At 51.4% G+C, this 414,820-nt stretch overlaps 137 protein-coding genes and 8 non-coding genes across 155 annotated transcripts; 73 read left to right on the top strand and 72 right to left on the bottom strand.

Moving 5' to 3' along the window:
- Positions 1–1,119: 1,119 nt before the first annotated feature.
- NCU01150 (UBA domain-containing protein 3) lies at positions 1,120–4,431 on the bottom strand. Its single transcript, XM_955964.3, has 4 exons — positions 4,019–4,431; positions 3,908–3,924; positions 3,668–3,778; positions 1,120–3,588 (listed from the first exon to the last, which is right to left on the bottom strand). Exons 1-4 carry the CDS (start codon positions 4,128–4,130, stop codon positions 1,591–1,593), a joined length of 2,238 nt encoding a protein of 745 aa, XP_961057.1. The 5' UTR covers positions 4,131–4,431; the 3' UTR covers positions 1,120–1,590.
- Positions 4,432–5,893: 1,462 nt separating this feature from the next.
- On the top strand, positions 5,894–7,264 carry NCU01149 (cupin domain-containing protein). The gene has a single exon (XM_955963.2). It carries the CDS (start codon positions 6,305–6,307, stop codon positions 7,094–7,096), a length of 792 nt encoding a protein of 263 aa, XP_961056.1. The 5' UTR covers positions 5,894–6,304; the 3' UTR covers positions 7,097–7,264.
- NCU01148 (methyltransferase) lies at positions 7,230–9,095 on the bottom strand. The gene is made up of 6 exons (XM_955962.3): positions 8,681–9,095; positions 8,582–8,613; positions 8,401–8,480; positions 8,022–8,289; positions 7,488–7,953; positions 7,230–7,405 (listed from the first exon to the last, which is right to left on the bottom strand). The coding sequence occupies exons 1-6, from the start codon at positions 8,771–8,773 to the stop codon at positions 7,304–7,306; spliced, it is 1,041 nt and encodes a 346-aa protein (XP_961055.3). The 5' UTR covers positions 8,774–9,095; the 3' UTR covers positions 7,230–7,303.
- Positions 9,096–10,835: 1,740 nt separating this feature from the next.
- On the top strand, positions 10,836–13,294 carry NCU01147 (tyrosine decarboxylase). Its single transcript, XM_955961.3, has 3 exons — positions 10,836–12,269; positions 12,365–12,486; positions 12,563–13,294. The coding sequence occupies exons 1-3, from the start codon at positions 11,246–11,248 to the stop codon at positions 13,088–13,090; spliced, it is 1,674 nt and encodes a 557-aa protein (XP_961054.3). The 5' UTR covers positions 10,836–11,245; the 3' UTR covers positions 13,091–13,294.
- A 382-nt stretch (positions 13,295–13,676) lies between these two features.
- On the top strand, positions 13,677–15,596 carry NCU01146 (signal sequence receptor alpha chain). Its single transcript, XM_955960.3, has 3 exons — positions 13,677–13,897; positions 14,041–14,495; positions 14,562–15,596. Exons 1-3 carry the CDS (start codon positions 13,826–13,828, stop codon positions 14,851–14,853), a joined length of 819 nt encoding a protein of 272 aa, XP_961053.1. The 5' UTR covers positions 13,677–13,825; the 3' UTR covers positions 14,854–15,596.
- A 134-nt stretch (positions 15,597–15,730) lies between these two features.
- Positions 15,731–18,428, top strand: NCU01145. Of its 2 annotated transcripts, XM_011396170.1 has the most exons (4): positions 15,811–15,930; positions 16,077–16,637; positions 16,910–17,004; positions 17,109–17,752. In XM_011396170.1, the coding sequence occupies exons 2-4, from the start codon at positions 16,139–16,141 to the stop codon at positions 17,130–17,132; spliced, it is 618 nt and encodes a 205-aa protein (XP_011394472.1). In that variant the 5' UTR covers positions 15,811–15,930; positions 16,077–16,138; the 3' UTR covers positions 17,133–17,752. The 2 variants fall into 2 exon arrangements, with proteins under 2 accessions (XP_011394471.1, XP_011394472.1); XM_011396169.1 differs by having other exon boundaries at positions 15,731–15,930; positions 16,077–17,004; positions 17,109–18,428.
- Positions 17,766–20,040, bottom strand: NCU01144 (hypothetical protein; the record flags this gene model as incomplete). The annotated part of the gene is made up of 2 exons (XM_955958.2): positions 17,766–19,781; positions 19,956–20,040. The coding sequence occupies 2 exons, from the start codon at positions 20,038–20,040 to the stop codon at positions 18,349–18,351; spliced, it is 1,518 nt and encodes a 505-aa protein (XP_961051.1). The 3' UTR covers positions 17,766–18,348.
- Positions 20,041–21,136: 1,096 nt separating this feature from the next.
- NCU01143 (DEAD/DEAH box helicase) lies at positions 21,137–26,026 on the top strand. The gene is made up of 2 exons (XM_955957.3): positions 21,137–25,446; positions 25,511–26,026. The coding sequence occupies exons 1-2, from the start codon at positions 21,522–21,524 to the stop codon at positions 25,759–25,761; spliced, it is 4,176 nt and encodes a 1,391-aa protein (XP_961050.2). The 5' UTR covers positions 21,137–21,521; the 3' UTR covers positions 25,762–26,026.
- On the bottom strand, positions 25,848–27,193 carry nuo13.4 (NADH:ubiquinone oxidoreductase 13.4). Of its 2 annotated transcripts, XM_011396168.1 has the most exons (5): positions 26,866–27,193; positions 26,765–26,785; positions 26,618–26,624; positions 26,237–26,519; positions 25,848–26,160 (listed from the first exon to the last, which is right to left on the bottom strand). In XM_011396168.1, exons 1-5 carry the CDS (start codon positions 27,151–27,153, stop codon positions 26,109–26,111), a joined length of 651 nt encoding a protein of 216 aa, XP_011394470.1. In that variant the 5' UTR covers positions 27,154–27,193; the 3' UTR covers positions 25,848–26,108. The 2 variants fall into 2 exon arrangements, with proteins under 2 accessions (XP_011394470.1, XP_011394469.1); XM_011396167.1 differs by having other exon boundaries at positions 25,890–26,519; positions 26,866–27,031.
- Positions 27,194–27,423: 230 nt separating this feature from the next.
- NCU01141 (CDP-diacylglycerol-glycerol-3-phosphate 3-phosphatidyltransferase) lies at positions 27,424–29,584 on the top strand. Its single transcript, XM_955955.2, has 3 exons — positions 27,424–27,745; positions 27,824–27,895; positions 27,960–29,584. The coding sequence occupies exons 1-3, from the start codon at positions 27,482–27,484 to the stop codon at positions 29,220–29,222; spliced, it is 1,599 nt and encodes a 532-aa protein (XP_961048.2). The 5' UTR covers positions 27,424–27,481; the 3' UTR covers positions 29,223–29,584.
- A 716-nt stretch (positions 29,585–30,300) lies between these two features.
- NCU01140 (NAD(P) transhydrogenase) lies at positions 30,301–35,279 on the bottom strand. The gene is made up of 5 exons (XM_955954.3): positions 34,321–35,279; positions 32,953–34,146; positions 30,921–32,897; positions 30,789–30,863; positions 30,301–30,724 (listed from the first exon to the last, which is right to left on the bottom strand). Exons 1-5 carry the CDS (start codon positions 34,409–34,411, stop codon positions 30,690–30,692), a joined length of 3,372 nt encoding a protein of 1,123 aa, XP_961047.3. The 5' UTR covers positions 34,412–35,279; the 3' UTR covers positions 30,301–30,689.
- A 1,328-nt stretch (positions 35,280–36,607) lies between these two features.
- On the top strand, positions 36,608–38,030 carry NCU01138 (CipA protein). Its single transcript, XM_955952.2, has 2 exons — positions 36,608–36,774; positions 36,838–38,030. The coding sequence occupies exons 1-2, from the start codon at positions 36,703–36,705 to the stop codon at positions 37,801–37,803; spliced, it is 1,038 nt and encodes a 345-aa protein (XP_961045.1). The 5' UTR covers positions 36,608–36,702; the 3' UTR covers positions 37,804–38,030.
- Positions 38,031–38,231: 201 nt separating this feature from the next.
- Positions 38,232–38,318, top strand: NCU15100. Its single transcript has one exon. It is a non-coding gene; the product is annotated as a tRNA-Gly (tRNA).
- Positions 38,319–39,702: 1,384 nt separating this feature from the next.
- NCU01136 (hypothetical protein) lies at positions 39,703–41,642 on the bottom strand. The gene has a single exon (XM_955950.2). It carries the CDS (start codon positions 40,869–40,871, stop codon positions 40,068–40,070), a length of 804 nt encoding a protein of 267 aa, XP_961043.1. The 5' UTR covers positions 40,872–41,642; the 3' UTR covers positions 39,703–40,067.
- Positions 41,643–42,713: 1,071 nt separating this feature from the next.
- Positions 42,714–45,501, top strand: NCU01135 (hypothetical protein; the record flags this gene model as incomplete). The annotated part of the gene is made up of 2 exons (XM_955949.3): positions 42,714–43,263; positions 43,516–45,501. 2 exons carry the CDS (start codon positions 42,714–42,716, stop codon positions 45,357–45,359), a joined length of 2,394 nt encoding a protein of 797 aa, XP_961042.3. The 3' UTR covers positions 45,360–45,501.
- Positions 45,502–46,283: 782 nt separating this feature from the next.
- NCU01134 (hypothetical protein) lies at positions 46,284–48,472 on the bottom strand (the record flags this gene model as incomplete). The annotated part of the gene is made up of 6 exons (XM_955948.2): positions 46,284–46,425; positions 46,505–47,322; positions 47,375–47,490; positions 47,552–47,889; positions 47,950–48,082; positions 48,145–48,472. 6 exons carry the CDS (start codon positions 48,470–48,472, stop codon positions 46,284–46,286), a joined length of 1,875 nt encoding a protein of 624 aa, XP_961041.2.
- A 2,296-nt stretch (positions 48,473–50,768) lies between these two features.
- On the bottom strand, positions 50,769–52,559 carry NCU01132 (MFS monosaccharide transporter; the record flags this gene model as incomplete). The annotated part of the gene is made up of 3 exons (XM_955946.3): positions 50,769–52,013; positions 52,071–52,402; positions 52,472–52,559. 3 exons carry the CDS (start codon positions 52,557–52,559, stop codon positions 50,772–50,774), a joined length of 1,662 nt encoding a protein of 553 aa, XP_961039.2. The 3' UTR covers positions 50,769–50,771.
- Positions 52,560–55,056: 2,497 nt separating this feature from the next.
- On the top strand, positions 55,057–55,148 carry NCU15099. The gene has a single exon. It is a non-coding gene; the product is annotated as a tRNA-Leu (tRNA).
- A 118-nt stretch (positions 55,149–55,266) lies between these two features.
- On the bottom strand, positions 55,267–56,687 carry NCU01127 (DUF636 domain-containing protein). The gene is made up of 3 exons (XM_955941.3): positions 56,240–56,687; positions 56,060–56,180; positions 55,267–56,000 (listed from the first exon to the last, which is right to left on the bottom strand). Exons 1-3 carry the CDS (start codon positions 56,498–56,500, stop codon positions 55,969–55,971), a joined length of 414 nt encoding a protein of 137 aa, XP_961034.2. The 5' UTR covers positions 56,501–56,687; the 3' UTR covers positions 55,267–55,968.
- Positions 56,688–57,135: 448 nt separating this feature from the next.
- Positions 57,136–58,968, top strand: NCU01124. 2 transcript variants are annotated; one of them, XM_011396165.1, is made up of 4 exons: positions 57,136–57,470; positions 57,525–58,124; positions 58,216–58,327; positions 58,406–58,968. In XM_011396165.1, exons 2-4 carry the CDS (start codon positions 57,750–57,752, stop codon positions 58,786–58,788), a joined length of 870 nt encoding a protein of 289 aa, XP_011394467.1. In that variant the 5' UTR covers positions 57,136–57,470; positions 57,525–57,749; the 3' UTR covers positions 58,789–58,968. The 2 variants fall into 2 exon arrangements, with proteins under 2 accessions (XP_011394467.1, XP_011394468.1); XM_011396166.1 differs by having other exon boundaries at positions 57,141–58,124.
- Positions 58,969–61,426: 2,458 nt separating this feature from the next.
- NCU01122 lies at positions 61,427–66,814 on the bottom strand. 2 transcript variants are annotated; one of them, XM_011396164.1, is made up of 2 exons: positions 63,695–66,814; positions 61,427–63,626 (listed from the first exon to the last, which is right to left on the bottom strand). In XM_011396164.1, exon 1 carries the CDS (start codon positions 66,573–66,575, stop codon positions 63,768–63,770), a length of 2,808 nt encoding a protein of 935 aa, XP_011394466.1. In that variant the 5' UTR covers positions 66,576–66,814; the 3' UTR covers positions 61,427–63,626; positions 63,695–63,767. The 2 variants fall into 2 exon arrangements, with proteins under 2 accessions (XP_011394466.1, XP_011394465.1); XM_011396163.1 differs by having other exon boundaries at positions 61,427–63,621.
- Positions 61,904–63,496, top strand: NCU01123 (hypothetical protein; the record flags this gene model as incomplete). The annotated part of the gene is made up of 2 exons (XM_955937.1): positions 61,904–61,999; positions 62,057–63,496. The coding sequence occupies 2 exons, from the start codon at positions 61,904–61,906 to the stop codon at positions 63,494–63,496; spliced, it is 1,536 nt and encodes a 511-aa protein (XP_961030.1).
- Positions 66,815–67,935: 1,121 nt separating the features above from the next.
- Positions 67,936–69,142, bottom strand: NCU01121 (hypothetical protein). The gene is made up of 2 exons (XM_955935.2): positions 68,763–69,142; positions 67,936–68,690 (listed from the first exon to the last, which is right to left on the bottom strand). The coding sequence occupies exons 1-2, from the start codon at positions 69,130–69,132 to the stop codon at positions 68,293–68,295; spliced, it is 768 nt and encodes a 255-aa protein (XP_961028.2). The 5' UTR covers positions 69,133–69,142; the 3' UTR covers positions 67,936–68,292.
- A 1,156-nt stretch (positions 69,143–70,298) lies between these two features.
- Positions 70,299–72,140, bottom strand: spo11 (spo11 ortholog; the record flags this gene model as incomplete). Its single annotated transcript, XM_955934.3, has 8 exons — positions 70,299–70,646; positions 70,701–71,013; positions 71,065–71,136; positions 71,198–71,278; positions 71,326–71,415; positions 71,476–71,584; positions 71,639–71,705; positions 71,768–72,140. 8 exons carry the CDS (start codon positions 72,138–72,140, stop codon positions 70,351–70,353), a joined length of 1,401 nt encoding a protein of 466 aa, XP_961027.3. The 3' UTR covers positions 70,299–70,350.
- A 601-nt stretch (positions 72,141–72,741) lies between these two features.
- Positions 72,742–75,582, top strand: NCU01119 (lanosterol synthase). Its single transcript, XM_955933.2, has 3 exons — positions 72,742–73,183; positions 73,253–74,965; positions 75,024–75,582. Exons 1-3 carry the CDS (start codon positions 72,938–72,940, stop codon positions 75,312–75,314), a joined length of 2,250 nt encoding a protein of 749 aa, XP_961026.2. The 5' UTR covers positions 72,742–72,937; the 3' UTR covers positions 75,315–75,582.
- Positions 75,583–75,938: 356 nt separating this feature from the next.
- NCU01118 (hypothetical protein) lies at positions 75,939–78,155 on the top strand. The gene is made up of 2 exons (XM_955932.3): positions 75,939–76,925; positions 76,982–78,155. Exons 1-2 carry the CDS (start codon positions 76,095–76,097, stop codon positions 77,549–77,551), a joined length of 1,401 nt encoding a protein of 466 aa, XP_961025.2. The 5' UTR covers positions 75,939–76,094; the 3' UTR covers positions 77,552–78,155.
- A 177-nt stretch (positions 78,156–78,332) lies between these two features.
- On the bottom strand, positions 78,333–80,871 carry NCU01116 (ceramide glucosyltransferase). Its single transcript, XM_955930.2, has 2 exons — positions 80,130–80,871; positions 78,333–80,034 (listed from the first exon to the last, which is right to left on the bottom strand). The coding sequence occupies exons 1-2, from the start codon at positions 80,219–80,221 to the stop codon at positions 78,486–78,488; spliced, it is 1,641 nt and encodes a 546-aa protein (XP_961023.1). The 5' UTR covers positions 80,222–80,871; the 3' UTR covers positions 78,333–78,485.
- A 327-nt stretch (positions 80,872–81,198) lies between these two features.
- Positions 81,199–83,904, top strand: NCU01115 (tRNA-splicing endonuclease subunit SEN2). Its single transcript, XM_955929.3, has 2 exons — positions 81,199–81,450; positions 81,713–83,904. The coding sequence occupies exon 2, from the start codon at positions 81,732–81,734 to the stop codon at positions 83,631–83,633; it is 1,902 nt and encodes a 633-aa protein (XP_961022.1). The 5' UTR covers positions 81,199–81,450; positions 81,713–81,731; the 3' UTR covers positions 83,634–83,904.
- Positions 83,905–84,436: 532 nt separating this feature from the next.
- Positions 84,437–85,997, top strand: NCU01114 (DUF858 domain-containing protein). Its single transcript, XM_955928.2, has 2 exons — positions 84,437–85,352; positions 85,447–85,997. The coding sequence occupies exons 1-2, from the start codon at positions 84,715–84,717 to the stop codon at positions 85,577–85,579; spliced, it is 771 nt and encodes a 256-aa protein (XP_961021.1). The 5' UTR covers positions 84,437–84,714; the 3' UTR covers positions 85,580–85,997.
- On the bottom strand, positions 85,982–87,472 carry NCU01113 (hypothetical protein; the record flags this gene model as incomplete). Its single annotated transcript, XM_955927.2, has 1 exon — positions 85,982–87,472. The coding sequence occupies one exon, from the start codon at positions 87,470–87,472 to the stop codon at positions 85,982–85,984; it is 1,491 nt and encodes a 496-aa protein (XP_961020.2).
- Positions 87,473–88,176: 704 nt separating this feature from the next.
- On the bottom strand, positions 88,177–89,732 carry NCU01112 (lipid binding protein). Its single transcript, XM_955926.3, has 4 exons — positions 89,477–89,732; positions 89,370–89,398; positions 88,760–89,308; positions 88,177–88,696 (listed from the first exon to the last, which is right to left on the bottom strand). Exons 1-4 carry the CDS (start codon positions 89,629–89,631, stop codon positions 88,659–88,661), a joined length of 771 nt encoding a protein of 256 aa, XP_961019.2. The 5' UTR covers positions 89,632–89,732; the 3' UTR covers positions 88,177–88,658.
- A 1,344-nt stretch (positions 89,733–91,076) lies between these two features.
- NCU01111 (erythromycin esterase) lies at positions 91,077–92,559 on the top strand (the record flags this gene model as incomplete). The annotated part of the gene is made up of 2 exons (XM_956630.3): positions 91,077–91,872; positions 91,931–92,559. 2 exons carry the CDS (start codon positions 91,077–91,079, stop codon positions 92,557–92,559), a joined length of 1,425 nt encoding a protein of 474 aa, XP_961723.3.
- A 430-nt stretch (positions 92,560–92,989) lies between these two features.
- Positions 92,990–93,962, top strand: NCU01109 (hypothetical protein). Its single transcript, XM_956628.3, has 2 exons — positions 92,990–93,514; positions 93,591–93,962. Exons 1-2 carry the CDS (start codon positions 93,114–93,116, stop codon positions 93,691–93,693), a joined length of 504 nt encoding a protein of 167 aa, XP_961721.3. The 5' UTR covers positions 92,990–93,113; the 3' UTR covers positions 93,694–93,962.
- A 351-nt stretch (positions 93,963–94,313) lies between these two features.
- Positions 94,314–95,570, top strand: NCU01108 (hypothetical protein). The gene is made up of 2 exons (XM_956627.2): positions 94,314–95,127; positions 95,214–95,570. Exons 1-2 carry the CDS (start codon positions 94,852–94,854, stop codon positions 95,319–95,321), a joined length of 384 nt encoding a protein of 127 aa, XP_961720.1. The 5' UTR covers positions 94,314–94,851; the 3' UTR covers positions 95,322–95,570.
- A 128-nt stretch (positions 95,571–95,698) lies between these two features.
- On the bottom strand, positions 95,699–97,140 carry NCU01107 (short-chain dehydrogenase). Its single transcript, XM_956626.3, has 2 exons — positions 96,220–97,140; positions 95,699–96,142 (listed from the first exon to the last, which is right to left on the bottom strand). Exons 1-2 carry the CDS (start codon positions 96,907–96,909, stop codon positions 95,831–95,833), a joined length of 1,002 nt encoding a protein of 333 aa, XP_961719.1. The 5' UTR covers positions 96,910–97,140; the 3' UTR covers positions 95,699–95,830.
- A 245-nt stretch (positions 97,141–97,385) lies between these two features.
- Positions 97,386–100,362, bottom strand: NCU01106 (L-amino acid oxidase). The gene is made up of 4 exons (XM_956625.2): positions 99,221–100,362; positions 99,039–99,158; positions 98,815–98,955; positions 97,386–98,747 (listed from the first exon to the last, which is right to left on the bottom strand). The coding sequence occupies exons 1-4, from the start codon at positions 99,691–99,693 to the stop codon at positions 97,532–97,534; spliced, it is 1,950 nt and encodes a 649-aa protein (XP_961718.1). The 5' UTR covers positions 99,694–100,362; the 3' UTR covers positions 97,386–97,531.
- Positions 100,363–100,815: 453 nt separating this feature from the next.
- On the top strand, positions 100,816–100,888 carry NCU15098. The gene has a single exon. It is a non-coding gene; the product is annotated as a tRNA-Lys (tRNA).
- Positions 100,889–101,908: 1,020 nt separating this feature from the next.
- On the bottom strand, positions 101,909–107,169 carry NCU01105 (hypothetical protein; the record flags this gene model as incomplete). The annotated part of the gene is made up of 1 exon (XM_956624.2): positions 101,909–107,169. Exon 1 carries the CDS (start codon positions 107,159–107,161, stop codon positions 101,909–101,911), a length of 5,253 nt encoding a protein of 1,750 aa, XP_961717.1. The 5' UTR covers positions 107,162–107,169.
- Positions 107,170–108,140: 971 nt separating this feature from the next.
- NCU01104 (ATP-dependent RNA helicase MSS116) lies at positions 108,141–110,822 on the top strand. The gene has a single exon (XM_956623.2). It carries the CDS (start codon positions 108,412–108,414, stop codon positions 110,500–110,502), a length of 2,091 nt encoding a protein of 696 aa, XP_961716.2. The 5' UTR covers positions 108,141–108,411; the 3' UTR covers positions 110,503–110,822.
- A 10-nt stretch (positions 110,823–110,832) lies between these two features.
- Positions 110,833–112,176, bottom strand: NCU01103 (carbonic anhydrase). Its single transcript, XM_956622.2, has 3 exons — positions 111,673–112,176; positions 111,306–111,457; positions 110,833–111,133 (listed from the first exon to the last, which is right to left on the bottom strand). The coding sequence occupies exons 1-3, from the start codon at positions 111,862–111,864 to the stop codon at positions 110,953–110,955; spliced, it is 525 nt and encodes a 174-aa protein (XP_961715.1). The 5' UTR covers positions 111,865–112,176; the 3' UTR covers positions 110,833–110,952.
- Positions 112,177–112,325: 149 nt separating this feature from the next.
- Positions 112,326–114,553, bottom strand: oxa-1 (oxidase assembly protein 1). The gene is made up of 3 exons (XM_956621.2): positions 114,294–114,553; positions 113,363–114,175; positions 112,326–113,296 (listed from the first exon to the last, which is right to left on the bottom strand). Exons 1-3 carry the CDS (start codon positions 114,348–114,350, stop codon positions 112,778–112,780), a joined length of 1,389 nt encoding a protein of 462 aa, XP_961714.1. The 5' UTR covers positions 114,351–114,553; the 3' UTR covers positions 112,326–112,777.
- Positions 114,554–114,662: 109 nt separating this feature from the next.
- Positions 114,663–115,895, bottom strand: mim1 (mitochondrial import 1). The gene is made up of 2 exons (XM_956620.3): positions 115,443–115,895; positions 114,663–115,377 (listed from the first exon to the last, which is right to left on the bottom strand). Exons 1-2 carry the CDS (start codon positions 115,713–115,715, stop codon positions 115,258–115,260), a joined length of 393 nt encoding a protein of 130 aa, XP_961713.1. The 5' UTR covers positions 115,716–115,895; the 3' UTR covers positions 114,663–115,257.
- A 231-nt stretch (positions 115,896–116,126) lies between these two features.
- NCU01100 (hypothetical protein) lies at positions 116,127–120,116 on the top strand. The gene is made up of 3 exons (XM_956619.2): positions 116,127–116,510; positions 116,569–117,002; positions 117,071–120,116. Exons 1-3 carry the CDS (start codon positions 116,448–116,450, stop codon positions 117,873–117,875), a joined length of 1,302 nt encoding a protein of 433 aa, XP_961712.1. The 5' UTR covers positions 116,127–116,447; the 3' UTR covers positions 117,876–120,116.
- NCU01099 (GTP-binding protein GTR1) lies at positions 117,893–120,188 on the bottom strand. The gene has a single exon (XM_956618.3). It carries the CDS (start codon positions 119,726–119,728, stop codon positions 118,499–118,501), a length of 1,230 nt encoding a protein of 409 aa, XP_961711.1. The 5' UTR covers positions 119,729–120,188; the 3' UTR covers positions 117,893–118,498.
- Positions 120,189–120,622: 434 nt separating this feature from the next.
- NCU01098 (hypothetical protein) lies at positions 120,623–125,853 on the bottom strand. Its single transcript, XM_956617.2, has 3 exons — positions 123,668–125,853; positions 122,511–123,607; positions 120,623–122,456 (listed from the first exon to the last, which is right to left on the bottom strand). The coding sequence occupies exons 1-3, from the start codon at positions 125,245–125,247 to the stop codon at positions 120,841–120,843; spliced, it is 4,293 nt and encodes a 1,430-aa protein (XP_961710.2). The 5' UTR covers positions 125,248–125,853; the 3' UTR covers positions 120,623–120,840.
- A 754-nt stretch (positions 125,854–126,607) lies between these two features.
- NCU01097 (hypothetical protein) lies at positions 126,608–130,203 on the bottom strand. Its single transcript, XM_956616.2, has 3 exons — positions 129,322–130,203; positions 127,731–129,250; positions 126,608–127,663 (listed from the first exon to the last, which is right to left on the bottom strand). The coding sequence occupies exons 1-3, from the start codon at positions 129,481–129,483 to the stop codon at positions 126,892–126,894; spliced, it is 2,454 nt and encodes an 817-aa protein (XP_961709.1). The 5' UTR covers positions 129,484–130,203; the 3' UTR covers positions 126,608–126,891.
- On the top strand, positions 130,199–130,819 carry NCU01096 (hypothetical protein; the record flags this gene model as incomplete). Its single annotated transcript, XM_956615.1, has 3 exons — positions 130,199–130,213; positions 130,362–130,517; positions 130,640–130,819. 3 exons carry the CDS (start codon positions 130,199–130,201, stop codon positions 130,817–130,819), a joined length of 351 nt encoding a protein of 116 aa, XP_961708.1.
- A 4,828-nt stretch (positions 130,820–135,647) lies between these two features.
- On the bottom strand, positions 135,648–138,009 carry NCU01095 (MFS drug transporter; the record flags this gene model as incomplete). The annotated part of the gene is made up of 4 exons (XM_956614.2): positions 136,848–138,009; positions 136,277–136,598; positions 136,049–136,191; positions 135,648–135,833 (listed from the first exon to the last, which is right to left on the bottom strand). The coding sequence occupies exons 1-4, from the start codon at positions 137,955–137,957 to the stop codon at positions 135,648–135,650; spliced, it is 1,761 nt and encodes a 586-aa protein (XP_961707.1). The 5' UTR covers positions 137,958–138,009.
- An 873-nt stretch (positions 138,010–138,882) lies between these two features.
- NCU01094 (isoamyl alcohol oxidase) lies at positions 138,883–141,163 on the bottom strand. Its single transcript, XM_956613.2, has 3 exons — positions 140,686–141,163; positions 140,219–140,624; positions 138,883–140,152 (listed from the first exon to the last, which is right to left on the bottom strand). The coding sequence occupies exons 1-3, from the start codon at positions 141,081–141,083 to the stop codon at positions 139,088–139,090; spliced, it is 1,869 nt and encodes a 622-aa protein (XP_961706.1). The 5' UTR covers positions 141,084–141,163; the 3' UTR covers positions 138,883–139,087.
- A 3,208-nt stretch (positions 141,164–144,371) lies between these two features.
- Positions 144,372–145,740, top strand: NCU01093 (Ser/Thr protein phosphatase; the record flags this gene model as incomplete). Its single annotated transcript, XM_956612.2, has 1 exon — positions 144,372–145,740. One exon carries the CDS (start codon positions 144,372–144,374, stop codon positions 145,380–145,382), a length of 1,011 nt encoding a protein of 336 aa, XP_961705.1. The 3' UTR covers positions 145,383–145,740.
- A 250-nt stretch (positions 145,741–145,990) lies between these two features.
- On the bottom strand, positions 145,991–146,935 carry NCU01092 (3-oxoacyl-(acyl-carrier-protein) reductase; the record flags this gene model as incomplete). Its single annotated transcript, XM_956611.1, has 1 exon — positions 145,991–146,935. One exon carries the CDS (start codon positions 146,933–146,935, stop codon positions 145,991–145,993), a length of 945 nt encoding a protein of 314 aa, XP_961704.1.
- Positions 146,936–148,873: 1,938 nt separating this feature from the next.
- On the bottom strand, positions 148,874–151,207 carry NCU01091 (hypothetical protein; the record flags this gene model as incomplete). The annotated part of the gene is made up of 2 exons (XM_956610.1): positions 148,874–150,756; positions 150,988–151,207. 2 exons carry the CDS (start codon positions 151,205–151,207, stop codon positions 148,874–148,876), a joined length of 2,103 nt encoding a protein of 700 aa, XP_961703.1.
- Positions 151,208–152,664: 1,457 nt separating this feature from the next.
- NCU01090 (hypothetical protein) lies at positions 152,665–154,635 on the bottom strand (the record flags this gene model as incomplete). Its single annotated transcript, XM_956609.2, has 1 exon — positions 152,665–154,635. One exon carries the CDS (start codon positions 154,633–154,635, stop codon positions 152,665–152,667), a length of 1,971 nt encoding a protein of 656 aa, XP_961702.2.
- Positions 154,636–156,029: 1,394 nt separating this feature from the next.
- NCU01089 lies at positions 156,030–159,070 on the bottom strand. 2 transcript variants are annotated; one of them, XM_011396161.1, is made up of 5 exons: positions 158,908–159,070; positions 158,827–158,849; positions 158,597–158,757; positions 157,691–158,528; positions 156,030–157,633 (listed from the first exon to the last, which is right to left on the bottom strand). In XM_011396161.1, exons 3-5 carry the CDS (start codon positions 158,697–158,699, stop codon positions 156,820–156,822), a joined length of 1,755 nt encoding a protein of 584 aa, XP_011394463.1. In that variant the 5' UTR covers positions 158,700–158,757; positions 158,827–158,849; positions 158,908–159,070; the 3' UTR covers positions 156,030–156,819. The 2 variants fall into 2 exon arrangements, with proteins under 2 accessions (XP_011394463.1, XP_011394464.1); XM_011396162.1 differs by having other exon boundaries at positions 158,597–159,070.
- Positions 159,071–159,417: 347 nt separating this feature from the next.
- NCU15097 lies at positions 159,418–159,504 on the top strand. The gene has a single exon. It is a non-coding gene; the product is annotated as a tRNA-Gln (tRNA).
- Positions 159,505–159,721: 217 nt separating this feature from the next.
- On the bottom strand, positions 159,722–161,968 carry NCU01088 (hypothetical protein). Its single transcript, XM_956607.3, has 3 exons — positions 161,814–161,968; positions 160,547–161,745; positions 159,722–160,238 (listed from the first exon to the last, which is right to left on the bottom strand). Exons 1-3 carry the CDS (start codon positions 161,854–161,856, stop codon positions 159,972–159,974), a joined length of 1,509 nt encoding a protein of 502 aa, XP_961700.1. The 5' UTR covers positions 161,857–161,968; the 3' UTR covers positions 159,722–159,971.
- Positions 161,969–165,035: 3,067 nt separating this feature from the next.
- NCU01087 (hypothetical protein) lies at positions 165,036–166,175 on the top strand (the record flags this gene model as incomplete). The annotated part of the gene is made up of 1 exon (XM_956606.1): positions 165,036–166,175. One exon carries the CDS (start codon positions 165,036–165,038, stop codon positions 166,173–166,175), a length of 1,140 nt encoding a protein of 379 aa, XP_961699.1.
- Positions 166,176–167,339: 1,164 nt separating this feature from the next.
- On the top strand, positions 167,340–167,411 carry NCU15096. Its single transcript has one exon. It is a non-coding gene; the product is annotated as a tRNA-Thr (tRNA).
- A 445-nt stretch (positions 167,412–167,856) lies between these two features.
- NCU01086 (benzoate 4-monooxygenase) lies at positions 167,857–169,499 on the bottom strand (the record flags this gene model as incomplete). The annotated part of the gene is made up of 2 exons (XM_956605.3): positions 169,143–169,499; positions 167,857–169,084 (listed from the first exon to the last, which is right to left on the bottom strand). Exons 1-2 carry the CDS (start codon positions 169,448–169,450, stop codon positions 167,857–167,859), a joined length of 1,536 nt encoding a protein of 511 aa, XP_961698.3. The 5' UTR covers positions 169,451–169,499.
- A 1,421-nt stretch (positions 169,500–170,920) lies between these two features.
- NCU01085 (hypothetical protein) lies at positions 170,921–174,245 on the bottom strand. The gene has a single exon (XM_956604.2). It carries the CDS (start codon positions 173,968–173,970, stop codon positions 171,367–171,369), a length of 2,604 nt encoding a protein of 867 aa, XP_961697.1. The 5' UTR covers positions 173,971–174,245; the 3' UTR covers positions 170,921–171,366.
- A 260-nt stretch (positions 174,246–174,505) lies between these two features.
- Positions 174,506–176,409, top strand: NCU01084 (cytosolic Fe-S cluster assembling factor cfd-1). The gene is made up of 2 exons (XM_956603.2): positions 174,506–174,697; positions 174,784–176,409. The coding sequence occupies exons 1-2, from the start codon at positions 174,665–174,667 to the stop codon at positions 175,663–175,665; spliced, it is 915 nt and encodes a 304-aa protein (XP_961696.1). The 5' UTR covers positions 174,506–174,664; the 3' UTR covers positions 175,666–176,409.
- A 1,108-nt stretch (positions 176,410–177,517) lies between these two features.
- Positions 177,518–179,685, top strand: spe-2 (spermidine-2). The gene has a single exon (XM_956602.3). The coding sequence runs from the start codon at positions 177,928–177,930 to the stop codon at positions 179,437–179,439; it is 1,512 nt and encodes a 503-aa protein (XP_961695.1). The 5' UTR covers positions 177,518–177,927; the 3' UTR covers positions 179,440–179,685.
- A 518-nt stretch (positions 179,686–180,203) lies between these two features.
- NCU01082 (hypothetical protein) lies at positions 180,204–181,870 on the top strand (the record flags this gene model as incomplete). Its single annotated transcript, XM_956601.2, has 2 exons — positions 180,204–180,443; positions 180,512–181,870. 2 exons carry the CDS (start codon positions 180,204–180,206, stop codon positions 181,772–181,774), a joined length of 1,503 nt encoding a protein of 500 aa, XP_961694.2. The 3' UTR covers positions 181,775–181,870.
- Positions 181,871–182,189: 319 nt separating this feature from the next.
- NCU01081 (hypothetical protein) lies at positions 182,190–184,834 on the top strand. Its single transcript, XM_956600.2, has 3 exons — positions 182,190–182,234; positions 182,394–184,370; positions 184,511–184,834. Exons 2-3 carry the CDS (start codon positions 182,873–182,875, stop codon positions 184,603–184,605), a joined length of 1,593 nt encoding a protein of 530 aa, XP_961693.1. The 5' UTR covers positions 182,190–182,234; positions 182,394–182,872; the 3' UTR covers positions 184,606–184,834.
- Positions 184,835–185,088: 254 nt separating this feature from the next.
- On the top strand, positions 185,089–187,053 carry NCU01080 (glucanase B). The gene has a single exon (XM_956599.2). It carries the CDS (start codon positions 185,253–185,255, stop codon positions 186,777–186,779), a length of 1,527 nt encoding a protein of 508 aa, XP_961692.2. The 5' UTR covers positions 185,089–185,252; the 3' UTR covers positions 186,780–187,053.
- Positions 187,054–187,211: 158 nt separating this feature from the next.
- On the top strand, positions 187,212–187,827 carry NCU01079 (hypothetical protein; the record flags this gene model as incomplete). Its single annotated transcript, XM_956598.1, has 2 exons — positions 187,212–187,566; positions 187,712–187,827. The coding sequence occupies 2 exons, from the start codon at positions 187,212–187,214 to the stop codon at positions 187,825–187,827; spliced, it is 471 nt and encodes a 156-aa protein (XP_961691.1).
- A 1,217-nt stretch (positions 187,828–189,044) lies between these two features.
- On the top strand, positions 189,045–191,497 carry NCU01078 (D-mandelate dehydrogenase). The gene is made up of 3 exons (XM_956597.2): positions 189,045–189,825; positions 189,898–190,879; positions 190,950–191,497. The coding sequence occupies exons 1-2, from the start codon at positions 189,357–189,359 to the stop codon at positions 190,755–190,757; spliced, it is 1,329 nt and encodes a 442-aa protein (XP_961690.2). The 5' UTR covers positions 189,045–189,356; the 3' UTR covers positions 190,758–190,879; positions 190,950–191,497.
- On the top strand, positions 191,339–192,637 carry NCU01077 (hypothetical protein). Its single transcript, XM_956596.2, has 2 exons — positions 191,339–191,779; positions 191,839–192,637. Exons 1-2 carry the CDS (start codon positions 191,700–191,702, stop codon positions 192,557–192,559), a joined length of 801 nt encoding a protein of 266 aa, XP_961689.2. The 5' UTR covers positions 191,339–191,699; the 3' UTR covers positions 192,560–192,637.
- A 2,136-nt stretch (positions 192,638–194,773) lies between these two features.
- NCU01076 (hypothetical protein) lies at positions 194,774–195,440 on the top strand (the record flags this gene model as incomplete). The annotated part of the gene is made up of 2 exons (XM_956595.2): positions 194,774–195,151; positions 195,261–195,440. 2 exons carry the CDS (start codon positions 194,774–194,776, stop codon positions 195,438–195,440), a joined length of 558 nt encoding a protein of 185 aa, XP_961688.2.
- Positions 195,441–195,844: 404 nt separating this feature from the next.
- NCU01075 (hypothetical protein) lies at positions 195,845–197,427 on the top strand. The gene is made up of 3 exons (XM_956594.3): positions 195,845–196,101; positions 196,171–196,991; positions 197,062–197,427. The coding sequence occupies exons 1-2, from the start codon at positions 195,909–195,911 to the stop codon at positions 196,983–196,985; spliced, it is 1,008 nt and encodes a 335-aa protein (XP_961687.2). The 5' UTR covers positions 195,845–195,908; the 3' UTR covers positions 196,986–196,991; positions 197,062–197,427.
- Positions 197,428–197,710: 283 nt separating this feature from the next.
- On the bottom strand, positions 197,711–199,779 carry NCU01074. 2 transcript variants are annotated; one of them, XM_011396160.1, is made up of 4 exons: positions 199,495–199,779; positions 198,959–199,441; positions 198,201–198,898; positions 197,711–198,119 (listed from the first exon to the last, which is right to left on the bottom strand). In XM_011396160.1, exons 1-4 carry the CDS (start codon positions 199,637–199,639, stop codon positions 197,958–197,960), a joined length of 1,488 nt encoding a protein of 495 aa, XP_011394462.1. In that variant the 5' UTR covers positions 199,640–199,779; the 3' UTR covers positions 197,711–197,957. The 2 variants fall into 2 exon arrangements, with proteins under 2 accessions (XP_011394462.1, XP_011394461.1); XM_011396159.1 differs by having other exon boundaries at positions 197,824–198,119; positions 198,201–198,895.
- Positions 199,780–200,588: 809 nt separating this feature from the next.
- NCU01073 (hypothetical protein) lies at positions 200,589–202,358 on the bottom strand. Its single transcript, XM_956592.2, has one exon. It carries the CDS (start codon positions 202,146–202,148, stop codon positions 201,747–201,749), a length of 402 nt encoding a protein of 133 aa, XP_961685.1. The 5' UTR covers positions 202,149–202,358; the 3' UTR covers positions 200,589–201,746.
- Positions 202,359–203,371: 1,013 nt separating this feature from the next.
- On the top strand, positions 203,372–204,739 carry NCU01072 (class II aldolase/adducin domain-containing protein). The gene is made up of 2 exons (XM_956591.2): positions 203,372–203,932; positions 204,002–204,739. The coding sequence occupies exons 1-2, from the start codon at positions 203,495–203,497 to the stop codon at positions 204,557–204,559; spliced, it is 996 nt and encodes a 331-aa protein (XP_961684.1). The 5' UTR covers positions 203,372–203,494; the 3' UTR covers positions 204,560–204,739.
- Positions 204,740–205,884: 1,145 nt separating this feature from the next.
- NCU01071 (hypothetical protein) lies at positions 205,885–207,358 on the top strand (the record flags this gene model as incomplete). The annotated part of the gene is made up of 2 exons (XM_956590.2): positions 205,885–205,896; positions 206,204–207,358. 2 exons carry the CDS (start codon positions 205,885–205,887, stop codon positions 207,356–207,358), a joined length of 1,167 nt encoding a protein of 388 aa, XP_961683.2.
- A 261-nt stretch (positions 207,359–207,619) lies between these two features.
- NCU01070 (hypothetical protein) lies at positions 207,620–208,848 on the bottom strand. The gene is made up of 2 exons (XM_956589.2): positions 208,614–208,848; positions 207,620–208,386 (listed from the first exon to the last, which is right to left on the bottom strand). Exon 2 carries the CDS (start codon positions 208,306–208,308, stop codon positions 207,709–207,711), a length of 600 nt encoding a protein of 199 aa, XP_961682.2. The 5' UTR covers positions 208,309–208,386; positions 208,614–208,848; the 3' UTR covers positions 207,620–207,708.
- Positions 208,849–209,069: 221 nt separating this feature from the next.
- Positions 209,070–211,400, top strand: amph-1 (amphiphysin-like-1). The gene is made up of 5 exons (XM_956588.2): positions 209,070–209,374; positions 209,457–209,553; positions 209,625–209,698; positions 209,768–209,974; positions 210,121–211,400. Exons 1-5 carry the CDS (start codon positions 209,362–209,364, stop codon positions 210,513–210,515), a joined length of 786 nt encoding a protein of 261 aa, XP_961681.2. The 5' UTR covers positions 209,070–209,361; the 3' UTR covers positions 210,516–211,400.
- A 2,389-nt stretch (positions 211,401–213,789) lies between these two features.
- Positions 213,790–216,317, top strand: NCU01068 (BAR domain-containing protein). The gene is made up of 3 exons (XM_956587.3): positions 213,790–214,537; positions 214,604–214,890; positions 214,945–216,317. Exons 1-3 carry the CDS (start codon positions 214,411–214,413, stop codon positions 215,926–215,928), a joined length of 1,398 nt encoding a protein of 465 aa, XP_961680.3. The 5' UTR covers positions 213,790–214,410; the 3' UTR covers positions 215,929–216,317.
- Positions 216,318–216,421: 104 nt separating this feature from the next.
- NCU01067 (hypothetical protein) lies at positions 216,422–218,468 on the top strand. The gene is made up of 3 exons (XM_956586.2): positions 216,422–217,328; positions 217,393–217,788; positions 217,864–218,468. Exons 1-3 carry the CDS (start codon positions 216,708–216,710, stop codon positions 218,128–218,130), a joined length of 1,284 nt encoding a protein of 427 aa, XP_961679.1. The 5' UTR covers positions 216,422–216,707; the 3' UTR covers positions 218,131–218,468.
- A 1,763-nt stretch (positions 218,469–220,231) lies between these two features.
- On the top strand, positions 220,232–223,012 carry lao (l-amino acid oxidase). Its single transcript, XM_956585.2, has one exon. It carries the CDS (start codon positions 220,764–220,766, stop codon positions 222,852–222,854), a length of 2,091 nt encoding a protein of 696 aa, XP_961678.1. The 5' UTR covers positions 220,232–220,763; the 3' UTR covers positions 222,855–223,012.
- A 3,976-nt stretch (positions 223,013–226,988) lies between these two features.
- Positions 226,989–229,479, top strand: NCU01065 (ammonium transporter MEP2). The gene is made up of 4 exons (XM_956584.3): positions 226,989–227,230; positions 227,306–227,625; positions 227,698–228,375; positions 228,450–229,479. The coding sequence occupies exons 1-4, from the start codon at positions 227,135–227,137 to the stop codon at positions 228,799–228,801; spliced, it is 1,446 nt and encodes a 481-aa protein (XP_961677.1). The 5' UTR covers positions 226,989–227,134; the 3' UTR covers positions 228,802–229,479.
- Positions 229,463–230,339, top strand: NCU01064 (hypothetical protein). Its single transcript, XM_956583.2, has 2 exons — positions 229,463–229,757; positions 229,979–230,339. Exons 1-2 carry the CDS (start codon positions 229,622–229,624, stop codon positions 230,119–230,121), a joined length of 279 nt encoding a protein of 92 aa, XP_961676.2. The 5' UTR covers positions 229,463–229,621; the 3' UTR covers positions 230,122–230,339.
- A 2,332-nt stretch (positions 230,340–232,671) lies between these two features.
- On the bottom strand, positions 232,672–233,884 carry NCU01063 (hypothetical protein). The gene is made up of 2 exons (XM_956582.2): positions 233,197–233,884; positions 232,672–233,094 (listed from the first exon to the last, which is right to left on the bottom strand). The coding sequence occupies exons 1-2, from the start codon at positions 233,655–233,657 to the stop codon at positions 232,929–232,931; spliced, it is 627 nt and encodes a 208-aa protein (XP_961675.1). The 5' UTR covers positions 233,658–233,884; the 3' UTR covers positions 232,672–232,928.
- A 1,355-nt stretch (positions 233,885–235,239) lies between these two features.
- On the bottom strand, positions 235,240–235,545 carry NCU10449 (hypothetical protein; the record flags this gene model as incomplete). Its single annotated transcript, XM_011396483.1, has 1 exon — positions 235,240–235,545. One exon carries the CDS (start codon positions 235,543–235,545, stop codon positions 235,240–235,242), a length of 306 nt encoding a protein of 101 aa, XP_011394785.1.
- A 468-nt stretch (positions 235,546–236,013) lies between these two features.
- NCU10448 (hypothetical protein) lies at positions 236,014–237,235 on the bottom strand (the record flags this gene model as incomplete). The annotated part of the gene is made up of 4 exons (XM_956581.3): positions 236,014–236,063; positions 236,134–236,306; positions 236,373–237,022; positions 237,083–237,235. 4 exons carry the CDS (start codon positions 237,233–237,235, stop codon positions 236,014–236,016), a joined length of 1,026 nt encoding a protein of 341 aa, XP_961674.3.
- A 1,461-nt stretch (positions 237,236–238,696) lies between these two features.
- On the bottom strand, positions 238,697–239,770 carry NCU01061 (dienelactone hydrolase; the record flags this gene model as incomplete). The annotated part of the gene is made up of 1 exon (XM_956580.2): positions 238,697–239,770. Exon 1 carries the CDS (start codon positions 239,543–239,545, stop codon positions 238,697–238,699), a length of 849 nt encoding a protein of 282 aa, XP_961673.1. The 5' UTR covers positions 239,546–239,770.
- Positions 239,771–240,288: 518 nt separating this feature from the next.
- On the bottom strand, positions 240,289–241,293 carry NCU01060 (hypothetical protein). The gene has a single exon (XM_956579.2). It carries the CDS (start codon positions 240,977–240,979, stop codon positions 240,572–240,574), a length of 408 nt encoding a protein of 135 aa, XP_961672.1. The 5' UTR covers positions 240,980–241,293; the 3' UTR covers positions 240,289–240,571.
- Positions 240,298–240,369, bottom strand: NCU15095. The gene has a single exon. It is a non-coding gene; the product is annotated as a tRNA-Thr (tRNA).
- Positions 241,294–243,072: 1,779 nt separating the features above from the next.
- Positions 243,073–245,289, top strand: gh47-3 (glycosylhydrolase family 47-3). The gene has a single exon (XM_956578.2). The coding sequence runs from the start codon at positions 243,198–243,200 to the stop codon at positions 245,028–245,030; it is 1,833 nt and encodes a 610-aa protein (XP_961671.1). The 5' UTR covers positions 243,073–243,197; the 3' UTR covers positions 245,031–245,289.
- A 49-nt stretch (positions 245,290–245,338) lies between these two features.
- Positions 245,339–247,468, top strand: NCU01058 (hypothetical protein; the record flags this gene model as incomplete). Its single annotated transcript, XM_956577.2, has 1 exon — positions 245,339–247,468. Exon 1 carries the CDS (start codon positions 245,654–245,656, stop codon positions 247,466–247,468), a length of 1,815 nt encoding a protein of 604 aa, XP_961670.1. The 5' UTR covers positions 245,339–245,653.
- Positions 247,469–248,401: 933 nt separating this feature from the next.
- On the top strand, positions 248,402–250,389 carry NCU01057. Of its 2 annotated transcripts, XM_011396158.1 has the most exons (2): positions 248,402–249,793; positions 249,874–250,389. In XM_011396158.1, the coding sequence occupies exons 1-2, from the start codon at positions 248,728–248,730 to the stop codon at positions 250,035–250,037; spliced, it is 1,230 nt and encodes a 409-aa protein (XP_011394460.1). In that variant the 5' UTR covers positions 248,402–248,727; the 3' UTR covers positions 250,038–250,389. The 2 variants fall into 2 exon arrangements, with proteins under 2 accessions (XP_011394460.1, XP_011394459.1); XM_011396157.1 differs by having other exon boundaries at positions 248,529–250,201.
- A 1,984-nt stretch (positions 250,390–252,373) lies between these two features.
- On the top strand, positions 252,374–253,901 carry NCU01056 (hypothetical protein; the record flags this gene model as incomplete). Its single annotated transcript, XM_956575.2, has 5 exons — positions 252,374–252,431; positions 252,535–252,896; positions 252,983–253,095; positions 253,164–253,347; positions 253,416–253,901. 5 exons carry the CDS (start codon positions 252,374–252,376, stop codon positions 253,767–253,769), a joined length of 1,071 nt encoding a protein of 356 aa, XP_961668.2. The 3' UTR covers positions 253,770–253,901.
- On the bottom strand, positions 253,867–256,234 carry NCU01055 (chromate ion transporter). The gene is made up of 3 exons (XM_956574.3): positions 255,761–256,234; positions 255,480–255,649; positions 253,867–255,395 (listed from the first exon to the last, which is right to left on the bottom strand). Exons 1-3 carry the CDS (start codon positions 255,959–255,961, stop codon positions 254,084–254,086), a joined length of 1,683 nt encoding a protein of 560 aa, XP_961667.3. The 5' UTR covers positions 255,962–256,234; the 3' UTR covers positions 253,867–254,083.
- Positions 256,235–258,022: 1,788 nt separating this feature from the next.
- NCU01054 (hypothetical protein) lies at positions 258,023–258,880 on the top strand (the record flags this gene model as incomplete). The annotated part of the gene is made up of 1 exon (XM_956573.1): positions 258,023–258,880. The coding sequence occupies one exon, from the start codon at positions 258,023–258,025 to the stop codon at positions 258,878–258,880; it is 858 nt and encodes a 285-aa protein (XP_961666.1).
- Positions 258,881–259,459: 579 nt separating this feature from the next.
- On the top strand, positions 259,460–262,664 carry NCU01053 (hypothetical protein). The gene is made up of 2 exons (XM_956572.2): positions 259,460–262,544; positions 262,619–262,664. The coding sequence occupies exon 1, from the start codon at positions 259,534–259,536 to the stop codon at positions 262,081–262,083; it is 2,550 nt and encodes an 849-aa protein (XP_961665.1). The 5' UTR covers positions 259,460–259,533; the 3' UTR covers positions 262,084–262,544; positions 262,619–262,664.
- NCU01052 (hypothetical protein) lies at positions 262,647–263,760 on the bottom strand. Its single transcript, XM_956571.2, has 2 exons — positions 262,994–263,760; positions 262,647–262,926 (listed from the first exon to the last, which is right to left on the bottom strand). The coding sequence occupies exon 1, from the start codon at positions 263,365–263,367 to the stop codon at positions 263,026–263,028; it is 342 nt and encodes a 113-aa protein (XP_961664.1). The 5' UTR covers positions 263,368–263,760; the 3' UTR covers positions 262,647–262,926; positions 262,994–263,025.
- A 659-nt stretch (positions 263,761–264,419) lies between these two features.
- Positions 264,420–265,485, top strand: NCU01051 (hypothetical protein; the record flags this gene model as incomplete). The annotated part of the gene is made up of 3 exons (XM_956570.1): positions 264,420–264,693; positions 264,765–264,881; positions 264,989–265,485. The coding sequence occupies 3 exons, from the start codon at positions 264,420–264,422 to the stop codon at positions 265,483–265,485; spliced, it is 888 nt and encodes a 295-aa protein (XP_961663.1).
- A 228-nt stretch (positions 265,486–265,713) lies between these two features.
- gh61-4 (glycosylhydrolase family 61-4) lies at positions 265,714–266,486 on the bottom strand (the record flags this gene model as incomplete). Its single annotated transcript, XM_956569.1, has 2 exons — positions 265,714–265,800; positions 265,857–266,486. 2 exons carry the CDS (start codon positions 266,484–266,486, stop codon positions 265,714–265,716), a joined length of 717 nt encoding a protein of 238 aa, XP_961662.1.
- Positions 266,487–268,124: 1,638 nt separating this feature from the next.
- Positions 268,125–269,697, top strand: NCU01049 (hypothetical protein; the record flags this gene model as incomplete). Its single annotated transcript, XM_956568.2, has 1 exon — positions 268,125–269,697. The coding sequence occupies exon 1, from the start codon at positions 268,279–268,281 to the stop codon at positions 269,695–269,697; it is 1,419 nt and encodes a 472-aa protein (XP_961661.2). The 5' UTR covers positions 268,125–268,278.
- Positions 269,698–270,314: 617 nt separating this feature from the next.
- NCU01048 (hypothetical protein) lies at positions 270,315–271,981 on the bottom strand (the record flags this gene model as incomplete). The annotated part of the gene is made up of 1 exon (XM_956567.2): positions 270,315–271,981. Exon 1 carries the CDS (start codon positions 271,938–271,940, stop codon positions 270,315–270,317), a length of 1,626 nt encoding a protein of 541 aa, XP_961660.1. The 5' UTR covers positions 271,941–271,981.
- Positions 271,982–272,614: 633 nt separating this feature from the next.
- NCU01047 (hypothetical protein) lies at positions 272,615–276,473 on the bottom strand. Its single transcript, XM_956566.2, has one exon. The coding sequence runs from the start codon at positions 276,101–276,103 to the stop codon at positions 272,942–272,944; it is 3,162 nt and encodes a 1,053-aa protein (XP_961659.1). The 5' UTR covers positions 276,104–276,473; the 3' UTR covers positions 272,615–272,941.
- A 250-nt stretch (positions 276,474–276,723) lies between these two features.
- NCU16972 (hypothetical protein) lies at positions 276,724–278,166 on the top strand. The gene has a single exon (XM_011396526.1). The coding sequence runs from the start codon at positions 277,056–277,058 to the stop codon at positions 277,962–277,964; it is 909 nt and encodes a 302-aa protein (XP_011394828.1). The 5' UTR covers positions 276,724–277,055; the 3' UTR covers positions 277,965–278,166.
- Positions 278,167–278,274: 108 nt separating this feature from the next.
- On the top strand, positions 278,275–279,488 carry NCU16971 (hypothetical protein). The gene is made up of 4 exons (XM_011396525.1): positions 278,275–278,743; positions 278,822–278,937; positions 279,029–279,259; positions 279,325–279,488. The coding sequence occupies exons 1-3, from the start codon at positions 278,315–278,317 to the stop codon at positions 279,192–279,194; spliced, it is 711 nt and encodes a 236-aa protein (XP_011394827.1). The 5' UTR covers positions 278,275–278,314; the 3' UTR covers positions 279,195–279,259; positions 279,325–279,488.
- NCU01045 lies at positions 279,227–280,605 on the bottom strand. Of its 2 annotated transcripts, none has more exons than XM_011396155.1 (2): positions 279,920–280,605; positions 279,227–279,755 (listed from the first exon to the last, which is right to left on the bottom strand). In XM_011396155.1, the coding sequence occupies exons 1-2, from the start codon at positions 280,170–280,172 to the stop codon at positions 279,547–279,549; spliced, it is 462 nt and encodes a 153-aa protein (XP_011394457.1). In that variant the 5' UTR covers positions 280,173–280,605; the 3' UTR covers positions 279,227–279,546. The 2 variants fall into 2 exon arrangements, with proteins under 2 accessions (XP_011394457.1, XP_011394458.1); XM_011396156.1 differs by having other exon boundaries at positions 279,257–279,751; positions 279,920–280,296.
- A 1,866-nt stretch (positions 280,606–282,471) lies between these two features.
- Positions 282,472–286,160, bottom strand: sp (spray). Its single transcript, XM_956563.3, has one exon. It carries the CDS (start codon positions 285,365–285,367, stop codon positions 282,683–282,685), a length of 2,685 nt encoding a protein of 894 aa, XP_961656.2. The 5' UTR covers positions 285,368–286,160; the 3' UTR covers positions 282,472–282,682.
- A 1,186-nt stretch (positions 286,161–287,346) lies between these two features.
- Positions 287,347–288,234, top strand: NCU01043 (hypothetical protein). Its single transcript, XM_956562.2, has 3 exons — positions 287,347–287,459; positions 287,538–287,639; positions 287,706–288,234. The coding sequence occupies exons 2-3, from the start codon at positions 287,550–287,552 to the stop codon at positions 287,913–287,915; spliced, it is 300 nt and encodes a 99-aa protein (XP_961655.2). The 5' UTR covers positions 287,347–287,459; positions 287,538–287,549; the 3' UTR covers positions 287,916–288,234.
- Positions 288,235–289,279: 1,045 nt separating this feature from the next.
- Positions 289,280–290,513, top strand: NCU01042 (hypothetical protein; the record flags this gene model as incomplete). Its single annotated transcript, XM_956561.3, has 2 exons — positions 289,280–289,516; positions 289,683–290,513. 2 exons carry the CDS (start codon positions 289,280–289,282, stop codon positions 290,511–290,513), a joined length of 1,068 nt encoding a protein of 355 aa, XP_961654.3.
- Positions 289,841–292,777, bottom strand: NCU01041 (mitochondrial metalloendopeptidase OMA1). The gene is made up of 3 exons (XM_956560.3): positions 291,300–292,777; positions 290,474–291,228; positions 289,841–290,325 (listed from the first exon to the last, which is right to left on the bottom strand). Exons 1-2 carry the CDS (start codon positions 292,473–292,475, stop codon positions 291,082–291,084), a joined length of 1,323 nt encoding a protein of 440 aa, XP_961653.3. The 5' UTR covers positions 292,476–292,777; the 3' UTR covers positions 289,841–290,325; positions 290,474–291,081.
- A 1,219-nt stretch (positions 292,778–293,996) lies between these two features.
- NCU01039 (hypothetical protein) lies at positions 293,997–297,651 on the top strand. Its single transcript, XM_956558.3, has 7 exons — positions 293,997–294,796; positions 294,857–295,287; positions 295,340–295,634; positions 295,704–295,728; positions 295,783–295,985; positions 296,037–296,389; positions 296,446–297,651. The coding sequence occupies exons 1-7, from the start codon at positions 294,208–294,210 to the stop codon at positions 297,454–297,456; spliced, it is 2,907 nt and encodes a 968-aa protein (XP_961651.3). The 5' UTR covers positions 293,997–294,207; the 3' UTR covers positions 297,457–297,651.
- Positions 297,652–298,669: 1,018 nt separating this feature from the next.
- On the top strand, positions 298,670–300,715 carry NCU01038 (hypothetical protein; the record flags this gene model as incomplete). The annotated part of the gene is made up of 4 exons (XM_956557.3): positions 298,670–299,207; positions 299,279–299,663; positions 299,724–299,902; positions 299,958–300,715. 4 exons carry the CDS (start codon positions 298,670–298,672, stop codon positions 300,713–300,715), a joined length of 1,860 nt encoding a protein of 619 aa, XP_961650.3.
- A 1,322-nt stretch (positions 300,716–302,037) lies between these two features.
- Positions 302,038–306,213, bottom strand: NCU01036 (DUF907 domain-containing protein). Its single transcript, XM_956555.3, has 2 exons — positions 302,957–306,213; positions 302,038–302,898 (listed from the first exon to the last, which is right to left on the bottom strand). The coding sequence occupies exons 1-2, from the start codon at positions 305,221–305,223 to the stop codon at positions 302,865–302,867; spliced, it is 2,301 nt and encodes a 766-aa protein (XP_961648.2). The 5' UTR covers positions 305,224–306,213; the 3' UTR covers positions 302,038–302,864.
- Positions 306,214–307,228: 1,015 nt separating this feature from the next.
- NCU01034 lies at positions 307,229–308,524 on the top strand. Of its 2 annotated transcripts, none has more exons than XM_011396153.1 (2): positions 307,229–307,424; positions 307,550–308,524. In XM_011396153.1, exon 2 carries the CDS (start codon positions 307,671–307,673, stop codon positions 307,971–307,973), a length of 303 nt encoding a protein of 100 aa, XP_011394455.1. In that variant the 5' UTR covers positions 307,229–307,424; positions 307,550–307,670; the 3' UTR covers positions 307,974–308,524. The 2 variants fall into 2 exon arrangements, with proteins under 2 accessions (XP_011394455.1, XP_011394456.1); XM_011396154.1 differs by having other exon boundaries at positions 307,541–308,524.
- A 1,052-nt stretch (positions 308,525–309,576) lies between these two features.
- Positions 309,577–312,501, bottom strand: NCU01033 (hypothetical protein; the record flags this gene model as incomplete). Its single annotated transcript, XM_956552.3, has 1 exon — positions 309,577–312,501. One exon carries the CDS (start codon positions 312,499–312,501, stop codon positions 309,679–309,681), a length of 2,823 nt encoding a protein of 940 aa, XP_961645.2. The 3' UTR covers positions 309,577–309,678.
- An 849-nt stretch (positions 312,502–313,350) lies between these two features.
- Positions 313,351–316,219, bottom strand: NCU01032 (hypothetical protein). The gene has a single exon (XM_956551.2). The coding sequence runs from the start codon at positions 315,356–315,358 to the stop codon at positions 313,946–313,948; it is 1,413 nt and encodes a 470-aa protein (XP_961644.1). The 5' UTR covers positions 315,359–316,219; the 3' UTR covers positions 313,351–313,945.
- A 5,410-nt stretch (positions 316,220–321,629) lies between these two features.
- NCU01027 (hypothetical protein) lies at positions 321,630–322,433 on the bottom strand (the record flags this gene model as incomplete). Its single annotated transcript, XM_956546.3, has 1 exon — positions 321,630–322,433. Exon 1 carries the CDS (start codon positions 322,419–322,421, stop codon positions 321,630–321,632), a length of 792 nt encoding a protein of 263 aa, XP_961639.2. The 5' UTR covers positions 322,422–322,433.
- Positions 322,434–324,125: 1,692 nt separating this feature from the next.
- Positions 324,126–326,868, top strand: NCU01026 (hypothetical protein). The gene is made up of 2 exons (XM_956545.3): positions 324,126–325,448; positions 325,513–326,868. The coding sequence occupies exon 1, from the start codon at positions 324,283–324,285 to the stop codon at positions 325,201–325,203; it is 921 nt and encodes a 306-aa protein (XP_961638.3). The 5' UTR covers positions 324,126–324,282; the 3' UTR covers positions 325,204–325,448; positions 325,513–326,868.
- Positions 325,785–326,312, bottom strand: NCU01025 (hypothetical protein; the record flags this gene model as incomplete). The annotated part of the gene is made up of 1 exon (XM_956544.1): positions 325,785–326,312. The coding sequence occupies one exon, from the start codon at positions 326,310–326,312 to the stop codon at positions 325,785–325,787; it is 528 nt and encodes a 175-aa protein (XP_961637.1).
- Positions 326,869–327,166: 298 nt separating the features above from the next.
- Positions 327,167–328,944, bottom strand: NCU01024 (hypothetical protein). The gene is made up of 2 exons (XM_956543.3): positions 328,666–328,944; positions 327,167–328,588 (listed from the first exon to the last, which is right to left on the bottom strand). Exons 1-2 carry the CDS (start codon positions 328,684–328,686, stop codon positions 327,668–327,670), a joined length of 942 nt encoding a protein of 313 aa, XP_961636.2. The 5' UTR covers positions 328,687–328,944; the 3' UTR covers positions 327,167–327,667.
- Positions 328,945–329,114: 170 nt separating this feature from the next.
- Positions 329,115–330,730, top strand: NCU01023 (mitochondrial 54S ribosomal protein YmL8). Its single transcript, XM_956542.3, has 2 exons — positions 329,115–329,752; positions 329,843–330,730. The coding sequence occupies exons 1-2, from the start codon at positions 329,537–329,539 to the stop codon at positions 330,206–330,208; spliced, it is 582 nt and encodes a 193-aa protein (XP_961635.2). The 5' UTR covers positions 329,115–329,536; the 3' UTR covers positions 330,209–330,730.
- On the bottom strand, positions 330,701–333,396 carry NCU01022 (DUF1253 domain-containing protein). The gene is made up of 3 exons (XM_956541.2): positions 332,955–333,396; positions 332,178–332,894; positions 330,701–332,112 (listed from the first exon to the last, which is right to left on the bottom strand). The coding sequence occupies exons 1-3, from the start codon at positions 333,194–333,196 to the stop codon at positions 330,816–330,818; spliced, it is 2,256 nt and encodes a 751-aa protein (XP_961634.1). The 5' UTR covers positions 333,197–333,396; the 3' UTR covers positions 330,701–330,815.
- Positions 333,397–333,677: 281 nt separating this feature from the next.
- Positions 333,678–335,966, top strand: NCU01021 (eukaryotic translation initiation factor 3 subunit EifCf). Its single transcript, XM_956540.2, has 2 exons — positions 333,678–334,139; positions 334,375–335,966. Exons 1-2 carry the CDS (start codon positions 334,032–334,034, stop codon positions 335,374–335,376), a joined length of 1,110 nt encoding a protein of 369 aa, XP_961633.1. The 5' UTR covers positions 333,678–334,031; the 3' UTR covers positions 335,377–335,966.
- NCU01019 (hypothetical protein) lies at positions 335,876–339,734 on the bottom strand. Its single transcript, XM_956538.2, has 5 exons — positions 339,010–339,734; positions 338,094–338,938; positions 337,614–338,032; positions 337,197–337,555; positions 335,876–337,136 (listed from the first exon to the last, which is right to left on the bottom strand). The coding sequence occupies exons 1-5, from the start codon at positions 339,058–339,060 to the stop codon at positions 336,438–336,440; spliced, it is 2,373 nt and encodes a 790-aa protein (XP_961631.1). The 5' UTR covers positions 339,061–339,734; the 3' UTR covers positions 335,876–336,437.
- Positions 339,735–340,685: 951 nt separating this feature from the next.
- On the top strand, positions 340,686–342,038 carry NCU01017 (hypothetical protein). Its single transcript, XM_956536.2, has 2 exons — positions 340,686–341,097; positions 341,157–342,038. The coding sequence occupies exons 1-2, from the start codon at positions 341,025–341,027 to the stop codon at positions 341,972–341,974; spliced, it is 891 nt and encodes a 296-aa protein (XP_961629.2). The 5' UTR covers positions 340,686–341,024; the 3' UTR covers positions 341,975–342,038.
- NCU01016 (hypothetical protein) lies at positions 340,744–342,982 on the bottom strand. The gene is made up of 2 exons (XM_956535.2): positions 342,013–342,982; positions 340,744–341,924 (listed from the first exon to the last, which is right to left on the bottom strand). The coding sequence occupies exon 1, from the start codon at positions 342,875–342,877 to the stop codon at positions 342,176–342,178; it is 702 nt and encodes a 233-aa protein (XP_961628.1). The 5' UTR covers positions 342,878–342,982; the 3' UTR covers positions 340,744–341,924; positions 342,013–342,175.
- A 336-nt stretch (positions 342,983–343,318) lies between these two features.
- On the top strand, positions 343,319–346,281 carry NCU01015 (hypothetical protein). The gene has a single exon (XM_956534.3). It carries the CDS (start codon positions 343,515–343,517, stop codon positions 346,032–346,034), a length of 2,520 nt encoding a protein of 839 aa, XP_961627.3. The 5' UTR covers positions 343,319–343,514; the 3' UTR covers positions 346,035–346,281.
- A 1,913-nt stretch (positions 346,282–348,194) lies between these two features.
- On the bottom strand, positions 348,195–350,255 carry NCU01014 (acyltransferase; the record flags this gene model as incomplete). Its single annotated transcript, XM_956533.1, has 1 exon — positions 348,195–350,255. The coding sequence occupies one exon, from the start codon at positions 350,253–350,255 to the stop codon at positions 348,195–348,197; it is 2,061 nt and encodes a 686-aa protein (XP_961626.1).
- A 1,892-nt stretch (positions 350,256–352,147) lies between these two features.
- Positions 352,148–354,983, bottom strand: NCU01013 (delta-aminolevulinic acid dehydratase). Its single transcript, XM_956532.2, has 3 exons — positions 354,046–354,983; positions 352,473–353,975; positions 352,148–352,408 (listed from the first exon to the last, which is right to left on the bottom strand). Exons 1-2 carry the CDS (start codon positions 354,292–354,294, stop codon positions 353,067–353,069), a joined length of 1,158 nt encoding a protein of 385 aa, XP_961625.1. The 5' UTR covers positions 354,295–354,983; the 3' UTR covers positions 352,148–352,408; positions 352,473–353,066.
- Positions 354,984–356,854: 1,871 nt separating this feature from the next.
- NCU01012 (hypothetical protein) lies at positions 356,855–359,402 on the top strand. Its single transcript, XM_956531.2, has 2 exons — positions 356,855–356,979; positions 357,103–359,402. Exons 1-2 carry the CDS (start codon positions 356,874–356,876, stop codon positions 358,980–358,982), a joined length of 1,986 nt encoding a protein of 661 aa, XP_961624.2. The 5' UTR covers positions 356,855–356,873; the 3' UTR covers positions 358,983–359,402.
- A 345-nt stretch (positions 359,403–359,747) lies between these two features.
- NCU01011 (hypothetical protein) lies at positions 359,748–360,134 on the bottom strand (the record flags this gene model as incomplete). The annotated part of the gene is made up of 1 exon (XM_956530.1): positions 359,748–360,134. One exon carries the CDS (start codon positions 360,132–360,134, stop codon positions 359,748–359,750), a length of 387 nt encoding a protein of 128 aa, XP_961623.1.
- Positions 360,135–361,519: 1,385 nt separating this feature from the next.
- NCU01010 (hypothetical protein) lies at positions 361,520–362,949 on the bottom strand. Its single transcript, XM_956529.2, has one exon. It carries the CDS (start codon positions 362,903–362,905, stop codon positions 361,820–361,822), a length of 1,086 nt encoding a protein of 361 aa, XP_961622.2. The 5' UTR covers positions 362,906–362,949; the 3' UTR covers positions 361,520–361,819.
- Positions 362,950–363,285: 336 nt separating this feature from the next.
- On the bottom strand, positions 363,286–368,053 carry NCU01009 (hypothetical protein; the record flags this gene model as incomplete). The annotated part of the gene is made up of 4 exons (XM_956528.3): positions 363,286–364,494; positions 364,855–365,778; positions 365,865–367,723; positions 367,777–368,053. 4 exons carry the CDS (start codon positions 368,051–368,053, stop codon positions 363,286–363,288), a joined length of 4,269 nt encoding a protein of 1,422 aa, XP_961621.3.
- Positions 368,054–368,580: 527 nt separating this feature from the next.
- NCU01008 (U3 small nucleolar ribonucleoprotein IMP3) lies at positions 368,581–369,956 on the bottom strand. Its single transcript, XM_956527.2, has 5 exons — positions 369,657–369,956; positions 369,567–369,597; positions 369,465–369,488; positions 369,287–369,397; positions 368,581–369,231 (listed from the first exon to the last, which is right to left on the bottom strand). The coding sequence occupies exons 1-5, from the start codon at positions 369,755–369,757 to the stop codon at positions 368,947–368,949; spliced, it is 552 nt and encodes a 183-aa protein (XP_961620.1). The 5' UTR covers positions 369,758–369,956; the 3' UTR covers positions 368,581–368,946.
- A 227-nt stretch (positions 369,957–370,183) lies between these two features.
- On the top strand, positions 370,184–371,837 carry NCU01007 (mito ribosomal protein S18). Its single transcript, XM_956526.2, has 3 exons — positions 370,184–370,527; positions 370,624–371,036; positions 371,199–371,837. Exons 1-3 carry the CDS (start codon positions 370,428–370,430, stop codon positions 371,454–371,456), a joined length of 771 nt encoding a protein of 256 aa, XP_961619.1. The 5' UTR covers positions 370,184–370,427; the 3' UTR covers positions 371,457–371,837.
- On the bottom strand, positions 371,834–375,030 carry cia84 (complex I intermediate associated protein 84). The gene is made up of 3 exons (XM_956525.3): positions 374,841–375,030; positions 372,331–374,716; positions 371,834–372,250 (listed from the first exon to the last, which is right to left on the bottom strand). Exons 2-3 carry the CDS (start codon positions 374,682–374,684, stop codon positions 372,082–372,084), a joined length of 2,523 nt encoding a protein of 840 aa, XP_961618.3. The 5' UTR covers positions 374,685–374,716; positions 374,841–375,030; the 3' UTR covers positions 371,834–372,081.
- A 1,551-nt stretch (positions 375,031–376,581) lies between these two features.
- NCU01005 (hypothetical protein) lies at positions 376,582–377,995 on the top strand. Its single transcript, XM_956524.2, has one exon. It carries the CDS (start codon positions 376,771–376,773, stop codon positions 377,695–377,697), a length of 927 nt encoding a protein of 308 aa, XP_961617.1. The 5' UTR covers positions 376,582–376,770; the 3' UTR covers positions 377,698–377,995.
- Positions 377,900–382,768, bottom strand: NCU01004 (phosphatidylserine decarboxylase proenzyme). Its single transcript, XM_956523.3, has 4 exons — positions 381,386–382,768; positions 381,240–381,284; positions 378,347–381,145; positions 377,900–378,288 (listed from the first exon to the last, which is right to left on the bottom strand). Exons 1-4 carry the CDS (start codon positions 381,533–381,535, stop codon positions 378,094–378,096), a joined length of 3,189 nt encoding a protein of 1,062 aa, XP_961616.1. The 5' UTR covers positions 381,536–382,768; the 3' UTR covers positions 377,900–378,093.
- On the top strand, positions 382,062–382,668 carry NCU01003 (hypothetical protein; the record flags this gene model as incomplete). Its single annotated transcript, XM_956522.2, has 4 exons — positions 382,062–382,111; positions 382,194–382,263; positions 382,314–382,367; positions 382,459–382,668. 4 exons carry the CDS (start codon positions 382,062–382,064, stop codon positions 382,666–382,668), a joined length of 384 nt encoding a protein of 127 aa, XP_961615.2.
- A 1,386-nt stretch (positions 382,769–384,154) lies between the features above and the next one.
- Positions 384,155–386,069, bottom strand: NCU01002 (coatomer subunit epsilon). The gene is made up of 3 exons (XM_956521.3): positions 385,222–386,069; positions 384,879–385,117; positions 384,155–384,814 (listed from the first exon to the last, which is right to left on the bottom strand). The coding sequence occupies exons 1-3, from the start codon at positions 385,762–385,764 to the stop codon at positions 384,706–384,708; spliced, it is 891 nt and encodes a 296-aa protein (XP_961614.1). The 5' UTR covers positions 385,765–386,069; the 3' UTR covers positions 384,155–384,705.
- A 199-nt stretch (positions 386,070–386,268) lies between these two features.
- Positions 386,269–386,893, top strand: NCU01001 (hypothetical protein). Its single transcript, XM_956520.2, has one exon. The coding sequence runs from the start codon at positions 386,320–386,322 to the stop codon at positions 386,587–386,589; it is 270 nt and encodes an 89-aa protein (XP_961613.1). The 5' UTR covers positions 386,269–386,319; the 3' UTR covers positions 386,590–386,893.
- Positions 386,848–389,290, bottom strand: NCU01000 (X-Pro dipeptidyl-peptidase protein). 2 transcript variants are annotated; one of them, XM_011396152.1, is made up of 3 exons: positions 388,481–389,290; positions 387,155–388,412; positions 386,848–387,093 (listed from the first exon to the last, which is right to left on the bottom strand). In XM_011396152.1, exons 1-3 carry the CDS (start codon positions 389,016–389,018, stop codon positions 387,000–387,002), a joined length of 1,890 nt encoding a protein of 629 aa, XP_011394454.1. In that variant the 5' UTR covers positions 389,019–389,290; the 3' UTR covers positions 386,848–386,999. The 2 variants fall into 2 exon arrangements, with proteins under 2 accessions (XP_011394454.1, XP_011394453.1); XM_011396151.1 differs by having other exon boundaries at positions 386,848–388,412.
- Positions 389,291–399,375: 10,085 nt separating this feature from the next.
- NCU00999 (hypothetical protein) lies at positions 399,376–400,681 on the top strand. The gene is made up of 2 exons (XM_956518.3): positions 399,376–399,713; positions 399,783–400,681. Exons 1-2 carry the CDS (start codon positions 399,669–399,671, stop codon positions 400,449–400,451), a joined length of 714 nt encoding a protein of 237 aa, XP_961611.2. The 5' UTR covers positions 399,376–399,668; the 3' UTR covers positions 400,452–400,681.
- Positions 400,682–401,151: 470 nt separating this feature from the next.
- On the top strand, positions 401,152–405,776 carry NCU00998 (RNA polymerase II mediator complex subunit Nut1). Its single transcript, XM_956517.2, has 6 exons — positions 401,152–402,415; positions 402,490–402,752; positions 402,822–402,884; positions 402,944–403,459; positions 403,521–404,061; positions 404,119–405,776. The coding sequence occupies exons 1-6, from the start codon at positions 401,710–401,712 to the stop codon at positions 405,492–405,494; spliced, it is 3,465 nt and encodes a 1,154-aa protein (XP_961610.2). The 5' UTR covers positions 401,152–401,709; the 3' UTR covers positions 405,495–405,776.
- Positions 405,777–406,058: 282 nt separating this feature from the next.
- On the bottom strand, positions 406,059–406,139 carry NCU15094. Its single transcript has one exon. It is a non-coding gene; the product is annotated as a tRNA-Val (tRNA).
- A 327-nt stretch (positions 406,140–406,466) lies between these two features.
- Positions 406,467–406,582, top strand: NCU15621. Its single transcript, XR_897941.1, has one exon. It is a non-coding gene; the product is annotated as a 5S ribosomal RNA (ribosomal RNA).
- A 469-nt stretch (positions 406,583–407,051) lies between these two features.
- Positions 407,052–408,520, bottom strand: NCU11278 (hypothetical protein; the record flags this gene model as incomplete). The annotated part of the gene is made up of 1 exon (XM_001728258.2): positions 407,052–408,520. Exon 1 carries the CDS (start codon positions 408,366–408,368, stop codon positions 407,052–407,054), a length of 1,317 nt encoding a protein of 438 aa, XP_001728310.2. The 5' UTR covers positions 408,369–408,520.
- A 318-nt stretch (positions 408,521–408,838) lies between these two features.
- Positions 408,839–410,076, bottom strand: NCU11279 (glutamyl-tRNA synthetase). Its single transcript, XM_001728259.2, has 2 exons — positions 409,586–410,076; positions 408,839–409,520 (listed from the first exon to the last, which is right to left on the bottom strand). Exons 1-2 carry the CDS (start codon positions 409,798–409,800, stop codon positions 409,115–409,117), a joined length of 621 nt encoding a protein of 206 aa, XP_001728311.2. The 5' UTR covers positions 409,801–410,076; the 3' UTR covers positions 408,839–409,114.
- Between the last annotated feature and the right edge of the window lie 4,744 nt (positions 410,077–414,820).

Genomic DNA, 414,820 nt, shown 5'->3' with positions numbered 1-414,820 from the left:
CGGAAACCGACTGGATAGCACGGTGATAGAAAAATGAAAAGGGAGAGACAAGCATGAGGAGAGCAAGGATGAAAGCTGTGTTGTGTACAGTGATGATGCAGTCAAAGTTCAACGCGTTTCAATGAGAGGATCGTAATCACCTCTTCTTTCCTGTCATACCTGAATCAGTAGCATAGCGCTTCTCGCATCTCTTCATTTCCCTTTGCTGCTTTCTTCTCGGTTTCCATCGCCCGTTTCCTGGACTTACCCAATATCTTGGTGCCTGCCGCTGACTGCAGCACGCTCACATAATACGATGTACCAGGCCTGTGTTGCTCTTAAGCCTCTCTTCTCTGAATGGTGGCCATGTTGACTTGGGCCTTTACCTGCCAGAAAAAGCAACGACGTGTGTCAACTGTCAACGACCTGCAATGCTAGCAATCAGTAGTTGGTAAATTCTCTATCTGTCTGCACTTGGGTGAGGAGTGTGGCAGGAGTGTGGGCGCCAGGACAGGTAACAATGGGCTGTCTTGGTGATACCATATGGCCACTTCTACAACTCTACCAATCTTTGATGGGCGGGCCCGCGGGATGGTGTTGAATGGCTCAGCAAGCCAATGGCAAGGCTAGATGAAGGATGCATAGCTTGTCTGCACAGCTTACTGGGACGAATTTATAAACGAAGGGTTGGGCCGTCATAACGACGCAGCAGTCAGCTTGAAGTCATCCATGACTGCCGGAGAAGCATTATTGATGGCGGCTGTGGCCGGCGTGGTGATGCTCAACGTAGTATATCCCCGAATAATCCTCTGTGGCTCCCTTTACTAACGGATACTCCCACGGCGATTTTGTTTGATTCCATGAATCCCCAGTGAAAGACTTGGCATCATTGATGTGACTTGAACATCTGGTAATAGCTCGAGGAGACGTAAACCAAGCATGGGTAAAACGTGGAGAAGAGAGAAATGACGTGCCACTATAGGTCTTGAATACTGCCAGAAAGCTTCTTCCAGACGTTATACGCTGGAGTGGTTCAGTGGTGACAACCTACTGCAATTGAGTGCACTTGCGGAAAGAGTGATTTCGCGCGAGAGAAATATTGAGATTTTAATGTATAACGGATATGGGCAGCAGGTACACGTCCCATTCATTGTACAGAAAATTACATGGATTAGTCGGCTGGGTGCAGAGTCACTACCAACCCAGTACCAGGTCACAGCAGGGTGTGCCTATATTATGTAGAGGTAGGCACCAATAACTTGTTGCTTAGAATTCTGACCTAATCCAACCCCCCTTGACCACCATCTCTCACGCACCCCTGAAAACCGAAGAGTATTAAAACAGTAGGAGGTATGAAACATAAGTAGACAATGACGCCGCGACGTTGATAAATGACCCTAGCAGTGCTGGGTAGACGCAGTAAGGCGACATATTGAACGGTGGCAAAAGCGAGCATATACAAGGATGATGAATCATAGATGCTGTGCTCATCCCCCAAACAAGATGTACTTAAATCAATTACCACACAAGAAACGCGAACTACACCCCCACCTAACAGCAACTGAGCTGAGCCAGCCTTCCCCTTTACTGGAGCGGAAAATACATGCCCACTCAATGCCCGCTTCTTGCGCTCAGATTAGCAAAGGCATCTGGACTATGCCTCCCATTTGTCCATTCCATCCCCAAGGCCATTACGCTTTCCCTGCTGGCGTTGTACGCCTTGGGTGCCGCCATGTTTTGCTGTTGTCCCTGAGCTGTTCCACCTGCGCTCATGAATGGGTTTTTGCTTCCCACCATTTGACTTCCTGCCCCTTGGTTCTGTAGCTGCTGTACCTGTTGCTGTTGTTGTTGCTGCTGCTGCTGCGGCTGCTGCTGCTGTTGAGACTGTCCCTGCGGAGAAAAGGCCCCGTTGGCTGGTCCAGCTTGCGCGAAAGGCTGCTGGCCTTGAACCTGAGCCGGGTTTTGCTGTTGCGCCGGGGGCGGTTGAGGAGCAAGCTGTGGATAGTTATATAGAGCCAAGATGGACGCCTTGTCGGGTCGCTGAGGTTGGTATTGTTGCTGATACTGCTGTTGCTGTTGTTGTTGTTGTTGTTGTTGTTGCTGCTGTGGTTGAATTTGCTGTGGCGCATATCCGACTTGCTGCGCCTGGGGCATCTGAGGCATCTGGGGTACTTGAGAAGCTTGCATTTGCATCTGTCCTTGAGTTTGACCTTGTGCCTGGTACTGTGGTGCGAGCCCGTATTGTTGTTGAGGTACCTGTTGCGGCTGCTGCTGGGGAATTCCACCCATGGCCTGGTTGAAAAAGGGATTGTTCCCTGTCTGTTGCATGCTCAGAGGCATGGCGGCAGGAGCCTGAGCTTGTGCGCCAGCGTAGAAGCTCTGTTGCGACTGTTCGGGTATTTGTGTAAGGGTAGGTGATTGCAACCTTGTTGGTGACTTGGCAAAAGGGTTGTTTGCGTAGCTACCTGCGTAACCTGTCGTATTAATGGTCATTGGTTGCTGAATTTGTTGGGACTGGTACTGGGTCTGAGGCTGCTGTTGCTGTTGCTGTTGCTGTTGTTGATTATTGAAAAATGGGTTATAGCCACCTCCGGTAGTTTGCGACGTCAGGGGGAAAGTCTGGTTGCTGGTTAGAGCAATCGATGAATAGTGCTGCTGAGCTGGCCCTGTCATCTGGGGTTGCTGATATCCTGCTGGAAGATTCTGCTGCTGAGTAGCAATGAGTCCACCTGTATGATGAGGGAAAAGCGGCTGAGACGGAGGAGCAAGCGAGAGGTTCTGGAAAGCTTGATCGAAGGCAGACATGGCCTGTTGCTGCTGGGGTTGCTGTTGCTGAGGGACCGTCTGCTGGGGTACGCCAAAGGGATTTGTCGTAGTCATATTATAAGGGTTTCTGTTTTGTAGCGTGCCTGTCGATTGAGTGGACAATGGCTGAGGGGGCAGTGGTGCATGGTCAAGCATATCGAACGGGTTCGTGCTGGCCGGGCTAATCGGTCGTCCGCGAGCCGCGTCCTGGCTGGCTGTCGATGGCGCCAAACTCTGGCTAGAGGTCGCGGGTGTCTGCTTCTTGTTTAGGTTGAGCGGTGTTCGTGCCTCGCTTCCCTCTCCCAGCCTAACCAACGCCTCGATCGTCTTTTCCAAATTTCCGCCGACCCCCTTAAGAACCATGGCATTCCTTTGCTCATCTTTAAAGCCCATATCCCGCAGCTTGGATAGTTTGATCTCGGTTTCGTCGGCGTCGTCGCTCTCGAATCGAACCGTTGCCCCAAAGCCCCCATTGCTCCGAGGAGATGCTGGACTCCGTGGCCCAGGAGAGGCCGACCTGCCCGTATCGTGTTTCTTCTTCGAGCCAAGTGGGAATATGGATGACGCCGACCTCAAGCCAAATCGATTGCCGGTTTTCGGGGGGAGCGGTGGGGGCGTTTCGTCAGATGATGTGCTGCCGGTGTTGTGCTTCTTGGCGCCCGCCAGGGATCGCTGCATGTATTTTTGGCGAATGAACCTCTCCATCGCGGAATCCACCTCGTCGGCGTCGACCGGTATCGGCGGCTTTTTGTTGTCGGGGTTGTATGTCTTGTTGGAGGCAATGTTGCCAACCTTTTTCATGTTCTGAAGCGCGAGAAAAGAGTGAGCGTCCATGCAGAGGGGGGAGGGGGGAGTATAACGTGGGCATAGCATATGTGCATACCTCGACTTGCTCGTTGGACCAACTATCCATGCTCAATGACTTGACCTTGGAGATGTGGGTGCCCAACTTGCGGTGGATGGTGGCGCACCGCATACACAGGAAGATTCCCAACTGAAAAGCGAAATACTATTAGCAAAGTCCTGCGCGTGGGGGGAGATCATGTGGCTAGACGAAGAATCGGGCACAGAACTGCTGTTGTACGGATCGCGACCACAAGGAGGGGGTAATATGTAGACGTACGCTCCATGATGCCCAAGCTGTGGAGGAAGATGGGTTAGTTGGTCATCGTCTGAAGCGGAGGGCGGAGGGAGTGGGATGAAGCCATCATGGCAGACAATTGGGGAAACATACTTGGATTCCGTGCGGAACAGTCGGCACAAACATTGTTACCGGGAGCTTGGGCGAGTTCGTGGAGCACCTTTTCGTTGCGCGCCTGTTGGCGCTTGCTCATTGTTCCCGACATGTCGCGCGAGGACACGGGACCGGGCGGGACAGGTGGTTCGGACTACCCAGTGGGTTGCGCGTAAGGTGTCGGTAGACTGTCCTGTTCCAGAAGGGTCGGATTGTTCGGGCGGGTTGGCGATGGGTGTTGGGGGCCGTGGTAGGTTTGGGTTGGGTTGGACAGGAATGGAGATGTGGTTTGGATTGTAGAGTGCGAAGATGAGGTGAAGCGTGAAAAGTGTTGTGTAGGATTACTTGGATGGATGGATGGACCCGTCGGATGGAAGGTTGGGACTCGGGAGCGAGCCGCTAAAACCAGCAAGCGTCCAGGCTGGTGGACTGGGTGGTTGACAGGGGTTAGGTTGTGACGCCAATTGGGACCCGGACTGGACTTAGGTTGGAAATAAGGTCGGACGGCCCGGCCGGTACAAGTATTTGTGTTGTGTCTCCGTCTACTTGTAGAGAGGTAGGAGTGCTAGGACCTAGGTGGACTCGAATGAACGGGCATAGGTGCGTAGAGTGTTAGGGCGGCCCTGGGAAGGGAAGGGTGATGTCAACAACACAGCTGCTTTTCTGTTCATGACGTTGGAGGTTATCCTTTGTCTCGACCTTCTCGTATACTTGGTACATCTGTCACTCCAAGTCACCCAAGACTCACCCTGGCGATCCGCCGAGGTGCTCACGTCCTCTGCTGGGCACCCCTATAAAGCCAAATAATCATGGCTGATCCTCCAACCTTTTTCAGTTTAGCACTGCCCGCCAAGGAAGCAAACAAGAAGAGGGGTTCCATCGCCCTCAAGGTATCCGTCCGTGTTCTGTCTCCAATGTGAAAAGATAAAGAATAATGTCCCCAGCCAAGGGCAGCCCCCTTGCCAGCTGTAATGACCCCTTTTCCCAGAACCCATCCGACGCTAGTATATCCCAGCTACCCGTATGGGCCTTGATAAGCATTGCTGTTGCACCGGATCGCTTGCTATTCAGTTTTCCATTGCCTTGACCAATGGAAAGAAAAGAGAAAGAAAGAAGATCTGGTCCCTGAGATATGGAAACAACAGCTTATCAGGGTTGAAATCAGGTCTCGTTGTGATGCTGAACGTACTTCCAGGGTTAGGGATATGTGACCCTCGCTCATGTTAGCCAACGGTGCCAGTATGGCTGCCTGTGTGTACAATTCACTGCTAGCTTGTTAGTTAATTAGTCTAGTCTTTTGACTACTTACTGTAAGCGGGACCGACGATGTTTTGGGCTCTCATCAGCCTTTTATAAAGAGAAAGGGAACTGTCCCTGTTTGAAGCGATATGAGACAATAACAAGGGTTTAGGACGCCACAAGAGCCTCTTATGGGCGTCCTCTTAGGTCTCTCTCACTGTAATCCTCAAAGCCTTTGAGACTGCATGGAAGACCTACACTTAGGAAATCAATCTCACGGCGTCCATCTAATAGAAATAGTGAATTCAGTAAAGGCTTTGGCTTTTTTGTGCCAGTCTACCTCTAGTTGAAACCAGGGTTAGATTGTGTCGTGTACCACCATTGAAAATGCAGTTTATCCCAATGAAAACAAACCCAGACTTCATACCTACCAGCGACCGAATAACTGTAACTTTTCGAAGCACGGTGCGGCAGCCGTCGCGCCAACCATGGCCTCGTGGGACAATCATCACCAGCGCTTCCACACCCGTAGGGCCCGGGCCTGCCTTTCCCGCCTATCGCCCGATAAGTCGGCTCCACTCTCCGGCAATAATTACCACTTACACATACACCAAAACACCGGCCAACATGTCAAATCACCGATTGAAGATACTGTGGATTTCTGCTACGCTCTTGCATCCAACAATGATGACAATGCATGTCCAATCACACGACTTGTAACATTTGCAATTTATGTGTTCCTAGTCTATGCTCCCGTCGTCATCCCTCTGAAAGCACCAGCAACTTTTTCTTACCTCAGCTTCCCTGCTTGACGCCAACAATTCCCGCTCCTACCCAACCCAGGGAGACCCAGCTCATACGGACGGGACCGAAGTTTCGACCAAAGTTACGTGGGCAACATAAAACGAAGAGAACCTCGTAACGCCTACGCCCCGCATAACAACATATATCAAGCTTCTCATCGGCTAGGACAACACAAGAAACTCATCAACTCGACACTCAACCTCATTCCTCCAAGCAACAACCCTCAACCCCCCCACCCTCGCCATGGCCAGCTCCTCTTCCGCCTCCGGCTCCGACTCCTACAACACCACGAACAACCTCCTCTTTCCCCCACCTCCGCCCTCCGTCGTCATCACCGCCCCCCAAACCCTCCCCGACGCCTCTCTCGAGCCATCCTCAATCCAATCCATCATCGCCAGCCTCTCCCTTACCGCCTTCGTCGAAGGCGGCTACATGGCCGAAACCGATCGGAACCCGCTCAAGATACCCTCTCCTTTTCCTCTGTATCCTGCCACCACCTTTTCTTGCTCCGATCCTAACCGGGGTTCTTCAACGGATAATTTTGATCCAAGCTCCTACTACCGCCCTGGTTTTGACCCAAAGCTGAGGAATGCTTCAACAACCATTTACTACCTCCTAACTGGAGCCAATGGTGGGGGTGGTGGATCGCCAAAGGGATACCTACACCGGAACAGGGGACGGATCATTCACACGCTGCATCGCGGAAGGGGCAGGTACGTGATCTTGCACGCGGATGAAAAGCCGTGTAGGGTGGAAAGTTTTGTGGTGGGGAAGAATGTGGAAAAGGGTGAGAGGGTGCAGTGGATAGTGGAGGGGGGAAAGTATAAGGGGACTTTTGTTTTGCCTCTAGAGGATGATGAGGATGGAGGCAAAGGGGATGGGGACGAGGAGATGGTTTTTATTTCGGAGACGACGGTGCCGGGATGGGAGGTCTTTGATCATGATTTTTTGGATCGAAAGGGGTTGGAGATGTTGATGGAGGGGGATGAGGAGAAGATTAGGCAGCTGGAGTGGCTGGTTAAGGAGAAGCAGTGAGGAGTGCGGGATGAGTTTTGGGCAAAGATGGGGAGAGTGTTGGGTGGGCAAACAGACTTTTGGATAATTGAAGTTGGAAGAGAGACGTCTTCGTCTCAGAGTCACTTGTGTTGAAGCAACAGGAATTGATGGATGGTAGCGGTAAACAAATCCATTTGGAGACCTTTCGTGCTTTCTTTCATCTTGGTGCCTTTTGATCTACCTAACTCATGAGATGCCATCGGGTTTTCGGCCCCAGACGACATGGATCTTCATATATGCATGGACATTTCTGTCAAACATGGAGTTCCGCACGCCCACCAGGTCGACCTGTTGTTTCATGAACCCATATGTCAGTGACAAAGTGCTTCATTCACCTTGACACACTAAATGGACAAGACGGGACACTCACCTCAACCTGTTCTGTCGTCTTTCCACCGAAACGATGCAATAACCCAACACTTAGCCCACTCAGTCCGCCCGATAGATTCCTCTGCCATAGCATTCCGAGGTGTTTGAGCCGTGGCTCCTTGGCCCATCCACCCACGGGTAATTTCAACACTATCTGCTGCACGTCCACGAACCCAACCTCCTCCAGCCACCTCTTGATTTCGTCACCAATGACCAGCTGTCGGTCCGCAGCCCTGGATGCATCGTCCATATCTCGAGCCCATTGCAGCAGCTTGTAGTCGTCTGTCATGCTGCCATCGTCGCAAACAGGGAGCGTGTTGAGCTCCTGGCACTCGAGCCACCCGCCCGGCTTTAGGTGGGCAAAGGCTCGTTGGATGATCTGAGACTTCATATCTTTCCAGCAACCGAGAGTGTATCGGGTGTGGATGTAATCGAAGTGGTTGGGGGCATATATCCATTCTTCGGATCTGGTTGGGGCCGATTAGTGTTGATGTTCGAAAAGAGTAATTAGACATTTGGTCAATAAGATACTGACGAATCTTCCACAAAAAACCGGACGTTTGGTGGGACGAGATCAGGTTGAACAGGCGAGAGGTCGGTCCCGATAATCTCAGCCTCGGGGAACTCATCGCCCATGTCGATGGCCCATGTGCCCGTACCCGTACCGATGTCCAACACCTTTCTTGGAGAATTTTTTGGGGAAAAGGGGGCAAAGTAGTTGCGACCCTCCATCAACTCCTTAGCGATTTCATATTGATCATCTAGACGCTCAGTTTCGGTAGGGTCATTGGGGTAGTGGTAAGCTATGAGAATGTTTTTTGTTTCTTCCGGTTAGCAACTGTCTGGTGCGACCTGTGCACTAGGTGAATTTGCAATGAAGTCCAATAATCTCCACAATGAGATGTAAAACTTACAACCCGCGCGATAAGAATGGTATGTTCTCCCAAATTGTTCCTCGTACTTGGAGATGCTCTCTGAAAGAGAAACGGAGTCACTTTAGTTGTAATGCGTTAGAGAGGATAACATGTGAAAATTTGCTGGTCACCCCAAGAGACAAGGTCTTATTCATGGGTAATGTAGGGGAGTGAGATGTACTATATGTCACGGCCAGAGCTAGAGATATCCGACTGCATGTAACGAGTGTCAGCTTATTTGTACTTGAACCCCAGGAGGTTGGTCCGTCATGATACTAACGTCAGCCTCAATATTTCGTGAAGAGGAGTCTAGGTAAGTCTCAAAGGTGAATTGAAACCCGTTACAACCGCTGTTGCTCGGAAGGAAGGTCATGGTTGTAGGTGGCTACAGGGTTTATGACAATGGATGGATGCTCGACACAACAAGGCTTCAAAGGAAGAGAATCGAGAGGGCAGATGAAGAGGAGGAGAAGAAGATGGTAAGACGGAGTTTGCAGGAGCAGAGAGGAAAAGACATTTGTAAATATATGCCACCCCAAAATCGAAAGGACGACTTTGGGCGGTACCAATTAGGTGAGACACGGTAGTCGAAACTAGGAGGGGAAGCAAAGGTTCCGAGAAAGTTTGGGAAGCTCGAGGGCGTCCCAGCAATCTGGGTCAACCCTATCGACGGGACCAAGCACAGGGAAGCATCGATGTCCACCGCTTCTGAGGGTGTTGATGGGAGCGAGTCAAGTGTCCGGGGTGGGAATGGGGTGGAACGGACCCAGCAGTCTGGTGCGTACAAAGGCACGGGAGGCACTGGGGGGCGCATGGAGGGTACCATTCGACGTACTCAAGGCGTATTCAGTATGTACCAATGGTACCATTGAGCACGAAGCCCAATGAGGCATGAATCCGCGGGATGAAGCGTCTAGAACCACACAAGGAAGTTCTCCACGGACTCTTCTCCAGGATCAGTCTTTTCAGGGCGCTAGACCCCTGGAATCATAACCCCAGAGAAGAGGTGAGTGTCCAAGGGTGAAGATTGATACGTGTGTTGCCTGGCCTCAACGCCATCAATAGTGTCCATCGAAGGACAGAGACATACCAGATCAGTCCGAGACGAGAGTGAATATAGTGTCAACTGTCTAGGATGGCGAACCTTAGAGATGGAGACGGTCCAAGAAGGGCCTCCCAAGTTGTGTCGTCCATTCCCCATTGTTGGCCTCTCCAGCTTATACCCACTGGGCAGCATATGCCGGCTGTATGGGAGAAGCAAAAATGAAACACATCTGCAGCGGCATTGGTAGGCATACGACGCATCTTTGCGGGTGGGATGGCTGCAACTTTGTCTGCAAGTCGTGGACAACGTGGTCTGAATACTGTGGTAGAGAGGGTAGGTTGTCTCGCCGAGCGCAAGTCTTCGAACAGTCAGAGGCAGTCATCCACGGAAATACGGGACTTGGAAGATGGGACACGCGCGTCTTCTGGACCTCTTGTGGTGTTTGAAGAGCAAAACAACAAAAGACATTCCTTCGCAAGGAGAAGAAAAGTTGCCCCTGTCCACGTAGCCGGCATGTCCTGAAATTGAGTGGGGAAAATGCCCCTAGGGACGGGACGGGGCGCTTAAAGTGTAGTATAGGTACCTCTATCGCCGTTATCGATATGGCGGCGCAGGCCAAAAACTCTGTCCAATGAAAGGAATGCACAGGGCATTTCCATTCGCTTGTCCCCTCATCTTCCCCTCCTATGTACCTTGTGAATTGGTCATTATCTTCCAGTCATGTTGGCCCTTTACGCATGTTACCCTACATACAGTACATACATATGTCCTGATCTATACTGATTCGCAAGGGCACAACGACGTCGGCTCAGACAGATATCATCAGAGCCACTTCGAGGGATCATGATTTTGGTAATAAGACGCCTGGCAAGCCAAGAACTAACGCATATGAATGCTGACTATGAGGAATCGCTCATCTCAAAGCACTACAAATCAGTGAAAGAACCCATCGGTGCATTACCTGGAAACGGAAAGGTCAGGTACAGTATCTAACTATCTACATCGTAGGATCCAAATCCCGGGCCATCGCTGCATTTTCGTTGGCTCCTTCCCGAAGACAAGGGCCGTTGTTGTTGATCACTCTGGTGGGCAATGGTGGCTCCAACTGGACCCCGATTTTCAATTTTCCACGAACCCGGTCCAGCCTTGGGTTCCCATGTGATAGTCGGTAAATGCCCTACTGGAGAGAAATATGTCTCCTATCATCGCCTGGATACATACACAGTAGACAAAAAGGTGGTTCAAGAGCACCCTACCCGACCCAATACTGCGGCACTAGCACCGGTGACCCGAGAACGCGGAAACCTTTTGTTTCTAGGAAGTGTCCGGGTATACCAACTGGCAATGCGGGCGCCCAGTAGACCTGTCCAGATAGTTTGGTATGCCTCTACCTAGACACACTTTTGGCGAAACCGTGAAATCGATCGGATCAGTCTCAACCCTCTCGTTTGTATCTATGATCGCTAAAAAAAAAAAAAAAATTGTAAAGAAGGCGGGGACCACTGATTTGATCACTTGTTCACGGGGCGAAGGTAAGAAAAAGTAGGTACCTAGGTAGGTATCGTCGTGCTCGCAAGCGGTGACTCAGCGTCGGATTTCATCAAGTCCTCTTGCAAGCCAAATATATCCTACAGTATCGGTAGCGTTCAAAATTCGTCAGCACCGTCAAGCCAACATAAAAGTAGAGACATCGATGCCATTTATGCACGCCATTGCGCCGATAAGCTTGTGCTAAACTTGATTCAAAACCAATCATCAAACCGGAATGAGCCAGCCCATCACCAGGAAATCAAATCGATCATGGCAAGCACACCTCTACCGGATCATATGCAGCCCACCTACGTGGACGAGATCCTCAAGCCACTAGAAAGCAGGATTTCCGAACTCCTCGACGAGTTCTGTCCCGCCAATCAGGGAACCGAGAGGCTGAACGACGTCAAGAAGCTGGTGGTCAACTACACAGTTCTCCAGATCCTCACGCAAACTTTTGACCCCAACCTCTGTGTCACGCCTCGCCCGAAAGACCTGGCTCAGGCCGAAGCCTGGGTAGAACACTACTGCCGCGATTCGTTCATCTACCCTGGCGACGAGCCGCCCAAGAACTCGGGCTTCGCCGGCGACGGCAAGGAGTTTTACTCGACACTTATTACGCACATCTTGGCTGATATCGTGCCCGCTCTCAACTCGCAGGCGCTTTCCTCGCGCTACTACGGATTCGTGACGGGGGGTGTCCATCCCGTGGCGCAGGCTGCTGATAATGTGGTTACGGCACTGGATCAGAACGTCCAGGTTCACATGCCTTCGACTCATTCCATAAGCACCGTTGTGGAGCATCATGCTCTTTCGATGCTCCGCTCGCTCTTGGATTTGGATGGGTTCCATGGCAAAACCTTCACGACTGGAGCAACAGCAAGCAATATCATGGGCCTTGCGTGCGGTCGGGAGGCGGTCATCTCGGCAAGGCTGCCCGAATACGCAAAAAAGAGCGGAGGAGTAGGCGAGCTGGGGCTCTTGGCTGCGTGTATGGCGGCGGGCGTAAAGGAAGTACAGGTTTTGACGAGCAAGGGCCACTCATCCCTTTACAAGGCGGCGAGTGTCGTGGGGTTGGGGAGAGCGGCGGTCAAGGATTTGGGGTTCGCAGATGCCCCTTGGGTATTGGACTTGAAAGCCGTGGAGCGGGAATTGCAGCGCGAGGATGTGGCGAACATCATCGTGGTGAGCGCGGGTGAGGTAAACACCGGGCAGTTTGGGACGACTGGCGAAACCATGAAAGAGCTGAGGCAGTTGGCCGATCGATACAAGGCGTGGATCCACATTGATGGAGGTGAGTTACTGCTAAGCACCCCCTCAGGTGAAAGCTGCCCTACAAGGACGGATAGGGTTGAGAGTGATGCTGACGGCGGTGGTAATGTGTCAAAGCATTCGGCATATTTGCGCGCGCCCTTCCCAAGACTGAGAGGTTCGCCAAACTGTTTGAGAGGACTGCTGGCTTGGAGTTGGCGGACAGTATAGCTGCTGATGGTCACAAGTTGCTAAATGTGGTAAGTCTTCATCGATCACCTTCTCGAGAGTTCAGGGATCTCTACCCAACCCATGTCTAACATCGAGTCTTGATAGCCCTATGATAACGGCATCTTCTTCTGCAGCAGTCCGGAAGTTATGAGCCATGTCTTCCAAAACCCTAACGCGGCATACCTAGCGCCAGTGGCATCAACGTCAAGCTCTGGTACCACCACCGACATTCAAAGCCCCTTACACGTAGGCCTTGAAAACTCGCGACGGTTCCGTGCCCTTCCTGTATATGCTCTTCTCGTGCATCTCGGCCGCGGTAATATGGGCGAAATGCTGGCAAGGATGGTCGACCTAGCGCGAAGAATTGCCGCATTCATCCGGGGCTCGGACAAGTACGATTTGCTGCCCGATGAAACAGCTGATATCGACTGCACGCACGTCATCGTCTTGTTCAAGGCAAAGAATCCCGACCTTAATGAGGTCTTGGTAGAGAAAATCAACGAGACAAGGAGGATGTATGTGAGTCCAACAAAGTGGAATGGCGAGAATGCGGTACGGATTGCTGTAGGAAGTTGGAGGGTTGATGTTGAAGAAGATCTGGCGGCTGTGAAGTTGGTGTTGAACTCGCTATAACAATCTCTTGCATCTGTTGTGAGCCTTCAGTTGGTCAATGCGTCAAAATATCCCTCTAAGCGAGAAGGTCCGCGGTTGAGCAGCGTCATAACAGGTTTGCAAACCTGGTCACTTGACCCTGCTGCTAGAATCGGAGAGGGAAAAGAAAGAAAAGAAGAACGATTGAAAACTGAATATTGGACAGCACGAATCATTCACTTCATTGAGCAGCTCATGTCCTTTGCCGAATCCCCGACTTTTCCGGGGGTTCTCTCTGATCTGCCCCCCGCCCTGGGCCCTGTCTCCGGGGAAGCTGTGGAACAGTGGAAGCTCTGGAAGCTCCCATATGCGCCAATTGAAGCTTCTCAGTGACGAGATCTTGATAAATGCATACCTAGCAACTACGGGTGGAAGCTAGCGAGGCGTGACGCAGGGGTTGGCAAAAGACGGGAAGGTCGAGGCCACATTGCAGACTGGGTGCCAACACTTTTTTCCCGTTCGTCAGAGTCGCGTCTTGGCAGCCAAGAGGACCCGCACTTTCGTCCCCCCGCCGCTCAGGTCGTCCCCAGTCCCGCTGGAGCTTAGGTCACTCCCTGGCTGGGTCCAGTGTTCGCCGCCTTTGGGACACCTCACGCTTCTAGAATAGATATTTGGCCTTGAATTCCACTTCCCTTCCGTCTGCTTCCTCCTTTCTTCGCTTCGTCAAATCCATTTCCTATCTCCTTGCTTCCCCGGTTCCCCCCAACGTCAGTCATCATGGTCAACTTCAGGTGGTGCTCTCTCGCCCTGCTCGCTCTCCGCGCCGTGTCTGTCTTCGCACAAGAAGAGGTGAGCTCAGGTCCCTTCCCAGTTGTGTTCTCGTCGGGAACAGCTACCTCTCGCTAGCTACTCAGCTAGGTAGTCATGACCGCATCACAGCTTCTCCCCGTTTCCCCGTCATTTCACCTGCTAACCACCAGAGCTTCTTATAGACCTTCGGCGATGATTCGACCGCGGCTCCCGTCTCGCAGCCCGAGCTGAAGGCCGATATCGAGACTACCTTCCCCGATGCCGACATCTTTGGCGTCAAACTCGTAAACGGCAAGGTCACCAAGGCCCTCATTGACATCACCAACCAGGAGGATGGCCCTATCCAGGTCGCCTTCGTTGGCGGTGCCCTCAAGACCACTCGCCCCCTGCCCGAGGACGCGCCTGTCTACGCCCAGATTGTGCGCAACTTAACCGCCACTCGGTTCCAGATCGAGATTCCGGCTGGCGAGAAGCAGACTCTCCCTTACAACTTTGTCTTGGACATGATGCCCCAGGATGTCGTTGTCGAGCTTCTTGCCGTCGTCACCAACCCTGCCGGCGAGGTTTTTGAGATCCAGCTGCACAACGGCACCGCCAGCATTGTTGAGGCCCCCACCAGCATCTTTGACCCCCAGATGTGAGTGATCTTAGGCCCTGAACCACAGAAATGACGAACATTGGCGCTGACCTACTTCTTCCGTAGCATTTTCCTCTACCTCTTCCTGACCGGTGTCTTCGGTGCCACCCTCTACTTCGTTTACAAGACCTGGATCGAGGCTCTCTTCCCCCAGGCTGTTAAGAAGACCAAGGCCCCTAAGGTCAAGAAGGTCGAAGTTTCCGAGCCCTTGTCTGGTTCCGAGTCGGCCGGTGCCACCTCTGGCGGCGAGAAGAACTTTGACGAGAGCTGGATCCCCTCGCACCATCTCAACCGCCCCGTTGCCCGCCGCGTCAAGAGCGGTGCCAGCGCCAAGGCCAAGAAAGGTGGTGATCAATGAACGGGGGGACTGCAACAACCTTCTTTGCAGTTTTCGCGTAAACACACCTTCTTATAGACATCTAATCACATTGGATCGATCCTGTTCTCTTTATGTCTTTATATACCGGGACCTGGTGGTTATGTAAACCGCCAGCAGGTAGCTCCCTTCCTGCCAAAATTTTGTAAGATTGGTCTAGTGTTGGGCTCAACAATTCGGCGGGACACAGGAAGCTGGTGATACGATGAGAAATGGGATCTTGCGAGCCGAAATTCTTCTGAAGTTGGAAACAACGAAGCGCTGCAAGCAGTACACCAGCTCATAACGGAGTCAAGGGAAAAACGCAGAGATTTGTACCATATAACGACGATGAGATATGAAATGGCTATTTATTAGGTATACATGGGCCAACTGATGTGATTACGACACCGGAGGTACAACCAATAATGATGATCTCGTCGCGCATGTTCGAACTGTTATCGATGGCAGAAACAGTAGGAGCGAAGACAAAGTGAAGGCGAAAGGAAGGAACAACGTTGTGTATTGGGAAAATATGAGAAAGCACGAGACAGGCTGATGTCTTGGGGAAGAACCGGACCCAGCAAAGACACCAAGCGCTGTGATCCATGCAATTTGTTGGATATAACCGCTGTGCTTTCAAACAAATGTTAAGACTATACAAAAGCCTAATTAGGCGAACATCATGGCATGCAAACGCTCTCGTGCTCGCAACGAATAATATGACATGGGTGTTCATCTTCGAATTACCCCAGAACGGGGACCAAGGTTCCCGGTTCCAACCTGCCCGGAAAGGGGTTGTTGTTGAGGGGACGGGACAAGGAAGGGACGCGCCCATGAGGAAGGGTCCAGGCCAGGTCGCGTCAAGTGACAGCACACGCTTTTGGCTGGGCCAGCCCGCTCCTGCTCCTGCGGCACCACCTGGACCCCGTCCGAAATAAATCAAAACAAAAATCATTTCTTTTTCCTATAACCAAAAAACCACCCAGCCATCCTTCTCCTTCCGCCGAACTTGACGAATACACCCAAGATTCGTTGCAACCGGATCGTGGCCATTTTTGCCGATTTTTTTTGTTTTCGGTAAGTGCGCGTGCTGCTTTTCGCATTTGCACCTTATTTTCCTCATCCACGACCTCCACCCTGCCCAGTCGGCAGGTTTATTTTCATTTGCTTTGCTGACGCAGCCGTCCTTTCACGTTGCATCACCCAAAACTAACTGTTTGAAGAGGAAACAGCAAGAAGCACTTTCGAGTAGATCGCAATTGCATCCATATCTACTTCAACTAATATGGCGCCCACCAAGCCCCAATCTGAGGAGCAGCCCGTCAAGCGCGGCCGCGGCCGTCCCCCCAAGGACCCGTCTGAGAGGAAGACCGTACCCAAGCCTTCTGGTCGCCCCCGGGGAAGGCCCAAGGGCAGCGGTGGTGTGAAGAAGGCCACTCAGAAGACTGCTGCCAGCACCAACTCTCGCCGCGGACGTCCTCCCAAGTCTGCGGCCACCCCCGTTGCCGCCAAGAAGGCTGCTGCGCCTAAGGCCACCCCCTCTTCCACGGGCAGAGGCCGTGGTCGTCCTCGCAAGTCCGATGTCAGCGAGGCTGCCACTCCCAGCTCCAAGAAGCCTACCCCCAAGAAAGGCGGACCTGGCAGACGTGGCCGCCCCCCCAAGGCTGCGACCGAGCAGTCTGCTGAGGAGGAAGATGGCGAGGAGGCTGTCGCCAACGAGGAGGATGCGGATGAGGCCGACAAGGTTGCCTCTGATGCTGCCTCTGACGTCGACGAGGCCGCAAGTGAGTAAAAGTAGCCACTTTTCGGCTCCCAATCTCAACTCTTATCACGGTGTCCGGCGAGTCTTCATCTTTCCCATTCGCGCTGCGCTGTGTCATTCTTGTTTTCTTTAGATACCAAGATCAAAATACCTATCCTTGTTCATATTTCTTTCACTCCTATATCTCATGTCTCCATAGGGTCATGCCGTGCCATGCCCTTCTCCTCATACTTTACCGAAAAGCCAGAGTGCTAGCGAGCGAATGCCTCTCTGACTTTTCCGACTTCATTTCAGGCGACGAGAACAACAACTTCAAGGATGCGTTTGGTGACGTAGATATGACCTTGAATGGCTTGGACCCTAGTGACATCGAAGCAACTGGTGAAGAGGTTCGTATGAGCACTAGCAACCCACAAGGCAGCTTTTCATTCAATGGCATCCTGTAAGAAACATCCTGTTGCACGACCCCTTTGTGACTAACCGCCACTCGAAGGACATCCCCATTGATAGCGCTTAGTGGTCGACTTTGGGCAATGAGTCCAGAGAAGAAGAACAAACAGAAGGAATAGTGGAGGAGTCGGAGGAAGAAATTTTGGACTGCATAGTGGTTGCCCTGAGCTCGGATCCCCCAGAACCACCGTGGTCGTCTCAACCTCTATTTTTACCACCAAGGACTCCGGAACCGACATCGCGTACAAAGCAAGAGCACGAACAACAAGAGCAGGATCACTTTCCGTCATCATCATTTTCATCATCTTTTTGCGATTATTCAGCACCTTCAACACCGTCGCCACGAACAGGAACAGCACCAGACGAAGACGATCAAGAAGGCGAACAAGCACAGCAGGACCATGTCAAATCGGTGCCTCAACCATCACCGTCTCTATTTGTTGACCAGCCAGCATCATCGCCGAAGCAGGACACTGTGGCAAATATCGGCTTCAAACGAAGGAGTAGGGACGATGGATTAGAAAGCGCAGGCTTAGGGTGTGTTGTTAGTTGACAATGGATTCGTGTTCGAGCCTACTGATCGTATGCATATCTCATTTCAGTCTGTATAAACCTCGAGTTGCATTCTTGTCGTGGCGTTCGCCATGGCTGAAGAACCTCAAGTTTAATGCATCCCTGATCCATCCCACGTATGCTATTTCTACCCAAACCCGTACTGCCATTCATAATTCATGATAGTTCCGTACATCCAGGCAGGTCATTGAAACGAACATCGGTTGCCCCGAGACACATCACTGCTTTCGAAGAAAACTCCGCGCCAATTCCATGTTTGAAACCCCGTTTTGCTTTGCCTAATTGTTCCATCCATTTTGCCTATCCATCCAAATAGAATGCGTGACTTCTTGACCTCGCTCAACCGCCACCCCTTCCGGTAGCCAGAGAGTAGAAAAAGAAAACAAGAAAAGAAACAAATTAAAAATAGGTGTTGACCCCATTGTCAGTCCTTATGCCCATGTCCAGCGCCCATAGCATGTACCTACACTCAAATTAAGAATCAAGATAGCGTCATGTTCCTTCGTTAAACAAATGCAGTTGCTATGTCCACTGCCGTCCTCGAGGTCGTCAAGGTCATTGCTGCGCCGTCAGTCTCGCCTTATGATCCCGCTTCCCCCGCCCCGCCGATTTTGACCAGTATCCGTGGCAATTCTCTTCCCTCAAGTCGAATGATTTTTCCCCACATGTTTTCCCCATCTCGTCGCTACTAGCTGAAATGGCTCTTCACATTATTGGTTGGTGTTGCTATCGTTGTTTTCCTGCTGCTGCTGCTGCAGAATTCTGCTAGGACCGCCTACGCCTAGGCCGTGCGCTTCAGCGGCAGCGACGGCGACTGCACTGGCGGTTGTGCCGTCCATGAAGATTAGGTTGTTGTTGCTGTTGGCAAAGTCTACTGATCCGTCGCCGCCATAGCTGTAGCCGCCGTCACTGGAAGAGGCGCTCATTGGTGCTAGGCGGGCTATTGCGTGGTTGTTTGGTTGATGTTGTTGTTGGTGGTGGTGGTGGTGGTCTGGAGGGCCTGCTTGAAGTCTTGGGTCAATTTGAAAGGTTGATTGTGCTTGTTGAGGTTGATGTTGTTGGCCGATGTGGCCGGCGTTTTTCGAACTGCTTACTACTCCCGCGGATCCATTGGAACCGCTGAACGCATCCTCGGCTCGTAACGGGCTTCCTTTAAGTGCCCAAGGAGGTTCCACCTCGCCGCCCGCTGGCACTTCCGGCCACTCCGGCGCCCAGTCCGGTTTCCGATCATACATGGACTCGCACACCTGCCTATCGCCCTTGAGGATCATGCCATTCAACACCTCCTTCAGCCACGCCATACCCTCCTTGTACTGCTGAACGCTCGGGTAGTCCGTCACTTTGGCCGACCGCACCTCCTCCACCATCCTCATGGTTTGGTACCACGGCTGCTGCTCCGAGTTGGGCACCGTCACGCGCTTCTTGACCTCCAAGGCAAAGTAGACGCAGTCGCTCGGCTGAGGCTGCCACTGACACGCGCCGGATTGCTCGCCACTGCCCCCATCAGGCGCGCCCGTAAAGACTGGGATCCGGCTGTAGCCCAGCACGCGCATATAGGCCCAGTAGGCACCCGAGATGGTGCCGTGGAGGATCCGCCAGCAGCTCAGGAAGCGCATCTGGCAGATGAAGGCCTCGACGGTGCCCGGGTCGGGAAACTTGCCGATGCGCGTATTCAGCTCTATTGAACAGTTGCTAGCTTCAGCCATCTTTTGGACCTGCTCGAACCAGATGTCGAAGGAGCCGTAGAAGGTGAGCGGGTGCACGTTCATCTTGTAGCTGAATTCTAACGGGGTGGTCCAGCCCCGGTAGTTGTCGGCCGGCTCACAGATGCGCGGCTGGACGGAGAGGTAGGGTGGGAGAGGCGGCATACGGTAGATGTCGTCGGGGTGCTGTGGCGGCGACGTACCACCCGTTTGGGTAGGGGGTCTTAAAATTGGCATTTGCTTAGGGGTAGCTTTTGGTTGTTCTTCATCCTCATGTGGCAGGGGTGGTGAGACGGGTTGGACTGTTTCCTGGGGAGGCTCGGGAGCAGCTCGGGATGATGTAGCTTTTCGTTTCTTCGAAGGCGGCTCCGAGGGTGGAGGAGGAGCTGGCCGTCGACTCCTAAGTTGCCGGCCCGAAGACGACATTGTGCTGCTATTATCTGCGTGTTCAATAGATGGTTTCACGCCTGGGAGGGTAGAATCTAGAAGTAATTCACCATCCAGTGGCCCTGACTGTTGGAGTTGCTGGCTTTGTGCCGGAGCTGGGGCTGAGGCTGGGGCTGGAGCTGAAGCTGGAGCTGGAGCTGCAGATAAGGCCTGACTGTTGGGCACACCAGCGTATGAGGGGAGTGGTACTGGAGTCTCGCGCACGACGTAGGAAGCGCGTTTGGGATTATTTTGGTTGCTGTCGCTACTCATGTTGGTGAGGTGAAAACCAAATGAGAATGATGGACGGGCAGACAGAAATGAACACACGATGAAAGCCTGCTAGGACTAACAAGGCAGGAGGCATCAGCCAGCTAGGGGTAGGTATCCAAATACCACTCCAATGAATGGGAACACCAGGCAATAGTGTAGATGTAACTGAACCTTGGTAACCCCGCAGTTGAAGGCAGTAGTTTGAAAGTGTCTTGTGTTTGAGAGAGATGGCTGTGGACTGAGCAGTGAAAGTTGCAACTGAACTCACTTACAGAACAGAGTCCCGGTGGTATCAATGGGAACCCGAGGTGCGCCCCACCAGGAGGAAGGACGGGACAGGAGAGGACAGAGAGAGGATGAAAGGCTGGGTCAAACTTGCCACGAAGAGGCAGACGCAGAGTTATGTAGGTAGTCCGGCGGGAGACGCGCTTGCCTTTTGATGGCCGTGAATGTTTACACAAGTTGGGGCCTTGCGGTCCCGGGCCGAGGGTCGCACAAGCCTGCTCACAGACGCAAAATCCCAGGTAGAGAATCGCCTGTTCGCATTTTGGAAAGTAGACGGATGCTTCTCGGGTGAAACATTTCTGACTTGTTCACATCCTGGATATAACTAGAAACGGCTGTAAAGGTGAAATGCAGTGTTCCTGCGCGAACCCCTCCCTGGGTCCCAACTCTCAGCTGCGACTCTGTGTCCTGCTCGCCAGCACAGCAGTTACCGCTGTGAACCCTAACCACAACCCTAACAGCACCATGCTTGTGATTAGCCCCACTCTTTTCGCACGTAACTGGGAGCACCTCTTAACTTGAGATTCCTGGCCAACGGTACTCGTTTGGTGTGATTTACCACCTTCTTGAACCTCCAAAAGCTTGGTGAGATGAGGGAGAATCAACACACAGTTATTGGCAGTTGACTAAAAGAGTCAACCAAGATAGGTCCTTTATGGCGGTCATCACACAATAGAAAAGGTAGATACATACCTCTAGGTACTGATGAGCCACGTCCAGATGGACCCACTTTTGACGCCGCCCCAGTGCAGCCGCTGTCCTTGCAGTGACTTCAGTTTTTTTTGCCGTCAACGCTCACGGTGCTTGTCATCAAACCACAGGGATTGAATTTCTCGTCTGGCAAACCAAACCAACAAGAACTGAAGCTACTTGCGCAACCGAACCGACACAGCTATCACCTCCCCACCTTCGACTTCCATTTGAGTTGATTGTGGACCTGATTGTATCACCGATCATTACTCTCACCGGGCCAGATATCTCCGGCCCTCCTTCACTCACTAATTCCACCAGGCCCGACAGAAATGGACAGCGGCGCAAGCGTAGGTGCAGTTCTTGTGGGTGTCATTCGCCGCGGCCAACTCTTCGGCTTCAACCTTTTCCTTTTCTGCAACGCTTGAGCAACCGGTGAACTTTGAAAATACAACACCAATTCTTTATCGTGGGAGACAATTCACAAACTACCTACGGTCGCAAATATGGCCAAAAAGGGAACCAAGAGCAGTGCCCCTGCGCCCGCAGCCGCTTCATCGTCGGCAGCATCTCAGCCCACCTCCAAATCCAAAAAGGACTCCAAGAAGGCCGCAGGCCCATCAGAGGGCGATTTCATTGTCTTTAGCAATTCCGACAAGGAACCTAAGGGCAAGAGGGGAGGAGCTAAAGCTGGTCCCTCCAAGCCCGCGGAGGAGCTTGACGCCGGGCCCCCGAAGCCGACGGTTAAGCAACTCATCGGTGGTCACTCCTGGACAGGCAAGCTACCCGTGAACCTTCTTTCGGAGCACTGCCAGAAGCAAAAGTGGGAGAGACCCGACTACAACACCATCAAGACCAAGGATGGGTTCTCTGTCTTTGTTACTCTCAGCGCAAAGAACCCAAAGACGCAGGAAGTCACCACGCTGCCGCCATTCAAGCTGCCTCCAAGCCATGTGCACCTCGCCTACAAGCCCACTGCCCTCGAGGCCAAGCATTTCGCCGCTACCTATGCCCTGTACCGCGTTTGCAGCATGAAAAACATGCACATGACGCTTCCGCCAGATTACAGGTCGCTGTGGAAGGAGTTTGAAGCCCTCAAGAAGCAGGATGTCAAGGAGGGCAAGGCATGGATGTACGAGGCCGACCCTTTCCAAGCTCAGAGAGAGCGCGAGGAGGCAAAGGCCGCCGCTGAGAAGAAGAGAGCTCAGCTCCAGGCCGCCAAGGAAAAGGCCGCAAACGAACCCGGTGTTTCCTTGGCATTCAGGGGCAGTGGCTCCGGGGGCGCAGGTGGTGGTGGCGCGCACAATGTCATGAGGGGATGGGCTAATGTTCCCAAGATCGAGATGGGCAACAAGACGCGATCGCAGCTCGAGGATTTGCTCCGCAGGGAGACGGTCTGGAATCCGAACGGAGTGGTCATGTCGGCCTCGCAAAAGGCCGCCATCGTCAAGGAGTTCAAGGATTTGGGATTCCGCCAAAGCCATATCGAGGAGGCCGTGGAGGAGTGCAAAGACAGAGAAGAGGCCTTGGAATGGCTCTTGGTTCATATTCCTGAGGATGATCTTCCGCGGTGGGCTCTCCCTGAGAAGTATAGCGCAGGCGTTACTGTCGCTGCCACTGATCTCAAGAGAGAGGGCGCCATTACGCGACTCGCTCAGTCCGGATACTCTATTGACCTCTGTCGCAAGCTCTTGGCGCTCCATAACGGAGATGAGGCTAAAGCGGCAGAAGACCTGCAGAAGCTTCTTCTGGCGAGCGGCTCCGAGTCCATTGATGACTCCTCGCAGGATGCGGATGGTCTAGACACCTGGAGGGATGCTGACGAGTGCTGGGAAGAGGAGATGGCCACGTTGGAGGCGTGCTTCGGCGAAAAGTTTTCCAAGATTTCTCCAGAAATTTGCGAGATCAAGCTGGAGGGTGTCAAGAATGGCAGCCAAACCAACGTGGATGCCTGCGTGCAGTTCCGTAAATCAGAGCAGTATCCTACTCAGGTTATTCTGGCTATGGTGGCTGCTCTTCCGTCCTACATCAAGCTCAGTGTCATCAAGCAGGCATTGGCATATGCTCTTACGCTGGAAGGCGAGGAGATGAAGATTTTCTACGTTGCCAGCTGGGTGCAAGAAAACATCAACGACATCATCGAAAAGCCTGGTCGCATCCGCGAAGTTGCCGCTGTGGCATCTGCAGCTTCAGAGGAACCCAAAAAGGCCGTTAAGCGGGCACGAAGGGCCCCTCGTTGCCCCAAGCCTATCAACTGGTCGCCTGATCCTCGTAGCACGGAGGAGTGGCGTGCCAGAACGGAAAGCCCCTCTTACAAGAAGATGCTGTACGCACGGCAGAATCTGCCAGCATGGCAGGTACAGGATTACCTCATCCAGACGGTGTCGGAAAACCAAGTCACCATCATCTCTGGAGAAACCGGTTCCGGAAAGTCTACGCAGTCCGTCCAGTTCATCTTGGATGACCTCTACAGCAAAGGACTTGGAAAGAGCGCAAACATCATTGTCACACAACCTCGCCGTATCTCTGCCCTGGGTTTGGCGGACAGAGTTAGCGACGAGCGATGTTCACAGGTGGGCCAGGAAGTCGGTTACTCGATCCGTGGCGAAAGCAAGACGAGCCCGAACACCAGGATCACCTTCGTCACGACTGGTGTGCTGCTACGACGCCTCCAGACCTCGGGCGGCCGCGTAGAGGATGTGGTCGCATCGCTTGCCGATGTCAGCCACGTGGTGGTCGACGAGGTGCACGAACGCAGTCTTGATACTGATTTCCTGCTTGCCATTATTCGTGATGTGTTGTACAAGCGCAGGGATCTGAAACTCATTCTCATGAGTGCCACGCTTGATGCTGCGTCTTTCAAAGACTACTTTACCGTTGATGGGAAGAATGTTTCGGTTGGCCTGGTTGAGATCTCTGGCCGGACATACCCTGTTCAGGACTACTACCTCGACGATGTAATTCACATGACGGGCTTCAGCATTGGTAACAACCGCGAGTACTACTATGACGACAACGCTGGCAGCAAGTCCAAAGAGGACCCCAACGATGACCCTATCAACAAGATCATCCAAAGAATGGGCAGCCGCATCAACTACGACCTCCTTGTGGAGACCGTATGTGCCATTGATAGCGAACTCGCCGAGACTCAAAAGGCTGGTGGTATTCTGATTTTCCTCCCCGGCGTTGCTGAAATCAACCGCGCCTGCAACGCTCTGCGAGCAGTGCCTTCTCTCCATGTTCTTCCTCTCCATGCCTCCTTGGAAACCAAAGAGCAGAAGAGGGTGTTTGCGTCCGCTCCTCCAGGCAAGAGAAAGGTGGTCATCGCCACCAACGTTGCCGAGACGTCCATCACTATCGACGACATCGTCGCAGTTATCGATAGCGGCAGGGTCAAGGAGACCTCGTTCGACCCTCAGAACAACATGCGCAAGCTCGAGGAGACATGGGCTTCGCGTGCCGCTTGCAAGCAACGTCGTGGTCGTGCCGGCCGTGTCCAAGCAGGCAAATGCTACAAGCTCTTCACCCGGAACCTGGAGATGCAAATGGCTGAGCGTCCCGACCCAGAGATCCGACGTGTTCCCTTGGAGCAGCTGTGTTTGGCTGTCAGAGCAATGGGCATCAAGGACGTCAGCCACTTCCTCTCTCGTGCCCCAACGCCGCCCGAGGCCACAGCCGTCGAGGCATCGATCACGATGCTTAGGAGAATGGGTGCCCTCGATGGCGAGGAGCTGACTGCCCTTGGTCAGCAACTGGCCATGATCCCCGCCGATCTGCGGTGCGGCAAGCTGATGGTCTACGGCTCCATCTTCGGCTGTCTTGACGACTGCGTCACCATCGCCGCCATCCTGAGCACCAAGAGCCCGTTTGTCTCGCCCCAGGAGAAGCGCGAGGAAGCCAAAGAAGCCAGGAAGAGGTTCTCCCAAGGCGACGGCGACCTGCTCACCGACCTCCGCGCCTTTCAGGAGTGGAACGACCAGATGCAAGAGCGCATGGGGCAAAGTCGGGTTCGTGCCTGGTGCGGCGACAACTTCCTCAACTACCAGACCCTGTCCGACATTGCCTCGACTCGGTCGCAGTACTACTCGGCTCTGAAAGAGATGGGTATCATCCCGCACAACTACTCCGAGTCCAATAACAGCCAACAAACCAAGTCCATGGCTCTCCTGCGCGCCCTCACCGCCTCGGCCTTCAGCCCGCAGATCGCCCGGATCCAGTTCCCCGACAAGAAGTTTGCAGCATCCATGACTGGTGCCGTAGAGCTGGACCCGGAGGCCAAGACCATCAAGTTCTTCTCGCAGGAGAACGGCAGGGTGTTTATCCATCCTAGCAGCACGCTGTTCGACAGTCAGGGATTCACGGGCAACGCGTCGTTCATGTCGTATTTCACAAAGATTGCCACTAGCAAGATCTTTATCAGGGATCTTACGCGTAAGTTTGTTCTTGTACCCGTTTCTTTTTCCTTGTAGTACTGGGATATTAACACCGTCATTAGCATTCAACGCATACACTCTCCTCCTTTTCTCGGGTGCCATTGATTTGGATACCCAGGGCCGCGGTCTTGTGGTTGATGGCTGGTTGCGCCTCCGCGGTTGGGCCCGTATCGGTGTTCTGGTGTCGAGGTTGAGAGGGCTGATTGATAAGTTGATCACGATGAAGGTCGAAAATCCGTCGCTGGATGTCGAGAAGAATGATATCATCAAGACGGTGGTGAAGCTCGTCGAGCTTGATGGTCTTGATGCTTGATTGAGGATTGGAGTAAGGGGATCTTTTCTTGCATATCAACACGGCATGGATGGACAGGAAGGCAGGATGGAAACATATGTAAAAGACGGGGAGAGCGGGTATTTTTGGGTTCCCGATATATCAGACACTTTTCTTCGCAACGCTGGTGATGAGATTTCCAGTATGGCATTGTGAGCTGGAGCCTTGCAGTATATGCATTCTATAGGTTCTGTTCTTCCCTATGACGTTCTGTTCTCCGGATCAACATCTCCAAGCAAGACATGCTCACATCTCTCTCTCTCTTTCTCAGTGTCCATCTGTACACCTCCTCTCGAGAGACCATCTCACCGTCACTTATCAATCGAGATTTAGTGTCTAGGAGCAGCAACAGGCTCCCACGACTGAATCTTGGGCTTGACACTAGATCTGCCATCAGCACACAACTACACCCACCGTATTCCAGCCATGACTCTCAAAAGAAAAGACAGAAACATACGTGTTGAAAGTCTTGAAAGCTCCCGGCAGTGTCGTATAGTTGGGGTGATGCACCTCGGGCGCCCAGGGTCTCTTGGGCGCCTGGGTCGCGATGGGATCCTGCGTGGGCACCGTGTCGATGGCGTACGAGATCCAGGCGTGCCAGAGCGGCTCGATGTGCGAGGGGTCGTAATCGTGCTTGGCGAAGTCAACCCAGCGCGTGCGCAGCGGGAGTTCTTCCTGGTTCTCGAAGAACTTGTTGCCGAACTTGTCGACGCCTACAAGGGTGCCGGCTTTGGTGTCGCCTGTTTATCATAGTACACAGAGTATCAGGCATTGGTGTCAGGTACAGAACCAGAACCCTGGTACGTAGTAGGTTGAGGGGAATGAGATGGCTCCATACCGATATACTGTTTGTGGAGAGCAACAACGTGGGTGGGTGTTAGTAGTAGCTCTGGCACTCTCCGTATATTGTAGTCGTTCGCCGGGATATCGTGGTCTTCTGGCCGGGCTCTCAATCGACGACGGGGAATAAGTGTGGACGACGTACGTTCATTTGGTGCCAGGCATCCTAGAATGACGGGCGCTTCTCGTTAGCGACGGCGCATCTTTGCAGCTTTCTGGTTATTTATCGACAGACGAAGACGGTACCTTCAAGCCAACCTTGCGCAGGTTGCGAATCGTTCTGGTGATGGTAGACATGGTTGTTGGTGTTGGTTGTCCTGACTCGCGGATAGTGGAGTCAATTGATTGCGATTGCGCAGAGCGAGCTCCTCCGGGGTTGCTGTCGTCGGCGATGGCGTCCGTCCGTTGGGTCGGTCGTGAGTTGAACGTTGGAGTCGCAACAGCCGCAACGAGGAGACTGGCAACTGACGCAGTGGACCGAGGTGGCCCATTGCAGCTGGCAAAGAACTGTAATGGAACGAAGCTTTGGCCCATGACATATCGACGGGAGCTTCCTGCCAGGGCATGGATGGCGGGCCACGGGGAGGTCGTAAGTGGAACTCCCCACACCTGGACGGGAACTCCTTCCCGTCAGCAGCTCCAGGCGGTCATCCAGCGTCTTCAGTGGATTGGTTAGGTAGCCGGGGTCCAGGCGCCTGCACTGTACCGGGCGGCGCCGTTCGCTAGGTAGGTCCTCGGCGCGATACTAACCGAATGCCCCTGCCCGCAACCAAAAATTTGGCCGATCTAAACAATCACATCCAAGACAACAACAACATCCCGATTCCCGTCTTGGACAAAAGCCCCCCAGCTTATTGCGGATATGCTGGCAAGGAGTACCTCACGATGCTGCACCAAGCTTAGAGCACCGCCTTCGCGGGTCAGTCTACGAGTAGCCAGGCCACAATGTCGACACTTCTCCATGCCGTCCTCCGGGGCGTCGCATAGCAGCGGTCCGAACTCCTCCAGCGCCGGCTTGCTTGCGCCCTTCACCAGCGAGCTCGACAAGATCGCCCCGTCTTTCAGGATCAACGGCTCCCAAGTTCGCGTTCTACAAACACCGACCGAGTTCTACGAGACCCTCAAGGTTCGACAACATTCCGCTGCCGGGAGAAGGCTTGTGTTGTCAGCTAGCGGTGCTGACTGATGCCTTCCCACTCACCAGGACAAGATCCGCAAGGCAGAGAAGCGCATCTTCCTCTCGACTCTCTACATTGGCAAGTCGGAGAAGGAATTGGTACTGGGACCCTCGATTGACCGCATCCGCTTTGTCATATGCTAATCACGGCGCATGATTCCAGATTGCGACCCTCCAAGAAGCCCTTCGCGCAAAACCCCATCTCAAGCTCAGCATCCTCACTGACGCCTTGCGCGGTACCCGTGAAGCTCCCAACCCATCGTGCGCTTCCCTTCTGGCGCCCCTGATCTCCGAGTTCGGCTCTGATCGTGTCGAAATCCGCATGTTCCACACGCCAAATCTCACCGGACTCAGAAAGAAACACATCCCCAAGAGGATAAACGAAGGATGGGGACTACAGCATATGAAGTTGTACGGCATCGACGATGAGATCATCCTTTCTGGCGCCAACCTCTCAAGCGACTACTTCTCGGATAGGCAGGATCGCTATCATGTCTACTCGAGCAGGGACATCACCGAGTACTTCTCGAACCTCCAAACGGCCGTTTCCTCGCTGAGCTTCCTCGTCAAGCCGTCTCCCGAACCGGCCGGCTTCGAACTAGTATGGCCAGAAGATAACTCAGCCATCTCTCCCCTCGATAACCCGAAGAAGTTCATCGCCGAGTCGACCGCGCTCCTATCTGGCCTCATCTCGCCAAAAACAGCGCCACGGACCGCACTCGATAACACACCAGCCGAGAAACGCGACACCTCAGTCTACATGCTCGCGCAATTCTCCCAGCTTCTATCTCCCGATACGTCAACCGAGCTTCCCGCCGTCAGCCATGTACTGCGGACTCTAGCGGCACCAGAATACGCCAACTCGTCTTGGACCTTCACAGCCGGCTACTTCAACCCTGCGCCTTCCCTGACCAAGCTCCTTCTGGGCACCGCTTCAACGAACAACGTCGTCATCACCGCCTCGCCCTTTGCCAACGGCTTCTACAAGTCCCCTGGCGTTTCCGGTCTCCTTCCCGACGCCTACACCCTCTTGGCCCGTCGCTTCGTCCGCGCCGTGCACGAGTCCAAGCACCGGGGCACTACGGTGCTGAAAGAATGGAGGAAAGGCACGGTTGGCGAGCCCGGGGGGTGGACGTACCATGCCAAAGGTCTTTGGGTCACCATGCCTAAGAGCGAGAACCCCAGCATTAGCCTGATTGGCAGCTCCAACTACACCAAGAGGAGTTACTCCCTCGATCTGGAGGCTAATGCGCTCATTGTGACGGAGAATGAGGACCTGAAGAAGAGGCTGGGCGAGGAGCAGAGGTGGTTGCAGGATAATGCGACAGTGGTGACGCGGGAGGATTTTGCAAGGACGGAAAGGAGGGTGGGGCTTAAAGTGAGGATTGCGATGATGATTGTGCAGCTTGTTGGTGGAGCGCTATGAAGACCGACCTTTCTAGGAAGGTCGAAGTTACAGTGTGGTTCTGTGTGACATGTATGATGAGATCCAATATATACCCCTATACAATGTATCATTAGCGAGGGTTTGGTAGACTTGATTTAGGGGATGGAATTGCGCCTGTCCATCCAATCCTATCTACGTTTTCCTAATCCAGGAAAAGGCCAAGAGCTGCTGCTGGTCGACAAGCACGCAGCAATGTTGTCTCAGTCATCTCACCTCCTGAGACGAAAATCTTGAAACATCTCCAACACGGGTACCCCTATGAAACGAGAAGGAGGATCGACCGCTAGTATGCATGGGTTTTATCTGTTGCCAAGTGTACGTATTGAAAACCTTTGCAAAGTGGAAGAACCATTAATCATTAAATATCAGCCACGAAGGGCGGCCATAGCCACTTCACCGACCGCCGGCGCTCAGCCATGCGGGAATAATCTCAACCATCAGTGAGCTCATCAAGTATGTCTGATACACAAAATACACTAAAAACTACTTAACATGAAGTCTACGCCGGAAAGAACAACATCCGGATTGACCTATGGCAACAGCAACGGAGAGAGATTGGAACTATTCGAAAGTAGGTAACGTGTGGCTGTTCCAGTACCATAACTTCCAACGGTTACTAAATATCTGTGGAGGATTCACAATCAAAAGGAAATATTTACTTGGCGTTCAGAAAGTGATAGGGTCGTGGCCTGGTCGGGTCGGCAAATTTTTACTTCCACGCCACTTGAGGGTTCTGGACTGAGATCAAAAGAGATTAACAGTTGCACATAGAATACGGACGAACGTACATCTCGCAACGAAAGTCCCTAAAGAGGGTGGGTACGTAGGTTGATATCAATATTCTGGGACTTCATCAGATGACAAAACCCATGAACTCTTCTTGCACTAAGACACCCCACTTGTGTCTGTGTCGGGATGGTTCCCAAGGATCCCTAAAACAGCTTACCTACCCTGCACATCACCCCCACTAACACAACCGGCCGGCACGCGACAACCCGTTTCGAAAATCGGAACTTGGGATCCAAAGATTCTGGTCGCAGTCACAAATTCACAATAACTGACTTCATCGAGTGGATATAGCAAGGAAGTTAGTATCGCTAGTTATCAGCAGATCCGAAACCAACACCGACTACTTTGGTCAGGTTTGTTAGCTTGGTACACTAGGTACTTCTAGTAGTACAATATATGTAGTGCACTACACGAAACTTATCTCGAATAGTCCTGAAGCTTATACGGACAAACCCAAAAGGCCTTAGCTGGATTTGATATGGCATTTTGAATATTAGAGATGGCGTATCCAAGTTGAGATTACGCATGAACTCTCTAGCCAGCATGCAGAGAGCCTCTCCCGCTTGATGAAGAGGATCTAGATTCATCCGAAAGGGGGATACATGGCGATGCAGAACAGGTATAAAAAGATAGGAGAAAAGAAGGGCCTCGCTCTCATCACTTAAGCCGGGCCTCAATTGCGGCTTTGATGGCTGGAAAGATATCTCGATTAGTATCAATACAATTGCACCTTGTTCATATGGCAAACCACTTTACCTTCTGTTGTGACTCTTGCGTCGCCGAAGAGCATCTTTGTGCCCGGCATATAGAACATAGGATTCGGTACGTCGGCTGTATTGAGACGTCAGCGTCATGAAGCAGGGACCATGGTCAATATGATCTTCTTACCATATCCACTAGCCAAACCTCTCTTCATCACCACGACCTGCTTGCTCTTCCAAGCATGCAAAACGGGCATTCCAGCAATAGAGCTGCCTGGCTCCAAGGCAATTGGGTTGACAGTGTCGTTCGCTCCAATGACAAGAGTGAGATCCGTCTCACCAAAGTCATCGTTGATCTCATCCATCTCCAGTACAATGTCATACGGCACGCTAGCTTCTGCTAGAAGAACGTTGCACTGACCAGGCATGCGACCGGCCACGGGGTGAATGGCGAAGCGCACTTTGATGCCCTTGGAGCGCAACATTTGGGTAATGTCTGATATGGCGTACTGCGCTTTGGCTACGGCCATGCCATATCCTACGACAATTATTACTGTCTCTGCGTTAGTTAGGGCTTCGGCTGTGTCTTCGACATTGGTCTGCGTTATGCTTCCTTCTATCTTGTACTCTGTCGTTGTTGGAGCAGATATTCCACCGAATAGAACGTTGGTGAGTGAACGGTTCATGGCCACGCACATGATGTACGAGAGGATGGAGCCTGATACGCCGATGAGTGCGCCCACTGTGGTAAGTAGTGGGTTATCCAACATGAAGCCTTCAGCAACAAGAGCAAAGCCGCTATAAGCGTTCAAAACTGTGATGACCACCGGCATGTCGGCACCGCCAATGGCCGCGGTTGTGGTGTAGCCCTTGAGGAATGATAGAACAGTGTTTGCAGCTAGAGCACCGGCAGCGATTGCTGGAGAACCAGGGGCCATTGTGACAAAGGCACCCATGGTGGCAACATTGGAAGCCAAAAGACCCGAGTTAATCAGGTGTCGGCCAGGTAAAATGGTTGGCTTGGAGGACATTTTCCCGGCAAGCTTCAAGAAAGCCACGATTGACCCAGTGAACGTCACACCACCAATAAGAACACCGAGGTAGGCGGTAACGAGATGAAGAGTCGTAATATGATTCACATCAGCCATAACACTTCCGATACTGGTGAGCACAGCGGCCAAGCCAACAACGGAATGGAGAGCGGCAACTGTCTGTGGAAGGTCGGTGGGTGTGATGCGCTTCCCAATAAGCAAACCCAAGATACCACCAATCGCAGCCAAACCGCCGAACTGTGTAAGGACCTCGGGTGAGAAACCAGCAGCAAGCAGGGAAGCAAGGACCCCAGATCCTACACCCAACATACCAAGCGTGTTTCCCAGGCGTGCGGTTGTTTGAGATGCCAGAGACGAAAGCGAGGTGATGCAAAGCACGGAGCTAACTAAGTAGCCGGCCTGGACCAAACCAGCTGCACCTGAAGCCGCGGCGGCAATGAAGCCACCTCCAAATAAGGCGGCGGGAACAGCGTACAGCCACGGGTATTCCGGAGGGTCAGTGGCACGACGGAACATATCGAGCATTCGTTTGGTAATGACAAACCCGCCAGAGATATTGACAAATGCGAGAAGCACGGAAGCAGCGCCGAAAGCCTGAGGAATGGTTTCAGGGAGGTAGCCCCCGCCCAAGATGAAAAGACCGCCCACTCCCACCATGCCTGAGATTGCGTTGGTGACGCTCATTAACGGGCTGTGGAGCGCAGGTTGGACTCCCCATACCACACGGTAACCGATAAGCGAGGCCAAGGCGAAGGTAAAGGCGTTGCCCATGAACAATGGCCCAGTGAGCTTTCCCAACGCAAGAGCAGCGCCCATACCACTTGTGACAAGACCTACTTCACGCGAAGCCTTCTGGAACGGCGTCAGGGCCACGACTTCTGCTTCCTTAGCTGTGGTCGGGGTTGCTGCTGGTGCCGGTGGTGGTGCTGGTCGAGGTGCTGGCGGGAGGATGTTCCCCTTGTTAATGACAATTGCACCCCTGACAACTTCGTCTTGAAGGTCAATGCCGTATTCCTGGTTGTTTGGCGCCATCGAAAGGAGAAATTTGGTGATATTGTTCGAGTACAAGGTGGAAGACTGAGTGGGAAGGCGAGAGGGGAGGTCAGTGTAGCCTGTTTTTTCTCCTGTTAGTCAGGTATTTCTCCCTCTTCATGTTACAATACTCACCAATGATCTTAACATCCTTATAGTTGATAAGCTTTCCGGGCTGAGTCACTTCGCAATTCCCTCCAGCCTCGGCCGCCAGATCAACAATCACAGAGCCAGGCTTCATAATCTCGACCATGGCTTTGGTGATGAGCTTGGGCGCTGGCTTGCCGGGAATCAAGGCCGTAGTGATAATCATGTCAACTTCTTGGGCTTGCTCTGTGAACAGCTTCATTTCGGCTGCGATGAACTCTGGCGACATTTCCTTGGCGTAACCTCCAGCACCAGAACCGTCTTCCTGGAGTTCGACTTCGATGAACTCGGCGCCGAGGGACTGAACCTGTTCACGCGCAGCGGAGCGAGTATCGAAACCGCGGACAATAGCTCCCATTCTTCTGGCCGTGGCAATGGCACTCAATCCAGCAACGCCGGCACCAATGACCAAGACTTTGCAAGGTGGGATCTTTCCAGCTGCTGTAACCTGACCTGTAAGAAATCGACCAAACACATTTGAGGCTTCCAGAACTGCTTTGTAACCGGCGATGTTGGCCATGCTGCTCAGCGCATCAAAGACCTGTGCCCTAGAGATGCGAGGGATCATGTCCATGGCAAAAACAGTGGCATTCCGAGAGGCAAGCTTTTCCACAAGCGGCTTGTTTTGGGCCGGTTGGAGGAAGCTAATAATCGTTTGACCCTCTTTGAGCATTTCCGCTTCAGCAACACTGGGACCGCGGACCTTGAGTACGATATCGGCGTTGTTCCATACATCAGAAGCAGACTCGACAAGTGTTGCACCAGCTGTTGCGTAGGCAGAATCATGGAACTCGGCCTCGGCACCAGCTCCTTTTTCAACAAGGACCTTTCCGAAACCTTTCTTGAGCAGAAAAGCGACATTTTGAGGAGTTAAGGCCACACGGCGTTCATTGGGGTAGGTTTCGCGCGGGACGCCAACTGTAAGTTGCTTATAGGGGACGGTGGGTGGGACAGGAGCAGTAGCACCGGTAGAGTATGTAGCTGATGAACCCTTAGAGGGTAACCAGGGCGGAATGGACGAAATAACCGAAGCATGGCGGACAAGTTGAAACGACTGGGCTTTAGGGTCTGTGAGAGTCAGATACGCCAAACCGGGATGGTGTTCTTTGTGGGAAGTGCTGTGCCATGATTGTCGGGAGCTTGTGATGGTGCCAATGCGAATCGCTGGGATCTGGCTGCAGTCTGCGGAGATATTAGCTACATAAAATTTATCCCTTGTCTCCTTATTAGTTCGTCCGATCTTTCCACGTCATCCCAGTTGTGCCGCGCCAACCGGTAGAGTAAGTCGACAAACAGTCACATGCAGTGGGAACTCAGACACCATTGATAATCCGGGACTCCATGATGTTGACTCACCAAGAAGGCGCGCAATAATGCGGGAACCTGGAGACAAAGACGTGGAAGCATTCAGGACCAAAGTTGGCCGGAGACCCGACCACGACCACATGGCGTCCCACAATGACCGAGAAACTGTAATGGCTTCGCCGTCGAGACGAACCAACCTTCAATTGCTCATTCCACGTTCCACATAGGGGGAGTTCAAAGACTTTTGTTGATGATATCCATATAAGAGCTGTCGGTGATGCGAATTGACCTCTGGAGAGTCGTCAAGATACTGTAGCCTTTCGGTGCTGGGGAAAAAAAAGAAAAGAAGAAAAAAAGGAGCTCGGCTGTGTGTTGTTGTCGCCTGTTGTGGTTTGGTGTTCAGTCGTCCTGTGCTGTCCCAGGGGTACAGGTAGGTATTCGCAATTCGAAGTCGGCTACACGACACCTTCCGATCCCTGGGTCTTAACCGCCTTGAGGTCGCGTCCGTTGATGGTGTCTCCAGAAAAGGGGCCGGGTCGTCCAATGTCCCAAGAGAAGGGGAGGGGGTGGTGGTGATGGAGGGGTAATGAGGGAACAATGGAATTGCTGCACCACGATTCCATTGTACAACAACGACACCATCTACAAAAGAGCCGGAACACCATGATCGCTGGCTGCTCCTACCCTCCCCGCATCGTCCACCCTTCCTTTCCGACGTCGTGGACTGTGGTTCGAAGTTGACCCAAGTCGACTGCATGATCAGTCGTAAAGAGTACCTACCCCGCCCTTGGTGGTCAAATGTTTGCCGCCATTGATGGCCATTGAGTGGTGCAAAGATTACCCGGAAACAGGCACCGTGCAGGAACAGGCGAGAAAGATGCGCTCGGCCGGCTCGGCGGCATTCATCGTGACTGGTCGTATGGTCGTATGGTCGCCCTGGTGTAGTGAAAAGGCTGTTGGTTGGTGGTGGAATTCCGTGGCGAGCAGTCACAGGGCCCGGCGATGAACGGTGCGAGAAGTTGGAGAGGAACGGGCGGGAGAAAGGAAAACAGTCACGGCCTTGTCTTTTGCGAATTGTGATTTTCTCCTCGTTTCCGGAAGGTGCGAATGAGCTCAATGGCACAGAGACATGAGCCTCTGAAGGGAAGGAGAGTTCAGCCCAGAGTCAGGTCTGGACATTGAGGTGTTGAGTCCACCTCTACAGAGGGGAGGCTTGTTGCCATAACGCTTGTGCCCTAGCGAGATAAGTCGATTAGAATTGTTGTTCAAGCTCTAAAAGGCGTAGAAGCTTGGGAAGCACCATCAATAACGCATAGGTATGTACCTCTGTTCAAAAGCCCCACCCGAACGGACGAGACACCACCCGACGTCCTACGGCCTGGATCACAATGTGGGGCCGTAAATGTGGGGTAAAAGGCGGCGGCGTGCGGGGCCGGGTAGGGTTATCCTGGGAACGGAATCACCCATCTTCTTCCGCAATTTTGATGGCCATCAACCCCTTCGAACTCCAAGTCCTCAGTCAACACAAATTTTCTTTGAGCAACCTCAAATATGACTGTTTGGAATGACCTATACTATCTGTTACCTCGCAATAAAACACACCATCCCGATCCTCGAACAAGTTATAACCCCCCACACCACTGCACAAATTATTTTCTGCCAACCACTCACAACCCACAAGATGTGCACCATCATGGCCTTAGGACATACAAATCAACAGCCTCCTGGGTAACACGAACCTATTCACTGTATCTTTGACATCACCTCAAATCCTGCAACCTTCAAGCCTCGTCTCATTTTGGTTGGTATAACAGCCGCGAGCAAACTGTCGTTTGTTCGTTCGCGTATTGGCATACCGTCACTGCTCTCAGTCCGACCAGCTCCGTCCTGGCTCGGAAATATTAGTACCTGGGAGTCAAAGTATGACAAAGCAAATATCTGACGACTGAGTCGCACTTGATTGGAACTTAGCCGCTTACGAACGACTCGACTTCATCTGGTCATGTTATCGGGTGTCGATTACGCGGCTGGTGGTGCGACGGAGATCCCGCAAAATTTCGCTTACAACGGAGATGCTTATTCGGGAAACCCTTCACCTTGTGCGGGCGGTCTGAGCTTACTATGCGCCCGGAGTTAAGACCCTGACCTTCTACGTTTCGTGTAATGGATTCTCGAGGCACGTCATGGGCCCGCGTCGGGTCGGACTGTGAGCTTCCAAGTCCGATAGCACTAGGTACCATTCGGAGAGAACGGAATTAATGTGGCCGCATGGAAACAAATGAAGATGACTTGATATATGAGGAAATCGGGTATAAATACCTCTAGGAGAGCATGGAACAAACAACCGAGGTCAAGATTTGTGGTTTAGAAACAGCATAACACGTAAGACAACACCGTCATCAACAGCCCCCGTTGGCAGCGTTGACTCTCGCCATGACCGCAAAATACACCAAAGACCAACCTGCTGGGTTCACCAACCGCATCGAGCGCATCACCATCGTCGGTGTAAGTCATCACAATCATACCGCGTTGTCTGTAAGTACTCACCTATTGACCATCCCCTTCTAGGCCGGTGGCACCATTGGCTACCCAATCGCCGAAGAACTCCTCGCCACCGGAAAACATACCATAACCGCCATCACCCGGCCCGGCAGCACCAACTCTCTGCCTGTAGGTCTCAAGACCATTGCCGTGCCCTACGATAGCAACGATGGCGAAGCCGCCTTAGTCGACGCTCTCCGGGGCCAACAAGTCCTCATCATCTGCCTATGGTCACAGGCCCCTCCTGACACCCACCACAGGCTCGTCGTCGCGGCCGCCAAGGCTGGTGTGCCCTACGTGATCCCCAACGGGTATGGCTGGGTGTGGCTCGACGACGACGAGAAGAAACGCAAGGAGTCGCTGCACGGCGAAGTTGTCTACCAGAATCTGAAGGACGTCGAAGCGCAGGGGGTGTCGAGCTGGATCAGCGTTCATTGCTCGTTTTGGTATGACTTTTCGCTTTCTATGGGTGAGCGCACCTACGGTTTTACGCTGCCTGACAAGAAGGTGACCTTCTTTGACAACGGCGAGAAAAAGATCTGGACCACTACGACGAGGCAGGTGGGAAGAGCCATCGCGAAGCTCTTCAGCTTGAAGGAGCTACCCGAGGATGAGAACGACCAAGATCTCACGGTTGCAAGGTGGAAGAACAGACCGTTGCGTGTCGGGAGCTTCAATGTCTCGCAGAGAGATATGCTGGACTCGGTTCACCGTGTCATGGGGACCACGGATGAGGATTGGACTATCACAAAGGAATCTTCTGTGGAGAGGAGGGAGCGGGGATTGAAGCTCATGGCGACTGGTCCAAGACATCATGATGGGTTTGTGCTCGCTCTGTATGCCTCAATTTTCCTGCCCGATGAGGTCAGTTGGTTTGGTAAAACGACATTCGATGAAGAAGAGGTGGATAATCAGTTGTTGGGACTGCCGAAGGAGGATTTGGATGAGGCGACCAAGCTCGCGGTCGACATCGCGGTCAGGATGAGGCAGTGATTAGGATGCTGAAGTTGGCCACACTTTTCAATAATCCGCTCAGTTGTCATGGAAATCGATCTTCTAGTTCTTGACATTTCAATTAACTAGAGCCTTGTACGTAGTGCGTAATTGTGAAAGTACGAACCTTCGAAAATATTCCCTACGGAGGAATATCGAACATGGAGCATGCAAAACCGTAATGCATGACCCAGAGACAGGAATGCAGAAAAATGAGTTGTTGTAACAGCGGTCTCTAGCTATCAATAATCAATAGGAGAAGATGTAGTGTTGTCCGCTGCAATATGTGGCTTTGCTAACAGAGTGTCTCTCGCAAGTGTGGTGGCATGTCAGATGACAGTCGGCATGAATCGGAACTTGTTGGTGGTGCAGGTTTGGTCTTGGCATACATAGGCATGAGTACGTGAAGTCATTTCAACAAGCAAACCGCGCCGATGGTATAGTGGTTAGCATCCTCGCTTCCCAAACTCCTTTGGAATCAGCGAGGGACCCGGGTTCGAACCCCGGTCGGCGCACATCTTTTTTCGATTATTTTGCTCTTTCGTTCTGGATATCGCTTCATCTATTCTTCCATTCGGAGACGCAGCTTTTTTTTTTTTTTCGAGATGTTCTTACTTGCTCTCTATGGACTTGCCCGTATCTCCTAGCTGACGTTAGCAAAGCTTTTTCACTTCAGTCAAGGTGATTTACGCCATCTGTACCGCCGAAGATGCAGCTTTCCCAAATGGTGCTGTTCTTCATTGCGGGAATACCATTTTTGTGTTGCTTTCAAAGCAGCAGGTGCGGCCGACTAGCTGCGCGTGATCACACCTCATGGACCAGATTGCCGGCGCGTACAACTTGTGCTTGAAAAACAACGCCCCCGATGAAGCTGTACAAGACCGTATAGAACGGGCCCTATCCCAACATTATCACGGTCCCCAGCAAGAACGGCATACGGCCAGGTACCTAACTGCGATAAGAAGCAGTGGGTCTTGAGCGGAGAGGAGGAACTGAACAAACTCCTCCTGAAGCACAGGATCAAGATACCGTTCTGTTGAGAGTTATGCTCAGGTTTGTAATGAGAGGTAAAAAGAAGGAATCGACTCGATTCACACGGTCAATGCATCACATGATGGAGAGTTCCAGCTTGTGTCCCCGACACATCCGCCTCTAGTCCGCCTCCATTCGCTTCGGTACTCGGTTCAGCTTCGGCTTCAACGGAAACGCAGTTGAGCTTCGAGCTATGAATCATCGTAAGACAAAACTACATCCCCTCTTGGACCCTCGGTTCAGCATTGGCAACACAAACTCCCAATCCCCTTCCGAAACTGGTTTACTATTTTCACAGGACAGAGCAATCAGCTTCAACAAGGAATTGGTTCACCTTGCCCGGTTCATTGATAGGAGGTAGAGAGGTGGTTATGATAAAGTCGGGACCAGTCAAGCTGCGCTCCCGTACCTACGATTGTACCTTATAGTTGAACCGGCATCATGCCTGGTAATCATGTGAACCATGTGTATGTGTAACACACAAGTGTCTAGAGTCTTACAATTATAATCAAGGAGATTCCTGGTATATTTGATAGCATATATATATCGACTCGGCCGTACCGCACTTGTCTCGTCTCGGGAGATCTGAATTATAGTGCAGGCGGAGAACACATGGTTCATGGCATACCAGTTGGATTCAAGAGTCGCCTAGGACAATGTGTGTGTGGTTTTCAAGGCAAGTGGCAAGTCGCCAATTCTTCTTGACGGTTTGGCCTCAAATCCGGAATTTATGGTCTTATATGGCAGGAAAGCGTTCTGGGAATGAAAGTGATTATGTTCAGCTTTCAAAGTCAAGTTGTCGTTGGGGCGTCATTATCTGATGGGTTGAAAATGATAATAATAATATGTACGCAAAGTGAAGTAAAGTTTTGCAATTCGGCAGCCACGAAGGCCCCCCATTAGGTATGATATGTTTCGAAGAGTATATTGGTAACATTGATTCGGTCCCTGAGGGTCCCAAATCAATAGCTGATAGTAGTACATGTACAGTGAGAGGTTTCCTTTTCGTCTGCCTAGAACCAGAGCCAGAGCCAGAGCCAGAGCCAGAGCAAAGAAATGATGTGCGTTGTGTGTATGTGTCCGATATCTCTCTCTTTCTCATTGACAACTCAATGAGATTACCCAGATATAATAAAAATAAAATAAGTCCAATCAAGAAGCGAAAAAGAGAGAGAGCAGCACCTGTGTGTGCGAGCGTGCGAGTTTGATGAGTTTTCCTCTCTAAAGCTTTCTTAATGAGAGGCCAAAACTTCAAATATGCCACTCATGTTCGCTGCCGGCTCCGCTCTTGTCCGTCCACCAAAAGAACCGAATGCCGAAATGGGCGCGCGGGCAGGCGAGGGCTCAAACATGTCGAAGAATGGTTCTGGTTCCACTCTTGCTCGGCTCGCTGATGACATGAAAGAAGAAGACGAGAAAGGAGAGAAGCGCGAAGCTGGGTCGGGGGTTGTGGGCGATGGGGCACTCGAGGTGGTCGCGGAAGTCAGGTTCGACGAGCTTGGAGTTCCGTATAGATAGGCCATCAACAACTCGTGAAGCTCGGCCGTGGCCGTTGGGGAGAGTAGAGTCGGCCTGCTGATGCGCTTATAGGAGCGGGCGCGGAAAGATGGCGCGGGGGATACATCGGTCGGCGTCACGGGACGGTCGGAATACTCGGAGGCAGACGACGAGAACGACAGGCTCCTTGAGGGGTCATTGGGAGTGGTGATGTATGGTGTCGTTGGCTTGGCCTGGGGTCGTTGGGATGTGAGGTGCTGGGGAGCAATCTTGGCCGCAACTCTCCTGCTGTGCCTTCGCTCGAGCTCGGTCTGGAGGTTCCTCACCGGGGAGGAAGACCTGATGGTGGAGCTGCGCTTTGCCTTCCGCTTCGGATCGGTTTCAAAAAGGTCAATAGCCTTCGAAACAGGGACATTGCTCGGAGTGGTGTGGTTGAAATCGTCCAAGAGCAAGGAGATCTGTGTATCTTCCAGATCGGCTAACAGGTCGAAGACTCGGTCTATCGAGGAATGCGACTGGCGGCGGGCGTGGGATGGCATCTTGGGCGGTGTTTAGGAATGTGGCTGAGTCCAATTGGGGGCCAGATGCTGATTACTTGAAGGAAGTATCGAGGATTCGGCGTGGTAGACTTTGTTGAAGTTGCTGTAGATAGAAAAACGAACGACAAAGGAATAAACAGCGACGATGAGTGACGACGACGGTGGACCAAGAAGACCAAAATGAAGAGAGAGAGACAAAGAGAGACAGAGCTGCGATAGCCAGAGTGAGTGTTGGATTTGTAATTTTGTTCTTTTTGTTGCGTTTGTTGGGTTGGTCCTGGTGATATCAAGGAAGGTCGGTAGCGGACTGCAAGCTACGATGTGGTGTGCTCATGACGGCATGACTGGTTGGGATGTGTTGTCTGTCGTCGAGTGTGATCAAAATAGCTGGTGTCTGTAAGGCATCAAGGTAAACAGATGCATTGATACATTCAATGCTGCATTGATATCGAGCGAGCACTTGGTTGTTGCGACAGCTCGTGACTCGGACAGTGCACTGGTGAGAAAGAGAGAAGGGGAAAGTGGAAAGGACGGGAAGGTGAGGAAGGCAGGCCCAAGGAACTTGAAGTCTGGGAATCACGGAAGGTGGAAGGACTGGGACCTGACGAAGGAGGGGGGATTCCTCGGGGGAGATTTTGCCGCGTGTTTGAAAAGGTAAAGGTGCAATTACATTAATTCAACGTCGTATGGGTCTCTTACCATGGCGATAATTTCCATGGGGAGAGCAGCAGCGAACAAAAAGCAGGTGGAGCAGCTAGAGGCAGAAGACCCCAATTCGGGGACGGGTCACCGCGTGGAGTGGACGGGATGCACCCCAGGCTCGGCCAACACTTGGCAGGGGTTGCCCTGGCCTGGCTCCACTGCGCAATCAGCGGATATCTCTCAGGCTTCTTTCACCTCTGCTCATCACACTGCTTGCTGCTCGTGGAAGCGGAAGAGATGGTGACAGTTGAACGACCCCGACGGCCAAGGCCAAACGAAAGCAGGCCGCCACCATGCAGCATCACGCGAACCATGGAGGCAGGGGAAATGGACGCCGAAATGCACGGATCATCTCCTGGGACTGTTTTGCATTTGGCAGGGGCATCCCCCTGGTGAGCCAAGCCACTTGCACCTGCTTTAGCTTTTTTTGTTCTCTTTTAATTGCGCTAACGTTACAGGCCCTTGATTGGTCACATTGCTGCCTTCTTCTCGATGGGCAACTCGAAATACCGGTGCCGGTACACTAGTGTTCGCGGCAGGCAGAGAGAGCAATGAGGTCCTACGTAACGTCAGTCTTCATCCGAACCCCACCTCACCCACATTGGATACTGAAATGACTTCAAACATTCAACGTCTCTCAACTTTCATCTCAAAAACACTCAAACGTCGTCGAGTCATCTTACTTCGTATCATGAGAACAAGCTGATCGTCATCAAGATATCGCCGTGTGATATGGCCTGATAAAATCTCATGTCTAAGGCATCTTCTCCATCTGGTCATCCGCGTATGCCAAATCCACGACAAACCATAGAACACATTGTGATGACCTTGTTTCAACAAGCCACATACCCGACTGTCAACAATGACCCATCACCGAGTCTCAGAACGCAGGTTCCCGAGTTGGGATGGAAGAAATGGTGTTTGGTTCGCTGCCATCCGACCACGCCCTAGAATTCTGCGCGTTAGGAAAGGCAAAAACATTGGATCGGCCGAAAGCCTTCTATTTAAACCACTTATCTGCACAGGAGATTCACGTCCTTCTTTCTTCCCTCCATCATCCCTTAAACTTCCCAAGCAACACAAAACGACTCGACTGACTTGACGTAGGAATATTCGCCCGACACCTTGAGGGAGCTCAAGATGCTGCCCAAACTGCCATTTGAGACGCTCACTCAAATTTTCAGTCACTTCACTCTCACCCTGCCTAACAAGAGCGATGTCTTCCCGGACTACCGCCCCGTACGCAAGCATGAGAATGAGGACAGCGAACTGGCTCGCCACCTTCAAGATCGCCGGACTTTGCGGGATCTTTGCATCGTCTGCTCCCGTTGCCGGGCTGTGGCCTCCCCGATGCTTTACCACACCGTCATCCTCCACGACGCCTCAGCATTACCCTTCTTCACGCGGGCGCTTTTAGAGAACCCTCAGGCAGGCGACATTGTTCGAGACTTGGCGCTCTTGATTGCTTTCAACGACGAGTATCAAGAACGGGACCTTTTCAACTGCGTCAAACTAGGCCTTTGGGCGGACTTGGGGCAGTGGCTCTTCGGTGAAGCTGCGCGTAAAACCCGACCGCGTGAGTTCGACTGGAACATCCGAGTCGCCAGCGACATATGGCATAATGACAGGCTTCCGGTTCAAATCAGAGAGAGAAAGTCGCGTACCACAGAGCTCGTCAACGACCTGAAGCGTAATTTGTGCGGGTGGTCTGGGAAAAGAAGGGTTGATACACGCCCTCCTATGCATGAACTCATACAAGGACTCCTCTACTGCATCCTCCGAGAGACGCCTCAAGTACAACGATTGCTATTGCAGTTTCCTCCTGCTTGGGGATTTAAGCAGAATTGTTTTGCCAAATTCCGGAAACTTCATATTGATAATGCATCATCCTCGCCGAATTTCTGTTCGTTTCTGAGCAGCCTCATACTGGCTTCAAACTCAGAAGCCCCAGGTCACCTCAAGAAAGGATGTAGACTCGGAGGCCAGTTTCCGCTTCAATATTTTCGCTCTCTCGAGACACTGATGGCGGTCGGTCCAGATGCGACTTTTGACCCTTTACGCGAAAATATCAAGAGTATCCGCCACCTGCACTTGTTAGACACAGAGTTGCAACCCCGAACACTCGGCTCTATGCTTCTCAGGATACCTCAAAATCCTGCCTCTTTTGTACTCAAGCAGCGCCCGTCGGCCCCGGGTAATCAGCCCGAGCTTCTAGATTTTCCAACCGAGAAACTACCAACGCTGTCCGAGGTATTGCTTCTGAAGGGCAGCGAACTTCGGGAACTCAGTCTTATCCTCTGTTACACCCACTGTTTCCGAAACTTTATTGGCTCAGGCAAGTGTCTGACCAGCCTTCCAACCTTGGACCGGCTGGAAAAGCTGACGATCCAGATGCATCTCCTTTTTGGGGACACTCGTGGATTCTCAGCCAATCTTCTGGTCCAACGCCTTCCGCCCAATCTCGTGGAGTTGAATATCCTCGACGAATGGGAAATGGATGTTGCTGAGCGTGAGCTGTGGCTGACCCGATACGTGTATCATTACGAGGAGGTCGAGCACGACCCCATCAAAATCTGGATTGAGGAGCAGGCGTATGATGATGACGAAAATGGCGAAAGGCACTTTTGTCATGTTCTTCAGGATCATCCAGTTCTTGACTCAAACGATCGTTATATCGAAGCCCAGAAGAGAACCGAGCTGTACTCAAGGTATCGCATGAAGGTCAAAGCGATGTTGTTAGATATAGCTGCTCAATGCGATGCTGACAAGATCGCCTGTCAGTTGCAGAGAGCGGATGGACAGCAGGGACGTGGAAGCCTTGCCAACCTCCGTTCTGTTACATTTCAGATCGCGCCGAACAAGCCACTCAAGCTCATCCCTGCAGACGAGAATTACCGGTACGATGGTGACTGGCCTCACAGGTTAGAAATACCACCGGTAAAGGACTCGATGGAGAATACTATGGCTGAAATCAAGGCCGGCTCCTTCCTGTGCTGGATCCCCTACCGTTGGACAAATCTTGAGTTGCTCAAGGAGAACTTTGGAGTCAAGGACAAGGAGATGAGCGTACGCTACATTCGAGATGTTGTTTCGCATTCTGAAGATGAGAGTGACAACGAAAGCGAAATCGGTGAGGTGGATGAGGAGAACGAGAGCGCTGGCAGAGAAGAAATCGGTGATGATGACGAGAACGATGGAGACAGCGAGAGCGATGGGAATGACGAGAATGGCGAAGATGAGGACGATGAGGCGGATGGCGAGGATGGCGAGGATGGCGAAGATGGCGGAGATGGCGATGGTGAAGAGGGCCACGAGGGCGACGAGAATGACGAGAATGACGAGAATGACGAGAATGACGAGAATGACGAGAATGACGAGAATGACGAGAATGACGAGAATGACGAGAATGACGAGAATGACGAGAATGACGAGAATGACGAGGATGGCGGGAACAGCGAATACAGCGAGGGCGACGAAAGTGACGAAAATGACGAAGGTGAGGAGGATGACGAGAATGACGACGGCGACGTTGATGGCGAGGCCAGCGAATACAGCGAGACCAGCGAGACCAGCGAGAAGCCCAACCCTCAGCTTCTCACTCTCTGGAATACATTCAGAGCAATCCCCAGGGAGCATTTCATGGATGTGACTGCAGCTTTTGCACGGTCTGGCGTCCGGTTCGATTGCTTTGGCCCTGCCAGCGAGTGGATCCTGGCTATTAGAGACACTGCGAAGGATGAGGTTGAAGCAAAAGCACTCAGTCACGTTGTGGAGGAGGAGCTTTGATCCTGCGGATTGCTGACAGAAGATTCAGACACAAAGAGGATGGATAACCCATGGTGTCGCGCGACTATGCTGGCCGGCAGCTCAGATTCAGAAATTTGCTAATGGCCGCCATGGCTGATAATTAGGTATGCTCGGATGATCATACCTTAGATATAAGGACGCTTGAGACGGCACGTTGACGCCGTTCGGATAGGAGTCCACATCACTCATTGATAGAGACAGATGATGGTTAGATAGCACACTATACCAATGATAGATTCTCAAGACTCCCTGCTGTTCCTTATGTCCGTGATTCTCGGAACACGAACTAGACCTTTTGTTAGGAATTCGCTAGTAGCACACCCAATTGCAAGACAATGTAAAGGTCGTTACGGACAGCTGCTTGCCCCCCAGCTAATAATCCGGCACGTATTATCATCACCGACAAAAGAGTCTTCGTCCATCGCCTGGAGATTATCCAGTGAGACGTGACACGATACGGTGATACCCTAGGCTTTGACGTTCAAATTAATAAGCGTGAAATACATGTCACGATAACTTTATTGATGACACTCGCACTTCCACTGCTACATAGGTAGTCAACAGAAACTTCAATTAACAAGAATTTCGCCTGAAAAAGTCTGTGAAAGACGATTAATCGAGTATTAACTTTAGGGCAATCTGGTTGTTGACGAGTCTATCTAAGCCACTATGACTAGGTGATAGAATAACACCAGATTCTCATTTCTCCTTTTCATCCTAAGACCCCTTTTCCTCGTTCTTATCCGTAAAAGTTTCGTTGATATGAGAGCTGAAGCCATCCCGTTGAACGCCATCCATGTCCGGACCATCATCTGCCACTAGAAGAAGTATTATTCCTCCACAAGAATGCTTTCACGTTCCTTAGACTCGCCCATCTTAGTTGTGCCATGTTGTAGCAACAACTCAAGCGCTAGGAGTAGGACCACCCTTCTTGCCATCCTCCGCAGCCTTCTCAGCCATCTTGGCAACCAGAATGTGGCGGTCGAGCAGTTCCTCTACCATCGGGGAGCGAGGCTTGATAGAAACTTTGAAGGGAAGGACGATCCTGTCAAGAATGAAAGTCAGCAATCACGGCTCCCAATACAGTATGCAATAGCAAGACAGGGAGAAGGAAGACAACTTACGACTGTCCCTTATGCGAAAATTGCGGTTCAAAGTCCTTCAGGTTACCATCCGGTCCAATGGGCAGATCGAATTCGATAGTTGCCAACATCATTGCTATGGCAATCAACAGGCTGTTCTCAGCCAGATACTGGCCCACGCAAACACGGCGTCCGAAACCAAAGTTGCCAACAGGGAGTGGCTCGCCCCAGCCGCCCTCCTCCTTGGGCAAGTAGCGCTCGGGGAAGAAGCGCTCCGGCTCGCGATAGCGCTTTTCGTCTCTGTTCATGGCCCAGACGTTGGGGTAGACAATGGTTCCGCAAGGAATGCGCATTCCGTTGTAGGTATCGTCGCCGTCGGGGTCAATGTCGCTCGAATCTTTGACGCTGGCATGAGGGATGCCAAGTGGGGAAAGGGGGTTGATTCGGTAGACCTCCTGAAGGATGAGGTTGACGTACTTGAACTTGGGAATGTCTTCCAAGGTCGGCAGACGGATGATGCCGGCACGGTTGCTGGAGGACGAGGCCCAGGGTGCGGGAGTGGAGGGGCGGTAGTCTTCCACGGGCTCGGTGGGAACGCCGGTCGTGAGTAGAATGTAGTCGACCTCCGCCTGAGCGCGGCGTTGGACGCGTGGGTGCTTCGTCAAGTATAGGATAATGAGATTGAGAGTTGAGGCAGTGGTATCATTGCCGGCGATGAGCATGGTCGCGGCTCCTCCCTTGATATCCTCCTCATAGTAGACGTTCTGCCTGTTCCTACGAGCATCCTCCCCCCGAAGATGGTACATTCTGTGTACAAAGCATTCCTTAAGCTTGCGAGTAGGGTCGAGATCTCGCTCGTGCTGTGTTTCTGGTTAGCAACCGAGTTCTAGCTGTCTCAAGAGGCTGACTTACGTAGTCCGACATCGATGCGTTGAAAGGACGTTCGGTGATGTTCTGAATGACCTTCTTGTTCTCATGAGCATACTTGAGACGCTCCATGAACGGCAACCAGTCAGGAAGATGGCGGGCTAGAGGATTTATGTTAGTGATTTAATTGCTGGACAATTGTAGCTAAAAAGAGAAACTTACTCCATGGAATGCGATCCATGATCGAGCTGGCTGGAGCCCCTGCCTTGCCAACTGCTTCGGAAGCCTCTGCGGCTAACTTGACCCATTCATCCGTGGGAGTGTCAACATCGATCCCGTAACCAATCTTAAACATAATGGCGACGGCGAAATGAGTGACAGCGGACATCCACTCCTCGGGGTTCTCGATCAGATTCTTGCACATGATCATTGCCTGCTTCCTCTGAAGGGGTTGGAAAGAGACACAGCCAGTCTTGGCAAAAGGAGGCGCCAGAACTTTCCGATGGAGACCCCATTGGGGTCCCCAACGGAGCCAGGTGAGGGTGGGTGCCCACCCCATTCTTTGATGTCAATGTTAGCGATGCTCCATAGAAGACTGGACCATAAGGATAGGAACTTACTCCTCAAACATCACGAAGCGAGGACGATCCGAGTACTTTCTTCCACGCTTCTCGAGCAGCTCGTGGGCAGCTTCATAGGAGTTGAGGACAACCCATTTGGTGCCGAATGTCTCAAAATACAGCACATCAGAGTCTGTTTCCCAGTAAACGTCAGTCGGTCAGTCAGTTGAGGACATATGGGTCACTTCAACTTACTGTATTTCTTCGACCACTCCAAGTATTTGCGGAAGGACTCATTCTCCGGAACATGACGATAATGGCCAAGAAGAAAGTCGCCCGGCGGGCTCGGCGGGAGAGGCGCCTTTCTGTTCGGGTCACCTCTACGATAGGCTTCGGAGAGGTTCTTGTAGGCGGAGTAGGCAATGAAGAGTCCGATCGCAGTCCCCGCTACCGTGTCGACAGATTGCTGTATGAACTGAAAGCCATTAGCAGGAGCGCTTGATGCTCTTGTTGCGCTGCTGTTGCTGGTGACCATATTCGACAACGGGCCAATGTCGAAGTCGCCCATGAAGAACTTCAACATGGCGGATAGTGGGAAATAGAGAGTGGATTGATTTGGTGTGAGTCGCTGTAGTCTTGAGTTGGTTCGTCAAGGTATGTTGCGCAAGGTATGGTTTCACGACCGAAAATGCGGACGACTGGAAGTTTGTGTACGAGTCTAGGTCTAAGTTTGGGTGGGAGGGGAGAATTGCGGTCTCTTATATGGTTCAGTTTCCACTGTCACCAGGAGCACGAACCATTCCAGGTTTGTTTTGCGGCGGTGAATTGTCGAGTGAATAGTGGTGAAGTTCAGGATTTTGAGCCTTAGTTCGTCGTCTGGTGTCACTGTCACACATGGCATAAGTTGGCGGCCCGGACGAACCTTGAGGAACAGATCAACTGTTTATGAATTAGTATTCCATCACAGGTCTTGTTCACCTTACAGCTGGGCTGCTGGTGTTGTTGATGGGATGATGACTGTGATGGTGGTGGTGGTTGTGGGGGCATATCTCAACCACAACTCATACATTGAACCTTGGTGGATGCTGTCGTCGTCGTCCAAACAAAAACATTCCACCGAATCATCTCACATGCAGGAGGACTCAGAAAGCCTCTCGTCCAGTCACGGACAACATCAAAGGTTGAGTTGTGCTAGGAGTGGGTTAGTTTTCAAGTCATTGGTTTTGGGGTGCGGCTATCTCCAGATCCCCATCTCCAAAGATCCTGCTGAGACGCATGTCGTTCCCGATCCAGGCTGACATAGGCGAAGTGAGCAGCATATCGAGGTGGCATAGTCGTAAGGGGAAGTTGCGTCCAGTCGTCACTCAGTCGTAACTCAACATGACAACACTCATCAAGGTCTCCTGTCTTTCCGTCCCAATTCACGCTCGTAGGTCTGCCTTTCTGAGCGAGAGTGAATGAAAAGTGTGACTTCGCAAGAGGATCCTGGAAGTTGCTGGAAGTTTTCGCTCCTCAAGCTGTGCCTTCCTTTTCCAACCCACATTCCACTTGACCAGCTCAACCCTTCCCTTCCCATCCGTCCGCCAGACAGCGTACCTTCCAACTTCAACCCTCATCCCCCACCACCGCTCCTTCCTCCATTTAAAAGGTCCAACGAGAGCCTAGAGGTATCAGCCATGGTTTGATACCCCACCACATTCAGATGCAACGAGTGAATGATCCCATCCATTCAACTGTGTCTCCATGTGACTCTTCACACTCGAATCCCCAAGGACGCGGATCTTTCCAAAGTCCACCACCGCATCCAGATAGGTATCCACGCCATCAACCTTATTTCCCGTCTGCTCCCTTTTGAAACCGATATAACTCCGCCCATTTCTTTCAATCGACGTGATCGTGCCTCCCATAAACCTTCATCCGTGCTCTTATACCCCGGCCTTCGTAATCTGCTTGTGGGTATGCGTCGGCAATTCGCCCGATTCCCACCCCCATTTTGACTCCGTCCCCGTCCACTATCCGTCCCGCTGCCGCATACCTGTCGTTGACCCTTTCAAAAATACTGATCGATGTGTTCCATCTCTTGCTTCTGTAAAGCGACGCGCTTGTACCTGCTCAAAAATGTAGTAGGCCCACGCCTCCCGCTGAGCACGGCGTTACCGCGCCCGCGGCTTAGTTATCAGCGCCGATATGGCTGATTCCGGCCTTTTTGCATGCGTGTCTGCAAGAGGTCGGACCAGTGGGTGTTTGCTTCGTCGGTGGTGCTGTCGCCGAGGTGATAAAGACGGGAGGGTGATAAAGGCGGAAAATTTGCGAGGAGGTGGGCTTACACTTTCAGGCTTCGACGGCCGAGAGGAAGTACCAGTGTTTGGTGTCATTGTCGTCGGTGATACTGGCTTCCGAGGCGTTGTATCTGTGAACCATACAGTTGGTGGTAGGCGAGCCGGAGTGGTCGATCATTCGGGAGCAATCCTGGGGAAAGCGGGAACATAAATCGGGTTAAATTGTCGAAGAAATCTTCGAAGTCTGTAACAATCACCGAGAAACATCTTGTGGTAAAAGAAGAAGACAAATATACTTATCCGGAACTCGTACTTGGTGCTTCTTTTTTTCACATCCTCGCCAACATCTACGCGTACAGTCCAATACTGGTTTGCTTGTTAGTTCGACACCTCAGGTCAACTTCCATAAGCGTAATGATGCTGTGGATATGGCTTTTACAAATTAAAACGCACTGTGTTGGATGTCAAGAATGCCTTTCAGATTTGTACCTAGCCATCTGGTTAGTCCTCAAAAGGTTTAGGACGATTGGGAAGACATCCCGTCCAATATACTAGGAGTTGGTACCAAGTGGAAGCTAACAAACAAGGCAGCGCTAGATTGTACTACGACTCCCGATTACCTCCATCACTACTCGACGAAGTGATCCCGTCATCCGCCCTAGGCGACTCAACATGCGCCTTCGTCGGCTTTTCAAATCCAGACGACTCCGGAATCGAGTGGCTCTGGTACCCAGCAGTCTTCTCAAAGTCAGCCCCGCCAATGCGCTGGCCATCCTTGTCGTACCATTTAGGCTCAACCTTGGCCTGGTGCACTACCGTGAAGTACCCCTTCCACCCATCAACCTTGTGGAAGATCATATCCATTTCCTCTAGTGACCGGCACGCCGTTTCCGGATAGAAGAAATAGACGACTGGAACAATAAAGGCGTTGATGACGGCGAAGATGATGTACGTCTGATACTTGATTTTGTTGAACGCAACCGGAGTGATCATGACAACCATAAAGTTGAAGATCCAGTTCGCCGACGTGGATAGCGCGTTAGCCGGGGCGCGGATGCGGAGCGGCACGATCTCGGCTGGGTAGAGCCAGGACATGCCGAGCCAGCCGACCGCGAAAACCGTGTTGAAGACGAACAGAAAGACGATTCCCGCAATTTGGTATGGCTTGTCGTCTGGCCGGGAGTTGACGCCTGCCAGGATGGCCATGGTGGCCGCTTGGCCGATGGCACCAAACAACATGAGCTTGCGGCGGCCGACGCGCTCGACAAGGAAGACGGCTGGCCACGAGGCAATGAAGTACTCGGTGCCGTTGAGGGCGGCGAGGAGACGGGCCAGGAAGTCGGACATGCCAAGTCCGCTGTAGATGACGGCGGCATAGTAGGTGATGAGGTTTATACCAGAGATCTGCTGGAAAACCTGGTTGAGGTATGCCAGCAGAGTGCGGTGGAAGTTGCGGTCCTTGTCCATGGTGAAGAGGTCCTTGAAGCTGCCTTTGGACATCTCGACAACCGTATCGTGGATGAAATGGAACTCGGTGTCGACAATGGGATCGTCAAGTTCCACGTCGTTGAGGGCGGCCAGGATTTCCTTGGCTTCCGCGTCGCGGCCTTTGAAAACCAACCAACGAGGTGATTCGGGCAGGAAGGGAATAAAGATGAGGATGAGGATGCAGAAGATGATCTGGAAGGCAAGAGGGAAGCGCCAAGCAACTGAGCCAGGGGCAAAACTTAACCCGAGGTCAATCCAGTAACTCAACATGATGCCGGCGGTGACGAGAGATCCTTCGATCATGACCATCTTGCCTCGCTTGTGTGCTTTCGAAGTCTCGGATTGCCAAGTAGGGACCTGCGACTGGTTAGAGCTTGACCTGAAAATTTACCGAAAGGTAGAGTTATAACGCACAGTAGATGTGTTTCCTCCGTTTCCAATGCCGGTAATGATACGCCCAATGATGAAATGGCCTAGAGTAGTAGCGCTGGCCTGAAGAATGGCACCGACAATCATGATAGAAGTCCCGAGCAATATTATTTTCTTACGGCCCCAGGGATTGCCAATGAAGATAGTGATGATGGCGCCGATAAAACATCCCAGGTTGTAGGAAGCGACGGAGATGCCTTGGTAAGTAGATCGCATAGAAGATTCGTGTGGTGTGAGGCCCGGTGCGTCTGGATTGATTTGTTCAAAGTAACCGAGGAACTCGGGGAGAGTCAGAATTCCGCCCATAACACCCTGATCTGTTGTCATTGATGATTAGAAAAAAGTTCTTTTGGCCATATTTGACTCATCTATGTCTCATTACATACCGTATCCGAAAAGAAGAAAATCACATCCGGCAACTGCGCCCACGGCCAGGTTGAGGGGCTGACCTCTGAGCCCCAGAAATGGCTTCATGGCGACACTGCTCGTTGTAAAGCTTGTTTTATTTCGAGAGGTATGTAAGAACACAACAGAGCGATCGGAAGCATATGTGGAAGGGTATGCCGAGATCATATATAGAGGCAGCACGTCGTTGATCACTTTCCTGACTTGAGAAGATCATCTTTGGTAATACCCAAAAGTAATCAAGAAGCAGGAACACATCTCCCTCGAATTTCATGGCAGCACGGCACGAGGAGATGAGCGTGACAGGGTAACATGGATGGTAAACAAGGTCTTTGACCAACCTCTCTCATCTTTGGTTTCCAGTTCTTCACCACAATGGTATCGTCGACACCGGAAAAGGGAAGCCAAGATTTGTCTCTTCAGTTCGTCCACTGTGCAGAACGCAGGCCCCTCACTTCCCCGGACCCTCTTTTCCCGATGAGCGAGGTGCGTTTGGCCAGCTTGGAGTCTCATGGGGTTCGACGGGCCCGGCGAATGCGTGGAGAGCAGTTGGATCCGGGGGACGGAGCAGTGAGACCAATGACGACATCACCCTCGAGACCGGTTCTCGTCCTGAATGGTGCGCATGTCCTGTGGTAACCGTGCAGTACCGTGACAGGTCTGACTGATCGACGGCTGGACAACCTTTCTTGGGAGTCCAACAGCCTTACCCCACAGTCAGTGACTGCAACTTAAACCGCTTGAGACCCCATTTCCGTCCTCGGGATGCCGTGTTGGGGTTTTGTGTCCGGTGTGAAAGCGGACCCTGCATATCGCCTGAAATGGGACTGAAGCAACCTAGCAGAGGATTTGGAGGATCATCCAAGGTTCCCCGTGGGGATTCTGGGGAAGTTTGTCTGGGGTCACGTAGCTGGAGAGTGGATCCTTCAGTGAAGAACGCTTACCTCAACCTTGCCATGGATTGGGACCTAGCCAAGCTCGTCCAGGACAAAATAACATGGACTGCAGCCGGATCCGATTCCTAAACTTATACATGACATCGCTGTGACCACCAAGATGGTATCCATTCTTCTTTTTACTTTGCAAATGAAGTATGTAATTCTGCATGCCCGGGGATGTGCCGAATGTAGCCGGTGGTGTTGTCCAGAAAACGAAGTTGTGGAGATGAACAACTCCAAGTTAATGCTGATGTCAAGTCAAGGTACCTGCTCCTCGTTGCGATCATATAAACTTACTGTCATGGTTTCTTCAAAGTACGGGAATAGACTGAAATGGGTCCATGCTGGAGGAAAGAAGACATGGATCACGGTGAAGTTGGGGTTCAGGTTCTGTAAATCACATGTACTTGCCCCACAGTCGAAGCTCACTGCACTGATGATCACAGGGTTCAGATGCGGAGTAGGTGCCTACACTACTCTTGATAAAAACACTGCTAACGCAGAAGATCATGACTTTGAGGAGTTTGACCCAAAATAGGGCGATATATTATGGACAGCTACGGACAAGACGTTGAGCTCACCTAAAAAGACTCCGCATCTCTCTTTGCAGACAGCGATGCTCAAAGTTTACAAAAACTCATCCTCGGAGACCTTAGCTAACGAGCCAAGACGCGCTGTACTATGTGCACTAACAATAACCCTAGCTCTGTGCGAAGGTTCACACAGCCCGTCCATCTGTCTCCGAGTCCCGATTTCCTTCGGCTTTCAATTCCCAGCCACGTTTTCGTCCACCATTTCTCGCCCCCGAGAAGTGCTTTCTTCACAATATCACCGTGTTTGAACATGTTTCCTTCGACGTTGAGGACGACCGTCTTGAAATTACTATTTCTCATAGTTTCCTGTCTGATATACTCGCTCTGAGCAATGTCGCTGACGCCACAGATGCTGATTCCTCCGGCAAACACGTCCGGACATCGGGTCAAGCATTGTAAAACCACAGTAGCCGCCGGAGCTGGCGTTTGCGATACCGACGCGAAAACAACCAATTCGTCCGAACTTTGCAAAATATCGAACGTTTTCACTAACATCGTCACGGTCGACTATACCGAACTCTCCACGCAGCGCATCGCAGTCCGCCGTTCCATGCGCAGACGAGCTGATATGGTTGAAGAAGCAACACGCATACCCTCGGCTTGTGTGACATACTGCGTCCCCACGATGAGCCCTGGTGGGTTGTATGCACGTTGGCCCGCCGTGTGGTGAGATGATCAGGCGGGCGCGGGGGGGAGCGTTCACTTTGCTCCCTCATATTTGAATTTGAACAGTGGCCACAGGACTGTTAGATCCGGCAAGATATTGATATGGTACACACTTAGGTAGTGTGCAGTAACCGCTGGCAATGGCGAGCCTTGAGTTCTCCGAAAGCCGTACTAGGCAGCCCATATGAATGCTCGTTTTTTGTCAAAAGCATGTCCAGCCATGTCGTCTTGTCGGTTTCCAAGTTGATGTGCACAAAGAGCATCTCTTCAGATTGAATCCGAGCCGCAAACGTTACATTGCTGTCACTATTCGAGCAAAAATCTATATAATGGCAAGTTCTACTAAAATTCCTCAACAACAACAACAACGGCAAGATGGCCGAGCGGTCTAAGGCGCTGTGTTCAGGTTCTTCTGAGTATCGCAGTCCGAAAGGGCGTGGGTTCGAATCCCACTCTTGTCAACAAACTTTTTCTTTTGCTTTTTTGCCCTTCGTCTCTCGGCTCGTCATTTTCTGCTCGGTGGCATTTCTCGATGCGTGTTGAATTAACTGCTTGTGCAATTTCCGAAAGTGGGTGGTGGTAGCTGTAACATTGACACATGCATAGTTGGGGATATGGAAAAGATAATTATGATGGGGTGTTCCATTCATTTTCGCATGGTAGCAAGACGGTGGATGCTTGCATCCCGTGTTCATCATTTGCTTCTTTCGCCTTTTCCTTCCCTATTACCTTTCTTCACGTTTTCCCTCCTCCACAGGCTGCCAGCCAAACTTCGTTATTATGCAACCCGCAATTGGCGGGTCCCATTCTCTCATTTTCGGTAGTATCCAATCCTGAAGAATACACCACATCGCAAGAACACACCGTACATCCCCCTCACTCCCCCTCTTAAAACTGGCATGTGCAATTACGAAGATGCATGGGTTGATGGTACAGGTTGCTCAGCCTCTGGAGGTAAAAATTCCGTTTATGGAGCTGATATTGAGAGACGTAAGAATCAAGGGAAGCTTGCAGTGCTCAGCGGAGGAGAGCGAGGAGCTTTTGCACTTTGTCGCCGAGCATGGAGTCAAGGTAAAGATGACTCCGTTCTATGGGTTAGATCAGGTCGAGGAGTTGGAGAAGGTGGTTTCAAGCGGCAAGCTCCAGGGAAGAGCTGCGATTATCGTCGATCCGCATCAACTTCAACACGAGAAGGAGATCATGAGACGTTCACCGTGGTTCAACGCGAAGACATGATTATTCATGAGCTCATCTCGATGTTGTTTTTCGTCATGCATGCCGTTACTCCTTGATCTCCTGCTTCCGGAAGGTGCCTGTAATTCGGTTAGACTCTACACTTGGTTTACTTGAGGATTCACTCCTTGAACCATACCTGGGATATCGGGCATCCACTTGGGCTTGTTTTTGCAAAAGAACTCGCCCTTGGGAGGTACCTTTTCTGGCTCATCAAAGGACCCCCACATGATGTACCGGAACTTGTCCGCTGCTTCTTCCTGTGAAAGCATGGTGAGTGATGGGTTTCCAGGTGATGTATTGTGGAGACCAATATTACCCCGTATTCACACATGTAAGCGCCACAGTTATCGCAAAACTCCCTTGTCACACCATTGTGCTGCTTGAACTTTTTGGGGGTTCCAGCCTCGTACTTGAAACCCTGGAGGGGGACCTTGGTTGTGAGACCATAGTTGGTTCCAAACGCCCTCTTGCAGCTATTGCAATGGCAAAGTGTGGTTCTCGCATCGTCCAGGGAGTCAAGTTCTAGCGAGTACTGCAGATTCTCGCAGACGCAACGGCCCTTCATGTGGATGCTCATGATGAATATCTGGAGGAGAGGATTTCGTACAAAACTCGGCGCCGTAGAGCTAATCGTCTGTGGTAGGCGAAATATTCTTGACTGGCTAGCGCGGAAGATCGAAGTTGACTTTTGGTGTAGAACTCGGCTCAGGAGTATTCGAGATTGTTTATGTCAATTGCGTGTTGTTCTTTAGTCGAGGTCGAAATACAGTAGGAGTTTGTTATTGAAAGGAAGCCCGAGGTAGGTCGTGTAAGTCAACATGTGACGTCAACGATCTGCAGTGCCTGGGGCGATGGTCTAGGCGCCCAGGATCCTATCTCTCCACCAAATCCCGGGGCGGACATGGCGGACAGGGGCGTCTTCGGTACGCTACCCTATCTCTACCTTTACAGGAACTGCCCGCCCTGGATTTCGTGCCGATTTTTCTTTCCATTTCACTTCCAGATCTTTTTAAGAGACTTCGCTTTGGTAACAACAACTGGTGAATCACTCATGCAAATCATTATCCGCGCTGCTGTGGACCTCCACTGGGCTGGGCTTTCCTGCCATCCCCCGAAAGGCGCTAGACAGTTAACCCGTCTTGCCCCTGAATTGTCCAACCATTGGCGCCAAAACGTCCTGCTCAACACCTGCAGTGCCATGCCGACAAACATGGCAGAGCAACAGCAACATCAGAATGGGCGATGAGATGACCAGATTGAAGATGTTTTTGATCTTGAAAATGATCAGCTAGCTTCGTGGACTGCGCCACAAAACTACGCGCGTCACGCCTGGGTAATTTTGCATACGCCACATTGTGTTGACCGTGCATCGCCGCACTTCGGAGTATACATACTGCAGTGTATCCCCCGATTGCCCCCCCTCCGGGACATAACGAACGATCAGTGATCCATTCCCGCGAGCCGAATCTTGGACTGTCCCTGGTGCCGCAACTTCCGCGGATCTAGTGGGAATTGTTCCACACTTCCTGACTTGCTTTCTTTCAGCTGTGAGTGTGTGAGACATTTCGGAAACTAAGAGTAAGAAGCTCAAGGATATAAAGGTTCGGCCTTTCCCGTCAACACACATCATTCAAACAGCGTGGCTTGGCGTTGCCAATCTTGCCAAACGTTCCTGGCGGAAAACGATATATCTCCACCTCGAAGAGGCTGTGAGAAGGGTATGGAAGCCACCAAGGGCTTGCTCACAAACGATACGTCACTGCACACACGCAACAACAAGGACGACAGTAACAACGACAACGTCAACAACAAGATCAGTCTGGGAGATGCATATGAGAGACCTATTTTCCAGGGGCGGCAGTGACTCCGACTCGCACTCCGTCGCGCCGTCCGAAACGAAGTCAGAAGCGACCCGTCGCCATGAGCTGCTGTTAAAAGTGCAGTACGCCCTCGCCGACATCATCGGCTTGGGCGCATTACCATCCATCATCCCGCCCGGCCGAGAACACCACCACTGCAAAAAGCGACCAGTCTTCATCGCTTGGCATCCCGTGGCGGACAACCTGGGGGTGTTATTCGCCGAGCATACGCGACTGGGGCAAGCTATCACCAAGGAAATGGGCGAGTTTCCAGATCCGACAAATCACTGGGCTGTATTGGTGGGGGATCAGGATACGGATTATTATCATGAGCTGTGGATGGTATGTATGGTGTGATGGGAATTTCCAAGGATGGCTGAATGAATGGCTAGACCAGAAACTAGAAAGAACAGAAACTGACGCATCAAAACAGGAGAAAGACTTCACAGTAGTAAACCAGCATGGCTTGGTCGGGTCACAGAAGTGGACGAACAAGCTACAAGTTGGAGAGACGAGGTGGAATGATCAAGCAGTATTAGCAGCCAGTAAGTCCGAACAAGTGGCTCCAGTATATCCTTGGGACAAATCACCATAAGAGACAATACCTGCTCACACCCACTTAGGCAACAAGGCAATAAAGCAGATGAAGCCAAGGTATGGCTTGATCGACAACAATTGCCAGATCTTCGCCTCTCACCTCCTCCTTGAGCTAGGCATCAAACTGGGAACAGATATCAACACCGCCAAGGATATGAGAGACAAGTTACTCGCAGAGTTCAGCGAGATTTCATGGCGGAAGAAACTGGCCAACAAGGACTGGCAGACTCCCAAATTCCTAAAAGTGAAGGAGATTCGGCGGAGCATCAGCCCTGCCTTTGGGGGAAATGTAGAACCAGAACCAGAAGCACATGAGGAGGTTGTGATGGAGGAAAGGAAGGCTAAATTACGACCTTTTAGTTGGGGGAAGAAGAAAGAAGTGGTTGCGCAACTTCCAACCTCGCCATGAGTTTTACGCGTCAGGCCCCCCTTAACACTAACTAAAACACCAATGATACCCCCAATACCTCTAAACAAACTATCAGAGTATAATTTGAGTATTTCCCGTTCCCTGCCGCACGCGGATAATCACCGCATCCAGCGTCTGCCTACGGATGATGAGCCTGTCAAATTCAAAACCCCACTGGTCTCCATGTGTCGTTAATCTTTGATTTATTGGCAATTATACAAAACTCCAGGCAACAAAGGAAAGGAATAGAGAATGGGAATGAAAAAGAGAGAAGGGAAAACCGAAAAAGACTTACGCCGCGGCTTTTTTTGCAGCTTAGACAACCACACCGTCGAGTCATCGAACAAATATGAAGCATCCGCCTTGAATATCTTCTCTGCCGCCATTTAAGTGAGCCCCTTGCAGACCACCAGAATTCACACATCACCCGACATCACCGCTATCGCCAACGAAATCGTCTGTGCCGGCACCGGTAGATCCCACTGGACGATTTTGATCTCTACCTGACTCTTTGCGCCAGCCGAAAAAAGACGTAACTGTGATGATTGCCTTGGTCCCTGGCGCCGCGTCTTTAGAAAGGTAGGTACTTTACCAATACCTAACTTATCCCTAGGACAACCGCCCCCTTCTTCCACCTCTCACAAAGGCCTATCCTCCAGTCTTGAAAGCATTAAAGGATTATTGGAGATATGATAACCGTCTTTGTACGCAATTGTCGTGAAACTCTGCAGCTGGTGGTCTCTGTCATGGTCCATCAAGTGTCGATTTAATGTGTACCGTACTTTAGATCAGGAAGTGTTGGTGGATGGTGTGCTTGTACAAAAAATTCGAGAGGCAGAGGCTGAACAATTGGATGCCAGGTGCCAAATGTCGTAGTATCCCAACAGTGTGATCCCTTATTCCACATCGAGACCGGCGAGGTCCATAGAGGTAGTCTTAGGGGCAGCGGACATGATGACTTCGTCGCTTAGCCGCGGTTCAATCCTACAGATATGACAGATTTGTCATACCCTTTGGGACCACCTTAACATGCCGTTCTCGGAAGCGAAAGCTGAGCGTGAGGACGTAGTTTTGACCTCGCCAACTCAACCGTTTCAGACATGAAAATCGTTGGAGGCGATGATGCATCCACAGCTGCCGAGTCTAAGTAGGGACCTGACCTAACGGGCAACTCTGCTTTGAGGTTAGTTGCGGAGAGTCTCAGAAATCCAATGAACTTCAATGCACAGTTTCAATTCAACTCTTTCTTCCAACGGAATCTCCCACCGGATAGCTCAATATCCGAACAGTGGAGAAAACTACCTGTAAGCAGCAAGCGGTCAAGTGCACATACAGCTGGCCGTCCGGCAGAAGTAGGAAGAGACACTTCCCATCATTCAGTCACCCTCTCTCTCTCTTCCACGTGCTGCTGCTGGCCCCGAGCAAGTATTCTAGCTGGTCACATTATGTAGAGGTATGGAAGGTGTCAAGTCGTGCTGGTGCATTTATCATCAGAAACTTAAAACCTACCCTCGCCCCGGAAAAAATACCTAGTTGAGACCTTTGACATTATACCCTGGGTAGACTCCTACTAGGTACGCATCCAAGCGTCTGGGTAACATCTCTGATTTTGAGTTCTAGGTAATATCTGAATAGAAATATCCAAATGGGGTTCTAGCCGATTTCTTTTTTAATTGTTTCTTAATTCCTATGCCTGTCTCGCAACGGCTTTTTTTTTTCTTTTTCTTTTTTTTTTTTTCTTGACGAGCGGTAGCGGACTGGTTTCCCCAACCTGTTGGTGGTTGGTCTCATCAATCTATTTCGTCTGGGACGAGCCACCAGAACGGTTCTTCGGCACTTGCGCCGGGCTTTGGCATTGGTTGGAGATTGAAGGGTAGGTACAGAGGAAGAGCGTTGTATGAGTGGCGGAAAAGTGCATGGTGTGTTTATGTATGTCTATCATATACAGGTACGTACCCATTGCAATACCTAGTTAGCTCCATTTCTCTAGTTCATTCACTTCCTCCTCGGGAAACACTCCGTCCCCGACCTCAAGTGGTGGATCTATCACCGGGCATGTCGGACTCCCGGCCGGGACACGGCTTCGAGGTTTTACTAACCTACCTTGCTTCCACGTTGTTCGTATGATAAGGGTCATAGTGATATGTGTCATGTCCAACAAATTACAATCCTTGAAAGGCTACTTGCAGAGAAATGCGTTTCATCATGACACTATTGAATCCTCAATGGCACTTGGTGATAAAAGGCGTGAGGGGAACGTGTCACTGTCACTTCTCCGGTCTCTTGTCCGAGCGCAACAACAAGGGTAGTAGTTCATGGTGCTGGAGTTTCATCGACGTTCCTATTTCGAACAAATAGATATTTTGATAGTGACCCGATAGTACAGTTAGTCCCGCATCTTCACCTGTGTTTTAGGCCGCATGTAAAAGATTGATTCGTGGAACAGCCCTGGTTAACCCCACCAGCTTGCGTAGTGCACAGCATTGACAGCCAGCTTTGGCACCATCGCCGTTTAATGGCAACGGACCCGACCACCTGGGATATTAGACGCTAGCTTCTTCGCCTCTTAAAAGCTAAAACCGACAACAAATGTAGGTAATTGGGCAGTGATCTGACTTGTGCGCTTGCGGGTTTGATCGGTATCTTCTTGATTGGCGTCAGCCTAGTGCTAGACCCTTGGGTTTCTGGAATGGAGTGATGACAAGAAACGTGCGAGGGGGAAAGAAATCGCCCCGAATTTGGAACATGCAAGAGTAGGAGCTAGTCGGGTCGGTGAACGGGGAGTAAGTTGGAGTGGTGAGGGTGATGATCAGAAACTCTGGACATAAGTGTTGATGGCTGCCCCCAGACCTCCCGGTGCCCACTCCTAATTCTCACACATGTCTGCCGGTTTCGGAAAAGCTTTCCATCCCATATCCGCCATGAATGCTATCAAACTGCATGATTCGAACTCGGACAGAAGCGAGGATGCATATGGCGAGAGGTTCCTCCCCTCGTGGAACATTACTTCGAGCTACAAAAACCCCAGCCCTCGACCTGCATAGGTAGTTACTACCATCTTTCATTCTCTCATCCACTCATTGAAGGCTGAGAACCACCATCCCCAACCTTCAACATGCTGTTCTCAGGCTTTAGCAAGATTTTGCTTGGTGCCCTTTCCCTCGCGACCGCAGGGTGCTGCACTCCGTTGTCTCCGTCATCAGACGCAGCAGTAAGACCCCGACATCTTATTGCAATCTGAACCCATACTGACATCATCCTCATCCAGTGCAAAGCCATCGACCTTGCTCTCCCTCTTGGGCGCGTTAACTATCCTGACTCGCCCACATATGCCCAAGAGAACCACTACTGGTCCAACCGGCAGACCGACAACATCGCACCCGCCTGCTTCGTGGCGCCTGAGAATACGCTTGAAGTTGCGGCCACCATGAAGGTACTTGCCTCACTGAACACTCAGTTCTCCGTCAAGGGTGGCGGCCACACTGCTTTCGCAGGCGGTTCCAACTCTGATGGTGGTGTCACCGTCGACCTGATGTATCTCACCACCCTCAACGTGTCATCGGATCGTAAGACGGTATCGATTGGTGCTGGAAACAGATGGATCAACGTCTCCGAGGCCCTCGATACGCTGGGGCTTGTCGTTGCGGGTGGCCGTGTGGCTGACGTGGGGGTCAGCGGTCTCATTCTCGGCGGAGGTATATCGTTCTTTTCTGGAATGTACGGTTGGGCATGCGACAACGTGCGCAATTACGAGCTTGTTCTCGCGTCCGGACTCATCGTCAATGCTTCTCCCACCGAGAATGAGGATCTGTTTTGGGCGTTGCGCGGCGGGGGCGGCTCCAGCTTTGGAATCGTAACCAGATTCGATATGGGAGCGTACGAGCAACCGGGCGGTAACATATGGCACAGCAGTCTCATAATCCCTGGCGCAGCCAACGCCTCCGCTATTGCCGCGTATCAGAACCTGACTGTCAACGGCATGCCGAGCGACAACAAGGCCCACAGCTACATGGTCTTGACGCATATGGATATGCTGGGTGGTTACGCCGTAATCAGCGACCTGTTCCATGCAGACTTGCCGAACACAGCGGATAGTGCCCATGAGACTGTCCCTGAAGTATTCGTGCCTTTCGAGTCCCTGCCTACCATCACGAAGTCAAAATCCATCGACAACGTGTCAACCATATCTCGTGCAATCGACGTTCCGTACGGTTCCCGCCAGACATGGTGGGATACGACAATCAAAGCTACTGATCCTTCCCTTCTCATCGACATCGTGCCTCTCTGGCAAGACCATGTCGAGAAACTTATTGCGGCCGCAAATGGCACTGCGGTCACTCCCTACTTGGCGTACCAAGCTATCCCACTCAACGTGCTGAAGGCCATGGAGGTAAACGGCGGGAACGCGCTGGGTTTGAAGCAGAGCGATGGCCCCCTGATGCTGATTCAGGTGGCGGCACAGTGGTCGGATAGTGCGCTTGACGAATTGATGGAGAGGAGCTCCGAGGGAGTGATCGGTAAAATCAACGACCTTGCTAAGAGCAGGGGCTTGAGTCATGGCTTTGTTTACGCCAACTACGCCGGTAACAGCCAAAGCGTGTTCGAGAGTTATGGAGCGGACAATCACGCCAAACTCAAGCAAGTCGCAATGAAGTGGGATCCTGAGGGCATTCTGCGGAAGCTGTGGAGGGGATACTTCAAGCTGTGATTGATATGTGAACACTGTCAAACGCAGTCGATGGTTATCCGGCATGGATTCACGAGGGATTTTCAGTAACCAGCTAGCCGATGCAACTGAGCTCTCCTATATGCACATTGGTGTGTCGAAAGCTTCTAAACTTCATAGATGGTTAGATGACTGCTTCGGTTTACCGCCAATCACATTATAGAAATGGAGCATACATACACTGTCTTCCGAATGTGCCATGTGCCCCGTTCCACTTAAGTGCAGTAAATGTTTGCCCCTTGGTATAACACCATCACTGCTCTGAGGTAAGAATGTCTTTGCAGCATGTGAGCCGCTCACATGCTTCTTTGAGTAGTTCCGAGTTGGCTTCGTAGAGGACTGAGCACAGGACGTCAAGCAATTCAGGCAACCCATCCTTGAGGCCAGCTGCGGCGGATTCCGGCAACTCGGAAAGAGCTGCGACTTTGGAGAGATAAGCGGCAACGCGATTGAAGTTGACCTGCTCGGGTTTCCTGGAGCGAGAAGTAATACTCGAGACGGGCGCAGCACTAGTAAGTGTAGACGCACGGACAAAGGCCCAGATGCTTAGGGCAGCGTAATACATAATCCACGGCCGGTGCGGATCAGGCTCGTTACGGCAAGAGTATGGTTGCATAGTCATCGGTGGAAGCCCGTGGCCTTTGTTTTGCCAATTCTGCTCGCCCTTGTTTCCTCGTGGGTCAACAAGGATACAATGGAGTACCTTGTAGGCATGAAGAATCGCATGACGAGTACCTGGCGTGCTTGCCCAGGCCTTCATTTTGGGCACGACCTTGAGGTAGGCTTGATCTGATATTTTCTTGCCCAAGAGACGTTTTGCGCCGGCAAGGATCTGGCAGTCCAAGATGTCAGAAAACAAACTGAACTGCGCCAAATGATAGAGCACTGCGGCACTCTGTATCGGGCCGTTTGAACCGGCATAGGGTATAATAGGATCAACCATGTTTGACCCTCCTAGAGACCCCTGGGCTTTGTCGAAGTAGGCCTTCCATTGATCAAACGCGCTCAGCAGAGTCATCTTCCAGCTGTCACTTTTGCTGTTGGGAATCTTTGTAAGATCCATCAGATTGTGTGTTTCTTTGCGTCGAAGATGCCAACCGACACTGAGGAGACCTGACATGATGATCATGCGGCCAAATGAATGGGTCATGACTTCTTTGCCATGAATTGCGAGTTTCAGCCCCTCGAGGAACGATACTGGCTTGACGCCATACATCCGGAGATTTTGATCGAGTTGGCGGACATTGTCGGGATTCGAAGCCGACCACAGATTATCATCGCATGGTAGTGGTAGCTGTATCTCATATGGCACCATATCGGCTTTATGGCCAAACATTGCTGCATGAGTGATATCCAGCATGAATGCGGCAAAGACAACGCGATGCATTGACTCTGTTTGCGCCCATCGAGACCACCAAGTCCGGGAGTCCAGGCTCGTGACACTTTGAGTGCTGTTGCCGTTATAATCTGCTGAGCCGGTTGGTTCCGGAGGCGATTCGCTACCTGAGCGGCCGATGAGTGGACTTCCTCGACGCAAAAGGTTAAGAGTGACTGGATGGTAGGTTTGGGCTCGTTCGTGTAGGAGTCTGGACGAGTAGAGCTTCTCGTAAAACTCGAGCAAGACTAACGCTTGCGCAACCCATAGTGCTATAGGCGGAATTGCTTCTTCCGTGCCCAGTATATCCAACCGTACACCGAGGACGATAATATCAGCAACGACGTCGTAGTGGGTGTAGCAGTCGCCACAGTTTCTCATGCGAAGCGACGCAGCGCCTAGCGCAATCATGACTAGGAGGAGGTACACCGAGCACTTGTTGTAAGATAAGGTGGGTTGGTGAACAATCGGGAGGCGAGCTGATACATGGTCCCAATACTCTTGTAAGCAGTCGCGCGTCATATCGAGATTTAGGACCGACATAGTTCCACAGCCACTCTTGTCCACAACCTCTGTGATGCGCAGGCTATTGGGCCTGCATCTCAGCTGCTTCGCATTATATGCGAAGAACAGGCTGGATAGTTCCTGGAGCCGGGCCTCGGTGATGAAATCGCTATCGGACTCGGTGACCCGCGTGGGGGTACTATCGACCTGAGAGCGACCGCTGGTGATGGAGTCATAATCGTAATGAATGTTGTTGTTCAATGCTGACTCTAGCCCACCATCGAGAAACGGGAGATGGGAGACGCTGAGATCACAAGTGTAGTCTTGCGGGTTGAAGAGCCAGACGGCGAAGTTCTCTCTGGCCAGGTCCTCGCTGGGAAAGTCAACATTGGGGTTATATGGTAGAAGGGGCGGCTGTTGGCCGGCTAAATGGCCGTGGTTTACATTTTGTTGGAAAAACCCGTTCTTTGGCGGAAGAGCATGGGCAGAAGATATGTTGCTTGTTGGAGATGCCCAGTGGGGGCTTGCATGCTGGTCCATGGCTGACGCGCCCTGATGGTGTGAATGGTGCCCCTGTTGTTGATGCTGCTGATGGTGGGACTGGAGATGCTGCAGAGACGGCAGAACCTGGTGTTGCGATTGCGGTTGTTGCGAGCGGGAATCAGGAATGAGAAGGATGGCAGCATCATGGGGGGCACCTTGGAAGATGGAGCGAGACTCGATGGCTACCTGGTGAGAAGTGGACGAGGCGGGCGTCTGGCCCTGAGAGGAGGTTGACTGGCCTGGAGTGGGCAGGTCATGATGGTCCTTGGGGGTGCTGAAGCTAGGTACGCGGTTTCTTGGAACGTAAGAGGCCGAATGCCGTTTTCGATGGCGTGACAGGAGATCAGCACGAACAAACTGCTGTTCGCAGCCGGCAAAATCGCATCGGTATATCTCCTTGGGATCATGGTTGAGCTGGTGGCGCTGGAGATGCTCTGCCCTGGAATACACCTTGTTGCAGTCCTCATAGTTACAGGCAAATCGCTTAGTCGCGCCTTTGCGGCTTGCGCGCTTATACGCCGAACCGGGGGGTGGTGAGGTGACCGAGGTAGAAGAAGGGAGGACGGTGCCGGTGGCGGTTCCCATGGCATGAGGGCCGGGGCCGTCGGGGAGCGGGAGTTGTGGTTGCTGGACCGGCATGTTTGGCTGAGCGAGGTGAGGTGTCACCCACTACATGCGCAATCGCGACGTACAGCTAAGAATGCATGCTCATTACTGTACTATGCATAAGTCGTTTGCTAGCAATTGAGACGGCTGCTCTTGGTCATGACGGAAATCGGACGTAGGTCGTATGGCTTCCGTAGTGGAGACGGGCGTGTGGTTGTGGAACGGAGGACAAAGTGGACGACTCGATGGAAAAGCTGGGTGGAGGAGAACACACGGAAGAGACGACGACGGGACTCGAGAGCTGTTTGGACGGGACGAATCTTTCACTCGCCCTCCACATCGGGATTGGGGATTGTCGGCCGCGTGGGGTATAAACTAGGTAAGTGAGTGCCGAATCCAACTGCTGCGCTGCAAGAGGAGGTACGTCTCATTGCACCACTGCACATCCACCACACAACTACCTACCTGTACCTAACCGCCGCGCTGAAGATGGCTGGCAGCAGGGACTGAGGATGGAAATATCTGAACCTGGCAGTTCCAACTGAATGAAAGAAGCACCGCAAGTGGAACGCCTCGAGGTCGCTTGGCCGTCGCTGTATCGATCGCGATACCCCGACCTCCACTCACTCTCTGTTCGTGCCCGCCTGCTGACGGGAGCCTGCCCAGCGCTGTCCACACTTTAGGTTCCCCCGGACCGTCCAGAAGCGACGGACGGGCCACGACGGGGGCCAATTGACGGTCAGGGATCAGGGTCACTGACCCCACATTTGCCCACAACCAGCTGTGCGGAGAGTGGGTTTGTGTACCCACACTGGTGACTGTGGTCAACTGAACTTGAAGTCTTCTTCATTCTCATTGCATTTCAGTTACTCTTCTCGAGATTGAGGGTTGATTCTGATAAAATCCCATCACTTTACGTATCTCAGGACTGATGAAAAACTAGTCCTTTTCGTTTATTTGCAATGGACTTTCAAACTAAGTTTTCCTTGTAGCCAATACCACAGCTTGGCCACTTTGTTCCAGCCCCCAACAGCTGTCCTGCTCTTCAGAAGTTCAGCGAGGTACTGTACTACCATAGCAAGCCCCACAAATGGCGTTCCTCACCGCGGGCGGTTGAGTTCACTTGGGCCGGGCGTGGGGGTTCATTTGGGAGGTGGGAAGCTGAACGAATCTCGACCATACAATGTCTTCCACTTAAGAGGTATTTTGACACTCTTTTTTGTAATTTATCATTTCTACTACAGCTGTAGTTACGACGAAACACCCACTGATATCGACATCTCCAACTCTATCCTTCTCATGTCGGACTAAAGCCTTATGAGTTATCTTCAAATTCTTATTAATCTGTTGGCGGTCGCCCCCTTCGTACCTACCTACTGCATAACAATGTGAGCCGCACTCTAGCAAAAAAAATATGTGAGCCATACAGCCACATTTAGACCTGGACACTGATGCTATGATGCGGTATTTGCCTCATGTGCCCCCTTTGGTCGCCAGCTATCTTGACGAGAGATCCAAACGACTTTCTGCGCTTTTTCTGCGCTTACTATTCTGTCTCCTCAAATGGTAAGCACTGAGATATCTCAACGCTTGGGTTCGTCATCCCAAGCCCATAATACCTTTGTCGTTTTATACCCGTCAATTTTATGCACCTAACAAGACAGAAAAACAAATGCCATGAATCGTGTTTATGTGGTATCATCCAACACCTGAACCCTCAAGTTTCCCCAACAACCGTCCTTCGTATTTCCTAGTTTTGCGCCGACCCGGAACCCGAAGCCTCGGAAGTGTCGCCAACAGACATCTTGAACTCGACATTTCCGTCATCATCCACCTTCAAACCCTCAGCAGCGGCCTTGAGGCCTTCCGCCGTGTTCTTGTCCTCAAGACCACCCGCCTGCTCGAGGAAGTAATCCACCACGTCGTGCTTCTCGCCAAAGCTGGCCAGGTCCAAGGGCACATAGTTCTTGTCGTTGGCCAGAGCCGGCGACGCACCAGCTGCCATAAGCAGCTTAATCACGTCGAGATGGCCGCCGAGAGCGGCCCAGTGAAGACCAGTATTGCCGTACTCGTTGGCGGCGTCGAGGTACGCCTGCTTCTCCTCCTTTGGCCGGGAGGTGAACTCTGAGAGGATGAGGGTGACGATGTCTGGTCGATGATGTTAGTTTCGAAAATTCCACACTCTCACATGTGCATGAGTGGAGGGTCTTCATCACATACCCAAATGGCCGTTGCCCGCCGCCATGTGCAAGCAAGTTGACTTGCCCTCATCCTTTGCGCTTGCAATAATCTCTGCGACCGAAACCTTCTCCCTCTCGGCAAGCTCAGTGAGCGTGGTGGACAAGTCATCCTTCTCACCCGCGCGGGCGAAATAGATGAGATCGTCAATCTCCTCCTCGTTCAACTGGGGGGCCATGTTGATGGTGATGATAGTAGGGTTGTAGATATACTTGGTTGGGTTAAATAAACTGAGGGATGCCCGTCTGATGCTGGATATCGCCGAGCAAATGGAATGTTCGAATGAGAAGCCTAACGGAATGGTATTGTTGGGAGTACTGGCAACTGGCAGACTGAAATCAACAACTGACATAAGAGAAACCCTGCTGTCGTTGCCTCTGCAAAATTTTTGGAGGGGTAAATTTTTGGCCCAAACTGTGCACGGCCCCAGCATACAAGCTGCACACTGTGCTCCACCTTCCGAATCTGTCCCTTTTACCCCGTTCACTGCAATGCCCAGCAACCAGATTTAATGCACTGCATTGTCCGTTCATTTCTTAGAACACTCTTACCTACAAGCGTCTCTTCAGCAGTTGATCATAATGATATTGTGAATGGCCTTCTGCAATCGTCTTCCCACGCATTGAATCATGTTATTTGCAGCAAAATATCTCTCGTCGGCGTCATTCCCGTCTTCCCAACACAAGACAACCAAATGCTCCCCTCGTACCAACTGCCAACAGAGGTGTCTAAGAGAAAAGCTTACAAAAGTCCAACCAGACTGGGTAAACCATAGCGACATAACTATATGACATTCTCAATATGGCAGAGATGCAGGTGTTCAAACTCTCTAGGAAAATGGAAAACTTTCTTGGGAGTCTCTACAACTCCGATCTACGTGCGCGAAGCCGGCGTCAAGCGCTAGGGAAATGTTTTCCACATGGACAGTTCGAACTCTGGAGGTCAAACATCACAATGAAACGAAGCATAAAAACGTCGATGTCGTGTAGGACAACGTATCGGGTCATGGGTGGATCTGTATACTTTTTGCTGGAGCATTTTTCAGATTATGGGAACACAAGAGAGAGACTGGACTTAGTTGCAGCCATCCAGATGAATAACAAACACTCTTTTCCTGAAAATACGGTATTGACTCCTTCGTTTGCTTCAAAATCTTCGACTCGGAGCAAATTAAAAAGAGTTCCTGGGCAATCTAAGCGAGCTCTGTGTCAAAGTTCGAACTCTAAAAGTTTCGGGGTTTCTGCTAGGGTGATATGATTCTACTTGATGGCCAAGAATTTCTCAAAAGAGAAGAAATACTTCCCCTTCGGTACTTACTCCTACGGAATGAGTCCAGTTTCATGACCTGGACAATTCAGAAATCTAAGTTATGTCCACAAATGTTTTGGAGCGAGAAAGCTGCCTCTACGCCAACATTATTTACGGCTGATCTGGAGAGTCTTTCCCAGCATCGGAGGTGGGGTGTGAGGTGGCATCAGATGAGCAACATCATTCGTCATCTCTTGATTGCTTTCCCCTGGTTTGTCATGTGTCTAAAGATTATGTCCCCAAAACCTATGCCGAATATCTATCAGTGCGAGTTCACATCCATGCTGTGTTTCAACAGTCGTTCATCCAGCCAGTTCGTAATATCGCCAAAATCGTCGACCGCCTGTATCTCCGCCTTGATGTTGAGCATCAACATTCTCTGCAATTCAAGCTTGTGCTCCCGCTCTGTAGCGTCTAGTCTCGCCGTACCGCATATGTCTCGCAAAACGCTGACGGCTTTCTCCCTGTCCCTTTCGCTGAGTGACGCTGTGTAGTCGCTTGGATGGCTTTTCGTTCTTCGACTTCTTGGCCTCTTCGCCGGACGTTCATCTTCGAATGCTGTGTGGTTTGAGAAGTCAGCGAAGTCATGTACCTGCCTGACGATACACTCACCATCCACAGAATAAGCTATTGATTCCTGACTTGAGAGGTCTTGGCTCGATTGACTTCCCTGACTGTTGGCGGAGCAATCTTGCGTCATCACTGTGTTTAAGAGGACATCGCTGCTGCGAATTCCGAGCCATCTTAATCCAAACACCTTGGTGCGCTCCTCGTGGTCCAGACGTTGGCTGCCATATTGGTAAGTCCGTAGAACAGAGATCCCATGGGGATCGAAGTCGACCAGGGCAAACATGAGTAAACGCGGTCGAACCGAGTGGATGGCGGCGAGGAACTTTCGTGTAGCAAGGTCGGGATATCCCTTTCCCTGTGTGTAGTTGTCAGCGTTGTTGCTACAAAAGAGGTCACATAGCCTTACAGTCACCAAGATACCACTTCCTGCTCGAGAGACTGTATAGTAGCGCGAAGCGGAGAGTGTTCGAAAGGTGGCCTGCTCAAACACGTCAGTGGAAGAGTCTTGTTAAGGATATCACAGGTGGACGAAATCATGCCTCCTTTTCAATGACCAGCAGCCATTTGACGGACTGAAAGTCGATCTTCCCAACTGCGCTAATTGATGGCAACAAAACACCCTGAAATAGTCAGTTAAGAGAGCTGCTAGGCGGACAGCAATGCTTACACTATCGGAAGACTCGGCACAATCGATCTTGGAACCGCCACGCATGATGAGTTCTACCTGGCCAGCAACGAGGCCCTTTGCGGTGGCGACCTGAAACACCATGAGCATCATGAATGGAGGAGATTGTCTGGAAAAGTGCCGAATACGTACAATATTCAAATCATTACGTCCCACTCCAAGTGTGAATGCAAGATTGTCCACCATGTCATCCACCACGCTCTGTGACCTGAATAATTCCATGTTTTGGTAGTAAATGTTCCTGCCGAAGTCAGCAACAAAATTACAAATGGATCAACCTTCAATCATTACGGACCTCTTTGTGACTAGAGTTCCAGACAGGAGTGCTTCGTGAGAAATCTCGATGATGCGGAACAAGGCTTCTGTATTTGATATAATCAGTGCTGCGAAGCTTGGCCAACAACAACTTGGTGGAGTGACTGACCAAATCTTCGGAGCTCTTGCGGGTTGCGTCCCGGAAAGCGTACGGAATCCATGTGCCGCCCATCCCTTGGATTTGAGGCAGAGGCAGTCGGGTCGAATACTTGCGCGTTAGTCGACCGCCGATATGGTATGGTAATGGGACTTCCGACACTGATAGCATCCACAATGGTCTCGAACAAGGCCTCGATCTTTGTGAGGGCATTATCGCTAGAGTGGCTCTGTGGTACGATCACGATGTTGTGAGGTACTCTAGCACTGCTAGCTCTTACCGGAGAAAGCTGCTCTAGAGGACGAGAGGGCCGTTCATGGGAGTTGGTAGCCGTGGGTTGAGAAGGTGGATGCAGGTACTGGTTGCGTATCGGACAAAAATACATGCTTGCAACAAACGGTAGTAGTAAGATGAGAAACCAATGTTGTCTAATAGTGCACCTGTATTTGTAACCGATGGGATACCTGATGTAAGCCAGAGCAGGGCGAAGAGTAAAAGTCGAACGGCATCCAAGGTTTGACCAACTTCAGCTGCAGTGAGTCCAATTGGGTGGGTGGACAAGCGGAAGCTCGAATGAGAACGTGTTTGAGAAGAAAAATTGTGATATTGGTGGTATAGTAGTGAGTACCAAATTACTTCAGAAAGAACAAACATCGTCAGGAAGGTGCTTCGGATGTTCTCTGTCTTTAAAGTGCGCCTTCCCATGCTGGAGGTTGCGAGTGTCTGATAAGTACTGTAGTACTTAGAGGTAGGTACCTCTAAGTAACTAAAGTAAGGTAAGTAGAATCGGGATCAAATGTCGTTGCTGGACCCACCCGACTTACACAGCACAGTGCAAACCAACCTGCCTGGTCCGGCACCATCCGATCTGCACCACTGCATCTCCAGACCCCTCCGCTCTCCCCACACCTCGGGGCCCCCAAAGATCTTGGCGCCATTGGCCCTGTCAAATGCTGGGTCGAAGCTCCAACTGAACTTTACGGGAACACGACACGACCCCTCCCGATTGGATTGGCGCATGGCCAAATCAGGGGTAATGTTGTGATGTCTGTTACGTCGTCAATTCTTCCTAGTGTATCTCTCTCCCAATCCGTCCTATCCTCTGGTCTGGTGTCGATCTTTGTCTTTGTGAATTTTCTTTTTCATTCTTGCTTATCCCTCCATCAATAGCCTCGCCCGTCCATGATGGCCAGGAAGCAGGCCACTGAAGCCCCGGCGGTCTCAAACGGATCACCCAAGAAACGGTCCAGCGCCGACAGCGATAATCACAATGTCAAACGGCCTCGGCTACAGGAGAGCACCGATAAGGCGCGTTGGCGTTTGAGCAGTGAGGGCGGCCGACACACATGGCACTATCTCGAGGACGACGAGGCTGCAAAAGAATGGCCGCAGTCATATGCTGACAAGTACTTCCTGGGAATGCCTCTGGTAAAACATCCAGCCGTAAGCTCCTATGATACCGATGTCACATGCTAATCTTGCTCGCCAACCTTACAGGAGCTCCCCGAACTTCCCAAGGCGACGAACCCCCTCGATGCGGTACGAAACGGCCTTACTTTCTTCGAAAAGCTCCAGCTCCCCGAGGGCCATTGGGGTTGCGAGTACGGCGGTCCCATGTTCCTCCTCCCCGGTGTTGTCATCGCTCGCTACGTCACCAAGAACCCAGTCCCTTGGTACTATGCTACCGAGATCAAGAACTACCTGTTTGCGCGAGCGAACCCCGTCGACGGCGGATGGGGGCTACACATTGAAGGCGAGAGCACCATGTTGGGTACGACGCTGAACTATACGACGTTGCGCCTTGTGGGTGTGGAGGCAGACCATCCGGTCATGGTGAAAGCGCGAGCAACAATGCATAAGATGGGAGGTGCTATTTACGCGCCACACTGGGCCAAATTTTGGCTCACGGTATTGGGCATTATGAAATGGGACATCGTAAACCCTGTCCCGCCCGAGCTTTGGCTTCTCCCCGACTGGGTGCCGATTGCGCCGTGGAGATGGTGGATTCATATGCGCCAGGTCTTCCTGCCTATGAGTTACCTATGGTCCAAGAAGTGGCAGGCGGAGGAGACGGACTTGATTCGGGAGTTGCGCAATGAATTGTTCGTGGAGGACTGGAACAAGATTGATTGGGCTGGAAACCGCAACACCATTCATCCCAACGACAACTACCACCCAAAAACCGCCTTCCTCAACACCGTCAACTGGCTTCTTGTAAACATCTGGAATCCCGTCTTCCGAACCAAGTACTTGGTAGAGAAGGCAGAGGCATGGGCGTCGGAGCTCATCGACATGGAGGACGAAAACACGGATTATTCTGACCTAGCCCCGGTCAACGCCGCGATGAATACCGTTTGCTGTTATGTTCGGGACGGACCTGGGGCCTACTCTGTACGAAGGCATGTGGAAAGGCTGGATGAGGTACTCTGGGTCAACGCCGAGGGTATGCTCTGCAATGGCACAAACGGCGTGCAATGCTGGGACACTGCCTTTGCAATCCAGGCTATCATGGACGCCGGCCTGACTGAAGACCCACGCTGGAGGCCGATGCTTATCAAGTCATTGGAATTCCTGGAGGACCAGCAGATTCGAGAAAACGTCAAGGATCAGGATAAGTGCTATCGCCATCCCCGCAAGGGTGCTTGGGCATTTAGCAACAAGGACCAAGGGTATGCAGTCAGCGATTGTGTCTCTGAAGCGTTGAAGTCCGTCATCATCCTGCAAAAGACGCCAGGCTTCCCTACTCTGATTGATGACCAGCGTATTTTTGACGCCGTTGACACAATGCTTACCTACCAAAACCCATCTGGCGCCTGCTCATCCTACGAGACTCCGCGCGCCGGCCAGTGGATGGAGGTTTTGAATGCCGCGGAAGTGTTCGGCAACATCATGGTCGAATATGAATATCCCGAATGCACCACGGCCGTTCTCACTACACTCTCGCTTTTCAAGAAACACTGGCCCAATCATCGCACAGCCGAGATTGACAACTTCATCACCCGCGCTGTCAAGTGGATTAAGAGCAATCAGAAGCCTCATGGTGGTTGGTATGGCAATTGGGGCATTTGCTTCACGTACGCCACTATGTTTGCTTTGGAGAGTTTGGCCAGCGTTGGTGAAACGTATGAGAACAGCAGATATGCCAAGAAGGGATGTGATTTCCTCGTCGCCAAGCAGAGGGAGGACGGTGGTTGGTCTGAGAGCTACAAGGTAAGTCTCTTCGTGCCTGGACCATCCTAGATCTTGTATGAAGCTAACCAGAGAGCAGGCATGTGAGACGGGCGAGTACGTTGAGCATCCAACTGGATCCCAAGTGGTCATGACCGCCTGGGCCCTTGTTGGGTTGATCAAGGCCAAATATCCCAATAACGACCCGATCAAGAAGGGCATCAAGTTGATCATGGACCGTCAGCAGCCTAACGGAGAGTGGCGGCAAGAGGCTATCGAGGGTGTCTTCAACAAGAGCTGCATGATTTCTTACCCGAACTACAAGTTCAGCTTTCCGTTGAAGGCACTGGGCTTGTTTGCCACACGGTATCCGGACGAGAAGGTCGTTTGAACGCTCAGCCGGATGCAGATATTGCTAGATGACGTTGCAAAGTTCGAATGGAGGAATGATACTGAATGGCCTACATAATGTTAATACATATGATTTGATGTCAAGATACTGTAATGTCTCGCGAAATTGGGATCCGAGAAATGTGGAGGTGAACACCTGTACTGTACAATTTTCATGACCTTCCTATAGCAGTGAATTTCCCTACTACAGAGGGATCTCGGAGGCCCAATGGGGGAGAGATTCAGTCTGGAAATACAGAGTTGTCTTCATATTTTGATTAGCGGATTCGTACCTATACGGTTTTTTTTTTTTTTTTTTTTTTTTTTTTTTTTTTTCCAATCTATGAGACTCAACGCTATCTGTTTAATTCAGTTCCTTTTGGAGATGGTCGTCGGCTTGGGTCCTGCCGAATATAAACCTGGCCATCAAGGTGCGCACTTGCTAGTTCCGCTACAGGGCAAACAGCGGATTCAATTCAATATAGGAAGGCGGTGAAAGAAGCATGCGCATTCCCTCCCCCTCCTGCCGGCAGAATCAAGCAAGAACCCCACCATGCATGACCGAACGGAGCTAGGCGCTAACAGTTACGTACCCCTTGATATAAGAAGTGGTAGCTGGTTCTTTCCGTTTCCATCAACCGACACCTTTTTAAACCAAACGCAATCCATTCTCTCCAACAACAGATTCCCGAGACGCTCACCTTCTTGTAGAAGTCACTTTCCAATCAAGCCCATACGTCAGAATCTCACTACAAAATCAGTTGTTTGACGCTCAACCAGAATGTCAGCAACCACAATCGCTCAGAAGGGCATCGATGCTCTCGCGAAGGGTGATCATGCCACGGCCATCACAAATCTCGACAAGGCACTCGAGTCTTCCAACTCACCAGCGTGGCTCCTAGCTCGCTCCAAGGCACATCAAAAGGCCAAGAATCTCGAAGCAGCGTTACACGATGCCGAGCTTGCTTACCATGCCGCAGCCGAACGTGGCTCTGGCACATCACGCAGCCACATGATCCAAGCCCAGTATCGCCGCGCTGTCATCTACTACCAACTCGGACGTTTTGCTGATGCAGACTGCTGTGCTAAGTGGAGCATGCTGCTCGCCGAAGGTCGACCAGCGAGAGAGGACGATGGTGTGGAAAAGAAGGTTGACTCCGAAGGAAATTATACGGTCACATACGACGAATTTCTTGCCGATAAGGAAAACCAACCAAAACCGAAAACCTCTGATGGTAATGCTCTCGCCGCTGCCGAGAAGGGACCGTATTCCACAGATTGGAATATGGCATTCTCGTGGAGAAGCCAGGCTCTTGGAAGGCTCAAGAATTTGCCAAAGGATCACCCTGGCTGGAAGGTTAATGTCACTAAGATCCCGCCCAAGCCCGAAAAGAAGAAAGCTAAGAGCCCCGAGCCGGCCGAGTCGGCCAGTGAAGATGAGCTCAAAGAGCAAAAGCCCCCTCAAAAGGAGGCTCCTGCCCCTGGATCAGTTTCTGACGAGAAGATGAAGCTGCGTATTGACTTCTACCAGACCAACCAGACTGTCACTGTCAGTCTGTTTGTCAAGGACGTCAAGAAGGAAGACTTGAAGGTCGAATTTGGCAAGCGTCAAGTAAGTCTACACTGCATTAGTTCACCAGAAACTGCCATTACTAACAGAGAACGAAGGTTCGAATTTCTCCTATCCCTCGTGAAGCCGCACCCTACGTCAAGCCCGGCGACAGACAAGCCACCTCAACCCTTGTTCTCGCCGGCGAGATTGATCCCTCGGCCTCCAGGTGGTCCGCTTCGCCACGCAAGATTGAGCTGGTCCTGCAAAAGGCCACTCCTGGTGTTAAATGGGGTCGTTGGGGCGAGGAAAAGATTGGCATTGTCGAATCCGACGATCAAGAGCCTGCTATTACAGCGACATCATCTTCTGCTGCCTCAACTGCCAAGCCAGCTCTTCCTTCGACCTCTACTCCCGCAAAGGTGCCCGCCTACCCCACGAGCAGTAAATCGGGCCCTAAAAACTGGGACAGCCTGCCTGTCGATGACGACAAGGAGGATGGCCAGGATATCAATGGCTTTTTCAAAACTCTTTACAAGGGTAGTACGCCTGAACAGCAGCGTGCCATGATGAAGAGCTTCCTCGAGAGCAATGGCACGACGCTGAGCACCAACTGGGATGAGGTTAAGGATAAGGTCGTTCCCACGGTGCCCCCGGAGGGAGTCGAGCCCAAGCCGTGGAACGGTTAGTTGACACCACCAGGTTGGTTGATGACGAGACTTGCCAAGCTGTGTAGTATCTCAAATGGATTTCCCTTCAGCAGAGGAGAGACAAACCAAGCCATCAACGTAGGTGAGAAAGAAAAATATGAGAGCTCTGAAGATGGGCGGGGAGTTTTTTTATACTTCCTGACAAAAATGAAGCTGCTCAGGGGTAACTTGATTAGCAGCAAGAATAGCAGGAATGGATGGGGAACTTTGACTCTCTTCGACAGGTTTGTCGCGATCACTTGTCAGAAAGGATGGGGACGGTTTGAACTCGTATGGAGCAACCCCCCAGCTCTTGGTCTTCTGCTCCTTGACTTGGATGTCAGTTCTACTCATATTTCTGAGCACAGTGTCGCGGTTGAGTTGTGGGAATTGGGTCCGTTTGCGCATGCCCTTTTTGGCTTGTGCGGAGGCGCCTGTTTCGTTGGCCTGATTTGCGGAGTTTTCGAAGAAAAATTGATCCGGCTTACATACCAAAATAATTTGAGGGACAATTTGCGATAGTCTGAGGCTTACAGAATCAGTAAATAGAATACTGCGAAGCGAAGTTGGTCCCAAGCTACTGCATCAAAAAACGTTATCCGGATAATGTTGTTCTGTGAATATTTATCAGCACCTGGTTATGGTTCGTGCACAGACTTGAATGATGACCATACCATTATCCTGCTATTCTGCCAAGTTACATCGAAATATGATCTTTTACTTGACTTGACATCGCGTATATACGTCTACACGTCAAATTATACTCGTTGCTCATATGCAGTGGATATGATTAGGTTGTTATTACAGCATCGACAAGGTATGCGAAGCGTCCTCGTACGGGTAGTCTATCTTTCTATCTATGTAGGTATCATGGCATAAAGTCTCATTACTCCTCTTTCCGCCCAAAGGTCTCTCAAATACCGTATGTACTCGTTTAATCTACGCGGTCTTTACTATCCGGCGAGCCAGCCATCCTCGGTCTGGGCTTGCTCCCGCCGATAACATCAGCCCGGCTCTTCCTATCATCCACCTCCACCACGCTCATATCCATCCGAACCTTGAACTGTCTTCCCCTCCACTTGACCGTTGTGCCCAGCAATACGGCCGTGGTCCAAATAGGCAGTGCCAGAAACTCTCTTCCTAACCACGCGGCAATCCACTCCCTAAATGGTCTCTGTGTTGTTCCCCCTGTCCTTGCCGTGCCCCTGGCGAAGAAGGGTGTATTCTCATCCACATCCAAACTATGCAACCGGAACAGCTTGCTGGTCAACCACCTATCAATCGACATCCAGATCGTCACGGCCCCAAACCACAAGGTAGCCATGGCGCTCCACGTCTGTGGCACGCCAAACGTGCTGTTGAACCACGGCAGCGTAGTCACCGCAAAAGCAAAATACGCACAACACACCAGACTCTCCACGCCCGGCTCCACCAGCGTTGCAGCCAAAACCGTCCACTTTCTCACGCGCAGCCACCGCACGCGCCTCGCAATGTACGCGGCGACGGACATGCCTGCCATGGGTTGGACGGCCACTTCGCCAAAGACGAGGCCGTGGTTTTTGTACCCTACCGAGCCGGGGAAGGAGGAGCGCCAGATTAGATCGCCGATCAGGTGGTCTTCACAAATGTACGAGGAAAAGAAATCGATACCGGTGCCGCGGGTCGAGTCCGAAGAGTGGAGAAGAGGGTTGGAGGAGACGGTGGTGAAGGCGTCGAGATGCGACTTGCGGAACATGTTGGACTTGCCGACAATGCAAGGGGCTACGCCGACGGCGTTGATGGCGCCGTAGAACTTGGCGTGGGTGGTGGACATGAACATTTCCTCGAGGCGGCCGCCGTGGGCTAGGAGGCCTTGGTTTCGGTTCTGATTGTCTTTGGGAACGGTGGAAGGGAGGAGGGATTGTCCTTCGGTCGAGGATGATTTGTTGACGGCGCTGGCACCGGAGGAGCTGTTGTCTAGGTCTACCACGAGGGGGAGCTGATGGACGAATTTGTAGGGGGTCGTTCTGTCAACGCCGCCGCCGCTGTTGGGTTGGAAGCCAAAGAGCTTGTCAACCATCCTCCCTGCTGCGTTCTTGGCCACCCAAACATTGCAGTCCACGATCCAGATAACGTCGCCCTTTGCCTCGCGGTATGCACGGCTGATGTTGCGGATTTTGGGGTTTGGGCCCAGGTTGTTGACGTGGCCGGCACTACCGTGGAGGATTGGGTCTTCTTCCTCAACGAGGACCTGCGCGTCGAAATTGGGGAAATCGACAACGAGCTGGCAGAGGACGGGGTAGGCTGGGTCGCTCTTGGAATCGACGCAGAGACGGATCGAGAGCTTGGACTTGGGGTAGGCGAGCCGGAAGGTCGAGGCGAGGCATTCGTACAGGCCAACCTCTACGCCCTTGACAGGGCGGACAACGGTAACGTGGGGGACTTCATTCTCGGGCAATGAAGGCGATGCGGGAGGAGGGAGAGGTGTGGTGTGGTTGCGGTAACTGTCAGATGTGCATATTCATAGTTAGAGACCCATGTAGAGATTTGCGACAGCTGCAACGGCCGCGCGCGCATACGTTGTGGTTCATTCACTTACAGCTTGGTGATGCCGACAAGTTGGAGGAGAAAGACAGTACAGCTCCAGCCAAGACAAACCAAGGCCGCGCCTTGGACAATGTTTATAGACATTGGAACATAGCACTCCGTCTGTCTATGCGAACCTGATTGAAGAGAAGAAAGGACAGTGATCCGAAGGGAAAAAGGACCGACGTAGCGCGGCGGCGCAAGAACAAGCAGGCAGATTTAGGAACGGGCCGGATGCAGGGAAGTGTGAAAGGAGAGAAATTCTTTTGGGATATCGGGTGGCTAGGATGAGGTTAGAGCTTAGGTCAGCTTGGAGGTAGGTTGAGCTTGGTAGCACAGGGTACAGTTGCCAGCCAGACAGAGGAGAGGTGGATAAGTATGCATACATCCATCCATCCAGCAAACAAAACCTGAATAGGAACTGAAGCTATCTATTATCGGGATTTGCCTCAGGAAACAACTACCTAACTACAGTACCAGGGTGGAGATGGTATGGAATCGCATGAGCTATCCCGCCAAACTGCTGATCGTCACAGAAAAAAAAAAAAGGAGGTCTCGCAGAAGATCGTTCTGGAGGACCGGAATCATCGGATGTTGAACTGAAAATTGGACGACATGTTTGCGCGCGGTAGGAATGCGCGGTCTATGGTAAGATCACGATGGATGACAGCGGGAGCGGAAGCCCCCAGCTCAACTTGAGAGTGTGAGCCTGGGTTCCCCCAGTCGACTTGACAGTTATGGATGTTGACTTGTCATGGATCTGAAGAAAACAAGGGAAAAGTGACGCTTGTCGGCTCGTCCGGCAACGGCCGCTGTTCTACACTAGTGTACCCAAACGACTGGATGGTCGCGATCTACGCGACAACGGCACGGTGCCTGGCAGGCATCATGATTCGGCGCGAGTCCCTGAACTGCCTGCCCCGGTCAAGTACCGTAGTGTGAATCTCAGGGGCAGCTTATGTCAGCCAAGCTTGATGCTTATCGCAAAGTTCCGCGCAAACGACAATCAGCCCCACTTTATCAAGCCCTGGGGGAGACGTGGGGCTCGGCGTATGGAATTCTTTTGCTCCGGTCGATAAAATTCGGGACCCAAATCTTTTTTTTTCTGTTCCTGGGCTTTCAATAATTTTCAGCACAACGACATCACCCAAGCCCAATTGGAGGAACAGCATGACTGGATCATGAACTGAACTCTGGGTACAAGCATTCGTTATTTGAATGCTCAACAACTGGATCTTGTCGAACAGTGAACATTATTGTCACTGCTGAATGGCCAGGCGCCTTCAAATCCCCATCTTGTCGCCCACATTCTGGGTTCAATATCGCTCCAAAGTGTAAGTCACGACTTCATCATTCCCTCGGCGCGCATGTCCCCAGAGAGTTACCACTGTCCAATCGGCTTTGCCCTTGGACACCCCCAAGTTGCGGTGATGACTCCTTTTGTGCTTAGAGCAATATATCCTTCAGTGGATCGTTCTGTGTTAGCCTCTGTATTAGACTACAACGGTATCTGAGCAACATCACAATGGGGATCTCTCTTGGATGCGCCATGAAAACTTGTCTTCGGTTGACATTGCTGACATCCTTCCTCATCAGGCCGATATGAACAGACACAATGGCTGAAAATATGACCATTGCTACAATGGCGCAACCTAGCGAATCACCGAGTAAATCTGGGGAGGAGGCTCCTGCGAGCACTAACCCCGCGGCAACATCTGCGCCGCCTCGACCCCCCAGAGTTCCCTACCATCAGATCTACAAGCTCCCTGCGCCAATCCGTACTTTCCCGCTGCCCACCTTCTACCCCAGCAACCCCCTTTCTCTCTTTCACCTTGCTGTCGCGTGGTTGAGACAAGTGCTATTGCCTCCGCCCGCCGAACCGTCAGTGATACATGAGGGAATCTGGGATCCCGATACTCGCTCCGTACACGTGAAGGATCCTAAGTCTATCCGCGCTCTGTGGGAACAGGGCTTCTATGGAAAAGGAAGCTTGAGTCGTAGTGAACCCAACTGGTTCAAGAGGGAGCTTAGCCGCCGCGGCCTTGACGGTACAACGGTTAGCGAAGAACGCACCGCGTCGCGCCGTGAAGAACGCCGGCAGGTTAAATGGGAAAGAGCAAAGGCTGAGCTGGAGGCCATCGAGAAGCAAAAGCACGAGGAAGCCAAGCTGAACAGTGAAACTGTAAATGCTGCTATCCCAGAGCCTCCTGCCGCCGAGATTGAGCCCGAGCCTGAAGTTCTCCTTTCCTCTCTTCCTGATCATGTCCTTTCTGCCACATCAACCATCCCGCTATCACGGGCTGCGCCTACGAACGAGTTTGTTCCCAAGACAGTAGCACATGGACATGTCGAGCCGAAGCCACCGGTTGGCCCCCTGGAGCTGCTTGCGCTGCCAAACTCCTATGCCCTTGTCCGTGGCGAGGAACTCGCGCTATCGCAACCTGAGCCGGCACCCACCGAAGAGAATGTGCGCAAAGAACTCAAGGCGCCTGTTGGTCCCATCGAGTTGTTGGCTCTCCCTAACTCTCTGGTCGATCTTGTTGCACTATCAGTCGTATCCGTCTTGAGCGAGGATGCCGGTGTTGATGAAGATGAGTCTTCTACAGAGGACCAGTTGGAGGCAAGTGCCTTGACCAACGACGAACCCGAGACCAGCGCCACCGAAGCCAATGATAGCACCTCTTCCTCGTCCCCTCCTCATACAGACGGACTGCCCGACAGCCAGCCAACACAGGAAAACGTCCCCGCCACTCCTGAAAGGAGGAAGAGTGTTCGCTTCTCTTCCACCGTCGAGTCTACCACCTTCCAGCACACCGATGCAGCCTCTGAAGTCAAGAACAACAACGGGTCTTCTGACGTTGAAGTCTTCTCCTCTTTTGTCTCCGCCGTCGAAAAACCTGTCATCCTCAATGTCGAACCTACCGTAATCTCTCAAGAGTTGGTTGACAAGGAGCACTTCCAACTGGCTCCTGAAGAGGCCTTTTTCTTGACCTTTGGCCTCGGCGCTCTCCGCGTTGTCGACCCAGTTACCGAGGCTCCCATCTCAAACGAACAGCTTCTCATCAAGCTTCGTGCCAACTCTTACTTCCCTCCTCGATCCGTCGATAACCTGAGCCCTGAGGATCCCTTCCTTGTCCAGTATGCCGTCTATCACCATTTCCGCTCTCTTGGCTGGGTCCCCCGTCACGGTATCAAGTTTGGCGTCGATTGGATCATCTACCAACGCGGCCCGGTTTTTGATCACTCTGAGTTCGGTATCATGGTAGTACCGTCATTCTCCGATCCTCGCTGGAGCGAGTTCGAGCACGAGGAGTCCAAGAAAACCTGGTCTTGGTTGATGGGCGTCAACCGTGTGTTGTCCCATGTGCTCAAGAGCTTGGTACTCGTCTATGTCGACGTGCCGCCCCCTCCAGTGTTTGATGAGGAAATGAAGAAGGGTGGTATTGCGGCTGCGCTCAAGAAGTTTACGATTCGTGAGGTTATGGTCAGGCGGTTCTCCGTCAACCGCAACAGGTAGCAAAATTAAGAGGCATGTTGGGGTCGACGAAGCATGGGCACACCTAAACAGCATTGCATGGCGTCTAGGTTTTTCTTTTTGGGTTGTCTGGCAGGATGGGAAAAGGTTACATAGACTGTAGCACCATTTGCATGGCTAGATTTCTAAGTTTTAACAGAATGTTTCGAAAGATATCATGTTAGCTGGTGTACACATGCTGAAATGAGATCGTGCGAATGGGTATAGACTTTTCCCTCACTTCAATCTAATTCTACCATGTTACGTCTTGGCGAGTTTAGAAATCATAAAATAAACGCAAACGCACGCTTCCTGTCCCTCGTACGGAGAAAACAGATACCACGTACGTGACCGTAACTGTGACATATGTTGCTTTTTGTTGCCGTCCATATATCAATTTCTCAAAATCTCAAGATGCGAAAAAGAAAGAAAAAAAATTTGAGAAAAAAATTAGAAAAAAGCAAAACATTGCCGATCCTTGGATCACACCTTCTACCAAGTATATCACACACAACTCCTTCAGATTCCCACAGTACACGGTAGGAGCAAGGGTTAGGGTTGAGCTGTCCAACGTGAAGCTGCATTTCAATATTTCTGTTGTTTTTTGCTATCAGCCGTCGAGGATTTTTGGCAGAACAGGGGATTATGATGTGGCCATGTAAATAGAACCATAAAAACTGGGGAGACTCTGATGGTTCGTCACCGCTAAACAACCTCAATGAATTATTTCTTCCCAAGGGACCCACGTGACGCGGGATTGCACAAAATTCACGAATGGCAGAATAAACCGGGCCTGAAACAGTACAAGTACAACCAAACAAACTCGAGATCTGAAACCTCACAACTTGATAAACGAACGAATCATTTTCAACCGCTCATCACATTATCCCCGTTTTTTTTGTTCAAACTCTTAAAAATTTGGTTTCTTTCTTCCCTTTCGAGAGAACGGCTACCGCCAAGAGAAACCCGCCAAGAGTCTCATCATCCATTGCAAAAGAAACCCGGACTTCGAACCTCATCAAGCCGCAATACTCCAAGAACATCAAGCACCCCATCGGTCCTAGCAAACTAAATTTCATCCACAATGTCAGACCCGAACAATGTCTTCACCCAGCTTTCCGGCTCCACCCCCGCCGACGCCTCCATCTCCAAAGAGCACGGTCTCGCTTACTGGGAATCCGTCAGCGCCGACGAGAACGGCATGCTAGGCGGGATCCCGACCTTCGCCGGCTTCGCCAACACGTCCAAGATCGACCTGCAGGGCTCTCGCAATTTCCTAGCCAAGTTCGGCATTGGTTCTAAGCCAGGCTTGCGCAGGTGCAAGCGCATCCTAGAGGGCGGGGCAGGCGTGGGAAGGATCACGGAGGGCTTGTTGACTGATTTGTTGGTGGTGGATGAGAACGAGGGAGGGAAAGGACCTGGGAAGGTGGATGTGGTTGAGCCAATTGCCAAGTTTACGGCCAAGTTGCAGGGAAAAAAGGGGGTGGGGAAGGTGTACGTGATGGGGTTGGAGGAGTGGGTGCCTGAGGTCGGGGAGGGGGAGAATAAGTATGATTTGGTGTGGACGCAGTGGTGCGTGGGACATTTGACGGATGAGCAGCTGGTGGCGTATTTGCAAAGGTGCAAGAGCGCACTGGCTGAGGATGGGTTGATTGTGATCAAGGAGAACACGACGGTGTTGGGGAATGATGAGTTTGACAAGGAGGATAGTAGTGTTACGAGGTGAGTCTTTTTTGCCCATGAACTCCGTGGTGATGGAAATGGGTTGTTTGAGATTTGGTGGGTGAGACTAACGAAATGCGGTAATGACAAACAGAGGCGAGGCGACATTCCAGAAAGTCTTCCAAAAGGCTGGTTTGAAGGTTGTCAAGGCCGAGTTCCAGAAGGGCTTCCCCCAGACGAGGACCATGAAGCTCCTGCCGGTACGGATGTACGCTCTGAAGCCTTGAGGATCTGGAGAGTAAGAACAAGTACCACGATCAAAGTCACTATACAGCATATGTGGAAACGAGCGACCGACACGGATACACTAGGTTTACCATTATTGAGGGGTTATGGACACCTTCGGTCTACGTGGAATGGTAGGCACCCAAAAGAGAGAAAAGGCCGTCACCTCCAGGTTCCTGACTTCCTGGCATGTCCAATCCGGCATCCAACGTACAAGAAGGCCATTACTATCACCAAACACCACCTTACTGGACCGCCTCAAGGTTGTCTTGGATTACAGATTAGGTTGAGCGGAGCACCAGAGCAACTTGAAATACACTTAAATCACTTCGACAGCTGAAGACACCACTTCTTTTTCCCTTCCTTCCTAGCTGAGCCACTTGAACCTCGTCCTTCTTCTCATCCTACACCCTAACTTGCACAACCCTCCACGGCCCAGCCACATGTTCCCTCCCCCAAACCTCCTCAAGACTCTCCGGTTCATCCAACTTCCCACGGTAGACCTCAAAAGGATTCCTCTTTGGACGCTTCAACGCCTTCCTCAAGATCGCCTTCGCCTCCGCCCCGTCACGTGTAAACACAAACGGAATACTCTCAAATTCCTGAAACAGCGCCTTTTCTTTCCTTTCCCTGACAAACTCCTTGAACGCACGTGTATGTTGCTCCCGTTGTAGAGCCTCCTTCTCCAAAATCCCTGCGACTTCGATAATACGACCCAGGGATGGTGGACGCAGGTCAGGCTGAAGTACAGAGTGTAATTGGTCATTTTCGTTCAGGAAACCGAGGTTTCTAATGAGCTCGAGCAAGAGTCGGGCGTGGGTGTCCTTTATGTCCTGCTGACATGAAGAATTTGGGCCATAGCCCCAGGACCGAGATGGTCCATTACATGTTTCGGGGCTGGCGGACACGGGGTTTGCTTTGTGTCTATGCCTCGACGTTGTCGGATGGTTCTTCTGCTGCGCGATCTGCTTGACCAGATCTCTCCGGTGCGCTTGAGGTCGCGGAACTGGTAGTCGAACACTGCCATAGCCGATATCTCTGGTTGCGCTTCTGCTCATGGACCAAAACATCTTGGTCAAATTACAGTCATGGTCCATGATGAGATCCCATCGACGGCGGGAACCTTCAGGGGCAAGACCCGGTGGCTTGGTTCCCTGCGGCTGCTTATCGAATGGTATCCCGTTTCTAGGGTGAAATTTCCTCGAGTCCAGGAGTGACTGGCTTGCGGTTCGAGCCATACCAAAGTCCCCTATGTAAAACTTTGGGAGAGGGTCTTCCTTGGTCCAGTGAAGAAATATATTGCTGGCGTGCAGGTCGCAGTGGTAGACGGCTTCGTCGCCTCCTTGATACATGACCTCCAATGTCTCGCATATGTGACGGATAGCACGCGCAACTAGTGAGATGGGAAGCTTAGGCAACGGAGCTTGAGGGGCCGTACCGTTTTGGCTACGTGCTAGCCACGGCCGTTGTTCCATGATGTAAGGGTTCACCAGGCCATAGAGGTTTCCACCATTACAGAACTTCCAGTAACTCACTTGGTAGCTCAAATGCCTACCGGACTTCTCGGTCTTCTGGTAAGCAACGACTTGTTCGTAATGAAGAAGGGTGATCCATCTTGGCTGGTAGTTGGCGAGACGGTGGGAACTGGTGAGGCGGCGTAGGACGCTAATCTCGGCTGGCTCGTCATGGTCGAGAGCGGAGGGACATAGTTTCCTGTCCACTTTCTGAACCACCTTTAGGCTTGTCTCTCTGTCTTGGACGAGCTGAGCATGACTTTGGAGTCCGTGACCTAGTTTGCTGACGAAGTAATATCGTTTATGGGGGATGGTGGAGTCAAAACGGTACACGTAGCCGGGCTCAGGAGCAAGCTCACCGTGCTGTTTAATGAGACGCATGATTCGTGACGAACACTTTGGTCTGTGTTCTGGATGAGAATGATGGTGCATAAGATGTCGTGCTTTGATGGCCCCGCCGTCGGGTTCATATATTTGCGGTCATGAGAGTCGGTTAGACGGCGAATGTGAGCGCTCATGGAGCCAGAGAAGCTTTTGGTATGGTTTCGAAAGCTAGGTATGCTACACCCAAAGGTATGAGGAGGCACATACAGGGCAAAATTGCTGATGTTTTTGACATCATATTGATACTGGGAGGAAGCTGGGAAGAAATCAACACTGAATGGTTTATGGCAGTGTAGCAGACCTGGGTAAGCTTGTAAACGAGTCATCATATCTCACAATAGATGCGTAAGTAGGATAGATTACCGCAAAAAGCAGAAGCGCGCAAACTACCAAGAATAAGGAAAAAAAAGAAGCACAAGAACACCCGATGTGTGGTCGACTCATAACTGGTCGGAATTGCTTACTTACTTAAAGGTTAGTTCTGATGTTCCGATCTGATGACAGAGAGGTATCGGTGTTTGTAGCCAATCCTAGAGGTACACTTAGCTGCGAATAGTTTCAGAGTGTTTCGTATTGGGCAAGCGACGATCAACGCATCTGTCTGACTTAGCGTCTCATTGTAGAAGCGGTGGGTCGAGCCTACGCATCCTTTCCGTGGCTTGAAGATAGGTTTTTTTTTTTTCCTTTTTTTTCTTTTTTTCCTCCACATTTTGGGGACAACTTCCTGAATTTCCACGTCTTCGTTCTTCCAGCACATCGATACAGGTGCATGGCATTCTAGCTACCCGAGTACACTTTTGGGTCTTGCGTTTTAAAGTCGTTGCAGGAAGAGACATCACTTGGGTAAGGAAATGGAATGTCACTTGTTTACTACTTCGAACCTGTGAACATTTCACAATCGCCCGGGACCCCCGGGTACCCTGACTTTCTGTAACCGCCCAGGTCTTTATTTCTTCATCGTTAAAGTTCGTGTCCGTAAAATTGCGGCGATGATACTGTGTATCTGGAACCGGCCGGGGTTTTTGACGCTTTATTTAAGTAAGCACGGGTTCTATGGGAGTGTTTGTATCTCTAACAGTCGCCTTTGTTGCTCATTTTTTTGTCTTCTTTCACGCCCATCAACATGATTTGCATGTCCACAAAGCCCAGAACACTCACATCACTGAACTAGTGTTTTTCGATATCACTGTTTCTTATTTTGCGCATAGATGAAGTTCGCCGCTGTGTAACTCAATGTTAGCCCGAGAAAGTCCATGGACCTTTCCGTTTGTGTCCACGACTTACCAAAGGGTACCAGTCCATTCTCAACTGCCCATTCTCTTACACCATGCGTCTTGCCGTGCACCGCTTTGTCGTATCCCCAGCGCTTTCTCTCCTTGGGTTTCGACAAATGCAGCTTCTCGCTCGTTCCATTGACCGGCGCGAGGGCCAAGATGACATATCTGTGCTTTCCGGTCTTTTCGGGCGGAGCCGGGGGTGTATAAGACACGATATCCTCCAAGGTACCGAGTGAATCGGACGAACAACATCCATGGATTTGGGTTTGTTCGTCGCTGATGGGACAATCGGCCGTTACGAGCGGTCCAACAGCAATCCAGTGGCAGAACTCAGACCATTTGGGGTCATCGCGGGACGGGGCATCGGGATCGGTAATGACAATCACGAGACTTGTGCTAGAGTGACGAAGGCATGCTGTAGACGCCACCAAGTCCTTGAGACGAATGGAGGGGGGATCCTGAAGGTCTTTTGGCTTGAGAGTATTACCCAAAGACGCTTTGATACCATGGGACCATTTGACTTTTAAGTCCAAGGTAGGAACGAAGTCATCCATGACTGTATTGGCGATCGTCAACTGCGAGGTCACTCCGGTTTTCTCAACGATGATCCGACTCACCAGTTGGAATGATCTCTGCTTTCTTCAATCTGCAAGGTACGAGTCAGACGGGGTCAAGACTGAACAGCTTACATTCAAGACAAGGTTAAATTAACTGAATCACTTACGCCTTTCTGACTTCATGCGGAAGTTTGGCTGCTTGCTGGTCTCCATTGTCGAGCTCACCAGCCAAAACATGTTGATTTGGGAGGCGGACCAAGCTCGCAGCATAAGCCAACCTGGCGAGCTGGCCAAAGATAACAAGACCAAACGCCAACTTCATGACTGAAATTTGTAAAGGACGAGAGGTTCGAATTCAGTAGGGTGATTGAGATTGTGTTGAAAATGTCTTGTCGTCGATGCTCCTCCAACCCGTGTGAGAACTGGGGAGGTCTTATCAGCGTATGGCCGGCAACTGATAAGGATCCATGATGTCATATGCACACAGCAGTGACTGCATGAACAACGGAAAGAACAACTGCAGCTGGTCGTCTGTGTTGGTCGCTTTTGTGAATCAAAAGGTATGAGTTGACTTTACGCTATTTTCGATCTTCCTCGGGTTGACATTGCCAAGTTAGGAAATAACATGGTGGCATGCAAGCAAGTCTAGACTCATTGCTGCAGGCTTAGGCGTACGTGAGAACCTTGCTGGTGACGGGAAGGAAGCTCGGGCAGGGACCGTACCCGAGACTCTGGAGGAAGGTCCCATGAAAATCTTGCCCGTTCCGTTCCATTCCTTCCCTTCTCCTTCCTGCCCCTGTGCCACCAGTAAGTACGTCCCGATTTCATGCTTTTCCTTCTCAAGGCCCCCCCCCCCCCCCCCCCCCCCCCCTTCTCTCTCTCACATCTGTACAGTACGTAAGTACTGGGACACTTCGATAAGTAGCTCACGACGTACGGTCGATTTGGTCATGCATTGCAATCACCGTCAATTGACTGTCCCGGCCACGAAGCGTCCGGATTCCCAAACGTCCAAAAGTATTCAAATTATTCAAGAGCTGTGAAACATTGGCCAAGCAGCTCATCTATGTCCTATTTCAAACGGTTGTGAAATCAAGCATTTAAGAATAGTCGGTAACAACTCTTACAGTACATGTCACGAAATACCGTTGTAAGCCAAAGAGGCTCGCGGGAAGAGTTCGTGAGACCCCATCCATCCCCCTTCGCATACGGTCCATTGCTTCATCGTAGCCTAGGCGCCCTAACCTTTTCGAACATCTCCGCACCATTATGTCAAAGTCTTCAGATTCAATGGATTCGAACGCCTCCCTCGCGGGCAACCTATGGCTTACTCACATGCGTATGTGATCAATGAGCGTCATATTGTCGTCACAACGTTCATTTGCTTCTCATCGTCCCAAGTCATGAGAACTTCCCCCGCGGTGGTTTTCGCCATGGACTGGGTATCCTGGGATTAACATTAGGGGATCCCTTCTCGTCCGTAATTAGTTAGGTAGGCAGTTTTGCCCCTGCTTGAAGGTAAATGAAATGAATCTCGAGAGAATCTCCCTTTCGCCGCCTCTACGTGCTCGAAGATGCTCCCGAGCAGTGTTCCCTTTATACCACCAAGTATCTTTTCATCACATCCCTTCTTCACCTAGACATCAAGGCAACCACTTACCACAAAGAATGCACAAATTCAGGGACAGGATGTCCTCAATCACTGACAGCGCCGCCGCGCACTTACACCTGGACGGAGTCGAGAGCCTCAGCCGGAGCCATACTCCCATGCACTTCTCCAGACAGTCGACACCTCAGCCTCCCGCATCACCACTTGAGCTTCTCCGAAGACATGTCCATCCTTTTCCCTCGCTCTCCGAAGCCCTAGACGACCCCAAGAAGGACATTTTTCGATACTTCGACTCCTTCAGCTCCGCCAAGGTATTGCTAATTGGCGATGCGTCTCACGGCACTTCCGAGTTCTACGCGTTCCGCGCCGCGCTCACACGCTACATGATCGAACACCATAGCTACAATATAGTCGCCTGCGAAGCCGATTGGCCTGACGCCGAGTCCATTGACCGATATGTCCGTCGGCGCCCAGGGCCGGGCCCACGAGCAACGATCGAGTCCGAAGCCGAAGCGCGGCGCGCAGGGAGAGAACCGAGCTTCATGCGGTTCCCACGGTGGATGTGGCGGAACAAGGAAACGCATGACTTTGTCGAGTGGCTGAGGTGTTGGAACAAAGGGAAAGATATGAAGAAGGAGGCGACTGGATTCTACGGGCTGGATCTGTACAGCATGGGCGCATCCATGCGGGCCGTCATTGCTTATTTGGAAGAGGTGGACAAGGACATGGCGGAGACCGCAAAACGGTGCTACTCTAGGCTGCTTGACTGGTCTGAAGATCCGCACGAATACGGACTGGAGACGCTGGTATCCGGGGGAAAGGGTTTCAAAGGTTATGAGGAAGATGTGGTCCAGGTGCTGCAGAATTTGCTAAGTAAACGGCTCGAGTACGAACGGGCAAAGTGGGATGGAGAGGAATTTCACGGAGGAGAACAGAATGCGAGATTGGTAAAAGGTCAGTTCTTCTTGCGGTTGCGGGTTATCAGATCTGTTACTGACTTGACACTCACCAGATGCCGAACACTACTATAGAGCCATGTATTACGCACGCGATGAATCCTGGAATCTCCGCGATACACACATGTTCGAAACCCTCCAGCGCATCCTCGACCATCGCGGCTCCCACTCAAAGGCAATTGTGTGGGCGCACAACAGCCACATTGGAGATGCCCGCGCTACGAGTATGAGCTGGTCCGCGGATGAACTCAACGTGGGACAGCTGTGCAAGGAGGCTTATGGTAAGAAGGCTTTGGCCATCGGCTGCCTGGGATACACGGGTAAGGTTGCCGCCGCCAAACGTTGGGATGGAGACATGAGTGTTATGCATGTCAAACCAGCCTTGCCCAACAGTTATGAGAGGCTGATGCATGATACCGGTATCAAAAACTTTGTGCTAGACCTGAGGACAAAGCACTGCGACAAGGCGTTGAGGGAAGCTTTGGTGGAGAAAAGACTGGAGAGGTTCATTGGGGTCATCTATGCTCCCGCGACGGAGCGACAGTCACATTACTCGTTTGCTGTATTGCCTGAGCAGCTTGATGGCATTGCTTACTTTGATGAGACTGAAGAGGTGGGTGCGTTGGAGGTTCATCAACCTCCTGGGCCGCTTGAGTTTGATGAGACATGGCCTTTCGGGTTATGAGAAAGACAGGGGTCTAGAATGCACCACCATCTTCACAGCAAACTGTAAACACGTTGGACGTGGTTTTCTTTTTCCCGTGGCTTAGATATGGGTACATCATGAAACATCATGACAAAGATGAATCGGGAAGTTGATGAGGAACACCACATTGCAAGGGGCTTCCCACTGCTTTGGAAAAGTAATTTAACGGAGACTGACTTTACGATGGATTGTAGGGTAGGGACGTACCTCCAGATGGTCATCTGATGTTCTTTAGACATTTGACAGGCATGTGATGTCAAGTTGGTGCACTGCCCCCGCGCAAGCACGGAGTCTTTTCCGGAAAGCGAGGGGAGCATAACGTCAAACGCCCGTCACTGCGGAAAAGTACATTACAGTATGATAAGTAAAAAGAAGAAGAAAAAAGGGCCCTGCATGAGGGAAAGTGCTTGAAAGATCCAAGAAGCGCCAGAGTGTGCGCGCATGATCCTGTTTGCTCCTGCATCTTCCACCACCCAAGCAGCTCTTGACTGGTACGAAGACAGGACAGTCCGATTCATCGTCGCTGCCATCTAATGCTTAGGAGCCCCTCCCCCTTGAATCCGAAGCCCTTTTTTCCACTGTTGTACGCCAGACCGATAGCTACTACCACCTATTACTTAACAAAGATGGACCCTGGAAACCGTGAGCGCGGCCTCAAGGCTGCCATCAACAATCCGCGCGTATCCGAGCAGGCCAAGCAGCGCGATCGCGAGATTTTGGAAAGTGAGTTCGGAACTCACATGCCTGAAGGGCATAGCGCAGATATTGCAGAGGAGGAAGTTCTCGAAGAATTTTCCTCGAGCAAGCTTGGTTCTTCGTCGTCTACTGCCAAGAAGGGTCGTAGCAAGTCGACGGGTTCTCATAATGCTTCCACCGGCTCCAAAACCGAGTCATCCACGTCTGCAAATCTTGAAGGAAAGGACAGAGGAAACGTGTCAGTCCCGATCCACCCACACAAACAAAGTCAGAAAACCGAGATGTACGGTAGCTGACAAGTATGTTTCGCATAGCATCCGCGGACTAAAGGCAGCAATCAATAACCCCAACGTGTCGGAGAAGGCCAAGGAGAAGGATCGCAAGAAGCTGCAAGATCTTGGAGAGTCCATGGACTAAATCATTTCTGCTACTCAACAATGTTCGTTCTGGACCTGGGAGGTTACCTAAGGAGTCAAGAAAGTCAAGGAGGGTTTCAAGGCATATGGAGAAGTCAACAACATCGAGGCATTATGTCATGTTCGTTACACCTACCCACCAAAAGTGAAATTCAGAAACGACGGAATGAATGCAATCAAATTCTATTGATTCAGTTCCTTCCTTTCATCGATCGTTTGTGAAAGAAAAGATGTAGGTAGGTGCGGTTGAATGGCAGTGACCGTTCTTGCATCTCACACGGCGGACATGAGGTAGTAGTGTAAACCGGAACGCCAAGGCTCCATCCCGCTCCCCTTTTCCCGGCTTGCACGGCACGGAGCAGAACATTCGGAGCCGCGGTTCATTGCCTACGGCGGCTTCCCGTTAGTGTCTGTCCTGTCCATGGTATGAAACATTCGGGCCAAGATCCGGTCCGTTCCTTTCTCGTTTGAAAACCCATGCGGTGATATTCAGTGACCGATTGCGTGTAGTGTTGGGTTTGAGAGAAGTCGCCCACCGACCAGCAGGGAAAGTGATCAACAAACAACTTCAAGATCAGTGGCTCAACAGCTTCCAGAAACCCCCGCAGGCAAGGGCAATCGCATCAGATCAGGGTACTCATCGCCGATTCAGACGTCATCAAGGCCATCGAATTTCTCTTCAAACGGGAAGGAAGCCCCCAAACAAGTTAGTTGTAACTGTTAGTTCAGTCATCTACTAACGAATATCATGCAAACTGTTGGCCAAATCTGTTAGCGTCACTTCTCTGGGAATCTTGACAGCCGGTCAACCCCAGCCCGTTTGTCCACTACGTGAGATGGAAAGAGCCCATCCGTGCCACTCACCGAGGACAGAACAACCAGATCAAATAATACGAGCACCTTCCCTTTAATCCACAGTACACCACGCCGACTTCATTTACCACTGGTCCCCAGACGTGACTATTTCAGCTCCCGCCCACCCAGCAACACAACTTCCAGTCCTCCACCACCACCGCCACCTCTATCTCGCAGCCCCAACACCGCAACACAAACATACACTTCCGACTGAGATACAGAAGGCTTCACAAGCACCAACAACGGACGTGACTGTGACGCCAATCAACGACAACACAGCAGCGATCAATCACCAGACACCAACATGAGCACCACCGAGCAACAGCAACTTCCCTCGCGTGAGGAGCTCCAGCAGCGTGCTGTTGAGGGCCACCCCATCACCACCGATGAGGTTTCAAAGATCGCCAAGACGGAGGCTGAGCTGACGGACGGTCGTGGACCTATTGCGGGCGGAGTTGCCGCGACGGCGCAGAGCTTGAAGGCCAAGCAGGAGCACTTCATTGAGGTGGCCAGCGAGGTGTCTCACAAGCCCGTCAACGAGGTCACCAGAGAGGATGCGGCTGCTGTTGAGAGCGCCGAGGTGTGTTTTTTTTCCCTTTTCAATGAACCAGCACCATATCATCACCGCTGCGGTAGCAAATCTAACCGGTTTGGGCTTCCCTACAGGCACGTCTTCTTGGTCACCGTCCCCCCAAGGGATCGACTGCCGCCACGATTCAGTCGATCGCCGACAAGAACGAGAGACTTATGTCCGAGACCAAGGAGGAGTCCTAATTAGTTGGGATTCGTTCGAAGTTTGCTATAATGATTACGACGACACGGTTTGCACATTTAGGCATGGGAGTTATGGAGGATAGGCTTTGGGAGAGATTACACAAGAAACATAGCATATGGACAATGACTAAAAAGTCTGGTGGGAAGAATTTGATTGATTGGGATCACTAGAGACTTACATCAGATATTGCCAACCCATACCAGCTTTGCTAGTACAGCACGATGGGTCCAAAAGAAACAATTTCGACATTTGTAAAGATTGCCTTCCATGAGAGACGAGCCAGCCCAAAGGGCTTCACTTCATCTGACCCAAAATGTCGTCACTGACCATGATAGGGCCAGTAATTTTTTATCTAGACATTATGATTACCAAAACGGCGAAAAGATCAAATGTTGTAAACTCAAATGCTTATTTGCTTGCTATCAAGTTAAGGCAGGTAATCTCTAGGTCATGTCGTCGTTACAAGAAAGTGATCACTCTTCATCCTCCCCTTTGACGTGTAGGTACTTTAAGCAGAGTACCAGTCAACCAAAGCATCCTCGCCAAGCTTATCCTTGATGATACGCTCGCTCAGATCCCAGAGAGCCTGACCCAGAACGGGGTCGGAAGCCTGGGAAGTCTCCTTGCCAGGCTGGTCGGGGTCACTGAAGTACCATCCGTTCAAGTTCTGTTCCTCGATCTTGGGGTCAGTAAGCGCCCACAAGGCACTATAAGACCCCTGCTTCACATCACGGCCAAAGGCCAGTGTGGCCCATGTGAGAAGCTTGCCGGTGATGCCGGGGTAGGCGTCCTTCCATTGTTGTTGCATGGCGGTGTTGACCTGTTATTGTATTCCACGTTAGCAAGCCGATATCAACAGAGGCAATGTTTCTGATGCGAGAGAAGGAATAAACTTACTGCACCAGGATGCACCGAAGCCGCATAGATATTGTCTCCGTTCTTCTTAATCACCTTCTCCGCCAGCCCGTACTTGGCAAACAGAATCATCGCCAACTTGGTCCTCCCGTACAACTCCGTCGGTCCCAAGTCCGGGTTATTGATCTCATCGAGACTAGCAAAATGCACTGCGCTCGGCGCCGCCCGATGCATCTCGCTCGCCTCAAACACCACCCTCGGCGCGGGGGTATTCGGCAACTTGCTCGTCTTCTTCAGCACCGGGTAGAGCTGGTTGACCACATAATACTGTCCCAAGTAGTTCACACCAAAGTGCCGATCGATCCCGTCCGCGTCCAGTCCGTACTGGTTCGTGTTGATGCCTGCCGACAGAACCAGGAAATCGAGCCGGTCGAGCTGCTCGCGCAGCTCCGAGAAAACGGAGCGAACCTGTGAGAGGTTGCCCATGTCGCATTCGCGCCATTCAACGACTGCGCCGGGGGTCTCGGCCGTGATGGTGGCTTTGGCATCGTCGCCTTGCTCTTCCTTGCGGTTCACCATAATAACACGGCAGCCGGCATTGGCGAGGGCGCGAGAAACTTCAAAGCCGATGCCGAAGGCGCCGCCGGTCACGACAGCTACGCGGCCGTTGAGGTCGGTGGGCTGGACAGGCTTGGGGCCAATGCCGGTGGCTTTTTGGAGGATGGACTGCATGTTGCCTTGTGGTGTTTGTTGTTGTTGTTTTGTTTCTTGTAGGTAGTGGTTGGTGGTGGTGTAAGTGGTAGTGATTGTTAGTGTGTTTGGTCTCTGGTTAGGGAATCCTGAGATGGTTTGGAGGTTGGAGATGAGAAGAGGGGTGAATACGCAAGGAGGTAGTAATTGACTTTTTGATGTTTCCTCAACGGGAGTTCGTTAACGTCACTACTGTCCTACACCGGTCGAGACTGAGGGGGAACATCCTCGATCATCAGGTCGTGACGTTAGCTCCAGGTACAGCTATAAAAGTGGGGCCGGTGATGACATCACCACTTTCCTGAACAAGAACTCATTTTGACACTCCGGATGAACTGCCGCATGCTTTGCCGCAATCTTTCACACTAAGAACCATGATCTACACTCACTAACAGACAGTCAAAGGAAGTAGTACGTAGATCGATCGAGATTGTCCATATGATCACGACAACGAGGTGGAAAAAATGAGCTATCGTAACTGCCCCGCTATTCTTGGCCTACACACAGAAGAGGGGAGGCAGGATACCATGATCATCAACTTCGTGCTAATTGATGAGCCACCTGATAACATCAGCTAACCTTCACAGCTATCGATAGGTACATCTCAGCAACAATCGCACCAGTCATCATCCAGTCCCCCTTTCTCCTCACCAGGTCCATAGTTCCTATGTTCACTGCCCCGATTCTGATCCCCCTCAACCTCAACTCCTTCGCTCAACTTCGCCGCCCACCTCAACAAGAACTCATCAATTTCTTCCGGATTCTCTCCTCTTGCGCCCACCAGATTGCTCTCCTTAACTTTCACCATCGGTTCCTTCAGCTTATACACTGTCGTAAATAACACAAAGCTCATATAGGCACTGTCCACCGCCCCGCTGATCCAAGCATGGTGCGTGCTTAACGCCTCGCCGCTCATGAAGAACTTGCCATTGCAGTACGCCTTGTGGAAATCCGGGTACACGTCCTTGAACTGGCCCGGTCCGAAGAGCGCAAAGGCGCCTCCCTGCCAAGGGTCGTGAGACCAGGCGAAGGCATGGTGCGTGACGTATTGCGACCGGAGGAAGTCGAGCGTGATGGGCTTCGGGACATTGGCGGCCATGGTCTGGGGATCGGCCTTGGAGAACAGCTTCACCAAAGCATTAAGACAGACGGACACGACCTCGTCGTCTTTAGAGGGCAAAGTCTTGGTGTAATCCGGCACCAAGGCGCCCATGCGGGTAGCGTCCTGCGCCCAGGAGTATGAGACCATCAGCACGGCCGGCTTATCAGGTCCGTCGTTCCAGGACGGGTAGACGACCTTGGAGATGGGCAGGTCTGTGGACGAGACGCCGCCTACCAGAGTCCACCATGGCGAGGCGAACTTGATGGCTACTTTGGTTGCGCGGTCGTAGCTGAGCGAGCGGATGCCGGTCAGGATCTTGTCGGGGAGGTGCAGGCCTTCGATGTCAATGCGCCGGAGGGGGGCCATGGCGGTGGTGGAGAAGACTGCGCTGTAGTCGGTTGTGGATGGAGACTGTCCCTTGGGGCAGGTGGTGGTTACGCTGATGGCGGAGCGGTCGGCAGTTTCGGACATAACGGTTACGGGGCGGGAGGTGGTGACCTTGATCGCGGGGGCTCCCTTGACGGGCCAGTCGGGCTTCTCGATGAGTTCCTTCATGCGGTCGGCAACCTGGCTCATGCCGCCTTCAAGACGCTTCCACTCGACATTTCTGGCTGCAGCGAAGTCGCAGTAGTCGAAGATGGTTTCGATGAAGGCTTGGTCGAAGAGACCGGTAGAGGTTTCGGATGCCTCACTCATTGCAGTCTCCTCGTACGTTAGTCTGGTAGCGACATGGTTAGTTTAGTGGCCATTCAGGTAAGTTCTAACTTTCCTCCTTCAACGCTTACTTAGGATCAGCTTGAAGCATTAGCCAAGCGCGGGTAGAGTAATAGTCGTTGTTTCCGCTCATGTACTCCTCGAAAGCCTTGCCTGGAGCCTGAGTGAAGCTCTGTACGACACTTGCGATGGCGTCATCAAACTTCTTACAACTATTGGGTTCTAGTGTCAGTTCGACTGTCCATCATGATCAAAGTATTTCACTGTCGGAACGAGACAATGGCGGAATCCTTACTCTGGCTTTTCGCTCTTGTACCACCACGTGTGTGGAACAATATCTTCCTTTGTGGGCTCAACGTAGTTATAGTCCACCAACTTGTCGTCAAGTTCGAGATACTTGATGAGATCAAGTGCACTATAGAAATTGTCAGTGACCTTTCAATAAAAGCCGGAGAAGATAGCAAGAGAGCCACATACGACTGCATAGTATTGATCTCTGGAATTCTCATCGCGCCGATATCATAATAGTCATGCTCCGAATCCGGGCTCTCCTTATCCGAGAACCAATGGGTATACAGTCGTCCACCGACCCTATCCGACGCCTCGACCACATCAAAGTTATAGATTCCACCTATCTTGAGCATCAACGCAGTGAACAAACCAGCTACACCAGCGCCCACGATGCAGATTTTGCCCTTGAAGACCGCGGAGTTTGGATCGTCCGAAAAAAGGCCGTCCCTCTTTTTGAGATCATCTAGGGAAGAAGGGATAGGGCTGAAGATGTGCTTGAGGGGGCGGCTTTCTGCTTTGGACCATCCGTGCTGTTTGGCGTGCTCCTCGGTCAGGAATTTTGATAGGAGGTGTTTGGCGTAGGCGATGCGTAGGCTGTCGCCGCCGCCGGGTAGGAGGAAGTTGATGTCTCGGGGGATGTCGGTTTGTAGCTGAGCCATGTTGGGTATGTATGGGTGCCAGGAACAAAGGGATCAAGGGTAAAAGGAATTTGGTGGGTGATGTGTATCTGACTTTCGCAAGTCTCTGTTGTTTGAGAAGTGAACAAGACCCTGGGGATATACCGGCTTTTGTATTGTTTTTACTTCCTCCTCCTTCCCTCACAATTCTTATCAATAGACGCCATATCCACGTCTCCAAGGCCATATTCGATGGTGGATAAATCAGCCAGCCTTGTGGCCAGCTAATCTTGCGTCGATCTGCCCTTCTTGCAGGTTGATGTCAAGGTCGTGGCTTGAATGAATGGAGCTGAGCCAGAGGCCTCGATCAACGAACTGGGGCGGCTATGCCATTAACTCTTGGTAGATTGAGGAGTAAAAAGTTTTTGTAAAAGCACATTGGTGTATAGACGTTGGATCAAACATCTATCACGTTCTCAACTGATAGACCTTGCATGAGCTGAGTCGCTAGCTCGAAGCTGAATTGCAGAATGGGATCGGTCCCGCCGAGAGACCTCGTGAGCTATGGATCTAGCGTCCTTTTCGATCGTCAGCCCCAATGGTATTGTCCAAATCAGGGAGGCAGATGAGTTATATCCGATAATGAACAATACAGTAGTGTAAATTTCATAATGTGAGATTGGGCGACCATTTTCTGCTTGTATCGGAAAGGGGTATGCGTTCATCCGTGATGTTGGAGTGGAAGATGGGATGGAAGGTGGAAATGCGAGGTTGGATGTTCTTGTGCTAGAGAGGTTCGCCCTCCAAAGTACCAGCGGTAGGTCTTCAGCGTATGTACATCAGCGATCAGCGGGTTCTAGCGCTATCAGCTCCCCAACCCCAGCGGTCCGAACCGTCCCTGTCATGATCCGCCTGCATGGCCCTACCTCGCCTACAGGTACCTCTACCTACCTAGGTACCTCTAGGATCCCCACCTAAAATCTGACCCACTATCAACGACAGGGGCATGCATGTCCGGCAATCCCGTCCCAGTTCATCGCAACAAAATCTTTTTTTTTTTCACACCCGCACACAAAACAGATGAAAAATTGCACCAAGGCACCACACATCTTAAGCTCCTTTTCCACATTGAACCTTCAACAATTGGCGGTTAACCAAATAACCGCCCGGCTAGCTCAATCGGTAGAGCGTGAGACTCTTAATCTCAAGGTTGTGGGTTCGACCCCCACGTCGGGCTCAATTCCCGGCGTTTCCAAACGCGCCTCTTTTTTTACATTTTTTTTCTTCTTTCCTTTCACTCATATGCCCCTCCCTGGTGTTTCGGCGTCCTTTCTTTCTTTTGCTCTTTCTCCCCGAACAACATCGACTTTTTCTTGTCTACTCGTCGGTTCCGTCTTCTTCTTCCGTTACATGTTGGCCGTTGTTGTTCTATTCTTTTTATATACGCCTTGCTGCATCCAAAGGCGATGCTAAGGTCATTGGTTCTGCTGCATATTCAACCGATGCGGACGTCTTGGTTCGTACATATATGCGTTAATGTCTGGGGTTTCGGTTGTGTCGATTGCTGTCCCGAATTATTCAATTCGACGTTGTGATATGTGCGATAGTTTTGAGATCTCGTCAAAGATTGTTGAGGCCGGATTGTTCCGGTACACTCTACACATCCCCAGGGACTGTCACCGTCAGTTGTATGGCCAGATAGAACAGTATGGCTGACCAGCCGGGCAGCTGGCCAACGACAATTCCGCCAATATGGCATACTTACTATTCACATATAGGAGATCATAGGACAGAGTCGTACAATTTGAGAGAAGAGGCATACGAGGCAAATTACAAACCCCTCTCTAGCACATGCCACCTCAAGATAGGTTGTTTTTGATGTCACCAAGCAACTGCACACTCGTACTGTTCAGATTATCATGTCACTATATTCTTTTTGAGAACCTGAGTATCCCACACTTACTTTTGATATGGTATACTTCTTCAATCCCAAGCTCATGGCCATTCCCCTCCAGACCATACTAATTACTGTAAACATCGTCGAAACAAATTCTATTTCCAAGAACAAATGAGACAGACAACAGAACAGCTGGCAAATCTTCGAAGACACAAATAGTAAACTACCAAAACAAGCCGCACCTAACCAAAACGCCTTTAATACGAACCAAACCGATGTATACAAAAACAATACCCCCGTGATCTTAGCCAAACTCCAACCAAAGTAACACCACCTCTTTCAGGTTCACTGATCCTTAATCTACGGTTCCTCAGAAACCTCCTCGGAAGACTCCTCATCCTCATCCTCATCCTCCTCATCCTCCTCCTCCTCCTCATCATCATCATCCTCATCCTCATCCTCATCCTCATCCTCATCTTCCACCTCGTCCTGCTCTTTCCAATCAGGAGGTATTTCTTCCTGCTCAATAAGCGCCCGAACATGGCGTTGTTGCTCGGCATAGAACCACCTCAACCTGTCTCTCATAACCTCCACTTTTTTCCCGCTGTAATACAACTTGTACGTTGTCTTACACATTTCCTTCAACTCCTCCCAACCCTTTTCTTCAAGATCTTCCTCGTACCCCTCGGGTTCGTCGTACCACATCAACGCGTCGATGAGACCTTCGACGGTTTTTTCAGCCCTATAGGTGAGGGTTCTATGCTCGTCGCCAGGTCCAGCAATTAGCCTTCTTCTGCACTCTTCTATCAGATCGGCCTTGCGCATTGCTCTAAATCTGGCCCTCCTGGAATCCCTCCAAGTAAGCTCCTCAACGTCATCATCTGACTCCTCAGCAGCTTCTACCTCCTCAGCAGCTTCTACCTCCTCAGCAGCTTCTACCTCCTCAGCAGCCTCTGCCTCTTGAGCAGCCTCTGCCTCCTGAGCAGCCTCTGCCTCTTGAGCAGCCTCTGCCTCCTGAGCAGCCTCTGCCTTTTCGGCGGCTTTTCGTTGCCTCTCACTCGATCTCGTAGCCGGCTCCCCCTTGGCTCGTTTAGCTGGCTTTGGCTCGGTGTCTGGTGGTGGTGTCTTTCTCTTCTTGTTGGGGCTCAGAGCGGGATTCTGCGTGGGGTTGTCTTCAGGGGTATGCTTGGACCTCTTGCTTGATCGACCTGACGGCTCATCATCATCGTCATCTGCCGCTCCACGTTTAAGAGAGTTGGAAGCCCCTTGCTGCTCCTTCTCCTTCTCCTTCTCCTTCTCCTTCTCCTTCTCGAGCTCCCTCTCCTTCTCCTTTTCCCTTTCCTTCTCGAGCTCCTTCTCCCGCTCTCTCTCCTTCTCGAGCTCCTTCTCCTTCTCGAGCTCTCTCTCCTTCTCGAGCTCCTTCTCCCGCTCTCTCTCCTTCTCGAGCTCCTTCTCCTTCTCGAGCTCTCTCTCCTTCTCGAGCTCTCTCTCCTTCTCGAGCTCCTTTTCCTTCTCGAGCTCCCTCTCCTTCTCGAGCTCCCTCTCCTTCTCGAGCTCTCTCTCCTTCTCGAGCTCCCTCTCCTTCTCGAGCTCCCTCTCCTTCTCGAGCTCCCTCTCCTTCTCGAGCTCTCTCTCCTTCTCGAGCTCCCTCTCCTTCTCGAGCTCTCTCTCCTTCTCGAGCTCTCTCTCCTTCTCGAGCTCCTTTTCCTTCTCGAGCTCCCTCTCCTTCTCGAGCTCCCTCTCCTTCTCGAGCTCCCTCTCCTTCTCGAGCTCCCTCTCCTTCTCGAGCTCCCTCTCCTTCTCGAGCTCCCTCTCCTTCTCGAGCTCCCTCTCCTTCTCGAGCTCCCTCTCCTTCTCGAGCTCCCTGTCCTTCTCGAGCTCCCTGTCCTTCTCGAGCTCCCTCTCCTTCTCCTTCTCGAGCTCCTGCGCCTGCGCCTGTTCCTCTTTTTGTTTCTGTTCCTGTTCCTCTCGCGCCCTCAGGTCCCGCTCCTTCATCTCCCTGTCGTCCTTCTCCTTCTGTTCCTTTCTATTCTTCTCCCGTGCCTCTCGCGCCATTCGCTCCTGCTGATTCAGAATTTCCAACTCACTCGGGTTATTTGTCACTGAATCGATCACTGCATCGAATGACATGTTGGCCCGGTTCATTATGGAATCATCCTGCATTGCCATCAATAGTGCCTCGTCATCCTGCTCTTGCTTCTTTCTTTGGGCGACATTGGGAATATCTTCATCCAGCATGAGACCGAAGATGCCATGTAAAGATCGCTTCATTATCTCTGTGAGGTTGTCCGCGGTCACGCTACCAGCCGGACCAACCGGATCCGGATCGGTCTCCAGGGCGAGACACGGCAACTTGTCCCAACCAAGAATGCCGAATCGGAGCATTGCCATGGCACTCGCAATGGCATGCAAGCTGCACTCCCAATTTCGGGTTTGCAGTGTGACGGGAACCTGGAATGCCTGACTCGTTGCGGGAATCGGTTTGTTACAGCGACGAAGCCAATCTTCAAAAGCATCGATAGCTCTTCTGAACCTCCCCAAGCCACGGGCCAGGGAATCAAAGTGCCACAGGTGACCGGTTTCGGCTTCCCGGACGATTACTGTCCAGTGGGTAGGATGGTGAATAAAGTGAACCGTGTAGCGGGCTTGATTGAACAACCGCTCCTCAACCTCTCCAAAATCGGAGCTGTCAAAACCCCAGACATTTTGGTCTACGTCCGAGAATGTTCGCGCTGGTTGCAGATTCGAGTCATCATCCGGGTCGGGGACATCGATTATAAAGGGGTGTGGCGCGATCCACCACTGTCCATTCTCAAAAGGTCCCAATGGAATGACAGGGTTTTCCTTCTGGACATACGTAATGAGTCGACTGGCTAGATGATACATCCCTTTGCCATCGAGCCAGTCACCACGGCGCGAATTTAGTAAAGCGTCGTTAATATCTGCAAAGGCTTGTTCGGCGTAGGGAGACTGATTGAGTGTGACACGATCGCAAGATGGCGATTTGTGTGTAGACACCTGAGAATAGGCATAAACCTTGTCGAGCGTCATTTTGGCGTTGAACGGCTCCTCATTGACTGAACGGACATACTCTGCCCGTAAAGGTATGGATGGATAGGTAGGAAACCGAAATTCTGCGCGTTGTTTCTCATATTGGACTTTGTTAAAGAAATTGGGATGAGGCACAGCATGTTTATTCCCATGATGTCTTGGAATGGTCTCAGTTACGGCGGAATTTTTGCCTGGCGGCTGGCTGGATTTTGCCATGGCGTTCGAAGGTTTACGTGCAGAGCCTCCTTGGTTAGATTTCCCGGACCGTCCTGGGTTGGAGTTTCTAGAAGAGCTCGCGTTGGTCTTATTAGCAGAGTTTGAGTTTGTATTCTTGTTTGATCCTGAAACAGCCTCAACAGTCCCGTTTCCATCATCTTTGGAAGTGGTGGATGGCAAAGAGACTCCCATTAGGCCGTGTAAGGAGCTTATCATTGTTTCACACAACCTTTCTGAACGATCTGAAGGGGCTGAAGCAGCAGTCTGATCTCCAGTTCCCTTAGAGCCCTCTTCAAGCGCAATTGCTTCAAGCGGAAGTGCGTGCCAGCCCAAAATACCAAAGCGGATAAAGGCCACTGAGTGCGCGATAGCGTGAAGGCTGCATTCCCATCCAGATGATTGCTGCGGAGCCGGGACAAGGAAGCTCTGAGTGACTTCCTTTGGGAAGTCGGAATTAGGTTCTCTGCACTTTACTAGCCATTCGTTGAAGGCATCAATTGCACGATCTTTGCGCTGTTTTCGATCCTTTTTTGTGGAGTCAAAGTACCATGCAAAATTTGTGGCCTTTTCGCGGATTATGACTGCCCAGTGCTCAAAGACTCCTTTGTCCTTCTGATGGGAATCACGGTAATGTACCCAGTGAACAGTGTATTTGGCGTTTTCAAACTGGTCGCGATCCTTGGACCTATCTCCGCACTCTCTCTTGAAGAACTCATCATTGAATGTCTCCGGTGGCAAGATGGATGCGCTTTTTGCCGAGTTTTCGCCAGTGTCTTCGTTTCTCTCACATCTAATCGCGTATGAAATCGGGGCTAGCCACCAGTCTTGGTTGTCTTCTTTGGCTGGTCCCAAAGCTGCACCCTCCTGATCTTGAATGATTTTCATCAACCTTGTTGCATGAAAATGTACCTCTTCACCCTCAAGAAGGTCGTGATTCCTCATTTTATACAACCCATTGTGAAGATCTGAATACACCTTGCGAGAGAAGGGATCTAGACTCCCATGCCCAAGTGAGACTCCATCATAACACTCGACGTGTACACGCCGATAGTTTTCTCGGAGAGTTTTATCGTGCTTGTTATCGAGATTCTCCGGAAAAGGCCAGTTAAAAGGGAAGTTGTCGCAACTGTGGAGATCTTTTTTCTCAACACCGACACTTGGGTACGTAGGAAAGCGAAATGTGCTGAGATCAAGCTGATGATCATAGTGTTCAGGGAGTGGGATCTTGTTACTGGCATTCATGCGCGGGGGTGGCCTAAATCCCATTGATAGCTCCATTGCCTTCATCATATCATGTCTGAACTTTGTCAACTTCACCTTGTCGGTTTTTTCCCTCGCATACGTAGGAATCTCGTGCCAGCCCAAGAGGCCAAAGCGAAGGAAGGCTAAGGCGTGAGCAATGGCGTGCAGGCCACACGTCCAGGGTAAGTCTTGAGGAATGACCTGTACATGACGGTGGCGACTTCCATCGGGAACGACGGAAAAGTCATCTTTGTTTTTGCTAAGCCACTTGTGAAGACTAGAAAGAACAGATTGGTGCTTCTCGTTGAGATATACCGTAGCGTCGTCTTTGGGTGTATTAAGAGAGTCGAAGTACCATGTGTGACCGGTAACTCTCTCCCTAATAATGACGGCTAAGTGACTGTTCTGGTAGCACACCCAGTGGACGGTGTAGTCCGCTGCTTCGAGTCTAGCTTTATCCAATGCACCGAGCTCAGTGAAACCATCGCCATCTCCATCAGGCTGTGCCTTGTCTGGGGTTTCAACTGAAGGGAGCTCAATGCTTTGATCCGGCGGGGCAATCCACCACTTTCCCGGACTACCTCCCTTGGCGCCACCGTCGAATTGGCCAAGAACCGCTTGCTCTTGCTTTTGGACCATCGAGATGAGTCGGTACGCGAAGTGATGAATGGCTTCTTTCGACGGCGAGCTTGGCACAGTACCAGGACAGTAATCAAAGTCTTCAGGGGCTATGTAGGCATCACCCTGTCTGCGGAAGGCGTGACGCAACGCGCAAAGACCGTTATGCTGTTGCTGATAGGCGATACGGGTATCGTGGGACATGGTCTGGAGAGTGTCTCCAAAGTCATTGCAGTCGAGGTACGGAATTTGAACCCGCTTCCAGGCATTGTAGAATTCATCCCAGTTTTCATTGCATAGCGCATTGTAGGGAGGCAGCCAGCATTCGTGGAGATCTTCCGGGCTTATGTTGAAGTCGATATGTTGTCGCAAGTCGAAATTTGCCAGATGAGGGTCAACATGATGTTTACCAGGGTCTATGTCTTGAGGTATGATGGACGAACTAGTGGCAAACTGGATGCCATCAGCGGCATTCGAAGTAGCCATTGTGTGTTGATGTTGCGGTTTTTCTTGGTCGTCCTGTTGGTTTGGTCGGTTGTCTTTTGTGTTCTGTGAACAACTGGAGGCTTCTAACTTGGTGCCGGGGGTGAAGGCTTATAACGGCCAAAGAGAATCATGATATCGGCTTGATCGAGGCGACCACAATAGTCGACGAACAAGGACAAACTGCCGAGTAGATCACGGCCGGGCGGGACGAGCAAAGGAGCCATTGTCAGCGATGACGAGAACAATGAAGCCACTTCCGAGTCGAGTTCGAGGACAATGAGACAGGGCATTCAACCCATTGTAGATGAACCAGACAAAAGCCATCCAGGGTTGAGCCTTTGGTGTTTTCAAGCCCATTGTTGACAGAATAACGGAGCAGGGCAGCATCCTGGTCCCTTGCTGCCAAAGACGATGGGGATTTGTAAGCTGGTAAACGAAGAAGGCGTGTAATGGTAAAAAGTCGGGAATGTGTGGCATATGCTGTTAGCTCTGTTCCATAATGCTGTCCACGTCTGCAAACAGTAAAGACGTGAAGAGTGAGCAGTAGTGAGGAGTGAGGCCCCCATCATGAAAGCCGTGGCTGGAGATCCTAACCCCGAGTTTGCGTTTGAGCATCAATCGATCAGACCAAGAACCACCTGCCAAAGTGAGTGTGATGAACCTAGGATCAATGAGGGGTAAGCACGCTGCAGTGAAAGGACACCTCTGAGGGCAGAGATCGAACAAAGAAAGATGTCGTCGGTAGGGATCCTTCCTTTTGTTGTCGCAACGGAATCATTGTTTTCTTTTTCCTATTTTTGGGAAAGAGTGGTCGGTTAGACCCACTTTTCAGGAACAGGAGCTTGGCACCTCAGCCGTGGCAGGCGCAAATCGAAAGGGTGGCGGGGGTTCTAGGTTCAGTTCCATTCTCGCACGTCCATGTCAGCCGCACCACCCCACTGTAACGGCATCCTGAATTCTGGAACAGCCCCGTCTTAACGCCCCATTTCCCCCCTTTCGCCTCAGTACACTAGAGGTAAGCTAGAAGCCCACTGTTAGTCGATACCTGGGCCAATGATAACTGCCCTGTACTGGCACTAGGGTCCTGTCGAAACTTTCACTTGGGACGACGTGGCTTGGCAGCAAACGTCCTTCCCTTCCCTTTTTGGGTCTTACCTACCTCTGCTCTCTTCCACCTGGCACTCCTTCCCTTTCACCACTACATCGCCCTTCCTCATCCTCATCTTCCTTCATTGTTCTCTTTTCACTCGATGATGAAGGCCAGTCCCTCCATCTCTCGCCTTCTTACCCGATCAACCAATCGCGTCCTTGGTGCCTCTTTGTCCCAACCTGTCTCATACCCTCTCACCTCACTTCTGCTTCACTCTTCTGCCACCGTTCCAGCCAGACTCTCGACTGGCCAGACACTTCAACAGCTCGCCTACCGCAACGGTCTCACCCCTCGTACAGCTTCTTTCTCGACCTCTGGGCCCTCTCACCAGGAGGCTGCTGCTGTTGCTCCCGCTCCCCAAGTCTCTCCCGCCCCCGTCGCCGACATGCCGGGTGTATACGCCGATATGGCTGGCCGCCTCGATGCCCGCCTGCTCAAGGCCCTCGACGCCATGGGCTATGCAAACATGACGCCCGTTCAGGAAAAGGTCCTCAACATGGGCTCCTTCACCCAGGACTGCCTCGTCCAAGCCAAGACCGGTACCGGCAAGACCATTGCCTTCCTTCTCCCCGCCTTGCACACGCTCTTGAACGCCAAGGACCTTGACCCTTCCCAGGTTGCCTTGTTGATCCTGGCTCCCACGCGTGAGCTCGCCCAGCAGATCGTGGATGAGTGCGAGAAGCTGGTCAGCCAGTGCAATCCCCGCTTCGAGTGCCATCTTGCCGTTGGTGGTAGCGCCAAGGCCTCCAGTCTCAGCAAGTTCCTTCGTGGCAAGCCCACCATCCTCGTGGCCACCCCCGGACGTCTTGACGATTACCTTTCCGACGAGCGGGTAAGGCAAAAGTTCAACAACCTCCGCTGCTTGGTCCTGGATGAGGCCGACTGCATGCTTGATCAAGGCTTTTTGCCCGCCCTGACCAAAATCCTCACAAGCTTGCCTAAGAAGCAACAGGCTGGCTGGCAGGGCATGTGCTTCAGTGCCACGCTCCCTCCGTCGATCCACAAAGTGCTGCACCACGTTCTCGCTCCCAAGCACGCTCACATCTCCACTGTCGACGAAAACGAGGCCCCCACCATCAACAGCGTCCCTCAGTCATACATGAAGGTCGATTCAGTTGACGATGTCCTCCCCACTCTGCACAACCTTCTGTCAGCTGAACGCTATGACAACCCCAAGCTCAAGGCTGTCGTGTTCTGCTCAACCGCCAGACAGGCCGCTCTGTTGTACACCCTTTTCGGTCACACGGGTGGCGCTTCCCCCGCGAAGCTACCTGTGTGGCAGATGCAATCGCGCATGAACCAGGCGCAACGCACCAGGACGACCGAGGAGTTCAAGAACACCGACAGCGGTATCCTCTTTGCCTCGGACGTGGTTGGACGTGGCTTGGACTTTCCCGATATCCACCTTGTCATCCAGGTCGGAATTCCCCTCAACAGCGAGCAGTACGTTCACCGTGTCGGAAGAACCGGTCGCGCCGGCAAAGGTGGCCGCGCCGTCATGATTATCACCCCCGAAGATTTTTGGTTTGTGGAGCGCAACCGCCAGTTCCCCATGGCCCAGTCCAAGCTGGACCATCCCAAGGCGGCCGCCGTCGACTCGGCCTCGATCATCAGCCAGTCACTGGCCAAGGTTCCCGATCAGGTCAAGGCCCAGGCCTACGTTGCATATCTTGGCTTCGTCAACACTATGCGCAGCAAGATGAAGATCACTCCCGCCCAGATGGTCCAGGTCGCCAATCGCTACGCCTTCTCCCTCGGCTGCGAGGAGCCCCCGGCCATTGAGGCGTCTACAATTGGCAAGATGGGCCTCAAGGGTGTTCCTGGCCTGATCAAGAATACCGGCCCATCTCTGAGAGGACAGCGGAATGGCGGCAACAGGCCGAACCAATCTGCCCCCCGCGGTGGTGGTCGTGATGCTGGTCGTGATGCTGGCCGTGATGGTGGCCGTGATGCTGCCCGCGATGTGGATGCTTCCTTCTTTGGCAATGGTCCTAATGGAGGCGCTCCTCGTGGTGGTGGCCGCGGCCGCGGTGGCTTCGGCGGTAGAGGACGTGGTGGTCCTGGTGGTGCCGGTGGTGACAGGAACAGTAGCTTCAAGAAGCCGCGTGACGATTCTGCCCCTCCCGGCTCTTCTGGCGGTTCCCGGAACAAGAGACCGAGACGCGAGGACAACAGGCGTGAAGCCTTCTAATTGACACGGGACCGCGAGAGAAGCACACGACTGAAGGAGACACATCCCTGTTATTGATCATGACAAAGATACCCAACCTGGCATTTACGTTACCTTGGTTTTTACATGCACAAACGTTTTGTTTTGTTTCCTTGACGACACCACGAGGACTGAGATAGACACGGGGCATTTCAGATTATCACTTGGAGTTTAGAATTGGTGTCAGAAAAGTTCTATTCTCTTATTTGTTAGATAGACCGGATAGAGGGAGCAAGGCGTTTAGGCTAGGCCGTGGCACAGTCATAGACACGATTTTCAATTTTCATTCAAGTTAACGTTTGCTTCAATGCTGCAATGTGTGTCCAATATCATTCATGGACCATCTGATTCCGTGTTTCCACGATTATACTAACCTACCCAGCCTCCCTATTTCTGATGCCAAAGCAAACAGCGTTACCGTCCGCTCGCAAATTAGACAACTCTGACCGTCTTCCCCGTCTCGACCTCATACACCCATCCACTGACAGGAATCTCATCCTTCACCAACTTGGTCCCCCTCAGGAACTTGACATCGTCCTGAACAGCCTGCTTTAGCTCAGGGAAAGGGAGGAAATCCAACTTTTTTTCTTCGAGCTCCTTTCGTGCTTCAGCACTGTTTTTGTATCCAGTCAGTCAGTTTGGCCTTTTCCAAATCGCACGCTGCGGCACCAGAACAATGGTTAAGAAAAAAATGTATTGAGAAACTAACCTTGAAAAAAAAAAAAAAAAAAAAGAAATAGAGAAAGAAAGAGAGAGAGAAGGACGTGATAAAGCAAGATACATACCCAAGATTCTTTTCGACAACTTCATAAGCATCCTCATTCTGGAACGTCAACATGCCGCACCCGGTATGCTTGACGATGACAATGGCTTCTGTGGCCAGGAGCTGCTGGCTGATGACGATGCTGCGGAGGGCGTCTTTGCTTGATGCGCCGGCCTGTTCAATTTTGGATTATCAATTTCTTTTCTCAGATCAGTCATGACTTGACCAATAGAGGGACATTTTAAGTGTGATTTTTTTTTTTTTTTGATAATGAGGCAGTAGGTGTTACTGGGCAGAATCTCTGAATTAAACTCTAAAGTAACTGAGAGAAGTGAACATGGGGGAATATAACTCATAACATAACATTACATTAACGTAATGTAACGTACATTCCGAATCACATGCGCATCACCCAACTCGATCCCAAAGGCTCTAGCCGGATCGATTCGCGCGTCCATGCAGGTGAGGACGAGATACTTTTTTGCGGGCGGAAGAGCGAGGTGGTCTTTGTCGAAGGTGGAGGAGTAAGACGCCGAGGCGGCATCGAGGCGAGTGGCGATTTCTTCGTTGGTGATGGGCATCTTGGTGGGTGATGGTCAAAGTTGTGGTGGTTACTGGATTAGTGAGTAGACGATGAGGTTTGTATATCTTTGGTGGTGAAGAGCGTTCTGAAGGGGCGATGAAGACTCGTATGTATTTTGAAGTTGTTGCGGCCACGTCTAGTGAATCAAGAGAGTAGAGCTGCCGTTACAAGTTGGCAGATACAGCTATAAAACTGGTGTTGCCGTCGAGGAAGTCAGCCTTTATAGAATAAGTTGGACTTGTGATTTAGTGATCTAGATAAAGACATATGTCATTCTTCCAGTCCCATGTTGACGCCATCCGTGGAGAGAACCCTCACTCAAGCCAAGCCCTTCGGGCGGGATTGCGTGCTCATCGAACAGGACCGAACCCCCTCTGCTCAGCTTTGATGTTCCTCTCCGATGGCGCTGGGTCCAGCCAATCAGACACTAATTCTTTGTTGGAGGATATCCACAACTTCTGCAATTACTGTATGGTTGGCGAGTATCATTCACAGGATGGGTTTCTGCATTTCATTACTCCTGTGATCGACAGGCACGCATACACTGCCTACGCCGGTTGTATTGTCAAATCATCGTCTAGTATGGTATGAAGCGGTAACCCAAAGAACAAGTGATATACTTTACCGCTGCTAGAAAAACGCCAGTCAACCAAACATGTCTAGATTGTATAGTACAAAGGGGGATAGTGTACAGTCGAAGTCATAAGCATAGCCTGTTCAGCCATTGCAGGGTATGCTGAAGCAAATATGGGTAGGGCCGAGTCCTGAACACAGACCTCTCTGGTGTACAAGATAATTAGTCAACTTGAGCTTGGCGCCGGCTTCGGCACATGGCTTCTCAAGAATCGTATGTGTTGCTCCGAGAGACGAATCGTCAAGATCTTGGACATCATCTGTGGTTCATATCCCTTTTAGTGGTTCTTGCGCCCCTTCTGCTTCTGCTTCTTCAACTCAAGACGAGCAAGGTAGGCCTCGTGTTCCTCCAACGCTCTCCTCTCCTCATACTCCTTGGCGCGCGAGTGGATGTTGGTGTTGTCGTTCTTCTTCTTCCAATCCTCAAGCTTCTCCTTTACGAAGTTGCTCGAGTCCTTGATGTCGCCAAGGATGGAACCCGAGTCGACAGGCGTCGCGGTGGTATCCATCGTCCTAGGCGCAACATACTGAATGGTGCTGCTAGGAGCCGCTGCCTTGGCGAAGGGGGAAGGCCCACGCATGCCACCGGGAACAAGCTCGGGGAGACCAACCCACCGGCGGAAGGCGGGAAGGTGGAAAATGCTGGCCTGGAAGTACTGACCAATCGCGGAGACGAGGAAGTACCACTGCAGTGCAGCGGGAAGCCACGCGGTAGCGAAGATAGAGACGGGGACAAGGACGAGGCCCATCGACTTCATCATGCGCGCCTGCTGGGGGGCCATGTAGGGGATGGGTTTCTATAGCAAAGAGTACATTAGATTAGCAATGCATCTTTCGAATGGGTAGTACCAGGGACAGCTTACCCTCATAGAGGCAACAAACAGGCAGGCACTGGCAATGGGAAGAGCGAAGTAAGGGTCGGCAACAGTAAGGTCGGGGAACCACAGGGTGCCACCAGTCTCCAAGCTTTCGACAGGAAGGGCGGCCATTCCGCGAATGAGACGGAACATTCCGAAACCAATAGGAACTTGGATGAAGGGAATGAAGACCTTGAAGTAGTTGATGCCGGCATTCTTGGTCATGAGAGCCATCTCTTGCCTATACTTGACGAGGTCGTTCTGCTTCGTAGTGTCGAAGGAGGCCTCCTTTACCTTGGCCATGATGGCGGCATATTTGGGGTTCTTGTTGAGATCCTGCATCTTCTGGGACTCCTGCGAAGCGCCGAGAGAGGGCTTGAAGATGGCGACTCTGACGATGGCAGCGACGGCAGCAAGAGTGGCCCACCAGGGGAGGCCGGAGTAGACGTAGACGTGCTCGGTAAGCCATTGCATCATCGAGGTAACACCCCAGCCATAGTCGAGGCCGAGAGTCTTGAGGAAGCCGATCTGTTCGGGGAGGTTGAGGAGATCGCTGCCGGTAAGCTCGACGGGAGTAGCGGCGACAGCATCGACGGGCGAGGAAGAGGGAGCGGCGGCAGCAGCAGTAGCAGCATCGGCGGCGACGGCGGCATCGGGACCAGTCGAAGCGTAGCGGACCTGACGAAGAGAAGAGAGGAGCTGGTGGGAAGCGGCAGCGGTAGCTGTAGTGCCGAGAGGACCTCCTATCCTGCGAGAGCCCTGGGGGAAAGAAGAACGCAGAGCAGTGCCGAACTGTCGCGACGAAGGGGCCTTGAAGGACTATGCGCAGGAGACTGGTGTTAGTCGCCGCGCATTGGGAAGTGTGTCATTCGATTGGCACAAAAGACCGAGGGGAAAAAAAAAAAAAGAAGAGAAAGAAAGATAGTACAGAACTTACAGCTCTGGCGAGCCCCAAAGCTGGGGTCGACCTTAGGAGGCCTCGGCTGGGAAGCATCTTGACTGAAGAGGTCACTGGTGTGACTTTGGGGAGACTTCAATGTTCAAGATAACTTCAGTCACAAAAACACTGGATACCCTCCAAATCCAACAATGGGTCAAGCATGAAGTGGGACTCGACTCTGCCGCCGGCGACCAGACGCGACTTTTTTTCCCCAGAAAAGGACGGGAACCGCAAGGGTCCACGGATCTCTGGCCAGGCCCCGCACCTTTGCTTGGGTTTCAGCCAGGGAACGGCCCGCAAAGCCCAATGAATGGTCACTTGACAGCTGTCCCGACAGCTTAGACAGCCGGCAATCGGCCCATGTAGCGTACATGGAAGCTCAGCAAGCTTCATTGCGGCATTGCCTAGCCATCACGGTCCTCAATTGCTAGTGTATCTGTATCTCTATATATGTATGGAAGTACTCGACCTCGAACGGCAGACCGAAAGCTGAGAACTCTGCTGTTGTTGGAGCGTTGAACATTGTACACTTTACCGTCGTTTTTATTTCTCCTAGCGCTTGCAGTCGCTGCCGGAAAGCATATCCTCTTGACGCCTGCCAGCAGTCTGCTGTATTTGCTATATGCAGCCCAGAGCAGTATGTAAGGTGGATGCTCAATTCTTTTCTCTCCCCTCGTTCTGCTCCAAGATATCGCCTGTGATATCCTGGCCAATGCTCGTTTCAGTCAAACGAATGCGCTCCAAGATCCAGATTGGCCCCGCCGTAACGAGGGAGTGTGACTGCACACAGAACCCGGACAGATTCCCTGGTGCTGCGTTGGGTAACAGTGCTGTTTAAGCGTCTATCTCGTCCTTTGATGTTTCATCGATGATTTGGTTTGACTTTCAGCACTGCAGCCGGACAGTTTTGTTGTTGCTTTATGTCGTTGCGCTATGTGGCCTGCGGAAGACGACGCGCTCATCACTCCAAGCTGGTCAGCTCATCCAAGTGATCATCCAAGTCCACTCTCCGCCTCGGCCTCTCGACCACTTCGACACCGGGGCCGATGGGACGCGCGTCTCGCCTGCTGACGGGGAAGACCTATGATATGGTAAGCGCTTTTGGGACCATGGATTGAGCGAGTTCAGATGTGGGTGGGCGCTTACTTTGGTATTGCTCCATCCCAACCTGAACGCAGCTTCGTGAGCAAAGAGCTCTCCAAATCCCAACATCATGCCATTGACAAAGGGGAGGAATAGGTTGATGACGGCGCTGCGGAATAGCGACCAGACAGTGGGTGGCTGGTACAGAACGACGGCGGGGGAGGATGACGATGGAGATTGGGGTGACGCGGATTCGGGCGCCGAATACTGCTCGCTGTCTGACGAGATCGTGACGCCGGACTCGGCCAACGGGTTCGATATCTCCTCAGCGGACATGGTGATGGGTGGAGGCACTTGCGACAAAGGAACGGTATAAGGCGGGTGGTGAAAGCGCAGTGTTGTTGGATGAGACTATCGCAGGAAGCCGGCGTCGCAAAGGCGGAATGGAATGATGGGAGAAGCAGTGACAGGTCGCGAGCTAGGCACGACCTACAAGTAGTGCAGAGGTACCTAACGGGGGCAGGCAGACCAGGGCAACCTCTAACAGCAGAAAATCCCCGCCGGCTGGCGTCACAGGCTCGCATCGCAGGGGTGATCCTGACAGCTTTGGTCACTTTAGCGCGAGAACTTGGGGAACAGCGGGGCCTACAGAGCTTACGTAACGAACGGCCAGTGGCACGCAGCGTCCAATTTGGCGGGGCGGCCACTTTAAAGCCCGGTCCAGGAAGCTCCCGTCGTTCACTAACAGCTGGGTGGCTGTTCCAGCTGCGATGCCGCGGGGAAACTGTTAGTACCACCAAACGTTTGGTGACCCGTCACGTCACGTCCACCAGAGGCTGCCTGCGTGGTTGACATTTACTTCCACTTCTTCCTTCCTTTGGCTTCGCTTTCACTCGATCCATCCTATTCCAAACCGAAACTTCATCCAGTTTTAGAAGTACCTACGGCAACACATTCGCATTATTCTTCCGACACCTCACCATTGCAACGAAAGCCACCCCCGATATTATTCTCTGTGCTGGATCTTAACTCGAGCCAATCAAGCCGTCACCACCTCGAAACATAACAATGACCGACCACGACGACAAGATCAGCAGCTTCTGTGAGCTGACCGGAGTTGCTACTGATGCGGTATGCTGAAAGTATCCTAAATGTTTCACTAGGATGCTTACTGACTGAAACCACACAGGCTACAGAGTACCTGAACAATTACGACTGGGACATGGATGCTGCCGTCGCCGCATACTATACGGACCAAGACAACAGTGCCTCGAACACTGGAGCTGCCCCCGCTTCTGCTCGTGCCAGCGCCGCGGCGCCCCCCGAGTATATTGGCCCCAGAACTCTCGACGGCCGCCCCGCTCCCCAGTATGCGCAATCATCCTCTTCGGCTCCCAAGAAGACCCAAAAACGCACCGGCCTTGCCACCCTGAGTTCCATAGGGGGTCGACGCGACGAGGATGACGATGAGGACGAGGACGATGAGGAAGATGAAGGTCGCGGACCTAGGGACTTGTTTGCTGGTGGCGAGAAGTCGGGCTTGGCTGTCCAGGACCCTAGTCAACGTGAACCCAACAGCGACACCAGAAGGCTTCTACAAGATATTCTGGCCAAGGCTAGAGAGTATGTTCCCGAAGTCGAGGGCTATGTCCACTCCATTCCTGTACTAACTACGAGATTTTTTCATACAGGAACTCTCGTGCCGGTGGCAATAGCTCCGATGATGAAGAAACCGGAGCCGAAACCGGAGCCGGAACCGCGAGACCTACCCGCTTCCGCGGCACTGGTATGACCCTCGGCGGTGACGGCGTTGAGTCTCGACAAATCCCCAATGTCGATTCGAATACCTCTGCCGCGCCCCGCCAGCTTGAAGGTCCAACTCAGGAAAGAACTTTGCATATTTGGAGCAACGGATTCAGCGTTGAGGAGGGTCCGCTTTATCGCTTTGATGACCCGGCCAACCAGGCCGATTTGGCTATGATCCGTGCTGGCCGCGCCCCGCTTCGCCTTATGAATGTGAGGCCTGATCAGCGTGTGAACGTCAAGTTGGAGCAACATCAAGAGGAGTGGAGACAGCTGCCCAAGAAGTACGTCCCCTTCAGTGGCGAGGGCCGCCGTCTGGGAAGCCCTGTTCCAGGAGACGGATCAGGCTTTGTTCCTCCTGCTGCTGCTGCAGCCGCAAGTACCGCTGTTGCTTCTGCTTCTGCTACGAGTGGCTCGGCTCAAGCTCCCACAACTGGCGTGGATGAGTCGCAGCCGACAGTGATGCTGCGTATCCAGTTGCCCGACGGTAGCCGCCTCCCGGCTCGATTCAACACGTCGCAGACGATTGGCGATGTCTACGACTTTGTCCAGCGCTCTTCGACGTCTCTTTCAGCCCGACCCTGGGTTCTTTCCACGACCTTCCCCAACAAGGACCACACTGACAAGTCTCTGGTTCTGGGTGACACCCCGGAATTCAAGAGAGGCGCTGCTGCTGTCGTCAAGTGGGTTTAAGGGATATAATGTGACATGGGCATGGTATTTCCAGGGGTTTTAATGGGTAAAGGGGTTTTATTTACGGGCACATTACAGGCCAACACAGCAAGCAAATCGAGGCTAGACAGTAATTAGTTTCGTCTGTAGATTCCAAAGAAGGAAGCTCCAACAGACGTTCCCTTGTTAACCATGTTGCATAACATAAGTTTTGTTCGAAGTGTCTTCTCCCCTCAATATTTTTGAAACGCCTCCGTCGCCGTCGCCGTGACTGCTATGGGTATCATCGACCCCTAACGCAAATAACTTGCTGTGTAACAAAATGCAAATCCCGAATAAGAAAATCATACAGACCAAAGAAAGCCCAGGACATAATATCAAAGGGACGTTGTGTTTCACGGGCGTGCTGCATGCCCCCAGTCTGGCTTTTGCGCAGCCATCAGACAATATCGTGTGCCAAACCCAAATCACCCCAAACCCCACCCACGTAGAAGATGCCCTTTCGCCCATTTTGCAACCTTGAATGCCTCTTCTCGATCCGCTCGAACCCGGCCGTGTTCTTTCCAGGGCCGTGATACCATGTCTGGAATTCTCCCTCCACCACATTTTCTACCCCTTAAGCGCCCCTCCCCCTCCACGCTCATCTACGCCACTTCACCCCCCGCCGCCGCCAACCCGCTTAACATCTGAGAACTCCCGATGCCCGCCGTCGGCGCAATCATGGGGCCATCCAGGAACCTAAACCACGGCCTCGCCGCCGCCACGTTCAGTTTCGCGCTGTTGAACCTCGCCTCGCCCGGTGGCATGCACACGAGAATGTACGTATTCGTCGTAAATTTGGTGACAAACATGCTAAAGTTGGCGCCCATCTTGTACTCAAAGTCCGAAAACTGCTCGGCGTTTCTCGGCGTGCCCGTATACTTTGAGCACGTGTGTTTCCACGCCTTCAAAATGTTGGACATGCGCTCGAAGCGGTCGCCGTAGGGATTGGATTCCCCTTCTGGAGAGGTCCATTTGGAGACAACCAGGAAGGAGGTGCGTTCGAAGAGGAGGATCTCATCGGCATCGATTGCTACACCCAGAGAGGCCAGTTGGGTTTCGATGACGGACAGGTTGGGGACGAGGTCGTGGATGATGGAGGCCCAGGCCTTGTACAAAGATTGGTCCCAGATGGAGGTGGCGAAGAGTTGCATTTCCACTTCGAGGTCGGGGATGGGCGTGGAGAGTTCCGGGGAGGGGAGGGAGCCTGCCATCATGGCACCACCGCCGCCGCCGCCGCCGCCGGGGCCGGGTAATCCTCCTACTCCTACTCCAGAAACTTCGGGCTTCTGCTTCCGTACAATCGCCACCGCCTCGGCCGTCTTGCGTCTCACCAGCGCAACGCGGCGATCAAACACATCTTCGCGCGTCATCGGCTGGATCAGGTCCATCTTGTGAATCAAGACAAACACCTTGGCCTCGCGGCTGTACTGCACGAGCGCCGAAATGATGTTGACGTACGTCGCCAAGTCGCGGTCCACGTCGCGCGACTCAATGTCAAAGACGTAGATGAGCACCCCGACGTTGCTGAACACGTGCGCCCGCTGCTGCGAGAGATAGTTCTCCATAAAAGCCTCCTGCCCACCGCAGTCCCACAGGTTGAGCGTCAGATTGCCGAGGAACTTGACGTGCGACAGGTCAATGTCGATGGTGGCCCCCAAGCGGCGCGTGTCGCGCGCCAGGTAGTTGCTGAAGATGATGCTGCGCATGGACGACTTGCCGGACCCGGATTTGCCCATGAGCAGGACTTTTTGCTTCTTGACTTTTTTGAGCTGGGCGTGTGCGGCGGCTGCGGCTGTCGAGGCGCCCATGGTGGGCTGGTCGTAGTCGGCCATGGTGATTCAGCTCTCGGGGTACTTATTGTGTTGTTTGGTTGAGGTAGGGGCGGCGGTAGATGTGTTTGTTTAGGGATGTGTGGTCACGGCGGCCGAGTGGTGGTGGTGGAATTCACGTCATTCACGATAATGAGGTGAGAGAGTATGTATGAATAAAATTAAATGGAGAGAGAGGTTACATTAGGTCGTTTTGGTCGATCAGCTTATCGGTCAATCGGTGAGCAGATGCAGTGTGACGTCCAGTCGTTCGGTCAGCAGGCTGAAATAGTAAGTACCGAGTTTCAACTGAAGGGATGGGCCGCTGGATGCTGATGAAACGTTGTCCGTTGTTAAAGAGGGAACGGTTCATGTAACTGCTGATAAGCAAGTTCTGTTCAGCAGACGAACTCACCGAGATTCCGTGTTCCCACAAGTGCCACGGACGGAGAGAGCCGCGCTGATGACGGGACGGCGTCCCCGCACCGAGCGGCATAGGTGACTCCACCGGAGATAATAAACGGGGCGGCATCCACTCTATTCTCCGCAAAATTCGGAGAAGGGGTTGTGGCTGGTGCAGTGTGGTGGTGGGAGCTAGGTGTGGCTTTCTACTTGCACCAATTTCATACGTACCGCAGGCGCAGTGGTCACTCACTCCGTCATGAGACCACAAAATCTTGTTTTGAAGGGAGGCATTCCGGAAGAATGCATATTAGCAGGCAAGTCCCTCCATTATGCTTCTTTAATATGGTTCATCGGGGGGTTATGGCCACAAGGCTCGCGAGTGATTATGTCCAGTTTTGCTTCCCTTATCCACCCACGTCTAACCCTTACCCTACCCTTAACACTTACCTAATCACCCCCTGAGCGTCTTGTGAATAACATACTCTAACTTCCTTATTTTCAAAAGTCATGATTGATGAAAAAAGAAATACATTCTGAAGATATAAAGGTCTAAATAAAAGATAAACGCTATGTTTATGGTATCAAAAATCCGCAAAACGCCAGCCATATCTCCGCGTCATTCTTTGGGCCTTCAGTTGCCTTCCAATGCACCTCCTTCTTTCTTCGTCCCTTCTTTCGATGCTTTCCCGTCGTTTCATCTCTTTCTCGCCAAAGTTCTTCCAAACGCACACTCAATTTAGCAATTGCACTCTGCCCCCTCCATACCCAATACTCCTCCCCCCTCCAGCCGCCGACCACTGCCTTAATTCATTCAAATTAGTCTGCCCAATAATATTTCCCCTCTGCGCCCCCAACTCCGTCATGTTCATCGTATGCTTCGCCCCCGCCAGCATCATATGCTTCTGATGAATGCCCTCAATATGCCTCTCATGCATCGCCTGCGCTCTCCCTTGGAACTCCAGTCCCTGGTTATAGTAATCCGCGCGATTCCTCATGCCCAGCTGGTGCGCCGATCGCTGGTGCGCGAGTGCCTGCCCATGGCGCTGGGCGCCCGCGCGCATTTCGAGCGCGTGCCGGTTCTCGGCGTGGATGTGGTCGATAACGCCGTGGTCTTTCCGCTGCTGTATGACCTGGTGGTGTTCGTGGCGCATGTGCGCTAGCTGGGCGCCACGCTGCTGCGAGGCCATGACCATCCCGTCGTTGTGGTGCCGAATGGCGATGGACCGGTTAAGCTGGGCGGCATCGCGGCCAATAGTCAGATCAACGGCGTGCCGCTGCATTTTGATATCGCGCTGGACGTGAGCGGCGTTGACACCCATGGCCATGTGGTTGTTGTGGCGTTGCCACTGGATGGCGTTGTCGACGCTGGCGCCGTGCATTTTGAGGGAGTTGTCGACGAGGGCCGCTTCGGTTTTGATGGTGACGTCAGTATGGTGATCGAGGTACTTGTTCCGGCGGTGCTGGTCAGAGATGTCCTCGTAATGCCGGTATGAGCGGTTGTGATGCAAGTCCTCGATCACGTCGACCGTCTTGGCTTTTTCATACTCGCGACGCAGGGTGGCGGCGTGTTCCTCTTCTGCTTCCCGGATGCGTCGTTCTCGCGCACGGCGCTCCCGCTCGAACTGCTGGATCTCCTCGGGCATACCTACAGCATCATGTGGTTGTTTCTGTTCCATAGTAGCGTAGTACCGGTCTTCGCCGCCATGGCCCTCCAGAATCTCAATCAGACCGGCGGTCCTTGGTCCCTGAAGCATGCCTTTCTTGACATACATGGTTGGCGAGTAGTGGTAGATATCCTCCACATACATATTCTCCGGGCTGTTGAGGATGCGATACAGATGCTTGTCCAGGAGTAGACGGGTCATGGCTTCGTTGTCCATATTGTCCAAGGCCAAGAACAGGATTGTCTTTCCATTGGTTTTGAGCAGAGGGCTGGCACCGCCGGTGCAGAGAATTTCGACGGCTTCCTCAGCAATGGAAATATCGCGAGGCACAGTGGCCTTGAGAGCCATCTCACCAAAGGCAGTGCGTCCGTCATGCTTGCTTGACCTGTAGTTAGGATCATGGCCGCATTCAACCAAGAGGCGCATTGCACCGGTGTGGAGGTTACGCGACGCTTCATGGAGACTGCCATCGTTTAGGGAAGAGTTGATCCTCAGCAACGCGGCCACAATATCCGCATTGCCCAACCTGGCGGCAATGTACAAAGCGGAACGTCCCTGGCTGTCCTTGGCAGTGACTTTGGCACCGGCATTGAGGAGTGTCTGCACGGCTTCAACTCTTCCTGACTTGACCGCCAATATCAAAGCGGTAGTATGAGTTCTCGGCGACGCGTAAGCGGTGTTGGCTATTGGATCTGTTAGCGCACAAGTTAATGCCATTCAGACTGACCCGCACTTACCACCGTGACGAACAAGCCCATTAACGACAGCAGGATCAATCTGGCTATTCCTGGGCAAAAGAGCCCATAACAAGACGGTAACCGGCTCATCAAAATTTCCAGCCCGCACCTTCTTCTCAGTTGACTCCTCCTCAGGGCAAACATCCGACAGCACGGTGGACTCGAGATCACACCCGGCACCGACGAGACTATCCAACAGGGCCAGCGACTTGGGGTACGACTTGAGGCACAGAAAGATCGGCGATGGCATGCCCGGAATCGACTGGTTCACATCCGGTGCCGCAGTTCGCCTATCCGCAAAAACGTCGATCAACCGCAGTAACAGGTTCTCGTCATGGTGCGCCATTATAGCAGTTGAGAGAGCATGTGTGGAAGTCATCGACGACGCACCATTACTAAGCAACCGCGCAAGAAGCACCGGATCACCACGACTGGCGGCGATTCCGACCGGTTTTCCGTTTTCATAGTTGACATCGGCGCCGGCAGCAAAGAAGATGTCGAGAAATCTGTTGGCCAGCTCGATCTGTGACTCCTTGCAGGCCAAAGTGTCGACGACTTCCACCACAGCCTTGTTGATAACCTGGGTAGAGGCCCCTCCTCGGACGAGGAGTTTCATGACCTCAACATGTTCAAAGGCAACCCACTGCTTTCCACGGTTGACGACACCGGTCATAGCTTGCGTGAAGATGCTGTCATGAGTGCCGGAGTATTCTGTCAGGAGACCAAGGGTATCGTGATCGAGATTGGAGGCTGCATTCTTAATGCAGACACCATTCTCGTGTGTAGCCTCGGCTCCTGCTTCGAGTAGTGATTTGGCCAGAGTCAGGTCGGTGTCGGCCTCGAGAACAACGTACTTCAATGCAGTATTCAGATGGTCGAACTGTAGGCGACTCATGAGATCCGTAAAAACCGCTCGCCTGTTCGTCCTAGAGGTTTTGAGGGCTTCGTTGATGGCGGTGAAGAGCGCTTTGTAGCTAATCCCTTGGTCGAGGAGCATTCGGAACGTCTCGGGTCGGTATTGGCGAATCGCGAAGATGAACACTTCTCCATTGTTATGATTAACGGATGCACGAGTGAGGAGTAACTTGACGAGGGGCCTGTCTCGTACTCTGATTAGTACGGTTTGCTCTTCTACTCACCATATGGGAGTCACCTACCCATTATCAGGCCCTTCCTTAAAGGCCTGAACCAAGGCTTTTCCTACAGCATCTTCATTAATGTGCTTTCGAAGCAGGAGCTCAATCATCGACTCCCTGGCCCTCGGGTTGACGAGATCCATTGCCCAAGGCAAGGCAGTACCCAATGCTTCGGGCGATGGTTCCCTACTAACAATCTCCTCAGCAATCTCCAGGCACGGCTTCTGGACAGTAATCTGCAAAGCTTCGCCATTTTCATAGTTCACATCTGCCTTTCCTTGCTGAAGCAAAAGACGGAACAGCTTCTTGTCCATCGCTCGATCTAAAGACGTCTTGTGGGGCATCCCGGGCTCGGTAACAATTATCTTGACGATCTTGACCAAGGCCTCCGCCGTACATGACCCCTGAGCACCCGAATCGATGAGTATCTGAGTAATGTCGTGTCGCGTTTGTCGGTTCTGTATTTCGACTGCTTGGGAAACCGCAAGCGCGAGGCTCTTGGACTGCGGCTTCAGTACAAGCAGCTTACTCAGAACATCAATGTGTTGCGCCTTGACTGCATCCACCATTGCCATTGCTTCATACTGTGGCGGTGGCCTCTTGACCCGGAGAACTGTGTCTAGCAACTGGATGTGTCTCGTTCGTACAGCGGCTACGACACCCTCCGTCACAAGCCGGGTCGTCTCTTCTCCTGCAGCACCGGCAGACAAACACATTTCGATGATTTCCCGATGCTCCTCGTTTGAACGTGCCATTATTTCCTTATGGGCCCGACCAAGAGCAGCGTCCAAAGAACGAGGAGAGGGCTGTACCGGGCCAGAGATGAGAACCGCAACTAGATCGGGGCGACGGGCTTCTACAGCTGCCACCAACGCAGCTCCGCCGTCGTGATTAACATCGGCCCAGCATTTGAGTAACAGACTGACGATTTCTAGCGACCCGTTCTTGGCAGCTATCATCAATCCAGTAGATCGACATGGGAGACACGGCAGTCGGTGGCCAGCCAGGATAGCCTGTACGAGATCGACGTGGTTGCGGGATATAAGGTCGAGGAAGTCATCATGCAGCTGAACAGGATTTGCGCCGTGATCAAGCAATGCCTGCAGCACAGCGAGGTTGCCCCTTAGCATGGCATGATGCAAGGCGCCATCGAGATTCTCCTGGTCGGCGTGATGGGCGATAGCGTAGACAGTCTCGGAGGGACATCGGACGGTTGCTCGGATGAGGATATCACTGCGCCAGCCTTCGTTCTTCCTCCCAGTCAGCTTGCTCCAGGTGTCCACGCTCCTCCTCTTGGAAAAGTTGACGTCGGCGCCGAGTACCAGGAGGGCCTTGATCACACCCACAGGTCCGTTTGCATCCACCACCTCGTCGAGGACCTGGTTGATTTCTTGGTAAGTGAAGGGCTTTTGAGAGTTGGAGAATGTCCGCGATCGGGTACGAAGACGACCGAAGGATTGGTCGCTGCTCTTGGTCTGGACGGAGGCTCGTCGTGCGAGGATTAGACGCTTGGCCTCTTCGATCTCGTGGTCAGCCATGAGGGCCGGTTGGTTAGGGTGAAGTTGCTGTTGTTGTTGTTGTGGTTTCCAGGAGAACCCCATTAGATACTTCGAGTAAGCTGACCAAGGTCGCCCCGAGCGGCACGGTCAAGACAACATGCAAGTATGGAAAGGAAGAAACAAGGAAGAAGGAAAGGAACCAAACGCCTGTGTGCAGAAGTGGTCTTCGACGTGCAACACCAAATTGAAAAGGGAAAAGGAAACTTGCACAGATATGAACATAAAGGTGACGGGAGTGTCTGGACGGTGTTAGCCATGAGAAATCAGCAACAGAAGTAACCCTACCACGACACTCCAGCATCCACACCACCATCAGAGACCAGACATCAAAACAGTCACAGCCCTGTGACAGAAGCTGAGCACACCTTGAACCCAGCTTTTTGCAATAATGCCCATTTCCATTTCCAGAACGGTCCACGGGAGTGGTTGAAGACGTTCCCCGGGACCCATGTGGTGTGGCATGTGGTGGCAGGTCCTACATGCACGGGATGCCGTTGATGCCATCGCTGCAGCCCGATGCAGTGCAAATGCAGCGCGTCTTGAAACGACGGACAGGCTGGACACCGGACGAACAAGCGCAAGCGCGCCGCCGCAACCAATCCGCGTGATACAGGTGACCCGACCGTTTGGGCAATAGCCGATCCCCCGGTCAGTGCCAGTGCCTTGCCAGGGGCCGAGTGCTTGACTGGCTGTGTTGACATGACTTGTCGCGAGGACGGCATCATGGTCGGCAATGGTTGGTCACCGATGCTGGATTCGAGGATGGCTTTAAGCGCTGAGAGCTGGGCGGGGTTGCTCCCCTGTAACGAAAAGCGGGAGCCGGGAAGAGCCCAGGACGAAAAGGGACAAGTCCCAAGCGCCACGACGACGTGCATCCCCTGGTCGGACACAAGTGGCCATTCGCGTCATCCAAAGAAGCGCCGTGAACAACGTTGTGATCAGAGCAGGAAGTTTCCATGATGAAGCCGAAGCTGCGCGAAGCTGAAGTGCCAGTGACGGGAGAGGTGCAGTGTCCGAAAAATGGGCAGGGGCAGTAGAGGCCCGGTATTGTTCAACCGAAGTGGAATGCCCGTTCCGGTTCCGGGCAGGAAAAGGGAAGGGGAAGGGGGAATTTCTATGTTAGTGCTTTCTTCTTGAACTTTGATTGGAGTATAGTGTATCAATTCCCTTGACGGGACAAACTGGGGGGCGTCGCTAGTACGAATTTGGGCACCGTGTAAGCTTGCCTTATAGGGCTTCACCACGCGTGACCCCTTTTCCCGTCAGTAGGTGACATAAAAATGACCTGAAAGGGGGGGAGGTAGAAAAAAGAAGAAAAAAAGAAGAAAAAAAAAAAAAAAAGGGGGCTCAACAATGTCTCTTACGGTCAGATTCTCATTCAGTTCCAAAACACACAAAAGCTGTTCAAAATGCATAGTGCTATCTACATCCTCTGAGCCTAATATACACCCTGTTCGATTTGACAAAAGAAAAAAGGAAAAAAAGGAAAATACAACAAAATAAGTTCAAATCGCACACTGATGCCCCAACCCCACAGCACTTCAAAAATGGAGACACCAACACTAGTACTATGCAACAATCACAAACCGGCACGCCCCGATTAACCAGATGCTACAGTTCCAGCCCGCTAACATCAAATCATGTCCCTGACCAGCCCTTTCCACCATCGCCGCCGCCCCATTATGGTCAATATTGTGACATGTCGATGTACTCTGGCGCTGTCTGCCAACCGTGCGGGTCCTCGCTATCCAAGAACCTGCAGTCGCTCCCCAGGTTAACCTCACTAGTAGAGCAAGAGCCCAGACCCGATTCGTCAGTCGACTTTGTCAACCCCAGCTCTTTCGCCAATTTGCTCATGCCGCGCGATCCCAGGTGGCCCGTGTGATCCCAACGAAACGTCGCCGACGATGCTGGAATATCTTCCTCATCCACCGCTTTTTCCTTGACCACAGTCGCAACGCTGCTCTTCCCCTGGGCGCAAGCCGTGCCCGTCGGTCCCGCCTCGTCACCACCCCAAGGTCGGCAAAGTGCCGACAACAGTGAGTGCGACAACACAACCACGCGCTCCTTGGCATTCTTTGGCATGGTGAGAAGATACTCCGGATCTGGCTCCTCAAGCTGTTCCGGATCTACCAGTGGTGTACCTGCGCTGTTGTTCACTCCGGCAGCACCAGGGATGGGAGGGAAATCAGGAGGCATGGTCACCCAGTCTTCCGTCCTTTGCCTGGTCGTTTGGTTGTCATTACTTGGAAGAGCGGCTGTTAGGCTCTTGAAGATGGCAGATAGTCGCACGTGGAAGCGAAGAGCAACCGGGTCGATTCTTCCGCAAAACTCGAGCGTATCCAGACACAGCTGCGCGAGTTTGAGGTCCGGAGCCCACGAACTGACCGGGAAGCCATGAACTTGTTTCTGCGCAACCGAATGCAAGATGACGACGCATGAGGTATGGGATTGGAAGCTGATTCGCAGTGTATTAGTTGATGCGATCGAAAATTATGTTGGATGGTAATGACGTCAAAACTTACATGACCAACCAGCAGCGCTGAAAGATACCACGTTCACCGTGCAGCAAAGCAAGCAGACGGGCCGAGTGCTTCGCAGCAACGAGGCCCTGCGAAACGTGCTTCAGTAGCTTGCGGTCTTCTTCAGGAACAGACTCGCTAGGGACAATGACCTCCCTGCCATTAACAGTGGTCGTTTGAATAAGCCGAGCAGCAATCCATCGGTACAAGAGCTGCATGGCACCAAGATATAGCAGGTGGACGTGATAGATGGACCTTCGGACTGTGTCATCGAGACCAGGGTTGGCAAGGTTGGCCAACTGCACCTCGACCGGGAGCTTCTCATGCCATTTCTCGAGGTATTCATTAGCAACAACGGTAAGTCTGGGTAGATCCTGGAACTCGAGTTGCATGCGCAGGATTTCAGCCTTGAGAAGCGAAATCTTGGTCATCTCTCTCTGTACGGTTTCGGTCACTTGAAGGGGGTAATAAGGCTCAACGTCTGCAATGGGGACAAACTTCTGGAAGTCTGACCCAGTGCTGCCGGAAATGTAGCCCAAAGTGGATGAAAGCCAACTGGAGAAGAACATCAAGGTCCTCCAAGTCTTCCTGTAGTCGATCATGTGGTCGTTCTGTTCGTCGCGTAACAGAATGCTGGTATTCAAGCCGAATTGTCGAGACATGCTCATGCCAAGTTCAACCCAAGCAAGCGAAATGGTGGCCTTGTTCATGACATTGAAGAAAGCCAACATGGCGCAAACCTTGATGGCATCAAGTGATGATTCCTCGAGGACGTCCACGAAATACCGCCGGGCTACTTCATAAAAGATGTGTTCCGAGCCCTTCTCGAAATCATCAGGGTTGTACTGAATTCCAACGGCAGCGACTGAGCAAAGGCAGCATATCGCCATCTTTTGTGAATAGTTGGGTCGTCCATCGTAGCCAAAAACAATTGTGAAGAACCGATCCATGTCCTGCTGAGAGAAGACATGGAAGAGCTTGCCGCTCGAGCTGTAGAAACTGTTGAGAGCCGCACGGGTGGCGTCCGCATTGGGAAGGACGAAGCGAATTAGATACGCCGAATGATCGACACGCAGGCGCGCCGTGGCGCTCCCTGAATCTGAGACAAGCTGCATACCGCCTTCAGACGACTCGTCGCCAGATGGCGAGGCTGATTGTAAAGCACGCTTGATGATGTCGGTTGATACAGTCGGGACAGATGATGGTGATGTCCATGAGTCGGAAAGTGACCCGCCCATGCTGGGCGACGTCGAATCGTTGCGATGGAGTCCAGGAATATTGCGTTCGCCACTGTCGCTGGAAGCAGCCGATGAAAGCGAAACGATATCGTCAGCATTTCGAATACGCTGAAGCAATGCTTCAGCCTCTTCGGGTGACTTTTGCTGAAGGGCGGTCACCAATCTCTCCAATGCCTCTAGCCGTGATTTCATCGCCTCCTGGCGGGACTGGCCCTCCTCGCCTTCGTAGCCGCATGGCTTATTTTTGGTTTTGCAGCTAGTGCATCTGGGTCGAAGGCCATCGCACTATACAATGTGAAAATGACGAAAACATCAGCGTCTCAAGACAAAAAATCAGATCGGGAACTAGAATATACCTTGGCCTTGTATCGGCGGCACGTGTGACAAGCCTGTGTCACAGCCTTGACCCTTTTGGCGTGCTTCTCTCCATTAACACGGCCGGTGCCAGATGAAGTGCCCGATTTCGCAACCTTCAACGGCGCCGGTTGGATGGGCTTGTATTGCGTTGGTGGAGCCATCAGGACGGAGTTGTGTTGGCGAAGCAATTCGGAGCCACGGAACGGGACGGGAGCGAACGCGGCGCCGACAAAGTGCCTGGTGACGGAGCTATTGAAGATTGTAGGTACAGTCTAGGCCCGGCAGCATGGGAACACAGCGGATCCCGCTTTGTGTAGTGTATTTGTGATCCGGCCGGGTGTTCAGGGATCAGGGGTTCAGACTTTTGTTGTTCGGCCGGTCCAAAATTCGGAACCGGGATCGGCTTGCTGCAATTGAGATACACCGTCAATCTCGTAATAGCGCTCGAGTTTCGCGGCTCTGGTTCGGGCGTAGAACTGCGAAAATTTCGGGAAAAGCCTCAGTCGTGAAACCGGCGACAGGCACGGGTAAAGTAGCTGAGGTTGGTGGCGGTTGGCGGCGGTTGGGCGCTTGTTGACCGGCGGCCTTTTTTGTAAGAAGGAGGGGAATAGGGATGCTCAATCTTTTCCACGGTGGCGGCGGAGGATGATGGGACGTTGAAGGACAGGGAGAGTCATGAGAGAAGTGACGAAGGATACGATTGCTGCGTTGCAACTTTCGTTGCAACTTTCGCTTGTGGCCACCGCTTTCGACGAAACGGGACGAGGCGTGCCGTGACCGGGCCAACTTGGGTATAATGGACTATCCTACGGTAGATGCACTTTTGGTAGGAATGTCCATGCCAAGTCCAATTCTGACAGGAAAATGGAGGACAAAATGGCCAGACCGCAGGTATGATTGTCGACTCTGGTGTCCGGGGCGGCATTTGAAATCTCGGGCACCACAGGATTCTGTCCTCCGGACGGAGTGTGCCATGGGGACATGGCATACTGTGTACGCCGCAGACCACGCTATACAGTACCTGTAGCGTACTATGTAGAACTGCTCCCCGCTGTGCCTGCCCGAAATGCGGCTCGTGGATCGTTGGCAGAAGTGCCAGGAGGGCGGGACGGGATGTCTCTGCCCCTTGATCAGATGGGGAGTGATGCCCACGGTGACGGTACCGTCCGACACCTCAGCGGTGCCCACACACACAGTGTGTGTCGCCCACAGCTCCCCTCCTGTGGCACCCGTTTCGCCGTCCTAACGTCCCTAGCTCGCCAGCCCTTTGCTTAACCCCTTGCCGGCGACTATTATTGTCTCAATCGATTCCGTTAGGACGAGGAATGGAGAGACAGGCTCCGAGACAGCCGCGAAAATGAGATGCAGAGGGTCAATGCAGGCCATGACTTGACTCCGAATGCGATTGTCGCTTATTGGGCCGGGACTTGTAGAAGTTGCATCGAGGGGCCGCTGGAAGAGGCGCCACAAGGTACCGAGCCGTTTGCCATGAGCTGATCCAGTCCAGTTCCTCTTGGAACGGCGTTCGGGTAGTGTAGAAGCCGCCAATGGGGCGGAGCCGTAGGGAGACAGAGTGCAACGGGTTGGACACCCGGCAGACCGATCCTTGTCCGGCATCGCATGCATTCTGCAGTGGACTCCTTTTCACGTTCGCTTTTACTTTTTACTTTTTTTTGTTTCGAGGTGCGTTTCGCGGTGTTTTTTTTTTTTTCAGCTTCGAAGCTCGCCGACGTCGAGCGATCCGCAAATCCGGGGCTGCCTGTTTGGTCGAGCTGCAGCCAAACTGGCCATGGTCAGCGGAGACAACAAGAAAGAAGTTGGCGGTTGGCTCGCCATGATTGGGCATTGCCGTGGTAGAAATGGGGAAGACAGGACACCGGATGGAGACGCAGGGGGGAGAGGTATGGGGACGGATGGGGCTGATGGATATGATGGGCAAAAACATGGGAAAGTTCCTGATCATTGCTGTCACATCGCGTTTCCACTCCACTGTTGGGGGTGTCGATTATTACGCTTAGAACCCACTTTTTTCTACCTCAAGGTAAACATTCTATTGGCTTTGCTCGTCTTTTCTGGTCCGTGCCATCGTCTTCTCTTGGCGCCAAGTTTTGAAGGTTTCTTCTCGTTTTTGACGAGGAAGAAAAGATATCTTTACGAAAAGTTACCGCAGCGAAATGCTGATTGAACCAGTGGACGCAGCGCGCCCAGTAGCCGGCTTTTTGGTGTGAAAAGCTTCATATCGGGTTGTGTTGAGGTCGATGCAGCGGTTGAAAGAAGTTGAAGCCGAAAAAAGTGGGTTCTAAGCGTAATAAGCGTTTCCCTGTTGGGGACCCGACACTGGGGTGTCCCTGAATTTCTGATTAACAATCGTGGACATTCCTCACAACCGCTATCCAGGGCCTTGGTTTTTCTTGGTGGCTTCTGCCGTCGCCGGTGTAGCGTTCCAATTGAGAACAGTGATCGTGATCGAGTACATACTCACGAAGCAGCAAAGGTCGACAAGTCGTGCGTGCGCAACAGGCCGTTCTAGCCCTTAGTGCGGGGGGATCGAGAGAAGAGTCCTGGAAGGCTTCTGGCGGTTCTGGCGTCTAGACATACCGACTGTCAATTACCCTTGACGACGCGGCTGTCTCGAATGCGTCGCACTTGGTGCAACAAAGGCGGTCAAAGTGTCAAATAACGGGGAGTGGAGGGTCACCGAAAGAGGTTGAGACGGGATGTGGTCGGACGAATCGTCGAACAACGGAACGACTTCTCCTGTGCGCCCTTGGCAGAACTGAGCCAGCGAACACAACAAACCAAACCGAATCGAACCGTCCACGCACCGGCAGCAACTGGAACCGACGAGGGACGAACAAAAAAAGGAAAAAGGGAAAAAAAAGAAGAAAAAAATAAAGGGTTGCCAGGCACGAGCCAGTGGCAGCGATGTGTTTCTCCATTTTTGCTGTTCGACGCTTGCCAGAGGGGACGGACAGCTGGACCCACTCAAAGGCTTTCCCAGCGGTACATCTTGGATCTTTGGCAGCTGGCGGACTGAAAGGCGGGAAGTGTCAAGCTTCTGTTCCTGCCCTGGATGATGCCCACGCTTCCAAGATGCATGGGTCGGGTGTCTCCAAAAACCCCAACCCTGGGACGATGAGACGTCAAACTTGACCTCGGCTGGAACTAAGCCTTTTCGACGACACTCGGCGCCGAGATTACCATCACATTTGCTTGGGTTTAGAAAATGGCCTCAACAAATTCTACAGTGTCGAAATTATGCGCAGGAAGAACGCCGGTGCAAAACGGTCGGGAAATGCTCGACATCCATTTTCCCCTAGCCTCAATGGACCACAGTGCCTGAAGGGAACGACGGCGACAAGTACATGTCTACCTCTTGGGCAAGGAAAAGGACCCTGAGTCCTGCCGCCATGTCGAGGCAATACTCTCGGGCCGTCTTGTCCAGCGCAATTGGTATGCCGCTGGAGGAGCCTGGCTTGCCTGGGCAGTGGGCGTCGACAGCAGTGCCCCGTTCATCCACCTTGCGGTCCCAGATCTTCGCGTTGATTCGCACCCGTCCCGTTCTCCTCGCGCCCATCAAGATACCCAAGCTGTCTAAAAAAGCATCTGCCATTCAAGACCCTGCCTCCCTCGCTTGTGTTGATATCGGATGTAGCAAAACAAAAAGAGGCAAAAATTCGCTGAGAGTGGAACAGGTCAACTCCGAGGTTTCCACCTTGCCAGCAGACGCAAAGCTGCATCTACGCCTGATTGACACACAATATTGTGGTTCGAAAGGTGGAGGGAGAAACAGCACTGACAGTCGTTGGCCCCGGAAACGCCATATGTCCCCAACCCCCCGCACAGCCGAATCAACTCGGCAAGTCACCATCGAGACCCCTCCTCATTGCCATTCCCGTGACCGCCAGAGTTCCCTGATGCTCGGGGGCCCAACTAGGTATCCAGGACTCCAGCTCTTCGCCCTCCTGCCTTTGTTGGCAGGTGGCATGTTCAAAACATGCAGCAGATGAGGTAGAGGTAGGTAGAATACGATATCTCAGGTGACTTTGAAGACTGGTTCATCAGTCATCACAGTCATGAACTCTTGATCTTTCGTCTCATTGTCGAGTCGGAGTCGAACCGGAACAGCAGTCATCATGTCTCGATGGGTAGTTCGCATGTAGTTCCCAGACAGTTCATGGCCAAGGTCGCAGTGTCACAAAAGGGCGGGCGGGTTTCCCTCGCCCGTGCCCGCTAGGCTACGAGCCAGAGCGTTGCAATCGCTGTCAGTAAATCCCGTCTCTAGTTCATCCAGTCTGCAGTCATTGACTCGCCACTCTTGCTTCACGTATCCTCCTAGCTTCAACCAACGATATTGCTTACTAATTGAATTCATATATCGATTCATGAGCCGATACGGAACGTACAGTGTGTGTTGTGCGTGTCTCACAGGTCTCAAGCCTAATGTCCCGCTCAACCGAGAGAAACGGTGTGATGGGATTGCTGCGTGGCCAGACGGAGGTTGGGAGTAAGGGAAATTTGAGAACCTGGTCAGTTTCATTGGTCATGCAGGTCCGCCGAAAGTTCCGGGGGCCACGCAGTCCCAGAAGTTTTTCTTGTTCGTGTCAGACTCTTCATTGATGCTATACACACCGTCCAGTAGCGTGGCATGCAAGCTTATGCCAACTCAAAGAACTGTGAGTGGCAAGTGTCGTGGCTTCGTGTCTCTAAGCTGGTTGGCGGCCGGAAGTTCATGATATCGATGATAGTCCGTGATAGTCGGTGATGAGTCAGGAGAAAAAGTGAACATCAATGAAGGTCCAGACATACACATCTCCATCTCACAGGCCAGGCATTTCTGGCTCTTTGAGAATGGAAAAGATTTGACGATGAAGAAAGCTTCACAACGATTCCAGTGGCTATGCACGGCGACAGGCTGAGATTAGTTTTTCAAAGGGGTCAAAATACGTACGAATATCCACAATCCTCCACGAGCCCACTCGAGATTCCACTGTCCCTGCTCGTTCCGGTCGACCACCGTTGTTGAACGGACCAACAACTGGTGTTACTTATCTTGTCTTATTACTTGGGTGAAATGAGTCATGAACTTTAGGCTTGAAGCCTAAGAAAATTCTTCATTCAATCTTCGACAACGAATAGCCGAGGCAAGACAGGCTGTTTGAGGATATGGCAAGCACATTCAAATCTGTCTGGTGGCTTGTGTGACCTTATCGCCCAAGGCCAATCATCGTCCTACTATCGACATATGCGTCTTCGACAACGTTTGGAAAGCAATTTTATTGCCCAATCATGAACTCTCCGAGATGAATTAGGGTTGAGCTTGGACACAAAAAGCTGGGGAGGGAAAGGGGAGCGTCCCACGTACCATATGGGTGGATAAGGGGAGAATTTTTATGACACTGATACTGGACAGCACTTTACCGAGAAAGGAATATGCTAGCGAGCCGAGCAACTTCGGCGGCAACTCGGGTTCAAGGTGGATGGTGGCCTCAGGATGCGAATCTCCTTTTTTCGGCGCGTTGAGCAGATATGATCATCCTGAGAGGTCATGGTCTCCAGGTTGCGACGAGAGGGCAACAAGGTGATGTCCTTAGCCATGCTGTAGGACAGAGAATTAAAAGGATCACTCCATGTTCATTGGTTTGGGAGTGTGATGAAAGACATCGCCGAGTGACGGCTGATCAAAGGCGTGCTTGAGGTGTTCCCGAGAGTCTGACCTGTGAACATGATAATGAGAAGTTATATGATTTAGTAACGCTGCCTATGGGGTTTCTTGCACCATCATTCCATTGTTCAGTGCCACATCGCGAGACAACTACACATACGGTAGGTCCTACACTTCGGGGTTTTCACCTTCTTTTCCTGATCATCCACCTTGCCCGTTGCGGACTTCCCGGGACGGACTTCAACTCGCACTTTTGGAAATCGCCGACATCAACTGCACGCCAAGTTTGTGAATGATACCCCGGTGGGCCTTACTACTGCCGGTTATTGCCGGGACTTCCCAGCGATATTCAACAGCCCCTATCCCTACCCTTAGTGTACTACCTAAGCTTAACCCGACGGCGACAACAACACAACTTCAAGTGCCGCGCCCTCCCGTCCAAACCTCTTTTCCTCTTCTGCCTCTCGTCCCCAGTTCGTTGCCCGCCACCAACTCAATACCACCAAACCTACCCATGGTAGCTCAAGCACTCCCCATGGTCAAGATGAAGGAAGACAAGACTTCTTCACCTCGCCCAACAGTCGACTAGGCGTGTTTTTTTCTTTCTTTCTTTTTTCTTCTGTTTCTTATTTTCTTTCCGAAGTGCGACTCCGTAGTACGCTACGTGGTACTGCGAAGTCCCCGTGCCCTCACAAGCAGCGCCGCGCTGACAGCTGCAGCAGCCACAGCCGTCGACGTGGCAAACGAAAGTCGCAGTCCTTCGTAGTAGACCTCGCGAGCCTTGAGCTGAATATCTGGGGGAAGGTTCTTGATAACCGAGAATGAGTGGCGGATATCATCAACGACCTAAACTGGTGTGAGCTTCAACGAAAACAACCTCAAGACAACCGCAACAAGACAGAACATGAGCACAACGCAATGAAGAAACCCCTAAGCTGCTGTGGACCAGGGCATATGCCAAGGGCAGGGCCCTGGTCCTGAGAGCGGGGAGGCCCGGGACCACAACAGCGCTCGGGAAAACAGGAGCGGGAAAAACAGCTGCAAAGTAAAAGGGATGTTACTCTCCATTTATCTGGTATCTCGCCCAAAGCGCCGGGAAGCCGGACGCTGAGCGTGGTTTGCACAATGGCAGAGGTGATGGCGACGCCGTAGACGGTGCCGAGAGACCGAATGAGGTAGACGGTCGAGGCAGTCACGGCGTGGTCTGTTTATGTGTATCATCTAGATTAGTCAATGGCGACATCAATCATAGGTAAGTGACTGGAAACGAAGCCAAAGATTAAACGTACCGGCATGATCGAAGGTGGCCAGCGAGGTAAACAAGATGCCCGGATACACAATTCCCTGGCCGAGGTTGGCTGGGAAAATGTAAACAAGATATTTCCATCTGGACTCCTCGAAAGCAAGAGAGGTAACCAAGGCGTTGCCAAAGACCATCAATAAGGTTCCAGTACGGACAAGAGGGATAAGCTTTCCCCAGCGAGACATGACAATGCCGGCAATGAGGCCACCAATGGGCGTGGCCAGCGATGGGATAGCGAGTCGGGCACCGGCGGTGGTGGCGGAGTCGAGGAGGACGACTTGGAAGAACAGAGGAAGATTGAAAAGGTACTGAAGGAAGGAACTTGTCAGTCAGCTGATCAACATGTCGGGAAGAAGGGACATGGAAGAACGACTCGAAGCAGAAATAACCGACTACACTGCACTCGAAGTAAGACCAAGCCAACTGAAGTTGACTCATCAGGAGTAAGTATGAAACTCTCCAGGCAGGTGCAACGCCAAGAGGGAGCGACAACAATCGAACTCTGAGCAGGAGCAACCAGGTCGAAGCAGAAGCAACTTAAAGAAGGAACAACTCACCGCATAAGCACTCAACCCAGCGCACGCATTTGCAAACTGCGTCAGCAGCGGCAAACTTCCCTTCAACAGCCTCAACGGAATAACCGGAATCGCCGTCGTCCTCGCCTCCACCACCAAGAACAACACCAACATCGCTGTGCTGCCCACCAACGACGCAACAACCCATGGGCTACTCCAAGGCAACATATTGCCACCCAGGCTTAGTCCAACAAGCTGGATCGAAATGGCCGTGACCAACAAGAAAGCCCCAGTAAAGTCCACCTTTCTCCAAATGAGTCCCCAAGTCCTCTCGTTCCCTTCTCCCAGTACCCCATTTACGGGATTCTTAATGACCATCCACCCAGCCGCCAGCGCAAACGCCGACACGGGCACCTGCAACAAGAAGCACCAACGCCAACCAATCCCGTCCGCCACGCTGCCCCCAAAGCTCGCGCCGCATATGGCGCCGAACCCAAACATGCCGTTCTGAAGCGCTTGGTACATCCCCCGCCGGCGAAAGGGAATCATATCCGAGTTGACGACGGTGGCCATGGTCATTAGCCCGCCGCCGCCGAAGCCAGTAAGGGCGCGGGCGACGATGACCCAGATCATGCCGTTCTTGGTAGAAGATTTTACGAGCCCGCACCACAAACAGCCCAGCGCAAAGGTTACAGTACTGATAAAGAAACAGACGCGGCGCCCAAAGATGTCGGACACGCGCCCGTAGAGCGGCTGGAACGCGGTGCTGGTGACCAGGTAGGCTGTGGTCAGCCACGAAGCGGTGTTGGCGGCGCCGAATTCGGCGGAGATGATGGAGTAGACGGCGGCGGTGATGGTGCCATCGAAGCCGTAGAGGAAGACATTTGACATGAGGGCAATTTGGATAAAGACAAAGCGAGGGGGAGGGGTCCAGGCATTGTCGTCCGAAGAGAGGTGGCCAGGGGGTAGAGACGCCGAAGAGTTGGAGCTTGAGCTGGCTAGAGGCGTGAGGAGGGGTTGATACTCGTTAGTAACGGTAGCAGCGGCGGCGTCATGCTCGGGGCCATGAAGTACACCGGGCGAAATGGTGGTGTTGAGGAGATGGCGGTCGGGTTGGACAACCTGACGGTCCTGGATGGTTTGGTAGGTCATGTTGCTCTGTGGAGGCTGATTTTCCAAGAAACAACATAGAGATGGTATGCAGCGTGCTTCAAGTCAATGTATACACAGAATGACCTCAGGGAATAAAGAAGTGGCATCAATGGAGGCACAGATCATACAAAATATATTCATTGTAGATCCGATGTCGCGGCGTCAACCATTGCGCGGATTGTCTCTCTTAGCACGCAAACGGCCTAGGTGCATACTACCCAACCCATATCGCGCAGATCTCTTATCACTTTGCCAGGACGAAGCTTTCGAGAGGGTAGACGCGACTCAAAACTGTCAATATGACCCCGCCGACGTTTGATGGCTTCCTTTCTTGTTTGTCATAGTTCAAGCACCACAAAAAGAATAATAATAATAAAAAAATCTAAGAAAAAAACAAAAAGAAAAACGAGAGAAGGGATGGCGCAATCGCTGTCAAGATGATGTGCTTATGCAACAACAGAGTGCCGGAGCTAGCCTTATGATCTACGCCGCTACTTAACGAAAATAGGACAGATTACAAAGCAATGATCGAATTATAGCGCGCTGCCAGGACTTGAGAAAATGATGCTTGGGATGTTCTTGTAACTAGGTATACAATACACTTCAAGACAATTAACCATCTCGAGGATAGTCCTAAACATCTCTAAGACCAGAACATCTTATTTGGGTAGAATCGCCTCCTTCAAAAATGGTCTTGAAAAGAATTCCTCAATCGAGATATGGATATGGGAAAATATATTTCAGAAAATGATCATCGAGAAGGTTGTTTTGCTGAGGAAGAATGTCCTTAGACATTACTTAATATTTCTGTTAGGAATTGATCTATGGATCAGTTTCAATGCAGAATTATACCCCCTGTTGGAGAATTTTACAATTACTGGACCATCCTGGAGATCCTTTCCTACAATCCAGGTGGCGCGCCTGTAAATTAGAACTAACGATGAGAATTATACGCAAAGACTCTTACCTCAAAGATGTAGTCAAAGCATCTACCTTGTTACCAAAGGCCCACCGCCGCCCGAACGAAATAAAAGTATGAGCTCTCCAACAAAAGAACAACGATGGACGCTAAACAAAAATGGTATCTGTGAACCAAGACTAAGAACAGACGATATCAACCAGAACCTGCCTCAAACCTTCTTGCAAAGCCTGGTACCATACTCAATCTGCTCCCACTTCTCCGTACCGGGGGTGGAAACAGAGTAGAACACCCCACTAGGATCCCACTTCTGTCTGAGTTGGAGTAGCTTAGGGTAATTGTCGCCCCAGAAGGCAGTCTGCCATTTAGGCTGGAAGGGATCAGCCTCGTTGATGTAGGCAGCACCGTTGGGACCAGCAGCCCTGAGACCGCCATCGATAACGTCAGTCAGAACACGCTGAGCGGCCTCCTTCTCCGCAAGGGGTGCGTTGCCGGAGAGGGGAAGGATGGTGATGAGTTTGTCGCTGACGTTCCTGAAGCGGAGGTTGATGGCGCTGTCGGCCCACTGATTCTGGGGAAGACCGTGGCCGCCGTTCCACATGTGGCCGACGAGTAGGGCGCCGTTGTTGAGAACATTCTTGAAGGCGTCGATGATGCCGGCATTGTTTTTGGCGACATCGGTCTTGCTGAAGGCCCAGCCGCCGGTCAGGGCAGAGTCACCGGCAACCTCGGACTCAAACAGGGCGTTGTAAAGCTCGTAGAAAGTGCTGTAGGTCGTGGTGGTCTTGTCGAAGGAGAGCCCCATAGCGTTCCAGTCGTCAAAAAGAGGCTGGAGGACGGCCTCGAGCTGGGCGGCAGTCTTGTTAACACCGACGACGGGCTGGACGCGGAAGCTTAGGCCAGGGTATAACTCGTAGTAGATGTACAGGCCGTTGTCGACGAAGTGGTTGGAGTAGCTGTGGAATTTGGCGATGGCATTCCACCAGAGGGTGTCGTTGTTGTTGACATTGGCAGGGCCGAGGGCAAAGGTAGCGCCGGAGCTGGAGTAATCGTCAAAGGTCTTGTAGGTGGCCTGAACAATGACACCGAACGCAGAAGGGCCACCGCCCCTAAGAGCCCAGAAGAGGTCGGGGTTGGTCTTGGCGTTGGCAGTCCGTAGAACACCGTCAGCAGTAATGACCCGAAACTCGAGAGCGGTATCGGCAAGGAAGCCGTAGAAGTTGGTCAGGGGACCATGCCCACCACCTTGGACGAGACCACCAGCAACACCGACAGTCTACAATGTCCACGTTAGTTTAGTGTTTGAACTGGTACGTAAGGTATATACTGGGCTCCAACTTACAGCGCACTCTCCGGTAACCATGATCTTGGGGGGGTTGAGAGAGTGAAGCTTGCTGAGAGCCTCAAAAGCCTGAACACCGGCGCCGACAGTGATGGCAGAGCCAGTGTAGTTGCAGGCACCCCTGTAGCTGCTGGTCAGGCTGATATCTTTAAAGCCGTGAGTGTTGATGACGAGGGCACCCCATCCGACCGATCTGCCAAGGAAGTCATGGCCAGTGTTGCGTATGATCAAGCGCAGGTTGTTGTTCTTGGCGAAGAGAATACCAGCCTGGATATGGGCGATGGTCTTAGCTTTGATGTAGATCGTAGGGAAGTAGCCGCCAGTGCAAGAATCAGTAGGGTTGGTGGTAGGCCGGCACGTGTCGTTAGTGAAATAGGTCCACAGGCCAGCAGTGGGAAGGTCGATCCTGGTGTTGTTGTGGTTGTCAATTCACAATCCTGTCGCCCCAGAAATAGGAGCGTACTTACTGCCACTGCTCGCTGGCATAGTTCGCGTGAACGTCGGCGCACTGAGCCGCATTGTAGGTGCTGATGTTGCCGAGAAGGCCTTGGAAGGTGTTGTAGCAAGACGCAGCCGGAGGAATGCTGATTTGCAAGTTGCCTCCAGCAGTTGCGTTCAACAAGTTCCACTGGAGAGTACTGGGCCAGCATGGGTCACCGGGATAGCATTTGCATGCATAATTAGCTCCATTCCACCTCCTGTAGGTCCAGTCGGAGATGGACGCGACACTGAAGCTGTCTGCGGAGGAATCTCCAGAGATATCGGCGGTAGTCTCATTCCAGGTATCAGTGTCTGTAGGCGCAGCAGCCGCTTGTTGTGTAAGCAGCAGGGCGTTCGAAACGAGACTGGCGATGGTGGCCCTCATTGTAGTTGATGTCGGAATCCGGAACCAGAACTAAGGATGACGAAGTGGGACGAGGTGGAATTCCCATCGTTGGCGGTGTGGAAGGGTCTAATAAGGGGAGACGGGCAGATACTAGATCTATGATGGGAATAGTCGTGGGCACCGACTGAATGGTATGTAGCACTATCATCAACGTGGTTCGCTCTAGCCGTGACAGTCGATGGCCTTGATTCGCCAAGACGTGGCCCTGGCATATATCCTCCGAGCTCCTGCAGCCATGATGTGGCGATGTGACCGGAAGACATGGCAATAATATCCAAAATAGATTAAATCCTCATGCCTTTCCCGGAAGGAAGGGGAGGGACGAGCTTCTGGAATTGGACCGACCCAGAACCAGACCCCGAAGCAGGCCAGGAGCAGGCGAGAGCGCAGATTAGACGAGCAATCGACGCTGGTTTAAGCCGATGATACTGAGGCACAATTTTTGGACAGATCCATGAGGTTGGAGACGGGATTCTGGATGCCACTCGCTAGGACATCACTTGCTTGAAGAGGAGGGAATATTGGAGATGTCCGCGCTGGTAAGAAGCGTCAATCAGCTCGCTTGATTACTTGGTCAACAATAGTTTGTTGCAGTCGGCTATATGCACTTTGGCGGCTGGTGTGAATATCTACCAGCCCGTGCTGTTCGGTAAGGTATCCAGTGATCAGTTGTTGTTTGACTGAGTGCGAACGTGGCGAGATGGAGACCACTAACAAGCAGAGCAGACGGGAAGGGAAAAGGTACCATTATCGTTGGCGCACTAAGTGCGAGGCAATGCAACTCTTATCAGGTCGATTAAGTTCTTGGCCTCTGGATTGGAACTTGGGGATGCTTTCGTCTAGAGAGGGTTGGCCGAGATCGAGGGCGCCATGGGCTTCTATGGGGGGTGGCTGTCAGGGTTGCTGTCAAGCGAGTTCTTTCGTGTATGGCGCTGTCCATCAAGTATGTCATCGTTGCCATGGGCGTAGTTTGGTGTCAGAAGCAAAAGTAACGGCGATAGCTTCATGCGTTATTGGCTTGATCGGTTTTCACCCGTGTGACGTATCGAGGTCGATGGTCGGATCTAGTGGCTTTTGGCATGTGGTGTCTGATAAAACAGAAGCAGAATGACAGATCACTCCAGTCCTGTCGTTGGAGCAAAGTTGACGCTATTGACTAGCAGGAAGATCATTAGATTCGGACGACAACTTGATCAACGGAAGACGAGACGGGAACTGGACGCAACCTAATGCAGTGAGGAGGAGGATGAATGGGTCAGGAGGTCAGTGCCCGTTCGAGAAAACCGAATTTCTCCCCGCCATTATGCCCGCCAGGGTTTCAGGGGCTGGGTATCCACAGGGGTTCGGGGCCCCGCGGGGTAACAACTACCTAGCCGCCGTTCCCGCCTTACCTCTAGAGGAAGGGGCCCCGCTCCCGCCCGCCCAGCTAGGGAGGTGCCCGTCAGGTCGCGGCTCACAAGTCAACCCCCCCGACCCGCCCGACGACACACAGACCTCGACTAAGTAGGAAATTGTCCTTGGATTTTCGGCCGGTTTTTTTTCTTGAGGGCTGCGGTGCGGTTGGGTTACTTTACTTACCTACAATCTTATGAAAGGGGCTTGACAAAAGACTCTAACCAGTGGAATACTTCCACTTCATGTCGTCGTTGCCAACATTTCGATCTCATCAACAGCCTCCCCCAAGGCCGCATCACAACTGCCGCCTTACCGACCCTTGGAAGCTTATTAATTTTATTCGATTGGCAATCTGTCGATTTGCTTGATTTACCCTCTAGTGCTCTCTACCCCTGTCCATTCTGATATGGTGTGCTCGAGTTAAGATCACGGCCCTAGTACGCTTCGTGGGCACTCCTCTCTCTCCGTTGTGCCTCCCCTTCATTCCCAAGTTCCGAGGACCAGCAGACGAGAGATTCATAATGGCATGACAGCCGACCACCGGGGTGCACAATTTATCCGCCCACAAAGCCAGGACATCGCCATGCTCTGATACGCAGTAATTTCCCGTCCCACGTGGCTGGGCCGCAGATGCGACAGTGTGGGAGACGCGTGGCAAGTCATTTTTCGGAAATAACTGAAGTCTATCAAGATTGCCGTTTGGCTACATGTACTTGAGATGATTATGAAGAAGCGCCAACGCGGCAGCCTCGTTGGTAGTAGCAATGCAAGAAGCTATCCCAAGATAGAACATCAGTACCTGAGCAGATGATACAATGCGCTTCGAGCAGAGCTTACCAGAACAAAAATCAATGATTGCTAATGGTACTTCAACTCATCTAGGATTATTGGTGTTAGCGTCACAGTCATGTACTTTGACCTAGCTGAACTTATGCTCACCACACAGATCAATTCGACTCGTTGCAGCAAGAAGAAAAAAAAAGAGAAACAAGAAAGAAAGAAAACAGCATAAAACAGATCGGGGGTGAGACTCGTCATATATACCTAGATAGCTGAATTACTTTTTGCTCGCTTCCCTCTTTGCGTCACCTTCACTAGGTACTTATTAAGACGGAAGGTACGTTAGATTCTGTTGGTATATGCCAAATCCAACTCAATGCTCTCTCACCTTTTCGTCCAAATGTTATATACTATTAATGGGAAAGAAATTCCCACCGAGTGTGCGCATATTTCATCCTACTCCTTCCATACCTCTAGGTATGTTAAATTGGCCCAGAGGATCAACGATGTGAATAGGTTTCTAAGCATCTGTTCTCATCCTAACGCAACCTACTTCTATCCCGGGGATGAGTCCTATCAAATATAATTTTCATCTCACACATAACACCATCAATAACATATAAAATATGTTCTTGAAATCACCTACACGGAGAACACCCTGAACAACATAGGTATTGTGCCGTGCACTATGAATTGCAAACGCACTTCTCGTAAACATTGGTACATACAAGTAGGAGTTGACTGCCCGGGTCTTTGGTTCGGGACCCGGAAACCCTGAATATCGCCTTGTATCCGATATGAAATGGCTATCTCCTCTAGAGGTAGGTATACCTACAGATGATGCAAATTTGCTGCAGTTCACATGTGCAAGCAGGATTTGCAAATGACTGGAATGAGCGAGATTGTTCTTGTTTGGGCCCAAGCGTGTCTTGCAGCTCACAGATACCTATACCTTACATGTAGCCAAGTGAAACTATATAAGAAACCACACATCCCACATTTGCTACCCGTTTTTTCTTTCCCGTATTCCACACACAACAACATTGAGTCCGATCGTACCTACCTCTTTCTGTGCATCAACAGTCGTTCAAAATGGGTTTCACAAAGACAACCAAGACGTCCTTCCTCATCCTTTCCGACACTCATGGAAAAGATCACATCATGCCCAAGGTACCGGTCGATGTTGCTATCCACTGCGGCGATCTTACCGACGAGTCAAAACTTGACGAATTTCGCTCCTCCCTTGAGCTTCTCAAGTCCATCGATGCCCCATTGAAGCTCGTCATCGCAGGAAACCATGACTTCTCCCTCGATGAAACAGCCTTCGAAAACTTAACCGCAGAAGCCACTACGAAGTGCCATGTCGAGCCCGAACTCATAAAGAAAGAATACGGCGACTTCGGCCAGGCCCGCGAGCTGTGTTCAAACCCAGAGGACGAAAGCATCATCTTCTTGGACGAGGGCATCCACTCCTTCCGCCTACAAAACGGGGCGGCCTTGACAGTGTACGCAAGTCCATTTACGCCATCTCGCGACGCACACCAGGGCTTTCAATTCAAACACAACGACGAGCACGACTTCTCAATTTCGCCGTCAGACAACAAAAGGGTCGACATTGCCATCACACACGGGCCACCAAAGGGCGTACTTGACAGAACCTCCTCCAACCAGCGGGGCGGCTGTGATCAGCTGTTCGCCGCCATCGCAAAGGCTCGCCCTCGCCTCCATTGCTTCGGCCACATTCACGAAGGTTGGGGAGCCAAGCTTGTGACTTGGCGCGGAAAAGAACCAACGACCACCACACCTTCTCACTTTACTGAGATCGATAACGGCGCTTCAATACTCATCGACAGCCTCGCCGATTACAAGCCCAGAAAATTCGATTCGGAACAAGATGCTAAGGACAAGAAGAAGCGGAAAGAACGACTTTTCAAGGATGGGTTTAGAAGCACGAGTCACTGCAAGGACGACAAGCACCCGTTGGTAGCAGGACAGCAGACATTGTTTGTCAATGCAGCTCTGGAGATGGGCCCCGAGGATGAAGACCCAGACGCGAGGGAGCAGGTGCCGTGGATTGTTGAGCTGGAGCTACCGAACGCTTAGTTGGAGAAGACAACGAGATTTCATAATGTACGGGCGGTGGTACTGACGACCGATAGCCACTTCAGAAACAACAGGGGCGGCGGGTGGCAGCTTCGGCGGTCATGGCTTTGGCTTTTCTGCTTTACCCCTGGCTCTGGAGTAGGCGAACCGGCGTGGTATGACCATCGCTCTGGGTGTCGTTGATATGATGTGGAGGATGTTGCATGGTCTATACATCAATGAATGCAGCGAATTGGATTCAACACAAACATGATGCCTCGTTTTCTTGTGATATGATCGTTGTGCCGTATAGCTGGCGTAGAGGTAGCTAACATTACCATATATACACTTGAACTCATCGAAGGGAACCGAGTTTGACCTAATAATCTGTACCTCTATCTTTCAATGGTGTATTCCACTTCCACTGTTAGACATTGGGGCTGGAAGGACGGGAGACACCGGTCGGTGCAAGCGCGGGCGGCCCGAGGGACCCCACACATACGGCCAAAATCCGAAAGTGGAAAAGTGACAATTGATGTAAGTGATAAGGATAAACAAGTAGATAAGGGTTAGGGATAAATACCCGCCATCCGCCCTCTCCCTCCCCAGGGCAGCTCCCTTCCTCTCCCTCAAGTCAAACAGATCCCACCATCAACAGCATACGTCTGGCCCGTAATATAATCCGCCCCTTCACTCGCCAAAAACCCAACCAAAGCCGCCACTTCCTCGGGCGTACACGACCTCTTCAACGGCACCAATGTATCCACAAAGCTCTTGCTCACCTGGGCCTTCGCTCCTTCGTCCTCCTCCGCGTTGCCCCCTCCCGCCCTTATCACCCCCTCCGCAATCGTATCCCACATGGTCGTGTCCACCACCCCCGGTGCATACGCATTAGCCGTGATCCCCTCGCCCGCCAACTCGGCCGCAAATGTCTGCGTCAATCCTCGAACCGCAAACTTGCTCGCCACATACGGTCCCAGCATCGGCAAACCCCGCAATCCAGCCACGCTGGATGCGCCGATCAATTTTCCCGAGGTGCCTTGTTTGATTATCTGCTCGGCAGCGGCGCGGTAGCAGTTGAAGACGCCAATGACGTTGATGGTAAACATGCGGAGAAGGTCCTGCGGGGTAACGGTGAGAAGGGGTTGAGCGGCGACGATGCCGGCGTTGGCGACCATTGTTGACAGAGAGCCGTGAACCGAAACATGGGAGGAGATGAGGGCGGAAACGGAGTCGGGCGAGGTGATGTCGGCGGGGAAGGGGTGGATGTTGGGGTAGCCGAGGGAGTGGAGGGTGTGGCAGAGGGATGTTAGGGCGTCGTCGGGGTCGGATGAAGAGGAAGAGGAAGGGGAGGAGGAGGGAAGGTCGTTGAGGGTGAGAGCGTAGCCGTCGGCGGCCAGGCGGTGGGCGATGGCGCGGCCGATACCGCGGGCGGCGCCGGTGATGATGGCGGATTTGATGGGGGGTTTGGGCTTGGGAGCTTGTTGGGTTGAGATGAGGCGCCGGGATGAAGCTGTTAGAAGAGGCTTGGAAAGAAGGCGGAGAGGTCGTTGCAGTTGTCGGAGGGCGGCCATCGTGTTGCTGAAAAGAAGAAATTATCAGGGGTGCTAACGATGTTTGACTTCTAATTTCGTGGTCAAGCGATGTTATATATGGACTGCCTTTACTACAGAAAGTCGGACCCCTCAGTTACCATAGCATCCTCTTTATAATTCTCGTGCTACGGTGATACTCGCCGTTACGGTGCGCTAGCCACAGCCATGGGTACATGCGGGGCCTCCGCTCGACAGCTCGCTTACACGAACGTACGTACAGCAGCCAAGCGAATATCCTCTTTCTCAGAGTGACGAGAAGAGTCAGTTGGCTTGTTATGTGAGCGAGGCCCACATCAACCTAACCTTTGTTAGGTGATTGATCGGTGGTGTATTATCGCCAAAGTCGGAAGTTCGTGTAACCGTGGTACCATCACATTACGTGACTGCCGATTATGCTACCCTACGGTGTACCGGAGAATCATATGTTACGAGGGTAGTGGTTGTGTTGAATCGATCAAGTTGGTATCGAAACAAGGGGATCTCACTCGGTGATATGCCGGGGAGTAACTTCAGATGATGTGTAGTTTGTTTCAGTTGTCTGCATCTGCTTGAACCCTCCATATCAGGGTGCGCTGAACCTTTCTTTTCTCCTCTTTTCTTTTCTTTTCTTTTCTTTTCTTTTATCCTTATTTTTTCTTCTTCTAATCTTCCTTTCTTCTTTTCTTCTTTCCTTTCTTTTTTTCTTTTCTTCTTTTTTTTGGGGGATATCTCACCAGCCCCTGAAAACAGCAATTCACTGGAAGTATTCGGGGCCATGGTGCAGTTGCCGACTTTCTTGCTTTCCCTATTCGAAAACGATGGATTGGATAAGTATTCTACCAGCTAGCTAGAGGTATACTAGGTAGAAGTCTATAGATCTGCGATTTTGTCTTGGCCAACATTGGGTTTAACACGGGTTCATCATCACCTCGAACTACATTGTCTCAACCCACACAATAAAATAGATATCCAAGCAATTTTTGTTATCAGGTTTACTAAAGATTGTTTTGACCCAGTTTCCACTACATGCACTAAATTCAGATACCTGTGAGTGGCTATCTATCTAGCTCTATACCAGATCCGCAGACATATGACACATTCTTTGCCCGATATGTCCTTCACCTCCACGACTCCTGTCGTTGTAGCCTTCTTCAAATGCGGAACGAAGCAAGGCTTGCCAGACAACTGGATGATACAAAGGTAGGTGACAGATTGGAACCCCGCTCAACGAGTTATTCAGCTCTGAATAAATGTCTCGTCTATAACAAACGACTCCACGGATGCCTGGAAAGTAAGAAAATTCTCTCGGGCCTTTAACATCATGGGTTGGGTAGTCGAGCTCAACCAACCATTCGCCACTGCCATAGTAGCCTCCGACAGCGATCGGCAAGGTAGCTCCTCCCTGGGGACTTCATCGGCAACGGCGGGCAAGGAAGCCATACATCTTGACTCCAAAATTATCCTAGCCTGAAGAAGGAAGCGAAGGTCGAAAGACTACTTCCAACAAGGCAGCTTATGCCTGGTCACTTGGCGGAGGTGACTGCGGAAAGACAACGACAGAAGATGCCGTGGGATTGGTTTTGTAATGACAATAGAGGAGGAAGAACAGCAACCAGAGCACCTAGTCTGGAAGTAATGAGAGGGGGGTGCAGGTAATGGAAAGCCCGATGAACGGGCGACGAGTCAAGGACTTCCTTGAAGTGGTAGGGTGACCGCATTGTTGACTTTCTAGCAGTGACCGGCATGTCTTCTCTGGACATGATTCCCAAGGATGTCTTGGTTGGTAAACAGCCCGCGATGTCGATAACAGGAAGCATTCCTTAGTATTGGATGACTCGGTCTTCCTTCAATACTTCCACATTCAATGACACCCGACTCAATAACAGGACTTAATACAATGAAAAGTTCAGACATCGTTCTGTCTTGGCTCTCACCCGCTTATGTTGACCAGGCATTGTCGTACTCCTCTTGGACGTTTGCCATCAACGCTTCGAAGTCGATATCGAACCCAGAAACTGGTGTTGACGGCGGCACATTTGGCTGTCCTGCAACAGCATGATCGTTGGCGGTCTCCTCTTCCGTTTCCTGGGACTCCGTTGTTCGTTGTCGCTTTTCTGGAGCCGCGGGCCCGTCTGGTAGAGCGTGCTTTGCTGGTCGGATTGGCAGCTCTGCTGGCTGCGTAGACTCTGCTGAGGTCGGCTCTGCTGCTGGTGCGGCTTCAAATGGCACAGGCAACAGGGGAGGATTCTGAGGGATTGGACGTTTCATCTCCCCATCTTGAGGTTTGAAACTCGGAAAGTAGTGTGGCTCTCTTCCCCGGCCCCCGATTCTGCCAAGATAGATGATGCCGGATTCGCAGCCAAGTTCCCAGCGACGCCAGTGAAGCTCCTCAACAACTCGTTGATAAACAGAGTCTGACAGCTCAGGAATCACCATTAGCGTCCTCTCGACGAATGCCAGACACTTCTTTGCCCACACTTCCTCGGAAAAGGGCTCAAGGGGTATTGTGTTTAGGTCAACAAGGCCCGCATAGTACTCTGAATCTTGATCCCAGTAGAGTCCGCCCAAAAGTAGCTGTAAAGGGGTGCACTTCTCAACATCTTGGGCCAGCAGCTCATCCGATGTACACCGCTCCAGGAGATAAAAGAGGGCATCGTGTTGTTGATCGAAGGCTCTGTCGATATTCCTTGTAGGCTTGCCGCCAACGTACCATAACTTTTCTTCGAAAGTATCGATATTCAGAACAATGTGCAGAGCAGTTTGGCGTCGAACATTGACGACTTTGGTCTTGTGGTCGTCCGGCATTAACTCAAGCCAAATATCCAAGGCGGTCGTGTTCGCATGCCGGTGGCGTGCTAACAAGGTAAGCAAGGTCTCCGTGAGGAAGGGTAAGGGGGCGTCAAGCCCCTCCCGACCGTAATGACGGACTTGGAAATTCACGAGTTCTTGGAGAAGCTCGGTCTGCAATTTTCTCCCGGTTGTCGGCTCGTTCTCGGGGTACCGGCCTTTACCAAGCTTGCATCTGCAGCATCTTCCGACCAGGCATGCCTCAATCGAGTATGCACGGGATTTTCTGTTGTACCATATGAGATTGGAGAGAGTGTGCCTGGTGAGGTGCGGGGTGTATGGACACTTCCTCGGAAACAAGGTTATCTGGATAGCTGCTAGAACCTCGACTTCATTCAGTGTTCCGTCACAGGCTCCTGTTCTTAGCAGAATGCTTGCGAGGGGCCAATCAGGGTTGGTCTTTTTACCTTGCCCGGTACCTGTGATGAGTTGAAGGAGGAGGTGGACCATGTTCGTCCGTCCTGGAATTTCTCGTACAGTTGCTTTCGCGCCCAACTTGACGAGCTCGGAAATCACCTTTTCTGAAGGCTTTCGCTTGCTGTAACACAGCTTCCTAAGGATGGACTTTCCAGCAGGGTCCGTTGACCATCTGGGTATATCATCAACATGACAACCCGCGTTGACGTCCACCCCCGCGTTGACAATGAGCCCAAGGAGTTTCCACATACCGAGGTGAGCTGCCAAGTACAAGGCTGTTTCCTTCGCGTGTCCACCGGTACCGGGAGGAGCCCACAGAGGCGAGACACCGTGGCGTAACATAACTTCAGCAACCCCCTCACTTTTTGTCTTGAGCGCTGTGAACAGAGGGGTGCGCGGGAGTGGATCGTTGACATCTGCGAGGACAAAGTAGCCGTCTCTAGGGCAGACGGCCGTGGCATCCGCTCCGTTTTGGAGGAGAAACTTGGTGGCTTCCATTTGGTTGAACACGGCAGCGAAGTGCAGAGCTGTCCAGGGCGACCTTACCATTCCAAAACCTGTTGGTCCGTCGAGGTAGTGCCATTTAGAAAGGCCACTGTCGTCAGAGCCGCGAAAAGACATCCGCACAGCATTGGTTGTAGAAACGTTTACTCCGTTTGCAATTGCGTATTCTTTGATCCTTTCTTTGATAAGACGCGACTTGGGAGGCCAGATAAACACTTGATTGATGTCAGCTCCGTATTGGCCGATTGCGAGCTCCATGGTGCGAATTCTGTTATTGAACACACCCCAAAGCAAGGCCTGGGGGTTGACGGATTTTGAATCCCTCTTGTACAGCTCCCAATTGCATTTGGTGTAGTTCGTATTGCATGTCCGAACCAGAGAGTTCAATTCTGAATCCTTGAGGCTATCCGCAATCATACGCATTATCTCGGGGGGGAGGTCGAGGATTGTTCGTGGTTCCGCCTCTGGGGGGAGTGTGAGAAAGTACTCAGCAGACGAAGACATGTTGATGGGTTGTGTAGGTAGTGACGACACTGGCGCATCTGCTAGAGGCACTCATTAGTTCCTATTTCAAAAGCACTTTTCTTGAGCGTTTAGTCTTCCAGAGTTTCTACTTACAGAAGCGTGATTACGACGATGTGTTGGTCTCGCCTCCCAAGTGAGAGAGGGGTGATTGGGGTAGAGCAGCGAGTGATGGTGATGTAGTCGATGAAGTTATTCGTCTTGGTGGCTCCAAGACAGAACTTGGTCGTCGCTTCCAGGCACAACCAATTCGTCAAGTACGATAACGGAATACCAAATGTAGAAGAGGGGGAAGAAGAGGAAGAAGATCGAGGCTGAATGACCAGCAATATGTAGACTTGTATCGCAATTTCCTTGGCGAAGAGTGAATGGCTCCATCCGGTACTTCACCACCTTACGTGAGCCGAATACCTTGATCCACAGCCGGTGAGCTGGCTATCGGTCCATTGCCGGTCCGGTGAATTGCCACGGTGTTGACTCGCAAGCACCGGCAGTGGTCAAGGAAGGGTCGAGCGACAAACAGCGGGGTTGGCCAAGCTTTGGCGAGAAGGTTCAGATGGCTCTCGCAGGTTCGACAAACAACTGCCTGGAGCATCAAATACGTAAGCGAAAAAGCGAACGCTCTGTCGACCCTGACTGCGAATCTCTCGAGTTTTTGCGGCATCATGGGAACTGTTGGAAGTTGGTCACGCCATAATGAATGCAGCTTAAGCTTCCCTCTCACGGTCCGATTTCAAGAAATTCGCCCTTGATGACAACTCTTGATCCACGAAACCGTCAGTCAACTTTCTCATCGTTCTCCCCATTGCTCACCTGCTTCTGCAAAACTTCGTCACTCGTGGTGGACATCAAAGGGCTAAGATCCGCATGTTGATTGATTGCTTTCTCCTTTCATCTTTTCACTGCAAACAGTCTGCTGAACTTCCAGAAAGCAACCTTCCCTAGACTACTCATGAAAACTACAAAGAATAAATCATTTATTGAAGAACGGAGGCCGTGCTGACAGCTAGGCGGCGCCATTTGACTCGTTCACTCTACTTTCCAGAAATTCATCGTCAGCCGGTTGAACTGGATAAGCATGAGTGTAGTGTTCACGTCGGTGTATGGCTTTGAGTCATCACAAGGAAGGCACATGTGTGTATTCCAAATTCACACGGCATGAAACTTTGGCTTCATAAGAAACGTTTCGTCATTGACTACCTATACCTTACTTGACTGGTATTAACCAGCCTGTCTGCTACAAACCCCATTGCTTTAACCATTTCTCGTTTTCCCAGACGGTGTTCATTCCCTCTACCAGACTGGAGGTTCTCCACTCCTCTCGCCAGAGAAGTTGGGGAACGTGTGAAATGCGCCCAGCAAAAACTGTTCTTTGCTCCCCGTCTTTAGCTTTCGGCGAATCTCCGTCAGTCTGGCAATCACGATTTTTCGAATCTCCTCTATCCCCTGGGTCTCACCCCATACCAAGTTGACATTGTCAGTTTGTCCAACACCGAACAAGGACTCCAGTCAGTTTGTCCAACACCGAACAAGGACTCCACGAACTGCAATCGCATGTTCATCTCAACGAAACCCCCGATTTGAGGTATACTAGCCGGTACGATACCGTCGTAGTAGTAATCCAATGGCAATCTGTTGATGAAGTTGGCAAAATCGATATAGCGACGCTCTTCCCAGGAAATCGAGTTGAAGATGCATTGTAAGATATCAATACCATTCTTGTCCACCGCGTTAAACTTGTCGCCAGGCCAGGCTGTCAGAAGAAAGTGTAGCACGCTGTCTGGACTCCTGTCCACACTAGTCTCCTCCCACTGATTCCAAGGCTCCAACCTATGGTATACTCTCGTCAGTTCGAGGGTTTTCCACTCGCGGGCGTAGAGTTTCATAGCGCAGTGAATCGCGGTGTCTCCATTGCCGTTAACTTTGGTAATGTCTGCACCAAGGTCAAGAAGGCAGCGGAGCATGTCGGATGAACTGGCGTTGTAGAGAGCCAGAAGTGTTGTGGGTGTCTCAGGGATACCAGGTAGTATCCTGTTGACATCGACTCCAAATTCTTTGACAAGGAGCCGCACAAGCTCCTGTCGCTCCAGTAATTCCATGTTGCAGTCGCTGGTAAAATCAGGCAATACCGCATCGTAGGAGTCCCTGTAACTCCTGGGAAGTAATACAGACCGCCGGCTGTAGCTTGCACTGGAGAGGTTGGCGATCGAGATACCCCTCTCAAAGCTATAAAAGGCAGCCGGAGTGAGAGCAGCATGAAGAAGGTAGCCGAGCTGCTCCGCGGTGAGGTGTGTATACGCACGAAGATGCAAAAGATCGACGGCTACGGCGCATCTACCGCCTACCACGGAGCGGATAAGAAGCTCAAACTCGATATCGTATCGAGCATCTAGTCTTGCGCCCATCTGCACCAACTTACGAATAACTGCCCGAGAATGCTTGAGCATAGCGTGGGCGGCGTAGTGGAGCGGGGTGTGGCCGTCGCAGTCAGTCGCATTCATTAAAATCCCGCTTTTCCCTGCAAAAAATTCCACCAGATCGCCACGGCCCAAACTAGCAGCAATATGCAATGCCGTTGCGTGTGGAGTACCAGAATCGTCATCTGGTTTGTCAGGGCCTGGCTGAACCCATTCGGGGTTCCCAGGAGGCTCTTCCTCCTCCACGCCTTGGAGTGATTTCAACTCTTCGCCATCTTCGGGCAGTCCGTCATCTGGGTCGTCCGAGGCATCTTCCGGGCTATCTGCGATGTAAAAGGCATAAGCGCCACGACTTAGGAACAATTCGATCATGTCCTTGTTTCCGTAACATACAGCCGTGTGCATTGGGAAGAATTCTTTGGGACAGGATTCCAACGAATGCGCACAGGCTTCACCATGATCGGACATTGAACAAAGCCCAAATGACCGTTCGCGAAAGCCCGCCCCAGTCTTTATCAACAACTCAGCTGCGGCCACTTGGTTTGCAACGGCAGCGAAATGGAGGGCCGTACCCCACAAGATCTTCTCCATGCTTCCGGGTATCTCAGCATGGCGCGTGAACGTTGGCGGGTCACACGGGTGCAATCTGCAGCTATGGGAATCTAACTCCCGCTCAAAATGACTCTTGGGTTTGCCAGTGTGGAAGCTGAAACGAGACATTTGGCCTACGTTTGTTCCCTGTTCCATTGCGCTTTTCATGCACCTGATGTTTCCGGTCAAAGCCCCCCAGGCTAGGGCTGTCGGGTTGCCGGATCTCGCATCCAACCTATACAGCATTCGGCTGAAGAAGGGCTTCAGCTTACGGCAAGTAGCGGCCAAGGACGCAAGTGTCGAGAAATCATGGCCAAGGATGTCGGCGATGATTAAAAGAAGCTCGTTTGGGAGGTCAGGAAGTGATCTAGTCACCAGCTGAGACAGAATCCGAGAGTCCATGTTGAAAGAAGGGTTGTCGAATTGGTTGATGTTTGACTATTATATAAAGTGCCTGGCTCTCGATGTGTGTGTTAATGATTGTCAAGAAGTGTATTTAGAGGGTGGACATACCTGCTGCTAATGTTACGACAGCCATGAAGTCAAGAGGGTGATTTTGGTTTGGATATCAACGAGGCGAGGGTTTTGATGTTTGCGAAAGACAAATGGCGGCAGATAGATAGCTGCAGTTGGTGCTGAGAATTGTGTTGAGGTGCAGTGTGGAAAGAGAAGAGTGGGAAAGAAAATGTAGAACGCAGGATTCGGAAGACTTTATACTCCAAAGTAAGAATCAGCGGAATCGGGGGGGCGGCAATTTTGACTTCACTTGCATGCTCGCCTGCTACCTTCACTGGGATACTTGGCTTCAATCTTGGAGGAATTAAGGTGAATTAGGGATCTTGGACGTACTAGGTCATGTAGGGTCTTGGAAATAAAACCTGGAGAACCTCAATGACGAACAGAGGTAGTTGTGGGCTTTTTACTTGTACCCGTACTGTTTGTATCAAGATATCTCTCAACTGTTGTAGAATTGAAGCTGCACACCTACAACTTGAGGCAGAAGTAAGGCTTGCCAAGAACCATTCAATGGGGAATAGCATCATTTGCTATCTTTTGAGGGTGTTGGAGACTTCGGACGCCCTCGCCGTCATCGTAGTCATGTCTCCAAGAATCTGTAAGTAAGAAGTCCTGGTTTGGCAGTTTTCCGGTTGGAGAAGGAAAGGAGTGATACTTGAAGTTGCTCATGTGCATCTTAAGCGGGGTGACTTGTTCACGCCGCAGGTTTGATGTGAGCCAAACTTGAAAACAGAACAAAGTCCAGCTAGCAGTGGAGGACGCAATGCAGTATGAATCTTTCACAAACATCAAGATCACAATGTAATTGAGCAGATTACATGTGATCAGTCAGCCAGGAAAAGAAATTACAGTGTCGGGTAAAGCAGAGTGTCTGCGGAGATCGCCAGGGGCACATGCTCATAATCATCACTTCCCATCAAGCCGTCATCATTCGCACGCACTTGCCGGGATATGCATACTCTGTCGCTCTTGCACCGGACGGGGCGGCACCAGAGAAAGGAGCGAAGCATCTCCCACTTGGCCTACTACCATTCTGGAACCTCAGTCTTCTTCAGTTCTGCCTGCCGAACAGTCGCTCTTTCACAAAGGAGAAAGGGAGAAGGTATCGAAGCTTGATGTTTTAGTTCCATGACTTGCCCAGCGGGTCATACACAGCTCCAATGAACACGGCAGAGAAGGATATTACACAATCAAGTTTACAACTTGAGCAAGGAAACAGTCCCATGGAAGGCCAAATAAGGTGACTGGGTGTTACACGGAACTGAACCTGGAACTTGAGAGGAAAGTATTGAAATACTTTGAGATTAAACAGATACTTTTTGAGATAATCACTCTCCATTAACTTCCGACGGCCCGTCTTCTCAGATGATGCTTCCGTCAAACTCCAACTCTGAGCTGTACCGGAAGGTGCCGAACAAGATCCTTCCACAATGTCCCATTATTTCGAATCCTTCAAGAGGCTTCCACCAGGGGACCGAATTTCCAGAATCCGATCAAGCGTCAGCCTTCTCCTTCCCCCACGTGTACTTCTCTTCCATCCTGATGTTCACCCAATAGCACGCCTCAATGAGCGCACGAATCGTCTGCGGGTGAACGATTGATGGTCCCAAACAACCCGCCCTGATTCCAAGCCTTCTGATGAGCGATGGTTTTCGTAGCTTTGGTCTTCGAAGCTTCGGTGGCGGGCTGTCGCATCTATAGACAGCGCACAAGAGGGGTGTGGCCTTCTCCATTTCGGATATGAAGCCGAGCGCCTAGGTCGACCAGTAGCTGTAATAGATGTTCTGGCATTGAGCAGTTGCCGCCAACTAGGTACTCCATGACCTTGTCTTTTCCGGCGGGGTTGTAAAAGTAGAAGGGAGAGGAAGAATTGAGCTTCAGGCCATAGTCCTGGAAGAAAGGGTATTGAAGTTAACAGCGTCGCTAAAGACTCGGGCAGCATCTGATCGAATGTGGCTGCCGATCTTCGGGTTTGAGATGTGAATGCAACCTCTGAGAGTAGCCAAGACGTTGTCGTACCAGCCAGCAACGCCACCGCTCGTAGCTCCAAAGGATCACGTTTCACGATGATCATTCATCCTTGGCCCTCTCCTCCCTCCACATCTCTCTTTCCTTCTCTATCACACCTGGCCCCTTGTAAACGCTCCCATATAGCCCCGACGCCCACTCATGTCCCTCCCCCATCCTATCCTCCTTCTTCACCTTCCTCCTATACCACCGTCCATATATCAGCAGGTAATACAACCTAAAGCTCAACAGGGCAAATCCGTCCCTTTCCAGATCCTCTGGGTACTGCGCCCCCAAATCGACCGCGGCCGCAATCCCGCTCATGACTGCCACCTCATGCGCATTGATCATCGTCCACGAGCTTGCAAACCGCGTGTGCCTTCTTCCTTGGAGAAGCCACATCCAGGGCACCACAAAAGCGTAGTGCGTCCAGGAGTGACATAGCTGATGCCACCAGTCCTTGCGGATGATCTTTGACTCGTCGATCTCGTCGTCAGTCCAGAGATGTCCGTCGCGCTGCTTGTTGAGGTAGATGGTCTGGAACACGTGGTTGTCAAAGTCAACCTCGGGCGGGAACTGGGCCTGGTAGTTGGTGCAGTCGAAGCACATCTCCAGCTTGGTCAGGTCGGCGTCGTAGGGCTTGATGTAGTACATGGGGCGAAAGTTGTCGCGGGCGAACTTGACACGAGAGGAGTGGTCGACGCCGGAAAGGGAGTTGACGGCTTGGGATGGGTTGAAGAAGTTCTCATAGTGCTTGCGCATGTAGGAGGAGTCGTGGTGGGTGATGGTGATGTCGTCAGAAAACTTGGCGGAGCCTAGGACTTGGCGCTCGCGGAGGGAGGCGGTTCGGCCAAGGAGGCGTTTGGCTGTGTCGGCGCTGAAGGTGTTGATGTTTAGATTTTGTCGCAAATTGGGAAGCGGAAAAAGTACTTACAGGCAGCAGATTACAATCTCGTCATAGTGTTCGGTTGTCTCTTCGGCGTCGGCATCAGCGTTCATGACCGGATCCTCAGTTGCCCAAGCGCTCGTAGGGTTATGGTTGTCCGGCATTGGGGTCCGCTTGATAGTCTTGACCACCACTCCATTCTTGTCGCGACTCAGTATCTGAGTTACCTCGGTAGACAATCGAATGTTTACCCCTCTCTTCACCAGATCCTTGTGCCAGTCCTCGTAAAAATTGCTAAAGTTGGGGAAAACAATCATGGGTGGCATGTTACTGGCGATGCTCTCCTTATCAGCCGGATACCACATTCCATATGTCGGACTTGTGCACAGTCGCTCGAGGATTATGGTGGGTACGTCAGGCGTGTAGTTTCCAGTGCCCAGAAACAGGGCAACCATGGGCAGAGCAACCGTGTTCGCGAACTCGTAGCTGAACCAGAAGAGCTTCATCAGGTATTTGATGGGTAGCAACGCGAAGATCAGCTCGAACCATCGGAGGAAGGATAGCATCCGGTAAAAGCGCTTGACTTCGCTTTGGTGTCGTTCCAGGAGCTTGGTGGGATATACGTTCGTCCAGAACCTATCACCCTTACCAAAGGAGACTTGAAGCTTGACAGGGTTGGCAGCGTACCCCTGACGGGCGAACATCGTCATGGTGTGGTGGAAGATGTAAGAACCACCTTGAACGCCCTGGTTGAGCCATGATGCCCCGTGCTTCTGCTTGTCAAGGGGGATGGAGAAGGCTTGACCGCCGCAGTAGTTGGCGGCTTCGATGACAGTGACGTCGAATTTCTCAGGATGGTTGGACAGGTGGTAGGCGCATGACATGCCTATTTCCTTAATGTCAGTGTCCAAAGCAGAGCAATTTCTGGCGGTATCAAGGAGCATTTCCACTTACCGGCAGCACCCGCGCCTACGATAAGCACCTTCTTCTTCCGCTCCTCGCCTGCCATATTGGTTGGAAGCAATGGCGGTCGCGTTGAAGAGCTCCAAAGTGGCATGGAAGGTGTCGAGAAGTGCGGTCGGGATTGATATCAGCTTGGCGTTCGCGTCGGAAAGCTGCGCAAGCATAGCGGGAGAAATTTCAAGTCATTGCGGGTTTGTCCATAATTGTTGATATATACATACCATCACGGAGTAGGAAAAACAAGCTGTGCTCAGTAAGCAAATGGAATGCGTCATGATGTCTCATGCTGGCCTACGCAGTACATTTGCAGTTGCGATCGGCTTTGTCAAGGTGGCCAAAGCCATTTTCCGTAGATCCAGATGTCGGCTAGCGATCGCAGTCGGTATCAGTTACACATAGATCGATCGCTTCTTCGTTGCTTTTTGGCTTTCGGCGCGATACAAAGAGGTGGAGGTCGAAATAAAGTTTGGCGGGGCTTGTCGCTGCTGTCTTGCAGGGGAACGAGTGGCCATGTTTGTCTCAGACATATGCGTTTAGGTGGTGGTGCTCGGGCCATTTCCTTCGTTCTGGAACGGACAACGCCGAAGATGTGAATAGTTACACCAGCTTAATATGTAATTCGCCGGCAGACACGTGTATTTAAACACAGGTAGATGTTTAAGTGGCAATTCTTTGTTCTTGTGAATCGTATCCACGATAGATCTATCGCTATGAAGAATTCCGATGCAGGCGTGGCAGGTTCCTGAAGACAGATATCACGGAATGGGCTTATAGTACAGCGTACCAAACTTTTGCCTCAACGAAAGTTACAGGGTTGTGTAGTGTAGTGGTTATCACTCTGGATTTTGAAGCACATTCAAATTCTTCCAGTAACCCCGGTTCGAACCCGGGCACGACCTAATCTTTTTCCATTTTTTCTCTTCCTGTTGATGTTCATGTCACTCAACATGACTGCATTCGTCGTTGTTACTTTTTCTTTTCTCAACCGCGATAAATCCAACCTTCTTTCATCGATCATTGTGACAAAAGCGGTGATTGCACCGCTGATGATGAACTCAGGAGCTGCCACCGTTTTCCCAAATGAAATGCTTGAAACATTGCTTGAAGAACATATGGGTCGAACCACTCAACTTTCTCCCACCTTCCAAGTTCCATTCTACAACATGTTCTGCCAAATCGTCAGAAAGCATGAGTTATTCCGTGTTACCCGCTGTGCTGATACAGCATCTTAACATCATACATGTACAACATTGCTTCCTCTTCCAAATTCACACGCACCAACTCATCATAAGTTCTGAACTTACCTAACTTAGACCCAATGTCAGGATTATCTCATCATCATCAAAACAACAACCATGTACCAACCTCAACGACGCTGACCACCACCACCGCCGCCCAACCCGCCAAGAACGCCGCCCAACAACCCTCCAACACCATTGGTCACACCACCAACTACATCACCAACCCCCCCAAGCAAGTCGCCCTGTCCAATCTTGCCGACTCCGTCACCTAGGCCACCAGTAATACCCGTGACGGCACCACCGACACCCCGTCCAAGTCCTCCGACCACTCCTCCAAGTGGTCCACCAACTGTGTCGCCGAGGCCGCCGACTGTTCCGCCAACGGTATCGCCCTGTGGTTGCGCAACATGGGGTGGCAAGTCAGCAAGTGATCGGTTAGGTCCCCGTCACGACGGGGTGTTTTTTAACCATTGCCAGATTCTCGACTCTTTTTGCCCCTATTATCCGCACACATGATCAGATGGAGCGTTGAAGAAACGAAACATAAAGCTGCAGATGTAGAAGGGAAAGAAGGGGGGAAGGGGAGTAAAAGCAGAGATAAAGGAAGACCGAAAACTAAGGGAGTCCAAGGAGACTAGGACAACCAAACAGAATGACAATAAAAGCAACATCACAGAGTCAAAGGGGAAAAAAAACTTACCAATCCTTTCCCAACACCTCCCACCGTCTGTCCCAACCCTTCACCCAGCCCTCCCACGGCGCCCAACGGGCCGCCTTTAGCCAAACCACCCGTCGCCCCCTCCACCGTCTTTCCCAACCCTCCCGTCGCCGCACCCAAGGTATCACCAACACCACCAGCCGCCGCTCCAACCGTCTTGCCGACGCCACCACCACCAAGCGCGCCCTCGGCCGTGCGTCCAACAGTATCGGTAACCCCCTTAGCCACCTGACCCGTAGTATCCAGCGCCGCCCCAGCCGTCTTACCGACATTTCCAACAAACCGCGAAGTGGGAATCATCGCCTCAGGCGCATACTTCTTTTCCTTCTTCTTGGGCTTCTGGGTTTCCTGCTGTTGTTGTTGCTGTTGTTGGTCCCACTGAGCCTGCTCCTCCTGCGCCGCAGCAGCGACCTTCTGAGCCCGTTTAGTCGCTTCAACATCAGCAGCGGCAGTAGCCTTCTGGCGCGCCGTCTGTGGAGTTGGGACGTGGACCTTGGGGAGCGCAGTTTCGGGCTCGACCTTTGTAGGTTTCGAAGGGTTCATCGCCTCCGACTTGCGTACGGCGCGCTTGATGTGCGCTGTCATGGTCGCCGGGCGGAGGTTGGGCTTGGGGTTGCCTTCGGCGTCGAGGGCGGGGGAGAAGGCCTTGGCGGGCGCAAGAGGTTTGGCGATCGAGGAGCTGGTGGCGCGGGCGCCGTGGCGAGTCAAACTGCCGTCGGGGTTGTGATGGTGATGGGCGTGGTGACGGCGACCGGGGCGGTGCGAGCTGGTGCTCTCGTGCTTGCTGCTTTCCTCAAGATGCGTATGCGGTCTGTGGCTCGATGTCTTGGTCGTCGAGGTGTGTGCGTGGGTGTGACCGCTGGTCGAGGGTTTCTTGGTGCTGGACGAGGATACTACCTCGCGGGGGTAGGTGCTGCTGCTGTGCACACGTGCCTTCTTCTTCTCTGGGGTCGAGGTGGAAGTCGTCGGCTTCTTCTTGACAGCATGGTCGGTCGTCGCGATCTTATTCTCGTCGAGGGGCGCTGGTTTCGGCTTCTTCTTGACCACGTTGTCGGTTGTTTCGGCGAGGGGCGTCGACTTGGGCTTCGTCGAAGAGCTGCGATGCTTCACTTCTTTGACTGGCTTGGGCCCATCCGTTGTTTCCGTCTTCGTTGTTGTCTTCTTGACTTTGGGGGTGGAAGCTGTTGGATGGTTCGGTCCCTTTGGGTAAGTCTGTGCACCAAAAGAGGAAAGTGGGGCCTCGACTTACAGACCGCAGCGGACGGCTGCTTGACCGTTGTTGCCGTCGGCATGGTGCAGTAGCTTCGAGTGGATAGCGGCTATTGAGAGATAGTGTGTCTCGGAGAATTTCGTGGCCTTGGAATGCGACGATCAGATCTATCCAGGAGCAAAAGTATTCTAGAACAGACATCCGGGACTTCGTCTCTGATATAATGTCGAGATTCAGTACATCATCACAAGACCATCCATCATTACCATCCTTTCCGCTGGGGCATCATCAGACCATGACGTCTAGAGAGATACAGGATTCCCTGAAACCGTGGGTGACGTCAAAAAGCATCCGAACCCCGCGGTTCATGACTGTAACGGGCGGGAAGAGTGGGCGCGATCGGGTCAGAACCAGGAAAGCCTGGAAAGCCAGGAAAAGGATGCCATGCAGAGATGCCTTTAGGGGATGTGATTCGCGAAAATGCCTCCACTCGCAGCGAAGTGGTGTCCTCGAATGACGAATCCTTGCCACAATCAAGAATCAGCCCCGATTGGTCTCCTTTTCCGTCCGAGTAGCCCAGCCACATCACTCTGGAGTCAGGTGATTTAGGGAGACCTGGGGCCGTGAATACATGTAGGAACTCATTATTCAGGTCTCTTGCTATAGAGCTACCCATTCTCTAGCCTGACGAATGGCCATTAAATAGACCGAACACGTCAAGGTCTGTCCATCACACCTTGGCTATACTATTTTTACGCATCCACGCGTTGTCATTATGCTTTTGATCCTAACCTCGAAGCAGTTCATGGTTGGAGAAATTCCTAATAGATTGGCTGATACGTTTCTTGACTAGTCACAAATACTTCGGTCTTTCCCAACCACAACAAACAGTACTGGACTGTCCGCGTTCGGGTTATTCCTACGATTGCTGACTTGGATACATGGTATGACCTCTTTCAGATCTGATCAAAATCACATACTTGACAGATGGGAATGGTGTTCAAACTTACCTCAATCCCCAAATAAGTGATGAACATCGCTGATGTTGTGGACCGTTACTTGATAGCTCAATTTGAGCAGGGAAAGCTTGTGGCCAAACGTGTTACGGTCGAAAATCTCACTTCACTCTTCGCCTTTCACGTTGTTACCATGGACAACTGCCTCTACAACAGACAGGATCGCAGTACGATCTGTGCTCGATCGTATGCCTCTTTTTGAGGGCAGGTTGAGCCAAGCGAGGTACCTGGTCTCCGAGTTCGTACTGCCGCATTCTGCTTCTCACTCGATACTTGCCTCTGGTGCCTGAGCCACTGTAAAGTTTGGCAGCAATGGCAGGGCAGTTCGCTTTCTCCATTACAAGAGCGACATCCCCCACACTCTGTCGTTGGGATCCGGGGTTGGCAGTGAGTAGCAAAAGTCAACACTTGGAGGTGCCGCGGGGTTAACCAGTTTTGGATCATTCTGTGCAACTTCTCGTGTGAACACGACCAAATCAGTCTGCCCAGGGGTGGATGGAAAGAGAGAACACCTTCTTAGATGTACCTTGTAAGAAGTTAAACAGTATGAATCTTCAAGTCTGATGCTTAGGACTTCTTGGGGCCTGTTTCTGGTACTCTGATTTTCAAGGACTCTGTTGGGTTGTTCCTACAATGGTCGTGTTCACACAAAAGCGCGGCGTCTGGCCGGTTTAGCGTGGCAATTAACTCCTACGCAGATATTTTCGTATCAAAAGCAGTCGAGATGGGAGATTCACCAGATGATCTTATCTTGTGTTGAGTTGTTTCAACACGTCTGCCTCGTAGTTTTCCTCATCACCACACGCTGTATTCCTCAAACCAGTTACTACATGATTACACACACACGTTTGTAAATCTACTCGCTTCTTCTTCTCTATGGATAAGGTCTCTTGTTGACTACCAGATCTGTCCGTCGTTTGCCCGTGGTAATTTGGAATTCAAAAGCAGTGACCGTCATTCGATTTGGTGTACTTCATGGAGCTTTTACTGAAGAGAGTCCCGCGGGCCATCGTCACTGCAAGTTGTCGGCTCCGCCAGCGTTGTCAGCCGGCAAAGGCGGTCAGTCAATTCACTTGATACCGCCCTGAGTGTTTGTAGGAAGCTTGAGCAGGAGTGTCATGGTGGAGTCATGAGGACAAGTGAAGGAAGGAGCGGGACACCAGCGGGGTGATCCAGAATGAGCCGCGCTCCTTCCTCTATGAAGTGTCAAATATTTCAGTTACATGAATTACGTTTGCGACGGTTTGCAGAGAAACGCACTTCGCTTGGTACAACTTGTACTTAGTAGCGATGGGGGTAACGTGGAAACAAGTTTCGTAACTGAAGCATCCCGCCAGCCGGAAACTGCCAGTCAAACCTAAGTCGCCAAACGCCAGCATGGATGATATCACGACGTCTGAGGCTCATCCATAAAAATCTTCCGGCATTACTCAATCTTAATCCGTTACATCTATTCAAAAAAGAGCATGACTACTATAGGCTGTAGTAACAGGACGAGACATGTCAAACATTTGATAACACTCTCCAGGTCTGCCACCACATTCAAAGTATGTGTCAAAATATCCCTGTGACTGTATTCGTAAGTACCCGTTTCGTCTGCGCTCATGATCTTACCATTGTAGTCACATATGTTGCTGCTGTCCACCACTGAGAGATATAAAGCGCCCTATCCTGCCTGCCAAAAAATCACGAACTTGTTGCAAAGGGAAACGAACCTCATCAATGCGCAGTTCGACATAACGCGTAATTACATTCACTTGAACGCTTTCTGCCCTGATATACCTGGCCTTTCATCTGATGTTGCTTCGATGACAGACCGTCACCGTGGATACCAGGCCATGGACAGAAAGTCCAAGAAGCCAGGCGAATGATTCCCTTCACTCGTCCCGGCCCCTTCACTACGTTCATACATTTCAAAATTTGCACTCGTGGGCGGACCACCTCGCCCAACTTGTTATTTTCCAGGTCTCTATAAAAGCCAAAATCAACCCTCAGATAATCGTCACTTCAACTTTCTGGAGTTTAATCAGTCAATGGTCCAACCGACCTTAGATCCAACACCAGAGCATACCAATCCAAAAAAGCGGCAATCTCGATCTGGTGGTTCCCATACCCAATCCAAACAACCTATAATTCCAGTCTCATATTCCATTTCCTAGGTCGGTTAGTGTGCCTGCTCTGCACACAATGTGCATCACGTTGGTCAGTCAGTACTGACTGTGCAACTAGATATTCTCAATCCAAGATGTCGAATCAGCGCAATCCGTCACATTCTCTGCTCGACGTAAATTCATTTTGTTCGGATGATCAAAAGTCTGTTCAGGAGGCTCGCAACCATTCAACTTCCTCGAACGCTCCTACCAATCATGCATATGTCATCCCGGCTCAGCGTCGGGCAATGACGCCCAGCGACACACCCTCAGTGTCTGCGGCACTCGCCATTCTGGACTGGCGCCGCAAGGCCCAGACGCCTACCTCGAACACAAGGTCTGCCACTGAACCGGTCCTAGTCACAAGGTCACCGTCGAATTCTTTTCGCCCAATGGATTCAGTGCAGGGCCTAGAGCCTACCTTCACAGCGGAGGAAAAGGTTCGTGCCGGTTTCTCTTGGCGCTATAAGGGCGACATCAGAAACCCTAAGAATTCTTCATTGGGAATTGCTCCGGACGACAATTGCGCCCTATTTTTGACCAATATCCCAGCCGGAACAACCCCCAAGATCGTTTTGGATGCGCTGGGCATCCACGCCCCTTTCGGACGCGTTTATGCGACATCCATTGCTCCCCCTACCGACGGTCGCTACAAAAGTGCTTGCGCGAAGATTACCATGTTTTGTCGCGAAGAGGCTGTTCACGTCTTCCAATTCATCACGGGAGGCAACCTGAAGATTGCAGGAAGAACCATCGCTGTGGTCTGGAATAGCAACAGATCGGCGCCGCAGACGGACCTGCCCCATAGCGCCTCCCGCGTGCTAGAAATCCTCGGTCCAATCGAGGTTGTGGATATCCACAGACTTTCGCGCTTCCTCGGGGCCAACATCAAATTCGACACACAGGATGTTACCACTGTCCGTGAGGACAAAGACGAGCGTCTCCTTCGCTGGACGTTCTGCTCCTTCCGCGCGCAGGCGCAGGTCGCTCGGAAGGCTTTGAGGGCCGAATGGCCCGGCCTCCATATCCGCTGGGGCATCGACCCCATGGCTGTGTCAGTGAACATGGTGCCAACCGCCATGAGCACGATGCTCCCCTTGTTCCCGCAGCAAAGGGCGCCAGTGGCCACTAGCGAGGTTAGCCATACCCCTGCGGGCGACCTAATCAGCTTCGACTCTGATGTCGAGGAGGGTTTGGACAGCAAGGAGGAGAAGTCAGATATTTATGACTTCTGACACATCGGAGCGAGAATCAGGGCGGACATTGTGGTGCCCGGGCAGACTTGAGGTCTGAGAATACCTCCATGCTGATTAGCTGAGCGGAGTCCCAGTGTTTGTGTCGATTCCTGTTCACTTTATGTCTGGTATATTGAGCAATATTCCTTCTGGCTCGGAGTTTGAGGCTGCGGCGGCTGCCACCAAAGGTTTGAGTCCGCTAGCGACTTTATCGCCTTTGATTCGGAGAATGAAGAGGAGCCCTACGGCTCGGACGCTGATCAGACTTTTACGGCGTCAATTGAGCGTAACAAGCGGAAAAGGGGTATATAGACTGCGTGGCATTTGGGAGATCGGAGTTGGGAACTTCATATTTCAGCTGCTCGGATTAGGGATGCTTGTGCTTATCTCGACTGATACCCTTGTTTGTTTATAGTCTTACCAGATAGGACGTATTCCTATGCACAATAACCATACCCCTTATTAGTGGAATTCTCTTTCTTGATATGTTGAAAGGCGTGATGGTGGTAAAATGAAAGTGCAGGATATTCGCAGCGTCCACGATAGACTCTCGCGGTGACGCTCTCAGCTTCGGCGTCAGTATTGTAGTACAAAACGCAGGGGCTACACAAGGAATATTAAGCAATCTTGAAATCTCAACTTTACCCAGTCACTTTCTTGAGGCCAACCTCAAGTTTAACACGTACCTAAAGGTAGCATATCGCCATCCTCATTGAAAATAAGAATGAGTCCGTCGGCGATTAGATAACATTCGAGTCGGATTCCGAGCCGGCGGAGAATATTTACGATGCCTGAGCACAGAAGTAGTCAGGCATTTTATGGAAGTGTTTAGAAGAGGTTGTTTTGCGCCTTTCATTTGTCAAGGGAGTTGGAGTTCAGCGTTTGGGCAGCGATGAAAGCGGATGCTGCATGTATGTACTTTGTTAGTTCACGATACCCATTTCTCAGTCTCTGTCCTTTGGTTCAACGTCAGGTAATAGTCAACGGATCCTTCCATATTTAACTTCTATGCGATACGCTTGAACATAATAAATGAATGCGTCAATCAGTCATAACCGTCGAGTGTCATCGGCGACCTTGACAATGACGAATCGCGAACGTCAGTGGGGCCAACTGCTGGGGTCAGTTAATATGGTCCACCTCAAAGCCAAAAAGACATCAGAAGCCCGCATGGCTCAGTGGTAGAGCGCATCACTAGTAATGATGAGGTCGTCAGTTCGATTCTGGCTGTGGGCAACGCGCTAAGCAAAGCCTCTCTTTTTGCAATTTAATTGCTGCGTTACGTTTGTTTTTGGCTCGATTGATGTTTCGAATGTTCTTTTTTTATTGCTGTCGTCGATGATCGAATGCAGGTTGGGTAATTTGTGAGTTTGGTCGCTTGTGACACCCAAAGGAATTGTAAAGAACGCATGAAATGATGTAGACAATTTTTTTTTGTCTGAAGAAGGTAGGAGTGTTCCAAGGAAGAAAAAAAAAAGGTATGGTTCAGAAGAAAGTGTTAACTTGAGAGAGAATGAGCATGGAAATAATGCTAGCCGCTGCAATGCATCGATCAGGGGCATCATCATATGTAAATCCTCATCCTGGGCGTATCATTCGGTAAACCCCGCTGGGCCACTCTACTGCAACCGCCCACCCTCACCCCCTATCTCTGGTCGCTTACCCCGCTACTACCCACCGCTTACTTCCTCAACTTCAACCCAACCTTCAACCCAAGCGGCTTCCTCAAAAACCCTTCTCTAGTGTCCATGTAGTCCTGCAACAGCTTAACCTCATACCTCCTCGCCCATGTAGCCACAATCAGCTTCATCTCCATCTCCGCCACATTCCGTCCTACACAAGAACGGGGTCCATGGCTAAAGGGAATGAACGCGTTCTTCTGCCTCGCTGTCAACCTCTCCCATCTCTCCGGCTTGAACTCATCCGCATCGGGGCCCCAGATCTCCTTGCTGTGGTGGATGCTATAGGTGGGCACAGACAGAACAGTTCCCGGAGGGAGGTAGTACCCCTGGATATGCACGCCCTGGGAGGCGTCATGAGGGATCTGGCGGGGGAGACCGATGCCGGAGGTGGAGTGGAAGCGCAGGACTTCGTTGATGACGGCTTCCAGGTAGGGCAGCTCCTTAACCATGTCATAGGTGGGCACGTCGACTTCGGGAGGGATGTTGGCGTCAAGTTCGGCTTGGAGCTTCTGCATCACACCGGGGGTGCGGACGGCGTGGAAGAGCAGAGCGCAGGACGAGTTGGATGTGGTGTCGGAGCCGGCGATGAGTTGGGTTAGAGCTTCGGCAGTGAGTTCTTCGCGCCCGAGAGGTTCGCCCTTTTCGTCACGGCCTTCCATCAGGCGCTGCAGCAGGTCCTTGCGGGTGACCGGGGGAGGGTTGTCGAGGCGGGACTTGACGCAGGCGATGGCGATGCCCGCGAGGTTCTCGACGGCGGCAAGGCCCTTGGTGAAGAAAGGATCGGGCAGGTACTTGGCGAACGGCTTGAGGGCGGGATGGATGCCGAGCGTGGCGGACACCTCACCGCGGCGGTTGAGAATCTCAATGGCAGGGGCATAGATGGGAGCAGCGTCGGGGGAGGAGCGGATCTCGGCCATGTCGGCACCGGAGGAAAGCATACCGAAGGGCTGGCCGAAGGAGAGATCACCAATGACGTCGAAGGCAAGGTAGTTGAACCACTCGAGGCAGTCGAGATGGGCGGCCTTGTCGGGGTTCTTGGAGTTCTTGATCATACTGTCCCACTGCTTGACGAAGAGTTCAAGGTTGGAGTGCATGTAGGGCTCGAACTGCTGGACGGACTTGGCAGAGAAAGTATGGGAGACAATCTTGCGCTTGCGCGTGTGCTCCGCGCGGTCGCGTGTGTTGAAGAGACCCCGGCGAATGCTGACGAAGGCATCGTAGAAGTCGCTATGAACTGTTAGCAAGACAGAGGATGATGGTCGACGGATCGATGTGGGAGACTTGCGACTTGAGGAAGCCGTTTCCGTGGCCGTAAATAGTGGGAATAGCGGCGTCATCGCAGATACTGACGTGGTTGGGCTGGATACGAACAACGGGACCCAGCTTCTTGTGAAGCTCATCCACTCTTTGGTATCTGTTACCTCTCCGACATACCGACAGGAGCCAGAGATCCGTGAACTGGGCTGGGAAGGGAGAGGGAATCTTGCGCAGAGCGCTATATGTGACAAAGTAGGGGACAAGATAGTAAAAGGCAACGCCCGCCAAGAGGACGACGGGTGCCCATGGGGACATGAGAAGGCTGATAATGGCCATCTTCTTCCGAACCTCGATGGCTGAGCGGTTTGGTTCTGGACGAGTCAAGGAGAGCGAGCGGGTCGAGGAAGTGAGAGGAAATTGAAGAGGAACCGGGATGAAATTGATGTGTCTATAAGTATCTCTACACAGCCAGGCATATGTACTTGAGGTTGTGATATCAATACGAATATGGCGCTAGTCCGTCCGGGTTCGACTCGGGACGATCAGCTACGGTGCGCGTATTGAAGATCCTATTACAGCTCGTCCAGTTTCATGGTCGCATTGTCTTTCTCTGCTTCATGTTTGTCTCTGTGATTTTCTCTATTGGGTATGAACCCCGCGTTCACTCCGCGACCATAAATTTGCCCGGAGTGTGGGCAACCGCCTGGACCGCTCTCCACCACTTTTCTAAGGAGATGGCCGGGGCTCGGTCCGGTGGTGGAACCGGCGGTGGAAATCTTTTCGCGGGGAACAGAGCCAAGCACGGTTATTCAATGTTGACGTTTCTTGTTGCTAGCAAAACACCACCCTCCACCAGGAGCGCACCTGCTTGTGAGAGAAGAAAATGAAACAAATCGACTTCGTAACGGCAGGTGGGGATAAGCTCATTCGGCCCTTTCGGTCGGCATCTGTTCCCCATTAATGACGCTACCAACGTAGTTCGTGATAAATCACCCACCGGCCGCCATAGCCCGGTGCTCGACATCGGTAACTCCACCCGATTCAAGTTCTCGAGCTTCCACCCCACTGGAGAAGTTGGTGGTGTTTTGGGGTAATGGGGCTCTTTCAGGGGCCGCACTTGGACGTTAGGGTCATCCAAGGCGGTCTTGGCCAAGCCGGCCGAACACACGGCACGCCGTCCGCGAGGCCCCGGTCCCCCAACGAGCTGAGCATGGCGGTGCGGGGACTGCCGCACCCCATCGACCCCAATTTCAAGCCGGCAGTGGAAAGCGGCAAGGAGTTTATTTGTGGAAGAGAGAAAGTCGGTTGGGATCGCGGGGATGATCATGTTTTCCTCGGCGCTCTGACGCTGCCAACCTGCGACCCCTGCATAGAGATCTTAGACTGTCTGAGCTTCTGAGCCGCATGATTTGCCGTGAAAGAGAAAATGTGATGTAGTATAAGGTGACGTAAATGCAGCAATGGCAGGGGTTTGCCTCCATTTTCAGCCTCTCGGTTGTGTTGGACGGATGTTGCAATACAGGGTGGCAGGTGGTGCTGATGTTGATCTGCGAGATACCGCACCGCATGCTCGAGAGTTTTGGAGGGGTGTCACATCCGGCGCCTACCTTCAAAGTTTCTCTCCTGTTCGATGCGCGATCCCTCGGTAGGATGATCATCGCCCGAGATGCATGTGTCACACGAGACACAAAAGACATTACATATCCTATTCCACAAGGGAACAGCCGTTCATATTTCCCGAGCTGGGTGCTCCCCGCATCAACAGCCGTTGTACACCATTGCACTGCAACCTCAACTTACCAATTGGTTGGGTTCAGCAAAGAATGTATAATGATATCAGAAACAGCAACTCAGCTTCTTCCGAGACAGAAAACCGGTTTGGTTGGCCTCATAAGAAACATCTTTAGTGCTACACACAAAGACAAAGAGGAAGACGACATTCATCCCGACGCGACACACGGAAATGATATACAAAAAGTCCAGGATCGTTGGCTTGACTGACCCTGCTGACCCAGCAAAAGCATGTCGTTGCTTCTTTACAGTTGTACACAGCTCTCGATTACGTGGTAACATCATCTCCCGCCCCTTAACGCCAGCGCCATGCATGCCTGGGAGAAAAGCAAGAAATCACCTCTGACAATTACAATTAAGTGTATGTATTATGCATGACACCCAGCATCCTGTGGAATTGGGGGTCGTTGGCTTTTGTCGTCAATGCTCGTCCAACAGGATGGTGGCCGGATCGCGGACCGTCAACGCAACATATAAGAAAGGTCCGGTAGACCGCCGAGAACTGAGCTGACCGTGACTTCGTCCTCTGTTGGCTCGCCCTGTTGTAGATCGCCGGTTGCCTGTGTTGGTGTCACTTGGCGCGCGATGGGTGACGATATCGCCGATGTAATCGTTCCTTTTGCGGCAATGGGACTGCTGTTTCGAGTCATGGAAGAGTGTGGCGCAATGACGGACGAGGCGGAGGAGATGGGTGTAGTCACTCGTGGTAAGTCGAAGGAATGGGTCGAAGAGCCAGGAGCCGTTGGGGCGAAGGAGGTGGCAATCATGGAGGATGGACGGCTTGGCGTGACTGAGGACTTCGTGGGACCGATTTGTTGCTGGGACGGGAGCTCGAAAAAGGAAAAGTCTGCTGATGCCCAAGGATCCGCTGCCGAAGATGTAACTGGGACGGTGGTATTATTCTCCAAGTTAGACGTGAGCGTGAGTGAGACCGGGACGTGGTCCGACTGGGACATGTACTCGGCTGTTGTTGTTCCTGGGTTTGGGCCACGAGTTGAAGTCAATGTTGACACCGGTGAGTTGAAATCGGGGAAGCCGCCCACGGTTGCTTTTGTCACCGATGGCGAAGATACCATCTCTCCCCAGTCGTCATCATTATCCTCAGCGGCTGCCGTTGCGCTGATTGAAGACATCCCGAGGTCCATTGGAGTCACTTTGAAAGGACCCTGAGCTGGTTGAGATGGTGTTAATGGTAGAGACGCGGTCAGAGGAGGTTTCCCAGCTGAAGCTGAGAAATCGCTACTCCAGCTGAATGTGGCAGCTGGCGGTAGCTGAAGACTCGCTGGTCGATGTGGCTGCATTTTGAGAGAGTTGACCGCTGTGCTGCCCAAGGGTGAATGATCCACAAGGTTAAATGCACTTGGTGGCTGGAGCGGTTGAACAGAGGACGGCCTGGTAGGCACAGCCCTCTTTCCAAAAATTGCATCAAGTGTAACTGGCTCTGCGGAAGAATCCCATCCAAACATGTTCTTTTGCGTCTTGGATATGCCTCCACCCAGGGAAACACGGCCTGCGATGGAGTCTTCCTCCATCCATCGGCGGACAGTCTGAAGCGTCTCCTGGCATACAGTTGACGTCGGCCATGCCACCCTTCTGTAATTTTCGTCGTCTCCCGCGTTGTGTTTTCGTGATGAGCCGAAACGAGATATGCGGTACCAGGCCTTGCGTTCTGAGATGCTGTTAAAGCTGTCGGTAATGATATGGTCCGAAACATCGGCGTATGGGAACAGCGGCTTCATGTTGGTGGACGTTTCAAACATTTTGTCCACGTTTGACAAGTCGATATCAAAATTCAGGGCGCCGAACTTGGCTGCCAACTCGTTCATATGGCCTAGCTGACTGCTCATCGACTGCGTTGGGGACGTTGTGGGGGAAGATCCGTGCTGCGAAGAAGGTTTCTGAACCTCTGATGGCGTTGAGGGTGGTTCTGGTGTTTGAGAACTTGGTGGCTCTTTAACCTGGGCATCTTCAAAATCACCAAAATCTGACGCCTCCTCCGAGACGTCGTGATGATGGGGGCCCAGTGAGCTTTTGCTTTCTGCGCGTCGTATTACCGGAGGCCCCTGGCTCATCACTTGTGCTGTTTTATCAAACTCTTCCACCGGTTTCTGCACAATACTGGAGGATTTTCGTGCGAGGCGTGGCCTCGCATGAGAGTCGTCGTCGATGGAGGTGATGGGCGAATCTTGCCGTTCGTCCCCATGATCAGTATCGTCACCAGAAGGAGAGGTTGAACGGGTCGGTAGACTATTGACAGTGGATCCCACGCTGATTCGTAATGGAACTCTCTGGACCACTTCCGCCTCTGTCTCTGCCTTTGCCCAAGTCGGCTCGCTCTGTTCTTCTTCGCATGCCCCATCCTTGGAGGCATCCTTCTCTTCGTCCGCCCAATCGGGGTTTAGCTCAGATAGTTTCCCTTTGTCGACATCGTCTTCTTCTTCGGCAATGGACTGGGGAAGGTTGATCACCAAGCGCGGAGTGATGTTATCGTCGTTGTGCGGCGTGTGGGAATGTTCAGCGGCCCATGGATCAGGGGACGGCTGTCGAAGTACGGGGGCGATAGGCGAGTTCGAAGATGCGATCGTGTCTGGCCAGGCGATCGGATTGGATTTGGCGAACTCTTCGTCTCGGACAGATGCAGCAATACTCGGGCTGCGCGACCTGAAGCCGTTATCCCGCGAAGGTGCGATCAAGCTCGGGCTCCGAGACCTCCAGCTATTCTCCCTCGACGGTGCGACAAGGCTAGGACTGCGAGACCTGAAGCCATTGTCTCGGGACGGTGCCGCGAGACTTGGGCTCCGAGACCGCCATCCACCCATCCATGCCGACTGAGCAGTCGTCGCCGTCTGTGTTGTTAATCCATCTGGGGCGGCCCAGCCTCCGAACCCATCTTCAGCGTCTGCCCACGGCGAAGGGGCCGTGATGGCGGGTAGTCGCGGCGAATTGCTGGCGGACAGCAAGGCTCGTTTGGGGGGCTCGAGATCGGATCTTCTTCTCGTCAAACTATGCCCGAGGTCTGTTGATGCGTCTGCGGTAGCCCATGGCGAACCCCATGGATCGTCCATTCTGCTGTGACTATAAGGACCTAACGACCTCTACTATGGCCCCAACAATCATGTTGCGCGAACCGGGTGTCGACTATATGCAGCTAAGCATGTCGTGTATCCAATGTTTGTCGGTGTGTAACTCGCAAAAGGCGTCGTCTGGCGTGTCCCTGCGATCCAATTGAGTCCGGCCGTGATCGAGAACTCAAAAGGCGGGAGTGGTTGTGGACTGGCGAAATGGATGTTGACGCTCACATGGATGGGTTCAATGCCTGGATGCCAAATGCACATGTCAGGGGGCCTAGACATCGGTCTGGTCTGCATCATGTTTATTTGGGAGTAGTGGGTTTTGATGGCCCATGGGCCGGGGTATCCGTAGCCTTTAAGAGGGCCACTGCTACAATTTATACATCGAACCCAAATCCCTGCTCCAGGTTCCTCCTGAAGAAAACTTGGCTTGGCTGGGCAGACGGGAAGACCAGTGGGGGCCCCACCTGCTGATAAAGCACAGGCCGATTCGAGGCCGATTCAGGTGCATTCATCGCCCTTCTCCAGCTTTCAGAAGGCGAAGATTCATCAGCAGCTTTACTATTTTTTGACAATGACATCGCTCAACCCCAAACCGATTCACAAATTCCATATCGATCAAAACTTTAGCGGCTTAACTGAAGGTTGAGAGGACGCATCACGGGTCTTGGACACAAAAACAGTCAAAATGTCTCTTGCCAAAGTCAAGCATATCGTCCTGGTATGCATCCCCGGTCATCCGTGGGTTTTCTACAGGATGGACCCCATCATGACCAAAAACATGTAATTGCTGACAATAACATATAGGTCCTTTCAGGTAAAGGAGGTGTTGGGAAATCATCTGTCACAACTCAGCTTGCTCTTTCTCTTTCGCTTGCGGGCCATTCGGTTGGAGTGCTGGACGTAGACCTCACAGGCCCCTCGATTCCGCGCATGTTCGGCATCGAAGATGCCAAAGTAACACAAGCGCCTGGTGGCTGGTTGCCTATTACCGTTCACGAAGCTGACCCATCTGCCGGCGTCGGATCCCTTCGCGTCATGAGCCTCGGTTTCCTTCTTCCCAAGCGGGGTGACGCCGTTGTCTGGCGTGGACCAAAGAAGACCGCCATGGTTCGCCAATTCTTGTCCGACGTGTTCTGGGACGAGACCGACTATCTCCTCATCGACACGCCTCCCGGTACCAGCGACGAGCACATTTCCTTGGCAGAGAATCTGCTGCAAAAGGCACGACCAGGCCAACTTGCTGGAGCCGTTGTGGTCACCACCCCTCAGGCCGTAGCAACTGCAGACGTCAGGAAGGAGCTCAACTTTTGCACCAAAACCAATATTCGAGTCCTCGGTGTCGTGGAGAACATGTGTGGCTTTGTTTGTCCCAACTGCAGCGAGTGCACAAACATTTTCATGAGTGGTGGCGGAGAGGTCATGGCGAATGACTTTGGCGTTCGTTTCCTTGGCCGTGTCCCGATCGACCCTCAGTTTCTCGTTCTCATCGAGACAGGCAAGAGACCAACGTACCCAGCAGGCACCACGGTCGACGGGAAAGATATTTCGACTCCTGCTGGAGCTAGCACAAGTGAAGAGGAGGAGGTCAAAGATGGCTCGCGTTTGGTGCACAAGTACAAGGATTGCTCCCTTGCACCTATCTTCAGCAAAATCACAGCCGATGTGATATCTGCTGTACAACAATGAATGGGATCTCTTCTCGGCCAAGGAGAACGACCAAAAGCTGAATTCTCTTTCAAAGACTTCCTCTCATCACCCTCCATCCAGGCTGGATCCTCTCCCGGTACCGATTCGCCGGACGAACGACTTGGTTTTGGCAGGAGCTCCATCATTGATGCATGCATGTATGCAGGTCCAAATTTGGGTTTGCGCAACACAAGCATGCGCAACTACAAGCGACTGCCGCGACCTGATGGACCAAGTGCGGGTGCCGTGGGAAAGAGGGCCCAAAACCAACTTACGTTGCCCGAATTGGCACTTTTTTTTAAACAATCATTGCAGAAGCGAGACCACCACAGGGATATTTCTCGTCAGCAGCTGAGACCTCCTTCATCAAAACCAATGTAACAACATCCTTGCTGTCTCGGCTTCGGGATGAAGACAAAGGCGCAGAGGGTCAGGGTCCTTACTACACCCTTATTTTCCGCCTTTTCCGCCTACGGACCTTCTGCGGCGCTTTGAGGATATGGATTGTGGATAAGGGATCATGGCTTCATATTGGTTGATTTGAAGCCCAAAACAGTAGTCCTGATAATGAACAGCTCGCTGGGATAAGCTGGTCACAAGCTGTTACAAGACGTCAACATCTTAATCAATGGACTATTTTAGAGATGAAATGATGCACTGTACCGTCCTGGTCGATGGTGGTCCTGGAACTCAACAAATCCATGCGAATCGAGCAGGCTGACGGCTATGAATTTGGTGGATTTCAGTGATTGATCCCGCGATTGTGGGCTTCCCGCGTGCCCTTGAATGCCCTCATATCGACACTTGATTTCCACTTGTTCCTTTCCATGTTCGTAGATACCTCACAGACTGCCATCTAGTTCAATGAATTTCAAGAACTACATGCCATAATGCTTGGACACGGTTCAGTTTCTGAACCGGATTTCATTGGGACCTGCCCTGTAAGTATCCTCTCACATTTCAACGATCTTGGAATTAGTCACGATGATGATCTGTCAAAGTTGCCTTTTGGGTTGAATTGTGCCTGATGAGGCCAGTCACAGGCCTAATCGGAATTGTTAGGGTCCCTGTTGGTAAGGTACCACCTAAAACGTTGAAATCCCCATGCGGCTCGTAAGTTAGTGCTATACTGGTCTTTCGCATACTGTAGCCTAACAGCAGAAATTCGGGCTGAATCTTGCAGCGCCGGGGACGAGGTCGATCTTGGGTTGCAGTGGGCTTTGCTCCTGCTGGAATTCCCACTTGTCCCCCGCCAAACAGGGCCGGCAGGGGCCAAACCTCCAGCAAAAACCCAATCCCACTTTTTTTTCGGCCTCCTGTCCATAAAATTTCAAAATCTCTCATCAGGCGCGTTGCAACCCCTCCTCTTGAGCCTTTCAAACTGTTTGGTCAATTTTCACTCAGACCTTTGACGCGAATCCCCCCTCTTGTGAGACCTCTACTTGTTGCCCGTCTCTCGGACCGCGTATCAACCGCTACATTGTGAGTCTTTTCTCGAGCAATTCGATCCCGACACGCCTTTCGTCCCAACTCGAGTCGTCGCAACTTCCCCCCTCCTCTGCTTTGCGCCCGCGGCCAATCCGCTCCACCACCGGTCTCTACGGGAGAGCAACTCTTGTCAAACGGCTTGATTCCCATTCAAGATACACATGCTCGAACAGTAACCCGAATTTCGGCCTGCCTTGCCCATACAGTTCCTCAATACTGTTTTGGGCTTCCCGTCGCCTCTCACTCCCATCTCTGCCGCCGCCCCATGAGCTCGATCGACCTTCTTCGCTTCCTGTCCAAGCCTGCAAAGTGCGGTTCTTGTTCTCCCGAACTACTTCCTTTTGACTGACCCTCTCTCTGCTAGGCCTAGATAACATCCTCCTCAAACATCCTCATAACCAACACCTCGGAGCCTGCCCGCGTCCCTTGAACCGGTTCTCTCGGCCTTCCTCTACCCCGCCCGATATCGCCTATAGGTATCGGTTGTGTCGCGACCACGGCGAACTCGACGACAAAGCCCACCATTCTGCTCTCACGGTTCTATCTCCTTCCGCTTCGCACTCGACCTCCCTAACGTCTACTTCGTGAGACGTTCAGCTACCTTCATCCACCCACTGCTGCTGGCGAAGCCAGCCTCTTAAAGGACACCACAATCCTGTGGGCCTACTCTCTCAGAAGAACGCCATCAAAGTTCATCTGAGCGGCAGCTAGTGTCCCGCGGACGCTTCGTTTCAGAAGACACACTGTCAACAACCCCCTCAAACCCGACTCAAAATGTCTGGCCTCGGAGTTCCCGCCATTCCCGCCAACTACACCTTCTCCCCTTCCGAGGGCACTCCTTACCTTACCATCAACCACGATGTCGCTGCCGACCTCGACTCCACCAATGCCTTTGAAGGCCCCGAGAAGCTCCTCGAGGTCTGGTTTGCGCCCAGCGCCAAAGCTCTCCCTGCCGGTGTCAAGGAGGGTGGCCTGAAGGCCGTCAATCCTGACTCGTGGACCCCCATGCTTGATTTGGTTCACTGCAAGGTCCTGTCCATCATCAACTCCGAGAACGTGGACTCATACCTTCTTTCTGAATCCAGCATGTTTGTGTTCCCCCACAAGATCATCCTCAAGACATGCGGTACCACCACTTTGCTGCTTGGTCTGGACTTGATGTTGCGCATCGCCGCCGTCGAGGCTGGATTTCCTTTCCATAACGTGGCTTCGTTGGAGGACCCCAAGGTTGCCGCTACTCCTCTGCGCGTGTTCTATAGCCGTAAGAACTTTTTGTTCCCCCAGAAGCAGCGTGGGCCCCACAAGAGCTGGAGAGATGAGGTTACCTTTTTGGATAACATGTTCGAGAACGGCAGTGCCTACATGGTTGGCAAGATGAACGGTGACCATTGGTACCTTTACATTACTTCCCCCACCAGCTCCCTGACTCCTCCACGCACCCCCACTTCCAGCCGTGGTGTCAGCCCTAGTCGTAGGTCCAAGATTCCTACCGGTATTGTGGCCCCCTTTGGAGGTGTGATCGAAAACAACGCGGACGAGACTTTGGAGATCCTGATGACCGACCTGGATCCCGAGAACGCCAAGAAGTTCTACCTTGAGGAAGCGACCGCGATCGCCAAGGAGAAGCTCTTTTCCAAATCTGAGGCGAACGGAGATGCCTCTTTTGACGTCTTCAGCAGCTCCGGAGACTGCGATGCTGATGGCCAGGCTATTCTTCCCGAAGCCCTTACCACCGAGGGTCACGCCTTGGGTACTGTCGTGTCGGAAGCATGCGGTCTTTCCGCCGTGTATCCCACCTCCACCTATCCTGATGCTCGCATCGATGCGTACCAGTTCTCCCCTTGCGGCTTTTCCGCCAACGGTGTTGTACCACCTGTCGCGGGCGCCGACGGCACTATCCCCAAGTCCGGCCACTACTTCACGGTTCACGTCACTCCTGAGCCCCAGTGCTCTTTTGCCTCCTTCGAAACCAACGTTCCCGGAGGCCAGAATGGACGCCAGACAGCTGAAGTTATTGAGCAGGTCGTCAACATCTTCCGCCCTGGACGTTTCAGTGTGACTTTGTTCGAGGCCAAGGGCGCATTGGCCACCACACCTGGCGAGGATGCTGATGATTCCCGTCGCAGCTGGGGCGCCGCTGCTAAGCAGCGTATGGAGCGCATCAACGGATATCGTCGCGTTGACCGCATTGTTCACGATTTCGAGGATTACGACCTCGTGTTCCGCTACTACGAGCGCGAAGACTGGGTTGGAGGTGGAGGAGCAAGAATGGGCGAGGAGTTCTAAAGTGGTTCCAAGCGCCTGGATGAATTGAATTGGTACCATCAAATTTCCCACTTTTTGCCATATCCGCATACATTCCTTCACCATCATCAGCGATACCCTTACCTACAATTCTGCCTGCTGCTCTGTATTTGCTGCGGCCCTGTGCCCTGTAAGGATGTCGCCCTCACTTTTTCCCGGATTGATCATGGTCATTCATCTGGTATCAATCTCATCACTGCAATTCACCTCCATTGCCTATCGTCATTCATAGCTTGTTTCGTTCTTGCCGATGAGTAGCATGGACATAGATGACTCGACCTCCTGCGTTTCTGTCGTGATGGCCTTGGCTGAGACCTATACTCAGAGTTCGCATTCCAGTTCCTGATCTACGCTCCATCGAAGAATGTCTTTTCTCCAATCCGGCACAGGCGCTGCAACATCCACCAGCTGCTATCCAGCAGTATAGGAATCACGGAACACACTGTCATGTAGTGGCATGGTGGCCTTTCCGCCACAAGTCTAGCACAGGCATGTGAGTCCTTGACTACACAACGCCAACCTCTGCGTTGGGGCCACCACATCAGCAAATAACTTATTTCTCCCTTATCAAGTTGGATCTTCTCTTGACCTTCGTACCTCTCTCTCCAACTGGATAACGTCAGCACGGCCAATCCGGGAAGTTGCCGACGACGACGACAACAGGTATCGCTGGCGACATCAACGAGATTATCTTGAGCTACTGCATCTCTGGATCGTGAGCAGTGATCGCTCGCAACGCGTACGATATGGATCAACAACCGGTTTCTGACGCTGCGAGCAGCGTCGAAAAGCAGCAACTTCCAACACCACCACCGCCAGAGCCGCGATTTGGAGGATGGATGCCGACAGTCGCTCTTACGGGACTGGTTGTCGCATTTCTTGCATCAACATCTGGAATCGTCGTGTCGATCCTCTACTTGGCCAAGAAGATTGCGGCAAACGAGAATGCAATGCTGGGCATCGCGCAAAGTTTTATGCTGTTTGCTGTAGGTTTTCCTTAGTTTCCCCTCCCCTTCTCTATTTTACCCTCGTCTTTATGCTTACAAGTTTCCAGTCAATTCTTTCTATGGCTTACATCGGTTACCATATTCGAGCCACCCGGGCTGGCAACACCCTCTACGGTATTCTGGATACACAGGGCCGCAAAACCCTACACCCCGTTCATGCCCGGACAAGGATGCTGATAATATCTGCCACCTCCGTCTGGGTGCTTACAATCATACTCCTCGCCGTTGGGATATACTTTGGCGGAGGAGGGAGCAAGACTGTTCTGCTTAATATGGATCTATTTGCTTCCATCATGGCCAGTCTCGCCCTCAGTATCGAATGCTACGTCGTCTTCAGAGTAGATCCTCCCTTTCTGCTGCCGTGGCTATCACCGTGGGATGCGAGGATCAGGCCTCGTGGGTTTGATTTTGAAGAGAACTCAAGATCCATGAAGGTAGTACCGATGGACAAATTTGCTAGGGGTTTTGACGCTTCTATCCTTGACCGCGAGTCCTCGCCTACGGAAAGGATCAGGCCTAAGACTCCCACTCACATATCTCCACCATCTAGCCCGACGCCTTCGAGACCTGGAGGGCCGCGACCGATGATGCCAGCGAAATCGGATAGTGTCCTGAGCGGCTCAACGCTTCATGACGGTCAGAGTGTTGATGGCGCATCCGGATCAGGCCAAACTCTCCCCAAGCCGCCGTTGGCGACTTATCAGAACATTGAACCACAACGCATAACGCCAAAGGCTCCTGTCCCTCAGACATCAAATCACAACTACTCCAATTCTTTCGAGACCTTCACCAATGTCCCACTATCTCCCACCCCCTATCTCGCGCAGAGTCCACAGCCTTGGAGTCCACAGCCGGCCCTGACACAAACACCATCGACAATGGCCAGCCCACAAGCACCGTACCCCCCTCCTCCACAGGCTCCCAACATGTCCTATGCGGAAGCGCAACAGCAGCAACAAGGCCATTATTACCAACAATACCCGCAGCCTCCTCATCAATATCAACCCTACAACCCTCCACGATATCATTACGGCCCGCACCCGCAAGTTCAGCACGTATCCGTCCAACAGCCACCTTACTACCATCATCAATACCAGTATCACCCAAGTCAGTCATCAACACAATGGGCGTATCCTCAACAACCAACTGCCGTTTATGGGACGCCAGGACCAGGGAATGTCTCTCCCATGTCGTCGACCCCAGATTACCGGGATGCAAACAGTGAACCGGTTTCGCCGTTAACCCGACAGAACAGTGGGATGAGCGCGCAAGTGAAGAGCATGCCGGGAACGTTTCGGGATGGGAGTTAGCGCAAATGAGGGAGATGGGAAGAGGCTAGCGAGAATGTATTGGTGCGCCCGGTGTGCGTCGGGCCCAGAAGGGGAAAAAGGAAGCTGAAAAACATGGTTCTTTGAAGGTTGCGAAGAGGTCAATTCCTCAGCGCGACATATTATTTAGGACCGTTATGGCGACGGATTGAAATAAGACGGGAAGTAATCCAAGCGGAGGTTGTTGATTGGCTTACATAGCATCCATAAGAAATAAATCTGGTGCGTATCACCTTGAACTCGCTACGGGTTGATGTCTTGATGCTGACCAAATTCTGCTAACACATGTGCCATGCTCTTCAGGGTTAGGCTGTTAGTGCAAGGAGATCATTGTGGAGACGTGAAAGTCACCCTTGGGCCCAGCTCTCGCAGATGAGACGCAATGTTGTGATACACTCTCGAAACATCCAAACAAACGACAAAAGATCGAAGTGATAAGTAGGTAAGCATCCATTGAATTGGCAGATTACTTTGCAGTCGCTCCCCGTCGAAGCATTCGTTTGCATTGGGAGTGAGAATAGGAGGTACCTTGTACCTTGTATTCCACGTGACAGCGTGTGCCAACTTAGTATAAGGAAGTCAATTGACAGGCAACCGCCAGGCAGCAGTCGCGATTGTGGGACTCGCTTCACGACAAACGGCGTACCTTCCATCTTAGTGTTTGGAACCTGAAAATATCCGCGGTGACTCTGCTGGAGATCCTGTTCTCTTCTTAAATATCTCCTCCTCCAATCTTCCCAAGCAGGTTTCCCCTTCTTCCTGTTCATCCATCACGACGTCTTCTGTTTCTCATACGCTCGCACGCGCTAGGTACTCACTTTGCCAACTACTACAAAAATCGACCCATCTACGTGCGTCGATAACCGCCATCAAGAGGTCGCTCCTTCTTTCTCGATATCCATCTCGCCTTTTTCTTTCCATCACTCACCCTTCACTGCAACCCCAACCGAGTCGTTGATTATTTACTCAACCTTCGACAAGCAGATCGACCTTCTTTCTGCTCATCTATCACACCTTCTCTCTAAACACCACTCACCTCGCACATCACTCACATTGACATCAGTCCAATCACCACGCAGGATGACAACTACTACCACAACACCAGAGGAGGACACTCGTGCTCCCTCGTCAGAGGCGTATCTGGCACGAATGCCACTAGAAGTCCTGACGAGAATCACTTACTTCGTCAGAACACCCGACCTTGGCAATGCGCGCTTGACGTGCAGATGGCTGGAAAGCGCCCTCTTCCACTCGTTTGCCTATGAGTTCTTCCGCAAGAAGCAGTTCATGCTCTACGGACCCAGTCTGCAAGTCCTCGTTGACATATCCAAACATCCGGGCCTTTCGCCCTACTTGAAACATGTAATCATCGGCGCCGACCAAATCCTCGAACCCCACAGAATTCAGCCTCGGCACGACGACACAAAATTGCTGAACTGGCACCTCGCATACGCTGATCAACGAACACTGTTGGCATCAGGCCGTGCACGGGACATGCTGGTCGAAGCCTTCAAGAACCTGTCCAACCTCGAGACTGTCGATCTTCGAGATTTCCACTCTCCCTCGCGGACCCGCGACGGCGACGCAGGTTGGACCAGCTATGGCTTTAACACCCTATCCGAAACCACCGGAGTTAAACATTTCACCGGACAGCCGCGGGTAGGCGAAGAAGATTATCCGACGCTCTTGTTCACACTCATCACCCACGCCTTGGCCGCGGCCAAAGCACGCCCAAAAGGCATCGAAGTGGTTATCAGAGAAAACTGGGCGGTGCGCGACCATGGCTTCCTGGTACCTCCTTACCTAGAGCCAGATTTTCTGCCGGTATTGGCGGGCCTCAAGAAGCTGCATCTCGTGCTGGATGCCGACCTAGCCACACACAGGGACATGGAGATTCAATATCTCCTGTTCAAGAAATTCCTTGCGCTCACACCCAATCTTACCTGGCTGAGAGTCAACTTTGAGAGATCAATTTCACACTATGGAGGGAAAGAGGCTCTGCTTAAGTGGCTGGCCAGCTCCCTTCGTCCTGGTACCTGGTCATCGCCTGGCCTCATTAACGCCGATCCTTCCCGTTTGCCGCCGCCCGTCGAGTTCGACCACCTGGAACAACTGGACATCGGTCAACTCGATGTTTCGGCAAACACTCTTTATCGCCTATTTAACAAGTTCTCTTCTACTTTGAAAGCGATTAGCCTGCGCAGGGTCAAAATCCAGCAAAGTTCTGACCAACAGACATTCGACAAGGATGACGCTGAGCAGAACCCGTGGATCAAATTCTTGCGCAGCCTCAAGAAAGAGTCGTTCCCACATCTTCGAGAATTGAGCTTGAGTCTACTGAGCGCGGAGGTCAGTTCTACTACTTCCGGGGCTACGCTCCACTACCCAGTAGTGGGATTTGTTAGTCCAGACGAGGCCGAGAATCGGAAGGGCACTTCAGCAACAGGGTATCAAAACCTTGTGGAGTTAGCTCGAGCCATTGGGGCCAGGACCTATACTGGCCTGAAACTGGAGACGTTTCTCAGCAACCCTGCCGCAGACATAGCTACACCTGGCAAACACATCACAGGTGTTCCGCGTGAGCAGCACCCTTCTTTTTATCAATTTCATCACCCTCAGCACCACATTTTCTATTAGCCAACCTCATCAGCCTCGATAAGACTTCCAAGCGGAAGTCGGTCAACCAAGTTTGTTGCTCTTACTAACGACACATCTTAGTCCCTGGGCAATCGGACGACGAATCAGATTTCGACTCAAGCGACGATGACGACGAGGGGTTGAGTGATGATGACGGCAGCGCGGCGGACGATTAGTTGTCTATGGTTTTTTTCGAGCTTACAGCGCTAGTCTAATCCTTCTATATTGAACAAGAAGGGATGGTTGTGGACGAGAAGCTTCAAGTTGCTTTCATCGCTTAAAATCGAAGATACCCGAAACCCGCTGAGAAACTGTGTTGGGTTTTAGACGCAGGTACCGGCAGCCGTTATACCAATCAACCAATATCTTTTGTAGACTCCAATGAAAAGGTTTCCTGCTCTTCGCATAAAATGAATTGCTCAAGCAGATTATGCAAGTGCTTGCATATTTCTGGTTTCCGGTTTTCCGGTGTAGCCACTAACGGTCAGGGCCTTAGGCCGCGGTGCGTCGCCACTAACAGCTGTTAACAACGTCACTGCCCCCCTGTGACTAAACCTGTCCCTGGAAGTTCCATAATGTGATCATCATCTCCACAACCTTAATTCGACCACCAAAACCCACAGCGGCCCACTTTCAGCTCCAGTTTCACCAGTGACTCTGTTGACATAGCCACACCAAGAAATTCGTCTTGGAGTCCTCCCAGTTCGTCATCTACTACTTATCCCAGGGCCCAACGACGACTGTTTGATATTCTGTGCTCCCGGGCTTAAATCATACAATTCCACGGCAACCAAAGGTTACACCAACAATACAGCCGCCCACCATGCCGACCTCACTAACAATACACCTCGTCAACACCTCCCCGACCCCGCACATCCCCATCCATGCCTACATCACGGGCCTAGCCATCCCCTCGATGGCCCGCGTCTTCATCCAGTCTGACGGCCGAACCACCTACTTTCCTCCCTCGCCTCCTCCTGGGAAAATCCTCCAGCCCTTCCCCGTCGATTGCGCCATCCCCGTCCCTCCAGGCCCTCACCCAACCGTTGTCACCATTCCGCGCATCGCCGGCGGGCGTATCTGGTTCTGCCAAGGAGACAAAAAGCTCAAGTTTATGCTCAATCCTGGCGGGCCCGGAGGTGGCGCCGCGCTGGTTGAGCCATCGGTCTTGAACCCAAGCGATCCCAACCGCGATGTGGACTTTGCGTTTTGCGAGTTTACGCTAAACGATCACCAGCTTTTCGCCAATATTTCGTACGTGGACTTTGTGCCGAGGTTGCCGATTGCCTTGACGCTGGTGGAGAAGGGAACGAGGAGACTGCAGCATGTGTCGGGGATGCGACCGGATGGGCTGGAGAGGATCGCGCAGGGGTTGAGAGATCAGGCGGCCAGGGACGGGTGGCCGTGGGACAAGTTGGTGGTGCACAGGCCGGGGATGGATAGGCCGTTGAGGGTGTTGGCGCCGACACATGGCGACGCGGTCGGGGCCAAGTTTGATGGGTACTTTGAGCCGTTGGTGGACAGGGTCTGGGAGAGATACTGTCACTTTGGGAAACCGTGTAATGGGGGTCATGGCGCAGTATTCAATGCCGATAAGCCTCCTGGTCCTCCGCCCGGACCAAGACCGGGTGATGCGCCGGGTGACCGACCCCCTGGTCCTCCACCCGGGCCCCGTCCCGGAGACGGTCCGAACGGCGCCCCGCCCAGGTTCGGGTTACGGCACGTTCTACAAAAATTCCATGGTCACCATCACCACGGCCACAACGGCCATGCCGCAGCTCCTCAGCAACCTTACTATTACCCCGGGCAGCAACAACCTTATTACTACCCCGGGCAACAACCGTACACACCGGCACCTCCTCCTCCTCCTCCTCAAGCCGAACACCAAACCCACCACCTCCGCATCAACACCCAAGCCGCCCCCGGCATTCTAACCGGGCACATTCCCAACTTGCCCTCCGACCCCCTCCTCGTCGGGTCGGAACCCTTCCACCGCCCCACAACAGCCGACATCTTTGGGTGCAACTCCGGTCCCTTCACCACGGGCCCCAACGCCGTGCGAAACGCCATCATCCCTCGCCTGGCAGCCGCCTTTCAGCGGTCCAGCATCATTGACTGCGAGGACCAGCCGTCGGATGTGGAGACTTTTTACCGGTGGCATGTGGATGGGAGACCGACGAATCATTACGCGAGGGTGGTGCATGAGTGGAACGCGGATGGGAAGGGGTATGCCTTTGCTTATGATGATGTGCAGAAGGATGGGGGGAGGGATCAGAGTGGGAAGGTGGAAGGGGGGCAGGTGGAGGTTTGGGTGGTGGAGGTTGGTGGGGGGAATATCTGGGTTGGGTAGGTGGTGGGATGTGGCAGGAGTAGGCAGGTACGGGGTGTGAGGCATGGGTTGAAGGTTGATGAAGGGGGGCCGAACATAGATAATTGGGAATCGGATGAGATGATGGGACGATGTCAGATATATGGGTAGAGTTTCATTAACGATGGAGCATGCGATGTCTCTCAAGGTCGAGTGTCAAAAGAGACAAACCGAAGCCAGAACGGTCTAATCTAGAAGGACTTGAATAGAAGAAACAAGAATGCATCATCACCAGGTTGATTTTTTGCGTGAAAACTCCATAATTCATTAACATTGTGTGAGCCTAATTCACCGCCTTCCACTTGCTCGTGATATCGCCAGAGAAAAAACGTACCTCAAAAACCACATAAGCAGCCTACCTCTCAACTTCCTAGTCCCTCAATTCCCTACTGCACAAGCGATATCATAGCCACCATGACCAACCCAGACCCATTCCAAAACGGCAACGACACCAACGCCCTCCCCTTCCTCTCCCCCCGCCAGGGGTGGGACGAAGACCCCATAGCCACCTGCTACCTCCGCGCGCTCAACCAGGAGATCCGGGCCAGGAAAAGCGATTACGATCTCGCCTGTTCGTCTCACACATATATCAAAATGGCGGTGTTGAGTTTGAGATCGTATCTCCAGGAGTGGGAGGAGTTGATGGGGGAGATTATAGGGTTTTCTAACTCGGAGACCGAGAGAGAGCTGGTGAGCTCTGAGGGAGTGGACTATGAGAGACTGAAAGAGTTGGATGAGTATAGAGAGGTTTTAAAGTTAATGGATACGCGTACGTATTTTGTCTTTCCTACATACTTCTCTAAGGGAATGAGGCAGAGGACTATGGTGCAAAATTGAAATAATCGAAAGGCTGACAGTTAGCTCGTACCAACGTTGTCGCAACAGCCGACCAGGACATACCCCCAGATAAACAGCATTCCGTCCCCTCAACCGTCTGGACAGCCAGGACTTACCGCAGTTACTCCCTTCTGTATCTCTCTCTAGCAGAGACGATGTTGCATTTGATGTCTCCTGGTTCGAAAGTAGCTAGGGTGGTGGTAGAGTGGTTGCTTGTTTGTGTCTTGTCTGTGTTCTCCCCGTACCTCTCCTTCAGGTCCCCTATTGATGTCCTTTTCAGCCCTCCCCCAACCCTCTCAAAGATGAGTCAAAGATCATCGACTAACGACACTTCGCAGAACCATCATCACCACGACTTTCGAGCCGTCAAGGGGAGACAGCTTTTCGCATAGAATGGCCTGGATAGCATTGATGGCTGTCCTCGGCGTAGCATGGTGGTGCGCGGTGTTTAGTGCTGCCTGGCTCGTTAGCTTGCAAAGGTGTAAGTATGAGGTTAGGAGGATTCGGCAGAGAGTGGAGTTGAATGCTGTGATGAAGAAGGACGTAGAGGTCTTTGAGTGGTGGTGGTTCAGGAGTTTGTGGTGGATGAGTTGGTTGACGACTTGGGTTGATGAGTTACTTTTGGGTGGTGGGATGGGGAGAGAGCAGTGATGTGTCGGTGTTAGATTTTTGAGCTTTGTTTTGATGGTATGCTAGGTGGAAGAGTACGGGGTCGGAAAAAGGAATAAACAGTTGAAAGTCAAGTTTGGGCCGCCTTTGATCAGTATTGTTGTTGGTGACTGTCACCGAAAGTCGATACAGTCCAAGGTTCCTCCGCACGGTTGGATTGTCGCATGCTTCCGCGTCTATATCATCGCGGTCCGATGAATGCCGGGGAAAGCCCTGACGTTGGTGTTGAGGACAACGGATATAAATGACATCATTTAGTTCGCCGAGTCCTACATCGACATCACCGTGGTATTTATCCGACGAATATTCTGTTAGAAGACTGAGTGTCAAAGTGGCCCTCTGGTTCCATGGCATGGGGATTGCAATTCTTGACTTACAAGAATGGAGTCATTACCTTTTCTAGGGTCGGCGGGTGGTTACGCTTTGGCCGGTTTGTTCCTGTACATTTCTCCTTGAAAACGGATGATCAGTTCCATGGAAGATTGCAGAGGGTGGGATTCTACAGGTACCTCTAGGTACCTGACCTCCCGAAGTCTTTATCGCGGGAGAAGGCGCTATGATACTGGGGCTGCTTCAGGGGTCATGCATTCCCTTGGGCTCGGGCTCGGGCCCCCAGCGCTGTAACAACGCCGATCTACAGCTCGTCCCATCTGCTTCCCAGGGACCTACACCTGCCATGACCTGACATTTGGACGGGATTGGGTACCTCTACGGCTAAGGCATCGATGTTCCATCCCGTCGTTGATTCCCAAGTCCAAAACATCATCCAACCAGGAAAACACATACAATGGCTTCCACTCCCTTCCAGGTCAAGCATTTCGAAGTTCTCTCAAGTTTTCCGGTTCACTTGTCTTTCACGAAAGTTCCGTTCTTACACCAACCAGGTTGACCTGCTGTCGGCCACGGTCCTCCACAGCGGACGCAAACGATTGCCTCAACTTCTCTATTTACACCACTGCACCAGGCACAACAAGAGTTGAAAGATATCACTTCCTCAATTAAAAAGCCACTGAAAACCATCACCAGTCTACCCAGGTAGTCCACCTTCAAACAATGGCAGAGCCCCTCAACACGCCGATGCCCGCGAGCACGCCAGTACCGGCGTCTACTCCGCGATCATCCTCCCCCGCGCCGCCCCTCCCTAGCCTTGCGCCCAACGCTTCCATAAGCACAATTCCACGACAATCACCACGACAATACTCAAGCGACGGACGACGGCCCATCGTCCTTCATATCGGCGATCCCATCAAATACAACCTCGCCACGTATACCGAGTTCAGCCAAGCGTTCGAGGTTATCCGACCCAGTACCGCGGAGAGAGAACGAAGCGAGTTCAAGAAAGCACTGGAAGAACGACGATGGGGTGACTTCAGCGCCATATTCCGGCCATTCTGGGGTACTGGCGGCGAGATGGGTCGTTGGGACGCTGACCTTATCAGCTTGCTGCCCATCTCGGTCAAGGTATTTGCCAGCGCGGGCGCAGGCTTCGACTGGGCAAACACAAAATTTTTGGGTGAAAGAGGTGTGTAAGAAGAAATGATGGCGTCCCTATCATGGCGAAGCGGTGAGTAGTAAGCTAAAGTGTAACTTGCAGGCATAGTCTACTGCAATTCAGGTCCCGCAGCCGCTGAAGCCGTTGCCGACTTTGCTGTGGCAATGGTCATCTCGACGTTCCGGCACCTTCCCTGGTGCATGGGCGCTGCGACACTCCCATATTTCCACTCAACGCCCTCTTCCCCCGACTTCACGACCGCTTCCGTGGCCTCGATAGCTAGCAAAACCTTCCAGGCATGCCACTCTCTCGCGACAGCCGTCTCACACAACCCGCGCAACCATGTTCTTGGTATTATAGGACTTGGTAACATCGGCCAACAGATCGCTGCCAAACTCGGCTCAGCGTTCGGCATGAGGATTGCATATTACGACATTGTGCGCAAACCTGCCCTCTTGGAGTCATCCCTCGGGGCTATATACCACTCCAGTCTAGAGCAATTATTGGCTATATCCGACTGCGTGGTGCTCTGCACACCTGCTTCAGCCGATGGGAAGCCTATCATCACCACGGATGTCCTGAAACATGTCAAGAAAGGCTCAAGGTTCGTGAACGTTGCACGTGGAAGTTTAGTCGATGAAGAAGCGCTGGCAGACGCGCTGGAGGACGGGAGAATCAGCGCCGCGGCATTAGATGTGCATGCTGAGGAGCCCAGTGTGAGTCAGAGGCTGGTAAAAATAGCATTCGGAGAACATGACATTGTCAGAAGTAACAGGCAAGAGGAGGCAAAATCCAGCTTCGACCACCCTGGAAGAGTCATGTTGACCTGTCATAATGCCGGTGGTACGGTGGAGACGCATATCGGGTTTGAGGAACTGAGCATGAGGAATATCATGGCAGTGCTGGAAGGGCAGAAGGCAATAACTCCGGTCAACATGCACTATTTGAAAGCCACGGAGTAAAGGGCACTTTCGGGTTGTTTCCCCTTCTTCCTCGCTTTTCATGCTCGTTCATCTTTGTCCCTCTGGTTTCGGTAAAGGGAACGTTGATTCGTCTTAAAGAGTTTAGGGTCGATGAACGATAAGTAATATGAAGAATCATGTCTGCGGTTATCGAGAAGTGACCAAATTCTTGACTGACCAAGATCTAATCAGGTCGGTGATGATCAACGCGACAGTCATTGGTGCCGCAAAAATCGAAAGACCAGCGGAAGTTAGTCCATGGTGGGGGAGGTACATTTCCGAGGCAGCTGGTGATGAGTTCATGGGTCAGCCGTTACTCGTTGAACGTCGACCAAAGTAACGCACAGCCACAAACAATTACCCGAGCTTACAAGATCATTCAGAATCAAAGGAGCCCAATACCAGCTTATCCAGAGGTAAACAAAGCATTCCTAAATCACTGCAAAGTCGCAGAGAATTCTTGAGTCTGCCTAAGGTAGGTTTTTGAAATGAAGGACGCAAGAGTACCGGTTCACGCATAGAGGTACATACAGCATATGTTTATCGGAACTAATTGATGTCAGTTTTCCCTGAGAATATGGAGATGATGTACGCTGGACTGTTAGTATGGGATGATTTGGGGATACATTGCAGCGTACCCATCACGAGTTCTGCATATGAAGAGGAGCAGAGTTCTACACAGTTCATGCATCAATCCTACCGTTGTTCACTCTCTGCTGATAGTTTTGTATAGTACCTAATCATGTTGACATTTTCTAATATCTAGGTCCAGCGCCATCATACTTCCAGTCAGTCTCCTGAGTTATACAGTTGCTCCATCGCATATACTCGTTTCCCAGAAGATCGCGCAGTCCCGCCTATAATCGTCCTCTTGGGGCGGATTTGGACCATCATGTGTCTGAACTTCATATAACTCATCGGTTCCCTGATAGAGCTTCGGTTATGCCAATCTCGTCCGCTTGGTTTGAGCTACCCCTTACCATGGATACCTCTACCTACTCACAGACATCCGGATCCGGAAGGTAAGAACTAGTCCCCGAGTTTGTTGATACAGAAACCAGCCATCCTAACAGTACATCAGTCACAGTCCGCCAATGGACGATTCTGACTACACCCTAGACAGCAGACTGCGCAGCTTCCGGAAGCACTTTACTGATATCAAACCTCCAAGCGCCCTCCGTATCGGCCCTATCAAACCGCTGTCACTCCAGCCCAAGCGTTCGACCAGTTTTCCACAAAGCTCGACTCCTTACAGCAAACCTTCTTTCGACAGCAACACCAACACCAACAACATCGACACAAGTCACACCCTTCTCCCTCCAACCAGCACGACAACCAGCTCACCCACCCCCGACAACTCGTTCAACCTCAACATCAACCCCTCGACCAACGCCACAAACACCCTCACCCGTGCCGACATCATCCGACACATCCAACTGAAAAAATTCCTCGAGGCTTTCGTCCGTCGGCGCAAAAACCTGAAAACCGAACTCGAGGACCGGCTCCGCTTGCTCAAGCAAGAAGCCAAGAACAACCGGCGCCGGAGACAAAACGTTTTCTTCTACCCATCATCGGCCACCACCTCCACCACCACCACCGCCGCAGCGAATAATGGAAATAACAGCAGCAACGGGGACATCAACGTAAACGGAATGCTGGATCTGCAGAAGGAGCAAAGGATTGACGGGCTGGTGGAGGAGAGGATTAGGCTGGCGCACGAGACGTATGAGCAGCAGTTGGCTTTGTTGATTAATGAGTTTGTGGTGGTGGGGTTGAGGGAGGAGGTTTTGAGAGTTATTTGAGTTTTTGTTCGGGGGAGGAGGAGGAAGGGGGTTGTTGGCGGTGATGGGAGATGTTTGGTGAAAATGTTGTGAATGGGTTAGGGGTATGCAATGGGGGCTAAGATGTATGGGTTTGGGACTCATTCAGTTGCCTGCCGTCATGAGTTGGGGGTTATGTTTGCAGACGTGGCTATTTTTTTTTTTTTTTTTGGGGGGGGAGGGGGTAATATTTCCTCTTTCATCGCCTAATACTACTGATAATACTGATGGATTACATCTCATTATGGAGAGCAGTCTTGTCTGCGGATTGGCCTTTTGTTTTGCTGTAGAGGTAACTTTTGGTTTTCTCATCGACTGGTGTTGTTAGGACCGTTGGAGTAATTGCATGATATTGCCGGGCCTCCGGTTTTTTTTTTTTTTTTTTTCTCCTTTATTTTGCCTTTTTTCTTCTTTTTTTATTCCATCCTGATACCGCTGGATCGTGAATACTTACCTGTGAGTGAATGAGCCTTATCGCAAGATTATGATACACCTTCCCTTCTGGGTTGTTCATCTCACTCTACATTTGGAGCAATGGGCGTAAATCGCTCTGACAAGGAAGGTGATATCGATACGTCTGATTGCATTGGGAACGTGAAAGAACTACCCCAAACACAGGTAGTCCATAATGTAACTCCTCATTCCAATCATCACTCTTTCCTTAGAATACCGTTCGTGGTTTGCGTGTCTGTTGGAGCAAAGAACAGCATTGCGTCGTGTCGCTGAACACATTCTCGGCCATGACCCATTACTAATCTCTTTGTTATCCTCACGTAAAATCCCCGCTTCTGTCAACCTGACCCCCCCTCCTCGACAGGTAAGAACCAAATCACTTCATTCTTTGGTTCGTGGTTGACGATCTACCGGCCTCACAGATGCCAAGACTGAGCGGTAGTTGAGCTTATCCGACCATCACCGTCAGAGGATCCTCCCAAGGTCAGCATTTCAGCAAGCTCTACGACGCCCGCTCGTCACACGTGCTGCTTACGAACTTCCAGATCTCCGGGGATAAGCCCAGAGGCTACTTCTGTTGTTCCTCGACGCTGAAAACCCCTCTTTATTGGACACATGGCAAGAAATATTGGAAGGATGGTCGTGACCCCTCTCAATCAACGCAACCCGTCCTGTTTGGCGGTTTCCTTATGTCTGACCTCACACCTTCATTGACTAGCCATGTCCGTCATCTAGCTTCCGCTAATACCTCAAAAGGTAATGAAGAATGCGGAGCCATTGGTACCGCGAGTGTAAGCCTAGAGGTAGGTACGGAACGCCACACGGTTGGACGCATCCATTGGCTGTGCCTCTTCAGGACTTCAGCACACCACTCACCCTTCCCAACTTTCCCCACGGTAGACTTTCCATTTGAAGTTGTGCCAACCGCATGTGTTTCATCTTTCAACTTGGCACCTTTCAATCCCGGCAGAACTTGCCGTCTGGAGAAGTGTACCTGCTTACTTGCGTAGATACTTGGATTGGAGGTTGATATATTTGCCAAGTTTTTTTCGCGGTGCACTGTTGGATGATGATTCAACTCTTACCAATTGTTCACAAGGGCCATGGAAATTGCCAGGACCACTCCGTCACACCTTCAGTTTATTGGCATGTGTTCCTTCCACCATCACACGAGCCATTGACATCTCGCATCTGATGGCCTGATCCACTTCTGAGGCTCTTTGGGGGAACCAACGACATCAACCCTCCCTGAATGGGTAGGTAGGCAGTTCCCATGGAGGAGACTTTCATGCTTCTGAGACTTCTCCCCACTACTTTACCCTATTACAAGAACGAGATGGCGACCCTTCCAATAAAGCCGAGACGGGGTCTATGATGACTGCTTCTTCCAGACTTAAATACTTGGCAACTCCGCCCCCCCCCCCGGGACCACGGTCTCGAATTCCATCTTTGTGTTTCAAAACGGGACATCAACTACCCTCCGCGATAGCCAAATCGGGACGGCCCAGCTCACTGCTACGACGGGTATTTCATTAACTTGCTACCGCCTGTACCTTCCCTTTCCCTGCCTTAGATCCGCCAGATCTCTTTCTCCGAAACTCCTCTACCCCGTCTTCCGTGCGCACATACCACGAACCATATTCTTGGGACAGTTCCACAAACAACTATACTTGAGGGTGACACTTGCCAATCATTCATTCGATAGCAGCAACCTACCTCTAGTGCAACAAGCATCAGCGAAAAATGGCCCAACTCGTACAAACAACCTTCGCCTTCCTCGCCCTTGTCCTCACCCTCTCCACCGCGGCCCCTCTTGGCCTCACCGCCGCATCCACTTCCGCCCTTTCCCACTCTAGCACCCTCACCCAAAAGAGCTTCTCCGGCACCGGCCAGATCCGTACCCTCTGGGACGGAAGCAGCCACGATGACCTCGGCTGCCTCACGGCTTCCGGGCGCTGGACAACCGACGAGAACCTCTGCGGCACCTTCATCGCCGTGCGCAAGGATGGAGACTCGATAGGAGCTACGCAGTTTACTCTGACTAGCAAAGAGGCCGGACCGTGCGAGATGTCGGGAACTACGTTTGTTTGTGAGAAGGGACTGGACGGGTATAGTTTTGGGGTGAGTCTACGTTCTTTCTTTTCTCTTAGTCACTTGCCTTCCTGCCTTACGATGTCTGATTGATGCGACGTTGAGAGTTGTAGAGTTGACAGCTGACGATGGTTGGTAGATCTGGCCATTCCCGAACGGCGTTCCCGGAGTCGAGTGTTTGCGGTATGGACTGTATGGCTTGATGGCGAGCGTGCAGGGGGGGCCACCAGATGTGGATGCGAAGCCGATGGACTTGAAGTTCACTTCGTATGTTGAGAAGGGAAAGTATGTGTGGTTGACGTGGGGTCCAAAGTCCTGAACAGGTACAGAGATAGGGATCCTGATGGTTGTGGTTGCTCATGGTACCTGTAGATGCACATGGTGGGTTCAAGGAAGACATGATCCAGTCCATGTCGCTCGTTGTACCTCCCCTGGTCCAAACAGTTACCCAGCAAACCCACTCTCTTTGGAATGAGTGACCCGGTCACATAGACAGAACCGGATCATTCTGTCTATTTTGTCACCAGTCTGTGGCATGATCGTAGACTGAAATGGCCTTTGGGAAGGTGCAGTGAGCTGGCTATGGGAAGAAGGTGAATATAGTCAGCTTTGGGACTCTGGTACTGAGTTCCCTTCCTTTGTTCAGTCATTTGACTTTCAGCCCGTGAAGTAAGAGCTCCCTTCTCGGAGCGCTTCATACCCCATGCGGAAGATTCAACGCCCCAACTTTCTACGACCTCCCCTCCCACCCCAAGGGAAAAGAATAAAATAAAAATACCGTTGTTTGATGACACACCTGAATGCAACATTTCAGCTTACGCACTTCAAATTTATTGCTTTAGTCGACTTTTTACTTTGGATCTCGACTTCCCAACCTCCAATATTGATCCAACAACGTGACGAGAATCCTGTTAACCCATCAGCCTATCTTGCCGGCCTCGTGATTCACTACTCAGAACAAGATCAAACAATCGTCAACGGTATAAATTCCTATGGCTCAGGTCACCTTGGGAATATTTTCACCAGATCCTAACCAGTGTCTCTTGCAGATTTCACGATGTCATCTGCTACAGGCAGCCTTCTACCTAGCCAACTGGCCTTGATTTTCACCCACGAACTCATGAATATGAGCGCCTGCGAAGCCAGGGACAAATGGTACAGGCTTGCTGAAGCCAGCGGGCTCAGTAAATATGTTGCCAGATTCCTCGCCATTGGGCTGGCATCCACGGGCACTGTAGGTAGTGGGCCAGGACAATGGATCAGAGCTTTGGATAAGATCATAAAGCCCACAATATGGAAGGAGGGGGAGCGCGAAAAGGGCATGAATTTTGTTATCGACACAGTCGTACCGAGCGACAAGCCGAGCGATGGCTCCCACTTCTCTCTACTATCTTTCGCCTTCAGCCATTCGCGCGAATTACTATTCTATCGTGTTCTTACCACTCAAGATTTGACTTTGGACATGCTGATGATTTCTCCGAGCACCTTTCAGCTGGCCCTTGACGACGAGATGCAGGCTTATGCCAAAAAGGGATTCTACGTTTACTGGAATACCTTTGTCCAAGGGCCCTGGGCAGATGATTTCGTCAGAGACCATATCTATGAGAAACATAGGGTTAACAGGTATCAACTTCCAGGTTTACCAGAGAGTCCCTACAGCAGAAGCGACATTCAGGAATGGCTTGACTCTAAAAAACTTCTGAATTATTACAAACGCGCCGTCCAGCAGCCGCCCAATCGCTTGTCTCTGGACTCCAACAACAGCGCCACGCCTAAAGACGATTTACTCGACATGTTCGGATCTCTCACATTAGAAACAGATTCTGATACTGGTGACAAGGGACATTCCATGGATACGTCCTAAAACAAGGTAAGCCACCCTAAGATCTTGAGAGGTTGATATGGCATTTCAAAGCGTACACTAACATGTCCGGGATTAGGCTTCCCACGCAGATCAATGGATGGGAACCAGCTTGCTAGCCCATAATAGCCACACACGCAAACCACACCCGGATTTTTTACACGGTTTATTAGACAGCCACAGCCAGAGATGCGCGACCAGTCAAGCAGCAGTTGAAAAGAGACTGACCAAGAGTGATCTTTTCTGGTTCAGAGGAGGAGTTTTGCTTCTCAATTCCCGGTCGGATATGGGACGGACATTCGCACCGAAGCCTGGAAGGATAGCGAAGGTCGAAATCAACGTGATAGTTAGTTATGGTTCACCAAGCGTTCTGTTGCTTTTCTTCCTTAGACTTTGAGAGATTATTCTAGCTGTACATTGTCTGAATAATCATTCCGATTTCATTGATACTGGTGACCTGAAAACAGTAATGTTGTGAAGATGAAGGGTAGAAAAGGGACTGTTTCTGTTAGTGTTAGCGGGTGTTAGTGCTAGAAGCCCTACCAGACTACGTCCCAGAATCATGCACTTTAGGCGGCCCAAGTACTGACTCGCTAACAGTGGCTTGAAATCTGCTAACGCGATGTCTTACACAGACTAATATAGCGTGCCTAAATTGCTGCCCCGACCTCGAACCAATCTCCCTCGACCACACAGAGCATGAACACATATTGAATCGAACTTCCCTCGTAATTGTGTGTATTTCTCGAATAATTCCATTCTGGATATCAAGACCATTGATTTTGATCTTGATGAGACTGCAATGCTAGAAATTTCTCTTATTTCGAATGCCGTGGTGATGCACACGTCTTTTGACTTTCCTCTGGTGTCCTTTATGCTTTCAATCCTCTAGTGTAAATGCTATCCAATCGAGTCACTTGTTCCACTTTTCCAACCATGATCAAGCCCGAAAGACTCCCATTTCAAAAGAAGCTCTCAAAGACAAGCATCCAACAAAGCCATGAGACTCTGTTTTGGTAGCTGACCAGAGCACTGTAAGACCAGAATCGTTGCCAGTACTGTATTTGAACGATCTCGCTGCCGTACTGCTCTGTTCTCTGTCGCTAATGCCGTCACCAAGGCCCAGAGATTTGATAACTGGACGAGAACCTGTTAGCGCTGATAAATCCATGGATTCCAAAACGGAGAAGCTTGTAGTGAACAGATGACCGAACTCACATTATCCTCCATCAGTCTCTTCAATCCCGAAACAGCACTCTTGCCAGTTTCGTGGTCTTTGGCCGCCGACCTGGCCAGCCCACCGATGCTCGCATGAAGCGTACTGTGAACACCCCTCGCCTCGCCTATCAGCATACCCTCCGACATCCTGAGGATCTCATCGAACAGCGGTCGTTGTTCGCGTGCACCCCACTCTTGTTGAGCGGCCGAGAAAACGTCGGCAAACAGTTTGGGCAGACGCCGGGTACGGCTGAGTCGCTGCTCGACCGCAAGTGAGGAGGAGTCCCCGAACTTGGCTTTGTAGTATAGAGTGGCGAGGGAGTCGAAGTTGTCGAAGCCTTCTGTTTCAACACGTTCCATGACGCTTTCCATGCGTTCGTCCAACGTGGGTCGCTTGGTGGGTAATGATGCTGGTTGATGTTGTTGTTGTTGTCTGGGAGCTTTTTGGTTGACTTCTGCGGATGTAGTACGACAGGCGGTACGGTTGGAAGTCCGCGTCTTTTTCATTTCGGGTAAGTCCTGGGTAACTGGAGAGGTGAGAGCTCCCGCCTGGCCTGGGTTGGACATTACTAATGGTGGTGGCTGAGCTTTCCAGTTCAGGACCTTGTTTTCACCTTCTTCTGTAAACCCTGCAGTCATTGTATCGTGTCTCTCGGTAGAGAACAGCAACGGGTCAATATCAGGGCTATCGTGAACTACTGGAACCACCCATTAGTGAACTGCACTATAAAGAATGTGCTTCTTTCTCGTGAACTTACAGAATGGATCATTACCATGTGCAGAGCCATCAATAGCATAGTTGTTCGTTTGGCCATCAGCTGCACGATGCTGGGTGTCGAAAGGTTGCATGTGGAGGCGCAAATATTCATGTACAACAGCCGAACTGTACCCACTATCCGTGATGTTCGACTGCTCTACAGTAAACACTCCCGATGGTTGTGAAGTTAATGGTGTTGTAATGGGCGATAGGTCAAACAGTTGACTGGCATCGGTATGGAAGACGTGCGGGCTGTGATAGTTGGGCAAATGAATGTCATTAAACACCATCAGTTCGTTAGCCCTCGGAGATGGGCTGTTGTCTGTGGTATATGTTGGAGTCGGAAGCTGTACAGACGGGCTCCTGCTTGTGTTCTCACTGTCGCCAACACCAGGAGCATCACCATACGTCAATGTTGCCTTGTTTCTCTCATGATATTCGAGTTTTTGCTGTAACTCCCCTAGACGTGCCTTCATACGATAACCTTCGGTGACGAATTAGTGACTGCTACTGGCCAAGTATGGGGGCAAGACGTACGGTATGTCCGCTGTGCAACACGGTTCTGAATGCGCTTCTTTTCTTTCCGGTCCTTCACCTTAGTCCAGTCATCCTCCACGGAAAGCTTGGTTTGAGTGAGATCGGGCAAGGAGTAAGGATGAGCGGAAGGCTTCGATGAAGACATGATTCGATATGACCTTCTGTCTGTTGACTGTGTTGGCAACTATTGCAAGACAGGTCTCGCAACTGCTGAAGGGTGTTTGCAAGTGCCGACGTGTAAGTACTTGAATAATTGCCTGTCATCAGCCCTGCGGTGAAAGCCAGGTAGAAATGCCGTACTTTCACAGTCTTGGGAGACTTTGTGATCCCCGGAGTTAAGTACCTGATCTGGAAGGCATCGTGGTGTACGTCCAAGTTAGTGAGGTTTGTGGACCCGCATCATCTCACGTTAAGGTAAGAAGAATCGCGGGGTAATGTAGCTCGAAACGGAAGTAGCCAAGTCTAAGGTGTAGAAAAAAGGCGGGGATCCATAAGGCCGCGTGTGATGGTATCTCAGTACGAGGAGCTGTTGTGTAGCGGCACTAAGCCAGTGCCCTGAGCACATAGGCAACGACACAAAGAACCGCTTCTACTTACAACAGAGATGCTTTGTGGATCATGCTAAGATTATAAGCCAATCCAGTGTTCAAGATGCTTCATATAGTCGCTAAGCGCGGGCTAGAAACATCCGCATCAGATGTAGCCTTCCTCGAAAGAGCATCGTTATGATTAAGCAGTTGCGGTACGTTCATGGCGCAAAACCCATGTTCCAGCAGCAAGGTTTACCACTGAGTGACGACTGGTGGTGAGTCCCGTGCTGTAGACTACAGAGAAAGATGGAACCTTCGAGCTATACAGTTTGAAATAGCCACAGAACGATTGAGGACCCATGGCCCAGGAGAGATCAGTACTTGGCTAGAAGGTATCGGGAGTAGAACCTTAGAAAGAAGCTAGAGGAAAATACGAAATCCACAGCGTTAAACCATCTCATCCATCAAGGGACTTGATTGGATGCGCCTGACAACGCAAAAGATCTCGACATTGCAAAATGACCAAACGTTGGAGAATGCTACCAGATGCATGGAGTAAACGGGCAAGGTTAATAGAGTGTTCAACGGTAAACCCTGCGCTTACGTGGGAAACTGAGAGAGGCCATCTCGATGCAGTGATTTGGGGTTGCGGATGCTGCATTTCGGTTCCTTTACCCAACCAATGCAATGGGAAGATGCCTCAGCCTTTACCCCTGCTCATCCCATAGTCTCACCCATCTTCCATTGCCACCATGTGCATCTGGCTGATCTGCTCTTGATGTGAGGTATTGCAAAGGAGAGATCCCGAGCGGCGGCTAGTGCCAGCCTTGAGAAGCCTGTCTGGGGGATGGATTCTCATCAGAATTCCGGAATAACTTCGTCCATAATCGGAAGTTTAAGCGACGGCGGGAGTAAGAGATGGTCATGGGGCTGGGGCAGCTTTTCGATCAAGAAACAGTGTAAATGGAACAGAGAACCCCTTCCAACCTTGTGCCAGAGAGACTCTTGGTTTCGCGCGAGATTCTATTCCATTCTTGGTATAAGTTGATCTAGATGCAAAGACTTTGTTGACGCCCCGTATAGATCGGTAGAGTTCTGCCAAGTCTCATTCAAGATGGATTTAACTTGCTGCTATTTTGGCCAATTACTTGGTTGGCTGGGTTGCATGCCCTGTTGAAGTGCCAGCAGACAGATCCTTCACCAGGTATAATTGGCAGTACAACGTGGGGGACATACCCGACTCGAGTCTTCGTGGTAAAAGAAGACAAACCTCTGTTGGATATGTGGGCAAAAGCCATGGCGTAACTGCCTCATTGCTGCTCGTCAAACGCAAGATGTCGGGCTTCACGCTGGGGAGGATGAACAAGGGGTAACAAAGTCCATGCGTAACGACGCTAATGACAGGTAAGTCTGTGATGGCGATATTGATGGTGATGACTGCGACGTTTCTCCGCGCCCTTGAACCGTCTTCTTTCAACATAAAGGTGATAGCGGTGTAGTGGTGAAGATTGAGAGGCGGTAGATGATGCAGTTGAGATGACAATGCGTTCGAGATGCGCTTGATCTAAGCGCTTCGTTTCGAATGCCTTCTTGGGGCAGCAAGCCGAGTTTAGACGGACCATTACAATGTTGTGGTACCCATCTGGGGCGGAACATCGCTGTATATAGCGTGGCTGCATGAGGCTCGAAATGAACGTAGCGACCTCGACACGTTGTGTTGCATCATTTGGCATCAGTGGCGGTGTGGGACTGAGGACCGTCACATTGCTTCTTGAATTCAGTGGCAGTGTTGCTGTGAGCCTTCCACCAAGCGGGAAGGTATTTGTACCAAAGATAGGTCTCGAGGGTGCCCATGGTGATGAAGAAGATCATGATGTACTTGTTCCATTTGTTGCTGATTCCAAGATGCTCGAAGCTGAAGGCGGCGTAGGGGATCTTTGACTTCGCTCCCGAGTTTTGTACGAGACCCGAGCGTGCGGTCTGACAGGAAAACGATCGAGAAGCATGCTGCGCTTTTGTCGTACTTGTCCTCACTGCTGTTGCGGCGCCGAGGAACAGTGGTCGAGGGCAGACGGTAGGAGCCCGTAAAGGGGGGGCGAAACGAGCTGGCGATGTAGGGCGCATAGTGACAACCGTAAGCAAGGTCGAAATAGTCACTCCGATCGATTACGATGAGCCAATAACAGGTATTCGCCGTAGATGCTGGGGACGTGGTAATTCGTAGAATCCTGACAGAGAAGGATTTCGTTGATGGAAGATGATTAGGCTGAAATAGCGAGGAGGAGATAGACGCCCTCAGCCTGCAGAGTTCTCGTTAGCCCTAGGCGCCTTCCTAAGCGGCCCGAACCGACAGTGTATTTCAATTACGTAACACTCACTCCTTGGAGGGAAATGGGGGTCTGAAAACAGGTCCCAGTAAGTATCCAGTAAGGTTTTCGAGGATGCAGCAATCTTTTTTGCACGCGACGTTCGTATGGGGGTCGGGCGCAAAAAAGGCTACTGGAAAGCCCAAAATAGCTGTTTTCGACAAAAAAGTCTAAAGAGAGCTTTAGAACTTTTTATATAAATAGGGGAAAATTAAGAAAAAAAACGCTACATTGGACCAGAAACGAGGTACATTTTAGCCAAATAATTACTTTGAGATATGGATATTAACAACACTACCAACCTTCAGTATTAGCCGTCATCATTTGACCAAAATTATTAGAAAAATCTAATAGTTCGATTTATTTTCTTTCGGTGTTGGCTTAGAAGGATTTGGCTTTTTGAAATAATGAGTATCAAAAATTATTTAAAAAGACGAAAACCTCTGTTTCAAGTCATAGGCTTTTCCCCTTCCGACCCCCATACGAAGGTTGTAAAGCCAATAGTCTTTCCCGGGTCTGTTTTCAGACCCCCATTTCCCTGTAAGGCTGCTCACCAGCCAGCAGGGTTCTCGCCCCAAAGGTCCCTAAACTTCAGCACTCAACGCCCCGGGCCTCAGCTAGCTTCCTTCCACTTGTACTTCCAGGTTGCACCCGAACATCGAGCTCACCTCCTTACAGGTATCCACATTCATGGCTGTCTGATACTTCAATTACCTGATGGTTTTTTTTTTTTTTGATTGACGAATATCGTATCCGGTGTAGCAGAGTATCAGTCCTGCACTGTCCCCGGCTATCAAGGATAAAAGACAGGTCACCCCCACGGAGGCACATTGTTCGCCAATCTGAGCTCGTAGGTAGTGTAGGCTACTGTGTAAGCTGGTGAATCCTGCAGGTGACATACTGCGTATGTACGCATGTGGGGCAGCAAAGGAAGTGTTAAGCGACGATGACAGTGTCCGTTGCAAGGACAACCTAAGCCATCAGTTTTGTTTCTGCTTTATACCAGGACCCCAGTGGTTACCTTGGACTTCGTTCCCATTCCAATCCTGGCTCTCGCAAATACAGCGTGTCACAAACCAGCTTCTTGCTTGATTCGCTTACGAAATGGCATCTTCATATACTATGCTCGAAGAGGTGAAAAGTCCCATTCTCGCTCCGCAGCCGGCCGCCATCAAGGCCGCCGGGATCTTCATCCCCCATCCATCTCAGGCGACGGCACCCCGTTCCGAGCCAGACGAACCAGCGGTACTGGAGTGCCAGCTCCATGAACTCAGCATGGGTCCCAACCCGTTGACGGGTATCCCGACCTTCCCCAACCAGCAAGCACACCGTGAACACATCCTCCTGCACATGGCCGCTGTGTTCCGCAATTGGGCGCGCATGGGATACACCGAGGGCATCTCCGGTCACATCAGCGTCCGTGACCCGGAGTACCCCGATTGCATCTGGATGAATCCGATCGGGAAACATTTCGGGCTGATGAATGCCAGCGATATGGTTTGCTTGGAGATTGATACCGGGAAGATTGTTGGAGGGAATCGGGTACGCCGCTGAGACAACCTAGTTGTTTGCGAGTCTGCCCTATCCATCGCTGTCTAACTTCTTCGCCAGACCCGCCCCGTAAACGCACCCGGCTACCACATCCACTCGCAAATCCACAAAGCCCGCCCAGACGTCCACTCCATCTGTCACGCCCACACCATCGCCGGCCGCGCATGGTCCGCCTTTGGCAAGCCTCTTGACATGCTGCACCAGGATATCTGTGACCTGTACAACTCTATCGCCGTTGACTCTTCCTACGGCGGCATCGTCACCGCAGCTGAGGAGGGGCAGCGCATCGCCTCTGTCTTGGGCAAACACTCCAAGGCCGCTATATTGTTGAACCACGGGCTGTTGACCGTCGGATCAACGGTCGATGAGGCTAGTTTTCTGTTTGGATTGCTCGATAGGAGCTGTGAGATTCAGCTTCGCGTGGAGGCTGCTTGTGCGGGGAATCCCGAGCTGAAGAAGAAGTTTGTTCCGGACGAGATGGCCTTGTTCAACTTTCGCATGGCGGGGGAGAAGAATTGGCTTTATGCGGAGGCGCAGCCGGATATCGAGTATGAAATTGAGATGGCGGGCGAGAAGATCAAGCAAGGGTTGGGGAAAATGAAGGTTGATCAGAAGTGAAGCAGCAAGCTGGGTGCGGAACTCGGTAAATTTATGGGTGAGTTATAGCCCTACATTGATGGTATAGATATGGACTCTGCAGGTTCCTTCGAAGTATATAAAACTTTGCCTCGAATGTTCGAAAGCTGGATGTCTGGGAGGTGTGCGGAGCCGACGAATATGTGCTATCCGGATTACCACACTAACAGCTACGCGTGCAAAATGAGAGCCCTAAAGTTAGCGCCCCATCACTAACAGCCCCCCATATCAGTTTGAGGGAGTCGCTGTTTCTCCAGAGTTACTTTACTGTCAAAGAGAAAGTCGAACTGACAAATAAGGATAACACTAATGTAGTTGATCCAACCCGTCACCTTTCTAGACCAATTTATCCTTTTCATGTCCTCTAAGCAGACATCGAAGAGAAAAGAAGCAGGAACGTCCACTTATCAGAGCCACGGCGAACTGTCTTACATGAGCGTAGTTTTTCTTCAATGGGAATGGAAGAGCAACAGTAAATTTACCGTGAATCATTTGCCTTGAGAGTGATTTGACTTCAAACCTTGCGTGGTGATCCGTCACCGGCGCTCGGCCCATAGAATCTGACGATACTCGACAGTAAGCCATCGGGCTGAGGCTGCTAGCCCCTGGACACTTGTAGGATATGTCCGTAAGCTACTCGGTTATCTTCGAGGTGTTGAATGACCGTTTAAATGTGATAAGCACCTTCTCTTGTTTGGGAAACCTCAAATCGTTCAATCAGTTCTTTGATCCTTCATGATTCTCAAATCACCGTTGAATGATCCTCAAAACGTGATGTCCAGCAGGGCCTAAATTCATAAATGAGGCATACTGGCGTCCAACTTACCAACTACCGGTAGAAATCCTAAAGTCGCAGCATTCGTGACTGTTCGGACTCAGAAGTCGAATCCTTGCCATTATATGCAGCACAAGTTCCATCCTTCGTACACCGCCCCGACATACTAGCTGTCTGACTTAAACCCCAGGTTGTCTTACCACTCGTGGAGAGGAGTAGTACAAAAGAATTAATTCTCAGGAATAGTGGTGTTCCATTTACCGAATACACCACATGAAAGGTCAAAGAAGGAAATAGGTCAGGGGCATGGCTGCATGAGACTACAAGTCTGAGCACTCCGATCCGGCACGTGGTGAGGCCCAACCAACACCGGGCCCTAAGATGAGGCTATTGTGAGATACTCTGAGTAGACCCGAGGATAGCCTCGCTTTCCTGTCTACTTTGAGCGCCCCCCGCTATGAATATCCTTTCTCATGCCTCGACAACGTGCTCGGACACTCAGAAAATAGTTTATATGGCGTCATCGTCAAGGATGACTCGCACAGTAAGACTTGAAGCCTGACCAAGACTTCGGCTTGTAGTCGTATAATGGCATTTGAGTAGTTGACGCATCACGAGATCCGTCACAGTAATCCATAGAGAGGTAGAGGTATTCCGGTCTCCGGCTGCCGCTGAGGTGAAGACTTTTGTCGCCGACGTCGTCAAGTCATCGGGCAATGAGCTTTGTACATATCTACCCATCACGCTACCTCGAGTTTTCCAAATCAAGCCGGCAGTCTTCACCATCTTTTCCAGCCAGCGTCGGAACATTTCAGTTATTCATCATGTTGACCTCAAGAGTCGTGAAACAGCTCCCCAGAGCCAGCACCAGATCTCTCCGCCCCATCTCAGCCGCCATCACCCGCCTCCAACCCCATAGACTCTACCATGAAACCCCCCACTCTCGAGCCTCTGTCGAAACCGCTCGATCCCTCAACCCAACCGACCCCTTCGCCAGCCTTCCTCCAGCCTGGTCGGGGCCACCCACCACCAATTTGAAGGGCATCCGTCCCCGGTTGGACGTGACCAAACGTGTCTTCAACCCCTCCTATTACACCGCGATTGCCGAAATCATGAAGCTCCGCTCCAAATACATCACCAACCGCTCCATCTTTGTCGAAGGTTCCGACATGGTCCCCCTCCTCCTTGGCCTCGGCGCCACTCGGGCCGACTTGGACGCCCTCCAGCGCGTCTCTAACAACCTCTACTCTGACCCGACCTTACCCTTCCGGCGCTCGCGCAACGGCCGTTTCTGCTTCGACTTCTCCACTCGTTCCGTGCGACGGCTCGAGTTCCAACCCTTTGCGTTGTCGGTTGAAGAGGACTTCAAGCGGCATGATTCGGGGCAGATCCGCGTTTTCGATGAAGTCCAAGACGAGCTGCAGCTCAACACTGCTTTCCAGGCCTTGCTAGTCTTCAAGGGGATGATCTGCCATGGAGTACAGACCACCCATCGGCCGCGACTGGATTACTCGTCCGATAAGTGGGTGTGCACGCTCTTTAACCTGCGCACCGTCACCACCCCCTCCATCCTGGGCGAGCCGGCGCTGGAGGGCGTGCATACCGATGGGGTGGATCACACCATGACCACGTACCTTGGATCGAAGAATATGGATCTGGCGGCTAACAGCGCGGTGACGTTCATGCATGATATGAACGAGGAGACGGGGGCCAAGTATACGGAAATCAAACCGCAGAACTTGAGGAGTAGAGTGCAGCATAGACACTTTTTGGATACGCTGTTGTTGGTGGATACGGAGAATAAACACTCGTTGAGTCCCGTGTTGCCGTTGGATGAGACGAAGGAGGCGACGAGGGATATGCTGATTTTCTTTACGAGACGGCCGGTGAAGAAGGGGGATGGGGGACATATATCGGAAAACATTGATTCGTTTAGGCCGCATGAGGAGTTGCCGATGGAGGTGCCGCTTTTCTTACCGGGGGCGATTTACGGGAAGGACGAGTAGGGTATTTGAGGTGAGGTTGAATGGTGGTGGGAATACTGTCGGTATCGGGAACAAAAGCATTGGGCTTGACTGGCTTTGAGTTGAAGAGGGTTCGCATGTTTTTTTTCTTGTTACTGGAGAGTGTGGATGTTAGTACATCTGGTGAGACAGATAGGATATGTTGTCTCATTAGTCGAATTGTTCACGGTGTGCATTACGCGGCAGATGCTTTTCATTTGACGGAAGTCAGCAATTATATCAGTGCTCACTGGAAAAGACGATGGTGGAAAACGGGGTATCATAGTTTATCTCAACTCATTGGCGCAACACCGGCCCAGCTCTCTCGTACTTGCTCTCCACTGTCCACAACTTCATTTGTTCCATTTTATCTCCAACTTGCCAAGTGCCTCCCACAGCCCGCTTCCCCCCTTATCTTGCAATATCCCCTTGGCGTGCCTTGGGATCTTGCTGAGGACAAAGTCGGACACAGTGGTCCTGTCCCTATCATCCGGCCGACCAATGCCTATTGACACGCGCGCCCACTTAGCATCGGGTATCGGCGGCAAACTGGCCAGCACGCTCTTGATGCCGTTGTGGCCTCTATGGCTAGCCTTCCACTGTCGAACCTTGACGACACCCAACTCTTCCTCCAGGTCATCGTGGACCAGCACCAGTCCAACTTCTTCGGGGCTTAGGCCATGGTCGACCAGGTAATCCTTGTACGCCCGAGCGAGCCACGGCCCGGTGATGTTCATGAGCGTAGGGCTTTGTAAAAGAGTGTACTTTGATCCGGCGGAAGCACGGACGGCTTTCTTTCCATAGCGTTCCGAGGTGAAAGACGGCTGTCCGAGGTCTTCAGGAAGCTTTTTCTGAAAGGATTCGAGCACCAGATGGCCGGCTGAGTGAAAAGTATCGCGGTACTCTCCCGGGTTGCCAAGACTGACGACGAGAAAACGTCTGAGAGATGCCATGTTCTCAGCGTAAATTTCGGAGTTGGCGGATTCTTCTTTTGAGGCTGTGTTTGAGGGTTGCTGTCGGATGGTTTTCTTCTGGGCCATTTCACCGTCTTAGTGCCGTGCTTGGTAACTGATTTGTTTTGTATCAATTGGTGATGCCAGTTGGCTGTTCAGAAACAGGTTTTGGTTCGGGCCAAGTGTATGGGCAAGATTGATAATTGCAAGCCAAGCTCAAAGGAAGGAAGGAAAATGAATGAGAGACAGAAGCTCAACCCGGGACGTACGCCCTTTTACTCTCTTTCATGCGAAGCTTTACATACCTACACTGAACCTACGCCGGGATGAGTCAACGGCAAAGATTACCTGCCGCGATGTCCGGTATCACAGCTTCAGCACTGTCCCTTCTTAGCAGCAGCAATGTGTCTCGACCAGCTGCTGTGAGAAACCTGACATGAGTTGACGATCCGATGTCTACACTAATGGCCCAGGCCTCCGGGACGGGTATGGAGACAGATCCGATCGATGGAGATCATTCTGGGAAAATGGAAGCCGTCGAACTTCGTTTTTGCACCTGTCACGGTCTGCTCGCGGCCCGGTGGGATTTTGTAGCCAAGGCATTTGTGGCTTGGCAGGTCGACCCCGCTGACGTCGTCCAAGATTATGCCCAATCACATTCCAAGGAACGTGTCATCCTGGCAGGCAGCGGTAAGCACAGCCACATCCCACGTCGTCACCCCTTTCGTTCGTCTATGTCCGGGCATCGCAACTGGCAAGGATCTCGCAACAACTGCTCTCCAAGCTTGCCAAACATCGCCAATCTGCTCTAAACGTCAACAACACCGACATCGACTTATTCTCCGAGCCACGTATCCGGCCAACATACCAACTGACTTAATAACATCCTAATCCTATCGAGCGACGAATTAATCTGCGACAAATCATCATCCAGGCGATAACCTACCGAATATTTATGGCGATTGAACGGAACTATTAATCAGTCGATCCCCCGCATATACACACACGAGTCACCGACGTCAGACACCGAGCGACGAGAATAACTCAGCCATCATGTCGTGGGCCGGTACGCACAAATCCCACCATAGCCTATATCCCCTAATGCGACAAAGCTAACGGGTTCCGCCTCTTCCGTTTGTGTCTTACAGGCTTCAAGAAAAATGTCAACCGGGCAACGACCCAGGTGATGATGAAGACGGGTCATGTCGAGAAGACCAACGATCGCGACTATGAGGTTGAGGAGAGGTATGATTGTTTTCGGTTTAGATACGACATGGGAAGGAGAGGGACTTGGGCTAAGCGTCTTTGACATGCAGACGATTCAAGACTATGGAGGCGGCATCCCTACGACTACAAAAAGAGGCCAAGGGTTATCTTGATTCACTACGAGGTATGATAGACACCCACCCGTCGCTTTGGCAGACGAGTCATGTGAGCTAACGTCAATGTCCCGGGACAGCAATGACGGCCTCACAGATGCGCATCGCCGAAACTATTGACGCTTTCTACGGTGAAGCTGGTGCTAAAGACGGAGTCAGCAAGAGTTACAAGCAAGCAGTGGAAGACTTGGACGCCGAAACGATCAAGGCCTTGGACGGACCATATCGAACAACAGTCCTAGATCCCATTACCCGATTTTGTGCCTATTTCCCCGACGTTAACGAATGTAGGTCTTGGCCGTCTCCACCTCTTCATCTCCCTGGCAATCAGTTGATTGCTCTTCCGCTCCCGAAACATATTCCTCCCTTTTTCTTTGTCGACAACGCCCTGCTGTCCGTACATAAACTGACCGCCATGAACTCAAAAAAACAGGCATCAAGAAGCGCGGCCACAAACTCCTCGACTACGACGCCCTCCGCGCCAAAGTCAAGAAACTGGTCGAGAAGCCCGACAAGGATGTGACGAAGCTCCCACGCGCCGAGAAGGAAATGGAGATGGCCAAAGCAGCCTACGAGCAGCTCAATGAGCAGTTGTGTACCGAGCTACCGCAGCTTATCGACCTCCGCGTCCCTTACCTCGACCCATCGTTCGAGGCTCTTGTCAAGATTCAGCTCCGATTCTGCGCCGAAGCCTACAGCCGCATGGCTCAAGTACAGCAATACCTCGATCCAGACACGCGGGAGCAGTACGCCCAGGGTCAGCTAGATACCAGGGTCGAGCAAGTGTTGCAGGAGATCCGGGAACTGAGTATCAGCGGAACTGTTTAAATTACAGGGCGCAGCGAAGATGCGAAAAGGGACGGGACGACATAATAGTACGTGTTGCGCGGATTGGTTCTCAAGTGTAATAGGTTGGAACTGGGGAATTAGGGAGAATCGAGGAACAGAGGGAAGAACATCACCATCAACCACTCATGACGACATATACCTCGTTATTCCTCCCTTATTTATCTTTTTTCCTTCGTTATTGCTCAATACGGCGTAAAAGGTATGAGGGATATGGGTTTAGACCTTGTTTACTACGAATGAGAAGAGACAGAAAGGTTACAGGCACCACACACACTTTCAGGAACATTGCGTCGCTTCAACGGTTCTGATGTGCCCCGCAATGCAACATCCATCACAGCCCAAACTTTATGCGGTCACTGAGCGTTGGATCTTGTCTCACTGAGCGAAAGTTGTGTTTTCCAGAGCAGTTCTTTATTCAAAGTATACAGCAAAGAATTGATTGCATCCGGGAGCATCCAAAATCCCCAAGATACGGATCGTGTAAGACGACTTTGGGATCCGAGTCATGGCAAGAGCGGTGTAAAGCCGGTGTAAGTCTCATTCGTTGGTCCTGTCGGTCCGGTTGGCTCGGAAAACCTCTAGCTTGGCAGGTAGTTCAAGTTTGCAAGGCGACCTGGACTAGTGTACGAACGGTGGAAAAAGAAAGGATGAACGGCAATGACGGAATTGAGTCTAGTTTGCAATGGTGCAACGAATATAAACATTTCGAAGGTGTTGAAACGAGGTCCGTGAGTAAGCTTAGCTTGTCGATACGGAGGACACGGTTCGCCTCGTGCGTAGTGTACTGTTTCCAGATACTGGGTCCGGGGTCCAGAATAGTACTATCCCAGTGGAAAGGACGCGCGGCTCCGCAATGCTCATGCAATGGAAGATTGGAAGGACAACGAACCTTGAGGGAAAGCTTGCAAGGCCTGGTGGTGTGCAGAAAGTTCCCCCTGGTGTCCTGAAACGAGAGGGACCCGGTGTTATGGGCTGTGCTTGAAAAGATGTACAGGAGAGATGTGAAAGTTGCCGGTGTAGCGAGGGGTTACCATTGAACTGATACGCTGTCGAAGAGGAAGCCGCGAGGTTTTGACGAGCGAATGGTGAATCTCGCTTGGGATCAATAAGATATCAGCATTAAGTTTTTTTTACCTTGATCCAGTCGAGGACTTATGTATAGCAGTCGATAAATGGTCATCTTTCGACGCGCGCATTTGCTGTGGTGGAAGGAAGATGACGGTTGGAAATGTCCAGCCAAATGTCTGGACTCCAGTACTATCTCTAGTGTACCTTCTTCCATCTGCCACTGGCAATTTGTGGTCGTCGGTCGATGAATGGATCATGGTCATCACTCCCTCGCCCATCAACCATGCGCCACGGCCCCTCCTGAGAGCGAGCTTTAACCCCTGAGCGACCGCGATTGGCGACCCCGATCTTAGGGCTGAAACAACCTCAAAGAGAGGTCTCCACCAACTAAACTCTAACCTACAGGGGTTTATTCGTCGCCGGCTTCTTCTCTTTTGCTGGAACGGTTTAAAAACTGCCGCCCAGCCTGCCTATATCCGGTTTGGGCGATTTGGTCTGCAGCGGTTAAGTTATCGTCAGTCTTTTCAATAACGGTTCGATGACGGGCGGTCTCCGATGTGTACAACTCCATGGAGGCGGACCTGGCTCCTCGGTCGTGTTCCACAGCATTGATATACATTGCCGCCGGCGCAAAAAGAGAGAATTGCGTAAATGGGAGGTTGATCCTTGCAACCAGTGGCTTCTGGTATCAAGTCCAGATGCTTCTGGCGTGTCTGGGCGACGGCGATTGCGGGATTTGTATGTCGACTTCTTTAGACTAGTAGATCAAATTATTGGCCTGTGGTCCCCAATGTTATCCTCAACGGACTTCGCTACATTCAGGCTATACCATTTTCTCAGGCCAGTGTGGTGTGGTGGGTGGCTTGCAGTCATGGCGGCTAGAACACCGTGATGGTGTTGGTCCTTTGCTATCTGGCTCTCTGGTAAAAGGAAAGGGCTTCGTTGTTGGCATATTGTTATCCGACGGCCTGCATGCATACCTTGTACATATGTGCAGTGGGCGCACTTGCTGGATCGGAATCGGGTTGGTTGCCACTGCGGCGGATGAGCTGGCGGTTGACAACATTGCTTGCTCATAGCCAAAGCGTTCGTGATAATGTTCGACTTTTCGGATGAAGATTGGACCTGTTTGACATACATTACCTGAGCTTCGTGTGAGCTTGGCTAACGAGTTCAATGAGTAGGTAGACTCAGCTCGAGAGGATATAATCCGAACAACAAGACAAGGCGGGGAGATCGAGTCTTTGGTGCATTGATATTCTAGTAGTCATACACTGAATACGAAAGAGATTGACGAATTGTTATCGCCCCAACCTTTCGTGATTTGGGAACGAAGATGCATCCTCAAAGCTGACGAACTTCACATCGCTGTAAACGTCACTTCGCAGCTTTGTGGTAGTTTAACACTTGACAAGCCAGCTCGGACTTGGGGCGTGTCCAATGGCGTGGAAAAGCGATCTGGAAATGCTGGTTCGAAAATGGATTTCGATCACCGAGTACAGACCATTTGGGAATGCTCTGTTCCAGGTCAGATTCCAGAGGTCCAGAGGTCCGGAAGCCCGCTTGGTATTCCCGTCTCGGAATTTCAGGTGTGATTGCAATGATCCGATTGGTATGTTAGGCAGTTGTGGAGAAAATGATTTCCTGGTCTTAGAAATGGGGAATTTTCGCGTCGAAGGCTTCCGAGTGTTGTCATCGAACAGCATTTGGAAAGCTTGGGCCTGGAAGATGTCTAAGCCAGATATCCAGGTCTTCGGACAGGCCCTAAGGATGACCATACTTTTTCTGGATTTCGGGATTGGTACTATGTAGCTCTCTATGATATACGAATCCTTTGAGACGAGCAGGGGCGATCACTCGAGTTGACTTCGTTGTTGGGAAGCTCCATCTAGACACCCGGTTACCTTCCACTTTCGTTCGTATTCAATTGTGGACGTTCCTTGGGAAGAAGTCACTTCCCCCGCGTTCCAAGCTCCTAGGATGCCCCTGTTGAGCACTGCATCTGCACTGCCTGGATTGAATCTGGACCTCCCCCGCAGAAGCCATGGACGAGCAGGTGGTGTGGAAAGAAGTCCGGATACGCTTATACCAAAGTAGACCCAGTGAGAGTCCGGACCTTTTTACACTATTAGAACCATCTGATGGGCCTGCCTGTGTTTCGCCTCCTGCCTTAGCGCGCTGCAAGGACGCATTGAGCCGTCAAGGTTTCCTGCTCAATCGGACACTGGCGTGCCTCGACATCCATGCTTTCTCTCCATCCTACCATCTATTTTCAACCTTTCCCCTTGTTTCTGTACGCGATACGACGGGGGCTAAGTACGAACGGGGCAACTTCTCCCAGACGAGTCTAAAACCACGTTTGCGACTACTGCGGATCCATCGACGTCCATTCGACGAGCACACTACCTTAGCTTTGAGACAACATCCACACACACGCCATTCTTGCCACACAAGATTCCCACACACGGCACTAGACCACCTTCCTTTTCGAAACTCGCCATCAAACCGGCTGCTGTATACATATCTGGCACCTTCGTCCAGGTCATTAAGCTCCCTTCCGATCTCGTCTGCTTTGCTCGTTTGTTCTCAATTATCCATCTCTCGACCTTCACTCTTTGGGAGTTTGTCATTCGTTACGAGCTACGGCCGCCATTGTCTGCTCTTACTGCCAGACTGTCCCTGGCACTAACAGAACGTGCATAACTGCAATCTCACAGAAGCCGACGAACTCCACGACATTCTTGTTAGGAATAGTCCATTGACTTAACCCAACGCTTCACTTGCACCTGTCGACCACACAAACAATATGAATATCACCAAAAAGTTCGACCGCGCCTTTCAATGGGCCGGCGAAAAGATGGGTGCCGAGCAAAAGACGACTATGTCTGAGGACTTCAAGCAGCTGGAGATGGAGATGGCACTTCGCTTTGAAGGTATGCTCTTGCTTTCTATTTCAATACTTTAACCATGTGCACAATCTGACACGCTATTACTGCTAGGCATGGACCGACTGCAAAAGTCTATGAACCTCTATGTCAAGTGGCTTGGCCGTCGCTGCGACTCGTACGAAGACAAGGACAAGTCCATTCCCACCACTTATCTCGGAAAGACTATGATCGGACATGGCGAAGACTTTGCATCCGACTCTGAATTCGGAAGCTGCCTTATCTCAATGGGCCGTGCCAATGAGAGGATTGGGCAGTTCCAGGAGACCTTCGTCGGTGAGGCGACAACTACGTGGCTTGAGTCTCTCGAGAGGTCTCTAGCCATGATGAAGGAGTACCAGGTCAGCACACACGGCTCATTGTCAAGTTTGGCTTACGGCTAACAGATAATTTAGGCTGCTCGTAAGAAGCTCGAGAGCCGGCGTCTGGCCTACGATGCAACGGCGACCAAGATCCAAAAAGCACGTCGTGATGACTTCCGTATCGAGGAAGAGCTTCGGGGCGCCAAGGCCAAGTACGAAGAAGCCTCCGAAGATGTCGGCCGCAGAATGCAGGATATCCGCGACAGCGAGGTCGATAGCGTCCGCGATTTGACCCAATTCCTTGACGCCGAGCTCGAATATCACGAAAGATGCGCCGATGAGTTGCGTAGGGTGCGCCAAAGCTGGGCCGGTGGTGCTATCTCCTCCTCTAACGGTATGAGCGGCTATGGTGCTGGCCTCCAACGGCGACCAACTGCTTCCAGCGGTGACGGTAGAAGCAGGCCAAGCACCGCACAAAGCTTTACCGATCGCTTGTCCCGTACCAACAGCCGCAACGTTTACGACGAGCAAGAGGTTGAGACCGAGGCACCGCCCGTGCGTATGCCTATCCGCAGCGCCGTTTCTCGGGCTCCTCTGTCTGTGCAGTCGCAGAACCAGCAAGTCGATGCCGGACCGCGTCCCGTCATTGGCAGGTCCAATACTGTTGCCTCCTTCCTGGGCGGGACGAACTTGGAGCGCGAGCGCATCGGAGGTCGTATCTCTGGTACTGGATCCGGGACCACCCCGCCCGGTTCAACCTATGGAGTTAACCAAAACGTGCCTAACGTGAGCAGCCTACGTGGCCAGCTGCGCCCCGTCAGCCGGATTGCAACGAATGACAATGTATTTGCAGACCGGGACGATGACAACACCAGCGACACGGGAAGTCCAGACAACTGGTGTACCCGCAGCGCGAGCCCGGCTACAAGTATTGGGAGCTTGACAAGGACAACCAGCAATACGGTGGTCAACAACGGCTTGGGAGTTCGTAAGGCTCCTCCTCCACCGCCTCCTTGCCGTTCCAAGAAGCCTCCTCCGCCGGTGCCTGCTAGGCGGGATCTCGGATCCACATACTAGATGTACCAGGACCGGGCATGAATGGCATCGCTCTTAAGATTGAGTTGAGACGTTAGGCAGGGTCAATCATCAGTCCGGGTGTATAGGCAGGCATAAATATTGACATTGCAACTGGCAGGCGTTTGGGCGTAAAGTATACAATAGGGTTGGGCTGTAATGCCATGAATGGTTAGCATTTTCATTTTTGTGGACAGGAGCCACGATTTCGTGCAGCGGTCATCGAACGAGTAAACGTGGGGGTTTGAACCTAGTATTTCCTTTGGGATGCAAAAACAGTAGAAATTAAAAAGTCGAGGTATCTGATATCAAAAACAATGATGATTTGTTTGACGATGGTGAGGAGAAAACGAAGAGGATGTGGCACATATGATGAACAAACACGTCGTAACGCACGGACGCCTCATTGCCTGCCGGTACCTTGCTGGATCCACTCGGTGCTACGTCGAGGGTCGGCCGGGTCCCACTCCCGTCATCGTCTTGCCCTTCCATCCTTCGAACTTCCAACACATGACCTTCATTCTTCTCGCTGGAAACTGGAGATAATCTGAGCTCAAAGACACCCCCCATTTCTTGACACCATTCCGTCAACCCCCTAGGAAAAAATATCTCCACGGAATCCGCAAACTCACACCCGCCAAGCAGCACTTGCACGCCGCTCCTTGCTATCTGCCCTCCCAAGACGGTCCTACGACATCCAGCTAAGCCACGACGACTTCGAACCTCGACTGTCGATACTCTTTCTGGAACATACTCCTGTGGGAGCTTACAAGCCGCCCAGCATGGCGTCCGAAGACGCACGATACCGCGAAACCTCGCAGTTTCAAGCATGGTCCTTCTCGCCCGCCCAGCTTGCTGCCATGCGCGAGAAAACCAACGCCATCGCCCGTCAAAGAATAGCCGAGCGCATGCTGGCATCCGCCTCGAATCCGCCGACTTCGAATAACACATCCCATGCGAACACTCCAGATCCGTCTGGACATGGGACTCCCAACCCCACCGAGAACAGCACACCAACCTTACCCGACTTCCTCAAACCTGAAGAAGAGGCCTTACTTGTGTCCTTTTACGTATCCGAATTATTGCGCGCGGCGGACCATCTTGGAGTTCCAGACGAAGTCAGGGCGACAGCAACGGTCTTTTTCAGGAGGTTCTTCCTGACGAATAGCATCATGACGTACCCACCACAGGAGATGATACTTGTGGCGTTGTTTGTGGGAAGTAAGGCGGAGGGAAGGTTTCCTCGGATTATTGAGTTTCAGCAAAAGTTCAATACGAAGCAGGATATCCTCGCTGGCGAGTTTTTGCTTTGCCAGGGCAACAGGTTCAACTTTGAGGTCAGACACCCGTTTAGGGCGTTGATGGGAGCGACGATGGAGTTGAGGAGTTACGGGGACATCGACGTAAGATATGCTGACATCATTTTGCCCAACTGGCTGTCGCTAACATCTTGTCTCTCTAATACAGGAACAACGCATCATAGCAGCCGAAAAGCGTGCTCACGAGATCCTGCTCTTCAGTCCTCTCATGACCGATGCCTACTTTCACTACACACCATCGCAGATCATGTTCGCAGCACTATCCCTTGCCGACCGCGGACTGGCTGAGCGCCTGATTCAGGAGACTTTCCACTTTGTCCCGCCCACTACCAACAACGATAACACCCCTGCCGTGACACCACTACCTGGTTTGGAGAATCAGGGGATAGGCCGAAAGGAGGGTGGTAGCAAGGGGATAACGACCAACGATGAGCGCGCAGCCATAGTCGGCCCAGGGATCCGAGATAAGGTTATGGGCACTATCGAGGCATGCAGGAACATGCTGTCCACCGAACTGCCGGAGAGGAAGTCGCATTGGACGAGTGTAAGTGGCTTTGCTCCCTTTGTCTTCGCTAGACCGCCATCGCAGTACCAGCTAACGCACCATCCCACCTCGCAGGAATCAATTTTCAAATCCCAAATCCGGCCCGTCCGCAAGAAGTTGACGAAGTGTCGCGACCCCGATCGCTGGAATTTGTCTGAGCTTCAGCGCCAACGCCGAGAGGCAGGAGTCAGACGTGCCGATTCAGAGGAGCGCCCTGCAGCCAGCAACGGGTCCAAGGACGCCGCTATCTTTGGCGGCGATCTGTCAGCCGATGCGCCGGAGAAGAAGAGGAGGAAGGTTGATGGGAATGGGCTGGAAGATCCTTTTGGCGGCCCGCTTTGAGGACGGGGTTTGACGAAACCACCTAGCTGTAGCTAGGTGTGATAATACACCTACATGGTCGGCTACATGATTCTTTAGACTTGCATATACCGATAGAGACTCGGTTCAGATCGGTCGGCGTTGTTTTTGTGGCTTTTTGGGGGTACTAATAGACAGTACATGAAGCGATTCACATATTTCTAACCCCTTTGGATGCTCATCAGACCTCTTTGCTCTATGGATGTTGCCTATAATATTCGGCTGCGAAAATCGGTCGACAACCATATTTTCCGGACTCTCCCTTTCGCTTCTTCAAAGAATCTTCCCGGTTGCTCCCTAACTACTGCGCTGACGGAAGTTGAAGCACAGCATCTTGCTCACTCCCGGTGTTGTTGTTTTTTTTTTCTTTTTTTTTTTGTCTCTCTTTTTTTCTTTGACGACTTCCACACCAAAGTGCACCTTCCCAACCGTACCCAAGCCGGCGACTTGGGCACTTGAGGAGCTCGAAAGTTTCACGCAACCCCCTTCCGAGCAGAAAAAGAGGAGGCTCGGCAAAGAGCCAAGACCAGATGTTGTACAATCGCTTATCCCGGGGCCGTCTTCTCGGTCATGCCAAGCTTGTCACAATGGTCTTGTCTCCTTGCGGGAAGCTATCCTGGTTTTTATCGTATCATATTCTTTGCCCCCACTTTCACCACTCCCCTTTTCGTTTCTGCGGTTGTTATCTTGGCTTGCTGTTACGTAGTCAAGTGTCCATCAGCGTGTCCAGGTGGGAAGTATCTTTAACGTTGAGATTAGTGGATCTTGAACTTGAAGAAGTCAGGATCCTGAGGTGTGATTGCCCTAAGATTTAGTTCCTCGCCGATAATTGCTGTGCTGTTGGTGGCATAGTTTGTTGTTTTGTTGTCAACATCCCCGGTTGATACGGATACATATCATATCTCTCGACTGATATCCAAGTCTGAAGTGGAAGGTATCTCGGGGAGCCAACTCGAATGAAGATAAGCGTCCCGGGCCGACATCGGTTGGGGTTGGACCCCGGGCACAAAGCTCCATCAAACCCCAACCCCTTCCGACCGAATCCCACCCGCCGCGTCTTCTAAAAGAGCCGTCTATTGATTGCTCCACATCCGAGTCCGGGCCACCTCGATGACTTCCGGGAACATGAAGACACGCCCTTCCGATTGACAACAACAACAACAACAACAATAACAAGGTCTTCCTTCCTTCTTTCTAGCGTCTTTGGATTTCGACCATGGCTTGGCACGCATTGGGGAGTTACAGGGGGCTGCAGTAGCGCCGCGACTCGCAAAGGTTTCTCGCATTTCGTTGCTAGCACTATCATCTGCATCTTGATCCTTCGTTCGTCTTCGAGGTCCCGTGGTCCCCTCGTTGCCATTGACAATTATGTAAAAACTGACTCTTTGAACCGGATGGATTATTGAGCCGGTTTGTTGTTGACTCACAGCGCCGCAGGGAGGATTCAACTCTTGGGAGTTATCAGCTTATGCCCTCTGTTTTCTCGGTCAGTGACGGTTGTGAGTGGTGGCCTTGTGCAAAGTTGAGGCGAAGTAAAACTTGACTTGTGTCAATTCCGAGTTCTGGTGTAAGTCTGACATACGCTGATATTTACAGGCAGTGGCTATGATGTGCGTCCTCGTTCCTGAACAATTTGTTGAGACCTTTGGACGCGTTCTTGGCGGGCGATCTGGGTCAACTGTGGTCTCAACAATTTTGTCGGGGCCGAGATACATCTCCATGGCGGTCTTGCTCAGTTGACTGCGAGTCTGACAAAGACTCGGTGTCAGCCTTGTGGTAAAGCAAAGGGCGTACAGATGACGAGTTTCTCACGGTCACAGCTTGGCAACACGGCTTAGAAGGAAAGCAAGAAGTCCGTAATAAATCTTCTTCTCGATTCCGACTGATACCATAGACTTTGATTTCCGGAACGAAATACACACCTCGTGAAATCGGACTGATATCGGACTAGGGTATCTTGGCTATCTACCGAATGCGGTAGCATTAGAGCGTAGGGATGAATCTCCACGTGTGCATGGTTGTCAGCTTGCATCCCAACCGTTCAGCCTTAACCATAATAGGTTGCACGGATGTAATTGCAGTTCGATATCCGATCCAACCCACCTCCACTCCTCGAACCCGAGAGCCGGGATTCAAAGATACGGCACACTAGATACTCGGGACCCGGCCATCGGCTGGTTATCAGTTTCTTTAACATGGACTGCAAGGGTTCTCGAATGGAACGTCAAGGTTGAGGGTAACGCCGATACTGTATCTCCCCTCCGCCCCCTCATTCCCCTTGAGCCGCCCTAGGCAGTGCGGAGAGCCTGGCTGACTGACTGACTGGGGTGATCAGTTACGTACAACCGGCCTTCTCTCGGTATGGAGCTTCACCAGGAGGAACGGACTAGGGCCGGGCCTGGATAATGTCAGGTCTCGTTGGGAATACACTCCTGGATGCTTGGATGGTGGTCTATATAAGAGCCATCTTCCCTCGCTCTTGATGGCAAGGCTACAATGAGTTGTGTCGTTGACTCCTCATCCATCCTTCCCCCTCCTCCTTTTCAAATCTCTTGATCACCTCAGCCCTACAAGAGATCCTCATCCGTCCGTCTCTCTCCTTGCTTTCATACAAGATGAAGTGGTCTGCTGCCGCGGGTGCGGCACTGCTCGCCCTACCGGCCAACTCTGCAGTCACCGCATCTCTTCCTCTCAAGCTCGAGACTCGGTCGTCACTCAACTCCCGTCTTTCCAACATCCATGTTGAGCGTTCAGCATCAGTGGAGGGTGCCATCAGCTACACCTACGGTTCATGCCAAGCCAAGCGTGAAGAAGAAGCTCATCACTCCATCAGCCAGCCCACCGACGCTCACCACGACCGTCTTGTCTGGGTAATTCCCGAAAATGTGCAGTCCGGTGGCTGTATCTCAGCCTGGAGCCGCGCCAACGGCCGTCTTGTCGGTCGCAGCAGGCCTCAGTCCTTTGACTTCAAGTCTATCAAGATGCGCCGTGACCTCAAGGCCCGCGCTACAAAGCCATCAGACTCCGTCGCCATTCATATGACTACGGACAACGGCATCAACCCATGGGGACCCTGGTTCGACGGTGTCAAGCTACTTGAGGACAAGGAGATTTCCACCGTTGATGTTGAGAAGGCCAAGAGCAAGAACATCGCCATTGTTGGCGCCGGCATGTCCGGTCTCATGACCTACCTCTGCTTGACACAGGCTGGCATGACCAATGTCAGTATCATCGAGGGTGGCAACCGGCTCGGTGGCCGTGTGCACACCGAGTACCTTTCCGGCGGGCCCTTCGACTACAGCTACCAGGAGATGGGGCCCATGCGTTTCCCCAACACCATCACGCTCGGCAATGAGACGTACAACGTCAGCGACCACCAGCTCGTCTTCCAGCTGGCCGAGGAGATGAACAGCCTCAACGGCCACTCCAAGAACCTGAGCGTTGACTTCATCCCCTGGTACCAGTCCAACTCTAACGGCCTCTACTACTACGACGGCATCAAGAACCCCGAGACCGGTCTACCGCCCACCCTCGCCGAGCTCGCCGCCAACTCGTCGCTGGCGCTCACCCGCGTCTCCAACAACTCCACCAAGTCACTGAGTCAAAAAGTTGACGCATTCCTCCCCGACACCGACAAGTTCTTCGCCGAGATGGCGCAGAACATGTTCAAAGCGCACGCCGACTGGTTGAGTGGCGGCCTAGCCGGTTTGCCCGGCGACCAATGGAGCGAGTTCGGCTTCATGGTGAACTACCTGCGCGGGTCGCTCAACGACACAGCCTTTCTAAGCGCCAGCGCTCACTCGTACTGGGACACGCTGTACGAAGGGATGTACTTTTCCGCGTCGACGTGGAAGACCATCGACGGCGGTCTCAACCGGTTGCCTCTCTCCTTCCACCCGCTCGTCGACAATGCCACCACCTTGAACCGCCGCGTGGAGCGCGTCGCATTTGATGCCGAAACCCAAAAAGTCACGCTCCACAGCCGCAACAGCTACAAAGACTCGTTCGAGTCTTCCGAGCATGACTACGCCGTCATTGCCGCCCCCTTTTCCATCGTCAAGAAATGGCGTTTCTCGCCCGCCTTGGACCTGACAGCGCCCACCTTGGCCAACGCCATCCAAAACCTCGAGTACACATCCGCCTGCAAGGTCGCGCTCGAGTTCCGCACCCGTTTCTGGGAACACTTGCCTCAACCCATCTACGGGTCGTGCTCCACCACTTCCGACATTCCCGGCATCGGATCCATCTGCTACCCCTCTTACAACATCAACGGCACCGATGGCCCCGCCTCCATCCTCGCCTCGTACATCTCGGGAGCAGACTGGGGTGACCGCTGGGTGTCGACTCCGGAAGAAGAACACGTGCAGTACGTGCTCAACGCCATGGCGGAGATCCACGGCGAAGAGCTGGTCAAGGAGCAGTACACGGGCCAATTCAACAGGCGCTGCTGGGCGCTGGACCCCCTGGAGAGCGCGTCGTGGGCGAGTCCGACGGTGGGACAGCATGAACTGTATCTACCAGAGTACTTCCAGACGAGAAACAATTTGGTGTTTGTGGGCGAGCATACGAGTTATACGCATGCGTGGATTGCATCGGCGTTGGAGAGCGGGATTAGAGGCAGTGTGCAGCTGTTGTTGGAGTTGGGGTTGGTGGATGAGGCAAAGGCGACGGTGGATAAGTGGATGGCTAGGTGGATTGATGTTTGATTTCCATTTGATGGGATAAAAGAAAAAAAGAAAAAAAGGGGGTTCTGGAAGATGGATTAGATACCGACCTCTTTGGGCAAACCTTGGGCCAGGAGAAAGACTTGATGACTCTAGATAATGAGATATAATGTTTATGAGTTCAGTAATGAGACTGTCCCCACGTTTGCCGTGGATTGATCTTTGTCGAATGTGACTTGCTGAACAACTCCCGCGCGTGCTTGCCATGGTGTGATCTCGTTGCCGTGAAGGACGAATTACAGCAAAGTGGAAATCTTCTTATGCGTGATGAGGCATACTCAGTTTGGTGATAATGCGAGATGCTTGTGGCAAAAGCGGAGGGCAGACGGTCACTTGTTCCTCCTTGAACCACGTTTTGTGTGTGTTCATGTTCGGACATGGTGAGTAGAAAGTGCAGGAACCTGCGGTCAATCTCATGGCTTCTCGTTTGAGAAGTGCCATATCAATCGGTCATTTTGGTGATATTGTTCACACGGGCGATGTTGAGCGATGGCGACGATGGGTTGACACAGCAAAAAAGAACACTCCACATGCCCAGCTCCAAACATGGAAACATTGAACCCACAAAATAAGCGTCAGCTAAGCCCACGCCAAAATGACGGGGACAACAGCGGATGCAGTGGACACAATGGAGATGCGTTAGCGTCGGGTCGCCGAGGGTGCAGTGGAGCGCGGGCAATCAGGCACTGATCCGGGTTCGGCGTGACGGGATGGGGTCACTACCATAGCGCGCAACCCTACTTGTAAAAAATGATCTCTGTTATGATTTTACACTCCCAAAATATTTTGTCTTGAAACGTATCCATGGATCAGTTTGAGTAAAAGTTGATAAACTGTAAAAATTGGTTATAAAAGTAATAAATAAATTTGAAATAGAAACTTTTTCTAATATAAAATAGAATTTACAATTATCTTTATCTTCTTACTAGAAGATTTACCTTTTAATAACTTTTTTTTATTAATGAAATTCATTTTAGAAAATAAATTTGTTCCATATTAGTTAGGACTATCTTTCTTCAAAGAAGTTAACTTATAAATTTATATAAATATTAAAAAAGAATAAGATACAAGGTTAGAGTATAGGAACCTTTACTAAGTAAGGCTATTTTTTTACAGTTTAGAAATAAGAATAAATATAAAAATTCCAACTACAATAAGGAATCGAACAAGAACCTGACGATGAAGAACTACTTCATTAACCACTTAGCTACTAAGCTAAGTAATTATTTCTAAAAGGTTGTTTAATTTTTTTCATAATATAAATAATAAAAAAAATTATATAAAGAAAAGTCGAAAGAATTTAAAACTACGAAATTATAAAGGATAATATATTTTATATTGAATATTTTATATTAAAACTTTAAATGTAAGATTCTATATACTATAAGTAATATAAATGTAAAATTTTTAATAAGGATTTTAAGTGTAAAAGTAAATACTTACTATAGGTATAAAAGTGTAAAATAAGTTATTTAAGGAATTCTTATAATAAAGTTATTTGTTACTCTTTTTGAAAAAAGCTTGTAAAATATATTTAAAATAGTCTTTTTACTTATAGCAAATTTAATATATTAAAATGTACTCAATACAAAAGCATTTTGGAGATGATTTTAATATAAAAATAATATTGTATATAAAATTATTTTTTCAAATTTTATTATTTTATCCAAGCGATCATACCTGGTATGATTTTTATATTGCAAAATGCTCCCTCTATAGAAAAAGAATCCACTTGCATTGAAATCATACCCAAGACTATTTTTACAGATACCGTGTGCGCGCTATGGTACCCGCCTGTGATCAGCTTCCCTTCTTATCTTTTATCATTGTCAGCAATCGTCCATTCTAGCTTCTTTAGCCAAGTTCTTTCCACTTGGAGGCTCCCTTTCGGCTAGGAAAGATTTCCAGAACCAGATCGCTTTCCGGTGACCGGTTTATCTGGTTGATAAGAAAGTCTGGTGGAATGGATACAAAGAAGATGACGGGCCTATCGTTGATTCCGAATATCGGCATGACTCTTTGGATGTTTCGTCCAGTTATTTCCTGTTGTCAATGGTAAATCTGCATGTTACCGCCATTCTCGTTGAATCGTGAAGAACTCGACACATGCTTATACTGTGATCAAGTGTTGCAGAAAGTGCGAGAGACATCCATGGCTGTTGTGCATCGGTGCTTGAACCGTGAGGCTGACCACGTCGTGCATCATGAAAATTGAGACGACTGAGTGATACCGAGATCTTATGGACTTCCCTTTCATATCTGTATTCATTGCCTTTGACTCTCTGTGAATAGCTTCGCTCTCTGTTTGAACCTTCATATTTTCCCTTCCCATCATCGATCAGTTGAAGTCGACTAGGCAACCTGCACGCTCCAACGCCAAGAGAGCCAAGGCGGGACCCACTCTGCCGAGAGATAAGAGAGAAACAGACAGCGCCAATGGCAAGAACGCCTCATCTCTTACTGGCCGGTGGTGGTACAGTCATGAATGCTCGATCCGACCACTTGTGGCTTTGTTTAAGCGAAGAACCTCTGTTTTCAGCATCAATATCGGATGCACATGTTCTCAGTGGTTGAAGTGGTTGAAGTGGACTCTCAGGGAAGATACCTAATCATCAGGTGGATCTCCCAATTTTAGGTACCCTACACAGTGGGAGGTTTAGGTGCACCAGGCCCCGCCCTGCCCAAACCCTGACCCTTCCCCGGGTTACACTCCACAGTAGGCTGAAGTGGAGACCCTGATTTACAGGGCCCGGGCGTTGACCAAACTGATAAGGACTACGGAGCGATGCATTCTCGCAAGTCCCCTTGGACGACACACATTTCAACGTTTTCCATCTTTATCAGCTTTTCTTTGCTGCTCGATTCGAATCAGCCCAAACCGGCCGCAATCCCAACCGATCGGGTGCCAACCCAATGCCAACTGTCTTGGCATCGGAATCCTACGGACAGGAGTCTGCCATTCCATATTCCGTCCGTCCTCCCCTTTGGGTCCTTCCGTCTCTTGACACCAGAGACTCGTCAGATCAGTGACGTTCAAGTCACTCACGACATCATCAAGCGGCAGTTTCTTCATCCAGATAAATGCTGTGGAATGCGGGAGATGGCTGACCGCAGCTAATTCTCCCGCTGCCCCCGAGGCACATTTTCCATGTGGTGCTACACCCAACGTACCCCGGATTACTGTGTTCCTTGATTGAGCCACAATATAGAAGGCTGTCTATCAATGACTAGAGCTATCTACTCCATGTTTCTCCACGAGAGAAAGAGCTCCTAGGTAAACTGCAGGATGATCATGTAACCCAAAAGGTTGCCTGCATCACTAGGCCAGATCGATCAAGTGGGGGATGAAAAGGGGATGATCAGTTTTGACGGTTTCGACGATTCCATGACTTCGTCTGGTACGACAAGACATCGCAAAAACTTTGTTCTCACCTCATCAAACTGGAACGGTGTAACCACTTGATACCTGGGACAAATTTTAGGTCACACTGCTCCAGATTTCTCTTTTGCCCGACAGGCCGTAAGTGGTCCTTGTGTACGATAATGTAGGATTCGACGGTTCTTCTTTGTACACCCCTTGCCGGCTATCGATTCGAGCACTTCCGATGTTATTCGGATTGGATGCTATTCATGGTTTGGAAAGCGCTCATCAGCGACAGCTGTGTAGGTATCACCCGGGGTATCTCTTCTGTTTCTCCACCTGAACGAGGCTTTCTATTCTTCGACACTCTTTGGGCAACACGCCCAGCACGACCGCTTACAATGGCCAAAAATGGATCGGAATCCTACAGGTCAGACCCCCACCGTCCGCTCACGGCGCGGCGTTTCGGGTTTCTTATCTCTGTGGCCCACCCATCCATCAAAGCTGAGGTCTTGGCGGCAATGGGAGGGTTTCCCAGAACGGAATGGAGCCCTACCTCGACACCATCAACAGGGGATCAAGGAGCACCAACACTGATAGCTGCAGCCTGGAGTGCATAGGGCCGACATGAATGCCACACATCGCTGACATGTTTCATAGCTCCTCGCCCTCGGTCTTGGGTCTGTTCCTTTATTTATCCTGTAGATCCCTCTCTCCTAAACTCATCTTCTCTGCAACCTCAAGTCATCTATCTCATCGACACTACACGGCACCGAGGGCTTGGTTCGTGTACAGTTTCAATAACAAGTGCTCTGGTCAGCCCGCAACACCACCAAACGTATTCACTTGACCTCGACATAATCTGTACCGAATTGGTGTTGGAATCGGATCAACCTCCAACATGTCGTCCGGCCCCGTTGAAACGTACGAGGGGGTTGCCGGCGTCGCCAACAATGGAGGCAACCCCCTTCTCGAAGACCTCAACCGATATTATTCTGTACGGCATCACCACGCTATCTTATGAAGGACTGATCAGGAGGAACATCAGTGGCTAACCTGTGACTTACACCAGGCCGGAGATTTCGGATGGATCATGACATGTACAGCCCTCGTGCTGCTCATGGTTCCCGGTGTCGGTTTCTTCTACAGCGGTCTTGCACGAAGAAAGTCAGCCTTGGCCCTCATCTGGCTTTCCCTCATGTCGATAGCCATCGTAGGGTTTCAATGGTTCTTCTGGGGTTACTCGCTTGCCTTCTCCCACACCGGAAGCGCCTACATCGGCAACCTCTCCAACTTTGGTCTCATGAAGACCCTCGCCCAGCCAAGCGTTGGCAGCGGCAAGATCCCCGACCTTCTTTTCTGCCTCTATCAGGGCATGTTCGCTGCCATCACGTACGTATTTTCTTTTCATTCCCTCTTCTCTTTCCTTCCTCAAGACCTCAAATTAATCCCTAATCCCTCTAGTCCCGCGCTCGCTATTGGCGCGTGCGCTGATCGCGGCCGTATGCTTCCCGCTCTGGTCTTCATGTTCATCTGGACCACCATCGTCTACGACCCCATCGCCTACTGGACCTGGAACGGCAATGGTTGGTCCTTCAAGATGGGCGGTCTCGACTTTGCGGGCGGCACGCCCGTGCACATCAGCTCCGGAGCCGCCGCCCTCGCCTACTCGCTCATGCTCGGCAAGCGCAACGGCTACAACAAGGTCAACGGTCTGCCCTATCGCCCCCACAATGTCACCCACGTCGTTCTAGGCACCGTATTCCTCTGGGTCGGCTGGTTCGGTTTTAACGGCGGTAGCGCCCTGGCCGCCAACCTCCGCGCCGTCATGGCCTGCATCGTCACTCACATTGCTGCTTGCGTCGGTGGCTTGACTTGGGTCTTGCTCGATTACCGGCTGGAGAGGAAGTGGAGCACCGTCGGCTTCTGCTCCGGTGCCATTGCTGGTCTTGTCGCCATCACCCCTGCTGCGGGTTACGTCCCTCCCTGGTCGGCTTTCATCTTTGGTGTTGTCGGCGGTATCAGCTGCAACTTTGCTACTAAGCTCAAGTTCCTTCTGGGTATTGATGAGGCACTCGATGTGTTTGCTGAGCACGGTGTTGGAGGTATTGTCGGCAACTTGTTGACTGGTATCTTTGCTGCGTATGTCTTACCCCTCCTCCCATATTCCCTCTCCCCTCTTCAAAGAGACCATGACTAACTTTTCTCGGCTATAGTGACTACATTGCCGCTCTCGACGGTGTCTCCATCGGCGACTCAGCCATCGCCGGCGGCTGGGTTAACCACCACTACATCCAGCTCGCCTACCAGCTTGCCGACAGCGTCGCCGGCTTCTCTTACTCCTTCGTCATGACCTGCGTCATCCTCTTCCTTCTCAACCTCGTTCCCGGCCTCTCTCTTCGTGTCGACCACCACCAGGAGGACATTGGCCTCGACGACGACCAGCTTGGCGAATTCGCATACGATTATGTGGAGGTCACTCGCAGCTTGGATGTTATTCCTGGATTAACTGCCCCCAACAGCACAGCTGGTAGCATCAGCGGGAGGGACCCTGAGAAGCAGGTCTAAACTGCTGCAGTAGCAGTGCGAGGCAGTGGATGTGATGATATGAATGCATATATAAACTGGACCTGGACGGACGGCTTGTCTGGGCGTTTGTAATGTGGATATGTGGATAATGATATTTGAGCGGATGAAAGGGGTTCGTTTACTGGGGATGGATGTTTACACCAATGATACCATGTGGCTTTCTTGTTGATACCAGTTTGAGGTTCGTCTGAATTGACCTCCTTATCCTGCTGTCCCCGTCATTGTACCTGTCTTTTGCTTGGCTGTGATGGGCGTTTGGTGTTTGCTCATTTGATCGGCAGTCCCTTTGGTCTCACAATCCGGCCTCTGTACCCTTGATTCCTCAAAGCGTTGGACCATACTTCAAACGCTCTTCACTGGTGACCCTGCCAAGAGCAGAAGTGTCTTGGCCTGAGCTTGGTAGTGCTGAGCAGTCAAATCCGTGAGCTCTTGAGCGCCAAGACGGGTCACGGATGACGTCAAGTATGAGATTCTCACCTTGGGACAATGATAAACAGGAATGCAATCTTCTCACCAGCCGAAAACGGGAGGACGAAAAGCTTGGAAAGACGTCATCCGATTGCCAGGACTAGTGTTAAAAGAGGGGGCATACTATGTATATCAAGTCGCGATAATCCATCAACGAACAACGACATAAGATCCTTCAATCACTTCATCGGAAAATACCGACTTGGATAATCTGCTTCTGAACAACATCATCAACGATCATCTTGACTTACTACCTACCTACCATACTAAAACGAAAAATAATCCGCATCACATCTGCACTCCACCAACGCTTGAGTGCCTCACAGCCAAAATGGCAGAACCCACCGGCCAACTTTCCTCGCAAGGCGCCAAGTCCGCCATGTCCAACGACATGAAAGAGCTCAACGAAGGGAAGGAACATACATCCAACGTGATCAGGGGCCATAAAGCCAATCTTGCCAATCCGAGTATGTTCTTTCCCTCCTGATCTCCTTTCCACTTCTCTCCTTCCCCCGCCATCCCTCACTCTCTCTTCTTCCGCCCCGTCCTTCCTTCCTTCCTTTTTTTTTTCTCATACTGGCGCTCCTTCCCACCCACTTCTCGGCGAAGTGACTTCATAATCTTTGTTTTCTATCTTGTTGTGTAATAAGGGAGGAACTGACAGGAATTGGCATTGGCATTCCCTTAGACACAAGCGAGGAATCCAAACAACACAGCGAAAAGGTGATTGAAGAGCTGGGCGGGAGCGGGACACAGGAGTCGTTGAGGAACAACCCTGTTAGTAAGAGTGCCGCGGAGGAGTTGTATGGGAGTCGGGCTGCTGCTGGTTAAACCTTTGCTGGGGCGCGATACGATACATATTGTAGCAGCGAGTACAAGACATGAGATGATGAAGGTACTATGAAACGACAAAGGTTTTATGAAAGTGAAGTCAAAACAAAAAAAAAAGGCAGACCCTTGTGGATGGACGACCCAGGTGGGTGCAACAAACACATTTGTGGACAATACGCTTTTTATATTCCGAATACTCGATACCGATCTGGGGCCTGTCAAACTTTTCCATGCGAGCTTGGTAATTCATCAGAGGTGCCAATACCTTATCTAATGTTGTCGCGGTCAATACCCATCAAGAAGCCTCAACAACAGAAACAACTTGGATCTCACAGATCGCAGCTCATTCTGGCATTCCGGACCGCCACATCGATGTATCAAGGCGTCACAAGTGATGAGGCATGAAAGACTGGCCGCCCGAAAGCGCTCAAATATCATGATGGATTCCGAAAAATACGTGATGAATAAGCTGGGCAGGTAGGGTGTCGCTTCCTTTTGGCATGGAAAATGCGTTATGGAAGGTTCAGGCTTCTTCGGAATGCGACACAAAAACGGAACGTCGACACCTCAATCGAGGATATCAAATCTTGCTTGACCGTCAGGTACCAGATCTAGTAACCTCAGATTCATCTTTGAATTCTTACATAAAGATATGGCTCGCTAACCGGAAGTGTAAGAGACTTTACTGATATAAATTTCGAGATTCCAGGCATTCCAGACCACGAGGTCCCAAACCTGCAGACCTCGTCCCCAAAAACTTTTATATCATCATACTTCGAACCAAAAGAGTCAAGACGAAGGGAGTCCAGGCAAACGCGACTTGTGCAGTTGGTGCCAAAGAAAAGGGAGTTCTGATGTTCTGGCTCACCCACTTTCGAGCCAAAGAGATGGCCTGAAGGTAGAAGGTACTTCTACGTTACCTATCGATGATGTTTCTTGAAGACCTGAATATCTCTGCGGACGAACTCACTCACCAGCTCCTTGGGCAGCAAGTCGAATTTGATGTAACCAAGCAATAACATAAATCGCATCATTTGCTCGATAATGGTCGATTCATCGTCGAGCAACTTTGCCCATCAGATAACTCAAGTCGCGCTTGTCACGGGATTTCGACTCATAGATTGCTTCGATCAAAGGATCGCCTTAGCGAGTGAGATGCGGAAGTCAGCAAGATGCGATAAAAATACATTGCCTTGAGCTATGCATGGGGCCCCCTAACAACACAAGATCATCCCTTTGATGATTGTCTCCCGAGGCAAACTCCCAGGGTTCAAGTTGTCGATGACGCCATCATCGCAATCCAGTCCATGGGGTTTAGATATTTTTTGGATCGACAGATATTTTATTCCATGAGACAATCCCCAATCCAAACATTGCCAAATCAGAAGCATGGACATTGTCTACGGGTGTGCTGTCGGTACCCTTACTGCCGCCGCCGGTGACGTCCTTCTCAGCGATTACCTGGGGTTGCCTTGACGCATCAAAGTCCACAACAACAATTTGTCCATCACGTAGCTTGATCCTACTTCGAACGGATATTGACCATCAAGTTTCCCATACACGATGGGACGCCAGGGCTTGGATCTCTGAAGAAGGGGTCCTGAGGGGTCCTTTCCTGTCGCCGCCTACCTATGCTTTCTCGCTGACCAGGTCGACTTTCTTTACAACTTTATGTGATGCATCGAAAGCATTTCCGTCCTTGCTGGTAAAAAAATGGTATCTGGTTCAGGCAATCACCTTGATATACACAACACTTGGTCTCAATCCTCTATCTTTCCCTGAGGAAGGAGTGGGAATTGATGCGGAAGATCTGGCTGCCCTCATTGATGCATATACCAAGAAGAAAACGAATTGGGCTTTCAGATCGATGCTTTGAATGCTTTCCTGGATATTCTCAAGAACTTGGTTATGGATAGACGGCTGTGTGCCATCTTTGGGGAGTTCGCATTCTTCCAACAGAAGCTCCTGTAGGTACTGAAGAGACTTGTCCTTGTTGGGGGACTATGTTGGTTCTTGGTATTTGACTACTCAGGATCGCTCTCCGGAATTTTACCGAACACGGAGAAATCCTACCTACATGTATGCCAAAGCCGTTAGGCGACATACTTTCCCAAGCTGGTCGAGGGTAGATTGGAGATTCACTTATCGAAATCGTTCACCTGTCAGTATCTGCTGTGGTCAGGAAGAGTTTTTGACTTGGTATTTCAATCTGCTTTCTTGCCATTGTCAACACGGGAAATTGAAAAGATGACGAGAATAGTAGAGCCGAAATTTCCTGGACGAGAAACGCCACAGGATCAACAGCTGATGCGGCACAGAAAGATCATCGAAACGGTTATGCAATCGAGTCAACCCTGTGGTTCCCAAAGAAGGCAAATAAATGGGTCTTGCGAGTTCCTGCATCCACGGTTGCCATGGAGAAAATTTCAACTCCAATCCAGCGTGATTTTGAGTTCATGGATGAGAGGCATGAAGAGCGGTTGTGTCTCTTTACGCTGGGGACCGATCTACGTTATCTTTGGGTACCGGAATACACAAGGTTACTAAGGGGTTGGAAATAATAGGGATCAGAATGGCGTGATGAAATGAAAATTTTGAATGCCTCCTCCCTAGCGTTACCATTAAGCACTACCTCTATGTATTCTACCCATAATTCCGCCATCTTATGATTCTCATAACCTGTCATAAACCATACCTATGAATGCTGTAAAAGACGCCCGTTCATCACATCCACCGGCCACTCTCACAACCGGTACACTCACAGAAAATACCGAAACCACACATCTGCCTTTCGGTCCGACAGATGACTAGGCCATAGCAGTCATCTCCTTGGGGTCAACACTCAAATTAACAGGCGAGCACCTCACATCCCTTGTCGAGTAAATCTGGCCCTGCTTCCAGCTCCGGTTCTGCCACCTCGCCTCGGTGCAGTTCAAATGGAGTTTGACAGCCGCATATCCAGTGAACGTGGTACTACATTATCATCATCATTCTGTTAGTCATCTAAACCCAATTTCATTTCAAGGTGGTCTAGTCCAAGATGTGCACTAGCAATAATAGAGGTGAGGTACTCACGGATAGTTGGGATCCCCATCCCGGCAAGTCCAGCTCTGGTTGAACCTCAACTCCCCCGTCGGCCGGTTGAAATCAAACTTGGTCTTGCCCACGTCACTCTTGACGCCCGCGGGCGTGTTGGTGCACGTGTACTGTACGGTCCCGTAGAAGAAGTCGTTGAGCTGGTTGCTTGAAGCGCTGCAGACGGTGGTGACCGAGGGCCCGATGGCTGGGTTGGTCAAATTGAAGTTGACGTAGCCCCAGGAGTTTTGGTGGGCGGGGTTGGTGTAGATATAGGAGGCGTGGTAGTCAAAGGCGGAGAGGGCCCAGGAAAAGTTCCCAAAGGAGGTGGCGCCGCAGGAGGTTTGGTTTGTTGGTGGAGTTGTGGTAGTTGTATTATCCTGGCGGACGGCGATGGGGGAAGCTGAGGAGAATGGGAGGAGGAGGGCCGCAAGGGCGGTGGTGAGTGTTGTTGTGAGCATCTTTTAGTAGTTGTTGGTGTTGGGTGGTGAAGCCGAGTTTGGTGGTGAGGTGGAGGTTGATGGTGATGGTGGTGGATGTGACCGTGGTAGTTCCCGTTAAGATATGAGGTTGAGGATGTATCAGTATCAAAAAGATTGATAATAGGGGTCCTGAATGTTTATCTCTTTCGAAGGCTGGGAAAAGAGGGAGTCTGAGATCAGGTTCTTGTGGCGCAGATCGTTATTTCTTATTCAGTCATGCTAGTCCATGAAGTGAGTCGTAAGGTTCCTTAGCTGCCGCTTTATAGCTTCTTGTTGTAGCAGCCAGTGACACCTCTGCCGGCATTAAACCTGTTAGCGTGGTACCGCCACCTTACAGTATTCAAGGGTCTGGAGGTGGTCAACCCTGTCATCTTCTGTACAAAAAGTGGAGCTCTTGCCACTTTGCAAATCACCGCGCTAACAAATTTGATGCTCGCAGAGGTGTAGTGTAGTTAGGCAGTATAGGCTGGAGCAACATCAATTTGAAATACTATCACCAGTTTTGCCAATGGTCAACAAATGATACCCTATGATAGCTGAACCCAAGCCGTCTTGCATCTCGTGTTCCAATATGCAGCTGTAACATTATGGGACGAGTTAAACGAAGTGAAAAGACCCGGAAAGGCGGTCGGCCGTCGGTGCTGCCGTTTGTGGTTTCCTTAGGTACACTTCTTTTGTGGTGGTGGCCAAGTCCCATCGTCCGATCCCACGATCCCCGACGGTACTTAGGGCTGCAGATCTCCGAGACCCCTCCTCATGTGCGTGCCAGATGTCGGTGTAGAGGTAGATTCGGTAACCATGCTACGCATAGTATACCATGGGTTGAGCTTGTACAAGCAAAAGTATCGCTACCTAACGGTGTTGTTGTTCATGCTGTGTCCAAGCATAGGAAGGTGAAGGGATGGTGACGCAGCTGCCACCAAGAAGATGCGGTGTCTATCCAGTCTCCCTTTTTACCCTAGGATGGGTATCGAGATTCCGGAATATAGAACGATACGTACCATCCCGCCCCTTTAGTGGTCAAGTTATGCCTCCTTGCGGGCTCGTATTCCCGGGCTCGTGAGGTTAATGCGAATAATGTAGCTTGTTTATTCTGCATGAATGAAGGTGCGATGTCACCTTCGCAGCCTCGATCTTTTACTCCTCCTGGTTCATGGTTGTGTTGTCTGAGGTTTTGTCAAATTAAGATTTGTAGGCCATGTGAGACCTGCAGGACACAGACGGTGCCGGAGTTTCTTACGCCATAGCCTTTGCATTTTTAGCGGTTGCTCTACTTAGGGGTAGGCGGGGTAAAAGATAGTTGCGCTACGGAAAATAGATAGTCTTCCCCATACACTTTCCACCACTAATGATCATATTCTGTAGGCTGCCCAGTCCAAGAAGATCTACGCGTACTTACGTCGCTGCCACCCTGCGCCAGGCAGGGCTTTCCATTTCTTCAACCACAACCTCCATCCGCCGTCATGATAGACGGCTGAGCTGCCGGTCTATCCGTCGGCTTCGCCAAGTGGCCATGCAAAGATCCGGAGCCATCACCATTGCCGTCACCAGTCCCATCCATCTATTTTTGTCCATTCTTCTCGGAGGTAACCGTACTCACCTCTACCATGATTATGTACCCAACCACTCGGCAGCAGCCATTGGGCCGTTCCCGAACCTCCCGTCGGCCTTCCGGGATGAACAACCTGCCACTCATCCATTCCATGCCCAGACCATTACGTGCAGCAGCCGACGATCCAGGGCGGCAGTGCCACATCAAGCATCGAAGCATCGTGGAACCCGAATAGAATGCATGGACGCCTTTCTCGCGTGTACGACCCTGCTGGCCGCGGCTGGTGAACTGGCCAGCCACGATACCGGCCGCCATGATACACAGACCTACACACCAAGTACGACGTGGAGAGACAACGGGAAGGCGGTTGCGAAAATGGAGGTGAGCAAGAGACAATGACGACAGAACCGTCTACAGTTCAGACCGTATGTCGGTCTTTTTGGATTCCCCTTTGGCGACGATGCCCCAAATCCGTACCTGACAGCTAGCTCGGCATTGCGACCCATCCGATGTCATTTTTCCCAAATTCACTTTGTTGTCCGGATCGCGACCGTCAATGCAGACATGGCAGAATCACTCATCAACATGATCGCCATTCACCAAACACAATGACCAACAAAAAAGTGCATCATACATCTCATCCATGACCTCTTAAGTTACAGCAACACAACCGCATCAATCTTATCGTCATGAGCATCGACATCACGTCAACCAATTCCCCCCTGGTCTACCGACGGAGTCTGACTTTACTACTCTCTTCATCGTATCTCTTGTTCCCTCTGTTTACTTACTTTCCATCTTCTCCATTGGGTTTCCGGGAATGGAATCGAGCCCTGAGGTAGGTCAGTCATATCAGCGGTTATCACTCCTTAACAACCAGAAGATCTTTTATCGCAGACTTACATCCGTCGATTGGCTCATCCACGAGTACCTCGTTGTACTTGCACTTGTTCATCGCCGGCACGCTCTGCGTCTTCAGGGTCGGGCAATTGACATAGCACGCCGAGTCCATGGCTCGCTGCAGAGAGTCACCTTTCCAACCAAAGATATAGTCGCCATGGGATCCGAAGCCGGTACTGTTTGTCATCTTTAGTAATCACTTCTTTTCCCAATCCTTATCTTAAGATGTCAAATTGGCATACTGATCGCCCATAGACCAAACGAATGGCTGGCTTCCATCCTCAGGCCAAACCTCTTTTTCGTTAAATTGGCTTGTGTCCCAGATGGTCTCATACATCAACTGGGGCACCCGCACTGGATGACTAGCCGGGCAAGGTCCACCGCTCTCAAACGTTCCGGACTCCGGATACGCCATGTGACTCATGTGATCCGGCGCATCGAGGTTCTTACCATCCCAGCAGGTTGGGAATCTCACATTGGCCATGATGCCGGCCGGGCACGGCTTGGTTGGGAAGTGCATGGACTCGGGGAACCGGGTGCCAAGGTCCTGGAGACATGTGTACGTGATCTGCCGGAACCGGGTGGCTTGCTGCTTACTCCGGTACGAAGCTTCGCCGATGAGCATGCGGAATCCTTGCTTGAAGGCCGTTACCTTGGACGTCTGCTGGTAGTTGGCCAGCCCGTCCTGCATGTAGTACACGGTCATGCCCCCATTGGAGCCTTCAAATCCGATGTTGGGGACCTGCGGGACCCTGTGATACGAGCCGTTGCGGGCACGAAAGAAGAGCACAGCAGTCCAGTAGTTGGAGAAGTCTTCGGAAAACTGGCACGTTGTGCATGTGGCTTTCTCTCCGATATCTTCTCGTGGATCCATGGAGATGTTGAAGGCATTCTTAATGGGATATTAGTCACCGGAACAAGTGTCGTCAAGGAAAAGGGGAAGAAGCCTTACCCCACCGATGATCTGGTGAAGATGTGGAGAGGGAGAGATTCCGGGGTTGACAAGCGGATCTACCCGCTGGACAGTAAGCTGCGAGCAGCCGAACCGTATCAACGCCGTCGAAGGCGCCACAAGCGCGAGCGCGGTAAGTGAACTCCAGTGCATCTTGTCTCCCCTTTCACTGAATCAACCAAGGCGTTGCTTATGTGGTGTTGAAGGAAAGACTGTCTGTTTAAAGGATCTGCTCTGGCGTGGGGTGTCTTGGGACGGAAGATGATGGCCAGCCGACACTTGGAGATTCACGTGTAAGGAAAACATAGCAGGAAAGCCGAGTGACGCCCATGATTCAAAGGGAAGCATGAGGCTTTATCCTACGAGATTCAGCCGGGCTCATTCGTTTCCATTTTTCTTCCAACGGTTCTTGTCATTAACTCCTCACGAGCCGCATCCGTACCATGTGCCGGGTCATTAAAATGGATTCTAACAGATAGGACGACGATCCTTCACATTCCCCCGCTGCGTTGTCAATTCTGCTATAGCCCGTCAAAGGCTGCTACGATGCTACGGATGATGGCAATAATGCATCCTTGAAAGGGGTGGCGTTTTGGCATCAACTGCCGGCTGTTAACATAATTTCTTTGCAATCTACTCTGACTTCTAGGCGCTCTGCTCAATCTTGTTCCTTACAATTCTTCAGCTCAAGAAGATAACCCCCGCATCGAGCGAAGAGGAAGTTGTCATCAAGTGGTGGATATGCTCCGATTGGCGAATGCAACCCGAAACCGGGAGATATCTACATCATCTTTCCGGGTTTGAGTCTTGATTAACTCCAAGATTAATGTCTCCTTTCAGCCGGGAAGTATAGCACATATGTTGTACCCTGACATCAGTCAATCGGCCCGTCATTCTGTGCGCTGGATTTCGAGATGTTGTTGTTGGTTCAACCTGGACGGTCTGTCTGCGCTAGACAAACCAATCCATGATGCATCGACTTGTTTCTTCCGTGTTGAGAGGACTCTATCCCGGTTTTGGCTCCAAAAGACACTCGCCGTGACTTACACATATCACGCATGGGTTCGATCGTGCAAATCACCTCTTTTTTTCTACCGTTTTGGTAGGTTGGTACCTGAGCGAACCATCGCCACCATGAGATTAACCGCTCAATTTATTGCTAAACTTCCTGACCGGGTAATGTCCTGGTAGGACTTGGGCGATTCGATCACCAGCGAAGATGCTGGTGGTTGAAAAAAGAAAGTGGGCGACATTGTTCAGTCTGCTGAATTAGGGACCTTCCAGCCGACGCTCACTTATTACTCGCTTTCACAGGGCCAGTTACTCACCCTCGTCATCGCCATTTACTCCGTGGTGATAAACGTCGGAATTAGTGTCGTATCACACACATGGATGACTAAATAGCGTTACCCATCGACGATATTGAAAGCCAGAAAAAGAGACTAGGCAACAACACTCACAAACAAACGCCGCTCGTCCCACCACAACTGGATCCAAGAAACGACGGCAATGTCTGAATCCAGATCTTAACAACTCAGCGTGAGGCTTGAGGCTTGAGGATACTTACAGCCGACACTATCCATCTCCCTCATACGATCCAGCCTCGTTGAAGACTCAGTTACTATGCAACCACTGCTTCATCCACGCAACCGCTGCATTTTTGCCCCTAACCATTGCCTCCCTCTCGCCCTCCTTCCTCTCATCGCCCCTGATGAAACAACCGTGATGCACCCCCGGAAAATGCGAATACTCAAATGGCACTCCCAGCTTCTGCAGCGTCACAAACGTATGCGTCTTCAACTCCTCCGTATACCTTTGATCAAACTCCGGAGCCAACACCTGCACCGGCACGTTCTTTGAAACCCTCTCAATATCTTCCTTCGTCACAAAGGTAGGATGACCAGTCGTCACCGCGTCCACCAACTTCTTGCCGTGCCCCTCAGAATCCCCAGAACCCTCCTCATGCTCAGCAGCAGCCAACCTGAAAATCGCCCACCCACCATAACAGTACCCCACGGCCCCGACCTTCTCAAACCCGCCCCCCTCCGCACTCTTCAACGCCTTCGCAAACGCAAAGATTTCAGGCTCGCGCACCTCGCGCGCATTCTCTTTCATGAAGCGCGCAATGTCGATCTCCCCCCAGCGCTCCTCCAGCACTAACTCGGGCGGACAGACAAAGCCGCCGAAGAAGTCCGGGACGAAGACGGTGGCGTTCGCTTCGGCGGCGTAGTGGTCGGCCAGCAGGCGGACGTTGGGGAAAGTCCAGCCGAAGATGTCGTGGATGATCAGGATGGCGACGCGCGGGTTCGTGCCCGTTTTGTAGACGGCGTTGGTGGTGCCTGGGATGGAACCTGCAGGGAGGGCGGTGCCTGTGGGCGTGCCGGACCAGCGGAAGCCGGTGAGGCAGCAGCGGCTGATGCCGGAGGGCAGTTCAGGCTGTGCGGAGGAAGAGGAGGAGGACATGGCTGATGGTGTCTTTTTTCGGTGATATAGAGGGGCTAGTAAGTACAATGGGATTTGGAAAGATTTTCAGGGGTTGGGTGAAGGTGAGTTGAGTACAATCTTGATTGAGAGGTGACTGATTTGAACTTGCTTCTTAACACAAGGTCATAAACGCGGGATTCATACGTGTCTTATACAGAACCACCATATGCGTCTTTCTCTTCATCGAGGTGAAGCCACCATCTGTCGGCCCTCATGTTACATAAAATTTACGAGGTTATTCGGTGTTATCGACTTGTGGTCCCGTCAGATTTTTCAAATTCATTGGCCTTTTCGGTCCCGAAATGTTACTCTGTGCTTACACAACCAAGATCCCGGCGATTTCGCGATCAGAAACATGCGTTAACTCCGAAGGGAGTTAGGAGATATTAACAGTCGAATAGCCGGTTGACTATGGGCTGGGATATTTGAGCCAATATGTGCGGTTTCAGTACCTTGGTTGCTTTTCTTGACTGCTAGGGGATCTTGGCTTGTTCAGCAATGATTAAAAGAAGATGAAGAGAATGGTGATTTGAAAACCGTTTGCGAGTTAACATTCCATGATATACCGATACATGCACACCCCAAAAGAAATTGACCCCGAGTGATGATAAATTTGAAACAAACTTGGCTGGAAACAGGAAAATCAAAAAGAAAAAGGAAAAAGAAGATGAGGAATAGCAACTATGCCAAGAAGAACAAAATTGCCCAATAATGGCAAAAGAGAGGCGAATTGCCCACAGCCAGAATCGAACTGACGACCTCATCATTACTAGTGATGCGCTCTACCACTGAGCCATGCGGGCTTGATGATTCGATGTTTGAATTGATCAAATGATCTATTTATTAACTCCCACAGTAACTTGCAGTTGCATGCGTTGTCCCAATTCCCTAAGCAGCAATGCTCGCTCTCTGTGTTCACTGCGTCCTATCCGCATCACACCACCTAGCCATCGCCACTGCATTTCATATCTTCACCACTCCTCGCCATCCCCGCTCAATGCTAACTCAAAGTTTACTTCCCCTTCTCCCCCTTCCCTTCCCCTTCGTATCATCAACCACCTGCTCCCGCTCTAAACTCGTCGGGTCTCCCTCTAGAGGGATTCTCTTTCCTGAAGCGGTCCTTGCCCCACCTGAACTGGCATCCGTGGGATCATTCCTCGGCACACCATAAGCCTTTGTTCGATTCCCATGCGATGCGGATGGTGATTTGTTGGAAGGGGAGCGTGAAGAAGAGGACGAAGAAGAAGGGGAGACCTCGGCTCCTTCCGGGGCATATTCAACATTGTCGGGAGGATTCTGGTTGGTCTCGGCCTTGAGGGAGATGGGATCGCCTAGTTGGGAGGGATTGGCGTTGGGGCCGTTGACCTTTTCGGCGGCGATTTGGCGGAGGGGTTTCTTATCTTGGGAAGACATGATTGTGGTTGTTGTGTAAGGGTAGGTAGTCGAGTGTGATGGTTTGAGGTGGTGGTTGGTGTGGTTCGGACGCTTTGATGGTTTTACTTGCGGTCGTGATGTGCGAATGGAGTTGTTCTCGAGAAAATGAGTAATTCACCAGGAAGAATTGTGGATGAAGGTGAAAGCAAAAATGACAATGGCGTCTGTGTTGAAGCACATGCAATCAGTCCTCTCGAGTTCACGCTCATTGTCAGTCGAAGTCATCTCAAAATACTGAGCCACGATTATGTCGTGTGCGTCATCGCCTATGTATGACGTTGTTCGTATGAAACGGTCGCGCGATCTCGGCCATGCTAATCTGTCGGGTTCATCGCATGTGGATCGCGCCGGGATGTGGACAATCCCGACCCCGAAGATCCGGCAACTTTACTATGTATAGCATGTGTTAGCGTTCGGTAGCTTCCGTTGCATTGGCAGTGCATTGATCGCCGGCGATTTTCGGGGTCAATGCGACTGCGTATCAAGACTTGAGGTTCATCAGGGAGGGATTCATCAACTGTGTGCACCTGAACCCAAAATCTATTTCATGTTGCAGTACTTGGTTGGTCCCGAACAGTTTGGACAGTGGCATGTTCCGCAGTTTCCGTCCATCTCGTTTCCCATAACCTTCCACGTAAGACACTCCAAGGTTTACAACAGGTTTGGAGCACGATGACTTGGGTGTCTCGACTGATTATGATTATTCGTCTCCATTTTTTTCACGCCCCTTCAGCAACTCAGCTTTCAATGCTCTAGGAACATTAGCTCAAACTCGGAAAGTGAGGTTCGATCTAGAGGGAATAATCTGGCCAGGTTCGTCTGAGTAAGTGAGTACCTTGTGCATGGCTCCCGGCATGACTTGCCAAAGCATGTCGAGTAGAAGGCATTCTTATCATGAACCAGCCAGATACTTCGTTCTTTTTTTGAACCTGCGGCGATGCGTCTTGCACTCAAGAACGATTGCACCAGGGAATGTTGAATCGCTTTGGCATCCACTCTGGCTCACTAGGGTCTAGGATGGGTTTATGAGGATTCAGAAACGAAGCACCACAGATCACTACAAAGGCATGGCTATAAACCATTCCCATATGCGCTGCTTCATGTGTCCAGTCCGTCTGGTTGTCCTGGGACTAATGTGGCGGTCGGGTCGGGATACCACTCTAGGTCGACGCGAGATAAAAGAGTGTGGCGGTCGTAGGTGAAGCCCCAACTGATGACGAAGCGAGAGACCTACGCTCGCAAATCATAAGCCCTGCCAAAATAGGCATCTGAGATGCCTTGAATCGAATAGAAATGTCCGTATTCCCCGGTATAACCTGTCGTATAAGTGCTGCTAGGTAGAGGACCAGAAAAGAAGGCTGCCCTCGCATAGATAAGTCGGGGTCTCGGTCAGCTCTTGTATGCGGATTCGAGACACAGGTTGACTGTAGGGCTGAACTTGTTCTCGACCCATGCCGTGGTGATGCCGTGGTACTTTAGCATCTCAGCTACTTAAAGCATGTACATACTTCATAGGTTCCGCACATCGATGGTCGAGTTGTCGATGTGATCGAGGGGTAATAGGCAGTCAGGATCTTGCAACAGTATCCAGTAAAAGTCGACAGAGGTACTTGAGCATGGAATTCCAGGGTTTGACGAGTGTCCTCGATCGCGGATTGCCCTCGCAAGTTGTGTTGTTCAGAAATGGAAGAAGCGGGCTGCTCTTCAAATACCTATGTAACGAAGTGTGCAGCGACTGAAGCTCCACACAGTAAGAGGGAGTAATGTTACGGTAATGGCGGGGCGCGCTACGCTGGCTGGGACAACGCTAAGATCTCGGGCCGTTATTCCAGCTTGGCTGCCCAAGACATGGGCGGTCCCCTGAACATCCCCACAATTAGCGGTTGTTACCAGCAGTAGGAATACGTATCTTTACGGTATTTACATTACAGCCCGCTCACAGCTTTGCATGAGCAGTGTGACAGCTGGTATGTAGAATAACCAAGCGATACCCGTCAGTTGCTGTATGTTACGAATATCGTGACCGGCAAAAGTCTCCTGAAACAAATACGCAGACGGTGACAGCTTCCCTGGGTCCAACAACTTTGGTGTTCATATTCTATAGAATACATATGTCAACTTCTGGCTCCTCCAACCCCGCGGATTGTCGATCATCACGCCTTCGTCGAGTTTCATAGTTCCATCTTCAGCTTCCACAATGCCGCCCCTTGCTCGGCGGTGGGGAGCGGCACTGCTCATTGCTTGTGTCACTTGCTTCATGCTTTTTACTTCGCACCGCAACCTCGAGTTGGCCAGGCTCAACTTCTCCTCCTCTTCCTCCTCCTCCGCTGATGCAGGGCCGGACTCGGACTGGGGGTCAACCCCGGTATCTATACGGGATAGGCTGCAGAAACCTCCCCAGTACCCCGTCACCAAGATGAGACAGCTGCCGACAGGGCCCCCTTCGAGACTGCCCACAGTACAGACCACCTTCGGCCCGGAGTCTGACAATGACCGAAAGGTACGCCTCGAGAGACAAGCTGCCGTCAAAGATGCCTTTCTTCGCTGCTGGAGCTCGTATCGCACCAAGGCATGGATGAGTGACGAGCTGGAGCCAGTTAACGGCGGCCGTAAGGATACCTTTGGAGGATGGGGAGCAACACTGGTTGATAGCCTTGACACGCTATGGATCATGGGTTTGAAGGATCAGTTCTACGAGGCCGTTGCTGCGGCAGCCAACATCAGCTTCGAGACCACCTCCCGAGCCGAAATCAACGTCTTCGAGACAAATATCCGGTATCTAGGCGGCTTCCTCGCCGCATACGACCTCAGCGGGGACAAGAGGTTGCTGCAAAAGGCCAAGGAGGTGGGTGAGGTCTTGTACCTGGCCTTCGACACTCCCAACAGGATGCCCCAGACGAGATGGAATTTCCATGACGCTTCCCGTGGAGAGCGACAAGTCGCCCATGATGCTGTCCTCCTTGCCGAGATTGGGTCCTTCTCTCTCGAGTTCATTCGTCTCTCCATGTTGACGGGTGATCCCAAGTGGTTTGATGCTGTGCAAAATATCATGGAGGCTCTCCAGAAACAACAGCAAAAGACACGCCTTCCCGGCATGTGGCCTGTCGTAGTCGATGCAAGACGGATGGACTTTGGCAGACACAACCATTACACGCTAGGTGCAATGGCCGACTCGCTCTACGAATATCTCCCCAAGACTCATGCCCTTGTCGGCGGCTTGCTCCCCATGTACGCCGACATGTACAATGCAGCTATGGATACGGCCATTCGCTACAACCTCTTCCGTCCTATGGTGCCTGATCAGAAGAACATTCTAATGGCGGGCATGGTCCTGGTCGGGTCAGAAAATGGAAAGAGAGTGACACAGCTGCGTCCAGAAGGCCAACATCTCGCTTGTTTTACCGGCGGAATGCTTGCTCTCGGAGGCAAACTCGTTCAAAATGACACCCATCTCCAAAAGGGAGAGCAGCTCATGGACGGGTGCGTGTGGGCGTACAAATCCATGCCCTTGGGTATAATGCCCGAGGTCTTCCACGTGCTGCCCTGTGACTCGACCGATCACTGTCCGTGGGATGAGGAAAAATGGAAGTTGGCCGTCGTTGAAGAGGCTGGCTGGGGGCTGTCCGATAACAAAGAAAATGATTTGCATAAGGCGAATAGAATCATTAACCACAAAAGGCTACCTCAAGGTTTCGTCTCGATTCCAGACGCGCGCTATATCCTTCGCCCCGAGGCCATCGAGAGCGTCTTTCTCCTTTACCGCATGACGGGTCGCCGTGACCTTCCAGACTCAGCCTGGGCCATGTTTCAGGCCATTGACTCCAACACCAGGACCGAACTGGCCAACTCGGCGCTGCTCGACGTTACCGTAAAGGGGGGCAAACCACCCATGATCCATTCCATGGAGAGCTTCTGGCTGGGGGAGACACTCAAGTACTTCTATCTCATGTTCAGCGAGCCGGATCTCATCAACCTCGATAACTTCGTCTTCAACACAGAGGCACATCCATTCAAGCGCCTCATTCCGTGACCTGGAACCCTTCACACTGTCGCGGGTGCCACGCCACTAGATTCACAGGTCCTGCGTCACGGAAGCGGCTCGGCATACCTACAAACACTGCTGGAGGACTCGTATCGCTTCTTCAATTCAACTAATGTCTAATTAAACTAATTGAATGGTTACTGCACATGTGAGCATTTATGATGTGGCGGCCTCAAACGCGCACTTCACCGGTTACTGCTATTCACTTGACACTCGAAAGAAGAACCTTCGTAGCGCGGGAACTAGCGCACCTAGTCGACGCGCTCCCATTCACTTACATATCAGAACACAGTCAAACAACAAGCACCATCTCCAAGGTCTTCCTTCTCGACAACAGCCTTTCCTCTTGCATATTTGGTCAAGTTACCACGCACATCAAAGCCTCGCTTCTCAACAACTCGCTTCTCCTTCCAATCGCAAGCCAAGTAACCTTTTACATCAGAATTCGGTCAAATCACAACTACCATATCTCACACCCTTTTCGGAAACGAACTCCTCAGTAACGATCTCCTCAATAACGATCTCCTGCTTTTGGTCCTTGGTCAAATCACGCATCGCCATTCCTCGCGCGCTCCTTCTCGACAGCGATATCCTTTTGAACCACAATCACCATGTCTAACGCTCTGCTCCGCGACAAGGATCTTCTGCTTCTAATATTTGGTCAAGTCACTCATCAGGCTGACTACCTCTCTCTCCGTCAGACCTGCCGGTCGTTCGAGGCTGTCGCTTCTCAATACCTCTTTCGCCAAGTGGCGGTCTCTCCTGTCGGAAACGATCTTGCAACATTTCTGCGCGTTGCCTATAGCCCTAGGCTAAGTCGACATGTCCAGGAGCTGATCTGGCTCGAGCTGGACTGTCCCACTGCTGAGGCGAACAGTCTTCAACAGTGGCCTTTCCCACATATTTCAGTACCAACCGGGGATCAGATGTTTACACGCGAGAACAGTCTGTTCTGGCACTCATACTCGCCTTTGGATGTTCCAAGTGGAAATGGCGAGGAGCGGCTGTACAATGTACACGACGGACTTTTGCCCGTTTTCCTCGAGGCTATTGCGCGGATGCCAAAACTCCGTACTTTTACCTCCACTTCCATGGACTTTGAACCATTCCAACTCCGCTGTGGCAGAGAGATTACTGTGGCCCGTTCCAGCGATCTGCAGAGCCAGCGCTGGAAGTGTGCCAGTCGGTCGCCACCAATCGTACCTGGGCAAGATTCTCGAGCAAGCGATGTTTTGTTGAAAGGGACCGAGCTCTACGTTCTTCCAGCTCTGGCACAGAAGAGCGCGGTCGGCAACAGGTGGCTTCAGCTGCACTGGCTCGACAGTACTTCCTTCGAGCATAAGGTTCCGCAAATCCCCCTCCAACTAACGCATGTACCGCCAATCTCCGAAGCTCTAGTCGAATTTACATTCAGCATTGGAATGGTTGACTGTCCTCCCGGTGGGGAGCTGGAGCGTCGTCAACGTCACCTTGAGATGCAGTACAAACTGCTAGCTTGTCTCGCAAATGCTCGGAACTTGCGCATTCTACGACTCACAGCATACCAGAGGTTTCCAAACGCATCGTCCTGCGCCAAGAAGACCGGTGACCATTACTTCTTCGATCTGCTGGTTGGACAAGAGGCCGGTCCCAACAGCGGTGAAATTTATCTACCTCATCTCAGCTCTTTGAGTCTTGAAAGCATCATGTACAGCCAGGCGAGTCTTGAGAAATTCATCGCGCGTCATGCCGACACTCTTCGTGTTCTCGAGTTATCGGACTGTCGCCTGGAGTTCGACACGGTGAAGCGTCTAGCCACAATGGGCTTGCAACTCAACAAGTTCGAAGTAACCTCGGTCAGGTATATGATCCAGGATATGAAGAGAACTAGAGATGGACCATACAGATCTCTCGGGGGCCGTTGGACAAGAGTCTTTGAATTCATCACTCCTGAAGGCCTACTAGGATTCGTCAATGACAACACGACACCAGAAGCTCAATGGGCGAATCTGGAACCTACGCGCTTTGGTCGCATACCCTATCAGGCGTATTTTAACTTTCTAGTCACGACTGAGGATGTCCGAATTCTTTATCGAGTTCAGGGCGCCTACGGGCACCTCGCGTATGGCGACGAATTCGAGAGACGTTGGGAGAAGCTTGTCCAAGAAGGAAAGGGAATTGACTTCCGACAGCCAAGCCATCCGGAGATTGCGAGATGCTTGGGCGACGAGCATGGAGAGGGATTGTGCTACCCGGATGATGGTGCAGTCATCTACCCGACCGGTGAAACACCTGAGTTTGTCACATCTGATCCGGCCCTTCTCGAAAGGTTGAAATTGCGCGCTCTGGAACTCTCATTATCCCCGGAGCACGTGGAGGAAGTGCAGAAGCTCATGGAAAGCTGCAAGCGTGAGGAAGCAGAAGTTGGTAACGAGTGCTCATTCTGAAAGGGATGCGATATCATCGCCATTGAAGTTTACGTCAGAACTCGGAAATTTCTAGTTAGGAAGAAGGGGTGACAAGTTACGCCTGCTGAGATAGTTGAACAGTCGAGATGGAAACAGAGACAAGGATCTGCATGTATGGGAGAATAAAAGAAGGAATACGAGGGGGATTGATAGGGAAAATGTGCTTCGGTGTGTAGGTTGCAAAGATCTTATCTGATGGCACAAGCATTCTAAGTGATTCTCCGTGACTACAACTGTAATCACAGTACCTAGTGCTATTACTTGTAGATAATGACATCCGCAGGAAAGCGGGTTTTGAGGCTGTCAACATGACGTGATCAAACCGAACCTTCAATAAGTCACCTCTCTGACTCTCGTCCCCATTAAAACCACATAGGTATCTAGTACGACAGTGGGCAAGAGCATGACCGTCCTGCGTTGGTGAGCATCCGAGCCGCCCAAGCTCGGAAATTTCGCGCCTCGGCTGTCATCCCGTTGGCCAATCTGCAACAACGGTCAACTGGAAAAGGTATCGCCCATGAGGGGACCAGTACACGATATGGTTGTAGATCGGGTCGATGGCGCAATGCCCGCTAAGGCTGATGCTAAACCCTAACCCTTGTCTGCCAAACAACAACCCGTTATCCCTTTACCGTGGGGGGTGGAAATGCGACGGACGAAGAAATGGCATCTGATTGCAGTCTGGAAGCTGCATTTCCTTTCTTCTTTCAGTGAAACCTCATGACGAACAAGGCAATCACGGCCCCGAAATATTTGGGGGAATTGCGGGGTTGAAGCTTCATGTCTCATCAGTTGAGCACGCCATCGATTCTCGGGATATCGCAATGGCTTGGGGTCGCTGCTCTCAGAACCGGCGACTTGGTTGGGGTAGCTCAACCTCGGTAGGTACAGAAGGTGTGATGAGAATGGGATGGTCGGTTCTGTTTTGTCACAACCTCGCCGGCTAATGATCACGCAATCGACACCAGCAAGCAGCACAACCGTCATTAAATGTAGGTAAACATGATGGCGGTCCAGATGGATGTCAACGTTCTTATCGTGCCTTGAACCAGGTAAACAGTTTCATATATCTCCAGTATACCCCCTCTTTTTATATTTATCTTACACTCGGAACCGTCCGTCACTCACACACACCTTCAAGATATCTTGTTCCTCCGGGCCTGTTGTTTTTCAATTACCTAGTCATTCACTGACTCAACCACACCTCCTATTCTCACACCCATATACCCTCAGACACAATGGCTCCCGGAATTCTAGTCGAGGAAGCCCAGTCCACCGCGGATGCTTCTCCCTCCGTTTTCAAGCACAAGAACGCCTACCGCAACCAAGACGCCCCCCGCGACATCTTCCCCGACGGTATCCGTACATCGGGCCAGCACCCTCCCCTTTACGACGTCCTTAAGCCCTACGCGGAGTTCCCCAAGGAGATCGCCGGCCCGACCGTCTGGAAGCGTGAGGACTTTGTCAACAACCCCGAGCGCTGGGTCCACCCCTTCACCGATGAGGAAGTGCAAGAACTCTCCGACACCGCGGACGCCTTCATTGCCTCCGGCACTCCCCTCACGGGCATCTCACAGGAGAACTTCCCTCTCCCCAAGCTCGGCACCGTCCTCACCAACCTCCGCGATGACCTGCTCAACGGCAAGGGCTTCATTTTGTTCAAGCGGTTTCCCGCCGACGTCTGGGGTGCCGAGAAGAACGCCGTCGCCTACATGGGCTTGGGCACCTACCTGGGCTACTTCCTTTCGCAGAACGGACGCGGCCACGTCTTGGGCCACGTCAAGGACGTCGGCGACGACCCGACCCAGATCCACACGGTGCGCATCTACCGCACCACCGCGCGACAGTTCTTCCACGCCGACGACGGCGACATCGTCGGCCTCTTGTGCGTGCACCGTGCGCAGGAGGGCGGCGAGAGCGACATTGTCTCTGTCCATCATGTCTGGAACACGTTGCAGCAGGAGCATCCGGACGTGGCCGAGCTCCTCACCAAGCCCATCTGGTACTTTGACCGCAAGGGCGAGGTGTCGGAGGGCCAGCAGGAGTGGGTCCGTCAGCCGGTTGTGTATCTGGAGAATGGCGGCAAGGGAAGGCTTTACTGCAAGTGGGATCCTTACTATGTCAAGTCTCTGACTCGCTTCAGCGACAAGGGGTTGATTCCTGCGTTGAGCGAGGAACAGTTGAGGGCAATGCAGATTCTTGAGGAGACGTGCCAGAGGCTGGCACTGCATATGATTCTTGAGGTTGGCGATATCCAGTTCTTGAGCAACGCACATTTGCTGCATGCTCGTACGGCCTATAAGGGTGAGTCTTCCTCTTCGTTCCTGTCTTTCCCAGTTTTTACAGGTGGATGGCTCTGATACTGATTAATACTTTTAAATCAGACTTCGCCCCTCCTGCTCCCCGTCGTCACCTCCTCCGTCTGTGGCTTGCCACTCCCGAGAGCGAGGGCGGCTGGGCTCTTCCCATGCCTGACAGCGACGAGAAGAAGCGCGGTGGTATCCAGGTGAACAACACCCCTCCCAAGGCTCCTCTCGATGCCGAGTGAAGCATTGGTTTTGATGTCTCTTTTCTTTTACTCTACTTCTTCCTCATGTAACAATTTGTTTCCCTCTTCTTTGTACATATGGACGGCGATGACTAGTTGGAGAACAACTTGAAAAAAGATTAGGTCGGGGCGCGACATACCTGTAAAGTAACAGGAAGCCTTTTCCGAGATCTACATCAGAGACAGACAGAATGCTGGGATACAGGACATGATGTAACATGACTGGGCATTGAGTTACGAACGCTTTTTTCACTGCTGGAACTTGTATGTTGCTGTACTTCTTGTAATGCCCAATAGTCCTGCTTACAAGTTACCCATCACAGAAATAATACGACATTTGTCAGTAGTGGCCATACTGTTGGGATTGGTACTACATGTACTCACCAAAACGAATTCAGTGCTCCTGGCGCTGCTGCTCCGTCATGACCCTGTCGCAGACGTAGCGGTCGGGATAGATGTGCTTCCTGATCTGGTCCTACCCCGGGGAAAGGCTGCTAATACCCATATCAGAGAAGCTACATTAGTGTGAAATGACATACCTGAACTCATAGTCAAAAAATACTCTCCCCTCCCCCCACATGTCCAAAATGGTAAGGAGGGACAGTATTTTTTGACTATGACTGTACCAAACCTCCAACCCGATGATATACCCATCCTCTTCTCCCAGGATAGGGAGAGTCTGGTTTGGAAGCTTTTTAGCATTCTCTTGAGGGATCCTGATAATCCCAATGCCGATGTACAGATCTCCCTAAGCTCATCTTCGAAGTTGTTGTGGAAGACAACCTTTCCCTACTCTGTTGCTTCGATGGCTGACGAGAAGACTTCTGGCGGATTTTTCATGACGTAGTTTGCGAATCAGATGGATCTCAGCGTTTGGCTCTTCAATATAGCCATGTCTTGGTAGCTTTGATGGGATGTTTCCGAGATGTCAGTTCTCGATAAACCCAGCCAAGAGTAACCAGGAACAGTGAGCTTGACAAGAGAATGGTTGCCAGTTTGAGTCGTCGAAGCTGCTCTCGCCAAATACCTTTGGTATATTTTCCGCTCTTGTGGGTGTTCAGCTGTTGTATGTTCAGCTTCTCGACCAACTCCACCTCTCGGAGGGGGTTGTACGTAATGCGAATATTGGTGTCTCGCAGCTGGGAAGTCGGCACGTACGTGTAGCACATCTCGTGTATGTATCCTTGGAGCTAGATGAGTATTTTATGAACTCAGAAGTTCGAGAGGCGGCGGGCCTTCAGGGTCTAGAAGACGGAAGGAGACAGGAAGCGACTGAAATCGCAATTGTCGAGGACCACGAGTTCAGCCTGGAAGACCGGACCTATTCGCCTTTCCTTCGCCATCCTCCAACCTGAACTCGATCGCATGCGGAATTGTCGAATCGCGGGGGGGCGGGGGAACGATCGTGATGATATCTTAAAGCACATTTTGTCGGTCAGATCTCTGCCTAACGTCGTGTACGGGCCATAGATGGGAGCCAGTGTCGTGATTAGGTATGGAAGTCGAATGTTCCCCGGAGCATTCGGTTCCCTAGGTTGCCTGCCAATGTGCGGCTGTCAAAAGGGTGCAGTCCACGTGAATTGGTGAGCTTCAGGTGATACATACACTTTGAGTTAATGAAGTGCCCTGCAAGATACGCTGTGATGTGCCTGACGATACCCATTCACTAACAGAATTGATAAGAGTCATTACTCACGTTCTGGGATCGGCCAGCCAATGGTCTTACACGCTTTCTGGCTTCCAGACATGGCGACCCTGGTCAAGAGCGACACAGTGATTTAACTCGCGATGGACGAGCGGAAAATAAAAAAGGTAATGGGAACTGAAAAGGCTTACGAACAAGTGAAATGAAGAATTTTTCGTTTCCTGATCTAGAAAGAAAGTGCAGTGGCGGGGCATCGGCATGTCCTCTCATACCAGGCGATGCATAATCCCCTGTACAATGCGATTCCTGTTGGTCTTGCGAGGCGGCGACAAGGCACACTGCAAGGAAAGAGCGACAGGGTGGCAGCAGACCTCGATTCCAGCCCGTCTCCCCTTTCGGACCTTCCACCTTTCAAGCAAGCTCCTCAAGTCCAAAAGACGAGGTGGAAGCCACCCGACGATTTACGGACACAATTGCCGTTATGTCTTGAAGGCCGGACGGCGACGGTTTGAAGACGACCAATACTCGATCTCGCTGAACGATGAACCACCACTTGGCAATGAATCTACGCCAATCGCTCAAGCTTAATGATCCCGCTTGTCTTTTAGGATTACCTCCCTCATCCGAACTCTTTCCCATGCATTCAAGTCCGCAGCCCAACTTGAGACAAGCTTTCTCGATGTAACCAACCATGGCACTGCCTTCCTTTGTGGTGGGATGGTTTCACCTTCCCTTTTTGGCCTGCCATGGTGCGTTAGTTTCCAGGGCTGTGTTACTCAAGTATGCATGTTGGAACCAACAGACACTTTTCACTTGATTGTAGCCATTTTCACTCGAACTCGACATTATCAGTCATTCTTCTTCCCATCATCAATCTTTCCACCATGTCCACTCCACCGTTGACGGACACGAGCGCCGCGTCACAGGCCCCGAACTCTGCATCACCAACTGCACCGCTGACGCAGACAATCCCACAGACAACCGATTGGGCAGTCTTCAAGGGCAACTGTCACTGCGGCCGGTATCGCTTTGAATATTCGCTCCCTAAAAGCCATAGGCTCGTGGACAGAGCTTTCAGATGCACCTGCACGCTGTGTTCCATGAAGGGCTACATTTGGCTTCCTCGTTCCTCGAAACCTGACGAGGGCAAATTGACATGGACACGAGGTGATGGCCGTTTGATCAAGTATGAAAGTCCTTTAGTATCGGATGAGGTGAGTGCACAATGATTCACAAGAGGGGCGGGGGTAATGCATGAAGTATACCATAGTGCGCGTTGCTGACACTGGACATTTTGAAGTTCTGTGGCAACTGTGGCACAGGATTGCAGGGCATGCATTCGCATGGACCTCTGAAGGGACTACTGTTGGTCAATGTGCGGGCTTTTCAGGGTGTCAGTATCTTCTTCCTTGAGTAAGAAAGACACTACTTCATATATTGGGCCGTCAACAAACGTCAAGATTCACTAACCGGTTTTCCAGGTCGCTTGTCAAGACAGTCTATCTCGATGACGAAGTAGCTCGAGAACTATTGCCTTGGACTCCAGATGTCATGTACCACGGTAGGTGCCACTGTGGAACAGTTCGGTTCGAGCTGATGAGAACGGGACGAAACCCGGAAAAGCCATGGCCAGTGAAAGAGGACAATTGCAGTTCTTGTGTGAGAGTAAGAAGCACCTTGTATCTGTATGCGGCCATCGACGGTTACTAATTGTTGCGCTCATTCAACCTCAGGATGCCTTTGTCGGGATGTATCCCATGAGGGACTATGTAGTCTTTTCCGATGAAGCATACACCAAGACCTTCGAGTACTTATATAACCAGCGGGCGCACGGTCTTCGGCACTGTGTCACTTGCGGCGTGATGGTTTTCATGACAGTTTATGGGCCTCCCGATCTCGCAGAGAGGCTGAAGTATCTCGAGGGGCAGGATCCTGAGCGAGGCAAGGCGGCGAAGAAGATTATTGAGGCGAAGCTGAATTTGCAGCCCGTGAACTTGCGGACACTTGAGAGAGTCGACTGGTATGAAATTCGGCAGCGGATCGAAAGAACTGATACAGGAACTGAGGGCTATGTTCTCGCTGATTGAACAAGGCTTCGGTTGGGTGACGGGATGCGGTTGATACGTACCTCCACTGTGTACGTGTTAGCTTACGAGTGACCACGTTCTATGTGGTCTCGCTTTGACAGTCCTAATGTTATGCGCGGTGACTTTTCTATCTAACTCGCAAAGCCATCGAAAGCACCAGTGACTGATGACCTAGCAAGAGACTGTTGGAAATTTCTAGAGTTTTGTGTCGCGTCGGCGCCCCTCCAATCATCACGATATTCCCCAGCTGTATTGCTCGCTGTTGCAGGCTTGAGGCTAATACGTAGACTAGATTTCAAGGATCAGAGTATCGCTCAAGCGGACACAACGCCGTACCTGATCAACCCCATGATTGCACCAAGAATAATTGCTACAGGTGCCTTGAGGTTGAACCATCGCCCACCGACGTAGCTCGTCGCCGTTACCACGACCCACCATGGGTCAGCGCCCAAGCTCTTACCATACTGAAAGCCCTCATCGATGTAGCCAACACACCAAATCCGGTAAACGGCGGTATAAATCAGCCCGACTGCGCTAGCATTCACGCCCCTGAGCACAGCCTTTACCCATCTTTTGCTCCTCACCGCACTCCAAATCCCCATTGTACCATGGACCAAGATCAAGCCCGGGCTGAAAATGCCGACCCAGGCGAGGACCGCACCTGCTACCGGGTTATTACCGCTGCCGATGGCGGTCAAGGCCCCCAGGAACACGGCAAAGTTGAAGTTGGGCCCTGGGAAGGCCTGGATCAGAGCAAGTCCGATGAGAAAGTCGCGGGGATTCACCCAGCCCTCGGCAACCACGTATTCCCGCAACAGAGGAATAACGACAGGGCCGCCGCCAAAGATAATTGTGCCGGCAAGATACATGTTGACAAACAAGTGGTACAAGAGGGGAAGTCCAGGCGGATTCGGGAAGACGCCGCGAGTGACCATGACGGCAACAAAGGTGGCGAAGAAGCAAGCGACGATGGCCGTTCCGATTTTCCAGGAAAAGTCGAGTCGAAACTCAGTTGAAATAGTGCGTGGTTCGTTTTCGCCTGTGGAGGACGACGTGGATGCTTCTTGTTCGGTAACTGGAAGGTCGGACAGCTGCGACTGTTGTCCAGCTCTCGGTCGGGCACCGGAGCTGCTTGACGCCGTCGCTGTTGCCTTTGCCACACTCGACATTTCGATGCTTTCTTCGTCATCTGCACTGTTCCTTCGCCCTTGCACCGCGGCATTGTTATCGTTACCCGCATCTGAAGCTGATCCGGGCCACTTTCCAAAAGGCCATGCCCTGATGAGCTTGCCCTTCAGATCCGTACCAAAACCAACGATGGCCGAAATCGGTTGGTGCATCCATCTCAAGTCATGTACAAGTGTCGCGATACCAGATGCTAGCATCAAGACCGGGAAGTACCAGAGGGCATTGTACAGCATGCCGGCAGTAGCGCCGAGGAAGACCAGGATTCTCGTTAGCCGATCCGTAATGGCCTTTTCGGATAGTTCGACGGCAGCAAGAGCAATGACGCCGACAGTACCGGCGTTAAGGCCCGATAGTAGAGCATATACCGGTCTCGGAAGGGTTTCGTCAATCTTTGACACGCCGACAGCGAGCGCGTACATGCCTATGGCACCCGGTAAACTGGTTGCGTCTTGTTAGACTCGTCGTTCACGGTAGGTACCTAGGTAATCTTGTGTGGATGGTCGGATGCTGTCTGTGACTTACCTCCACAGCAGGAAGCTGAACACGGCAGCAAGGAATCCGTCTTGTATCAAGTTGATACAGTACAACATCTTGGTGCTGCCTGGTCCGCTGAGGGCCTGCGAGACGCTGAAGAGCTCTTGGTACACCTGCTCATCGATCCATTTGGTCTTTTGCACGAATTTGACATTAAACTGTTATCGTCTCCTTGTCAGCCCATAGGTAATCTTACAGGTTTGCCAGTTTTAAGCAGACTAATTAGGTTGTTGCAGTTCAGGCCGTTTCACAGTACAGGTCGCACTCACTATCCTAAAGTGGACCGGTGGCCCACCAAAAGCCGTGAAGCCCAAGTGCCAGTTGACTCGGAAGACATTCCAGCTTCGCGATGCCAATGATCTCGCGCGACCGGTAAAGTTGTTAGGTACTGGAGGTTGAGGTGACATTGCTATCGTACGAAATGCCCCTTTCGTCCCTCGCCGTTTGAATGTACAGCAAGTAGAGGTCATGGTGAGGTCCCCGTTCGAAGCTTGGTGATCTTTTCGTGGTGGTGGTGTTGTGTTTTAGTGGTGCGGGGTCGCACTATAGGTACATATGCTGTATTGATGGTGCGTGTTGGCCCCTGTTGAGCTCTGTATCCTCTCGGTAAGGTATGTTCTGACTCTTGGTGTTATAGTAGCTGATCTTTAACAGTGTCAGGGTCCTCCTGCCACCCACCGTTCCGAGCTGTTACGGACCCCAAAAAGACGATAATGTTGGGCAAATGCGGTCGTCAAGTGTTGGAGGGGGGGGACGACAAGATAAAAGAGCTTTATAGCGTCCCCTCCATTGTCAACCCTGAAGCACGCCTTCCATGTAAACAATGGCGCCACGTGCGTGCTTCAATGGGTCAGAATGAATGCCGAGCCTCTTGGGAGCATGGTGGACATCTTCCCTCTGTCAATATGGCAATGTCCCCTGCAGATGCAAACCCCCCCTCACTGCATACACATACTATGTACAAAGTGACCCAGAAAGTGCAAACTTCATTTTGACAGCCGGGATTCGCATTTTCTTTGTATGGAAATGAAGCACCGGCATGTGCAAAAACCTTTTTAAGTGCAAATATCCCGCGCTGTTCCGCAAAGTGTCCAAATTGTCTGCACTTATGTTTTCGGGGTCCGTCCTCGATATTCGCAACGGCAGACGACCTCCTTAACTCCCGGCGCATTATGAGTTGCCTTCACGGCCCCAAGGTTATCGTCCAGTGCAGTGCTATCTATCGCTGTTGACACTACAATGAGCTCAGAACCAATTATACAACCATCAGGAACTTTACTGTCTTCTGCTGCTGACGTGCATATCCTACGGCGGCGTTGAAATGGCGGCAACCCCAGGCTGCAATGGAGTGTTATGACAAGTATGGCAAGTTCTTATATTGTCTGGATCTCTGATCAGTTGTGCAACCAAAACGCATCGACATATACGCATTGCGCCTAGCAATGTCTTGACAGATGACTCGAGTGAAGGATACCGCGCGATACCAACCACCAATCCATTCTGGTAGGTATTTTGGCAAGGAAAACCGCTCGGCAGAAGCGGAATCAGGCAGCCGAGTAGCTGCCTTCATCAAGCTATTTGAAGACAAGTACATCTCAAAAGGAGCAAAATCCCGGCCAATGGACCTCACAAGCAAATTTAGATACTTCACTTTCATTGTGATCAGTGGACTGGTCTTTGGTAAAACCTTGGGATGCATCGAGAAAGGTCGCGGATGGCAAGGGCTATGTTAAATCTAAGGAGTTAAACATCCACAGAACTTCCAATTCCATCATGTTCCTTGAAATAGTAACTTAACTAGATAGTTCTATCTACGTCCCTTCAGATGGGTATTCTTCCCGGCAGACAGACCAGTTTAAATCGGGCCACTTATCTGGTGAGTGCCTGCTCTTTCTGTTCCTTCAGTTCAGAATGGGTCATCGGAAACAGAGCTTGGCTGGTGTAGGTTACCAATATGAGCCCTTTCAGGATTTGTGCTTGATACGAGACTTTCTGGATTCGCGTCACTAGGTCAGAGCCCAACGATACTGCACCGTTTGCTTCCAGCGGCACTGACTGTGGATTATGAAAGCCGTTGGTGACTGCTGTGGCTCTTTAAGTGAAAAACTGTTGGGGTAGCAAGAAGGTTTTCGAGCGAGAGATGAAAGATATCACTTCTTCCCGTTTTTGCCCCAGGCAATAGCACTGAACCTTCAGTTCTGGCCCAGTCCTTGCACTCATCAAGGTCCGTTGATAGCCCGCAAAACCTTAAACACGTGAATTACAGTGCGGTCCGACAATAGCAGTGACTCAATGGTCAGTGATTCTGTGGATCACGGTTCTTATATCTTTTCAATTGACCCATCGATTCTATTCACGATCTTCCCAACCGCCCATTTCCACAATGCGTGATAATCTCATCTATATAAGCTCCGCCAGCTAGGCCAAAGTCGTGCATACTTCAACCGCTAAAGCTTAGACCACTGAGCCGGCCGACAACGACAGGAAAGGCATATAGTACGTACACATATGCAAGCTCACTACAGCCAGAAATGTCCTCAAACCACAGCGCTCCCAAAAAGTACCTCACACTTTACCGCGATGGCAGCCTCGGTAGCGCCCTGATCGAAGCAATGGACGAGCTCATCCTTGCCGGCCGGTTTCCAATCATCCCCGGCGCCGCCCTGGACCACCCTATCAACCTGACAACTGAGCCGACTGGTAGTGAAGCGGGCGATCCCATTGATATAACTGGCACCACAACCACAACCGAGCCCTCGTCTCCAGCTATTAGTATGAACACCAGCACCAGCACCCGTGCTTCCTCCTCCTCCTCATCCACCACGCCGAGAGACGTAAGACCACAACTCCAGTCCCAGCCACAGCAACAGCGACAGCAGACCCTCGCATCCCTGACCCAAAAACTAACCGATCACGTCCTCACAACCTTCGACCGCGTAATCGCCCAAACGCTCGCCACACATGATGAAGTCATCAACAAAATACCGGTGATCAAGATGAAGGGGAAACTGAAACAGTACAGACTGGTGGACGATATTTGGAAGTTGTGGGTGGAGGATGTTGAGATTGCTGTTGGTTCGGAGAGGAGGCGGAGGAGGAGGAGAGGAAGGCCCGGAAACGTCGAGGCAGATTTGCGAGATGGTGGAAGCAGTGGAAGTGGAGGAAAGGGTGAGTTGGGTGCTAAGAGGAAGAGAGATGAACATGAAGATGGGGACAGTGAAGAGAGAGCCGGGAAGAGAAGCAGGGGTGATGGCGGTAACGGAATCGAGCAGAGTAAGAAAGATGATGATGGCAAGGGACCCGAGGTCTTCAGGGTTGATAAGTTGTTGATTGTTGCTTGCGATGGGAGGGAACCAGATGCAGGGAAGAAGAAGAAACGAGGAGGTTGATGATTATTAATGGCGAAATGGGAGAAACTGAAGAGCTGGAGGTTGATGCAGTAATGAACTGCTATAGCGTAGGACAATAGACAATGAGTATTCATGATGGGAAGCCGAGGAAAAAAGAGGGAGATGAAGAGATGTGTTGGGAGTCGCTGAGTTGTGATGGGTGAGGCGGACAATCTGATTGCAAACGACAAGACAGTGAGCCTCTTACAGCGATGGACTGAAGGTCCTGCAGAGCAAGCCAACTTCGAGGAGGATGGACATTATAATTTTGACTCAAGTCTGCGAGAATGTTAAGTTGAATGCAACAGCATGCGTTGAGACCGTTCACTTCTTTTTTTCGCAAGCAGACAATGTTGAGCCAAGCGAAAGCGATGTGCAAACGGCAAGTCCTTTTCAATCCAACATTGCAGAGGACGTCGCAGACTAAGATAGATGCCTGGCACCTGCCAGGCTTGACAAGGTCGGAACAGCTCCAGCTCACACAGCTGTCAGAGACCCGCTTTTCAGGTGGAGACGGCTGCTTCGACGTGACCAAGCCGCTTCCGGTTCCGATTTCGACCACAACCTCACTGGGACCCCCTCACCACTTACACGCCATTCCCCTTCATCCTCATCCAACCATTTCCTTTTTTGAGAGGCGGCGGGCAGTAGTCATGGATCTCCGTCCCAATCATCAATTTGACCCTTGGAGTGCCGATGCCGAACGTTTTGACGGTCCCGGTATCAACTTTGACGACATCGACTTTAATGACCCCGCAAGCATCTTCAAGGCTCTAGGCGGCGGCGGCCCAGGCGGGCTACCCATCCCCGAAAGCCAATCCCCTGATGCCGTCCGTCGCACGGCCAAGGAGAGACGTGACAGCATATTCGCTTCCTACGCCAAGTTGCACGATATCCTTGAACGACATGAAGACACCATTCAAAAGCGCTGGGCCAAGAAGAAGAAGGCACAGCGTCTCCAGATCCTGCTCAAGGCATGGCCCAACATGGCCCCCAATCATCGTCCTGACTTTGAGGCCTTCCTCAAGGAGTCGGAGCAGCAGCGCATGTCGGGTACCAAGTACAAAGATTGGTTCATGTGGCCTTATATCAACCAAGAGGATCTCTCTCGTCCCCGTTTACTGCCACTGTTGCTAAACTCGCGCGGACGCCACCACCCTTGTACCTTTGCCGCCATCGATGCCACCAATACAAAGTTTGCCTTCGTTACGAAAGCCGTTGTACCCATTTTCCTTAACGAGCACACCATGATCCTCAACGGCGTCGACGAAAAGCACCCTGATGATTACGGCAAGCTTTTGTCCTGGGACGAGCACCCCAGCAACTTCGAGTTGGCCATGAGTCAGAGACAGTTCCTGCCCGGTGAAGGACTTCTTGTGTTGGAAGTTCAGGATCGCCTACTATCTTTCTTGATCAAATGCTGCACCGAGATTCTCCACGAGATCCCCGAAGACAAGCTTTTGAGCAGCTCATATCCCGTCCAGCCCGAGCCGCACATGAAAGAAGAAAGTGAGACAACCGGCTTCGATTCTCTTGCTGTCTTGGCTGCTGAAGCTCCTTACAGAGTACCCGCCAAACTTGACTTTGGCCGCATCGAGTCGCTTCTGGGCGCTCAAGCGGCAGCCAGTGAAGATCACTTGTGGTCCCTACGTGAGGATCCAAACTATTTCGTCGACAAAGCCCTGGAATTGCAAGACCATCGCCCGGAGACCCTCAAAGACCGCTGGGGCAAATCCTATCCCGTCAACGAGGAAGTGTTATGGTCACGTATCTTGTCCACTCTTGTCAAAACGGCTTACATGGACGTTGAGGTATACAACGAGCTTCATCGCCAAGCCCAAGAGTTGCAGGGTCTCCAAGAAAAATATGCAAAGGCCATATCAGTCAAGGACGACTTACCCAAGGAGTATCTGAAGGCGTTACTCAAATTCCGTTTCTACCTTTACCAGGCCACCAAGGGTGTCCTTGGCGAACTGAAACAGACAGTCATGTCATCGCCGCCCATGAGATATCTCTCGATCCGAGCCCAGGGATCACTGCGGGACCTGAACGACGTCGCAGTCGCCTTCAACCCTAACCACAAGCTGACTCCAGTAGAGAAGCGGTTGGTCTGGCTTCTGAGGACGCTGTGGGAGGACGGCATGGACCTGTTCCTCGCCTCACAGCCCATAATTGTGGACGAGTTGGAGCGCCTGCTGGAGACTGAAAAGGAAGCTAGCCGGATGATATCGTCCTATGTTGCTGGCTTAATCGGACAGCTGTCCATCATTACCCAGTGTATGAGACAGCTTGACTGCTACCAACCGTGGGCCCGCAGCTTTGAGAGTCTCAATATCGACCATGAGGATAACATCAAGGCTGCGTTTGCCGAAACCAGCAAGCCTTGGGCAGCTATTGTCAGGGCTACCAGTGAGAAGCAGGGCAGGTTCCACCCACTTGTCCGGCTGGGTAAGCCTGCATCTAGGAGATTTTTCTACCCCGTCGACAAGCGCCGCACCAAAGAGAATGTGGAGGCTCTGAGAAGTGCAGAAGGCAACCTCGACGAATTCTGGAAGGGTGTCGATCGATTCATGTACAAGGACGCAAACAACCTTGAAAACACGTTCGTGCGAAGACTCCTTACTCAATCGCGAAGTCTCCAGCGTACACCTGAGTGGGATGAATCTCCCGCGCCAAGTGCAGACGACAAAGGGGCAAAAACAACTGTCGCGATTGTGGATGACTTGATCGTCCCCTTCTCTTCTTTCTTCTTCGGCCTCGCAGCTCCCAAATCCGAGCCTACCCCGTCTCCAAAGATCAAGGTTAAGACGCGTGGCACTACGAACGCCCCAACGGAGCCTAGCACTTTGGAACAAACCCCAACGCCGGACATGACTGGGGATAAACAGCCTACTTTTGCCGTTGATGCTAGATCCATCAAGGTTTTTCGTACGCTGTTCTACAACCCCAACATAACCTCCAGCCCTGGCGAGATTCCCTGGAACGACTTCCTACATGCCATGACCTCTACCGGATTCATGGCCGAGAAGCTGTATGGATCCGTCTGGCAGTTTCGTCCTACCAGCTTGGATGTTGAACGGGCCATCCAATTCCACGAACCGCATCCTAAAGGGAAGCTCACCTTTATGATGGCAAGGCGAATCGGCAGACGGCTGAGCCGGGCATACGGTTGGATGGGGTCAATGTTTGTTTCGGAGAAGTGAGATTCATGTCTCGGCAAGCAAGGAAGAAATTGACAGGATATGATATGAAGCTATGGACCAAGATACTTCGACAAGAAACGATATTCAGGATGTGGATAAACAATTGAGTAGGCATGTTTGGATGAGTGAAGGGATAGCTGCATACCTAGATATGGAAAAGGTAGGGTGTTCAGAGTCAATGAATTATTTTGGAACTAAACCTCGTGGAAATCTCCGCACCTAACAGACTGACGGCACAGATCCTTACATCAGCCATCGGCCCATCCTCTGAATCTCCTTCACCAACCTCTTGATATCTCTCCACATCACGCAAATGCCGCATCATTCACCATCTTCGGCGTCACCAAGTTTAAGGAGGACTTGGAGTAAGAGGACCTGGGCGTGGTGGAGGTAGCAAAGCGCGAGTGTTGCAAGAGCCGAGAGCGATGGAGGGATGGGAAATTGTAGGTGGAGTTTTGCAGGTATGTAAGGATTCCAATATCACTACCTGTCTCACTCAGCACCTCACATGGGATCACTGACTGGTAAGAGGAAGCAAATCACAAGAGGGAAATGGCTTATATCGAGTCTGAATTGATCAAGAGAAAAAAAAGAGGAAGAAAGAAAGAAGGGGAAGGGCCGGTGTGTCTTATGTTGAATAATGGCAAGCAGCCAGGACCTCCCATGTAAGTAAAGATGGCCATGACCCTTTCTTCCATATGTTTCAGACTATTCCACCTAGCTTCCAGCCGCCAAAGTAAACGAAGGTACCGACCGCTTCAATTCATCATGCATCCTAGTCTCACACAGTATCCCAGGACGTCAACCATGTAACCCAAACAAAGCCACTTCACTTGATGGTAACTGACGCAAGCATTAGCACACGGTCAATACTCCTAGGCAGGGAATCAATATCGACCAAGTTACTCACCGGCAAGGCTCAGCTAGGTACCAAGTAGCAGCTCACTCCTGCCCACCCTTCACACCCTCAGCAGCATTAGCAGCACCATCCTCAGTCTTCTCAGAACCCTCGTTCCAGGACTGCCAGTGCCAAGGACCATTGTTTCGCTTGCTGATTACGGCATTGGCGTCGGCATTGGCGTCGGCATTGGTCTCGGTGGAGGTCTCGTCGCCCTCATCTTCAAATTGCTCGAAGTCCGCCTTCTTAGGGCGCCAAATCCAGGGGACACTGGCTTCGAAGCGCTTGTTGATCGGTACGAGTGCAGTATTGGGGCTTCGAGGAGAGCGGATGGGAGAGGCGGCGATGAGGGCCGTGAGGAGGGAGAGCAGAATGATAGATCGCATTCTTGAGTTCGTGGGATGTTAAACGTGGTGGTGGCAGTTGGTGACGCTACTATTGAACCTGATGCTGATGCCGACGCTAATGATCCAGACTCTGGAGAAGGTGAAGTCGGATCCTTATACTTGCTTGCTCAAGAGTCTATCGGAGACTTTGGCACGCGAGGGAAACGTTTAGGTACATTGATTCTGGGCCAATGTTGGCGAACGGTAACCGAGTGCTTGACTGCGTGATGCAATGGCGGTTACGTTGTTACCGACCCACGATCATGAGCTGATGCCATCTTGAACACTCAGATTTCTTAGATACTCGGAATCGAATGTTTCTGTGATTGACGAGTGTGGACCTGAAAGCCATACTCGTTAGCTATCAGGTCCTGGAGTAAGAATTGATCGACCCTTGCATCCATCTCGACGCTTACCGCCAGATCGGAGAACACAAAGCGGTAGAACTGATGTGGACACGAAAGCATTCAAAGGAAAAGACCTGGTACGGCTCTAACCGTTTTGGATACACTCCGTCTTGGCCTTGCGCGGCCGGTCGAGTGAGAACCATCCAAGCATTCTGGGAACGGGACAGGATTGGTTTAAGTCCGATGGTGATGGCTTCACGATGCACTTTGGTTATGAGCACCTAACAACGGCAGAACCATACTTTCAGTAGGCGTACCTTGTGCCGTCCATCGCGTGCCTGACAAAATCCGAGTATACGATCTCGAGTCACCGATGCACCGGCTTCCGTCGGGTTGTTGCGCGGGTTGTCAGATGTGATGTCAGCTGCAGCCGTTGCACCACGGAGTTTAACAGCCACATCGACGATGAATGATTTTCCTCCCCGCAACCTAAAGGAACTTGGAGTACACTATATGGAATATGCCCACTTTGAGCTGCCGCCCAGGGCCAATATCCGAAGCACCCGGACCCAAGAGATTTCTCACTGCCAAATGATAAAAGAAGCATCCAACATCCTCTTGTTGGCACACCACCTCAAAGAACTTCTGCAGTGCTTCCTCTTCTTTTCTTCCCCTTGCAAGTTCAGTGTCGATAACTAGATCACGATGCAATATGAGAAGGTCCCCGACGTCGAGAGCTCTTCAGAGTCCCTCTTGCACTCCATCTCTACACCCAACCGCTCCGAACAGCACCGATGCATTCGACGAGAACCAAAGTATACAAGAGCTTGGAGATTGATGCGTGATGAGTGGCCTAGGCCAGCGAGAATTGTCCTCGCCATCAATGCAGCTTTCAGCGTCCTACTTTTGTGCCTGTATCTCCACGCATTATGGAGGATACACTCTTCCCCGTTCTATCGAGCACCGAAACCTCCATACTGTAAGACAAGGCACCGAATCCTACCTATGTGTTTACCATGGCTGTGAAGCTAACAGCACCGCAACGAACAGCGCCCCTTCTCGAAGACGGCGCCATCGAGTACGAAAATAAGCGCTTCCATCCCGATCGCATTTTTCAAGAGGACCCCTCCCCCTCCGTCGACAAAGCGTGGGAATCCATCCTCGGTCGTGAGACTCCTTTCCCTTTCCAGCCCTTTCACTCTTCCTCCTTCCTCCTTCCAGTCACATTCAGACTTGCCCTTCTTTCCTCATCACTAACCCAACCCACCCTCCAGCAAGCGACGGCATAGTACGCCTCCCCCTCGTAACCTCCCAAAAACTAAGCTACCCTTCCTCCGAGATCTACTACGCGCCGGGTTCCTACATCTACGGCGTCTCCATGTTCCACCAGCTTCACTGCCTCGACCTCATCCGGCGCTCCTTTTGGCGAGGGCATTACTTCCCCAACACCTCGGACGCGGAATACCACGACCACCGGGCGCACTGTCTCGATTTTCTGAGACAGGCGATAATGTGTAATGGGGATGTACAAATGACGTATTGGTGGAACAAGACTTATACGTATGTTGATGAGGATACAAAAGAGGAGAGGTACACGGAGGAGTATTTGCGGATGGATAAGAAGGAGAGGGCGTATGGGACTACGTTGTTGTGGGATGTAGAACATCAGTGTAGAAGCTTTGAAAGGATACAGGACTGGACGAGGAAGTATCAGTTGAGGGATGAGGAGTATTGGAGGGAGGCACCGAATTTCAGAAAGGCGGAGGAGTAGGCCGGTAGAGATAGCTTATTTAGGATTGAGGATGAAAGGGAAATGCGTTAATCATGTATACGTCAAGTAGGTATGCATGTGCGAAGTTGGGTTGATGAGACTATGTACAAGAATAGGGGTAGTACGCGGAGTAAAAGGAGGTTCCGTCTTTAAACCAAGTGTACTGACTCTCACATGTTTCAACGATGTACTACCATGTTCCCACCATACCCAATACCGTTAACCCATTTAGCAAGTAAACACACTGGGACCAGGGACGGTATAAGACGTAACCGGAGGCCAGTAGATGCTAATCTTGACTCCGGGGTCAGAGCCCTGTGAAAAACATTTGTTAGCAATCATCCCACCTGCGTAAAAATGGTTGTACATACCGAGTAAGCCCCAGGAAAGCTGACAGTCGAAGGGGTCTTAGCACCCGTACCACCAACGACATTAAGCTGCGCACACTCCATGTAGAATTGCGCACCAGGATAGTTGCTCGCCGCGTGCAGCGCAATCATCTCAGCCCTGAGTAAGTACTGTCCTGGAGCGATGCACTCGGGGATCTTGATGCTGTGGCGGCCCTTGCCGTTGATAACGCGCTCGGTGCCCCAGACGCCGCTGCTGTCCATGCCGTCCTGCTGGATCTTGAACCAGCCATTCCCCACACCGCTGGCGGTGGCGGCGTTGTCAACCTTTTTGAGGTAGGCGATGGTGGGACCCTTGTGCGAGCTGTCCATGACGTCCGCCGGCGAGTCGCCCGTGGTGCTGAGCATGTAGCGCCAGATGGCCGTCACGTTGGTGCCCGCCTGCACGGTGATCACCTTGGAGGTGGAGGCGACGGTGTTGGGCGAGCCGTTGCAGGCGATGGAGGCCGAGGTGACGTCCTCAATGGGACCGTTGTAGGTGGGCACGCGGACGCCCTCTCCCAAGCCTTGGTTGACGCCGTTGACCTCGAGGGAGGAGAAAATGGTGTGAGCGCTGGCTGCGCTTGCGAGTACGAGAGGGGCGAGGACCTTCATGGTGATAGGAAGAGGGAAGAATGAGATTGGAACTTGCTCAAACTTGCTCGTTGTGGATCACCAGAACATGAGGCGGTTAAGGTCATCGTGGGCGTACTTATACTCGAGCTCTTCACCTGTGGTCTTGTCAATTTTCGCCCCGGATTTCTTGGTGTACTTTTGATAAAAGCAACATCAGCGGTTTATGGCTTTGTTGAAGTCATTAACACGGCTGTCAAGAAACGTTGAGACGTTCGCAACACAAATAGATCCAATATTGACGGATCCCATAAGATCTTGCCGTCTGGGCGACTTTTCCAGGTTGGTGTAAGACAGTCAGAATCATACTCCCCGCGTTCTTGGAACCCCCCTCCGGAGGATGACAGTCCGGCCCGAGTTTGGATATGTCTCGGCAACCTTACCGGTATCCCCGAGAGCGGTTGAGCCAAGGTTCTGGGCGCGTGTTTTGAACCTCCTTCACTGTTGAAATGCATCGTTATATCTTGATCCAGACATCTTGGCTGTGGCTTGGAAACAACAAATCTTGTGATAGACACGGTACCTAAGGAGTCTCTTCCGGGACTCCGGTCCCTAACCCCCAATTGGAATGTCACACTAGAACACCAGGCTTTATGGAGGCGTTGTGATTCTTTCGATGGAAGGGCACGCGAGAACAATGTCCTGGGCGTGGCATTATGCTGTGATATTTTGATCCAATAGGTAGCTATTCTCATCCATCACTTTAACTGGGCGATGAAGGCGGAGCAAAGTGACACTTCAAATTATTGTGTGAAGAAGGTCGCATAACATCCCTCATTCCTTACACGAGTGTTGGTAGAACTCAAATGGCCCGAAACTGACGAGAGCAGTCCTTTTCAATTGATGAGGGTTAGGAATTTCCTTTCATCGCTAGATGCTCCCTCGGAAGGTGATTTCGATTCGCACTTCCCCAGGCCCACAACAGGGAGCTACAGGAGGAAAGGAGGATACTGGGCTGGCTAAGTGTTATCGGGTTATTGAAGTATACACCTACATGCCCTGCAGAGCTTGATAAAGTTTGCACCTTGCCTGCCTACCAACTGCAACAATCAACAAACCTTTCTACGCAGGCACACATGTTGTGGCAGTCCAGCAGGAGATTTCCGCAGCAACAGCTGCCTGCACCAAGCCACTGTGCGCATTTCAAGGTACAGTTTCCCCAAGTCCTGCCGATTTAATGCAAACATCACGCAGGATTCAATCCCGAAGCCACGGCTCAGTAGGCAAATCATCCGTTTGTGATGTATCATCATGACCACCACGATCACCATGTGCAGTGAGAGATGCGAGTTCCTCTCTCCTGATATCTTTGTAGTCAGCCAGTTAGCCAGCTCAACGGCAAACTGCTCCTTGCCAAGGATGAGGTCTTGGACTTTTATCTGGAAGAAATCGCCCATGTTCTTCGACCTTTTGTTTATTCTGCGCTCGCTTGTCGGTTGTCCCTCGGTTCTTTACACTTCGAACTTTCCAACATTGCCATCAAAATGACTACACTCGGGATCACTGATGGTGAGGTTAGTTCGTATAGGAGGGCGCAGCCAAGTTTCAACTTTGCCCTCCGCGAATATTGGAGATGATGGAAGACAAAGGAAGGGATGACGAGCGAGTGATGACAAGTCGGTTGATCATGATGGTGGTTGTGATAGATGGAGATATTGGAGGAGTTTATAGGTGCAATATAACGATGTTGAGCTTCATCTTCATCTCGAATGCTTAGTTGCCCGACTCCTCGTTCGACTGTATCATATCCCCATCCACGACCTGCCCAGCTCTCATGTCAACGCCCGACATCGTGACCATCTTTGACATCCGTCACTCCATCACCACCACCACCGCCTCCTCCAAAATCCGCTCTCACCACACCATATTCCACCCCCAACATACCACGATGAAGCCCAAACGTACCCTTCCCACAATAGTTTTAGCGACCACATTACCTACCGCCTCCGCCCAAACCGCCGAAAGCGGCCAAGGCACCCCAACCCTAACCGAGACCCTCCAAGCCCTCAACGACAGCCTGTCAACACTCAACAGCTACATTCAGACCCAACAGTTCTTATTCGCTGCCATCAACGGGACCTCAGGCATCACCATACTAGCGCCCAGCAACGACGCGATGGCCGGCCTGTTTAGCGGCGGCGGCGGAGGCGGGGCAGCCGTCACTATGGATGACTTGAACAACTCTGATCCGCAGCTTGTGGAGGCGTTTTGGAATTATCATATTTTGAGGGGGGTGTGGTGGACAAGTAACTTGACTGCTGGTACTGCTGGCACTGGTGGTGGTGGTGGTGGTAGTGCTGCAGCGGCGGCAAAGAGAAGAAGGAAAAAGAGGGATGATAGTGTGGATGGCGACGGGAGCGGGATAGACGGAAACTCGCTCTTCATTCCAACGTTGCTGGCGCCAGATATTACGCCCTATGCTAATGTGTCTGGTGGCCAACGGGTCATCGCTCGTTCGAGTTCCTCCAGTGATGGCGGTGGTGAGCCGGTGGTGACCTTCTACTCCGGCATCAGTGGGTCTGGTGGTTCACAGCAAATAACCAAATCAACAATAACCCAAGCCAACTTCAACTTTTCCGGGGGCACCATTCACATAATCGACCATGTCCTCTCTCTCCCTTCACGACTTAACGACACCCTCGCCTCTTTTAACCCTTTTTCTTCATCAACCAACCAAGACGACGAAATATCCCCCTCCGCTTCCTCCCTCCTCTCCTTAACTGCCTCTGTCGGCGCTTTAAGTAGAGCCAACCTCACGGACGTCTTCAACACTAAACAAGACATCACCATGTTTGTCCCCTCCAACGACGCCTGGAATGCTGTAGGAAGCGTGGTGTCGGACATGGATGAGGACGAGCTGGCGAATATCATGGGCTATCACGTGCTGAAGGGCCAAAAGGGGAAGGTGTTATACAGCGATTTGTTGATGCAGAATGATAACAGCGATGGGGAGGCTGGCGGGTCAGAGGAAGGTGAGGAGTTTGAGAAGGACTATGAGACCGTGGAAGGGGGGACAGTCAAAGTAAGGGTCGTTGATGGGTCGACATCAACGGAGGATGGGACAAATGCCGAGGATGATGATGATAATGACGAGACCAGTGGAAGTGGCAAGCAGGTGTTTGTAAATGGGGCGAGAGTGGTTAAGAGTGATGTGCTGGTGGAGAATGGAGTAGTCCATGTTGTTGATGGGTGAGTTCTTTCTTTTTTTTTCCTCCTAGCCTAGGATTGCTATGACTGAACACGCGGACGATCATTAGTGTTCTAAACCCGAATAACTCAACGGCAACACCGATTCCGACGGCTAATACAGAACCTGTCGCTTGGGAAGGCGCAACGACAACGAATAGCGTTCCTTTCACTTCGGGCGTACAGTCGCCGAGTACCTCCTTGGGCGGGAATGGCGATGGCGTGGTCACGATCACATCGACAATAACAGAGGGCGGACCGTCACCCTCTGCGGCAAAGTCTGGAACGGCAGAGTCGGGAGCGGCAAAAAATACCATTACTGCTGCAATCGGCATCGCGCTCTTGTGGGGGGGCTTTTGTGTTTTTGTGAACCTGTAACCACGGTTATGGCAGTGGTGCTTGTCAGTTTCTTTTCTTGAGGATAGGGTTTCAGGTAGCACACCATACAGGGTTAGCGAAGGACTTGTTGCAATGATAATAGTATTCCTCGTCAAACATGAAGCATCCTATTGTCAGCTTGGGTATGTATACTATATGGAAATATAATCATTGCTCAAGGTGAAACCCAAACAACGATCGTGCTTCCTCGACAGACAGTGTGATGACTTGGCATACATTACCCCCTTACAAACGCCAGTACCTTCGTCCACGCTTGTCCTTCTTAGATTGATGCCCAAAGCTTCTTAGGTATTCAGCCTCGGCCACCGCCTCCTCCCAGACCATATCATCAGGGGTGTATCCCTTTCGAAGTGAGCTGCTTTTGGTTGGTTGATGAGGCTGGGTCTTCTTCTCGGGCTCTAAGCAAGTGGACGACCAAGCACAATTCCATCCGGTCTCATCGCTGCTGGTACCATCTGCAGCAGCGTCCGCATCCTCATCTCCGGCTCCGTCGACCCAAACAGAATCATCTTCTTCCCCATGTCCATCTGTAGCACAGCCATCTCCCACCCCACCAGGCTCATAAGAGCTGGGATCATCATCACCCTCCCCTTCGGTGTCTGCGGGCTGATTGCCCTCCAAACCACCAGTATCCCACACCGCAACAACAGTATCATTCTCCCAGCTCTGCTGTCCGATCTCTTCCGCTGACTCCTCAACCAGCTCGGTCTCATCCATACCTGCCACACTGCCCCAGTCCTCACCCGGAATGTCATTGCTCCATTCAATGATTCTCATCCGTTCCTCTACCTCTGCCCGTATTCGCGTTCGTCGATTCTGTCGGCGGACTTCATCCCGGTACTCATGCATTTGGAACTGGTAGTCGATTCCTCTGATCATGTACTCGACCTTGTGGATGTGTTTGTAGAAAAACTCGAGTTGTGCTGGAGTGACAGTAAAGCGCAGTGGCGAGTAGGTAGAGGTGAAAGAGGAAGTGTCTGGAGGTGGCGTGGGTGGACAACGGGAAGGGAAGAAGTTCAGCGGGGGTGGCGACTTTGAACGACGAGGTAACTGCGAAAGCTTCAAGGTTGTGGGAGTTGGTTGAGATTGATTGATGAGGTTGGATTGTCGGTGTATGGAGGCTGTATGGTTGTCTTTGTTCATGGGAACTGGGCTCGCAGTGACGGACAACTCGCGGCAAGGGGATCTGGGTGATGCAGTGAACTTGTCCGACGAGTCATCTCTTGTTGCTTTCAAGCTCGAATTTCCCTGATCGGGTGATGCAATGTTGCTGGCTTCCCGCTTTGTGGTTTCAAAGCTACTCGATGCTGTTTCGCCATCCTCTTCCTGTCCATGTTCTTGATTCCTGGCCATGGGATTTAATGGCAAGGTAGCCAAGAGTGGTGTTAGGGGTCCTCCACAATTTCGCACGCTCGTGTCCGCAGCATTGACACTACAGGCTTGCTCGATATGACGGACATCCGCGGTGAGACAAGCCGCGTTGTTGTTATCTTGCTGCCTCAAATCGATTTGACCTGATCCCTCCTCAGTCTGTTCACAATAATCTGGAGCGTCCGTCTCAGAGACCTCGTTTCTCTCAAGCCCACAACGCCATTGAGTGACACGGGCATATGATTCCCCAGACGACTTGTTCTCAGCGTGATCCCACTCGCATAGGTCCTCGTCGGAGTCGTCAGTGTCGTCAGTGTTGTCAGTATCGTCATCTATATACTCGATGGTACCGGAATCTGGGTTCTCGTTTTCGGTGGCAGCGGCAGCGGCAGCCTCGATTCTAGGCCTCAGCTGTTCTGTCAAGAGGTCGTGGTACAGCTCGAGCCGACGGCGCATGAGACATCGATGTTCGTAGGACATGGTAGTTGTGTCGCCGGCAGTGGTCGCTTGTTCAAGTCTGGTGTAAATGTACAAGACCTGCTCCGGGGCTTCAGCTTGTGGAAGGGTAAAGATGCCAGAAATTTGGGTGGTAAATTCCGTGGATTAGAGGAGGGGCTGTGGCCTGGTAAAAAAAAAAAAAAAAAAAGAAATTGGATTCGTAATCTGAGCTTATATAGCAGAGAGAAGATGGCAGCTGGCAACTTATGTCAAGTGAAAGCCCGCTGATCGTGCCTTGGACAAAAACAGTGAAGAGGCTGGAGCCACCTGGCGATGACAGGTGAATGGGATTGAAGACGCCGTGACTCCACGGGCCTAAGGTTTTCCCATTCTGCTCTTGTGCTCGAGTTGTGTCATACGAAGCAAAGACCGGATCAAGAGTGGAATCAGGTATCCAGCCAGGCTGCCACTCCTGAAACAGAGTAATAGCAAGGCAGCTTCCCAACTTTGAGTAAACAGAAACAAAGTGGATTCCCTCCTTCCACATCGTACACATGCTCTTTCCCCTTTGGCAGTCTGACGGCCTTGGCCATGTGGAGAGCTTCAAGTGCAATATCTGCAATGACCCCAAGAGAACCCGCGTGCCTAATTTATCTCAGATCGGAAGGAGTGCAGTGAGTTGATCCTATGACACTTCACCTCAGTCTCATGTTGGTCCGATCACAGCCAAGCTTTCGTCGCCTTCTCAAACTTTCTCCGGTGAGCAAACTGATCATCACCATTGGCAACACCACCCCAGATGAAGATGAATCGAAGCAACTAAAACTCCGCTAGACAAACAACAAGGCATCACGCTACCCTCTGACTAATACAGCATTACACTATGCCAACAAACATTGCAGTACAACTCAAACGCAAGGCTTAACTCGCTTGTCAGTGAGAAGCCATCAGTGTTCCCGTACGCCAAGCATGCTTCCCATATGTCCCGTACTACTCCAAAACGTCCATCTAAAGAACCTGTTCAGTCAACCTGTCTTTTCATTTCAGTCCCCTCTCCTCCTCAAAAACAGTTCCAGCACAGCTTGCTGCTTCTCCTCCACCGCCTTCCTCTCCTTATCCTTCATGCCCTTCTGCACTGGCGCTCGACATACCAGCTCTCCAAACACCTCAGCAAAGCTCCTTTCCTTCGCCTGCCTCGCGGCCATTGCGGCCATTGCTTGTCCCGAAGACCCAGACGAAGTGTTTCGTTTGACCAGTCCTGCGGTGAGTGACCGCCTGTTCAGCACACTAAGGCGCACAGGAGTGTCCGATTTAAGGAGTTCCAGGTCAGACTTTGTGATGGGGGAAAGATCGGTGGTGACCTTGGCTAGGGTGGCTGTTAGGAAGACGAAGGAGATGTTGTGATTGGGCGCCGTAGAGAGGATGTCGAGGATTGTGCCCTTGTCCTGTTCATAGGCTGTTTCTTGAGGTGGAATCTTGGAGGATGCAGGTGCCCCCTGGCCTAGGGAGACGAGAGAAGCTTGTTCGATCCGTGACCAAAGGGACGTCGTGATGATACCGTCCGTGAGGCCGCGGAGGAAGAGCGTGAGGACTTCAGCAACAGTCTCAATACGCTCGACAGCCGGGACCTCGGCGGAAAAGGCGTCCACGATGTGGACCATGCCTTCGTCGAGGGCGTCGATAAGGTCGGCGGCGCGAGAGGCACGGAGGGACTTGTCGGTGACTCGCCAGGTATCTTCTTCAAAGGGCCAACCTGATGATCTAGGGACCTTATACTCTTCCAGCATCTGCTCGTCTGCCAATACGCGCTCTGTTACCGACTCAAGGGCCTCGGTGAGTTTGAATAACTCCCTGGGCGCAGCGCAATGGACATCCATTTCTTCTGGGACGGACATGACCTTACCGCTGTTCTTCGCAGTCAAGGAGTGAACAAACTTGCGAAGACCCCCCTCGGGTACCCGGATAAGCTCGTCAATGGAGCGACCGATGCACGTAGGCATCCAAACACCACGCACAGGAATGAAGTGATCCCGGCCATCGGCTACCCGAAGGATAAGAACTTCCTCTAACCTGTCCCTCCCACTGTTGAGTACCCTAGCCTGCTCTACATGGTTGATGTTGACCTGTAGTTGCGCCCTGACCGTTTCACCGGGCTCCAGAGTAACTTCCTTGCCGAGATCTGGTAAACGTGAATCATCGACGGCGGGTTCTGAAGAGATGAATGACGTTTTCAGCCAAGGGGGCGGGATCGGGCCATCTTCTTTAGCAGGAGAGGGTTTGTCGACGAAAGAGAAGGTACATGCAACTCGGCCCGTGTTTGCAAGTGTAAGGGTGGCGCTTTGCTTTTGCAGGAAGCGCACTTCTCCAAAGTCGACGAGCTCTTCAGCGGAATCTTGAGAACCACCAGGACGCCCCGGTCCTCGGGTGTCGCGCGAGTCGTTAACCACGGTCAGAGAAGGGCGGCCTTCGTTTTCAGCGCGGTCCAGTTCCCAGGCCACCTCTGCGTGGACCTTTGCTTTTAAGTCCGGCACAACAGCGTCGTAGTTCAGCGTAAAGATGGATATGATGGGCTTGTGGTCGGAAGATGTGATCCTTTGGTGAGACGTGTAGATGTCCTGGCGTATCCTATCCACCCAGTCATCTCTGTCATGTTGGTTATCGCCTTCTTCGCCCTCGTCGTATTCGTCGTATTCCAGCCGTGACACATCTGGCGAGTGATCGTCGTCGCCGTCGTTATCCGGGTCATAGTCGAAAAGCACCTCGTCATCATCTCCGGCCTGGTCGATACCGCGAGCTTTCATCTCCTCATCTTTTTTGCGTGCGTCTTCGGCCTCCTTGATCTTCTTATCATACGCCTCCTTATCCTTGCGGGTGCGGTAGAGGATTCGGTCACACCAACTCGGTGCCCGCCTTTTCTCACTCGAGTCGAAAAGGCCGACAGTGCCAACGTCGTACTTGTAGGATGGGAGAAAGGAAATGGTGCCCTCATGCCATCCGTCATGGAACACCTTCTTCTGCTTTATCAGCCGGGTGAGTTGGTCGTGGGGAAGCAACGAATCCAGCGTTGCTTGTAGTGAAGTAGGATCGTCGTGGGGGTCTGGCAAAAAGTCATCAGGATCGGGGAGCGCATCCAAGTCGGAATCACTGTCATAGTCGGTAGCCTTGGTGTCTCCCGTAGAGTGGGTCGTCGTCGAATTGCCATCGTTCGTCTCGTCGCCAGCGTCGGATGACTTGTCAGCGTGTACAATGATCGGTTCTCCCTCCAGAGAGTTGTCGCGCCTGAACCTTGGCCTGGGAGCACCGTATTCTCCCTTTGTGTGCAACATCAAGAGGTGTCGGATGTCGTCGCCAGGCAGACCATCGAGACGGAAGTTGAGGTCACCAAACCAGAAGGTAAAGTCCTCGTCGCCGATCTTCTCTTCGTAGTCCTCTGACACACCAGCAAAGCTGACGGGCTTGAAGCGGGTGCGGCCAAGGATCTGGCCAACGTCCCAGATGCGCCGCTCATTGTATGTTCCTTCGATACCGCTGGCAAGGTGGCAGTTGACAAAGACCAGCCTGGTGGACTCGCCGAGGATAATGCGAGTGACGACAGCGCCCTTGTTGCCCATGTAGCCGAGGAGGCCTGTGCCAACGCTGACAGTGCTCACATTGCTGATGGTCGGCGCAACCTCTGGAGAGGCATAGATGAGAAGCAGGAGGCCAGTCATATGCTCAGAGGCAACGAGCTTGTAGCCTGGAGGTAGAGCGGTGTCGAGCGCAGTCTTCCACTTTTGGGTAACCCCCTCATCCCCGGAGTACACGCGACTGACGTACTGGCTTGCCGTATTTAGGTCAACGACTTCTTGCAATCCCAGCACATAGAGACCGATTTTGTCTCTGCCCAGTATGTGTACCCCGTCCTCCCCATCAGTGTCCCCCTCGATAGCCGCGTTCCGGTTAAGATCGAGAGTGGCTAGCGCAGTATCGATTCCCTTGCCGTCGACAAACCAGCTGGCCAGGTCTTTATCCGTGCCAGGACAAGCAGCCACATTCCACGTTCCGACCTTAACGCGTATCCGATGGGGACGGGTATACTCTTCGCGCCGGGCGTAGATAGCTTGGTGTAACGAATGGGGGTTGCCTGTACCCAGATCGGCGGAGTCAGTGGTGGCGGACCCGGTGCGGGTGCGACTAAGAGCTGGTGGTCCTTCGGAGGAGGGCATGGTGGCGGTCTGTTTTATAAATGTCGAGATGACTTGTTCGTCGTGTTCATGATTCCGTAGGGGCTGCCCAGTAGAGAGATATGACGGCGCGCAAGGCAAGCGCAAGAGTTGGTCAGTTGGGACACGGTCGGGGTAGTTGGATGTCACCAAGGCGGTTCGGCAGGACTAGAATAGCGGGCAAGGATGTCGTGTGGTGGTGATGACAGATGATGTATACTCGTTATAATAACGCCTTTCGTCTGTTGAGGTTGGTGGTTATATACAAAATGCAAAAGAACAAGGAAGAGTGCAGTGTCTCGACCCATGCCGAGTCATGGTGTTGATCACGGAGGAAATGTTGGCTGCCTCTACCTAGCCCAGGTATGTGGATGTTGCAAGGGGGTGGCCTCGGGCGCCTGGCCCTGCCGTTCACAGGGAGATCAGGGTTGCTGGTCCAGTGGATGATGACGCTGTTTCGAGCTTCCTTGTCCACTGCCCCTGTCGTTATCGGTTTTGTCCCACTTCTAGCGATTCCCTTATCGTTCGCCTTTGAGTGGTCAGTCCGTGGAGCTCCCCAGATTCACCCCACCAAGTGCTCGCGCGGCAGGCACCTCGGCGCTGCTTGACGCCCAACACATCATCTCGTCCGTTACCTGGATGTATCCATTACAGCGAGTACATAGTTCTGTCGCTACAACACGAATTGCATCAATATCCGTTAGGTTACCTCTATGCCTTGTGATACGGGTGTCCACAATCGACAATCACCTCTTTGCCTCTAGCCGAGTGTCGCGCGCCGATACAAGTACTCAGCTGAGGCGATACCGATCGACCCCGTTATAGTCGTCTTCTATCATCGACGTCCGTCATCGAAGCCGCGTATCTCGAGTCCGTCCATTTCACCGACATCGTCAACCCAAGTCATCGCTCTTGTCGATATCTCGAATTTCCTCCATAACCAAATACTGCCACCATGAGCGGGAGACCAACCCCTCGCAAGGGGCGCAGCCGCAACAACCACTCGTACAATAATGGCGGCCCCCGAGAAAGCGGCCCCCGCTATGCCCAACAATCCGATTACGATAGTGACGCCGTCAACACCAGCTATGCGGCCCAGCCCAGAGATGCCGAGAACCGCATGTACGATCCCAAAAACTACGTGCCAGAAGTGGACGAGTCGGCTACCTATGTGCACACCACCACCCGTACCAACTACGAGCTCAACATGTCCGTGCTGAAGCGCTACGTCTCCGGCCTACGCGCCATCCTCCTGACCTGCTCCTTCGTTCGTCTCTTCGAGTGGTCTTCAACAACAAACTCCTGGGAACTGCGCGATGTCGAGGGTCCCATGTTCCTCTGCGAGTGCGACCCGATCGTGCTCCCCACCGGCCACGAACTACCACAGGTCAACCTCTTTGTGCTGAATCGACGTAGTATGGAGAATCTTACCATCAATCTGTCAAAAGTCGAAATGTACGAGGCCACAAACGAGAAGTTTCTAAGTCTGAAAATGGAGGCCGACGAAGCGGGACCCGGGAGAGCACTCGGCTTTCATTTACACAGCAACGAGGAGAAGGGAACCGGAGACTCTCAGGGTCAATTTCTTATGGAGTATCCCGACTGGAGTCTTATTCAGGCCCAATGGGAGAAAGCAAGGGCAGCTCTGAGCGCGGTTAACAACCAGGTTGTCGGAGCTCCTCAGTATGAGCAGGGCGTGCCGAACAATGGGGCTGCCGTCGCAGATTACGCACAGGCGCCAGCACCATGGGCATCTCTGGGAGCGTTTGGTAACAATATTGAAGGGAGTCAACTGGCGGGGAGGCAGCTGAACATCAATGACTTATTTGGTGCTCAAAACAGTCAAAGGCATGGGGGAGGTTAGGAAGCAAACCAGCAGCGTCTAACAAAATTTGATTTCTTACAGCAGAAAAAACCAAACATCAACAGCGATGCCATATTGGTTTACATGCTATGCTTAGATTCTAGCGAGTTACCCTGTAATTAGAAGAAACAGGCCCAGAAACCATTGCGACGTTTCTGAAGAGTTCGGTACTACTGCTACCAGTACTACTGCGTATCTCGCCATACACTGTGTGAACTGCGTCTGTCCTAACTGTGCTGTCAATATGACTATTTCGTTGTACCTTACCTATGTCAAATGTTCGACCTTTGTTCGTTCTCTCTTCTTCCCTTCTACATCCTCTTTTACTGACACAGGTCGACAACATAATCATGAAGCCCACGAGCTTTTCCCGAGCTCCAAAGCCAATGTCACAATCAAGCGTCACTGATCTGCCTGAAGACCTCGCTCAAGCTGCGCAAACTCAAATTGATCTCATCGCCTCGTGTCGGCGTTGGCTCGACAACCACACCCCGACCGGATGCACTGCTTCAATGTGGCGCGAGGTCAGCGCCAAACTTGTAGCCTTTGTTGCCGAATATAAAATCCGAATCGAGGATTTGAAGCTGAAATACTTCAATGGAGAGCCATCTCAAGCTGAAAACAAAAATCAAGACGGCGCAATTCTCGACAGTGTTTGGAAGCTGCGAGTGCACGAAAGTAAATCTGTCGAGCCTGTGCTCATTATACCGATTGGTGGGGATAACCAGACTGTGGAGGTCAAGTTTGAGACCCGCGACCAACTGGAGTCAGTTATGAGGGTATGTGTTGAGCCGTTTCAGGGCCGTATATCGCCAAGAACACCATAGAATGCTGATCCTGTATCTCGCGGCTGTCAGGACGAGTACTTCGGCTATCTCACCAAGGTATTTCAAGCCTTTGATCAAGCCGAAAAGGATCTCATCCAACTCTTCGACATGTCAAGAAAGATAGAGCAGGAAAGGGCAGCCCTCAGGTACGTAATGGATACTTCACTATCAAAGGGGTTCAAAACTAAACCCCTCGTCACCGACAAGGCAACTTAGCTGACACGTGAGAAACGGTAGTCAACCACCGGAGGAAACAGTACAAACGCACATTGAGCTGCTCAAAGAGTACAACGATATGAAGGACATCGGCCAGCAGCTCATTGGCCTCATTGCCGATAACAAAGGGCTGTCTATCGGTGCTTTGTATGAAGATGGGCAGTACGGGGTAACTGCTGATGACTGAACCTCCGCTCCATCAGGTGCAAGTGAAGTCAGTGTTCAAAACCATATGATAATCCACTGTGTAGGGTATTGAATCTCTTTTTTTTTTCTTCCCTCCTTTGAAAATGCTAACAACCGAACTTCCGCTGCAGGGTAAGTCCAATATGTACAGACTAGCAAGATTCGCACACACCACTTGGGGCTATGTACACCACGCGCCCCGTCAAGGTCCGGTCCCGTCCAGTCCAGCTCATTGCCGGCGCTAGGATTTGGTCCCCGTTGTGTTCCATTCCGTTTCATCCCATCATCTCATCCACTCATGAGGTTATTGTCTCCCCCTCCCATTTCCGATCACAATTCCCAAGGGCAATCGCTTAGTTGCAAGCAACAAAGTTGTTACCGCTAGCACCATTGTGGGTGATGAGCATGTCCAGGTTGCCGTGGGAGTCAAAGATGACGCGATCAGCACCGGGAGAGCCGCCAGTGTAGACGCGGCCGGACGACAGGATCGGGAACTCGTACCAGGGCTTGGCGGTGGGGAAGTCGAAGCCCTCGTAGTTGTTGTATCGGTGGGGGTAGCTGCCTGTTGGGGCTTGTTAGCGCCTGCTTTGAAAAAAAAAAAAAAAGAAAAGGGACCGAAGAAGGAAGAGTGAACAAGGAGAAAGAACAAGAAGACATTGGGCGTAGATAAAGCAAGGAAAAAGCAAGAAGGGAAAGGAGAGAAACTATAAAAGAGAAGAAACGTACTGCTTCCGGCGGTGGCTCCGTCCTCGTAATAAGAGTAGCCCTTGTTTAGAGCAGCAGAGATGGCAGAAGAGCTGTAGCAGACTGAGCCGCAGATATACATGCAGGCCTGGGCAGTGAAGTTGCCGGTAGGCTCGATAGTAGCAGTTTCAGGGGCAACATCAACGACAGCCTCGGGGGCAGGAGCCGGGATGGCGGCGCCAGAGACGGCGACGACGGAGAGGAGGGAGACGAAGGCGGAGAGGAGCTGGACCATGATGACGGCTTGTTGGAGTTGGTTTGGTGGGGGTGGGATGAGATGAGGAGCGAAACGAAACGAGATGGGTATCACACGACGGAACTGAAGGACGAGGGGTTTCGGTCACCAGATGGACCTTGATGGCCTGGCTTCCTTTATAGTTCTTTTATCATTCGGGCCTCCTGGTGAACCTCACGGGCGTTCAGCCCATGAAGTGTGTGTATTTGTCGATCAATCGCTGGCATGTCCCAAAAGGGAAGGTTCCTGCATCTTGAAATGTGGGTAGCAGCCGTGTAAGCGGAGGGTGTGAGTGTGTGTGGTGTCGTGGGTGGATGAATGGGCGAGACTGCCGGGTTGATGTTGCAGATCAGAAGGGGGTGATGGGGAACTACAGTTACATGGTGAGAGGGTGAGATAAGTGTGTCTCCTCTCTCTCCTCATGTGGTGTGAAAAAGCATGGCGATAAGCGATACGCAGTAGTCACCCACACGAATATGGAGTCTCGGGGAGCCATCAGATATGTACACCGCGAAAGAAATGGAATACACGGGAGATCTCCTGGAAGAACTCACTCCGCCGCATCAATTGGTTTCATTGCAAGAAGTGGTGATGGTGGGTGGGTTCACAATTTCAATGGTACACATGTAAAACGTCCAGCTCATGATCGTAACTGGATAATTATGTCAGTCCTTTCATATCCTCCAGAGGCTCCAGGCACGTTTCATCCATTCGAACAACACAACTTGAACCTTCCCCGCAATCTGGATGAACCAACAACAGCAAGCAAATAACGTACTGAAAACGACCTCAAAAATCATCTGTCCCAGATACGACGTTTCGGTTACCATTGAAAACCCACGAGGAGGGAACACTGCACCCTGATAGGCTACAGACTTGGCCGTTCAGGCATCGCGGTGCTTCGGGGAAGAAGATATGAGCGGTTCAGATTTCAAAATGCGAGGTCTGACGATGGCCAAGAACACCACCCAAATTTCCCAGCTGTTCAAGGTTCGGCAAATCATGCATGAAATCCATGAAATGGGGAAGGCAAGAAGCCAAAGGGAGCTTCCGTGTTTGGAAAAGCCGTTAACGCTCCGTCTGGGGGTCCCTGAGGCTTGCTCCCTCATGCGCGTCTTGATTCGTTGACGAGGGCGCTACTAAGCACTGGCCTTGGAATAGCGCTGCCGGAGATCGGACCACCCTTGGCGATATTTTTTTTTTTTTTTTTGTTTCCCTTTCCTTTTTTTCCTCTATCGTACATTGTATTGATCCGTTGCCATTGCGACGCGGATACTGTTAATGCATCTTTATCACATTGGAACTAAACGATGGGGAAATGCACATGCAAGGTACGTTCGTATCCTTTTTGTGTCTTGTTACTACGATTTGTTGATTTGCGACGAGAGACTTCACGTCCCATGTTTTTTTTTTATATGACCGAGAAATTCCAGTCCATTTAAGCGGCAACCCAGCACAATCCATATTCAAGGTTTGAATGAAGTCGTCGGCCATAAACGAACAACAATCTGAACCCTGTCTGCAGTAAAGGCCGTTGATTCAATGGTAGAGCGTCTGGCTACAAAAGGGGGAGTATGCACCGCGTGTTTGATTCATTGGCCATTGGCCACTGCCCTGTTCATGGCAACTCTCATACACGGCTTCGATTGAAGTTACTCCTTCATTCCAAAATCCAACCCATACCCTTGCTCACTTCCCTCTTGTGCCTGATTTGGGCTGCGATTTTAGGTACTTGGGGGGTTGTCATTGCAACCCATCCTCCATCCTTTTCAGACAAGAGAGACGCGCACACATGGCAGCAGCGTAGGAATCAAGCGGCTGGTATCCTTGAGTAGAAGTAGGTGTCGGATGTCGGCGACGAGCGATGAAAAAAGGTCTCTTTTATTACTTATCAAATTATTCTTCTGGTCTGCGGTGGTATGTGTGATTGTCGTAGACTTCATAGCGTATCGTGCACCGGCCGGTGACATCTAACCAACTGTGTTCTAGTTTTTACTGACTGACAACTTCACACCAACATATTCCTCAAGCTCTCTTTCAATAGCCCAGCCTGGCCTACTAGTTGCTTGACAAACGTATGTCCAGAGAAGCAAGACACCTGCAGCAGGCAATATCCGACGAAGTGAATCTGCTGAACCGCCAGGGTTCATAGTCAATAGTCGAGGGACGATATCAACGAGACATTCCCTTTTTTCAAGGCCCATGAGAACCTATGCCTCGACTCAAAAGGTCGAAATTCAGATGACATAAAGAGATTCTCCACCGACTTAGTGTGAGAAGGATCAGCTCTCCTCGATCAAGGGGTCTTGACACGAGCGGGAGGTACTTCGGCCTCGTGATGGGATTTCTAGAGGGTAGTACGGAATGTCTGTATACCCAATGTTATTAATATCAGGAATGTATGTCCAAAAAGCCCCTTATGAACCCAAGACGCATCATCACCGTTATCATCATAACAGTCTCACTATTCAATTGCCGCTGAAAGGCCAAAGCCCAAACACCAAAATGAATTACAACCACTCCACTCCCTCCGCCCACGGCTTTGTGGCCTTCGAATAATCCATCCCCCTCCTATACCCCGTCAACAACTCCTCTTCATCCACACCACAATGAATTTGCCCATCTCGTCCCTGGAACCATCCCAGCCCATAAGTCTTGCCCACATGGTCCTCCAGCTTCCTCACCATTTCGGCATTACTCAGCTTATTTGTCCCCACAAAATCGTACAACATTTTGCTTTGGTGGATATATGCCAACACACTCGCAATGGTGTTCGGCTGCCGCGGCAAGAACACACGGCGCCGCCGGACGAACACAATAGTTGCCATCACTCCCATGTAAAGCAGAACAAAGTCCGCCAAACACAGTGAGATCCAAAAGGAAAGCGGCGTTTCCTGCCACGCGTTGATTGAGTTTGTACCATTCTCGTCGTCCCCAGCCTCGATGAACTCAGCCAACAACGCTTCCTTCGTGGCCTTTACAAACACCCTCCCCTCGACGCTTGCCAAGCTCGTAGCCAACACCGTCAAAAACTCCGCCATAACGCTACCAAACCCGACGAAGCTCACTAGCCAGTGTCCGTTCATGGCCCCATTAAGCGCGACCCACCCGCCGAAGGGCATGGACCTGTAGTCGAGCGTCAGTGTCTTAGGAGGCGCGTGCCGCTTTGTAGAGAGGATGTAGTACGGCTCCATCATGCGCACGTCATTTTCCATGGCGCCCCAGCTGAGCTTGAGGCAGACGGCTAGGGCAGTGATCACCCAGGGCGCGCGGTCGGCCAGGACATTGGCGGGAGTGAAGAGAACGCAGGGGATCAGGACGGAGAAGAGGGTGATGAAGGTGATAAAAGGGATGGCGCCCGCAGCACGCAGGGAGAGCGGGTGCGGGTTCTCGTCGAGGTGGCTGCCTGTGTAGCGCTCGCGGTCTTGTTCCTTTTTCGACAGCGGTTTATTGTAGACTTCGTCGGCGGGCGCAAGGGCTGAGTTGCGCAGAACGTAGCGGTGGTTCTTAAGCTTGTTGTGGATGTCCTTGTGCGTGGCCACGTCCATGTCTTTGAAGTCCATGAGGATATGACTGACGGTGGCCATGGAAGCGAGACCGGCGATGCCCTTGATGTCGGCGAGGAGGCCGGAACGACGGCTTTGGAGTTGGTAGAAGAGAACGCAGCCAAATACGGCAATTGTGACGAGTGTGAGGGTGAGGATGCGTGGCCAGACGGCGTGGATGGAAATGCGCTTCTCGTCGTTTGGGTTCCGGAGGCGAGTGTCGCGGTCGGGTGAGAGGACGATGCAGGCGGAGCAGAGGGTCGGAACCAGCGCATTGGCGAGAAGACTCGCTATGGTAGAAACCGCTACCGCATAGTGTTTGTAATGAAGGGCACGAATAGGTCGGAAGAGGTTGAAGAAGCTGAAGTAGTCCACGTTGATGGACTCTGCTGCGAGGGAACCGTCCTCCTTTGAGAGCTGATAGAAAGCCTCTAGGCGCATCACTTGGAAGTTGGTGATCTGCCAAAGCACACCATACGTGACGGCAATGAGCGTCGGCAGGAATTTTACGCAGAAATACGCCGTGGGTGTAATATCGGTGGGTGACTTGAAGACCACCAATGGCTGCTTGGCTGATCTTTGGTAAAGGACTTCCACGCCGCCGGCCGCCACGATGGAAACAATAATGAGGGACACCAGATATGGCCATCTCATGGAGAAGGGCTTCCAGTCAGGCGTGGGGTAGAACACATGCTTTTCCGTCCTCTTCATCGTAGGAAACGTCGTCTGCCGCATTTGCCCATACGGACTCTTTGATCCCCCGTTTGGTCCAGCCACGACGCTCAAGTCATACTTTCCCAAATTGCTAACAACATCGTCGTCCATCACCACCTCGATCACTTTCCCTCTTTTGTTTGCCTCCTGCTGCGCCAACTGCTTGACGGTGTCATGCCGGCTTAGACGTGCAGCAGCTCGCGTGAACGAGCGTCGCATAGAGGAGCCTCGGTCAGAGATGGGACTTGTAGCCAGCAGAGCCGATTCGGTCACGACGGCATCTGTGCGAATTCCAGCACCCAAGCCACCAGTGAGTTTGCCCCGGGCTTCCTGTTCTTGTAGAGACCTGATGAACTTGTCGTCCGCGTCAGTCGACGGACCCAAGGCTGCACTGACATCGAAGACAGGCTCCACGCGTAGGTAGGGGACTGGAGCTGGAGCCGGGCTGCCGCCTAGGGGCGCGGCGGACTGGATGAGGCCGAGATCGATGCCATCCTCTTCCGGAATCGCATCATGCCGTCGGTTCAGATGAGCAGCGCGGACGGCAAAAGAGCGGCCTTGGCTATGTCTGGTGCGCTCGAATGGTGGAGTTTGATGTTGGGTTAGTGATGAGTGTTCCGAGAACTGCCCCTGCACTGGCTCGTAGCTGCTATTTCTGGCGCCTCCCCCTCCTAAACTTGGCAAGTTTACTAGCGCAGACCAGCCGGTCTGGGCTCCCGTGTAGACATGTCCGCTTTCTCTTTTGGCGTCATAACCTTGATGATTCGATCCACCATTGTCGTAATCTGACTGAAGAGAGACCAGCGACGGGCGTGGTTGAACGTTGTCGAACTCTGTGAGGTCCGAGACAGTCGATATTCGGCTGAAGGAGCCTGTCGAAGGCGCAGAGTGCAGCGGCGGCCGCGCCAGTGGATGCGGCGCGTATAGGTAATCCATCGGCGGCTAATAATTCTAATGTCCAGTGTGCTATAGATCGCGACGTCAAGGGCAAAGATCCCGACCCGAGAGGATTCGGAAAATTTGAGGAGATGAACGAAAGGAGGATTAGGAAAGAAAATGAGTGGTTATTGACTTTGAGATCCCCTGACTACCTATAGAAATGAATGGATGAGACCCAAGCCAACGAGCTGAGAGGCGACTGCAGTTGCTTGGCTTGATCCCGGGCGGCAGCTGAAGACTGTCGATGGGCTGTCGTCTCTCCGTAGGTAGCGAGACAACAACTGAGCTTGCCCTTGGTGTAATTGGTCGAGAGAAACCATCAACTGCTTCTCTAGGCTCCCGAAGTTCTGCCCTGGCTCGAAAACAGTATCATGAACGGTTGGGGTAAGAAAAAATAGGGGGAAAAAGTTGAGTCAGTCCATATGATCAAAAGTAGAGAAAGAGCAACGTTAAAGAAGGAGACTCTGACTAGCCTTCCAGCCAGCCCCAATATCCCAATGAGGGGGGAAGGCGCGAAGTCCAACATCACACCTGACCCTTCGGTTTCCATCGCGACGACCGAAAAGCCAGAGACGAGGGACGGAGTCTTCCATTCTGAACTGGGCGGTTTGGGCCATGGGGCCATTTTTGGGAAGGGCTGACGCCTCAACCCCCCTCCCCGGCACAAGATGCGCTTAACAGGGCCCCAGACAGCTTGTTGGGGACTGTGGGGGGGGGGGTTTTCATCAGCGTCGCATCGCGGCTTATTTCAAGTATTTCTTGGCGGAGGTGTGGGAGGTGAGTGTCCTTGTTCAGCTTCAACCTTGCAGCTTGTGCCACCAATATTTGGAGATGCATCGCTACATTCAGGTACAGACGGTATCCATTGTAATATGAGTGGATAGCTGATACTACGAAGCCTGGAGCACTGACCACCATTTTTCTCGTGTCTTGATGTTATCGATTTGCATCCATGACTGATGCAGTGTCGTTTATCTTACCACAGTGTCAGCTTCCATGCCAAGCTGCTTGCCTTGCTCCATAGGGTCACTTATGATCGATATATTAGTAGTGATCTTTAGGTTCCTACTTAGGGGCAGCAGCTCACGCTTCTTCTGCAGGTCTTTGACCAACCGACCTTCGATGTTAGCATAAGCTTCAATGACACATACTGCCTAACTGCGCAGACCGGAAATATTACTACCTAGCTGTCAATTGCCGTTCTTTGTGCCTTGGGTATGTTCTCAAATCAGACATGAAAAAAAAAATTGAAAAAAAAAATAAAAAAATAAAATAAAATTCCAGAAGAAAAAGGGCAAAGACAGTTATACGACAACAACGCCCTGCGATCTATGGAACAAGGGTAGAGAAGGAACCTCTGCGATGTCATCAAGCGTGAGAAGGGGCAAGAAAAGGGGTACAATGGTAGAAAAATGAAAAAGGTCGGTTGCCCAGGTCAACGTTCCAACTGAACATGTATGCAGACCTACGAAACTTGTTCCACCAGTACCGCGCACCGAGCAAGGTTTTCTGGCTCACATACCGCTTGATCACGTAGAGCGGGAAAAAAAAAATGTGTTATTATAATAACCAAACGCGGAGCCTGATACTTACCCCAGGCTCGTGTGTGGACTAGACAGCGCCGCACAGGTGGCAGCTCTAGGGTTCTGTGATGACGAGTGTCTACAGATGCCAACTGTTAAACTTACAATTGCATCACTTGCATCTCAAACTTGAATTTTGTGCCTTTGTTATTTGCCGTCAGCTACATAATCGCCTGAGAAATCATTGCGGAGTGTCCACCAGAGTGCCTTGTCGTTCAAGAGCTCTCAGCATCAGCCAACTTTATCCTTTGCCTCAAGAGGGGTTTAACCTCCATGCAAGCGCAATGCAAGATATATGTAGAATATATGGGCTTTTTAATTTTATCCCGGATGTCCGATAGGGACCCAGATTTCTTCTCTAGAGGCGTATATATCTGAACACCTAGCCCTCTCCCCAAGTGTTCACCCCCGGATTCCGCCAGGATAGATCGACTTGATTTGTATCAACAACACCAGTTGTTTCACGACGCAGCCTTCCAAAAAGAAGAGTGAAGATTTTACATCGTGTGGGTTCCCATCCAAAGTAGAGGTATGCAAGAGGCCAAATGAGTTCCCAGTTAAAAGCTCACCTCTTTCACAAACAGAACACAGGGAAAATGCCGACTCCCAGCCTTGGACCATTGAACGTGGCCATTATTGCCCTCCATAGAGGTTATTATGACCTTCTCTTAGTGTTGAGTGCAGAAGTAAGTCATCCATTTGCAGGACCCTCTTTCAACGGCAGCACTGGACTAACACTCACGAATCTTTAGCACATACAAATGAGAACGACTTTACAGGCCCTCCGAGACACTCTTCGTGGCTTGTTAGCTTTGCCAGATCACTTGCACCCATCAAATTGGGTCACTGAGACGGCGCGTATACTTCAGGAGGCTATGGAAGTAGAAGAGCGCTTGGATTTCATTACCGAGATGATGGTAGCGGTTACTCGCCGTATCGAATTCCTAGAACAATTAAGATAATACTTCCGACCGCTACTACCTTTTGGATTGATCAAGGAAGATACATCTACGAATTGAGTCATTCCTCATGTTGGTTTACGGAGCGTGGAGGAAACTGCTCCGTTAGGTGTCAAGGAGCAACATAGCTGCGAATTAACTCAAAACCGGAGAGACCAAAGACCTGTCATGGGAAAAATTTGATCAAGTTCGCGGCTGGAAAGAGTACAGTAGTACCCGACATGAATAACGGAACACGTCTCCGCGGATAGCGGCAAGAGGCGCGAGTTCCTTCCACCCACCAAAGAGATGATATTGATGCAAATGATGGCTCCTTCCTTCCAGATAGCAATATATCCATATCGTGATACACATCTACACATGCTCCTTCCCAGCTCGTTTTGTGACTGATGCTTATTGATCATTCATTGTCCAATGATCGTCTAAAGTACAGATACCATGTGATCGAGGAAGACCTGCGTGCTCCTCCCAGCCAGGTTCTTGTTCTTCCGTCTGTCGAAGAAACTTTCTTCATCTACCGAGATCAGCAATGTCAGGCATGAGGCGATCATTTGGGGCCATGTACCTACCTGTCTATATCCGTCTTCACCATCGATGAGTTGAAATATTGTATTTCAGATAGCCAGGTGACGTCGACCTCGGGTCATCCAAAGCTACCAAATCGTGACTAATTGAGATGGCGCACAATCGAGATCGAAACCAACATCGAGCATACCACCTCTACGTTTTGCCACACCTTCAGAAGGAGGTGATGTTGGCAGTCGCCGAGGAAGTCGTAAAATCACGGTATAGAAACAACGGATTCCCGAGGGGTCGGTCGCCAAGGGAACCCGTCAATCAGAATATTTCTTCCTTTCCGATCCACAAAACGCCTCGCCGGTATCGACAGCTCGAACGCTCCGAAAGTGCCTACGTTCTTGAGCTGGTTGAGATGCCGCGGGCGTAGCATCGACTACGACGGCGAGGACCAGCGAAGTGTTAAGCAAACAGTCACCTTGATATGGGCAAAAGATTCCTTCAAGGCAACCGGCTATACTGGAAAGTTGGCCCAAAAATATCAGAAGTCACCCAAAGTCCGTCCTAGAGGACGTCTGTGCCCAGAACTTTACCTTCACTCTGCCCTCAGATCGGATGGAAGGTCTTGAAACACGCTTTTTTTTCGCTTCTGTCAAAGAAGGGGCAGCCACAAACCCTTGACCTTCGTTTCACTTTTTCGCAAACTTTCGCTCCAAACACTGACCGCCAATCCTTTTGCGGTCAACAAGCAAGCAACTATTTTCTGCCCCGGAGCAGGGCAGGATCCTTCTCCCGGCGCAACCCCCGCACCAGTTGATCGAGCACCACCGCTACTCGCGACAGTCGCCAAGATGGTGAACTCCCTCCTTGCCTGGACTGAGGATGAGCTCCAGTACCTAAAAGCCGTCCTGCGATGGAAGGATTCGCCCTCGGAAGAATACAAGCGACTTTCCGATAGTGGCGCAAATGATGCGCTCTCCAACCTCGATCCGCACAATTCGACATCGTCACAAGAACCCAAACAAGAGGAAATCAAGATCCTCATTCTCGGCGCAGAGGGAGTAGGAAAGACGACACTCGTTCAGAAGGTAAGCAGGAATGCGCTAACCCCTCCCCTTCTCGATCACTATTTGTTCGTTTGATGGCAAACACATTCGGGCACCGACAAGATCAACGGCGACAACGATTCCGAGTATAGAATCATGATCTTCCCCACCTCTTGCACAAGCAGCTTCTAACGCAAGTTTCTTCCAGTTCTCCAAAACTCATCGCCACCCCTCCACCTCAAAACCCAACCGATTCCTCCTTCCCCTCCCCTCAGATAGCTCTTCCAGCGGCGAAAACTCAACGGTCTACACCCTCCACACCCTCGAGCTCCCCCACCCCTGGTCTACCACCACGCGCACCACGCACCCGCATCTATGGACACGCACTCTCACCGAGTACGATGGCGCCCTCATCGTCTACTCCGTTACCGATCCATCCTCCCTACAACATGCCGTATCCATCGCCTCCGCCATCTGTGAGCACTTTGCCTCCCTCCCACAGTTCAGCGAGAACTTGGTGCCCTTTAACAAACCGATCGGCCGAGGATCCAAGGCGCATTATCTCCACCTCAAAAAGACAACCAGAAACGTGGTCAGAGAATTCGCCATGGTGATGGTGGGAAACAAGAACGACGTGGATATCCTGGGCGGCGCTGCTATTGCTGCTACTGCCGCTGCCGCTGCTGGTTCACTGAGCGGACTCGGACTCGGACTCAGTGAAATTGGAGAGAGGAAGGTGTCAACAAAGGAAGGGAAGGAAGCCGCCAAGAAGCTGACACTGGGTGAGTCGTGGTTTGAGACGTCGGCGGGTGTAACGGGGGAGAATGTTGATGCGGTTTTTGAGCAGGTGGCTAGGGAGGCGGTGAGAAATAGGAAAGAGTATAAGGAGAAGAAGGGTGAGATTGAAAGGGGTGGGAGCGAGAGTTTGTTAAAGAGGGATTCGGAGGTGGCGAGTACGGCGACGAAGAGTAAGGTGGGTGGATTGTGGAAGAGTCTTACCACGGGGTGGTTACCGTTGTTCGGGAAGAAGAGAGGTTAGGACGAAAAGAAGTGTGGTGGCATTGCTTTGCTTCCTGGAGTAGGATTCGGTCCCTGGTAAGAGCCTTTGAATGAGGATGACACTCTGATCGTGGAATCTGAGTAACCTTGACGAAGCATGAAAGGGGAAGCAGAGGGAATTATGGTTAGGGAACCGGACAAAGGTGTTAATTGTGTTTTGAGCGAAGATACCCCGAAGATGCGTTGCATTCAGATTCAAATACCAGATACCGAGACTAATCAGAGGCTAAGCCAGTTACTAGGTATGGGCATGGAATATCCTGGTGGGCGGCGGATAGTTTCTATGTGTGAAAGAAACTGGGATGTCGCCACCTGAGACTTGTTACTGGCCTCCCGCCGTAGGAATTTCATTTGTACAAAAATGCTGTGGTCTAATATCTCCTCAACCTTATTGTACTCTCCAAAGTGTTGTATGCCCAATAATCCATGATATTCCCAAAAAGAAAGATCAAACGCCTCGCTGCCTATGATATCACTTCCGCCCATTGGTACCCTTGTTTATGCGATCACGCCGTTATCCAGAAGTAGATAGAGTCTCTGAAGCGAGTCTAATATTGGCGAATTTCTATGGCACCATTCAACAACGCCTGCCTGAAGAGGTCCGCAAACGAGGAAGTAGTACGGCAATCACTCCTCTCTCTCTTTTCCAGGGCTTCTGGCAACCACTCTAGAATCTTTTCGATTCTGTTCGAGTGCTGTGCCGACAGTGTCAGTACCATTCTCAACAATCAATGAACCGACACGAGCAAGTGGAGCTCAAACTTACCGAAGGATGCGTGCTCATCCACTCGGGCACTTCTCCTTTTGACATCCTATCCATCTTCTCCCAAAACGTTACCGCCTCCCGCGGATCATAGCATGCCTCCGCCATCATCATCAAGCCGATATAATCCGCCTCGCTCTCCTGCTTGCGGCTCATCGGGTTCGAGATCGCAGTGTCGAGCGCCCACGCGCCCGCAAACTGGGCGATGATGGCCCCAAGTCCCAAAGCGCCGCAGAGCACCACCAAACTATAAAGCAAGATATTCAGGCCCAGGGTTTGCGACATGCGCTCGCCAACATGGTCGGCGACGTTATGCGCAATCTCGTGACCGAGCACCGTCGCCAACTGCGAGTCTGTCCTAGCTAGGTTCAATATCCCGCTGAAAACAAACACCTTCCCCCCGGGCAAAACGAACGCGTTGGCCTTGTGCGGATCATCAATCACGAAAATCTCCCATTTTTCGTCTTTCATGCCGCTAAAGGGAATCAGCTTCGCCATCACCCGCTTCACGCGCTGCGTGCGCCAGTCCCAGTCAGGCAGGATGGCGACGCCTTGCTTTTGCAAATCGTACAGTAAGCGGCGGAAGGAAAGTTCGCCGGCCTCGAGTACCAGCTTGCGCGAGTAGATGTTGAAGCGCGTACGGCCCGAAACGGGCACCGTCTCGAGGTTGATGAAGTAGAAAATGACGGTTCCCGCGACGCAGAAGACCAGAAGATATTTGGTGTTTTGGTGCCGTGCGGCCCTCTTGAGGTCTTGGTTCGTGAAGAGCGGGTCGGCGTAGCGGCGGTGGACACCGTAGGGGTCGGCACGCTCGTTAAAGGAGCGGTTCCACCAGTCTGAGGCGGAACGGCGTTGTTGTGCCCATGGAGGAGGGCCGGTGATTGGGGGTAGGCGGGTTGTCGTCGGTCGCCATGGTGTTGGCGTCGGTGTAAAGGTAGGGCTCGCTACACATCGCCGGTAGGCTCGGGGCTGTTGGAAGGTTGGGTTGTCGTGTATGATGCTTCGGCTGGCTTGTGAGGTGACCGCTGTCGGAGATAATGCTGCGCTGAGGCATGCGCATGTTCGAAAAGCTCTAGACGTAGCAGCGACTGCCTGGATGCCTACAACAGCTGCGAGACCGGTCCGTTGCCCGATCACTGTGGAAGCTACACCAAGCGATGGTCGGAGATTAGGAAGCATAGTATGGAATATGAAAGTGTCGCAAATTGTATATGTTACTTTCAACAAAGGTCAAGAACTCCTAGGTACAGCATGCAAACGAACGAGACCGTTTTGGAAACGTAGTTCGACACATGGTAGAAAGCAAGGCTAAAGGAGGGTTTCAGCCACGATAACGTGGCTTCGATAGGATGTGTTATTCAAAGTGAAAGGTGCTGTTTGCTGACTTCGCTGCTGTGCACTGATGCGGTGGAATTCCGGCGAAGGTGGCAGATGAAAGGCCGGAATCTGACAAAATGACAGGCCCGTGACATGAAGACAAAGGGAGCTTCCACAAGCTCCGTCATCGCGCAGGGAGCGGACGACGTTCGGCAGGCAAGGATAGGTGGGAGAGCCGAAGGCTTGGCATTGGTGGAGCCAGCCGCGATAAGCTGAGATACATAACGCATCAAGCGGGCAGGTCTTGGCAGGAGTGATGGTGCGTCTGGTATGTCTTCCGTCTTCTTCCAATGAAGGCCATTCATAACCTTCAACTGTGAGAGAGTTGAGAGTTGACAAAGACGGACTGTCTCTTCTCACCCCGTCATTTCTACCTTGCCGATAATATCCAAGACGAGCGCAATGCCTCAAATGACAAAAAAAAAAATCATAGACTTGTTTAGCGGGACACGGTACGAGCATTCAAAGAAGCCGCCAATGTTCAGCAACTTCAGCCGTCGGGTCATGAAGCTTCTAGCCCTTTGGAAGGATTCCCAACAATGGCCTTGAGGCTCGGAGGATTGGTATTCTACCCGATACACATGTCGAGCGGGATCATGCGACCTCATGCCCGGGTTGGGTTGGGGTATCACGACATGCGCTCGCGGTCCATGCCGTCAGCTACCTAGACTCCGCGGAGGTGCGGTGGTACCAGCGTGGATTGTGCCTCAACAACCTCGTGTCTAGTGTTGATCAAAGGATTGGATGTTGGTAATGCCTCAACCCTCATGGAATTACCATGGCCAGAGGCTTGTTCCCAACACTTGGTCTGCATGAATACCCCTCATGTTTGCATCTGTCACAGTGTTGCAAGCCCCGGTGCAATAATACGCCAGAAGGGGGCATACTACTTGAGTACCAGGTTCTGCTGGGAGAAGAGGTCAAGGTTAAGTTGCCTATGCCATACTGTGTCTCTTGCCGGTGTCGACACACTTTGTGTCGCTCCTTCTTTAGACAAAGGCTGTTGGTGATGGTTTGCAGAGTGCAGTTGCAGAGACCGAACCTAGCTCCTTCCCGATATTAATATTTCCACTCACTGCGGTGCAATCTCCGAGTGGCTTTCCCCAGGGATGGAGAAGCATCAATGGAAACGATTTTTTTTCACCAACGACACTCTCGGCCTCGCCCGGCTACATGTCGTCTGAGGCTTTGGTCAAATTTGGTTTGTTTGCTTTACCTAAAATCACCCCCTGCCCGATGCCCCAGTCCCCCCTCCCGTTCGGCCTCCCGGTATAAGTCCTGTCTCACCCCAAAGTCAGTTCCGTCTACTACACAAACGTGGTGGTTGCGCGCCGCGATATACGATTCGTTCTTGGTTTGTCCTCGCTGAGCAGCCTTGCTCACTTGCCTCTACTCCCCCCCTCACATGCACCGTGCCACTATCGCACGGCATTCCGGCTTCTCTTGAGTGCTGACATTCCCAGAAAATAACTAGGCCAGGGTGACATTTTTGGTCCCGTCAGCCTGGATCAAGGTAGATTAGCCTGGGCCAACAATGGTTTATACGGCCCCCCATCCTCTTGCTGTCGAACCCATGAGCAACAAAGTCGATACAACGATCCCAGACTCACCCTCAAGTCTTCCTCAGACACCCCGCAACACCAAATTTTCGTGGGTTTCTGGCAAAAGAAACAAAGTTCTCAGGCGTATTGCTCTGTTCAAGCCGCCCAAGATGGCGCCACCCATGATCGCCTCGATTTCATCTACGCCTACAGACAATCAACACATCGGAACGGAGTGTGTCTCCACCCAGCATGAGGAAGCTGCTCGCTCTGTTTCCCCCGATTCAGCGTTAATCGGCATGGGCCACGATGGAACACACGGAGAGGGATTGCAGTCGCCGCCGCCGGCGTCCAACCCACAATATCAGTACCAGAGCGCTCCCTCGCCGGCATCGTACCCGCAGTTTCCAAAGGAGGCGGACATGGGCCTCTATGCTACTTACCCTGCACCTTTCTCCGGAGGATTCGATTCATACTCGCCGCCACCCATGGGAATGTACGGAGTATCGCCCACAACACCTCAAGTGATTAACTTCCAGAATTGGGGACAGGCAGATGATGTCCAGTGCTTGATGAGTTCCCGTATGTAAATATCATGGCCCATCGTACTCCACTTTCTCCGTAACTAATGTCCATACTTAGCTCAAACCCCCTTCACCCCATTCGGACAGCCACCTTTTGCACAGCCAGTCTATGGACAAGCAGGACAGGGACAGCCGCCCTATGCACAGCCGCCCTTCGAATGCTCTTCCCAGCGCGGCCCGTATCGCGACAAGGTCAGCTGGCTTGGGATAACGTTGTGGTCCCTGTCCATTTTTTCAACCATCGGGAGCGGGATCTGGTTGGGTGTCGCCTTGATTCAGCCGAAATGGGGAAAGACAGTTTCCTCCGCTCATGGAGCCCTTCCACCGTCGACAGCTTCTTTACTCACTGCCCTGATTGCCAAGTTGATCGAAACCTCCTTCGTTGCCGTGTTTGTTGCCTCTGTTGGCCAGATCCTTACGAAAAAGGCCTTTGATGTTGGCAACAGAGGTGTTACGTTGGGCGAGTTCGGCATGAAAAACTGGGTTGTTGTAAGTCTTCGACACAACCTATTTGCCAGTACCCTTGCTAACTGTTCACAAGTCGCCAGGCTTGATGTTTACGAATATTAGATCCTGGAAGAAAGTGGGATTTACCCCTTTGGGTGTTCTATGTATGCTCGCCACCCTCGTTGCCGTGTTATACACCACAGCCTCGGACGCTCTCGTTGCTCCCAAATTGAAATGGGGCAAACCCGAAATGATCGTCATGAAGAATTACGCCATGGCTAGCTATGGGAACGTACAGTTCGTCAAGCAAAGTTGTCATCTGCCGGATGGGCTGCTGGCCGATGACCAGAGCCAAGATAGTTGTCTTGCTGCGTCTCTCTCAGGTTTCTGTACGTCAAGAGCAACGCCATCCCTCCAGCACATTTCCGGGAAATACCATTAGCTAACTGCCAGTGTAGCATATAATAACTTCCAAGCCTTCCTGTAAGTCGTATAGCATCAGGTATTTCGTATACTTTGCATACTAACGGCTTTTAGGTCCACATGGTCAGACTTTGGCCGGAACAACACAAAGCCAGAGGGACGTTACATGTACAACAGGCCCCCAGTAACAGCAACGCTCTATGACAATGTCACTGTCACAGGGACGTGGATTAATACCGAACATAGTGACCCCATGGCAAGCTACGAGAAGTACAAAAGAACTATTAACAATGTGACTCTAGCAGTTCCTCATCCTGGTAAGATCATCCCATAATCAGCTTCGCAAACACATGCCTAACTATGTGCAGGGGTGTACGACGCAGCAACAGATCCTGTTAATGAAATACTTCAGCCCAGCGATCTTTCCGGAGTCGGAGAATACAGGTTAGCGGCAAGCGCGGTCAGCCCGGCGCTGAATGTCCTTTGCGTGGGGATGACCGAAGAGGAGCTTGCGCCTCTTGTATACACAACATGGCCTCATGCCAACTTAACGGACGCGGAGCTCCCAGGCGAAAAGACAGGTGGGTTGAATTGGTTAGACGATGTCCCTCCATCCAGCGAAAGTGAATGGGTCAATGGAACTCTTCTCAATGCCACCGTTGTGGATGACATATTTAGATGGGGCAAAGGCTACCAACGACGACCACCGGTCTTTCAGAGGGTAAGCGTCTTCTCAATCATTTCAATAGATCACGCTAATCAAATCCGGGTGGGCAGTTTCCGTCAGAATACAACGTGATTATCAATGCGACAGTCGCAGGTTCAAATGACTGGACCCACAAGTCAGGCTCTGTCTATACACTCGTCAACAACAATGCCACGGACGACTACACGTTGTGTGAGATCCGATCGTGGCTCTCCATCAACTGTTCAACGCATCTCAACATCTCAGGGACGACCGGCGCTCATATGTCGGCAAACTGTGAAGATGAACACGATCCAGTCAGCTACCGCAAGTCAGTCCCGGGCGCTGTGGAACTGGATGAGTCTGACTGGAAGTGGTTAGCGCAATCATGGCAGCTAGCCATTTATATGAACTCCGGGTTGACGACCCTAAACTCTTCACGAGATCGCATACTGACTGCACTACCTTTGGAGGATCATCATCTCCCCAACAGAGTGCCATCCCTCGCTGAAGTCCTGGCGGCACTTGTCAGCCCGACATTGATCTCTGGCTCTATAAAGACGCCTGTTGTTCACTATTGGCACCCAGAGACAACACCAGTTGTTTTGCCGGGATGGGAGAACAACTTTAACGCTTCAATCACGAAACAAGAGTACACATCGGGCTCTGCTATGGATTGGCAACGCGCATTTCTAACAATCCTGATTATGGGGTTTTTACTAAACTTGTTTTGCTTGGTTCATTTGTTCATTCAGCTCAGGGGTCGGCCACTTACCGACTTCACAGATCCCGCAAACTTGTTTGCCCTGGCCATCAATTCTCCTCCCAGTCAGGCACTCAGCGGAACATGTGGAGGAGGACCCACGGGTTATCAGTTGGATGTGCCATGGCGTATCGGCTACTCAGAACAATCAAACCACTACTTCTTTGAAGAAGCAACTGAAAAGAGGCAGAGGCTCAAGAGGAAGAAGGCAATTGGCCGTCGGCATATGGTCACTTCGGATATGGAGCTGGTAGACTTCAAAGATGGCGATACCAAGGCAAAGATGGATGACCCGAGGCAGAGCTATGTCAAGTTGAGTAACCATAAGAGCTGGTTGTAAGGGTATTTAGCCGGAAATAATGATGCTGATTCGGGACGGGACATGTCGCAGCATGGATATCTGCTGTCGGTAACACAAGGTGAGGTAATGAATCATAACACATGATTTTGCACCTCTATCCTCCATTCCCCCCTTTGTTTCTGATGCTTCGTCGTCAATTGATGTCACCGATACTCGAAAGCGAGTATCGTCTGCGGATAGTCCCTCACGATCCAGAGTGGATAACAAGACGATGTGCAACTTGCAAGGGGTGTGGTACAAGCAACCCAAAGGGTCCATTGACCGCGGAATGAAGCACAACTGATGCTACCTGCACAATCAGCCAGGATTTTCCCCGCTGGTATAGTAGGAGAGTTCTGCTCGAAGGGCAAATGGCTTATCGACATGGGAATATCCGCGCGAACCACGTATGGAAGACCAAAGGCCCGGTTCATTTGGCACCGATAAAAATCACATATTGCCGTCCCGCGCTTATCCTTTCGGTCTCTATCAGGAATTCAAGTAGCTTGCGGGGTTCCATACCCCGGACTGCATTGGAAATGAAGTTGTACTTTCGGCCGCGTCGTCTACCGACATCCAGGGGTAAGCAGATAGCTTAAAGATTTCAATGTGGAAAAAAATGGAACGTAGTGCACATTGGTATTGGTTCTTTTACTACTTTTACGAGCTTATGGTGGCAATCTTGATCAGACTGCGGGTGTGAATATGTACACCCTAACCTCACCGAGACAGATCGACGATAGTGCAATGACCAGTCCCATGGGAGTCACCCATCATCACGTCCATAAAGAGAAAACCCAATGATCACGATTATGTACCACTTGGTACATTAACAATAGACCTACATTCCACTTGTTGTTGAACAGCTGGAGAATGTTAACCCTTCCTCGGAGCCCATTTTATGGGAAGTAAATTCTCCAAGTCGCTGTCTTTTTCCTAAACACTTCACTACTTTCGATAAGTAACCTTCCAGTCACGCATCCCTAGCGTAGACACCACTCAAACCGATTGTTAAACACACCGTTAGTTTTTAGGCTCAGTCTTCCTATGTCGTCCAAGATGACCACATCCCTAACATAAAAAGAACCAGTGTATGTCCCATGAGAAGCTGCTCGCTTGATGCAAAGATCATCATCCTTCAGGGCGGTTCACGGTAATAGGCAAGAGCTCTGCGCCGCTGCTACACTGGTCCCACACACCCGACAAGAAAAAGATGAGGTTCATTCTCTTCCTCCTAGCGGGCGTCACCCACCTCGCTCTTTCCACCGCCAAACAAAACTGCCCCCTCTACGGCCCGCTCTTCCCCAAACCAACCAACCTGCTCCAAAATGCAGCCATCCAAGCGGCCGCAAAATCCTTAGACGAGATCTTCCTCAAGTACATCGACCACGACAACACCACAGGCGCAGACCACTTCTCGTACGCAGTCGAGGTGTTTTCAGGGAGCGAAGACACACCGCTATGGTCGCACTACTGGACCGCGCCGAACCTGGGGGTGTTCAACTCGACGGGCGTCAGCAGAGTCGATACCCATACAGTCTTTAGGATAGGCAGTATTACCAAGATCTTTACGGTGTTGGCATTTCTGGCGACGGTGGGTGATCGAGTGTGGAATGATCCGGTCACAAAGTACCTACCGGAGCTGGCAAGGTTGGCGGAGAAGACGCCGGGTGGGTCGATGATGGTGCCGGATTGGGAGGAGGTGACGTTGGGAAGTTTGGCTAGTCAGACGAGTGGGCTGATGCGGGACTGTAAGTTATAGCCCTCTTCCCTGACGACAAGACGAGACCGGGAGCTGAGCTAACTTTCGTGATGTGCAAAGACGCCCTCTTAGGAGAATTGGCATATGAAGTCCCCCTCGAATATCTCTACAAAATAGGGTTCCCGCCTCTCCCACTCGAAGAATTTCCGCCATGTGGTACCCTCCCTACCTGCAACAGGGACCAGCTATTTGCTGGATTGGGGAAGTTACCTCCTTCGTTCCCGACATCGTCGACGCCAGCCTACTCGGACATTAGCTTTGCCCTCCTTGGTTATGTTGCCGAGCGCATCACCGGAAAGCCTTTCAAGACTCTCGTGCAGGATTCAGTGTTGACGCCATTGAATCTCACGCATACGTTCACGTCGGCGCCGGATGACTCGCTGGGAATTATTCCGGGAAATCGACACTCGACGTCATGGGCGTTTGACTTGGCGGAGGAAGCTGCGTGAGTAGCGCTGGAGTGCGCTGTTGGTAAAGGAGCCGTGAGCTTACTAGCGCGTCACAGAACAGGAAATATGTATACCTCGGCGGGTGACATGTCCTCGCTCGGCCGCGCAATCATGCGCTCAGCACTGCTCAAACCTGCCGTAACCCGTCGGTGGCTGAAGCCATCTGTGTTCACATCGGACCCAAAGTCAGCTGTTGGCATGCCATGGGGTATCCGACAACTTGACATAGGCTCCAGTACGTTCATATTGACCTCTTTGTCGCTGACCACCGCTAACTCATTTCTCCCTAGACCAGTCCTTCCAGATAACCCACGCCTTCAACAAACTCGGCTCTCTGGGAGCCTACACCTCCCTCCTCGCCATCATCCCCGACCTCGACATTGGCTTCTCCATCCTCGCCGCCGGCGATCCGCCTCCTGGCTTAGCAATGTATATCGCCGACACTTTAACAATCACTTACCTCTCAACGATGACGTACGTCGCTCGTACCGAGGCCGGCCGGATGTTCAGCGGTCAGTACCGGTATATGGGTAACATCACGGTTGCTGTCCCTAATTCCCCTCCTACAAACTCCTCCAACTCAACCCCACCCAAGTACACCAATGGCACTATAATCGAAAGAAAAAGGTTGAATTCCTCCCTCACAATCTCCACCTCCCCCTCCACTCCTGGCCTCATCCTCGAGAACTGGATCTCCAACTCAACCGATATGTCCTTCTATGCCGTGGCCATCGGGTCTAACATCACGGACGAGTACCTGGACAAGATCAAACCATCCGTTCGTCTTTACCCAGCGGGCTTCTCTGAGATTTTACCAGATGGAAAGGGTAAGAGAGTCGCTTTCAAGGCCGTCTTCGAAGACTTGAGTCTGCCCGAACGGAAACCGGGGCTGCAAATGGGTACGGACTGTGCGACATGGGTTGGTGTGACGGGGGTGGTTTATGCCAGTCGGCCGTTGGATTTATTTACCTTCGAACTGGATGGGGAAGGGAAGGTGAAGGGGGTGGAGAATGGAGCGTTGAGGGTTTGGTTGGATAAAGTTGGGTGAGATGCCGGTAAGATGAGGTGGCATGACGGGAGAGGAGGAAGGAAGAAGCAATGGAGGGGGATCGAAGGAAGGAAGAAGGTGGCAAGAAGGAGATGTCCAAGGAATATTGGCAATCGAGGAGGAAAGCGATCGAGGGGGGCACGGATGGGTTGATGGACTCTGCATGAATGTCAAATGATGATTAGTGGCGAGTCACCCTAGTCACTTACACTTCTGGATCCCACTTTTCAACGGTGTGATATATCGTATTTACTAGCTTGAGGTCCTCGCTGATTGGTTATATTTGATTTGTATCTAGCTTTAAATCCCGAGCACTGTAACTGACCTTCCGGGCATTATCGTCAAAACCCACGACAGGTTCTCTGTACTGCACTGAAGCATCGCCTTTTCCATATTCGTTAGCCCCACTTTAATCCACTCGCCAACTCTACGAGGACACTCGCAAATATCAGCATTTTTACACTGACATATTATGATTTCAAGGCCACTATCTGATAGACAGATGGAATCAGTATCATATAGTCTGGTTCTTGTTCATAATTTAATATTGTAATTGTGCGCGATTCGGGACGCTTTTGCTTTGACTGCCCATTGCATGGGTGGATACCCACTCTTTGATGTATACCGCGAGCCCAGGTATGTCTAGGTGGTAGGTAGGTAGGTAACCCTGGGTGTGAGCTGCCCGGACTGAACTAGGTAGATGGTCACGGTCTCGCAAGTCGCAACACTACCTACCTATGCACCCACTGCACGGAATGAGGAAGTGGGAAAATTACCAACTCAAGGGAATGCACAACAAACAAACAAAAAAAAAAAAAAAAGAAGAAAGACGCAAAAAAAGGATTGAGGGACAGAACCACCATTTCCCATAAGGATATGTTCTTGGTGATAGTTGTTAAACGCATTTTCTTTATTTCCTTGATCTGAGTGAGGTCCGTCCGGGCCTTGCATATTCAACTGCGATGAGCGGTGTCTCTTCAACTTCTGTATGTCCATGGTCTTTTAGTTATTAATTTTATTTTTTTACTTTTTTTTAAAAAACAAATATATATATATATTTTTTTTAAATTTTTTTTTTTTTACCTGGCCTCACCCTCTGTTCATTCTCTCGGAAGGAAATTTGTGTCGTGACTCCGAGACCGGCAATCCTCACACCCACGGTTAAGTCCATGTCCATTTGAAAGGTTCCTACTCAGTGTTGCTGCACTGTGCTTTCGGTGGGCGTTACCATAACGTGGTATAACAAAAACTACTCGAAGCAAGGGATGGAAAGCCATGTGAGGTTCACACACTCAGCAGTTTGAAAATTTCACAGGTAAGATGGCCCATTGAAGTACGTGCTGATTAATTTCGATTTTTGTTCTTTTTTTCCACCCAGCCCAGCTTTAACCATGCTATGCTCAACTCCTTCTCAAATGTTTATTTTGCCTTCCTTGGGTATGGTCTTTGGATATTATACACATATGATGTTGATGTTTATAAGTTCGTTTGGGTATCCGTGATATATCACATAACTGCCACAAGCCGAAGTATTTATGGTATGTATCCTTCTTGTCTGCTTGAAGTTCTGATCGCAACCTTTCCGGTCGGTCATGTACTTAGTTCCAACGCTAACTATGTAGCGTGGTGTCTGTCTCCCATATTCTCGGGGTGACTTGCATTCCTCCTCCGGCCTTCTCTTACTGTCCACTACCCCAAGACGCCGTTGTGATGCCCTAGCATGATTTGAAGACAGACAAAGAGAAACGAAATAAAAACAAAAACAGAAAAACGTTCGACAAATGATAGTAGGAAAAGAACACTCTTTATCCGTGTATCCAACACGGTAGAGTATAGTGGGTGGTATAAAATTCGGGCCAAAAGCAAGGGGTCATACAATGACTTGAGGTAGGGAGGTACAACGAGCACACAAAAAGACTTTGCCTTCTTGAATGCTTTGTCTCCTCTATCCCGCCCACTTCTTGCGGAGGGGTGGAATATCCATGCCCAGAGCAGGAAGCTTCCCACAAACCAACCGACAAGTATACCGCCATCCGAGTGAAAAGTATCGCCGTCATGAAAATGGCTGCTCCGAAAAAACAAAAACTCCATTTATTCCCAAGGTCGTAAGAGGCGAAGATCATGGTATATTGCCAGTGAACTTCGATCGTTAATGCTCATAGCCGGCACCTCGTTGCCACGGGCTGTTTCAACCGTTAGCTTGCATTCGAATCCAGTCAAGATTCCACAGAACAAACATACCTTGCGTTATTGAGAGCCCTATACTGTGGCGTGAGGGTGGCGTTGCCGCCTTGTGGGCCACCGTACGGACTCGGTGACGGTCCTCGCGGATCAAAGTTCATACCTGGCTTCTCGCCATACTGAGGACCTTGGGTGTTCCGGCCTTCCGAAGGGAATAGCGGCATCGCAGGGTCAACCGGAGACTTTGGGGGAGCATTGGTGAAGTGTAGCCCAGCTCCACCAGCTGGCATACCGGGCTGAAGTTCAGTTTGACGACGAAGCGAATCCGAAGACATGGATTCCGCATCGTCATCGAGGTCGAGTCCCTTGAACCCGGACTTGTCTCCGCGAGCGGTCGCCGCAAGCGCATCCAGCTCGGTGGTCGTTGTAAGATGAGTCTGTGACTTCATGAAGAATGTCCTATCATCAGCCATGAACTGGTACCGATTATCGGGGTTCTCGCGGAAGAAGACGAAGATGGTAGAGCAGATGAGCATCAGCAGGTAAACCAGGGAGAAGATGGAGTTGGTAATCCACAAGATGAGGCCGATAACACCAGTGACAAGGGGCGGCTGGTTGAAGACTTCAGTGAACATTAGCAGGAAGATGGCGTTAATGAAGTTCATGACGCAAATGGCGATGTTGAACCAGTTGGTCTTCCTGTCCATCCAAGGGCGCATAACAGTAGCCGCGATTAAAGCGGCGGCTTCGATGATAAGGAAACCGACCGCCTGGGCAGTACCGTTATTTTGTCCGAAAGCGACGAACAGACCCTTGAGAATAGTATAGCCGAGAACAGGAACGATGAAGTAATAGGCCGAAGCTCGGAATTGGACGTAGAGGAAACCCCACTTGTTCAAGGCTTGAGGGTCGGAGAAGAGGATGTAAGCCGGGTTCTGGTGCATTACAACGGAGCGGCGCGCGATTCTGATAACCTTGAATGCGGCCCAGCCCAGGGTGACAAGCATACCCAGAAAGAAAAAGAGGGCTAGCACCATTTCAGCAGGCGAATCGTTTTGGGTAAACTCCCACATGCACATGACGGTCATGGCGGGGAAGCCAATAAGGGTGATTCTGAAGAGGATGCCCTTAAGAACGGTAAACCAGCCGTTTCGGAAATCGAGAAAGGTGTCGTGCTTCATCCAGCCCTTCTGTGCGGCCAACTCGCAGTATCCTTTCCAGCCAGCGACGCAAAGAATGGTAATGACGACGAGGACGCAGAAGAAGATCAAGCACGTCATGAACAAGTTGGTGGACTCGATATGGGCACGGAAAGCCGCACGCTGAATGCCATACACGACGTAGCTGCCGGTATCTGTTTGAATGTTTCCGCGCTTGAGGAGCTCGTGCTTCATGGCCTGCTCCATAGGTTCAGAAATGGTCCTGGGCATATACGACATCGAACGCCTGGCCAAATCCGCACCATAGTCCGCAACGTCCAGCGCACGCTTTTGAACTTGAACAGAGACTGTGGCCAAAGAGTCGAATAGCATCGAGGGAGTACCACCAGTCGCACGCTGATACCAGGTGAAAATGTCCTGCATGAAATTGACCTTGATAATGCCCATGCTCCACTGGAAATCCTGGGTCCATCCCATCACGGCAGGTGGCAGAGGAACACCGGTAAGTCCAAGCATGGCCTGGGCCTGGAAATAACCAAAGAGAGAGAGGGCGTTGGCGGCAACGTGCGATGCGGCATTGTGATGACCGAGGCCAGAAACGAAGGCAGATGACGTCAAGGCGAAGGTGGCAACGATGGCCGTAGCCCATTTGACACCAGCCAAGTCGACGGTTTTTCCGTTGGTAATTTCAGCTTCAACACAGGCAACTGTTTGACCGGCCTCGTCTCCATCTGTCATGTTGATCCTGACTCGTACTTTGGCATCGATATCGGGAAAGTTATAGGCAATGCTGGGAATCTGTGCAACAGCGTTCTTGTCGACGGGCAGTGTGAAGTTGAGAGGAATCTTGCCGGCCGTCATAGGGCACAAACCCAGCAAACCGGAGCTGCAGGGATCGACTTTGGCGGTGATAATTTCGTAGCCGTAGGCCGAGATGGCAACGTCGAAGATGATTTTGCCTTGGATGGTAGAGACGGCGACAATGTCAACATTGGCCCTGCCGCTTTCTGGAGTATAAACGACGTTAAACAGACTCGCGGAGAAGCCTGAGTTCGCTTGACATGTTTTTAGCGCCTGAGACGCCAGCTTCTGTTCGCCAAAGACGGGAGATACGAGGGCCGCGATCGACGCAAGGGCCGCTAGGGGCCGTGTTATCGAGAAGCGCATCTTGTTTGGTTTAGGTGATTTTCGAGTTTGTTGGTTTCTACGTTACCCCGAAGGGGTTACTGGGCGAGAGAAGCGATTCGCGGTCTTTGTCGTCGGCAGTTACTCGTTGGAAGATTGAAGGGCCTGGTATGGTTCGTTGGAGAAAGCTGGTTGAGGGTGATTGACACCGGTGTAAAGTTGAGCTGAGCTGATAGTCAAAGGAAGACTCCCAAATGTATCGCTATTATCCAACATGAACAATAGCCAAGAATCAAGATCGGATGAACAGCGGAGAACGCTTGCCAATGCACAAGGGGGCGTTATTGTTTGTCGTCGTCAAAGGCCGGCTTTCAGGCTGTTGGATCAAATCGAGTCGAGTCGAGTCCTCGTCGTCGCTCGTCGGGGTAGAACTGGGGAACAGCGAAGGTGGTTGGCCGTTTCAATCCAACTTGATCCGTGTCACGTTTCCACAACTGAAACGAGCGTGTTGAAGAAAAGCGAGGGTTGGTCGAGGAAGAGGCGAATGGCGCTGACGGATGTGAGATTTCGTCGTCGCGACAGTGCGGATCCGGTTTAGTTTCTGTTCGCCCGGTTAATGTGTGTGGTAAACAAACCCAAGGAGGAAGGAGGTTGTAAGGAATAGGAATAGAAGGGCTCAAGTTGTATTTCTGAAAGAAGGGGGGAGAAGAGGCCGGCAGAGGCAGCGGCACGATGCTGCTTGGGGACGGAGAACGCAACTGGGGGCGTAACTCCTTTGATTTGCAAAATAGAAAAAACGTGTGGGAGAAAGAAGGCAGTGTTGTGTAAGGAGTGAAAGAGGGTTGGTGTCGTAATGAGAGACAAAACAAAACCGGGAGGGCCTAGGAACGGGCGAAGGAGAGAGCTGGAGAGCGCAGAGGACGGGAGTGCGACAAGATTGGGGCCAGTGCTGAGATCGGGACCCGCCCTTGGCCAGGTACGACAAGGCACAAGGGAAGTGGAAAGGTAGCGCCCGCATTATGCAGCCCCGGGGAGATGAGGTGTGGCCCCACTAGCGGAGTACCTGCCTTCTGCACTCGGCACGTGCAGTTTGCCAGGTACCGTCTTAGCATTTTTGATGAGTTCCCACTCTTCAATTGTACATCGTCGCACTTTGACACAACGGGACCCTCGCTTTCCTCCTCTCGTGTTCTTCAGGGGCACTTTCCCTCACACAGCATCGAGGGACACTGTTGATGAATGCCAACGGGAGAGGTTGTACAGGGCAAGACCTGAGTAAACGTCCTCATCTCGACAGGCCTTGGCTGCTTCTTGGAATGTGCAAAGGCCGATCTTAGGTTGCTTCGTCATCAAGCAGCCGCATATGCGCTTCTCTTTTTTTGGTTGGCACTGCACTGCCCAAAATGCCTCCATTCTGCACCGACATGCATCGCAAGGAAGGACGGGCAATGCTGGATGATGGGCAACGTGAGATGGATGGTCCTTCATCTCCATGTTGCCACATTGATGTTAAGCGCTTCGGCACTCTATCCATAACAGTTATCAATCGCGCAGTCAGACAAAGACAGACAAAGGAGGAAAAAAAAAAGCTTTGCTCAACACTTCATTCTGTCAGGCTTTGGGGAATGCCAGTTAGGTCAGATGGAGAGACAAGGTACATTACATGCAATGCTAAAGTGCAACGAAATGCTGCAAGTAACAAACGCTCTGCACAGCCCCCTTTGGCGCCGACCAATGACAAGCCATCCCTCCCCCCAGAAAACCCATGAAGGGGAAAACCTCCTGACACAACCCAAGACACGGATCGTAACTCGACGGAATCTACGGACGCTGGTGTTTCGGAAAGAGCACGCAAAAGGGTTCCACCGAACGAACAAGGTTCTCCGCTGCAACAGGATCACGGCCACGGCGCCGAGGCGGGCAAAGTCCAAAATTGGAGGGTCGACGTCCGTCTTCCATACATACGTCTTTCATACTGTCTGTGTTTTTACGTGTATAAGACACGCGGCTGGGAAGGATGCTGTGTGAGGAGTAAAGACCCTTCTTCCCTTTCAGTTAGCTTCCCCTTGGTGCAAGTGCCGTCCGGGTCGGGGATTATCCTCTTCGCCAAGGGGTCTCAGTTGTGATTACATCCTGCACTGCCTGGTTTTTCATCTACAATCACAGTAATTCGCTCCTTTCATTTCACATCTCGAAGAAACTTCAACATTGACGGAATCATTCAGGTCACAAACTGAACCTACGTATGTAACAGACTGATGAAGGCTCGCTCCGGCAATAGGAACCCGCGCTGTTCGGGCGGGTACCTCTACGGCAAAGCTGCAGCCCCACCACTGGATTCCATCTGACTGACGTGCAGCAAAAATAGGCGCCATGGAGTCAAGTCGTCGCTGACTGGCTAAGCAGCCAGGGGTAAAATACTACACAGGCATTCCCATGCGTTCTAGACTATCTGCAAGACCAAAGGAATCATTGCGACATTCTTCTTAATGACGTTTTCCGAGATGCCTCAGGATTCTTCGACTCTTCCAAAGTTCATATCATGGGTTTGCTGGGTTGACCCAACAAGGACAGATACTCCCAAAATGCATGAATCGCAAAAAGTCATTTCACATTCGCCGATCTCCCCTCCCATTCTCTCCAGCCAATCGACTTTGCACCCTTTAAAGCCTAGCCCATCCACGGATCTTCACGCTGATCAAACATTGGTGTCTGCTCGCGCTGTGGGTGTCCAAGACGTTTCGTCATTGTGCCTCTTCAGTGCTGAGCAGGTCTCACCGCCTTTGGATTGAAAGGAAAAGCAAGGAAGAAACCTCCGTCAAACACCAGTTTTACAAGTTCCAAGAAAGACGGATCAAGGGATTGCGGAAAGCTTAAATGTTGAAACGGACCGTGACAACAATGTTCTAGAATTGCAATATTGGTGCTTGGCATGGTTATGCGCTTGCCGACCCTGGTTCATAATACCGGACTTTTAAACCGACTTCAAGGTCACGACCATCACGAACTGATATAAACTGACGGATATCCCTCGGACATGCGGCTCTTTTCCCTCTCTAACCTCAACCCAGAAGTAGATCAACAACAAGAGCAGGGAGACTGGACGACGAGATAGTCAACACTGCCCACTGCTTCACTGCCCACCAGACCCACCACTACGGTACTTTTCTCAATTTGCACGATATTCCCGCGCGCGTGATTTACAACCAATCAACTACATGACCTCCATCCCCAACCATTGCCATTTTTTTCTCAAGCATTTGATCTCGGAAGTCGGGAGACCTGTGAGGCAGTGCTCGGTCTTTAGCAGGACATAAGAGACGGATCGTCTATACCAACAGGAACAGAACAAGACATGTTCAGTCAAGTTGACCTTGACGTTGTTTTTGCCGAAACAAAGATTTGTCACTGCGTATCAATCCTCAGTCTTTCGGACCAGCGGACGTTAGGAAAACAAATTATAGATTTGGATCCGGTTCTACAAACCAGCAACGCCCAAGCTGTTTGGGATAACAAGATGGAAGAAACACGGTAACACTGAATATCTAGGATCAATCAAGTACTACAGAAACTAGACTGTCACTATCAGTGACCTAAATAACGGAAAGTAGGTAATTGAATCTTTTTTGTTCTCCAGGAAGAAAAGAGAAAAAAACAAAGGAAAGAAAAGACCGGGGCTTGGTGAAGCTGTGAACCAAGTCGCAGTGATGCGAGTATCTTCCATTGTCCAAGATTTGATAAGTCTGCGGTAACTCTAGGTCATGGTCCATTCATTCAACTTTAACCGTGTGTTTCCCAAAGCGATTAGCATACCACCTCTTTCCAGTCCGCGTGGACATCGCTTCTGCTGTTCTAAAAACAGATGGCTCGCTTCGCCGTGAGGTTTATTTTTCCTCGAAGCCTATCCAACACTGACGTCGTAGTGCAAGCACGTTGATTTTGGGAAAAGAACAAACCTCAACTGAGGGATGACCATGACAGATCAAAGTTTGACGAAGCAATATCACAAGAAAAACTCTGAATATGCCACCTTAGAGAGATACAGCAAGTTGCAAAGGACAAGTGAACAAAAAGGTTGGATTAGAACAGTTATTGGGCCGTACAAGCAGAGAAAGACTTATTCCCAGAACCTTTTCCAAAACGAAGGGGACAAGGAAAACAATTGAATGACAACTTGTAGGTAATAATAGAAGAAGCTTTCAAACGAATGGAAAAGAGGTACTCAATACCATCACAGCCATCATCGCATCGTCTCGGCTCATCTCAATCATGTCCCTTTGCATACTCACTCGGAGCATCACGGGGGCCATCGACTCATCAACATCGTCATGCAATACAAGCTTCTCAACTTCCAAAAACATCACCTCCCCATTTTAAGTCCCCAAGTATCCTGATCCCCCTTCTCTCCAATTTTGACTAAAACCTCTCTAATTCCCACTCCCATTCCCATACCTCGTCGTCGCCTCCCTAAAGCTCCCCCCTCCTGAGCCCTGCCCATTAGCAGCAACTTCTTGATGAAACTCCCCCCAACCCCACCGGCAACTCCATGTCCCCAACATGCAACTCCCCCAGCTCCCCCAGCTTCCTAACATCTCCCCCAGCAGCCTCGACGACTTTCACCATGGCCTCGGATAACTTTCTTCTCTGCTCCGCTGCCTCTCGTTCCCTCCGTGCTTTGGTTTTCGAAGAGCCCGAGGGAGCGACGCCCGACATCAGAGTGTGGTGGTCCAGGGGAGTGAAGTTGACGAAACCTATTCCTCCTCCTCCTCCGCTACCACTGCCGCCATTAGCACCACCGCCGCCGCCAGAGGAGGGAAAGGAGGTGACTTTGCTGTGGGAGGAGGAGCGAGGTTTGGATTTAGAAGGGGAATGTCTAGAAGAAGAAGAAGAAGATGGGTGTAACGAAAAGGATTTAGAGGGGTGGTGGTGATGGTGAGGAGGAGGAGGAGGAGAAAGCGATGATGCCCCTGGGCCGTGGTGGGCCTGGAGGTGGTGGGCAGGCAAAGGTGGCATTGGTGGGTATCCCATAACCCCCCTGTGGTGAGGATGGTGGAAGCCACCGTTCATGTTCATGTTCATGCCGTTCAGTGGTGTAAATCGTCCAGCAGAGCTGTTGGGTAGCGAAGAGGTAGATGCCGAACTGGACAATCCCCTATTGCGACTGCTTCCGGTACCAGAACCCTCAGGAACAACCCGGTGCCCACTAGCGCCGATAGCCGCAGCAAACGCACTCGCCGAAGCTCCCAGGTCTCCATGCGACGTGGCGTGCGACAGTCTCGATCCGGACATGGAAGCTGATGAAGCGTGTCCTCGACCGGTAAAGGACTTGCGCTTGCGAACCGCGGCGGGGGACATGAGTCCCAATCCTACTCCAGCAGCACTGCTCGTTGTTGTTGTGGAATGGTGGTTGATGTTTTGCATCGAAGCACTCCGACGATGGAGGCGTTGACGGCCGCTGCCGCTGGCCGAATCTGCACCTGCAACTGCCAAGCTGCCCGAGTTGGGTTGTTGACCGCCCCTGGTAGGACTCGATTCCCGCGATGAGCGGCTGACGGCGCGAACCTTGCGCGGGGAGCTCTGGTAGGAGGGAAGTCGCGAAGCGCCCGAGCTGGGGGCCCGGGGTTTAGGTCTTCGGGACCTGCCGCCGCCGCCGCCAGCGGCAGTGGTCGTACTGGTTGACGAGGAAGACTGCGAAGGCAGGCCGTCGGGATTACCACCACCGTTGGAAATATATTGCTGTTGTGCTAGCATGAGCTGAGCGGCTGCGTATGCTTGAGCTTGCGCCTGAGATTGGTTTGGTTGTTGTTGCTGCTGTTGGTTGTGATGCAGTATATTTCCACCAGAAACTCGAGACGTAGTAGGTTGTGGCATGTGAAGCACGAGCCCTGCTGCGTCTAGTCCGAAATGATGGTCATCGAGGCCTCCCTGGTCATGGAGCTGCTGGAGAGCCATTTGTAAGTTCAATGTAGCCTCGCGGGTGTTGGAGGCATTGGTATCCATGTGGAAGGAGGACGATGGGTCAGGATCGGTATCCATGGCATCTTCTACGGCTTGGTCCCACCAGTTGCTGTCATTGAGTGTGCTGGCGTAGAGGGGGTGCAATTCGCAGGCTGAAGACGATACACCACCGACGGCGTGTAAAGTTGATGGGTTAGCAGGCGTAGTCGGTGGTGGTCCACTGACGCTGAATTGCCACGAATTATCAGCGGCGGTGGTGACGGGGGCCGGGATACTCTGGTGTTGCTGATGAGGTGTCTGAATTGGAGTGTGCATCGGTAGGGACAGATTAGAGGAGATGTCCATGAACGGATCGTCTATAAAGTTCGTGTTGAACAGGTGCGCATGGCTGCTGTCGTTGTTACTGTTTTGCTCAGAAGCCATCTGTCCCGTTAACGGTGGGGACAGCGGCATCTCCGGCCTTACAAGACTGAGGTTGTGTGGCCTTGGACGCGCCGTCATCTTGTTTGGTGACGTACCCATGGTGGAGGGTGTTGATGAAGTTACTGCTGGCATTGCTGTTGTGGCAGGATGCTGTTTTTGCTTGTTGCCATGTAAATTAGCCGCCTTGTGTCTGAGTTTTGTGTAGAAAGCCTCCAGCCGGGACTTGCGCGGGCTGGTCGAGGCTGACCCAGGCTGAAGGTGTGGCGAAGGAGGGACCGATGCAGACGATGGTGGAAGATGTATGCGTGGTGAGCTACTGCCGTTCACCGTCAAACCCTCGAGTCTCCGCAGCTCCGAGTCGGAGATGGAACCACCGGAGCCCGGTCCTTCCTGGTAACTGGTGCCGAGGATGGAAGAAAGCTCTCTTTGTCCGGCTCCAAGAAGTTGATGTTGTTGACTGTACTGACAATCCATGTTGCTGGGGTCAACGTGCGATCCTGCTCGGACTTGACGGTGCTGCAGTGGGAAACTGGCGGAAGAAAAGCGAGCGAGACGTCCAGAAGCCGAATTATTAGCAGCGCTACTCGCTCGGCCGTGGTCCCCTATGCTTAGTGATTGCTCGGCAGAGCGATGGTGATCAAAAGGAGGGCAGCTCAGTGAGGTGAGAGGTGGCGACAAGGAAGATTCGTGAGCTTCTCGGCACATGTTCTCAAATCTCCCGTTGCCTCCTCCTTCTGCTCCTCCTTCTTCACCCGTAAAAGGTGGAGAGGGTGAATGGTCCGGGCCATGGTCGTCCAGCACCACAAACTGGTCAAAGAAGTCTGCCGATCCCACGTCGTCCGTCACTGCGTCCTGCCAACAGAAGGCGTTGTCGCCTCCTTTGTTCTCGCCGAGGGGTAAATCGCCAACCGCGAAGGACATCCCTTGGACGCTAGCCATTGTTGGTGGGTGCTGCTGCTGCTGCTACTGCTGTTGCTGTTGCTGCTATAAGGTTGGCTCATATGAAGCTCGTATGCTGCTATATGGTTTTCCAACCGAATATGGGCGGTGTGTTTGATAATAGCCTTGTTGGTGACGGAATGTTTTTGTTATGCTGCCAATGCACACCATGGCGAAGAAGATGTTGACTGGGAAGCAGGAAGCATAAGGAGATGTCTGCACTGGCCGAAAAGTCAACAAAAACTTTGCCCCGGCAACGAGAAAATATGAAGCCAAAATTTCATGTAAGATTGAAGAGTGAGAGGCATGTGCTAGACATTTGTATGCGAGCTCGCAGGGGCGAGGAATGCTGGTGTGATCCATTCCAATTCCTCTCGAGATCTTACCCAAGAGGACATGGTGGGCACGATTCTTCGATGACATGGTATAGCTAGGAGGGAGCTCGGGGCAAACACGCCAGGATCATAAAGAAAACGAATCCCTTTCTTTGTCAAACTTTCAGCAGAGTCGAGGGAGTCCAGAGGGCGACGTCCTTCTAGCTCGCCTTGATACAAAGAGCACCGCCCCACACCGAGGTCTGGAATGTGCCGTTGGGTGTAGACTGAGACAGGGTAAAGCATTGTCGTTCCTTGTACAAATAGCAACATGGGTTGTCTTCCTTCCCCGATCCTCCCTGTTTGTACTGTGCTGATTGAGGTTGTCAACGGCAACAGATGAGAGAGAGCCTCTTGCGCAACCAAGTGTACTGCCACCGATCATGCCTAGTCGTCAGCAGGGTCCTATCCCAATACAGGGAGGAAAAGGCGCACACCAAGTTTGTTTTGTCACATGGGCCCCCGAACTACGGGACGGTGTGTCATCACTTGTCATTTATCGATGCACCCCAAGGGATGAGCTACCTATTTGTACCCGTCTATCGACAAAGGAATAGAGGCTGTGAGCGCCCGTCTGACAATTGTACGAAACAATCCCGTTATGTCCCCAATCTGGAGCATTTCATGCACATAGATGCCCCTTGTTCTTCAACGAAATTCCCCCAAAATAAACTCGAACGCCATGCTCGAGGCCGTTATGTATACTGACGGTATGTTATTCAGGAAGGCTTTTGCGTCCCAGGGTGCCGAACCCCGACCAAAATGACCGTCCCAATCCCCCCCAGTCAATTTTAATGAATGTCGCATACCCTTGACCAAACCCATCAATACCCTCGTAGCTGCACGATCCTGAATTCCACAAATCGTGATTGAAAAGCATGAAAATGGTTCCCGCTTTCATGTTCGTCCTGCAGTGTGCCTGACATTGAAGAATGGGATCCCAGATAAACTCCTTGAAATGCTCCAAAAAAAATTGACTCCAAACTTGACCCATGCGTTCGTAGAATCGGGGTATAAACAATAAAAATCTCTCAAGCCCTTACAATAATCAATCTATACGCCTATAGCCATCATGGCGGCGTGCGATATGACGATGATGGTATCGCTGGCACGTATCGTGATGGCGGTTGTTCCGAGGGTTGTACAGGCTGTGCCATGGGAGACGAGTTGGTCGAGTACGCAACCGAAGAGGTCACACTGCCTGTTCCGTGCTCTTTCCGCCTGCGCATTCGGGGCCGACTCCGTACCACGGTTGCGCATCGCATGGCTGCCTCGGCCGACAACTGGTAATGGAGAGGGAGACTCCCCTCGACCATGTGTTTCCGGATACCCGCCGACCCACTACCGGCGCGCCGTACTTGCATCGACTCGAGCAGTGCCCGTTCTTCCTCCAACACATCAACGGTTCCGTCACGGTAGCGCTCGTCGACCTCCAACTCCATTGATGCAAAATCAAAACCGTGGTCAACGTTCAAGTCGTCTAATTTCGATAGAACGGGTGCTGATGGCGCGGGAAGAGGAGCACTTCGAACGTTACACTGGGTACCAGTTTCGACCATTTCCTCCACCAGGGCCTGAATGCTCCGCGATTGTGTATGGGCTTTATGTTCTGATTGCCTCTTTTCGGGTCGCTGTCGCCTATTCTCCAGGGTGTTTCCTGACGATGATGATGATGATGACGCATTTGGTATCGAGGATGTGGCACTGGAAGAGTAATCATTCTTGCGGAAGGAAGGGGGAAGTAGAGATTGAAGGTTCGCGTCTTCGAGTTCGAATGCATCATCCATTTCAATCCCGTCATCCACCTCAAGGCTGCCGATTCCCGCCCAGGATTGATGATCGGCAGTAGTGGTGGTAGCGGGATCGGGTACCAGCGACATGGCAGTCGGCGGTGACAAGGGCTCCTGCTGCTGCTCCTGCTCCTGGGACGGTTGTTGCTGCTGTTGCTGTTGCACAAGGGATTTGGCCTCGAGTTGAAGAGCCTCCCGTTGCAGGTTTTGGACGCTGAGCTCGTGGGCCAGCTTGTCGACGACATGCCGAGCAGATGGAGATGCGGATTGTGGAGCCGGTTCTGTCGCTAGCGGCGAAGGTTGGAACGAAGGCACTGGAGCTGCTGTGGATGCGGATGCGGATGCGGATGTGGATGCAGGTGCTGAAGCTGTTGACGTCGCTGATGCTGTTCTTGCCGCGCTTGTCACGGACCACGATGTCGATGGGGTCGAGGTTAATGAAGGCCGTTTCTGAACCTTGTGGTGCGACGGCGGTCGCTGTCGTCGCCGTGCAACGTGGTGACGCCGTACATAGTTGCGTTGCTGGCTGCGTAATTGCTCTTGCATCCTCACATGATGGCCGATTGGGATTCCGTCTAGAAGGAAGCCATCGACATCGGGGGCTGTGTGATTATCATCATCGCCTGTGTTAGCCGGCTGCTCAGCGGCAACTGGCTGCCCTTGATCCTCCATCGAGTAATTGGGATCAAACATGGTTTGTCGAATATGGTGGTGGATGGGAAGCTTGGTGTCGGCGTCCGTCTCCGACCCAGCTGGATGGGTTGGAGTGGCGAGAAGTCGGGTCTCGTCGCAAGCAAAAGAACTGTGTCTAAAGGTCGAGTCGCCCGGCCGGTACTGTCAATGGGCAGTGAAACAGTAGACGGACGGGAGCTGGTACTTGTGTGTTGTGTCGGTGTATGTCGGGTTTCTTTGTAAGAGGGCAAATGGGTCTGAATGCCTTTGCTATCGAGACATGTGTGTAGGTAGAGGTGGATAGGTAGACAGGCAAGTGGGTAGGTAGGTAGGGTTGATAGAGAGACCGGGAGTTTTCCCCAGTTTGATTTGCGTGGAGCTTTGTTGAGGAGCGAGAAGGTAGGTAGAGGTATGTAGGTAAGGAAGGACCTCTCCTCTGGACCTGAGCCAAAGCGCCGGGACAAATCCGAGTTGTCGGTAGCGATGGGACAATGTCGGCCGTTAGCTAGTGTAGTGTAGACCCAGCAGTTGGCCACTCAGTGAGCCAGTAGACCCAAGCAGGAACTGGCCCCAAGCGCCAATCGAAAAGCTGCAAATGGCAACAGGGCACGTCTTGGTACTATGCAGTGTCGATGTGTTGGGTGCCGTGTTGTTGGGGGTGGCACCGGGACTTGATTGATTGACGTTTCGTTGTATGTGGTGTTCCGCATGTCAGGTTTTGCTTGGGAAATGGGGAAAAAAAAGGAGGAACAAGCTGAACGGGGAGGGGAGAGGGAAACGACCGGGAGGGACGAAGGAAAGGACAAAAAGGGCATCCGTCACAAAAGCCAGTCAGTCATTCATTCATCCAACATCAAATCAAGCCAGGTTGTGAAAAAAGGCTCTAGCTGCATCTGTAAAAGTGTCACGGCCTGTCGGGTTCAGAAAAAGGTTGGATCCTGCATGCAGCTGGCTATCATCCACCACCACCACCCACATCACACCCGCTCACTGGACTTGTATCTCGTCTCTGGATTTAGCGGCACCACCACAGTCCGACTGGCTGGCTAACGACGACCGCCTGATTTCCTCGACCCTGTCTTTTACACATTGTGTCCACGGACTGTCCACGGATTGTCCACGGACTACCTATGTAATCGACTACTAATGTGTGATGAGTTGTTGACAAGGCGATTCTTCAATGACAAGCGACGGAAGCGTGATGGAAAGGGACATTTCGATATGAGTGCAGTGTAGTGTATTGAAATGATGATGAATTCCCAGAGGACCCAGTTCCCGGTCCCGTCCCTCGCTAGCTCGTCGAGAGTCTGCCCCGTTCGACTCTCCTTGGGCTCCCCCCCCCGTTCCCTTGGACTGGGACCGTGTCTTGGAAAGCTGGTTCGCTCTGTGGTTGGCTGTGGTGGAGACGGCACGAGGGTCAGGGACCCCATCCATCCATCCATCCATCCATCCATCTGGCTGCCGCCGTGCTGGGTGGCCACTCATTGTCGACTCCACCCTTCCTCCGCAAATGCCAGTCAAATGCCAGATTCTTGTCACGGAACACGCTGTTGCGCGACTCGACTCTTGTGCTGGAGCCGGCTCCTTTGCGGGTGAACCAAGCCGTCGGGGACCAGCTCGCCCAATGACTGGTTGCCCTCGCGTTACTTCGCACTGTCAGCATCCTGATCTTTTCGGTGGCCGACCCGGCGTGGGAACAACGGGAGCGTGGGGCGTCCCAGACACACGGTGTCAAATCCCGTCCATCAACCAACAAACGGCTACCGTCACTGCACCGTCCTCGAGGACCATCGATTCGTCAACTTGGGAGATGATGGGTTTGGGCTTGTAGTGGTGGTAATTCTTCATTCTGCCCTGTTGATGGCAATGAACGGTGGCAGGCCTCGTGGGTCACATCATTCTGGGCAGTCCACCAAAGGACTGAAGACTCGAGCCTGCGCTAGAAAAATCTGACACTTTGCTCCGGGCGGTTGGGTAGCAAAGATCAAGGGGGGGGGGCCAAGCGGGCTTCGTTAACTTAACAACGAGGCACCTGCCGACTCTGAGGATAAAGTCGTCGTGCGCCCGCTATAACCCTGAGCCACTCCCCTAGTTAACCCTGAGCTAATATTGGTAATTTCACCCTTCTTTCCCGGTCTTGACCCAAATGGGCTGCTCATGCACTCCTGTCATTCGCCCAGCTGACCTTCCTTGCTACGTTGCATCGCTTCCGCGCCCACCAGCGGCGTGAAGCGCAAAACCATTGGCCCATCACCACCACACAAGGGTGAACCCGCAAACTCTGGTGAGAGGAGGGGATTTTCGCACCCGCACGGATGATCGGATCGAGGAACAACCCTTCTCGTCGTTCAATTCCTGTCCAGTCCTCTGCACACTGCTTCCTGCCGTGGTGCCCAGAATCGATGTCAGGAATGTCTCCAACCGTACCATCTCCTTGGGACTGGACCTGAACCTCGACGCGAGAGCACGATAAGCGGCACCACAAGAACGCACACCCTATCAGCAAGTTTGTCACGGTGTCCGGTGCCGTGTTTCAACTTCATTTCCTAGTTCCATCAAGAGATGATTTGATGCACAACACTTTCACCGATTCTTTCCGCTTCATACTCCTCCTCTTCACCGTTCTTCCCGCCAACTTTCCGAAATGTGTAAAAAGTGGGCGCCTACCCTTCACTAGTCTACAGTACTTCCGCCAGCACCTCAACCTCGCCCGGCCATTCTTTGCCCAAACAGGCGTATGTTACCTCTATGTACACCCCTATCTGCCCGAGCCTTTGTGTGAGTGCGTGTGTGTGTGGTTTCGAAGCAATCAGGATTTGCCATCTATTTATACGAGAATCTCTCTCTCATCGATTATTTGTCATGGCTCGTGAGGCTTGCGGGATGGAAAACCCAAGGGCAAGTCAGCATGGCGAACAGGGACGACATCAGGCCATGCGTGCGTTAGTGGCGTTTTTTTTACGTTGTCCACGCCCAAATTCTTGGGTGTGCGGTGCGGGTGTTTGGCCATGCATCTCTACGACCTTCCCGTCGCTACATATGCATCTGGCCGTTTCTCCGGGCCATGTTGACGGGTGCAGTGGTTGACAATCAAGGGGCCGTGAGTGATGCCGTGCCTCCTCCTCCTCCTCCTTCTCCGTTCATTGAGTGCCCCGGGATCTTCTAGCTTCGTCCCAACGGTCGGCTTTGTGCATTTGCCCCCCCTTGTCCGTCCTTCACACATGAAACAAGCATTTACTATAAAACCCGATGAAGCCGAAGAGATTGATTGAGTGGCCAAGGGACCACAAGGAAGTTTTCAGTTACGGCTATCTTTCTCCGAGATAAGAGAGGCGGCTAAGACATCTTATCATGGCTGTGTGAACATCCAAATCTTCCCTCAAAGACATCACATCTGTGGATTACCAAAAGTCATAACGATCGACATCGAATTGATGAACCACCGCCCTGGAAACACTGTAACGAACTCCGCACTCCCACAAAATCCCAAACACCACCTACCCGCACTCCACGAAATCCACAGGCCATGAACTGGTGACCAAACCGCCGGGCCAACGCTCAGCCAACGGTTTTCCACTGTTTCACCACTTCCAGTACATGTGTTTCGGTTGATCGCTTGGGCCCTTCCAACTTGGTCGTCTATCACTGGACTCGCTTCTAGGCAAACCGCAAATCTGGCCAGGCATCAGTTTCTTTTCTTTCTTTCTTTTATTTGTCCCCAGAGAGTGTAAGCAAGGGGGGTCACTGAATAGCCAGAGCTTCTGTTGAGTCGACGCTGTTGCTCGACCCTGACGACGACTGCTAGGCGGGAGGGTAGAGCAATCATAAGCCCTGATTTCAGGATCGAATAATTGTGTTTGTGCTGCTCAGGGCGAGAGTATAGATTCAAAGACTCTGTTGCACTGTGGGATGAGCATGATGACCACTGTTCTCGCGTACATAGTTGTACATTTGTTCTACTCTTTCAGTTTTGGGTTGAGCGATACCAAAACCATAACGAACCATCATCATCCTAAACACATCAATTTGTCAACAACTGTGAATCCCCCTGGCTTTCTAACCCGGTAGGATAGCCCCCGGCCCCTTTCACGTTCAATTTCCCCAAGCTATTTCCGTAATATGAAATGCCACAGGTGTGACCTCATATCTTCAGCTGATTGATGATCAACGGACTAACGCCCTCAGCTTGCACCATCAAGCCAGCGAACATCACCGGGATCTTCACTACTCCAGGGTCTCTTTGTCTCACTCTTCTTACGCAAGCGTTGTCTACTACTACGCTCCTACGCTGTGGACGGCAAAGCATCACGTATGTAGGTAGCGAAGAAGAAGTCGCCGACCCGTCAGTTTATGGGTTGGTTCGATTTGTGTTGGCGTACGCCAATGGGAGATTTTTGTGTTTACACGTTTTCCTATCACGCTGAGCTGTGTGAGTATGCCAAGCATAACCCAACTCCGGCGTCATCGTTTATGTGCAGCACATCAAACTCGAAGAGGAGTCGAGAACTCGATCATTGCGCAAGCGAACTCAGAAATGTCCAAGTGGAAGGAGTTAAGAAGTGACTTGCAGTCCCGAGTCTACAATCGACGGGTCCCAGAGGGAAAGAGAGGATGGACAAGACTGAAGGGGCTTTCAGGTCTCTTCCGATGTTGATGGACGGGACGACGGAAGGTGCGATTTCCTATCAGCCCCACATTATCGTCCAGTCTGGGTATTAGTGTACCTCTACTGCCTTAGACGACAGGAACCCCGGTTGGTGATCTTTCCTAAGGCACACTCTCATGAGATCATGACGGCAAGAACAAACAGGTGGTCGTCTCTCGTGAAATGGAAGGGAAGCTTCCGCGAAAACAGGCTCTTCGCAAAGCTATCACCATAATCATCTCGCTCTTCATCAGACACATATGATCTCTGATCATCTTGCTATTTATCTCCGCCGAACTCTCAAATTTGGCACAAAGTCGACGATCGGTCATATTCATCATACTGAGTTATAAGCCCTACCGTCCCAAGGCCCTGGCCTAGTCCCTGCCATTCACATCGCTACCGACTCTACAGTCCCAGTCGATCCTGGGTCCCTGGCCGCACTGGTTTGGCGCTCGACAATCATGTCACTTCACCCCTTGACACGTTACATCCGATCAATTCATCCGAACAATTCAGACGCCGTTCAGCTAATGTCGTAATATCGAACTGCTGCCTTGATGGTCCAACGCGCAAGGTGGTAGATGGATTAAAGGAAGGGGTGTGCCACACTCCGAGTCATTCTGGGGGCGAACAAAACCACCCAGATTCTGGGCCATCGACGATGGGATAGTGGGTTACCTATTCTGTACCTGTCAAAGCGACAATGCCAGTCGGGAAGGGCTAATAGGACAAACGGAAATGGCATTCATCGGCTGAGACACATAGGAGGATCTCGACAACGACAAAGACGAACGACAACAAGTGTCGCAATTGTCTACTGGGTAGCTCAAGATAAGAGATAATGGACCAGCTATTCCCGTCCGTCCGTCCGTCCATCCGCCCGCCCGTCTCTCGGCAACATCGAGATTCCCAGCCGAGATGGGCCCCAGATGGGCCCGATGGACGATATGGGCGACGTGGACAAGACGGGGAAAGTCCTTGGTTCCGTCTGGCGAAATCACCCTACGAAGTCTTGGACATCCTGGAGCAATTTTCTTTGTTCCCACTTCGGGCTTTCCGCGGCCTTGTTTGGGTTTTGATGTGCCAGAGTAGACAGCTGAGTCCTTTCTCCTCTCAGGAACCGGCAAGCTTTCAAGGACAAAGAGCTTCATACAAGCGGCTGTTGCATCCCACCCCAGGTCAATCACCGGAACCTATATCCAGTGCTGTAGACATGTATGCGGAGAGGTACGGCATCTTCCGTGGTTTTTGATGTTGATGATGTTGATGAGTTTATGCTTGACTAGATCCTCTTTGTGTCTTTTTATGTCGATATTCCTTTTTTGTTTCTTGCACTAACGGTGTAAGCATTCAGGGGCAGAGAACTTACCCACAGAGTCACATACGACGACCAGAATAGGCCCTCCCATTTCCAGATTGCCGGGTGATCCCTTCTGTCACGAAGTTTTCACGTCCCGGGCGTGGTACCGGTATCTCCAACCGGCATTCTTCTGGCTTACTACTGACGGATACACATCGTGCTTTGTGGTCATCAGCACCTAAAAGAGAGATCCGACAAACAGCACAAAGCTCAATCAGATAATGCTCATCTTGAGCAAAGCTATCCGCGGCAAAGACAAGTATGAGGGCTGGGGCCAGCCATCCTCAGTGATTGTGCAATCCCCTTCCTGGTAATCGACAACAAAGGCGGTATCCGAATATGTAAGCGGCTGCTGCTTCTATGGGCGCGTTGGGGTCGCTGACGGGGTTGACCCCGTTGGGCTCTTCTTTGATGCCGCTACCGCTGTCCCTGGCGCAGAACCACCCCGTAACTTTCGACGACGACAAATTTCCCCCTTTTCCGTAGCAGTTGCGGCGTCTTCTTTCATCCTCGAGGCCGCCATAGCGGGTACGGTCTCCTTCTCCTTCTCCTTCTTCTTCTGCGATGCGATTGGAGAGGGACTTGCAAAGAGGGGGCTGGGGCAATCCGTAGGGTTTATGGGAGGCGTAGAGGTATTCCCCTGCCCCAGCAGCCGACTCCGAGGACCCTGAGGAAGCCCTACCGGACTCCGGCCTGGAAGGCCTATACCGGTGATCGTCCTGGAACTCGTGCTTGCAGCCACTGCAAACATAGAGCCAGACGGCCCAGCAGTAAAAGTCGTCTGGTTCGTCAACGTCATCGTCGTCGTCGCCGTCATCATCGTTGGCGTTGAAGACAAAGTGGCCTGTTTGGGCCTCAACGAAGACATCGTGATCACGTGGGCTGAGGGTGGTGCTGAAGTATTTCGAGCAATCGCAGTAAACCCGATTGTGGAGGGAGAAGACTTTTGTTGGCCTTGAAGTTGTTGCCGGATCTGAGGATTGTCCGTGTTGTCGTTGTTGCTGTCGGTGGCCGTTGCCGCCGCCGCCGCCGCCAACGGTGACTCTGATCCTCTCGCAGAGGATTCTGCGGACCATGGGATTCGATTCACACGGGAGAACCCCAAAATAAACACGGCAAGAACGGTTAAAGGCCGGCCACATGACTTCCACAGACTGGGGCTCTGAGGTGTCCCCCGCTGACTCTGAGACATGTTTCTCCGCTGGAAGACTGTTTTCCGCTGGAAGAGTATCCTCCCTTGAGGAAATTTCGGTTGTCCCCCTATCATCCTGTTAGTTTCTCTTCCTCCTGCTGAATTCCCTATTCGTCCTAATCGTGTTAGTGAAAGTTGAGCGAGAAGTATTGGAACCAAAATTTTGATAGCAGTTAATTTACAATAGAAAAAAAAAAAAAAAAAAAAAAAAAAACCGAGTACACGACATTCCTTGAGTTTACCTTTCTGAAGGTTTTCGTTTTACTAACACTGCAAATTTTCACGAACCCTTGCATTCGCATGGCATACCAAATCTTGCATTAGGTATGTGTCCCTGTGCCAGTACGATCGATGTACAGCGATGTAGGCTATGTCCTGTCCTGCACTGTAGCATACAGTGAATTTTTTTTTTCCGATGGTGTTTTCGCGAAAGTTGGAGATGCAGGAAACGAGATGGGTAGGGGTTATTCCACGGCTGGGGTGATCACGACGATGGAATCACGGAAGCGCTTGAATTATTTGGGAAATCTTCTCGCCATGTGTCTGCCTTGCCCCACCCGCTTCTACTGCCCTCCTCAACCTGCATCAGCACCGATTAGGTAGGCAGACTGCTCGGATTGTTGTGAGGCATGTTACAGCTCTTATTGTCGTTTCTTTCTTCATTGGTCGGCTTTCATGCACCTTGGCAGCTTTGGATCTGAGTATTTCAACGATTGGGTGAGGGTTTTCAATGATCTGCAGAACATCTGTAACTGCATATGTGACAACTCGCAATGATACGTACTGAATTGAATAAGATGGTGGCTGCCCGGATCAGGGAGCTATAAGCAGCTTTGGGTAATTCTAAGACATTTCCTCATAAGGGTTCTTAGAAGTAAGCTAGCGAAGCAATATTCATGGCTTTAGGGTTCCGTGCTGAGGGAACCTTTTATGTTGGTTTTCTTATGGTGCCAGGGACAAAAACAAAAGACGAAAAAAAAAGAGAGAAAGAAGAATAAGTTGGTGTGGTTGACCGGTTCAGCAAAGGATTTTAATCTTAATGATCGTTATGGAACCGTTGATCTGGGCTAAGGATCACGACGATCTGGTAAATAAATCTGAACGTACATGGACTGCTCTGCGCTCTTTTTGGGCATCGTCGTGGTGTCGTGCATGGCGAAAGTTGTTTTAAGTGTCATCGACATGTCTTCACCTGACCTTAGGGAATAAATTCAGGGTGACGGAGGCTCGTCTACGTTTCCACCGGGTTCATGATATGGAAGTTAAAGTCCGGGGTGGGGTTTGCAGTTACATGCTAATTCATTCGGTGTTAAATTCTGCATGCATGCTCGTCTGGCGGAACGCTGAGCATCCCAGTCGGCCTATTGTTGAAGCATTTCAAACTGGGTGTGCCAGGAACAGCAGAGCGTATAAGTAGTGTACATCAGAGACGATGATATGGAAGAGAAAGGAGAATGGCCAATGGGACGGTTTGAGGACCCGACGTTGAGGGTGGGTATACTTTCACCTCGGTGAGCACGGTCAGAGACAACCCCGAACCGGGGAAGGTGGGGCTCCTCCGCACTTTCTCGCCAGAAGTAACCCACTTCTCCCCACCACGGATTCCACTCAACCCGCAATTGACCACATCACGGACTGGGATTGTCCAGGAACACTGACTCAGTCAACGGCGGGTACGTACCTCTTATATCATATCGACGGCGACGACGAGCACAACAACAACAACATTCAACAAAATCACGACCATGTCCCAAGCATTCCGTTTCTCGGCCGGCCCAGCAAAGATCCGGACCCTCTACATCCGTGTCAAGCCAGCACCAACCAATCTGGCGGAGCGACGCGCTGTCCTCCGCGCCCTGAGCCAACATGGCAACATTGACATGTTCAAACAACTCTACGACTCCTCCTCCTTTATCTCCGTAGCATCATCCCAGAACGTAGCTGCCAGCATCGTTCGAAGAAGTCCTCTTCAGTTCGATGTTCTCGCTCGAAACTCGTTCGACCCTCGTGTCCCCGACTCCATCCGACTACCACCACCCATCGATACATCGACAGCCGTTTCACTACCTAGCGTCGCTGCCACTGGTACTATCACGAATTCGAACTCTAAGCCCGGGAAAACAGAGCTCAATCCACAACAGCTGCCACAATCCCCGTCCTCATCCAAACTTCCAACTCTGCCCGAGCGAGACCCGACCGCCCTCGTAACCAAGACCTTTGTCCTTGAAGTCTTCCCCGCGCCCGAATACCCGCACAAGGAACACATCCGCATGTCCCCTCTGTACGGGCCCTGGCCACGCGACGATTCCGATCCATCTTCCTACGACACCCCCAAGTCACCAAAAAGGCTGACCCTCACCTCCGCCGCCCTGCGCGCTTCGGTGCCTCAAGACATGGCCTACACCGGTCTGCACGACTGGGAATCGGCAGGCCAAGATGCCATGGACGTCGAGGAGGCCGCAGCTATTGAGGAGGGGATCTCGGCGGACTCGGCGACGATGGTGAGGACATGGAGAGCGTTTTGGAGGGAAAGGGTAGACAAAGGGGATAAATTGCAGTATAAAACTGGGACACAAGGTGATATGGGCAGCGCGTATAGCCATATCATGAAGAGGAAGATGAAGCAAGAGAACAAAAAGAATCTTCAGAAAATGCTGTCTATATAGGTCACGACAACGAAACAAAACCCGGCCAAGGACAAGCTCGAAGACACAAGATGGGGATGGAAAAGGGAACACGAGTGAGTGACAAAGCGACCTAGTCTATGGGTCAAGGGCAAATCGCCGGAAGAAGACGACAAAATGCTGCTGGGAGTCTTGTTCCAGCACCGGGAACACGCCCATCCCAACACAAACTCCAGTCAAGTTCAGGATCGGGTGGACATGCCATTCATACCGTTACAAGATTTACGGTAAGTTTCAATGAGCCCTGGCTAAACTCTGACCATGCACATACTAACTCACCTGTCATTTTAGTGACAAGGGCTGTAATGATGAAAAACTTCATTCTTGGACTTTTCCATGCGCTCAATGGATGATAAACTCTCGCCTCCTCAACCTCCTCTCCTCTTCCCTTTTCTCACATAATACCCTTCTCCGACGCTTAAACAGCAGCCCACCAATGACAACCCCACGACCAATGGGGTACCGATTGCGAAACCAAGGCCAAAGGCAAGCCGTTTATCAACCCCCGAGCGATGTTCATTACCGGGTTTATCAAAGGGAGTTGGTTGCTCCACGGATGACTCTCAGTCAGCACTATTCTCCCTTCGATATGGCGCTGATCGAAGAACAAGAAAACATACCTCCTCTCCTGGAAAACTGGAAGGCTTGCTCCCCTCCGTCCCATCAGCATACGGCGGCTGACCAAGTGTGAAGAACGGAGACTTCGCCAGGGGCGTCCCATCCGCAGACCCGTGGAGTTCAACCTGGAAAAGTCCCTGGGGTGACCAGCGAAGGGGTGATGGGATTCCAGTCCATTCAAATGCGTTATTCGAGGAGGAATTGATTTCCGTCGTGATATTCATCCTATATACCGTCACCGTCCCAGTGTCCCCACTGCCAACATCAGTCTCGATATTCTCGATGAGCTGTGCGGTGATGAACAGTGGGTAGGACTCGGGCGGTACGAGAGCGGTGGTAGTGTCCCAGGTTAATCGGACGGCTGAGCCGTAGCTGAGACTTGTGAAGGAGTTGGTGAATTCGGCCGTCAGGAGGGTGGTGAAGAGGAGGAAGGATAGATAAGTCAAGCTCAGGAACCGGCACGCGAACGGCATTCTGGAAGGAGGAGATGACGTCGTTCCCCCTATTACGACGTCCTTTGTGTCCACCCTTCCAATCTAATCCAAGATCTTGTTTCAAGGAGAGAAAAGTAGGGTTGGTAAGAGTTTTTATGCATATGTTGATGGGTTAAGGGAGTTTGGGGATGGTCCGATTCGTCGACACATAGTACACCCGGTGGCTGGATTGTGAATCAATTTGGTTACCTAGCTATGCCCCTGTGAATGACGCGGAGCAGTGCGAAGCTTGTGTGACGAGAGTACGATGGGTTTCAGATGTCTTTTTGACGAGTCGATGTTAACCATATTATATGGAACAGCAGTCCGTCGCCACTAGAGTGTATACCATCAGCTGAGCGTCTGGCTGAGAACCGCACCAGAAATTCTGGAAACCCAATATTCAGGCTACCCATACCGATGTTGCACGATAAGACACGGCTGGGTTAATAAGGATGAATGGGCCACTCAATCGATTGCTGGGCTATGACCTCAAACCTTACTTGCCAGTTCATATGCGTGCATATAGTGTAATATAACTTCATTAGACTGTTCCGTTCTCGCTACCAAGCGGATTGCTCAAGTATCATCTAATGCAGTTCTCTAGTTCGCTTTTTGTGTGAACTACTGGATGTTCTTGTCCCGCCACTACTTAGATAACCAATTTTGTAGACCCGACGAGGACTTACACAGATGTAAGATGAGCCGACTCGACTGCCTGAAGACTTGCAACGCCAATGGCAGCAAAGCTGCGGTTTCATGTCTTCCCTCTTGACCGTATGGTTCAACCTTACCTGCAATGTTGACCTTTACCATAGTTCTGCTCTGCAGAGAAGAGAACAGGATAACCGCAATCCAATTCCATGGTTATAGCTTCTGTATATACTCATCTAACACATATCGTCACGTCTTGAATTATAAGCTATAGTACCGCGCCCGTGTCACGGCACCGAACTGAGAATAACAATAAACAACTAAGATCATCCAGCACAAAGCCTTTGGAAATCGATCACACATGACTTGTTTGAATAGAAGACTGATCCTTCTCATGTTCACACAACGTAGACATACCATAGTCACTGGGCCAAAACTCGGGATCCCGTCCGCTCTCCCTTAGATCAGCCTGTGACCGCCAGGCTAGTAGTCGGCTCGGTGATGACCGGTGAACCACCTGGCTTTGTATGTTCTTTTTTCTTCTTGCTTTTCCCTGTTAGGATGTTGATGTCTTCCTCCATTGAATGTGTGGAGTTGGTGAGATGATTATTTTGTCGCTCTTGAAAAACCCTTCCACAACTGCTGCTGCCTCTTTTGTCTATATACTGATGACCCCGCAACGTATCCCGATCGCCCAACCCCTAAATAAGACTGCGTAACCTGGTGTTGTCCCTCTTGTCCATCGGGATATATCTCTCCGCCAACACCTCCTGCACGCTCTTCTTCATGACTTCCTCCCTCTTGGTATACCTCTCCTGCAACGCCTTGTCAATATCCGACACGTGCAACAGTTTCCGGTCCATCGCGGCCTCGAACTTCTCTTCGGCGAGTTCAACCGCCGCCTTGCCCATGCCCACCGCCTCCTCCACCTTCTCGATGCCGTGGCGGCCCTTCTCAACCGCCTTGTCGACCACGCTGTTCACCACGCCCCTGACCACATCAGCATCGTGCCTCACCTCCTCAGCGACCCTCTGCGCCACACCCTTGGCAACCTGCATTTCCTCCCTGGCTTCCTGGCTCCACAACCTCGCCGTTTCGGCCGCCCGCCTCCTCATCTCCTCCGACCTGGCATGCGCCTCCCTAGCCATGATCTTGCCCGTTTCCTTGCCCTCCTCCGCCGCATACCTCATCCTTTCAGCCGCGATCCTGGCCGCTTCCTTCGCCGCCTCCTTCGCCTTCGCCGCAGCATACTCGCTGCGATCGATCGTGTAGCCGAACAGACTGGCAACAGCGTCCTCGGCCTTTTCGCGAACGGACGACCAGTCCTTCGTCTGCGCCCACCGCACCGCGTTCTGGATTTCCTGGTTCCACCTGTCCTTGACAGACTCGACGAAGCGGTGGCGCGCGCGCTCGACCAGCTCGGAGCGAGGGGGAGGGAAGTAGGCTAGGTCTTCATCGTTGACGGGGTAGCGCGTGCGCAGGTTGGTGGGGAGAGTGTCGCGGGCGAGCGTGTTGACGAAGCGGGTCTGCGCGCGTAGGAGGTCGGATTGGTGCGTGCGGTTGCGCTGGTGGGCGGAGATGGCGAGGTAGGTGAGGCCGAGGGTGAGGGTTGCGCCGCCGGTCTGTTTTATAAATGCTATAGTTAGCTGGGTTGGCCTAGACACATATGATTGTTTACTTTGGAGTTGCAATAACATACGACGCCGGCTACGAAACCCATTGCTGCGACTGGCGTGGGGTGAGGGTGGGTTTAGGTTCTTAGGTAGTATAGGGACTTGGTGAGATCTACTCGAGGTAGTGTGGTGTCGCAATAGAGACAGACCCAAAGGTCTCGACTCTACCGAACGAAGGGTTGTGGTTGAGTGAGGGTTGAAGAGAACGTGACAGATAAAGACAATTGGGAAGAAAGGGTGACGTAGTTGGGAATTGGGACGAAAGAATGGCGTTACTGGTAACTTTCCGTTAGGCGGCCCCTGGTGGGTTGCTGGGCTGTTGTTAGCGAATCCCATCCCGCTGCGGGACGTGGTGCCACTGAGAGTGTCCGGTTGCGGGATCCGGAGGTGCTGTGGATCTCCTTGGCGCTGTTGATCCAGCACTTTTAGGCGGGCCACTAGCGGACCTTACGGCGGTAGACTCGCGGTAGCGGGCGGACAAGGACCCCAAAAGCACAGGCCCAGGGCCGAGAAAATTTCGGGTCCCGCACCGCAAAAGCTCCGCTCGACGTTGCCTTGGGGTGTCCGACATCCGCGCTACAGTGACCCGTTCCACTGCCAGGAACCCTGCGAATTCAGTGGGTGTCGCCCCGTTTGCGCCGAGCCCGAGTCTTGAACTATTGGCAATTCGAGATCTCTCTTTCTCCGTCTTCCGGCAGCCGCACCGACCGACCCGATTGACGACTGCACGACGACCGACCCGTCCAGCCACCAGGACCTTCACTTCACGCCTCGCTCTCTACACAACCTCCCGTCCTGCGACTGCGCTTCTCTTTGACCAAGGGACAGCCCGCCGGGACTTACACAACTCGAGGCCACACCAGGGACTAGTTCCTCCACCGAAACACCACAGACACAATGGCCGGCGCCCACGTCAAATACAGGCACCTGAGCCGTAGCTCGGCGCATCGCCAGGCTCTGCTGCGCAACCTTGTCACTTCGCTCATCAAGAACGAGACCATCCATACCACCTACCCCAAGGCCAAAGAAGCCCAGCGCCTGGCCGAGAAGCTCATCACCCTCTCCAAGCGCGACACCGAAACAGCACGGCGCAGTGCCCAGGGTATTCTCTACGTATGTTGTTTATGCTCCCAGCGCCTCTCAGTCTCGTTCTTTATTCGCACAGCAGCTAATCCATACCCTTGCTTCTATGCATCTCTCTAGACCCCCGACCAGCTCCTCCCCAAACTCTTCGGCGAGATCCGCGAGCGCTACGCCAACCGGCCAGGAGGCTACACGCGCGTCCTGCGCACCGAGCCCAAGGACCAGTACTCGCAAGCGCCCTCTGCCATCCTCGAGCTTGTCGATGGGCCCAAGGACATGCGCTTCGCCATGACGGCGGCCACGGTGGCGCGCGACCGCGAGCAAAAGACGGAGAGCACGGACCTGACCAAGAAGAACATGGACAAGGTCACGCGCTTCCGCAAGGATGGCATGCGCGCCTTCGAGGACATGGTCGCTAGCCTCAGGGATATGAAGTTCACCGCGGGCGCGATAAATCCCAAGGAGTGGAAGAAACTTGATCGTTAAGCGGTTGGGGCAGAGTGGTGTTGTGGTGCAGTGGGGTTGCGGGAGAAATTGAGAGAGGATGGATGGAGGGCTTGGTTTTCCCCCTGAAAGAGAGAGGCAGGCAGGCAGGTGTGCGTGAATAGCTGGCAAGAGGCTTCATCACCTGCCGCCTTCGAAGCCATGGGAAGGGAAAGGGGTCTGTTCTCTCCCTCTCTTTGTGGTTTGGGGTAGATGCAATATGTGTGAAAGCTTTTAACTAGCCAGCTTACACACTGACTAGACCACTCTGCTGTCGGTTCAGCAGGGAAAAGGGGGTGGAAACCAAAGTGTACAAATATCACGAGACAAGAAGCAAAAGGAGAGTGTAAATATACAAGGTTTGGGATACACTTTGGCTTCACACAAAATGGGACTTGGGAGACTGGCAAACCATATGCCCCGTTCCATAGACTGGTGACTTTCAGGATGTTGTCTTATTGCTCACTAGGTACGTACAGCAGTAGTAGGTATTCTATTTTAACAACTATGCAACCAACTTTTTCAATCCATTATGTAAACCCAATCCCCTTGGCAGTTTTGATTATCCGACGCCTTTATACATACATACCATACGACTGACTGGACCTTTTTACACAAAATCAAAAGTATCGCCCTGCTCCGTAATCATCTTGCCCGCCCTCTTGGTCCCCACGATCCTCTCCAGCTTCATAATATCATACTTGCTGAACATGACCTTGACGTGCCCCTGCCCGTGCTCTAGCATCAGCGCCTGCTCGCTCTTCTGCAGGTACCCGCCCGCAATCTCCCTGTAGAAGATGGGGTTATCCGGCAAGCCATAAAAGATGACGCGCTTGACGCCCTTGATGGCGTACCGCCTAAAGTGGTGGGCGCGCTCCGTGTACAGCAGCACGCGGTGGCGGCCCGTCAGGAAATGCGAGCGCGCGCGCGACGCTTCGGGTGTGTCGGCGTACTCGGAGATGTTGCCGAACGTGACGCTCTCGACGGCCGGGTTATTGGCAAAGTAGTTGCGCACCCGCACAAAGTCGAGGTACGAGGGGATGAAGATGAGCGTTCCCGCCGCGTCCTTGGCGGCCCGCTTGACCAGCGTCGGCACGATGGCCTTGGTGAAGTAGGCGAAGCGGGCGTCCGGGTCGGCAGCAATGGAGGCCGCATCGAACCGGCTAAAGGTCTGGCGCGTCTTGACGCCCAGGTACTGGATCACGCCTGGGTATTCGGCTTGCAGCCGGGCTTTGCCTGCCCAGTTGTGGCAGTAAAGACGCTGCAACTCGGCCAGCTCGGGCGTGTTGAAGGCGCTGAAAATCACCGTCTGCCGGAAGTACTTGGCTTGGTCGTCGAGGTACCAGGAGCGCACGCGGGAGAAGTCGCAGCCGTGGGCGTCGCGGGGCTGGAGGTTGAGGTGCTCAAAGATGAACTCGACGTGCTCCCAGTTCTGCATGAGCAGGGCGTCGGCCTGGTCGACAATGACGAGCTCGATGGACGAGAGGAAGTCGTAGTCGAGCTTCTTCTTCTCTTCCTCGGAACCGATGGCCATGCGCAGACCGAGAGGGGAGGCAAAGATGATGTCCGAGTTGTAGAACTGCGAGAAGTACTTGATGGTCTTGCGAGTGAACTTCATACCGAGGCGGAACATGTCGTCGTCGTTGCCGGCGAAGAGGTCGCGGAAGTCTTCGGGTTTGTCGTCAGAGAACTTGGTGGACTTGTCGACATAGCCATCGTCGAAACGCTTGCGGTTTTCTTGTTGCTCAGGAGCGGCGACCTTGCAGATCATTTCGACCATTTTGACGCATGACTGGCGGGTAGGGAGAATCATCAAGACCTTGGGGCGGGTAAAGCCCTGGTCTCTAAGCTCAAGGGTGTCGTCTCTTTGCAACTTGGTGTTGTTCTTGATTACACGGTCACGAGTCCTGAGTAGGTATCAAAGTCAGCTCTCTGTTTACTCTTTTTTTTTTCGTGTTCCCATCAGACTTACTTGAAAACATGGTTGAGCGCATGCAGACACGCCATCCGCCTTATGCTCTCAGACGATGCCACTGACCGGTTGCAGTAAAGCATGTCTTGATAGTTGAAGAGAAGAGGTGCTACTGCCTTCTCAGCTTCGTCGAACTCGGTGTGCTTAGCCATCGATTCGGCTAATCGTTGCTTGAGCTTAAGATCGCCAACTCCAGAAATGGAATGGGGAAGTTTCTGCTCAGCTGAGTCGCCTGTCTCTGGGGTGTTGTAGTATATCCTGTTGGAGTTTTTTGCTATCCTGTCGGTCCTCCACTTGTTCGCCTGAATAGCCTTTATCCTAGCCTGAAATGTCGCCTCGTCTGGGGCAGTAAAGTGAGTTTCGAAGGGGTCTGAGTCGTCGAGGTCGTCATCTTCGTCGAACAGGTCCTCTAATGGTGCATCCTGGGGATCTTCCTCTGGCTCGTCAACTGCATCCACGTCCTCCGTCACCTTCTCATTGTCTTCGTCGTCGCTGTTATCGTCGTCTTTCGTCTTGGTAACTTTGTTCGGACCTTCCTCCTCCGGGTGATCCAACTTCCTCTTTTTCGTCTTGGTTGCACTCTGGAAGCTCTTCAGAAGACTCATGTATGGCTGACCAGACTGGGCATCCTCCTCCTCATCCTCCTCTTCTGATTCCTCAATCTCATCCTCAGAAACATTGGATTCCTCTTCAGAGATGTCCTCTTCCTCATCTTCCCTGTTTCAGTCAGTATGCTTTCCAGTTCTTTTCTGCCCTTGAGTGTTGAAATTTTCTTACTCTTCGTCCTTGTCGGCAAGTCGGGCGTCGTTGAACTTGGATGAGCGAGGGCCGAAACCTCCTCTGGCACCACCCCTCGAACTTCCCCTGCCGCGCCCTCTCGAAGCTCCTCTGGCGCCTCCTCTGGAGCCCCCTCCCCTGGATCCTCCTCTGCCTCTGAAACCTCCTGCACCACCTCTTCCACGACCTCCTCCTCCTCTTCCTCCTCCTCCACGGTCACCACCGCGACCTCGAATTGCCATTTTGATGCGGTAAGAGTTTTCTCAAATTATGAGATGTGAGGTTGGTGATATGACAATTGGTGATTGATGTGTGAAATCAGATTCAACAAAGGTGAAAAAAACGATACGGAAATTGTATTCAGCCTTGTCAACGAGCCAAGAAGAAAAAGTCCAAAAGTCCAATGGAATCTTGAAGGAAGGGCTTGGCAAAGAGCAGCCTTGTAACGCCACCCCTCCCCCTTGACCCTTGCGAACTGAAGAAAGAACAATCTCAAGTCCGCCAAGCTGAACATGGAAGTGTGGAGACCGGCTTATCTTATCTTAGCGCGCACAACACCCAAAGGTCCCGCATTGCGCTGCAAAACCAAAAATTCGAGCAGAGGTACCGCCTACTGGTCCCCATATTTTGCGAAAGCTGGATGGAGTACCTCCCGGTCTAGGGCGAGAGAATGGAAGTTAGTGACTGCCTGTGAACAGTGACGGACCCAACTCGATGGCCGGGCTGCCACCGAGACCTACCCTCACACTGGAGTGCCATTGACATTTGACACCCATTCTCGGCAGTGAAAAAAAGTGTAGTGTACAACCGTAAAAAGTGACTTCTCTTTCTGCCAGTGCCCAGCCCGTGCCCACTCTTCACCAGCGCAAGCCCACCCCACCCCCCGGCCAACCGCTAGCCTCTCTCTCACCCCGAACCCGAAAACAGCGTCTGCTGTCTACATTTTCAAAGAGCCCCATAATCTCAACCTCGACGGCTCCTCCCCTCCTCCTCGAACTCCCGTCCTGCTTCCTCTATCAACCACCACACCACCCCTCCACCATCTCTCACTCAACTACAGCCCAGCCCGTCGTCAAAATGGCTGTCGATCAGGAGTCTTTCGTCCATCTCTCGCGCCCCCTTGCGCCCAATGTGCTTGGCTTCGGTGTCAGCAATGCCCCGCTTACCGTCAACATCCAGCCTCAGGTACGTCAACAGCACCAATTTCCATACTACAGTCCTATATCTGCCCCTCCACTCCTATCTACCTAGTCCCCTACCTTGATGTCCCCCTTTGCGCATGTCAAGCTTACCTACCTACCTACCTACCTATATCCTCTCTGCTACCCCGCCGTCACCACCGCCACTACCACCACTACCATTGCCCAAGACCATACAACACCTAGCTGACATGTAGCCCTTCGCTTTCCTCACCAAATAGGCTGTCTTCTCCATCATCGACCATGCCGTCAGACGTGACGACCGCGACACCCAGTCGACACGGGTGATTGGTGCCCTCGTGGGTGTCCGCAGCGAGGACGGCAGCGAGGTCGAAGTCCGCTCCACCTTCGCCATCCCCCACACCGAGAACGAGGACCAGGTTGAGGTGGACGTCGAGTACCAGAAGAACATGTTGGCCCTGACGCTCAAGGCCAACCCCCGCGAGACCCTGCTGGGTTGGTACACCACCTCGCACGAGCTCAACAGCTTCAGCGCCCTGATCCAGAACTTCTTCGCCTCCCCCGAGACCGGCACCTTCCCCCACCCGGCCGTCCACCTGACCATCGGCACCGAGGCTGGCGCGACCATCGACACCAAGACGTACATCTCCGCTCCTGTGGCCGTCAGCCCCGAGCGCGCCGCCGAGTCGTGCCTCTTCATCGAGGTACCCCACAAGCTCCTCTTCACCGACGCTGAGCGCGGCGCCCTGGGCTCTGTCGCCGCCGCTGCCGACGCCGAGTCGCGCTCCGCCCCCGTCGTCTCCGACATTGAGAACCTCGCCCAGGCCCTCGAGACCGTCTCCGACCTGCTTGAGCGCGTTTCCGGCTTCGTCGGCGAGGTGCTCGACGAGGAGCGCGACGGCAACCACGCGCTCGGCCAGTACCTCATGAATGCCCTTTCCCTCGCTCCCAAGGTGTCCAATTTGGCCATCGAGAACGACTTCAACAACCACATCCAGGACGTCCTTATGGTCTCGTACCTTGCCAACACGATCCGCACCCAGATCGAGTTGTCCCAGCGCCTGGCCACTGCCAAGCTCGACGAGGGCAAGGAGGGCGGTGAGAAGAAGGATGGTGAGGGCGCTGAGGGCGACAAGAAGACCGACGGCCAGCGTGGCCAAAGGGGCCAGGGCGGCAAGCGTGGCGGTCGCAGCGGTGGTGCTGGTGGCCGCGGTGGCCGCGAGCAGAGGGAGCCCAGGGAACCCAGGGAAGCTGCCGAGTAAAGAGGACGAATTGGTGGAAAGAAAAGGGAAAGAGAAGAAGAGAAAGGAAAGAGAGAAGAATGAAACTCGTTCTTCCAGTATCTTCTTTTAATGAAAGGCCACTACACACAATCAGGCAGGGGAAAAGAAAGGTTCACACACACACAAAAAGGATCCGATTTCTCTCTTACAATGAATCCCTTTTGCGCGCGTTTGATTCAGTCAGCAGCCGTTTTTACAAGAGAAAGCGGGCTCCCCCATTCTATTTACTTCTCGACCTGTGCGGACTTGGAGTTGTCTCGTCTGTCTGCCGTCTATACCCTGCTGTTTCGCTACAGCGTTATGAAGTGCGCGCGCGGTCTCGGTTGTCGGTTATCGATTTGGGAGAGGGGAGAGAGAGAAAAGGAAAGCGGGAAGGGTGAGAGAGGGTAAAAAAAGAAGGGAGGGAAAGAGAGGTATGGGACGTCTTTGGTTGGGTCTCAAGCAATACGGCGTTCATAGGAATACTACTACTAGAGCCTTCTTACTCAGTCAGGTCAGCAGCATGATGAATTGATTTGGGAATTTTCTGTTTAAAAAAAGAACAATCTATACAACGCTTTGATCGTCCGTCCTGAACCGCCCGTGCCATATAATTTCGGGAAACATAAATGCGGGATGACAGTTTCCATTGGTTTCGACCTTGCACCTGCTCACCTTTCGTAGAAACCGCGTTGGGGTTGACTGAATGAGAATCGACTGTGAGTGGATTTGATCAAGTCTTTGTCTGCCTGCCTGTCTCCTTTGCGCTATGCTGCCTGCCTGCCTGCCTGCCGTTCCTGAGTGCCCCAATTTTTCCATAGATTCCAGACCTAAACATCCGTCTCTTTTCTCCTTCATGATGTCTTATGCACAGTAACATTAGGAGATGATTCCATGCCAACAACCGTTAGTAACAGCTATATGCATATACAGTGCTCACTCGCTCCTCCTTCTTTTGCCGTTGTTCTATCCTCCTCTTCTTTGGGCCATGACTGAGGCCATCATGTCCCATTGGTTCAACGCTGCCACCTTGCCCTTGAATACATTGTCTCCCGCCGATTCTACATAGGAGGTTTCTGTGGCAATGAGGCAGGGTTTCCATATGTTGGGAGATGGCTGTAGCCTTGCGGTCCCGCTGGTCCGGTCGGCGGTGGTGGACCGCCTGCAACCTTGCTGTGGGCGATGTGGGGAGATGCGTTGGGGGGCATAGCATGATGTTGGGGTGGTGCATGATGATACGGGCCCATTGAATTGTTCGACCCTTGCCTCGACATGGCATATCCCATCGGGCCGGGGCCATAGCCCGCCTGTGGTGGTGGCGGCATGGGTTGCTGGTAACCACCATAGTTCATGTGAGCCGGTAAGAACTGAGGGCTGCTGTGGTTCGAGCTTGCATACGGACCCGATGGCGGTTGCATCGGGAGCATGGCGTTGCCGGGCAAAAATGATTGCGTCTTGGGGTTGAGCGCCTGCCGATTGTAGCTGCCGGGAATTGGGTGTTGAGTTTTCGGATCGTTGGGGTTGGCATTCGCTGGAAGCTGTCCGTAGGCATACGGTATTCCTCCTGGGGAGGGACTCGATCGAGACGAATAGCCAGGCCCGGGCTGGTTGAAGGCTTGCTGTGGCGGCCCCCATGCTGGCTGCGATACACTGGGCATGGGAGGAGTGTATGGCGGAGCAACTTGAGGGTTAGGTGGAGGTTGGTAACGATGTTGCTGTTGCACTGGTAAAGCCGGCTGGGGGACAGAGGGGGCGGGATACTGATGGTGAGTTAGAAGAGATGATTATATCTTAACGCCGACTTTTTGAAGATGACTTACGTTTGCCATTGCGCCATATTGAGGAGCATATCCGTTGTTTGGAACCATCTGCGGATACGCTTGGTTTTGCGGGTATGCTTGCTGGGGGACATATGCTTGTTGAGGCGCATACGTCGGGACCGCAGCTGGGTATGGTGCTTGATATTGGACGTTATATGGAACATTGTTGATGGGGTACGCCTGAGGTGCCGGTCCCCATGTTGACTGCTGAGGGCCTCCATAATAGACAACGTATTGAGATCGTGAGTCGAAACTCTCCGAATCATCGCGACGTTGCTTATTGGCCTTCTTCTTACCGTTTGGTTTGTCCTTGGCAGATACCGAGCTCGCCCGAGAAACACCATTGGAGGTTTCACCGTCTACACTGCGTTAGCCCTATAATGCCTTATAGGTGGAGGAATTCCACACAAGACATACCTTGACCCGAAGAATCAGATTCCTTCATATTTCCAAAGATTCGCTGCCTCGCCCGGTTGTACGCCTCTTCCCGCTCTTCCCTAGTCATTCTTTCCTTGCTAGCCGCAGGCTTATCTTTAGGGTCACTGCCAGCTTCCGACGTGGGCTTTGAGGGATTTGCGCTAGAAGGAGCAAATTCCCCGTCCTCACCACGTCGCATAATCTTCCTTGGTATCACAGCAGGAGCCGGAGAGCTGGTGTTAGAGGTCGACGGCGCAATGGTGGATAGTGGTGGAGGAATTCTACAGAACGGGGTTCTGTAAATGCGAACTGCGCCCGAGACCGCCTCATATGAATGGGTCATATGATAATAGTCCGCAAGCTTATGTGTCAACATTCTCCAAAACGTATTGTTTGGTGGGAAATCCATAAACGGCTCCCTACACAGACACTGCGTTAGCGACTCAAAGACTTGACAGATGTGAGTGATGATCTACATACTTTGAATTTTCCACAAACTCAATAACTTGCTGTTCCATCTTCAAGAGACTGAACCGATCTTTCTCTGATCGCATGGCCTCCAAGAGCTTTTCATCCGGGTGCTGGCTTAGGAATCCTCCATTTGCCGTCAAGGCATCAGGGGCACCTGGACCGCTTGTTAGGGGCAGTTCCGTCTCCGCCGCTGGCTGTTTGTCGGATATGCCACTTTGAGGCGTAGCAAGGCCTAGTTGACCATGACTACCAGCCATGGCATGTGTCGTGATGGCCCGTGGGGGCATATCTCCGATTTGGATGCGGTGGATACGAGCCGCAACCTCCGAGCCCATTCGTGAGCCGTTGAAGTAGGATCCACGGATGGAAAAGGCATCATCGTCCTCAGTGGCAGCCTTCATGCTGGCACTGTCGTCTGGACGCAACGACTCCTTCTCGTCCAATGCATTAAAGGTAGTCCCAGAAGTGATGCTCTTGCCATCCAAGCTTGGTGGCTTGGTGCCGAGCTCGGAGCTAGAGTCAGCCCTTGAATTATCGTCCGAGGGTGTCTGGCTGATCACAACCTTGTTAGGCATCGATATAGAGCTGGTCAATGGAACGTCGAAAGAGACATCTGATGTCTTGGTCTCGAGCTTCAAATTTCCGAGTCCGTCGACGATGTTGTCCTGCGAAGCTTTCACCTCATCGGCAGTCCTTTGCGCAGGCTGGGGTGCGTGTACATCACTCTGGATCGAGACAGAGGCGGCGGCAACCATGATCGGGACCGCAACCTTATCGCGGGCGGTCACCGGTGCGTTTGCTTTCGTAGCAGTTGCCATGGTAGCTGAGTCTTTGGATGCCGAAGCAGCTGCAACCTGGAGAGCACAAGTCAGACACATGTCTTCTGGGCGCAACACTGGGTTCAAGGTGAAGAAAGCCCACGTACCTTTGCGAAAGATAGTTTGACGTCGTTGCCCGTGGATTGGAACGTCGCCATGGCTTTTGCGGTGTAAGGGATGCTGTAAGAGCAGTGCGGATGTTATACAGAGTCGCGCAAGCAGCCGAGAGTGCCTCTATGCGTGTATGTTTGTCCGGTGAAGATCAGGGCGGTCGAAGAGAGAACGCGCTCGGGAAGTCGCATCCGGTAGAGGAATTCGATGATGTAGCTTTTTGATGGGACGGAATCCAGCTGAATCAAGAAACGAAACGGATCAAAGCGGCGCAAAGCGAAAGACGAGTGCTGGTGATCATTGTATTCGGGGGTCCGGTCTAGTGTAGGTAGGATGTGAATGCGCAAGTGTTGCGGCCAGGGCCAAAGTCGAGTCCCGGACTTCCTCTGCCTTCAGTTGTTGCAGTGCTTGTGTCGCGCCTCTTTTTTTCGTCTTTTGCTGGGGCCTGTCGGTTTGGGGTTCCGGTTCGGCGGGTGCAGGTACGATGAAAAAGGCCGAGATCCAAAATGGCGGACCACAAAGTGGAAAGCCGACGGCGCCCTAAGTCCCAGAAAACAGCAAAGTGTCTGGAAAGGGTGCCGCCACGGTTGGGCGGATGGACCTTTGGTGGATGATGGGGAGAGCAGGAGGGGCGTGGTGTTGCTTCCCGTTTGTGTGGGTTTGGTTTGTGACGAGATAACTGGAAGTGGTGGAAGTCGATTAAAAGTGGTGGTTGCACCCGAAAGGAATCCATCGCCGGGCGGGAGCCGGGCTCCTCAGTCCTCAGGTGGCCGTGGGTCGGTCTCCATGTAGTGGGACTGCCACCGTGTTGCAGGTACGGGTAGGGGACCGCCTGCCGTGGGCCACCTTGGGCCTGTCTTTCTGTTGGCCTGATTTCTAGTAACTGAACGGTGTCAAAATCCCATCGATCCCTTCCATTGCGCGGGATTTGCAAACGTGCTGTGTACCTCTACGTAGTGCGCTGTCTGATTTTGACAGGACCCTTGATTTTACCTACCTCTAGTGTACTATACGGTAAGGTACCTTGGATACTCTACCGGGCTATGTATGGTCTACACTACAAACTTCATGTGGTGTATGTATATTCGACTGCGCTCATGAGGATACAAGTAGGTGCTGTACCGCTAAGTCTTCGTCCACACAAAGCTCAGTGGCTCAGATATGGTTGATTGGGAGTATGACAAAAGGAGGGGAATGAGAGGGAACTGGTCGAGAGGGGTTCAATATCTTGGCTGCAAAACCGGACAAAGTCGTGGCCATAAAAATTCGTGATTTTCAGTTTACGTTACGAAGCTGGCCGAGATGGACGCCCCGTAACGCAACTTTCAAAAATTCATCCATGCTTCCAGAACATTGATAATGACAACCCGAAAATCCGATGGGCTGTCTCGTACGGAGAGAGACTTGGCTCATTAGTACAGTGACCATATTGATTTTCCTAGCTCTGCGCTGAAGGAATTGGAGGACACGGAGCGGCCCTTTTCTGAAAAGCAGAAACAAGTGCCGGATGAGTGCTCCCATCGACACCTGCACACCCACCCACCCCGGTGCACTGTGCCACGACCGAGATGCTTCATCTTGGCAACGTCACGTGCCTCCACCTGTCGACAACAACAATCGCACTGGTGCTTGGACCTTTCTCAACTGTCAATTTCACCGCTGACACCTTGTTACACAACCCACCAATCAACCACCGAATCTCATTCATTCACCTCGAACGGACAGAACTGGAACTCATCACCAAATTCGACTTACCCAGGCACTACCAACCAACGCCATCCTCAAGTATCAAAACCATCAAGAAGAAGCTTCACGTCCTTGATCGATCACTTTACAAGTTTGGCCGAAATCATTAAACAAGTAACGACCTCTTAATCGAACGGCACCCCGACCTTGTTGGCGTTGTAACTTGAGAAACGGCAGGTGGACGAAGATAGTTCATTTTGATTCTACATAAAGCTCCAATCTCCAGGGGCCAGCCACATTCCAAACAATCCTTCCGGTTACCATCATGTATCGAGGGCGCAATATACCGTCCAAATCAACCCCCTCAACCGTCCAATGCCAGAAATGCCTAAAGAGAGATAAGTGTTCTCCCTACTTCAACAATACATGTAGGACACGCAGCTGACATTCCCAGAACGTCACTATTCGTATGAGTGTAAAGCCTCAGCTGCGGAACGGCCCTACATCCCGAGGCCGTCGCGCACCCAACAACTCTTTAATCCCAAGCTGCTACCCAAGCTTACTAGTGCCGTGCCGCCTCAGGACAAGGAAGGTGTGGCCGACGAGATTCTAGCCCAGAAGGAGGCTGAGCGGGCTAAGAAGAAGGAGCTTGAAAGGGACGACGAGTCACCATCTAGAGACGTGAGCCCAAGGAGAAGCAGGAGTAGATCGGCTTCTGTTGATTCGGTGTCGACCATCTCTACACGCTCTCCATCCCCAAGGCCCTCTCGCCATTCCAAGTCACCTCCACGGAGAGCACATGCGCAAGACTTCTTTGAGCCATCGCCCAAGGCGCCTTCGGCCCGCCAACGCTCAGTCGACTCCCGGGATCGGTATTCTAGCCGGAGGTCAGAGAGCCCGGTCAAGCACTCATCGCGGAAAGGGTCGCTGCCTCCTCGTCGTCGTTCGCCGTCGCCCCGCCGTGAGCGCGGACGTGAGCGTGGACGTGACTCCGGGAGGACAAGGCTATCCAGGCGCGACTATTCTGTTTCCGAGTCGAGGTCCAGGTCACCAGCCCGCTCACCGGTCAGGCGAGACAGCAGAGGAGAGAATCACAGGGCAGGAGGATACTACCGGGACAGGGAAGATGGCCGTGGACAGCCGAGATACAAGAGTCCGTCGCCGCAACGACCTCCAAAGCGCGAACCGTCTCCCGCGCCACCGCCGCGCGAGCGGAGTCTCAGCCCTTTCAGCAAGAGATTAGCGTTGACACAGGCTATGAATAAGGGTAGATAGGATTTGCGGGGTGGGTATCAAAGTAGAGAATAGCATACTTTCTCTGTAAAAACAAAATCATAACAGTAATCCTCCCGAGATTAGCGAGCATATTTCGTCCTCGTTCTCGTCCTCGTTCTTTTCGACCTGTCGCCCCTCTCGGTCCACTTCTCCCGTCCAGCCTTGACCGCGTGAATACAGCTGCCGTCAAGTTCCAACTCTTCAAGCCGCCAACTCGGCCTCCTCCAACTCCCTCTCTCTCCTCTCCTCCTCGGCCTCCTCCCTCTCCCTCAACTTCATCCCCTCCACCAGCGCCGTCCCTTCCAGCATACCGGCCTCCTCCTCCTCCTTTCCGTCTTTCGTCTTATCCTGCACAGCCGCTTGCTTCTTGGCTGCCAGCCGCTCCCTCACCATGCGCGCTATCGCGTTGTCCGTCCGCACATTCAGCACCTCCATCTTCTGGTTCAGCTCCCGCTTCAGGTCCCAGTTGGGCTTCTTGGGCTGCAACTTGAACAGGTCGATGCCCTTGTTTTCTTCGGCGGCTTGCGCGTCCAAAGCAGCCTGTCGCTGCGCTTCCTCCTCGATATCGGCCGCTTGCTCTTCTAGTGTCGGTTTCTCGAGCGTCAGCGTGGGAGGCGCTTCGAAGCCTAGCTTGGGCCCGCGCGTTTCAAAGTCAAAGTTGCGCCCGGAGAGGTGGAGGCGGGCTACGTCGGCTGTTGGGGTGCCGTCTTTGGATTTGGTTGTGGATTCCTCCTGGTTGTCGCCGTCGTCGTTGTGGTTGGTGTGTTGGGCTGGGGAATCGTGGGACTCTTCGCCATCGTCGAAGGAGGTGGGCTCGGGTTCTTTGCGCTTCAGAGACTTGAGCTTGGCTAGACGGGCCTTGCGGTCGTCAGCGGCGGCTGCGAGTGTCGCGTGGGATGACATTATCGGTTTGGGTGTCTTCCTTGTGTTGTGTGAGATGTTGTGGCTGAATCCGTTAATTCCAATCTTGGATCAATCCGTTGCGTCTTGCGAATTCGGTACTGCGATGCACTGTTTGGGATGCCGTCGATATGTAGATGGTGGAGGAGTGAGGTTCTGAAACTGTGGATCTCATTCAGTGACATGGAGGCGGCAGGGCAGTGCGGGCAGTCCAGTGGGACTGGGACGCGCTCCCAGGTCCCGCGTGGGGTGGTTCCCGGCGACGCTTGTGTTAAGCACGGACCGGGCTCGCTAAAGCTTAGCGCCTGCCGTCCCAAGATCCATCCCTGACGTTAGCTACAGTCCAGTAAAAAGCCGAGCGCATACAGTACTGCTAGGTACCTTAGAGGTAGGCAGATCGCCCCTCCAGTCACCTCGCCGTGCCGCGCAGCTTATCACCGGCCCGGATTCCTGTCTTGTCAAATTTTTGGCCGTTTTCGATACTACGGCGACATCGCAACCCGACCTTCCATGGTCGTCGAGTCGGAATTGGACTCCCCAACACACACATGACAGACGATGCCAACATACGCTCCGTCATAGAAATCGTTTCCGCCTGCGGCTCTATCTTGGTGTCGGCCCGTCGGCCTTCCGGAGAACCATGCACCAGGCTCCGTTCATATGCCGGTCATGTCGCTCCAACCTCCGACAACAAGGCGATCCGCTTCAGCTCCGGCTTTCCCTCCGTTCCCGGCCGCTGGTGCGTTCTGTTAGCTCTCTCGCGTCCTCGCCACCCGCCCAGCAGTCGTCAAGCCAGCCGAGGCCAGCCACCGAGTCAGATGGAAATGGGCGCACATGCTCAGACTATTACGTACCATTGAAAGGATGGCTATACCAGTGGAAAGAGGACCGAAGGGTCCTCCAAAAGAACGTCCGAAAGATTGGCTATTACAGCAGCCTGGTGGACCTCTACCGTTGGAAGAGACGGTTCACCCAGATATGGGCGAAGAGAGCCTTGGATAGGAAACAGAGAGACAAACTCCGAGACGAGGCCCTGCAGTCAGAGGGGCGCCCGGAGCTTCACATAATACAAGATCTACTTTGCCAGAGGGACGTCGACCACATGCGGCAAGCCTGGCTGCTCATACCTAAGGAGAGTCGAAGAAAGCTCTGGCGGCCGGTTATGGTCGACGCTCTCCACTGGTTCCCCGACCAAGCCCCGGACATCTTCCGGGCCATCTTTGAAAAAGACAAGACAAATTTCTACGCTATCGTCGACAGTTTCCTATACATGGCCGACTATCTGCAGAGGCTAAAAGGGCCTTTGCAGTCGGAATACGGGAGGGCCGTCGCTGGGGCCTTGCTTCACTGCTACCACAAAACCCCGAGGCGCTTCATCTGCCTGCGACAAAATACCATCTACCATATACTGAGGCATGCGACAGTGGACCAGGTCTACGAGTTACTTGTAGCCATCAAAGCATACCGACAGAAATTACATGTCAACACGAAGCAACATTTTGTATGGTACTTGGCAAAGGAGCCAAAATACAAGCCGGCGGCTGCTGATCTGCTGCGTGAGATCATTCAGGATGGTCAGCTGGATGTCAACGGGCTGCATTGCGCCGCTCTGGCTACCGCCATCCTGACCTTTCCAAAGATTTCACCGGGAGATAAAGAGGACGGCGAGAACTTCCCCACGCTCCGCTCGCAACTAAATCAAGAGCTTCTGGAATTCGGACTTCAGCCCAACATCATCCACTACACAACTATACTCAGGAACCTTTGCGATAACAACGAACTGGGAACTGCGTGGCAGGTCTACGACCTTATGACCAGTCAGGGAGTCCAGCCAGATTTCCATTTCTATTCCCAGTTTCTGCACGGAGCTACGCTAGCAAATGATCACCGGAGCTTCCGCCGCATACTCGAGCTCTTACCAGTTGAAGCGTCACAAGATCCCGTCATCATCAACGGTGTCCTCACCTTTATTCATACTACGACGGTCTGGGAGCTCCGAAAGCGGAAGATGAAGCCACCAGTCCCCATTCCAAGCTTTGAGTACATGTTCAGGACGTACTCCAAGCTATTCGACCTTGGTCCTTTGCAAGCCCTGTTGAATATCGACCTACAAAGCTACACCGCAGAAACACATCAGCGAGAACTCGATGGAATGGCCCCTTCATGGTCTGGCTGGCAGAGTATGCGATCGCTCAGGAACACCCTGGCCCTTATACCCGAACTCGAGGCCGAAGCACGTATCAAACCACGTAACGACACGCTCAACATCATGGTGGCCTCCTTCATCCGCAACTTCTCCCAGCCCTCCAGCCTGATCGAGTTCTACTCCAACTTCCGCAACCGGCTCAAGCAGGGTGACCCGACCATCCTCGCCTTCGTCGCCTCCAAGGGCACCATTATCCACGACACCGTTATCAAGGCCATCCTCGAATGGCAAGGCACCAACATGGCCCTCGCCGCCCTCGACATCGTCAGCGACATGCTCAAGGATGCTGCCGCCTCCCGCGCGCTTTTCGACGCCGACCCACAGAAGCCCGATCTGGAACCCCGCCACCCGGCCCCGAGCATCTACACCTGGTCCGTCCTGCTGCACGGCTTCATGCACCGGCGCGAGCACCGCGAGCAAGGTGACCGCATTTTCAAGATGATGCGCGACCACGGCGTCGAAGCTAATCGCGTGACCTGGAACACCCTGATTGCCGGCCACGCCCGGCTGCAGGTCGTCGGCAAGACGGCATCGGCACTGCAGCGCATGGAGGCTGCGGGATATAAGCCTGATCGTTTCACATTGAGGGCATTTAGCTACTTGCTCAATCGTGAGGGTGCGCTGCAGATGATGCAGCGGTTGGAGGATAAGAAGCAGAAGAGAAAGGCGGCGTTCGTGGCCAGGCTGGCTGAGGCGGCTGCCCAGAACGAGAACTCCGAGGACATGTCCAAGATGCCTGATTGGATTGCGGCGCAGGACGAGTATAGGATTATGGAGGAGCAGCTGAGGGATATTAGCGACAGCGTGGTGGTGGAGGAGTCGCTTGGTGAAAGAGGAGAAGAGAGGGAAGTGGTCAAGGCGGCGGAGGAGGAGTGGGAGGAGACGACGGGGGAAATTGAAGGGTTGGAGGCGTACAGGACGAGGAATGTCGCGAGTGCTTCAAGCAGCTTGTGATGCATAGTCTGGTTTCAGGCATGTATATGTACCTACCTAGAGTGTCGTTAGGCATGCGAGTGTAAGTTATGGGAGTCGGGGGTTGGAGTTGTACAATACATCTTGGAAATACATGACATCGATCAACAACAGCAGCATGTGAACACCACCATCGGCCCCGCATTTCTTAATACTTGCCCGACTTCCCTGGGATTTCCTGGTATTCGGCTTTCAGAAGACGCAAAAAACAAGATTGCGTACCGAATAATCTCGTGAAACTCGGAATTCTTTTCAGGTAGAGTTAGCTGTGCTCTGTATGGTTCGGTGCATATGAAGCAGCGTCGGAGTACACATGACACCCAAACTGGCGGTAACTTTATATGATGCAAACATTCTTGTAGTGTTTTGTGAATCTAGTACTTATGCCTAAGTCTAAGTACATGATTCAACTGCTTGAGACTATGATAATTGCCTCCTTGATGATTCGGCCGCAGGGGCCCGCCTGATCCTCCGATGGCCGCTTCGCTGTGTTCGGGTGTTATCCCGTCCTCCGAGCATTGCTCTTCATCGGAACAACGAGCGAAGAAGCATCCATCCCACCTCGAACAATATTCGTCGTCCATTGAAGGACTAGCACTGCCCGTCTACGACCAAATCAGCCGAGAGGGAGGTACCTTTACATAATCTCCTCAACTCGAAAAAACAAAACAAAAAAAATCAAAGAAAGAGAACAAGAAGCAGATGAAGCCTACATACACTAGGGAATAACAACCTGCTCGACAACAGCAAAACACCTATCATCCCTCTAGATGATTCGGCCGCAGGGGCCCGCCGGATCCTCCAATAGCCACTTTCAACTGTCCAAGTGACATTTCCGTTCCTCCAAGCACTACTCTCCATCCGAGCAACAATCGAAAAAAAAGGCAACAATGGACCCGAACACCTATCTCGCGTCCATTGAAGGATTAGCACTGCCCGTCTACGACCAAATCAGCCGTGAGGAAGATTGTGGTGCGTTAGCGTTAAAGTCAAACATGATATGGATATGGTCCAAAAATAGCAAGGCGGACAGAAAAGATAATATCCCCAGTACTGACTAATGCCCCTTCGCCGTCTGTGTCTGGGGAAAGAAAAACTGCCCAAGACTTGAAGCCCAAAAAGAAGGAGAGGGAAAAAAAAAGAAAAGAAAAAAAAAAAAAGGTGATGTATGTAATGGTAGATGGCGATCAGCCGCTGGCCATCGAGCGAGGATGGCCTTCTTTTCGGTCTCAACGGCGGCGGCCAAGACGACAAAGGACGAACATTTTCAGACAGCTCGAGAATGCGATATTGCTTGCCGGTCTGAATTTGGCCGCAAGGGGCCTGCCAGATCCCCCCCCAATGGTAATACCCTCTCGTTGTTCGGGAGGACAAACGTTGTTGTTCTTCCGAGAATTGCTTCTTCATCGGAACAACGAGCGGAAAAGCATCCCCGTTTGAGCCGCCGAAACAACAGTTTGCATCCTTTGAAACGATCTGATAATGCTCGTCTACGACCGGTTCAAACAGATGAGTGAGTCGGTGGCAAGGTCTCATAGACTGTCTGAACTTGTCCCATAAAAGATTGAGGAAAAAGGAAGAAGGAGTAAGTATTTGGATAAGCTTTCCGAGTGTATCCCCTGAGGAACGACGACGGTATTTCTTGGCCGTAGAGGAGGGTTTTTTTTTGACGTGCTCCTACTCCTCAGGGGTGAAGTTGTTTGATGTTGAACGTCTTTGGGATCTACTCAGGGGTAAACCCCAACGATCTTGTCCTTGGGTACCCGCCGGTCGATGCTCGAGTATAGTCAGTTAGCGCTCGCTTCGTTTTGATGTAGTGGGAGAAAATAACACTTACTCGGTGCTCTTCTTTGCGACTGTTGTTCCATTGAAGAGCACAAAAGAAAGTCCAGAGGTGAACCCGACAATGGATCGTGGTTGAAGACTTGAAGTGCTCCTTGTCGCAAAAGGCGAGGTGGAAGATGATTTGGGAGGAAGAAAAGAGGCAAAAGCGTACGAAGAAGGAAAGAGGAGAGAATGAAGAGAAAGGAAGGTAGGACACAACTAGATGGATCATCCCACTTGAACTGGATATCCCAAGCCGTTCGCTCGAGCAGCCAATTTGGTGGTTCCCAAAAAGCCAAACTACTCCCACCATCTTCATTACTCGCCTATACCAACAACCACCCGCTCTTCCAGCCTCCTAGCCAACCTGACCACCGGCTCATCCACCCCTCTCCAAAACACATCCGCCACCCAGATCACCAACGGTACCACGGCGAGACTGGCCAAGACAAACCCCGTGACGTACTGCTCATCCGTCTCCGTACCTGTTACCCGAGTCCAGGTGAACTTCATCACGGTATATCCGAAGGTGTGAAGAACAGGACCGTGAACAAGGTAGATGGCGTAGGAAGTTTTGCCAAGGTGTCGTGCGATGGAGGATTCAAAGAGGGTCTTGGGGTTTAGGATCGAAGAGAAGATGGGGACGGCGGTGGTCGGACCAGTGTTGGAGGAACACGAGCCGGCGACGGAACGGGGGTGGGATGAGGAGCCGGAGGGGGAATCAGAGGAGGATGGATACCGGGAAACGGAGTAGACGAAGAGGACTGCCCCTATAGATTGATAAAAGCGGTAGTGTTCTGTCCACCAGTGAGGAATTAGGGAGGTGAGGGTTATCCACCCTGGGGTGAGGTGGGAGTTTATGTCGGGTTGGGAGAGGAGGTAGAGGGAAAATACCAGGAGGACTGTCGGGAAGAGGGTCATCCCGGCAGGCAGAGGTCTGCCAGCTCCTGCTGTTGTCGGCGGTGATGGCGTCGGTGGTTGGTGAGACTCGTGAGAAGTTTCGTCTCCGGACCCAATAATAGTCATATCCGAGAATATATCAGGACCTCTTGCCATTGTCTCTTGCGGGTGTCGCTGGGGATGACGTCGCTGCTGCGGCATGACGTCTGCCGTCCTCGCTAACACCGGCTCAACAACCGGCAACACTCCTCCTCCTCCTCCGTTCCTCTCCGCGAAAACCCCCTGAACTCTTCCTTCTTTCTCCCCTTTTGCCTGCATCTCCCTGATCACATCACTCTCCGCTAACACCATCCCCATCCAAAACAAACACATCTCCCACCTTTCCCATAAAAACGCAAACCCACACCACCCTAACACGACTCCCCTCCTGACCCCCCTATTCAACCTCGCCGTCCCCAGTATTGTCAAAAACAACACCATGGAAGCCCGAAATTCCACAGGGATCGTCCACAAATGGACATCAATCCCCGTCGACCCCGCAAACGCATCCCAATCCCACAGGTGCACAAAGTTGAGCATGGCATATCCCCAATCCACAAACTGCTCCGTGGCGGACTCGAATCGCTCGTAGTGGATCTCCTGGACGTTTCTCAGAAAATTTTCGTCTGAAGCGAACTCGCGGTTCCATTCATAGGCTCCGAGCCGGAGTAGGAGAACGATGAGAAAGGTTGAGATGGCGGGTGGGAGAAAGAGCCGGAGACCGCGCCGGAAGACAAGCGAGGAAAGAGTTTCGAAAAGTTTGGAGTAGTTGCGCTCGTCAGAGTGAGCTGTGGTAGAAGAAGAACTGGATGAGCAAGCACCCGAGTGGATAAGTTTGAGTGGTTTCAGAGATATAGCGTAGCCGGAGATGACGAAGAAGATACACACCATTGGTGGCCCGGAGTAAAAGAGCCGGATAATGGGAAGTTTGAGGATATGGTAGTTGCTCCCTCCCGAGCCCCAGCCTTCGGCGATGAAGAAGCATGTGTAGAAGTGATGGCAGAGGAAGACGGAAAACGCAGCGATGCCGCGCATGCCGTCCAGATACGCCGTTGGGCTTAGCGTCCGAGGTTCCTCATCGTCTCTCTCCTTATCCCTTTTCTTTTGGTTCTCTGGTAATGTGGAACGAAAGGGGCGTCGTCTCCGTATGCGAGACTGGAGAAAGCTTGGGAGAAGGAAGAATGCTGAGCGGAGTAATAGAGGACGTATTGAGGCGATTAGATGGGGTACATGATGCCTCGCCTTTCCCGAAAAGAGACCAATGTTTAGTCTGGGTAACCAGCCAAAGACGGTGGAGTGGCGGCGTTGTCGGCGTCGAGGTGCCCTCCCGACTTCTTGCTCTTCATGGCCAGCATTGGACTCGATGTCGGGAAAAAAGGCCTTGTCTGTGTTGAGTTTGAGACCCACGCTTGATGTCTCCTCAGTGTATGTATGATTCATGACTGCTCATCACTGGAGACGCTCAGGGAGCTAAAGCTCCTATAGCCCAAGATAGGGAAGCCCCGAACCCTTAGTCCGCGTTCAACCCTTGCTGCTGACCCATCCCTCAATAGGAGAAGCGGGGATGGGAAAGCAAAGTCTGCGCCGTGATCAACAAAGATTAGAGCGAGACATGAAGAAAACTTGGCGAATTTGGGAACTCCGAAGACTGGAGCACCCAAGTCACCAAGCCTTCTGATCAGTCGAGCCCGATTGAAGTTGTGACCGTGTTGTCTAGAGACTGTTGGCTTGTGTCTGAGGCATATCGAGCGAGTGTGTACTTACTATGGAGAAGTTGAGAATGAAGAGGTGATGTGGACGAAGAGGAGATCGGGATGTGGAAGTCTGATCTGATGATGAAGAAAAAAAGAGGAGGACAAACGAACTCTAATGGCCAGGACCAGAGGTGCTTTATACACATTTTGGAAGTCTGAAAAGACCGTGCCCAACAGATCCAAAAGACCTTTGAAAGGTGGCCAGAGTGATGCATGTCTTCTTTTCTTCCAGGCACCTAGTTATCGGCACACATGTCGTCCAGATTTCTGACGCATGTTTGCATGTAAACAAGTTTTCTGTACTCATATTTCAGATTCATGGCACCCACAGAATACGTGAGGAAGCCTGGAAAGCACCAGATCCTGTAGACACCACAACGGTTCGTGGAGTTCGTCCGCAAGGCAGCAAGAGTACAGTACCCCTTCAAGCGCTTCGGAGCATGTACTGCGAGTTGAGAAGGGGAATTGCCACTTGTCTTGTAATCGCAGAGATGGAAATACCTTGGAACCGTACTGCCACGGCGTTTACATAAATTGACTCATTCAAGCGCCGTGCTGCTGGCACATTTGTCATGATTCTTGGGCATTATCAATGTGAGATCTGTCGGCAAGGCAGTACTTAATGAACTTGGGCCATACGTCTCAGCTGACCACTGCAGGCTGAACGAAACTCATCCATGATTCAAACCTTAAGGCACTCAAGCTGCATCACTGCATCTGTTCTAACTGCTATTCAAGAAGCTGCCGGTTAGGCCATGGTATCTAACGATGTGTGGCCCGAATTTATGCGATATGATCAAGTGGCATGGTGCAGTGTCAGACTTTTAGTGGAATGGGGGGAAATGCATGAGTGGCGACTGGACCTCCAATCGGTACTCGAACAGATACACAAACTCGATACGCCAGGCATATGTGTGGGCAATGCACTCGCTGGATCTCAGGGAATAATTAGCAAACAAAAAGAGTTAAATAGAAATACCCGTCGGTACCTGGCGGAAGGGACATGTGGTCAGCCCAGGGTTCCATGACCCCCAAGTCTCGACACTCTTTCATTTCTCTTTCAACTTCAACTAAACAACAAACTTCCAATCAGCCAAATATCGTCAGTAAACGAGCCACAGTTTCCGAATCCTTGTTGAGGATGAATAGACGAAGTGAAATGAGCCGGTAGCTGCCGGGAGAAAGACTTGCCTGATCATCGGGTATCTGTCATTGGCACACTCCCTCTTAGTGTTCTCGCCACAAGAGGGCTTCGTGAACTCTCTTGATGCTGTAACGGGAGGTGCTAACGGAGACGCGACCAGGACGTCAGTCCGAGAACAAAGTAGATGCATTTGGGATCGTGTGGTTCTTGTGTTTTTAGATGAAGAAAAAGAAATAGAAAGGAAGTGGAGGATTACTATCGAGGCCACGAGTTTTGTTTATGCCCCGGCCGCACAGTCAATGATTTAATCAGCTCTGTGGTCAAGTAGGTACCGGAGAATCTGAGGATATGCCAAAGAGACATTGATGTGATAGCGATGCTATCGCAACTATATATACCACTCTTATTGCAAAAATGCCAGCTTCAGTTACTTGACTGGAACTCGGTTGATTTTGAAAGTGGTTCGATTCCGGTCCCGGACAATTAAGAGCAATGCGTTGTTTCGTAGCTGCATACATTCAGTTCCTGCTGGCAGCTGTGCATATATACGTATACCTGTCCATATAACGAAGTTTTCACCAAACCCCAATATGAAATTTTCCAATATTCTGTAGTATGAACTTTGGTGCGAATAAAAATAGGAAAAAGAACGCCAATGGTAGCAACAGTCATCCACGTCTTCCTATACCGATAGCCTGCATACGATCATTACAACCTGTCTTGTCTTTTGGATAACCAGAAGGAGTCGCAGAAACGTACGTGTGGCTTTGATATGGCCCGTGCTGACCATACTCGGTCATGTCTTATTCAAAGTAATTCCAGACCTACGTGATTCTAACTGACTGACGGTTAAGGCTGTATATGTTGTCCGTGGTAGATTTTAGCTTAAGCCGTCGTTTGGGTAGTTTATGGGGTTGAAGGGGCACACAGTATGATGTAGGTCTGCGCACCCTGGAGAACTCATGGCAATGGTGGAAAGGTGTGGGATGACGTTTTGTTGACATCGAGAGATGGTTTTCCTAAGGAGACCCATGCACTGCTCATTCGTTGTGCAAGGAACATGTGTATTTCCAACTTGGCAAAGGACAAGGTTGGCGATTTGGTTTTTGATGAGTATGTGAAGCGATCGTTCGTCAGTTCAATGCTTAGAAGACGGTGCAAAGTTCGTATGAAGAGGTGCGTTTATTGGTATGTACGCCTTTTACGTGCTCGTGCATCATGACCCATCCCGTCCTGAACTTTTTAACCCCCAAACCCGTAGTAAGATCTATAACCTGGTATAAGAAAACATAAGAAACGCCGAAACACCCTGCGCCAGCCATTGCATTGACTCCTGCCCTTATGATGACAAAATTATGTGGAGAGCCAGTCAAGGAACTCGGGAACAAAGTAGCTGATGATGATGGTGGCGCCAGCCCGGAGAATACCCTCGGTGGCTTCGAAGGCCATAGCCTTAAGATCGAAAACACCCGCCTTTGCAGCAGCATGGATCATGGCAAATTCACCGCTGACCTGGTAAGCAGCAACGGGCAAGTCCTTTCCGAGCTCCTTGGCGTCACTGATGATGTCCAGGTACTGGCTTGCGGGCTTGACCATGATGATATCGGCACCCTCGTTGATGTCACGAACAATGGCACGACGAGCCAAACCACGGCCTCCAGGAGGCAGCTGGTAGCACTTGCGGTCGCCAAACGAAGGGCATGAGCCGGCAGCGTCACGGAAGGGACCGTAAAGGCAGCCAGAGAACTTGGCGGCGTACGACATGAGCGTCACACGGTGCACAATACCCTCCTCGATGAGCTTGAGCTTGATGGCACGAATGCGGCCGTCGTTCATGTCGGAAGGAGCAACGCAGTGGGCACCGGCCTTGGCGTAGGCAAGAGCAACGTCCGAGATGCGATCGACCGACAATTGGTTGTTGAGACTGCCGTCATCGCGCAAAATACCGCAGTGACCATGGGAAGTGTACTCGCACAAGCAGACGTCGACAGTGATGTATAGCTGGGGGAATCTTTGCCTCAGCAGGCGGATGCTGCGGATGACGGGACCCTCGGGATCATCGGCAGCGGTTCCCAGCGCATCTTTGGTACCGGGCTTAAGAGGGACGCCGAAGAGAATGACGGAGCGAAGGCCCTTGTGGACGAGCGGCTCGAGGAAGGGAACGAGTCTGTTGATGCCGCGGCGATATTGGTTCGGGAGAGAAGGAATCAGAACCTCTTCATCGTCGTTATCGGAAACGAATAGGGGATAGATGAGCATGGACTGTTTGCAAAGGCGATTGGTTAGCGACGAAGAGTCATCAAACAAACAAGAGAGGCGATGGGAAGCGCACCTTTGTTAGTTGACGCTCGGCCTGCCACGAGCGGGCAAGAGGATGGGCATAACCGCCATGGAGCTGGCTGGAGATATCACCGGAGATGCTGACGCTGGTGGCGGCGGTGCTGGCATAGGACATGGCGCGGGAAATGTGGGATGTGCGAGAAGCGCGGTCGTCGATGGTAGAGACTGAAGCGTCACCGCGGCGCCTGGGCGCATTGGGGTCCCGGAGAGAGAGGTCTTGTACAAGGCTGGAGAAAGACATGGTGTCGTCTGACAGGGGTTTCAAAGCAGAAATTGAGCCCAACGATTGTTCTTGCTGATGCTCTCGAAAGTGCCTCGCGAGAGAGGATAAAGGACGTTATTGTTGGTGTAGGTAGGTAATGGTGACCGTTATAAATACGTTGCTTATGATAAATCAACCGTAGCCCAATCTGGCCAATGAAAAGAGTGTATTCGTACGCGGCGGTAGTAGCGTTGACACTCTTAGAACGTGCAGTGGCGGGCGGACAGGCCGGGGAAAGATAGGTAGTGCCGCTGAATGGCTGGCGGAACTTGCTCAGTGTCTGGACTGCTGTAACCTTCTCTTCTTGTTTGCCGACCCGAGGTTGGAAGTGGATAATTTCGGATTCAAGAATACAGCGACAGCGATGGAGTTGCAGTTCCCGCCTGTTTAGGGTCAATCTGGAGATTATCACGGAGGCGTGTCCCCTCTCGAAAGTGAAGTGTGGGTGAAGTAGAGTCGGGTGCTTGGGATATCCGGATACCTATAACCTCTCAGTGTGGATGAAGGCGCTTTGTTCCTCACCTTGGACTTTGCTTTTCCCGCTTCGGCATTCGGAGAAGTGCTTGCCTCTTTCCAAATCCAGCGGCCATTCGCCAATCAGATCCGCAGGATTTCAAAAAGAGTGGATGCCAGTCCGTGCGTCTACCGCACCACCTCCTCGCACGTCCACTCCCCCCAAACATCGACTTCAAGTTCTTGTCGCCCGTTCGATTTTTCGCGGATCCTGCTGACCTTGCAGTGCTGACATTCGGAACGGCGCAAGCGACCTAAGCACGTGCAAGGGGCTATTCTGCTGACGTAATCACTCCATCTCTTTCAACGACAAACGAATTGCAACTCCGCAAAGACACACCTGCCAAGAGCTACGTGATAGTTTGAAGACAACAGCGGATGACTATGACAAAGTCAGCCTTTGAAGACACGAAAGTCTTACGCTTGAAGGACTCCGATGGATCTGTGGGCTCCAATGAGTATTTTCTGGATTCGTTCGAGAAATACTGAATATCCGGGCAGATAATCACGAGTGACTTCGCTTCCTTCACTGCTCGATAATCCGGGCAGTAGGCGGTTCAGATTTGTCCTGAATGCAAGGTCTCGAGTCGTTACACTTGAACCTAACGACATGCTTCAAACCACCTACAAGTATACCATGGGGAACAAGCAGATTCAGCTCACGGGTCACATGAAACGCTGGGGAATTTGCGATTGTTCTCATCCTGTCGTCTTGATCGATCAAGTCTGTTTCTCTCATGGCGGATTCATTGCTCACTAGTCTCAACCTTTTGGATCTAGAGATGGACTTGCCATTTGATGTACGGTTGTTTGCATCTACCTCTGATATTTTAGCTTGCCACAAGTGCAACTTTTCTCGAGCACGCTTAGTAACATCGCCTAGTTATATAAGGACTATGTCCGTGACGACCCCTTTATACTGGTTGATGGCCATTCCTGCTTTCGCTACCTAGCCAACCGCCTATCAGATCTGTCTCAACTGAATATCCGACGTCTGATCTTTCTCGTCCTGTCTCGGCCGGTTTGTGTTCATCCTCGACTGAGTGTCTGTCATCGGATTGGCGATGAGTTCCACTTAATTAACTCTTGATCAGACAAGATGGATGCTTTGTAGTCTCGGCTCACACTTGGCTATCAAAGTTCCGTCCAAGAAACAAAGCCTTGTACCAAAAAGCTCCCTGCACACCTAGTGCTAGCTCATAGGATCCCAATATTACTCGCATCACGAGTCGGCATCAAGGAGGAAGGAACGCAAGTGGAAGTTGCAAGTACGCCTGCCGTGACGACCGATCGAAGGAGATGCACTTACCTCCCATCGTTACAGCCCACGTTTTCCCTTTTGTCAGGAACCCAAGATGCAGTTGATTATTTCGGACCCGAACACTCTTTCATCTGAACACGTACGGCCAGAAACATGCCCCAAGCCCACCACCTTCCCCTAGAGTCCAGCAATCGCCGTTTGGTCCGATGATGTACGGCGCCGAACTCGAGTGTTTCTTGGCTGAAATTTCAGAACATCGTGACTAACTCATTCTGCAGGCAGCACTTGCTACCCAGGTTCACTTCCGCTCCCCTCCTTCCAACCTTCCCCATCACAACCCACGATCCTTCACCAGCACCAGTCACTTGCTCATTTCCCGTTGACCCCTTGAGGCATCTTCAACCTCAACTTGGCGCGCATTGGCAGTCATCCTTCATGCAATTGCTCGTCACCTGGTCTAGAATAGGCAGGGAGAGCAACATGCCCTAGGCAACAGACCTGATTTTGTAAGCCCCTCTGATTTCCGCCGCAGCCATCGCCACCTTAACGCTAGCATTGAGTCGGCGACACTGACCTTGTTACAGTTGAATTAGCCGTCCAAGTGATTCACATTGCCCGGACAACAACACGGTCCGCTGCTTCAACCCAAACCTGATTCATTTCGGTGCCCATCTTGGGCCCAGCCACTCCTTCACCCCAAACCAAGTTTTCGCTCATCCAATTTCCAGACCTAAAAAAAAAACTTTGAAGCAAACACAATCTCGTGGCCTAATTAGCAAGGAGAATGAGTTCTACCACGGTAACATACTCCAAGAAAAAATCTCTTCTTTCTTTCATGCAGCGCCGTCCTGACACCACAATGCCTTCGCGGCGCAGAACCATGAGCACCGGTACGTCCAAGTTCTTTCTTCCACTGAGACAGCAAACAATAAAACAAACCCGACAAGCAGCCTACGTATCTTGCGCTTTCACTGCCGTGATGCCCAAAGGCCTTGTTCTAACCACGCTTGCAGTATTCAATGACCCCTCCCACCAAGAAGATCCCACCATCCGTCTTCTGGAAACACAGTCTCAACGGACCAGTCAAGGCACTTCCAACAATCGCAATCGCACTAGCATTGATGAAATGGCCAGCGCGCTGCTTCAAGATACAACCATGACCTCCGCCGTGGAGTCGCCGATTGACCAGGCCCCTTATGTTGCCCCGGACGAGACGGCATGCACCATTACTCGTGTGTATCCGCATCCCATCCACAACACCGGCATAGTCGATGATGCTGTTCTGGAGGCTGGAGTGGAGGAGGCGCCCGCCGCTAATCGAAAGATTCGCCAGCGACCGGTTCCTGTCGTGCGACCCTCGCCCAGCCTACCCAGAAGGTCGTCGAGACGCCGATCCACTCGCCAGCGATCATCTCCTCTAGCTCCTCCCCGCTGTGACTACGTCAAGGGGCTCCCAAAGTCGAGCACCGGTGCTCTGAATCCCCTGGCGATGCATCCGCCCAACAGTAGGATGACCAAGCTGCCTGCATCAGCAACAATGCCGTTGACAAAGCTTCACGAACAGCCCAATGCAGCCCCAGAGACCTCGAGCAAGCCAGTGGGCCTTGATGCTTCAGAGATTGCCGAGAAGATCGAAAAGATGTTAGCCGCTACCCAGGCACTCAAGTCAGAGCCACAACCTGTACAAACTACAACCGCCATTCCCTCCAGCAGCACGTCTTCAAAAGTGTCTCGCCTCGTCAAACAGAACGGCCTTTTCAAGAAGGTTTCTCACGCACTTTCCGAACGGCGGCTTTTCCCCAAAAACCAGTCTAAGGACTCCAAAGTACAAAACATCGTGGAAGAGGAGGATGAAACAGAAGTTGTGGCACCAAGTGGCGTTGCAGGGAAGAGGTCGGGTCTTAAGTCGATCGAACTACGCCTTAATGAGGGTGTGAACTTGAACAAAGACAAGGTTCAGAAGATCTTTGGCGGAAAAGTTCATCGCAAGCCCGTTTTCATGGAAGGCAAGTTCTTACGCGCTCGTAGGTCGCTAGATGATCCTTTTGCGTCTCCAAGTTCACTCCGACGACCTCTTACCGAGTTCGAAACCCGTCTTCGGGGAGGCTCGGTGGACGACTCTGTGTTGCCGCCTCTTTCATCCCAAAATCCATTCGAATCGGAAAGGGTGATGGAGAGCAGCCTAGACTCGATACTACCGTCTACTCCCATTGCCTCGTCGACACCTCGAAGGGGCTACAAGCGTACTTCGTCGCCGAGCGAGAGTCCTACCAAGAAGTCTCGTGGCGGTCTGCGAAGCCGGAGCATTGACTTGGATGCTAGTTTACCAATGGGCCTGAGCCTTGACAGTGAGCAGTCCAAGAAGCACCCCTTGGCTTTGTCTCCTGGACTTGCTACTATCTTCTCATACGTCCCAGTCGTGGACGATGTCGAGAGAAAGAAACATCCTTCTCCTGCTAAGCGTGACTTGGAGCTCATGACCATCGAGTTCCGCACGCAATATCCGGATGTACCATTGGGCCGTGCGGCTGAGCAAGACGAGCTGGACGAGCTTGCTCGTAGTACGCTCCTCTTGCCGGACTACGACTCCGATCACAAAAACAGGTACCTTCGTCCATCTTGCACCAGCCGCTCCACCAGCAACCGATCCGGAGAGAGTACAGAAGATGATGAGGGAACGGTACCCTTGCTTAGACCTAGTCGACCTCGGCCGCTGTACACCGCGCCGGTGCGCAAAGCGATCGTCAAACCTGTCGGCATCACCCGTTCGCGGACAGACTCGCAGCTTACCTTGAACCCTTATCTTCGACATATGGAGGCTGATGAGCTTCACATGGGTTCTCCCGCCATTGAGCATGGTTATAGACCTCTCGATTCTCAAGAGGTCTTCTGAGACGAAGAGGCTTAGGGTTATGGTCATGAGGATCACGACCTTTGCCACGATTTTACGTCTTTTGTTTGGATGTTGTATGATACCCATGATCCAGCTCGGTCATCCTATCTTCGGTATCGAGTTCTAGAGTTTTTCTTTTTCCTGCGACCATAACCAACTCATGGAGGTTGTGTTCGTCTTTTCTTCCTTTAACTTACAACTAAATGTTTTAATGGTCTTTGGCTGGCTTTCCAGTTCATCAGAGTAACTAGGCTTGGAAGCAAAGAATTGGGAGATTGGCGTCGTGGTTTCAAAAAGCACATAGATTGCACTGCGATCTACAGATCCTATATCGTTGGTGCTAAGTCTTTTTCAGTTTCTCTGGCTGATGTACATACCTGCAGCCTTACTTTACTATATCTTAGTTTGGTCACTTGAACGTAGCATAAGATCCCTCCACTCTAATACTTAATAAGCATACCCTCATGGTGGACCAGACACGATTTGTGCAGTGATGTTAATGGATGCATGCAGTGTCTTGTGTAGTATTTGTATAGCTCATGTGCATATATCTATAGTCAGGCAATTCATCCCACTGTTTGACATGCTGTACGAAGTTGCATCTATATATTCAAGGGTATCTCTCTCTACTTCTGCTCCCACATACGAGTACATATCCATCATCAGAAAAAGAAAAGCAAGAAACGTTACATAGTCAACGGTACAATAAATCTTACAACTCCCCTTTCCCTACTCAACCGTCAATACTCAATACTGATTTCCCCTTTAATAATGTCTCCTCCTCCCCCGTCCATCCGTCCCCCGCATCCTCCTTGTCCCCGCAGCCTTCTGTCCCGGCCGTCCCGTAATGCTCCCCTTGATCTTCATCAGCGCCCCGCTGATCTTATCACCGAGGCTCGTCTTGCGCTTCTGGTGGTGATGAACGGCGGCTGTGGTGCCCATGGTGGTAGCAGCAGCAGCGGGGGCAACCATTCCTTGTCCGTGGTGCCTCTTGCGGCCGTAACCGCGGCGGCGGGTGGTGTGGGTGGTGTGTGTGGTTGTCGTCATGGGTGTGGTGTGGTGAGCGCGACGGCGGCCGAAGAGGCCGGAGCCCATGGGACGGGTGGTTCTGGTGCTGGTCATGGGAGCGGGGGCACGACGGCGGCCGAACATTTTTTTTGTTTTTATAGGTTTTGGGGTTGGGGTTGAGGTTATGCGGTGTTTGAATCTGGGTTGTTTGTGTGTGGAGGTAATGGGCAAGTATTGACTCTTGAACTTTTGGTTGGAAGTCTTTATGTTTGTGAAGGTAGCTTGATTTGATGATGTTGATGCTGATGAGATGGAACTCAATTTGGAAAAAAGGTAAAGCAAGGCCGAGTTATATAGCCGATGATTTGTTTCAGAGCTCGTTATTTTGGGCAAGAATGTCAAATAGGACGTCATCCCTTCTTTTCAGTCTACAGTGGTGGTCATGGATGGTCATGAGGTTCTCGAAGATCCCGTCAAGTCCCATCCCGCTTCACTCATTTTCGTTGATTGTCGTCCCGATGTTACACAACCTTTTTCAACTTCCACCTACGTAGCCACACACCATCAAATGACGAAAATACCACACTATACGAAGTGACATCCAACGCGCAATACTAACGAGACAAGCAATGATTCTACCCTCTTCTCATCCCACTCACACTGACACCGCCACATCTGAGTGACCTGACGGTCCTTGGTCTACCTGGCCACGCACTGGTTTCCCCTTGGCTTCGGCAACATGCCTTGAGGATGACATCAAGGGCGATAAAAGAAGCTGGTGTGATCCCCTCCCCGTATTATCGGACTTGGAAGATGCCATAGTCGACGTGGCTTTTCAGGCCTCACATCCTATCAGTGTCGGCGAAAAGGGATGGAGGTGTGGATGGACCCTTTGGCGTTCGTCACTGCAGGACCCTTAGACCTGCACTTGCACAAGCACCTGCGCCTATGCCTGTGACTTACCGTTTTGACGACATGCCATGCAGAAGCAATGCCAGTCCCACCTTCATCATGACATCGCCTTTGACGGGTTGCGTATGTCCCAAGGCCGATCGGCACAAAGACGTTGAAAATGTGGTCAAGGGTCCCCCAAGTTCCAACATTCCGTCCCATAAGGTACCTCTTACACGCTTCCTTCCCACGTTGCACGCTAACGTCAGTGGCGTCATCCCGCCTGAGTCGCCTAAGTCGCCCGACATGGTTATTGGCTGCCCTATAACCAAGCGAGGCCAGGCCCTCTCTTTCAGGGAATTCAGGGTCCAACAGGGGTGGTGGACGTCGTAAGCGCTGTGGCCAATAGCGATGGTTTACTTGGAAAGTAAAACCTGTTTGGGCGGCTCAATTTCAAGGTGATGTCACTTGAAGGACGGTATGAAGTTGAGGTGAAATGGTGGTGAGGTGACGATGAACTGTCAGCTTTGTGGTAGTGAAGATAGAGTAGTATGTGAGAAGAAAGATGGAACGATGGGATGCCGACCTGAACAGATAGAAAGGGTTGATTTAGGGTTGACAGGTCAGGGTCTTCGGGTACCATTGTTATTGAGGAGTGTCGCTTGTCGCCTGCTCTGACTTCCGTCAATTACCTCTAAACATTACTCACTATGCTACAGTGTATCACTCTCTTTCATGGGTCACGTAACGTCCGAGACGAGAGTCGTATAGTGTTTCATCAAAGACCCAACCCTCAAAATCCATACCCTCTAGTTTTTCGGCGCTCAACCCCTTCGCACAAGCGCAAACCCTCATCTGCAGCTGCACCTCGCCTTCACCTGCACCCTACACCTGCACCTAAATCTGACTCTATGTCTAATCCCCACCTCCGATTCCCATTATTCCCCCCTCAAAACCCTCCCAATCCTGTCTACCTCCCCCTCACTCAACCCCAACACCCCCCTCACATACCCCTCCCACCCACCATACACCCTCTTAACCTCCCTCACAAAAGCCCTCCAACACTCCCTCTTCAAAGACACCAAATTCTCAAACCCCGGGCTCTCCACACTCCTGGCTCCAGCTCCCTTCATCGCAAACCCCAAAAGTTGCTCCCTCGCCAGCTCCGTTCCGATCCGACTCAACATCCAATCCATCTCCACGTCCTCCTCACTCACCCCCGCCAAGCTCAGGAGCAATCCAGCAACCACACCCGTCCTATCCCGTCCCGCCGTGCAGTGGAACAATATCGGCTCCGGTTTTTGATGGTCTTCAGAAGCAGCTAACAGACTCCTTAACAAAGCACCAATAACCTCCTCATACCCCCGTAGAACGTCCATGTACATCTTCACGTACCCCCTTTCTCCTTTGCCCTCAAGGAAATCGGCCAGATTGACGGTCGCTTCTTTTTCCGTGGCTTCCGCGGCGATCCAGTAGTTTTTTACCCCCGCGATCTCCGGGTCGGGAGCATGACTGTGTTCCCTCACGGAACGGATGTCAAAGATCTTCTTGATGCCGAGCTGGTTTGCCAGTTGCGTCTTGGCGGCGTCGTTGAAGCCGCCATTGGGAAAGAAACCGCCGGAGCGGTAGATGAGGCCTGGGCGAATTCCGACTTTGCGGCCTTTGCCACTGGAGGAACTAGAAGATAAGGGGAGGAGGCCGAGGTCGCGCGTGTTAAAGGTGCCGGGGATGTAGAGGAAGGGCGGGGTGGCGAGGGCGGCAAAAATAGATTCTTTGGGAATGGGTTGGGTTACATCTGTTTCGGAGAGGGCAATGAGGTCGGCTTTGGAGAGGGTTGGGAGGGCCATCTTGGTAAGTTGGTTTGGTAGGTTATATTCGTCAACAAGTAAACAGATGGAGGTCGATAAGCACGTTGCCGCCGGAAAATCTCCTGTGATTTCTATGCGAGATGGTTGTCGTGAATGGAGAGTAACACCGAGGAGAGAAATGACATGAGACTTCGTGTTTATATTAATGCTTATCATTCAGGGGATCCTCGCACGCCTCGCAGGTTATATCACTTCTCACCGCCAATGATAGCAAACGCAGATCACGGAGGGAGGGAAGCACAGGATGTTGATGAGGTCCTCACCAACCCCGCTGTTTCCCCACAGTCTCGGGACCGAGGCCGGGTGCTAACCTCATAAGGCAACAAGTAAACAAACCATCTCATGATCCCCTGAAAAGTGGAGCCACCATCTGATGTCCATCCGAACTCTAGTGTTTGATCATCCGAAGGAGATTCATTCAACATTTCGATTTCCGGGAAAATGAAGATTCAATGGATAATCATTCGGATATTCGTATATGAGGGTAACCAAGGAATTTTTGCAACAGAGCTACCCGATCATCGGACCAGCAACGTTCAAACCTCTTTCCTTGCATGTCCGCTTGAGGAACCCTCCATGGGTCCCAATTCATCCAGCTCAATTCTGTCGTTCCCATCCTCTTCAGAAGAAGTAACAAAGTCAACCATGTCCTCATCCTCCTCAGGGACAGGACGCTCAAGCACACTCCCGGTGTCTAAGTCAGAATGTGCCTTGAAAGAGAAACCATCCGATCCTGGAGGCACTGTAAGAGTAGGTGTTTGCTTACCAGCCCTCGCTGGTTCGGCATCAAACCGATAAAGACCAAACCTGTTTGGTGACGCGGTATCACCACGACTTGGGCCTGCTTCTTCCGGCTGAAGTGGCACACCTCGGCGCTTGTACATCGTACGTTGGGATTGACCCTGCTTTCTCCTTCCCTTGCGACTGCTGACTTTTCGTATAATGTTTGTTGTCCTTGCTCCAATCCCAGTGGCATTCTCAACAGCCAAACGCGCAGACTCGAGCGCTGCCCGATTCAAATGTGCGGCCGATTCGTCAATCAGCTTGTTCTTCTTCCGGATTTCGGTCCATCTTGTCATAGCGCCCAACTCCAGAATATTGACTCTTCGGAACTGGCTCGATGGATTTCCAGGAAGGCGTGGACGCCAGATCTCTTCATCTGTCATGGTTACTGGAAGGGGTCTCCCAGCTTTAATTTCGATGATAGATTTGCGAATGCTTTCACGACGGATCTTCTGCCACTTCTCCATCTCGACTGTCTTGGAGCTTGGGATAATTTCGATTTCCTTGAAGCGAACAAGGACTGCAAGCAAAAGGACAGTCAACAGAAACAGCACGCCAGCTACGATACCAGTTGCCTCTCGTTGACCGAGGTTTCGCTGTGCTCTTCCAGCTACAGTGGTTGCTAATGCCGCAAGAAGGAAGCCAAAGGTATGACAGACAGCAAACCCAGCAGCTATCCGCGGGTGTGACGAGTAGTTCGTGCGCTTGGGTTGCTTGTTCGAATATCCTCTGGGACGTCCAATCATACCCGGGAGTAGGTCGGAACAGTCGAAATTCTCCATGATGAGTCCATTACATTCGGCTACTGCCAGGGCGGATAGGGTGCCCATCAGAGTGGCAAAAAGAACAGGAACAGGTACCGGTATGTGGCCTCCAGCGGAAGACACCGTGTATGCCATGCCTAGGATAGGCAAAAGGGTAAGGAATATGGCGCGGCGAAGAAGATGTGACGTCCATGTAAACTTTTTGTCGAGAAGTGTGTCCATGTTAGACAGCTGAGGGTAGTTCCTGTGGCGAGAGAATATGTTCGCCTTCTGGAAAGGTATTGAAACCAGTGCGCCCATGGAGATAAACGCAACGCAAAGGCCAACCAAAGGCGACCGAAGCCTGTAATCCTTGGACGTGAGCGAGCCAAGCAGACAGATGACGAGAATCACCTGCGCGTAGATCCACCCCACATATACGGCCATAATCATGAATCCGGGTTGTCGAAGCATTTCCAGTGATAGCAAAATCCCGTGCTAGACTTCCTGCCACCACCAGGTCGGGCCATCTTTCACCCGATGCATCATGACTTCCCCACGAGCGACTCTCCGTGACACCTGTTTACCGTCCTTGAGTTCCGCCACAGATCGTCTGAAAGGGGAGCGTCGGACTTCCGGGCATATAACATTTAGAAGAAGCACGACAGCTATCATCATGATGCTGACGTAGAAGCCCCATGAGGGGTTGAAATTGTTGATGATCGCTGCTCCGATCAAAAATCCGATGCCAATGGACCCAGTAAAGCACCACGTCCACAGTCCCAGCCACACGCCCATGCCGCCTCCGTGTCTTCGTACGTCAAATTTGTCGACTACCTCCTGATGTGGATTGCCGCTCATGAGCGAGGCCCCAAACAGATCTGTCAGCATGGAGTGGAAGTTCATACTCGCAAACCCAAGAGTGAGCCCCATGAATCCGCGTGAGCCTAGCAGAGCCCACCTCCAAGTGCTCACATATGGTGACCGCCATGTGCTGACGGCAATAGCCTGGGGGAACAATAAAGGCATCGCTAGTATCAGACTTGATAGGATGTACGGCTTCCGACCGTGTAACAACGGTAAAGGCCAGAAGAAAAAGGTGGGAATGGCCAAGCCCAAGTAGAAGAAGAAATTGCCCAGGATAGCATAGTGATTGAGATCAGCTATCCAATACTGGATGGATGGGACAAGACCAGCATAGATGCCGATGACCATGCCGATGAACGCGGTGCTCAGACATGCGACTCCGGCAACGAACCTTTTACGGGCAGTAGACCAGTCTCGGGCTACTGGTTGTCGACGGTACGCTCGTGCCAGGCTAAATCCCTGGTAACCACGGAGGCTGACATGAGACCTTCCACGCAGATCAATGCGAGTATCTGGCGCGTCCCTTAGCTCCCCTTCCCCCAGGCCCCTTGAATCATCGCCATAAGTCCATGAAGCAGCTTGAAATTGCTGTGAACGGCCCCGGGCTGACGTGGCTGGTCCGTCGAGCCCTTGATACTAGTCAATATATCGTCCAGAATGATTAGTTACGCTGGAAATTACTAACCTGAAGCCGGAACCCTGCGTTTGAGTGATGTACGAACAACTGTGGAATCACTCTCATCACCAGGGGTATCCATAGCACCATCAGCTTGTGGCCGCAGTGAACTGATATGGCGTAGAGGCCGTATCGCGCCAAAGCTGCGGTAGCTTCTAAGTCTTGAAGCAACCCTCGGCAGACACCCGGACGTCGGTGGCGAGTCTGTACTGACAGATGGACTGCCAGGGATTTCTAATCTTGACGACTGCTTGGTCCTTAGGCCAGTTGGCCCTGGAGCCGGGCCCTGCGCCGGAGGTTCTCCGCCTAGTTCTTCGTAGCGAGGGCCACCCAAAGTCGAACAGCTTGGTTTGATCCTTGGTTTCATTAAACTGGATGTTCTTTTTGGAATTTTGACTGCCACGTTCCTACCGCGCATTCCTGGAGCTGACCGGTAATGCTTCGGTTTCCGTATGTTATTTTCACTGCTATGATCTATTCCCAAGGCGCTTTCTACAGCAGTCCAGTAGTCAAAATCGCCAACCTCATTCACCATAGACCCATTTTCGCTGGAAAAACTCTTGTGTACGCCGGGAGGTGTTGGCACATTGCAGTAAGCAAGCTCGTCAAGTTCATAGTAGTCTGGGCACTGGTGGTCAACTTCTCGTTGGGCGGTTGCTGCTGCCAGCTCCATTGTTTCATTGAGAAGATTCTCCAGATTGTTGACAGTACTTCGGAATTTCATGTCTATCGAGGCACCGGCTGTGGATTTCCTCAGCAGTGATCGAGGATACGTAGAGTCATAGTCGTCCAATAAGCGCTCATGCATTGAATCCTTGCGCTGGAGCTCAGTGAATTTCGTCTTGTAAGGCTGCGGTTGCTTGATAAGATCTCGTAGCCAGGCTCTTGTGCGGTTCAAGTTTCCCATGACTGATGACATTGCCGCTGAGTCGAACTTGTTATCTGATGGCACTGAGATATGCTCAGCTACAGGATAAAGCTTTTCTTCGGGTGCTTTACCGAAATTAGTACGATTCGTGCTTCCCCTGGAATCAGGAGAGACGGTCGTGAACTCAGCCCAAGGTCGATGTGGCAAGCCTTGCTTGGCCGGCGTGGCATTGTTGGCATCGCTGCTACCTTGCATTGACTCCCAGTATGCGACGAGCTCGGATGCTGATTTGTGTTTTGGGAATCCGCGAGGCGTCACTGCCTGGTCGATTGCAGAATCTTTTGAGCCATCGCCGTCATTGTATGGCTGCATCTCTGGTGTGAAGGAATAACCATTATGATGGTTCATGCGGCTGTCGGTGGAGTTAAGGTGGCGAGGGGAGTCCAGACAGGCTGAAATGATATTTGAAGTGTTCATTTCCCCAAAAGAGGGTGCTATAACCGCAAGGTGATGGCTCGTAACATCCACTTGAGCTTGCGTGTGGTCCATGGGGGACGGATGCCGTGAGGCAATGTAAGTAGCCAAGTCAAGCATTCCCTCTTGGTGGTACAAGGGCGGCAAGTTCGGCGATGGAACAGCTTTCAGTATCCCCTTCTGCCCGGTGAAACCGAATGCGCTAGACTTCGCGAGCTCCGCAACCGTTCGAACTTTTGGTTCTAAGCTGTGGCCATGCTGGTGGCGGCCTTTCGAAGTAACTGACAGTTCCTGAGAAACTTGACTATCGGGCAATGTATGGTGGACAAAGTCACTGCTTGAGGGGTCCTGGTTTCCGCTCGTCTCTATCCATTCTTTGAGGGGGTAGAGATTGTAAGAAGGGCCGGACGGTTCTTCCTCATACGTTGCGCCACAGAAGTAATCACGCCCTGATTCTAGTGGTGAATCGAGATCATGGGATGAAGAATCGAATGTGACTCGGGAGCTTGCGTTGCGCGGTACTCTAGAGCTCGTAGGCGTAGTGTCCGTGGGAGTGAAAGGATCTGCTTGGTGAACAGTTAGCGGGCTTTGGGACAAAGATGACTTGTAGACGTACGTTTCCGAGGAGGAATCATAAACCTCATGTTGCCTGACTTGATGGTTATATTCGGACTTGGAACCGAATCAAGATGTTCATACTTGGGAATCGAGTTACGATCCGTCGAAGAGTACCGAGAATGCAAGATGTTGCTCAGTGCTTCCTGATAGGTATTGTTACCCCTGAAACTAGGGAGAGACAACTCCGAAGAGAGGGCGCGCTGGTATGGTGGCGGATCGATGGACCCAGAGTATGGGTTCGCATCTCGAACGCGGTTCTTCTGGAAAGTAGGCATGGCGGTTGTAGAACATAGAGGATGAGACTGGCGGTTTGGTGTCGGGAGGGCTCTTCCGGGGGACGAACTCCCACAGAGCGATGCTGATCTGATATGGAGCCCGGTGTCTCAGGGTGTCGAAAGAAATCCAACCTTGATTCAATGACAAGATGAGGATCAAGGTAAGGAGGTACGAGAAGTATAAGGAGACCTTGGTAACAGCAGAGAAGACAACCAGGAGTACCAGGACCATATAGGATAGAGATAAAGCCGAGGATAAAGGATGAAGTGAAGAACTGAATGATGCGGTGTTAGGAATACGGAGACATTTGTTAGGTCAGGTCTCGCTAGGGAGTGGGAGCGGAAGATGCAGAGAAAAAAGAGGAAATGCCAAGAAGAGGAGCAGGCCAAAGGGACGATTTTCATGAAAGAGTGAGCCATTGTAAATGAGCTACTTTACGGAAGGAGCGAGGCTCGTCGGATGTTTTATTTCGTGTGCTGCCAGTTTCGAGGAACGGAACAGAAAGAACGCAGGAGCACCCCTAAAACCCAGAAGTATGCCAGTGATATTGTCGGCTATTAGTCGGTAGTGGTTCGGAAGGAAGACTCACCAGGCTTTGGTCACAGTGAGACACTGCAAGTTCGAGTGGGGAGCCCGCAGCTGGTACACTTCCGCAACTCCGAGTGATTGACCTGTAAACCCGAATGGTGGTATCTTAAAATCCCTTTCACATATTTTGAATGCCTTTACCCTAAAACGCCACAGAATATTGCTCGCATATGAGCACTCCTCCCAATGCCAACTTGCAAACAACGCAGTAGTATGTCCTTTCCCAGTGATCCATTTTCCAGCCTTAGCTCCCAACGTACCATTACCACTTCCTGATATGCCCGCAGCCATGCTCTTCCGCCACTCAAAGAAGCTCGAAATCGTCCAACTTGTCGCGGTACTTCATAATGTTCTGCTTGATCTTGCTGCCGACAGACCAAGTGACGAAGTCCTCCATACTCCTCGTCACCAGGAAAGCAGGATCACGGACCTCTTCGACACCCACACGGACATGGCCCTGCTCAATCATCTTGGTCGCTGCTTGCACGGTCTCGGCCATACGAAGTCTGGTCATGACGACGGGCAGTCGCCTCCTGGCAAAGGCCGAGACTGTGACCTGGTGCTCCACCTGCGACAGCTTCGACTTGGACTGTGATTGGACGTTAATAACTGCTCGAGTTGAACTTCGATACCGGAAGACATACCGACAGAATTCCCATGTCGTAAAGCTTGTCGAGCAAAAGCTCCTCGTGCTTTCGCCTCACCTCGTTGTCTGGAGGAAGCAAACTGAGACGATGGGCGAGTTGGCGGAGGGACTGTGGCATATCATGTCAGTATGTCATGAACAGTTTCATATAGGTAAGGTTAGTTGATGAAACTTACACCGCACATCCTGTTGTACTTGTGCTAGAAGGGGGTCAGTTGTCATGGTCATTATGAAAAGTCACTGTGAGCCTCATCTCATCCTTGCTTGGATTAACATACATAGTCCTCGGGCTTCTGAATCATGTACCGTCTGTGTGACTGTTAGCAAGATGTTCTCACACAAAAACCACTTAAGGCGAATGAGCGTACCTGGCGACATCGTGATCTCTGTGCTTGTTGTCCGACTTGTAGTTGATGAAGTCGGTCTTCCGAAGAAGCTTCTGTTCCGCGTGCTTGAGCTTGCGGACCATGTTGGCAATTCGTTGTCTGTGTCACTGATGGTGTGCTGTTCTAGTTGGGTCGAGAAGTGTGTCGTTGTGAAAGGTATCAAAGATGCGGTATCAATCAGACGGGTGTGGAGGCGATGGATGGTTCAGTATCGTAATCTGATAGTAGCAGCAGCTGCAGTGGTGGTGGTGTTCTGGCGTTGAACTTTTGCTGCAATGAAAACTCTTGCCCCACACTTTCTCGCCTGCCGGGCCCCTTGCTTAGCGCACTCTTAGCCCGCAGCGAGCTCCATTTTACCCCATAAAATAAACCGGGACGCTTCAGGCTTTCCAGCAATCAGCTCCCGCCCTGCCAGCTGCCAGCCGCAAGCCCGCAACAGCGCCCCGGTCCGCGGCAGGCCCCGCCACTGCGCCGAAAAGAGATTGATCCGCCAAAAAGTGTCGCTGCCGGCCCGGAGCTCCAATTTCCAATTGCCCGCACCGACCGTGCCCGCCGCCGCCGCATCTCCCCGTCGCGACTGAACCCCCGATCCCCGATTCCCGACTCCGACCGATCGCGAAACGGGAGCTCCATTCTTGTCTGTGTGTGTGTGTGTGGTTTCCCCGAGAGGACTTGCACATCGCCAAAGCCCAGCTGTTACAAGCTGTTGTAACCATTACAACAACGACGACGACCACCACCACCACCACCACCATGTCGTCCTCTCGTCAATTCCTCTCCTCTGCGCTCAGGCAGTGCCGCGCTGCCGGCCAGAGGACCGCCCAGTTCTCGACCACCTCACCGGCCGCTGCCAGTATGTTCGCTCCGTCGATCGCAAACCCGATATGCCGCCCTCCACAACTCTATAAGCATAACACATAAGCTAACAACACCTTCAATCACCAAACAGTCCGCGACATCCCCACCACTTCCTTCCAAAATGCCCCGCGCACCAACACCAACACCTCGTCGCCGTCGAGCAACAACAACAACAACGCCGGCTCGAGCCAGTACAAGTCGGACATGTTCAACCTGCTAAACAGCGGCGCCGGCAGCCGGGGAGGAAGAGACAGCTACAACAACGCACGCGACGTCGACGGAGGACAGCGCTATGGCAGCAACAGCCAGAAGGTGCAGGAGCTGCTCCAGTCCGAGGTGACCTCCAACAACTACATGCGCATGATGAGGCGCCGGTGGAACAACGGCGACGTGTACGCGCCGCGCGACCTGTCACCGTACGAGATGAAGGGCAGGAACGGGGGATGGGTGGAGGCGGCGGATGTGGTGGATGAGCTTGGGTTTAGTCCGTTGGATAACTATCGTGTATGTTTTCTTTTTTCTTTTTTTTTTCTTTTTTCTTCTTGTCACTCCCTCCCCTCTCCCTTTCTCTTGTTCCTCCTCCTTCACACACCCCTCTTCCCTTCCCAATTCCATTGTCTCGAAAACTGGCCTCAGGCGAAATGCTAATTTCCTTGGGGACAACAGAACTTCTCCCTCATCTCCGACTACATCACCCCCTTTGGGCGGATAAGGCACTCCAAGGAAACCGGCCTGAAACCCGTCAACCAGCGCAAGATCGCCAAGATGGTGCGGCGCGCCATCGGCCTCGGTATTCACCCCTCTGTGCACAAGCACCCCGAGATCCTCAAGAACAGCAACGGCAGGCACTTGTTGCCGCTTGTTGTGCCCAAGGGCCAGAAGGCGAACAAGACCAAGAACTTTGATGGAGAGGATGAGAACTAGAATGGTCTGGAAGGTCTGGACTTGGGCGGAATGAAGGGGGAATTTATGGGGGAAATTTGCATGACTGGGCGGTTACGGGCGTGAGGTCGCCGTCTGGCTAGCAAGCATGGCTAGTAGCACGGTATGGGCTGAATGGATGGTTGATCGGCGGACTCTATTACGGTTATCGTAGAGTTGGTGTATTATTACTGTATACACGGCACACAAAATGGTATTTTGCAAAGTTTGGGCTTGGATGATGGCGGTCATCAAAGGGTGATTGTGGAGGAATGCGGATAGTGGGCATGAAAGATGGTGTGAACGATCACTCACTTCGTCTGTGCTACTGCATAATCTACAGAGACCCTGACGGAGAAACGAACAAAAAGACTAAACCTAGACCAAAACCGGTTCCAATATCCACCTTCTAGTTTTTGTCTAAAGGTGCTAAATGTAATGTACAACCCAAAGATGAACCATCCTCCTGCCCACCCGCTCAGAAGCGCAAAAAGCCACCTAACAATCATACAACGATGTACCCCTCCCTCTCTCTAACTCAAAATATAAAATTCTCTGTACAAGTCCTGTTTTTCCTTTCTTTCTACTTACTGTCGATATCGTATGTAATATGAACCTCCGTTTGAGGTCAAGCCTCAAACAGCCTGGTAATGTTGAACACAGGTCCCTGAAATTCGGTTTCTTTCTGCCCCTTACTCTCCAATCTCGCCCACTCCTCCGGGTACTCCTCCTTTGCCCAGGCCGCGAACTCGTCCTTGGACACCGGGTCGGGAAGGGCGTTATAGGTTAGTCCAAGCCTGTTTGATTCAGTTATTGTCAGCATTTTCGACAGCGTCTTGCAGGAGTTTTCCAACAAAAACAAAAATGGGAGACTCACGTCATCATACTAGCCCCATACCCCAAGCTCGCGTCAGTCCCCTTGATCAGCTTAAACACCTCGTCCATCTTTCTCCCCCACGCCGCGTTACTTCTTGCGATAGCCGCGCAATACGCATTGAAAACGTACTGCGGCACCTCCAGATCCATTCGCAACATCTTCTGCCACACCGGCCTAGCATACCGATCGCCTAGCGGGATCAGCTCGCAACACCAAAACACAATCGCCAAGCTGTTATACGACGGGCCCTCGGCCGAGCGGGTGATGTGTTCCTCCCAGAAATCCAGCGCAGTAAAGGGGTCCCCACCGGCCGCGTACGCCAGCATCAGGGCGTTGTACAGCCTTGTGTTCATCTCCACGCGCGTGTCCATCTTGAGCATGTTGTGCACCATCTTCAGGGAGCTGGCTGGGTCGCTGGGCCGCTGCTCGGGGATCGGGCACCGACCCAAACCCTCGAGACAGCGCACGTAGATGTCGGCGGTGGGGTGCATGTTGTCGTCGTCGTGGGCGCGCATGTGGCCGAACACGAGGCACGCCATGTCGGGCTTCTTGCGCTCGAAGAAGGATTCCATGAGCCGGACGCGGTCGTCGACCGACGTCTCGGGGAAGTATTGCCGCAGCAGCGAGTAGGCGTCCCAGGCGCGGTCGGTCGTGGTTTGGGGGGAGCAGATGTAGTCGACAAAGGCCTTGTAGATCTGCTGTCGTTCGATGTGGCTGATGGAGACGGAGTGCAGCGACAAGGTGTCGATTACATCGAACTTCTTGTCGTGGTTGAGGAAGACAAGGCAAAGCGCAACGATGGTTTCCGGCTCCAAGACGGCGTGGCGCTGTTCGAGCGCCGAAGTGATGGTTAGGATGTGCTGGATATTGGGTTCCTGCTGTGCACACAAAACGCGGAGGTATTTGTTCATTACGGGCAGGTCTTCGTCGAATTCGACCTCGACGGCTCCCGACGCGAGCTTCGAGAAGATTTGATGAGCCCCTTCGATATCGTTGGCGTCGAGTCGGTATGACATTTGGTTAAGGTAGGTGTGAACGTTGGCTTTGATGTTGAAGTCCTGGGCCAGCTGCCAAAACCTCTCAGCCATATACGGATTCCCCTTTTCCTGGGCGGCTTGCATAAGCCGGTTGATGGTGGTGGCATCGACCTTGACCTCATGACTTTGGTAGAAATCGCCGCTGGCCATGGTCTGGAGGTATGTCTTAATGCCGTCTGGCCCCTTATCCAGAGCTAATACGGACCATTGTAGGAAGGCGTCCAATGATCCTTTCTTTGCAAACTTATCTTGGACCACCTGCTCAAAAACTGGCAAAAGCCATTCATTCCACTTCTGGCTTGATCGCCGTGATGATCGCACCAGTTCCAGCAATGTCTCTCCCGTAGGAGAGAAACCGCTGTGTATAGGCTTGCTGTACCACTGCTTTGTTTCCTCGATCTTGTCCTGCCTCGCATAGTATGTAACGAAGATCTGGTGCACGCCTGGGATGTATTTGATGCCTCCCGTCTCTTGTGCCTCCTCCCAGAACTGTAGTAGTTCCTCTTCCCGACCCTCGTTCGCCAGGCCCTCCAACACCATAATCCAGATTCTCCCCGAGCCTCTGAAGTAAACAGCGCTCCTTTCATCCTTCAATTGTTGCCAAAACTCTTTCACTCGACCTGCTGCTTCCAGGGAGCCTCCGTATTGCGTCAACGCCTTGATGTATCTCGCGAAGTCATCTTTGGTCAAATGCACTTTGCGTTCCTCGGGGTTCAACAAGATGAGCCTCCTGCGCATAATCTCCTCGTGCAGCAACCGGGCTAGCGCAAGGTGGAATTCGGGAGAGCCCTTGGGAGGCAGCAATGCAGCGTCCATAGCATTTTCGAGGTCGCTCATTTTGAGGTCAACGGGAGCGTCAGCCTCGGGCTTGGTCACCAAAAGGTAGTGTAACACCGTTCTCAAGAGGAAAGCCTGATTGGGATTCAGTGGTCTATTGGTGTCTGCCTTGAATTTTGTTAGCTTCTTGAAGGCCGTCACCAGCTGGTCCCGTGGAGGTGGGCGCTCCTGTTCAACCTCGCTCTTCCTGTACTGGAGAAGCACATTGTAGCCTGGGTCAAAATGGGGAAGCTTCACGAATCGTTCGGGCTTCGGTGTGAAGAGGCTGATAAACGTCCGCTTAGAGGTTCGGGTACATAGGGCAACGTCGCGTGGAATGTGCGCGACGTCATGTTGGCAGTCGAAGAGACAGCGGCGGGCAGACAGGGCTGTTGCGGAGCATGGGCGCAATAAGCCATGATGATGACCGACGGCGGCGTGAAGTCGTCTGTACACATTCGGTGTCGTCGTCGTCGCGTTGCGTGCTAGATGCGACCGCATGGTTGGGAAAGGGATCCTAGTAGAGCACAGTCCTGGGTTCATGACTCGAGTAAGTTGAGGGGTTCGCGTGCTCCATCTCCGTCGCCAGCGTCTCCATCGTTCTCCAGTTCTCCATGGAGTCGCTTCTCGAGTCGGGGGTTCGAAGAGGGTACGTACTACTGGTGCATGGTGGTGGAAGATGACACCCCGATTGTCGTTGTCGCAAACACAGACGCAAGCACAAGCGACCGAGGCGACCTTGGGATCTTCTGGTGGCAGGAACGGGCTCCTTTTTGTTTTGTTTTCTTTTCTATTGAAATCTCCAAATTCCTGTTGACCGGGGCAGCTTCCAGCACAAGTGTTGCGAACATCGGGTGGTTGGCCCAAGCTCCACTACCCCATGCCAGCCAGGCTCGCTCCCCAAATATTAAATGATACACCAAAGCCACCACTACGAATATTCATGACAAGATAAATCAACGAAACCATGGCCAAAATGGATGAAATAAACTGCAAATTAATGCCCTGTTAATGCTCCTTCTAATTCAATACACTGCTGCAAAATTTCCGGTATTTGGTCAATCCACGAATTGATCTTTTCTTGAGTTAGTGCATCCTATCCTTCTTGGGCTAATTCCCTAATAACCTCGTTATCCCATTTCCCTCTCTTTCTAAGGTATTACTTTAGTGACTACCATGCCTTTTCAATGGGTGAAAAGTCTGGTGAACTAGGGCAGTTAAAATAATACTCCAATCCGTTGTCCTTTTTCTATTTTTGGACGATATTCAGCTTCTTTCCTTCCTTTACTACTCCTCCGTAACTACTATCATTATCCTCTTCTAAAGTAAAATCTTCGCCTCTTCTCAATTATTCTCTAACTATCGGATCCAAGATCTTATCCCTATAGACCTTGAGACTCATTTTGCCGTTGTCATTCCCCGGGATATTGTAGAAGACGAGAGGGGATTTAAAATTATAGCCGATAGCAGCCCAAATATAAACTCTTTTCCGATCTTTCTCTTTTGGATCCTCTTTCTCAATAATGCAATTAGAGCAATATTTTTCCTAAGGTCTCCTTATAACCCAGACCTTCCCTTAAGGGCCCCATCCGAAATGGTATTCGTCCGAGAAGCGAATTCGCCGCTATGCTTCAGGAATTAGATATTTTCGGAGTATATCTTTCGCCCATTGTAACCGCCGCTTTTTAAAATTAGGAGAAATATAAGCCTTTTCGCAAGCAATGCATTTCTGGAAGTCTTACTAATGGATTACTTTCCTAATTATTTTGCTGTAGTATTCAATATCGAGGCTGGCTACTACAAGAAAACCTTCCCAAGGGATAGTCCTTACATTAAAGCCTTCGTTCTCGAAAAATTTTTCAATAATAGCAATATCTTTAGAAGAAAGCTTTCTCCTTCTTCCTCTTCTTTCTAGATAAGTAGAATGAAAGGTCCGGCTATTATTTCGGTCTTTATTTTTGAGGATCCGCCATCCGGTTGTATAGGAAATGCTATACTCTTTAAAGAGGTCTGACTTAAAGTAAACTTCGCCTTTTCTTTCACAGTCGTTGAAGGCGCTAATAAAGCGGTTTTTCTTAGGGGTAGAATGATGAGGTGCTCCTATTACGAATAATTATAGTGAATGATTATTTTTGCTAAGAAAAGACTAAGAAAAAGGATTGTGGTAAATGCCAAAGGTTGATGTTTATATTAATGTTTACCTTGATGATGGTTGCCAAGGCCGGGCTGCAGGGGGTCTGCCTTGTTTTAGTGTATTATTTAATATTTGGGGAGCGAGCCAGGTATAGTTACCGTTGCAGTGCATCCACAGCGACCCCTCATCCCATGCTGTCATTATCCGAGAAGCTCAGGGTTAGGGTCAACGCGCGCTTCTCCAATTCCATTCTCAAAGCAGCATCACCTCCATCGGTGTCATTCATCCACCAACTAATCATATGAAATACATAACCGTTACCACCACAACCCAACGTAAAAAGATATACAGATTGATATCCACTTGAGATTGGACTTATATAATCGAACATCCCGCATCTCAATAAATCCACCACAATCGACCAACCATAGAACGATCAAAACACAACCCATAATGCCACCCCAACAACAACCACCCCCACCAACCATCCTCTCCCTAAAATCCGACTTCCTCAACACCCAAACGCGCACCCTCTCCCAACCCTTGGCCCCAACGCGCACCTTCACTTCTCAAAACGACGACACCTCCTCTTCCCACTCTCAATCCCAACAACAACACCAAAGCATCCCTCAAAAACCGCTCTCCGAAGCCCTCCAGAAACTCAACCACCGCCTCACCCAACACAACCGACGCGCCTACCCTCCTCAAGCGACACGACACGTAGCCGAACAAATCGACAAACTCTATTTTACTTCTACTTCAACTTCCACATCCTTGGGGGGGAAAGAAAACGAAGATGATGATGAGGAGGACGACGAAGATGGTGGACAGGCTTGGTTGCGAGTAAACGCCGACTTGACCGTCCCCCGCTTAATCACCTCCATACCCGACTCCTGGTCCTCTGTGTCGGAAAAAGAAGCAGACGACCACCCCATGGAAGCCAAGCGGTTTGCCGAGTTGGTGGCGCAGTTGAAGGAATTGGACCAGCAGAAACGCAAGGTGTTGGAACGGGTGGCCAGATTACGAAAAATCAAGGGTTTGGTTGAGGGGTTTGCAGCTTCCCCTGCTCAAGACCTGAATGCCGAAGGAGAACAAGTAAGGGAGGGAGCAGAAGGGGAAGGGGGAGGAGGAGGAATGAAAGCGGTACAAGAGAATCTGGTAACCAAGAATGGGGAGATGGAGGCTGAGTTGCAGAGGATGAGGGTTCTGCTGGCTAGAGTGGGTGGAAGGGTTGAGAAGCTGGATAAGGAGAGGGGAAAGGAGAAGGAAAGAGGGAGTGGGAGTGGGAGTGGGAGGAGGAAGAGGGCGAGGGAAGGGGAGGAGGGAGAGGGGGCAGGTGATGAGAGGAAGAAGTTGGATAAGTTGCTGGACAGCTTTTGATATCTTTTGTCACGGACTGGATGGGGAAGATGATGGGAGGTAGAATGGTGCATTTTTCGAGGCGTTAAGGACCGAGCCGTCGATTGGAAATCGGGCGGGGAGTGTGTGGAAGGTAAAGAACAACCAGGGACTGGTTTTGGTTGGTTACTCACGATACCCTGAAAAATATCACGGAGCAAACACACGAGGCTTTGGACAGTAATTCGACCCATGAAGATGTGCAACAACTGTTCGGCTTATTTCGATACTTCGTAAAATCATAATATTACAAATCTTTATGCAGGACACTCAAACTCAGCGCTCAAAGACCAGGTTGGCATAAAAACATACACTTGTATCCCAAAGGTCGATACAAAATTATCTGAACCACCCAACCAAACGGCGGAGACCACTTCCTCATGGACCCAACGCCGGAGGAGGGGGAACCTCGTCATTGCCGCTATCCTCCGGCGACTCCTCGGCAACCTGGCCCTGGATACGGCGCTTGGCTTCGGCCTTGTCCTCGGCCGTGATATCGCCCTCGTTCTTGGGCATATCAGGAATCCACTGTGGCTCATCAGGTGCGTGACCGACCGACATGCCGACGCGGATCTGTTCGTTACTGTTAGTCAACGACCTCTATACAAGTCACTTGATCGGTCAGACTCACCAAAGTCTCCAAAGGCAGAAGCGAGTTCTGCACCAGATCCTCATCCCACACCATCCTGCCCGGCTCAAAGAGCACAACAATCGTGCTACCACCAAACTTGAAGTATCCGAGCTCCTCGCCCCTCTTCACCTCGTCGCCCTCATTCCTCGTAATGACGGTACTACCGACCATCATGGCGCCAACGCAAACAACCATGACGCGGCCAAACACGGGGCTGTCAATCGGCACTAGCACTCTCACGTTCTCGCCGTACACATCCAGCGCCGACCGAATGGCCATTGGGTTGACAGTATAGTACTCTCCTTCGATCGTCTTGGGCTGGCGCATAACACCGTCAACGGGGATATGAAAGCGGTGGTAATCCTGTGGCGCAAGGCGGAAGATGCCGAGCGCACCTCCCTCGTACCGCGCAACATCTTCAGGGTAAGCGTCACCAAGCAGGCGCTTGACGGTAAATTCACGACCCTTGATCCAGACATTGGTGGCCGTGTCGATGCTGTTGAAGACAACGCAGCGGCAGTCGGCGGGAGAAACGACGATGCGAGGGTTTTCAGGAGCCGAACAGGGGCGCGCACCGGGCTTGAGGGCGCGATAGAAGAATTCGTTGAAGTTCTTGAATTCCTCCAGAGGCTGTGCAACTTCGGACAGATCAAGACCGTGGAACTGGATGAACTTGGGGATCTCCGCCTTGGAGTTCGGATCGTCGTACTTCTTGCCCTGCTTGACACTAAGGCTCTTGAGGAGCTTACGGATGCGCTTCGTCTCCATGTTGTTGGACTTGAGACCCTTGTACAGCAAGCGGATGCCAAGTCGGACGTAGACGCTCATCTTCTCCTCGTTGATCTGTCCGGTAATACGGTCCTGGACAAGAATGTTGGCCGAGTTGGCTCCAACCTTGTAGCCGCCATACGAGATCTTGGTGATGACCTTGGAATACCACTTGCGCTGGGCTTGGCTCGAAGTAACGAAGCCACCCATCACAAGATTGTCGACTTGGCGCCAATCCTGGCTGGCGCAAGTTGCAATGTGGGTAATGATGTCGGCATCCTTCCGCTTGTTCAGGCGAGGTTGGTGGCAAATAGGGCACTCCTTGATCTCCACAACGTGTTCCTCGCCGCTAGATGAAAGGTTCAAGTCATCACGGTCGAGCAGGTCTCCTTCCTCACCAGAGGTGCCAAGATCTGGTACGTTGAGGGTTGAATCGGTAAGTTGTGAACCGCTGGCCGGAGTCTCCGCGTCCTCTTGATCACTAGTGGTACCAGAGTCCTTGCCGTGACCAGGAAGGAGGTTCTTCACGTTATCCTTGACCTTGTCGACCATTCCCTGCACGGTCGAGCGCGACTTGGCCTCTAGCTGATCCTCCAAGCAAATGACGGCCTCGTCCATAGTCAAATCATCCGAGTCGTCCCCTTCCATCCTATGGGGGAATCGCTGGAAAAAGCTATCGATGGTAGACTCGCGCAGTGTGGAGCCGAGGGTGTCCAGCATGGTTGTCAGCTCGACCTTGCTGATGCGCCCGCTCTCGTCCGCGTCGTACTGCTTCAAGAGTGCCCTCCAGAACTGCTGTCTCAGCGCAGGGTACGGCATGTACTTGATGCGAAGATAGAGTTGAGGGCTGTGCTTGGACTCCCACTTCTCAAGGTTCTTCATCTTGAGAGGAAGAGTCAAGAAAGTGAAGTTGTCATCGTCCCCTTCGGACTGGGACGCAATCTCGCCACCCATAGCAGCCGCACCCGCCGCCGCCATGGGATTCTCCCCAGGTGACAGCAAGGCCGGGCTAGGCGGGGGAAGGGCAGTCCGGCCATATTCCTGAGCACTGTCGACAGCGATCTGAAGAGGGGTCCCAGCTACCGATGGTTCCTTTGTGGCCGTGGAGTTTTGCCTAGAAAGACCAGGCCTGGCGGCTTTGCTCAAGCTTTGAACAGAGGCCGTCCGAGACAGGCCCAATCTCGCGAATCGGCCACCGCTCTTCTGCACTGGAGCGTAGTCTGGGATATCCTTCAGGTGATAGAGACCGGTTTCTGGGTTGGGCTTTGGTGCGTTTTCCATGATTTCCCGGATCGGAAGGTTGACGGAAGCGACAAAGTCGTTGCCAGAATATTTATCGTGGTCGATGACGGTAAAGTTGAAGGAGTACATCTGCTCGTAATTCGATATCGTGAAGATCATCTTTTCGTTATACACGGGATTGAGATTGTGCCGGATCGTCTTGGTGCGGAATGTCTGCCTGCCGAGTGAGATGACGACGAAGGGATCCATGTCGAAGCCGGTCTTGGTCACGTTGCGCTCGGGAGGCAAGTCGGTGATCTTGCCAATCTCCAGATAAACAATGCCCAAGGTGTCGCTATCGCCATTGACAAATTCATATGCGTTCTTGGAGCGCGTGGACGATACTTGCGAGGCGGTATCAAGCACAGGCGCAGACTTGGTGACGGAAATGAACTGGTCGTAGAGCTCTCTGGGAGTGGCTTCGAGATTCGAGTTGTCGACGATGGTCAATTGCAGCTCCACCTCACCTGAGACGACGCTGCTCTTCTTTCCGGTCCTCTTGCTCTTCAGGGGGATCCAGCCTGGCCCAAGGTCGGTGATGCCATCCTCGGCGAAGGCCTCATCAAGAGCGAGCTCAAACTCACCCAGGTAGTCCTTCCCGAAGCGATCCTTGTCCCAGCAAATACCGGTGAGGGAAAGACTTTGCGCGCTGTTGATGGGAAACTGGTAGTGTTCGTTCCAGATCGGGTCGAGAGTCTTTGGTATCGTGGAGGTCGTGTATTTGGCGTCGCCCAGGGTCAATACGAGGTACTAGACGCAGCAGGAGGCAGCCTGTGTCAGCAACCAGCACCAACTGACGATACTTGTAGTCGAAAATTGTAGGGATTGTTGTCGCATAACTTACCGGATCCGATGTGCCTCCTCGATCCTTTGCCGCAAGGTTTCTGGCCTGTAGTAGACAAAACAAAAACATCCATCAGCGCTGCTGTTGCGGAAATGGAATGCGATTCGGATCATGCCGGGACCGCGCATCGACATGGACAAACACACCTGTATGATCTTGACATCCAGAACCAAACCCGTGTCTCTGCGCCCCTCGGGGCTTGCTGAATCGCCCTTGCTTCGCATTGGACTTGTGCTTCTGCTAGTTGCTAAGGAGTTGCTGGATGACTTGAGACGGTTTGGAATAATGCGGACCATGGCGGCGGGAAGGGGGACCTAGCGGGGTCGCCCGGCTGGGTACCTATGGAGCTATATACGGGGATATTGGCAGTGGCGGTGCCGAGTCAGTGACGGCTTGACGGGATCGCTCAGCCAAGCAAGGCAGGGCAAGGCAAAAGAGGGGTCCGATAATCGTAGTACTGCGTAAGCGCCAGCCAATTTGTCGTAGGGGGAGCGTCGTCAATCGTCAATGGTGCTGGTGCTGTGGCTGCTTCCAAGTTTCTTGTTTTGAAAGTTGCTTGTCCTGCCGGTTGGTCCTCCTTTGGTAGTGCCGCTCTGTAATGGATGGGCCCTGGTGGTGGTGGTGGTGGTGTCGTGCAGGCCTGTGTGTTTGATGTGCAAGGGGCGGGATTGTTTAGAAAGAGGAATGGCGTGGGGAAGAATAGGCTCGCTCCTCTGACTTATTCGAGGCTCAATGTCTGGCAAGATTAAAAGGGTGGTGGTGGTAGTATCGTGTCTCGTCAATGACCAAAACATAAAAGGGGTTGTTATGATTTTGGGAATAATGCCGTCGAGTTCGTTACACTCCGCGTTCATGCGTCAAGAGTACTGTCTGTAAGTGTCTAGCGTGCATTCAAGATTGATGGGAGAGTGGAATTTGGACTCTCAGACTGTGTTGAGACGAACTGGGCGGTAGCCATTCGAGTCTCGACAGCGGTAGAGACGGTCGAGCGTATCAGGGTCAGACCGAGCTGGAGGACAGAGACGTCATTCGGGCTGGGATAGCTGGTTTACACTACACTGTGTGTGTGTGTAGAGGCAATGCGATGGAAATTCCCGAGTGGAGTGGGGGATCCTGGGCAACCAGGAAGTGGGTGACAAAATCGAAGTCGTGGAAGCTGAGATCGGCGGGGCTTGGAGTCTTGGAACTGACTTTCTGTGCTTCTCTCCGTCGCGTGTAGTGTATGTATCAAGGCTGTGAGGCTGATATTTGGTTGAGGAGGAAACAACTGAACGAAGAGAAAAGAACTGAAGAGGGTCGCGTGATGCTCCAACCTGACGGAAGAGGACAGTTTCAACTTTTTGAATCCGCCAAGGAGTCTCGTCCACCGCCTGCCTACCCACCGATTGCCCCGGGGGATCTCCGGCCGGATGCTCGGGCCCGCGGATGATTTAGTTTGTTTAGTGTATCTTAACAAGGCCAAATCTGCAGGGGCGCATCCCGTCTTTCAAAGGTGTCAAAAGAAAAAAAGAAAAAAAACACAGATCGCGATTCGCGAAAAAAAAAAGGGGAAGTTGGGCGTTTGTCCAATGTACAATAAGGTAGCCAAGGTATCCATGCGGTAGTTGCATAACCCAGAGTTACATCACGCGTACATCACGATACATCAACATCTGTCTTGTGTATGCAGGTGTAACAAGACGACGCAACGGCAGAAGATTAACCGCCAAAGCTACTCGAACTTGAACCACTCTCAGGACCTCCTTGACTACACTGTTGACCTTGAACAAAAAACAAGCGGTGGGCCGTCGTTCCAACGAGCCTATGGGAGGGGCTGAATGGTGTCATAAACATGAGACGGGCTGAAAGAGATAGAACATGTCCCCCAAATGTAATGTCCCGTTGATTCCAATAAACTGCGCATCTGCATTTGATACCAATCAGTTCTCAACCTAACCGCGTCCTTGCCGCACACGCTTGTGCCTTCGTCAAGGTCACCTCACCTCTCCGAGCACCTCTTGCGCGAATCGAAGATGCTTTCCGGGGAACGGATGGAACACTGCCAAACTGTTGCCTAAGTCTAGTGGCTTTGTAACCTGCATGAACTATAGCTCCCAGACTGTTGACTAAAGTCGAACATTTCCTCCAGCGTAAGGGGGTTCTGTTCTCGGACCTTTGCTAACATTGTTTGACCCTTCTGATACTCTACAAGTGAAAGCAAAGCCAAAAAGAAAAGAAAAGAAAAGAAAAGAAAGAAAGAAAGAAAGAGGGAACGGGAACAGGGTCACCTAAAGATGCACCGTGCAGGCCAAGCTTTCTCGGCTTTCCAGCGGACACAGACGGAAGCCAAGCCAAGCAGGGCTGCCGCTTCCGCCGCTCTAAGGGTCTTGCTTGGGGTCCGCCGCGATGCCGCCGTTGTGGGTCCTATCCTTCTAGACGGGTGACGGGCAAGACGGGATCACAGGCCGTCGGTCATTCGTCTTCATTTCCCCGCCTTTCAAGGTTACTGTAGTGTAAATGGACATCTCTTTCGAGACTGATTCTCCATCACGATGATCCATGCCGACTTGATGATGCCACTGCAATGTTCCACGACACCAGACCCCTTCTGCCTTCAACAACCTCACCCGCCCCTAATACAAGCCACATTCATCATAGCCAACACAACTCAGCCAAGGCTTATTTCTCACTCAGCCGTCCATTCTAAAGTGATTGTCCCTACAACAGACAATATCCGACCAACAACCAAACGTATCGTCAGACGCCGTGACAAAAGTCCGTTGCACCTCGGTCATCGAATGAAGGATTCCTCCCATAGGCCACGTCGGGACCACTCAAAGTCCGGCTATCACCTACCAGTTTAAGGCTGAGATCTTCATCGAATTGCATCAGTCCCCTTGTCCCCCCTTCCCCCTCTGCCCCCTCTGCCCCCTTTGCCCCCTTTTCTACTACATACGCTAGTGTAGTGTAAGAGTGCGACATCCCTTTCCGATGGATGTACGACTTTCATATCCGACTGTTCGACCCATCCAACTATCCAACTGAACCATCCGTAATCGTTCTCTCTTATCTTCAAATTATACACGTCTACCACTGTTCAGCCTCAATAGGCCCACGTCTGTACTTGAAACTTGGATCATTTCTCCAAGGTTATGGTATCAGAAACACTGCGAAGAGATACGACATGCTGCTTTCATTCACCCAGCTGTACACTGCATTGGCACACATCTTCCTCGATATAAGTCCAGAAAGCATTCGATCGACTCGACCTCATTGCCATGAGAACCAATGCTCCTCTGTCTAGCATTGCTACCCGCGTGTCAGCATCACTACCAAGGTCACAGATTTCTCTTGTTTCTCCTTGAATTCTCTCCAACAAACATTAATCCACCGCTTCGTCATTCGCCTTGTTGCGCCCCCGCCTGTCCTTTTTTGTGGATTAGAAGATATCTTTCATGTTCGTCATCGCCTCACCCAAAACATTCGCTTAAGCAGAAACCTTGGCCTTGTACTTTGTCGCCGCCTTGTCAAAGAGGTCGCTCTTCTCGGCCAGATCGGTCAAGAAGGGGTGGTTGGGATCAGCCTGCTCGAGGGCACTGTAAAGCAGACATATATGTTAGCAGAGGAAACCAGAGTCATACGTGTAAGTCTGTAACGTACGCCTTGTACTCGGCCGAATCTTGTCCAGTAATGACGCTCCAGACGAGCTGGTTCGCGATAGCGTCCGCGAATCCGGGCTCCTTCTTGAGCGCCTGGTCCAGGGCAGCCTGGGCCTCCTCTGTGCGGCCGAGATGAATCTCAGCAACGGCCTGCGAAACGAGACTCCGTACGGAGGAGGTAGCGGGTGCTTGTGCGAGCTCTTCAAAGACGTAGAATGCTTGCTGGTACTTGTCGCCGCCCTGTTGAGTGGTAGTAGACACAAAAGTCAATAGTTGGTAAACTGCTTGATCCAACCGCAAGAGTGTTTCGCCGCAAAGGAACAAGGGGTGGGGAAACTACTAACCAGTCTCAACCCTACCCACGACTCAGCCAGGTTAAACAACAAGCTATCTTGCGCCAGCCTCCGCGCGCTGGCCACCTCCTTAACCGCCAATTCCGTCCTGTTCTGCGCCAGGTAGATGTGCACAATCAGCGCGACAGCCTCCAGGTTGCCCTGGTGCCTCTGCAGCAGCGCCAGCGCCTCGTCGGCTTTACCCGCCGCCGCCAGCACCGTCCCGCCCACGACCTGGACAATACCAATTTCACCCGCGTCCGTGGCCGCCAGCTGCTCGATCGTCTCCACGGCTGACTCGGCGTCACCCGCTTTCAGCTGCGCCAACGCACCCACCGCCTCGAGCTCCGGCTTCTTCTCGCCCGCAACTTCGGCGAGCACGTCCTCGGCTTGGCCGAGCGCGATGCGCGCGCGCAGCTGGAGGACGCGCGCGGGGAGGGCGTTGTCGGCCGAGAAAGAGGTGGTGTCAAAGTCGATGACTTCTTGGTATTGGCCTTGGTAGAAGTGGCTCTCGATGTTGATTAGTTCGGCCTCGGCTCCAAAGGGGTCGGACATCTTGATTATCGGTTTGGAGGGGGGGGTTCCGGATTAGAATGGTGGTGGTCGTCGTGCTTATCGATGAGCGAGGATTATGTTGGCGTCAAGGACTGGCCTGGTGTTCGTAGAGGTAGGTATTATGGGATGCTGCCGAAGGACTGATTTCGCAAGGTGCTGGCTGTTATATACCTGGTAGGGACTGGTGTCTGCTGTTGTTGATAGTTTAAATGATGGACAGTTCAGTATAGCTTCAGTGGTTGATAGGGGATAAGCCAGTAGTGGACAGCCAAACACGAGTACAAGGTGCCTTACCTCGACGTGGAGCTGTCCGGTGGAGCCGGAACATGCCGCGTGGAGGGGATGTGGGGATTGCTTAAAGTGCGCACGTTCCTGCGTCTAGAAAGATTCTGCCGGACACAATTTTGGCGGTGAGAAAACGGCGTTGCCATAACTTTGGTTGCATCTCTTCAGTTTTTCTCTCTCCTCTTTTCTTTCCTTTTTCTCTTCAATTTGCGCGACCTCCACAATCCGGTTGTCGCCTCATTCAAAAATCCATTCCGAACCACCGCCAACATGGCCCAAGGCTCGGGCAGCAAAATCACCAAGCCCAACCCTGGACTAAACCGGTCCAAGGGCGGCAAGGCTCCCAAGAAGTCGGGCGTCACCAAGGTCAAGAAGAACAAGACCAAGGCCGACAAGGTCCAAAAGAAGTTCACTGCCGGCATGGCCGCCAAGACCGAGAAGATGCTGGGAGCCAGGGCTGGTCACTTGGAGCTGATCGGCAAGGGCAAGAAGGAGGAGAACAAGGAGAAATTCAAGGGTGGAACCAGAAAGTTCGGCTAAACGACTGTCCACTCGAGAACGCCTGATACGGGGACAGCGACAACGGTTCAGACGGCATCTGTGTTAGCTGATGGATGTTGCGCGGCAATGTTGGGTATCTCGCGGAAATGGTGGATGGAGAAGGGGATGCCGCGGTGGACGTGGAGGCACGCGGGAACAACGAATGAGGTGGGAGGAAGCAGCGACTGGAAGGGGGTTTGGTCACGACGAACGACAAACTTCACATCTTTCACCGGAATCTACGGGCTACCAAATTTCGCGGACAACACTCGGAGTTTATTGTTCTTTGGGCAACACTAGCAAAGCAAGCACTTGTGTGGAGGATATCACACGACATACGATACCCCGTCTCTGGAATACAACACCATTTCTCGCTGTTGAAAAACTGCCTGAGGTCGACGTTGCACCGCCTAGATGTGTTCCGGGATTATGGGCAGTGTGACATAGTTGTCAAAGCCTTCTCCGAAATGGATATGATTCTGGCCAGCAAATTTTGAAGCGGGTCTTGAGCAGAATTAGTACGCTACGTTCAAACACAGGATGTGACCGTTGAAAGGGAACTCACCTGTCTGTCTCGGAGTTATGCTGGAAGATCCCAGCGCCCTGCGTGTCACCACTGGAAACCTCGAGCAAAATCCCACCACCTACGCCCACCACTACGTTGGTTGGCCAGAGCTCAACGTCAACGCCGTACACCTCTCCAGCCTTCACGGGAAGAACATCGGTCGAGAAGTACTCTCTAAAAGGGAGCCATGGCTTGTGCCTGGGATTTTCCTCGTGGACCTTTCGGTTGCTCACTCGGAGCCAGCCTTTGCAGACAGGAACGGGGTCACCCGCTGTTCCGGTGTAGAACACTTCGTTCCCCGAACGGTCGATATGGCGAATGGTCAGGAAGAGGTCAATGTCTGCCTCGTTTTGCGTGTTCTCAGGCGTCACCGAGACATTCAAGTGTGCCACGATATGGCCGGTTATCTCGGTCTCTTTCTCGAAGGGTGCTGTGACGAATTGGACCAACTCAGGCTTGTCCAGGCTTTCAAGAGCTTTGTATCCGATTTGCGCTGGCATGGTTGGGTCTGGCCTGTTCCGGGAGAGAGTGTGATCAGATCCAAGGTAGAAGTCTGTATACTCTGTTGAATAAAGCGGCCATTGGCCCTCATTCCGTCTCTTGTACGCTTTCTCCTTCTCTGCGTCGTTGAAGCCAACATTACCTTTGCGCAGCGTTACCTCGATGGGAGAGACTTTGTCAGGGATACTCCAGCCGACCTTATCTTCTCCCTTGAGAAAGGCGTCAAGGAAGCTCTTTTGAAGTTCAACATGCTCCTTGTAGTAGAACGGAAGATCGTGTCGACCAGTGATGAAACGCAGATACTTGAATCTTGATCCGGCATACGTATAACCCAGCACGTTACCGCGCAGATGGAGCGTGATACCGCCCCAGTTCGCCACGCTCAGCACAGGAACCTCGATGTCCTCAAGTCGATACTCCTTACTGGCATAATAGTCTTCGTCGCGAAACCGATGCGCCTCGTTGTCTTTGGTCTGATCGTTTCTGTTTGATACCAACTGTTCCTCGGATAGGTCACCTTCGATCGTGTCTTCCTGTCCCCTAGCGCTGGGTCCGTCTGGTGGGAACTTCAGTTCGGAGCGGCCGGGCAGACCATACTGATTAACCAGCACCTGCCGGTTCCACCAGATATCGATGAAGTTGTTGGAGAGGATTCCGCCATGTCGACACCGATCGCGGTAGTAGTCAGACATGCCTTCCCAAGGGATGATGGCCGCTAAGCCCTTTGGTCGACGAGCAGCGACTCGCCATTGAGAACCTGTTGTCACTTGTCAACAACCTTTCTTTTTCTTTTTTTCCGACTAGATTTCATATAACTCAGCTCACCAGCATAATAAGAAACCCCCAATAAGCCCACCTTCCCATTCGACCACTCCTGCTCCGCACACCACTCAATCACTTGACAAAAAGCATCGCTCGTATCCTTACTCATCGTATCCAGCAGTCCCGGGCTCTGTCCCGTCCCGCGCTCGTCCGCTCGCACCACCGCATACCCTTGCTTGCACCAGTACACCGGATCGGGCGTCTCCCAGGCGGAGAACTCGGACCGCTGCTCGGCGTTGACCTCGGCGAAGGAGCCTGGGTGGAATGAAGAGTAAGGGATGTCCTTCCCATAGGGGCCGTAGGTTACTATGACTGGGTATTTCTTGGATTGGACCTCGGGTTGGGGTTCGTTGACATCGAGGCCGGGCGAGGAGGCACATGGCTTCGGGAGGTAGATGTTGGCGCGGATGGGAAACGGGGAGGATTTGAGAGGGATGGAGACGTTTTTCATGAAGAGGATTCGCGGGTCGGGGACGGTGGTTTGGATGTCGAGGAGGCGAGGAGGGCCGTGGATGGTTCGAGGTTGGGAAGCGTCGCCCATGGTTGGTTTCGGTTCGTTTTGGTTCTGTTCTTGTATATTGGTTTAGAGTCAAGCTGGTAGGTGTGTGGTGACAGAAGGGAAGCTTGATGAACGAGGTTCGAGCAGACAGGTAAGTAATGAGCCGAGGAGGATATCCAACTCGCTTGTTCTGGTACTCTGCTGTTCTGTCCTCGTTGGGATTGAAGCAAGGGTTGAGTCCACGAATTTGTGTCATTGAGCATCATCAAAGGCGGGGTACTAGATATCAACTACATATGCAGCTGCGTTACACGAAGTGCTATAGTACAGGAAGGGAAGCTCCGTTTAAGATTTCACATCAATTGCATAGCCGGGCCTCAAAGCGCATGAGCCGCAGTCCCCTCATTTACGTCTTGTAGCTCATGATTGACCCTCAATTTGGCTTCCATTGGTTCGGGTTTACGTAGACATAAGCATCAAAAGCATCAACGAATGTGTATTCAGCAATCAGCCCAACCTGGAAGCAACCGTCATATAAATGGTGCAGTAGTTTCGAAAGGTACCGCCACAGTCATGACGAAGCTGTCGGTGCTTCACCGTCTTGCATTCTTGCCTTCGGATAAACTTGGACATTCCTCTTGACTTCCCCGAGAAGAGAAGAGCGACCTTCACAGACTCTCTATATACCATTATGTATGATTATCCACGTCATTTGTAACTACCAGTCTCAAACGAATTAGCCCAAAGTCGTGTCCTGTTACGATCAAGGCGGAGTGTCCGAGGTGCACAAAAAGGCGATAATATCACGATCGGTCGGCGCTACATACAACCCAACACACAAATCTCTCCCACAATCCCAAACTTAGGTAAGAAGTAAAAATCCCAAACCGTAATTTTCAGCATTCTCATCCATTCGCGAATCAAACAAAGGTGCAAAAAGCTAAGTCGGCTAGGTAATTTTGTAGAAGGAACGACAATATCCCAGCTACAGACCTACGAAAACCGCCGCGCCAAGTTTTCATGAATGATTCAATGCGCCATGAGATTCGAGACCACAGAACTCCCCGCTGTGGTCGGTAGAGAGACTAGGGGGCCGACCTCATATGGCGGACCTTGTATCGTGCCTGCCACTGGTGCCTTCTTCTTAGGCCAGTCTGAGAAGGTGCGAGGAAAGGTGTCATTTCGTCCGACATCAGGGGGAGAGCATGCCAGCCGCTTGGATCTGCAGTGTGGCAGGAGCGATGGCAGGCGCATGGCATCTTCTTCAAGGAAATACAATAGAGCTGCGCTGTGACATGACTTCCACTTGAAAAGTCCCATTTGACACTCGGTCATGTGGTCCTTCCCGGGAAAAGCCTCGCGCTGTCGCAACTGAAAACCCTGCGATCTTTGAGGTTTGGGTTCATTCTTTCCCTTCCTCAGCTCATATGTTTCTATGACTGGCCCATAACCGAAATCTAGATCCTTTTTGAATATCAGCGCTCAATTTGAGAAATTCGATCTTTGAACCAACTGCTCAGGTCCAACTTCAACAAGCTAGGTTGCGAGCCAACTTATCCTGGTATACAATCTCACGGTAGCTTCATATGCGACTATCGGACCTTTCCCATCAATTGTGGCAATCACCCTGTACAGTAGTGAATTACCCATCATTTGGTCCTTCTTTGCCCACCGACCACTATACAAAAATCTCTGGCTTTGTCGTGGCGAATAATTGCTGAGTGGCAGTGGGTCAAAGGACTGGCAGAACAAATTACGCCAAAGCCGCTTTTGTCAAGGCACGCTTTAGCTCTCTCAAAAGCACTTTGCTTTATGTGCCGGACGATGTTGTTCTGGTTTAGTTAGTCAGTCAGTCAGAAATGTGAACAACGAATCGTTGGTTGGGGTCCTAAACTTACTGGGATTGTAGGAAAGGTGAAACCTTCTGGAAATCATGGATTATTCAACCGGTACATGGCTCACTCGCTTGGAATGCCAATTCTGCCAGACGTACCAGACATATAGAGTAGCGTTCGAAGGCAACATTTAGTGTGAGGAGCTTGACAAAGTGGCGAGGATTCATCATATTTAGGGAAGTGGGTGGGGATGGAGTGCTTGCCTCAACACAACTCGCTGCTGTCGGTCGTCCCGAGTTGTGCGTCTGAGAAGGCAGATGAAATGGATTAATATATCACAGCGAGGACTTGGAGGTAGCGGATATGCACGACTCGCAGGCCATACTGATGTGGTGAAGGTGATGAGGCTTGATCCGGATGTTGATTGTTGTCAAGATTTGTCGAACTTGAGGATGGTGGAGATTTTGTGAGCAAGTGACAATAGACGCCATTGAGATGTTCACTTCGTTGTGATCTTATGTGCAGACTACGCTATTAATTTGACATATTCTCCAATTTCAATCTCATCTAGGTACTAAAAGATGATATTTCGATCCAAGTCTATAACTCTGCCATGGCTGGCTGATGATTCCTGCATCTGTGACTCTTGAGTGTATGTTGTTGCTCAAGAAGTGAATCAAGAACTTCCTCATTAGGAAAATGGCGAAATCAACTATGCTCCTGAATCCAACGAAGAAGATCCCAAGGAGAATAGCGCAATGATAGTTCGACTAAAGCGTGTTAGCTTACTTACTAACCTTAGCCGACATTACTTTTTGGCGAGTGACGCCAAATCTCCCAATTTTCATCGGACCTCTTATGCTCCTGCTTGCTAATCTCGAATTGATGAGTCTATAACGATCGATCGCAAACCCCTGATCAACAGGTTACAAGAGGTGAGCTCAAATCTCACGATTCTAGAGGAGCGCCGAGGAAAAGTATCCGGATCTAGAAACGTACGCAGGTCAGAAATCTACATGCTAGTCCTCACCCTCTGATCCCAAGAGCCTTCCGTTCCTTATGGATCGGCACACGCCGATGTCGCCAACCCCGAGCCGCTGTCTACATTTTCGTGACTGGGCAGAAATTCCAAGGCTTGTTCTCGTCTTAACGGAGCTTTCATACGGGATAAACGGACCTTACAATATCTAGGTACCAAGGCAAGTTTTAGCTTCCGTATATGGGTTGTATTCCGTAGCCATATCAAAACACTAGTCAAGAAGCCTGCGGCCGGGGTGGCGATTTAAAGAATACCTATGCTCTTTAATGATCGGTCTCCGTACCACCCTTGCTCGTGCTGATGAAGACTTCCCATGTCGTTCATGTGGGTAGGGATCGTGCAGACTTCACAAACTATCGAAACATGGTTATGGACCCCTATGATGAAACCCATTCGCGCCGGGCGGTGGCAGCATACAAAGCAGGCGGGGCTGTAGGTAGAGCATCACTCTAAAGTCAGCCCTGAGGAAACGGCTGGGGCTGAGTGGAGGGAGTGGCGTTAGGTACCCTGGGAAAGGAGGGCAGCTTGCTAACAGGACTTTGTCTCAAAACAAGTCTAGACTGTCCAGAAAGGTGGCAGACTCATGGGGAAGGGTTATTGATCGTCGGCTTCTGCCCTGTTCGCAGCCGTAAGCAAGCCTCGAATACGGCGATTCGGCACAGCATTGAGTAATAGAGCACCGACCCAGGGATGTCCGTGATGTTGATGCGACTGGAAGGCTACAGTTGACTCAAAAACATGTGACTACTCGCGTGCCTCGCTGTATCAGGGAACAAACGGTCGCTAAGCTCTTAATGATGATGAGCTTAGCTGCATACATCATTATGCGGGGGGATCTGGTTGATCTTGCACGATTCAAGGCATAGGTTTCACCGATCACTGATCGCTTCTAATATTATACTGGGGAGTGATAACCTACGTACCGCCACGGGTGGCTGCATTTATTCAGGCCTTGTGCTTATGGGCGACCCAGGCCGTTGGCACCGCCCGTGAATCAAAACAAAAGACCCGGCCGTTTGTAGCTTTCGTGAAAAGACGCGACGCATGGCGTACGCCTCGCATCCGCGGAGTCGGTGTTCCGGGAATTTAAGATTCAGTATCAGTGCATATCATGGTGAGTTTTTCGACATAACGGCGGAAGTGACAGCGCATTGCTGTGAGCGAAAATGAGAGGCTAGAGGTATTGAGGAACATCACGTTACCTTGATGATTGGCCGAGCACTGCTCTGTAATGTTCGGTATGAAGCACCTCGCTTGCGGATGATTCCGGCGCATGAGTCGTCATGGTTCGGAAACCATGTCCAATCAAGTTATCCATTGGTGATCTTTGAGAGGACTGTATAACGTTTCTCTGCACACAAATGTTAGCTACCTTTGGGTTTGCTTGTGATGCTAGACAGTGAGCTTACCCATCAAGATCGAAGCTGTCAGGCCTGCATCGGCCTCTTTTGTTGTGTTGCTCTTGGCCATGGAGATTGTGAGAATATGCGATAGAGGTAGAAGTATGAGCAGAAAGGGCTAAGGAGAGGGAGATAGCAACAGGAACTTGGCCGTAGGCGGGAAGCCAAGGCAGCCACAGAAACATGGTGTAACATCGATGTCAAGCACCATACCTCAAACACTCGATAATTTACTAGCAACAGCATTGTTCCCTGGTGTGGTGATGAAGGAGTTTTCTACTTGGTCTTTGTCGCAGGGATTCGAGATCCCGTACCTGACATAAACGAACCGGGCTGTGCCTGCTAGAACCCCTTTGGTCTCTGAAACCTGGGCATTGGTGTGCCTCTGTGTTTATTGCTTGCTTTATTTTGAACCACTGCAGTCAGCCTCCGCGATGTGGACCTGGGAAAGTCGAGTGACGCTCGGTGGAAATGAATCAATGGGGGTTATCATCCAACCAGGTGATGGCGGGATGGGGATGTTCGAGGGGACATGGTTGTAGCGAGGTGAAGTGAGGTGACGGGATTGTGTAGTGAAACTTGGGACTTGAAAGTTCGACAGATGGAAGTTAAGTGCCGTCGAGTGACTTCAAAGGGGGAACACTGGACAACTGCAACCGCGAACGGTCCCGAAGATGGGAGTCACTTCCACTTGGTGCTTCGTCGGGAATTTGGTAGCCCGAACCAGTTCCACTCGGACGCTTTCCCGTTCAAGTTCTGTACGCCCTTCTGTGCTGCCTTCCATTTACTTGTAGGCAACTTCTTTCCATTGTCGGGGTATCTTTACACTTGGTGAGCACCTTCCAAGTTCGTCTAGGTGATCAGTAAGGTACTCGGAAGTTTCGAATTTATCCACCGCTTTTGGTTTGGACCCCATTGTGACCACCTGGAGTTCGATACCTCTAGTACACTCCGCTTCACTTCAACTTGGAGTTCGGTAGACATCCAAACATCTCTTGCCCGTGATGCCGATTGTTGCCGCAAAGTAAACATCCGACGGATATCTCTGAAACCTGCCAGCCACCTCCAGTCTCTGTAGTAGAATGGCTTGCCCCGTTTTAGCTCAACGGGCAGAGTAGGACACAAGAGTAATATGTTGGGTTTTCATTGCCCATAATTTTCTTAGGCCATCTTCGAAGATGCGATTGTGGTGATCATGATGATGAAAGAGGGGAGTCTAGAGCTTCCAGATCTCCTGCTACCATTTCCCATGTCTTGTCGCAGAGCCTCACAGGACAGCCAAGACCATGCCGGTCCTCCGCAATACACTTTATTTCAAGATTGGCGGGGTCCAGGTACCAACCTGCACTGAGCAGGGCGTTTGCAGCGCATTCCGTCCTAACCATCGATTACGGTGAACTGTAAATTACGTAGTGTACATGGTGCACGGGCCAGAAGACATGAATAAATCCCATGTTCATCACCGCAGCAAAGTCTGTCGGCTCCTCGCGACTTTCTCTCCAGGTGACGACGAACAACTCCTCAGTTGATCCAGTTCCCATCTGCTCCGGCAATCGCCGTCGCACTCGCCCAAAAATATCCAAAAAAAAAATCACTTGCGCATGGAACTCTAAACGCCATTTTAGAGTTGCCCTGTTAATTCATTCTCTTTGCGTCGGCTGGACGTCTTCCATGCTGTCCGGCCACGAGTCGGACAGACCGAAAAGCTTCGGAGTTTCGAAAGAGGTATCAGTCACCTCAGGTTCAACTTTTGGGCACATCACAATCAAGTGATGAACTCAAGTTGCGCGTTGTGCTTTTTCACAGTCCCCTTGTTCACCCTTACTGGTACTCCAGCCAATGATAGCTTGGCGGCGTAGGTCGGGATCACACTTGGTGTCGCCAGTCCACACACTCGGGTTGGCGGATGCGAGGGGGGGGGGGGGGGGGGGGGTTGCCGTCTCCCAAGGTACGGATGCTGGGACGCACCACTCCCCCGGGGAATCGACACCCGCATTGTTTCCGTCTGCTACGCTGCATAGGGTTGGACGAACGCGGGATTGGGACTCGATGCCCGGAGAATTTGTGACCAGAAGATTGGCGAGTGGCTGTCGGATGGCTTGGAGCTGGTGACTGCTTCTTTAAAAGCAATTGGTAAGTGTTTGGTAGCTCATTTACTTGTATATTTCATCTCTCACGTCTTTATTCAGTAATCCAGCGACATCAAGAGATGTGTAGTGGGTACCACAGCTATTCCTATTAGTCGCCTGGACGGTCATGAACCAAGCTCAGTTAACTCGTCCGATATACTCTTCATGAGCGAAGGAGCTGGAACCCGCAGCATATGAGCGGTACATGTCTACATGCTTGGGACCGCGGCATTCCTGATTGGATATGGTGGGAAATTTTGCCCGAACTGTCATTCAGCCACAGGGTCTTTTTCTTTTTGCCAGGGACTAATCGGCTTTGTTCAACATGCATTGGCGACCTCTCAACTATCTTATCTCATCCATCTGGGTCCGCCATTACGAGCTCGATGTGGAGCCATCTCTCTGTCAGGCACAGATCGACCTGGAGAATTCTCAGTCTGAAGTACGCCAAGGCGAAGGCCGCTCACAAGTCTGTTACCGATAAGCAGAGGAATGGTATACTTGGCTTTGCTTGTGGAAAGGTCTTCTTCGGTCCCGCAGATCATGTCACTTGGGAATCTGAAAGCAACAGTTGGACTTGAAAGACTAGTGCGTTACGTCGTACCCGGGCTTGCCCTCCGGTGTAAGGGGTTCATCAAGACTATTTCGTTATCGCGAATGGCCGATTTCTCTATCCTTTGGCGAGAAGTTGGCGAATGCAGCTTTAGAACCGGAATTCGCTAACCAACGCTCTGAGTAGAGCTTAGTCAAAGGAGTACGCCAGAGAAACCCCGAACCAATGGCCGTTTTCTGCGCTTCGTGGAGCAAATCGCGTCAAGGCTTGTCAGTCTCGGTATCAGCTCAAGCAATTTCCATCCAGGCGGAACCTGAACACAGTTGTCTCAGACCGGGATGCTTTCTAACTACCCGCTGCCGCTGACTGACAACCAAACCTAGCCCAAGTTAACTAACGTGGCCCTAGTGAGTCTGGGTACCTGGCGCTTCCCGAGCATGTCGGCTAATGTGAAGCAGACAGACAGTGTCGTTGACGGAGCTCGATGCATTCAACGGAGGCTCTTCCGGTTGGCCTGGACTAACGAGCAGCGAGAACTTGAGCTCCTCGGACCTGTGTATGCAACATAACCATCAAGTAAGCAAAGAAAATAGTGGCTACCTAGGCTGATGTCACGATGATTCCACGGAGTAAGGCTTCAAATGCGGCCTACCATCTGGGTCCATTGGATTTCGCACTTTTTCCAATCTTGAGGTCTCTATGACAGCATATGAACTTTTCATCAGGGCAGTTGAGGCCACAGGTAACCTGTGGCTATACACCAACTACGTGCTCTAGCCTATCGCCAAGTCCACAGCCGTGGTTTGATATATACATATAATGCAGAGGATCACAGTACCTGCCCTCCAGTCTCGATAGGCCATCCAAGGGCGCTGGTGGTCACATCGAAGCTTCTCCCTCTCAATACTAATGGTACTAGTGTATGCCAGCTGAAGCCAAGCAACAGTGTCTAGTGATCACCGGCCGTAGCAGATTTGATACCTTCCCATTCATTCCAAGACCATTCAGGCTGATGTCCAATCATGCGGACAGAATATGTCATTCTTAACCGGTACCTGAAGCCCAGACGACAAAGGTGGATACCAAGAGACACCAGCCTGTCGCTATCAACAAGGCACAGACCACCTGCGCACAGTGACGGTGAGGTGCTGGAAACAATCTCCACCACGCTAAGCTGTTTGGGTAATTTGGAAATGATGTGCATATCGTCGCCTGTCCGTAGCGTGTAACGACGAGCACCTCTAGTCCTCTTTGGGAGTGCAATTCGTACGTGCACCCCCCGCACCAACTGAAGCAAAAAGAACCGAACGAAGGTGAACGCACTCACTTCGACACAAGAGAACAACAAAAAAAGTTGAGTTTCAGGGTCACCTGCATCAAGTTGCATCTTCCAGCCGATAAGTAGCTCTGCTATTACAGTTGCCCGACATGGTACTTCCATCTTTGGAAGCCCATACTAAGGAAGCTGAGATTGCGCCCACTATCTCCAATTCACAACCCATTCATTCTTCGATGCCGTGGCGTTTTCTCGATACCAAGCATCGCGTCAAGTTGTTGCTTTTCCATTCCCCAGCGATCGGGACATGGAAGGTGGACGCTACGTATTCAACCCTTCATCTCTCTCTCTCCTGCAGAAACCCCTCTGGCGTATGAGAGCATAATGCAGTCAATGTATGTGACCTTCCAAGTTGCCCCAACCCAAGTTTCAACGCCAGATACCGCGCCTGGTAAGCAGCACATTGCATCGCATCGCAGATGCAGCAGACACCTGAAGGGGGCAAGCGGGCTGGCAGCAGATCACGTCGATACCGAACCCGCTCACCCCGTCGTCCCCTTACCATACCAATCTGAGGGCGTCGCCTGTCCTGGGATCCCGGGGTACCTTGGCGTATACTGTGTAGTGTTGCCCTCGGAGGACCCTTGAATTAGAGAGGGAGAGGTCTCTTGCACTTGCGAGGTCTCTAGGTAGTTTGCGCCTCAACCGAAGCTTCATCAAGCTACCTATACCTACATCACATCGCACACACAGCATCACTGTGTAGGGTCTATCAAGATGTTGCAGCCTCGCCGAGCAAGTCCCCGTCCCGTCGTCGATCCCAGTATCCCTGGCAAATCCAATCCCATTTCTCAATATCACTTGCCCTTTTCATTACAGACATAGACAGGCAACCAAGCACTCACGGAGCGAATCTCGCAGCTCTTTTGCCATCCGTCAGTCACGGCGAGGCAAAAAAAAAAAAAAAAAAAAAAAAAACAGGATGATTTCAGAGCTCACCTCAGGTGGTCCAGCTACCTAGCTCTGGTGCCGTGTATAGAGGTATCCATGCTACCTATCGCCTCCATAACCGCATTTCCACCTCATCTTTTCAAGTGGGAGCGGGACTCTTGCGGGAACAGGCACTGACGGGGCTTTGAAAACGACGGCTTCGCTCGCCCTCCTTGCAGTCGGCTACCGTAAACAAAGATGGCCTGTCCTTGTCGCCACAGCCCCTGTACTGCGTAGGGGCTCTCCACCGAGTCCACTACTCCTTCCGACGTCCCGCAGGCGTTTCTGTTCCTCGCGGTGCTCCGCGTTTGACATTTAGCTTCACAGCAAAAACTCGGCATCCAGATTGTCAAGTCCAGACCACCACCCGCCACCAACCGGGGAGCAACACAGGCTCGGAGTGGAAAAGAAGCGCTCGACATTCCCTCCTACGATGCATTCGCCTTAGATTCGCACAGGGCATCGCGCTTGCTTCATCAATCAGGTCTCGGAGGCATCCATGCCCCCTCGGTCTCACACTGGCTGCTATCCAGACACGGTCTCGAGACTGTCCAGACTACCTTCGGAGTGCTGCTTCGTGATTGGCGCTCTCGAACTCCCCCGCGATGACGGCGACGAGACCCGTCTTCAGATCTCCCACCCATGCCCGACTTCAATCTCATCATGTACATCACTTCGGCCTTTGCAATTGCCCATCCTTTCGCACAAATAGTATCCCACAGAAAGTACTCACTGTGGATCTTTTCTTTTTTCCCCTCCTTCTCCGAGCGCACTTCAGCTGCAGGTAAAAGGGAGCGTACCTTGCTTGCGATGGAGACGGAGATGGGTACAGTCACAGTACACACTGACTGCCGCCGTTGCTCCGCCGTCGCCTACATCCGGTGCTCCTCGTTGTTTTAGTGCCCTGAACGGGACGTCTTTCCTCAACCCCTGTTTTGTTGCTCTTCCGGTACGCAGTCCAGACAGGTTTTCTATTACCTATTCCACTCCCATGATGGCACATGCACATCATGCGGCTTGGGGACCTCCTACAGCGGCCGAGTGGGTATGCGGTTGAGAAATCTTCCCGAGGTTGATCAAGGATTGATGGTCCGCATCTTCTCCATACGGGGCTATATAACGTCTTAGCTCCCGCTTTTGAAAGCTTAATTTCCGTCCCGTCATTCCCTTCAGTTCTCCAAGTTGTTTCATCCTCTACCAAGACGACCCTCCCCTTCACAAGGCTCCGTCATATCATACCATCTATTGTCGGTGTGGACTATATACGGAGGTTGATATTGATCAAGCACCATTCTAGCCATTTCGTGTTGAAGATTAGTCAACTTGACGCCTACCACCAAGACGAGACGACAAAACATCACCAAAAATACAGCCAAGCCGTTTGAGCTGTCTTAACGCTCTCGTTGGCGCATTCACACCTCATTCGCATTCGCCCTTCACCTAACCCACTGACAATCATCGTTGCCAACAATGGCTTTCCCTCAACCAGGCGGACCGGCTTTTCGTCACGCACAGGTACATGGTGTCTTCTCCTTCCCGCGACCGGCTTCCAACGCTCGTCCGAAAGTTAACACGCCCGCGCAGTCCTTTGCGGATGCCCAGTCCCAGTTCGACATTCTCGAGTGGCACCCATACTTCATGTCCTGCATGCGATACTTCCTGGACCACGCCCAATACCATGGCCCTGTGCAGGCTCTTGCTGGATTCATCAACATCCGACTACCTTTCCAGAAGCCCAACCCGGTGCTGTCTTCACAGACAGTCCGCCCACCACCAGAACTAGAGGCGTCTTGTGTCCGGGGAGCAGCGGGAAAGGCACCCGTCGGGGGCTATGGTCTTCAGTCGTATGCGAGTGTCAACTTGATCCCCTATATCCGCCGTCTGGTAGCTACGGGATATGATTTTCCCGGGGTTTTGCACGGCTTTTTCGGCGACGACTGGGAGGCTGGGATCGGGCCACTGCACGAGAACGAGCGACGGAACTACCTCTTTGCGGCCAAGAGCTCCAACTGGCTCAAGGTCAAGGCGGCTTACGACATGAACGAGGAAGAGTCCGTACCGTTTTTGAAACCTTTGCGCGATGCGACCGAAAGAGAGATTGTTCTAGCTGAGAGAAGCTGGAGTGAATGGTTGGCGATGCAGGACTGGATGTTGGGACCACGCGCGCCAGATGTGCAGCAAGCCAACGGCAATGGAAACGGGAACAATGCCAATGGAGGACGGATGCAGGGTATCAAAAGGGAAGGTGACTGAGAGGGTTTATCCCAGGAGGCTTTGTAACGTGAATCGGCAACGGATAGGGGAAAGTTAATGGGCTGGATATGAGTGCTCTCTGTCGAGTGTTAGTATTCCTTCGTACAACTTTTTTACGGGCCATGTCTGGGCATTTTACTATGGGGTTAGGATGACTCCCGTCTGTATCATACAAACAAATATCGGGAAGTCGAATGAGAAAGTGAGGACATTTCCCAGCTCTTCCATTGAAATCATTATCAAGTTACTGCACCAGAGCGACTCCTCGGATCAATCCCATGCTTCCCCAACCTAGACTAGGACATTGAGGGAGCATGGGCAAGATACGAGACCTCGATTTGTCAATGGATACATATACCGTACGAACATCGGCCGGTAGTGGCGGTACGTCCACAAGAACTTTGATACGTACTGTGAAGAGGGATGTACTGCAGTATAGGTACAGTCTTAGACCGGAGTGCCAGAGACGGAGAGACAGCTTCATAACAGCCCACGCAGCCCATTCATGGAACTGGCCCAAGCTTTTGAGTTCCTCTCCACTTTAATTGCTCTGTGGGTCCTCGGCTCGTGCCGACTTACGGTAATGTGGAAAGTTCGCCTTGTGTTTGCCCGGGTACGATACCTTACACTACAGAACACGCTCGCTTACGGATAAAAAACGTGAAAGATTGAAAGCTTTGTTTCGTTTTGTAAGTTCCACATCAGTTCGCTGCTAGGTAGGTATTCATTCCCTTGTGCGCTGTGTGCAACTCTGACGGGCTGCTTCACATTTCACCACCTTCCATCTATTCAGTTGCTTTCAACCTTTTGCTCTGCCACTTGACAGTCGAACAGTATACTGCCTACGAATATCATCAATCAATCCAGCACATTTTCCAGATTGGAGCCAAGGCGCCCATGGGCGGACCACAACGGTGAACGCGCTACCTCTAGGTACATACAACGACGCACCGCTCAAGGCATTCACGGAATCCACAGCATCTGGAACCAAAGCCCCAAACGCCCCTGTCAGTCATCTGGAAACTGGTTGTTATTCAGTTGCGCGAAGTGGAAGGAGTGGAACCAGCAGTTGCGTCGACCACATGCTCGAAAGCTGACAAGCGCATCATCGGACATTGGTCGCGACGCAACAACGTCAGCTACCAACACCACTGCCTGGAAAATGACCACAGCCCCGATATAGTAACGCGCACAATATTTGCTACTCTACCACTTACTATCGCCTACGTCGACAATCCCGGTCTCGAATGCCCCGACCATGCCCGGAGGTCCAGCAACGGCAGGCTTGTCGGCGGCCGTGGGACAATGGACCAAGTTCCTGGCGCGCGCCGAAGCCAAACGACTAGACCCCAGCGACTTCGCGAGATTCGTGCCCATCCTTAACTCGGACTTCTATCCCTTGCCTCCCATCGTTATCGCCAACCTTCTCCTCAGGCCGACGAAGCAGTCTTCCTATTCTCTTGACCCCCGCAGACTACAATATCTCACCATCCTCCTCAACCAGAAGCTCGTCAACCCCCAGTCCGTCCTGAAAGTTCTACACCATTACTCGACATCGCAGGCCAAGATCCAGAGTGAACATGATGCAGGTACTACAAACGAGGCCGCGACGGCCACTAAGGGGGGCCAGGGGCAACAAGGAGACAAAAAACCGAAGAGGGTGTTTTGGCAAAATTCATACAACGACGAGGAGGTGATCTTTCTGCGGCTCTCCAAGGTCATAACACATGGTCAAGGCATCAGGCATGCCTCTGACGCCTACGAGATGGCTACGAACCTGAGCAAGTGGACAACGCTCTTCATCGACGTCATCGCCGCCTTTTCACGAGATACATTCGGCACTATTCAGAACATGCGAACTAAGCAGGACATGGAGACCTCTCTTCAGGCTTTCAGTTTGCTTTTGGTCAACTTTTTGGGAAATCAACGGGTGGTCTCTGCCTTTAGCCGGCCCGAGGCTAAAAGTAACGCTTCTCCCATGTATATGATTCCCTGTTCTGTGAACCGAACACTTGGCTAATGACTTTTTTCTCACCAGGCCATCGCAAACGATTAGCGAGCTCTATCGATCAGCTTATACCCTATCTCCTTCAGAATCCAAATACCTCTGGAATTGCGGAGAGGTTAGAGTTCAGCCGAGGACAGGCACTGGCCGGGGAAGAGTCTTCTGACCTGAAGGACGCTGCAGTAGCGGAGATGCATAGCTACATGGATAACATGATCGGGCTGGACACATGGCAAATACCCGATATGCCCATAGTCAACTCTCGCGCCGGTCTGTACATTTACATCAATGCTGCGGTATGTTCGTCGGACGACTATCCTGATTTGGAGTGGATGGGGGATCTGGGATGCTGACGCCTTGGACAGCTCGTGGGACGACCTTTGATTGACGATCATTCTCTTTACACCTACCTCCATAACAGATACCAGGTTTGTTCTGTCGTTCAGCGTACAGCGTCCCCCATGTTTTTTGCTGACAAAAGGTCCAGGGTGACTTGCAAACAACAGCAATACACCTTATCCTAGCATCCTTCGACGTTTTGGCGAACGCGGTCTTCAGGGAAGGATCAAAAACGGGACACTTGCTCAAATCATACGTCGTCAACAAGGTTCCACTAATATTGGGTAACTTTGCTGCCTCCTCTACACATATGTATCCTTTTGACGCAGAGTTTTGCATATCCCAGGCGCTGGGTCAGGTTGACACTAATGTGTTTCCGACACTGTCCAACATGTTTGACATGTCGAACACTAGCAGCTCCTTTCAGGACTCCGTGCGACAAGACTTTTGCTTTGCCTGCCAGCTGCACGGGCTGTTATCTGCGTCGGCCATCGAGACCCTTTTGGGGGAGATTACTTACCAAACACTGCCGGACGAGGGTCGGTACGTGAAAGAAACGCTGGTCCAGGCATGTTTGGAAGATTTCGAGAGGAGTCAGAGGCTTATCGGGGAATTGGATAACATGAACGGAAACGTGGGCGCTGCTGCGCAAGCTATTGTTGAGGTTAGTTGTCATTCAGTCAGACTACCAAACCCTGTGCGTGACGGCTGCTGATATGATATAGGTGATTGGTACACTTTGCCGCAACAAGGAGACCATGACTCTCAAACAATTGTGCAGCCAGCTGGCCAGCAAACCATCATCCTTGGATATTCTATTACTCTTCGATAAACCATACAAGATACTTCACCCTCTGTGCGAGCTCTTGGACGACTGGGGTGGTTATGACGAGGATCAGGGCGAATATCAGCCTGTATACGAGGAATTTGGATCTATCCTGCTTCTACTGCTGGCCTTTGTGCACCGCTACAGTCTGACACCCACCGACTTGGCCATCCGATCTCCGCATTCGTTCGTGGGAAAGCTACTAGGAAGGGGCCAATTGAGTCGGCCGTTGGACGAGCTTAGCGACCAGGAAAAGTCGCATCTGAATGGTTGGGTACATGGGCTATTTGATTCCGAGGCTGGCGGTCTAGGAGACGATCTTATGTCGTCGTGTCCTCCGCAGGACTTTTATCTACTCATGCCGACGCTTTTTGATCAGATCGTCATGGCCTTGAGTACAGGCTGCTTGAACGATTACCTATTAAGAAGTGGTCTAGAATGTGAGTATGAACTTTCTTACCGCCATTGTCATGGCATTGCCGCTAACTACCCTTTAGATCTCTTGGATACCCTATTATTGCCCTCACTAGTGCCAGCACTTTTGTTCCTTGCAAACAACCTACGGACTGATAAGCAACCCGGTCAAGGAGCGGTCATCAAGATTCTTCAACTCATTTTGCGTCCAAATTCAATATCCAATGAAGCATCTACCATGCTCTCATCGGTCCTGAACATTGTCGCCAAACCCCTGGAACTCTCACTCCGCTCCTATCAGCGCCAGGTTCCCGCATCACAAGAGGTCGAACCCCTTTTGCGCGCTCTCAAAGAAAATCTGGCCGTGTCCAGCCGCACCGGTGGCGCCGACCACAGCGAGCTGGAGAATTGGACTGGCACACATCACAATGGTTCCGGGTCCGTCGGGGGTCTCTACGGCGCCATCCGCCACACCGTCCAAAATCTGGTCCAGTGGGCTCAGCACTCGCCCGGTAACGGCGTGCCGGCCACTTACACCCACCGCCAGGTTCTTGTCGCCCTCCAGATCTGCGGCGCAAAACGTCTCCTCTCTGCCCTGCTTAAGGAGCTGAAAACGCAAACAGAAGCCGGCAACGGCTCCGTCGCCTACGACGTCGTCACAGCCATCATCTGTGCTCCCGACGTCCACAATACCCCCGTAACGGACGACAACGACCCCTCCTCTGCCCGAGGAGGAGGAGATGCTGCGAACCACACCATCACCAAAAAGCAGCGGAGAATCACCCTACGCGAAGCTCTCAAATTCGAAGCGGAAGAATTTAAGAAAATTCAGAAATCAGACCCCCTAATGGCCGAAACGGTCGTGCGCCTGCATCGTCGCGTCGAGGCGCAGATGGCCCTACCTCCCCCACCTCCGCCGCCCGCGCAGCATCATCATCATCATCATCAGCAAACGATGCTGCAGCCGGAGTTGAGCGCGCTGGGGGTGGTGGCTGGCGATGCTATGGGCGATTCCATGATGAACGCTGCGGCGGTGCAGGTTTCGGGTAGTGATCATCATCATCCGATGGACGCGATGAGTTTGGATGCTACGGGTATGGGTGGGTTGGATGTGGGAGGTGCGGGTGGCATTGATATAAGTGGGATGGGGGATATGGGTATGGGGAACATGGGTATGGGGAACATGGGTGGGTTGACGGTCAATACGAATACTGGAGGCGGAATGGGAGGTGGTGTTGGGACGGGTGGTCAAGGTGGTGGTTCTGCGGGAGGAGGAGGTGCAGGTGCCTCGGCTGGGAATGGTGGAGGAGGAGGAGGAGGAGCTGGCGGCGCTGGCGGTGGAGGCAGTGGCAGCGGTGGCGCGGGAGGAGACCTGAGTGGTGATGATATCTTTAGCGGCTTGGGGACAGGAGACTTCACGACGGATTTCGGGAACTGGGATACGATGGACTTGGGTTAGTATCCTTAGCATTAACGACAGATGGCCCCGGATGGGAACTGAGAACGGCAGAATGCGAATCGTTTGTAGACGCAGGTTCGTGACTTGAACATTTCAATTTGCATTCCTGCCTTTGGTTGAGAATAGCCAAGGGGTTAGAAATAGGCAGAAATTAAGCGAGCAGGAATTCGAAGGCCATGATGAAAATGGTCAACCCGTCACGCCTGTGTGAAGGAGAGCGTGTGTTAGCAATGTTTACACAATACGTCAAACCTTGTAACACATTACAATAGCAAATGTCAGGAGTATGGCAAATGAAAATGATTCATCTTGCGACCGATGCTGAAAACACCTATTAACTTATACATGCTGTGTTGTTGCAAATACGTTAACATTCTGAGGCAGGAAAAAGAAACTGATGACATCTGCAATTTAGAAGCATCCGACTTTACTAAAAAGCAAAAAGAAATACCAAGATACGTGGAGAAACAACAGATATTTTGTAAATCTCAACAATTAGACAAGCAAGACCAACAATGAAAAAAAAAACCAAAAAAGTAATGTAGGAAAAAAATACAAAAAGAATGATCGCGGCAGGGCTCGAACCTGCGATCCTCTGCGTTATCGTTTGTAAAGCAGATGCCTTAACCACTGGGCCACGCAACCATTAATGAAGTTTTTGTTAGTGCAGCTAGCTTATGATTCACTGCCATAGCATTGTCCAGTGGAGTTGGGAATGCCATCATCCAATGAGGGCGGGCAAGTTGCGACTAGCAAGCCCCTGAGGAAAGTAAACAAATGCATAACTGGGCCATGTAGCTCACTGCTGGCACGAAAATAAAAGTCACTTGGAAAAATGATGTAATTGCAACCAAGCGATCAGTGTGGCATCTTTGGAATAGCGCCGAAAGGTGCATTCAGGAAGGAGAGACAGGGCGGGAAGAAACAATAACTGTCGCCTATAAGCTATCCTTTGCATTGGAATAGACACATACGACCATACCCACTGGAAAACTCGGGATCCCGTCCGCTCTCCCATAGATAAGCCAGTGAGGGCCAGACTAGTAGTTGGGTCGGTGACGACCAGCGAATCCCTGGTGTTGTATGTTTTTTTATGTTTTTTTTTTCTGTATCACGGCCCGAGATATGAAGGGGGGAAACGATACCCTTCATCTAAGGCACTGCGCAAGGCAAGGGCTTTCCAATCGCGCCTGGACCTTGGAAAAGTAGCACACTTGTATGTTCTACTTGATATGACCCTACTATATTTCCCAAGCACATGGTGATAGTTGGTGCACCGGAAGTCAGGGACACATCACTGATCTTGGATACCCGGATTGAGACCCAATCAAGTCACACCTGGAGGGTCCAAACCGCTTGATGTTGACATGCAGTTTCAACAGAGCGGTTAGTGTGGCATCCTTGAAATAACGCCGAAAGGTGCAAAAGGTTGCTGGATGAAGAGAGGTCAAATTGACGGGTATTTGAATTTAAGTCTCTTCAACTGGATGTAATTCAATGTGCATGCTCTCGTGAACGCTATCCATAATTGCACCTACAGGCTTACCTCAACACCCCTCAACTTACCTTCTTCCTCAGCGATGGCCTCCATTTGGCATATGGATGTTCCTCCTCAACCGTCTCTGGCACAAGTTGATCAACCGCCCTCGTGTTAAGCAACCCCGGATGCACCTGATCCAGACTCGTAATCCCACACATCTTCATCGTCGTCTCCAACTCATCATTTAATATCTGCACATATCTCCTCACCCCTTCCTCCCCATATCCAAGTCCATACAAGATCCCCCTCCCAATCCCCACTCCACTGGCGCCCAAACACAAGGCCTTGAAAACATCCGTACCGCGCGTCACCCCTCCATCAACCAACACCTCCATCTTGTCAAAAACCTGCGGACAACACCTTTGCAACTCCAGCAATACCAAAATCGTCGCTGGCGCCGTATCCAAGCTCCTCCCCCCATGATTCGACACCACGATTCCCTCTACGCCCGCCTCCATGGCCCTGACCGCATCCGCAGCCGTTTGCACGCCCTTCAACACAATCTTCACCTCCTCTGGTAAACACCTCCTCAACCAAGCAATATCTCCCCATGAGACACTAGCATCCAGAAACTTTCCTGTGATCCTCCCCAGCCCGCCTCCGGACTGGTCATTCTCCGCCTTCTCTCCCGTCATCGGCACCCCTGAAGAAGACAGCCCTACCGCTTCCTCCGCCGAAATCCTCTCATCCGCCTCCCTTTTCCCCGGCACCGGCGCGTCAACAGTCAAAAACACGGCTTTCACCCCCGCGTCCACCGCCTGCTTTAGCAGCTTTTCGGATTTGCTCCGGTCTTTGTCCACATAAAGCTGGAACCACAATGGTGGAATTGCTTTTTCTTCTTTTTCTTCTTTTTCTTCTTTTTCTTTTCTCTCAGTGACAGTCTCACAGTCCTCTACAGCCCTCGCGATTTCACCCACGGAAAAACTAGCGCTGGTACTGATCGTCATGCCCACCCCCAGCTTTTTACAAGCCCTTCCGATCGCCTTTTCGCCATCAGGGTGAACGGTGGTTCCCAAAGAGGTGGCGGCTGCGAAGATGGGAGAGGAGACAAGGTGGTCGAGGATGCGAGTGGAAATGGAGACGCGAGAAACGTCGTGGAGGATGCGGGGCCGCAGGGTGATGAGGGAGTAAGTGTGCGAGTTGGAGCGGTGGGTGTGGCAGTCGGTGGCGGCCGAGGTGACGAAGGCGTGGGTTTTGGGGGGAAAGGATGAAGCGGCGGCGGAGAGGAAGTCGTGGGTTGAGAGGAGGGTGTGGAGGGGGGGTTGGGAGGGCTGGAGGGAAGGGTCTGTCGTGGAGGTGGTGGTTTTCATGGTTGTTGTTGGGGGGTTTGTCATTTTGAATGGTGGTCGTGATGGTGATGTTGCAGACACGATGGGGGAGGAAGGGATGGGTTATCAGCCAGTTTAAAAAGACAGACAATTGGGCATCGGGTCTTACAAGCAGCACAACGAAAAAGAAGTTGCTGATCAGCAATCGGTCCAAAGCTGTGACATACCGTGACACAAGAGAATAGCCAGAATGAACTCGGGGGAAGTGGCCCCGAGCTCTGAAGACACCTTAAAACGGTTGAGACTTGGACCAGGCGGGGATCCACCATCAGTCCCCCGCCCCGGAATGGAGGCGGGACGGGAGTGGGGTTGTCCGGGCCGGCAGGGGCACTGGGGAAGTGGGTCATCTGTTTAGGGCTCTGCAGTGGCACTCTCTGCCGTGACGATGATGCCATGCCACCTGAAGCCAGTTGCGTGCTGTATCAACCTAAGCACTGAATGCATTGAGCACAACGGAATATCAGTTAAAAAGTATTGTGGTCTTTTCGGGTTTCAACGCTTCTTTTGTAACGATGAAATGTAGTTAGGCGCCGAGTCGTGAAAGCGGTACTGGGATTCTTACCATACAGGCCATCATCACCCTATTGAAAAGGGTCCTCCCCCTCCCTACATTACCTGTAGCGCTACCATACAAGCGCTTCTCTGCATTTTGCAGACATCATATGCGATGTCAAACGTTTTTACACTGTTTGAACGCCGAATTCGACTTGAAGTTATTCCTTCCTCTTTCATTCGACATGTAAATTTCACTTCTAAACACCCAAAGCCTTTTCGATCAGGATCTTAGCCCGTTCGCTCAAGTGCATCTGGAGGGCCAGCGCATGTCCAGACGGACTCATCTTGCCCCATGTCTTCCTCAAGATGCCCACCATCTTCTCCTCGTCAATGTCCGCCCGCTTCTCAAAATCTTCAAACTGCTCGTCCAGGAATACTAGGCATGCGACGTCCTCAAGGACCTGAGTGTCGCTATCGGTCTTGAGATCCTCTTTCCTTACCAGGGCGGCCACCCGGTCGATCTCCTCCTGGCTCAGCGGAGGCTGGATGGAAGCGTCCGCGAGCAGCTCGGCCACCTGCTTTGCCGCTTGGGACTTGAGCTTGGCGCGCCAGGTGAGATATCCGGGCCGAGTCATGGGATAGCTGCTTCGCGGGATTTCCCATCTGTGTTTGGCATGTGTGAGAAAGAGGTTCATTTCAACAAACATGGAAAGTCGATCAACGCGAACCTTCGGAAATGCTGAGCCCGGCATGCAAGTTGCAAAACGGGCGACGCTCTAGGTTCCCTGACCGCCAGCCAGCGTGTCATATGCTGGGCATAATCGAGCTCAAACGGCACGGAACCGGACTTCCTCTCGACCGATCTCGGATCCTGGGCGTGTGCCTCGTCGATAAGCTTGAGAGCTTGATGGTAGTTGCCGGGAAGGGGGTTGATTTCATCCATGGTGAGTGAAGAGCGCTTTCAGAAATATGTATATACAGTAATGCGACTGACGCTGGAATATTGACGGGCAAAAGGTTTCAAATGAGTATAAACCGACGAGAGACAAGGACACACTGAATATGAATAGCAAAGGGCGAGTCCGTTCAACTGAAGGGATAATTGTTCGGGGTCTCCCTTTTCATATAAGTGGATATCGTTAGAGTGAGTGGTCAGATGACCCGACCCCATACCTAAAGCTTCCTAACCCAGTGGTCCGTATATTTATATAGAAAATCGATTCGACCTACCAAAATAAAAAATTAACATAGTTACTACAAAACGTATTCGCACAAAGTCACTTCAATAGCAACATTAAATAGGATTATTTCTCCTTATAAGGCCTATAGTCTCCTTTTATTTAACGCTTTAATAATACTATTATAGACGAAATTGAATTTAATACTATTAATATATTTACCTATACAGAGAATAATATATATACAAAAATTTCCCCGCGGAGAAAGATCCCTAATTGCTTGTAAAAGACTTTCCTTATAGAGAAATAATTTATCTATAAAAAAACCCAATACTAATAGGGCGCTATAAATATAGTTAAGGATTAAATAGCCCAAAGGTAATCTAATTTATCCTTAACTTATCTCTAATTTATTTTAATTATCCCTACTATTATTAATTTTAATATTTTAATTATAATTATTAAATTTAAACTTTAAATGAAGAAATTATAATCTCCGTAGGCTTACCCGTATTGTAATAAAATTCGTCCTAAATAATATAGCTCCGGCCTTTACTATTATTATTATAATAGATAGGGGGAGGGCTTATAATAAATTTATAATTAGTATAAGTTCTATAAAATATACTTTAAAAATTTATAATTATATTTAACCGCTTTATATAGTATATAAATAAATAAAGTAGAAGAATATATATTATAGCGTTGCTTATATATCTTCTTTATTTATTGAATATTAATTTAAGAATTATTAGTAATATATTAGAGATATATTAGAAGTATAATTAGGAAATTTATATTCCTATTCTTCTAAAAGGGCGTTTATATAAGATTATCCACCTCTTCCTCCGCCTTATTATTTTACTAATTCTTTTATACCCCTCTATCTTTAAATTTTAATTATAAATCTATTAAATCCGAATTTTCTTTATCTTCTTACTATTTCTCCTACTATATTTCCTACTTATCCTCCTACTATTTATCCTCTTACTACTTCTCCTAATATATTTCCTATTTATCCTTCTATTATTTATCTTCCTACTACTTCTCCTTCTACTATTTCTCCTATTTATCCTCCTACTATTTATCCTCTGGCTACTTCTCCTATTATATTTCTTATTTATCCTCCTATTATTTATTTTAAATTAAAGGCGAGTCCGATATATAGGTTTAAAGGGCGTTTTTAGCCTAAATAATTAAGTTTAATTCTCTATCGAAATTTATTACCTTATATTTCTTAAGAATAATTAAGTATAAAGTCCTATTAAAAATAAGGATAATTATAGTTTAATTTAAGGTTATAGAAATTATTAAATCCTTATACTATCCTAAATTTATTTATAATTAGTTTAATTATATTGAGATTTTGTAGCGTTAAATTATATATTAATAGTAATTATATAAACTTTAATTTTAATACCTCTAATTAAAATGTCCGGTAGATATTCTTTAGGAATATTGTAAATACCCTTTAAATACCTAATTAAATTACTATAGGTTGTAAATACAATCTAATATAATTAAATATTAACTTTTATATTAATTTTAATAATTTTCAAATTTTATTTATATTAAAATTATACTAAATATCTATACTATAATAATCCGGCTTAGGCTCCTTCTAATAGTAGAAGATTTTACTAAGGGCGATTATATATACGCTCTATAGAAATTAATAGGGATAATTTAAGGATAAATTAATAATTAATCCCTATATTTATATATTTATTAACCTCTAAAGGGGGTACTATAGCCTAACGCTTACCTTTATCCTTAGGTTTAATAAATTTCTAATTACTATTTAAATATTCCTTATATACATTAAAGGCTATAAATTTATAGTAAATAAGCGCTATTTTATAAAATAAATTATTAATTACCTTTAATAGATTTTATAATAGTAGTAAGGTAACGGCGGTAAAGTAATAAATATTTAAATAATTAAAGAATAATCAGATAAAAAAAATTCTAAAAAAAGGATTAAAGTTATTCCTCCTATATTAATAAATATATACATAATTATACAATTTATATTATCCTATACCTATTATCTATAAAAAGGGGTAAAATATCTAATAAAATCCGTTAATTTACTAATTAATTTCGAATAAAACCCTAATAAATCCGAGGAAGTCCAAACTTATTCGCTAATTTATTATATAATTTAAGTTTTTTTTCTTATTAGTATTATTATATAAATTTTTATATAAACCTATATAACGCTTATATATAAAATTCAATATTGTAATATAATTAATATTTATATATACTTTTTTTTTGAGAGGCTATTAATTCGAACTACCCCTTTTTAATTCCTTTTTTCTTAAATTTCTTTTCTATTCTTCATTTTTTCCTTTAAAGGATAAATTTAATATATATAACTTTACATAAATAAGGTTGCTATATAACTTAATAGAGGGATATACAACGCTTAATAGTAATTTTTTTGTATAAATAGAATTTTATAATTTATTTTGCAAATAAAGTATAACTTCCTCGGTAATAATATTACTTACTTATCTTCTACTTAAATCTATATATATAAAACTATTAATAAATATTTCCTATAACGAAAGTTTTAATTATATTTTCATTTAAAGTATAATTCCTTATAGGAAAATAATGAAGGTATAATTCCCTATAGGAAAATAATAAAAGTATAATTCCCTATAGGAAAATAATAAAGGTATAATTCCTTATAGGAAAATAATGAAGGTATAATTCCCTATAGGAAAATAATAAAAGTATAATTCCCTATAGGAAAATAATGAAAATATAATTCCCTATAGGAAAATAATAAAAGTATAATTCCCTATAGGAAAATAATAAAGGTATAAAATAAAAGTATACTTCCCTATATAGTAATAGTACAGTAGTAGTAGAGGTAGCGTTAGTATAATAAATATACGAAGAAATCTAATAAGGTTAAAAGGAATTATAATTGGGAGGGGAGTTTAATTAAATTCTATAAGGATATAGCCCCCGGGAAGGTATATAAAGAGGTTTAGGGGAATAGAAATATATAGATGTAAGTAAAGAAGAGTTGGAAAATAATTAATTCTAATATTTAATTTAGTAATAAAAAGTAGCCTTTAGTAAATTAAATACTAAGTAAGTATTTTTAAATCCCTTTAAGGGCTACTAGCCTACTAAAAATATATTAGTAATATAACCTAAGGCGTTTATAAATAAAAAGGAGTATTAATTAAATTAATTTAACGTTTACCTTAATACTAAATATATATATTATTCTTAAATAAAAATATTATTTCTATCCTCTAATACTTTATTAAAATAGAATTAAACCTAAACCGAATTTATTATTTCAATATCGCTATCCCCTTTATACCTACTATCCCGACCTTTTATATCTTAATTTCTATTTTTATTATTATCTTTATTAATTATTATTAATTCCCTATTTTTATTTTTACTATTTCTCCTAAGTAAATTACTACTATAACTATTATCCTCACTATTCTTATTTACATTCGTCAAATTAATATTCTCCCTCTCGGATAGCCTTAGAATTTATTTAATAAATAAATTTAATCCCGAACTCCCTAAAGATTTATACTATAAGTATATTCTATAATTAAACGCCGATCCCACTCAACTTCTATTCCTATTCCTATTTCTCTTAATAATTAAAGATTTAAACTTAAAAACTGACTTCGAAAATAATTAAGAAAGCGATCTTAATAAGAATAAAGATATAGAACCCCTCCTTAAAATTATTATATTAGTAGACTCTAGAGTAGCTATATTATTAAGAAGTAAATACTTCGCTGCTAATAATGTTAATTAAATATTAAGTAACAAAATAAAACTTTAAGAACCTCCTCTTAATATTAAATTACTCTTAGAACTAAATTTAAAAAGAGTTTCTAAATATTTAAAGTTAGTTAGGATAAAGAAGCCTTTATTTAAGAAATTAGAAATTATAGAACCTATAAGCGTAAGGGAATAGAATTGGGCTAGGACGGATACTATTATACTAGAACCTCCTTCTAAGGGGTAAAGGGTTAAATTAAATTAATATTATTATTAATAGTTATATTAATTAATAAAGAGGCTATTATTGTCTAAATCTAATAAGAGTTTAATTATTATATTAATAGCCCTCCTTCCGGTAGTACTTTTAAATAGTAAATTGGTTTCTATATTAAAATCGGATATAGATTCTAAATTACTAAAATTAATAATATAGGTAATAAAGCTTCCTATAGTACTTATAGCCGGACCTCTACACTTATAATACGGTCCGCTAGAAGAAGAATTTAAATTCGAATTCGAAGAACTTAAACTCGAAGAATTTAAATTTAAAGAATTCGAGCTTCCCGAATTTAAAGAATACTCTTATTTTAAATTACTACTTATATTTATATACAATAGAATATTAATATTATAAACCCTACTAAGGAGTTAGTTATATAACCCTATATTAGTATTATTATTATAAAAACTTTCGACGAACCTCTAATTTACTTAATTAGAATTCCAAACCTTTTATTAACTATTATTACTAAAAAGAAGCTCCAAATTCTCTAATCTTAAACTTTCTTAACGGTTAGACACTTTCTATATAATAATAATATTCGTAATATCCTTAATAAATAATTAATTAGCTATTAGTTTATAAATAGTAATCCTAAATATAAATATAATAGCTTTATATAAATTATAAAAGTAAATCTATTCTAAACTATAGAGGGTATAAATAAAATCTATTCTTTAAATATAATAGAAGGTACAATACTTATACTAATTAAGCTAGTTAGTAAT

The sequence above is a fragment of the Neurospora crassa genome, linkage group V (assembly GCF_000182925.2).
Source record: "Neurospora crassa OR74A linkage group V, whole genome shotgun sequence".
In the NCBI taxonomy this organism is placed as follows: domain Eukaryota; kingdom Fungi; phylum Ascomycota; class Sordariomycetes; order Sordariales; family Sordariaceae; genus Neurospora; species Neurospora crassa.
This window is presented reverse-complemented; position numbering and strand designations above follow the sequence as displayed.

What these genes read in the sequence shown, in the direction of transcription:
- NCU01150 (XM_955964.3), bottom strand. Translation starts at nt 4,130, where the DNA reads ATGTCGGGAACAATGAGCAAGCGCCAACAGGCGCGCAACGAAAAGGTG. An exon ending in GGTCCAACGAGCAAGTCGAG is followed by an intron (nt 3,589 to 3,667) that starts GTATGCACATAT and finishes CTCGCGCTTCAG; the next exon opens with AACATGAAAAAGGTTGGCAA.
- NCU01149 (XM_955963.2), top strand. Translation starts at nt 6,305, where the DNA reads ATGGCCAGCTCCTCTTCCGCCTCCGGCTCCGACTCCTACAACACCACG.
- NCU01148 (XM_955962.3), bottom strand. Translation starts at nt 8,773, where the DNA reads ATGACCTTCCTTCCGAGCAACAGCGGTTGTAACGGGTTTCAATTCACC. An exon ending in AGCTCTGGCCGTGACATATA is followed by an intron (nt 8,481 to 8,581) that starts GTACATCTCACT and finishes TTACAACTAAAG; the next exon opens with TGACTCCGTTTCTCTTTCAG. An exon ending in CGGTTTTTTGTGGAAGATTC is followed by an intron (nt 7,954 to 8,021) that starts GTCAGTATCTTA and finishes GGCCCCAACCAG; the next exon opens with ATCCGAAGAATGGATATATG.
- NCU01147 (XM_955961.3), top strand. Translation starts at nt 11,246, where the DNA reads ATGGCAAGCACACCTCTACCGGATCATATGCAGCCCACCTACGTGGAC. An exon ending in GTGGATCCACATTGATGGAG is followed by an intron (nt 12,270 to 12,364) that starts GTGAGTTACTGC and finishes AATGTGTCAAAG; the next exon opens with CATTCGGCATATTTGCGCGC. An exon ending in GTCACAAGTTGCTAAATGTG is followed by an intron (nt 12,487 to 12,562) that starts GTAAGTCTTCAT and finishes GAGTCTTGATAG; the next exon opens with CCCTATGATAACGGCATCTT.
- NCU01146 (XM_955960.3), top strand. Translation starts at nt 13,826, where the DNA reads ATGGTCAACTTCAGGTGGTGCTCTCTCGCCCTGCTCGCTCTCCGCGCC. An exon ending in CTGTCTTCGCACAAGAAGAG is followed by an intron (nt 13,898 to 14,040) that starts GTGAGCTCAGGT and finishes AGCTTCTTATAG; the next exon opens with ACCTTCGGCGATGATTCGAC. An exon ending in AGCATCTTTGACCCCCAGAT is followed by an intron (nt 14,496 to 14,561) that starts GTGAGTGATCTT and finishes CTTCTTCCGTAG; the next exon opens with CATTTTCCTCTACCTCTTCC.
- NCU01145 (XM_011396170.1), top strand. Translation starts at nt 16,139, where the DNA reads ATGGCGCCCACCAAGCCCCAATCTGAGGAGCAGCCCGTCAAGCGCGGC. An exon ending in TGACGTCGACGAGGCCGCAA is followed by an intron (nt 16,638 to 16,909) that starts GTGAGTAAAAGT and finishes ACTTCATTTCAG; the next exon opens with GCGACGAGAACAACAACTTC. An exon ending in TCGAAGCAACTGGTGAAGAG is followed by an intron (nt 17,005 to 17,108) that starts GTTCGTATGAGC and finishes CGCCACTCGAAG; the next exon opens with GACATCCCCATTGATAGCGC.
- NCU01143 (XM_955957.3), top strand. Translation starts at nt 21,522, where the DNA reads ATGGCCAAAAAGGGAACCAAGAGCAGTGCCCCTGCGCCCGCAGCCGCT. An exon ending in CTTTATCAGGGATCTTACGC is followed by an intron (nt 25,447 to 25,510) that starts GTAAGTTTGTTC and finishes CACCGTCATTAG; the next exon opens with CATTCAACGCATACACTCTC.
- nuo13.4 (XM_011396168.1), bottom strand. Translation starts at nt 27,153, where the DNA reads ATGGGCCAAAGCTTCGTTCCATTACAGTTCTTTGCCAGCTGCAATGGG. An exon ending in TGCGCAAGGTTGGCTTGAAG is followed by an intron (nt 26,786 to 26,865) that starts GTACCGTCTTCG and finishes CCGTCATTCTAG; the next exon opens with GATGCCTGGCACCAAATGAA. An exon ending in GCTTTCAAGACTTTCAACAC is followed by an intron (nt 26,161 to 26,236) that starts GTATGTTTCTGT and finishes TGGCAGATCTAG; the next exon opens with TGTCAAGCCCAAGATTCAGT.
- NCU01141 (XM_955955.2), top strand. Translation starts at nt 27,482, where the DNA reads ATGCTGGCAAGGAGTACCTCACGATGCTGCACCAAGCTTAGAGCACCG. An exon ending in AGTTCTACGAGACCCTCAAG is followed by an intron (nt 27,746 to 27,823) that starts GTTCGACAACAT and finishes CCCACTCACCAG; the next exon opens with GACAAGATCCGCAAGGCAGA. An exon ending in GCAAGTCGGAGAAGGAATTG is followed by an intron (nt 27,896 to 27,959) that starts GTACTGGGACCC and finishes GCATGATTCCAG; the next exon opens with ATTGCGACCCTCCAAGAAGC.
- NCU01140 (XM_955954.3), bottom strand. Translation starts at nt 34,411, where the DNA reads ATGTGGTCGTGGTCGGGTCTCCGGCCAACTTTGGTCCTGAATGCTTCC. An exon ending in AGGTTTGGCTAGTGGATATG is followed by an intron (nt 30,864 to 30,920) that starts GTAAGAAGATCA and finishes GTCTCAATACAG; the next exon opens with CCGACGTACCGAATCCTATG. An exon ending in CGCAAGAGTCACAACAGAAG is followed by an intron (nt 30,725 to 30,788) that starts GTAAAGTGGTTT and finishes ATATCTTTCCAG; the next exon opens with CCATCAAAGCCGCAATTGAG.
- NCU01138 (XM_955952.2), top strand. Translation starts at nt 36,703, where the DNA reads ATGACCGCAAAATACACCAAAGACCAACCTGCTGGGTTCACCAACCGC. An exon ending in AGCGCATCACCATCGTCGGT is followed by an intron (nt 36,775 to 36,837) that starts GTAAGTCATCAC and finishes ATCCCCTTCTAG; the next exon opens with GCCGGTGGCACCATTGGCTA.
- NCU01136 (XM_955950.2), bottom strand. Translation starts at nt 40,871, where the DNA reads ATGCCATCCCACGCCCGCCGCCAGTCGCATTCCTCGATAGACCGAGTC.
- NCU01127 (XM_955941.3), bottom strand. Translation starts at nt 56,500, where the DNA reads ATGAGCATCCACATGAAGGGCCGTTGCGTCTGCGAGAATCTGCAGTAC. An exon ending in CTTACATGTGTGAATACGGG is followed by an intron (nt 56,181 to 56,239) that starts GTAATATTGGTC and finishes ATGCTTTCACAG; the next exon opens with GAAGAAGCAGCGGACAAGTT. An exon ending in GTGGATGCCCGATATCCCAG is followed by an intron (nt 56,001 to 56,059) that starts GTATGGTTCAAG and finishes ACCGAATTACAG; the next exon opens with GCACCTTCCGGAAGCAGGAG.
- NCU01124 (XM_011396165.1), top strand. Translation starts at nt 57,750, where the DNA reads ATGCATATGAGAGACCTATTTTCCAGGGGCGGCAGTGACTCCGACTCG. An exon ending in ATTATCATGAGCTGTGGATG is followed by an intron (nt 58,125 to 58,215) that starts GTATGTATGGTG and finishes GCATCAAAACAG; the next exon opens with GAGAAAGACTTCACAGTAGT. An exon ending in TCAAGCAGTATTAGCAGCCA is followed by an intron (nt 58,328 to 58,405) that starts GTAAGTCCGAAC and finishes ACACCCACTTAG; the next exon opens with GCAACAAGGCAATAAAGCAG.
- NCU01122 (XM_011396164.1), bottom strand. Translation starts at nt 66,575, where the DNA reads ATGCCGGTCCAGCAACCACAACTCCCGCTCCCCGACGGCCCCGGCCCT.
- NCU01121 (XM_955935.2), bottom strand. Translation starts at nt 69,132, where the DNA reads ATGTCAGTTGTTGATTTCAGTCTGCCAGTTGCCAGTACTCCCAACAAT. An exon ending in GGCGGGCAACGGCCATTTGG is followed by an intron (nt 68,691 to 68,762) that starts GTATGTGATGAA and finishes ATCATCGACCAG; the next exon opens with ACATCGTCACCCTCATCCTC.
- NCU01119 (XM_955933.2), top strand. Translation starts at nt 72,938, where the DNA reads ATGATGGCCAGGAAGCAGGCCACTGAAGCCCCGGCGGTCTCAAACGGA. An exon ending in ACTTCCTGGGAATGCCTCTG is followed by an intron (nt 73,184 to 73,252) that starts GTAAAACATCCA and finishes CCAACCTTACAG; the next exon opens with GAGCTCCCCGAACTTCCCAA. An exon ending in GTTGGTCTGAGAGCTACAAG is followed by an intron (nt 74,966 to 75,023) that starts GTAAGTCTCTTC and finishes ACCAGAGAGCAG; the next exon opens with GCATGTGAGACGGGCGAGTA.
- NCU01118 (XM_955932.3), top strand. Translation starts at nt 76,095, where the DNA reads ATGTCAGCAACCACAATCGCTCAGAAGGGCATCGATGCTCTCGCGAAG. An exon ending in TCGAATTTGGCAAGCGTCAA is followed by an intron (nt 76,926 to 76,981) that starts GTAAGTCTACAC and finishes CAGAGAACGAAG; the next exon opens with GTTCGAATTTCTCCTATCCC.
- NCU01116 (XM_955930.2), bottom strand. Translation starts at nt 80,221, where the DNA reads ATGTCTATAAACATTGTCCAAGGCGCGGCCTTGGTTTGTCTTGGCTGG. An exon ending in CTTGTCGGCATCACCAAGCT is followed by an intron (nt 80,035 to 80,129) that starts GTAAGTGAATGA and finishes CACATCTGACAG; the next exon opens with TTACCGCAACCACACCACAC.
- NCU01115 (XM_955929.3), top strand. Translation starts at nt 81,732, where the DNA reads ATGGCTGAAAATATGACCATTGCTACAATGGCGCAACCTAGCGAATCA.
- NCU01114 (XM_955928.2), top strand. Translation starts at nt 84,715, where the DNA reads ATGTCAGACCCGAACAATGTCTTCACCCAGCTTTCCGGCTCCACCCCC. An exon ending in GAGGATAGTAGTGTTACGAG is followed by an intron (nt 85,353 to 85,446) that starts GTGAGTCTTTTT and finishes AATGACAAACAG; the next exon opens with AGGCGAGGCGACATTCCAGA.
- NCU01112 (XM_955926.3), bottom strand. Translation starts at nt 89,631, where the DNA reads ATGAAGTTGGCGTTTGGTCTTGTTATCTTTGGCCAGCTCGCCAGGTTG. An exon ending in CCGCATGAAGTCAGAAAGGC is followed by an intron (nt 89,399 to 89,476) that starts GTAAGTGATTCA and finishes CGTACCTTGCAG; the next exon opens with ATTGAAGAAAGCAGAGATCA. An exon ending in AGCAGAGATCATTCCAACTG is followed by an intron (nt 89,309 to 89,369) that starts GTGAGTCGGATC and finishes TCGCCAATACAG; the next exon opens with TCATGGATGACTTCGTTCCT.
- NCU01109 (XM_956628.3), top strand. Translation starts at nt 93,114, where the DNA reads ATGCTTAGGAGCCCCTCCCCCTTGAATCCGAAGCCCTTTTTTCCACTG. An exon ending in GGAAAGGACAGAGGAAACGT is followed by an intron (nt 93,515 to 93,590) that starts GTCAGTCCCGAT and finishes TGTTTCGCATAG; the next exon opens with CATCCGCGGACTAAAGGCAG.
- NCU01108 (XM_956627.2), top strand. Translation starts at nt 94,852, where the DNA reads ATGAGCACCACCGAGCAACAGCAACTTCCCTCGCGTGAGGAGCTCCAG. An exon ending in CTGCTGTTGAGAGCGCCGAG is followed by an intron (nt 95,128 to 95,213) that starts GTGTGTTTTTTT and finishes GCTTCCCTACAG; the next exon opens with GCACGTCTTCTTGGTCACCG.
- NCU01107 (XM_956626.3), bottom strand. Translation starts at nt 96,909, where the DNA reads ATGCAGTCCATCCTCCAAAAAGCCACCGGCATTGGCCCCAAGCCTGTC. An exon ending in CTTCGGTGCATCCTGGTGCA is followed by an intron (nt 96,143 to 96,219) that starts GTAAGTTTATTC and finishes ATACAATAACAG; the next exon opens with GTCAACACCGCCATGCAACA.
- NCU01106 (XM_956625.2), bottom strand. Translation starts at nt 99,693, where the DNA reads ATGGCTCAGCTACAAACCGACATCCCCCGAGACATCAACTTCCTCCTA. An exon ending in GAGATCAATACTATGCAGTC is followed by an intron (nt 99,159 to 99,220) that starts GTATGTGGCTCT and finishes CAATTTCTATAG; the next exon opens with TGCACTTGATCTCATCAAGT. An exon ending in TACAAGAGCGAAAAGCCAGA is followed by an intron (nt 98,956 to 99,038) that starts GTAAGGATTCCG and finishes AGAACCCAATAG; the next exon opens with TTGTAAGAAGTTTGATGACG.
- NCU01104 (XM_956623.2), top strand. Translation starts at nt 108,412, where the DNA reads ATGATGAAGGCCAGTCCCTCCATCTCTCGCCTTCTTACCCGATCAACC.
- NCU01103 (XM_956622.2), bottom strand. Translation starts at nt 111,864, where the DNA reads ATGCCCATCACCAACGAAGAAATCGCCACTCGCCTCGATGCCGCCTCG. An exon ending in ATGCGCATGTGATTCGGAAT is followed by an intron (nt 111,458 to 111,672) that starts GTACGTTACATT and finishes AAAATTGAACAG; the next exon opens with GCCGGCGCATCAAGCAAAGA. An exon ending in GTTGTCGAAAAGAATCTTGG is followed by an intron (nt 111,134 to 111,305) that starts GTATGTATCTTG and finishes ATACAAAAACAG; the next exon opens with TGCTGAAGCACGAAAGGAGC.
- oxa-1 (XM_956621.2), bottom strand. Translation starts at nt 114,350, where the DNA reads ATGCTTCCCAGCCGAGGCCTCCTAAGGTCGACCCCAGCTTTGGGGCTC. An exon ending in CTTTGGGGCTCGCCAGAGCT is followed by an intron (nt 114,176 to 114,293) that starts GTAAGTTCTGTA and finishes TCCTGCGCATAG; the next exon opens with TCCTTCAAGGCCCCTTCGTC. An exon ending in TGTTTGTTGCCTCTATGAGG is followed by an intron (nt 113,297 to 113,362) that starts GTAAGCTGTCCC and finishes TCTTTGCTATAG; the next exon opens with AAACCCATCCCCTACATGGC.
- mim1 (XM_956620.3), bottom strand. Translation starts at nt 115,715, where the DNA reads ATGTCCGCTGAGGAGATATCGAACCCGTTGGCCGAGTCCGGCGTCACG. An exon ending in TGGGATGGAGCAATACCAAA is followed by an intron (nt 115,378 to 115,442) that starts GTAAGCGCCCAC and finishes ACCATATCATAG; the next exon opens with GTCTTCCCCGTCAGCAGGCG.
- NCU01100 (XM_956619.2), top strand. Translation starts at nt 116,448, where the DNA reads ATGACCGACCACGACGACAAGATCAGCAGCTTCTGTGAGCTGACCGGA. An exon ending in CCGGAGTTGCTACTGATGCG is followed by an intron (nt 116,511 to 116,568) that starts GTATGCTGAAAG and finishes GAAACCACACAG; the next exon opens with GCTACAGAGTACCTGAACAA. An exon ending in ATTCTGGCCAAGGCTAGAGA is followed by an intron (nt 117,003 to 117,070) that starts GTATGTTCCCGA and finishes TTTTTCATACAG; the next exon opens with GAACTCTCGTGCCGGTGGCA.
- NCU01099 (XM_956618.3), bottom strand. Translation starts at nt 119,728, where the DNA reads ATGGCCGACTACGACCAGCCCACCATGGGCGCCTCGACAGCCGCAGCC.
- NCU01098 (XM_956617.2), bottom strand. Translation starts at nt 125,247, where the DNA reads ATGGGGTTCTCCTGGAAACCACAACAACAACAACAGCAACTTCACCCT. An exon ending in AAGGAAGGGCCTGATAATGG is followed by an intron (nt 123,608 to 123,667) that starts GTAGGTGACTCC and finishes AGTACGAGACAG; the next exon opens with GCCCCTCGTCAAGTTACTCC. An exon ending in TGGGCTTGTTCGTCACGGTG is followed by an intron (nt 122,457 to 122,510) that starts GTAAGTGCGGGT and finishes CAGATCCAATAG; the next exon opens with CCAACACCGCTTACGCGTCG.
- NCU01097 (XM_956616.2), bottom strand. Translation starts at nt 129,483, where the DNA reads ATGGCTCCACCAACGCAATACAAGCCCATCCAACCGGCGCCGTTGAAG. An exon ending in GCCGCCGATACAAGGCCAAG is followed by an intron (nt 129,251 to 129,321) that starts GTATATTCTAGT and finishes CACATTGTATAG; the next exon opens with TGCGATGGCCTTCGACCCAG. An exon ending in CAGCGCTGCTGGTTGGTCAT is followed by an intron (nt 127,664 to 127,730) that starts GTAAGTTTTGAC and finishes ACTGCGAATCAG; the next exon opens with CTTCCAATCCCATACCTCAT.
- NCU01094 (XM_956613.2), bottom strand. Translation starts at nt 141,083, where the DNA reads ATGAGGGCCACCATCGCCAGTCTCGTTTCGAACGCCCTGCTGCTTACA. An exon ending in TATGCCAGCGAGCAGTGGCA is followed by an intron (nt 140,625 to 140,685) that starts GTAAGTACGCTC and finishes CAACAACACCAG; the next exon opens with GATCGACCTTCCCACTGCTG. An exon ending in TGGTTACCGGAGAGTGCGCT is followed by an intron (nt 140,153 to 140,218) that starts GTAAGTTGGAGC and finishes TGGACATTGTAG; the next exon opens with ACTGTCGGTGTTGCTGGTGG.
- NCU01089 (XM_011396162.1), bottom strand. Translation starts at nt 158,699, where the DNA reads ATGCCACTTTGGAGCTCTTCAACGCGACCGCCATTGCTTCCAACCAAT. An exon ending in CGTAGGCGCGGGTGCTGCCG is followed by an intron (nt 158,529 to 158,596) that starts GTAAGTGGAAAT and finishes TTAAGGAAATAG; the next exon opens with GCATGTCATGCGCCTACCAC. An exon ending in GAGATTGTAATCTGCTGCCT is followed by an intron (nt 157,634 to 157,690) that starts GTAAGTACTTTT and finishes CAACACCTTCAG; the next exon opens with CGCCGACACAGCCAAACGCC.
- NCU01088 (XM_956607.3), bottom strand. Translation starts at nt 161,856, where the DNA reads ATGCCGACGGCAACAACGGTCAAGCAGCCGTCCGCTGCGGTCT. An exon ending in GCAGCCGTCCGCTGCGGTCT is followed by an intron (nt 161,746 to 161,813) that starts GTAAGTCGAGGC and finishes ACCATCCAACAG; the next exon opens with CTTCCACCCCCAAAGTCAAG. An exon ending in GAGGTGTTGGGAAAGGATTG is followed by an intron (nt 160,239 to 160,546) that starts GTAAGTTTTTTT and finishes GCGCAACCACAG; the next exon opens with GGCGATACCGTTGGCGGAAC.
- NCU01085 (XM_956604.2), bottom strand. Translation starts at nt 173,970, where the DNA reads ATGGACGATCCATGGGGTTCGCCATGGGCTACCGCAGACGCATCAACA.
- NCU01084 (XM_956603.2), top strand. Translation starts at nt 174,665, where the DNA reads ATGTCTCTTGCCAAAGTCAAGCATATCGTCCTG. An exon ending in AAGTCAAGCATATCGTCCTG is followed by an intron (nt 174,698 to 174,783) that starts GTATGCATCCCC and finishes AATAACATATAG; the next exon opens with GTCCTTTCAGGTAAAGGAGG.
- spe-2 (XM_956602.3), top strand. Translation starts at nt 177,928, where the DNA reads ATGTCTGGCCTCGGAGTTCCCGCCATTCCCGCCAACTACACCTTCTCC.
- NCU01081 (XM_956600.2), top strand. Translation starts at nt 182,873, where the DNA reads ATGACAACTACTACCACAACACCAGAGGAGGACACTCGTGCTCCCTCG. An exon ending in ACACATCACAGGTGTTCCGC is followed by an intron (nt 184,371 to 184,510) that starts GTGAGCAGCACC and finishes GACACATCTTAG; the next exon opens with TCCCTGGGCAATCGGACGAC.
- NCU01080 (XM_956599.2), top strand. Translation starts at nt 185,253, where the DNA reads ATGCCGACCTCACTAACAATACACCTCGTCAACACCTCCCCGACCCCG.
- NCU01078 (XM_956597.2), top strand. Translation starts at nt 189,357, where the DNA reads ATGGCAGAGCCCCTCAACACGCCGATGCCCGCGAGCACGCCAGTACCG. An exon ending in AAAATTTTTGGGTGAAAGAG is followed by an intron (nt 189,826 to 189,897) that starts GTGTGTAAGAAG and finishes TGTAACTTGCAG; the next exon opens with GCATAGTCTACTGCAATTCA.
- NCU01077 (XM_956596.2), top strand. Translation starts at nt 191,700, where the DNA reads ATGCCAATCTCGTCCGCTTGGTTTGAGCTACCCCTTACCATGGATACC. An exon ending in CAGACATCCGGATCCGGAAG is followed by an intron (nt 191,780 to 191,838) that starts GTAAGAACTAGT and finishes ACAGTACATCAG; the next exon opens with TCACAGTCCGCCAATGGACG.
- NCU01075 (XM_956594.3), top strand. Translation starts at nt 195,909, where the DNA reads ATGACACACCTGAATGCAACATTTCAGCTTACGCACTTCAAATTTATT. An exon ending in AGATCAAACAATCGTCAACG is followed by an intron (nt 196,102 to 196,170) that starts GTATAAATTCCT and finishes TGTCTCTTGCAG; the next exon opens with ATTTCACGATGTCATCTGCT.
- NCU01074 (XM_011396160.1), bottom strand. Translation starts at nt 199,639, where the DNA reads ATGTCTTCATCGAAGCCTTCCGCTCATCCTTACTCCTTGCCCGATCTC. An exon ending in ACATGGTAATGATCCATTCT is followed by an intron (nt 198,899 to 198,958) that starts GTAAGTTCACGA and finishes GGGTGGTTCCAG; the next exon opens with TAGTTCACGATAGCCCTGAT. An exon ending in AGAGACTGATGGAGGATAAT is followed by an intron (nt 198,120 to 198,200) that starts GTGAGTTCGGTC and finishes GTTCTCGTCCAG; the next exon opens with TTATCAAATCTCTGGGCCTT.
- NCU01073 (XM_956592.2), bottom strand. Translation starts at nt 202,148, where the DNA reads ATGCGCCCTACATCGCCAGCTCGTTTCGCCCCCCCTTTACGGGCTCCT.
- NCU01072 (XM_956591.2), top strand. Translation starts at nt 203,495, where the DNA reads ATGGCATCTTCATATACTATGCTCGAAGAGGTGAAAAGTCCCATTCTC. An exon ending in AGATTGTTGGAGGGAATCGG is followed by an intron (nt 203,933 to 204,001) that starts GTACGCCGCTGA and finishes CTTCTTCGCCAG; the next exon opens with ACCCGCCCCGTAAACGCACC.
- NCU01070 (XM_956589.2), bottom strand. Translation starts at nt 208,308, where the DNA reads ATGGCATCTCTCAGACGTTTTCTCGTCGTCAGTCTTGGCAACCCGGGA.
- amph-1 (XM_956588.2), top strand. An exon ending in GACTATGAGGTTGAGGAGAG is followed by an intron (nt 209,554 to 209,624) that starts GTATGATTGTTT and finishes TTTGACATGCAG; the next exon opens with ACGATTCAAGACTATGGAGG. An exon ending in TTATCTTGATTCACTACGAG is followed by an intron (nt 209,699 to 209,767) that starts GTATGATAGACA and finishes GTCCCGGGACAG; the next exon opens with CAATGACGGCCTCACAGATG.
- NCU01068 (XM_956587.3), top strand. Translation starts at nt 214,411, where the DNA reads ATGAATATCACCAAAAAGTTCGACCGCGCCTTTCAATGGGCCGGCGAA. An exon ending in GATGGCACTTCGCTTTGAAG is followed by an intron (nt 214,538 to 214,603) that starts GTATGCTCTTGC and finishes TATTACTGCTAG; the next exon opens with GCATGGACCGACTGCAAAAG. An exon ending in CCATGATGAAGGAGTACCAG is followed by an intron (nt 214,891 to 214,944) that starts GTCAGCACACAC and finishes CAGATAATTTAG; the next exon opens with GCTGCTCGTAAGAAGCTCGA.
- NCU01067 (XM_956586.2), top strand. Translation starts at nt 216,708, where the DNA reads ATGGCGTCCGAAGACGCACGATACCGCGAAACCTCGCAGTTTCAAGCA. An exon ending in GGAGTTACGGGGACATCGAC is followed by an intron (nt 217,329 to 217,392) that starts GTAAGATATGCT and finishes TCTCTAATACAG; the next exon opens with GAACAACGCATCATAGCAGC. An exon ending in GGAAGTCGCATTGGACGAGT is followed by an intron (nt 217,789 to 217,863) that starts GTAAGTGGCTTT and finishes CCCACCTCGCAG; the next exon opens with GAATCAATTTTCAAATCCCA.
- lao (XM_956585.2), top strand. Translation starts at nt 220,764, where the DNA reads ATGAAGTGGTCTGCTGCCGCGGGTGCGGCACTGCTCGCCCTACCGGCC.
- NCU01065 (XM_956584.3), top strand. Translation starts at nt 227,135, where the DNA reads ATGTCGTCCGGCCCCGTTGAAACGTACGAGGGGGTTGCCGGCGTCGCC. An exon ending in GGCATGTTCGCTGCCATCAC is followed by an intron (nt 227,626 to 227,697) that starts GTACGTATTTTC and finishes TAATCCCTCTAG; the next exon opens with TCCCGCGCTCGCTATTGGCG. An exon ending in TTGACTGGTATCTTTGCTGC is followed by an intron (nt 228,376 to 228,449) that starts GTATGTCTTACC and finishes TCTCGGCTATAG; the next exon opens with TGACTACATTGCCGCTCTCG.
- NCU01064 (XM_956583.2), top strand. Translation starts at nt 229,622, where the DNA reads ATGGCAGAACCCACCGGCCAACTTTCCTCGCAAGGCGCCAAGTCCGCC. An exon ending in AGCCAATCTTGCCAATCCGA is followed by an intron (nt 229,758 to 229,978) that starts GTATGTTCTTTC and finishes GCATTCCCTTAG; the next exon opens with ACACAAGCGAGGAATCCAAA.
- NCU01063 (XM_956582.2), bottom strand. Translation starts at nt 233,657, where the DNA reads ATGCTCACAACAACACTCACCACCGCCCTTGCGGCCCTCCTCCTCCCA. An exon ending in GATGGGGATCCCAACTATCC is followed by an intron (nt 233,095 to 233,196) that starts GTGAGTACCTCA and finishes ATGATAATGTAG; the next exon opens with TACCACGTTCACTGGATATG.
- NCU01060 (XM_956579.2), bottom strand. Translation starts at nt 240,979, where the DNA reads ATGTCTTCCCAAGATAAGAAACCCCTCCGCCAAATCGCCGCCGAAAAG.
- gh47-3 (XM_956578.2), top strand. Translation starts at nt 243,198, where the DNA reads ATGCCGCCCCTTGCTCGGCGGTGGGGAGCGGCACTGCTCATTGCTTGT.
- NCU01057 (XM_011396158.1), top strand. Translation starts at nt 248,728, where the DNA reads ATGGCTCCCGGAATTCTAGTCGAGGAAGCCCAGTCCACCGCGGATGCT. An exon ending in TGCTCGTACGGCCTATAAGG is followed by an intron (nt 249,794 to 249,873) that starts GTGAGTCTTCCT and finishes CTTTTAAATCAG; the next exon opens with ACTTCGCCCCTCCTGCTCCC.
- NCU01055 (XM_956574.3), bottom strand. Translation starts at nt 255,961, where the DNA reads ATGACCTCTACTTGCTGTACATTCAAACGGCGAGGGACGAAAGGGGCA. An exon ending in CACCGGTCCACTTTAGGATA is followed by an intron (nt 255,650 to 255,760) that starts GTGAGTGCGACC and finishes AGACGATAACAG; the next exon opens with TTTAATGTCAAATTCGTGCA. An exon ending in TTCAGCTTCCTGCTGTGGAG is followed by an intron (nt 255,396 to 255,479) that starts GTAAGTCACAGA and finishes AGACGCAACCAG; the next exon opens with TTTACCGGGTGCCATAGGCA.
- NCU01053 (XM_956572.2), top strand. Translation starts at nt 259,534, where the DNA reads ATGGATCTCCGTCCCAATCATCAATTTGACCCTTGGAGTGCCGATGCC.
- NCU01052 (XM_956571.2), bottom strand. Translation starts at nt 263,367, where the DNA reads ATGCGATCTATCATTCTGCTCTCCCTCCTCACGGCCCTCATCGCCGCC.
- NCU01047 (XM_956566.2), bottom strand. Translation starts at nt 276,103, where the DNA reads ATGCCCTCCTCCGAAGGACCACCAGCTCTTAGTCGCACCCGCACCGGG.
- NCU16972 (XM_011396526.1), top strand. Translation starts at nt 277,056, where the DNA reads ATGAGCGGGAGACCAACCCCTCGCAAGGGGCGCAGCCGCAACAACCAC.
- NCU16971 (XM_011396525.1), top strand. Translation starts at nt 278,315, where the DNA reads ATGAAGCCCACGAGCTTTTCCCGAGCTCCAAAGCCAATGTCACAATCA. An exon ending in AACTGGAGTCAGTTATGAGG is followed by an intron (nt 278,744 to 278,821) that starts GTATGTGTTGAG and finishes CGCGGCTGTCAG; the next exon opens with GACGAGTACTTCGGCTATCT. An exon ending in CAGGAAAGGGCAGCCCTCAG is followed by an intron (nt 278,938 to 279,028) that starts GTACGTAATGGA and finishes GAGAAACGGTAG; the next exon opens with TCAACCACCGGAGGAAACAG.
- NCU01045 (XM_011396156.1), bottom strand. Translation starts at nt 280,172, where the DNA reads ATGGTCCAGCTCCTCTCCGCCTTCGTCTCCCTCCTCTCCGTCGTCGCC. An exon ending in CGGAGCCACCGCCGGAAGCA is followed by an intron (nt 279,752 to 279,919) that starts GTACGTTTCTTC and finishes CCCAACAGGCAG; the next exon opens with CTACCCCCACCGATACAACA.
- sp (XM_956563.3), bottom strand. Translation starts at nt 285,367, where the DNA reads ATGGATTACCTATACGCGCCGCATCCACTGGCGCGGCCGCCGCTGCAC.
- NCU01043 (XM_956562.2), top strand. Translation starts at nt 287,550, where the DNA reads ATGCCGACTCCCAGCCTTGGACCATTGAACGTGGCCATTATTGCCCTC. An exon ending in TCTTAGTGTTGAGTGCAGAA is followed by an intron (nt 287,640 to 287,705) that starts GTAAGTCATCCA and finishes ACGAATCTTTAG; the next exon opens with CACATACAAATGAGAACGAC.
- NCU01041 (XM_956560.3), bottom strand. Translation starts at nt 292,475, where the DNA reads ATGCTTCCTAATCTCCGACCATCGCTTGGTGTAGCTTCCACAGTGATC. An exon ending in GGATGAGCACGCATCCTTCG is followed by an intron (nt 291,229 to 291,299) that starts GTAAGTTTGAGC and finishes CTGTCGGCACAG; the next exon opens with CACTCGAACAGAATCGAAAA.
- NCU01039 (XM_956558.3), top strand. Translation starts at nt 294,208, where the DNA reads ATGGTTTATACGGCCCCCCATCCTCTTGCTGTCGAACCCATGAGCAAC. An exon ending in AATAACTTCCAAGCCTTCCT is followed by an intron (nt 295,729 to 295,782) that starts GTAAGTCGTATA and finishes AACGGCTTTTAG; the next exon opens with GTCCACATGGTCAGACTTTG. An exon ending in GACCACCGGTCTTTCAGAGG is followed by an intron (nt 296,390 to 296,445) that starts GTAAGCGTCTTC and finishes CCGGGTGGGCAG; the next exon opens with TTTCCGTCAGAATACAACGT.
- NCU01036 (XM_956555.3), bottom strand. Translation starts at nt 305,223, where the DNA reads ATGCGCTTCTCGATAACACGGCCCCTAGCGGCCCTTGCGTCGATCGCG. An exon ending in AGGGCTCTCAATAACGCAAG is followed by an intron (nt 302,899 to 302,956) that starts GTATGTTTGTTC and finishes CGGTTGAAACAG; the next exon opens with CCCGTGGCAACGAGGTGCCG.
- NCU01034 (XM_011396153.1), top strand. Translation starts at nt 307,671, where the DNA reads ATGACGTTTTCCGAGATGCCTCAGGATTCTTCGACTCTTCCAAAGTTC.
- NCU01032 (XM_956551.2), bottom strand. Translation starts at nt 315,358, where the DNA reads ATGTTTGATCCCAATTACTCGATGGAGGATCAAGGGCAGCCAGTTGCC.
- NCU01026 (XM_956545.3), top strand. Translation starts at nt 324,283, where the DNA reads ATGTCCCAAGCATTCCGTTTCTCGGCCGGCCCAGCAAAGATCCGGACC.
- NCU01024 (XM_956543.3), bottom strand. Translation starts at nt 328,686, where the DNA reads ATGGGTTTCGTAGCCGGCGTC. An exon ending in TGGGTTTCGTAGCCGGCGTC is followed by an intron (nt 328,589 to 328,665) that starts GTATGTTATTGC and finishes TTTATAAAACAG; the next exon opens with ACCGGCGGCGCAACCCTCAC.
- NCU01023 (XM_956542.3), top strand. Translation starts at nt 329,537, where the DNA reads ATGGCCGGCGCCCACGTCAAATACAGGCACCTGAGCCGTAGCTCGGCG. An exon ending in GTGCCCAGGGTATTCTCTAC is followed by an intron (nt 329,753 to 329,842) that starts GTATGTTGTTTA and finishes GCATCTCTCTAG; the next exon opens with ACCCCCGACCAGCTCCTCCC.
- NCU01022 (XM_956541.2), bottom strand. Translation starts at nt 333,196, where the DNA reads ATGGCAATTCGAGGTCGCGGTGGTGACCGTGGAGGAGGAGGAAGAGGA. An exon ending in CTTGCCGACAAGGACGAAGA is followed by an intron (nt 332,895 to 332,954) that starts GTAAGAAAATTT and finishes TGACTGAAACAG; the next exon opens with GGAAGATGAGGAAGAGGACA. An exon ending in GCGCTCAACCATGTTTTCAA is followed by an intron (nt 332,113 to 332,177) that starts GTAAGTCTGATG and finishes ATACCTACTCAG; the next exon opens with GACTCGTGACCGTGTAATCA.
- NCU01021 (XM_956540.2), top strand. Translation starts at nt 334,032, where the DNA reads ATGGCTGTCGATCAGGAGTCTTTCGTCCATCTCTCGCGCCCCCTTGCG. An exon ending in CCGTCAACATCCAGCCTCAG is followed by an intron (nt 334,140 to 334,374) that starts GTACGTCAACAG and finishes CTCACCAAATAG; the next exon opens with GCTGTCTTCTCCATCATCGA.
- NCU01019 (XM_956538.2), bottom strand. Translation starts at nt 339,060, where the DNA reads ATGGCGACGTTCCAATCCACGGGCAACGACGTCAAACTATCTTTCGCA. An exon ending in GAGTTTGTGGAAAATTCAAA is followed by an intron (nt 338,033 to 338,093) that starts GTATGTAGATCA and finishes GTGTCTGTGTAG; the next exon opens with GGAGCCGTTTATGGATTTCC. An exon ending in AATATGGCGCAATGGCAAAC is followed by an intron (nt 337,137 to 337,196) that starts GTAAGTCATCTT and finishes ACTCACCATCAG; the next exon opens with TATCCCGCCCCCTCTGTCCC.
- NCU01017 (XM_956536.2), top strand. Translation starts at nt 341,025, where the DNA reads ATGTATCGAGGGCGCAATATACCGTCCAAATCAACCCCCTCAACCGTC. An exon ending in CCAGAAATGCCTAAAGAGAG is followed by an intron (nt 341,098 to 341,156) that starts ATAAGTGTTCTC and finishes CATTCCCAGAAC; the next exon opens with GTCACTATTCGTATGAGTGT.
- NCU01016 (XM_956535.2), bottom strand. Translation starts at nt 342,877, where the DNA reads ATGTCATCCCACGCGACACTCGCAGCCGCCGCTGACGACCGCAAGGCC.
- NCU01015 (XM_956534.3), top strand. Translation starts at nt 343,515, where the DNA reads ATGCACCAGGCTCCGTTCATATGCCGGTCATGTCGCTCCAACCTCCGA.
- NCU01013 (XM_956532.2), bottom strand. Translation starts at nt 354,294, where the DNA reads ATGTCTTTCTCCAGCCTTGTACAAGACCTCTCTCTCCGGGACCCCAAT. An exon ending in CCGAGCGTCAACTAACAAAG is followed by an intron (nt 353,976 to 354,045) that starts GTGCGCTTCCCA and finishes CTTTGCAAACAG; the next exon opens with TCCATGCTCATCTATCCCCT.
- NCU01012 (XM_956531.2), top strand. Translation starts at nt 356,874, where the DNA reads ATGAGTTCTACCACGGTAACATACTCCAAGAAAAAATCTCTTCTTTCT. An exon ending in GCGCAGAACCATGAGCACCG is followed by an intron (nt 356,980 to 357,102) that starts GTACGTCCAAGT and finishes CCACGCTTGCAG; the next exon opens with TATTCAATGACCCCTCCCAC.
- NCU01010 (XM_956529.2), bottom strand. Translation starts at nt 362,905, where the DNA reads ATGATAAGCATTAATATAAACACGAAGTCTCATGTCATTTCTCTCCTC.
- NCU01008 (XM_956527.2), bottom strand. Translation starts at nt 369,757, where the DNA reads ATGGTCCGCAAGCTCAAGCACGCGGAACAGAAGCTTCTTCGGAAGACC. An exon ending in AGAGATCACGATGTCGCCAG is followed by an intron (nt 369,598 to 369,656) that starts GTACGCTCATTC and finishes ACAGTCACACAG; the next exon opens with ACGGTACATGATTCAGAAGC. An exon ending in AGTACAACAGGATGTGCGGT is followed by an intron (nt 369,398 to 369,464) that starts GTAAGTTTCATC and finishes GATATGCCACAG; the next exon opens with TCCCTCCGCCAACTCGCCCA.
- NCU01007 (XM_956526.2), top strand. Translation starts at nt 370,428, where the DNA reads ATGTCGTCCTCTCGTCAATTCCTCTCCTCTGCGCTCAGGCAGTGCCGC. An exon ending in CACCTCACCGGCCGCTGCCA is followed by an intron (nt 370,528 to 370,623) that starts GTATGTTCGCTC and finishes ATCACCAAACAG; the next exon opens with TCCGCGACATCCCCACCACT. An exon ending in GTCCGTTGGATAACTATCGT is followed by an intron (nt 371,037 to 371,198) that starts GTATGTTTTCTT and finishes TGGGGACAACAG; the next exon opens with AACTTCTCCCTCATCTCCGA.
- cia84 (XM_956525.3), bottom strand. Translation starts at nt 374,684, where the DNA reads ATGCGGTCGCATCTAGCACGCAACGCGACGACGACGACACCGAATGTG. An exon ending in TATGGGGCTAGTATGATGAC is followed by an intron (nt 372,251 to 372,330) that starts GTGAGTCTCCCA and finishes TGAATCAAACAG; the next exon opens with GCTTGGACTAACCTATAACG.
- NCU01005 (XM_956524.2), top strand. Translation starts at nt 376,771, where the DNA reads ATGCCACCCCAACAACAACCACCCCCACCAACCATCCTCTCCCTAAAA.
- NCU01004 (XM_956523.3), bottom strand. Translation starts at nt 381,535, where the DNA reads ATGGTCCGCATTATTCCAAACCGTCTCAAGTCATCCAGCAACTCCTTA. An exon ending in TGGATGTCAAGATCATACAG is followed by an intron (nt 381,285 to 381,385) that starts GTGTGTTTGTCC and finishes TGTCTACTACAG; the next exon opens with GCCAGAAACCTTGCGGCAAA. An exon ending in GAGGAGGCACATCGGATCCG is followed by an intron (nt 381,146 to 381,239) that starts GTAAGTTATGCG and finishes TGCTGCGTCTAG; the next exon opens with TACCTCGTATTGACCCTGGG.
- NCU01002 (XM_956521.3), bottom strand. Translation starts at nt 385,764, where the DNA reads ATGTCCGACCCCTTTGGAGCCGAGGCCGAACTAATCAACATCGAGAGC. An exon ending in CGTGGGTAGGGTTGAGACTG is followed by an intron (nt 385,118 to 385,221) that starts GTTAGTAGTTTC and finishes ACCACTCAACAG; the next exon opens with GGCGGCGACAAGTACCAGCA. An exon ending in GATTCGGCCGAGTACAAGGC is followed by an intron (nt 384,815 to 384,878) that starts GTACGTTACAGA and finishes TCTGCTTTACAG; the next exon opens with TGCCCTCGAGCAGGCTGATC.
- NCU01001 (XM_956520.2), top strand. Translation starts at nt 386,320, where the DNA reads ATGGCCCAAGGCTCGGGCAGCAAAATCACCAAGCCCAACCCTGGACTA.
- NCU01000 (XM_011396152.1), bottom strand. Translation starts at nt 389,018, where the DNA reads ATGGGCGACGCTTCCCAACCTCGAACCATCCACGGCCCTCCTCGCCTC. An exon ending in GGGGGTTTCTTATTATGCTG is followed by an intron (nt 388,413 to 388,480) that starts GTGAGCTGAGTT and finishes AAGTGACAACAG; the next exon opens with GTTCTCAATGGCGAGTCGCT. An exon ending in CATAACTCCGAGACAGACAG is followed by an intron (nt 387,094 to 387,154) that starts GTGAGTTCCCTT and finishes ATTCTGCTCAAG; the next exon opens with ACCCGCTTCAAAATTTGCTG.
- NCU00999 (XM_956518.3), top strand. Translation starts at nt 399,669, where the DNA reads ATGGCTTTCCCTCAACCAGGCGGACCGGCTTTTCGTCACGCACAG. An exon ending in CGGCTTTTCGTCACGCACAG is followed by an intron (nt 399,714 to 399,782) that starts GTACATGGTGTC and finishes ACGCCCGCGCAG; the next exon opens with TCCTTTGCGGATGCCCAGTC.
- NCU00998 (XM_956517.2), top strand. Translation starts at nt 401,710, where the DNA reads ATGCCCGGAGGTCCAGCAACGGCAGGCTTGTCGGCGGCCGTGGGACAA. An exon ending in TAGCCGGCCCGAGGCTAAAA is followed by an intron (nt 402,416 to 402,489) that starts GTAACGCTTCTC and finishes TTTTCTCACCAG; the next exon opens with GCCATCGCAAACGATTAGCG. An exon ending in ACCTCCATAACAGATACCAG is followed by an intron (nt 402,885 to 402,943) that starts GTTTGTTCTGTC and finishes CAAAAGGTCCAG; the next exon opens with GGTGACTTGCAAACAACAGC.
- NCU11279 (XM_001728259.2), bottom strand. Translation starts at nt 409,800, where the DNA reads ATGGATGAAATCAACCCCCTTCCCGGCAACTACCATCAAGCTCTCAAG. An exon ending in CGGGCTCAGCATTTCCGAAG is followed by an intron (nt 409,521 to 409,585) that starts GTTCGCGTTGAT and finishes TGCCAAACACAG; the next exon opens with ATGGGAAATCCCGCGAAGCA.